The 441,891-nt window shown below is 43.5% G+C and overlaps 5 protein-coding genes, 1 long non-coding RNA gene and 1 pseudogene across 37 annotated transcripts; 4 read left to right on the top strand and 3 right to left on the bottom strand.

The window, feature by feature from the left end:
• Positions 1–720: 720 nt before the first annotated feature.
• MYL4 (myosin light chain 4) lies at positions 721–31,329 on the bottom strand. 6 transcript variants are annotated; one of them, XM_045045134.1, is made up of 10 exons: positions 30,347–30,676; positions 26,322–26,479; positions 14,803–14,953; positions 11,276–11,303; positions 6,080–6,148; positions 3,963–4,112; positions 2,548–2,721; positions 1,985–2,062; positions 1,384–1,428; positions 721–857 (listed from the first exon to the last, which is right to left on the bottom strand). In XM_045045134.1, the coding sequence occupies exons 3-9, from the start codon at positions 14,917–14,919 to the stop codon at positions 1,400–1,402; spliced, it is 645 nt and encodes a 214-aa protein (XP_044901069.1). In that variant the 5' UTR covers positions 14,920–14,953; positions 26,322–26,479; positions 30,347–30,676; the 3' UTR covers positions 721–857; positions 1,384–1,399. The 6 variants fall into 6 exon arrangements, with proteins under 6 accessions (XP_044901069.1, XP_044901070.1, XP_044901068.1 ...); XM_045045135.1 differs by lacking the exons at positions 26,322–26,479; positions 30,347–30,676 and adding an exon at positions 31,185–31,329; XM_045045133.1 differs by lacking the exon at positions 26,322–26,479.
• CDC27 (cell division cycle 27) lies at positions 30,824–100,091 on the top strand. 4 transcript variants are annotated; one of them, XM_006940466.5, is made up of 19 exons: positions 30,824–31,015; positions 46,045–46,120; positions 56,230–56,377; positions 57,995–58,120; positions 62,468–62,565; positions 63,304–63,458; positions 63,557–63,768; positions 64,748–64,862; positions 67,557–67,672; positions 74,635–74,734; positions 75,722–75,929; positions 76,139–76,308; positions 79,408–79,560; positions 81,046–81,254; positions 85,883–86,000; positions 89,900–90,028; positions 95,683–95,757; positions 96,570–96,726; positions 98,586–100,091. In XM_006940466.5, exons 1-19 carry the CDS (start codon positions 30,989–30,991, stop codon positions 98,666–98,668), a joined length of 2,475 nt encoding a protein of 824 aa, XP_006940528.1. In that variant the 5' UTR covers positions 30,824–30,988; the 3' UTR covers positions 98,669–100,091. The 4 variants fall into 4 exon arrangements, 3 of the variants coding, with proteins under 3 accessions (XP_006940528.1, XP_003997081.1, XP_006940529.1); XM_003997032.6 differs by having other exon boundaries at positions 76,136–76,308; XR_002149261.3 differs by having other exon boundaries at positions 76,136–76,308; positions 96,551–96,726.
• LOC101091668 lies at positions 81,265–84,785 on the top strand (annotated as a pseudogene).
• Positions 100,092–125,622: 25,531 nt separating the features above from the next.
• Positions 125,623–306,385, top strand: KANSL1 (KAT8 regulatory NSL complex subunit 1). 5 transcript variants are annotated; one of them, XM_019818040.3, is made up of 16 exons: positions 125,623–125,731; positions 127,380–127,517; positions 171,620–172,991; positions 252,553–252,694; positions 261,043–261,147; positions 271,139–271,248; positions 272,086–272,281; positions 290,383–290,554; positions 296,818–297,000; positions 297,513–297,701; positions 298,034–298,182; positions 301,670–301,791; positions 302,380–302,437; positions 302,683–302,795; positions 303,672–303,924; positions 304,540–306,385. In XM_019818040.3, exons 3-16 carry the CDS (start codon positions 171,703–171,705, stop codon positions 304,765–304,767), a joined length of 3,309 nt encoding a protein of 1,102 aa, XP_019673599.1. In that variant the 5' UTR covers positions 125,623–125,731; positions 127,380–127,517; positions 171,620–171,702; the 3' UTR covers positions 304,768–306,385. The 5 variants fall into 5 exon arrangements, with proteins under 5 accessions (XP_019673599.1, XP_044900221.1, XP_044900222.1 ...); XM_011289278.4 differs by lacking the exon at positions 125,623–125,731 and adding an exon at positions 126,423–126,539; XM_045044286.1 differs by lacking the exons at positions 125,623–125,731; positions 261,043–261,147 and adding an exon at positions 126,422–126,539.
• Positions 306,386–307,633: 1,248 nt separating this feature from the next.
• On the bottom strand, positions 307,634–407,565 carry MAPT (microtubule associated protein tau). Of its 20 annotated transcripts, none has more exons than XM_006940453.5 (15): positions 407,444–407,565; positions 356,994–357,152; positions 352,556–352,642; positions 349,950–350,036; positions 346,103–346,168; positions 340,576–340,881; positions 337,841–337,896; positions 335,073–335,270; positions 333,941–334,073; positions 332,388–332,441; positions 329,816–330,081; positions 319,729–319,821; positions 316,265–316,346; positions 314,789–314,901; positions 307,634–311,899 (listed from the first exon to the last, which is right to left on the bottom strand). In XM_006940453.5, the coding sequence occupies exons 2-15, from the start codon at positions 357,133–357,135 to the stop codon at positions 311,684–311,686; spliced, it is 1,899 nt and encodes a 632-aa protein (XP_006940515.1). In that variant the 5' UTR covers positions 357,136–357,152; positions 407,444–407,565; the 3' UTR covers positions 307,634–311,683. The 20 variants fall into 20 exon arrangements, with proteins under 20 accessions (XP_006940515.1, XP_044900223.1, XP_006940517.1 ...); XM_045044288.1 differs by lacking the exon at positions 407,444–407,565 and adding an exon at positions 357,347–357,495; XM_006940455.5 differs by lacking the exon at positions 319,729–319,821.
• Positions 381,570–385,234, top strand: LOC109494402. The gene is made up of 2 exons (XR_002149260.3): positions 381,570–381,850; positions 384,836–385,234. It is a non-coding gene; the product is annotated as an uncharacterized LOC109494402 (long non-coding RNA).
• Positions 407,566–434,588: 27,023 nt separating the features above from the next.
• Positions 434,589–436,825, bottom strand: SPPL2C (signal peptide peptidase like 2C). Its single transcript, XM_011289275.4, has one exon. It carries the CDS (start codon positions 436,734–436,736, stop codon positions 434,700–434,702), a length of 2,037 nt encoding a protein of 678 aa, XP_011287577.3. The 5' UTR covers positions 436,737–436,825; the 3' UTR covers positions 434,589–434,699.
• Positions 436,826–441,891: the final 5,066 nt, after the last annotated feature.

Here is a 441,891-nt window from a genome sequence, read left to right as displayed (position 1 = left end):
GCCCTGAGCTGGAGTCCTGGGTATGGAGCCCAAGGTTTGAGCAGCGAAGTCAGGGAGATGTCCAGGACACGCAGGGCTGGATCAGGTACCAGGGGCTTTGTACTCAGCGGAAGAGGCACCTACAGGGGCCCACGTCAAGAAACACGGACCATACACAAAATGTGGTACATACCTGCAAGGGAATACCATTCATCATTAAAAAAACAGGGGAATTCTGACATAGGCAACATCGCGGATGAACCTTGAGGACACTATGCTAAGTGAAACAAGCCAGATGCAAAAAGACAAATACTGTATGACTCCACTTATGTGAGATATCTAACGTGGTCAAATTCATGGAGACAGAAAGTAGGATGGTGATCACCAGGGGCTCAGGGGAGGGGGAAATGGGGAGCTAGTGTTTCATGAACATAGAATTTTCAGCTTTCTAAGATGAAAAGGTTCTGGAGATTGGTTACACCACAGTGTGAATATACTTAACACCATAGACCTATACACTAAAAATGGTTAAGATGGAAATTCTATATTGTATGTATATTGTCTCCCAGCTCCCAGATACTACTCATTTCTCTGAAGAATATGCATGAAACCTCATATCTCATACGCACGCACACACGTACACACACACACACACACACACACACACACACACACCCCTCAATTAATTACTTTAAAAAAAAAATTCAGAGACTGGTTGGAATCAGAGAATTTGGCCCAGGCTTGCTCAAACTGTTTATTTACAGGGAGTCCTTGGGGCTGTGGCACAGCGGTTAAGTCCAGGACCCCAGTTCCAGCTCAGTCACTCTGGGCCTCTTGCTTAACTCACCCCAGAAAGGCTAAGGCCAAGGGCCAGGCACCTGAAAGAAAGTGCTAGATGAACCCCAGCCCCTTATCACAAACCCCACACCCCAATCAAGATGGCCCTAAGCCCAGGGGAGCTCAGGGGATGGGGAGTGAACAGAAACAGAGTCCAGAGCACCGGCCAGAAGCACTCTCTCTTCTACCCAGGACCTGGATTTCACTGCAGGAGCCTGCACAGGAGACCCCAGGCCTAAGGAAATGATCTTGCCTTGAGAGCCTCTAAGAGAGGCCATAAGGTATGACTGATGGGGGTGGAGATAGGGTGCAAAGACCAGGGAGAGTGCATGGCCAGGCTGGAAGGGAGCAAGGGCAGGAGGCAGGAGCACAGAGAGCATAGGTAGACAGACGAAGCTGCTCTCCCATCATGACCCCCTCCGGTGACCCCCTCCAGTTACCCCCTCTGGTTTCCCGCTACACCTAATCTGGGGTAGGATTAGGACAGAAAAGCTCTAGGGCATGTGGTGGTGTTTGGGAGCCCCTGGAACACCCCAGAAGGGACCAGGAGGGAGAGGCCGCACTCACCCTAGATGGGTCTGCTTCACCCAGACATTATGTGTTTGACAAAGGCTGGGAAAGAAAACAGAAATCAGTCACACACTTGGCACCTCCCAGCCCCTAGGACCTCTTCCCCTCCCATATACTGCCAGACTTCCAACCTCCCCACCACCCTTTCTCCAGACTGTGACTCTTTCTCTTATTTGGGGTTGAAGGGGAGCAGCTGGAAGAAAAGAAGGAACCTCTGCCCTGTGTCTTTGCCGCTGACACTCAGACATGGACAAAATGAGCTACGTTTTCTCTGCTAATCCCTGCAACCTTGAGAAAGGTACCAGCACCACCCCATTGTTCAGATGAGAAAACTGAGGCTCAGGGAAGGTAAGTGACTTGATCCAAGTCACACGGCCAGTCTATCACAGATCTATCTCCAAACCCTGTGCTCTTTCCATTATACTATGCTGTTCACTGCAAGGAGGGAAAAGAACATCCACCGAGAGCTGACCATTGCCCATCTGGTACACACAGCCTCCAGGCCCTGGATCTGTTCCGTCCTATTCTGCAGATCTGCCCAGCCCAAACCGTGCCCACCATGCCTGGGTGTCCGAGGAGGTGAGGCATGACCCGATACCTTCGTAATTGATGCAGCCATTGGCATCCTCTTGCCCAGCCAACAGCTGTTCCACTTCAGCCTCGGTCATCTTCTCTCCTGGGGTCGGAGAAGTAGACTCTGAGTTACAGATGGCCAAGGAGGGACAGGCAAAACCCTAGCACTCCCTTGAGTCTCAAGGTCCAAGGCTCCCCAGGTCTGGGAGGTGGACATCCAAGCTTTGGAAGGGGAGCCAAGGGTCTTAGGTCCCTCCTACTCCCCGAGGCCTCTCCCTTTGCCCTACAGCCAGCACTGGGCAAGCAGACCAGGGCCTCAGTGACTGAAGCAAAGACAAGGACAGGGGCCCTGGGTCCCACGTCTCAGGCCTCATCCCTGTCTGCTCTCCCAACCTGCTCTCCTCTCCTCCCAAGCCAGCTGAGCAAACCCAGTTGGGGAAGGTTGGAACAACCTTGGGCCTGGGGAGACAGGGCCTGAATCAGGATGTGATCCTAAGGACGCAAGGGCCCTTGGACGCCCCCAACATATGCCCCCCGGGCACTTCCCACCCTCCATTCCTCCCACTCGGGCACCACCGGCCCGCATACCCAGGGTGGCAAGGACATGGCGAAGCTCGGCACCCATGACGGTGCCATTGCTCTCCTTGTCGAAAACGCGCAGCCCCTCCACAAAGTCCTCATAGGTGCCCTGCTCCTTGTTGCGGGAGATGTGCTGCAGGATGGGCAGGAACGTCTCAAAGTCCAGCATCTTGGCATTCATCTCTGTAGGCAGGAAGGAAACAATGTGATGAGAGCAGAGGGTCAGCAGGGGGCCTGGTCCCAGCTCTGCCAGGTCAGGACCGGTGTAGAAGGGGAAAGCCGCCATGACTCCCAGCCAGACCTCTCAGTTCCGGGTGGCCAGCTAGGCAGGGGAGCTGAGGGTGGCCGCAGCAGGATCTGAGGGGGCCCAACAGGTCACAGAACCAGGCCTCACATTCACAAGGTAGACTTGTGACATGTGATAGGCATGTCACAGAGGTAAACCAATAGGATTGCAAAAAAAGAGAATTTTGCAAAATTCTCCCTTTGGGTCTCATTACTAGACCACATTGCCTGGAACAACTCTGAATCAATAATTTTTATAAATTTGCAATCCTTTTGTAACTAACCCACTTCTCCCATGTTGACATGTGTTGAAAGCTTTAATTTTTAAATACCGCAAATGTTGGCAATTCTTTCTTTTATAACAACACAGGAACCTCCAAAAATGGAAATTCCAAGCATCTTTCAACCTCCTAAGCAGGACTGCTGGTCCTCTGACCCTTTCCTGCCCACATCCTTCACCCCACACTGTTGTCTTCACCAGCAAGAGGAGGAGGGGAAGGATCCAGATGGAGCCCAGGAAGCCTCTAGAGATGCATCCCAGCCCCCCGCCCAGCTGGGGGCTCTGCCCAGGTCTGCCTGCCCCACCTAGTACCTACACCTCTCAGAAGGACATGTGTGTTGGAGCAGCTGTTAACCGTACTACCCATACATGACAAGTGATATCCACAAATGGGACACATTCCCTTATATCACTTCTGAAACTCATCCCCCAAAACCTACTGAATGCAAAGGAGCGAAAGAGGCATCATTACAGAGCTCATCTCAAGTCTGCTCCAACTTCTATTAAACAAGTAATTTGCAATCTTTAGTGCTCTGACCCTCATTGGAAACAAGTGGTCACAGGACATTTCAGGGTGGTAACACCTCAACTAAGAGCAACTGGGTGCAGGGGTACGGGCAAGTGGTTCGTGGTCAGATCCCCACCTCACCTCCCTGCACCCTGGGGCATCAGAGGAAGACACTGAAGCAACAGAATGTCACTCCTGCTCTCCAGGAGCTCCGACCTCACAGGGAAAACAAGAACAGCTCCTAACCTGGGGAGGGGGGCTGGTCTTGAAGGGTTAAAGTGGGAGAGGAGAAAGAGCCCCAGGGGCCAGCGGGACAGACACCAGGAGGTGAGCTACAAGGCCCACACTGACCTTCAGGCTTAGGCTTGCCCAGGACACGCAGCACCTCGGCGTTGGTAGGGTTCTGGCCCAGGGCCCGCAGCACGTCCCCACACTGCCCGTAGGTAATCTTCATCTCCCCAGTTGGCGTCCGGTCAAACAACGAGAAAGCCTCTTTGAACTCTGCAGAGAGAAGAGCCGACTGCAGGCCCCTGGGCCAAGGCTGATCAGCCTCCACCCACCCAGGCTGAAGAGCAGGTCAATGTGATTGATAAAACATTTCAGTATTTCCCTTCGGCCATCGTTCCAACCCCTCCTTGGAAGCCACCCCACACCATCTTCTGACAATCAAAGGGGCATCCTGGAGACTACATGACCTGCTCCAGCACTGGGCCTGGGATCTCTTCCATCAGTCATGGTCATATAACCTCAATGTCTCCCCTGCTCCATGGCTCCCATCTATCCACCCTTCCCTGCTGTAGGGGAGGTGCCTGCCTGTGGAAAATGTCAGGGAAATGAAAACAGCACTAGCTCAGAAGTCAGGATTCCTGGGTTCTCATCTTGGCTCTGCTGAGTAGCTTAGAATAAGCCCAGCTAAGACTGTTTCCTTGTGCAAACACAGGGAGTAAGGCTCCACTGTGAGTGTCAAAGGAGGTGGCAGCGTGTGGAGGCACTTTGCAAAGTGATAAGACCTGTTCAAAAGCTGGCTACTATCAGTACTGCCTTTTCCAGGCCAGACAAGCTGACCTGGTAGAGACCGTCAGACCACCCCAGCTCTACCACTGACCTGCATGTGGCCTTGAGCAAACTACTAGCCTTAATCGGCCCTCTTTTTTTTTTTTTTTTTAGCTCTAAGCAGGAATACAATGTCCACCTGAGTGGGTTGCTGTGGGGATTACCAAGTGCACCAAGCATGCTGTCTAGTGCATTTTAAAGGAATTAACAAATGGTGGCTATTATTGTATTCCCTAGTTCTGGAGCCAGCTCAGAGCTAGGACTCGATTCCTGAAGGTACCAGGTCAGGTATCAAAGAGGCAGGGCTGAATTAAGGCACTCCTGGGCCTTTTGCAAAGAACCTTAATTCCTCATTAATTTGGATTCAACTAGTTCATTACTGGGGATAATCTGGACTGGGAATGGCAAAGAAATGATTTGCTAAGCAGATAGATTAACAACATAAACCAAAGAATGCGTGAACCACTTAGGAAGAAAGCTGCTTTAAATCCTCACCATATACGTTAGAAACACTTATTCCTTCGAGGCTGCTTATGGATTATTTACAAATCATTCTGCACATCAAAGCAAGTTCCCCAAGATGTTTACTTGCAAGTCTTTATTGGGCTTTGCAAGAATTTAAAAAGATAGAAAACCATATGTCTTGCAATTACTGAATAATTGAGTTCAAATTCCATTTCCATTGCTTACTAGCTGTGTGACCTTGGGCAAGTAAATATTTAATCTCCATAAACTTCTCCTCTTCCATAAATGGCACCTACCTCATAGGGTTCTTAAATTACATTCAAATTAAATACAATAACGTATGTTAAAAATCTTAACAAAATGGCCAGCGTATAGTAAATGCTCGAACAATGGTGGTAGTATTATCTTACTACCACTCAACTATGCAATCCTGGCCAGGTCACTTAACCTCACTGAAACTTGGTTTCCTCCTTTGCCAAAAGGAAATAACACCCACCTCACAGTTCTGTTAGAAGGATTTAAAAAAAAATTTTTTTTTTAACATTTAAGGCAACGAGCATGGCTTTTGGCACAAATTCAGTGCTCAATGAATGTATGTTAGCCGAATCTGAACTCAGACTTTTTGATCTTCTAGTTCATTCAGAAGAGTGAGGTCAGGTTTAATAAAAGGAGTCTCCTCATCAAAGAAGAACATAATGATACTTATTAGGAGGGTGGGACCTGACAGGGGAAGTAATAAGCACGATGACCTGTGATTTGATCACTTACAAAGGACCAAGATCTGCACTAATAATGTTGTATGGATTACGTCATTAATCTTTCAAAAACCTTAGGCTATAAGTATTGTTACCCTCATTTATAGGCCAGTGTGCCCATGACTTCTGACCAAGGATTCATGGCACCAAGAAAATAGTGAGGAGGGAGGAGGAGGAGGGAAGGACCTGTTTTACCTGCTAAACTCCAGCCTGCTGCAGAGTCCTGGTATGCACAGAAACCCCAAACACCGGAGTTTAGGGCTGCTACTAGGTAGAAGACAAAGCCAGCGTGATCACAGGGTGCACGAGAGGTGATGTTCACGGGCCCAGAAGAAACCTTTTCTCAATAGTCTGTAGTAGTCAGGTGCTTACTAGTGCAAAGAGCAAAGGCGGTAATTCCTTCCTACAAGAATATGAAAATCTGGAGAGGGACTGGTAAATCAAGAGTTAGAAGCTAACTCCTATGGGAAAAAAAAAAGCAGCATAAAAAATTGGGGCCAGGGTACCTCATTGGCTCAGTCGGTTGAGCATCGGACTTTGGCTCATGTCATGATGTCTAGGTTGGTGAGTTCTAGCCCCGCATCAGGCTCTCTGCTGTCAGCGTGGAGCTGGCTTCAGATCCTCTGTCTCCCTCTCTCTGTGCCCTTCCCTGCTCATGCACCCTCCTCTCTCAAAAATAAATAAACATTTTTTTTAATGGGGCCATATCACCTGGAGAATATAAAGCTAAGACATGCTGAAAAGAGTCACAGAATTTCTGAATTGGAAAGAACCAAATATTACTTTGCCAATAAGAAAATTAAGGTTCAAAAAAGTGACTTGCCAAAAGTCTCGTGGCCAAGAGTGGCAGAATTAGGGCTAATACCAAAATTTCATTCCAAATAACATTATTTCCAGCATAACACAAGAAAACCATCTTCAGCTTCATCAAAGATCAAATGAAGAGCTAGCAAGAGTAAAATTAAAACAGAAACAATTCCGATCCAAAATAAGAAACATCTTCTTCAAGGCCAGAGGAATGACAGACTGAAAGGAATTAGGCCACAGCCCTAAAAATATTCACAGAGGAAAGAGGCAACCAGCCATCCCCCTTGGCTTTGACCATGATTCCCACTTGGAAAATGAAAAATTGTGGTCATTAGTTGACTTTCTAGTCCTCATGAGTACCACTATGCTTGTGTCTACACAAAAGTATATACTTAATTAAAATCCACTAAAGCACAACGTAAGTATTGCAAGTCTTAGCCTCAGCAATCAGACAACACAAAGAAATAAAAGGCATTCAAATTGGCCAGGAGGGGTCAAACTTTCACTCTTCGCAGATGACATGATACTCTACATGGAAAACCCAAAAGATTCCCCCCCAAAACCGCTAGAACTGGTCCATAAGTTCAACAAAGTCGCAGGATGTAAAATCAACGCACAGAAATTGGTTGCATTCCTATACACCAATAATGAAGCAACAGAAAGAGAAATAGAGGAGTCGATCCCATTTAAAATTGCACCAAAACCCATAAAATACCTAGGAATAAATCTAACCAAAGAGGTGAAAAATCTATACACTGAAACTATAGAAGGCTTATGAAAGAAATTGAAGAAGACACCAAAAAATGGAAAAATATTCCATGCTCCCGGATAAGAAGAACAAATATTGTTAAAATGTCGATACTACCCAAAGCAATCTACATATTCAATGCAATACTTATCAAAATAACACCAGCATTCTTCACAGAGCTAGAACAAATAACCCTAAAATTTGTATGGAACCACAAAAGACCCCGAATAACCAAAGCAATCTTGAAAAAGAAAGCCAAAGCAGGAGGCATCATAATTCTGGACTTCAAGTTGTAATACAAAGCTGTAATCATCAAGACAGTATGGTATTGGCACAAGAACAGACGTTCAGATCAATGGAACAGAATAGAGAACCCCGAAATGGACCCACAAACGTATGGCCAACTAATCTTTGACAAAGCAGGAAAGAATATCCGATGGAATAAGGACAGTCTCTTCAACAAATGGTGCTGGGAAAACTGGCCAGTGACATGCAGAAGAATGAACCTGGACCACTTACACCATACACAAAAATAAACTCAAAATGGATGAAAGACCTAAGTGTAAGACAGGAAACCAACAAAATCCTCGAGGAGAAAGCAGGCAAAAACCTCTTTGATCTTGGCCGCAGCAACTTCTTACTCGACACGTCTCTGGAGGCAAGGGAAACAAAAGCAAAAATGAACTACTGGGACCTCATCAAGATAAAAAGCTTCTGCACAGCAAAGGAAACAATCAGCAAAACTAAAAGGCAACTGATGGAATAGGAGAAGATATTGCAAACAACAGATCAGATAGAGGGTTAGTATCCAAAATCTATAAAGAACTTACCAAACTCAACACCCAAAAAACAAATAATTCAGTGAAGAAATGGACAAAAGACATGAATAGACACTTCTCCAAAGAAGACACCCAGACGGCCAACTGACACATGAAAAAATGCTCAACATCACTCATCATCAGGGACATACAAATCAAAACCACAATGAGATACTCCTTCACACCTGTCAGAACGGCTAACATTAACAACTCAGGCAACAACAGATGTTGGCAAGGATGCGGAGAGAAAGGATCTCTTTTGCACTGCTGGTGGGAATGCAAACTGGTGCAGCCACTCTGGAAAACAGTATGGAGGTTCCTCAAAAAATTAAAAATAGAACTACCCTACAACCCAGCAATTGCACTACTAGGTATTTATCCCAGGGATACAGGTATGCTATTTCGAAGGGACACGTGCACCCCCATGTTTATAGCAGCACTATCAACAACAGCCAAAGTATGGAGAGAGCCCAAATGTCCATCGATGGATGAATGGATAAAGAAGATGTGGTATATATATACAATGGAGTATTACTCAGCAATCAAAAAGAATGAAATCTTGCCGTTTGCCACTACATGGATGGAACTAGAGGGTATTATGCTAAGCAAAATTAGTCAGAGAAAGACATATATCATATGACTTCACTCTTATAAGGACTTTAAGATACAAAACAGATGAACATAAGGGAAGGAAAGCAAAAATAATTTTAAAACGGCGGGGAGGAACATAAGAGACTCTTAAATATGGAGAACAAACAGATAGTTACTGGAGGGGCTGTGGGAGGGGGGATGGGCTAAATGGGTAAGGGGCATTAAGGAATCTACTCCTGAAATCATCATTGCACTATATGCTAACTAACTTGGATGTAAATTTAAAAAATAAATAAATAAATACAAAGTAAAAAGTAAATAAAATAAAATACACTGAAGTCAATTTTAAGTATTTCGCTGCACCCCAGACTATTGACTGAAAAGTGAGCATCCACAGGGTGTTGCAAAAGCAGAGTCAGATTCAATCCACTAGTTTCAAAATGCATCCACTAGTTCTCATGCCCTGTGTTTGGGTAAACTGGCATCACTTTTTGGAAAGGCAATTTGGCAATAACTATTACAGTTTAAAATGCATGTATCCTTTGACCCCCTGCTAGGAAGTTCCCCTGGGGAAACCATGCCGATGCCCCCCCAACTGGAAACAGCCTAAAGGTCTAGCACTGCTAGCCTGATTAAATTAAAAGGTGCATCCATTCTTTTTTAGAGAATGTAATTCTTAGGGCGCCTGGGTGGCTCAGTCAGGTAAGCATCCAACTCTTGATTTCGGCTCAGGTCATGAGCTCATGCTTTGTGAGATCGAGCCCTGAGCAGGACTTTGCACTGACAATGCAGAGGCTGCTTGGGATTCTTTCTCTCCCTCTCTCTCTGCCCCTACCCACCCAAAATAAATAAATAAACTTAAAAAAAAATAAAAGAATGTAATTCTTTTTAAAAATGAAAAATTGTATAAACTATAAAAAGATACCAAGATACAGTATTAAGTAATATATATTATATATTAGTAAATCCAAATATGCATTAAGTAAAGGGTATAGGACAGTATGTATCACATGACTCAATATGTATACATTTTATACATACTAGTATATCACTATATTTTTCTCAAAGGACACGTAGTCTTATCAACAGTGGATTTGGGAGAGGGATCAGCATCAGAGGAAAACAAAGGGAAAATATTTTTATTTTTCATTATTTATTTTTTAGTAGTATATATTTTTTTAACCATTTGCAGGTATTACTCTACTTTTTAAAAATATAGTTATGTGCTTAAAATCAAGGGGTTGGATCAGAGGACCTTTCAAGGTCCCTTCCAGCTCCCATGATTTTATGTCCTGGAGGCATCTGGTGGGGAAAACAGAGGGATAAGTTGCAATGGCAGTGAGCCCCAGCTATAAAGCAGGTATCACATGATGAAACATTCCATTCCCAAAACACCAGACTCCTACAGGAGACAGGCAATAATCAGGTCGGAGGGTAGGAGATCTTGACGCTTCTCTTGAAGCTGCACTTAATAAAACTTTATGTCTTCATCAAAGATGGAGAAGGATTGGTGGTGGGGATCACAGGTGGACTAAGCACCCCAAAGTCACCCTTGACCCTTCCCCCTTTAGTGAGTGAGCACCTCAGTGGACTACAGGGTGAGGGGAGAGGATGCCGGTGACCTAAGGAGGGCTTTCTAATACCAGGAACAGAAACGGGAGTTCTAAATATCTTGAATAGGTTTTGGGGGTGGAGGGGAAAAAAAGACATTTGTGCTGTGCATGTAATATGTTCCAGGCAGTCTGGCAGAATAGGTGGGAATTCAGGTCTGGAATCAGACTGCCTGAGTTTGAATCCTGGCTCCACTACCAACTGCCTGTGTGAGATTGGGCAAACTACCAAACCTCTCTGTGCCTCAGTGTTATCACTGTAAAATGGGGGGAGTAACAGTCTCTATCTCATCAGGTTGTTGTAAGAGTTAAGTGAGTTAATCCACGTAAAGCACTTAAGAAATAACACATTTAGGGGCATCTGGGTGGGTCAGTCGGTTGAGCATCTGACTCTTGGTTTCCATTCAGGTCATGATCCCGGGGCTCTGTGCTGGGCATGGAGCCTGCTTACATCTCTCTCTCTCTCTCTCTCTCTCTCTCTCTCTCTCTCTCTCTCTCTCCCCACCCCCTCAGACCCTCCCCACCCCCACTCCCTCTCTCTCAAAAAAAAAAAAAAAAAAAAGAAAGAGAAAGAGAGAGGAAGGAAGGAAGGAAGGAAGGAAGGAAGGAAGGAAGGAAGGACGGACATATCTGTTGTAGTTGAAAATGGGCACACAGAAAACCTTTGGCAAATACAGGTTATCGATGATGATGACAGTGATTACTATTACCTACAACTACTGCTCTCCTTCCTCCTCCTCCTCCTCCTCCTCCTCCTCCTCTTCCAGGAAAGTGCAACAGAGGGTGTGTGGGAGGAGGTGGGCTTGTCAGTACTCACCTTCGATCTGGTCAGCAGTGAAGTCTATCTGTGGGGAGGGAAACACAGGAATGAAGGCTGAGACTGCCGAAGGCTCCCGAAGCACAAGTGGCCTCCGCCATCGCAGTCGGAGTCACCTCCTGCAGGTCACCAATAAGCAGGGCAGGAGACTGAGCACAGAACCCAGCCTCCTGACTAGGAGCCACGGCTCACAGGCTATCACATAGGGCAGCCACCAGAGCTCCGTCAGGACCATTTGTGAAGCCATGGCTCACAGTGAGAGGGAAAGAAAGAAAGAGAAGTATGCTAGATAATGTTAGAACCTATGCTGACTCCCCATTGTAATTTCTTTGGGTCGAATGTAAATAATTCCTCATCCCAGCCGGCAAGAAACCACACTCACTTTCATCCCTACTCCACAATCCACCCGCAATCCCTCTCCCACCGCCCACCGCTCCTCACCCTCAGCCTCCCTTTCCCACTGGCGATCCACCTCCTCCAATCACACCTTCTCTTTCTGCACCCCATTCCACCCCCACCTCTCCCTCTTAGGCACTGGGACAGCAAGACTAGTTTGGGTGGACCCTTGATGTTTCATAACCTGCGGTCCTGCCTCTAGGTGTCCCCAGGCGGGGGGCCCCTTGAGGCCAGGGTTCCCCAGGGGCAGGCATTTCTGCTACTGTTCACAGAAATGCCTGGCACAGGGTAGAAGCTCAAAGACTATTTGTTGAGCAAACGAATAAATTTTGGGTTCGCCCCCACAACTCATGATAATCCGATGCTGAGTACAGAAGAGGCAGGTGGGAAGCTCTGAAAATGAATGGCAATGAACAAGCATGAGTCATCATTGTAATTTGGGATTTTGTGTGTCACTTCATCGTCCTTATCTACCACCACCCTCCCAGTGGCGGTGGTAACCACTCCTGGCATATCTTCAAGGACAGCCATTTCTAGTCCTAACTCTGCCACTTGTGATGTGTCCCCCCCCCATTTCTGCCCCCCACAGGCTGACCTCCATTAATAAGGACTTCCGGGGGTGACTGGAAGGAGCTAGGAGAGCGGAGGAGGGGTTACAGTGGGTTGGGAAGGAAACTGGCTGTGACCAGGAACGGGCTTTGGCGAAGGTGGGGTTGGTCAGGAAGGTAGAGGAACCCCTACAATAGGGTAAACGATGCTTTGCATGAAATTTCTGAGGAAATGGTGTGGTTGTCTTACATCGTAATAAGTTAAGCCCCAGGAGTAAATGTGTAAGAGAAATTAGTATGAAAACATAAAATCAGAATATATAACCACACATTTTGGGCTTAAGTTTACTTTCGTTCTATCTTTGAGCGAAGAGTCTTCTAAGCAAAGGAACTGGAGAAGTACAATAATAGGGGAAACAGTCCTCATGAAGGATACATAAATTCTTTTTTCACTTTAAAGCAATTTCAACAACCCTCAGGATGGGAAGCTCCAGACATGGGAAAGAGGACTTCAACCAGGGGTGAGAAACTGGGGGAGGTGGGTAGATGGAGAGAAGTGACAGGCCAAAGAGACTGGGAGGGTGGCTCTGATCTGAGATCACTAGGCACCTGCCATGCAGATGTCAGGGACCAGGCTGCCCCACAGGAGTAGTGCATTATCAGAACAAATCAGAAATAAAAGCATCCTGGGGGCCTGGGTGGCTCAGTCGGTTGAGCATCCGACTCTTGATTTGGGCTGGGGTCATGATCCCAGGTTCATGGGATGGAGCCCCTATCACACTCTAAGCTCAGTGTGGTTCTCTCTCTCTGTCTCTCTCTCTCTCTCTCTCTCTCTCTCTCTCTCTCCCTATGCCTCTCCCCTGCTCACACTTGTGGGCTCACGCGCTCTTTCTCTCAAAAACCAAAAATAAAGTCATCATCCCTGTTTGTCTCTTTATTTAAAAAAAATTGTTTTTTAAAGAAATAAAAGCATCCTGATGGGGGTGGGAGATAGTCAGCTTTTCTTGCTAGGCTCTGCCCATAGTGGGAGTAATGAATGACCCAGGGACTTTCTTTTTTTTTTTTTTAATTTTTTTTTCAACGTTTATTTATTTTTGGGACAGAGAGAGACAGAGCATGAATGGGGGAGGGGCAGAGAGAGAGGGAGACACAGAATCGGAAACAGGCTCTAGGCTCTGAGCCATCAGCCCAGAGCCTGACGCGGGGCTCGAACTCACGGACCACGAGATCGTGACCTGGCTGAAGTCGGACGCTTAACCGACTGCGCCACCCAGGCGCCCCTGACCCAGGGACTTTCAAGGTCTTACACTATTGCCTTCATGTGGACCCTAACCAAGCCCAGGGACGTGCAACGGCCTCCGTTTCTTGGCCAACCCAGTTCTGCTTGACTCCTGACCCTTGTAGTGATTACCATAGATCAACCTCAGGTCCTTGGCACAACTGCAAGGTCTCGGGGGGCTGTGGGTGCTGGGAGGAACACTGAGAGGGCCAGGGAGGGTCATCCAAATTAGAGCCCAGAGTTTCAGTTTCCCTGCCTCCTCGTCACAGAACCCAGTCCTGAGCTCTTATTTTGATCTAATCCCTCACCACCCCCAGACCTGCCCTAGTGGCTATCCCCAGAGGCCCACCACTCCCAACCTGTTATTAATAGCTCTTCATACCAGTAGCACTTGACCTCTTACATTCTGACGCCAAGGCTCAGAACTGCTTCACTCTCCAGAGGCCTCTGACTCCTCCCTCCTCTGCCCATCCCCTCCCAGTCCCATTCCTTCAGCAGCTGGGCCAGACAGCTGGGAGGCCTAAAGTGACTGAGTCAGCAGGCGGAGTCTACACCAGCTCCACGGAGAGGAACCTTCCAGTTCGAGGGGGAGCAGGGAGGGCAGAGAGGGCAGAGGGCCGGGGCAGCAGAGGGAACCAGGCCCCACTCCCTCACCAGGTTAGAGGGAGGCTCTCAGCCTGGGAGGGGCCAGTTCACTGCACACTCCAGCCAGGAGCCCAGGCTGAGGCCACCAAGGGAGGGAACCACCTGGGGAGGGGAGGGGAGGGGAGAGGGAAGCAGGCCTCCTCTCCCTTATCTGGAGCCTCTCTGCCCCCATCGCCCACCCACTGCAAGGGTCTTACAGACGAAGCCTCTCCCAGACCCCCTGCTTCCTCACTGCTTAAATCACTTACTCCAAGTTGCGCGGGCAGTTATCATTATGTGTCTCTTCTCCAGAAAGATATTGTACTACTACCTCTGAGAAAAGGGCCGGTCTCTTTTTCTTTGCTATGGTGGCTCCCCCAGTGCCTTAAAATTTAAGGCTGAATGGTCGGTTGGTTGTACCTCCCTGCCATTCCCAACTCTGCTGGGTAAATTTGGGGTGACAGAGCAGAAATCCATTGCTGAGGGGAAAGACCTACAACCCCAAATACCCCTCACCAGCTCCAACACTGGCTCCCTTGCCCCACGCACTGTGATGTGGGGCATGGACGCCACAGCCCTCATGCCAGTCCAGTCTCCAGGAAGTAGATCTCTAAGGTCCAGGACAGACAGGATCCTGAATTTCATCCCCACCTCCATCCCAGTGGCAGAGGCTCACTCACCTTTACACTCTTGGGGTCAAAGGCAGGTTCCTTGGGGGGTTCAGGAGCTGGGGCAGGGGCTGGGGCTGGGGCGGCCTTGGCTGCTTCCTTCTTAGGCTCAGGCTTCTTGGGAGGCATGTTGTCTTGCTGGGATCTTCAGTGGAGGTGGGAGCTAGGAAGGAATCAAGAGATGTGGCGCCTGGGAGATGAGACAGGAGGCCGGGCCGCCTCCCTCCCCTTTTATCCTGGGCAGGAGCCCCCACAGAGGGGCTGGGTGAGAGCAAGAGCAACTGTTCTGACTATAAAAGGAAGAAACACCGGCAGGGTACAGCTGACAACTGTGTATTGTCACCAGGTTTGGGGCGACAAGCCCCCCTCCCCCACCACCCCTTCCCTCCACACCTCACACTCCTCCTGGCCTCCACCTCTGGGACAGGCTGATCCCTTCCTGCCAATCAGTGGAAACCCAGAGGGGCCAGGAAAACAGACCCTCTCGAAAATGCCAGAGTCCAGCCAGAGAGATGAGCTGACTTGAGCAGTTGATAACCCTCACACAAAGCCCAGGGGAGGGTCAGGCTTTTTTTAGCCCCTCCTGAGCAGAGGCAGCCCACTGCACATTCCTTTTAGGCCAGGCTCCTTTAAGCTGAGAGCCACTCTGGGGCCTCAGCTCTGCCTCCGGGCTGGAGCCCTGAAGCAACAGCTGGTCCAGTCAACCCACACTGTCCCCACACCCTCCCTATCCACAGGGTAAAGCCCTCCATCCTCCAGAGCAGGCAACGCAGGAGCTGCACCGATGTCGAGTCCCTGGGTTTATCTGCCCTCACCCCACCAACCTCAATCATGCCTTCAACAAGTACTGAGCACTGAACTTGTGCTTGGCGGGGGGGGGGGGGGGGGGGGGGGGGGGGGGGGGTCTTGGCGGGGGGTCTTAGGTGAGAGGCAGAGGAGGTGTGGCTGAAAGTCAACGAGACTGGAGGTCAGAAAACTTGGGTCTTGTTGTCACTACACCTCTAACTCGCTCTGTGCCCCTGGACTCTGTGTGTGTGTGCATGTGTAGGTGTGTGTGTGGTGCTTACTGTGTACCAGGTACTGTTAGGTGCTGTCATATAAAATCTCATTAAACCTTTGCCACAATACTATAAAATAAATATTATTACTCCTCTTTTGCACCTGGGGAGATTGAAACCAAAAGTGGTCGGGTAACAGGGTCACTCAGCTAATTAGCTATGAGCTGGATTACAACCCAAGTGTGTCCGATTCTAAAGTTTATGCTTAAATCATTGATAGCATAATCCCATTTATGGGGACGGGCGTGCGCGCACACAGATACATTTGTGTTCATCGGAAAGCTCAGGATGGATACACAGTAAACTGGTAGGAAGAAACACCCCTGGGATCCTGGGGCGGGGAGGGGGTTGAGGAAGGGAACAGGACGGCAATTTGTAGCTTTGTACTTTTTTCACTTCCTATATTAATGGAAATTTTTATAACGAGCATGTGCTGTTTTTGTAAAAAACGTTGAAAGTCTATAAAGTGTTCAGAAAACTCATCCACCGCACAGAATTGCTTTCAGCTGAACTTTAAGACTCTACAGTTCAGAAGATAAGGAGACCAAGTTGAGAGCAGAAAAGTCCGGTTTACTTGCCTATAAAACTTGCTCGACTCCCACAACACCGGCTCCCTGCCAGCTCCTAAGCCTGCAAATCCAGGCGTCGGGAGCCCGCACCAGTCCATCCTCCAGGCTCCCCAAACCCAGGCTCCATTTGCCAGATCTTTCCTAGACGAAAGGGCCCTTAGAGTTGCTCTTATCCTACCTGGTTTTGTAGGTGAAGAACCTAATGCCCAGAGAGACTTTTAAGCAGCCTCAAGACGTTCAGCTATTTATAGGCACAGCTGAGCCAGCTAATTCTGGCCCCCGGTGTGTGGCGCTCTTACCCCACCCTACGGCTCCCGTAGCCTAGGTGTGCTTTCACCACTGGTAAGCAGAGAAGCCTTCAAAGGAAACTGAGGCAGGAAAAGGGGCCAGACTCGCCCAAGGGGGAACACAAACCCTAGGCCAGTGCTGGTCCCGTCTGGGACAGCAAGCAGCTGCTAGCTCTTTCACCTCACCCACCCCTTTTCTGCCTCACCTTCTCTCTTCCTTTGCGTTACCTGTTTCCCAGGGCCTCCCCTTGCACCCTTCCCTTTTCCCTGTCTGTCCCTTCCCTGACTTCCTCGTTCCCCACGGGTTTGGGGGCCCAGCTTGTTGATAAGGAGGAAGGAGGAGAGTGGAAGCCCAGCCTCTCCCCTCCTCTACTCCCACTGCAGCCCCTTCCTGGACCAGGTGTGCTGCAGGGTTTGTGAAGACACGGGGCCCGGGGTTTGGCGGAAGGCTGCAAGCCAGAAGCTGGAAGACCCAGACACTAGCCCTGACCTTGCCAGCCACTCCCCCTCTCTGGGCCTCAGCTTGCTTATCTCTAAAATGAGAGATAATCAGGAGCTTTCAAACAGTTTTCAACAGACACCCAAGGCTTCCTTAACTTGCTTCCGGCTGTAAAGGACGCAGAGAGGCCAGGTTCGGAGCTCCCCCTGCCATTTCAGCCAGCAGCACTCCTGTGTGTTTTATGTACCAGGGCCCCAGGATCATTTTCTAAGAAAGTATTCTATGGTTTAAGAGTCTAAAAATAACCACTGAATGGGATGATCTCATACGTCCCCTTCCAGTTAAGAAATAGGTTATTCTAACCATTCTAGTAAGAAGTTCGATCCTCAAAAGAAAGAGTTGGGGGGCGCCTGGGTGGCTCAGTCGGCTAAGCGTCGGACTCTTGATTTCAGCTCAGGTCATGATCTCACTGTTTGTGGGTTCGAGCCCCACATCGGGCTCTGTGCTGACAGTGCAGAGCCTGCTTGAGATTCTCTCTCTTCCTCTCTCTGCTATCTGTCTCTCTCTCTCAAAATAAATAAAATAAACTTTTTTAAAAAGTGAGAGAGTTGAGCATTTCCTTTAATTTCATTTATCTTTTTGTTTTTCTTTTCTTTAAAAAAATTTTTTTACATTTATTTATTTATTTTTTTTTAATTAAAAAAAATTTTTTTTTCAACGTTTATTTATTTTTGGGACAGAGAGAGACAGAGCATGAACGGGGGAGGAGCAGAGAGAGAGGGAGACACAGAATCGGAAACAGGCTCCAGGCTCTGAGCCATCAGCCCAGAGCCCGACGCGGGGCTCGAACTCACGGGCCGCGAGATCGTGACCTGGCTGAAGTCGGACGCTTAACCGACTGCGCCACCCAGGCGCCCCTACATTTATTTATTTTTGAGAGACAGAGTGAGACAGAACATGAGGGGAGAGGTGCAGAGAGAGAAGGAGACACAGAATCCAAAGCAGGCCCCAGGCTCTGAGCAAGCGTTCAGCACAGAGCCTGTCGCAGGGCTCAAACCCACAAACCATGAGATCATGACCTGAGCCGAAGTTGGACACTCAACTGACTGAGCCACCCAGGCGCCCTTTCTTTTTTCTTTTCCTTTTTTTTTTTTTTTTTTTTTAATTCTAAGGAGGAGTAAAATATCCAACCTGCTTGGGAACAGAACTATGAGGTTAGAAAACTGGGAAAACCGAATGGGGCTCACTGAACATCCAGACATGGAAAGGGTGTGGTGGCGGGGGAGGGCTTTAGAGGCAGACAAGCATAGGGCTGAATCCCGGTTTGCATTTCCTAATCTTGGGCCCAGCACCCTAAGGACCTTCAACAATAAACATTTCCTTCTCAAGCTGTTGTGAGATCTGTATGAAATATCGTAAGCAAGGCACCACAAACCATCCCTCGCACACTGGAAGCACTCCTGGCTGTGAATTTCATTTTGCTTTCCCAGGCAGATGAAGCTAGACGAGTGTTCAGGTTTCTCAGACTTTCCAGAAGGAATTCCAGAAGAGGGGACCACAGGGGGAGGCACAGGTAAGGCGGCAGAGGCTACTGGGATTATAAAGTGTAGGTTTAGGAAAGAGGAAGAAGTGGAAGGGAATGGGGGAGGGAGAAGGATGGCAGCTGGGTACCCACAGTGTGACATATTTTGTGGCTCAGAAAGCATGTAGCAAGTCCCTGGGGCCAGGAGGCCTGCCTGTCAGCCACACTCAGACGAGGTGCCAGCCTGCCTGAAACCTTAGGCCACAAGCACTCCAGCAGGAGAGGAGACACTCCTCAAACCAGTTTCTGATTCTCTCTGAGCAACACCAGCTAAAAAAGTATCTGGCACTTCAGCAGCAGCGAGAGGAGAGTGTGGTTTTCCAGCAAGAGCCATGCATCAAGAATCAAGACACCAGAGGCTGGCCTTGCTATTACCATAGCTCATGATGCCCACGGTTCACAAGGGCCCATTACTGGAGTCAGAGGGTTCACTTTTATGGTCCCCATTCTGCTTCACGGTCACTGACTTTTACCTTCCTGTCCATCCAGAGTATCCTGCACAGGGTCTATGACAGTGCCCACCACCACCACCCCCACCCTCCCCGCCCAATACATGCGGACCAATTAGAGCAAAGGAAAGAGAGAAGGAAAGAAGAGGCAGGGTGTGAAGAGGCGAGCGTGGCAGCGGGTCCTGGCAGCCTAACCGGTGCCTCTGGGAGGCTTCGAATGGTTCCTGAGCCAGGGCTGTGCCAGCACACTCAGATGCTCCCACTGGAAGGACTTCAAACTCAGTAGATGGAAAACGCAGGACAGGATTTCACACCAACCCATTTATGCCCCATGTCAAATTCAGAGACAGATGCACAGAGAACTGACATCAGGCCTCCTTTAGGCTGGGCTTACGCACGCTCACTCACCCTTCTCCCTTCCCCTCTAACCACGCAGGGCCTGTGTCCTGTCCTGAAAGAGATCCATCAGAGTCTCCTGCCTGGGATCAAATGCTGCTGACAGCAGGCCTGGCTCTTAATGCCTTGTCCTAGTCACCCCTCCCTCCTCTCTTCTGGCCAGTGTCTCATAAACTAGACATCATGGGGCAACGCCCTGGCCAACACTGATCTGTCCCCATACAGGGCACTGGGTAAATCGGCAGAGGGTAAGAGAGACCACTCAGGTGCCAGACTGCCTGGGTTAGAGTCCTGACTCAGTTAGTTAAGCCAGCTAATTAACTTCTTTATGTCTCAGTTTCCCATCTATAAAATGGGGCAGCCAATATAACCTCAGAGAGTTAAATGAGTTAATGTGGGTGACATCCTTAGAACAGTGTCTAACCCAGAGCAAGCGCTCAAAATCCTTGAGTTTGCCTCCTGACTGAAATAGTGTGGTTGCTGCTCCCTCTTCCAAGGTCAACAGCAGAAGAATTATACAGAGAAAAACACCAACAAGAAATGAAGAGAACTGTGAGAAGCCGCTTGGATGAAGCGGAGCCCTATTTGAACTGGTGTGTGTGTGTGTGTGTGTGTGTGTGTGTGTGTGTGTGTGTGTGTGGCAGAGAGATGTGGCCAGGCATGGCTGTGGAACAACAACAACAAAAAAAGAGCTCTGGGGTCCTGATCTGTCTTTCCCTCCACTATTGCCTTCGAACATGCAATGATGCCCCATCACCTGTGTGACTCAACTCTATGATCCAGGTGCTGGTTAGGGTACATCAGGGCACTGAAGATGTACTGTGCTTGTAAAGAACTGATAAAAAAAACAGCGAGGGGGCAACTGAACTTTGGACAGTTGTTTTCTCCCTCATCCCCTAAAATCTCAGGACAGATGAATTACAATTTAAAAAGTGTCTCTCCTAGGGCACCTGAGTGGCTCAGTCAGTTAAATGTCTGACTTTGGCTCAGGAAATGACCTCATGGTTCATAGGTTCTAGCCCTGTGTCGGGCTCTGTGCTGACAGCTCAGAGCCTGGAGCCTGCTTCCAGTTCTATGTCTCCCTTTCTCTCTGCTCCTTCCCCACTCATTCTCTCTCTCTCTTTCTCTCTCTCAAAAATAAACATTTTTAAAAAAGGCAAAGGAACAGAAAAGCTAGGAAATACAGGGGATAGAGGTAGAACGGCTTTGTGGTTTAGAAGGGCAATCAAGCTGAGTAGACATCTGACAGAAATCTCACCCGAGTTCAGGAGAGACATGAATAAAGAGGTTCCCTGAAGCATGATTTACGGTGGCAGGAGGTGGAAGCAATGTGGGTCTCCATCACTGAGACCATGCCACATGTCAGTTAGAAGCAAAAGATTAGAGGTATACCCAGAAGAAACACAGTGATGAGTAAGAAGCTGAACAAGATGTAAACCACAATAGCATTTCTATAAATTTAAAATACCTGCATATAATCTCACTGATGGCACACTGCATATGAATGTGCCACAACTCAAGCTCCAAGGAAAGAAAACACTTATTTGCAACTCAGCTAGCTAGACAGGTATAAGAATTTCTGCTACAATTGAAGCCGCTCACAATGCAAATTAATACACATTTCTCTAACATAAATATGCAGATTTTAATCAATAGCATTATGTAAACGGGCGGCAAAAATGGCAAGAAAAGTTTAAATGTTTGGTTGATATTAATAAATTTAGAGTTCCTTTTCAATTTATGCAATATCTCCTTGAATTTCATGTTGGTAATACTGAGTTGACACAGAGTTAGTGAATTTACTTAACTTGGACATACTTTTGATACTGATGTGCTTTTGCTTCAAAGTCAAATCAATTCTTTTAAAATAGATGAAGCAATTTTGTCCATTTAGAGGCAAATATTAGAGGAAAGTGATTTTTTTTGTACTTGATTCAGGTATTGGAAAATTTTAAAGTACACTCGAAACAACTTAGTATGTGAATCTACTTTTTCAACTGTGAGATTACAAAATCTAAATACAGATCGAGTATTTCTGACGAAAAGTTAACATCTACACTGAGATGTGCTATAAGAAAAAACACACACTGGGTTTTGAAGACTTAGTAGCAAAAAAATAATAATAATTTAATACAGTTTATCAATAATTTTTATATCATTTACATGTTGAAATAGCATTTGGCTCTACTGGGTGGAATAAGATATATTATTAAATTTTATTAAGTACATGGATACTAGAAGCATTACGTGTTATTCAAGAACACAGACAAACAAAAAAATACACGTTAAAAATCTCTGAGGGTTGGGGCGCCTGGGTGGCTCAGTCAGTTAAGCGTCCAACTCTTGATCTCGGCTCAGGTCGTGATCTCACGTTCATGAGATTCAGCCCCGTGTTGGGCTCCCCGCTGAGTATGGAGCCTGCTTTGGATTCTCTCCATCTCTCTGTGTCTCTCCCACACTCTCTCCCTCCCTTTCTCTCTCTCTGTCTCTCTCAAAATAAATAAACATTACAAAATTAAAATAAAAATATTTGACGGTTGCTTATGGTGAGTGTTGTTTGGATGGGATGGAACGGTGAGATAAAAGGGCGCAAATAAAAAATTAAACAAGAGAGGCCTTGCATGGACCACTGATGAAAGAAGGCTATAAATTAAGGAGAATGATTAACCCAATCCCCTGTATCTAAGATTCCTTGTGATCACGGAAGAAGGAAAAAAGCAATGAAAACCTGAATTCTCCGTGACCTTTAAAACCCAGAGCACCAAAGGTAAAGGCAGAGAAAGAATGAAAGGGTCTAAAAGCAATTTTTCAAAGACCATGATAGGACTAGTCCTCAGAGCGCTTTAAATCATCCCGTCCAACTTCATTTCCTTGGCTGTTTAGTGCAGGTGGAGAATGCTACACATTTGGCCTAATCACTCGAGAGTCCATCTAAATGGTTGAAGCTAGTTTCTGTGCTGTGATCAAGGCAGTGCTGCCTAGTGCTGTATCTGTGAGCTCAGCTGTTGGAGGAGGACATTGGGAGGGGCTCCAACAACAGGTGGGTTGGAGTCCGCCTGAGAATCTAAAGCAGAGGGCAGGACAGCTGGTGTCTGGCAAAGTGATTTATAGTTGAAAGCAACAGGGAGCAAGTCAGAACTCTCACCAGTCATCCAAACTACACACTCCCCCCCCCACCCCCCAGTGTCCCAGACATCCTGTCAGCTGCAAGGGACTTTAGAGGCGCAGATAGAAGGGGTGACTAGACCAAGGTCATGGCAGACCCGAGACTAGAACCCAGGACACTACTGTAAGGCAACAGTGGAAGCTGGTAGAGCTGATAAGGATTCCTCCATGGAGAGCCCTGGCCCCCAAGCGGGGAAGGGAGCAAGAAAGCATCAATGACAGCTGGCCCTGTCACCCACAGTGTGGATGGCTCCTAGCAAGGAAAAAGAGACTCTACCCCTTAGCAAGCAGTTTGTCTCAGCATTTGGGGAGATGTTCTTAGTGCTAAAAATGATTCTCTTTTCTTGGTGCTAAAAATGATTCTCTTTTCTTGGTTTTCCTTTCTACCAACTTCTTCTTTTACTTCTTAAATTCTGACTTCCTCCCTGACTTCTCTGTGGCTAGATCTAGTGGTCTTGTCTCTGGGCCTTCTCTGCTGTACTTATCACACCAAAGTTCTGTCATTGACCCTCCTCTCCTGTATCTCCTTTATCCAGTTTACTCTCATTCATTCATTCATTCATTCATTCAGCTAACACCTATCAAACACCTACAGTATGCACTTACTTTTACTAAAATGAGTAAGAGGCCATCCCTGCCCCCAAGGAGCTTCCTGTCTGGTGTGGAAGATGCAGATATATAAATAGTTTTAATGTAATGACAAATACTCACACAGAGGTTTTAGAAGGTGTTATATAACCAAAATAGAATGCATTTAGTTCAACCGGGAAAATCTCTTATCTCCAGCCTCAATTTCTTTCTTAAATTGTTCAAGCTTCACATATTCAATTAAAATTTGGGCATTTCTCACCTGAGCATTTCAAACTCAGTATATTTTAAACCGAGCTCATCACCTATGTCCCAAATCATTTCTTTGTGACACATAAAACAAGCAAACAACAACAGGTTCTATTTGTGACAACTATAGAAGAGACTCCAGACTGGAACAGAATCAAGTCTGCATTTAATTCATTGCTATGCAATTATTTAGAGAAAAATTAAATTTTGCCTAGAAGCTATAAAGGGGAGGGGGCAGGGGCACCTGGGTGGCTCAGTTGGTTAAGCGTCTGACTTAGCTCAGGTCATGATCTCACGGCTCATGAGTTCGAGCCCCACGTTGGGCTCTGTGCTGACGGCTCAGAGCCTGGATGGAGCCTGCTTCGGATTCTCCCTCTCTCTCTGCTCCTCCCCCACTCACGTTCTGTCTGTCAAAAATAAACATTAAAAAAAATCTTTTAAAGGTGAGGGGGCACCTAGGTGGCTCAGTCGGTTGGGCGTCCGACTTCAGCTCAGGTCATGATCTCACGGTTTGTGAGTTCACGCCCCGCAAATGGGTTCTGTGCTGACAGCTCAGGGTCTGGAGCCTGCTTCCGTTTGTGTCTCCCTCTCTCTCTACCCCTCCCCCACTTGTGCTCTGTCTCTCAAAAATAAATAAATGTAAAAATATATACATTTAAAAGGGGGAGAAACAAAGAATCTATTATTTGGTGAACATCCTCTCCAGATAATAGAAATATTTTTTATCTAGCAATCAGGCATATAAGTGCCTTCTGAGGAAAAGGAGATAATAGCTGGTAAGATCATTGAATTCATTCTTCTGATCTGTCTGTACTCAATAAGCAGCCTCTGGTTGGAATCTGAATGCCCTTAAAAAAAGGAATTGGATAAGAATATTTCCCGCTGTAAATGAGTAACTTGTAACTATTTTCATTTTCCATCTTTTTCAGATTCAATTATGAGAGAGAAAAAGGCAAGCTGAGGGCAAAACACAATCTGACATCCTGCAATCTCCCCTTTAGGGGCAACCTCCCCACTGCCTTAAGGTGGAATATATATATATTGGCACTAGTAACTACCTAAGAACAAAGACAGGGGAAAAACAAATGGTTAACTGATAAAGATCACAGTCATGTAGGACATGAAACTCCATTATAGTTTGTAACTGTCTTAATGATTTACAAGAAAAACACAATCTCAGTGATAGACCTTCAGGAACCTATAGACTCCACTTCCTGGAGACCTAGCATCACCTTCACCTCCATAGGATAGAAAACCCTATATAATCAGTCACTCTTCACAGTCACAATGCAGCCTTTTCTGCCCATGGGTCCTGTTCCCGTGCTACAATAAAAACACCTTTTTGCACCATAAAATGTCTCAAGAATTCTTTTTCAACCACTGGGCTCGCTGATCCCACGTCGCAACCATCCAAGAATAATGGAAATTTAGAATTGCCTTATCTCCCTAGCAGCCTCTTTGCTGCACTCCTGGCCCCTACTGTCTTTCTCCTCCAATTCACATAATCCTCAGCTGTTAGCATAATCTTTCTCAAATTCCATTCCCGTGAAGTCACTGCCCAGCTCAATCACCACCAGCAGCTCTGTAGGTCTATTTTATCAACCTAAAGTCATCAGTTTGGAACCCAGAGCTTATCAACTGTCCCACACACCACCACTTCAACCAAGCTTAAACTGCCTCCACTGCAGGCAAGCTAATTTGCTTACCATTTATCTTCTTCCCTGTGCTTTTGAAGTCTGTCTAGCCCTCCTTGCCATCAGCCATGTAGACCATCCCAGAGCTCACCTCAACCAGGATGCATCTGATTAGCCTCAACACTTCAGACTGCTTTGACCTGAAATCCCTTACGGACCTATGTGCAAAACTAGCCTGTTCTCTGGGTCCAGAAAGGGACACTCAAAAGAGCATCAAGTTATGACCAATAAGGGATAACACTGAGTAGTGATGTCATTTAATCATCAGATATACTTATAATATTTTAATAACTTTATATTTGTGCAGAGCACTATACTAGATAATGAGGACAGCAGGGTGAGGCAAAGTCCCTACCTTCAAGGAATTTATATTAAACAAATATAATTAAAATTGCCATATATACTATGAAGGAAAAGAATAAAGATATTGTGAGAGAGAATTGTAGGGTAGAGTTAATAATTTTGGTTAGGTAGGACAGGGAATATTCTAAGGATGTGATATCAAGGCCTGAGGCCTGAAGGATGAGTTGAATTTAGCTAAAGAGTAAGGGCAAGGGTGCCTGGGTGGCTTAGTCGGTTAAGCGTTTGACTTTTGATTTTGACTTAGATCAGGATTTCACAGTTCGCGAGATCAAGCTCTGCATCGGGCTCCTCGCTGGCACTGCAGAGCCTGCTTGGGATTCTCTCCCTCTCTCTCTGCCCCTCCCCTGCTCACATACTCTCTCTCTCCCTCTCTCTCTCTCTCAAAATAAATAAACTTAAAACAAATTATAACTAACTAAATAGCTTCTACTTGTTAAAAAAAAGAATAAGGGCAAAGTGATTTAGGAAGAAGAAGTAATATGTGTAAAGGGTTCCACTTTAATCAGTCAATATTTTTTAAGCATCTACTAAATATGTAATTCTTTTCCTAAAACAATAAAGAGACATGTAAGGCTTAGCCTTCCCTTCGGGAGATATGACATAAATAATCTTGATCATATTAGTCTGCTCAGGATGCTATAACCAAATACCACAGACTGGATGGAGTAAGCAACTGAAATGTATTTTCTCACAGTTCTGGAGGCTAGAAGTCCATGATCAAGGTGCTAGCAAATTTGGTTTCTGATGAGAGCTCTCTTCCGGGCTTGTAGATGGCTACTTTCTTGCTATGTGCTTCATGTGACCGTCCCTCTACCCTCTTAGGTTTGTATCATGGACCCTGTAAATTAAACTGACAAAAGACAGATTAACAGAATTTTAAAAATAAGAGTTTAAAAACAAGAGGTGGTTAGAACAGAACTTGAGGCTTACATAACATCTTAGCAAACAGCAATAAATTTGTGGAGAAGTGACAAAACAAAGGAGAAAAGTTTGGGCTTGCGGGGTGGTAAGCTGTGTAAAGCTAAATATATGGGGGAACTAATGGAAGATAAGGGTTATTTCAGTAAAGTTTGTTTGTGCAGAATCAGTGCCAGCTCCTTGTCTCTAGTGATAATGGTTGTTTTCCTCCTCCTGGTACAGGAGAGGGGGGAAGAGGAAACAACTTCACAAAGGGAAATTGATGTCCTGATTTTAGGCAAATGGGGGAAAGCAAAGAGTACTTTCTATGTTTGTTGCTTCCTAGTTTTTTTCAGGTCAAAATAATTCTTATGCCAAAGTGACATATTCTGGTCCCCTTTGGGGAATATAGAGTATAACAGGGAAGTGAGGCAAGGCTGAAAAAAGTGGCAGAGACTAGACCGCGGAGGACCTTAGAAGAGAAGTTAACAGGTTTGAGTGATCTCCTGAGAGCCATGGGAAATCCTGAGTTGGGAGGGGAGGATTAGGAGGGAGTCCTGACATGATCAGACTTGTTTTTGAGGGTAGGTAAGGCTGGAGACAGGAAGAGATGAGAAGGTATATTCAGGGTAAAATTAGTAGGGCTTTTGTGACTAGATGGTAGGGTCAAAGAGAGAGCATGGTTTCAGGTTTGGGTAATGGAGAGGATGGTGATACCTTAAACTGAGATGGGAAGTACTTCAAGTATGAGGAACAAGGAATTCTATTCTGAACAAGAACCTGTGAGATGTCCAGTTGACAGCTAGGCACTCAGGTCTGGAGTTCTAAGAAGCAGTCTGACTAGAGGTACGGATTTTGGAACAATTTTATGAGAGCGGAGGCCAAGAGAATGGATGGGTTTGGAAAGGAAGAAAGCATAGGGGTGAGAAGAAGGCCTAGAACAGGCCCCTGAACCATTCTAACATTAGAGGGGCTACAAAGGAAACTAATAAAAACAGAGCAGTAGGAGGAAAACCAGGAGACTGTGTGATCAGAGATGCCAAAGGAAAGGGATGATTTGACCAAGAGGGAGGAGCCAACACAGGAGTAAATGCCTCAAGGTCAGGTAATATAAGATGATACGACAGCAGCATGAACAGGGACAACAGGAGGTACAGACAAGGGTCACTGAAGGAATTCAGAAGAATAATCTTGTTGGGGGCTATGTATTTAGTGGGACCTGCATCTTGGCAAGAAAACCAAGTCTAGCTTCTTGAACGGTTCCCTAAAAGCCGGCCTCTGAATCTGAGTGAACATGAAACAGACAAAGAGGCAGGCTAAGGAGAAGAGATAATTTACCATGTTTGGAATAATGCTTATTGTAACCCAGCTCCGTTCACCAGCTAAACATTATGTGGATAATGGATGACAGCAGGATGCCTAAGTGGTTGCTGGATGGCAAGTTAAAGTAGGTCAATCAGGAACACAGAAGGAAGTAAAAATGCTTTAAAAGATCCCATCAAAGCACAACTTCAAACAATGTGGCCTTGCTGTGGATGAGCAGAAAACCACAACAGATGTATTAGCCCAGTGAAGAACAGTTAGAAAAGAGATGCCTTTTTTTAGGGAGGAAAAAAAAATCCCAGGGGATTTTAGAAGCAAATTGTAAGTTTAAGAGCCAGAACACTAAGCATCAGAGACTCTTCTGACTCTAGATACACATTTTCACACACCAAATATCATCATTATGTATCCTGTGTTGCAAGTTCCTACATTCAAGTTTACAAGAATCTATTGCACAAAAATCTACTGGCTGCATGTTGTATGTAGAAGAGCTGTGTGTGTGTGTGCTGGGGCGCCTGGGTGGCGCAGTCGGTTGGGCGTCCGACTTCAGCCAGGTCACGATCTCGCGGTCTGTGAGTTCGAGCCCCGTGAGTTCGAGCCTGCTTCCGATTCTGTGTCTCCCTCTCTCTGCCCCTCCCCCGTTCATGCTCTCTCTCTCTCTCTCTCTGTCCCAAAAATAAATAAAAGTTGAAAAAAAAATTTAAAAAAAAAAAAGAGCTGTGTGTGTAAAACGACCACAAGCTTAGCATGGGCAAATAATGTCATGTGCCAATTAAAAATGCAAATAACAACTTTAGTCTACTTTACTAGAAGTCATCCCGATAATAAAAGCAATAGTCTTAGTGCTCTCTGCATTAATCAGAATAAAGGTGGAGTGTTATGACCAGCTAAAAGCATCACATTTTAAGAGTGATATCTCTCGCCCATCTCCTTTCCATTACCATTACAGATTCTCTCATCTCACATCTGGTAGACTGTTTCCAAAGATGGTCCGGCAATCAATCCCTCTGGTGTCACAAGCCTTTTGTAGTGTCATGTTGCCAACTTCTCCCATCTAGAGTCTATTTCTCCTCCCCTTGAATCCAGGCGAGCCCTGTATCTTGCTTTAATCAATTCTCCTCCCCTTGAATCCAAGCGAGCCCTTTATCTTGCTTTAATCAATGAGAAGTGATGGGGTTTGATTTACAGACCTAGACCTTAAGGGGCCTCCTGGCTTCAGTTTTTACCTTCTTGGTTGCCAGCCACAAAGTCAAGAATGGGGCTAGCCTACCGACTGATGAGAGGCCAACGCTGAGACACAAGTCATGTGGAGATGTGGAGAACTGAGGGGCACAGGCAACGGCAAACACCAAGGCCCCAAACATGAGTGAGGCCATTTTGGATCTCCAGCCCCAGTCAACCCACTGACAGTAATATTCTATATCTGTGCTACCCAGTATGGGAGCCACTAGCCACGTACGTCTATTGAATTCTTGGAATGTGACTAGGGTGTCTGAAAACTTTCATTTTTAATTCACTTGATTTTAACTAAGCTTTAAATAGCTAGTGACTACGCAGTTGGACAGTGTAGACGACTCATAATCCTGCTAAAAACAAACAAACAAAAAAAACAAAAACAGGGCACAGGGCAGAAGATCTCCTTGGCACTTACCCTTTATGGTGCTACAAATAAGCAGTTACTAGAGATGGTTGGTGGTGACAGATATAGCTCTGTTAACTAGTATTGAAAAACAAAAAAACCCTCCCTTCAACATCACCCGAAGGAAGGAAGGAATCCATTCTAACCTGTTTCATCTGCATAAAATGTGAGAACCAGAAAGGGAAATTCCCACATCATAGACTATACCATGAGTTCCACATCTAGCATAGAGATGTCCTGATTAGACAATCAACTTTCAAAAACTGCTTTCATCATCTATCAAAAAACAAAATGTTAATAGCTCCCTGGTTCACACGTTTTGGGGGGAGAGGGAGCAGGGAGGAAACTTGAGAGAGCCTACTGTGTGCGTCAGACACAACCACATACATCAATCCATTTAATTCTTTTAATCATTATTTTCAGACTAAGGAAATACAAATTCAGAAATGTGACTTGCCTAAGGACCTAAAACTAGTGGGTGCCAGAGATGACATTCAAAATCCAGCCTCTAGATTTCCCAATACGCCTAATGCCTCTCCTATCAGGAATAACAATTTCCATGATCTGGTCATCTATGTAACTATTTCCAGTTAATGCCTTAACTCTTACCAGACTGACCTCATTTCTGCTTCCCTTCACTTGACACTCTTCTTCTAATTCCACCTATCCTTCAGAGTCCAGTTTAAGTCTCCCTTTTTCCTTCCCTGAAACTTTTCTCCTCTTAATCCCAATTTATTTCCCTCTCTTCTGAATTTTTACGTCGCTTACAATGGGCACCACATAACGTAGCAGTCTGTTACATTGTCTTTCCCTTAAAGAGACCGTAATCTCTTCAAGGTGGACAGCCCATGTCCTTACCAGTCTTTGAAGCCTGGCAATCCTTCCAAATTTCCTATTTTCCTTGAGCCCTGAATAGGTACTTCTGGAATGATGAATGAACTAAACTCAACAAATACTTCTTGATTAATTAAAGTCAGCCCCAAACTCTCGTGTTTTACCCTCTCCTCAAACTACCGCGCCTCAATTGATCCGGAGAGGTTCAGTGGCGAGTGGAGGCGGTAGTCCGGCCACGTAACGCTCCCCGCCCGCTCCGGTAAGCCACGCCCAACCCGCTGGTCGCCGATTGGGCGTGGCTCAGCCTAGGGTGGCCGATTGGGCGTGGCGTGCGTGAGTGAAGGCGTGGCCGAGAGGGGAAAACTCCGCTCTGGATCGGACTCGGTAGTCCCCGGGAATCCTCGACAATTTCCGGCAACGGTCTCCTCCTCAGCCGATCGGCCTCGGACATTTCCGGTCCCCTTCGGGCTTTTCCGTCTGGCTCCCGCGCGGATCTCACCACTTCGGGTATTTCCGTGTCCCACTCGGAGGTACTCGGCAATCGCTCGGCCTCCCCCATCCCCCGGTAACGGTCGCTGGTGAGTTTAAATGAGCCGGGGCTGGCCGGGCCGGAGCCGCTACGGGGGGGGCCTGAGGCACTGCAGAAAGTGGGCCTGAGCCTCAAGGATGACGGTGCTGCAGGAACCCGTCCAGGTAATGATAACCCCGCTCGCCGAGGCTTGGCTCGAAGCCTCGGCCGGGAAGCCGCGTACGGCCACTCCGCGGCCTGGTGCGGCCTAGGCCCGGCAGCTTCTCCCGCCTCCCCTGCTGCCGGGTCCTGCCTGTCTCCGCGTCGGCTCGGAGGCCTCGCCCGCAACCTTACCCGCGTTGCCTCTGGTCCTGCCTTGCTTCCACCCCGGGTGCGAGCGGGGTTCGGCGATAATGCCTCTGTCCACCGCCGGGCCACGGTCGGGCCAGCCCCTCCTGTCAGTCCAGGGGCCTGCCCCCCCCCCCCCCCCGGCCGGGGTGAGAGACCAGGGGGCCGAAAACTCGCCCCAGGTGCTCCCTTGCCCCGGGATGATTGGGAATCACGTTTGATCAGAGCTTGTGTGATCTTCGTAATGGTGGGGCAAGTTGGCGGGGTGGGGGTGGTGGGGGTGGTGGTGTTCGGTTTTGTTTTTGTTTTATGTGAGAGGGCGGAGGGCCGATAAGATCGGTATTTTTAATACTAATTTCTGTTTTGGTAACAGACGTCCTATAGCCCACGTTGCTTTCCTCGCTCAGTGAATTTCCCACTGGACAATGATCTGGGAAGAGAACTCCCGAGGCCCAGCGCTGAGGGGCAAGCACCTATACGAGGGGAAGGGGTGGAAACGGCAAATCTGGGTGTTTTGTTTTGTTTTTTTCCCCGTGACCGGTGTGATGGGGATCAGGAGTGTTTTGTGCATGTTGATAGTGCGTTCAGGAAATGAAAGACAAATAAGGGTTTTTACATCCATTTCGCTGTCCTTACGACACCAAGGTATGCTTTGACGCACAGTGCTCTGTTGGCACGGGAGAAACCCTATTGGATTTGAAGTGTGATGCAGTGCCAGTCATTTTCCCCCTGCCATCTCAAGAAACTGAATCTTTTGTCCCTTACTGATGGACCAGGTCTGGGAGACTTTCAGCTCACCATAGGATCTTTGACTTGAATAGAAGAGTTGACCTCTATCAAGTGCTGTCATTGAGTTATGGACTTTTTTTTTTTTTTTTTTTGAAGTTACAAAGCAAATCAATTTTAGAAATTACTTCACATTACCCTTAATAGGCCTGTGACCAAATAATAAATATTTTAATACATCACTGCTTCCATATTTCCTTTAATTTTTCTTCCCGGAATGAAATACAAGTATCTCCCAGTTTGCTTCTTTTACATATAGCAACTATTAGTATTTGAACCAATATAATGTGGGATTCTGTCTTAGGAAATTTACCTGTTTGTAATTGTATCCATGCTTCCGAAGCTATTTCTTTTCAAACAAATTCCTCTTACTGGTAGAGTCCCTTTTAAGTTTTTTGTTGTTGTTGTTGTTGTTTTGTTTTTAGGCCTAACATTAAACTAGAAGTTACCTGTGTCTTTTGTTGTTGTTATTAAGTAGCCTCCACGCCTATCATGGAGGATGACCCTGACAGCAAGAGGCACCCAGGTGCCCCAAAAGTTATCTGTACCTTAAATGAACAAGTATATCACTCAAGTTGTTTAATTTCTGTTTCATATTTTGTATGTAATTTTGTCTTCATTAATGATACATTTGCCTCCTCTGGCCCCCCAATTTTCTCAATTGATAAACTACTCTCAATGCTAGCCTATAGCCACTATTTAATAACAATTTCAACTTGTATAAAAATAACCCGTTCCTAGATGGTACCCATCAAGTTTCCTCTTTTTCCTTACAGTACTCTTAGTGGTAATGCTCTTAGGTCTTTTTGAGGCTTAAAAGTCAAATTTGTCCCATTTTTCTTCCCCCATATTACCTTTGTCCATTAGATTTGGGGACTGTGGTAAGAAGTTTTAGGATAGGGCTAGGTGAGAATTTTGGTTGTAATTTATAGTAGAAGAAGCCCCTCAGTAAGGGGTCTGGCAGTGGGAGAAACAAGCAACTTTAGCTACGATGATGATGATCATCATCTGATTAGGGATAGGGCTGAACATGGGAAAGAATCACTAAGGAGAAAATAGGACAGATAGATACTATTGTTTTTTTAAACTATGATAAGTAATTGCATGTACTTGTAAAGGAACGAGTAAGTTGGGGAGTTGTTTGGGGCATCATGATATTACCAGGCTTAGGAAAAAGTTGAGAGGAAAGATGAACAACTGCTGCTTTTTTTTTTTCTTTAAACTTTTGACACGGAATAGCCAGTCTGATAAATTGCGTCAGCCTAAATATTAGCTCCTCCTCCAAATTGTCTCTCATAGAAAAACTTTATATTTGAGTCTTTACAAAAGACTCTCCTGTTATAAGGCAGAAATTCTGTCAATTATTTTATTTTTAATTGTTTGGGGAAGACACACAGCCTAAATGATTTCAATCAGTGTCAATTTGGATATTTATAAAATTCACCTGATGAAATGGATTTTAAAAAAAGCAAAGACATTTTAATGGATTTATCAGTTTTTCCTGGGGGTAGAACTTCATGGAAGTGTGAGGTTGTAAACAAGCTTTGTAAAAATCGCCTTAATAAGCAGTGTACTAAGTGGATACTATACATATGATATTGTTTTAGAGATCATTCAGATAGTGAAGGAATACTTTGGGCTTGGAATGAGATATACTGGGATAGCATCTAGCATGGATTCAAAGGGTACCATATTTCAAATAACTTAGAATTAAATGTATATTCAGGAAGGTTGTGTTAGATGAAAAAAATGGCTTTGTTGATAGCAAAGATAGATGTGAACAGTTTCCATAAAATTGTTCTGTTCAATGAGAATAGAAAAAGATGACATTCCTAAATAAATTTTGTCATTTGAGAAATATGTATGTGTAACTAAATTGATAAAGCAATAGGCATTTGACTATTTGATCTTCATTCAAAAAACATATACTTAAGCCAGCTGAAACACATTTATGAAGTTTTCTTTTGGCAAATGGGAAAATACCTTATATTTATATACAGTATAGTATCTTGAAGGCAGTGCTACATCGTACCTGAACTGGGAGAATAAGCTTTGGGGAATGTGGGTGGAGGAGGAGGTCATTGCAAACATATATAATAATTTCATTTCTTTATGGACTAGTGTTCTGATATAGCCCTTTTTGTGTTTATGCTGTTTATATAGAGAAAGCATTAGGCAAATAATCACAAATTTGTAATTACAAACTGATAAGGGCACTATAAATAGGGTGTGAGGAGAGAGACCTAATGAGGGACTTGACCTACGCCCAGGTGTCAGGTTTGCAATTGAACCACCAAAAGAGGTACTAGAAAATAGCAAAAAGTTAAACCTCCTCAACGAAAAAATCAAATTGGAAAGAATGTTACGTACCTGCTATGTACCAAGCACAGAAGGGTATGAAAGACATCCTAAAATCTTCTCTAAAAATGGTGTCAGGAAGGTCCTTTTTGAGCAAATAACATTGAAGCTGGGATCTGAAGGTTGAGAAGGAAACAGTAATTTGAAGAGCATAACAGAAGGAGAAAACAGTATGTGCAAAGTCCCTAAGACATAGCAGCACTTGGCACTGAAATAACTGAAAGAAGGCCAATGTGACTGGAGTTGCATATTAATGGAAAACCATTATAAGGAGTTCAGTTTTCATTCTAAGTGTGTGGGGAGTCATTGAAGGATTTTCAGAAGAGGGTTGACTTGATGTAGATGTTAGATCTCTTGGCTACTATATGTGAAATGTAATGGAAGAAGGAGGCAAGAATAAAATATCTTAGGGGCGCCTGGGTGGCTCAGTCGGTTAAGCGTCTGACTCTTGATTTCACCTCATGTAGTGATGGCATGGTTTGTGAGATGGAGCCCTACGTGGGGCTTTGCACTGATAGCACAGAGCCTGCTTGGGATTCTCTCTCTCTCTCTCTCTCTCTCTCTCTCTCTCTCTCAAAATAAATAAAAACTTAAAAAGTAGGCTTAGGATGAAAGTAACCTAGACCAAAGTGGTAGTAGTGGAGTAGGAAAGAGATTGATAAATTCAAGAGATGTTTTGGAGGTAGAACCAATGAGACATGGAGACTGATTGAATGGGAGAGGGTGGGGATCAAGACTGCTGCCTGGATTTCATTTTGGTGGTGCCATTTAATAAATGAAGAATCCTGTGAGGGGGGACAAATCTGAAGGAGGATAATTAACCTGTTTTTGTTTTTTTTAAGAGCATTGATTTTGAGAGCGAGAGAGAGAGAGAGAGCAGGGGAGGGGCAGAGGGAGAGGGAGAGAGAATCCCAAGCAGGTTCCGTGCCATCAGTGAGGAACCTGACTCGGGGTTTGATCTCATGAACTGTGAGATCATGACCTGAGCGGAAGTCAAGAGTCCAACACTTAACAAATTGAGCCACCCAGGTGCCCTGACAATCTGTTTTGAACAAAATGAGTTGGAGATATTTGTGAAGCCAACCAGTAGAAATATGGAGAAAAAAACCTCTAATCTTTTGAGGGATCTAGTCTTGTTGGGAAGCTAAGAATGTTTAACAGGAACAATTGGATAATGTTACAAGTCAGTATGTATTTGATTGCACAGATAATAATAAAGAAATTCAGTAAACAGATCCTTGTAGACTGGAAAAATGGTGTTTCTTGATGGAGTAGAACTGAAAGCTTTAGAAGATGGGAAGTGTTTGGATTGGTAAAAAAGAAGGGAAAAAATGGTTTTAGCATGGAATAGCACGAGCAAAAGCCTAAAATTGAGAATGGTGTTTAGGAACAAAAGAACCATAAAATATTATAGTTTTGGTTGGAATGGGAATTGAGAGCAGGAAGAGATAAGGTTTTGCTAGCCAGATAGAATCAGATTATAGGGGACATAACATCCAGATTGAGGGGTTTAAGGCATTGGTAATAGCCATTATACGTTTTTGAACAGAAGACTTCTTTTTTAACGTTTATTTATTTTTGAGACAGAGAAAGACAGAGCATGAATGGGGGAGGGTCAGAGAGAGGGAGACACAGAATCTGAAACAGGCTCCAGGCTCTGAGCTGTCAGCACAGAGCCCGACACGGGGCTTGGACTCACTGACCGCGAGATCATGACCTAAGCCGAAGTCAGCCGCTTGACTGACTGAGCCACCCAGGCGCCCCTTGAACAGAAGACTTCTAATGAAAGCACTGCTTTGGGAAGATTAATCTGGTGCTGTTGGCAAGGAGGGACAAGGCGAGAGTTAGGGAGACATATGGGCTAGTAAAATAATCCAGTTACATGGTAACATACACCTGAGTTTCTCATTCTTGGTACTATTGATGTTTGGGACAAACTAATTCTTTGTTGTGGGGGACCCTGTCCTATGTATTGTAGAGTGTTCTGCAGCATCCCTGGCCTCCACCCCACTAGGTACCCCCTCCATTTGTGACAATCAAAAATGCCCCCCACTAAGAATTACTAAATATCCCTTGAGGGGCAAAAATCACCCAGATGGAAAACCACTGATATAGACCTAAACTAAATTAAAGTTCTAAAAATAAGATTTTAATGTATAACAGGAAAATTCCACAGTGATTTTTTCCCCCTTATACCTCCTTATATTGTCTGAATCTTTTATTATCCATTTCTTTTATGGTTCAAAAAAAAAAAAAAAAGGCAGCTATCTTCTTTTTTGACAAAAACAAGAATAAAACAAAATAATTTATGTGGTCACATTTAGGTCTGAATTAGTTGTACAGTTATAGAGGTTTGTTTATATTTTTAAAAATATTACATGTTTAAGAACAAGCAAGGAAAGAATTTTGCCATTTTGTGCTGTTGATTCCTCTTTTAAATTAATGCAACCTAGGACTAACCTAGGACTAACCTAGGTCCTAACCTAGGACTAACCTAGAATTCGGTAGGAATTCTCTTTTAAACGTTTTGTTTTTTTTGTTTTTTTTTTTGAGGATGGGTGTGGTGTTGCTGTTTGTCTCCCTGTTAGCAGCATTCATCCATCTGGCTTTAATTTGTAGAAGTCCTGAGATGATGCACTGAATGATATTCTTTTGGGGACAGGTCCACACCAGCAGTTGGGCCAAAGTAGATGACTAGCCAGGGGGCTGATCTTAGCCCTGCTCTTCATAAGCTCCTAATCTGTAGTGCCTTAGAAAATAGCCCATTTCCTCCCTATTTCCTACCAAAGAGACACCATCACTGAGGAACTTAGAGGTGCTTGAGCAGAGTGGTGATATGTGGGATTCTCCAAGTGGCTGTATGTGGGATTCTCCAAGTGGCAAATTTTATGGGGTATATGAGAGTTTGAGTTGGCTGCCTTTACTATCACTTTCTCACCCTCTCAATTGGTAACAGGGGCGCTTGGGTGGCTCAGTCGGTTAAGCGTCCAACTTCGGCTCAGGTCATGATCTCACTGTTCGTGAGTTCGAGCTCCGTGTTGGGCTCCGTGCTGACAGCTAGCTCAGAGCCGGGAGCCTGTCTTCGGATTCTGTGTCTCCCTCTCTTTTTGTCCCTCTCCAGCTTGCTCGCTCGCGCGCTCTCTCAAAATAAACATTAAAAAAATTTTTTAAAAAGAATTGGTAATAAAAAATTATATTCTTCTGAGCAAAGCTTGATTTTATATCAGAAATGGATAGAATCCTTGATTATGATACTTTTTCTCTTGTTCATTTAATATTGAAAAGACAGGAAAAAAAAGCAAAGTTCCAGGACTTTATGGCCATAGTATATGGCCATGTGTGTCAAATTTTCCTGGTGATCAGTACTACTGAGTTAGCTGGGGAATTATTTGAGTCTTTTGTGGCTTATATATTAACAAAATAAGCAATTGTGGCAGATATGTTGGGAGATGTTATAATAATGGAAACTGTGTCTTTATTGAGTTTGTTTATATTGGAAGACAGGAAAGGAGGAGGTTTTTAGTGTCTACTATGTGCTAGTCCATATACTAGGAGCACTGTATATGTATCATGTCATTTAATCCACACAATCTAAAAAATAGAGCTCTGTTTTCCAGATGAGGAGATTGAGGCTTCCAAGTCATACTCTTGGAAGTGCTGGCACACAAATTTGAACACATGCCTCCAAAATTAATCCTGAGTATATCGTTTCTACTCCCCATGTTCTTTCATTTACAACAAAATTAAACAAGTTGGTTCTTAGGAAATCTCCATATTTTGTAAAAGAGTAATTAGGTGGTAATTATTTGTATCACAAAATAATAATTGTGTGCCACAGAGTTTCTTTCAATAGAGATTTCCAGAGATTCTTACCTATTGGACTTACAGTTGACCCTTGAACGAGGCAGGAGTTAGGGGCACTGACCCCTATGTAGTGGAAAAATCCGAACATAACTTTTGACTCCTCAAAAACTTAGCTACTCTCAGCCTACTGTTGCCTAGAAGCCTTGCCAATAACATAAAGAGTTGATTAACACATAGTTTGTATACATATTATATATGTGTTCTTATAGTGCAGTGAGCTAGAGAAAAGAAAATGTTACCAAGAAAATCATAAGGAAGAGAAGATACATTTTTAGTAGTATATTGTATTTATTGAAAAAAATCCACATGTAAGTGGACCCGTGCAGTTCAAACCCATGCTGTTCAAGGGTCAACTGTAGATGAATACAGAGAAACTTAAAGCTAAGACTAACATAAGATACTACCAGTAGGAGGACTGGCAGAAATCAAAGATCAGTTGTTTATTCATTCAACATCCATTAGTTAAGCCCTTGCTTAAAAAGTACATAATAGATGCTGGGAATCTAATAATGAGCAAAACCAGAAGTAGTCTCTACCTTTCTGCAGTTTATAGTGAGGAAGACATTACTTATTTATGTAAAATCACAGCAGTGAGAAGTATTACAAAGGAAAGGTACATAGTGCTATAAGAGTGTGTAATAGGAATGCCTGACCTCATCAGAGCTCCCCCAAAAAAGTGTTCCCTGAGAAAGAAGTCCAAAGAATGACTCGAATATGCATAGTTTGGAGGAAGGTACCAGGTAAAGTGAACTATGTATATGTTTAAAGGGCCTGTGGCAGGAAGGTAACATGGTAGGTTTGAGGAGTTTAAAGAAAGCCATTGTCCTAACACAGCGTAAGAAAACATGATACAAGAGGAATTGGAGAGGTAAGCACGGACTATACCATCCTCCCTGGTTTGGTGGTTTGGATTTTTGTCATTAAGGACAATGAGAAGCCAGAGAAAGATCTTAAGTGAGAGGATAATATGATCAGATCTGATTTGTGAAAAGCTCACAGAGAGAAAATGGATCACAGAGTGGGAAAGAATTCAGGGAAGACAAATAAGACACTATTAAAAGTAATGGTGGGGGGCGCCTAGGTGGCTCAGTCGGTTAAGTGTCCAACTCTTGGTGTCGGCTCAGATCATGATCTCATGGTCATGGAATCAAGCCCCGCACATCAGCTCCATGCATGGTGGGTGTGGAGCCTGCTTGAGATTCTCTCTTTCCCTCTTTCTGCCCCTCCACTTGCACACACACTCTCTCAAAATAAACTTAAAAAAAGGGGGGGGGGGGACAGGTCTGCCTTAGAAAGTAAATGTTTCATTGAGTTTCTTCCTTTCATCACCATTGCAGTTGCCTAATTTAAATGAGTATCATTTTGACATATACCTATATGCACGGTTCCAGAACCCTAGGTCATGGGATGGTCTGGTAGAACACCAGAGGGACAGATAAGTTCTTATGGAAGTTTGGAATTCAGCCAAGTACTGTGCTAGATTTATCTCAAAGGTAGTGTTTTTTGTACTTATTTTACAGATGATTAAAACTGAAGGTCAGAGAAGTGACTTGGATATCTTGATTAGTAAGTGTCAGAGGGTTAGAGTTAGGTTTCATCGGCCATGGATTGAAGCTGGAGGTTATATTAAACAGTCAAGAAATAATTGAATCAAATCAGATTTGAACACCCTTTAGCCTGTTGTTTTCTGAATGACGTTTTTTTGAGTTCTTCCACCATGCAAATGTTGAAGTTTTCTGAGGAAAACACTCGTAGTTTGTCACATTACCTTTTACGTATGTCTTTTCTGTGTCATAGTACACAGGAGATGTAGGCCAGATAGCAGAGAGCCTGTAGCATGTTTAAAACCTGCTCTTATATTCACTCCTTGACAGTGCCACCTATTTTTGTTGGAAGGGTCACCTTCTCAATTGTTTGATTAAAAAAAAAATCAAAAGCACAGGGGTGCCTGGCTGGCTCAGTCGGTACAGCATGCGGCTCTTGATCTTGGGGTCATGGGTTTGAACTCCCAAGTTGGGTATACAGATTGCTTAAATAAAGAAACTTTTCAAAACACATTAGAAAGATTTGATTAGGGAGGAAGACACGATGATAATGTTGATGGCACGGCTAAAATTTGAGTAATTATTAGGTATGTGCTAGGAGCCATTATGTACTTTATGTAACATTATGTACATATTAACCATTATGGACTCTTATGTTTTAAAACAAGAGACTTGAGACATTGTTACTTGCCCAAGACACGGAACTAATAAGTCACGGAACATGGATTTGAACCCAGGTCTCTCGAGAGCTATCATCGTTTAGTAGTGATGATATTTATGTTTGAAGAATGTAACTCTGGGACAGAATGGATTACCTACAGCTTACAGGCAGAGAGACCACGTAGAATGCTAAGAGTTGAAAGAAGATTGTTAACAGAATGGGACTAGAAAAGAGGGGAAAGATTCTAGATACTGTTCTTTAGGTGCAGTTCTATAAATGATGGTTAGACACTAACCAGCCCATTCGAATTGCTTAAATTGATAATGTAGCCAGATTGATTTACCAATACATTCATTATTTCATCTACACTCAACCCAACATCCCCGACCTTGTGTGATAAAGTTGTTTTGCGTTTCAAACTACAAGGAGCACTTCTCCTACTCCTGGCTGCAGCGGTGCCCCTGGTGGGGGACCCTGGTGTGTGCGGAGGAAAGTACCTTTCTAGCTCAGTAACTTGTCTTCTCCTTCCTTTTAAGTATTTAATTCAATTCTACAACTATTTATTGAAACCTATGATGTATCAGGCTCTAATACTGTCTCTCATCAGCTGGACCAGTGATACTTAATGAACCAGGATTTCTGTGAACCCCTAACATTGTACACAGATTTTCTGTATATATATGTACATGTGCTTTTTTCTGGAAAAGAGGTCCATAGCTTTTATAAGTTTTTACATAAGAGGGTTCTGTAAAAGGAAGGAGAGCTACTTATCTAGAAAAGTAGAAGAATGATTCTGAGCCCTGAATGCTTACCAGTGAAAAGGTTTCAAAATAAAGACATCTAAACTCAGTCCCAGCTTCCAGGGATTGTGATGCAGTGGGTTTGAGGTAGAGCATTGTCAAGCAAGGATTGGTAGCCGCTGATCTAGACAGGAGTAGCTCTACAAGGTACTCCATGAGAACAGAAACTATCTGTTAATTACTGTAGATAGAGGCTTCAGTGCCTGGCACATAATTGGTACTCAATGAGTATTTATTGAATGAATGAGTACTAGAACTCTCCGGTTCAGAAAAGTTAAAAAAGACACCACTACCCTCCTCCCCCACCATTGGTTTTCAGTCATAGTAAGTCATGCTGGAATCAGTAAAAAAAAAAAAAAAAAAAAAATTTCCTCACACAATCATAGTCTACCTTTGTACTCTAAATAGCTGAGGCTGTTGTTGATACCCATCACAGGCAAATGTTACCAGAAATAAAGTCAAGGAGTAATAAGGAGTAGGAACCTCAGATCCTTGGTTAATGGTATATGGAAGAATTGTTAGCAGCAATATGCAACATTTTTATTGGGGGTTCTGGCTGTTTCAGCACAGCTTGTCTTTGGTATCTTCTTTATTTAGGTGGCTCTGACTGGGGAAGAATCATACAGTGATATAACAGCGCTCCTTTGCAAATCCCATTGGTATTCACGGCCTTCTCTTTTTTCTCTTCCCATCTATTTTGCTTCCCAAGTAATAGAGAGGACCCTCCAATTGCTAATGAGTTTTTTTAGTGTAGTATGATATTTCAGTTTTTAAGTATTCCTTTGTATGAGATTGAGGGGCACTGTGTGATTAATTCATATGGAAACAAGCATACGTGGCAGCCAGCAGAGAACTGAAGTGTGGCAAAATTACAATTGCATGAACCCCTTTGCCTTCTGGAAATTATGAGTAGGGGTGGTCAGTCAGGCTTTGGGACAGCAAATGATCTTCAGTACAGAGTCTATACGTATCTGAAAATTCTAGGATTTCTCTTATTTTTTATGTATACTGTTGGGATCCTTTGGTTATGCCGACTACTTCTGAAAATCTTTGAGGGAGAATGAGCTGGTACGTTTTAGACCAGAGGGAGATTTCTTTGTAGTGCAACTAATTTGGGTGGATTATGAAAGGAGATGATATTGTGATTCATTTCTATTAATATGTAGGCTGTTTTATTAGGTATAAGAAATGGATTAGGGTCAAGAAGGAACATAAAGACCTACAAACAAGAGGTTTTGGAACTTGAGTAACTCAAGCCTTTCTTTTAAAGCTAAGGGCCATGGCCTGAAGGATTAGAAAGTATTTTATTCATAACATCTTGAATTAACAGATGAGACAGCCTCTTTGACTTTGGGGAATCTGCTGAGCAGGGATATTTTTAATTAGAATAAATCTTTTTTAGATCAGTCCTTTTCAAACTTTAATACGCATATAAATCACCCGGGGATCTTGTTATAATGCTGATTCTGATTTAGTAGGTTTACGATTGGGTCTGAGATTCCACACTTCCAGAAAACTTCCAGAAGATATTGGTGTTGTTGCTCCAAGGACCACACTTTGAATAGCAGTTTTAGATAGTTCTCAAAGTGGTAGGAAATGACTGGATTAAGAACGGTAACGTTAGAGGGAAAAATGCTGCCTGTGATAGTATAGATTATTAATTTAAATTAAATTTAAATTTGAATTAAATTTAAATTCCCACCTTTTTCCTTTACCTTGTGCCTGGATGGAAATGGTCAGATTAGACAGTCCTGAGACTTTAAAAAATTTAGACTGTATAGAAAGTAAGCTTAAACAAGAGGCTCCAGAGACCCCATGAGAAAATAGAAAACTACACCCTTGGGCTAAGTAAGTCATCAACTACTACTAGGACTTTGAATATAAAAAATTATAGTTAATAATACTCATAGAAATGTTAGTAAACATTTGCTTTTTCATTCAAATATTTGAGATTGTACTATAGCCAAGGCATATTAATCACTTGTTACAATGTAATCTAGCTTACTGTTACAGTGTTAGCTAGTGGTTTCATTAGGTAATCCCACCATGCTGGTTTTATTGTAACTATTAAACTGTTCAACAAATTATGAGCTGTATACATGGCTAAAAATAAACACTGTTGTATCATGATCACTTGTAAGATATCTCAATTTGTGAGTTGATGATTTTTTTAATCAATTGGTGACTTTTATATCTTGTGATAGACCAGAAGTTAAAAAGAAACCCAGAAAGATTAAAAGAAACTCCTATGGTGGTGTGCTCCTAAAAATGCTAGGCAAAACATAAATATATGTAAACACATAATTTACAGATACATAATTTATATAACAGACTTAAAATTAGTGTTATATGATACACTAAAACTTCAACAACAACAAAAAAAACCTCTCTGGTTTAATGCTCTCAAAAATTCTGGATAAAATAGTAAGAAAAGGTAAATCATCTAACAGAAAAATGAATGACACATGAATTGGCATTTGCCAGAAGACCAGTAAACGTGAAATAAATTACTATTGAACACATTGAACTCATTTTAATATTCAGAGAAATGCAAATTAAAGGCACTAGATAAGCATTTTACATCTGTCAGACTGGTAAAAATAAGAAATTGGGGGGCACTTGGCTGACTATCATTAGAGCCTGCAACTCGATGTCAAGGTCATGAGTTCAAGCCCCACATAGAGAGAGGGATAGAGATTACAATCAATCAGTCAATAAACAAAAAAATTTTTTTTTCAATGTTTTATTTATTTTTGGGACAGAGAGAGACAGAGCATGAACGGGGGAGGGGCAGAGAGAGAGGGAGACACAGAATATGAAACAGGCTCCAGGCTCTGAGCCATCAGCCCAGAGCCCGACGAGGGGCTCGAACTCACGGACCGTGAGATCGTGACCTGGCTGAAGTCGGACGCTGAACCGACTGCGCCACCCAGGCGCCCCTAAACAAAAATTTTTTTGATAGTACATAGTGTAGACAAAGATGTGGAATAATGAGTAGTCCTATGTTTTTGGTAGGAGTGTAAATTAAACCCACACTTTGAAAATGATTTGTATTACCTAGTAAAGATGAACCTGTGTATGAACATGAACTCAACAACCCCATAATTTCATTCTTAAGTATATATCCCAATTTGGAGAGATTCTTAAATAGGTACCCTAAGAGATAAATATAAGAATGTTCCTTGCAGCATTATTATAACTGGAAAAAAACTAGAAATAACCCAAATGTTCATATACTGTAAATAGATAAAATGCATTTTGATGTATTTTTACAATGGAAATATTATTTATTCTGCAATCAAAATGAATGAATTCTAGCTACACAGATTGAGAATGAATTTTTTAAATATTGGATTTCAAAGCAAATTATAGCATAATATATACAACATGCTTGTATTTATTTAAAAATTCAGAAACCGGGAAAAGTGTTGCATTGCTTAAGGATGATACATACATACAAATGTATAAAAATTGTAAAGAAAACCTGAAGATTAACAAAATTCAGAGTGGTGGTTTCAGAGAGGTTATGTGACTGATGAGCACCTGTGGGAGAGGGCTTCAAATATATTGGTAATATCTATTTCTTGAGCTGGATAGTGAGTACATGGGTCTAAATGTTTTCATTTATTATTAATTAAAATGTCATTCTAGCTGTTACATACTTTATAGCTATGTTTTATAACTTTAGAAAAAGAAAAATATATTCACCTAGATTAAAGATTAGTGCTATTATAGTTTGTTCATTTGTCTCCCAATATGCTTCCTTGGGTGGGTGAGAATAGGGTTGCTTTAAAGGTCATAGGTGGAGAGGCATCTGGATGGCTCTGTCAGTTAAGTGGCTGACTCTTGATTTCACCTCAGGTCATGATCTCATGATCTGGGTCAGAGCATGGAGGCTGCTTGGGATTCTCTTTCTGTCTCCCTCCCTCTCCCCCCAACCCCATGTCCCTCTCCCCAACTCATTAGTACGCACACTCAAATAAAAATTTTTTTTTAATTTTTTTTTACATTTTTCTCATTTTTTTATTGTTGTAAGAAGTAACCACTTTTTAAAACGAAATTTGTATTCAAATATTTTGCTTTTCTATAGAAAACTGAAATATATGACAAACCTAGCACAGGGGGTGGAAGAGAAGAATTGATTATGTACTTTTGCAAGGATTTTATACTACATGTGGCTCTGTATAACGTTATTTGCATTTAAGTTCAGATAATTTAAAAATGTGTATTGTAAACCCTAGGACAATCACTAAAATAGACTATTTATTTATTTTAATTTTTAATAAAAATTTTAAAAAATAGGTGGGGAAGTTTTTGTGGAGGATGACATTTCATGCATATCGTGAAAAATTGTTTAAACCACCGTTGTTAGTTTAGAGCAGTGTAGTTTAGTGGGGTGGGCAGACCCATAAACATATAACTGTAACAAAATATGAGTGCGCCACTAGAAGAGATATGTTTACCAAAAAAAAAAAAAAAAAAAAAAAAGGTTAGGAATCAGCCAGGAAACCTTCATGAAGTAGATGTTAATTAAGCTGGGTCTGTAGGGATGAGCAATTTGTAAAAGGAGGTATGTGAGGGAGCCTCCATTCCTCTGTGAGGGAAGAGGAAGTACAAAAAGGCACAGAGGCCTAAATGTCCATGGAGAATTGAGTGAGTAAATTCAGGTATGTTAGGAGCCATACTGTGAAGAGCCTTGTGTAACATGCCATGGAGTTTGCACTATGGACATTGAGGTTTTGTTTTATTACTTAAATTAGGGTCATTGATTTGATTACAATATGTCAGGCTCGCTAGGCGTTACTTTGAAACTGTATATTTGTGTACTTATGTTCTTTTCCCTCTACTTTCAGGCTGCTATATGGCAAGCACTAAACCACTATGCTTACCGAGATGCAGTTTTTCTTGCAGAACGACTGTATGCAGAAGGTTTGTAATCTGTTCATTTCTATAAAACAATAAAGGAATAAAATAAATGGAATTCTCTCCTTTCCTATGACTTCAATATAACAAGATTCTGGGGATTGCTTTTGTTGTTTCTTTATGATTGTTACTAGTTCGTAAAAACTTTTCCTTGCATCTGTTATCTCCCTTATGTGCTACTTTTAATAACTGTAGAGTTGTTTCAGGTTTTACACTATGGTTTACTTAATCATTTTCCAATCTTTAGATATTTTCGTCTAGGTTTTCTGTTAAAAGAGTCTATATTCTATAGCTAAGAGCATGAATTTAGTCTATAGCTTTGGTATAAACCCTCACCCTGTCACTTATGCAGTTGTAGACCTTGGACAGTCACTCAGTGTCTGAGTATTTCTGAGTTCTCATCTATAAAATAAAGTTAACGATAATCGCTTGAGAACGTTGAAGAGTGAAATGAGATAATGTATTTAAAGCACTTGGCACAGCCTTCTGGCATGGTAATAAATGTTTGATAAACATGTGCTGGTAATGTATGCTTTGTTTCTGTCATTAATTCTTGTAATTCTCTTTCTAAGATGCTAATACAGATAATTAGGTGCAGCTTTTTTTTTTTCTTTTATATGTCATTTTGTGGGGCTATATATTCTAGAATGGAACTTACAAGTCAAACGGCGATCAGTTCTACAACAAATTACTTTTTCCCCAGTTGATAACCCAGCAGAGAGAAGGGTAAAATAATCTGGGGTGTGACCAACACCATAAGACTTCCTTCATAATCCTTTCAGTATTAGATTTGATCAATTTAATGTATTTTTGCTTGCTTGAGAATTATGAAATATTTTGTCTTACATTTTTATAACTACAAGGGATTCTGGGTATTTTCTCAAGTGTTTGTTTTAAATTTATTCCTAGTTCTATGAGGTATATCTTTATTGTCTATTTGACCCAGATTGTTGCTTTTTAATCTTAATTCTATTGGTATGTTTAAAATTTTTATGTAGTTGACCTCATCTGCTTTATCATTTATACTTTCTTCTATTGCTTCAGTAGGTGGAAAAGTCGTCTTTCTACAACTACAATTAATATGTGGTTATTGATGGTTAAAAAACTTTAAAGAATTTATCATGGTATTATTACTTAATTTATTCAATATTGTATATTCAACAATGCTTTTTTCCCTCCCGCATGGTGTTTTACTTGGTTTTATATTAAATTTTTAAAAAATGTTTTGTTCTGGGGTGCCTGGGTGGCTCAGTCAGTTAAGCATCAGTCTCTTGGTTTTGGCTCAGGTCTTGATCTCTCAGTTTGTGGGGTCATGCGCTGTGTCAGGCTCCACAACAGCATGGAGCCTGCTTGGGATTCTCTGTCTCCCTCTCTCTCTGCCCCTTCCTTGCTCATGCTTGCTCTGTCTCTCAACATAAATAAATAAACTTAAAAAAAAAAAAAAAACGCTTTGTTCTGTCTCCAGAATTTCTCCTCTCTTCCATTAGTTAATTTTCTGTTTTTAATCCAATATCATGCCTTTTTTTTTTTTTTAAGAGAGAGAGTGCAAATCGGGGAGGGGGGGAGGGAGGTAGAGAGAGAGAATCTCAAGTAGGCTCCACACTTAGCATGGAGCCCAACATGGGGCTTGATCCTACTATCCTGGGATCATGACCTGAGCCAAAATCAAGAGTCTGTCACTCAATCCACAGAGCCACCCAGGCACCCCCATACCATTTTTAACACTTTATATTTTAATATTTCATAAGGCCTGTCGCCCATCATTTTTTTCTTTCCAATTCATTCATAAGAAGTCTTTCCCCTTTTTTTATCCTTTATTTTTCTATGTCTATTTTATTATTGCTTTGAAATTTCACAAAGATTTTGATCAATGCTGACCTGCAAACATATAATTCTCTAAATTACTATAGATAGCCTTCCCAAGAAGAAATAGTGCTGCCTTCTTTTTACTCAGGTGTTTGTTTGCTTAATTCAGTTTTTGTACTTTCTGTGTATGTTCCCATTGGATTACTTGCCAAGAGTTTCCATTTTTTTTGTGGTTGTAGATGAGCTTTATTTTTGCGTATTTTGTATGTTTGTGTATGAATTGCTAGTGGAACCTTTCTGATCAGTTGTATGATTTTACTCTAGTAGCAAGTGCTTAGTAACCTAACTGCAAGCATAAGAAAGTAGATCTTAGGGATTTGCCAGGCATGTGTCACCAGAAAGGACAAGGGATAAGAACATTAAAAATACAGATAAGATATGGACCAGGAAATGTAAACTATAGGAAAGTTAACACAGAAGAATATTGGTGAATAAGATTCAGAGAAGTGCCAGAAATCTAGATGAGGTTGAATTGGGAGATGTGGGGGAATAACATGGGAGCGGAAGACCATGAATCAGGTGCAGAATTTTTCCATTAATGAAGCAGAATGTCCTGCATTTAGTAGCTGAGAGTTATGAGGAGAAGGTATGAACTCAGGAGCAGGGAGTTTCACAAACAGGCAAAGAGTCATGCTTGGAAATGGTTTTACGAAGCAAAGAGGAAACCTTACCTTGATTCTGATGTAAGTGGGATATGAGGGAAATAGCATCACTTTGAGAGTGCTGTCAGGTCCTTCAAGAGAGACTGGAAATTCAGTAAAGAAAGTGGGGAGGATCTGTGTGTGGAACAGGAGTCTGAGGTCCCAGTGAAAGGATTTAGAAGGTGAGAGAAGCTTAGAAAGAAAATAATGCAATAGATTGCCCTACTCTACTCGATATTTTAAAAGCAAGGTGTATCATGCAAAACCTACTGACATATATTTTCATTGATACCTATGCAACCCTCATGTTTTACTGTCTTATACTTTCTTTTTTGTATTTGCTTATTAAAGGATTGGCAGTTTCTAGTTTATTATAGTTAGGCTCTAAAAGATTGTGAGTTAGTGGTTTCAAATTCAAACAAGTAGGTTTTCCCATAGAATTGGGGCAGGGTTCCAGATGAATCTGGATAAAGCTGTTTAATCCACTTTCTGTGTTTGATACAGTGCTTGACACTTGGAAAGTTGTTCAGTAAGTGTTAGTTTCTCTCAACATACAGTTGACCCTTGAACAACACAGATTGGAACCATGTGAGTCTATTCGAATGCAGACTTAATACAATATAGTACCATAAATGTATTTTCTCTTCCTTATGATTTTCCCCTTTCTTAAAAATTATTTTAATGTTTATTTTTGAGAGAGAGAAAACGGGGGAGGGGCAGAGAGAGAGGAAGATCCGGAATTCGGGGCAAGCTCCAGGCTCCAGGCTGTCAGCACAGAGCCCAATGCAGGGCTCAAACTCACAAACTGTGAGATCATGACCTGAGCTGAAGTCGGACGCTTAACCAACTGAGCTACCCAGGTGCCCCTCTTATGATTTTCTTAATAGCATTTTGAGAGAGAGAAAGAGAACATGAGCAGGGGAGGGGCAAAAAGAGGGGTGGGGAGAGAGAGAGAGAATCCCAAGCAGGCTCCATGCTGACAGCTCAGGGCCCAACTTGGGACTTGAACTCAGGAACCACAGAGATCATGACCTGAGGCAAAATCAAGAGTGATGCTTAACCAGGTGAGCCACCCAGGCACCCCAACAGTAGGCTTTTAGTAGTTAAGTTTTGGGGAAGTCAAAAATTGCTGCAGATTTTTGACTCTGCAGGGTAGGTGTCTCTGACCCCCTCATTGTTCAAGGGTTAACTGTTGAACTTAACCACTCTGTTGAACTCTAATTTCTATGAGGGAAAATTTTATGGGAGCAGATACTATCCTAGTTCAATACCAATGACAACAGTAACTTCTAAAGAACATTTATTAATTTCTTATTATGTACTAGGTACTCTAATACTTAATTTCTTATTTAGTTTTCAATAATCCTATAAAATAGACATTACTATTGCCATTTTAGAAATGAAGAAACGGAGAACAGCGTTCACAGGCAGTAAGTGGTAGATCTTTCTGATTCCACTTTACCAAGGGTAGCAGCAAATACAGGCCAGTCTGACCCATAATAGACATTACTAATCCATCATACTACTTGTTCCTGTTGAACCAGCCTCATAATTCTTATTAACACAGTGTTGCTGGCTGACAGTAATAGTTGATGAGAACTGGTATGTCACATGTAACCTGGTGCCCTTTTGCTCAGTGGAGTCCTAATGCCACTAGCTATAGCTCCTGTGTTTTAGAGAAGGACACCCTATGGTGCATGAGGCTAACGAAGTAGATGGATTGAAAGCCAAATTCTTGAAGTAATTTCTCAATTTCACTAGTTCTTTGTCACCCATTTGTCTTTCTCCTAAGAATTCCATAGTTAGACCACCTAAGACTGTGCTATAAGCCAGGTGGTGTAGAATGTCAGCTCCGATGTTCATTAGCCATTTGATCTTCGGTAAGAAGTTACTCTGAGCCTAATTTTCCTCATCTTTAACTTGGGAAGAGAGATACCTACTTAACAGGATAGTTTTCAGCACTAACTATAATAATCTGTGGTTTTGGCACGTAGGAAGTCCTTTACAAGTTTCTCTCCCCTAGCATATTCTATTACGGTGGCTTTTCAGATTTCTTTTTTTTTTTTTTTTTTTACTCTTCTTACATATGATGTACTCTGATATTTTCTGAGTGTTATTATTGTTGTTTTAATGCAGGTTGAAATTCACCGAATTGATTTCACAATGCATAGTGAATCGAGCCTTGCTGTTTGGAAAAACTCCTAATCGTATCACCTCCCTCCATATCCCCTTCACCTGCTTTTCCTTCCCACTGCCATACCTATCTCCTTGATCAAAGGTTTTCTCCATTGCTAATTGACACACAATATAGATTCAGCTTTCCCCTTTGCCCTAATAGATAGCATGTAATACTGCAATATCTAAGGTTTTTAATTGCTATTAAATGTATTTAGCTGTTGAGAATGAATAGAAATGGGTGGTTAGGAATAGAAACAGTCTTAGATTATATCGACAAAGAATACATTAATACAATAAATATGGTAGGTCCTTAGAGAGAGGTGATTTATTTATGTTCAGAAAATTAACCGGTTGTAAGTTTTGTGTACATTATATTTTATAAGGAAGTACCCAGGACCTCTGGGGAAAGATGAAGAATTGCTATCTGTGAGACTGCATGGGAGTGGCAGTTGTAACTGGTGAAAAGCAAGGAAGAAGAAGTAGCTGAAGACATTGTGTCAACATGTATTCCCTAAGTTATTCTGAGGGTCCTAGGGCAAAGCTCCCAATTGCTTGAAATCTAGTGTTCTATCTTGATGTAGATTTTGCATCCCACGCTACAAAATGTTTATTTTTCAATATGAACATATTTAAGTTACTGTAAAATTATTCACCAGTTTTCTACCTGTCTTAACGATTAATGGGCCCAGATGTAGACATTGTACTGGGTATATCAGTTTCAGTAAATTGGGCTCAGTTGAAGAGAAGTGAACCAGAGTAAAAGGTTCAGCATCTGTTTCTCTTCTCTGTCTTAGCCAGGATACCGAGAGCCTAGACTCACAGAAATGGCAACATTTTTTTTAGAAAAAATTGTTTATCAGGTTATATTAAGGGCATCATTGAGGGGAAATGTCCAGAGTACTACTAATGATATGGCATAGTGTTTCACTTGTAGGCCATTATTGGAAAATTTAATAAATATATCTGGTTCCTAAAAATTTCAGTCAGTTTGTTATATGGGGGTGGAGCGAGGAGGGGAGGGTATCAAAAGGATGTCTGGTCCATCGGCCTAACCTTTTACTGTCAAAGTTAAATGCTTGCCAGTAAAAAGGATGATGCTTTTTTATTGTCATAGTTTTCATTTTTATAATGTGTTAGTGATTAAGACTCAGGTCTTCGAACAAACTTTTTTTTATTCGAGACTCAAATGTTTCATTGCATTAACTTAGCTGTTTCACACAAACCTCACAGACATCAAACTCAATGCGTGTAAGCCTGGACTCATAATGTTCCCACGCTAATCTAAGACATTGCTATCTCTTACTAAAAAAGCTTCCTAACTGCTTTTCCCATATCTGCTCTTCCCTGCCTCTTCCCTTTCCCCTTCCCAAATCAACCCATTCTCTTTACTTTCCTTCTTAAAATGCTGTAGAGATGTCTAGTTGCTATAAGGATTTATCCCTAAATCTTTAGATCGCTTCCAGAGCCCTGCATGATCTGCTTTCTCCTTATGTGTGACCGACCACTTTCCACCTTCAAACACTAAGGAACCTTTTTAAAATTTCCTCCAGCCCTCTTACCTGTGGTATATTTACTCTAAGCACAGTTTCAAAGTATTTTAAAACATTTTAATCCTATCATATACAATAAAGACAAAACCAGTTAATATTGCAATTTAGGATATAAACAAATGTAGAGAAAATAAAAAGTGGCAATAGTATTAAAATACTGAAGTTGTGTATGTAGATGAGGTATTCAACAAAAGAAATGATTCTGAAGGATGGAATGAATCATGCTGCATCTGAAAAGCATAGGATCCAGGCAGTTGAAATCCTTCGCAAAAGAAAAGTTAGTGATGAAATGGAATTATTTGAGCTTGTGGCTCATTGTCATATATGTGTAACTCACATTACTATCCAATGACTATTCAGGTATTGTAAATTTAGTAGTGTTGTACTCCTAAATGCATGTGCTGTACTGCCTTTCTTTGATTTAAGAACTTAGATGATTGGGGTGCCTGGCTGGCTCAGGGCATGCAACTCTTGATTTTGGGGTTTTGAATTCAAGCCCCACGTTGGGTGTAGAGCTTACTTTTAAAAAGTAAATTAAAATATTTTTTAAAAACAGAACTTAAGGGGTGCCTGGGTGGCTCAGTCAGTTGGGCGTCTGACCATTGATTTTGGCTCAGGTCATGATCTCATAGTTCATGGGATCAAGCCCCACATCAGGCTCCATGCTGACAGCAAAGAGCCTGCTTGGGATTCTCTCTCCCTCTCTCACTGCCCCTCCCCTTCTTGTGCATGCACTCTCTAAATAAATAAACAAACAAACAAACTTAAAAGATAATCAGGATGAAGTGTGTCACAAATCATAGATGATTTCATAGATTCTATGCCCTTCGAATACTTAACAATATCAGAATTCTTGACAAGGCAGCAGGCAGAGTACTTTAACCTGTAAGCAGTTCTCGACGATAATTGTAGAGTTTATCAAGACCAAGAACCCTCACCTCACCAAACTTTTAAGTCTTGCCAGAACTGGTCCATTTTGGAAGTCTGCTCATTTACATTGTAAGTCAACACGAAGAAGAGGTGTCTGTCTGACTTGAAAGCATTGAAAGACTAATTCACCTTCCTATTTGATGGAAATGTATCTGAAAGATGCAAGCTTAAACTTCTCCTGACTATTTTGGACTTCTATGAAATGACCTTTCGTTTTTGAAGCCTAGCCTGTTTGTAAGAAGAGGGACTTCAGCATCATTCTACAACTTCGTTTGGGGTTTTTTGTTGTTGTTGTTGTTTTCACTTAATAGTGTGTTCTGGAAATATGTGTCTTTTTTTTTTTTTTTTTGGGCGACCATGATGAGTGTTTCACCATATGGATGTACCATACTTTAATTAGTACATGATTGATTCCTCAATATTATGTTAAGAGTGACTGGAGTCAATTCTCACTTTATTCCTGATTATAAAATAAATTATGGGCCTTCTAATTCCCAATCACATATTTTAATTAAGGCTCTAAGTAAAGGATGGTAAATAAAAGGATGTCATGGAGACATCTATAACCATTTCTAGGTCCTGTTGCTTTGATCTCTGCACACTTACTACCTAAGCCATGATCAGCCTTAGAATCTTTCTGAATTTAGCACTCGAGGCAGCCACTATCAATCGGTTGGAGTTATTGTTCCAGACAAAATCTATTTGTTGAAAGTCTCTGCAGCTTAGCTTTATTATAACCCCTTACTACTGGCCCACTGGTTGTATTTAGGACTGTCAAGTTATTTCTGGAGAGCCTCAAAAACCACCCGTGTCTCTCCATGTCTTTTACAACCCTTCAAGTTGTTCCAGATTTACATCAATATCTTACACGTCCATTAATCTTAAGGCGTGCTCAGCCTTCCAATCCATATTCCCATTTGAACTTGTAGATTTTAAGGTATCACGCTTCAAAAAGGTAATTGCAGTTACACACTAAAATCGTGCGCACACACACACAGAGTATTTGGTACTTTTATGTTCTTAGGGAATTTTAAAGCAGTGAAAATGGACCTATGCATAAACAAGTATTTGTAAACAAAACATTTGATAAAGCATTGTTATGGCTAAAAGTTTAACTAGGTTTGGGGAACCATTGCTTTTTGGTATAATCAATGAGTTTTTAAAAAACTTAATTTATAAAGTGACCAGAATCAAGGCCTTTATCGCGAGATCAAAAAGAAATCACACTTTCTAATTTGTGTGAATTAGCACTTACAGTTCAGTGAAATTAAAAGTTTGCGGGGCGCCTGGGTGGCGCAGTTGGTTCAGCGTCCGACTTCAGCCAGGTCACGATCTCGCGGTCCGTGAGTTCGAGCCCCGCGTCAGGCTCTGGGCTGATGGCTCAGAGCCTGGAGCCTGTTTCCGATTCTGTGTCTCCCTCTCTCTCTGCCCCTCCCCCGTTCATGCTCTGTCTCTCTCTGTCCCAAAAAAAAAAAAAAAAAAAAAAGTTGAAAAAAAAGTTTGCTCCCCCTACAGTAGAGCTCCCTATTCATTCTTTTTGCTTCTGAAGCATTAATACTATGTACACCCCATTAACATGTGTGCCAAAGTTCCTGGTCATTTACTCCATATCATTCATTGCATATTGTTTTTTTATACTAGAGTTTCATGAAAAATCATAAGATGGACCAGAGAAGAAGGGTTCTGTTTTTGCTTGCATATACATATATATGACCCAAAAACCTGTGTAAGAGTAATCTTTCAAATTACCTACTTTTTTATACTAAACTTTGAATGAAGTTAACAATTTTTTATCCCAAGCTTTGGGTGAAGTTAACTTTTTAAGATGTGGCAAGTTTATCTTGTACTTCAGAACAGTGATTCTCAAACTTCAGCATGCACCAGAATTGCCTGAAGCGTTTGTTACAACGCAAGACCGCAGGTCCTCACTCCCAGAATTACTGATTCAGTGGGTCTCGGTTGAAGCTAAGAATTTCTAACAAGCTCCCAAGTCATGCCGTGCTGGTAGAGGGGCCAGCCACACTTTTAGAACCACTGGCTTAGAACACCCCTCAACCCACTGAGATTATTACCGAACCCATTTTTAGAAGCACAGATTTGTGATTTTCCTGCTTTCTTTCTATCTCCTTTGTTGTTGGCCTCTCTAGACTCTCACCTGGATTGGTTGGGAGATTGCAAGGATAGAAGTGAAGTGATGGTCAGTTTGGGAGAGAGTAAATAAAGGGGAAAATGCCACATTTCATTAACTAGGACAGAAGGGGCATTTCCTTCCTAGTATGGAGACCAGGGGACAGATTGAATAATTCAGCTCCTGCCACTGCAAGGCAGTATAATTGTTGTTGCTGTAGAAGTGTTAAGTGTGTCGATTGAGTGGTTTAAATGCTGTGGGTATTCACAATTTAGAATTTTTCTTCTGTCTTAAATTATCTTGAGTGTAATGTAGTATACATTTGGTGTTAGAAAGAAGTGTTTTTTGTTTTTTAAAATCTGGTCCTTTTTTAATGTAGAAAGTAATCTCAGATTGGTAATTAGCTTTGCAACCCTGAGTGCACCTTTCTCGTGAAATTGGACATCTGTTCTCTCAAAGAGTCTGTTAGAAAAATACTACAAAAAAACAAGACCGTTTACTGGTAGTCTATTTAAAGGTAGGTGTGAGTGTGCGGGTGTGCACACAAGTGCGCACTTTTGTTAAGGATTTACAGAAAATACCATGACTGTCTTCATTGTATTACTTCCTTGGTTCTTTGTAAGAAGAAGGTAATCAGGACTTGGGGAACTAAGATTTCTGTCAGTAAAGTATTTCTCAATTCAAATTTGGATTAATAAATGATTGTTTTATATTAAATAACATGACTAATTTTTTGTTGCTAAACTTGTTTATTGCCAGATAAACAGTGATTACCATTCAACATACTGAATAATAGCCATTTTTTTTCATATGTGCTCTTAGTACACTCAGAGGAAGCCTTGTTTTTATTGGCAACCTGTTATTACCGCTCAGGAAAGGCATATAAAGCATATAGACTCTTGAAAGGACACAGTTGTACTACACCGCAGTGTAAATACCTGCTTGCAAAATGTTGTGTTGATCTCAGCAAGTAAGTTTTTAAATCTTTTCTATCTAATATTGTTTACTTACACTGTAGAATTTTGGATAAAATCCTTTTGATAGATTAAACTCTTGACTCCCTTTCTCCCCTCTTTTTTGGTAGTAGCAATTTGTCTATTTCAGTAACTTAAAATGTTTATACTGTTGCCTGTGGCATTAGCACTTTTGTTATGGAGAGATTTCATTGTTATGGTAATAAATAATAGAATTTAACTCTGGGGAAACGTAAGTTATAACTAATTCCTGTCATTTCCCAAAATTATCCCAAGTGTTATTTCCTTTCCTTTGCTTTCAATTGGAATACGCCTGAAAACCTCCTTACCTGTTCACCTGAGATTCATGCTTCATTATGTCTAGGTAGTTGTGTAGTTATTTGGCTTTCCATACCACTTTGTCCTACCCCTTTGAAGCGAGGGGGCAGGTTCAGGAGAGCACTTCTTTTGAACATTACAATTAAACATGTCAGCTGTCCCTATTCTGAATCTGGAGGCAGGTAGAGATATAGGTAGTTATCTTCTGTTAAACTCTGTTCTGTCCTGTAAGAGATGGAATGATGCTAAAAGGGACTAGATAAATAGATAATCGCAGAAGTGTGTTTGTGAATGTAGTTGGTAGGTTTATAGCGAGAGGACACAAATGAGCCTCCTGAAGTCTCCACAGACTAATAATGATTATTGTATTTGTCCAGTGTCTAACTGATGACTTAAATTAAAAAAACTAGCTAAAATATCTATAAAATTTCTGAAACATTTGTTATTGAATTATTTTTACTCCGAAGGTTTAATGCTAACTTCCTAAAAATATATTTAATTTGCTAGTTTCTTAAGCCAATTCTTACCTTGGACATTCTTATCTCATTTACAAGTATTCATGGTTTTTTAAAAGTCCCACTGACCGTAGAAGAAATATAGATATCACTTTAATGTTTAGGATATGCTGTGTAAACTTACTAGAGTATTTTCCACATGATGATTTGGAAAAAACTTTAAAAGAGATACCATTATAAACTCTGATATGCTAAAAATATATAGTGAAGTCAAGTTTTTTTTTTTTTTTTTTTTTTTTCCTTTGGGAAACACTTGTGATTTTCTATATCAAGAAAACATAATTGGTAAATAAAAAGAGATGAAGTACTATTCGGGTTTCTTTTATAAACCTAAAAACGAGTGAGACCATTAAGTACGCAGTTTTTCACTAACGTCTAATTAGTGTTATTAAATTCTCTTGCAAATTCCTATTTCAAGGAATTACAGAACTAAATAAAAAGGACCACTACGTCTGTTAATGAACAACCGTACACATTTTCCCCCAGTATAAAGACCTTCCATTTCTTTTGACATGAGTAATGTGTATGTTGCTCACACTACATTTGTACATATAGGGACTGAATTTAACTGGTTCTGTTCTTAAATGCAAGACTGGAATTTTAAGACCATAAATTCCCAGTCTTCCAAATGATTCTAAATACATGGCTATTGCTGTTCTAAAGGTGCCTGGACTTTGTACTTTATCCCCATATTTGGAAGTACATTGGTAGTGAAGGATGTCTTTACACACAGTACTTTTTATGTTGACTTTTTTTAATCTGTAAATTTGTGTTTTAAAGGCTTGCAGAAGGGGAACAGATCTTATCTGGTGGAGTGTTTAATAAGCAGAAAAGCCATGATGATATTGTTACTGAGTTTGGTGATTCAGCTTGCTTTACTCTTTCATTGTTGGGACATGTATATTGGTAAGTAACAATGATTCACACTACCAGAAAATTGTTTCCAGTGGTAGAAGTCTTTGTGGTTAAAAAAAAAAAAAAAAAAAAACCTTACACTTTCTGTGTTTATCAAATAGCACTTGGCTGAAGAGTACAGTCTTTTAGTTCTGTGACCTTATTAAACTTATAAAGTCGTGGAGATGTTGATCCCATTTGTCACTATCTGCTTTGCTTTAATGATGATAGCCACAGCAGCACTACCTAATATTTGAGTGCACATAGGAGGTTTTTTCCACCTTGGGTGAGGAGAATATCTTCATGTGATCCACTGAGGAAAAAGAAGAAATGAGTGAAGTTTTTTCTCTAATATTAAATATCACCTCGGCTCCTTAGAACAAGGCTTGAAGATAAATTTCAGTAATAAAGCATAGCAGTTCCCATCTGGTTTGCCATACTAATTTGGAGGCATGTCCTAAGAAATTTCCACGATGGTTGTTGAAATAACAGTGATCTGCAAATCATTTGAAATGTATTTAAAATTTCTCTACACTTACTTAAATTTAGTCTTTTGAAAGCAAGGGAGAGTGAATTCAAAGTTATCACTATAATAATTGTTCGCACTCATTTTTAGTCTGAAATACTCCTTGGTTGGGGAGTAGAGGGTGGAGATATAATCAGGTAACGGGAATTGTTCATCCACGCATGGGAGTGCATCGCCTGTGTAAATGTCACATGTCTCCTACATGTTGTAGGAGAATTGGTTGAGGATTGCTTGTCTGAAGAATTAGGAAAGCACCTGTTTTAAGATAAATCGAGGCTAGTTTGAATAGTAGTTTTTTAAAAACCTCAAAAATGTCTTTTTGTACAGAATAAATTATTTGCCTGAATTTGGGGGCTCATTTTCATATGACATCACTCTTTTGAGAACAGGAGTAAATAAAGATACAATAGCAGTATCTTCATTTGTCTTAATAAAAAGACATGGAGTAATGAATTTAGTTCATGCAACTATGATTCTTTTTATCATTTATTTGAGAAACTTTGAGGTCCATCCTCCCTTTGTGGCTAAACATAGTACTTGGTCCTGGGGATGTAAAGATAAATCACTCACAGTCCCTGCCCTCAAAGGTTTATAATAGAATAGGAGAGAAGCAGTAAACAAAAGTTTGTAAGTTTTTATCATCACAATAAAAATGCTGTGATAAAATTTGAGCAGGGGACACCTGGGGGGCTCAGCCAGTTGAGCATCAGACTCTTGATTTTGGCTCAGGTCATGATCTCAGGGTCCTGAGATGGAGCCCTGTGGGTATGGAGCTTGCTTAAGATTCTCTATCTACCCCCTTCCCTCTCCCCCCACCCCAAGCCCACACTCCCATTCTCTCTTAAAAAAAGAAAAAAATTGAGCAGTATTTTATCCAATGGAGGGAATAATCAGTTCTACCTAGTTAAGAAAGAGTGTAAGATGCTAAGTAGGAAAAACTTGGTAGAAACAGTTTTGTTTCTTGAATTCTCAATAATAAAATTAAAACCTAAGGAATTAGACTGTGGGTGAAATATTTGACTGGCTACTTCACCAAAGAGGATATATGGATGGTAAGTAAGCACATGAAAAGTTGTACCAGATCCTTAGCTGTTAAGGAAAGGCTAATAAAAAACACCATTAGAAACCACTACGCACTTGTTAAAATGGCTAAAATAAGAACGGACAGGGGCGCCTGGGTGCCTCAGTCTGTTGAGCATCTGACTCTTGATTTCAGTTCAGGTCATGATCCCAGGGTCATGGAATGGAGGCCCACGTCAGGCTCTGCACTGAGCGTGGAGCCTGCTTGAGATTCTCTCTCTCTCCCTCTGCCCCTCTTCCCCTCTTGCTAATGCTCTCTCTCTCTCTCTGTCTCTGTGTCTCTCAAATAAAAAATTAAAAAAAAAAAAAACAAACATACAGTACCACGTGCTGGTGAGGATGCAGACCAATAGAATTTCTCATTAGACACAGATATGATAGGGGTCCCTGGGTGGCTCAGTCAGTTGAGTGTCTGACTTTGGCTCAGGTCATGATCTCACAGTTCGTGAGTTCGAGCCCCGTGTTGGGCTCTGTGCTGACAGCTCGGAGCCTGGACCCTGCTTCAGATTCTGTGTCTCTCCCTCTCTCTGCCCCTCCCCTGCTCATGGTCTGTCTCTCTCAAAAATAAACATTAAAAAATTTTAAAAAAACACATAGATATAAAATTACGATAGGGACAGATCAGTGGTTGTCAGAGGGGAGAGTTGAGGCAAGAATGTGGCTGTGCAGAGGCAGCTGTGGAGTTTCTCTGGGCTGTTGGAACAGTTCTGTCTATATCTTGATTGTGGTAATGGTTACACAAATCTATATGTGTGATGAAATTTCATAAAACCATATATAAATGAGTGCGTGTAAAAACTGCTGAAACCCAAATAAAGTCTGTGGTTTAGTGTACAGTATTATGCTATTGTCAATTTCCCAGTTTTGATAATTGTGCTATGGTTGTATCAGATGTTGTCATTGAGGGAAGTTGGATGTAGGGTACATGGGAACTCTTATTTTTTTTCAACTTGTATGTGAGTCTAAAATTATTATAAATAAAGTTTAATAAAACAAAATAAAGTATTAAAATCACAAAAATACTATTATGTATTACTAATTATTTTAGGGGTGCCTGGGTGCCTCTCTTGGTTGAGTGTCCAACTCTTGATTTCAGCTCAGGTTATAATCTCACAGTTCATGAGATCAAGCCCCATGATGAGCTGTGCATTGATACCGCAGAGCTTCCTTTGGATTCTCTCTCTCTCTCTCTCTCTCTCTCTCTGCCTCTCCCCCCTCATGCACTCTCTCTAAATAAACATTAAAAAAATTTTTTATACAAGATTAATAAAAGTTTTAGAGGAGCTGGGCGCCTGGGTGGCTCAGTCAGTTAAGCATCAGACTCCTGATTCGGCTTGGTCAGGATCTCACAGTTTGTGGGATCAAGCCCTGCTTCCAGCTCTGTGCTGACAGTGTGGAGCCCACTTGGGATTCTCTCTCCCTCTTTCTCCCTCCCCCACTCATACACACATGTGCATGCATGCACACTCTCTCTCAAAATAAATAAACATTTAAAAATATAAAAGTTTTGAAGGTAGAGTTGAATCAGTCCCTAACCATGAAGAAGGGTTTTCCCCTTCTTTAAAAGAATGAGGGATGTGCCTGGGTGGCTGTTAGTTGAACATCCAACTTTGGCTCAGGTCACCATCTCACAGTTCATGAGTTCAAGCCCCTGTTGGGCTCTGTGCTTTCAGTATGGAACCTGCTTAGGATTCTCTCTCTCTGTCTCTCTCTGCCTCTTCCCCACTCATGGTCTCCCTCTCTCATAAACTTAAAACAGTATATTTTTTTTAAAAAAGGATAAGGATGGGTTATTTTTATTCATTATAAATATTAAAGATTAAACATCCAGTGGGGGAAAACTCTACTCCAAAGACTGGCTTTTCATTTCAGCCATCATTTGCCTGTCTTGTGACCAAAATTGCACCCAGTAATCTGGATACATAGCTGTTGTGGTTTTGCAGCTGTAGCTTGTTAAGATATCTTTTTTAACTCCAGTATTTTGGTAGACAGCTTATTGACCTTTTTGTCTATAACAGCTCATGAGACTTCTGTTTAGGACACAACTGGTGGTAAGTCTGGTTCTTAGATTAACCTGTTTCTTCCCAGTACCATCTGATAATTTTTTCACCCCAATTCTTTAGAACATTTTTTTCCATTAAGAGCTACCACCTCGGGGTACCTGGCTGGCTCAGTTGGCAGAACGTGCAACTCTTGATCTCAGGGTTGTGAGTTCAAGCCCTCCTTTGGGTACAGAGATTACTTAAAAATAAAATCTTTAAAAAAAAATTTTTTTTTAAAGAGCTACCACCTCTACTTCATTAGAAAGCCTGATCATTTAAATATACTATATTTAAAGCATTTAAGTCACTTTCAAAATTACCATTGGGGTATTACATTAAAAATTAAGCATAAGACTGAAATATTTGGATATTGTCCATATCTCCTTAAGTAATTCTAGATTCTGACAGCAAATTAAAAGCAATTCTAGTACTCAAGAAGGCAATGATAATTGATTTTGCTAGCATTCCGTTCAGTTCATGTTCTGCTTGCTTTCACCAGACTTTTGACTCGAACTGCCCTAAATAATAGATTAGAGAGTGGTGAGAAGGGGAAATTAGTAATTTAGGGAATGTGTCAAGAAGAGTACTCTCAAAACTTGTATGTGTGTGTACAAATACACATATAGGAGTTACCTAATTTTTTGTACCAAAAAATTCTTTATGATGTTTTGGGTTGTGCAGCTTGTCTAATATATGTGTTTGTCTTTACAGCAAGACAGATCGGCTTGCCAAAGGATCAGAATGTTACCAAAAGAGCCTTAGTTTAAATCCTTTCCTCTGGTCCCCCTTTGAATCATTATGTGAAATAGGTAGGTTTGTAGAGGTGACTAGGGGAGGGTTCCCCGCTTCCTCTTCTTTTTTGTCTCAGCTCCTTAATTCTCGAAGAGTGATACAAATTATTCACAAGAAAAACATTTTTCAAAGCTAAAGGCTGTTAAGTTGAGAACAAGAAATAAGGTAATAGAATCATGTTTAAGGACTGATGTGGCCTTGTGTCCTCTAGAATGAGTTGTATTGTGAGTATAACACTAGGCAAAATAGCTTTCTGGATAAGGAAAGAAACTAGTAGAATTCCTGGAGCAGAAACTGTTATGTAAATAAGACCTGGACAATATGGGGGAAGAGTGTCTTAGTATGTGTGCTCTTAGAATGCATGAGGATCATTTTAAAACCTCGTGGACGTATCCATGGCCGTGCTTCTAACTTGACTGTGATGTCTGTTGGGTTTCAGTTCTGCACCATCACTCCTTACCTGGAGCAAAATGAGATCTAGTTGCTTTCTGCTTTAAAAAAGCACAGAAATCTGCATTTTCCTATGATTTGTTATATTTAAAATAGTGTTATTATAGTTTATTTCCTAAATTTACAGCTTTATGTGAAAATTTTTGTAATAAATTGATAGGTGGGCTTTGGGGAAGTAAATTTGATTAGCTGAAACAGGAGAACTTTAAAACTCTGGGTGAGGCCTTATTTCCACTGATATATGCATACTTAAAAAGATTAATTGTCATTTCCTCAGAGGCATACATTTTTTTTTCCCTTCATAGGTGAAAAGCCAGATCCTGACCAAACATTTAAATTAACATCTTTACAGAACTTTAGCAACTGTCTGCCCAGCTCTTGCACAACACTAGTATCTAATCATAGTTTATCTCATAGACAACCCGAGACCGTTCTTACAGAAACACCCCAGGACACAATTGTAAGTATAATCCTATCCTAGTGTTCAAATATTATGGAAAACAAAAAAGAATGAACTAAATGTATCATAAATGACATGGTGGAAATTTTCTGTTTCAGGAATTAAACAGACTGAATTTAGAATCTTCCAATTCAAAGTACTCCTTGAATACAGATTCCTCAGTGTCTTATATTGATTCAGCTGTAATTTCACCAGATACTGTCCCTCTTGGAACAGGAACTTCCATATTATCTAAACAGGTTCAAAATAAACCAAAAACTGGTCGAAGCTTATTAGGAGGACCAGCTGCTCTTAGTCCATTAACCCCAAGGTAAGACAAACAAAAAATACTTTAAAATGTACTATAATATTAAATGATTTGTAATAATTCATATTAGTAATATAAATTAATATGAACAGCAACTTCTAAATTTCTATGGAAATAGAAGCATTTAGTAAGTCAGTAATAGACCTATTCTGTTTTCAGAAAATGAAGTTAAAAATGTAATACCTGTGATAAAAATTTAATGTTAAATATTGGAAAATTTAAAACCCTTAAATATGCCTTCTTCAGCTAGTGTATGCGTTAAAAGATAACTGTCTTTTTGGCTGTGTGTCAGTGAATCGCAGTGAACCTTTTGGAATGTTGGAATGCTTATGATCTCATCAAAGCGGTAGCAGTGGTTACTGTTAAAGTACTGTTTTCCAAACCACAGAAGAATTGACATGTATCAATAGGAAGTATTTTGTCAAAATTATTAGACGTATATGTATATGTGTGTAAATATAGGAATCCAGCCCAGAGGATACATATCCAAAAGTATCAAAATTAAAAATGCTGTGCTAGAACTGATGCTAGGAATTGGGTCCCGGGGCCGGAGAGCTAACTAAAACAGCATGACCGTGACATTAACAGCTCACTGAATCCATGTGTGGATTCAGCATCTCTAGAGACACTCTCTCTGTAACAGTGTCGTTTAAATCCCATAAAGTCCAGGAATTTGAAATAATTTGGTCATTTGGATCTTCACTTTTACAAAGTTGTTCTTCTTTATTTCCAATAAATCTCCTGAGATCAGTAGTTGCTGCTCAATTTAGTTCCTTGTTTGATTTTTTTTCTTTTTTAATTTTAGTTATGGTGGGTGGAATAGTCTACATTCACAGCTTATTTTAAATCTGCCCCTCAGATCCTCACTGCCCCCAAGACTGATTTGCCATTCTCTTCCTTTTAGACCTTCTAATTTAAGTATACTGCTGCTTTATATATGCCTTGATGACTTTTTGACACCTTGATTTCAACCTCTTCTCAGTTTTGGGATTTTGCCATTAGAAACCCCAAGTCCTGGAGATGGATCCTATTTACAAAACTACACTAATACATCTTCTGTAATTGACGTGCCATCTACTGGAGCCCCTTCAAAAAAGGTATTTTCCGTGTAAAGTAGTTTTGATGCTGATGAAAGAAATTTGTTTAAAATTCTAGTCTGTTAAAGGCAATCTCAGAGAGAATCTAACTGTATAAGTTTACTGTTGCCTTAGAGTTGTTGACCTAAATGTGAAAGAAGGTCATCACTGTCATAGGCTGCTGGTTATAGCAGGAGATACAAAGCTGATTGGTCTTTGACTGTGTAAGATCATAACTCACAAGAACAGTGTATTTCGGCATGTAGGTAAATAGAGACTCAGATTTGTACTTTTCATTTCCCCATTTTTAAACAAAAATAAAAAGGTTTCTATCCTTTGAATATAAATAACAGAAACTATACTTGCCATTGTTTTACTTGTCCCCACCACTGTATTTGTCTTTTAATTGTACTATTATTAACATGAAAAAAATTGACTTGTATAAAGCCAGCTGTTTCTGAAAATAAAGTTTTTATGGTGGATTCTCTTGGATGTATAGTAAATTTATAGTAAATGTATAGTAAAATGAAAAATACTTGATAGTATCCTTAACCTCATAGTAAATACTACAAGTTTTGAGACTTTTTATTTTTTTTTAATTTTTTTTTTTCAACGTTTATTTATTTTTGGGACAGAGAGAGACAGAGCATGAACAGGGGAGGGGCAGAGAGAGAGGGAGACACAGAATCGGAAACAGGCTCCAGGCTCTGAGCCATCAGCCCAGAGCCTGACGCGGGGCTCGAACTCACGGACCGCGAGATTGTGACCTGGCTGAAGTCGGACGCTTAACCGACTGTGCCACCCAGGCGCCCCATTTTGAGACTTTTTAAATAATGTTCTCTTATATAGATCTATGGCAGTAGAGGTCAAAGTGCCATTTGTTACAAACATCTATGGTACAGGGTTACCTTCTGTGAGAATTAAATTAGGTTATGTATTTAAAATGCCTATTGCTATGCTCAATAGATGTTTAAGAAATGGAGCTAAATAAGTTATACTAGTGTGTGATTGATACAGCCCCTTTACCCTCCTAGGGACATGTTTATTCTTGTTCTTTTGCTCCAAATATTCCTTAGAGTCTGTAAAGTTTTGTTTCTATAATAGTTCCTTAATGAGTAATAATAGAAACTCCAAAAATAGTAAAAAAAAAAAAAAAGGGGGGCTGCAAAGTACTTAATGTGTTGGATTACTTTAAATCTCATTTTTAAGAGTTGACAACTACCCGCCATTGCATCGCTATAGGAGTGAAGTATAATTGTGGAAATTAGTTTATTATAATTACAAGGAGGCATAGTAGGATGGTAATTAGCATATTGGGTGAAGTAGGCCAAAACCATTAAGGACAGTTAGTGATGGGTAGGCGATTTCATTGCCCAAACGATAAAGCCACCTGCTGTCTTACCCTCTTCTGCCCTTGCTCTTACAAGACATTCCTAGGAAAGCTGTACCTGCAGGTCTGCACGTAGTATCAACTAAAAATATCAAACTGAATATTGTATGCAGTACATAGTACACCTTTGTTAAGTAAGGAAGGTCCAGAGTTGACTGTTTTGTCCCTTGGGTGAATGTAGAGTTCCCAACTTGGGGAAGGAAGAGGAGGAAGGATTGTAAAGTTTTATTTTGAGGCAGGGGTAGAGGAGATGAAAATATTTACTGGATAGTTAGTCATAGAGGAAAGAATATGGCCTGGTGATGGAAATAGTAGTTAAAGCTATTAAAATAGCCAGGCTCTCCTAGGAAAAGAGAGTAGAGAAGGAACACAGCATACTTAATTAAAAACAGTGGAAAGCAGAGGGCAGCAAATGAAGTGATAGGACAAATAATCAAGACACCATACTATTTTGGAAGTTATACAGTCTCAAAAAGGAGGGCATGATCAGTGATGTTGAATACAGGAAAGGCCAAAAATAAGGCTTTCCTATCTGGTGAGAAAGTTATTAGTTATTAGTTATAATGTACACTTTGAGAATTATGTCCAGTGCCTATCAAGGTAATAGTAAATTTGGAAGGAAATTATCTGGTAGTAAAAAAAAATTAAAAATATCCACTGATGCAACAGTCACAGAGCATTTTATAAAGAAGCCAAGTGTTGAAAATTAATAGAAGAAAGGTGATAAATTAGAGACAGAAGAGGCAAGCAAGTTTTTTTCCTCCTCCATGGGAATAGAGACCAATTAATGAAAAATTAAACACACCAGGAAGAAATGTTAATTCTAAGAGCAATATACTTAGAACGTGGGAAATAATGAGATGATTTTTTTTTTTAATTTATTCCTTTGGACTACTGTGGAATGTTTTTACTAAGTGTCAAAGAAGGATTATAAAACCTTCCCTGTATTGTTATTTTTTATGTTCATAAATCTTAAGAGTAGTAGCTGTCTTAAAATTCTTGTTAACACTTAGCTCCACCTAGAGAACATGTAATAATTGGCTTTTTAGGAATTTTTTCAGGAAGTTTGAGCCTTTCTTTAAAAACTAAAGTGAAAAATGAAAAGATAGAATAAAGAAAAATATTGATGTTAAGGTGAGGAAATAGTTTGATGTTAATCCTACTATATTAATTGACATTAATTTGTGACATCAATTTGTGTTTTCAGATGACAGTATGTATTATGAAATCTTGCACTGGGAAAATGTAGATGGGAGCATCGTGGTGTCTTTTATCATTCAGTGCAATTTATAATTCACAAACCTTAGACTTTTTGTGTTTTACAGTCTGTTGCCAGAATCGGCCAAACTGGAACAAAGTCTGTCTTCTCACAGAGCGGAAATAGTCGAGAGGTAACTCCAATTCTTGTTGCACAAACACAAAGTTCTGGCCCACAAACAAGGTATTTATTGTGGTGTCATTATTTGATATTATTTGGCTTTTCTTGCTATAAAACATGACTTTATTCCCTTTAGGCAGGTTTTGACCCTCCCTGAGATTCTAGAATGACTCTTACAAGTTTTGAATATGTCATACTAGAAATTTCTAGGGGCACCTGGCTGGCTCAGTCGGTAGAGCATTAGACTCTTGATCTTGGGGTTGTAAGTTCAAGCCCCACATTGGGTGTAAAGCTTACTTAAAAATAAGATCTTTAAAAAGAGGAAGGAAGGAAGGAAGAAAAAAGTTTCAAACTTACTGAAAAGACTAGTATAATTTTTAATTGAGTATTTTTTTTAAAGGCTTATTTTTTTATAGAGAGTGAAAGAGTGCACGGGAGAGGCAGAAAGAGAAGTGGGGACAGAGGATCTGAGGCAGGCTCTGCGCAGTCAGCAATGAGCCCATTGTGAGGCTCGAACTCATGAACCGCAAGATCAAGACCCCAGCAGAAGTCCAATGCTCAACCGACTGAGCCACCAAGGTGCCCCTAGTTGATATTCTGAACACTCCTCCAAAATAATTTTCTTCTTATTATATGACCTTCGTTGGTCAAGTACAATAGATTTCATTCTCCTCTTCCCCTATTATGCACTTCTGTATACAGATCATCTTTTGGTAAACTTTTAAATAATGAATCCATTTCCACACAGAAATGGTGTTAAATAGGATTTCTTTTCCTGTTCAAGCACTCAAAAATAAATCATAGCTAGTGTTTTAAATTTTTTTTTTCTTTTTCAACGTTTTTATTTATTTTTGGGACAGAGAGAGACAGAGCATGAACGGGGGAGGGGCAGAGAAAGAGGGAGACACAGAATTGGAAACAGGCTCCAGGCTCTGAGCCATCAGCCCAGAGCCTGACGCGGGGCTCGAACTCACAGACTGCGAGATCGTGACCTGGCTGAAGTCGGACACTTAACCGACTGCGCCACCCAGGCGCCCCAATCATAGCTAGTGTTTTAAAAGAATACGACTCTGTCTTCTAAAATAGTGAATGTATACTATAAGACTTAAAACAGACACTCACGTGCATATACCTTGACTATATAAAAGGCCTCAGTCTTTCTGAAATGCCAGGATGGTAATCTTATCATGAGAGCCAACTCACAGACAGATGACAGTGATTGCCTGGGCTCGATTATGAGAAGGAGCCTGAGGCCTCCTGCAGAACAACATGATAGAGACTGAGTAAATGCTAATCCTAAAGAATATGGAAACGTAATTTACTGAATAATACATTTCACTTCAAGCTAAACAAATACACTAACTTTAATAAGCAACTATTAATGATTTTGTATGAGTTTTGGGGTTTGTTTGTTTTTTTTTTTTGTATTATTGATTCCATTTTGTCTCATTTATTGCCTGTATTAGTTTCCTACAGCTGCCATAACAGAGTATTGCAAACTGGGTCACTTAAGACTACAGAAATGCATTCACTCACGGTCATGGAAGCTATAATCCAAAGTCACGGTGCTCACAGGGCCATACTTCCTCCGAAGCCTTCAAGGGAAGATCCTTTCTTATATTGTCCAGCTTCTGGTAGCCTCAGGCATTCCTTAGTTTGTGGGGGCATAACCCAGTATCTGCCTCTGTCTTTACATGGCCATCTTCCCTGTGTGTCTTTGTATCCAAATTTCCCTCTTCTTATAAGGGCATCAGTCATACTGAATTAGAGCTCACCCTAATGGCCTCATCTTAACTTGATTACATCTACAAGGACCCTACATCCAAATAAGTCACATTCACAGGTACTGGGGATTAGGGCTTCAACATATTCTTTGGGAAAACAGTTCAACCCATAACATTGTCTTATTAACAATTACTCTTTATTTTGTCTTTTTAGAGGCTGTTTTAGTGTTTAGAGTATACACTTTAACTTAAAGTCTATTTTCAAGTAATGTTGTACCACTTCATATACATCATATACCTTATAACAGTATGTCTTCATGCTCCTCTTCACATCTTTATACTATTGTTGGCATATATTTTGCTTCTACATGTGTATAAACTCCACAGTGCATTGTTGTGGTTTCTCCCTTAAACAGTTATCTTCTATAGAAATTTTTTTAAATAAGAAAAATCTATTTTATATTTACCCACATATTTACTATTTCTGGTCCTCTTTCTGTAGGTCCAAACTTCAATTTGGTATTCTTTTCCTTCATCTTGAAAGACTAAAATTTCTTATAGTCCAAGTCTGCCAGTAATGAATTTTTCAGCTTTTGTACGTCTAGAAAAAAATTTTTACTTTACCTTTGTTTTTATTTTTGAAATAAATTTTCACTGGATATAGAATTCTCGTTTGCAGTTTTTTCTTTAAAGATGTTCTGCTGACTTCTAGCTTGTGTTGTTTCTGACAAGTCTGCTCTCATTCTCATTTTTGTTCCTCTATATGTAATCTATCTCTTTTTTTCTGTTTTATGATTTTCTTTTTATCACTGATTTTTAAGTCATTTGGTTGTGATGTGCTCTAGCGTAGTTTTCTTCTTTCTTGGCCAGAGATCGAGAGCTCCTTGGATCTATGAGTTCATAGTTTTTATCAAATTTAGCTAATTTTTGGCCATTATTTCTTCTAATATTTTTTCTGGTCATGTCCCCCTCTCTCCTTCTAGGACACCAAATGTATGTGTATTAGACTGTTAAGTTGTCCCCACAGCTCAGTTTTGTGTTCATTTTCATTTCTAGTCTTTTTCCTCTGTTTCATTTTGGATAGTGGTTATTGCTGTGTCTTCAACTTACCGATGTTTTCTTCTGCAACATCTGGTCTGCTGTTAATCCCATCCAGTATGTATAGATATTTTTAATCTCAGATGTCCTGTTTTTCATCTCCAGAAGTTTGATTTGCTTCCCTCCTTTAGCATGCCTATGCTTTCTTCTACCTTTTTGAGCATATGGAATATGTCTATAATAGCTTTTTTAATGATTTTTGTCTACTATTTTACCTATGTTATTTCTGGGTCTGTTTTTTATTGATTTTTTTTTTCTCTGTTCAATATAAGTTATATTTTCCTGCGTCTTTGTATGCCTAGTTTTTTTTTTAACTGGAAATTTTACATTGTTGAGTGCTAGACTACTTTATTTTCTCTTAAGTACTTCTGTTTTGTTCTGCGATGTAGTTACTTGTTAACAGTTTGTTCCTTTAGGTCTTGATTTTTAAGTTTTGTTAGGTACGACAAGAGTGGCCTTGAGTCTGGACTAATTATGCTTCGCTATTGAGTCAGTATCCTTTGAGTATCTACTCAATGACCTGTTGAGTGTGAGGTTTCTTAATTCTAGCTATTGAAAATATGGGCTACTCCAAGCCCAGGGTGAGCTCCAAGAATGGTTCTGCCAGCTCCTTTCCAGTAGTTCTTTCTCTAGATTCAGGTAGTTTTCCTCACTGTAATACTGTAGTAAGTTCTGGTACTAATCACCCAGACTTACTTAGTATAGACTCTGCAGGCTAATAAGATCATAGTCCCAACAAGACTTACCAAACCTCATTGACTTGCCTGCTGCAAATTCAGGGGCTTCCTGGGTCACCTTCACTTCTGACCAACTAGCTACAAATTTGAGGGTTCTCGTTACTCTCTCAGGCTTAGTAATTTGCTAGAACAATTCACAGAATTTAGGAAAGTTCTCTACTTACAGCTTGATCATAAAGGGTACCAGTCAGGACCAGACAAATAAGACTGAGGTCTGGGAGGGTCCTGAACACAGTGCTTCTCTGTCCTTTCCCTTGTGGAATCAAGATATGTCCCCTCACCAGCACATCAGTGTGTTTGCCAACCTGGAAGTTACACTGAGTTTTGATAGTTTTTATTGGGGTTCATCACATAGGCATGATAGATTGTATCATTGGCCATGTGATTTAACTTAATCCCTAGCCACCCTCCCCTTCCTAGAGACCAGGCTGTTAACACTTAGCTCAAAGCTTTAACCCTGTAACCAGTGGTTGGTCTTTTCAGCATGGGCAGCTCAGTATCCCAAAACTGTCTAGGGCCCCATCACGAGTCATTTCATTAGCATAAATTCAGGGACCCACCATAAATAACAGACACTCCTATCACTTGGGAAATTTAAAGAATTTAGAAGCTTCTTCTCAAGAATCCAAGACAAACACCAAATGAATTCTTTATTATAACATACCTTATTATAACACACAGTTGCACTACTCAGTTTTCAGCTGAGGATTCTAGGAAAACTTCCTGCAGATCTTTGAAGCTCTCCCTCTTTGTAGCTCTCCTCTTTCTAGTACTCTGCCCTGCATATTCTAGTTGCCTTCACTACCCAGAAGTCTCAGCATTTTCTTCTCTGCACAGGGAGACCCTGAGTTCTATTTGTGTTCCCTTTCCCAGCACCATGTTCTCAGGACTCTTCCTCAGGCATATGTGCTTGCTGTCCAGTGTCTGAAAAACATTGTTTCATATCTTTTGTTTGGTGTTATAGTTGTTTAAGATGGGAGAGTAAATCTGCTCCATAGGGTTTCATTACCATTGGCGGTGGAAGTCTGTTTTTTTTAGGAAGTTGTTTTTTTAGAAATGATTAGAATAGCCTAGTTCTCTTAGCTAAATTGCCCCAAAATTTTACATATCATTTTCTCTATATTAACCTATAAAAATCATTTTTATAATCTTTCCAAGGCATCTTTTTATAACTAGTAGGATATTTCAGATTTTATTACAGAGCCATAAAAAGATACTATTTACAAAAGCTTTTTTAAAAATGTTTAATATAAGTGGTACATAATGACATAGGTAATAAGTGATAGAACTTGATCTCAAACCTCAACAGTCTTGATTCTAGAGCACATTCTTTTCCTTCTCAAACTCCTAGTTAAACAGATGCAAGTTATAAAGAAATATGTATATTTCACATGCTGTGACCAATGTTTCAAAACTCACACAGTATCCTGCTTCATTTTTCTGATGCCTGTCAGACTTTGAACATTGTTTTCTTTTGTCAGATTGCCCTTTGGAGCTAACAGAACCCTAATGAAAATTATAATAGAGGAAGAGTTTGTCTTCTTCAGACTCCTAGCCCCAGAATCCTCTTACTATTATTTTTACTTCTACCCCCACAAGAGTTATGTTATACAACTTTTTGTGGCATTTAAGAAGTCTCAGCATTTTTCTCAGCATTGTCCTCCCTATAAACTGCTCCATGGATCAAACTATGCCCTCCCACTTCTCAGACAAACTCTTCTATAGTTAGGTAATAGTATTGACAACATATAATTCACATTTGTAATGTAAATGACACATAGTTGTTCAAATAAAGAATATTGTACTTTTAAAAATGGATTGGTTTCTGGAAAAGACAGAACTATGGAGACAATAAAAAGATCAGTAGTTGCCAGGAGTTGGAGAGGGAGGGAAGAAGAGGCAGACCCCAGAGGTTAGGGCAATGAAAATATTCTGTATGATAGATACCATGATGGATACATGTCATTATACCTTTGTGCATACCTATAGAATGAACAAAACCAGGAGTGAACTCTGATAAACTATGGACTTTATAGAATGTCAGTGTAGGCTCATCACCTGTAACAAATGTAGCAGTCTGGTGGGGGGTATTGATAGTGGGGGAGACTATGCATGTGTGGGGACTTGGGAGTATATGGCAGCTCTCTCTGTACCTCCCCCTCACTTTTGCTGTGAACCTTTTTTGTTGTTGTTATTAGTTTATTTATTTATTTTGAGAGAGAGAGTGTGTGAGCAGGGAAGAGTCAGAAAGAGGGAGAGACAGAATTCCAAGCAGGCTCCACACTGACAGCACAAGCCTGATACAGGGCTCAAACTCACAAACCGTGAGATCGTGACCTGAGCCAAGTCAAGAGTCCAATGCTTAACCAGCTGAGCTACCCAGGAGCCCCTGCTATCACTTTAAACTGCTCTAAAAAAATAATCTTAATTAAAAGAAATTATCATAAAATAAAATTAATTCATCAACCTAAATGACATCCTTTGCTGAAATCCCTACATTGAGATTCTGTCTTTTGAAAGGGTTAAGGACCACGTGGGCTTTCTTTACTCACTGGTCAATATCTCTTTTATTCTCCAAAGCCTCTTTGACTCAAATCCAGGTAACTTAGTGGTATTTCCCATAAATTGTAAACCATTAAGCCCGTAGACTTACCCACTCTCAGATAACTCCAGGTTTTAAGTTTGCTCACGTTTTTTTTTGAGAGCGCGAATGCACATGTTGGGGAGGGACAGAGGGAGAGAGAGAGGAGGAGAGGATCTTAAGCAGGCTCCACGCCAGCGTGAGCCCAGCCAGTGTGGAACCCAGCTCAGGGCTTGATCCCACAACTGTGAGATCACAACCTGAGCCGAAATCGGGAGTTGGATGCTCAACAGCTGAACCACTCAGGCGCCCCTAAGGTTGCTTACTTTTGAAGAATAGAATCCTTGTATCTTAGGGTTTGCCTTTAAAGTAAAAAAAAAAAAAAAAAAGTGCCCAAGCAATTGTTAGATTCCTTTGTTCTAAACAAAATAAACCTTGATGTGGTTGTTTGAATTTATAGGGAAATAATTTCTCAGGTATCAGTTGTTACAATGGTATTTATTTATTGGCAGATATCCCACATGTAGACCGTCCCTGTCCAACTATCTTTTTTCTCTAGCTTGGTATAGTTGCAAATGAAGGCTAGAAAGAATTAGTTTATAGATGTGTTTATCATTTATTGACCCAGAATTTTTATGTGGATTGTTTTAAGTTCAAATTAGCAGTTTCAGATAGAGTGAAGACTGGTCCTATAATCGTCATCATTTTATGGTAACACAGTTTTTAAATCCTGAGTTTTCATAGAGGGATGACAGACTGACCAAACTCACCAAACTACAGCGCAAACATGAATGAATATTTTGTAATGCATCTGAATCGAATCCATAGTTAATGGTCATAGCTGGGTTTTTTTTTTAATGTCTACTTGTCATCATTTTTTTTTAGTACAACACCTCAGGTATTGAGCCCCACTATCACATCTCCCCCAAACGCACTGCCTCGAAGAAGTTCGCGACTCTTTACTAGTGACAGCTCTACAACCAAGGTAATTTAAAGATTTCTGTATGTCACATTTCCTTAACATGTCCCTCTCTTAAATTTCAGTTCATTGATGACTCCATCTCTAATGAATAAATTCAGAGACTATTTAAAATGTTTTAATATTTTTTTGATTGGGAAAGCTGTCTATAACATTTGTAAATTTTCTTGGTCCTTCAATAAATATTATAAAACATTGTTCTAAAGACAAAATTATTGTGATGGGAAGCAGATCAGTGGTTTTTAGGAGTTAGGACTTGTGGGACAATCAATGTGACTACGGGGTATAACCCAAAGGATTTCTTTGTGTAATGGTTGGACAGTCCTGTATCCTTACTGTCGTGGTTGATTACACAAATCATACATATGACAAAATTTCATAGACTTATCACACCAAAAAGAAAGAAAAAAGAAGTACATGATTTCATCATGTAAAAACTGATGAAATCCAAGTAAGAACATAGTTTAGTTGATAGTATTAAACCAATTCCAGTCTTCTGGATTTGATGGTGTGCTATGGTTATGTCAGATACTATAACACATGTCCTTTGTTTTTTCTGCACAATTGGAGGGCCTCATTATGCCCTTGGTAAGTTTTCTTGGTCCATCAACAAATATGGACAATTTTTAACTCTGACATGAACAAATCAACAATTTTATGACTTATTAGCTATAATACTCTGAGACAATTAGGTAGTATTGCATTCATTTATTTTCTTATTTTTAAGTAATAAATGAAACTGATACACTTTCAGAAAAGAGCAACACTTAATGCAGATTTACCTTACATACTAATATATTAATACAATTTATTTTCAGAATTGCTGCATTTAAAGTTAAATGACTTTGAAAATTTTTGATTTATAAATCTTTTCTGAGAAAAATATAGACCATTCAAGACTGAACATTTATTTTGTGTCTACTACTTGAGAAAGGATTGGGAAATCTAAAATACATGAGTTTAATAAGTGTGGAATTTTCCTCTTTTTTACAGGAGAATAGCAAAAAGTTAAAAATGAAGTTTCCACCTAAAATCCCAAACAGAAAAACTAAAAGTAAAACTAACAAAGGAGGAATAACTCAACCTAACTTAAATGATAGCCTGGAAATTACAAAATTGGACTCTTCCATCATTTCAGAAGGGAAAATCTCCACAATCACACCTCAGATCCAGGCATTTAATCTGCAGAAAGCAGCAGCAGGTCTGTGTCAGTGCTTAATGTTTGCTTTGTATTTTATTTTATTCACTTATTTTAAGTAATTTTTTTTTATGTTCATTAAAGTACCTTCCATTTTTTCCAGATAGAGGTTGGGATTTTTAATAAATTATTTTGTATTTAGCCTTTCTAGCAAACCAAACTATTTTACTGTGTTTTTCTCCTTTGTTTACTATATTGTTTTCTCCTAGAAGGTTTGATGAGCCTTCTTCGTGAAATGGGGAAAGGTTATTTAGCTCTGTGCTCGTACAACTGCAGAGAAGCTATATATATCTTGAGCCACCTACCTTCTCACCACTACAATACTGGTTGGGTACTGTGCCAAATTGGAAGGGCCTATTTTGAACTTTCAGAGTACATGCAGGTAAGAGATAATTTAAATTTCATTAAGATGCCTATGTTTGAGACAGCTAGACCTAAAAGGTCAATATTTATTATGTAATGTCTTTATTTTCTGAGCATTTGTAATGTATAAATAGTCAAACTTTTTCTTGTGTTTAAGGAGTAATTTAAATTTGGGGGCATTGCTTGAAATAGATTTGTAGAGGGGAGCCTGGGTGGCTCAGTTGGTTAAGTGTCTGACTTCAGCTCGGGTCATGATCTCACTGCTCTTGTGTTCAAGCCCTACAATGAGCTCTGTGCTCAGAGCCTGGAGCCTGGTTTGGGTTCTGTCTCCATCTCTCTGCCCCTCCCCTGCTCATTCATTCCCTCTCTCTCTCTCTCTCTCTCTCTCTCTCTCTCTCTCTCTGTCTCTCTCTCTGTCTCTCTCAAAAATAAAGTAAACAAAAAAAGAAGTAGAGAGTCCAAGTCATCCATATATTCTTATGTGGATATTTGTACATACTCAGTTGGATCTGAAAATCTATATTACCATGTAACAGATGTTTATAATCAAACTTTTTTCTACTATATGCAGAGTTCCTCCTGGGATGAATTTTTGGCATTTAATATATTTAATAAACTTGAAAAGTGCTATGAAGAAAATTTTGTATAATCAAGGACACAATGTCCTTCACAAGACTTTTACCCTTTTAATTATATTCATTGCTTAAGTTAATCTGTTTATACCAGAAAAGGAGAGTATTAATATCAAGCCAAAGAAAATTCTAATTTCCAATTTAAATTTTCCCCCTAGTTCATCTTCTGAGCATTTTCTCTCCTCACCCCTAAGCTTAAAAAAATAAAAAAACAACTTTAAGAAACCTATATATTAATTAAAATTTCTCTAATACAAATTATTTAAAGTTTATAATAAAGTTACTTTTGCTCTCTTTCAATTCTATTTATTCAGTGCGTGTTATGTCTTAGCCTCTTCTAGACTCTAATATAGCTAGACAAATAATTGTTTGCCTTTATAGAGCATGCATTCTAGTAAGAGAGACAGGTTGTAAGCCAATAAATCTGTAAGGATGGTAGCACTAGGTCAGAGGAAGTAAAAAATGAGGCATGGTAAGATCGCAGGGCAATAACGTATGGTGGTATTTTCTAAAAAGTATGCTTAGAGAGAGGTCACTCCTCCCGTCATGAACCATGCAAAGACCTGAGGGTGAAGTGTTTGTTCTTCCAGGTAGAGGATAAATGCAGAAGATACCACCTCGAGTATTTTTGCGTGGTAAAGAGAAAAGTGTTGTTGTAGACACATAGCCTTATTCATTGCTAGAAGTTCCATGTTCGGGTAATGGCCCTTTACTGGTTCTTAAGAACTGTGTTTGGCAAGCCCTTTTCAAAATTATTTCTGATTTATTGTTTCACAGGTACTTTAAAATACATAATTTTTATTGTTTCCCTCTAACTATAGAGCAGTGACACAGATACTTAACAGAAGCCTTTGTTTCAACTTAATTTCATGAGTTTGGTTTTTTGGTTGGTCAGTTGGTTTGTTTTTGGTCTACGCCACACTTTTCAGAGGAAGCAATAGATCCTGAAAAATTTTAAACCAAGAGATTTGCAGAACCCATATTTGACTTGTGGTTAAGTACATCTTCTTAGAACCAATGCCGATTTGAAAAACTTACCTGTATAACTTTTAAGGGATTTCAGGGAAGTTACAAATCATTAAGCTAATTATACATAATATGGCCATTTCTTGGAGTTCCTAGTTTCATAAATCCAATTTTCTTATTTTCTGCCATCTTCATTTCATTAAGAACAGTCCTAATCTTTTTTATTCTTTGTTTTAAATTTTTTAAAACATTTTTATTTATTTTTGAGAGAGAGAGAGAGAGACAGAGCGTGAGCGGGGGAGGGGCAGAGAGAGAGGGAGACGCAGAATCTGAAGCAGGATCCAGGCTCTGAGCTGTCAGAGCCTGATGCGGGGCTCAAACTCACAAACCATGAGATCATGACCTGAGCCAAAGTCTGTGCTCAGCCCACTGAGCCACCTAGGTGCCCCAATATTTTTTATTCTAAACCAAACTTGACTTTCAGAATTTTGAACTTTTGAATCAATAAACTAGGGAACCACTAATTCGTTTGGTATAACCCAAAGCTTCAAGGTGAGAGAAACAATTCTAAGGGCTGTGAGTGTAGGGAGGAAAAAATTAGCAGAGGAGGGACCCTAAAGTCAGGAGAGGTCTGCAAAAGAAAAGGGAATTACTAGGTTGGGACTACATTTCCCATCAGGTACAACTTTGGAGGTTGTGCTCAGTACTCAACATGCCTCAGTGCTGGTGGCCAACTGAACCTGGTTTTCCCCTAAAGTTTTTCTTTCTTTCTTTCTTTCTTTCTTTCTTTCTTTCTTTCTTTCTTTCTTTCTTTCTTTCTTTCTTTCTTTCTTTCTTTCTTTCTTTCATGACAGCTTGTTTTGTTGTTGTTGTTGTTATTATTTTAATTGTTTTAAATGTTTATTTTTGAGAGAGAGAGACAGGGCACGAGCAGAGGAGGGGCAGAGAAGGAGACACAGAATCCGAAGTGGGCTCCAGGCTCTGAGCTGTCAGCACAGAGCCCAACACGGGGCTCAAACTCACAAACTGCAAGATCATGACCTGAGCTATAGTCGGATGCTTAACCGACTGAGCCACCCAGGTGCCCCTTCCCCTAAAGTTTACAACTCAGCCTCTCAATAGAAGTCACTGCAAAAGTAGTTTTGTGTTACAGAAGTCATTATTGTTTCACCTTTCCTGAGAGAGTTATTCTGTGAAGCCATTATTAAGACTTAGAAATGTGTGTTTTGTGAACTAAATAATTGACTCATCCTTTGCAAATTGTAATTTTGTATAGATTTCTCCTCTGTTTGGTGGAAACATAGATTTGCTTTCACAATTTGTGTTCTTACTTTTTTACCATGATTTGTATATACCTAGTTTGACCTATTGTCAAAGCTGTTCAATTTGGCTAATTCACATCAGCGCTGTAAAACAAGGCAGCATTTAGGTCTTATGAGAACAGTGCCCAGTATTCTCCCCGTATATATGTAAATGGTATCAACTTGTTTTCCCCTTAACTAGTTTTTTTCTTATTTCAGGCTGAAAGAATATTCTCCGAGGTTAGAAGGATTGAGAATTACAGAGTCGAAGGCATGGAGATCTACTCTACAACACTTTGGCATCTTCAGAAAGATGTTGCTCTTTCAGTTCTTTCAAAAGACTTAACAGACATGGATAAAAATTCACCAGAGGTATGTTAACTGAAACACTTGGCTTATGTAGTTGCCTTTTGATCACCTTTGACATGTGGGGCTGAAGCAAATAATTCAGACCCCATTTAGCATCATCCATACTTACTTTTGCATCCTTCTCTATAGACCAAGAGGGATTCAGAGAAGAGAAAGTCCTAGAGTGTGTGGTGCAGATTCACGAGCATGTATTTCATCCAAGAATAATCAAGATTTGGCTACATGAACATTGCTGTTGTCAGCAAAATTGGTGTTCATTAAGCAGAAATTATGCAGATTGGAAAAAGTGCTAATTAAAATAGTGCTTTTTATTGTCATTTTAAGACACAGGCACAATTCCTTTACACGCTTCAGTCCTGTAAGAATACTATTTCATTGCATGTCAGGAATCGTTAGTGGTACTTTTCTAACATATTTAAGCTTAGAATTAAAATCATTCAGGGCGCCTGCGTGGCTCAGTGGGTTAAGCAACCGACTTCGGCTCAGGTCACAATCTCATAGTTTGTGAGTTCGAGCCCTGCGTTGGGCTCTGTACTGACAGCTCAGAGCCTGGAGCCTGCTTCAGATTCCGTGTCTCCCACTCTCTCTGCCCTTTCCCTGCTCATGCTCTGTCTCTCTCTCTCTCAAAAATAAATAAAACATTAAAAAAAAAAATTCAGTTCTCGTTATTCTTGATAGTTATGTTCAGTAGTTTCTGTGAACACTGAGTTAGCAAAGACTGAACCATTGCTTCTGGCACACACACCTCACACAGGTTATATATATAATTTTTTTTTAAGTTTATTTATTTTTGAGAGAAAGAGTACAAGTCAGGGAGGGGCAGAGAGAAAGGGAGAGAAAAAGAGAATCCCAAGCTGGCTGTCAGCACAGAGCTGGACTCGGGGCTTGATCTCACATGAGATCATAATCTGAGCTGAAACCAAGAGTCGACGCTTAACCACCTGAGCCACCCGGGCACCCCCAGATTATATTCTTAAATCGTAAAAACAACTCATCCTGGTAGATTTCTATTTTCTTTATTTTATAAAAGAGAAAACGAGGTTCAGAAGTGTTCACTAAGGTGATTTGTCTGAGGCCTCCCTGCAAAGGTGCTAGAGTTGGGAGTCTCTCACTGTCCACCTGGCCCCAGTGCCAGAGTTTCTTGCACTGAGCTGCCCCTCCACTTGCTGTCCTCTGGTCATCTCTCTATGAGAGATGAAACAGGGAGGCCTAGAGTGGCCTTTTTTGACCTCATCTGAGACTGTGCCTGTTGGACCACTCATATGTTGGGCCCACAGTGACCACTAACATACTCCATGTTGATTTGGGTTTAACAAATACTGTAAATTTTAGCAGGTAGACAAATTCACTAATATGAAATCCTTAAACAATGAAGATCCACCGTATCTATTAAAAAACATTGATTTTAGTCATAAATTTGGTTTTGTTAGGAAAATTGAAACAAAATTTTAACTATACGCTTGTGTTTTGTTTCCATTTTTTTTAAAGGCCTGGTGTGCTGCAGGGAACTGTTTCAGTTTGCAACGGGAACATGATATTGCAATTAAATTCTTCCAGAGAGCTATCCAGGTTGATCCAAATTATGCTTATGCCTATACTCTACTAGGGCACGAGTTTGTGTTAACTGAAGAATTAGACAAAGCATTAGCTTGTTTTCGAAATGCTATCAGAGTCAATCCGAGACATTACAATGCATGGTAAGTGCTGATCAAGTGCAAAGACAATGTCCTGCTGATAGGACTGATCCTCAGTAATTTGTCTTGTTAGAAATCTCTATTGTCATGAACTTAGTTACTAATACTTAAGAATAGTACATACTGGTTGCTAACTAGTAACCAAATTTTTTTATGTGAAATGTATACATTTAAGAAACTTTTAAATTAACTAATGATGACGGAATACCAGATCCTTATACTCTACAGTTTCAACCTTTTCTCCTACCAACCTTTTGAAAGTAATTGATATTGTTACTTGATTTGTTTCTTTTTCTTAGAACACTGACATCGTGATTAGGATAGACACTGATTGGGAGGGAGGGGACACGGTCTCTTTGCCATGTGCGCCGTGCACTCTGTCCCTCACTCGCCTCCCAACAGCCTGCCTCATCACCCGCATGTGCTGCCGCTGCCCTTCAGAAATGCTTGGATTACCCGCAGTCCTTTGCCAAATCAGGCCAGCGTCCAGGGCACTGGCTCCTCATCTGACTCAGGCCGATGCCAAAGATGTAAAATTTGGTGCAGATGCCCAAACCTTAATGCTTTAAGGTGTAGACCTTTTAGCCGATGGCTGTAGCTGTTACCATGAGGCCAAAGGGAAGAATAGTGATTATTGAACAGAGTTGGGGCAGTCCCACAGTAACAGCAGATGGTGTAACCACTGCAAGGTCACTTGACTTAAAAGATAAATATAAAAATACGGGACTAAACTTGTTCAGGACGTTGCCAATAACACAAACGAAGAGGCTGGAGGTGGCACCACTACTGCTGCTGTCCTGGCAAGCTCTATTGCCGAGGAAGACTTCGAGAAGGCTAGCAAAGGTGCTAATCCAGTGGAAATCAGGAGAGGTGTGATGTTAGTTGTTGATGCTGTAATTGCTGAACTTAAGCAGTCTAAACCTATGACAACCCCTGAAGAAATTGCTCAGGTTGGCACCATTTCTACAAATGGAGACAAACTGTCTACATCATGTCCGACGCAGTGCAAAAGGTTGGAAGAAAGGGTGTCATCACAGTAAAGGATGGAAAACCACTAAATGATGAATTGGAAATTATCGAAGGCATGAAGTTTGATCGAGGTTATATTTCTCCATACTTGATTAATACATCAAAAGGGCAGAAATGTGAATTCCAAGATACCTATGTTCTGTTGAGTGAAGAGAAAATTTCTAGTGTTCAGTCCATTGTACCTGCTCTTGAAATTGCCAATGCTCACCATAAGCCCTTGGTCATAATTGCTGATGATGCTGGTGGAGAAGCTCTGAGTACGTTTGTTTTGAATAGGCTAAAGTTGGTCTTCAGGTTGTAGCCGTCAAAGCTCCAGGTTTTGGTGACAAAAGAAAGAACCAGCTTAAAGATATGGCTATTGCTACTGGTGGTGCAGTGTTTGGAGAAGAAGGGTGACTCTAAATCTTGAAGATGTTCAGCCTCACGACTTAGGAAAAGCTGAAGAGGTCATTGTGACCAAAGATGATGCCATGCTCTTAAAAGGAAAAGGTGACAGGGCTCAAATTGAAAAAACGTACCCAAGAAATCAATGAGCAGTTAGATATCACAACTAGAGAATATGAAAAGGAAAAGCTGAGTGAACGTCTGGCAAAATTCTCAGATGGAGTAGCTGTGCTGAAGGTTGGTGGCACAAGTGATGTTGAAGTGAATGAAAAGAAAGAGTCACAGATGCCCTCAGTGCTTCACGAGCTGCTGTTGAAGAAGGCATTGTTCTGGGAGGGGGTTGTGCCCTGCTTTGGTGCATTCCAGCCTTGGATCCAATAACTCCAGCTAATGAAGATCAAAAAGTTGGTATAGAAATCATTAAGAGAACACTCCAAATTCCTGCAATGACCATTACTGAGAATGCAGGTGTTGAAGAATCATTGATAGTTGAGAAAATTATGCAGAGTTCCTCAGAAGCTGGTTACGATGCTATGCTTGGAGATGTTGTGAATATGGTAGAAAAGGGGATCATTGATCCAACTAAGAACTGCTTTATTGGATGCTGCTGGAGTGGCCTCTCTGTTAAGTACAACAGAGTCCCCAAAATTGCTAAGGAAGAGAAAGACCCTGGAATGGGTGGAATGGGATGTGGTATGGGAGGTGGCGTGTTCTAATTCCTAGAATAGCGCTTTACCATGATTGATGAACTGTGACAGGAAGCTGAAGGCAGTGCTTAAGAGCTTCAGAGAAGTCGGTTGAAGGAAATGACTGAAGAAAAGGCTGGCTGATGTTTAAGAAAACCACTATAATCATCAGTTACTGGTTTCAGTTGACAAACGTATAATGGTTTACTGCCATCATTGTCCATACCTACAGATAATTTATTTTGTATTTTTAAATAAGACGTTTGTACATTCCCGATAACAATGTAAGAGCCATGTGCCAATGTACTGCTTTCAACTTAAATCACTGCAGCATTTTTACTACTATTTGTTAAAATCAGGATTTTAGCGCTTGCTATCACCAGATGAAAAGTTAAGAAGCAGTCTTTCCGTGGAGAATAAGAATAATTGTATACAAAGTAAAGAAATATCCATTTATGTGACAACCTTTGTGTAATAAAAATTTGTTTAAAGTTAAAAAAAAAAAAAGGATAGAAACTGGGAAAGTGGAGAGGACTGGTGTAATCACCTGTTGGATCATAGAAAGTAAACATTGAACACTCTCCACTAGTTGTTGCTCTTTGGCTGTGTTCTAGTTTATTAGATACTAGTTGAGTTCATTAGGTTTATTTAGAATTTAGTGTTCCAGTTTATTAAGTGATGTCTCTATTTAGGAAGTTACTAGCTGGCTCACATAGTTAACAAACTAAGAAGGCATTGAAAAAGTTCTTATTTCTGCCTCAATGCTGTATCTACTGCTGACATTTTATTATATTTTTCTTGACTGACAATTTAAATAACAAGAAGTATAATTGTGATATCATAACTCTGCCACATTTTTTATGTCAGACGTTTTTTGTATCTTTTGAAGTAATCATTATAGCAGTTGAATTTTCATTCTGTCACTAAATATGAATCACTATATTACTAAAACATTTTTTATTTATGTATGTATGTTTTTTAATGGAGTACGTCTCATTTCTAAGCAGGCACATTACCTGAAAGATGGCCTGACAGGTGCTAGCTTCTGCTGACATATTAAGCAGTCAGGCTTGCTAACACTGCCTTGTCTTCACATAAAGCACTCTAATATTTTAGTAATTCAGTTCTGAATAGGATCGTGTTGTTTTTAAAATGTTTGGGTCTGCCCTATATTGCAATAATTGTGTTCTTTTTTAATGTTTTTATTTATTTTTGAGACAGACAGAGACAGAGCATGAGCAGGGAAGGGGGACAGAGAGAGAGGGAGACACAGAATCTGAAGCAGGCTCCAGGCTCTGAGCTGTCAGCACACAGCCCGACGCGGGGCTTGAACTCACAAGTTGTGAGATCATGACCTGAGCCAAAGTCGGACGCTTAACCGACTGAGCCACCCAGGCGCCCCGCAATAATTGTGTTCTTAAGAAACTATACCATACCAAAAATCGCTATAAAAATGATTGTTTCAGTTAGAAAAAAAGAAGTATTCAGATTGGTGAGCTTTCACAGGAAGAATTTAAATGTTGAGGTATTTAGGTAATTTTATGCATCTAATGAAACACTAAGGAAATGTATTATTCCAACTCCACAATAAATAGTCCTTTTGTTATTCTACCATCACCATTGTTAGTGCAGAGCTTTGTATACCTTTTCTTCACCCCTAACACAATTATAATGGTAAGCAAAGCCGCTCAAATGTAAGAAAACATTGTGCTTTTTTCTTATTTCATTAATTTGGTGCTTATTCCTCATTATCATTATCTAGTAGTGGCCAAGAAAGGTCTCCTTAATGTATATCAGTCACATTATGTTCATTTGAGGTTTTGAAAATTCAGAAGAAATACCTGTATATCAACTTAATATATTGTTACATAGCCTTCCAAATTTATAATTTGAAGTCTGTAGGAGTGTATTTTTGATACAGTGAGTGAGAGGGGAAGCAGAACATGACGCTATCTATGCATATGTAATTATAATGGTACACATGCGTTTGCACCAAGAATATGGAAGTAGCATTACTAGGAGTTTAGAGTTTAGAATCATAAAGGAAGGCTCTGATTAGAATCCTTATTAGCTGTATGAATGTGGGCAAGTTATTTAACTTCTCTAAACTTGGTTTCCTTATTTGAAAATATGAGTGATTACAGTACCTCTTTGTTTCCTTCTAGGATTAAATGAAAGGATTTAACAAAGTTAATTGGCACAGACATCATTAGCCACTTAGTGAAAATGAGGTGTTAAATCTAGATTGCAATGATGGGTTTAAGGATGTAGTTTCTTTTTTCCTCATTGCTAAAGTTCTATTTGATTGATTGATTGAATTTGATTTATTGTTTTTACTTATAAAAGGGACTTGTCTAAAATGTCGATGGTTTTTTTATCATGACTGATAGTTTTTGCCTTCTGTGACACCACCAGTATTTTTCTTTAGTTTATTAAAATGCCAGATTCCATATACACCCTTGTATTAAGTTGAATTAAATTAGCAGCCAAAAGTTCATATCCCTAAATTTGTATTTTATTTTATACTTTCAGGTATGGCTTAGGAATGATTTATTACAAGCAAGAAAAATTCAGCCTTGCAGAAATGCATTTCCAGAAAGCACTTGATATCAACCCTCAAAGTTCAGTTTTACTTTGCCACATTGGAGTAGTAAGTAGCTTTCTAAATATTTTTCAGTTAATCTCCCTTTTGAAATGTGTTGGTTATTGACTTAATCGCTGTGGCAAGAATTAGGACTTTGTTATTTTTTTTCATATTCCTGGAACAATATCATGGATTATTTTAGAGCCAAAAATATCACCTTTTTCCTTGGCATAAAGAGAAATCACTGGAGTACCCTCATTCCTTGGGCAAGTCCATTTCTCTGAGCTTTTATTTTATGGATGACAAGTAATACCACCTTGTCTACCTCTTAGGGTTGTTGTAAGACTCACATGAGATACTTCATATTTTGAAAGTACTTTTCCATATTAATACAGCTCCTAAATTCAGTAATTAATATTTCAAGACAAATGGTTCCCTGTGTTTTAACCTCTGAGTGACATAGGTATGTCAGAACTAATTAATATTGTTTTTTTTTTTTTTTAAGTTTATTCATTTATTTTGAGAGGGAGAAAGCGTGAGTAGGGAAGGGACAGAGAGAATCCCAAGCAGGCCTTGTGCAGTCAGTGCGCAGAGCCCAGTGAGGCAGTTGAACCCTCTAAACCATGAGATTATGACCTGAGCCGAAATGAGGAGTCGGATGCTTAACCAACTGAGCCACCCACGCACCCCAGAACTAATTAAAATTACTTTTTTAAATTTTTTTTAATATTTATATATTTTTTTGAAAGAGAGAGAAAGAACATGAACAGGGGAGGGGCAGAAAGAGGAAGACACAGAATCTGAATCAGGCTCCAGGCTCTGAGCTGTCAGCATAGATCCCAATGTGGGGCTCAAACCCATGAACTGTGAGATCATGACCTGAGCCGAAATTGGACGCTTAACCGACAGAGCCACCAGGCCCCCCACTAATTAAAATTCTTAAAAGGTGATGTGGATCACGATTTTTTTAAAGAAACTTTTGTTTACTTGTAAAATAAAGTTATCAATTAAATCTTGGTACATTTTATAAAAACAAGAGGTAAGGTTGTAATAAAACAGCAATAGCCTTGTCAGGCAACATACTATTTAACTCTGTGCAATAAAACACTTTGTTCGTGCCACACTTATTCAACATAACTCACAGTTACTACAGACATTTCAGGAAGTTCATGGGACTCCCATAGACTTACTATTGAAACTGAGACGTTTACAATCGTAATATGCCATGGAAACTTGAAAACGTTACTTTTAGCAGGAGATAATGCTCATATTATTTGAATTGCTTCTAGCTGCTAAACAGCTGGATTACGAGGACTGAAAGTGAAAAGCATTCTAAAAGCCCATGAACACTATTGTTCACACCTTTCTTCAGAACACACTTAACTTTAAACTTGTTTGACACATTTCATAGATAGCAAGCAACAGCACCCAGTACAAGCCTGAAGATGAAGTGCTGCTATGTAAACACTGCCACCTGTTCCCGTAAAAGAATTACAGGATATATACTCCAAAGCTGCCCCTTCCCGTAATTTCTATTGAATAGATCACATAATACATGTATACACATATGTGTATGTATATGCACATACAAAGAACATATTAAGATGGGGACACCTGGGTGGCTCAGTTAAGTGTCTCACTCTTGATCTCGGCTCAGGTCATGATCTCACAGTTAGTGGGTTCGAGCCCCACTTCGGGCTCTGTGCCAACAGCAGGGAGCCTGCTTGGGATTCTCTCTCTGCACCCGCCCCTGATCGCAAGTGCTCTCTCACTCAAAAAGAAAAAGAAAAAGGACTACATTAAGACGACAGTGAAGTGTAATCACAGAGCAATTTATAGGCTGAATGGTTTGGGTTTTTTTTTACACGTTGCTTGATGGAAGATTTTAGTATTTTACAGTCGTTTAGTAGTCATTCTATCCACTGCACTTTTTGAAATTTGAAAGATATTGAAATAAATTTTTTCCAACATTTTGGTAACAGGCAGCATTCCCCAAAATACTGTACCCTCTGTCTACATGACCTGTTTGATCTGGTAACAACTGATCACAAAAACTGACTCAGTGGACTAAATAGAAAAATGATGAAGGCAAAGATTACCAATTTGACGAACTCAGCACAGAGATTTCAAATAACTTAGCAGGTCGGGAGTTGATCAGTTGTCTAAAAAAAGCCATACCCAGTTAGTTTGGTGCTGCAGGTAGAAGAGCACATGGTGGAAAATAGCAAGTGTTGGCTCTCTGGGTGACACTTGTTGGAAAGGTGCAGTATCTGGTGGAATGGAGATGAGTGGCCTCATCCTGGCTATGGGACTGAAAGTTGTGTTCACTGCACTTGTCTTCTGTACGCACAGTTCGAAGCCCTAAGGGAGTCCGGCTTTTTTACTATCTTATTTAAAAAAAAAAAAAAAGTCAAAAAATTCATAATAGGCTATGATACTAGCCCTAACACATACCTGTCAATGTTACAGATATTGTCATAGAAAAATACCTTTTTTTTTTTAAACGTTTATTTATTTTTGAGAGCAGGAGAGAGAGACAGAGCACCAGCAGGGGACGAGCAGAAGAGAGAGACGGAGACACAGAATTTGAAGCAGGCTCCAGAATCTGAGCTGTCAGCACAGAGCCTGACACGGGGCTCGAACTAATAAACTGTGAGATCGTGACCTGACCCAAAGTCTGATGCCTAACCAACTGAGCCACCCAGGCGCCTCAAAAGATATCTTTCAAAAATCAGAACAGAGACTTAATTTTTTTAATCATAAGATTTGTACAATGTTTCTAGGATAGGATATTAAAAATGATTCAAATCCATGCATGATGGTAGATAGTATTTCCAATTATTCCACTGAGTCCGTTTTTGGATCACCATTTTTATGGGTGATAAGTTGTACGTTGATAGGAGAAAAAGTCTGTTTGCCTTCTGAAATCTCGTACTAGTTTCTCTGTAAGCATGGTACCAGAAGTTTTTGTTCTTGCCTCTTACCCAGCTCCTTCCTCTTTCCCTCCTCTGCCCTTCTCTTTCTCTCAGCAAGCTTGGCTTTTGTGGGAATGGATGTACAATGTGAGGAAATTATGTTAGTTTGAGATTTCACTGTTCATTTTGGGAGAAGAACTGATTGGCTCAGTACATTAAGCTTCTGACTTCAGCTCAGGTCATGAACTAACTGTTCGTGAGTTTGAGCCCCGCCTCAGGCTCTGTGCTGACAGCTCAGAGCCTGGAGCCTGCTTTGCATTCATTCATTCTCATTCTCTCTCTCTCTCTCTCTCTCTCTCTCTCTCTCTGTCTCTCTCTCTCCGCCCCTCCCCTGCTTATGCTCTGTCTCTCAAAAATAAATAAACAACAACAAAAAAAGCAAAGCCCAATATTTAGAGGACCATAATAAACCTATTGAAATGTGAGTATTATTTAGCTAAATAGTACAGATTTTCTTGTGAAGGGAAAACCAGGGTTTTCCTTGTCTTTTAGACTTAAAAGTAACTGAATATCTGCTCTACAGATAGAATTATCAGTATGGATTATCATTGTGGATAATGGTGGATTGGGTGTCAGAGGACCTAGGTTCTGATCCCAGAGCAAAGTATTTAACATTCTGGGGTTCAGTATTCTCATCTTGAAAGTGAAGCAGTTGAACTAGATAGAATTGGAAGAGACTTTAGAGATACTCTGTTAATAGTCACATATTCAATTATTGAGTCCACCTGACCCTGTGGAAAATCCAGTTAGACCATACATCTTTAGTAGTTTTATTATCTTTTTGTTGTTGTTGTTGCTGTTAAAGTAATCTCTATGTGAGGCTCAAATTCACAACTCCAAGATCAAGAGCCACGTGCTCTACCAACTTAGCCAGCCAGGTGCCCCAGTGATTTTACTATTTCTATGCTGGTTTTGAGTGACAGTATTTGGTTCTCACCTTTCTCCATAAATATCAAAAGGAAACATTAATGTGATCTTTACTTCTTACAGGTTCAGCATGCACTGAAAAAATCTGAGAAGGCTTTGGATACCCTAAACAAAGCCATTGTTATTGATCCCAAGAACCCTCTATGCAAATTTCACAGAGCCTCAGTTTTATTTGCAAATGAAAAATATAAGGTAAGATACATATTTTAATGGTTTTCAGCATTTTATTGCTTAAGTTTTGCCCCTTCTTTTAATAAACCAAAATTTATTTATAGTTTTCGTCTCTGATAGTTTATTTTTCCATTTTCAAAAGCTATTTATTTTCTTTTGTGATTTTTATTTTTTCATGAAATACTGATATGCAGGATGAGTGTGTGGCTATTTAGGAATATGTCATTATCCCTTGTAAAGATTCTGTATATAGAACGGCAGTTTTTCCATCAGGGAGTTATCTTAAAGGTAAGACCTAAACCATCCCCTAAGACCAATATATCTGAGCAGGTGACAGATGAATGTTTGTGCATAATCCAACAAATATGTACTGAGTACCTGCCTATTCCATGTCAGGGACTAGGGATAAAGGGGCAAAAGCAAAGCAATCACATTTCCTACCTTTGAAGAGCTCACCAGCTAGCACCCTTCCAGAGGGACAGTAGACATTAATCAAATAATCACAAAAAAAGTGCATGCTGAATACATAAAGGAAAAGTATAGTGAGTTATAAAAGCTTAGAACAAGGCTACTTGATCTAGTCTGATGTGTTTCTGTCTTTAGTTCTCACTCTGTTTTCCCAATTACGGAGCTGTAGCCTGAAAAAAATACATACATACATATACTGAGAAAAGAAGAGAAGGAAAATTGAGAAAGAGAAAAGAGGCATAAAGTGACATGGGTTTTTTTGTTATCATTTACTGAATCACAAACCATGACTCCAAAGTGTTGATTGAAAGTTCAGTTTACTTTTTTAATAAATTTAGGCTCTTCTTTCTAAAAAGAGTAAAAACTTACCAAAGAAACAAAAAACCCAAAGTTAAGTGCACAGAAAATGTTGGACCAAATAATCCATTTCAGTAGACTCTCCCAAGAAGTCAGTTCTTCCAGTACACATTGACACTTGCTGAAATTGAAAAATACAAGACCAATATTAAGCTCTTAACATTTGCAGACTAATAAAGATATATAAGGGATCAGTCATCTGATTTATTCATTGTCATTTATTCAGTGATTTCCACTAATCTTACTCTGTTTTTCTTTATCAAAGAAGTGGATGTCTAGTCCTTACTGTTTTTGTTCTTTTACAAAAGCTTCTTTTAAATCTAATAAACAACTTTTAGGGACGCCTGGGTGGCTCAGTTGGTTAAGCACCCAACTCTTCGGCTCAGGTCACGATCTCACTGTCATAAAATCAAACCGGTGTCAGGCTCTGCGCTGGGCATAGACCTTTTGCTTAAGATTCTCTCCCTTGGCCCTCCCCAGCTTGCGCCACGTGCATACACACTCTCCAAAAAAAAAAGGAAAAAGAAAAAAACAGATCTAATAAACAGTTTTCAACTTTTAACTTGTTCTTTGAGGTGCTGTAATTGTAATTCATCATTTGTTTGCATGTTTTTGCTTCATTGGACCTCTTTATTTATTTTTTTTTTTTAGGTTTATTTGTTTATTTTGAGAGAGTGAGCAGGGGAAGGATGGGGGGAGACTCCCAAGAAGTCTCCGTACTGTCAACACAGAGCCCCCCACACAGAGCCCAAACACGAACCATGAGAACCATGAGACCATGACCTGAGCCAAAACCAAGAGTCAGCCACTTAACCAACTGAGCCACCCAGGCACCCTATAACCTCTTTAGATATGGGGTCAGGTTCTTCAGTTGAAGGATTTTATTCAATTATTCTTAAAGGCATTTTAATGCCAACACACCTACCAGATATTATGCCATTTAAGTCAGCCCTGTACTTGCTTCAAGAAGCCCAAGTTCTATCTTTCCCATTGTTCAAGTTATAATGGTCATAGCCATTTTTGAGTATCAGCTAAATTATAAGACCTACTTTGAAGCACGGTGTATCCAGTGTACCTATATTAAAATAATATAAAAAGGGGCATAAGTAAAAGTTACTGATTGCTTCCAAAATGTCTTGGCTCCAAAATGAAAATCCAATGGTGTTAGAGGGCCACCTCAATCTCTCTGTGGCAAAAGCATTGCTAATATCACCCCATTTAATGTGCTGTAAATCTTAAGTCTTTTCAGGGCAAAAATGAGAACTCTGACACTATGTTAGACACTGTTTCTCAATGAGTCTTTGTAAGTAGATTATCAAGGTGGGGAGGTATGATAGATGCATGAAATTTTTTATAACAATTACAACACACAGTTAGAAAAGCTGTCAGTTCTGAACCGTGTGTGGTGTAGCAGCGAAGGATTGGAGTGCACTGTTCCGATTAAGATTGCTTTAAAGCAGTGATTCTCAAAGTGTGGTCTGAGAACATCTGGAGGTCCCCAGAAATCCTTTCAAGGAGTAAACAAGGTCAAAATTATCTTCATAATAATATTTAGATATTATTTGCCTTTTTCACTCTTATTCTCATGAATGTACAGTGGAATTTTCCAAAAGCTACATGACCTAATGGATTGAATGCAGAAGCAGATAAGAGACTGCTGCTATTTTCTATCAACCAGAGATTTGCAAAAATATTAACCAATGCCATTATTCTTACTGACTTATTATTCTGAAAAAGTTATTTTTCATTAAAAAGATATTATCTATGTTAACAAGTAATGGCTTTATTGTTGTTACTTTTACATTAATGGATAAATGTTTTTTAAGCTTTTCAAGTTTTAATTTCTGATATGGTAAGTATTGATAGCTATAGCCTACATTAACAAAAATTCTTCAGGTTCCTCAATAAACGTTAAGAGTATAAAGAGGTCTGGAGACCCAACAAGTGTGAGAACTGCTTCTCTGTGGTATTAAAAGTCAGCCCCAGGCTTCTTCTTTGTGATACAGGCTTCATCAGTCCCTGACAGTAATGTCGGACAGGTGTAACAGTGATCGTTAAGTAACTAATATCCATGACCACAGATCTTTTATCTTGAGACTTTATTCCGTGTATATTTTACATTATTTACTAGTATGGAAGGAAAAGAGAACAGTCTACCTCGTAGACTTACCACATGTAGTAAATCTTCCATTCCTAGACAGGCAGATGTGATTCTCAGACCCATTCAGCCCAGCGGTCCTTTGAGTTTATTTCTCGTGGGTTGCCAGCAGTTAGGAACATGTGAAATGTTCAGGCTGCACCAGAGCCCCCTACATACTTGTGTAAAAAACACAGCCTTGTACACAAACACACTGTCCCAAGAGAGTGTGCACGCGCGTTTGTGTGTGTGTGTGTGCCTTTACTCTTTTCTCAATCCTTTTTAATACAGAAAATGTCACACGTCACTCTAGTATGGTAATGAATCTGTGGAATCTACCACACAGCTACTTTCACACTGCTTGCCACAAAAATATTGTATACGAATCTTTCATTTTAGGTGATGCCAGTAAAAATTTTACAAAAGCCAAGAAATTACATTTGGCCTTAGGTGAAGGGAGGGTGGGATGGGACTGTATTAAACTTTTTTATAATTGGGAAGTAAGATTGGTTCCTTTCCACCCTTTTCAGAGAAATAAAACTAAAGTCTCATACCAATCAACGTATAAATCCCCTCATGTTACCTAAATTCTATAATCCTCTGATACGTTTGCTAGCCCACTATCTTTGATCACTGCTTTAGTCCTTGTATCTTTGTGAGGGCTTTTTATGAAAGTAATAGGCCTGTTACCAAACAACTCAAATAATATGAAAGTATAAAAAAAATACGAGGTTGAATGTGCCTTATAAGCTGACCCTCCACTCAGAACACACTTCTCTAGATCTTTTTCTCATCATGTACGTATTTTTAATTGTAACAAAGTAGGCTCACACTACTGTGGTAGGCAGAGTATTGACCCCTCGAGGATGTCCAGGCCCTAATCCTTGGTTCCTGTGACTGTGTTACCTTACACGGCAGAAGAAACTTTGCAGATGTGATTAAGGATGTGGACCTTGAGTTGGGGAGAGTATCCTGTGTTGTTCAGGTGGGCCCAGTCTAATCACATGGATCTTAAAGATCACATGGAGGGTCTTTGCCAGCTGTGGTCAGAACCAGCGTGAGAAGGCTACAAGCCAAAAAATGCGGGCAGCCTTTAAAAAGTCTGGGAAGAAAGGCAGGGAAACAGATAACCCTCAGAAAGGAAGACACCTTGATTTTAGCCCAGTGTGATTCAAATTGTATTTCTAATGCACAGACTATAAGATAAAAAAATTTGTTTTATTTGCCATCAAAATTGTGGTAATTTGTTATGACAAAATAAGAAGCTAATACAACTACACATATTCTGTAATTTGCTTTTTCTTCCATGTTAACATTTCTGTGGATAGATATTTGGTATTTATCTTTTTTTTTTTTTAACCTGACTTACTTTGGATTTTGTTTTACTACAAAGAGGTATGTATAGAGAAGAAAAGTGGATAATCTCTATGGACATTAAAGAGAAATAAAGTATAATATTTATTTTAGAAAATTCAAAAAATTGAGAAAGCTACCATGTTAAAAATAGAAAGTCTTCCCCTTTACCTCAGTCATCCCCTCTCCAAAGGTAAGCCACCTTTACCTTGATTAGGGGCATATAGGTATTGATTTCTGCCAGAAAAAAAAGGAAACATGTGTTCACATAAGTGTATTTATAAAGTGTTTATGAGAATACCCACATAACTATTTGTATATGTGTCATATATATGTTTTGTTGCAAAAGAAATAGTATTGCACATACTTTATTGTATCTTTTTTTTTTTTTTTAAGCATAGAGTTGAGTACCTACAGATCTAGTGTTCCATAGAGGATGGACCATAATTTATTTTAACTAGGCTATGATTAGACACACCTTCATTGCTTCTAATGATTTGCAGTAACATGTTGAATGGGATGTTCTTACAAAGATGGCTTAATGAACTTTTTTGAATATGTCCCTGGGATAAATTCCTAGCAGCAGGATTGCTGAATTAATGGTTACATGCAGTTTTTAACATAATAGGTAATGCTAAATAGAGTTCACAAACAGGCTTTGCAACAGGTCACATTTCCACCTTCAGTGATGAGAATGCCTCATTCCCCTCAGTCATAGTAACTTTATATATCAAAGTTTATTTTTATTTTTGTCCATTTGCTTAGGTGAAAAGCAGACAGTATCTCAGTTGGGGACCCAGTTTTATTTTTGATCATCGTGTCTTTCTTTGAAATACAAATCTTATTTCTCTATCTTTTCTCTCAATTTCCCCAACCCCTTTAGCAATGGCCAAAAGATTTATAGACAATTTTGACTTAATTCAGAGGGTTAAATTTTAGACTCTTCATCATTAGTTAAAATAGCAGGTTGGTATTCAAAGCTTGGTGCTTGCATCAGGGAGAAGGTCTATGAACAGAATTTCGGAATTATTTTGTTCTGCAACTTAGTTTCCAAAGCTCTTACACACACAGTGTAATGGAGCATTGTTATTTTATATAAAACGGTGACCAAAGCAAGTATTGTCACCACCTGCGTGTGTGTGTTCTCAGTGTACTCTGGTGAATTCCTGCCATTTCTTAGTCCCTGTTGTCATAAGTATTTTTCATGCATTTTATTTCATGACAAGAATTAATGCAATAAGGAAGTGCATTGATAAAGATCTAGTGAGCTTTAGTTAAGATGATTTGGGAAATCAAATAATACTTGCTTAGTTAGAACTTTGTAAAATTTTGCTACTCTGTTTTTCTTTGCTTTTTTCAGTCTGCTTTACAAGAACTTGAAGAATTGAAACAAATTGTTCCCAAAGAATCCCTCGTTTACTTCTTAATAGGAAAGGTAAAGATTGGGGCCAAGGTCCTAAACTGTGACTTTTATAACAAACATTAACTTCTGAAGGAGAAATATTATACATATTATGCAACATCTCTTGAGCAAATTCAACTAGATCTCTGAACTAAATGCTCTGGGAATGAAGAACAGAGTTAGTTGTAAGATCTAAGAAGATGATATCCTGATGAAGGAATAAGAACATACACCGTATATCCTAACCATACTATGGTTTTGGAAGTATATTAGCACTTGCAGCCAGTGGCCGTGAGTTCATAACTGAGACTATATCTTGGAAAGCTCTTAGCTTCCAATTATCCATAAAATATGTAGGGATCCCCCCAAAAAAGTAAATTAATGGCTGGTGTTGTCTTAATTAGAAGAAACGACTTCCGAGATTTCCAAAGCCAGACTGGTAAGGACTTTACAGACTGGGCCCCTAAATGCCAACTGGTTAAGGAGGCTGAGAACGGTGGACAGGTGTTCGGAGTTGATATAACAACATTTGAAATCAGTGTAAATGAATTGCTAATCAAGCAGCTTATAGTCCGTTTGTTTCAATTGTCATTGATCCAATCAGAATGTGATTTATTGGAAGCTCACTATTGGAGAGACAGAGACAAGGAATTCTGAAAATATCTGATTATATCAAAAGTAACTCAAAAGTTAGTCTGAGTTCTTCTGTAGGATGAAAATGACCTACTCATCAGAATGGGTTTACAGCATGTAAATTAGAAGCCTATTTAAATTGTTAATGTTTAGGATTTTATAATTGAAGTTCACAACTTAATGAAAAATGTAGTGCTGCTGTTTATTTTTAGGTTTACAAGAAGTTAGGTCAAACGCACCTCGCCCTGATGAATTTCTCTTGGGCTATGGATTTAGATCCTAAAGGAGCCAATAACCAGATTAAAGAGGCAATTGACAAGCGCTACCTTCCAGATGATGAGGAGCCAATAACCCAAGAAGAACAAATCAGTGAGTACCATCCATATGAATTAGATTTCTAAGTGTATCAAACCAGAGGGCTAGTAAAACATCAACTCAGAGTTAGGCAGAGCAGTACAGATATTTCTTTATGACACAGAGTAAACATTTTTTCTAGTGTTGAGTATTCAGAAAGCTACCTTTTGCATAAGAATTTGTGGGCTGCTTTTTAATTTTCTTTTTTTTTTTTAAGTTTATTTGAGAGAGAGAGAGAGAGAGAGAACGAGAGAACGAGTTGGGGAGGGACAGAGAGAGAGGGAGAATCCCAAGCAGATTCCACGCTCCATGCTGAGCCCAACATGGGGCTCAGTCTCATGACCCTGAGATCATGACCTAAGCCAAAATCAAGAGGCAGACGCTTAACCAACTGAGCCACCCAGGCACCCCTAATTTGTTTTTCTAACCATGGTATATTCTTTATACCAAATGGAATTTTAGGGAAATTAAATTATGGCAATATATTAACAAAGTGCATGTGGAGTCAGGTAACTAGTCTCGGTTTTGAACCTAATTTGCTGTGTGACTTTAACAAATCCTTGGCAAATTTTTACCTGGACCTCAGTTTAAGTTTAAATATGTAACTAATGCCTGCCTGCCTTATCTGCTTCATAGGAATTCAGAGTGGGATGGGCAGGATGATAGATGTGACAATATGTTGAAGACATTATAAGTGATAAGTAAATGAATAATAAATTTGTGCACATTTTAAAAAATATATTTAATTTTTTTTTAACATTTATTTAGTTTTGAAAGGCAGAGCACTAACGTGGAAGGGGGCACCGAGAGAGAATCTGAAACAGGCTTCATGCTCTGAGCTGAGCACAGAGCCCAACTCGGGGCTTGAACTCATGAACCTTGAGATCATGACCTGAGCCGACGTCAGATGCTTAACTGACTAAGCCACCCAGGGGCCCCAATTTTGCACATTTTAAAGTATTGACAGATCTGCAGTAACTATTCAAATTCTATGAAGCTCTGGCAAATTCACAATCCAAAAATATGGCTTATATGTATTAATTGAAGGGTCAAGAGGAAGGAACAGAGTTTAAGGCAGTAGTAAATACTCTATCCCTAAATTGAGTATATATCTTAAAATAAGTAGTGAGAACTAAGTCCTCATATAATAGTATTTTTTTAGGGCCACCTGGGTGGCTCAGTCGGTTAGGCGTCTGACCCTTAGTTTTGACTCAGGTCATGATCTCATGGTTCACGAGATCGAGCCCCGCGTCAGGCTCTGCACTAACGGCACAGAGCCTGGTTGGGATTCTCTCTCTCCCCCTCTCTCTTTCTGCCCCTCCCTCACTCATGCACATGTGCTCTCTCTCAAGTAAATAAATACTTTTTTTAAAAAAATAGTATTTTTTAGTAAGAGAATTGAGAAACTTCTGATGAGGCAAACTAAGATGGTTTTTTCCAGAAAATTTGGCAAAAGGCTGTAATTAAAATTATAATTCCTATAATCCCAATAACCCTTTTTGAACTGAGGGTTATATTCTATATTTCTGTGGACTAGCAGGGACTATTCCCAGAGTGGAGTCAACAGTTGGAGGGAATGTCAGTCTTTTTTTAATGTCATGGAGAACTAGTTCTAATTCCTAGTGTTGGAATAAGGAATTTATTAGGGAGAGGTAGCTTTGTTAAAACTCTTAAAGGTTAAATGCAGCAAACCAGTCTTGTCAGACATGCTGTAAAATAAGGAATCTGAATTGCATTTGATTGAAGGATGTCAGGATTTTAAGGGCCTTAATTTAAGATTTCATCTCTACGTAGAATAGTCTCCCTTGTTTTCATGAACCAACAAGAAATATTCATCAGACACCTTACTGTAGACTTTTGTTTTATTTTTAAAGTGGGAACAGATGAATCCCAGGAGAGCAGCATGACAGACGCAGACGACACACAACTTCATGCAGCTGAAAGCGATGAGTTTTAACTTCCGGAAACCAGACTTTTGCAACTGGATGTGTGATTAGTGCTGACATGTTTCTTGTCCCTCCATATACTGAGTCTTCACTCTTGAGCCGGCAGTGTCATCATCCATCACTTAGACAATGAGTGTGCCACTTTCATTGGACCCTGACTGTACACAGAATGAAAGGCAGTGCAATATTTAGCTGCTAACAAGACTGGCTCTTTCACCAGTACGAATGACAATTTAGGGGGGTAAGATGGGGAACTTTCTTTTCTTTTCTTTTCTTTTTTTTTTTTCTTTAATCTCCCTTTGTTGAAAGCTATCATGGAAGGAAGAGTTAACGTTTTATCTTGAAGGAACCGTTAGGTATGGAAAATAGTGATGAACCAGAATTTTTTGGTCGTTTTCCAAAAATTTGTTTTCATTTGGTTCTGTTCCTGATTAACAGAGTGACTGACCTTCATTTCTAGGTTCTTCAAGAATGGTGTTAGCAAGTGCCAGATGGAACAATAAAAGACATTGCCTATAACAGAGTAACTTGATTGCCAAGGAATGTAAATTACCTTAAACTTGCAGTGTCTCCCATAAACAAATGTAATGGGCATATTGGGACTCATGTGTAGGAATCAACTATCCCTCCATACAGCGTACACTTATTCTTGGCAAGAATGCTTTAATGTCTAACCAAGAATTTTAATTTATTCATCTTGCTTCAAAGTGTTGATCATTGTCTTGGTATTGCAAACTTTCAAGTTGTTCCCTTACCATTTTGCCTCTTCTCTTTGAGCTCTGTGGGATCACCTTAAACATTCAGAGATGATAGAGTGTTTGCCCACTGAAAAGCCAAAACAAGGCCCTTAATAACCATTTATGTTCACCATAAGAATCAAAATGAGAACACTAAAGTGGAGAGACTTAAAAGAGATCATGATAGCAAAGCCTTAATACAATCAAAATTGTACCATGACCTTGAATCTATATTTGTTCAAGAAAGTATCCCTTTGACTTTTCTAAGTGTTTAAGCAGGGTGCAAGGATGTGTAGTTACCTTTGGTTGAGGTCATTTCCATTCTTTTCAGCTCTCTGCTTCAAATTATTTTCAGTAGTGTGAGTCACCAAAATGTTTACCAAGAGTGATTGGGTTTAGGATATTAGAAATTTTTAGCTGGGGGAAAAAAAAACAACCATTCTTATGAAGGAGATGAGTTCTCTCCTGAGTGTGTCGTAATATAGGTTGGTGTCTTTGGGGAATGGCCACAATTTTAAAGATCTAATTATGCATAATAAAATGGGAATTATTGGAATTTCACAGTAACAGATTTAAAGTCTTAAATTGTGTATCTCCTTTATTGTAATGTATTGAAATTTTTAGAGAAACTTTAGTTGTTAACATTTTTTTAAGTGCCAATGTCAGAATATAACAAATTATAGTTTCTTACGAATGACAGGCCTACGGTTATTATTTTGGATTCTTTGATGAAGGACAAATTTATCTACTGGTTACCTGTACTTGTTAGTCAAGTTGTGAAAATAAGGTGGACTACAGAAGATGTGAAGAAAATTTTAGCCTGTAGACTCAGTTACTTCCTATCATTTACTATTAATCTCACTTGAATGTGGATTAGATACCATTATAAATTAATTCAAGTCCGAGTCTTAGATTAGATCATTGGTGCCAGAGAGTATTTAACAAAATTTCCTACCTAAATCTATGTAATATGTGCTGCTTAAAAAAATAATTTATAAGAAAAAAGAAAGTTTGGGAGTAAATGAAGATCATTAAAAATTCCCAAAGGCTAGCACTTGGATTCTAACAAATATTCCATTTTATTCATTAGTTCTGTAATATTTAATTTTATACTCTTTTATTTTTTTTAATTGGCAAATCATAAGCCAGCGCTATAACAGTATCAAATAGAGAATTTCATAGAAAGCTTCAACCTGAGCTCTGTTACAAAGCCTGGAGAACGCTAAGCTCAGAACATAATTTGCTGATGTATAGTTATCTTTTCTATAGTAGGAATTTATGTCCTGTGCCAGAGGTGAGAACCTTTCTGGTACTTATTTTGAGACCAAGCATAAAAAGATAGTTGTGGAGGGTACACTATGGCAGTGGCTGGCTGAGGGACACTCAGCCCAAGCTTAGCCTGATTTCATTTTCATCACACCTACTTTCAAAATATTTAGGTATTTGAAGCCTTATTCCTACCTTGTAACTGTTTTTGGCTTGCTTGCCTTTTTTTTTTTTTTTTTTTTTTTTTTTTTTTTTCTCGCTTTTTTTATCTTTTTTTGCCTGGAATGAAGATCAAACAATCAGAAAAAGACATACGTTTTGATCAAGCAAAATGTTTGAAATTTCAGAAGTTACTTTGAAGGAAATTTAAAATACAAGAACTTTAACATCCTTTTTTAACTCTTTAAGCTTTTCACACACATACATATATGTGTACACACACACACTCTTGTTCAGAAGTTATGTTGTGGCATTGGATATTTTTCCCCCTTGGAAATAGTTCTTAACTCTGGGATTTTAGAAGGTTGGAAATATTTTTTCAAGCGAACAATGGTACTCAAAATAATGAAAGGTGGTCCCTACTTTTTCTGTATTTCATTATTTTAAAATTCTTGTTTTTTCCAAGAACTGCAAGTTACATTTGAACCATGCTGCTGTTGTACCTTAAACAAAAACTCAGTGATAACCAGTATTTAGTCTATTAAAAATGCTCTTTTTGAAGAAAAAAGTTTGAAAGTCTCTGATTAGCCAGAGTATAGTATGGGTCTTCACTGAGAAATATGGTGACCTGTTTTCTTTGTGAAAACCTGGGAAAATGCAAGTGTGGGTGTGATGTGTGTGTTCTATTTGCATTGAAACAATGTAATTTTGTCTTTTTTTTTTTTCTTTTCCTGACTTATTTCAGAAGTTGTACAGTCCTGGGGGGGGGGGGGGGGAGGAGGAGGGGAAAGCCTTTTCTGTTAATATATTTGCAATTCATTAAAGGATACAGAAAATCCAAATAAATTACTTTTGAAAGCAATTTATAATCAAGTGGTTGAAGATATACAACAGCTGTGCCATCTGTATTTTTATAGTAAGGCTCAGCAAAATAGTAAAAAATTAAGTTTTACATTCCACAAAAGTCTAGGGCAGTGTTTCTCTAATTTTTTTTTTTTAACTTAGACCCTCTTCAAATACATACATACACTTTTTTTTTTTTAACTCACATCCTTTTTTAGTATTTGGAATTTCAAAATTAATATTGTGACCAAAATGTGGTAATTTTTAGAGTATATATTTTTTTCAAACAACAGAAGCCCTTTGCCAGCAGCTGCTACTTTGCAACTCACCTGCTTGTTCTTTAATCATATATATGACTTCCAGAATTTATTTAAAAGGGATACAAAGCTTTTTTGTTCCATTCAGGATCTGTTTTAAAAATCACGAAAAAAAATCCTAAGAGAAGTAGAACATAGAAACTAAATTTTACTCTGGTCTGATTATCTTGGATACAGTGTAGAGAGCTGAATGGTTTTGTTCAGACTGCAAGAAGGAATAGTAACAGAAAACACGTGAAGTGGAATTGGTCGGATCAGGGGGAGCAAGACCATAGTCTTCCCTAGGACCTGCTATTTACTGTCAGCTGGACAGGGATAATAGAAGTGTAGACAGGAAGGAGTCGTTGGCTTGTTTAGCTGCTAATTAATGGTTCGATATAGGTTTTATTTTTCTTTCTAAGCGCAAAGTTCGCTAAATAGCCACATTTAACGAGAGCTTGCCATATATACTGTGTTACTTGATCTGTACACAGTATTTTCAGTCTTCAATGCTATAAAGTGGGTATCCCTCCATTTTACAAAAGAGAAAACCAGGTCAGCTATTAGATGATGGGGCTGGACACTTTGGCATTAGTGTATGGGTTTCCTCTGGGAATTTCAAATCATGTCTAATTTTGACTGTTAGGTGTCCTCTCTAGCATTTTTAAATTGTCTACTAAAGAGTATCCTAACAGTTTGGGTTTTACAGAGGAAATTTTAGTATTTAGATGCTAAAAATATCATGTGTATAGTCCGTGGATGGTGCGTTGATCTGTATCCTGCCTCTCTGTTTTTCCTCTCACACTGAAATTAAAAGCGTGTTCTCTCTCCTTGAATGACTAGAATTTGCTTTAAACTAGAAAAAAAAATTTTTAATTTTTTATTACCAATTTCCCCTCCTTATCACAAGCATTCTTTTTATACTTGATATCCTCAAAATAGAATTTTCAATTTGGGGCTACAAGCTATAGTTGAGAAGAAAATTCAAGGTCTTAAAAATCCATAATGCTTCACTGAAGTTTGAATCAGAAAGGAAGTAACAGTGGAAGCTGAGGAGAACAATGAAGTAGACGTAAGGTTTCTGATCGTGTATTTTTAAAAAGCACTGAACCAGGATAACTAGGAAATATGGATTTTGCCTCTCAGTAGCTCTGTGACCTTGAATGATTCACACTTAAACCTTTTTCTGATCAATACAAAGAAGACCAGATTGACCCTTCTTAGCTCACAGAGGACTGGGGATCAAATGTGTTAAGTCACCATGTAAGTGCTTTGGCTGCACTGTATAAATATACAGTGATAATAATAGGGTAGAGATGATAGAATGGAAAATCGATTGGGTTGATCCCAAGACATGATCCTGTGAGACAAGTTCACTGTAGAACAGTAAACTTTGAGTCTAGGACAGGGATTGTCTATGGCCTACAGGCCGAGTTGGCCCGTTGCCCATTTCATTTTATTAGAACTATAGCTATAGCCATTTGTTTTCATGTCCATGGCTGCTTTCTACTTTCGTGGCAGAGTTGAATAGTTGCACAGAGTCTACATGGTCTACAAAGTATTAATATTTGCTATCTATATATTTGTGTGTGTGTGTATATACATATATATTAACATATATACACGTAGTATAGATTATACTGTATATATAATCTGCTATTCTATACTTTGCAACCCCTGATCTAGAGCTGTATTAGCATAACCGTCTATAAATCACTCAAATGGCATGTTTTCTGTGGTGCTAGATTCTTCACAATGTTTTGTGAGTTAAATCACTGGACCAGGTGCTACACAAGAAGAAAAATTCATCAGTTCTTAGTTTTGCTTTGTTTTAGTTTTTTTAAGTGTATTTATTTTGAGAGAGAGAGAAAGCAAGGGTGGGGCAGAGAGTGAGGGAGAGAGAAAATCCCAAGCAGGCTCCATGCCGTCAGCACAGAGCCCCATGCAGGGCTCGAACTCACAAACCATGAAATCATGAGCTGAGCCGAAATGAAGAGTCAGATGCTCAACTGACTGAGTCACCCAACTGCCCCAGTTCTTAGTTTTTTAATAATAAGACTTGGTTGGGTGAAGGGATTTCTTTGTATATAATGGCACTCTTTAAACTTATTACCAGTTTGTAGCATTTATACCAATGCTACATCTGTGCCCATAATCATTTTAATATCTTGAATAACACTAGCATTTACTTGCTTTTAATTTAGCATTTATGGATCACTTTGAAGTGAGAATAATCTCACTTCATCTTTACAATCCTAAAAGGTAAGGCACATATTATCTGCTTGATACAAGAGAAAACTAAAGCTTCAAGAAGCCAGAACATTTGCAAAAAGTGGAAACTCCCAGAAACAACATGGCAGATTTCTGTTTACATGTTATTGGGCCAGGACTGGGGTCACAGAATCATCCCTGGCTACAGAGGATGCTGGTAAATTTAGAATCTGGTAAAAAGGAATGGACTTGGCCTTGACTGGTTTAGATAAATCACGATTTATCTCCTGGGTTTGTACACAAACAGATTTTGTTAGCAAAGAAGGGGGAATGGTTGTTGGTTCAACAGCCAAGAGCCCCTGCCACACTGCTGCAAAGGAATTATTGCTTTTTGACCACTGATCTTGTATTCAACTTATGGAATTTTCTCATCTAAGAGTTTGTGGGGTTTCTATTTAAGATTATACTATTTTCAAATAATGATGTTAATTCCTCTTTAATCCTTTTACAACCTACCTCATTTCTTTTTTCTATTTAACTGCTATAGCCAGGATCACCAACATTCTTTTGAGCAGTAGCAGCCATAATAGCAAGCACTCACTGTCTTGTTCCCAATGTTCAAGAAAATGCTTCTTAATTTTTTCAGACTTCCAACTCCATGATAAAAATCTCAAAGCCACTATTATGCTAATATTAGCCCTTTGCTAGTCTCATTACCAATCCTAACACTCAACTCCCACTTCAACTACCATTTATGACCACTGGTACTCAATTAAGATAACTTTCTATCGCTAGTTTCAATGGTTTTCGTCATGACTAGGTCCTGAAATGTATCTGTCAAACATGTTGAGGCTTCTCGAATTGGAAAGCGCTTGGCAGTAGCCTGATTACAAATCTGCCCCTCGCTCTGCCAAAACAACCCAAATCAAGTAGAACAAATAAGAACTACACAGGGTTCATGCCTTCATTACCAGAAGACTATAACTTCAAGTTTCCTGTAAGTAGCAGGGGAAGTTCCAGTACGGGATCCTGCTGTTACCGTAGCGTGAGGAAGGAGGTTAAATCACCCCACAGAGCAGAGGGAGTAGTGGACTTAGAGGAAGCACACGGAATCTACAGGGGAAAAAGGAAACCGCAAAATACCACAGTTTGGCCCTTGGTAGATCACAGTCCTCGCTTTAGGGAAAGGTTTGAAAATGTGTGGGGTCAGGAGCAGCAGCATCATAGAGGCCGTGTTTCGGGGAGGGGGGGGGAATCAGTAGTGAACAGGCAGTGAAAGAAGGGGAAATGTAAGACTGACAGAGAAACAAGGCCTATCAACCTTTCTTGCAAAATTCTTAAAACTGCACGAAATGTGCAACTGACAGATAAGGGCTCTGAAACTAAGAATTCTGTCCATGAAATTGTTTGGAATCGGGTACAGCCATCCATGTCCTACAAGACTGTTGCAAAAAGTCTGAATATGTAAATTAGAACCTTTCTGGGGGCGCCTGGGTGGCTCAGTCGGTTGAGCATCTGGCTCTTAATTTCGACTCCGGTCGTGATTGCGCCATCATGGGATTGAGCCATGTATTGGGCTCTACGCTGAGCGTGGAACTTGCTTAGGATTCTTTCTGTTTCTCTCCCTCTCTCTCTCTCCCTCTGTCCCTCTCTCCACCTCCCGTGCACTTGCTCTCTCTCAAAAAATAAAAATAATCTGGGGCGCCTGGGTGGCTCAGTCGGTTGAGCGTCCCATTCCGGGCTCAGGTCATGATATCTCAGTTGGTGAGTTCCAGCCCCACGTCGGGCTCTGTGCTGACCGCTCAGGACCTGGAGCCTGTTTCGGATTCTGTGTCTCCCTCTCTCTCTGCTTCTCCCCTGCTCGTGCTCTGTCTCTCTCAAAAATAAATAAACATTAAAAAAAAAAAAATCTGTTAAAACCTTTCTGCTGGTGAAAAGTCTCCCCAGCAAACAACCACAAAGCTAAAGAAAAGACATATCCTTTTAAAAGCATCTGGGGGCGCCTGAGTGGCTCAGTTCATTGAGTGTCTGACTTTGGCTCAGGTCATGATCTCAGGGTTCATGAGTTCAAGCCCCACCTCAGGCTATGTGCTGACAGCTCAGAGCCTAGAACCTGCTTCAGATTCTGTCTCTCTCTCTGCCCCTCCCCTGCTCGCGCTCTGTTTCTGTCTCTCAAAGATAAATAAACATTTAAAAAACGTAAAAAGTTCAAAGCATCTGAGAGGGGTGCCTCGATGGCTCCGTCAGTTCAGCAACCAACTCTGGATTCAGCTCAGGTCATGATCTCGGTTCATGGGTTCAAGCCCCTGTCAGCATAGAATCTGCTTGGGATTCTCCCTCTTTCTCTGCCCCTCCCCCATGCATGCTAACACACACACACACACACACTCTCTCTCTCTCTCTCTCTCTCTCTCTCTCTCTCTCTCTCTCTCTCAAACTTTAAGAAATAAAAATTAGAAATAAAATAAAACCATTTGAGAAAGTGAAAAGCCATCCTAAATCAGAAAACAAATGACAAAAATGATGAATCTGACTATGCTAAAGACGTTTTGCATGACCAAAAAAAAGTACAAATGACAACTGGGAAGAAATATCTGCTCATATATCACCAATAAAGGGAAAATACTCCTACTAATGTATAAAAACATTTGAAAGAGGACATGAACAGACAATTCCCCAAAAGATTTAAAAATGGCTGTTAACCGTGTAAAGTTGTTTGCTTTCACTCATTAAGAGAAATGCAAATTAAAACTATGTTGAGAGGCTCCTGGCTGACTCAGTCCGTGGAGCGTGCGACTTGATCCTGGGGTCGTGAGTTCGAGCCCCACATTGGGTGCAGCATTTACTTTAAAAAAAAAAATGCCTACACTGAGCTGTCAAATCGCTACGTTGTACGCCTGAAACTACTGGAATCCTGTGTGTGTCTGCTATACTCAAAGAAATTTTTAAACTTCACAACCTACATTGAGGTACAATTTCTCATCCAATAGTTGGGCAAAAATTCAGAACTTGGCAATAAACTTCATTGGCCGAGCTGTGGGAAAACGTGCTCTCCTACATTGGTGACGAGAATGCAAAATGAAAACTCTCAAGAAGAGGCAATGGGCAGTTGACAACAAAAGTTCATCTACATCTCTTCAACCCGGCGACCGCACTTCTAGGAACTTACTGTGAAGCTACACCTCAAAAAAACAAAAACAAAAACCAAACATGTTCATGATTTTAGTCATCACAGGGTTGTTTGTGATTGCAAAATATTGGGAACTCTCTAAATGCCCAAGCACAGCAGACTGGTTGGATGAACCGGCACACACGGTGGAATACTACGCAGCTATACGAAAAGAATGATGGAGGAAACTGCCTTTCGGGCTCTCTCAGCTCCGGAAGCCACAGAAACAGCTCAGAGAGTTTCCACACTCACCGAATTTTCCAGGAATGCAACTACCGCGTAAATGGAGGGCAGACTGCTTTGGCGTGTTTGAAACTTTACCAAGGAAGCTGCTTGTTTGGGAGAATGAGGTCACCTGTAGCAATGCCACCTGCCCGCGGTATTCGGCCAGTACCCACACCTTCGTCGCTCTGCGTTTGAATTTTCATATGCAACTATGAAACGGAGCCATTTGGAGTCTCTTTTCAACTGCCTTACAACCCAAAACTTACTCAGTCATCAGAGAGACCTGACTACAAAGATCTAGTTGCATTGCATTAAACGGGTTCTAAAAAAAATGAGAAAGATCTCTATGAACTGTTATGGAATGACTTTTAGATGTTATTAAGTGAAAGCAAAGGGCAAAAGATCGAGTTACTTTTTATGTAAGAAAAAAAAGGGAAATAAACATACGCATCTATCTGCTTGTCTTCACAAAAGGAAACACTTGAAAGGACAAACCGGAAAATAGTGAAGTTGGTTACCAATGAGGGGTGAGGAGGAGTGTCGTGGAAGGGATTCAGGGAGAGTGCCACCTCTTTGAGTATACTTTTTGTAATATTTTCACCTTTGAGACACAATAATTTGTTACACATTCGAAAAACAAGAATGGAAGGGGAGAACTAAAATTGAAATAAACAAATGAGCCTAATTACATTTCAAATGAATACCGTGACTATCCTGAGACAGGGAGGGGAGAGGGGCACTAGGAAGAATTAAAGTAACTCGTGAACACAGTATTTGGCTGTATATGCTCAGGCCTTGGGTAGGGAGGGGTGTGAGGGTAGGGATAGAGGGAAAAGGTACAAACAAATTTTGAACTCTTTAGTGGATGTGCTTTCGTAGTATGGGTCAAGCGACTGGGAAACTTGTTTAAATACATTACAGGATTGAACAAATGAATAAACACATTGATATCATTAGGGATCAGAGTTCTCACTGGGGAAGAAGGTATGTGTAAATCTGGAGAGGAAGAAAGCAAGAACCCTGTGGGGGTTAATTGGAATCAAAAATATTGTTTTAAACTCACGGTTTCTAAAATATGTGTATGTATGTGTATATGCACATGTCTATGTGTATCATGTGTGGGGTTGTAGGTATGTGTATTTACATGCATATATATTCACCTCTGTCCACTGAAAGGGCCAAGAGGCAAAGATATCCTAGTAGCAATGAGCACACTTAGTGTCAAATCTTGGTCTCATACTGAAAGAACTCAGAGAAGTGGCCGATTCTAGAGTTAGGACAGGAAAAGTACACATCTTGCTAAGCCAGCAAGTAAGAAAGAGCTAAAAACAAACAAACAAACAAACAAACAAACAAACAAACAAAATGATGGAGTTTATCACAAGGATGCAGGAACCAACTTGAAGGGACTCCCACTGGCCAAGCCTGAGACATTTGATCCCCAAATAAATACAATTTAAATGAATAAATTAATTATAAGCCATTTGGAGAAAAATAAGAATTCATGAGCCCATGCCAATAATTAAGAAGAAAAGGAAAGAAGAAAAAGAAAGAAAGAAAGAAAGAAAGAAAGAAAGAAAGAAAGAAAGAAAGAAAGAAAGAAAAGAAAAGAAAAGAGAAAAAAAAGAGAAAGGAAAGAAAGGGAGGGAGGGAGAAAGAGAAAGAAAAGAAAGAAAAGAAAGGGGGTGCCTGGGTGGCTCAGTCGGTTAAGCATCCGACTTCAGCTCAGGCCATAATCTCACAGTTTGTGAGTTTGAGCCCTGCATCGGGCTCTCTGCTGTCAGTGGGGAGCTTACTTCAGATCTTCTGTCTCCCTCTCCCTCTGCACCTCCCCCGCTCATGCTCTCTCGCTCTCTCTCCCTCTCTCTCTCTCAAAACTAAATAAACATTAAAAAAAAAGAAGAAGAAGAAGAAGAAGGAAGAGAGGGAAAAAGGAAAAGAAGGAGAGAAGAAAAGGAGGGTGCTTAGGCTACTGTAACAAAAACACTGTAGACCAGATGGTTCAGACAACTTTCTCACAGTTCTGGAGGCTGTGAAGTTCAAGATCAAGGTGCCAAGAGATTCGGTGTCTGATGAGGGCTTGCTTCTTCATTCATATATGGTGGTTGTCTAACTATGTCCTCAAATGGCTAAAGGAGTGACAGAGCCCTCTGGGACTTCTTTTATAATGGCACTAATCCCATTCATGAGGTCTCCACCTTCCTGACCTAATTCCCTTCCAGGGCCCAGTCTCCTAAAACCATCACATTGGGGGGTTAGGATTTCAACCTATGAATTTGGGAAGGACACAAGCATTCCACCATTGCATTCTTCTTCCGGCCCCCAAAATTCATGCCCTTCTGACATGCAAAATACATGAAAAGGCATCCCAACAGCACAAAGTCTTAGCTTATTTCCGTATCAACTCAAAATTCTAAAATCCAAAGTCTCATCTAAATATTATCTAAATCAGATATGGAGACTACAGTTCATCCTGAGGTGAATTCCTCTCCAGTCATGAATCTGTTAAACCAAACAAGTTATGTGCTTCCAAAATGCAATGAAAATAAGAGAGGAATAAGAGAGGATAGATGTTCTCACTCCAAGAGGGAGAAATAGGAAGAAAAGAAAAGAATGAATGGCCCCAAGCAAGTCCAAAACCCAATGGGGCAAATTTCATTCGACGTTAAGGTTTGAGGATAATCCTTGTGGCTCGATGCCCTGCCTTCTGACCCACTGGTGGCGATGCCTGGTAAATATGAAGCACGTGCTAGTCTCGTCCTGTAATAATGATAGTAATGATTGAATGAGGCAAGAATCATGAGTGAAGGGGAGTGGGAGGTGCAGGCTTCCAGTTATGGACTGAATAAGTCACAGGGATGAAAGGCACAGCATAAGGAATATCGTCAATGATACTGTACTAGCAGTTGTATGGGGACAGATGGTGGCTACACGTGTGGTGAGCACAGCATAATGTATAAACTTGTTGAATCACTATGTTGTACACCTGAAACTGATGTAACATTATGTGTCAACTAAACGTAAATTGAACACAATATTTTTTAAAGAGTTGTAAAAAGAGCGGCACTGGCTGAGTATGACTCTTGATTTCAATTTCGGCTCACGTCATGATCTCACGGTTCATGGGTTCAAGCCCTGCATTGGGCTCTACGCTGACAGTGTGGAGCCTGCTTGGGATTCTCTCTCTCCCTCTTTCTCCACCCCTTCCCCTCCCTCTCTCCCCCTGCCCTTTTTCTCAAAAATAAATGAATAAACATTTGAAAAAAAAAAAAGAATTGACAAAAGAAAACAATACATATCACTATTTGGCAACCACCATACTAATAATTGTTTGGGCCAGAATGATTGCTGAATGCTAAAACTAATAAGCAGAAATTTGAATGAGAAACCAGATACATACATAGTCTCAAAGTACCTCACCACCAGATGCTTATTATTTTTCCCTTCAAAATTAATAACCTTTAGGGACACATGGATGGCTCAATCAGTTAAGTGACCAACTCGTGGTTTTGGCTCAAGTCATCATCTCTCGGTTCATGGGTTCGAGCCCCATGTTAGGCTCTGCACTGACAGCTCAGAACCTGCTTGGGATTATCTCCCTCTCTCTCTGCTCCTCCCCCTCTTGCTTACATGCACATTCTCTCTCTCATAAGATAAGAAGAAATTTAATAACTTTATGTTGGAGAATCTTGGCAGATACTGCCTTTAACCACGTGATCAAAATTCATCTCTGTAATGGGAGAAGGAGCTGTTACGTGCTTCCTGATAGGACGCATGGAGAAGTACGTGGCATCACTTCTGGATACAATATTCCCACCCAAAATGCATAACGTGAATCTAAGTATGAGGAAATACAAGACAGACTCATTTAAAAAAAAAAAAAAAGATTTTGTTTTTAAGTAATCTCTACACCCAACGTAAGGCTCAAACTCCCCACCCCTGAGATCAAGAGTTGCATGCTCTTCCGACTGAGCCAGCCAGGCACCCAAGACACTCATAATGGGAACATTATGCATAAGGAACCTGTAATCTTCGCAAGTTTCAAAGTTATGAAAGACCAACACAGACTAAAGAAGTGTTCCAGATAAAAGGAGACTAATGGACGAGTAAATGCAGTGGATGATACTGGATCAGATCCCGGTCCAGAATTTTTTTAGCGTTCTTTTCCTACACAGCACATAAGTGAGCAATTAGCAAAATTCGAAAAAGGTTCATAGATTAAATAATAGTGTCAATGTTAATTTTTTTATTTTGATAACTAAAAAATAATAGAAGGCAATAGACTTATTGTTAGAAACCACAAGTATTTAGGGGTAAAGGGACATTATGTCTGCAATTGATTCTCAAACAATTCTGAAAAAAAATCTTTGCGTGCATGTGTATGCACAGAGAGAGAAAGAAAAATATACAGTAAATGTTGTAAAATGTTAACATTTGAAGAATCTCAATAGAGAACAGATGGGGATTCTTTGTATGAGTTTTCAACTTTCTGATAAATATTTCAAGATAAACTGTCAAAATGATACACATATTATAAGTCTATTTATATAGCTATTTTAAAAGAGAAAAAAACTAAACTATGTTTAGGGATGCATATACGTTGATACAAGTCTTTTTTTTTTAATTTTTTTTTAACGTTTATTCATTTTTGAGAGCTAGAGACAGAGTGCGAGTGCGGGAGGGGCAGAGAGAGAGGGAGACACAGAATCCAAAGCAGGCTCCAGGCTCTGAGCTGTCAGCACAGGGCCCGACGGGGGCTCGAACCCACAAACTGGGGGATCATGACCTGAGCCAAAGTCGGACGCTTAACCAACTGAGTCACCCAGGCGCCCCATATACAAGTCTTTTTAAAAAGCAAGAAAAATACTATACAAGTCAGGAGAATAGTCATCTCAGGAGTAGGGAGAGTGTTGTGACCCAGAAGACAATCCAACAGCCTTTCTGGTGTTAGTATTGATGTTGGTTAGGCAGTTGTTTGCTCTATCAATATTTGTTCAACTGTACATCTAATATTTTTCTGTATATGTGTTATATTTTAAATGAATGTTTTTTTAAAAAAGACAATACCCTGGAGGGAAATAAAAATCATAATATACTAAAAACTTTCCTGTTTCTCAGACTGGCCTATGCTCCCCTAGCTACTGAATAGTGATAGAAATTTTAGAATGAGGGAGATACAAAAGACTGACCTTTGGGAACTCCGGAGTTCCTTTCTTTTTTTTTTTTTTTTAATTAAAAAAAATTTTTTTAATGTTTGTTTATTTTTGAGAGAGAGAGAGAGACAGAATGTGAGTAGTGGGGGAGGGGCAGAGGCAGAGAGGGAGACACAAAATCTGAAACAGGCTCCAGGCTCTGAGCTGTCATCACAGAGCCGGACACGGGGCTCAAGCTCAGGAACAGTGAGATCACGACCCGAGCTGAAGTCAGATACTTACCCAACTGAGCCACCTAGGAACCCCTGGAACTCCGGAGTTTCTTATCCAAATTTCAAAAATATAGTATCCACCCTAGTGGATCACTTAGGAGATATTATAAAATAATAACCATACATGCAAACCAAATCTTTACATAATACATGCTTTTATTTTTTTTTTAATTTTTTTTAACGTTTATTTATTTTTGAGACAGAGAGAGACAGAGCATGAACGGGGGAGGGTCAGAGAGAGAGGGAGACACAGAATCGGAAACAGGCTCCAGGCTCTGAGCTGTTGGCACAGAGCCCGACGCGGGGCTCGAACTCGCAGACCGCGAGATCGTGACCTGAGCCGAAGTCGGACGCTTAACCGACTGAGCCACCCAGACGCCCCAATACATGCTTTTAAATAAAGCACTGGATACCTAAAACATAGACCATTAAAAAATATGGGGTATTTGAGGGCACCTGGCTGGTTCAGTTGGTAGAGCGCACGACTCTTGACCTCGGGGTCATGAGTTTGAGTCCCACGTTGGGTGTGGAGATTGCTTAAAAATAAAATCTTTTTTATTTTTATTTTATTATTTTTTTAAATTTTTTTTTTCAACGTTTATTTATTTTTGGGACAGAGAGAGACAGAGCATGAACGGGGGAGGGGCAGAGAGAGAGGGAGACACAGAATCGGAAACAGGCTCCAGGCTCTGAGCCATCAGCCCAGAGCCTGACGCGGGGCTCGAACTCACGGACCGCGAGATCGTGACCTGGCTGAAGTCAGACGCTTAACCGACTGCGCCACCCAGGCGCCCCTAAAATCTTTTTTAAAATATATGGGGTATTTGATTGTCACAATGGTAAGAAGCCACATTTTATTCCCTGCCTCATATCCTTCCTCCCTTCCCTTCCCTTCCCTTCCCTTCCCTTCCCTTCCCTTCCCTTCCCTTCCCTTCTCTTCCCTTCCCTTCCATGCAAGTTAAAGAACAATCAAAGGAATGAGAAAACATACAGTTAGATCAAGACCTTGTGATTAGCAAATATGTATAAACACACAAAAAAGAACAAAACAGAAGTTCTACTTGGTTACAGGACACTGTCTCCAGAGAAGAGGCTTATTGGATTATGAGGTTTGTGCGCACGGCAAGAATCCTGTGGAAAGGAGGGTATGTCTTCCTTTTGAGGTTCATATCATCCAGCTATGAGATCCTGTTGCCTGCCTTGACTCCTTCAGCTGCCAACCTTCCAGGCCCCCCTTCATTATGAGTTATGTTTGGGCATCTTTTTATCTTCCTTTCCATCATCCTGGGGGGGGGGGTTCACGTCCATGCCTCACCTTTCCTCAGCCTCTTCAGTTCTTAATGATCTTCAAATCCATAGACTTCCACCCATGATCATGCAAGGGGGCTTCCCTGGCTGAGGACCTACTCCATCTCTCACACTCTGGTTCCCAGGATTCAACTCTCTGACCCATAAACTTAACTCCCCCCCGCCCCGCCCCCAGCTTGCTTGCTTCCTTACTCCTATTTCCTCCGTCAGCTAGTTCTTCCTGGAGGCAAGACCCTATTCATTTTTTTTTTAACCCATTTTGAGGGGGGTGCCTGGGTGGTTCAGTCGGTTGAGCGACCGACTTGATTTCGGCTCCTCATCTCATGGTTGGTGAGATCGAGCCCCGCATTGGGGTCTGTGCTGACAACGCAGGGCCTGCTTGGAATTCTCTTTCTCCTCTCTCTCTCTCTCTCTCTCTCTCTCTCTCTCTCTCAAAAGAAATAAACATTTAGAAAATAAAAACAAAGGGGCACCTGAGTGGCTCAGTCAGTTGAGCATCCAATTTCAGCTCAGGCCACGGTCTCAGAGTTCATGGGTTCGAGCCCTGCATCGGACTTTGTGCTGACAGCATGGAACCTGTTTTGTATTTTCTGTCTCCCTCTCTCTCTGCCTTTCCCCCACTCGTGGTCTCTCTCCCCCTCTCTCAAAAATAAACAAACATTAAAAAAAATTAAGAACTAAACAAAACACACACACACACACACACACACAAACCCATTTTGATTTTCTTTTTTCCAAACTAGTCTTGGCTTCACAATCATTTAAACCAGGGGCTGAGAGAGAAACTAGAATGTTGCCAGAAATTGAGTGATGCAGACCCAGGGCTTAGCTGGCTCCACCACCATAACAAAATACCATAGGCTGGAGGGCTTAAACACCAGAAATTAATTTTCTTGCAGTTCTGGAGACTGGAAAATCCAAAATCAAGATATGGGCAGGGCTTGGTTTCTGGTGAGGACTCTCTTTCTGGCTTGCACATGGCCACCTTCCTGTGGTATCCTCGCATGGCAGGAGAGAGAGGGATCCCACTTGCCTCTTCTCATAGAAACACCAATCCTATCAGATCGGGAACGTACCTATCTGATCTCATTGAACTGTACTATTTCCAAAAAGATCCTGTTTCCCAAAACAGTCACATTGAGGGGGAGGGCTCCAACAGGCGAATTTTGAAGGGACACAATTCAGGCCATAGCGCCTGGGTATTAAAGCTATTATAGGAGATGGTAGAGCCTGTGACTGTTCGCAGTTGCCACTCACCCCCAGAACATACTGCTGTAGAGCAGAGGCTGTTAAGAGTTTTTCTCCTAAGGGGCGCCTGGGTGGCTCAGTCGGTTAAGCATCTGACTTCGGCTCAGGTCATGATCTCATGGTTTGTGGATTCAAGCCCCATGTCGAGCTCCGTGCTGACAGCTCAGAGCCTGGAGCCTGCTTTGGATTCTGTGTCTCCCTCTCTCTCTCTGCCCCTCCCTCGCTTGCACTCTGTCTCTGTCTCTCAAAAATGAATAACCATTAAAAAAAAAAAAGTTTTTCTCCTAAGACCAGGAACAACACAAAGTTGCCCACTCTTGCCACTTCTATCCAGCATTGCACTGCAGCTTCTGGTCAGAGCAATCATCGTGAGAGAGAAAGAAAAGGTATCCGAAATGGAAGGAAAAGGAGTAAAATCATTTTTACTTGCAGAGAACATGATCTCATTTGCCAAAACATCCCCCAAACTGTTGGAATCAACCAGTGAGTTTGGAGAGGCTGTAGGATAACAGATCAACACACGAAAATCAATTGTATTCCTACACACTAGCAACGAACAATGAAAAACATCTGAAAATGGAATTAAGAAAGCAATTCCATTACAATAGCAGCAGGAAACAACAACAGACAATCATAGGAATGACTTTAGCCAAAGGAGTGCGAGACTTGTACACTGGAAACTACGAAACTTCATGGAGGACTCTGGTGAAAATGGCACAGCAGCAAACCCCAAAAGTCCATCCCTCCACCAAAGCAGTGAATAAACGGGCAAAAGTGGTCAACTTGACCGGAATTGAAGACGGGTCAGCAGTTTCCAGCAACCAGGCCCAACGGGTCAGTTGAGGGAAAAAAAAAAAAATCTGGATCTTGGTAAGAGAATTTCATGGTGTTTTAGCTTTGGCCCCATCTTCCGCTGCCTGGCTCAGCAGTGCTTGCCTGAAAGACACGGCTTGCATTCCCTGTACAGGTTCCTAGTGCCGAAGGGAGCGGAATGGCTCGCCTTTACTCCTCCCAACTCGGAACTCTCCCAAAGTGGAGGCAGCTACCCCGGGGACACGAGTCAAAAACATTTAAGGGCAAGTGTATTAGCCGCGGCGACCCAGGGCAAGGGATAACTGACAATGTCTTATTTCAGTTCCTTGCGATTTCTCCAGGGTTTTTCGCAGCAGCCCCCAACTGCACTCCCTGACTCCAGTCTTGCTTTCTCTCGAGTTTTTCATATTGCGTGCAGAGTGAGAGTGATTTTCCTAAAAGGTAACTGTGACCCTGTGTCTCTTGCAGGCTTACACTCCTCAGAGGCGCTCCTCCCTCCCCCGCTTAGGGTGAAGCACACACCTCTGTGCACAATATTGCAGTTCTCTGCAATTGACCCTACCCCTCTTTAGATCAGTGCTCCTCAGAGGACGACCCTCAGACCAGCAGCCCTTGCTGGTAGCCTCCCTCCAACCAACTAAGTCAGAATCTCCAGGGATGAAGCCCAGGAGTCTGTTTTCACACGGGTGGTTTCATGCACATTCAAGTTTGAGAACCACGACCCCAAATTGATGCCTTCCGGTTTCCTTTTTCGAACGCCATGCTTCCGCCATGCTGAACTACCGATTTCTGGAAAGCGGGTGCTGTCTCTCATTGCCCCCCGTAATTTCCCCTCTCCCACCTCGTCCCCAAGTGCCCTTTATCTCAGCCCTTAGCCCATTCCAGGGGCTTTGCCTATTCTTGCCTGTTTTCCCCACCCCTGTGCAAACTTTGAAGGCAAGGGCCCCGTCCTATCACTGCATTGGGCCCTGGCAGTGCCTGTCACATAGCTGGTCCTCAATAATGATGTCTGTAATGGCTACTGAGGTTGAGATGGACAGAAAACCTAATTGCTGAAAGCAGGCAGCAGTCAGCTACTGGGACTCAGGAGGCAGAACCCAGTGACCTGTGCTATCGCTTAGGAATAAATAGAATCAATGTATATTCTATCTACTTGCATTGTACTCCAGCCCTGCTGAATAGCATTGCCAAGTGATCACTTAACTAAGTTGACAGGGGGAATAAGAGGAAATGACAAATAAAAGGCAATGACAAAATGATATTGTCAAGGAAAATCAGTACAAATGAATGGACACGGGGGCAGTATGTTCAACTCAGGATCTCATGTCTTATATTTTAATCCAGACGGCCGGAGTCCTAATGTCTGAGTGCCAGCAGCATCAGTCAGCCTGCGTTGAGCACCTAGTAGGTACGAGACTTTATCTGTGTTAATCTTTACAACAACCCTAGGAGGTGGGTATTAGTATTGGAAAACTGAGACATAGTTATTAAATATTTGCTTCAGGGGCACCTGGCTGGCTCACTCAGTAGAGCATGCAAGTCTTGATGTTGGGGTTGTAGGTTTGAGCCCCATGTTGGGTGTAGAGATTATTTAAAAAAAATATTTGCCTCAGATCCTACATAGTAAAAGCACTGCTTTAAAACCTAACTGTTAGTGAGTTACATGGCCCCGAGTTACATGGCCCCGAATTACATCCTGGCTCCTGACGTTGACAGACTGACTGATCACAGTGAGGCCCCCAGATGCAGGGGAATGGATCCACCAAACTTGAGGAACAGGTGTTATTTATTTTATGTATATACATTCTTTTAAGTTTATTTATTTTGAGAGAGAGAGAGACAGCGCACACAGGAGGTGGGGGCGGGGGCAGAGAGAGGGAAAGACAGAGTCCCAAGCAGACTCCATGCCATCAGCACAGAGCTGGACATGGGACTCAAACTGATGAACCATGACATCATGACCTGAACTGAAACCAAGAGTCAGACACTGAGCCCACTGAGTCACCCAGGTGCCCCAAGGAACAGGTCTTTTGATAATGGTTCAGATGTGTCATCTTTGACCAGAAAACACGAGCCATTATTATTATGTCATAAGATCGAAGGGCAATTGTCGGAGTAATAAGACTTGGGGACAGAATTTGCTTGCTCCCCTAAGATATGCGCTCATGGTCACCAGACCCTCTGTTACCTTAATTCTCAACACAGAGTAGTGCAATTACTTGGTAAGGATGGAATTCGGTTTTCCCACTCACTGTAGCTCCTCCAGCACAGTACCTCGCAGGGGAGGTTATCCCAATCTAGTGCCAAACAAGCCAATCTGGGACTAGCACAGGCTCCTTAACCTCGCCTGCTCTGCCTAGTCACAAAGATTTTCTCTATATGTATAAAATCAAAACCACACTCAGATACCACCTCATGCCAGTCAGAGTGGCTAAAATGAGCAAATCAGGAGACTATAGATGCTGGAGCAGATGTGAGAAACGGGAACCCCCTTGCACCGCTGGTGGGAATGCAAACTGGTGCAGCCGCTCTGGAAAACAGTGTGGAGGTTCCTCAGAAAATTAAAACTAGATCTACCCTATGACCCAGCAATAGCACTGCTAGGAATTTACCCAAGGGATACAGGAGTGCTGATGCATAGGGTCACTTGTACCCCAATGTTTATAGCGGCACTTTCAACAATAGCCAAATTATGGAAAGAGCCTAAATGTCCATCAACTGATGAATGGATAAAGAAATTGTGGTTTATATACACAATGGAATACTACGTGGCAACGAGAAAGAATGAAATATGGCCTTTTGTAGCAACATGGATGGAACTGGAGAGTGTTATGCTAAGGGATATAAGTTATACAGAGAAAGACAGGTACCATATGTTTTCACTTTTATGTGAATCCTGAGAAACGTAACAGAAGACCATGGGGGAGAGGAAGGAAAAAAAATTTAGAGAGGGAGGAAGACAAACCATAAGAGACTCTCAAAAACTGAGAACAATCTGAGGGTTGATGAGGGGTGGGAGGGAGGGGAGGGTGGGTGATGGGAATTGAGGAGGGCACCTGTTGGGATGAGCACTGGGTGTTGTATGGAAACCAATTTGACAATAAATTTCATATTAAAAAAAAAGGGATGGAAAGTCCAAGTTTACTTTAGATACTGTGGATTAGAATTTAAACTCCTGTTCTTGGGGGCGCCTGAGTGACTCAGTTGGCTAAGCGTCTTACTCTTGATCTTGGCTTAGGTCATGATTTCATGGTTTGTGAGTTCGAGCCCCACATCGGGCTCTGTGCTGACAGCTCAGAGCTTGGAGCCTGCTTCTGATTATGTCTCCATCTCTCTCTGCCCCTTCCTGCTTGTGCTGTGTCTCTCTTTCTCCCAAAAATAAATAAACACTAAAAAAAAAGTCTAAGGAGAGAAAAATTCTCCTATTTCCTCATCTCCCAGCTACTTGTTCTTCTCTCCTTGGAAGCAACCACTGTTATTTAATTGTATATCCTTCCAGGAACATGTTTTATTTTTTTATTTTTTTAAATATGCTTTCTTTTTTTTTATTATCATTAATGTTTATTTATTTTTGAGAGAGAGACAGAGACAGAGCGCAAGGAGACACAGAATCTGAAGCAGGCTCCAGGCTCCGAGCTGTCAGCACAGAACCAGATGTGGGGCTCGAACTCACCAACTGTGAGATCACGACCTGAGCCGAAGTCAGACGCTTAACCAACTGAGCCACCCAGGTGCCTCTCCAGGAACATGTTTTAAGTGTATACAAGTACATATGTAAAAACATTTTTTCCTCTCCTTCCTTCCACAAATGGAATCACATCATAAACATTGTTTATATACCTTTTTTGTTTTCTCACCTAATATATTTCAGAGATAATGCTCTATCAGGGCATGTAGGTAGACTTCCTTTTTTTAATGGCTGAATGCTATTCCATTGCATATTTGATAATAGAAAGACAGCAATAACAATAACATTTAATATTTATGTAGAAGCTAAACACTATTCTAATTGTCTTCAATTAGCATATTTAATCCTCTCAACAATGCTATAAGATAGGTATGATTATTATGCAGAAATGGTACCTGAGGTACTGACCATTTAAGTAACTTGCCCAATGTCACAAAATTAGTAAGCAATGGACAGGACCAGCTACCTAATTTGAGGAACCCAATGTAAAATGAAAATGTGGATCCCTTTATTCAAAAAGCAGGAAAGAGTTACCATTAAAGGTACTAAAATATAAAGCCTTTTCTTTTCTTTCATGGTCTCTGTCTTGATTTGTCGTGGTGTTTTTCATTTGCTATGTCATCTAAGTAAAGAAAAATTAAAAATTTAAATCATTAGTATGAATTACACCATCCGTCTTTATGTTGTGTGATGCCAGTCTTCCAGTTTTAAAGTCATTTAACTCCTATGTTGAGACACCGAAATTATACAATTTATATTTTGTAGCTTTTACTTAGATGTGCATTTTGTTCTTACCAGGACAGTGGGGACTCTGAATAAAGTAACTCAAATGTTTTGATTTCACTTTTTGATACACACACATTCTACCAACATGTTGCTTTTCACTTACTGATGAGGAACGAAGGACGGAAAGGGTAAGGAACACTGACTTGGCTGCCTTCTCCTTCTGCATCCTTTTAGCAAGAGTGATGGGCTTATACGGAGAAGTAACACCAGTAAGAAAAGATAGGATGTGTGTCCTTGGTTTTTCGTGTTTCCTAGAATACCACTGTCTTCTTTCTGCGTTTGAAGCAAGTTCTAGTTTGAATGGAAAGCATGGCTTCTCAGGGCCCATCTCTTCAGTCATCCATGTAACACACTTACCTTGCACTCACTTTGAGTTTTGCTGAGCTCCTGTGTATCACGGACCCACCAGAATTCTGTGTTCATGGGCCATCACCAATGCTATTTGTGAATGGGATGGCAAAGAATGGTGACACCTAATTGTGCCTGTCACCTCCGCTCATACGTTTGCTTCATTGCCCCATCATACTTCCCGTACAAAACCCAGGTTCAAAAGTAAAATTGTTGAGTTTCAAAGTGGTATCAGCAGAAGGTGTGTGTGTGCTTGCACAGGGTCACAGGCCAATGAAGCCTTCAAATCATAATTTATTGAACCAGTCCTGTAATGATGTGCACTTAGCTTTTATTTTCCTCATCTGTTGTTATTACAAACAATTCAAAACAAACAGATAACTGCGTTTATACAGATTATCTGAAAATTTGGAGGTAGGGAAAATACTTGTTATGCTTTGTTTCTTTTTATTTAATGTGATCTGATATAATTGTAATTATATATATTCTAGGTTGAGATTCAAACCTTCCTCCTCATAAACCACTCCATGGTAAGAATGAAATAAATAGCCTCATATTTCCAAACTTTTCAAAGAATATATCAGCAAGTTAAATTCTAGAGCATAAAACAGTGCCTGTTACATAGTAGGTGCTCAATAACTATTGGGGTAATAAATAAATACATTTCTAGAGAGAGGATTTCTGAATTAAAGAGTTGTTTGCATTTATCATTTTGATGTCTATTGCCTAATTGCCCTCTGTAGATATTGGAACAACTTATATTTTCTCCAATGATATATGAAATAGCTATTTCCTTCTCCACTGTCAACACAATGCATTAGCAAATGTTGTTTATCTTCATGACCTGTTAGATGAAAATAGTGGAGTTTTAAATGCAGGTCTTTTAGAGAAGGTGAGCATCTTTAGTTTCAGAGTCATTACTATTTTCCTTTTTGTGAAATTTCTGTCATATCTTTTGTTTGTTTTTCTTTCTCTTTTTTAAAAAGTTTATTTATTTTGAGAGAGAAAGCGTGCATGCACGAGCAAGGAAGGGACAGAGAGAGAGGCAGAGAGAGAATCCCAAGCAGGCTCCACACCACCAGCACGGAGCCTCTCACGGGGCTCAGTCGGACAACCGGTGAGATCATGACCTGAGCTGAAACTAAGAGTTGGTCGCTTAACGGACTGAGCCACCCAGGCGCCCCGTTTTGTCCATTTTTCTAAAGAGATGTTATTTTTAAAAATATTTTCACTGTGAAACGTAGCATACATACAGAAAAAATATATAAAACTTTTTTAGTACCTTTTAACAAATAGTTATAGAGCAAGTACTTGTTCACCCTATTACCTGATCAAAAAGTAGAACATTGCCAGCCCCTGAGAACAACCCCCACTCCCAGACAAAATTCCCTCTGCCCCCTACTGGCCCTCCGGGCTTTTATTGTATTCACTTCCTTTTCCTTAGAATTTTATCACCTGCATATGCATCCTTCAACAATATAGTTTGGTCTTGCCTGCTTTTGAACTTTATATAAATGGACTCACACTATATATACTGTTTGTATCTTGCTATTTTGTGTTCAATATTACCTTTGTAAGAATTTATTCGTGTTGTTGACTACGACATAATCATAATTTCTTAATTTTCATTGCTCATATATACCACGACTTAACCATTTTATGGTTATCTGTTTGTAGACATTTGGAATGTTTCTAGTCTGGGGCACTGAGGAACAGTGCTGCTATGGATGTTCTTGTACAGTAATTCCAACACATAAAATTCTGTATTTCCTTATAATATGTATCCAGTGGTGGGACTGCTGGGTTCGAGTATTCATATCTCCAATTGTCTTCGAGTATATCAGTCTTCCCAAGTGGCTGTACTAGTTTACATTCTCACTAGCAGGGTATGAGGATTGCTGGCCTTTATTGATTTGTAGAAAGTCTTTAGATACAGGATTATGGACATTAGCTCTTTGTAATATGAGTAGCCAGAATATTTTTCTGAGTTTACAATCCTTTTAAAGAGGCACTGAGGTTTTTCCCCCACTAGAGGAATGAAAATGTAACTGGAGTAGTAGAGCATTCTAATTTTGAAGAATTTAAATGAAAAACAAGTGTTCAGGGTTAACCCCTTATCGCTACTCATTTGCATTAATACAAATAATCATACCAGAAATTTTCATGGAATGACCTGGTTTGCAAGAGGCTAAATATAAAACAACAACAACAACAATAATCATTAAAATTGAGTGTTTAGCCTGTGTCAGGTACTATTTTACATCCATTATGTGTATTAACTATTTAATACTCATAAAACCGTAGGAGGTAGGTACTATTTTCCCTCCACCACTTTACAGACAGATGAAATAAAGGAGCTGGATTGAAGATGTTTTCTAGGACTGATTTAAGCAAAATTCATCAACTCAGGGAAACAGTTTTTTCTAAGCTGATACAGATGTTTTCTGTTTATAATGTGTTTTCCCTCTTGGGCATTAATGATACCCCATCCTGGGCTCCTTTTCATCATCTTATCACATCCGCAACATACCCCATAACTTTCTCTTTGTTCTCTGAGGAAAGACAAGATGTGTGTACCTCTCTTCCAAATGTCATTCAGAACCTCTTGTTCTTTGTGTCACAGGGACATTAGACATCTGTGAACAGTCAGAGAGAGTGCTGGGAGCAAGTGGGGGAAGGGAAGAGAGAGACGGAGACAAGGGGTGACAGAGTCACATTCCTATGTGGAAGTGTGGAGGGTGGGAAGAATGATTTCTTTAGGGTATCGGTTTTTGTTTTTTGTTTTTTGTTTTTCTTGACCGTCTGTTTTGTAGGGTATCGTTTTTTTAATCTGTCCACAGATTAGGAAACTCATGAACTTTGATCAGGAAAAGTAATATGCCTTTATTTGCCAAGGTCTAATGAAAATTAGCATTACCTTCAATTCCGGGTGGAGACAACAAGCCAAGCAGTATTAGTGGTACCTGTGACCTTGTCGTTAACAGAAATCATAGCTGTTTTCCTATTTTATGACAGTTGTTGCAAATATCTTGAAATATTATTTATGCTCATCTACTGCCTCAAAATTATGGTGGTGATTAGGCCTGCCATTAGATCTTGTTATTTAATACATTAATATAAAGCATATATATTACTATATCACACTTCTAAAAATATTTTGTTTTAATATAATTGGCTTCCTTTGAATTTGTAGGTATGTTTCTTATGCATTCAAAATATTTTGCGAAGGGTCCATATGTTTCACCAGACTGCCAAAAGCTTCCGCTGTTTGAAAAAGTTAAGAACTCTGCTTTACAGGTGTTTTCTTGGCTTTCCTTCTTCTTGAATGACCCTGAAGAGGGTCCCTGAAGTGACCCTCAAGCCTGGTGAGGCTCTCACGGTTTCTATTATTCTATTTTTCCAGAGATCCTCCTTCCCTTAATTTTCAACATGCATTGTTTTTCTTACCTCGCTGATCACCTGTTTCTTCTCATCTTCCTGACTTTAACTGCGGGTGTCTTTTTAAGCTTCTGTGGGAAGTTTATCCTTTAGCATGTCATTGATCACCATATTTTGGTGGAGAACTGGAAATCTCCCCTAGTCCAGATTGCCCACCCTCTCCCAGTTCCATAACCCCACCTGCCTCTGGGACATCGCCACTTGCTTTTATCACGGATATCTGGAAGGAACATATTAAAAACTACGATTCCTCTCCACACCTGCATGTTGTCCCACTTTGCCTGGACGACCATCTTGTCTGTCCTCCTGGCTTTGTGGCCTTCGAATTATTTACAGGTATAAATCAATAGATTAAACAACAACAACAACAACAACAACCCTGGAACCTTTGTGAATGGCACAAAAATCCCAAGATACAAAAGGATATGTAGTGAAACGTTAAGTCTTCCTCCCACCTGGTCTCCTAGGCACTCAGTTCCCCTCCCAGGAGGAAACCACTGTTCCTAGCTCCTAGAGTGATTTTTGATCCCTTCTTATTTTTGGCTTTATCTCAAGTCCTTCCCTGTTTGCAAGATGAGTGCCCTTTCCTCTCCAGGCCCTCGTGACCATATACGTGGTTGACTTTATATATAAGTACTGGTACGTGTATGTTTTATGTATATGTATAAAATCTCCCCCTGTGGCCTTCCGGCCTCGAGTTTTCATCGCGTCGCTTCCTGGATGAAGAACCTACAGGGGTGAGGGGCCGGGGTTGGGGGTGATGGAGAAGAGGATCTACAGGGCACTTAGGTAGGGGTTTGGAGTGGCAGACTGGTGGGAAGCTCTGCCAGGGCTCCTATTTCTATTCCTCCCGCCTCGGGCCCCCTTCCAGTCCTCTTGTCCAAATGTCTCTCGTTTCCAAGAGCCCAGACAGAGACAGAGACAGCGAGATACACAGAGACGGAGACGCCGAGGCACCAGCATCCCTCTCCCCACTCTGTCCCGCCCCAGCGCTCTGACGGACATCCCCCATCAGCCAATGGCGCTCGCGATGTGCCCCGGAAGGGCCAATGGGAGACAGAGGAGGGCGGAAGGTTTCCCCGCCCCCACTTCTAGGCTTGGTTGAGCCGTGCAGGTAGGTCCGGGGCCGGGGGAGTCGCCGTTGGCACTGGTGCCCGGGGGGGTGGGGGCACGAGTCGGTAGGGGTGATGGTGGGGAAGGGGAGGCGGCCCCGACTGCGGGAGTTTGAGGGGGAGGCCCGGCCGGGAGGCAGGGGGCCGAAGGGCCCGGGGAACGGGCGCCGCCGAGGGCCCTGGAAGCGGCTGGGCTGGGGGAGCGGGGACGCGTGTGTGGGGCACCGGGACCCCCGCCCCGCGCCCACCCGCAGGCCTGGGCCGCCGGCTGCGGGCCGAGGGGCCGGGGGGCCCTGGCTGCCCGGAGGCGGGCCGGGGCTGGGCCCGGGGCCGGGGGCGCCGAGCAGAGCCCGGGGCGCCAGGCCGAGCCGAGGTGGGACGGACCGACGCGGAGAGGAAGGGAAGCTGCATCCCGCGGGCCGCCCCTCCTGAAGCAAGCCGGGGCAACGGCCGCCGGCGCCCCTGCCCTGAGCCCACTCCCCCACTCGCCCCCACCCTAACAATGGGGATGGGGCCGAAGGAGTCGCCCCTCAGCGGGAAGGTGGGGGGGCTAGGTTTGGGACTAGGGTCCAAGGTGGGGGGAGGGGTGGGAACTCGGGCTCTCCCCTTTCTCTTCTCCCCTTGGCTTTTGCGGTGAGGATCTTGGAGGGGCTATTAAACCCTCCTGAGACTTGGGTCAAGAGTCAAACTCCCCCCCCCCCCCGCCCCGACTCCGCCCTCCCCCCAAATCCGATGAGCGGTGAGGAAAGTGATGCCAAGTCTTCGAAGCAGAAGTGACAAGCGCATAGCAAGAACAAATCTACTCCAGAGGTTTTTATTTTTAATTTTTCTTAAGAAATCAGGGTACTGTAGCCTTTGATTTTTCAAAATTTATTTTTGCGGGGTGGGGGTGCTGGGTTTTTTTTTTTTGTTTTTGTGTGTGTGTGTGTGTGTGTGTGTGTGTGTTTTGTTTTTTTTTTTTTTTTTTGTCCCTGCTCGGGCAAGCCTCCATTTTAAGCGAAACAGTAACTGGTTAAGCTGGAATTTTCATCCAGGCCTAGGACTTGAACAAGGATCCGACAAGAGGTCATTTAATCCATCTTCCTTCCTCCACATAAACTTGCCTGCTCCCCATCCTCAAAATTAAGTTGTTTGGTCTGCTTTTAAAGATCCCTAGGAAAGAAGGGCCTTTTATTTGCTTGCAGCACTTAAGTCAAGAATAGATTTTTCATGTAGAATGGGCTCTGAAACTTAAATTTCATAAAATTTAGGACCATCAGGATGATCAGAGAGGTTTTAATTTATTGGATAAAATTAAATGTGGCAAGGGTCTTTTTAGATGGTCCGTTAACAAATCACTTTTCAATAGTGTTTTTGAAGTACCCTGGATAATCATTTTTTCATCTGGGTTTTTGGTTTTCCAATTATTTATTTGATAAGCAATTTTATGTTATCTAAAGTGTTACACATTTAATCCACATTTTATGTAAAATACATTTCTGCATATAGATGGAGATATACATACACACATTTGCCCTTTTCTAAGCGGACTGTGTTTTGTACATCTTTTTAGGATGGTAAGGCAAATAGTACTTTGAATTTCTGTCCAGATAGCTTAAACTGTTGGCTTCTTGATTAGTTTTCAGTCTCACTGAAAGTCCTCTCTTTCAGATACCTTCTTGAAACAAAAAATTTTCCTACCTGCTCATACTTGGTGGCTGAGGGACTACAGAGATTCCCTTCTTGCTCATTTCTGAGTATTGTCTGAACTCTTCTGACACTATGACTGCTCTTTGGATGCCTCTCAAGGTAAGATGTGTTGTTTTTAAAATTAAAGTTCTCATTTTATTTTTTTTTTCTTTAGAATTGAGAATATTCTAAAATCCTTGAATTTGCAGCTCTTCAGCCCTCTTGTCTGACACTCCTTTCCCTTCCAGAACTCCTATTGTGTGTGCTTCCAGGACTGATTAGTTACTCCTTACTTTGGCTACTTACTGTTCTTGATTATTGGTGTTAAAGTATTAGGGAAGTTCTCAGATTAACTTCCATTATAATGATGTGTTTACTTTTTAACTTTAAATCATGACAACCCACACACAGTTGTAAAAATTCTGTTCCAATCTCATAGGATGGATTGACAGTCAAACATCCAGGTCTACTTTCAAACAGGTACTTTAGAGTCATAGGTACTAGGGTGTGTCCCACTGTTGCAAATCTGTAGCTGATTCATGTGTTACAAAAGATGTGTCATTAACCATTTGTTTACTCTGAAACTTCATATAGTAAGTAGATGAGAACGTTCTAAGACCTGTTGGTTTACCCGTACTCTGTTGGAGGGTTCTCCTACTGCCCCCTGGTCCTGTGCATTTGAATTTACACTATTTTTCTCAAACGGGTAGCACTTTGTGTCGAGTTTCATCTCACAAGATAAATTTCTTGGGCGGTGTGGCTTCGATGATCTTGAGATGAAAAAGCCCTCATTGATAATCATGGTCCTCCAGTCTCTTGGTTCCTTCTGTCTCTTGTACATAGGTGGTCAAAGGACTTTGCGTTAGGACTAAACAGAGGGTAAAGCTTAAGACATATGTAGGGAGGAAAATGGGAGGAATGATGGAGAGAGAAAGGTAAGGAATGATGGATACCCTCTGCCAGCTTTACCAGGTGGCACAGGTTGCCTTCCTTTTGAGCTAGATCCTAGTGTAGTTGAGACTATTGTGTGGTGGTCTGCCCTGTGGAATTCCAAGTTAGTGCAGTGGAAAAATCAGAGAATAATGCAGTCTGTGTAACTAAATATTTAGACTGAGGGAAATCTTTAGGTCAATGTAGACTGAATTCTCATCTTCATTTATGTTCCAGCTGCTATTGTTGGATAATGAGTGCTTATATTAGTATAAAGGAAGCCAAAGTGACACTGTTGCCAGCCATCCTCTTTGTAGAGTTGGAGGGGTTGCATGGGGAATCCAGCCAGCAGTCCTGAACCCATGAGAATTAGAGGACCTTGTACAAGAGTATTTTTCTTTGGCACCGAGTGTTTAGTGCCAGGACCTGGTGGCCCCTATTATCTTCAGGAAGTAGGCAAGGGGCTATGAATGGGTACCAGTTCTCTAGAAATCTAAGGAAATTGAGACCCAATATATCAGATTTTATTTTACAGTCACCTTAGTTTTAACTAAGCTATTAGGTACTTAGAAGCCTGGTTTTGAAGATGTATATGATGTTTAAAATGTTAACTCTAAATCGCTGAACCTGGTGTGTTACAATATAGTCCCACAGCAACCTCTGAAGTTGTACGAAAGGCCTCTGGCTTGGCAGGCAAACAGAATGGAAGTGAGCGTTCCATACTGTGTGAGTTACCACCTGTTACCTACTGTGTGGCTGCCTTAATCTTACGTCCCTCACCAGTTCTTTGATCACTGGAAGACCTCTTTTGAGTCTAAACAAATTTGTTTGCTATCATTCTCCTATTCCTTTTATTACTTAAAACAAAACAGAAACAAACCATCTTGAAAGCTATAGTGTTTGATCTGGGCAGGAAAAAAAGGGCAGCTTTTGGGAAGAAGAGGATGATATTGAATTTGAAGGATAGAAAATAAAAAAGGGAGAGAGAACTCTCTCTTTTGTTGTGAATGTCCTTAAAATGTTTCTGAGATATATTTTCAGATTACAGCTGCTTATTTTTAAGTAAAAAAAAAAAAAAAATGGTCGGCTAATTAAAATGTATACTTTGGAAACAAAATGTTTGTTTCTTATAGCTCATATATTTTGTTTCTGATTGTCATATTTCAGAATGAACTCCAGTTATATCAGGCATTACTTACATGTTAGACCTGAGTATGTGCTTGTTTCCATGCATTTAGAAAATAGCGCCAATACGCACCCTTTTCACCAACCAAAGTACCAAAGGAAAGATAACAAAAGGAAAAGAATGCCAAACAAAAACTCCTCAAGGCGGTTAAGGCACTGTTGTTAATTAGAAATTACTATGGAGTGGTGCCTGCGTGGCTCAGTTGATTGGGTGGCCAGCTCTTTTTTTCGGCTCAGGTCATGATCTCACTGTTTGTGGGATCAAGTCCCGACTCAGGCTCTGTGCTGATAGCTGGGAGCCTGCTTGGGATTCTCTCTCTCTTTCTCTCTCCCTCTCTCTCTCTTTCTCCCTCTCTGCCCCTCTCCAGCTCGTGCACATGCTCTCTCTCTTTCTGAAAATAAATAAACTTAAAAAAAAAAATGGGGCGCCTGGGTGGCTCAGTCACTTGGGCATCTGACTTCGGTTCACATCATGATCTCATGGCTTGAGGGTTTGAGCCCCATGTCGGGCTCTGTGCTGACACCTCAGAGCCTGGAGCCTGCTTCGGATTCTGTGTGTGTGTGTCTCTCTCCCTGCCCCTCCCCCACTTGCGCTCTGTCTCTCTCTCTCTCTCTCTTTCTCTAAGATAAATAAATGTTAAAAAAAAAATTCCCATGGAGATTATGTACCCCTTTATATATATCAGGGATCTACAGCTTTTTCACTGCTAGCCATGAGTAAGCACTATGGATGATGTTTGATGTTCCTAGGTCCAGTGGTCAGGGTTGGGACATGGGTGAGATGGGATAGGAATGGAGAGGAGGGGGAGGAGAAATGGGCAAGTTGGAGAAAGGAGCAAAGAAAAGATGAGGGGCTGGGAGAAGAGCTGTATGGGCCCTGGCATGTGCTATGACACCACCATCACTTGCCTCAGGTTGCTTTACGGACTGCTGGTTGCCTTGTGTTTGAATTGTGATTGAACTATGATGGAAGCAAGTAAAAAGTATTCTTGACCAGGAGCGCCTGGGTGGCTCAGTCCGTTAAGCATCTGACTTCAGCTCAGGTCATGATCTCACACTCCGTGAGTTCCAGCCCCACATCGGGCTCTGTGCTGACTGCTCAGAGCCTGGAGCCTGCTTCAGATTCTGTGTCTCCTTCTCTCCCTGCCCCTCCCCTGCTCATGCTCTGTCTCTCTGTGTCTCAAAAATAAATAAAAACATTAAAAAAAATTTTTTTTTAAGTATTTTTGACCAGGGGCGCCTGGGTGGCTCAGTCGGTTAAGCGTCCAACTTCGACTCAGGTCATGATCTCACAGTTCGTGAGTTCGAGCCCCGCGTCGGGCTCTGTGCTGACAGCTCAGAGCCTGGAGCCTGCTTCACATTCTGTGTCTCCCTCTCTCTCTCTGCCCCTTCCCTGCTCATGCTCTGTCTCTCTCTGTCTCAAAAATAAATAAACATTAAAGTATTCTTGACCAAAGGGCAGAACTAAAATATAATTCAATATGATATGGAATGGTCTCCAAGATACATAGTTAAGTGATCAAAGCAAGATGCAGAATAGCATGTGTGCTATATTACCCTTTATGTGTTTTGGAGGAGAAAAAAGGAGAAAAGAAAATTTGTATTGTCTCGGTGTATAAGCCCTTAAAAAAACTTTAGAAGAATAAACAAAATGGTGACTTTGGTTACCTGTTAAGTCTAGGAACTGGGCAGGTAGAGCACAGGATGAGAAGGAGACTTCTTACTGTACTATATTTTTTATACTTTCTGATGTTTGTATCAAAATAAAAAAACTTAATACAAAATTTACAAAATCCTTCAAAAACAGTATCTCAGTTTTACATCTCTTCTCGTCCTGTGTCTGGAAGTCAGAGAAACAGCCAGGGCCACAGCTGAGAGAGCAGATGGCCTTTGAACAGTGGCTGAAGGGATATATATACACAAAGGGTACTGTCATCTAGGACACATATTCTCCTGAGATCTTGACGAATTTTCAGCTTATAGATGTATATTTCTAGTATTGAATTGGAAGGTCAGGCCTTTACACGTTTTACTTGCTCTTAAAGTTTTAGTAAAAAGATTTTCTTTGTTTACTCCTTCATGTTGGTAGTTAGATACACTATCATGTTCTTGGCTGTGTGATCTTAGGCAATTTCTTAACCTCTCTGAGATTCAGAGTCTTTCTTTGTATTGGAAATAATATTAACATTGCTGTGTATATCATAGCTATAAAGGCCATGGTATCTGACTTAGTGAACTACTACTGTTATTACAATAATTATTATTAATAATAGTTCCTTATAGCCTGGTGGTAAGAGTGGGGGCTCTTGCTGATGTTGGGCAAGTTCCTTTACCTCTTAGAGCCTTGGTGTCCTCATCTGTATAGAGGGTATAATTACAGTATCTAGATCCCACGGTAGACTTCAGAAGAACTAAGAGTTTGCTGTTGCAAAATTCTTAGAAAAACACTTGGTGTGTGTTCACTAAACTTGAGCTGCTAATTTTCTTTATGATATCTGTTTGCTAGGGCTGCCATAACAAAGTGCCACAAATTAAATTGCTTAAGCAACAGAAATGTATTGTGTCTCAGTTCTGGAGGCTAGAAGTCTGAGGGCAGGGACGTGCTCCCTCTGAAGGTACTAGGGCAGGATCTGTTCAGGCCTCTTCTAGCTTCTGGTAGTTCCTTGGCTTGTGGCCACATGACTTCAGTCTTTGTACAGAGTTCTCCCTGTGTGCATGTCTTTGTGTTTAAAATTTCTCCTTTTAAAAAGGATAACAATCATACTGGATTAAGGCCCACCCCAATGGCCTCATTTTAACTTGATCACTTCTGTAAAGACCCTATTTCCAGTTTTGCTGTAGTGGGCATCAGGAGTCCAAAATCTCTTTTGGGGGCATACAGTTCAACCCATAACAACATCCAGTAGCCTTGTCAGCCCCACAGACTTTCGTCCCTCATCATGGGTGACAGACCCTCAGACCCTCAACAACTATCTATACATAGGAAATGAAAATTTTGGTGCAAATTGGGAACATGATTTAAAGAAGTAGGGGCGCCTGGGTGGCACAGTCGGTTAAGCGTCCGACTTCAGCCAGGTCACGATCTCGCAGTCCGTGAGTTCGAGCCCCGCGTCAGGCTCTGGGCTGATGGCTTGGAGCCTGTTTCCGATTCTGTGTCTCCCTCTCTCTCTGCCCCTCCCCCGTTCATGCTCTGTCTCTCTCTGTCCCAAAAATAAATAAAAAACGTTGAAAAAAAAAATTAAAAAAAAAAAAATAAAAAATAAAGAAGTAGATTATTTCCTTAGGCTTCTCATGGATTTATCTTTATTATGTATAGATTTTTGTTACCATTGAAACTTTAGGTTTATATAAAATCAAAATTTTACAAGGTTAGATTATTTTTTTTTAAACTGAGTAAAATTCTGATTTGAAAAATTAAGGTCAAGACTACAGTCTTGCTCTCCATGTCTCATCCTTTGTGGAAATTGGTATTTGGGATTTCCTTAGGCCCATGTGTCTGTCTCTAGGTGTTTGGGAGCTAAGGATACCCAGTAATGTGGAATTAACAGCCTCCTCACTGTGTGTTTTCTATGCAATCAGATGCCATATTTGAAGAAGCTGGCGTGGTTATCCTCTAACATTTGGCTTCAAACTGTCATTTTTGGGTAGACAGAATGGGTCCCCCCAGGAATAGCAAGACCTTGAGCAAGTTCCTCCTGTGGCTTGACTGATTTGGTTAGTCCTCTGCTTCCATTCCTCTCCTATTTGCCGTTAGGGTAAAGTTCAAACTTTTTAACGTAGGATGTAGACCTCTGATGATCTAGCTGCTGCCAACCTGTTTTGTTTTTAAACCTTACTTTTCGCCACTGGCCTGTATGCACCTTTGTTTAATGATTTCCTTCTCCTGAAATGTCTAGTGCTAAGACTTAAAAAGTTAACATTGAGGTGAAAATTTTTCTAAAGGTGTTACATGCTTCTCTGCCTCCTTAAAGGAAGCACCTTGAACAAAATTATGTCTTTTAATAATAATCCAGAATTATGAAACATCCTCACTATGCCTAGCAGTTACTGTACTGGGCTAAAATATAATGTGCCTTTAGAGACCAAAAAAATATACTGTATAAGTGAGTGGACTAATGTGTATGTATTACATACTCTGGGGTTATTCTTTTTCTTTTTTTGGGGGGGGGGGTTATTCTTTTTCAAATTTTATTTTATTTTTTATTTTAAGTAATCTCTATACCCAACTTGGGGTTTGAACTCACGACCCTGAGATCAGGAGTTGCATGCTCTTCTGGCTGAGCCAGTGGGGCATCCCACTCTTGGGTTATTTTCTATATTCTTTTGTCTATTGTCATCTACTTTCATGACTTCCTACCTTAGTGTCAGGCAGTTATTGTCCTTGTTCTTGTTTCAGCCTCCAGCAGCTCTCCCCGCTATTTTAATGCTTTCTTTCTGTAGTAGGTTGGGATACTGGCAAACTAAGCTTATATAAATTATTTGCCAAGGAAAAGTAAATAGATCTTTAGTGATAGCTGGAAGGACTTTGCTATAGATAAAATATATGAAGAGTGACAAGTTTTTGGCAGCCTGGTTTTGCTTTTGTGCATTTTATGGAGAGGAAGCATCCATTGCTTTTATCAGATTTTTACGGTGCTCTGGGACTGTTCTGGATAAATACGTATTATGAAATTGCTTTGTGAGTTGTCATCAGAGGCTGGTTCCTAAATTCCTTCTCCTATCTCCCTACCCTGAAGAGAAGGAGTTCATAGTGTTGGGTAATTGTTTGGACTATGGGAGGAAGAGCCATTCATCTAGGCCAGAGAGTGCTGATGAGGCCTAGGCAGACCACCAGAGGTAGGGGCTGGAGTTGGGGAGAAAAGTCAGGTAGAGAGTAGGAGAGCAGTGCTGGGCCTTGTTGACTGGTTTGCTCTGGAGGACAAAGAGTAGCCATCGTAATTCTGGAAGCTCAAAAAATTATGCAGGTACTTGACTTGAAGAGATTGAAAAATACTATCTTTTAAAAAAATTATCTTTTTATTCTGGACAGCCTAGTGATTTAAGTTTTTGCTGGATTTTTTTCTTCCTTAGAAATCATCTTGTGAAATGTTTCCGCCTAGATTGTAATTTGATAAGTGAGGCAGCCAGATGAGAGTGGAAACAGGGCTAAAAGAATCAAATAAAACATTTTAATTAACATTATCATTCCGGAAGTATCTTACTGTGGGGGCTTCTTTGGAAGTCAGACAGCTAGCTGCCTTGCTTATAAAGGAAATCGCCCTTCCCCCAGTGACTTTGTCTCTTGGGTCAGAGAGCACACAAAGCCTATCAGGGAAGAAGCCCTCTCGGGTACACTGTCCCTGTGTCTGTCTTTGCCTCTTCCCATGCTAGGCCCACCCCTCTGGCCACTTGAGCTATTTTCTTCCTCCTTGTAGGGACCTCTGGCTGTCAGTCGTCTCTTTTCCCAACCAATTTTCAGCCTCCCGTGCCCTGTCGGCTCCTGTTCTTCAGCTTATAAATACATTCAAGTCTCTTACTTTTTAAGAATACAAAACCCTACACTATAACCATTGGTTCTTGGCTAGATTCTACCTATGAGTTCCCTTACATGTTCATCTCTGTTGCCAAATTCAGAGGATCCCTTTTGGCCATCTTCTGAGACCTCCTTGTAGTCTCTGACACTGTGGATCGTCCCCCCCTGGTTGTGGTGGTGGTGGTCCCTCCTGGCCTCTTGTCTTCATTTCTGAGAAGCAGTGTAGAAGAGTGACACAGGACATGGACTCTGGATCCAGAATCCTAGATTCAGATCTCAGCTCTTCCACTTATTGTATTACCTTGAAAAAATTATTTAATGTCTCTGTGCCTCAGTTACCTCATCTGAAAAATGGGAAAAATAATAAAAATAATAGCACCTCCCTCAGAGGACTGTTGTGAGGAAGAAATGAGTTAATACATGGAAAGCACATGGAGGGGTGCTTGACACAGAGTAAAGTACAGATGATGTGACTTCAGCCTCTTTCTGGATCATTGTCATCTCTGGCTGCTCTGTTTTCTTTGTGGACTCTTTTCTTCTTTCGCATCACTGTTTGCCTTAGCTTGGCCCTCTCTCCTCTTACCCTTTGCATTTTCTCGGGGACATTTCAAGAGCAGTTTTTGTCTCATTCACCATCCATATAGTGATGATTTGCAAATGTGTTTTTTCTAGATCTAAATGGTCTTCTTATCTCTGACCCCCTACACGCAGCTGCCTCCTGGACATCTCTACTTGGCTGTCCCATGTTCACTTCCAAATGACCTAATCAGGGGCACCTGAGTGGCTCACTTGGTTAAGTGTCTGACTCTTGATCTCAACTCAGGTCTTGATCTCAGGGTTGTGAGTTCAAGCCCTGCATTGGGCTCTGGCTGGGCGTGGAGCCTACTTTAAAAAAAAAAAAAAAAAAAAAAAAAAGACCTAATCAACTACTCCCCCCTGGTCCAACTTCTTCCCATTTTCGTGTCCCTGTGAGTGGTACCATCACTCACCCAGTCACCCAAGTCAGGATTCCTCCTTGTGGCATAATGGTCACCATGTTCTTGAGATCCTAGCTCACAATGTTTTCTTAGTTTCCTCTACTTCTCTCTCCTGAGTTCAGACCATTGTCACCCTTTGCCTGCATGACCTCTGTCACCTTATGATCATTCTACTTGACTGCCTTCTGTCTTCCAAGTTGCCGCCAGTGTGATCCTTATAAAATATCAATCTCATCATCTCATCATATGCCTGATCTAGGTAGAATTCAAATGCTTTTGCCAAGCATCCAGGCCCTGGTGATCTGGCCCCTGCCAGATCATCTGTCTCCTTTCTGAGCACCCTGAACTCAATGGTGCTGAATTGCTTGCAGTTCTTTCTGTGCATCTTACTGCTCCTTTGCCCCTGGGCCTTTACATAAGCAGTTGCTTCTGTTTAAAGTGACTTCTGCCCTGTTGTAGAAACTTAGTTCTCCCAGTTCTTTAATAACAGTGATGATAATAACAGTAACAGCATAGTAGCTGAACACGGACAGCTTCCTGTGTCCCCAGGCATTGCCTTTGGGTGTGTGTGTGCACATAGCTGGCACTTCTGTTGTACGGTGATTGCAGGTTTACTTCTCACACCCATCTAGCTTCCAAGTCCTTTGAGAGTAGGGCTTGAGTCTTGTCTTTTACTATCACAGCTTGCTGTTTATGGCACTTGGTGAGTGAGTGTATGTTGAACGGATGGTCTAAGGACTACATTGCCCCGTTGAAGTACTTCTTTAGGAGGGTATCAGTCAAAAAGCTGAGTTAGTCACATACGTTCGCCAGTCCTGGCCTTACCCTTTGGAAATGTAGGACCCAGCTTGTTGAGTGTAAGCAGCTGAGTAACTTGGAATAAGAATTGCAAGGAAGTTTTTGTTTTAAATTTCCATTGAATGGGACATAGGTGTTTTTGTTTTCTTAGTTTTGCTTTTGAAAAAGAGATCAATTTGCCGACAAGCCAGTGTCACCTGGTAACTAGAATGTTTTCACATTATTAGAATAAAGTATAGGAAAATGAATATTATTTAGGCTTGTGATATTCCAACCACGTAGTGTATTTGGTAGTGAACTGATTAGAATTCTTTATTAGTGATCAGGTGTCCCCTCCCTCCTTTTTCACCAGTGCTCTGTTGAGTTCAGACACAGAACTGTTTTATCACTGTATAAAAACTGTGTTTTTAGCAACAATCCAGAATATGGATAAGCTTATATGTTTGACTCTTGAACAATGCAGGAGTTAGGGGCGCCAACCCTGTACAAAGATCCACATATAACTTTTGACTCCCCCACAATTTATTAATAGCCTACTGTTGACTGGAGCCTTACCAATAACATGAACAGTTCATTAACATGTATTTTCTATGTTACATGTATTCTGTACTGCATTCTTAGAGTAAGGTAAGCCAGGGAAAATAAAATGTTATTAAGAAGATCATAAAAGAAAATACATTTACATTTACAGTACTTTATCAATATTATCAGTTTACATTGTCTCTTTATAAGATGAATCATGTATCTGTCAGTATCTATGTCAATATTGTCTTATATGACAAAATACTGCAGGTGTTACATATATTACTAATAGTAGACATCAAAAATGAAAAGATAATGTACAGTCTGTGTGTATGTAAGTTTGATAAATTTTAAGTTTTATAGTTCATATATATTTTGTGGTAGTGATAAAATAGACTAGTATCTATATACATTTTATGCATTCATGATATACCCTAACATTTTATTTATTTTTTTAATGTTTCTAGACTATGTGGCTCCTCTGCCAGTTTTTTTAAATTGTCACAAATTTCCAAAAATTTTTCCAATATATTTATTGAAGGCAGTCTATGTATAAATGGATTCACGAACTTCAAACTCTTGGTCAAGGGTCAACTGTGGTTGTAGCCTGTATCTAGGTTTTGATCATGTAGTAATTTTTTGGCCAGCAGGGGGAGCCGAAGTCACTGATATGTGACTGCATCACCAGTTTTCAAAGTTTGTTACGCCAAAGGAAAGTAAGAAAAGCCTTACTGACAAAGAATTAGTCAGAGTTCACAAGGAAGAAATACAACTGCCAAGAGGCATATAAGAAACATATTTATTCTGAAGTAATCAAAGGAATGCAGATTACAATGATATACTTTTTTTTTTTTTTTTTTTGAGTAAACTCTACCCCCACTGTGGGGCTCAAACTCATGACCCCCAAGACTAGAGGCACAACTCTACTCACTGAGCCAGCCAGGTGCCCCATAGAGTTTTTTTTTTTTTTTTAACCTATCAAATTGGCAATTGAACTATGTTGTCAGTGGTAGTAAAGGGGCAGTCTCCAAAACTGCTAGTGAAGTGTGCATTGGGCCCAATTTTCCTGGAAGGTATTTTGGCAACATGTATCGAAAAACCTAAAGGTGTCCTTTAACTTAGTTATTCTACTAGGAATTTACCTTAAGAGGGAGAAAAATAGAGATATACAGAAAGATTTGTGAAGAAAGGTATTCATTGTAGCAGTATTTATACTGGGGAGGACTGAGAATAAACTTGAATGAGCAGTGAGATTAATCGGTACATTATGGCATATTTAAGGATGGATGATTATACAACCATAAAATAGTGTTTTTGAAAACTTAATGTCTTAGAATGTTGAGTGTGTGATAAATGAAAAATTCAGTGTATAGAGCTATGTAAGGATTCTAAATGTATAAAAGATAAAGAAAAATATAAAAACACATATAAATAAAAGAATGAAAAGAACTATAGCAACAGACCTCACTGAGTCTGTTAGACAGAGGTCATTAGCCAGTTATTCTGTCACCAAGACATGTTTTGAGGTGAGGCATTGTTACCTTATAAGCCATTAACCCCAGAGATTTAGGGCCTCACTTAAGGTATCACTTGTATCCTGTAGGACCCCAGAATGGACTTAATATACATAAGTTTATGCACTTCTTGAGTATTCTTAACCCTAAATCCCTCTTGGTGATAACACATTCCACACATTTCTTTTTATTTATTGTGGACAAAAAGACTACCTTTTGAAGTTTAAAAGCTTAGTTTATTGTACTGAGATCTGGTGAAAAAATTAGTATATTTGCCATATTGATACATTTTCAGATTTTGGTCATAGTGCCCTTGGCTTTCATGTTTCTCCGTTGAAGATGATTGATTTTAAGGTGTAATCTCTGGGGAAACCTCCTTCAGCCTCTTAGTCGTTCTGTTTACACTTTGGATCCTTGTTAGCATTGCTTTGCCTTTCCGGATTTATGGTAACCAGTCAGAACTACATTTTGAGATATAGCCAAATTATTATTTGCTAGAAAGATAGGAAAATATGTTCTGTTTTTAGTCTTTTCCTTAACAACCCCTCCCCATCCCTTCCTCCGCCTTTGCACAGAACATCACAGTATCTTTAGGGGAACATTCTATAATTATTCAAAAATTCATTTTTTTGACTGGAAGCCATGAATTCTTTGGGGACAACTTAGGTTTTTTTCCCTGTAGGTGCCTTACTTTCCATTTGTCCATGCTGTAATAATACCTGCCATTCTCTTGCCTGTGGTATCTTAGCTTCCTCTATCTCACTGGGCTCTTAGAGGTAATTCAGGGTAAGAATCACCTTTTTAGTTAGGTCTGATGGTCAGAAAGCTTGACCTTATGTCGAGTTGAAATGTGCTCCTTCTGCAATTTCCACTTTGGGCCCAATTTTGTCCACACAGGAACTGCAGCTCTAGTTTCTCTTCTGCTGGACAGATCTTTTAGATATTTGGACAACTTTCAGGCTTGCCAACGTATTCTCTAAGCTGAAAATAAATCCCAGGTTTTGCAAATGTTTCTCATTTGATACACTTAAAACTCCTTTCCGCCTCTCCGTTCCCTTATTTTTACAGCTCTGTATTATTTCACTATCAGGGAGCTCGTCATTCCATCTGCAAAATGGGGAATTTCCTCATGTCTTGAATATAATTCATTCAAATATCACATATAGCATTTCCAAAAATGCTACCTACGATCAGTCTTGTGCTTATACTTCTTCTCCCCAAGAGGTGCCTCAGCATCTCCCATAATATTCTGTCTAAATCACAACCTACCTATGGTAAATATTCACAATTTTGGAGTCACTCAGGCTTACAAAAAATGACCTTTTACTTAGAATCTTGTCAAGACTTTTATAAAAGCCCACATGAATTATATTCACATGCTTACTTTCTTCTCAGAGAATTTGGGTAGACTGGTATGGTGTGATTTCCTCTTTTAGAAGCTGTGATGTCTTTTCCTCAGAAGGTTATTCATGCTGATGTGTCTTCTGGTCCCATCCCCTGTTAGCAGTTTGCTAGCTCGGTCAATTTGAAGCTCGCAGCCAGCGCCCTTCTCTTGAGTACATGGGAGTTATATTGATGGCATGTTTCTGTTCATTTTTGTTCTGCAAATATATTTTGAGTGCCTAAATATGCCAGGAGTTGAGCAAGGGGCTGGATAAATGTTGATAAAGGAAACAGGTCTGGATTCCATCTTTCTGGTGCTTATAGGAGGTCACTCCTCTCATGACTATTGGCCAGTTAAGTTCTTTCCTGCAGTTTTATAATTTTATACTTACATTGTTTTAAAATGCAGAGGATACTTTGGGATTCCATGACTACCTAACATCTGATATATTAGTTTGGAAGCATCTGGTTTTTTTAATGATGAATTTGATAGGCTATCAGTTATTTATATGTCTTAAAGAGTAATTTAGAAATAGGGTTTTTTCCCTCAAAACTTCCTTAGTAAATAAATAGTGAAGCAAATTAAAGTTATCAGCTGTTTTGCTTTTATCACTGTCTATGCCCTATTTATCAAGTGACCCATCCAGTCTTTATTTGGCATATTGTTTTTCATATATTTAAACCCCCTCTTTGTGGCTTTGCATTTTCTTGCAAGATTTTAATTGTTTTGCCTCCGTATGTCTTAGTGCTCCTGCTCAGCTACAATTTATCATCTTTTGTTGCTTTTCCTCACTTTTTGTCCTTCTATTCTGAGTAAGTTGTTTTTTCCTTCTTCCACTAGCCCCTTTCCTCCCCTTCCCCACCCCCAGACTAGTTAGCGATTCAAAATATAAACATTTCTACAAAATTTGGGTTGAGCTCCTAATTTTTTAATCCCTTGCGTTCAGGACACTATTGTAAAGTCCATCTCTTTGTTTTGTATTACGCATTTGCTTCTTAATGTTAATTTTATCTAAAGTCTACACATTTTTTTTTTGCCAAAAATAGGGAACCATATAATACATTTTTTTTTTTGATAAGCACATTTTTTTTATGAATGTGTTTAGGACAAGAAGGGGCTGGGCAGAAAGGAGAGGAGGCAGGGAGGTAAATGTATTCAATATAAACATTTAAAATTTTCCCTCACTCTACAGAATGTTGGTTAAGTGTGCTTTGTATCTCTGTTCCTAGTGGGTCATAATATGTCTGTTCCTGATTATAATTTAGAACCAAGTTTGGTTATTTGTGTATGTTGTAGGTTCTAATTATTTTTGGGAAAGCATTATTGTGTTACTTAAAATTTTCTATCAGTTCCCTCCCAAAGAAGTTTTGTGTTGTTAAACACATAGATTGTTGAACCCCACATTATTGTTATTTTTGTAGTTTTCGGGTTTCTGAATCATTGAGTGTTAGAGTTAAAAAGAAATCCTGGGGCGCCTGGGTGGCTCAGTTGGTTGAGCGTCCAACTTTGGCTAAGGTCATGATCTCGCAATTTGTGAGTTCACGCCCAGCGTCAGGCTCTGTGCTGACAGCTTGCTCAGAGCCTGGAGGCTGCTGGGAATTCTGTCTCCCTTTCCGCCTGCCCCTCCCCCGCTCACACTCTGTCTCTATCCCTCTCAAAAAATAAATAAACATAAAAAAAATTTTTTTAAAAAGAAACCTTGATTTAACTAGTCTAGCTCCGTTGTTTTCTACATCAAGACAGAGAGTGGTGCTGCCATTTCCCCAAAGTCACATAGGTACCTAGTGGCAGAGCTAGAACTTGAATGCCAGTTCAGCATTCATTTAATCAGTCTGACGATTGCTGGGGATAGACTTATATGCTAAACACATTTATATTGGAGCATATACAAACAAAAAAGAATTGTTGATTTATGGGGGGCGGGAGGGGGACAGATGATTAACCTGGCTTGGAAATGAGTTGACTGATCAGCATACTTTCCTGCTCAACATATACTCTTCCTCTCAGATCCTGGATCTGTGGATCAGGGTATCTTATTTATATTCCAAATAGTGCTGGGGATGGCAATGCCAAATTTTTTCTTCTTGAACTACCCATGTATAGAAGCCTTGCCAACCATCTGTTATAAAATTCTTAGGGCAGAGTATAATATTGTTGCTTTTGTTTTGAGCTTTTAAAATAGCAATACGTTCCAATCCTATCTCATTGAAGATGACTTTTCCAGGGGCGCCTGGGTGGCTCGGTCGGTTAAACGTCCGGCTTCGGCTCAGGTCATGATCTCACAGTCCGTGGGTTCAAGCCCCGCGTCGGGCTCTGTGCTGACAGCTCAGAACCTGGAGCCTGTTTCAGATTCTGTGTCTCCCTCTCTCTGTGACCCTCCCCCGTTCATGCTCTGTCTCTCTCTGTCTCAAAAATAAATAAACGTTAAAAAAAAAAAAAAAAAAAAAGATGACTTTTCCAGTAATAGGATTTTGTGCTCCTTAAACTCTTCACTCATTGAGGTTCTGGTTTGTATTTTCCTATAGATGACTGATTGTATTGCTGACATGTTGGGTCTTCCTCATTTCACTCTCATATTATTTAGAGTAAGTCAGGTTTGATGGGAACCACATTTTTTTCTTATGTATATTGCTGGTAATGAGTTTGCAACTGTAACATGAAGGCAAATAGGTGCTCTGAGGTAATCTCTTAAGGGGGAAAAATAAGTATGGCTTGCCTTCTCTTGACATTTTTGCAAGCGGTTCAGCATTTTTTTTTTTGAAAGTGAAATTGTTTAGAAATTAAGTATTATTTGGCTCCATCCATTTTTGTTTTTACAGCTTTATTGAAAGACGCTTCACATATAAAATTTACCCATTTAAAATGTACAGTTGTTTTCTTTTAGTGTATTCACATGCTTGTGCATCTGTCACAGATGCGCCGTTCTAATTTTAGAACATTTTCAACTCCCCAGAAAGAAACCCTATATCTATTAGCAGTCACTCCCTATTCTCTTTTGTCCCTCAGCCCCTGACAATCACTAAGCTACTTTCTGTGTCTGTAATTTGCCTATATTGGACATTCATATAAATAAAATCCTACAGTATGTGTTCTTTTGTGGCTGGCTTCTTTCATTTAGCATGTTTTCAAGGTTCATCTATGTGGTAGCATAGATCAATACTTTACTCATTTATTTTTATGGCTAAATAACATTCCATTGTATGGATATGCCTCATTTTGCTTATTGTTAATCGATTGGTGGGCTTTTGGGTTGTTTCTGTCTTTTGGCTATTATGAATAATGCCGCTATAAACATTCTTGTGTAAGTTTTTGTTTGGACACCTTTTTTGAGTCTATACCTAGGAGTAGAATTGCTAGGTTATATGGTAACTCTGTTTAACTTTTGAGGAACCACCAAACTTTTCCAAGGTAGATACACCCTTCTACATTCACACCTACAAATTTCTTCACATCCTTGTCAACGTTTTTTTTTTTTTTTTAGGTTTATTTATTTTTGAGAGAGAGAGAGAGAGAGAGAGAGAGAGAGAGAGAGAGAGAGAGAGAGAATGTGAGCGGAAGTAGGGGAGGGGCAGAGAGAGAGACAAAGGGAGACACAGAGTCTGAAGCAGGCTCTAGGCTCTGAGTTGTCAGCACCGAGCCCGACATGGGCCTCGAACTCATGGACTGTGAGATCATGACCTGAGCTAAAGTCAGATGCTTAACTGACTGAGCCACCCAGGCACTCCCCTTGTCAACATTAACTGTCTGTCATTTTGATTATAGCCATACTAGTAGATGTAAAGTAGTAGCTCATGGCTTTGAACTTATTTTCCTGATGACTAATGATGATGAGATGTTTTTATGTGTTTATTGGCTATTTGTAGGTCTCTGGAGAAATGTCTATTTCTGTCAAAACTCCCCCCCCCCCTTTTTTTTAAATTTATTTATTTATTTGGAGGGGGGAGAGGATTAGCAGAGAGAGAAGGAGAGAGAGAATGCTAGGCAGGCTCTGCGCTATTAGAGCAAAGTCTGACATGGGGCTCAGACTCATGAACGGTGAGACTACAACCTGAGCCGAAACCAGGAGTCAGTCAGATGCTTAACTGACTGAGCCACCTAGGCATCCCTGCCCTTTTTAAAAACTGGATTGTCTTTTTTATTGTTGAGTTATAAGATTTCTTCATATATTCTGGAAAGAAGTCCTTTGCCACATATGATTTTCAGATATTGTTTCCTATTCTGTGGGTTATGTTTTCACTTTTTTGATGGGGTCCTTTAATGCACAAAATGTATAATTCTCATGAAGTCCAAACTACATGTTTTTTCTTGTTACTGTACTTTAGTGCTGAATCTGAAAATGAAGATTTTACCCTTGTTTTCTCCTAGGAATTTTATGATTTTAGCTTTTAAATTTAGGTCTATGATCCATTTTGAGTTAATTTTTGTGTAAGGTGTGAGCTAGGGGTCCAGCTTCATTCCACTGCATGTGAATATCCAGTTATCCCTGCACTGTTTGCTGAAAAGACTACCCCCCATTCCCTTTTGAATTATTGTGGCGCTCTTGTCAAAAACCAATTGACTATGAATGTGAGGTCTTTTTTCTGGACTGTCAACAATATTTCATTGATCTATATGTCTGTCCTTATGCTGGTACCACACTGTCTTGATTTCTATGGCATTGAGTTAGATTTTGGAATCAGGAAGTGTGAGTCCTCCAACTTCATTCTTCCTTTTCAAGATTATTTTGGATATTCTGGGATTGATTTGAATCTATAGATCAATTTAGGGGGTAACTGCCAGCTTAATAATGTTATATCTTCCAATCCATGAACATGGGATGTCTTTCCACTTAATTAGGACTTCTTTCACTTCTTTTGACAATTTTTGTCATTTTCAGAACTGCAAATTTTATAAATTTATTTCTAAGTATTTTATTCTTTTTGATGCTATTGTAGATAATTGTTTTTTATTTCATTTTCAAATTGTTCATTATTAGTGTATTGAAATACAACTGATATTTGTATAGTGGTCTTACATCTTATACTATTGATGGAGTTGTTTTCTAGCTCTAATAGTTTACTTGTGGGTTCCTTAAGGATTTTTTATATACAATATTATGTTATGTACAAATAGATTAATTTTACTTTTTCCTTTGTAACTTGAATGCTTTTTATTTATTTTTCTTGCCTAATTGCCCTGGCTAAAATCTGCAGTACAGTGTTGAATAAAAGTGGTGAGAGCTGACATCCTTGTTTTGTTCTTGATCTTAGAAAGTATTCAGTCTTTCTCCATTAACTGTGATGTTAGATGTGGTTTTTTCATAGATACCTTTTGTCAGGTTGAGGAAGTTTTCTTCAGTTCTTGGTTTCTTGTGTGTTTTTATCATGCAAGGGTATTGGATTTTGTCAAATGCTTTTTCTGCATCAACTGAGTGATCGTGTGGTTTTAATCCTTTATTAGTATAATGTATTACATTAATTGACTTTCAGGTTATAGACCAACCTTGAATTCCTAGGATTAGTCACACTTAGCAAAGGTGTACTGTCCTGTTTAGATGTTGCTGGATTCATTTGCTAGTGTTTTTGTTGAGGATTTTTACATCTATATCCATAAGGGATATCGGTCTGAAGTGTGGTTTTTGTTTTTTTGATTTTGTTCGTTTTTCTTTTTATGTCTTTCTCTGCTTTAGGCATCAGGGTAATAACAGCCTTATCATGTGAGTTGAGATGTGTTCTTGACTTCATCTTGAAATAATTGTGGCTTAACTTTGGACATTCATTTAGCGGTAGCAAATTCTAATTGCCTAATTAGTAGAATGGAGATAATAGTTAACATAACTAATGTTTAAGAAATGATGTGTTTTTGAATCCATGGCAGTCAGAACTAAAAGCATCCCCCCAGGGCAACCACAAATATTTGAGAATGAAAAGGGGGATGCAGAATTAAGTACAATTGGATTAGGTCACAAATTTTCCTCTTCTAGACCTTTGCCTGTCTTGAGACATGCAGGGTAGAGGTTCTGAGTCCACTACTTTAGATCCTTGCCTCCTACTTGGTTCCCTTAACTTCTCTTGGTTTTATTTTGGGGTACTCTGTTACCTCTTCCTGGTTATGCCTTAAACAATACCTAATTTTAGCATCCTTGGGGTGGTTTAGGCAAGCTTCACAAAAGGGATCAGAAGAGAATGGAGTTGGAAGCATAAAGCACTAAAATTTTGCTAATTGTTCTCTTATGACTTCTTAGCTTTGAATTTGTAACCATTTAAAATGTCAATGAATAGAAGGAGTTTTTCTTGGCTACCACATAACTTATGATGGTGACTTAGTATTTTTTTTTTCCAGAGGTATGACAGTGATTGGCATTTGGTAGACAGTCAATAAATGTTTATGAATGAATGGAAATGAATGTTAGGGCTTTAAGGGGATATCCAGTTTTACTGAAAAAGAAAGTCCTCCAAGGCAGGAACGCTAGTATTACTGTTGTCATGTTATAAAAATTTAATGACTTAGGCTAAATATTACCAGCAAGACCACATTTTGATGTTGCCAGTATTGTTATAATAGGAAATGTGAGTTTAATCCCTTCCCCTACACAGAACATTTTTTTCTTCTTGATACCACAGAAGATACACTTTTTACACTTGATCTTAGCCAAAAGGCCGAGAAGCAACGAAGATACACTTTTTACAGAAATGCTTATTTTAGGGGCACCCAGGTGGCTCAGTTGGTTAAGCATCCGACTTAGGCTCAGGTCATGATCTTGTGATTTGTGGGTTTGAGCCCTGTGTCGGGCTCTGTGCTGACAGCTCATGAGCCTGGAGCCTGCTTCGGATTCTGTGTCTCTCTCCCCTTCCTCTGCTTATGCTCTTCTCTGTCTCTCTCTCAAAAATAAACAAACATTGGGGCGCCTGGGTGGCGCAGTCGGTTAAGCGTCCGACTTCAGCCAGGTCACGATCTCGCGGTCCGTGAGTTCGAGCCCCGCGTCGGGCTCTGGGCTGACGGCTCAGAGCCTGGAGCCTGTTTCCGATTCTGTGTCTCCCTCTCTCTCTGCCCCTCCCCCGTTCATGCTCTGTCTCTCTCTGTCCCAAAAATAAAATAAACGTTGGAAAAAAACAAAATAAAAAAAAAATAAACAAACATTAAAAAAAAAAAAACCCTTTTTTTTTTAATGTTTATTTTAGGAGTACCTGGGTGGCTCAGTTGGTTGAGCATCCAACTCTTGATTTTGGCTCAGGCCATGATCTTGTGATTTGTGAGTTTGAGCCCTGCATCAAGCTCTGCACTGACAGCATGTGGAGGAGAGAGTTCTCTCTCTCCCCTCTCTCTCTCTCTCTCTCTCTCTCTCTCTGCTCATCCTCCTGCTTACGCTAGCACATGCACTTTCTCTCTCTTTCAAAATAAATAAAAATAAATACCTTTATTTTGTGCTGGCAGCACAAAAAAAAAAAAAAAAAAGCCTGATGTGGGGCTTGAACTCATGAACCAATCATGACCTGAGCTGAAGTTGGATGCTTAACTGACTGAGCCACCCAAGGTCTCCCAGAAGTTATACTTCCATTTAGCTGTTTTATTTTTTAAATTAAATTTGTTTGTTCTGCTAGTTGAAGTTAGTTCATTTGGGACAAGTTTTGTTAGATAAATTTGTGTCTAAATTTGATTGTGGGAATTAATTTGGAATATGGCTGAAAATACCAAATATTGTATGTTATTATTTTTGTCTAATTCAGAAATGAGAAAAGATTATTGTTAAGGAGATTATATTTGATTTCTTAGTAAATGAGTGACAGAGATAAGACAAGGACTTTAGCATTTCCTGAATTCTAGTCATGTTCTCAGTAGCTTATGGACTCATTTGTAATATTGTATCCATGACAATTTTTATATAAGATCTCTCCAAGTTATATATCTTTATGGAGGGATTATGTTCAGGATTTTTTGGGATACATCTTTATCCATAAATGATCTAAAGCATTGTTTCTCCTACTTTCCTTTAAAGTACCCTCAGTCTAGGGTTGTCCAGAGCAACTTCTCACGAAAGGACATTTCTCTGAAGACTCCTTTATCTTGAAAAAAATGAGAATTTTGTATTTTGCTACATAATATATTTGTGTTTATTTTAATAAAAGTATATGCAATTTTACTACAATCTTTGATGAAATTGACACTCCAGCAAGGTGTCTCTCTTGATTATTCATTGGCTTCAGTTACCCCCTATTTTATATCACTGTGCTCATAGTGTACATGAAAACCTGGTTCAAGAATCCAGAAATTAGTGGTTTAAAAAGGTATGTTCCTTTTCAAGAATGGTGTGCCTTTCCAATGGAGGGAACACGTGTGCTGTCTCCAAAATCCCTAGGTTTGTTCTGCCATCAGAGCGAGATTTTGGAAGTTGCATCTTAACTTTGGACTTAGCAACTGATTTAAAGTTTTGTTTTTGTTTTTGTTTTTGAGAGAGATTGAGAGAGCCTACCCACGAGTGGGGGAGGGGCAAAGAGAGGGAGAGGGGAGGGGAGAGAGAGAGAGAGAGAGAGAGAGAGAGAGAGAATGAATCGCAAGCAGGCTCTGTGTCCAGTGCAGAGCCTGACCTGGGGCTTAATCCCACAACCATGAGATCATGACCTGAACCGAAATCAAGAGTCTGTCATTCAACTGATGGAGCCACTCAAGCACCCTGGACTTAAAAATTTTTTAAGTGACATTTGCCTTGTGCACCTGTTGTCTCCTTTTCTCTTTGAACATTTTCCCCCCTCTGACTCTCTTTATCAGGCCTTCCACGAGTTGGCTGTTCATGGCTGCCTTGAAGTTCTTCTGCATGTTTACTTCTATGTTTCATTTAGAATAGAAGCCAGGCAGTTTCTTGGAAAATTTTGGACAAATTCTGACATTTAAGTTTATCATCTGAAACAGTGTTTAGGTCCTAGACAGATTGCTTCATTTGACATTGCCTCGTCAGCTAAGTCAGAATATTGGAGTACTCCTTTTGTTATGTTTGGTCAATGAACTTTTTTTGGTTAATTCTAATTATTTGAGAATTTTTTAATGTTCTATATTAAAATTTGAAGCAGCAGAATTAATTAAAATCCACCTAAATAATCAGTGTAGTTTTTGACAACTTGAGAAACTTTATTAAAATATTTCATATAAAGTCTTCATTAAACTGCATGCATTAGAAAGAAGTAAGTGCCTGTGTTGCTACTTTCAAATCTGGTACCATGGAGGAGAAAACCTAGATCTTAATGTAGCGGGTGTGAAAGAACCTGACTTGTTTAAGTGTTACAGTTATATTCAGTTGCTATCTTCTGAGTTATCCCTAAATAAAGTATTTATAGATTTAGAAGTGTTTTCAGAGTTAACCTGTGACTTTAGTTATTATTATTAGTCACAATTATTATTACTTACTGCCTAAGATTAGTTTTTCTTCTCAGTGAGTTATTGGATCACTTCTGTGGTGAAATGGTAAGGTAATTTCTTTATGTAAATTTGACAGTCTGTATTTCTAGTATGGAGAAGAAATTTATCTTGTTTTTAGGTGGGATTGAAACTAAGGAATGCCATGCATTCTTATACTACTTTGCCATTTACAAAAGTTTTTTCACATGCCTTAAGCTGTTTAATCTTACTGAAAGTTTGTTGCCAGTGGACTGAATACATAAGAATATATATTTTGAATGAGTTGAGACCTCCATTTAATGAAAAAAAAATCTTGATTTCTGAGCCTTACAATTCTTGTAATCAGTGTGAGGATTTTCTTTTACTGACATCTGGCTAAATCTTGATACTTGTGAAACTATGAAATAGGTACTATTGTTTGAGCGTAATATCTTTGTCACATTTGTAGTTCTTATTAGTCAAGTAAGTAGCATGTTTCTGTTGGGAGAATGTAACTCTGGAAGGCAGGTGATATAGTGGGAAAGTGAGAATTGGAGACTGACCTCTGATCCCATTGTGTCCTTCTGCTGTGGGGCTTAGGGTAGAATCTTAACTGTTCTCTCTTGGCCTTACCTTGTTTTCCCACTAATAAAAGTTGGAGGTTTAGCTAGATGACCTTCCATATTCCTTCTACATCCAAAATTTCTTTGATTTAAATTTCTTACTATTGGCTCAGTTCATTCAATTCTAGCTTTCTACTGAATATTTAGCTGATAACATATTAACATGAGAGCATGCACCAATTTCAGTTTAAAGTTGTTTCTTTCATGATATAATTTTAATGTTGTCTTAAATAGATTGACGTGTTCATTTCTGTGACATCTGGAACAGGGTCTTGAGCTTAATAGATACTCACTAAATTTTTGTTGAATAAATGAATTTTACCTTTTTATGTGGTTTTGGATTTATGAATGTAAATCTTTTTCAGAATTAGAATACGCTCTCGGGGAGCTCAAAGTATTTTTATGGATAGTGTTATCTGAGTTTATGAATGAAAACATTGTTTGCTGGAGTGTGTAGATAGGGATTTGAAGTTTGAATCAGGGAAGAGGTGCTGACCTTATCTCATATTTTAACCTCTTCAATTATTGAACTTGGGAAAATAGCTTCATTAGTTAACTAATAACGATAATAGTTAAATTTATGCGGTAGGCATCACTATCTCCTTTTTGCAGAGCAGAAACTGGGGCTTATAAGTTTAGTACTTTGCCCAAAGTAACACAGCTGATAAGTCAAGGAGGCAGGTAAAATCTAGGGCTACCCCTGGATCCTATATTCTTAGTTACCACACTATAGCTTTCTTCATTTATTCAGCAAATTCTTACAAAGTGCCCCCTTTTGCAAGGCTCTGGACTAGGTCCCCAGGATGTAATGATGCAACAATAAATAACAGAAACTGGGTCCCTGTTCTTTTGAAACTAAATGGTTTAGGCTTTAGGACTTTCTCCTTAGTTTTAATACATATTTTTAAAGTGCAAAACAAAACAATCCCTTGTCTTTTTGAGATTAGTTTGGACATATGAAGTACTGAATTTGTGATAGAATGTTCTGTTTAGGACTATCTGGCTTGTTTATATATATATATATATATATATATATATATATATATATATATATATATATATGGTGAAGTTATTAGAGAGTGCCTTCTTGGGATATGTTTATTGTACAGGTGAGAGTTATAAATCTGAAGTTGGAATAGCCATAGTTCCTGCCTTTTAGGGCTTTCAGACCAGCTTCAGAGGTAAGACTGATAGATGAAAACAACCTCAAAGGAATTATAGAGAGCCTTTAACTATTATAGGGCCAATTATCTACCTTGTTAAATAAGGTATGTAAATGAAACGGTGGAACATGTCTTGAAGGAAAAATAAGTCGCAGTGGGTTGGGGGAGAAGAATGAACAAGGAATGGTTGTGAGGAGGGATGGTCCTCTTTTTCTAGGCAGAAAGAACATATAAAGACATGGATGGGTACAGAGTTGTATATAGAAGGAAAGGACTTTTCTGAGGAATAAATAAGGTTTTATATAATATGACAATATGAATAATCCAAGTAATATAATATAGGTGCTCTAAAATATGAGAAATTAATTAGAATTTTTTTGACTTCAGGTATAGAAAACCTAACTTAAATTGGCTGAAACAATAAAGAAATGTTGTTACATTGTTCTTGTGTAGCTGGAAGTCCAGTAGTCTAGCAGAGGTCAGGATTATTTGATATAATGGCTTAATGCTGAAAAGTTCTTGCCAGCTCTCCATTCTGCCCCCTTTGATGAGGATTGTGGCATCTTCAGGCTTCTTGTAGGGTGACTGTAGCAGTTTGAGGTGTCATTTTTCACACAGTCTAAAGAAGAGGTAACTGTTTCTCATTTCATTTTTAGGAATGAAGAAGCTTTTCTCACACTTCTCTCTAGCAGGCCTTCCAGTGGGCTTCTACTCATGTCTCAGTGGCCAGGATTGGGTTTCATGCCCATTCCCAACCAATCGTTGGCAGAGGGGATGGGTTAAACTAATACAAATATCAACTTTGAGAGTCAACCATAATGACTACTCCAAGAGTGATATGAATAGTAGGGTGTATGTGTGTGTTTAATCAGCCTTGACATCCACTGTGTTTCTGGGGTCAATTTTAAGAAAATGTATCTCTCTTCTTAAGATTTTTGCATTTTAGTGGCTTACCTTTGAATCTTTTTATTTGTAAAAATTGGTGCCTTAGGAAAAAGACATCTGGTTTGAGATAAGAATGTAAAACATGTTTGACTGATTTAAATGCCATAAACACTGTGAACTCCTGGCTCTTGGGCTAAACATTGAGAGAATGGGAAAGTTGGAATTTATTTTTCCCCAAAAAGCATATTTTAAAATGAGCATTCCCACCTTTTTCCTAATCCACTGAATAAAAAAGTATTTCACAATCTTCGTTATTTGGGGGCCTAATTAAATCTCACAGTTGAGTTTTAGGACTAGGCCCAGTCCACTTACTAATCAGTAGTAAGATTAATTATTTTGTGTTGGGTGTCTTTTAACATAATATTTTTAAGTATATGCTGGAAGGGGCTTTGCCTTATTCGGTGTTTTTCATTTGGCTCATTTAGATTTCAGAATCCTTAGATTAGGACTTGAGTTTGCCATCTGTTGGTCTGTGTTTAACACCTTTCTGCTATATTTTATGGAATTCCTATTTATATGGAGATATGTGTATACTTTTTTAATCAACTAAATTTTCTTTCGCAGGATTATAAAAAGCCAAGACCAGCATCTCTTTTGGATGGTACACTTATATTAGTTTATTCTTTGTGTAATTTGACCGTGACTTCATTGTAGTGTGATTTTAAGAGTACAAATGGGAGCTCACTGACATACAGGTGTAGATGCTATAGTTGCTGGTAACTTTGTGGGAGGACTACAACCGAGAGGGTGTTTGTTTGGCTAGCAGAAGTGAGCATACCACCGGATATTGGTTCTGGTAAGCCACAAAACAGTATTGAGCATTTCTTATCTTCCTTTTCATAGTAGAGCATACCCTTCCTGTCTTGCTGAATTTGATGATTTAATTGTTGTAATCATTTTTTCCTTCAGTCATTTAAAGCACATTCTGACGAATCCTAGAGTTCTGTTTTAAAATCTCAAACCACTGAAATAATCTTTTGGCAACTTTTTTTTTTTTTTTTTTGGTTTTAAAGGATGGTGGAATTATACTTTGTGTAAATGTGACACTTTGCGTTATATTGCTTAACTTTTTTAATCTAGAAAAGGTTCCATTATTGTAAGGCCCTGTTTTGGGAAACAAATAAAATACTGTACCGACAAACTGGTCATGAGAAAGATAAAGTGCCACCACTTTAAACCAACTCTGGTAGGAAAAGTGGGAAGTTTGCTTTTTGTTGTGAGATTTGGTTTCTCTGTGGAGTTCTTTGTTAAACTTTTAGCATAGCAGTGAACTTCCTTTTGGTGGCGACAGGAAGCATAAATACTCATTGTGTAATGCCATTTGCCTGCTTTGGCGGATCTGCCAAACCATGACACCCAAAACAAGACGCGTGCTTCTCAACGAAAACTACAGTTCCCAGCGGGCCCGGCGCGGGTGGGCCATCACTTCCCCTCTAGCTCCCGGTCGTCCCTTCCCGGGCTGGCCCGGCGCGGGCCCTGGCCTGCGCCTGCGCAATGACGACGTGCGCCTTTTTTTTTTTTTTTTTTTTTTTTTTTTTTTTTTTTTTCCCACCCTGGCGGCTGCGGAGCGCTGCGCTGGGGCTAGTGCCCAGGCGTGCTGCAGTGTGTCGAGGCAGTCGCCTAGGACAAAGGGCGGCAGAAAGCGCTTCGCTGGTCAGGGAGCTTCCTACCCGATTCAGCGCGCGTTTAACCCTGGAACAGTGTGGCACCGACTGCATTAGCCTGTTTACTACACAGTGCAAACAGTTCCTCGCTCACGTCCTCTTGCTCCGCCGCGCCTGCCCGCCTTGCCCCCTCATAGCCTGCGCGCGGCCCCGCCAGCCCCGGCGCGGAGGGAGTGTGACGGCGTCAGCGCCTCAGGTTAGCCTCACCTCGGCCGGAGCGAGGGCCCTCTCCCGCCTGCCGCAGTGCCCCGTGCCGTGGCCGCACGTCTGGGAGCAGCTGGGTCCCGGCGCCGCGGCCTCCGCAGATGGAGGTGCAGAAACAGCGGCCGCGGCAAGGAGCCATGACTGAGGCGGCGGCGGCCGCGCCTCCTGGCGGCCCGCGGGGGTGGCGCGGCGGGCGCCCCCTGGCGGCGCGCCGGGGCGGAGCGGCCCTTCGCCGCCGCAGCCGCAGCCGGCGGAGGCGCTGCTGTCCCTCCTCCCCGTGTCCCCGGCGCTCGCCCGCTCGCTCGCTCGCTCCATTCTCCCTCCGCTTCAGATTAAAGGGGGGGAGGGAAAAGGAGCTCGGCCGCCATTTTCCCAGTGCCGCCGCCACCGCCGCCACCGCTCGCCGAGCCGGCGGGAGAACCGAGCACCGTAGCGAAGCCGACTCGTCTCACCGCGGCGGCGCGGGGGGCGGCCGGAGCGCGCTCCCCGGCCGGGAAGAGGCGTGCGGGGGTGGCGGCCGGGGTGCGGGCTCGGGCTGCAGACGGCGGTGCTTGTTTGTGCGGGGCGGGGGGGCGGCTTCACCTTCTGCCCCCGCCCGCCAGTCCTCCCCGCCGGGCTGCGGTCCCCGCCGGTGCCCAGGCCCCGCCGGAGCCGAGGAAGGCCGGAGAAGGGGCCCGAAAGAGAAGAAAAAGCGGCCGCTCCCCGCCGCCGCCGCCTTCCCCTCCCCCTCCGCCTCGCCCCCCCCCGCCCGGAAAGTCAGGGCGGCTCCGGGCGCCGGGGGGGAGGAGAGCGGCGGGCCCGGGCCGGAGCCGCCGCCGCGCGCCCCCGCCTGCCGCCGCCGGCCCTCGGCGCCCAGGCCGGGGGCTGTTTGCAAACTGCGCCCATTTTGTGGGGCTGAATCCGCCCGGGCAACGCTCCTCCATCACGTGGTAGGTGCTGCTGCTGCTGCTCCTCTCCTCCTCCTCCTCCCGCTGCCCTTTCTCCTTCTCCTCGCTCTCCCTGTGGCTCCCATTTCTCTCTCTCTTTGTTAGTTGTAACTAGAAAGGCAGGGCAGGGCAGGAAAAATCCCCGGAACTTTAAATGGCCTCACCGGGCTTCCCCGCTGCGGGTCCGGGGCTGGGAGTCGCCCCAAGGGCGGGGGTGTGCGGGGGCCCTTCTCTACCAGCTGCCGCCTCGTTCGCCAGCTTTTCCTTTGGCGTTCTATTTAAAAATGCGGCCTTAAGAACACGATTTATTCCCGTAAAAAAACCCCCAAACAAACTCTGGCTCTTGGCTTGAACTTCTCTTGACTGCAGAAGGCCTTTTTCTGCTCGTAACACACATCTTGCGCGGTGCACGGTGTGTATCACAACTCTGATTGTTGTGAGATGGTTATTTGTTTCATTTATTTATTATTTTTGTTGTCTATATATTGAGGTCACTTATGTTTTCAGATCTAGTCTCCCTTAGGCGGACGTGTTTGTTTGTTTAAAAAAAAAAAAACCCAAAGAGGAAGAGGCATTTATTTGCTTTTAAGTGAGTTTGGGGGGCCTGTTTTCCGGCTGTCTTTTGATTCTTCAGCAAATAGTTTGATTGTTTTCCATACGATAAACAACCTTAAGCGCATGTCTTACTTAAAAACCCTTTTGTTTTCCATTGTCGGGCCCCCAGTGTGGTGGTTTGTTTTTTTTTTGTTTTTCTGTTGTTTTTTTTTCTTTGGAGAAACACGTTACTTAACTATTGCTTATTGATTGCCTTAGGGGAAAGGGGGTGACATGATGGCGCCACTTTAAATTGCTCTCTTTCCTCCTCTGATTTACGCCTCTTTATCCTGGAGGTCACTAGAGCATTTTTCGTGATCTGTTAATAAGACTGTATTTGAGAATGTTAACGTACAACTTGTAGAGCTAGAGTTTGGTACCTTAAAGGTCGAGAGACCCGAATCTAGAGGTCCCCAAAGTTCCGAGAAATCTCCCTAGTCGTCCTGCCTCTCCTCCCTCCCCTCCATTCACAATCCTGGTGTTGCCATCTCCTTTGTCACGTGGCTAGCAGTCATTGTGTTTTTTTGTTTGTTTTGGGGTGTGTGTTTATATTTTTACACTGTAGCCCCGAAGAAACTATCCCCTCCCCATCGGAGAGATCAAAACGTTTTAGTTGTTTTAGTTTGAGAGGAGAACATTTATAATAAATGATAAAATTACATAATCTTCGCCTTGCATAATCATGATATAGTTATAGATTGTTACTGAACTTTGTCTCTAAAGCACTTTCAAGTATGGACAGTAGTACACTGGAATATCTTTTACACTTTTTAGAATAGTCTGTAGTTTTGATTTTTCCCAGCTTCTTGGGTCTTTTAAGTACCACTGTTTACAAAGGCTTAAGTGGGTGTGTTTTTCCCCTCCCCCCCTCCTATACCATATACTTGGTTCCTTTTCTAATAAACTGTCTCACCAATTTAGAAATTTTCAGTTGTCTGCAGGCATTGTCAGTTAAAACTATTTTTATTTTCTCCTAACAACAGGGAATACTTTTGAGTAATAATTGTTCTCCACCTGGAGTATTACATTATGTTTCTGTTGCATTTTTGATCCAGACAATTTTTGCTTTTAATTCTTGAGGTTTGGAAGAATGTTCTGTTATCTGTTTCTTCATATCAGTTTTCCCAGTAATTGGGTAAATTCCTATTTTGTAAAATATCAAGTACATTTTTCTGTTGTTCCTACATAGGTTACTAGCTACTTTTCCAGTTAATAAAAATGTCTACTGTAATAGAGTTAGGAAACATCTTCAAAAATAAAAAAGGTAAATGTGAAATGTAGTGATTCTTAAGTATGCATTGATTCATTTCCTCTTAATGTATATTTTCAATGGTTTGGGCCATTTTCTTTGCTAACAGTTACATCATGTCATGTGATATGTACAGTGTGATGTGTAGTTCTAAAAATAAGGCAAGGTAAAAATGCTCATCCCTTGGGAATTTAAAAAATGTATTATATGTGGGGTAACTGTCCTCAGTCATGGAATTTCAATTTCCGCTATGTTTATCCAACAAAGTATGCAGTTTCTTTGACCTTTCTTGTGTTTGATGTATTTGTTAGTGATCTTGTGATTTGAGGTGGTTAACTTTTTATTTCTCAAGTATGCACTACTCAGAGGGAAACCTTAGATATGACAAAGATTGTTAACCTCTGTATTTTGTTGAAGATGGTTGGTTTCTGATGACTACTACATTTAACTGTATATAAGTATTTTTTGTGTCTGTAGATAGTTGAGTGATCAACTAAGTATTGATAGAGCTTTGTGGTACGATCGGGTTTTTGGTCCTTTCACTTATATGAATCTGTTGAATGAAGTTTTTAGAAGTGTCCCTGCATCTTTACTGAAAGCCTTATTCAGAACATTAGTATTTGACTGTGCTTTACCAAAGTGAGATGTTAAATCTTTGTCTGATTTTCTTTATTCCTGCCTACACACGTTATTTCTATGGTTAAACCTGCAGAGCGTTCTTTGATTGTTAGACTTATCATTATCGTGTTGAGGAAAATTCTGGAAGCTGGAAAATGAGTAAGCCTTACAAGTTCACTTTTGAGCTTTTATCAAGGTGAGAAGAAAGGAAAATATTCCCATTTTTTTCCCTTCTTCAAACACTGCCAAAATACTCTTCCTTTTCTAGTAATGCTACACTATAACCAGAGGCTGTACATCCTCTCCATTTTATTGGGTTGACCACAGATTTTAATTGTATTTTAAAGTGAAAAACAAGTTTTTAGATTTGTTCTGTTTAATATAACCTGAATTATGTAATCTGTAAACATAGGGCCATTATGGGTGGTGATGCTGGTTTGAGAAGGCATTTAGCTTTGAGTGCAGTAAAGCTTAGTTGCCTTGTTTTACTGGAAAAGCAATTTTAAAGTGTAAAAAGATGCTAGTCCGTATTGGATTTTCTAAAGAGTTTGAAAGAGTAATGCTTACTCCTCTTATATTTAGCTTCCTTGGGGGGTTTTGTAAAGGTTATTTTTTCTTCTTGGTGAGGCCATTAAGACACAGAAACTAAGTGATTTCCTTCCTGGAGAGAGAGAGAGAAAGAGAGAGAGAGGGATTTTAAAAAATTAGTTTTTTTTTTTTCCAAAGGATCTCTCCCTTGAGTTTGGAAAGGAGGGAGTAGTGCAGAACAAGTATGTGGTCTGTGGCAGATTGCCCCAGAACAAAACCAAATCTCATCATTAAGTGGTTTATTTAGAGTTTTAAGGCACCTTTTCTCTACCCTCTTTCTCTATTTTAAGTAAGTTTCTTCTTTGATTGGTTAGACTGTTCTGGGTCTCAGGAAGCATATTTTACTTGAGTGCCCTATTTGATCACTTTATGAAGGAGTACAGTGCAGGTGTCTCAAATAAAATGGCCTTATACACCTGGCCTGCGTACTGTGTCGGTGCAAAGAGTACTTGGACCATGTCCTTTTCCTAAATATAGGACTTTACTCTTTGGGAATCTAACTTCGGATTGGTTTTTGAGTCTTCATGTTGCTTGTGAAGATACATGTTTGAATTATAGTTTCTATCTTAAGTGCTTATTAGTCTTTCTTTGGGCATACTAAAAGTTGTGTAAAAAATACTCCTGCCTGAGTGTAATAATTCGTAACACAAAATAAGACTCTTTCATCAGTACTTCCTATTCCTTGGAATGTGACATCAACTCAGTGAACCACAATAATAGTTAGAAAAGACAAATATTCCACTGTACTAGAGGTCCCCAACTTTTGAAGGCCACAAGAAGGTCCTTGGGTGTTGCTTGCAGATTGTGTGTCATAGGAAAAAAAGACATGTTGTGGAAGGGTCACTGTTAGTTACTCAGTTATCATTTATTCCTAAGATACGCCATGTAGCCTGTTTATTATAATGTAGGGTGAAATGTATAGAGGAAAATTAGCCAGTTGGTGTGATTTTCCAAAAAGAACTGAAGTAGATACTTTTTATGTGTTAAGCTTTTTCACCTCTTTGATAAAGGTAGAGCTAAAATGCAGAGTATGAGGAAACCAACTTTAGTGTAGAGAACACAACTCATGTTCGTGAATGAAAAACAAACAAGCTTGGGTAGTTTGAAAGAAAAAGTTAAATATTGTGTATGAAGGTTTTAAGTTTTTATGCAAAGAGGCCTTTCAAGGTTGGAGTTGTTTTAAATTCTTGATTTATTGTTGGGTAGCAGTGTCTGGCAAATGATAGTTGTTTAATAAATGTTACCTTCTGCAAGCCTTGCTTTTCCAAGATTATAAGATAGCTCCATAAAATTTAACATTTGAATGCCTAATGCTTCTAGAGAGTTAATTTAGCTGGGAATTATTTAGCTTTATATTTTATGTTGTTGATTGTAAACTTGCCCATTTTTCTCTAGTCCTAATTTTTTTAAGAATTACGGTTGCCCCTCAAGCTTTTGAGAGTCAGGAAATGTAAGGTGGAGGTGAATTCAGTGCAGTTTTATCTAAATGTTATCAAAAACTCTGGTTCTTGTTACTTGAATAGGAATCCCAAATGAGATCTCATTCTGAATTTTAAGTACAGCATATTCTGCCCTTGTTTGGAAAAAGTTGTTTCTGAGTGGCATCAAACTTAATGGAGTCTCTTACTTTTTAATTTCTTTTTAAAAAGGGAGCAGCTTAAGGTCAGACCTGGTTAAATTCAGTTGGAGAAGTGTTGAGGAATAAAACAGATGAATAATGATTTTGTTAGGATGTTACACCAAAAATTGCTAAAAACTGATATCCCAGGCTTTCTTTTGCTACTCCTATTTGGCCTTTGTGACTGCATATTAGCACTTCCATGGGAGGTTGTGAAGGGATAGAGGTAAAGCTAATTAGTTTCTGATGTTTGCTAGTAGAGAGGCTTTGTAAAAATGCTAGTTGATTAAGTTGAACTGTTAGGGAAGTTACATTAAACTGTTCATATATTACTGTGGAGAACTGAGGATGTTTGAAGACCTCAGGCATATATAAAAGAAATTGGACTGCTGTTTTTTGCAGTTACTGATTTACTGCTTACCTCTTAGTTTTTCCTTTGACCTCCCAAGGGAATGAAAGAAGGATGGTAGTATTTCTTTCTTGCTTTTTTTTTTTTAATGTTTATTTACTTTTGAGAGACAGAGACAGAGCGTGAGCAGGGGAGGGGCAGAGAGAGAGGGAGATACAGAATCCGAAGCAGGCTCCAGGGCTCCGAGCTGTCAGCACAGAGCCCGATGCGGGGCTCGAACTCACAGACCATGAGATGATGACCTGAGCTGAAGTCAGATGCTTAACCGACTGAGCCACCTCAGGCACCCCTAAACTCCATTATTTTGATATAGTCATTTTTCAAAAACAATTTCTGTTTCTGTAGTTAAAAAAAAATTTTTTTTTAATGTTTGTTTATTTTTGAGAGGGGGCAGCGAGAGAGGGAGACACAGAATCTGAAGCAGGCTCCAGGCTCTGAACTGTCAGCACAGAGCCTGATGCGGGGCTCTAACTTAAGAACCACGAGGTCATGACCTGAGCCAAAGTTGGACCCCTAACCAACTGAGCCACCCAGGTGCCCTATCTGTTTGTATAGTTTTTAACATAAATGGAATTATACCTAAGTGGCTTTTTTTTTTTCATGTTGCTGTATATCATAGAGATTTTTTTCAAATCAACACATACAGTTCTCTTTTTTTATTTAAAAAAAAATTTTTTAATGTTTATTTTTGAGAGAGAGAGACAGTTTGAGCAGGGGAGGGGCAGAGAAAGACATGGAATCTGAAGAGGCTCCAGGCTCTGAGCCATCAGCACAGAGCCCGACATGGGGCTTGAACTCACAAGCCGTGAGATCATGACCTGAACCGAAGTCGGAGGCTCGACCGACTGAGCCACCCAGGCGCCCCCAGTTCTCTTTTTTTAAATAGCTGCATAGTATTCTAGTGTTCCTTTTTAAGTGTTGTGGGTTGTTTTTTTTTTTTTTTTGTATTACAATTCTTCATTGAAAGAATTATGATATTTCTATATCTATGAGAATATTTCTGTTGGATAGGTTCCTAGACTGCAGTTACTAGGTAAATGTTTGGGTAATGGCATGAAAAATTTTGATAGATAGTGCTTTCAAAAGGCTTATGTAACCAAATTTAATAGTTTTAAAAGTACAGTTAAAAAGTTTGCTAGTCTGAGTGCAGGTGCTTGGCATTGTAAATGACTGGAACTTGAGGTAGATGAAGTCTGTCCTAGATTCAGTTGATGCCTGCTCCTTGTTAGGTTGTTATCACCTTATGATCAGACATATCCATTAACTTCATGGTGGATCTCCATCTGATGCATTCAACGTACAGTGTTCGGGTTAACTAACATGTATTGGTCTACTTTCTGCCAGGCATGGGACCACCTGTAGAGAATAAAGATAAAACAAGCCATAACCCTCCCTCTACACCCCCCCCCCATTTTTTTTTTAAGAAGTATATAATCTAGGGAAGGAGGGGACAGACAGGATGACAAGATGGGAAGTTTATATCATGAACTGTTGCCCAGGGTATCATGGGAGTGCAGATAAGACCCTAGAGAGGGAAGGACCCCTAACTCAACCTGAAATAAATGGTGAATACTTGAGAGGACATGTGATCTCTTGGAGCTGAACCTTGAAAAGAAAGTGTGAGCAAAGGTGCAAGAGCATGGAAAGAGCCTGAAACTCTAAATAAGATTCAGGTGTTTGGAGTGGGGACAGGTTGGAGATGAGGCTGAGTATAAAAAGGGGCCCAGATATATCCTGTGTGGAGAGTTTGGATTCATCCTTACTCTAGAGTCAGTGAAGGATTTTTAAGAGGAGCACAGCATAGTCAGATTTATGTTCTGTTTCTCCTTCCTTTCTAATAATCATTTTGGTAGTGGATGCTAGATTGAAGGCTTGCTGAGACAGGAAGAAAGAACAGTTGGGAGATTATTACTGCTTGAATTACTGTAGTACATAACGAGGCTTTGAACAAGGCAGTGGCGTTAAGGATGAAATGAATGTGCCTGTCATTCTGTCTATTGAACCCTCCCTATTTAACCTTCAAAGTTCAGTCAGAATGTCCTCCTTTTCTGGAAGCCTTCCTTGATCTTTGTAGGCAAAACAGTGCTTTATCATCTGGGCTTACCTGTGCACGTACTTTCTATCCTCTTATCTTTGGCGTTAATGAAACTACTCCAGTAGTCTTTCTGTTGTTTGTATCTGGCATTAGTATATATTTAAATGAGGTATTTATGATAGATGGTAAATCAGTAGTTGAGATCAGGATTCACTCACATGGGGCATGTTGAGGGGCAGGAATTGTTTTGGATTTGGTATTGGGGAGGGAGTGGATTTGCATGTGGGACGCTTGCAGTAACTGTATGAGTGATGCTGGACCCTAGTTATTCTTTAGGTATCAATGTAGATGTTGTCTCCTGTGGGAAGCCTTTTATGACCTTACTGACTCCGTTTGTGTGAGGGTCCCTTAAGGTCCCCTGGGATTCTCTGATCACATAGTAGTGTCTGTCTTAAGTGGCCCTTATCAACCTTGTAGGCGCTTAGTGCAATAATTTGAATGTTGTAGGCATTTTTGTAAAATGTTTATTAGAGAGATTCAGTTAGTATTCCCTCTCTGGCTTTCTTCTAAAGACTAAACAAAATTCGAAGTCTAGTGTCCAGCAATTAAGGTCCTTCCAGTATATATATGTAAAATAATTACATATATATATTTTTTAATGTTTATTTCTGACAGAGAGAGTGTGAGCAGGCAAGGGGCAGAGAGAGAGGGAGACACAGAATCCGAAGCAGGCTCCAGGCCCCGAGCTGTCAGCACAGAGCCTGATGCAGGGCTTGAACCCATGAGCTGCCTGACCTGAGCTAAAGTCAGCTACTTAACCGACTGAGCCACCCAGGTGCCCCAAGCCCCTTCCAGTTTAAACCTAGCCTTAAACTACTTAGTATAGTAGTTAAAAGCATGGGGTTTAGAACTGGAGATTTGAATTGGAATCCTGCCTCTGCCGCTTAGTAGTTGTGTGATCTTGGACACATTACTTAACTTTTGGAGCTTCAAGCTTCATCTATAAAATGCGAGTAAGAGTACTTTATAACGTTGTGAGGATTAAATGAGAACATATGTATAAGACAGTACAATGACATGGTAAAAGGTCAGTTAAGGTTTGTGAACAGCAGTCATAGTAATAATCTGTCCTCCAGTCAGAGAACTGTTTCCCTTAGTTACAAACAGTATTCAGTTATGAGAAGCCCTGTTGGCATGGGCACATGTTAGGGACTGGGGTGGTGTACTGTCCACAATAGTGGGTTTTATCATAAAAATTTTGCCTCCTATTCTCTATTGTATTCTATAACAAAACATTTGTTTCCATGTAAAAGAAGTACTTTGCAGTGTGTCCTGTTCTGTAGCTTTCAATACCTCATTACAGATCACTACTTGCTGCATTCTTCCTCTTCTTGAGAAGGTGAACATGTACCTCTTGGTTCATCCAGCAAGTTCTGTAGATCATCTCTCAGATCCTTTCCCATTATTTTGATTGTGTTGGTTTCTTGATTAGAATTTCCTCATCTTTCTCTGCATAGCAAAATCTTATTTATACTTGAAGGCCTACCTAGCCAAGTCTTTTGAATGCTCTAGCCCAGTCAGTAAGTGCTTACAAGTGCTTACTATGTTCCAATTTTTAGATCAAGTTAGTGAGCATGCAGAAGGGTGTTAAGGAACTTTGTCACCGTGGAAATAGAATTTGTAAATTGACAATTGGGGAATATTCAGATAATTTGAATTGCGTGATGGTGACTTTAAATGAGTTTTACAATTTAAGCAGGAAGAAAGTGATGGCAATCTAAACAGCCTGCAGAAGTTTTTGTGGAAATGCCATGTATTGAAGGATTAACTAAATTTTGAGCCTAAAGGTTAGAAGGGTCTCCCAGGTAGAAGCACCAGCATAGGCAAAGATTATGGCTTTGGGAATCTGGGGGAGTTCTAGGTCTACCCAACCTGATGCATTTGCTGTGATATTGTGTTAAGTTTCATCTTGGAGAATTTGGACTCCTGAGAAAGGTACAAGGAGCTATTCCAGAGTAGAAAAGTGATGTGATAAAACGGTATGGACCAGATTGAAGGACCAAGGCTGTCAGGAAGCTGTCAGGCTAATTTAGGTGTGAGTTAATAAGGCCCCAGGCTGGGTTGGGGTTGATAATGTTAGGAATGGAGAATATATGAAACCTGAATAGCGTCATTAGAAATAAATGGAAAGATTTTATCATGAAGGAGATAAGATCCTTTACGTTTTTCTTTTTCTGTTATTTATTTGGCCCTTCTGCAGACTTTAGCCCCTTCCAGTTTCTGGATTTAAGCTTGAAGGAAATTTTGCTGTTCCTACTGTGGTGAACACCTTAGTTGAGGTCCGTGTTGCACCCTGTCTGGATTATTGCAGTAGCTTCATCGATGGTTTTTGCCTTTTTACTTTCTTTTAATCCATCCTATCCAGCTGGTCTCTAAAGCACAGTTCTGATGTTACTCCCTATTTGAAAAATCTTTAATGACCTTCTGCTGCCTTTAAGTCTGAGTAAGGGCTGGTTATTCAAGGTTGTCCATTAATGATCTGGCTTCAGACTGCCTTTCCACTTTTTTCTATACTGTTTTCTCTGTTAAAATATACTTTATATTTCAAGCAAACTGATCATTTCTTTTAACCTCCAGGATGTCCTATGTTTTCCCACAGCCTTGCCTTTTCCCATGCCGTTTCCTTTCACTAGAATGCCACATTTACCATTCTCTTGCCTTCGCCTTTTACATGATGACATTTTAGCTAATTTTCAAGTTTCAGTTGAAATTTTGACAACTTCACAGACACTTCCCTAACCATTTTTCCTCCTCCTATTTCTCACCTTTGTGCAGAGTAATGAGGTAATGGTGGGGAAGAGGTTAGTAGAAGCCACATTATGGGCATACTTTTCTTCCCCATCTGATTTGTGCTTCTGTTTCCAGTGAAAGTGTGGTTTGCTGGCCAGTCAAATGACCAAAGCCCTCCTCTTGGGTTTCTGCATTTTTGCAGGGTGGATGCTGCTGGGTTGTTCTTGTATACCTGGAGTCTTGTCTTGGGAACTTACAAGGAATAAAGGCAAGGTTTTCATTTGTAGGTGTAGAGGTCTGACTTGAAATAGTTGAAGTACCGGGATATGTTTTGCTTTCTGGGAAGAATACATCTACATGTAGATAGTCTATATCTAGGCAATGGTTTTCTAATGAAAGGTGTGATTTTTTACCCCCTAGGGGACATTTGACAGCTCTGGAGGCATTTTTAGGTGTCATAATTGGTAGAAGGGTGCTACTGGCATCTAGTAGGTGGAGCCAGGGATGCTACTAAATGTCCTACAACACACAGGAGAGTCCCCTTTCCCCACTCATAAGATTTGGCACAAGATATTCATAGTGCTGGGCTTGGGAAACTGCCTGAGGGGTATACTTTTTGCTTTCCCAGTGTACTTGTGTTACATGGAAGTTTTCCCTTGAACCTATGTTGCAATTTAGACTTAAGAGTCATAAGCATAGGAAGAGACCCTGAAAGTCACATGTTTGAATTTTATCCCAACTTGTATCCCTCAGAACAATGTTCTGCAAGATACTAATAGGTATAATAGGGGGGAAAGTGGTTTGGTAAAGGCAGGCATTTGAGCATTCAGTCTGATGAAGTGCATTGTGAATTTCCATCAGGAACGTTTTTCCTAAATGTGTTTGTCTGCTGAACCTATCTGACATCTTCCAGTCCCTAGAATGCTTCCTTGGAACTAGGAGAGAAACCATTAATATCTAGCTCAATCTTTTATAGCTCTTTGTTGTTTTTTGTTTTGTTTTGTTTTGTTGTTTTTTTTTTTTTTTTTGGTCTCTTTAGGTTTACCGCAGAATCTTAATGTCAGTGACAGCAGGTACATTAACTCCCATCTGTATTTGTCAAATTGTGATTTATAGATGAACTAAAAATTGGGATACTTTAGGTTTCTTTATTAAGAATGTGCAGTACAACTTTATTATCTATTCCCACTAGTAAATTGGAAGTTGTAATCCCAGCCCAAAACCTACTGCCCAGGTTATTATGAGAATTGATAAGTTAATTGTAGCTTTTAATACTTTGTATTCTTTGGAGAAAGGTTATTTATCATAAGCTGTTCTGTTCTTGTAAAATTGCTTAAGTTTGACAATCTTTCTCTGCTATAAATTATTGAAGAGTGAAGCTTTTGGGATTCAAGTGGGATGGGAATCATTGCTTTTAATCAGCATTTTGCTCAGCATGTTAAATTTAAGAACGCTGCCATGACATTTTGCCTTACTCAGATTCTTTGGCTCTTTAAGAAGTTGCATTATTTTCTTTTTGCTTCTTTTCCTTTTATTATACAAGTAATACATGTTTATGCTGGAGACATTATATACACTAGAAAACAAAAGACAAAAGAATCTTACCACCTACTCTTTTAAAACAAAAATGAGGCCATAGTATATGTTTTGGTTTTTTGTAACGCCTTTTTATTTTTTCATTTAACAGTGAAGCAAGCACTTTTTCAAGTCAGGAAATACTGTTTTACATTGGTTATTATTCATGGTTGCATAATATTCCGTTGTATGGCTATTCCAGAATTTAAGTGAATTATTGGGCATTTGATTTGTTTTTATTGTAAGCATCATCATGAAGTACTAAAAGCAAATCTGAATTAAAAAAAGGAAATCTAAACTTATAGCAAAAATTAAAATTCTAAGCTTTGGTAGTTTGAGGCAGGTACAGCTAATACTGAGTGCTAACTAGATTTGCCAAGTCCATTTTTACATGCACGGGTCTTCAGGTACAGCAATGTTTTAGGAAATTACTTACTTTCTATTTTTCCTGTGCATTAAGAAGTCTTGCTGAAATTCCTTTTATGTTTGCTTTTTGTCTATAGGTTATAATAATAGTGCAAATAATGGGTGTTGTTGTCAGGCACTGGGCTAAGTAAGTAATGGAGAGTATTTTATTTAATCATCAAGCAGTCTTGTGAGGTAGGCTCTGTCATTTCAGATGGGGAAATTGAGGAACAGCATAGTTAAATAATTTAAATGAGGGTAGAGCCAGAATGTGAACCCAGACCTGTTCCCCTTACTTAACAAAGTGAGTGCCTTTGGGGGTAATATTGAATCTCAGCATACTTACAAAGTGAGTGCCTTTGGGGTAAGATTGAATCACAGTATAGTATTTCAAAGTTTATAAAAAGGGGGAGGGATGAAGACTTCAATCTTTTTTTTTTTTTTTTTTTAAACAGTATTGTTTGGCTATAGAAAGATAATGATTTAGGAGTTAGGAATGGAATTCCTTCTGAAGAGGTCGCTTTTTCCCCTTCTGTCCTTTTCCTCCTCCCTACTTATTTAGATGATTGTTTTAGTAACTACTCTTTGCAGTGCATCCTGTGGGGATATTGAGACCAAGGAGAGCGGGTGTAAACAAAATAAACTCTTGCCTTTGAGATGTACGTGATTAATGTCAAGTTCACAGATGTACTTCGAGGGTCAGAGAAATCTTGAAAGAGATGGGATTCGAGCCAGCAGATTTTTAAGTTGTGAACTTTAAGGAATTGTATAACTCTAAAATAACTTGGAATGTTTGCCGCTTAAGTACCTTCTGTGGTGTGATGTTAATTATGACCTTTTTTTATGTGTGCTGGGTGAACCTGGGTTTTCCTAAGTTTTGTGTAAGCTATGTAACATCTGTGTCCTTGCCTGGATCCCCACGGGGAAGCTGTTTCCTGCCATGGTTGAGACTTAACTGCAGAGCTCTGGGTTAGTAGGCTACAACTCCTCACAACTACTCTTCTCACACGTTGTACCGATCATCTTATACTGATAATGTGCTTTCCTTCATTGCTAGTATCAACTGTGTATTGGTATGAATTCAAAAGAGGAGGAGATGGAATTGATGGGAAAGACCTGAGAGTGATTTTTGTTTGTGGGAGAAAATTCTTTGCATGTTATAAAACTAACTCAGTGTATTTTGAACGAATAACTTAAACATTGGTTTGTTTACCAGTTGGTCTATAGCACAACTATTTATGCCATATTAGGAATTACTGCTAAATTTAAAATTTGAAATAGGAAAAGTAGACCTAGAACAGTTTGTGTCACATAGAATGCCATATGCCCGAAAGGTCCATAAGGCTCTGTAAGCCCTAGAAGATCTAGTTATCCATAGGATGTTCATTAAAATACAATCTTAGAATAAGAAACTTTTGGCAAGTATAAGGAGCAGTAGATATATTTGGTCTTTAAGTGTATTGATATTTCTCAGTCATTTACTTAAATATTTCAATATTTGTAATTTGAATTGTCATCCTGTAAAGAATCTTAGTGTATTCCTATAGGGCCTAATTTCCTATGTTGGTATTGATCTAGAGATAAAAATGTTTGACCAAATTGGAAGTTGCCCTTCTTTATTTTTTACTGGGGAGAAGGTTGCTTTAGTTCAGTGATCTACAAATTTTTTGGTCTCAAGACCCCTTTTCACTCTTAGAAAATGTTGAGAACCACAAAGAGCTTTCTTGCGTTATCAATAGTTGCTGTATTAGAAAGTTTGAGAAGTTTGAAAAATAATTATTTACCAATTCATTTAAAAATGAGAAACCCATTACATATTATGAAAAATAGCTTTTTACCAGAACAGAAGAATTTAGTGAATGGGATTGTTTGTTTTTACAATTCTTCTAATATCCAGTTTAAGAGAAGACCGTTCTTGTATCTGCTTCTGCATACATTCTATTGTGATAGGCCGTTTTGGTTGAAGCAAATGAAGAAAATCCAGCCTCCCACAGATAGGTAGTTAGAAAATAGAGAAGTATTTTAATAGCCTTTTCAGGTAAGTGTGGGTATTCTTTGACGTTACACCCATACTTGACAAGTAGTTTCATAAAGGTTAGTTGCAGTGTAGAAGCTAAAACCACATCTGTGAATTTTACATGTTCTGTTATGTTAAAGTCCATTTGTCTGTCTTGCATTTGCTTTTACGTGCATGGGTTTCTAACATACATTGGTCATTTGGTCATTCACTGAGTTACACAGATCTTCCTGATGTTGATACATTTCATTATGTGGTATTGAAAACTGAACATTCATTGATATCAGCAGTAATCTGTTTAATCAGAAACAAGCTTTTTAAGTATAGGGGAAGTGTTCAAGCTCATGGTGGTGGATATAAGTTTTCAAAATACTCATTTTTGCTTGAAAACTCAGATTTTATCATTGGCAGCAAACATAAGTAGTTTTTCTTGAAGTGACGGGTTCGCTTTGTTCATTTTTGAGAAAATATCTACTAACTGCTCAAGTCTTAATAAACCATAGTTTGTCAGTTCTGCCAAGTAAAAATAGTGTTCTGTGAAAAAAGCTTCTGGTTCAGCTTGCAACTTCGTTGTATTAGGTGCTTTTTCTCATACTTCTTAAAGCAGCAGCAGTTGTTTTCTGCATATTTTTCCTTTTATCACACAGTATTTAAAAAAATACACTCAAGATTGGAGATTTAATCAGATTCATAATTTCATCAAAGATACTAAGTGGAATGGACTTTTTAAACTGTAAATGAATTGAGAACATAATGACCAATAATTCCTCTGCATTGATTTATGTGAAGGTACCAGCAGTTTTGCTCAGCCTTGTTTTTGTACCCTCTTTGCAAACTTCAATGCAGTGAAAAAAGGCAAATAATGTTTTAGTATTCATATGAAAATAGCTTTGATCTTGTGGCCCCTTGAAATGGTCTTGGAGCTCCTAAGAAGTCTGTAGACCATGTTTTAAGAATAGCTGGCTTAGCCCCTATGTTTATGGTAGCATTATTTGCAATAGACAAGATATGGAAGCAGCCTGAATGTCCATCAAGCGATGAGTGGATAAAGAAGATGTGGTATGTATATGCACAATGGAATATTATTCAGCCACAAAAAAGAATGGAATCTTGTCATTTGCAACAACATGGATGGAGCTAGAGAGTATAAATGTTAAGTGAAGGAAGTCCATCAGAGAAAGACAAATAGCATGCGATTTCACTTATCTGTGGAATTGAAGAAACAAGACAAACAGGCAAAGGGAAAAAGAAAAAGAGACAAATCAAGAAACACTCTTAACTGTAAAGAACAAACCGAGGTTACCAGAGGGGAGGTGGGTAAATAGTAAATGGGTGATGGGGATTAAGGAGTTAACCATCATAGTGAGCAGAGTGATGTATGGAATTGTTGAATCACTATATTGTACACCAGAAACTAACACTGTATGGAATTAAAACAAACCCCCCCCCCCCAAAAAAAAACTTAAAAAAATAGTTGGCTTAGTTCTTTACATAAATATCCTTTTGCTCTTAAACCAGTTAAGTCAAAGGGGATATAGAAGAAGCAGATGACTGAGGTTTTTAGTTTGGACTACTAAATGAAAGCAACACCATTACCGGAGATAATAAAACAAGGTGAGGAGTGTGTTGGAGGAAGAGAGTGAATTTTGAGTTTCTGGGAGCTTGAGGATCCTAGAGGTAGGAATGTTGATCAGTGAAGCTCAGCAAGCGGAGCATTAGGAGGCCGCACTATACTAGTGGTTGTTGCTAAGGAAGCGAGTTGAGAGAGAAGGGCAGAAGGGACCTTGGTGTCAAGGACATCAGGAAAAGAGCATTTCGAGAAGAATGGGGTGGTTAGCACTGCCTAATGCTTCAGAGAAGTTATATAGATTGGGGACAGAGATTTGACCATTGGATTTGATAATGAGATCACTAGTGCCCTTTGCCAGAGCAGTAGGATTAGAAGCCAGATTATGAGAGAGAGAGTGCAGAGGCAGCTATTTATACTATTCTTTTAAGAAATTTGGGGGTAAAGAAAAAGAAACGAATTGGGCAATTAATTTGAGAGGTGGGCTGTACTGAGGACAGTGAAAGAAAAACTTGATGAAACAAACTGGTAATACAGATGCGATACAGTTAAGCCTTTAGCATGAACTATCTTTCAGAGAAGAGAAGCTGATAAGCACTGGATTCTCTGGCTAGAGAGATGTGCAGATCTATGACATTTTGCATAGCAACTTTTTGGGGAGTTCCTTACTAATTCTTCTCTGTTTAATTGCTAAGCATTTGATACATTTGCTTTAAATCCACCAATTTCAAGAAGTTGTAAAGTATTATTTTTTTTTTAACGCAGATGATTTAACTTTAACAATCTGATTCTTTGAGAATGGAACTTCTATTTTGGCTGCTTTCAATCTGCGGTAACAAGGAACAAAAAAAAGAAGGGTGGAATTCTTTCTCTGTGCAGGAATTGTCCTGTCCCTGTCCTTCTTCTGCCCCTATCCCCATATTCGAGTATCCAGAATAGTCTGAGTGTTTTTCTTTCTGGAGGCAGAGTGAATTATAGCCTCAAGTGGTGTTTGTATTAAAAACGTGTGTTGTTTTCTAGTGTGCGTATATTTCTAACTTCCTTTTTTTCTTTCTCTTTTAGTCTGTTCTCTGGGGAGGCGGTAAGGGGCCGTGGAACTGGCCTCGGCACCGGGAGAGGCTGGACTTCCTGTCTCTCTGTGCTGAATGGCTGCGATGGCGCCCGCTCTCACTGACGCAGCAGCTGAAGCACACCATATCCGGTTCAAACTGGCTCCCCCATCCTCCACTTTGTCCCCTGGCAGTGCCGAAAATAACGGCAACGCCAACATCCTTATTGCTGCCAACGGAACCAAAAGAAAAGCCATTGCTGCAGAGGATCCCAGTTTAGACTTCCGAAATAATCCTACCAAGGAAGACTTGGGAAAGCTGCAACCATTGGTGGCATCTTATCTCTGCTCCGATGTAACATCTGTACCCTCAAAGGAGTCGTTGAAATTGCAAGGTGTCTTCAGCAAGCAGACAGTCCTTAAATCTCATCCTCTCTTATCTCAGTCCTATGAACTCCGAGCTGAGCTGTTGGGGAGACAGCCAGTTTTGGAGTTTTCCTTAGAAAATCTCAGAACCATGAATACGAGTGGTCAGACAGCTCTGCCACAAGCACCTGTAAATGGGTTGGCTAAGAAATTGACTAAAAGTTCAACACATTCTGATCATGACAATTCCAGTCCCCTCAATGGGGGAAAACGAGCTCTCACTTCATCTTCTTTTCAGGGGGGTGAAGTGGTGGCATCTGAATCTGGGGACTTGAAGGGGGGTATGACCAATTGCACTCTTCCACATAGAAGCCTTGATGTAGAACACACAACTATATTTAGCAATAATAGCACTGCAAACAAATCTTCTGTAAATTCCATGGAACAGCCGGCACTTCAAGGAAGCAGTAGGTTATCACCTGGCACAGACTCCGGTTCTAACTTGGGGGGTGTCAAGTTAGAGGATAAAAAGTCTCCCCTGTCTTCCATTCTTTTCAGTGCTTTAGATTCTGACACAAGGATAACAGCTTTACTGCGGAGGCAGGCCGATATTGAGAGCCGTGCCCGCAGGTTACAGAAGCGCTTACAGGTTGTGCAAGCCAAGCAGGTGGAGAGGCATATACAGCATCAGCTGGGTGGATTTTTAGAGAAGACTTGGAGCAAACTGCCAAACTTGGAATCCTTGAGGCCCCGGAGCCAGTTGATGCTGACTCGAAAGGCTGAAGCTGCATTGAGAAAAGCTGCCAGTGAGACCACCACTTCAGAAGGACTTAGCAATTTCCTGAAAAGCGATTCAATTTCAGAAGAATTGGAGAGATTTACAGCTAGTGGTATAGCTAACTTGAGGTGCAGTGAGCGAGCGTTTGATTCAGACGTCACCGACAGTAGTTCAGGAGGAGAGTCTGATATTGAAGAGGAAGAACTGACCAGAGCTGATCCTGAGCAACGCCATGTACCCCTGTGAGTAAAACCTGTGCATAATGTCATCTTTGAGAAGTGTTGGGACAAGGGAGAAAGAATTAGTGAATTCCCACCATGGGGAGAATAGGATTCTTTGTAGGTAGGTGCCTATGTTCCATTTGTCTTTTTTCTGATTTTAGGTAGGTGGTTGCATATACCTGCTAGTGGAGAAACGAAAGATATTTCTGGCAGAGTGTTATGTTGCTGTAGATCTTGTTCATTAAGAAAAAAACCAGAAGACCTCCTATTTGTGAAACTACATACCTCTTTCAGAGTGACTGGTTAGATTTCTTTTGAAATTGTATGTAGGGTATTTTTGTAGGTTTCTATAACTTGACTTCAGATCCTCTTGTTTCTGGTTAAGTGGGGACAGAAGTTCAGCTGATGTAGTTAACTAAGCTGGAATTTGGTTTTATTTTTTATTGTTTTTTAACATAAACTCCACCCCCCCCAGCATAGGGCTTGAACTCAGGACCCAGAGATCTGGAGTCACATGCTGTACTGACTGAACCAGCCAGGCACCCCGTAGTTGCTTTTAATTGAACTTTCAGCAGAGAATGTACCCAGTCTTCACTTTTAATACTTGAGATTTCCTTACCTGTTAAAGACTAATAATCAGAAAATGCTTCAGAGTATTTTATTTATGGGTTGCTTCCAAATACAATCTGCTTTCACAACTTGATTTACTTCCTAAAAGAGCCCATCTTGATCACATTTGGATTTTATTTTTCTCTCAGCTAAGTTTAAATACATTGACATATTTGGGATAGGTTCTTACTGGTTTTTTTTAAATCTCTTGTTTTGAGAAAAATTCTACACAGGCTTTGGGTGGCGCTCCAAATTGGCACGGTGAATCCAGAGGTACCTTACTCATGTCCTTCCGTCCTGCATTTGGCTCCTTCCAGATAAGCAAGGGGGTATAGCATATCTCCTTAAAGATAAGTCAGCCTGCCTTATATCTACTTAAAATAAGTGTTAGACTTACGAGAGAGGGAAGCACGAGATGTTGGAAAAGAGGGGCAGGAGAGTTGACTCCTTCCATTTTCTCTTTGGGCCAGGGATGTTACTAAGGTTGGATTACTAAAGTAGGCTGAAATAGATGGATATGTTGGAATAATTGGGTTTTCCTTGCCTGTGGTATAAAGGTGACCAAGATTTTCGCTGGAGACTGTTGAGATAGCCATGCTTTAAGCATAAGTAAATTTCCTTTTTTCTCGATTTTGTTTATATTATTCACATGGATAACTGTGCTGTATCTGAATATGCAATTTTGGTTTCTGTTTCAGGGGGAAAAGTCTGGATTATTTTGCTGGAATTTCTTCTTTGTAGACCTAGTTCATTACCTTTTGTTAGCTTATTGTACTCAAGTGTCCACTTCTGTATTCAGATCTAAAGTAGATCTATTTCAGTGGCTTGCTACTGCTGTAGCAGTTATCTTTCCTTAAATGGATTAGTAATTTAAATCAGCTTGCAGATATTTGTGGCATTATCCCACTGACTTTGTTGCATAAGCCACTGCTTTAAAAAATCTTGGTTAACGTTGAATATTTATGTTTTAAAAGTAATTTCATGAAATAAATACTTTAGTTGAAGCATTTTAAGCTTCATGTACTTTGTGTATTTGAGGGGGAAAAAAATCTAGAATCTGTAAGCTTATTGTTTTCAGGATACTTTGTATTGAAAACATTTTTAAGTTTTGGTAATGTTGTGGGAAACCGTTCAATTCAGTGAGATCAGAATACCTAAGAGAGAACTTTTCTTCCAGGGAATAATCTACTGATTTGAAAAGACTGTTTAGGCTGAGTCCATTCACCTACTAAATTCTGAGCATTCTTATCACGTAATGCTTTGTTGATTGGAAGGTTGTGAAGTGTAAGGATAGCTAAGGGATCATTTTAGGAAACTTTGGAATCATTTGAATCCTTTTCAAATTAAGTCAACTAAACAATGCTTTAAAAAGTTGAATTTCCATGTACCAGATCATATTAAAGTAAGGAAAATTGGAGCACTAAAAGTACTATGGAGTAAATAAACTTTTTGCTCTTTATGATATAATTGAATTTAAATTAAAACGACCAATAAAGCATAAGTACTTTAAAGTTCTTGTTGAGCCAGGTCACCAGATTGACTCCTAAGGCTGCTATTTAGCCAGGTGTTGACCTTCTGAGCACTTTACAGCTTTTCAGCAATTGGCCACTGAGAATGGAGGCATTACTTTGATTAAAAAAGAAAAACGGGGATGGGGAAATAGTTGTTTGGACACGGAGAATCCTTTTGTACGAGTGTGTGATTTAATAGTTCTTCCCAGATCTCTTCACCACATTTATAATTTGTAATTCTTGAGTCCTACAGTAAGAAGTTCGTTAACTCTGCAGGAGATTGACCCATCTGGTGAATTTCAACTGTTTTTCCCCTTCTAGTAGCTTAATATTTCACTCCTTTGCTGAAATACTCCTGCCAGAGACAGCTAGATTTAGTCTAGGCAGCCATGATGAAAATATTTAGCACATGAGGTTGTTGAAATGAATTGTTTTTAAATGATGGTGCTTAAGTTGCAAGTGGTGGATGGTTCTGTGAAAATGACCAGCCTTCACCAAGAATTTGTGTTTTTTCTTCTTTCCTACCTCCAAAAGGAAAAACAGTGATCCATTGTAAGTCATAGGCACATGCTAGCAGTAGTAGAATGATTGATTTTTATGTTGAGTTTTTGGCAAATCGTATGTTTATCATTGTATTATACTTTATAGTTAGTCAACTATATTGCCAGATGAGGTATTTTAGAGAAGTTTTTTCCTCTTTATTGATTAACCTTTTGGTTAACTGATTTTATTTAGTTTAAAACTGGTATTATACCTTTTTAAGTTCTTTTTGGAAAATCATCCTGAAATGTTTCCTCTGTCTTCCTGTCTTGGTATATGTAACTACTTTGAAATTCTGCACTACACTGGGTTTGACCTTTATCATTGTTTAGTAACATCACTGTGGAAGGAGGAGGAATTTAAATATTATCTTCTTGATGGAGGAACTAGCAAGGAAGGCACATGTTTCAGTAAACACCTTAATTTTTAATTCTTAACTTTAGAAGTAGAAATAAAAGCATCTAGTTATCTCCTGTGGATGTAATACAGTTACTGAGTGGGCATGTGTGTTTGTGTGCACATCTTTTCCACTTTAGTTTTTCTTTATGTTCCACCTTCTCTTTAAGAGTTTTGTTCTGGGGCGCCTGGGTGGCGCAGTCGGTTAAGCGTCCGACTTCAGCCAGGTCACGATCTCGCGGTCCGTGAGTTCGAGCCCCGCGTCGGGCTCTGGGCTGATGGCTCAGAGCCTGGAGCCTGTTTCCGATTCTGTGTCTCCCTCTCTCGCTGCCCCTCCCCCGTTCATGCTCTGTCTCTCTGTCCCAAAAAAAATAAATAAACGTTGAAAAAAAAAAATTTAAAAAAATAAAAAAATAAATAAAAATAAAAAAAAAAGAGTTTTGTTCTGCTGTTTTGTTATGAACTCCTGGACCAGTGAATTTTGCTAAATTTGGTTTTTATTTGCTTGGCCCTTGTACTTAGAAACTTCTATAGTAAATGCTTGCTGTTAGGAAAACACCTTTTTTTCCCCCCAGATATTCTCTTAAATGCTTTCTTAGGTCAGTAGTGTTCTGGGTACCTGGACATTAATTATGTAAACCTTTTTTTCCTAAAAAAAATATTTTTTTTTCTTTCTGAACTGTTACTATAGGCTTATCTTGAGGATCATTATAAAAATCCCATAAAACATTTAATTAGGACTACTGAAATATTTGTTGTTTTACATATATCGCATATATCTTTATATTACACAGTGCCTTCTTTATAAGAACCTCAGGGAGAAAGATAACACAACCAAGACTTAAGTGTATTTTTTCCTAAGCTTTTACGTCTGTTTCTGTTACTTGGATGCTATAATTTGTGTTGTTCGCTTGGTTTCTGTTTTCCTATTGGCTTTTCGAAGTTTAGAGCCAGGCTCGTAGGTCTTGTACCTTTTTTCAAGCCTCATTCTTGGCTTCATTTTGTTCTTCTTGTTCTTGTTTTATTTTCATGCTTTTATTTCTGGTTTAATTTACGCTAACCTGTTTTTTTTTTTTTTTTCAACGTTTATTTATTTTTGGGACAGAGAGAGACAGAGCATGAACGGGGGAGGGGCAGCGAGAGAGGGAGACACAGAATCGGAAACAGGCTCCAGGCTCCGAGCCATCAGCCCAGAGCCCGACGCGGGGCTCGAACTCCTGGACCGCGAGATCGTGACCTGGCTGAAGTCGGACGCTTAACCGACTGCGCCACCTAGGCGCCCCATTGCTAACCTATGTTTTATTTGATAGCCTCCTGAGGTCTGTTTCCCATCAAGCTTGGGTAAAAAATAAACTAGATGCTCAGTTTAGTGATATTAAAGAAGTTGTTTGAATTTTAGGTTATCTTGATTGCAGTGACTTTTCTTTATTTCTGGGGAATTTCATTCTCTTGGAATCATTAACAAACCGTGAGATAATGGCCTGAGCTGAAGTTGGAGGCTCAACTACTGAGCCACCAGGTGTCCCTAGCTTCGATTCTTTTAATGCCTGTGTGTGTGTGTGTGTGTGTGTGTGTGTGTGTGTGTGTGTGTTAAATAGTCTATTAAAGTGATTACTGAATTTGTTACTGTGTGGGATGCATATGTGGGAATAATTCCATTGTGTATAATGAATTACTAGTGTGTTTGTAGGTTTTGCTTTTTAGATACTCTAGCCAGGATGCTTTGTGTTGTAGTTTCCTATTTGAATTTATTAAGCACACACGAGTGATGTTGCCAACAGTGGTAGTCAACATAAATTGTCCTTATTTTCCTGTTCTTTATGCTTTCACAGAATGATGGAGCGAGAGTAGTATTAGCCAGAACTAAGTCTTAATCTAACCCTTCTCTGCTACAAACTAGCCATAGTGCTAATCGTCTAGCTACTTTTATAATAAAAATGAAGGAATTGACTAGATAATTTCTGAGACTCAAACACTTTTGAATTCTGACCACTCCATCTTTAAATAACATGGGTGGATGGAGCTGTTCTCAGCACTGTTTGTTTCTGTTTTTGCATTTGGGGAAACTGAAGCAAAAGTCCCTCCCTGTAAGTCACTGGTGTAACGTGAAACAAAACAACCTTCTTGATTCGTGACTTAGAGCTTTGATTCTTTGTTTTTAAATGTTTGAGAGAGAGTACAAGTGGGAGAAGGGCAGAGAGGAAGAGGGGAACAGAGGATCCTAAGTGGGCTCTGTGCTGACAGCAATGAGCCTGATGCGGGGCTCAAACTCATGAACCGTGAAATAATGACCTGAGCTTCAACCTACTGAGCCACCCAGGTGCTCCTAGCTTTGATTCTTTTAATGCCTTAGTGTGTGTGTGTGTGTGTGTGTGTGTGTGTGTGTGTGTGTGTGTGTGTGTGTTTAAATAGGCTTATTAAAGTGATTACTGAAATCGTTATTCTGTGGTATACATGTGTGGGAATAATTCCATTTTGTTTTTATAGAAGTTACTTCAGAGAGGAGTAAACTTTAATTTGTGGAACATCTTTGATGGTTGATTTAATGCCCCTTGTTTTTCTGCTGGGCTTCATATGACATCCAGTGACAGAAATAGCTTCTGTGTTTTCCCTCTACCCCCCCCCCCCCCTTAAGTATGTACATAGAATTTATTCTTGGTGTTTCTTGTGTGATTCTGAAGGAGAGAAGTTCGGCAACGAGGAATTTAGGGATTACCCATTTGCTGCAGGTCTGGTTGCTGCAAATGTTTTCTGTTGCTTTGTGACTGGTGTTTTCATTCTCTAAAATTGAGTGAAAGTACTCTTCACCATCATGCTAAAGTGGTCATGTAATAAGTACTAACTGAGTAAATGTTTAAGATGCAAGAGATGAGGTAGGTGAATAAACTTCCTCAAGAAGTTTACAGTTTAGATTTGGAGACATGGTGTAAAGCAAAGGTGAGTACTTAGCACAATGCCTGGCACCCAGTAATATAAGGCAAATGTTTGATGACATAGTGAAATAGGAAGAGGTCACAGCTGGTTGATGGAACTGGAAAGAAAGGATATTAGAATGAGCCTTGAAAGGTGGCTAGGATTTTGGTAGGAAGTTTTGTTTTGGTTGTGGTCTACCGAAGTAGGTCAGTACAGGTAGAAGGCATAACATATAGAGGACAAAGGCTAAAAGGCATTGGGCTTTGTTGGCTAGACTGAGAATATTTTAGAGACCTAGCAATATAGGTAAGAGTGATAAATGTATAAAAAGGAAGGAGAAAATTGCGGAGATGATGCAGAAGTAGAGGTAGTGGGACTTAACAGTGAATGTTTGGGGGCAATGAAAGAGGGATCATCATAGATGGAGTTTCAAGCTGTGGGTGACTGGAAGAATACATTTTGCAAAGTAACCCTAATAGCTCATGAAGGTCCAGGTTCTTCACTAGTGTCTTAAAAATGAACATTTCTGTATTCCTTTGCATGTTCCAGCAAGTGTTAAAAATCAGGAAATGAGCTTCCAAGTAATCCTGGGTATACAGAGAGTGAAGAGTTGACTTGTACCTCAGAGCCTTACATTGGAGACTTTGGAATTGATGAACTCATTTATCAGATGTATTGAATGCCTACTATGTGCTGAGGGTGCTAGGTGGTAGGGATATATAGTAGTGAGTAAGACACAGTCCCTGCTCTGCCCTGCCCTCATGGACAGTATAGGTTAGAAAGAGAAAATAATTGTTTAAGTAAATCACATAGTTAATGATACATTTGCAGTGGTTATGTGTGCTACAGAAACCAAGTTCAGAGTGCTTTGGGGGTGCATATCAGGAACATCTAATGAAGATGGGTGGGGATATTATAGCAAGTATACTGATGAAGTAATAAGTAAGCTGAGACCTGAATGATGAAAATTAATTGGTGGTAAAGAAGGGGAGTGCTACAGACTGAAGAGTCAGCATATGCTAAGGCCTGGGAATGGGAGATGCTTGATACTTTCAAAAACAGAGCACTGTGTAAGAAGAGTGATGAGAAATGAGGCCAGAGAGGTAAGCTAGAGGCCAGGTCATACAGGTGGTTTTGTTGGTTATCTCACTTTTATTTATTTATTTAAAAAAAATTTTTTTTTTTTTACATTTATTTATTTTTGAGAGACAGAGACAGAGCACAAGTTGAGGAGGGGCAGAGAGAGAATGAGACACAGAATCCGAATCAGGCTTCAGGCTCTGAGCTGTCAGCACCGAGCTCAACGTGGGGCTCAAACTCACAAACTGTGAGACCATGACCTGAGCTGAAGTCAGACACTTAACTGACTGAGCCACCCAGGCACCCCGGTTATCTCACTTTTAAAATCATTTTTTTAAGTTTATTTTTTTATTTTGAGAGAGAGAGAGAGAGAGAGAGCATGCACACGCAAGCAGGGGAGGGGCAGTCAGAGAGGGAGAGAATCCCAAGCAGGCTTTGCTCTGTCAGCACAGAGCCCAGCGCATGGCTTGAACTCATAAACCATGAGATCATGACCTGAACTGAAACCAAGAGTCAAAACGCTTAACTGAAAATGTTATTGTGATGTCTAAACATCATTGGATTTTTTTTAAAGACCCCTCTTAATTGTGTGAAGAGTGAAGTGCGTGTAGACTTTGGGGGACCAGTTAGGTGTTTGTGGTAAACCAGGTAAAAGAATGGTAGACTCAGCCTTTGTCAGGAAGGAGTGAATTGGATACTGGAGGTAGGGTGACTAGGATTTGTGATTGGATGTGATGAGTGGATGTTGAGAAAGAAGGAAGAGGTATTATGAATGATTACTAGATTTTTGGCAGGAGTAACTGGATTGGATGACTATGTTGAGATGGAGAAGGAACCGTTGGAGGGCCTTATTCAGTGCGGTGGGCACTAGCTAATTTTCATTTCAACACTTTTTGGCTGTTGGGTATGTCCAGAGGTTTCATGGTCATTTGCAGAGCACCCTGTTAGGTTCCATGTTCATGTTAAATTATTTTACTAGAAAAGGGAAAGCTTGGGGCCACATTTTATATCAAATGAATAGTAACCCAATTAGTTTCTCTACTGTCTGTCTAAGCAAAGACCAAAATGGACCAGATTATTTTGCAAGTTAGAAATTTATACCTCAGGTCATGTCCTTTTATGTCTGTCAGTTCATTCTCCTTTTCCTGTTTCCCGTATGTATCTGGGAAAATTATGGTCATATATTCAATGTAAAGAGAACATTGAGTTTCTCAAAATTTTAACTAAAGGGTGCAGTATATAACATATATCAAGTGACTGTGCTTCTGATTCCCATTAATGCTTTGTGGTCACTTTAGCCTGTTTGATTTTATATTTGTTTAATTATAAAGAAGGGTTTTCATCACAATAGTAAACAAAGTCGCTTGGAAAACAATTTCAGTCTGATAAAAGTGTCTGGAGAGTCTCTTCCTCAAACAGAATATACTGAAAAGTTGTTGATAAAATATGAATGTTGTGGGTTGCTCTGGTAGCCTATTTAGTAGTATTGTAACAACTGTATAGATTATATTCAGAACTCTCAGGTAAGAGGATTTGTGGAGAAAAGGTTGGGGGGGGGTGAGGATTTGAGGAGTGACAACTAGGAAGGAGGAGTTTATTCAATTTTAAATCATTTTCTTTTAAGTTGTTTTACCGTTGTCTAATAGAATAGAGGACATGAGCCAGGGGATTGAATGATAGTGTATACGTGTAGTGACTATTTTTTTGGTCACCCTTTAATCCTTTTCTTCCTGTTTGTTCTTCTGGCACTTGAGAGACGCATCCTGCGAATATAGAAACTGGGGGAGACAGAGCTTAAGACTATTGGGACTAAATTAATCTGAAACCTGGGAGATCACAGAGCCCCAGGAGAAAGTGATTTGGTTGAATTAGAGAACAGCATTTTTAACCTACCTTGCTAATCGTACAACAGAGTTGAAACATGTTAGGAAAAAAAATAATAGCCTACCTTGGTTGAATATTTTGAGGTGTAGACAGTGTTAAAAGTGCTTTATACTCATTAACTTATTTAGTCCTCACGGTACAATGAGGTATAGGTATTGTCTTAGTTTTACAGACTCAGTGAGGAATGAAAAGTTTAAGTAACTTGCTTAATATCTTAAAGCTAAGAAGAAATCAAGGTATTAATCTAGGCTGTTTACCCACAGCATGGGTGAACAGTTTATGGGACATAAACACTAAGCTGTATTAGTGGAAACAATCAAATTGCCCTTTAGTCTTGGTCAATGAAAAGAAATTTACCAAATGTAAAATATGGCATTTAACTTTACATTCAAGAGACTTTCTAGTAATATTAAGTAATTTGGTAATAAATTTTGAGGAAAGGTAAATGGTCTGTCTGTATCTTAACCAGATACACCCTTTAGCCTGCAATAACCTGTTCTTTATTTCTTTTATTGGAATAGAAGTTGTATGGGTTGGGGAGGGGCATTGTTCTAGGGCAGAGATAACATCTGGGAATTGGCTGGAGTGACTTTTTAATTTAACATTTGTTTTTGAGAGACAGAGACATAGCATGAGTGGGGGAGGGGCAGAGAGAGAGGGAGAGACAATCCGAAGCAGGCTCCAGGCCCTGAGCTGTCAGCACAGAGCCCGATGTGGGGCTCGAACTCACTGACCGACTGTGAGATCATGACCTAAGCTGAAGTCAGACGCTTAACCAACTGAGCCACCGAGGCGGCCTTGGAGTGACTTTAAAAAAAAGAAATGGAAATGAGAATTGGTGCGTATTGATCACACTTTCTATATGTTAGGTGGTTTACATTTGGTATCCTGTTTAGTATTTAAGACCTCCAGATGATGAAGGTGATCTTCCCATTTTACGGTTGAGGCCTAAGATAATAGACATGATAAATAATTTACTTGAGTGAAGATAAAAGCTAGTTCCTTGTACCTGCTCTTTCTACTAGTATTTTTCTTCTAAACTGATTGGGAAGGAGCAGAAAGAAGATTTTGTTTTGAGAAATGGAGCAAGCTGAAGTCATATAGCTCTTTAGATGCCTCTCCTGACTGTCCAGTACAGTGATGGGCATGGCACTGACCATGAGGGATGATGGGAAGGGTAAGTTGTTTTCCCCTACTGTAATAAATAATCCAGAGAAGTGACCTAGTTCATAATTTTCCCCATCAAATGGATAACATAAATATCTTTGACATTCTAAGGGGATGATTTGTATTTCAACTGAATTTATATTTCAACTTATATGGAAAAACCTTATTTCCCCAGTTGCTGGAAAAAGAAATCTTTTAAAATATGAAAAGTATTTTATGTTCTTTTTCCTTTAGTCTTGCATTGTGCTTAAGGCTGTTAAATGAATTTTAAGCATGTACTTAGTGTTTATTGAAGTATTTTCCTCAAAAGTTCTTTTTCTGGTAAGTCTGGTTATTATAGGAAGTTGAAAGGCATAAAATAGCAGTTAAATAGCCTGATTGGTTTTCCACGCGCTTCTATGAGTTTTTGTTGTTTCCATGTCTGAGTATGGAGTTCATGATTAACATTCAATATCTTAGGTTTATTGATTTGATAATCACCAGAAAACCTGAAGGGTGAACTGGAGGTTATTATTTTTCTTGGCATTTGTGAGATTAATACCAGAGAGGGAGCAATATAATAAAAAAGAATTCTAGACTACCGTTGAGAATTGTTAATTTTAATTTTGTCTTTTAATCTTCCTAGGTGCCTCACTTATAAAGTCTAAAATATACTTTTTTGAAAAATGTCACTTGTGGTTTTGTAATGATGAGACCCAGACTGGGATGGGAAAGACTTTTGTCACTGTTAGGCACACCGTACGACTTGTTGAGGTATGCCGAATGGCCAGGTGATCTCCACGGAGCTCATACTGCCTGTATTTCCGTAGGGAGTCTGCGCACTGGGTCCCCTCAGGGAGTTGGTGGCAGGGCTGCAGCAGTCCCCTCACTTGTTTCTCTCATGAGGCAACCTGGTGCCAGTGTGTTTGCCTGTAGTAACTGTCATGTTTTTGTTTTTTTTTTTTCCTTTTTTCTTAAGTGTTCCACTTAAGGCATTGAAGAAACCTGAAAATAAAGTATGGACCCTGAGGATGGGGTATAGTGAGAGAGTGAAGACAGAGGTCTTTAACGGAAGGGTATCCTTTTCGCTGAATAAAGCTATTAGAGTGTTATGCTTTGGAAATAAATATCCTTAATGAAAAACAATCCTCTGTCTCTCCCCTCCCCCAAAGTAAGCAAAACAATATAACTTTTTCATTTTTGGTTCTTTTTTGAGCAAAACAACAAAAGTTTTCTTTTATTCCCGTTTCTTTCCCAGAAATAATTGATTGGAAACCATTACAGATTGTAGAGTTCATCTATATAGAATAAGAGACCAGTTGCCCTTTGACGCTGTCAAATAACAAAGGCAGAATTTTAGTTATTGCTTTTTAGGTGCATAAAGTTAACATTAATTCACTTTTCCATTGATTCATTTAGTTGCTTTTCATAGAATTTCACTCTGAGGATGAAAAGATCTGGGTTTTTTCTAAAAAAATTTTTCTTCACATCTTAAGAGTTTTCAGCTGAGTGGCTGTAACCACTGTTTCTAGATTTCCAACCGGGTGAAAATGTTTTTCTTTTTAAATTGGCACTTCCCCAGCAGATTTTTTCAACCAAGTATTCTTTGGGCGCACCCTTTGCATAGTGAATTTTGTAAGATCTTTATTCACAAGGCTGGAAGACAGGCCAGTCTTCTCTTTGTAAGATGAAAACAGAGTGAGAGTTGCTTAAGACTCATTTTGCTTCTACCCAGCTGTATTTGAAATTGATCTCTTATGTGAATACATTCAAGCATTCACAGAAGAACGTTGACTTGGAAGTTTAAGTGGAAAGGCTAATTTTATATTTGCAGGAAGTTTTCTTGGTGCGATAATTTTCCTCCCAGTTGAGAATTCTCTTAATTTGTTCTTAATGATAACTTGATAGTAACTGGGTCTCAGACTTGAAAAGTATGAGGTGACTTTGATATTTGCAAGTGTACATTCAAGACATTGATGTGATCTATATCTACATTTATGTATATGTACGTGCGTGCGCACACACACACACACACACACACACACACACACACACACACACAGTTGATCCTTGAACAGCATGGGGGTTAGGGATGCCAACCACCTATGTAGTCAAAAACTCACATATAGCTTTTGACTCCCCCAAGGCTTAACTACTAATAGCCTACTGTTGACTGGAAACCTTACCAGTAGTATAGTCAGTTAACACATATTTTGCATGTAATATGTATTAGATAAATAAGCTGATATAGTAATAGTAATAATTAGTAGTTTAATAAGCTAATAAAGTAAGCTAGAGAAAAGAAAATGTTATGGGAAATAAGAGAAAGTATGTTTATACTAATGTACTGTATTTATTGAAAAAAAATCTGTGTATAAGTGGATCTGCAGACTTCAAACCCATGTTGTTTAAGGCTCAACTGTTCTTGGTTTTACATTTTATTGGGTGCAAGAGGTTATTATTTCCATTAATGTTCAAAGCAGTGTTAGATTATTTACATTTCCATGGTTTATTCTAAATAGTGTAATGGTATTACTAGATGAGACAAATTAATTTCATCCATAAACATTAAGATTGGCTGACAAACTTATGGAAGGGTAAGATATACAGTATTGCTCTTGGGTGTTTCCCAGCAGGCTAGCCTTCAAAGAGCTACATCTTCTATTCCTTTAACACACAATCCTTCATCAGTTATAGGAGTAGCTATAGTTGATAATATCAATAGAAACCAAGATGTGTCATCATTGAGGATAGTCAAAAGTGTCCCTGTGACAATTCCAGAAAAGGAGATCTGGAATTCTCTGAGCAAAGAATAATAAATATAAAAATTTTCAAGGTAACTCAGTTATTTGGAGACTAGCCTTTCCGGATCATCTATCATCAAGATTAACCTGGCCCCTAAAGGGCAAGAGAAACACTTCTCTGATAGTAAAATAAGGAATGATGAGAACACTTAAGAATTGAGAACTTGGTTCCTGCCTTCAAGGAATAATTTATGTGACTTGATTTTTTTTTTTTCTCCCACATTCAAGTAGAAAAGGAAGCATTAGAATTAGGCAGTGAGGGGCGCCTGGGTGGCGCAGTCGGTTAAGCGTCCGACTTCAGCCAGGTCACGATCTCACGGTCCGTGGGTTCAAGCCCCGTGTCGGGCTCTGGGCTGATGGCTCAGAGCCTGGAGCCTGTTTCGATTCTGTGTCTCCCTCTCTCTCTGCCCCTCCCCCGTTCATGCTCTGTCTCGCTCTGTCCCAAAAATAAATAAAAAACGTTGAAAAAAAAATTAAAAAAAAAAAAAGAATTAGGCAGTGAATGCCTTAATTGTAATTAGATAACATGGTACAGCACCAAATGCTGAGATGAGACTTGGAGGAAGGAGTGATTACTGTGGGCTAAGGGGATCAGAAAACCTGAGAAGAGTGGAACTTTAGTTTGAATAGGGATGACACTTAGGTTTCCAAGAGAAAATGGGATGTTCCAGGTCCAAGGATGAGGGACCTCAGATGAAGAGGTTGTGTTGGATAACAGGGAAGAGAGCTGTCCGCTAGACATAAAAGTTTCAAGACAGTAGAAGATGAAATTGGAGTATTAAGCTTTGGTCAAAGGCTGGTGCATTTGATTTTTATCCTAAGAATAGTGCAGAATTATTAACATGGAATGGCATGGTTGGAGTGCACATAAAAGAATCTTTGCTAGTGATGTGGGGTGGATGGATTGGATATGTAGGATAGTTTGGAGCCAGGGTAAGAAAGGCAAGTAGCCCAGCTGTGAATAAAAAGTCTTTTGGGGGGGAAAAAAAAAGTCTTTTGAACCAGAGCGATGGACACAGAATGGAAAGATAGGTACAGATGCAAGACTGATAAAATATAGAGCTTACTGTGGGAATAGGCACAAATTTGTCATTTACAGATGAGAAACCTAAGGACAGAGAGATCAAATGATGGTGCTAAAGATTATTAGGTTAAGAGTCAATGTTGTACTATAGTTCTTGACTCCAAATCTAACATATTTCATTAATTGCACACTTGAGTAAACTTGGTGACATGACTGGATTTTCATGCTAGAAAATTGGCAAAATACTGATGGAACTGGGAGAGGCAAGAAAAGATGTATGTCAGTGTTTGGGAAGGGAAAGAAATGTAATGAAATTATCTGGAGTGTAAGGCCTTTTGTTGGACAAAAGGAGCGACTATATGTAACTTTTATGTTTAGCTTTTAAAATTGGTTTTCTTTTTAACTGAGATGGAAGTGACATATAATGATTCACTATGTGTGTGTGTATATATATGTATATATATATTTTTTTTTTTTAAAGGCTGCCCTTTCAAATTTTCTTTGCTTATTTTTAAAGTTTATTTATTTTGAGAAACAGACTCAGAGAGCATGAGAGGAGAGAGGGAATCCCAAGCAGGCTCCATACTGTCAGTGCAGAGCCCCATGTGTGGCTCGAACTCCCAAAATCAAGAGTTTGATGCTTAACCAGCTGAGCCACTCAGGCACCCCACTTTTTGCATATTTTGCAAAATGATCACCATAGTAAGTCTAGTTAACATCAATCACCATAAATTGTTGCAGAATTTTTTTTTTTTACTTGTGATGAGAACTTTAAGATTTAGTCTCTTAGCAACTTTTAAATGTGCAATACAGTGTTATTATCTATACTTGCCATGCTGTACATTGCATCCCCATGATTTATTTTTATAACTGGAGGTTTTTTACCTTTGACTCTCTTCACCCATTTTGCCCACCCCCAACCCTCTGCCCCTGGCAACCACCAGTCTGTTCTCTGTAACTATGTTTTGTGTATGGTTTGAAGTAACATTTTAATCCCCCTACCCCCTCCATGGATGACCAGTTGTCCCTAAATATACTATTTGCCATAGCTTTAAATACTGATAGAGTAACTGCACTCTTCTATTTAAAATTATATATATATTTTTTTGTGAGGGTGCTATTGCTCATTATCTTCTTCCACATTATAATCAATTTATCGGCTTCCTTAAATCCATTTGGATTAGGACTGTTTTGTGACTGTACATTAATTTGAATGGAGATAGGACATCTTGACAACATTAGGTCTTCCCAGAGTTGTGATATTTTCCTCTACTGAGGTCCTTTATATCTAGAGTAAAATTTATACTTTTTTATAGGCCCTGCACATTTCCCGTTAAATTTATTTGTAGATATTTTGCAGATTTTAATGCTACTAAGAATGAGATAATTTCTTGTTGATAATATGGGAAAACTATTGATTTTTATATGCTGATTTGTTCTTTGACTGCCTTACTGAATTTTCCTACTCTTAGCAATTCTTTGACTTACTTCTGTTTGATATTACTAGATGGATATTCACCTGCATGATAGATGGTCATGTTTTGTTTTCTCCTTTTCAGTTGTTAGATTTTGTGTTTATTGAATGCATTATTATTTGCCAGGAACTCTTCAAGACACTGGAGAAAGAGCAATGAGCAAAAATGGAAAAAAAAAAAAAAAAAAAATCTCTGCTCTCTCTGGAGTTTGCATTCCGGGGGGAATTCTTAGGCTAAACATGATCAGATACTGACTATCTGGATGATTTGGATTATTATTTTAATATATGTCAAATGGGATTTAGGTGATTTTGTGGGGATGGAGTACTGATTTTCCTCCCCCATCTTCATAACTTGACTGACCTATAGGGTATTTTTAGGCTGGCTGTGGTTATGGCAAGCTCGTGAACTGATTTGGTAAATTTTCCCATCTTTTTCTTCACTTGGAAGTAGTTGACAAGGATTAATCTGTTTGCTAACATTTTGCTAGAAATGTCTGAACAGCATAGAGGCCATTTTATAATTATGAATGGGTCTTTGCTGACATTTAAATTAGTTCTATGGTTATTGGTTTAAGGTTTTTAAATCTCTGCCTTCATGACCCAATTTTGACAACATTTTAATTAAAAAAAATTTTTTTTTAGGTTTTACTTATTTGTTTTGAGAGAGAGCACGAGCAGGAGAGGGCAGAGATAGAATCCCAAGCAGACTCCACACTGTCATCGTAGAGCCAAATTCAGGGATCAAACTCCTGTTCTGTGAGATCATGACCTGAGCTGATCAAGGTCAAGAGTTGGACGCTTAGCTGACTGAACCATCCAGGAGCCCCAGCAACATTTTTTTCCCCCCAGCAACATTTTTAAAGAAATCACTCATTTTGCCTAGATTTTAAAATTTATTGCCACAAAATTCTACCTGGAAATCTCTTAGGATCTTCTCGTAGATCTATTGTGTGTATTACTTTACTCTGTTGTTATATCTGCTCTTTCACTTCTGTTTTCTTTTCTTGGGTACAGAGTCTTCTGCTTTATAAATGAGGTTCTTACAGAAACTTTTGATTATATTGATTGAATTTATCTTTTGTTAATATTTATTTCATTGGTTTTGTATTTATCTTTATTCATTTCTCTGCTTTCTTTGGATTTTTTTTTTTTAAGCTGCTTTAAGTTACACATTTAAGTCATTTATTTTCAATCTGTCTTATTTTCTTCCATAAGCATGTAAGTTTATAGCATTTCCTCTGAGTTAGCTCTTTGGCCACATTCTAAGAGTTTGGTCTGTCATATTCATTGTTCATTTCTAAATGGAACAATTTTGGTTTTTCTTTATCAGAATTACTTAGAAAGATGGGTTGCTATATTTTTCCATCTATTTTTTTCTTTTTTGCTACCCTTTTAAAAATTGTTGGTTTCTAGGGTTTTTTTGCATTGTGTTCAAAGAATGTGGCCTGAATGCTTTCTGATTTTTGGAATTTGAACTATGTCTTTGTGACCCGTTACATGGTCAGTTGTTAAACTTTTTATGAGTGTTTGAAAAGTCTTTGTTTTCTTTTTAGGTGTAAAATTCCATATGTATCTAAGAAGTGGTCATGATTATTTTTGCTAAATTCATAATACTCCCACCAAATTTTTACTTCAGTTACTTATTGCATTCAGTGTAGCACATTGTGCGAAACTTTAGACCTGCTCCACTTGGCTTTGAATCTAGGCTCTCTGATTTGCTAGTTTTGTGATCTTTGCACCTTAGTTTCTTCTGTAAAATGGGATTTATAACACTTAGCATATGGGTTTTTTGTTAGGATAGAGGAAATAATATATGTAAAATGCCTGTGTCCATTCCTGGGTCTGGCACATTAAAAATAGTAATGATATCTAGATTTTAAGTGTGTAGATTTTAAGCATTATAATATGCATTGCATTGAGTACTTTTGCAAAGAACTTGTGTTCTTTCTTTTAAATTGGGTTCTGATGGCAAAGGATGGCATCATTTTTGTGGCTGTTTTTACCCCGGATTGCTTTCTGAAAGAGTTGTCTCACTTTATTCTGCTGTCACAGATAGATGAGTGTGCCAGTTTAACTTCAGGCTTGAGTGTTATTACTATTATTTATAAAAATGAATTTAATAGGTTCTCATTGACACTTTACCTGCATTTTAAAATAATGCTTGGGAGGACAATCTATTTTTCTGACATTTACAACTTTTTTTCCTGACATTTGTGACATTTTAATTTGTCATTTGAGTAACAGCTGCCATAAGATAGTATTGTTGTTTTTAGACTACCTTCGAAAATAGGTTTCTTATAGACTGTAGGGACTATATATACTCCATTACCCTTCTTTTCCATGTTTGTGTGGTTTTCCAGAAATGAATTTGTTTGGGTAGGGTTTCCCAACATAGGTGCTCCTGACATTTTTGGTCAGATACTCTTTTTTGTGGGGGAGGGGGCTGTCTTGTGCATTGTAGGATGTTTAACACTAATCTCTGGTTTCTCCCCACTGAATATCAGCACCCTCCCTCCCTCCCTTTAGTTGTAACTATAAAACGTGTCTCCAGACATTGCCACATGTCTCCTGACAAAAATAATGTGTCCTGGGGGGTGGAAATCACCCTCAGTTGAGATCCACTGGATTAGTCTTTATCTCTCCTTGGAAGGGAAAGGCACTTATTATCCTGGATGCCTGGAATGCTCTTCTATATAGCTATTCCATTTTTGATAATATTCTCTAGTTATGTTAAGTTTTGTATCTGTTTCATAGATGAAGAAACCAAAGCTGAGATCAAATCTTGAGAAGGCATCTTGTAAACCGTATAATAGTATTTTTGCTCTGCTTGTTTACTCCCCCCCACCTCTTCCCAACCACACATTTGTCACTAGCCTTAAGAAAATATACCAGAACTGTGTTCTGGTAGTGTTTAGGGGTTTGCAGTGAATGAAGATGGACAGTGATGCGTCAGACTGCAATTTAATTTTATTTTTTTATTAAAACATTTTTTATCTTTTTTGAAAAATTTTTTTTAATCTTTATTTTTGAGAGAGAGAGAGAGAGAGCGTGAGCAGGGGAGGGGCAGAGAGAGAGGGAGACACAGAATCCGAAGCAGGCTCCAGGCTCTGAGCTGTCAGCACAGAGCCTGACACGGGGCTCAAACTCAGAACAGTGAGATCATGACCTAAGCCGAAGTCAGACGCTTAGCCAACTGAGCCACCCAGGTGCCCAGGAGTTGTCTCTTTAAAGCCCTTGCATACTGAGGCATATGAAGTTGTTCATGAAATAGGCTGTTCAACTCTTTTTGCTCTTACCTGTCCTGATTTAGGCAACAAACTCCTGGGGCTGAATTTTTCCCCCACCTTGCAGTTCCTTTTGGATCAGATTTTCTTAGCTACTCTCTCATCTTCTTACTGATATTTTCTTTTTTTGTTTATTCTTGTCTCAACAAATGAAAAGGAGTGAGTGGGTTGCAGGCTTTCAGAGTTTGTAACTTGCTCCTGAATAAGTGACCCTCATCACTTGATGGTCACAATGGTCTTCGATGCCTGTATCTCCAGATGGCCCTTCCACGTTTTCATCTCCTCTTTCTCTATGCTGGCAGTTCTGTTCCTATTATATGAGACTCCTGTACGTGGAAACATTTTGTAAACAGCCAGTGGAGTTCATAACCTGTGCTGCTTTGTGTTTGTTTCCAGCCCACATTTTGGGAATGTGTATCTATGGCTTCATTTATTCACTAGTTAATCCCAGAACATTGTTTTCCATAGGCTCTTGATAAAAAGAGAAAGTTACTAATAAGAGGACAGTACTTTTTGTAGCGTAAAATGACATAGCAAGCTAAAGCTTCCCCTGTGCCCATTGTTATAGAAGGGAAATTAACATTTTTTCCAAGTCTGATCATTTTGCATGTACTCATGTTTTCTTTGCATTTCAAGCCCAGTCTCTTCAACTAAAATGGGCTGTGGAATTATGTACTTGCAATTGTCTCTGCATTTTCTCACTAAATTTACTTGGCTTACTGGATAGGGGAACTGAATAAGACAATATGACCAAGAAGTCAAACCCTGGAGACTTCATAGGTAGGTGTAGTCCGTCTTTCTTCCCCCAATGCCTTTTAGATTTAAAAACTGTTGTTCAAGTTTGTGATGTTCTGTATCAGGTGGGCTCATGATCTGGTGCTTCTGTCTCAGCAAATCTCTCTATATGATCAAGAGTCCAGACAAGAAGGGTAGGTGAAACAAGTTCCTTGGTGATTCTAACTATCCCAACATTTAAAATTATTTGCCATTATGGACTTTAGCATTGCTGGATTTATTTTTCTACAACTATGTAGCATTTTGGTGTTTTGCTCTCTTACCCTGTTAAACACTTTTTTTAAAGGGGGCTACTCGGGTGAGGATATAAAAACCAATAACCTGTAATAATCTGGATTGGTAAAAATGATGAATTGGCTCATTACTTGATGTTTGCTTATTGGACTTAAAAAAAAAGTACCACCTGTGGTCTTGTCTGACACTTACTCTTTTCAAGTCCTTGTTGGCATGATCTAAACAAATCTCTGAAATTCCCCATCTCCTTCCTTCTTTTTGTGTGTGTTGTCAATATTAATTTCACCTAAATCCACTGTGTGTCATACTGTATAGCAGTGGAGGCTAAATGGTACAAGTACATTGCTTCAAAGAAGTTTTTAGCAATAAAACTACAAAGGACTTCTTCATAGTTGTAATATGCTCCTTGATTAGTCATCAGAAAGTATTTTGTCATTCTTTTGATGTATTTAGGTTTTAGCTAGTATATTATTAACAAATGAGCTTTTGTATGAAATCAGTGTGTTGTTTTTTTTTAATTTATTTTTTTTTTCAACGTTTATTTATTTTTGGGACAGAGAGAGACAGAGCATGAACAGGGGAGGGGCAGAGAGAGAGGGAGACACAGAATCCGAAACAGGCTCCAGGCTCTGAGCCATCAGCCCATAGCCCGACGCAGGGCTCGAACTCACGGACCGCGAGATCGTGACCTGGCTGAAGTCGGACGCTTAACCGACTGCGCCACCCAGGCACCCCGAAATCAGTGTGTTTTAAATGAAAAACCCGATTTATGTTCTGGGGGTAAAAGTCTGAAATCTCAGTGTCAGATTAATATTTAAGTTAGAGAGTTAGATTACTCTTAATGTAAAATGATTCTATGACATAGAACTAGTCATGCACTTGTATATTAATATGTTTGCCAGAGGTGCTAATTCTTTCAGAAATCTTATTTTTTAAATTTTATTTTCTTCCATATATAAGTGGCTTTGAGAAATCAGATCCATTTAATATCTGTTGCTTCCAAGTTGCAGCTTTCAGTTTTTGCTGTTTACTGGAATCACCTGGGTAACTTAAAAAAAAAAAAAAAAAAAAGGCAACAAAACCTGATGTTAATGCTGTACCCAGACCAGATAACACACGTCATGTCTGGGGTGGGACCCAGGCATCTGTATTTTTAAAATTCTCCAAGGAGATTCCATGGTGTAGCCAAAGTTGTGAATCATTGCTCCTACGATGTTTTTGTGATTAGGGACTCTTTAAAGAAATGCTGGAGACTTCTCCCTCCCAGAAAAATGAGTATAATGACTCCCTGAAGCTACAAATTAAGAACCTCTGTCCTAGGGGTAGCCTTGACATTGCTAGATTTAATTGGAAGCAGTTGATTATAAGAAGCTATGTAATTTGTGATGATGAAGGACTATGCCTCATCTCTCATACACGTGTAATTCATTTAACCAATAACAATTGTGTATCCGAGTATGCTGTATGTTCGAGACATTATTTTATTTGCTAGGGATACAGCTGCTAATAAGAAATTGCTTTTTTCATGAAGTTTTACCCTAATGTGAGAGACAGATGATGAATAAATGACCAAAGGCTAGTTAACAATAGCTATAATGAGAAATAAAACCAAGTAAGGAAATTGAAAGTGATGGTTGCTTCGTGGGGGTGATTGTTTTAAATAGGGTGGTCAGGGAAAGCCTCTGAGGAGGTGAGGTGTGTGCTGAGATCTAAATGAAGGAAGAGGGGAAGTCTGTAAAGACTTTGAGGAAGAGCATTGCTGGTGAAAAGAATAAGTGCAGCAGCCCTCAGGTGGGACTGAGCTTGGCTTGTTGAATTTTCAGCAAGAAAGCCCGGGTGGCACGAGCACATAAGACAATCAGGTGTAGAATGAGCAGTCGAAAAGGAAATCAGAAAACCTTGTAGGCCATTGTAAGAAGCTTGACATTTTAATTTGATAGGAACTTGATTTGATTATAACTCATTGTTAAATGTTTAGAGTTATGCCTAAAATAATTTCAAAATAATCTTCATTCATTCTTTTCAGAATTAGCTGGAAGGTTAACACTCAATATGTTGTGTTACTTATCTGTGAAAGGATCACCACCAGACTGAATTTCTCTATAACAAGGGACCATCTATGTCTTTATTCTTCATAGTGCTGAGTAGAGAGGATGTTCACCATTGTTTGCTGGACAGAATAGGAACCTTGCAATCAACATAGGTGTCTTTCAATTTATATGAAAATCATAATGCATAATAATTTACTCCATGCCTGTTGTGTGCTAATAGTTGTTCCTAGTCCGGTCTCCTCTTTCCCCCAGGTGTAGGTAGCGTTAATATCTATTTAACCAGGGAGGAAGTAGAGACTCAACAATGGCAGAACTAGGATTTGAATCCAGTCCTTTTATGCTCTTCCCACTTTACTATTTTGCTTTCTGAGTAATGAGATTGAGACTGATTTTTGAAGGCATAATTTGTAAAGCTAGTGTCATTAGTTTTTATGCAATATACTTTATTAATACAGAACAAGAAGGCCTCAGGCTTCTTCCCTTAAAAGTGCTGTGTGTTATGTCAAGAATTTTAATTGTAGGAATATTTTCTTTGAAAACAGTAATAATTTGTTATCTAAAATACTTGTTGAGGGGCGCCTGGGTGGCGCAGTCGGTTAAGCGTCCGACTTCAGCCAGGTCACGATCTCGCGGTCCGTGGGTTCGAGCCCCGCATCAGGCTGTGGGCTGATGGCTCAGAGCCTGGAGCCTGTTTCCGATTCTGTGTCTCCCTCTCTCTCTGCCCCTCCCCCGTTCATGCTCTCTCTCTGTCCCAAAAATAAATAAACGTTGAAAAAAAAATAAAAAAAAAATACTTGTTGAGTATAAAGTACTATGGGAAACACACAGATGAGTCATAAATCCTGTCCACAATCTTAAGAGAGCTAAGATATTTACATAATTTACCATGGTATAAGAGATAAAACAGTCATTGTCACAGAGGACAAATAAGGTGCCATGGAAGTTCTGCTAAGAAAGAGTTTCTTGATAAAGAGGAGGGGACTTTTTTGGAGGATGGGTAAGATATAATAGATTTGGATTGGTGTGAGGAGAGCAAGGAAGGTGTAGATGTTCCAGAGGGAGGGAAAGAAAGGTCATCAGTTCTGTATACAGATTGAGTAAAAGCATGGAATTGGGGAACTGTAAGGAACCACACCAGGGAAATCAATTTGTCTGTAATGTAGGTGGAGGGAAGGGAAAAAGCCATTGATAATGAAAATAAGACCCATATGGAGGAAGTCTTTGTGTATTAGGCTAAGAAGTGTTCTTTGAAGAAAGGGGACTTCTGACCAGAAATAACATGATCTACGGTAGAGTTTGAGAAAGCTGTCAGTTGGGTTGGTAGGGATCAGCAATTTGGCCTGTAAGCAAAATTTGGCCTGAAGTTAGTTTTTGTAAATAAAGTTTTATTGGAACACAGCCATGCTAATTTACTTGCATATTGTCTATGGCTGTTTTAGTTATACAGTGGCAGAGTTGAGTACTTGAGACAGAGACTTTATGACCTTCAAAGCTGAAAATATTTACCATCTGGCCCTATACAGAAAAAGTTTGCCACCCCTTGGATTACAGGGGTGGAGACAGAAATCCTGTTGAGCACTGTTGTTCTGGCCAGGGTCTAAACCTGTGCCTTCATGTCAGATGAAATGAGAGCCAGAATTGCAATAGCCCTAGTAGTAGAAAAAGAAAGGAGAAAATGGATCAGAGAAGGATTATTGAGTTTGGCAGTTGATTAGATTATCAAGATTCTAGGGAGAGGAAGGTATGTTTTGTCTTTGTTTTATTTGTTTTTTTTTTTTTGAAAGTGTGATTGAAGATGATGGTTTTTTTGTTTTTTCAATGTTTATATATTTTTGAGAGACAGAGAGAGCGTGAGTAGGGAAGGGGCAGAGAGGGAGGGAGACACAGAATTCAAAGCAGGCTCTAGGCTCCGAGCTGTCAGCACAGAGCTCGACGGGGGCTTGAACCTATGAACTGTAAGATCATGACCCGGGCCAAAGTCGGACGCCCAACCAACTGAGCCACCCAAGAGCCCCTGAAGATGGTGTTTTGGGATAGAGTAGGCTTTAAATTGTAAGCCATTCTGTGTGCTGTTCTCTTAAAAAACAAAACAAAACAAAAAACACCTTTTCTGAAATATTGGTTCAGAGCTCTGATCTTTGGGAGTATGAATTTTCCCTTCTTTTGATAATCAGTATATAATTCCTTCCTGTTATGATTAGGAGTGGGTTTTTCTCACTCCCATAGGTGATGATTATATATGTAAACATAACAAATTGTATATAATGCTTAACTTCTAGTCCTTGAAATGTGACCAAACTCTCCAGTTTGGCCTGTTCTTGAAGGAATACACCTATTCTTGAAGGAAAGGATGCTGACTTGTGCCCTCCTTCCCATCCCCTTCAAATCCCGTGACTCTCATTTTTTTTTTTTAATTTTTTTTCCACGTTTTTATTTATTTTTGGGACAGAGAGAGACAGAGCATGAATGGGGGAGGGGCAGAGAGAGAGGGAGACACAGAATTGGAAACAGGCTCCAGGCTCCGAGCCATCAGCCCAGAGCCCGACGCGGGGCTCGAACCCACGGACCGCGAGATCGTGACCTGGCTGAAGTCGGACGCTTAACCGACTGCGCCACCCAGGCGCCCCGAGGCGATAGTATTTTCAGAAGCTTGTGGATGAATGATGCATTTAAAGTGCTTTTCACAGTGTCCTAATAATGAGTGCTTCCTGGGGGTTGCTTATATGAAGGTACACTGATTTGTCTCTTTAGGAGATGTTTTTAGCTATCCAGAATGGAGAACAAAAGGCTTTTGAAAAGCTAATGTGGATGGAGCACCTCCATGCTCATCATTGCATTTAGAGCTTAAAGTTATTTTAGACACACTTTAGGTAAGTTTCATAGTTTGGTTTCCTACTTCATAACAGATGGGGATTCTATAAGCTATACCAGCTTGACAATTCATGGTTTTTTGATTAAAAAAAAATCTTACAAGCTATTTATTTCATGAAAATTCAGACCTAAGCATTGGTTAGCCCTGAAAATAAGGCTGTGTTTTGGCAGAGCACAGCTCTGTTCCTCAGGAAGATAATTTTCTGGATAGCTATTATCTTTTCACAATTCCTGATGATGGAGTTCTGGGGAATTTAGAACTGTTTCCAGAAACTACATTATCAAATTGGTTAAGTAGGAATAGAAAATTTGTTGCATAAATCAGTGGAGTTGTCTTCGGAAGAATCTTAAAAAATAGGAAAGGCCAGATGGTGGTGTCTATATTTAAAATAGAGATGGGGCCCATTGAGGGTGAGTTGGCACATGACAGTACGTGAACGTGGACTCTTAACTGAGTTTACCAGTGCTCTTAAGTCATATTAGAAAACACCTTTACTTTGATACATGATCACTCCCCATGGCTTTTCTTTGTGTAGAGTGGGTTTAAAGCAGACTCTAAGCAGATTTTTGGATGGGAAGGTGGAATTTGTATAGTACCTGTCAGTCCTAAAAGATCTATTTTTAGCCAGATTCTCTCTTTTCACCATCTAATAGAGTTTGACCGTGTTTCCACTGTTAAGAATTGGAAACTGAATTTAGAATATCTAACTCCTAGTGAACTTTAAAACAGATTAGTATTTATCTTGATACTTTATTCTTTATCTGCTGTGTGCCTTCCAAATAACTTTAAATAAGGGAGTTAGAAGCACGATTTGTCCTGTGTAGAAAAAAGCATATGTTAGCAATAAATTTGGCCTAGAAGGTTTAATATTCTCTCTTCTCACATAGAAAGTTCAATGCAGTGTCATTATCATTCCTTTCTGAAGGAGGGGACTGCAAAAGTAAAATTATAACCAGCTGTTCTAAAGGGTCTTAATTTCATTTTGGGGATTATTTTGTGCTGTGTAGTGTCCCTAGCTACATTTTTTGAGGGGGGGGGGCAGCCTCTTTGTAACTGGTGCTCTTCATAAACTGTCATATACAGGCAACCTACACCTGTAATTTCTGGCTGTTTATAAAGTTTCAACAGAACCTTCTCTTAAGTACTTTCGTTTTCATAATTGGTTAGAAAACACCTTTACTTTGATACGTGATCACTCCCCATGGTTCCCCATGGTATTTTTGTATTGAGTTCATTTAGAGAGCCATAGACATTGGCAGAGTTGGTTCAATTTTGGTTTAAGTTTGAATATGGAATTAGTAGTCTACTGGTATTTCAGAAGTTTGCTTTTGTAGGTCTTTGTACTTATGGGGGAGACCTGGGATTTCTTGTTCTCTTTTAAATTAGTATTTGTTCATTCATTCATTCATTCATTCAACAAACATTTCTTGATTATCCCTTAGAGTTTTGGCACACCATGGGAAATCTAGAATTGTATATAATCTGCATCTGCTGTTGGGAATAATAGAGATCTTGAAAGGACTGGGAAAGCAAACCTTTGAAAATGTTAGTTCTATATTTTATCCTTCCTTGGGTTAATTAAAAAAAGTTATTGTCTTTTCCTGATGACAAAGTAATAAATACCTTGTGTAAAAAAACAACCTCTGTTGTGAAACAAGTGATGAAACCTATGATACATGAAACAAGTGTTTTACCTCTAAAGTTACGTGTTACGTGATGCCACTGTAGAAAACATTCCCTTCATTTAGAGTACTGTGGAGAGCATGTGATATGGAATCAGACTTCAGTTCCAGCTGTCATTTGACTAGTTCTGTGGTCCTCGGCACGTCACTCAACCGCTCTGGACCTCAAGTATTCCCATCTCTCCTTCTGGGAAAGACCATAAGTCACAGAATTGTGGTAATTTTAATGTATGGGCATATAATATGGTATTTGACTCTTAACAGGTATTCTTAACCTACTTTTTTTTGCTTTTCTTCCCATTTTATCTGAAGGTCCCATAATTTTAGTTTGTCTCGTGGCCTTTGAGGACTTTTTAGTTTGAGTGACTGTTGCTATAGGAATGTGTTTGTCTTTGCAGTGTCCTTGTGGTGTTGGATTTTTAAAAATTTGCAATATTTTGGTATCCATTTGATTGGACATAGTATGAAAAAGGAAGGCATAAAAGGTTTTCTTTACTGAATACTTATGCTTTACTATTACTCTGTTGATGAACTTTTCTAATATTTGTTGTTTGTGCTTAAAGTTCTTGTTTTTTGTACTAGGTTGTCAGAATCTACAGAAGAGGGTTTGAACGGTTAAAAAGACTAGTTAATTCATTCATTGTCAGTTGTATTCATTTATACCAGCAGTGTATGGGATTGTTTGTTTAACCAGACTTCAGTTAACATGGAGAATGATCCTTTAATGTGTGCTAATAAACCAATGGGTGAAAAATAACATCTTTACTTAAATTTGCATTTAAAATTATTAGTGAGGTTGAACATTCTGATCTGTTTTAAAAGGAGTCTTGTCCATTTTTATAATACTTTGATACAGTGGAGATATTGAAAATAGTGGAAACAAGCTTGGATAAAATACAAATTATAAATATTTAAAATTTTTGTCTTGGGGCACCTGGGTAGTTCAGTTGGTTAAGCATCTGACTTTGACTCAGGTCATGGTCTCACTGTTTGTGGGTTCGAGCCCTGTGTTGGGCTCTGTGCTGACAGCTCAGAGCCTGGAGACTGCTTCAGTTTCTGTTATCTCTCTCTCTGCCCCTCCCCCACTTGTGCAGGCGCACGCGCGTGTTCTCTCTCTCTCAAAAATAAATAAACATTTAAAAAATGTTTAAAGCCTCTTTTAAAAAAGTAAAATAAGAATTTTGTCTTTTGATCTTTTCTCTTGAGTTTTCTTGCTCAACCTAAAATAATGGCAATCCTTCATCTCTTCCAGACATTAACAGGAGAACTTCTTCCTGTTTTCTTCTAGATGGTTTTAGTGGTTTTATTTTTAGAAATTAGCCCCTTAATTCATCAAAACATTTATTGTTGCACGCTATGATCTAAATAAGTCCTCTCCACCTCATTTCCCAAATAGCCAGCTAATGTCTGAGAACCATTTATATTTATATTACTTCCCTTTTGGGACTTTTGAAGTTGCATTAAACCTACACGTTAATTTGAAAAGAGTATATATTACCATCCAGAATTTGGATTGTCCAGTTTCCTTTATACTCATATAGTCTATTTTATAAGGGCATTTTTGAACATTCTGTATTTTTTTTAATGCTTTTATGAATAGCATTACTTTCATTAGAAGTTTTTATTGCTGGCAAATAACAAAAATACTAAATACTAAAAAAATAATTTTTTGTTTTTTATTTGGTATTTTATCTACTGAAAAAATCTAGACTAAGCAGCAAGTAATAGGAAGTAATTCATTTGATAAGCAATTTATAATTGTATACATGCATGTCTCCTGTTCCTCTCTCTAATAGGTTGAAAGGGTAAATGACAGGATAAATATTTTAAAGGAAAAATATCTTGGTGATTTAAATTCTCATGCGATGTGTGAAAGGCCGGATAGTAATATTGCACATCTTTAAAATGTTAAACAAGATAATGTAAATGAAAATCACTGCCTGTCATCTAGTAGGCACTAATGGTGGTCTGTTTACATTTCCCCTTTTCTAAGACTTGTGTGAACTATTGCTTTTGGTAAAATTTATCCATAACTATGGGAATGCAAACTGGTGCAGCTGCCTGGAAAGCAGTGTGGAGGTTCCTCAAAAAATTAAAAATAGATCTACCCTATGACCCAGCAGTAGCACTGCTAGGAATTTACCCAAGGGATATAAGAGTGCTGATGCATAGGGGCACATGTACCCCAGTGTTTCTAGCAGTGCTTTCAACAATAGCCAAGTTATGGAAAGAGCCTAAATGTCCATCAGCTGATGAATGGGTAAAGAAGATGTGGTTTATATATACAATGGAATACTACTTGGCAATGAGACAGAATAAAATCATGCCATTTGCAGCACATGGAGGGAACTGGAGGGTATTATGCTAAGTGAAATAAGTCAGAGAAAGGTATGTTTTCACTCATATGTGGATCTTGAGAAACTTAACAGAAGACCATGGGCGAAGGGAAGAAAGAAATAGTTACAGAGGGAAGGAGGCAAACCATAAGAGACTCTTAAATACAGAGAACAAACTGAGGGTTGATGGGGGTGAGGGAGAGGGGAAAGTGGGTGATGGGCATTGAGGAGGGCATTTGTTGGGATGAGCACTGGGTGTTGTATGTAAGCCAATTTGACAATAAATTGTATCATAAAAATTTGTGCATCCTTATTTAAAATACTGCCAGTGTTTTCTTTTGAAGTGATAGTTCTGTGGCATGAAAACTAAATCTGGCCAGTCCATGTGCTCTGATGAAAATGGTTTCATTTTTCCTCTTTTACATAAGTAATGATCTTAGAATCATGGGATTTGGTAGGAATTTTAAGGAACCTTGGGTGGTACCTGCACTACTCTCTTCCTCTTATAGATGGAGGAACTGAATTCTAGTTAAATTGTCAGTGGCAAACTAGCAACTGAAATCATATATGTAGCACGGACTCACTCATAACCCTTTATAGTAACTCTCCTGAAAGGATTGCGCATACTTAGTTTGAATAGAGACCACTGCTTCCTTGGACAACAAGGAAAGCCTTTACATACCTATGGGAAAATTTTTTCCCCCTGTAACTTCAGTGATGGTGCTAACTTTGTTTCTTCTCCTCCCTCACTGTATGTCTTCTCATGATACCTGCTCAAATATATAAAAGGCATTATTTACCTATGGACTGACACTTGACTAGCTTGTGATACTAAACACTTCTAATCTGGATTATTTCATTTAATGAATCCATGTGCTTTTGTTTTCTGTCTAAATATAGCTGGTTTCTTTTAAGCATTCTTAGGCCTGATAGACCATAGTTGTTACTTCCTTTTGTGTTTCTCCCTGGATCTATCTGTGAGAACAGTCTTGTGGCGTAAGTGGTATTACAGAGTCCAATGTAATCACCAGCCCATATTCTGATAACAGTACTTTTATTATTGCATTTTCAGCTGCTTTGGCAGTCTTATCCCGCCTGGTGTCAACTTAAACCTTTGTCTTTCTCATATATAGTCTTCCTCATTTTGTCTTTGCAGCTGGCTTTTTGATGCAGCTGTGGAAATACGGATTGTCCATAAAGTCTAAAGTAGAGACTGCTTTAATATGATGTATCTGTAGTTGATTAGTTTAATTTTTCTTCAACTGGTTATTATCTTTCCAGAAGAGATAGGACTGTGAGAACCTTCTGCTTGATGATCTAAAGAGCTTACTTCTCTTCAAATTTTAATTTAGTTGGGAGAAATGGTCAATTCATAAAGGTCTGGGAAGGATTGGAAGGTGATGTTTGATTATTAAAGCTTGCTCTTTGTGCCACTCATGTACAGTAATTTAAAACAACAAGAAAGAGTAACAGTGTAATTATATTCCACTGTTTGGAATCTAAGGTGAACATTGCCTTCTTTTTCTTATTTTTCACCCAGTGTTTTTAGTAGCCCAGTGGAATATTTTGAGCTTAGTATGAGAGACCTTTTGTGAACTCAGGATACTGTTTGGAAGTATTTATTTACCTTATACATCCCCTCTTTCCTCCCTTCAGTGAACTTGACTTAGATGTGCAGACAGCTTTGAAGGAAGAGAAGAATACTTTGGCTGTTTTCTTGTCTACATCTAAATCTAGAGTTCTGTGACATGTTTCCTAGTGGCAGAACTTGTGTATGGATCCTGTTCCATGAGATTGCCTCTGAGTTTAAATGTGTATGTTCCTTGTGTAGTAAGACCTATTCATCTTTGAAAAGTAGCTTTATAATTTGAAAATTGAGCTGGCTTAGGTTCCCACTGTTGAGGGGGAGGGGTGGATAGATTTTAGTCAAGTTTGGGTGTCTAAACCATATGTTGGGAAGTGGAATGTGACCAGAAACTGCAAGACTTCACTCTTTCACATCTAGTAACCCACCTACTTGACCTAGCTGACTTTTAGCCAGTAAATAAAAAATTCTTACAGCATACAACTATATCTTCCTTTTTCCTAGCTCAAATATGTGTTGTTAGTGATCAGTGGCATTGATCCTTGGAACGGCACACTAATGTCAATGGCTGGATTGGATCACAGAACTGCAGTGGCCGTTACTGAATTGTGCTAGGGCAGTAGGGAGGTGACTTGAAACCCCTGGGTAGGAGTGATGGTGGAGGGTCTGAAAAGGCCTGAGAGGAGGTTTGCTTTCATTTTAGCAATAGAAAAATTTTTGTTCAGGGTTCTGACATAATGGAATAGATGTTTTAAGATGAAGAATCTCACAAATGTATGCACTTAGTAGGACAGAGGAAGGGGCAGAAGACGTGAAGCTAAAAAACATTTTTTCAAGTATTTAGTTCACTGTGGTAGCCCTCAAAATAATAGGTAATTTTACCTCATTACTGTGTAAAATTCCAGTGTCCCTTGATACGTAGGCCTCTGCATTCCTCCTGATTTTCTCTGAAATATTTTTCTCCTGAGAACTGTTTATATCAGTTGTTACTGTGTATAAGACCTTTTTTTTTTTTAAGGACAAATACCAATGAACGCAATTTATTTTGTATCCATTATAAATTTTGAGAGGCCCAGCTTCTTTCAGTTATATTGGCCTACATGGTTTAACTCTACTCTGTAAACAACTTTTTAAAAAATACCAAAGAAGGGACACCTGGGTGGCTCAGTCGGTTAAGCGTCTAATTCTTACTTTGGCTCAGGTCATGATCTCACAGTTCTTGAGATCAAGCCCCACCTCGGGCTCTGCACTGACAACGTGGAGCCTGCTTGGAATTCTCTCTCTCCCTCTCTATCTGCCCTTTCTCCCATTTGCATGCACTCGCTCGCTCTCAAAATAAATAACTAACTTTAAAAAACAAAAACAAAAAAGAACACACGAGCAAAACCCTTCTACCTTCAGCCTTTTACTTTCCATCCCAAATATACACTAAAGTGTCATAAAACCATACTAATATTATCAATTATATCTAGACCTTTAAATTTGCCTCTAGACTTAACTTTAACAGTGGTTCTCAAGGTGTGGTCCCCATACCAGCAGAACGCACATGACCCAGGAACTTCAGTTCTGGTTAGGAATTTCTGTCTTAGGTTACCAATACAAATTCTCAGACAGTACCCCAGGTCTACTTAACTAGAAACACTGGGGATGAGGTTTAACATGTTTTAACAAGAAAGCCCCACCAGGTGATTCTGGTGCAAGGCCAGGTTTTGAGAACCATTGATTTGAGAAGCAAAGAAAGGGTATTACTTGTTTCATCTTGAATTATTTCAGAATCTGAAATTCAGAAGGAAAGGGATGGGATAGAATATATAATTCATGACTTTTGTGGGTTAGTTTCACTGCTACAGTGGAGGCTGTGATTGCTCTTCATTTCTCCTAAACTACAAAAGTAATTTGTCAAAACAATTTACTATTAGTATTAATGGAGAAAGGTGAAGTTTTGGGTGATTTTTGTTCACCTGAGTGGCCCTTCTGTAATGAAATCTCTTGCTAGATCACTTTGTTTAAAGATTTTTATTCCTAATCCAGTTCAGAATACTGGCTAGAAGAAGCATTATAAAATGATAGCAGGTATTTCCAGGGTCAGCAGTGGAAATATTTCACACTGATTATTTGGGCACTAGGCTGTGTTTCATCTTCATTTAATATGAATGAATAAGAGTGTGTATGTGTATGTGTGTGTATATATGTATATATATATATATATATATATATATACACACACATACACACACACATATATGTATATGTATATGTATTTTAATAGTCTTATCAAGATATAATTCATATACCATATAATTCGCTTGTTTAAAGTATACTTCATTGGCTTTTAGTGTATTCACAGAGTTGTGCAAATATCCGCATAATCTGGTTTTTTTCCTAATAAATTCATTTACTCCAGATATTTACTGATCACGTAAAAATTAAAGTCAGTGGAAGCAACTGAAATGTCCTTCAACAGATGGATAAACAAAATATGGCATAAACATAAAATGGAATGTTATCCTTAAAAAGGAAGCAAGTTCTGACACCTGCTACAACATGGATGAACCTTGAGGACGTTATGTCCTTATTATGCTAAGTGAAATAAGCCTGTCACAAAAAGACAGATAGGTATGATTCCACTTACATGAGGTACCTAAAGCAGTCAAACTCACAGAAAGAAGATACAGAAAGTTTGCCAGGGTCTGGAGAGAGAGGAGAATCAAAAGTTGCTATTTAATGGATGTAGAGTCTGAGTTTTGCAAGACGAATAAAGTTCTGGAGATGGATGGTGCTGATGGTTGCACAGCAGATTGAAAAAAGAAAAAACTAAATCAACAAGACATGATACATTTCTAGTTATATGAAATATCTTTGTAGAATCTTCTTTTATATAAGCTGGCAGATTTTAGTGTTACAGCATTTTCATGAGTTGCCAGGTACCAATTCACATTTAGTGTGATGTGATACAGAGATTTGAAAGAATTTTATTATTTTTAAATTGAGGTATAATTCATATTATCGTAACATCCATTTTTTAAAAGTGTACAGTTCAGTGTGTTTCAGTGTAGTTTACAGGATTGTGCAGCTGTCATCACTAATTCTGAATCATTTTCATCATCTCTAAAAGAAACCCTCTACCCATTAGCAATCATTCCCCCCATCTTTTCCTTTCCACAGCCCCTGGCAACCACTAACTAACCTTTCTGTCTTTGGATTTGCCTATACTAGTAGACATTTAACGTAAATGGAATCACACATTATGTGGCCTTTAGTTTTGTGCTTTTTTTTCATTTGGCATAATGAAAACATTTTTCAAGGTTTATACATGATACAGCATGTATCAGTACTTCCTATTTATGGCCAAATGATATCCCAGTGTATGATTATACCACATTTTGTTTGTTCATCCATTGCTGGACTTTCTACCTTTTGGCTATTATGAAAAATGTTGCTAGGAACATTCATGTACTAGTTTTTTGTAGACCTGTTTTCAGTTCTCAGGTGTGTACTTTGGAAGTAGAATTGCTAGGTCATATGGTAATTAATTCCATGTTTAATTTTTGAGGAAATGACAAACTTTCCCATGCTGTATGATTTTACATTCCCACCAGCAATGGGTAAGGGCTCTAGTTGTTCTACATCTTTGCCAACACTTTTTATTGTTTGCCTTTTTGGCCATGTTGGTGGATGTGAGATGGCCTTTCATTGTGGTTTCATTGACATTTCTCTAGTGATTAATGATGTTGATCCATTTGTATATTATTGGAGAAATACCTATTTATATCTTTTGCCCATTTTTTAAAGTGGCTTGTTACTTGTTTTTAATTGTTGAATTGTGCTTTTTATATATTCCAAATACAAATCTCTTGTCAGATTTGCAGATATTTTCTTCTATTCTGTGGACTGTTTTCACTTTCCTGATATGTCCATTATACAGAAGTTTTAAATTTTCAGAGTCCATTTTGCCTTTTTTTTCTTTTATTCCTTTTGCTTTTTGTGCCATAGCATGAGACACTATTGCCTAACCCAAGGACCTGCAGAATTTACTCTTATGCTTCCTTCCACTTTTATAGTTTTTGCTCTTAATCCTGTGATCCACTTTGTGTTTAATTTTGTATATGGTGTGAGGTAGGGGTCCACATTCCCCCTTTTTTTTTTTTTTTAATTTTTTTTTTTTTACATTTATTTATTTTTGAGAGAGTGAGACAAAGTGAGAGTAGGGGTGGGGAAGAGAGAGAGGGAGACACAGAATCCGAAGCAGGCTCCAGGCCCTGAGCAGTCAGCACAGAGCCCGATGTGGGGCTCAAACCCACAAACCGTGAGATCATGACCTGAGCCAAAGTCAGGCACTTAACCGAGTGAGCCACCCAGGCGCCCCCCCCCCTTTTTTTGGCCTGTTGTCTCACCATCATTAATTGTAAAAACTATTCTTTGCCCATCATGTGTTTTGAGATGAAAATGTGTATAATTTTAAAATGGAAACATATTCTTTAAATTTTGGTGGTTGTACAGGTGATATTTTCTTTGCTATTTTTTATCTTTCAGTATCTGTAACAGAACTTTGGTAACAAAAATACACATACACCAGAGTATTAACAGTGACTATTTCTGAAAGTAGGGATGGGTATAGAAGAAGAGGAGATGCTGACTTTTGTTTATTTAATACTTTAAAATTTTATTATGAGGTTTTTTAAATGTAAAAAAGTAGAAAATCCTTCTTATCACTCTTCATTATACTGATTTACTTAAATAATTATGGCAGCTCTTAGACCAGGACCAAAAGTGCTCTGTGTGTGTGTGTGTGTGTGTGTGTGTGTTTGTGTGTGTGTGTTTTAAGGACAGTGTCTTCTAAGAATGCTTTCTGTTGTTAGAGTGAGTTTCCAAAGTCATTGGGTGCTATTATAGGATAGGGAAGTAGGAAGGAAACTTAACACTCACTTAGTGCCTGTTACTGACACTATGCCAGATAGGAAAAATGAGTACTAGACATCATGAGTAACTTACCACTGTCCCGTAGCTTAGTAGTTGTGGGTTAAAAGCAATAGCTAGAATAAGGGTTGTATCACTCTGGTTGTATCACTCCAGAGCTTAGGTTTTCTCTGTACTGACTAATACATAGTAAGGAATTCATTGAATGCTTTGAAACCCATGTGGACATATAGATGGAAGAATAATGGGTAGAAGAATCCTGGTGGAGAAATAAATGTTAAAGATAAAAAAAAAAGAATGGAAATTGTAAAGTGTCTTGAGGAATCTATGACTTGATGAGAGCAAGCATTTAATTGTATTTGTCATAATATCTAAAGCATGTTAGGGACTATACATTTCTTTGGCTATGAAAGAGTTTTTTCTTTAAGTTTATTTATGGACTTTGAGAGAGAAAGAGAGTGAGCACGAGCAGGGGAGGAACAGAGAGAGAGAGAGAGAGAGAGAGAATCTCAAGGAGGCTCCACACTGTCAGTGTGGAGCCTGATGCAGGGCTCGAACCCACAGACCGTGAGATCATGACCTGAGCTGAAAAGAGTCGGACACTTAACTGACTAAGCCACTCAGGTACCCCAGCTGTGAAAGATTTTTAAACTTGGTTCCAAAGATTTGGTAAGTGCCATAAGGGGACAGAAAATAATGAGAATACTGTGAGTTAATTTTAAATTTTTTTTTTTCAACGTTTATTTATTTTTGGGACAGAGAGAGACAGAGCATGAACGGGAGAGGGGCAGAGAGAGAGGGAGACACAGAATCGGAAACAGGCTCCAGGCTCTGAGCCATCAGCCCAGAGCCTGACGCGGGGCTTGAACCCACGGACCGCAAGATGGTGACCTGGCTGAAGTCGGACGCTTAACCGACTGCGCCACCCAGGCGCCCCAACTGTGAGTTAATTTTAATGAAGATGAAGAAAATTTTCCTTCACTTAGTAAATAGACATTATGTTCCAGTGATGTCCCATGTATCACTCTAGGTTTGGGGGTGAGTAGCAAATAAAGACTGAGTTTTTCTTTTACTTGCTTTCCCTTTTACTGAATTGACACTAGTTTCTTCTCAAAAACTTCAGATTTCCTAGCAAATTACAGAGTTAACGGTAATACTTGGGTGCCTTTAAGATTGATTCTTAAGCAGCTGGAGGCGGTGGAGTGTGAATAGGTTTAATGAATTCTGTGACAGGATTCCTGGTTAGAGGTAAAATTTGTGTGAGTCCTGTATTTCTGTTACTCATGAGTTCTCCTCACCTTGTGAGTACGTTGGTGGGTTACTATGATGATCCCTGGACTCCAGTTCTTGCTGTCTGGTGAGGGAGGCCTCTGATCAGGTGAAAAGTACTACCTCATCTTTCTATTGGGTTTAGTGTTTTTAAAGGTCTTGGAACCTCTGGATGACTATATATCCAGATAACCAGGTTTGCTCTTGATTTAGGGAACTGAAGGCTGGTATTTACTTTAAGTGAGAGGGAGCAGTGTTCTCCTGAAGTTAAGTCAGGAGTCAGGAAATGTGAATTCTGGTCCTGGATAGCTTGTGGTACCTGGGGCAGATCACTTAACGAGTCTTAGCTGCAGTGAGCCACTGTTTACTTCTGAGGGCAGCTAGAAAGGCTGGGAAATGATTATAACACTCTTCAACCACCATTTCATCTGGATTTTTCCACTGAAGGATGAATCATTCTTGTGAAATCAGTTTTCAAAACAGGAAGATGAAAGGCACATTGTCAAATTGTTTAAGTGCACATTGAAAACTTTTATGACAATTGTTTATATCTAGAGGGGCGAATTCACCTTTTCCTCCAATAAATATTGTGTCTGCTAAAAAATTACAAAGATTTTTTGCTGGGCTCTGAGGATATATATGCTATAGTCCAATTTTGAGGATGCAAAATTGGATATATGTATATAACACTGTGATGAACGAAGGGCAGAGATAGCTATGCACTCTAAACAATGTAATAAGCTTCTAAGGTTTAGAGAAATGGGCAGATGATATCTGGTTAGAATATCTGGAAGTAGTTCAGAGAATGCTTTGCATGAAATACTATTTCAACTATTAGGGATTAGAGAGAATAGGACTGGGTAGAGAATAAATCAGAGTAAAAAAAGGAAGAAGGAAGGCCGGGGGACAGAAGTAAGCTAAGGGAATAAATGTGAACAGAAGCCCAGAAGAAGAGATAAGCATGTTTTGGAAGAAGGGTTTGACACACTTCCTGTGGGGCGTCTGCTTTCTATTTCTGTGTCATTGTACTCTACCTCTGTCATAACCCCACCCCAAATAACAAGTGTTCAGGAGAGGTATTTTAATCTGGAAATAATTGAAGAATGTGATTTTTTGGTATTTTAAGTTTGGTTTGTGGGACTCAACTCCCAGCCCAGAAAATAAAAGTAACCATGAAAAGTGCTTTTTTTTTTTTTTAAATTTACAGATTCTAGGAAATACTGTGTGTTGGCTGACATAATTTGATCCATATTGGCAGTTAAATTGCACTTGTGTTTTGCCTTCAAAGTCATTAGTGTTTTGACCTTCTAGTTTTCTTCCCTTGGTTTTATTTAATTTTGAGCCTAAGGAGGAATGATACAGTGTAAATTTAATGAAAGAGTCCCCTTCCCTTTTTGGTTCCTTCTGAATCTTCACAAAACTTTTTGGGAACAGAGGGCCTGAGTGGGGTGGGCAAAGAGAATGGCCTACAAGTTTCCTGATATGACATCAGGAAGAAATGTGGGGCGATTGGGCTTTGGGCAACCAGTCTACTTAGTGCATTTATGTCATGCATTTTATTTACCATTGAGGATTTCGATTTAAATGGGAGTCCTGATATTTCCAAATTTCTTCTACCTGTGGATTATTTTAGGTCATTTCTGGGGGAAATTTTTTATTTTTGTGAAAGAGAGTATGGATTTGTTTCATCTCTGTTTACTAAGAGGGATGACTGTGGGTATGTGAGCAAATGTGTGTGTATGTAAAATAAAATTTAAACTTTGTAGTGAATTCAAAATAACCCAGGTTGCAGAAAAAGGTTTTGATCAAGATAAGGGTCTCTAGCTTATATAGCGTTCAAAGCATTCAGAAGAAAGTAATACTGTATTTAAAGAATGTATAGATTAGGAATTTTTATCTTGAAATTTGGGTCTTTTATGTGAAGATTACTATGGATTATTTTTTTAAATACAATATTCTAATTGGTTAGTGTATAGGGTTGTGACTCAGAACATGCAGTGCCCAGTTCCTTACCGCTTAACTACTGGGCCTAGTGCATCTCACAGAATGTGTGATGACTGATTTTTTTTTTTTTTTTAACTAGTATAGGAACATTTGATGCCTGCTCTGTTATGTGTGAATGTTTCATAGCTCCACAAGGTAAAAGAGTCTCAAAATGAAGAAATTTTATTAAATCCAAGTAGATGTCTTAGGAAATGAAAGTGTTGTGTAGAGCCTAGTTTGCTATAGCCCTTTGGAGAATTGTTGAGTCACTCTTTTGGTAGATATGTGCCTGATTTAAGCACCTATGACACATTTTAAGACAATAATACATGGTTTAGGAAGAAATCTTTCACCTTTAAAGTTCATTGGTGTCATGCCTTTTATCTTTTAGAATGTCTGGGTCAACCGTGTGCATCCTTGATCGTATCTTTACCTGGATAACATCAAGAGGTTTCCTTTAGGCTGGTGTTTGCCGCTCCTTAGCCCCCTTATGTTTTATTATTGAAAATGTCATCTTATACAAGTGGAGAGGAACCCCATTGTGTGTATCACCCAGCTTCAACAAGCATCAATTCATAGCTATTCTAGTTTTACCTAGACTGTTCCACCATACCCACAAATACATACTTTGATTATTCTGAAGCCAATTCTCTACAACATTATTTCGTCTAAATATTTCAGAATCTGTCTCTAAAAGATAATAGTTCTTTTACTGTCCCCTCTGGTCTTATTCTTTTTTTTTTTTTTTAATTTTATATTTTTTTAAAATGTACATCCAAATTAGCATATAGTGCAACAATGATTTCAGGAGTAGATTCCTTAGTGCCCCTTACCCATTTAGCCCATCCCCCCTCTCATAACCCTTCCAGTAACCCTGTTTGTTCTCCATATTTACGAGTCTCTTCTGTTTTTTCCCCCTCCTTGTTTCTATATTCTTTTTGTTTCCCTTCCCTTATGTTCATCTGTTTTATCTCTTAAAGTCCTCATATGAGTGAAGTCATAAGATTTTTGTCTTTCTCTGACTAATTTCACTTAGCATAATACCCTCCAGTTCCATCCACATAGTTGCAAATGGCAAGATTTCATTCTTTTTGATTGCTGAGTAATACTCCATTGTGTGTGTGTGTATCTTCTTTATCCACATACTACATCTTCTTTATCCATTCATCCATCGATGGACATTTGGGCTCTTTCCATACTTTGGCTATTGTTGACAGTGCTGCTATAAACATGGGGGGTGCATGTGTCCCTGCGAAACAGCACACCTGTATCCTTTGGATACATGCTGAGTAGTGCAATTGCTGGGTTGTAAGGTAGTTCTATTTTTAGTTTTTTGAGGAACTTCCATACTGTTTTCCAGAGTGGCTACACCAGCTTGCATTCCCACCAACAATGCAAAAGAGATCCTCTTTCTGCACATCCTTGCCAACATCTGTTGTTGCCTGAGTTGTTAATGTTAGCAATTCTGACAGGTGTAAGGTGGTATCTCATGGTGATTTTGACTTGTTTTTCCTGGTGATGAGTGAATTGGAGCATTTTTTCATGTGTCAGTTGGCCATCTGAATGTCTTCTTTGGAGAAGTGTCTATTCATGTCTTTTGCCCATTTCTTCACTGGATTATTTGTTTTTTGGGCATTGAGTTTGATAAGTTCTTTATAGATTTTGGATACTAACTGGTTTTGTTCTTTTTATTTTTTTAATGTTTGTTTATTTTTAATTTTTTAAGTGTTTATTTATTTTTGAAGGAGAGAGAGAGAGTGTGAGAGTGAGGAGGGGAGGGACAGACGAAAGGAAGACACAGAATCTGAAGCAGGCTCCAGGCTTTGAGCTATCAGCACAGAGCCCAGTGCAGGGCTCGAACTCACAAGCTGTGAGATCATGACCTGAGCTGAAGTTGGACACTTAACTGACTGAGCCACCCAGGCACCCCTAATGTTTGTTTATTTTTGAGAGAGAGAGACAGAGAGAGACCGCGCGCGCGGGTGAAGGGCAGAGGGAGAGGGAGACACAGAATCCGAAGCAGGCTTCAGGCTCCAAGCTGTCAGCACAGAGCCTGTCACGGGGCTCAAACTCAGGAATGGCGAGATCATGACCTGAGCCGAAGTCGGATGCCTAACCGACTGAGCCACCCAGGTGCCCCAGTCTTTTTTTTTTTTTTTTTTTTTTTTTTTTTTTTTTAAGTATTCCTGTGTTTGTTGAAAAAGATATGAAGGAAGGACAAATAGTATGGATGGGACAAAGAGTAGAAATTAGGTCCAACTGTTACTTGACTTTGAGATAAGGATTGGGTAGACCCAAAACCATAAAGGGGATATCAACTTGAATCCATTTAATTATCACAATATGGTACATTCCTCTCCTCTCCCTTCCCCTCTGCCTTATAGGCCTCTCTATACAGATTTGTGGCCCCTCTTCTTTCCCTACTGTTTGAATGTTAAAGTGCCTAAGGGTTTAGTTTTCAGGCCCAGCTATATATCATTTCTGAATTTAGATTCATATCCAATGTCTGTCTTATTCTGTTGTGCTTACTCTATTGTGAATAAGCTCACCCACCCCAACTCCACCTACACCTCCCTATCCCACCCTCATTACAGTACCTAACAAAGTCTAGGAGTCACCTTTGCCTTAGTTGAGGCTGCTATGACAAAGACCCATAGACTGGGTGGCTTATAAAGAGTAGAAATTTATTTCTCAGTTTTGGAGGCTATACATGGAGATATTAGGATCAGCACTGTTGGATTCAGGGTTGCAGACTTCCTACTTTCTGTTTATAGGGAAGAGGGCTAGAGAGCTCTCTGGCATCTGTCTTTACAAGGGCACTAATCCCATTCATTAGGGCTCCACCCTCATGATCTAATTACCTCACAAAGTCCCAACCTCCTAAATTCATCATATTAGGGTTGGGATCTTAGTCTGTAACAACCTTGGTTCTTGTTTGATCATTCCTATGCTCATTCTTCTACAAGACTTTCTGATTCTGTCTCCAAAATCTCTCGAATCTGTTAACTTCATCTCCTCAGCCATCATTATCTCTCCTTGAGCCACTGTAATAATCTCACAACTGGTTTCCTTGTATTTACTATTTCTTCCTAAATCTGTTCTTCATATTGCAGTTGGAATGGACATGTTAAAACATATTGTTACTTCCTTGCTTAAAAATACTTCCACAAGTTTCCCATTGTTCTTAGGAAAAAAAACCCAAAGTTCTTGCCATAGCCTTTAAGGCCTTACAAGATGCCATTGTTCCCGATTGTTTTTTCAGTCTCATCTCCTACTTTTTGGTACTCTAGCCTCTTTTCCTTGAACCAATCAAATTCTTTCCTAACTCAAGAGTTCTTGCACCTGCTTTCCCTGTAAACACCCTTTTCTCAGCTCTTAACGTGCTTTCTTACTCTCTTTCACAGGAAACGGCTTAAAATTTGCCAGTGATGCCTTTCTTGACCACCTTTTCCAAGATGGTTTTCTCCATTAATTTTGTCCCTTATCCAATTTGCATCATAGAACTAACCATAAGTTCAAATTAATAAGTTAATGTATTTGATTGTTTTGTCTCCTAGCTCTGTTAATGGTACTTACTCTGTAGCTCAGTGCTTAACACAAGGTTGGCAAACCGTACATATTGTATGAATAAAGATAATAGAGAAAGTAGAAATTAATGATGGATTTTGTTTTTCTGTTTTCTTCTGGTACCTTTTAAACAATGACACTGGAGATTGCAGAAGAATTGATAATGTTTAACTTGGTTAAATTAATGTGGGATTTAAGTCATCAGATATGTTTACTTAAAATTTTTATAATTAAAAATTCTTACAGTTAATTTAGAGTAAAAACACCTTGTTATTTTCATTGAGTTTTTAAAAATCTGTAGCCACCCCAGTGAGCTGATAATTCACTATATAAAACTTCTCCCTATTCCCAAGAGCCTAGATCAGGAAGATTGAATAGCAAATTTTTTTTATACTTGGGTATCTGCAAAATTACCTTTTCCATATCTGTGTCTCCACACTCTGACATATGCTTTCTGTCTCTTACCTGTTTTTGTAGTATGTTGTGTTCTTCTCTTCCTGGTTAGAGTGCAGAACAGTTTACCACCTCTCTTCTGAGAGTTGCTTTTTAAAGTAGTAGTAGTTTCTGGTTATGTTTCATAGTAACATTACTGCAGTTGAAGTGGTGTAAAAAGACTTAATGTCCTTGATTGAAGGAGTCTTAAGGCTCTTTCAGTACTGCTCTCTTGTACAGGTTGGTAGTAATAGTTCTAGTAAAGATTTGGGGATCACATACTTAGGTTTAAATGAGATGTTAGTTTTACCAATATTTTAATAATTAAATGATGAATAATAATCGAGCAACCTTTAACAAATTACTCCCCTGAACCTCAGTTTTTCTTCTATAAAATGGAAGCCTTGCCCTGTTTGGGTGATAACAAGTATAAAGTGTCCAGCATAGTATCTGGCATGTAATGGACCCTAAATAAATACTCTCCATTATTGTTATTTTGGGCAAGTCACTTAGTCTCTAGGTTTCTACTTCTTTATTTGTAAAGTTAGGAGATTTGACTAGAGCATTGGTCCCCCAAATTTAGTGCCCATTGCCATCACCTGGAGACTATTAAGACACAGATTGCTGGGCCCAAAATTCAGAGTTTGTGATTTGATGGGTCTTAGGTGGAGCCCTAGAATGTGGGTTTTAAAAAGTTCCCAGGTGATGCTGCTGCTGCTCATCTGGGATCCAAGCCATGAAAACCACTCAACTTGATAATCAGATAATCCTGCCAGCCCTCAAATTCCACTGTTGTCTGACAGTAGTGATGGTAATAGCCAGAGTTTGAGACTATGTCCCAGGCATGGCACAGAGCACTTTACATGTTCACATTGTTTGGTTTTCATGGTGATCGGTAGTTTTAACCTCTTTTAAAGGGTTAGGTAGATTGTTGAAGTTCCCACAGCTAGCTAGTAAATGGCAAAGTTGAGACTGCCCTGTTCTGCTTGCATAGACACAAACCACCTTTCTCTGGACCCAAATGAATGGCTTTTAACTTGGGCTTCCCACATAGAGTTTTTCTTCTTAATTATTTGGCTTACCAACAGTTTGTTGTTGTTTCTGAGACTCCAAGGCTGGAACTGCTATTCAGAACTTGATTTGTACTTCCTGATGTAAGCCTTTAATATGTGTTTTATTGCTATTTTGCTTATCTCCTCAAATTTGTAAGCTTCTTGAAGATATGGACCCAGTGTTTTGGTCACTGTACAGTGCTCAGCAGAATGCTGTTTACACTGTAATGGTCCAGATGGTGAAGGTGATGGATATTGTAACCATTTTGGCAGGTACCAGTTAGGCATTCAGGTTTAATGTATAGGGTGTACTCATGACATTCATCTATTCATGGCATTCAAGTTCCTTACCACCTTGCTGCGTTTAAACAATTAAAATAAGACAATGCTAATTAAATAATTTTATTGAGAAAATTAAAAACATTTTTTTTAACTTTTTTTTTTTTTTTGAAAGAGACAGAGCGTGAGCCGGGGAGGGGCAGAGAGAGATGGAGACACAGAATCCGAAGCAGTCTCCACGTTCTGAGCTGAGCTGTCAGCACAGAGCCCAACATGGGGCTCAAACCCACGAACCACAGTATCACAACCTGAGCCAAAGTCAGATGCTTGGCTGAGCCGCCCCAGCACCCCGAGAAAATTCTTAATTGGTTAGATGAACTTTAAATATAAACATTAAATGAAAGGTCCTGTGTTCTGATTTCAATTTTCTTGAAACTGGTTGAATAAGAACAATGGTGTAGACCCCTTCAACCTAATACTATGCCCTAAAATCTTTCCATTACTTTATTTGAATTCCTCTTCAGCTGTCATTTTGACTATTGAATTAATTTACTGTAGAAGGATCTAAATCGTTGTAAAAACCATTGTTTCCCACCTTTTATCCCCCTCTCTCTTATCATTGATGGTAGATAGGGATCAGTCAGTTCTCTGATATTTAAAAATCAGGGGCACCTGTGTGGCCCAGTTGGTTAAGTGTCTGACTCTTGATTTCAGCTCCAGTAATGATCTCACAGTTCACCAGTTCTAGAAAGTTTTCTTTTTCTCTCTCAAAATGAGTAAATTTTTAAAAATCAGTTTGAACATCTATAATGAGGTATATATAGATCAGCTTGTCCTTTAAAACTAGGACTGAGGGTTTTAGGGCGTATTAAAAAGAAACTATGGCGGCCTTCAGGTTTTCAGGAGGACGGAAAGGTGTATCAGTTAATTAACCAAGGTTTTGCTTTGCTCTCTTGTGCTCTATAGAATCTTTCTTTCTTCCTTCCTTTTCTTTCCTTCCTTCCTTCCTTCCTTCCTTCCTTCCTTCCTTCCTTCCTTCCTTCCTTCCTTCCTTCCTTCCTTCCTTCCTTTCTTTCTTTCTTTCTTTCTTTCTTTCTTTCTTTCTTTCCTTTCTTCATTTGGAAAGAGTCAGAGCTGGGGAGGAGCAGAGAGGGAGATAGAATCTGAAACAGGCTCCAGGCTTTGAGCCCTCAGCACAGAGCCCAACGTGGGGCTCGCGCGCGAACTGTGAGATCATGATCTGAGCCGAAGTCAGATGCTTAACCGACTGAGCCACCCAGGTGCCCCATGCTCTGTAGAATTTCTTAAAGAAATTTGTTTTGGTGCACCTGGGTGGCTCAGTTGGTTGAACACCAACTCTTGATTTAGGCCCAAGTCATGATCCCAGGGTTGTGGGATCTAGCCCCAAGTAGAGCTCTGCACTGAGCATGGAGCCTGCTTGAGATTCTCCCTCTCAAATTAAAGTAAATTAAAAAAAAAGAAACTTGTTTGTTTTGATGGCTGGAAATGTTTTTAGTTTTACAGCAGTAATTGCTGTTCTAGAGATTTAAGGCAGCTTTTCAGGAAGACCTTGAATCCCTCTCTAGTGTATTGGTCTAGTGTTGTTGCTGGGAAATGTGGATGGGGTTAACCAGGGTTTTATTTATTTATTTTTAAAAATTCTGGGGGGTGCCTGGGTGGCTCAGTTGGTTTAGTGGCTGACTTCGGCTCAGGTCCTGATCTTGTGGTTCGTGGGTTCGAGCCCCGCATCGGGCTCTGTGCTGACAGCCCAGAGCCTTCAGCCTGCTTCGGATTCTCTCTCTGTCCCTCCCCTGCTCACAGTGTGTCTCTCTCTCAAAGAATGAGTAAAAACATTAAAAAAAAAATTAAAAAATCTGTTCTGTCCTTACTTGAACTGTTTGAGTATTTATGAAACCAAACTATTTACCATTCCAAGTCAAGTATTTTTATCTGCTTTGCAAAATGCCCACTGTGAGCTACATGTTAATATGAGGGCTCAACTTTGTTGACTCAGATGTTGAGTTTTGGGGCAACTGGATGGCTCAATTAGTCAAGCGCCTCACTTCAGCTCAGGTCATGATCTCATGGTTTGTGAGTTTGAGCCCCACATCGGGCTGTCTGCTGTCTGTGCAGAGCCCACTTCAGATCCTCTGTCTCCCTCTCACTCTCTCTGCTCTCCCCTCACTTCTGCTCTCTCTCAAACATTAAAGAAAAAAAAGATGTTGAGCTTCTGTAATAGTTTTTTATTTAAAACACTACTTTGATCTTTATTGTTGTAGGTTGGTGGTTCACAACTTGAGCTGCTAAATAGAATTATCTGGGAAGCATTTAAAGAAAAAGTCCAAGCCCTGCACCCAGTTAAATTTAGTTTTATCTGGAGTGGGTCTCCAGCATCCATTTTTTAATACCTCCCCAGATAATTCTAATGTATGGCCAGCATTGAGAAATACTGCCTTAAGTTCTGTTTTTAAATTTCTTGAAGGAAAATAGTTCCCCACAACCCCCATCCCAAGTAGCTCCTACAGAGGAGGTGAAGGTGGTCAAATCTGAATCTTACTTAAAATCATAGAAACTTAGTCCTGTAATTTGCAAACTACATGAGTAGGCTTTGAGTCATTTAAAAAACAATTTTCATTTTCCTCGTTAACAGAGTTTGCTTGCTAAGCTTATTTTGTCTCTTAAAAAATTCAACATGCTTTGATTTATGACTGATGTATCAGATTCCTGATATCACGGGACTCCAAGGACCTCTAGCTCTCTATTTGATGAAGCAAGTTTGTCAGTTTAAATAATCATGTCAGATGGTGTAGCCAATCTTGTAACTCACAAAAAAGCAATGTTGTTCAGACACTGATTCATTTCCCTAAAATGAACCGTTTTCATATATATTCCATTTTCGGACAGGTGGTCCTTTGAGGTGAATTTGCAAATTCAGTGACACACAGGTCTCCAGTTTCTTTTATTTGGGAATCTTTTAACTTCCCCTTCTTCTCCTAAGGTACTTAATTTCTATGCCTGACATTGCCCCTGTATTTGCTGGCAAAAAAAGTAAATGCTTGTACTTTTATTCTTTTGAGAAATAGTCTGTTATTCGTTAGTTCATTCAGCTAGAACATACAACACTGCTGCTGGACCTGAATAAGCTGAACATGTTCCTGGCTTTTATAGTGGTTAGATACTTTCTTATAGGGGTGACAGCAGGCATCAGATTTTTCTCTTTCATCTCCACATTCTGATCCGTTGGTAAATCTGTTGGCTCTGCCTTCAGATTACATTATGAATGTAATTTCCCATTTCCATTGCTGTCAAACCAGTCCATGCTATTGTTATCTTTTGACCAGACAACCTCAGCAGCCTCCTAATTTGTCTTCCTGCTTCTGTCATTGATCGCCTACAGTATATTCACACCACAGCCAGAGTGAGCTCAAAAATGTAAATGATAGCACATTGTTTCCCTGCTCAAATTTCTCCAAACCCTTCATATCATACTTTAAGCTAAAAGTCAAACTAATCATGGGCTACAAAAGCTCTACAGAATCTAACTTCTGTCTGCTTTGGTTTACCTCTTTTATCATCTTACTACTTTTCCCTTAGCTCACTGTGCTCCAACAACACCGGCCTTATTACCCTTACTCTAGTGCACTCCTGTCTGTACATTTACTACTCCCTCTGTCTGGAAATCTTTTTTTTTTTTTTTTTAATGTTTATTTTGGAGAGGGAGGGGCAAAGAGAAAGGGAGACAAAGAATCCAAAGCAGGCTCCACACTGTCAGCACAGAGCCCAACGGAGGGCTTGGACTCCCAGTGTGAGATCATGGCTTGAGCCAAAATGATGAGTCGCATGCTTAACCAACTGAGCCATCTAGCTGCCCCTGTCTGGAAATCTTTTGTGCAGGTCTCCTGTCACCTTTGTTTGGTTCTTCATACTGTTCAGAACCCTGCCACTTTTTAAAGAGCTGTTCCTGACTACCAGTTACAAACAGCTTCACATCACAGTGCTATTTTTTTTTTAATTTTTTTGTTTTTTTGTTTTTTTCCAACGTTTATTTATTTTTGGGACAGAGAGAGACAGAGCATGAACGGGGGAGGGGCAGAGAGAGAGGGAGACACAGAATCGGAAACAGGCTCCAGGCTCCGAGCCATCAGCCCAGAGCCCGACGCGGGGCTCGAACTCACGGACCGCGAGATCGTGACCTGGCTGAAGTCGGACGCTTAACCGACTGCGCCACACAGGCGCCCCCACAGTGCTATTTTTATACATACATGCACACACACACATTTTTGCTTACTTACACACACATTTTGTATTGTCTTTCTCTACCTCTGGAATGTAAATTTCTTCCTATTAGGGACTTTGTCCTGTTCACCACAATAACAAAAGTATCTTGAAACATAATAGACATTTTAAAAAATGCTTGAATTAGATGATTAAAATTATAACTATGAAGAGTATAGCAAAAGACAGAGTTCCATGAAAAGAGGCTGCCACAGAATGCTCCTTTGGACTCTGCCAGTTTGGCCAGGGCATAAACTAGCAAGGAGAGGTTTTGAGAGTGGTTCCTAAAGATGCTGAGGATATGCACAGGACCTTTGGTCCTAGTTAAAGAACTGGGGAAGGAATTGCCTTTCTTTTTTTTTTTTTTTAAAGTCCTTCATGTAGATATTGTATTGCAGTGCTGTGTGTGTGTGTGTGTGTGTGTGTGTGTGTGTGTGTGTGTGTGTGTATGATGTTTGTTTATCTGGGGGGAGAGAATCCCAACCAGGCTCCGTGATGTCAGTGTAGAACCTGACTCAGACTTCCATCTCACTAATGGTGAGATCATGACCTGAGCGAAATCAAGAGTCAGACACATAACTGACTGAGCCACCCAGGCACCCCACACTGAGTTCATAGTTAGATAAGGGTGAAGTATGAAGTTTTCTCTCTTTTCAGGTACTTTAACTAGTAATTGGCTTGGGAAGATGTCTTATTATGGATAATAGAGAGGTGCTATATGTTCATTCATCAGATTTTACTTTTTCTTACTATTATTTGATGCTGTTTTGAAGATGATGAGCATAGATTTACAGCTCATTTTGTATTTTCTTTTTTTCTCTCCATTTGAGTCATACGTGATTTTTTTTCTCCATTATTGGGAAAGGAAAATTCTCCAAAGAACACAATTAAATTCCTTCTCAGAATATCTGATTACTTAGAGCTGTGATTGGCCTTCTTATCCTTGGAGTGAAAATAATTTTTGAACTCTCTTACAAGAAAGTGATGGTGTTGTGTAAAGACAATTAAATATGGTTGTTGCTGGCTTCAAAAATCCCATCATGTCACTTGACCTCTGACTGGACCCAATCTTATGAATCTAATGCGAGCCAGTTATAAATTACTTGTTGAATTTCCTGTGGCTTCCCTCTCTTCTTCTTTATTAACATGATGACCCAATTGGATGTATTACTTAGAGGTTGGGGAATGACCATGACCAATTTTTGAAGGAAAGATGCCATATTGTGGTGGGCATTGTTGATTAGTACCAGCAGAAACATTTTCACATTACTTTTTTTCACTTACCAAAGGAAATAAATAACTGGGTTATTTATGTATTTGCTTTTAGGGTACTCCTATACCTTGGAGGAAAGGACTGTGGAAAATTGAGGCCTAAATTAATTTAATATAAAGTTGGGGGAAAGTATTGCAATTCTTAGTAGGTAAATATTTTCAGATTTTAAGCCCCTTTCCTTAATTTTGCTAAAATATTCTGACAGATAACGCCTTGATATTTTCCAGAACCATATAAAGATATGCTTTTTATTTCTGTTGTAAGGATTTCAGTTTTGACTAAGAAAAGCAGTGTGATCTAGTGGAAAGAATGCAGACTTTTTTTTTTTTTTTAACAGCTTTACTGAGGTATGTTTTAGAAACAGACTTTTGAGTTATACTTGTTTGAATTCTGCTGTAATTGATTAACTGGATGACTTTGTTCAAATTGGTCTGTGGAATACAATAATAGCCTTGGAATACAATATTTATTTGCTAGTTCTTAAGATTAAAAAGTAATACGTGTCAAGTATGAGGCCCTTGAAGTTTCAATAAGTGGCAGCTATTTTTAATTTAACTAATGCTAGCATCATGTTGTATACTCATCACTTTCTGTCCTTTGAGATTTTAAAGCCTGGGAACTGAAATGAAATGGATATTGGTGAACAATCATACAAATTGATCTGAAGGGCTGGAAGTGTTGGTTCTACTACATCGTTCCTTAATTCCTCTTTTCCTAGTCAGGGTTAGGGCATTCATTTTTTTATTATTATTATTTTTTTTTACTGTTTATTTTTGACAGAGAGAGAAACCAAGCATGAGCGGGGGAGGGGCAGAGAGAGAGGGAGACACAGAATCCAAAACAGGCTCCAGGCTCTGAGCTGTCAGCATAGAGCCTGATGCGGGACTCAAACTCACAGACCACAAGATCATGATCTGAGCCGAAGTTACATGCCCAACCGACTGAGCCACCCAGGCGCCCCCCCCCCCTTTTTTTTTTCAACGAGAGAGCACGCACATGTGAGCCAGCGAGTAGGGCAGAGGGAGAGAGAGGATCCCAAGCAGGTTCCATGCCCAGTGCAGAGCCTGACCTGGGGCTCAATCCCACAACCCTTGGATCATGACCTGAGCCGAAATCAAGAGTCTGTGCCCCCTAGTCAGGGCATTCTTCTATAAGAGTTGGTTTTATTGTATTAAAAGACAGGGTTTTCTTATTCTGCCCATTTTATGAGAGATTCCCACTGAATGAGCTGTCTTGCAGGGAATAAAGAATAATGAGATGTGTTACTGTATGTACAGTATTTTATGGTTCTGCTTTCTCCACTCTTGCCACCTGATTCTTCAGACTTTGAGTGGTACCCCTATATAAGCAGATGTATTTGAAGTCTAAAACTCCAGATTTAGGAGAGGTACTTACTTTTATTTACATTGAAGCTTGATAATGAATATAAGTTGTTTGATTTTGATTAGGCTTAGTTTACTGTTTCTAGCCGTGCTTGTAGTTGATAGAAGATCCCTCTCCCATATTTCTCAGCCAGGTAATCTTGTAACATTTTTGTTATGAATATGATTAGAAATGTTTCATATTTCACACTGTGAATGTTTGTTTATCTTTAAGCACTTAAGGCTAAATACATCTTTGTCTTTATTATAGCAGCCTAAATGTTTGTGTCCCTTACCCATAATCTCTTCCTGTCTGGTTTACTTAGTGACTGTGTAAGGGGCTAGTAAGTAGATGGGGGAAGTTCTGTGAAGACAAAAGCCCAACATGTTAGACTGTGGACATTTTTTTCTAATAGAAGAACCTCTGAAGCGTTTAAGAAAGTGAAGGAACTTTTGTATTTCCAGAATCAGTCACTAAATTGTCGATAATTGGGACTTTGTCTGTTTAGGCTGTAGGTGCTGGCAGTTATATTCTGGTTTTAATTTCCTACCAGTACTCAATGATATCACTTTCGGGACCCATCACTTATTGTTGAAGACCAGGTACTTGTAGTTGCTGCAGAGAGCAAAACAGATAAAAGAGAAGTCCCTGCCCTTATTTTCTAGTTGGGGATCAAGATCATAAATAAGTAAAATATATGTTATGTTAAATGGTGATACATTCTGTGGAGAAAAAATAAAGCAGACAGGAGGGATAAGAAGCGCAGGGAAGGAGGGGAAGGAATGCAGCATTAATTACAGGGAATGCAGCATTAATTACATGTGAGATATGGGGAAGGCATTTTGGGCAGGGGCATCAGCAGGTGCAAAAGCCCCATAGGCAAAGCCTACCTCAGTTTTTACTGCATTTTTATTCCAAGGTGGATAAGCCAGTGTCACCTTTGAGTAGAACAGTGACATGATCTGACCTAGTTTGAAAGAAACACTGCTGTGGACAGGAGTAGGGAAACAAGTTAAACTGAGGACGACCGTTAATATTGTAGTGAGAGAGAGGGATGGTGGCTTAGGTGAGGGTGTTCAGGGTGGTAGAGTTTGTGAGATGTTCGATTCTGGTTATATTTTGAAAGCAAAACATGTAGAATTTGCTGATGGGCTTAGATGTGTGGGTGGTGAAAAAAATTTTTAGTCTCAACCAGCAGTAGAAAAGTGTTCTTTACAGAGATTAAGAGTGGGAAAAGTAGGTGAGGGCAGCGGGATGATTAGGAGTTTCATTTATAATACTGTGATAAGGATATTGAGATGCTAGAACATTTCTCTGTTTGAATTTAGTATCCTACATTAAAAATGTAGTGCTGGATACGTGTCATACAGTTATAAAAACCCAAAACAAAGAGTGAACCATAGTGTAAAGTATGGGCTTTAATTAATAATAATGTATCAGTTGGTTCATCAGTAACAACAAATGTCTTACACTAATACAATATGTTAATCATAAAGGAAACTGCAGTGGAGGATGAGAACTCCATACTTTTTGCTCAATTTTTCTGTGAACCTAAAACTATACTAAAAAGTAAATTCTCTTGGGGCACCTGGGTGGCTCAGTCGGTTAAGCGTCTGACTTTGGCTCAGGTCATGCTCTCACGGTCTGTGAGCCCGGCATCAGGCTCTTCTGCTCTCAGTGAGGAACCTGCTTTGAATCTTCTGTCTCCCTCTCACTCTCTGCCCCTCCCCTGCTCATGCTTGCTTGCTCTCAAAAATAAACAGACATTAAAAAAAATAAATTCTCTTAATTTAAATAAAGAAGTCATGATGATATATGCCTTCATGCTTTTTCCAGTCTTAGTCTTTGGTTTGTCGCCAAGGCCTGTCTTTTTTCTTTTGCAGTAGCACATCAAATTGCCTTTTCCCCCTTCCCCCAGTTCAGATCTGTTTCTAACATAATTTCATACCAATTAGATGCCCAGAGTAGACCTCTCTTCTATTTAGTAGCTCAGTTACTTCTGAATTCTTTCCTCGACCAAAGTAAGGATTACCCCTCTTTATAGCATTCTTGCCATAATTTTTTGTCCTGGACATGACCAATATCTTATAGCTCAGTAAGTTGTCGTGAATAGTAAGTGACATATATGAGAAATAAGAGAATCATATGTGGCAACAGGCTTAAAAACATGATTTCACTGATTTTTTTGTTGTTTTTGTGGTTTTGTTCAGTCTATTATCTGCACCGTCTCTTGCTTTGCAGAGTCATTTACACATTCCTCGGACCTCTGCCAGGTTTTATAGACCAGTCTTGATGGTCCCTTCAAAGGATTACAGCTAGCACAGTCTTGACTTTCCATCTTTATGCCTGTCTGTGGAGGCTGAGTTTAGGATGAATTGGATATCACTTTGTTTTAAATGTTGTCTCTTAAAAGGCAGGGACTAACGTGTTTTTATTTTGTTTATCTCCCACAAAGACATACAGTGTTATTAATGTTGTTATAGTGGAATGTCTCCTTCCTTCTGTAATTGAGAAATAGCATTACAAGAATTTCAAGGTTTTTTATATAAAATATGTTGCTTTTTAGGTGATTTTCAGTTTTCGGGACATCGTGTTGTGGGTAGAAACCAGGGTAATATTGAGAATATATAGCTTGTCTCTACTGAAAGTTGCTTTTTGTGATGAGAGATTTAATTTATGTTGAGGGTTTATTATGCATGTTGTGTGTTGTGGAGCCAGGGGAAAAATGTTAAGAAATACAAAATCATTTGGGTGTGTATTTTCTTTTTTTCTGATGCAAATTTTTAAAAAGAAAATTTTATTTATAAAATACTTCATTATAAAAATAATTTATTAAAACATTTAAAAACATAGGAAACAAAACAATAAATTACTGATAATCCTAATAACCCCTGTTTAACACATTAGATTGTAGGATAAAGAAGAGAGGAAAATGTTAATGTTCTTACAGTGCCTGTACTTTTACGCTAGGGGCATTAAAGACATAAATCTCTATAATCACCACAACTCTGAAGTTAGGTAGTTTCTCAGAAAAGAAACGGAGGGTCAGAGTGGGGGGGGGCACTTGCCCAGAGTCACACATAAGCAGCGGAATCAAGATTGGATTCTAGTTGTCTAGTTGCACCTTTGGTCTTTCTTCTTTAAAGTGCTGCCTTTTTTGGGGCACCTGGGTGGCTCAGTCGGTTAAGCACCTCCCCTCAGCTCAGGTCCTCATCTCACAGTCCATGGGTTCGAGCCCGGCATCGGGCTCTGTGCTGATAGCTCAGAGCCTGGTGCCTGCTTCAGATTCTGTCTGTCTCTCTCTCTCTCTCTCTCTCTCTCCTCCTCCTCCTCCTCCTCCTCCTCCTCCTCCTCCTCCTCCCCTGCTCAGGCTCTGTCTCTCTCTGTCTCAAAAAAAAATTTTTTTTAAGTGATGCCTTTCTCTCATTTTATCTGCTTAAGATATATACCTATTGTACTACCTTTAAAAGTAGTTGCTAGTATCTAACTCGCCAGATATGACTCTTAAGAAATCATGGTGGTAGACTGTTCTATTGTGTGAAACTACGTGGCTTGTATAAATATACTTGAGGAAATTGTGTTGCTTTCATTTAAGCTAAAACCATGATTCTCCTGTGACAAACAACTTGGAGTTTGTTCATTTCAAACAGGAGGTTTGTTCCGGTCTCTAAAACTTTGGCCACCCTGACCCTAGAGTTAGAGTGAAGCTTACCGTGGTTGGTATTTATTATATTGGGATGGCTCAACAGTAAAGGTAGTTCCCGGCCCCCCAGCTTTATAGAAATGTAATTGATATATAATAACGTTGTATAAAATTTAAGGTATACTTAAGGATTCTTTTTAATCTGTTAATGGGTAGATGAAAAAGGGGTTTGATGTTTGAATGTTTTAGTTTCAAAGCTTGTGGTTTTATACTTAGAAATGATACTTTTTTTTAGGTTTCTCCTTGAAGTTTTTCTGTCTCAATACCTGTCTCTTCTCCTTCCAAAATAAGGAAAGTTCTTTGTCTGTATTGGTGTGTTTTAAGTAGAAGGCTTGTCTGTGTGTGGAAATTGAAAAATGAGTCCAAGAGATAAGTAAAGACCTTGAGTTGAATTCCCTGCAGTTGGCCTTTGACCCAGAGGCTGAGGAGTACTGCAACCTTGGTTGGGGGAGGACTAGAAGCAGAAAGAGTTATTTTAAGGACTGGTTATTTTAGAGACCAAGGGAAGAAATGACTAAAGGACTTTTAGGTTAATTGAATTAAAAAGGAAAAGGACAGGTGTGAAATGTAATGGGACTTAAATTATTTCAAGAACTTCATGATTTCAGGGGCACCTGGGTGGCTCAGTCGGTTGAGCGTCTGGCTTTGGCTCAGGTCATGATCTCACGGTTTGTGAGTTGAAACCCCGCATTGGGCTCTGTGCTGACAGCTCAGAGCCTGGAGCCTGTTTCGGATTCTCTGTCTCCCTCTCTCTTTGCTCCTCCCCTGCTTGTGCTCTGTCTCGTTCACTCTCAAAAATAAATAAACATTAAAAAAAATTAAAAAAAAAACTTTATGATTTCATACCTGAACATCTGAGTAGGAAATTGAGAATATTGACCAATTTAAAGGAAGAGCTTGTTTGGGATGACAGTTGGAAGTTGTTGATGCTGCATTTCAGATGGTGAAGGCAGTTGAGTGCAGTGGTTGGTTATAACTGAGGGCTCTGGGGTCAGAATGTCAGGGTTCAGATGTACGTCTGTCTTGTTCTTTGGGCAAGTGAAGTGCCTCATATTCTCCATCTGCAATATGGGGATAGCAGGCACTGTTGAATAGGGTTGTTATAATGATTAAATGATGAAATTTATATTGAGTGCGTAGCAATGCCCAGAACAAAGGAAGCATTCAACAAATTGGTAGCTACTGTATGTAGTGACCAGCTGGAGAAAAATCAAATTCAGTAGAAAACATTAGGGCTGGTAATACACATTTTTGTTGGTCATAAAATATTGGAGCTGTAAAGTATTTTATTTTTACAAATTTTTTTTGTTAAGTTTTTTATTTATTGAGAAAGAGAGAGAGAATAAATGAATCCGAAGCAGGCTCTGCACCAACAGTCCAGAGCCCTATCAGGGGCTCAAACCCACGAAACATGAGGTCATGACCTGAGCTGAAACCAAGAGTCGGATGCCCAGCCCACTGAACCACCCAGGCACCCCAACCCGTATTGTTTTATACATGATGTGTAGAAGAGGTAATTAAAACTTGGAAAATAGATAAAACCCATGAGGAAGAATGTAGGATTAAAAAATAGGACTAAGAATTTAATCTAGGATTATTACTAAATTTGATGTGGGGCAACGGGTTTTCCACCTCTGGTAATTAAGGAAGGAGGTGGTGCTGTGGTATCTGCAGTGATGGTAAAACGGCTATAGGCAGTGGTTGTTAAATTATCCATCAGGTTTTCTATGCCGCTGCCTCTCCCCCTCTCCTCACCAACCCCCACCCCTCACCGAATTCACAGAGGCTGGGCCCCTCTCTATCTTGGGTGAGGAGGAAGCTTCATTAATCTAAGGTTCTCAAAGTGCTTTCTCTGGACCAGCAGTATTATCACTACCTAGGAATTTGTTGGAGATGTAAATTCTGGAACCCCACATCAGAAACTGGGGGTGGGGCCCAACAGTATGTGTTTAGAGAGTCCTGCAGGCTCAAAGTTTGACTTATTAGGGTTTCCAACTCTGGTAAGATAATATAAAGGAATCAAATTTTTAGAATGGGGATGATTTTGAACTGAGTCATATGCCACATCTGAAGGGACCATCTACTGTTTAGCTAATAGTCATTGAGACACTTACAGACCCAGCATTGGCACATCATCTTGTCTTCGGGTGTAATAGATTTTAAAGTGTTGGCAACAAACTGAAAAATTTTGATCCCCTTATGGGCTAATAAAACCAACTCCAACGATGTGACCTAAGTTGTGATCTTTTATGTAGGAGTTTAAAAAACATTGTTGTAAGTAAAGCTTGCTTCATAGCACAGATTATTATCTTAGGTTGAATTTCTAGATGAGGAAATTTATTTTGGTCTTGGGATAGGGACAATTTTAGTTTTTGGTAAGAGTTATATTATCCAGAATTGAACAGCTGTTTTGTCACTAATGTTTTCCTGAAACCTAGCAGATATTAGATTAAATTTTTAAAGACTTTGCATTTTGATAGGGAAAAAAAGGCATCCTTTAACTTTTTAATTTTTTTTTTTTTTTTTTTAAGTTTATTTAGAGAGAGAGGGAATCCCAGGCAGGTTCCACACTGTCAGTGCAGAGCCTGCCATGGGACTCAAACGTATAAACCATGAGATCAGAGCCAGAGCCAAAATCAAGAGTTGGATGACTGAGCCATTCAGGTGCTCCCTCCCCCTTTAAATTTTTAATTGCTTTGATTTAGTAATGTAGCTTAACCCTTGCTTTGTATTTTTTGGCCGTTTATATTTTTCATATAAACAAATCTGAAATCATTTGCTTATATCTTTTTGAATTGACTTGTAAGTGCAAATTGTTTTTCCTAGCTTTTTATTTGTCTTTTAATTTGTATGGTTTTTGAATTGCAGAAGTTTTAAATTTGTCTACTAAAATCCATCCATCTTTGTCAAATTCCCTCAAAAAAAATTTTGCTGGGATTTTAATTGGAATTAGATCAAATCTGTCATAACCCCCCCCCCCCCGAAGATTTTTGGCTGTCTTCAAGCATGTACATGGTTATATGCACAGGAACCACTATGTATTTAGGATACACCTTTTCTCAGCTCCACCCACCAGTATTCATTCACTTAAAACATTTATTGAATGCTCACGTATGAGGAGACTATTAAACTTGTGGAGCTACATTAGTAAATAAAACATACAAGAATTCCTGCCCTCTTGGAACTTTTGCTAGGGGAGCAGAGGCAGTAAACACATATGTCAGGTGGTGAGTACTGTGGAAAACAAAACAGGGTTGGGGGAGGGTAGTGGTAACAGCAGCAGCTCTACTAATTTGTGTCAGTCAAAAAAGGCTTCTTTGATAAGGTGACCTCAAGTAAATAAGGGAGTGTCTAGGATATCTGGGCTAGCTGCAGAAAAGGTGTTCCAAATCAAATCAGTTTAAATCAGAAAATGAGAGGAGATGTGAACTAGCCAGGAACTTTATAGGAACTGTGGCTTGTTTTACTCTGGGTTCCATGGGAAGGACCTGAGCCAAAGGAGTGACAGGTAGGTCTGAGAAAGAAGGACTCCTCAGGAGGTTGATGCCATTTCCAGGTGGGAGATGATCACTTGGTTGAAGTGATCAGGAATGGTCTGAGATTAGATGTACAGTTGACCCTGGGACAACATGGATTTGAACTGTATAGGTCTACTTATATCCAGATTTTTAAAAAATAAATATAGTATAATACTATACATGTATTTTATTTTTCTTAACATTTTTTTCTGGCTTTATTGTAAGAATACAGTATACAGTACATATTAGATACAAAATATGTGTTAATTGACTATGTTAATGGCAAGGTTTCAGGTCCACTGTAGGCTATTAGTAATTAAGTTTTGGGGTAGTCACAAGGTATACATGGATGTGTTCTGCTCAGGGTTAGCTCACCTTATGCCCATGTTCAAAGGCTAACTGTATTTTGAAGGTAGAACCAAAAGAGTTTCTGGTAGACTAAATTGTGAGAGAAAGAGAGGAATAAGTTTTTAAGCTTGAGGACCTGGAGGAAGACTATTTTATTTTGATTTTAGGGTGTGTGTGTGTGTGTGTGTGTATGCACATGTGCTCATGCTTACAAAGGAAGGGAAGACCATTAAAAACAGTTTTGGAAGGGTGTAAGAATTTTAGTTGGGTGCATTTATTTTGTACCTCTTGTAACCTCTTTTTTTTTTTTTTTTTTTTTTTTTTCCTCTTGAGATTTTAAGATAGCCCATGACATTGCCTAGGAGGAAAGGCCTTTGCAAAGGTCCTGGTGTTTTCAAGTAAACAACTTAATGGATTCCTCTCAGTGTTGACCTGGTTGCTTTAAATTGCTATTTCCAGCTTCATAAATGTTACTGAGTAGAGTCTCCAGCCAACTTGCTGATATTGACGGTGTTCAGATGTGCTAGCCTGAGAAAGGATCTTCTGTCTGATTTTATCACACTGCCTTTCCATTATGAGTAGTGTTGCTTCCTGGATAACCCAATGCAGTCTGTGGTCCTTTCCTTGCTAGAAACAGTGAGTACCACTTCCCCATCATTTTATCAGCTTCAGCCATCTTCTCATTGTCAGCTGAACATCTTTGGATATCAAATACAGTTTTCTGCCTGCTTTTGTCTAACTTTCATTTCATTATTTGAAATTTAATGAAGGACAGAAATGAGGGGTGTTTTGTTTTGTTTTGTTTTGTTTTGTTTTGAAGTTTGCTGAAGGGATTGGCCAGTAGATCCCCGTACTGTCTTTGGTTACTGAAGATTTTGTATATGATTCAGTGGTTGAAAATGGAAATCTGTCTTTCCTTATGTGTCCCTACTTTTTTTTTTTTTTTTTTTTCGCCTTAATGCTGCTTCTCAGAAGTTTTGATTATTGGGTATTTCTCTGGGTACTCAAAGATTAATCAGCATTCTTAGTTTCTTGCTCTGTGAAACTGTAACATTCTTATTTTCATGAGTATCTAAAGGGAAATTGGTGGAGGGTATATTGGATTTCAATATCTGCTGGCTTAAACTAGAAAAGGCATTTTTCTTAATGGTAATGTGGATACTCCTGCCCCTAACCCCCAGTCTATCATAGCATGTCCTCCTATTTTATGTACTCCTGTGTATATGTGTATGTTTCTTTTTTTCTTATTTTATCATTTATTTTTTGAGAGACAAAGAGCGAGAGAGCATGAGTGAGGAGGGGCAAAGAGAGAGGGAGACACAGAATCCGAAACAGGCTCCAGGCTCTGAGCTGTCAGCACAGAGCCGGACGCAGGGATCGAGCTCACAGACTGTGAGATCATGACCTGAGCTGAAGTCAAGACGCTTAACCAACAGAGCCACCCAGGTGCCCGTGTATTTATTTCTTTCTAATTTAGACCTCTGGGCTCATGACACTGTTACTGGTCCATGTATGGCTTTATTTCAAAAGCAACATACACCTGTGACGCCACTGCCCAGCTCAGTGACTGCTGATACCAAGAACTTATCTGTAAGATCCACCCCCATTTTCAATCCTAAGTTATCATTTTCCTTTTTTTCTTTTTTTAGTTGCATCATATATCTGTGTTTGCCTAAAACAATTACAAGGAAGAAAACAAATAGCATTTCTGTCCCTCCAACAAGAATCTAAGGCAGTGGTAAAACATGTACACACGGCTTTTAAAGTTTCTCCAGGGATCTCTAGGTTACTCTTGCTTAGCCTTAAACTTTACAAAAGAGAGTATACTGTAAGTTGTCTTATGGGACTTGGATTTTCAACATTATGTCACTAAAATTCATCTGTGCTATTTCATTAACTTGTAGTTCGTTTTCATTGCTCCGCTGAGCAAACATACCCTAATTTATCCATTCTCCTCTTGGTGTGTGTTTGGGTTTTCCCTTGAGTTATTTTATTTTATAAATAATGTTCAGTGCCTTATTTTGAAAAAGCTTCCTGGTATATGTGTGCTAAAGGTTTTTGGGTTTTGTTTTTGGTAGGTATATAGAATTACTGGGATTACTGGGTGGTAAAGTGTGCCCATGTTCAACTTTATTGGATAATGGCTATTTCTGTTATTTTTGCTGCTTAATAAGCCACTTCAAACTAAATGGCAAGGTTTATCATATTGTCTTAGATTCGGTGGGTCAGAATTCAGGAAATCGTTGGAATCGCTTGTTTCTGTTTCAGGATGTCACGGGCTTAGCTGGAGAAGATTCAAAGACTGGTGGTCAGCTAGAGGGTCACTTCCAAGATGGCATCTTCACTCATGTGTGACGCCTTGTTAGGGAAGCCTAGAGTGCTTTGCTCAGCTGGGACCCACTGGCCAAATGCATCTGCATAACAGCCTCAGGGTTATCCGACTTCTTACATGGCATCTCTATGTTTTAGCAAACAAGGGCAGAATCAGTCTGTTCATTTATAACCTGGCCTGGGAAGTCCCCTAGCATCACTTTCACCATTTTTTATTGGTAAGCAGTTATAGGCCCTCTCACATTCAAGGGGGAGAGAGAGAACCCTACCTCTCAATGGAAGAAGTGTCAAAGAATTTGCAGCTATCTCTTAAAGCTGTTACGGTACTTTTTTTTTTCAAAGTTGGATGTTTTAAAACCTGTTTACAGTTTTAAAAATGTAATTTAAATATTCTAGCATTACTCGAGATTGTTTGCCATTAAAAAAATATTTTAGAGGCTTATAGACCTGTTTTTGTTCTCTGTATAAAGTAATTCCTGAGGGTGGGTGCTTGGGTGGCTCGGTTGGTTAAGCATTTGACTCTCGATTTCAGCTCAGGTCAGGATCTCATGGTTTGCAAGTTCAAGTCCCTCATCTGGCTCCACGCTGACATAGCGGAGCCTGCCTGGGATCCTCTCTCTCTCTCCCTCTTCTCTACGACCCCCTTGCTTGCGCACTCTAATAAAGAAACTTCAAAAAATTTGTGGATACCAAGTCTTGAAAGAAAATGATGGAACTTGTACTCACCATTAGAAAAGTTTTTGAACTCTCTTGGAGAATAGAAGTTGGAGGACTGTTAATGAAGACTTTAATGGGAAAGTTGATACTACACTGTGAAAGGGAGTCACTGATAGAGGCTGAACAGAGGAGTCACACAGTGAAAGTGAATTGAGTTCTGTATCTTCCTGAACTACTTTGAATGTTTAGTGCCTTAATAGGAAAAATTCTAATAGTTTAATGGATTATTCGACTTTATCAGCATTTCCTTTGAGGAATACCATAGCCCCCCGCTTACCCACAGTTTCACTTCCCGAGGTCTGGAAGCAGATTGATACTCCTGACATATCACCAGAAGGTCAATAATAGGCTAATGCTGCATCATTTACTTTATTTCATCTAATCATATAGGCATTTTATCGTCTCACATCGCAAAAAGGGTGAGTACAGTACAGTATTTTGAGAGAAAGAAGGTGACCACATTCACATAACTTATTACAGTGTATGGTTGTAATTGTTCTATTTTATTATTGGTTATTGTTGTTAATCTCTTATTGTACCAGATTTATAAATTAAACCTTGTTATAGATACATACTTACAGGGAAAACATAGTGCATATAGGGCTCAGTACTATCTGAAGTTTCAGGCATCCTCTGGAGGTCTTGGAACATATCCGCCATAAATAATGGAGGACTACTTACTAGATGTGTAACCGGGCTATTCCTCACAGAATCTAAATTACTAAATGTTTAATTTTTGTGTGGTACAAAGTCCTTCCTCTCAGTTGAAAGTTGGGTCTAGTTTTCTACCATAAGTCTTGGCAGATCAGTTGTCTTATCTGTGAAAGACTTGGTTCCTGGGGTTCTTTTCTTTTCTTTTTTGGTTCTGTAATTAGTAATATGAATTCTAAAACTAATCAGAAAATGTGAAGTGAACCAGACTGTTTCTGTTCTACTTTTCAACCCTGGAGGCTCTTTCCCTGCTGCATCACACTGGAGATAGCCTGATGAATAACCCACTTTCCAGCACTTTTATAGCGTTTGCCTGGTGTCTATGAACAGCTTAAGCATTTTATGGCCATCCTGTATGATAACCCTAGTTGATCCCTGGGGAAACATTAAAAGTTGTATGTGCATGTTTGGCAATTGCCATAGCATTTCTGCTTACCCTATCTGTTGGTTCCCTTAAAGATATTTGGATTGCTTGAAGATACTTTTTGGTGGGAGTGGGAATGTCCTACAAATAAACTTTCTCATTTGTAATGTCCTGGTGAAGTTTTTGTCTTTATTTTGAAATCACATATAGTTGTCTGAAAAGCTATATATGCCTGTGCCATCATGTAATACACCTCTAAAATCACCTTCATCTCTAAAATGTATATTTTCCCTAGGATTTCTGTTTAGCTTTCATGAGCTATATAATTGGTGGCTGGGGTGGAAGGGTTGATCTAGAACTGTTGACTATTCTCTACAGCTTTATACTTTTTCTTCTTTTGCAATAGGGAAGAAAGAGCAACTGCAAACTTCTGTTCTTTAAAATAATTCTGTTTGCCTTATTAAAAAAACCAGCTAAGTATTGTAAAAAGAAATGTTGGAGCAAACTTAATTGTGATGTTTAGTAAAAAATTCTAATGAGATCAACCTCTTTCTATCTGGACAGATCTTTAGAGCGTGTCTAATTTTAAAAGGAAAGACCATAAAAGAAAAATTGTTCTGGGGCGCCTGGGTGGCTCAGTCGGTTGAGCGTCCGACTTCGCTCAGGTCACGATCTCAAGGTCCATGAGTTCGAGCCCCGCGTTGGGCTCTGTGCTGACAGCTCAGAGCCTGGAGCCTGCTTCAGATTCTGTGTCTCCCTCTCTCTCTGGCCCTCCCCCCATTCATGCTCTGTCTCTCTGTCTCAAAAATAAATAAATGTTAAAAAAAAAATTAAAAAAAAAAAAAAGAAAAATTGTTCTAAAGCTTTATCCAGACTGAATCTTCAAAGTGATGTAATTTTTTTTTTTTTCTTCCCTGTAGCTAGTTATCTACTCACGAAGTTGTCAGCTGTCAGCTGTCAGTCAAGAGTCTAATAACTTAACCGGGCATTGTTTTCATTTTGTTATCTAGTTTAAAATGGTTCGCCATTCTTTTTTCCTTTTAAGCATTCATATCAAGAATTATTGAATTGGTATATTAGAGACATTTTGTCTTGATTACAAGATTGTAATAAATGTTAACACGTGGTCATCACTAAACTGGGGAAGCATTATTATAAACTATCAAAAATGTAATATTCCTATGGAAAACTTGAGAGTGGCATGCTTAGTGTTAGTTCTGCAAGTTAGGAAATTAGTATCTTTATTCCTTCTTTAGAATTCATATGTAAGAATAAGATTTTTTTTTTTTTTTTTTTGATAACTAATGAGTCTGGTTTAGATAGATGTTCTAGTTTTAGATGATGGGTTACTTAGGTCTGTTTAAGCTAATAATGGATTCAGGGTTCTTAACAGTAAAATTTGATAAATACATAGTTCCTAGTGCAGGAACTCTTTAGGATAAAGATAAGTAGCTTCATAAAAGCTAACTAAAGAGACAAAGGTTACTTTGACACACCAGTTATTTTGGTTTGTTATTAATTAGTAGGCACCTTGTTTGCAGGACGTGCAAACATGCCTTAAACTGGGAACAAACTGTTGAGTCTTCTGTTTGTAATGTGACACTTAGGAGCAAAGATGAAGTAGAATTTTAGAGCTAGAAGGACCCGAAAGATCAATTTTGCGATTGAGGAGACTTGAGGGCCATGCAAGTATGGAATAGATTGGGGGCTTGACTTCCTTCAGTGGTGGAATTCTTTATTAGTTCAGTATAGATGTTGCCGTTTGGATGGTCAGTGTGTGTTTTCCTATTATTCATGTGGCTCCTGCTTGTTTCTAAGAATAGATCATTCGTCTTAATTTTATGTATTTTTATACATAATGTATATGTATAGAAATGTCAGAGAAGGTGGTACTGATCAAGTAGTCTTATTTTTGAGTCAGTAAAATAATTATTAAATTTTTATCTTATTTTTTTTATTTTTTAATATTTATTTTTTTAATTTACATCCAAGTTAGCATATAGTGCAGCAATGATTTCAGGAGTAGATTCCTTAATGCTCCTTACCCATATAGCCCTTCCCCCCTCCCACAACCCCTCCATTAACCCTCTGTTTGTTCTCCATATTTAAGAGTCTGTTTTGTTTTTGTCCCCCTCCCTGTTTTTGTATTATTTTTGCTTCCCTTCCCTTGTGGTTGTTAAATTTTTAAGAGATGACATTTGAGTCCTAGTTACCAGTGCCAATTAGTTAAAGAAGCCAAAATAATTTTTAAAATCAGAATGTAAGTTTTTTAAATGTTAACAAACATGTTAATAAACATATTTTTGAGACAGAGACAGAGCGTGAGTGGGGGAGAAGTAGAGAGAGAGGGAGACACAGAATCCGAAGCAGGCTCCAGGCTCCGAGCTGTCAGCACAGACGCCGACATGGGGCTCACACTCATAAACCGTGAGATCATGACCTGAGCCAGAGTTGGATGCTTAATTGACTGAGCCATCCAGGCACCCCAAATCAGAATGTAATTAAAAAAAAATTTGTTTTAATGTTTATTTTTGAAAAAGAGAGTGTGAGCGGGTAGGGGGGAGAGAGGGGGTGGTGCAGGGAGACACAGAATCCAAAGCAGGCTCCAGGCTCTGAGCTGTCAGCACAGAGCCTAATGTGGGGCTCAAACTCACAAATTGTGAGATCATGATCTGAGCCGAAGTCAGATGCTTAACTGACTGAGCCACGTAGGTGCCCCCAGAATGTAATTTTAAGCTCATGTTGGCATGCCAAACTCTTCTGAGCATCTTTTTCTGATAACTTGCTTTAAGAGCTTGACTGACAGGAAATTGATTTTTGACTCACTCTGTTGGGACCCATTTTGGTTTCATTTTGACCATTTAAAAAATTGAGATGCTTAGAGATAATCTCTGAGGTTTCTTTTGGTTTTAAATTTTTTGGCACTTTGAGAGAGTGATTTAGATTTAGACTTGGCATCATAATTTCATCAAAATCTTAAGACTTACAGAGTCTGTATGAGTCTTATAACTAAGGGAAAGAATTTTGTTAAAGAGCCTTTTCTTAGTGAATTAAGCACACTCCCCCTTTTTGACTTCATTTCTGAAAAAGTTAATTTGGCAATGATACTCTCTTGAGTTTATACTATCCCAGCTGTTAAGAATAGGAACTCTGGGCCTGGGTGCCTAAGTCGTGTCCTGGCTCTTCAGAGTCTTTTTGTTTGTTTGTTTTTTAAGTTTATTTGTTTTTGAGAGTGAGAGAGAAGGAAAGTGTGAGGGAGGGGCAGAGAGGTGGTGGGGACAGAGGATCCAAAGAGGGCTCTGTGCAGACAGCAGACAACCCAATGTGGGGCTCAAACTCACGAACCCAGGAGATCATGACCTGAGCTAAAGTTGGACACTTAACCAAGTGAGAAGCTCTTCAGATTCTTAGCAGTATGAGCTTGGACAAATTACTTCCACCTTTTTGCATTAATTTCCTTAAATTCCTCATTGTATAGTGGGGTGATGATAATACCCATTTGAGAGAGTCTTTAAATTACATGAATTAATATATGTGATATGCAGTGTTTTGTACATAGTAAGTACCATATTTGTGATTTTTATAATTTCTGTTATTTAAGAAGAAATAGTAAAATGAAGTAAACCGTAAGAGCTCCTTATTATGTGATCACTGCTTTTTCTCAGACCAGTTGAAAATCAGAGACTCTAACATAACTATATTGCCATTATTCTAGGAGCACAAAGAAGATTTTTCCTGTGTGCTTAGGTTTATTTTGTTTTTGTTTTTGTGAGTATTGCAAGAACAGGTTCTTAATGAGTTAAGATGAACAGTTATTGTGGTTACTTGTCAGTGATCCTGAATTGGTGGTGAGTGTATCATCACTTTTTTTTTTTTCAGCGAGGGACCACTACAGGATAATCTGTCTGTGAATCTCTTTCCCTCATCATCTTCCAGTCCTCCATATGCAGAAGATACTTGGTGTCACGTTCCTGTTTCTCAAGTGTGTTTAAGGACTACACATTTGCAAAAACAAATGCTTGTCATTAGATAGAAGGGCATAGAGCATCTTGTGGTAGCTTAGTCAGTCAGCCAGGCCTGGTAGTCAGAACTTAGGAAGGGCAGCAGCATCTACCATTTCTTGAGCACTTACTGTATGCTCGTGCATTGCGCTCATTAATACTGCTTACTGATATCTCTCAATTATTAAGACAGTGAAAGTGTCTTTCTCTGTGCCTTCAGTCATTCTTTTTTTTTCTTAAATGTTTTTATTTATTTTTGAGGGGGCAGGGAGGGGCAGAGAGAGAGGGAGACACAGAATCTGAAGCAGGCTTCCTGTTCTGAGCTGTCAGCACAGAGCCTTGACGCCGGGCTCGAACCCATGAACCGCAAGATCATGACCTAAGCTGAAGTTGGATGCTTAATCGACTGAGCGACCCAGGCACCCCATGTGCCTTTAATCATTCTTTACTGCAAGTTGGTTTGATCTCTGAGGGCTGACTAGGTCATTAAAGATTAATTCTTCAGGGTTTGAAGGTGGGGTGGGGTGGGCAGGGAGTAGATTTATATACTATGTGGTAAAGAAGAACCTGACAAAATAATTTTCAAGTCATATGGAAGAATGTTCAAAATGAAGGAAACTTAGAATATTTTATGTATGTCCTACAGTTCATGATGCTAACTCGTTAGGAAACAGTTTGAAAGAGTGTGGGAACTGAAATGTGAGAAGTTGGTCTTCCTTGTAAAAGCATCTAGAAGATTTATAATCCCCTCAGTAAGCATCCATTCAAGTGGTGTACTGTTGGTGTTAATATGGGTCAGATACCTCGCTGGCAGTTTTCATTTTGTGATACTTTGTCACCCATTTCGGTCAGGAGAGGACAGAGTTATGTCCCAGGCTGTGGAGGTCAGTTGGCACCAAATGAGAAAGTAGGTTAGCTTCACTCAAGGATTACTTTGGTTTTTATGTATCATAAGGAAAAGTTAGGACCACAGTTCTAACCTGTCTCCTCCCGTCTTTACCTTCCTGTTTTCCTCCTTCCTTTCTACACGTATTGGACTACCAGCTCCGTGCCAGGCATTGTTCAGGACACCAGGGATGTGCTAGTAAACAAAAGTCCCTACTCTTCCAGAAGGGGTTCTAGTGGGGGGAAACAAATAAGTAAGATAGATAATGAAAATATTTTACGGGAGGAGGGATGAAAAGGAGAGAGAATTACGTGTTTGGGGAAGGGTGAACACTTGCAGTTTTAAGATAGGGCAATAAAGGAAAGTCTTCATGGAAGTGACTTGTGAGGAAAAGACCTGAAGAAAGTGAGGATGTTTGCTGGGGGGTAGCAATTAAAAGGGGGGGGATGGCAATTAAAAGGCCCTGTGGTTGATAGCTAACCTGGCAAGTTCAGTGAACAGTAGTAAAAGCAGTGACTACGTGGAATGAGCCAGGAGAGTAGGAGATGACGCCAGTGAGCTAGCAGGGAGGGGTGGTAGTAGGTGGTGCATGACCATTTGGGGCCATACAGGTCATTGTAAGGACTTGGGAGTTTTTAGTGGTTTTGGTTTTTGGTCTTTGGTCATTTTGACAGATGGGAAGCAACAAGAATTGATTTTGGGGAGAGGAGTGGCGTCTTCTAACTTACCTTTTGTACAACAATGCTCTGGCTGCTATATTAACACTGAATAGATGAATTTGGTCAAGGATGAGAGCCAGACCAATTGGCAATAATCTAGGCTGTTTGGACCAAAGTAGTGATGGTGAGGTGACAAAAAAGTATTGGCGAATACTGGATATATTTTGAAGATAGTTGCAGTAAAATTTGCTGATGGACTGGATGTGTGTGTGTTGGGGGAAGGAGGAGGTGTCTGTGAGAGAGATAAGACGGGGTAAGGGGTTTGAAGTCAAGGATAACACCAAGGTTTTTCACCTAGACACATCAATCCAATTGAAGCATGTTTGGAAAGGTATAAAGGATGGGGAAGAAGGAGTATCAGTTTTGAATAGTAAGATTGAGATGCTTCTTAGACATTCAGGTGCTGATGTTGAGTTGGCAGGTGTATACAGGAATCTGGAATTCAGGGGAGCAGTCCTGGCTAGCGGTAAGAATTTGAGAGTTAGAAATGTAGACAATACTTAAAGCTATGATATTTGATAAGATCCCCTAGGAAGTGAGTGTAGAAAGGTTTAGAGTTGTGGGCAGTTGGAGTCTTAAAAAGAATTGAAAAAGGCAGGAGAAAAATCAGGTTAATATGATGTCTTGAAAGACAAATGAAGAAAATATTTTGATGAGTGATCACCTGTGTTAGATGCTGCTGATAGTTTGGGTGATAAGGACCGAGAATTGGATTTAGGACAGTGGAGGTCATTGGTGACCTTGAATAGCAGTTTCAGTGCAGTTAGTGGGGGTGAAAACTTGGATTTAAGAGAGAATGGGAGGAGAGAGATTAGACATAATGAGTCTTTGTTGTAAAAAGTAAAGAGAGAAGTGTAATAATGTTTTCCCCTGGCCTCGTATTGTTTGCTGACCTCCTGATCCTTCCCCTTTTCTGTTGCTGCAGAGCTTGCCTGATACGGTTGGGGGTGGGGATGGTATTCCTATTCCATCCAGAGTGATGAGCCTTTCTGGGCCACTTTTGTTGCTAGGCCAGAAGTTAGGAAATTCTAGGCCAGGGTTACCTTTGATTAAATGGGAGTTTTTAGATGCGATGTCACACTCTTGTTCTAGTCTTGAAGTCCCTAACCAGTTCCTCTTCCTTTTTCCACTTTTCAGAGCTTTTCGAAAATTTGGTTGCCTCTTGGGTTATTTCCAGGGCTTCTAGCTGTGTTTTTTGCAGGGATGTGCTGGAAGAAGAGTCCACACCATCTCTCCTGGACCAGAAGTTCTTCTATTTTAAGAACTGTTAAGTTAACTAACAAATTGATTTTTGATTCAACTTCATGTTCTTTAAGACGAATCCTTTCATTTCTGAACCTCAGTAGCTCTGAGTTATGTTTCTGAAAGTATGGTCTTGCACATTTCTTGCCTGAGAACTATCCAAGAGGCTTCTTTTCATGCAAGTCCCTGGGACTCATTTTAACTCTCCGATAGTTCTTATACACACTGAAGTTGGAACATCATTCCTGGACATTGAGCATTGATAGGAATGTTGGCTCTTTCATATTTCCATACCTGGCTCAGTGATTATAGCTAGCTAGCTAAATGGTAGGGCCAGGATTTGGAATTTAGCATTTACTAACTCCATACACTATATTCTTTCTAACAAGCTCTATTTTGTTATTAAAGTGAGGATTAAAAACATTTCCCTATAGGAGTTCTGTTATTATATAGTTACTCTGTGAGGCTGAATCCATAGATTTTCATTGTTTTAGAGATAATCAGAAGCAAACTGTCCCCCATGGAATAAGAAGTGCCTGTCATCCTCCACTTTAACTCCCAGGGCTGGGGTGTTGGGAAATGCTGAAGATAGGATTGTTTCCCTTTCAGTCTTTATTGTGATGTTTATGAGAAGTTTCTAAGTCCCCTGCTGCTTACAATAAGTACTTTTAAGTTGTAAGATATGCTCCTTGTCAGTCTCCTGCTTAGGTGAGTGAGCTAGATCAAAAAAATAGCTACTCTTAATACTTTAATTTATGGGCTCTTGAACAAGTGGGTTTATTTAACTGTTTAGGAATATTCTAACCTCAGTTTGATTTTTGAAAGGTTCTAAAATGGAATCCACTCTAAAACAGTAGACTCCATAGGCAGAAAAGTAGACAGAAAATTGATTGGTTCACTCTGGAGTAGCCACTCTGGGGTAGCAGTTTTTGAATAACTGAGAGTCTTTCAGTATTAACTTTGTCATTTTGCTTTATTCTTGAAACATAACAGAGTCCCATTCTCTGAAAAAGACACCGTAACTAGGCCAGTGTTTTGTTCTTGAATCTTCACGCTCAGATTCTGTCTAGTCCTACAGCCAGCCAAGAGGAACTATAAGCCACTTCCATCCTTCTTTGTCATGCTCTTTCTCCATTGGAATACTTCAGTGTGTCAAAGGCATTCTGGGTCTTTCAAGCTTCAGTTAGGTGAGGTTTTTTGTGGGTTTTGTTTTGTTTTGTTTTGTTTTGTTTTTTACAGTTTGAAAATGAAGCAGGACAAGCCATTGCCTGAATAAGTCTCATATGTTTTAGATTTCCTGGAAGTTCTTATTTGTAAACTACATGTATGCAGACAGATAATCATTGAAAATTGATCTACAGTTAAAACCACATGGTAGGTAGTGCCGATAAAGAGGCACGGATAATCTAGTTGAAGGCCGATCAAGGTCTTCATGACATGACTTGGAAATATAGAACACATAAATAACAAAAGAAGAGGGTCACACTAAGCTTGAAGAATACAAAGTAATCAATTCCAAGCTAAAGTTTGCCAGGAAAGACGTCCCCAGAGGAAGGTGAGTTTTAGGCATAAAAGATGCACCTGGATATTATCAGGTTGGAGACTTAATTGAATGTGACAAACAGATTGATCTGAGTGCTGCTAGGGGCTCTGCTGAAGAATTGTTACATTTTTTGTTTTTACTGTGCATGGCAGAATTATATATTATGTGTATGTTACCATGATTAATAAAAAGCCTGAGAAATGGGCATTGAGAAGAGTTTGGAGTACTTAAATCTCTAAAGGTTGGGTGTGTTTTAGCACACCTCAGTCTTAAACATGTAAAAATGAAATGTTCGAAAGCACCAATAATTTGATCTGTACTAAATAAACACTAAATAACAAACTTAAAGTAGTTTAAAGATTGAGTTTATAAAGTTCAAAAGTGTGGGCTTTGTGACAAGGATAACAATCAGTAAAATCCACTTTTTGTCCCTTAAAAGGACAGATAGTTCTGTTTTTTCTACAAATAAATTGCAAGGAGAAAAAGAAGAAATCTGTTCCAAATTTGAGATGCATTAACCAAATGCAGTGTGGATCTTACTTGTCTTTGATTTGGACAAACCAATTGAGACAGTACAGGATATTTGACATTAAGGAGTTCCTGTTTTTCAAATTATGAAAGTTTATAGCATATTATACTACAAATATATGATACATGGTACGGTATTATGTGTGTATGTATATATAGTGTAGTATATAGTATACTATATTTTAAGTGAATTTACCTTTTAGAGCTACATGTGGAGATATACACAGGTGTAATGATCTGATAGTGGGGATTACTTGAGAATTAATGGAGATGAGGGATAAATGTTATAGATGAGATAGGATTGGCGAAAAGTTAATAATTCTTGAAGTTAGTTGATGGTTATGTGGGAATTCATTATCCATTAGCTTGTGTTTGAAATTTTTCATTTAAAAAGAGTCCAAGATAAATGTAAGAACATAGGACAAGACCAAGACTGCTTAATACTGTTTCATAAAATTGACATAGATTACAGAGTTTTGTGGATCTGGCCCCATCTACCCATAACCAGTGTCAACAACTCCAGTGCATTCTTCCCCTTGTTCACTGTCTAAGCTCCAGCTGCACAATCTTGTATACATGTTGTTTCTTGTTAAGACACACCACAGCCCCCAGTATCTTCTACACCTCCCCACATTCCCCTCACCACCCCTGAGACCTTTCGTCCACAGTAAGTTTGCCTGTCCAAGTCCTGATTTATTCTTTGGAGCTTAGGTTAAATGTTTATAACACAGAGACGTCTTCTAGATCTGATGTCATAGTTATAATCTCTTAACATTTTGCATGATTATCTGTTTATTAATATTGTCTTGCCCATTAAACTCTAAGCTTAATGAGCCGCAGTTCTTGTTTGTTATTACTGTATCCCCAGCACCTAGTACAATCCCTGGCAGTAAAGAATAGGTGCTTAAATATTTATCGAATGGCATTGGGAGGAGGAGGAAGAGTTTGTGATCGTTGATAGTTTGGCTGAAATAATTCGCCAAAATACACAAATCTCCTTTCGGTTTCAGAGGTAATCTGGTTTAGGCCGTAGGACAAAAGGGTCAAGTGTAAGTGTTCAACCCCCAGAGTCTTCATCAGGATGAATTGGCAGTTTAGAATTGGTCTGGTACATTTATTTCCTATTACTACCACAAACCTCTCTAGAAAACTGTAATAACCAGTTAGAATGACAGATACAAACCGTTTCTTAGCCCATTCTCCTCTAAGTTTTTTTATTTTACAGCTAAAACATGAAAGATATTTGATGGTAGACTGCCCCCCTCCCTCTGTACTTTATTTCCTCCATCTCTGTATATTTGGGCAGAGGCTAATGTCATTGAAGTTGTCGCTGAATACAGTGGTCTGTTCTAATGAACTACAGTTGAATCTTGAAACAACATGTGTTTGAACTGGGAGGGTCCACTGTACGTGGATTTTTTTTCTATGAATACAGTACTATAAATGTATTTTCTCTTCCTTATGGTTTTCTTAATATTGTCTCTAGCTTCATTGGAAGAATACAGTATATAATACACATAACATGCAAAATATCTATTAATTGACTGTTGTTATCGGTGAGGCTTCCGGTCATTAGAAGGCAGTTAGTTAGTTAGTTAGTTAGTTAAGTTTTGGCATCCCTAACTCCGTGTTGTTATTCAAGGGAAACTGCACTTTAGTTTTGCTGTGTAGAGTGGAGCTTCCTTTGGATGACTCTGAAGCCAAACACTCAAATTCAGAATTCTGCCAACTGAAAACCTCTATTTCCTATATTTGTCTGCCTCTTTGAGATTTCCTTATTTCTCTTTTCCCTTCTTTTGTATCTTTTACGAGACAGAGTTGAAATTCAAAGTTATGTTTATTTAATCTTTTCTAATACACACATTGTACTTTGCAGTTAGGATTTTATCATTTTATGAATGCCACATTCCTGTGAGGCAGATGTTGCAGTTATTTCCAGAGGCCAGTTTTCATGTTTAGGTTCACATAAAGTAAATAAAAGTGAGAACTTGCTTTTAACCTGTGTTTCTGCTCTTTCCCCTGTTGGTTTCATACTGCTTTTGAACTAGGTAGTGAATCATTGTATATACATTTTTAAAATATGGCTCTCAATAATGTCAAGATTTTCTATTCTTGTGATCCTGACTCTTGCCCTGGATACTGTGAATCTAGCAACTGTATATTCTGTGTGTTCAGTGATAATCTGAATTTTACTTTATTCGTTTTATAAGTCATTTAAAGAACCTGGAGATTCAGAATCTAGGTGTCTTAGATTTTCTTGCATTCTTGGAAATAGCACATAACTCTATGAAATAATTTAGGTGCCAGTTTTTGAACATAGTACTATGTGGCTTGCTGTGGGCAGTCATTTTTACTTATAATTTGGTACTAGAACTTTTTTTTATATAGGTGAGAGAACTGGAAATAGAAATGAAATAGAATCAAAGATGGGATTACAGGTCTTTCTAGCATGTTCATGATTATTTAATGAAAAAAAAATTTTTAATTCTGGATCAGGGAAAAGTATCACCCACCAGCATTGTTCTACTGGATTTACACATTTTCCGTCTTTGTCTAGAAAGAAGTGATTTCATTTAAGACTGTACTAAGTCAAGTATGATATGATTCAGTGCCTAGCTTTAGTGTTACTTTTAGATAAGCCAGCTTTTGCTTTAGTTTATTTTTGAGAAAAAGGAGGTATCTACCACTGCTGTTGCTCTGCTGTCTGTGGCAGTGCTGTAGGCATTGAAGATAGGGTTTATCAAATAGAAAGAGTTGTTATATTAGTAACCTCTTTTGTCGAACTCATTGACAGTAAGTTAGCAGCGGGTATGGTAAGGGGCATAGTATTGCAAATTCTTAACTTGTCTCTGTTAGCTGAAATTGCATTCCTTAATTTTTTTTTTTTTTTTTTTTTTTTTTTAAAGCAAAGTTAGTAACCACCTCTGAGTTGATTCAGATCATTACCTCTTCTGGTGCAATGGGAGAGGTTTTTTTCAGTGATAACTTATGAGGATTCAATGTATAATTCCTAATTTGTAGTAAAAATAGGAGGAGCTTGGTTGTCACATTTAAGAGAGGTTAAGCCTCCTTACATAAAAGTCCCTGTGTTGATCTGTTTCTCCTCTTCTAATGAAACATTTCCATTAAAATCACCATTCAAGATGATTTTTTAAAAATTAAAAACAAAACTCACTTTTTCGTTTTCCATATTGGCCAACATGTAAGCTGAACCCTAAATTTTCAAGTGCTTTCTCATTGTGTAGTTTCAAAGTGTTTATAAATAAAAGAGCTTTTTTAGAGGAAATGACTTTTTGTTCAAGTAAGTACCATAAATATTCTATACTCTTGGATCCTATTAAACATCCTAAATTCTGGATATGTGGTAATATTCTTCTAACCCACTAAAAAGAACCATTAAAGTATAAATTCACATAGCTAAAAAAGAAATCTATACAGCATGTATAGTTTTATACAAATAAATACTGGTACATAGCTGGCAACATTAAATATATTATTCATGTGGTATTACCAAAGGAAATATTGGCACTGTATCTTCCTGCATTTATGTAACCAAAAATCAATCCAGAGTGTAAAATTTTAATAGATTTTTTTATACAGCACATGGTGACAAAGTAAATTTACCATAAAATGCTTATAAAAGCAAGTGGCAAAATATGAGTTAAAATGAATTCCCACTCAGATAGTAGCCTGGTATTTACAGACAGATATTTTTATATAAACTGGAGTAAAGCACACAGCAGAATAATAGATTGGGAGGCATTTTAGGGGGCACCTGGGTGGCTCAGTTGGTTGAGCGTCCAACTCTTGATATAGGCTCAGGTTGTGATCTCACAGTTTTTGGATCAAGCCCCATATCAGGCTCTGCTGAGCATGGAGCCTGCTTGGAATATTCATTCTCTCTCTCTCTCTCTCTCTCTCCCTCTCTCTCCCTCTCTCTCCCCCTCTCCCCCCCCCCCCCACTCGCTCTCCCTGCTTAAATAAATAAACATTAAATTAAAAAAATTCCAGTGTCCTGCACAGATAACACAGTTAAAACAATTATTTCACTAATTGTTAGCACAGAATAAGCAACAAGAAAGAATTGAAAGACTCCTCTGTTTTGGAATCCATATCTTTCTATTCATCATTTGTAAGGACTGCAGTAAAAACCAGTTCATTGAATAATTATCACTCTGCAACCTTAGTTATGTGCTCTTCTTTGAAGTTTGTATGACTGATACTAAATTGATGCCTCTTGTTTTTAATCTGTAAGTTATCAGAGTAATAAATTTACATTTCGAATATTGGGAAATCCACCTCTACCCCTGGTAAACTGAGATTCTGTGGCATGTTGTGTCTGAAACGGGGGGAAAAAAAAGATGTGAAGATCTTACTCTTGCAATAATGTTTTATGTTCTCCTCTATCACTGGAGTGTGGTAGCGTCTTCATAGCTACCTCTGACTCGTTAACTGTGTACCTCTCTCACCTTTGCTAACAGTTTAGCTTTTGCCCATATCGCTGGTATTTTATTTTATTTTATTTTATTTTATTTTATTTTATTTTATTTTATTTTATTTTATTTTATTTTATTTTATTTTATTTTATTTTATTTTATTTTATTTTATTTTATTTATTTTCTCTTCTCTTCTCTTCTCTTCTCTTCTCTTCTCTTCTCTTCTCTTCTCTTCTCTTCTCTTCTCTTCTCTTCTTTTTAAAGTTTATTTATTTTTGAGAGAGAGACAGAGCATGAGTGGGGAAGGGGCAGATAGAGGGAGACACAGAATCAGAAGCAGGCTCCAGGCTCTGAGCTGTCAGCAAAGAGCCCGACGCGGGGCTTGAACTCACAGACCGCGAGATCATGACCTGAGCCGAAGTCGGAAGCTTAACCAATTGAGCCACCCAGGCTCCCCTATTGCTGGTATTTTAAACACAAGATACTTTTTGGACATTTGGGATAAGGTTTTCCATTTTTCATTAATTATGTTATAATACTGTGACAACTTCCTATTGAAAATCCCTTCCAGTTCTAAACTGTCATATGACAAGTGTATTTGTAGAATGAAACCTGTTCATAATTTGGGAATTTCAGTATTCCCTTAATGCTGCCTATCTTTAATTTATTAGCCAATTTCCAAAAAATCTTACTAGGAGACTCAGTTTATTATTGATATTTAGGAAAATACCTATATAGCAGGCTTGTTAGTTTTGACCTTAGGAAAATTTAGAAGGGCTATTCCTTAATATCAAAGAAAAATAGTACTTACTCATCAAAGTTCTTATGAACTGAAATGTTTTAAGTAATTTTCTTTTCCTTTTATATTCTCAGGCTTTCAAATAGATTTAAAAGTGTTTGGGTTTATTATCTCTCCTCCCCGCCCCACCTTGACATCAGACAAGAAAGAAAAAAAAAAAAAAGAAATCTTTTGGTTAAGATGTATCTAAATTCAGAGATAACAAATAGGTTTCATCTTTTCTGCCAATTTAGAGTGCTTGGTGTCCTGGAACACTGTCATGAGAAGCGTTATGAGCTAAGTTCAGGATCATTGGGAGAGACTGCCAGGATTCTTTGTCCACCAAGAGTGACTAAGGAGGAAGTGCTGTAAATTTGCCAAGAAGTCATTCTTTCTTTTGCTTTAACTTTCAACATTAGGGTTTTGTTTTGGCTAGCCACTGTCAGTTAAAATAAATTTGTGAATAAACTGGCATTAAATGGGTGTTGTGTTAGTTTTATTAATCACTTTTTGTCTTTGAATTGCTGTCTTTTACAATATTTGACTCCCCTTATACTTTGTTTTCTTGAAAGCTTAAGATTTGAAAAGAAGCCACAAGAACTGTACGGTTCCTTACACATAAGAGTGATGGAAGAAATGAGGTTTGAGGGGAGTTTATTTAGGAAAAGTAGTGTATGACTTACATTAGGAGTAGTAGCTGAGGAGGTTTTTGGAGTAGCCCAGTGGTGATATGGTACATGGGCATTTGGTGCTGTGGTAGCTTCAGGAATGAATGATTTGTAAAACCAAGAGATTTTGCCAGATAGGAAGGGGGTGAACCTTGTAGAGGAGAGTTCGAAAGTGGCTCTGCAGGTTAACTAGCCTTGCCTCTTAGAAAAGGGAGGACATTTTTATAGTTCAGGAATGATCCTCAAGTGGTTATACTTTACCTCTTGAGGTTCTTTCCTGAACTTGAGCTAGAACTAGACCTGCAGCCAACATTAATCCAGATAATTATACTTTTTAAAAAAGTATCTTTACATCATATACTGATTCTGTCAATATTAGGACTATAAAATACCTTCTTTCTGAAAGAGAAATAATTGGATAATACTTTATGACAGTGATTGGCCTGAGTGGCTTATTTTGGACCATATAAAATAGAAGTTAGTAAAATACCATTGCTGTCCTTGGTCTTAATTATAATGGTGTAATTAAGAACTCGTTTCTGGGACACCTAGGTGGCTCAGTTGGTTAAGCATCTGACTTCGGCTCAGGTCATGATCTCGTGGTTTGTGAGTTCGAGCCCCGCATCAGACTGCTGTCAACACAGAGCCTGCTTCAGATCCTCTGTCCCTTTCTTCCTCTGTCCCTCCCCTGTGTGCTCGCTCTCTCTCTCAGAAAGAAATAGACATTAAAAAATAATAATAATAATAAATAAAAGAACTCATTTCTAACCCTACCACGGTTAGATGTATTCTCTTTTATTATTGACATTATGCTGGTTTTTTACCCCATTAGTAGACTTTGTGAAAGTTCACTTAATAGCCACTTAAAATTTTTAGTAATGAGGATGTATATCCTGACTGGAGGTGGGGCTATGGTCAGTGACTGCTGCTTTGTTGAAAAAGAATTTTGTGGAGGATTATTACATATTTTGATTACAGAATATACCAGGTGCCATATACCTGCTTTAATATTTAAGGAATGTTAAAATGTTGTCATTTCTATCAGACTTTTTGTTTTTATTTTTATTGTGTTTTTTAAGTTTTTTATTTCTTAAAGTAATCTCTACATCCAATATGGGGCTTGAACTCATGACACCAAGATCAAGAATGGCATGCTCTTCCAAGTGAGCCAGTCAGGTGTCCCAGACTTTTGTTTTTATTTTATTATTATTTTAAATGTTTATTTATTTGGGGGCTGGAAGACGAGAGAGAGAGAGAGAGAGAGAGAGAGAGAGAGAGAGAGAGAAAGAAAGAGAGAGAATCCCAAGCAGGTTCCATGCCCAGCACAGAGGCCATTGTGGGGCTCAATCTCACCACCGTGAGATAATGACCTGAGCAGAAATCAAGAGTTGGACACTTAACCAACTGAGCCACCCAGGTACGGGTACCCCTTGACTTTTTTATTTTTTAATTTTTTTTAATGTTTGGGGGGGGGGCGGTGCAGAGAGAGAGACACAGAATCCAAAGCAGGCTCCAGGCTCTATGCTACCAGCACAAAGCCCAATGTGGGGCTCGAACCCACAAACCGTGAGATCATGACCTGAACCAAAGTCAGACACTTAACTGACTGAGGCACCCCTGTTTTTAAAGAAGAATCAATTATTACATTATAGGTCAAACTAAAATCTGACTTCTCCACTCCCCTTCTCAGGACCTTAATCCTCAATTGTTGAGTGTCAGTTCTATGCATGTTTTTATACTTACTGTTTATGTATTGGCAACAGTTCTTATTTTATGTTTATTCTTTTTTAGTTTTCTTACAGTTTTTCCATTCCATATTGTTGAGATTTAGTCATGTTGATAGATACAATAATAATAAAAATAAACAGTATTCCATTAAATTCTTTTACTATTCTAAAGATCTTTTGTGTATGGCATTAGCATTTGTTGGTGTTGTGAATAGTGGTTTTTAAAAAAAATGAGTATTTTCTACATGTCGGCACATAGCAGCACTTCAAGTTTTTGTATCATGATCTGAACAGTTTTAATTGTTACATTCTAAGAATTCTTAGCTTTAATAATATGCGGTGTCTTTTGGATTTGCTGTGTAGATAATCTTTATTGTTTATATGTCTTATGTTAAAGTAGAAAATACTTCGCTGTCTCCTGAGAAATCTCCTGAGAATATTTCTCTCTCTTCTCTGAAATTTATGCAGGATCAGGATACTAGAAGACAGTTGCAACTAGTTAATTTGGGAAATATCTATATGTGAAGTGCCCTCTATGTGTGTCCTCTGACACACACACACACACACACACACACACACACACACACACACACACACACACAGAGTCTTGGTTTTTCTTGGTACTAGAGTCAGTTGGTATATGGGCCTTTAGATGTTAAAACCCTCCCTGTCCCATTTGCTGTAAATCTTACTGCTACTTTTGGATTTCACTCAGTTTCTTTCCTTTTAGGAGGCGCAGGTCAGAGTGGAGATGGGCTGCAGACCGAGCAGCTATTGTCAGCCGCTGGAACTGGCTTCAGGCTCATGTTTCTGACTTGGAATATCGAATTCGGCAGCAAACAGATATTTATAAGCAGATACGTGCTAATAAGGTAAGAGATAAATGTCTGGTCTTTTTCAGACCAGTTAAAAACTACCATTATCCCTTTTTTCCCATCCCTCAATAACTCTTAGCTGTGTCAAAGAGCATGGTTTAATGTGATCTGCTGTAGTGGTTTAATTTGTTTAAGGGCCTGATGTTGTTTAGTATAGCGCAGACAACACTGTTAGTTAATGTTAAATTGAACATGTGTTTAGAACAAAACAGTTCCTATATTTGGGCTAATAGGAAACATAAGAAAAAGACACTATATAATGTAAGCCATTGATGTAACTCATATTTGTTATATTTATGGAAAAGCGATGATAACCTAGGATTTCATCTTGGTTTTTTACTTTGATGCACTTCTGTTTTACCACTAAGCTTCCCTTGTTTTCTTGAGGAAAAATAGGGTTTTTTGTGAAAGATTGTTCCAGGGAAATTAGACATTGGTGTTTGGGATTTTGGTTTTTTGTGTCCTCCTATCTGCAGAGTCCTGATTCTTACCATAGAACTTTTCTCTTTGATAGTGACAGTGTGGTAGTTTTTCTTCTTAAAAATCAACTTAGAAAAAAGTCCCTTACTCAGTTTGGGTTTGACTGAGGGATAAATGTGCATGGAAAAGCCATCCGTTTAGCACACAGGTGAGTGCCTACTGTGTACAAGGCACTGATCTCATTACAGGGGGTCACAGGGATAAATAAAAATCCTCCTTTCATGGATTTTACATTCTTACAAGATTTTGGTTTTTCTGTGTCCTCCTATCTGCAGAGCCCTGATTCTTCTCATAGAACTTTTATCTTGGATAGTGACACTGGTAGTTTTGTGGTAGTTGAGCCAGTGTCCATGACTGGACTCTGGTCTAAATGTAGAGTTGACTGTTCCTAAAATAAGTGTCGCAACACTTTTTTGTCCCACCTTGGTGCTGGTCAAAGCCTCCAGAGAACTGCTGTACTGTGCACTGTATGCATTAAATTAACTAGTAGGCCAAAAGTTAAAGAGTAACCGGCTGACAAGATACAGTGATGAGTTTGAAGTAAAAGTCTGCGGCCTCCCACACACGTCATCTAAGTTTGTATTCCAGAAATCCCCCTGGAGTGCTCTTCTTGTTGCTTTTTGGGGGGAAACATTTTAAGGACTACATTCTGTTACCTTATTTTGGTGGCGGTTTTAATTACGCCTGTTATTAAAATTATATTATAGGAGCACCTGGGTGGCTCAGTCGGTTGAGCGTCTGACTTCAGCTCAGGTCATGATCTCGCGGTCTGTGGGTTCGAGCCCCACGTTGGGCTCTGTGCTGACAACTCGGAGCCTGGAGCCTGCTTCAGATTCTGTCTCCCTCTCTCTCTACCCCTCCCCCGCTCACGCGAGAGCGCGCGCGTGCACGCGCTCTCTCTCTGTCAAAAATAAACATTAAAAAAAATTTTTTTTAGTTATATTATAAAGCATACCATAATAAATATTTTTAGCTAAATCACATCATGGGTACTTTTATGTTCAGTTTTAGGAAACTTTCAAAAGTGTTAGGTATTTCTGAATATCTGGAAAGTATTCTGGGGTTTTGTACATATATTGACTATCCAAAAGTTTCATTATTCAGAATATAATGTATTAAAGAAATGCCAGGCTTGGACTTGATAATCTTTGGTTCTCGTGCTCTCTGCTACCATATAGCTATATAAGGTTGGGAAGAAAAGCCACTGAACCTTTCTGATCCTCAGTTTTCATGGTCTGTAAAATAAGGCATTCATGATTATATTTTCTTGCTCTGCAGTCTGAATACACAATGCTACAAAATTGTGACAGGAAGAGTAAAAGTTGAATGATGATCCTAATAAATAATATGTCCTAATAAGTAATATTTCAAGAAAATTGACAACTTTATTAAATATCTTTATTTATACAATGTCTGTTTAAAACAAATGTATTAGTTTCTTGGGACTGCTGTAGCAAAACACAAATCGAGCAGTAAACTTAAAACAACACAAATGTATTTTCTCACAGTTTTGCAGGCTAGAATTCTGAGATCAAGGCGTCAGGAAGGCCATGCTCCCTCTGAAGAGTCTAAGGAAGGAGCCTTCCTTGCCTCTTCCTAAGCTTCTGGTGATTGCTGGCGTTTCTTGGTGTTCCTGCATTCATAGCTGCGTCATTCCACTTTCCTCCTCTGTCCTCACGTGGCTGTCTTCTCTCTGTGTGTCTGTGTCCACACTTCCCTTTTAAAAGAACACCAGTCATACTGGGATTTAGGGCCCACACTAAAGGGTTCATTTTAACCCAATTATATCTACAAAGACCCTATTTCCAAATAAGGACACATTTTTAGGTTCTGGGTTATATAAATTTTGGGGGGCTACTGTTCAAGCCTATATGACATATAAGCAATGAAATTTACCCCAAAGATAAAGTAACAGGCATTTAGTCTTCATATCACTATAATAATAGAAGTTGTTGGGTATTTACTATGTGCCAGGCACTGTGCTACGCATTTTACTGTTACTTACAAATTTACAGGTATACCAGTGGAGGGTCAGAGAGGTTAGCAGTTTGTTCATAGTCAAGTGAACATGTAATCACAGAGCTGAGATGTGAGCATCTGTTGCTCAAGTTGGCAGTTGCTTCAAGTGCTCGGCTACTTTTTGAGTTATTAAAATGGGAGGTTTTTAACTGCCTGTGTTTTAGTAAAGTGGATTGATGTTTCCATTTCCCATCCTGCTCCAAGATTTGCCAGGATTGCCTGGGTAGTACAGACCTTTTCATGAGATGAATCCAGGTTTGGTAGTCAATTGTAGGTTGTCTTAGGTTGGGGAATTAGGGGGTGAGGCTTTTTCTTTCTAAAGATTTTCTTTCTAGCATGTTAACGTTAATTTTCTTAAAGTAACATATTCCAAAAAAGAAAGCATTTGAAAACTACCACTAGTTGACTACCAATTTCTCTTCTGTTAGAAGTTAAGTGTTAACTTCCAGATTGAGAGAGTCTTGAGAGTTTCTTTGGTAGTCATGATTTCCTTTTGCTTTTTGGAGAAAAGATAGTGTTTAGGAGTTCCTCTGTACTCTGCTACTTACTCCCACCGTCCCCACCCTTAATTTGAGAGGTGGCCGGGGAGGGACAGAGGGAGAGACCAAGCGAATCTGAAGCAGGCTCCAGGCTCAGGTCAGGGCCTGGTGCAGGACTCTATCCCATGACTCTGGGATCCTGACCTGAGCCAAATTCAAGAGTCGGATGCCCAGCCAGCTGAGCCACCCAGGCTCCCCAACTATTGTATTTTAATTTTCATATTCAGTGAGCTTGTTTTGTTTTGTTTTGTTTTGTTATTTTAAAACTCCCATGCCTTAAAGTGAGGAAAACAATGTATGTACCTGGAGTGTGTACTGTATACGGGTATCTTCATGTATGTTAAATGCACAGAGCAAAACTTACAGCTTACAAGCTTGTAAGAGGCAGAGCTAAATTTGAACCTGGAGCAGTTTTTCTGAGTCCAGAGCATTTTCTGTCTAATTTCATTGAAATTTCATACCTGCTACATAAAACTGAGGGGGAAAAGCACAGGGACCAGATGGATTCTGTTGCTGAAGGAGACTTTCTTTCTCATAGCACAGTCTTCAACATCTGTGTCTAATACAAAACATATCATTTTTCTTTTATCTCTTCCTTGACTGATCTGTGAAATTACATAGCAGCTGCTAACTAAAAATGGACATATTATTGGGAATGAGAGGTGGAAGAGCATTGAAGCTTCTGGATAGAAAAGGAGCTGAATGGAATAGCAGAAGCCTAGAAAGAAATACACCATTGTCTTCAAAAGTGATGTTAAGCAGTTTATCTTCCCATCTCAGTGGGGTTATAAGGCATTGTGGACAGCTGGGTCTTGCCTGGGTGGTAGCCCAGGATGGTTCTTGTGGAGCTGATGTATTAGTGAGGTCACTGCTTTATCTTAAGATGGGTAAGGGACATTGACCTACTCAGAATGAAAAAGGGAGCAAGTAGGTGAAATTACATCTTAATTCTGTATTATAAGTTAAGAGGTGATGTTTTTTAATCTTGTACTTTGACTCCTTCTGTTATACAAAATTGGTGAAAGAGAAGCAATTAACCCAAGTCTACAACTTTAAGTTTTTTCTATTCTTCCCTTTTTGCTTGCTTTCTTTTGCCCTGTTTTGTCATCAGGCTTAGCATAATTCCTTCTACCATTCCTTCCTTTTTAAATTCTGGTACATATTAATTTTTTTCTTCCTTTTTTTGACATATATGACAGCTTTGCATTTCCACAGAGAAATAACTTATAAGGCTACGTTAAGACTGCGTGCAACTCTCGGGGCGCCTGGGTGGCGCAGTCGGTTAAGCGTCCGACTTCAGCCAGGTCACGATCTTGCGGTCCGTGAGTTCGAGCCCCGCATCAGGCTCTGGGCTGATGGCTCGGAGCCTGGAGCCTGTTTCCGATTCTGTGTCTCCCTCTCTCTCTGCGCCTCCCACATTCATGCTCTGTCTCTCTCTGTCCCAAAAATAAATAAAAAAATAAAAAACGTTGGAAAAAAAAAAAAAAAAGACTGCGTGCAACTCTAACCCATCCCAATTCCTTTCATCCTTATATAGGAGTTTGCTAGGCCTGGGCAGCTTGGGCATGACCCTGGTTCTGACTCGGGGAGCAGTGAAGGATGGGGAGACTCTCCTGGTCTTTTTACCTTGGCCTGTGCCAGTTTGCTCTGTCTATTGTAGAGTGCAGTAATAGCACTGAGGTGCCCACTCCCATTTAATCCTTACACTGTCCCTTTATTTTTAGCATTTAACATCTTCTAATGTACTGCATAAAATTTACTTACTTGTTTGTTCATTGTCTGTCTTCCCCAGTATTAGAATGTAAGCATTTTATGGGATGGGTTCAGGTGGTGTGGGGGTGGAAGGATAGGTCTCTCCTCCTTTCCTGTGTCCCCAGCAACTAACAAATGTAGATAAATGGGTAATTGATGGCTTGATTTGAATGAATAAAAAAACAACAGTAGTTTAACCCAGCCATTAGCCTTAGTTCTGCCATGGATTGGCCTGTTGACATGACCTTCAACCTGCATCCTCTCTGGGTCTGTAAAATGATGGGGAATAAATGAGCCCTACGAGGTCTCATAAAGGCTCAGGAGAGTATCCTTGTTGTCTCTCAGAGAGGTAGGTGTTTATTTTAAGAAATTAGGGTTTAAGGAAAAAGTTTTCTCTTTGGAAAATATTGGCTGTTATTCCTGACTTACCTTCTCACCTAAAAAAATTGAGGGAGTAACTTTATACCTGGTAATTGGATTATTTAGGCTTCTGGCTATAATTAATATAAACTTAATATTTTCCTATTCAAAGAAAAAAACCTTTTAACCTAAAACTCAAAAAATAATTGTTACATATTTCCATTCTTGGTGTATGACTCTGCTAGGGAATATGGGATTCAGATATATATGTATTTTGTCTAAGTCTTTAAGAGCTTAACATTAGTTAATAAGCAACAAATTGGGGCGCCTGGGTGGCTCAGTCACTTGAGCGTCTGACTCTTGATTTCCACTTAGGTCGTGATCTCACTATACGTGAGATCAAGCCCCACATAGGGTTTCTGCGCTGACATAGCGAAGCCTGCTTGGGATTATCCCTCTTCTCTTCCGCCACTCACACTCTCTCTCACTCTCTCAAAATAAAAAACAATAACAACAACAAATTGAGGCAACAATAAATAAAATGAATATTTTGACCTAAGGTTCTGCTCTGGAAATGAGATTCAGATACACAGAACGTAAGACAATCACAATACTTTAGGACCTCTGGTAATGTGGATAGAGCAAGTAGGGCTCAGTTAACCAGGGACATTTTCTTGGAGATGGGATTTGGATCTGACAAGGTCTTTGAAAGGATGAATGACAGGGGTACTTGGGTGGCTCAGTTGGTTAAGCATCCAACATCAGCTCAGTCATGATCTCATGGCTTGTGAGCTTGAGCCCCTTGTAGGGCTCTCTGCTGACAGCTCAGAGCCTGGAGCCTGCTTCGGATTCTGTTCTCCCCCTCTCTCTGCTCCTCCCCCATTCGCTCTCTGTCTCTCTCAAAAGTAAACAAACAAAAAAAAGGATGAATGACATTTTGGATAGATAAATATTTTTTAAAGGCAAGAACCAGTATGAACAAAGGACATAAGAACAGGTAGTATTGTAATCTTTAATTGCATTTGTTTACTTGTAACTATATTGTAATAACCCCCACCTCTCAGTGATAACAACTTCATATACATTCAGACATTTTCTGGGGGATAGAGATTGGCATAATTGTAACCAGGGCTCTTAAGCAGGGAAGATATTGAATGCAGTATTTTGAGAGTGGAATAGTGTGCAAGATAGCTTTCTCTTGCAAATAGTTTATGAAATCTGTTCTATGCTTGTGATTGAGACAAAGTACTTTGCGGCAGAAATTCTTATAGCTAGAATAACTTCATTTTGAAGTCTAGGGCACATGTTTCTTGCTTATTATTAGTTAATGACCTTTCTCCCCTTTTCTGTGGAGTTTCCACTTCACTTTCTACATGGGTGGGTCATAGTCTTATTCCAGGATAGGTAAATGCTGTTTCTCTTCCCTTTGGGCGGGGCCAGGAGGGTGTTGTAACACTTATTTTTCATATTTATTTTTTAAGTTGTGGGGTGTGTTTTTTGGGGTGTGTGTGTGTGTGTGTGTGTGTGTGTGTGTGTGTGTGTGTTTGGACTGAGGTAGAATTCCATTGTCCTTTCTTATTTATTTTTGAGAGAGCAAGAGACAGAGCATGAGCTGGGGAGGGGCAGAGAGAGAGAGAGAGAGAGAGAGAGAGAGAGAGAGAGAGAGACACACACACACACACACACACACACACACACACACACACACACACACACACAGAATCCAAAGCAGGCTCCGGGCTCTGAGCTGTCGGCACAGAACCCGACTCAGGGCTCGAACCCACAGACTGTGAGATCATGACCTGAACCAAAGTTGGACGCTTAACCGACTGAGCCACTCAGGTGCCCCCATTGTCCTTTCTTAATGTCAGCCCTCCCCCTACCCCATTTCATCTCTTTGCATCCCGTATTTCATAGAGATTTTTGAGTTAGACAGGAAAGGGATCCATCCCTTGGATGGATCATGTGGTTCATTGGCCTATAAGAGCTTGTGTCATAATGGCTAGGGAGCTCAAATCGATAGTCAAAATCTCTAGGCCCTAAAATCTATATTTTAGGATGTTTACTGGGGGACCCTGATGCTGAGTCAAGACTGATCAACTCTAGTGTGTTTCAACTTAGAACTTCCTTTAGGATTTACCAGTGGAGTTTTTTAAAGCTGTAGAATACCCATCCCTAACCCCAGGGACTCTGAGTAGATTTGATGATGAAACTGGGCAAGTATTAGCTTGATGAGTTTCCCCAGGTGATTCTAATACAAAATTACCTTTAAGAGATACTTATCAGTCGGCTCTCCTTATTTTCTGGATCAGAGAAGGAGAACCAAAGACTTAAAGCCCTCGTTACTTTCATCTCAGTCTTTCTATTACACAGTATCAGAACTTGATTTTGGTTACCTCTATTTGAGTTCATGGGGAGATTCATGTGTGTGGCTTTTTGTTTGTTTTTCACAGCAAGCTCATTTCTGCCTTTACCAAGCTGGGCCCTTGCTGACTATGGATAGGCTTTGTGGAGTCGTTTTAAATTTCTTTTTACATTTTTTATTTCCTGGGATGAACATAAGATCTGATTTTGAAATTGTGGAGCAGGAACCCAATCTGGGGTGATTTTTATGCATATGAGAAACAGGTGCCTTTGGAACAGTTTTTTGTTTTTTAAGTTCTTGGTTTGTAATATAGGGACTGGACTGTTTACCTTTGTAGTAGTTTTGGCTGCTCAAATAGTTGGCTTACTTATCACTTATATTTGTAGCACTTACGGTAATGCTTAAGCCACATCTGTGATCAGGTTAACTAGAAAATTACATTGCTGCTGTTCTTATAGTCTAGTCTAGTTAATAATATAGTGTAAAAGTACCATATTTTGATAAAGATTCCAGATCTGAAAGATGTGAATAAAAAGATGCCAGAGGTAACAAGCTGTGTAGGTCATAGCATTCAGGTGGAGAAAAGGGGAAGTTTGGGTCTGACTTAGGCCTTACTCATTGCTACTTACTGCTAGGCTTTTTGTTGAAATAACTCTTGGGAAAGTAAAGCTGCTGGTGTAGTGTATTTTGTTTCAGAACCCTAGGAGAAGAAGGGAAGAGGCCTCTGCTAAACCAGTCCCCTGTCCCTAACCCTTGTCATAGTAACTCCTTCATTAAATCTGTGACTTATAATACCACTCACTTATGCTGCTTTTCTCTCTGTCCTGCAGGGGTTGATAGTTCTTGGGGAGGCACCTCCCCCGGAGCATACACCAACAGACTTATTTCTTCCACTTAGTTCTGAGGTGAAGACGGATCATGGGAATGATAAATTGGTAAGTGTAAAAGATAGAAAAGGGGAGATGAGTGAGAATTCAGGGGGTAGCATCAGTACACAGTTCATTCTCTATAGCAGGTATCCTGGCATTGGCTGAAGGAAGAGGACTGTGTCCCCTTTTATCACTTTTGACATTTCAGGGTCTGAATTCCTGAGTAGAGCAGCACAGGTCCCCTCCTGCAGCTCTGTAGTTGACCTTGAATTTAAAAGCAGTTCCTAATTCAAGACATTACAGCTAGAGCAAGTAAGGCATCATGGAGTATTACTGAGAATCGGGAGAGCACATGGCTCTGATACCTTTGAAGAGTAAAGACAACCTTTCTGAGAAGGCCACCATAAGATGAAAAGGTGGGACTAGAGGTTTAACTCACAAGGAGTTGAAAGTGCTCTGAGTTACCCTCTTTAGTTCTGTAATGAGGATAAAGCTGTCGTTTTCTGTAATCTTCTGTATCCTTAGAGCCTAGCTCAGGTCTCCCTCTTCCATGATTTCTTCCTTTATTTCTATTTCTCTCAACATCCAAATTAATTTCTTTAATTTCTGAATCCCCAAGAGCACTTTTTTATTTGTTTCTTTCACTTTTCCCTCCCCTCTTGCCCCAGAAGCTCTTTGGCTTTTATGAATATTAGTATTTCTTGATTTAAGTCATTTGTTAGAAATTCCGAAGTCCCGTGACAGCAGTGTGTTTGGTAGGCTAGAGTGTTGGCTTTTGAAATCGTGTGTTAAACCAGCTAGTCTCTTTGCATCTGCACATCAACAATTTTTTTTCCAAAATGGAAGTATTTGTTGCCTTTTTTTTTTTTTTAATTCCTCCTTCCCTTCAAGAAAACATTTGAAGACTTGTGGTGTAAAAATAGTTACATCAGAGGCATTTGTTTTGTTGTGTTGTTCATTTTTGCATTTTCATTTCTGAAATTCACGAAAAAGCCAAAGCAAATTTTTCAACGGTCAAAATATAGTTTTAAGAAGTTAGACAAAATTCTAAAGAAAAATACAGTGTAACTTACTGATGACAGTGAGAATGATGAGTGCTAGAATAAGATTACTCAGAAGCCTACAAAACTTCTAATACCCTGTAAGAATAATAAAGCCATTACCTTTGGAGTCATGTTCTCAACTAAACACAGATCAATTTTAACTCCTCAGTGTTCTGAAAATAGACATCCAACTTAAGGCATCTAAGCGCTAATCCAGTGTAAATAAATAGTAAGTAATACAAATTTAAGTAATTCATCGAGAGTCCTGTGACCCTTTAGTGGACTTGTTAGATGATGTTCAAGTGTTAATACTGAAAGGACTTTCATCTTTTTGCCTATTTCCAACCTGAACGAGTGTTTTTTGATGGACGCAATATATAATCTGCTTTGGTTGTGGGCGTTGTACAGATATTGCAGAAACTAAGTGATTTGGGAGACTGGATGCACGAGTGAGCCTTTTTTGAGCCATGGAGACAAGCAGGAAATGTTCCCTGAAATGGAGTGAGTTTTGTTTTTCTGCCACAGAGTAGAGTACTGAGGTAGAAGAAGGGAGGAACTCCTAGAAAAATGCCCCTTAACGCAAACAGACTTCAATCTGACTCCTTACTAAAGGCAGTTTGAAAGGTAAGAGTAGGCAGAAGAGAGAAACCAAAGGGCCTCTGGCTTTGCATCTGCAGGTGCTGATAAAGTCAACTGCTGCACTAATAAATTCTGATATGAAATAAAAAGCCTTCTGAACAAAAAAGGGTGTGTTCCTGGAAAGGGGGATTGTCTAAAGCTATTGAGAGTTCTCCCATGTTCTAAAACATGCCCTTTCCTTCTTTCTCCTCCCACTCACTCTCTTGAATAATTAGTAGTCCCCTTTCCCCCAATTAAGAATTAAACAGTGAATAGAGCTAACTTGGAACCTATGCCTGTTACTAGGTAGGAAGAACACAGTTAAAAATTACCAAAGAAAGTCAACAAAATTTCTGACAAAATATTCTCACAGGGCCTCCTCTGTCCCGTTGGTACAGGGTTTTTTGGACTCAACTAGATAGCCACCATCTCCTTAGCTTTCATATTGTCAGAGGATGGAGGTCATAGCTGCCAAGTAACTAGAAACTGAGGGAGGAAATAGTGGCAGAGAGGGACTCATGGGGGCAGAGGGCTTAGTCCCACATTCTGTGTAAGTAACTCTCACGTCCTTCAGCTGACTTAACCCCTGGTCCACAGAGTTCCGTAGAGTTTAGATAGAGCCAAGTAGAAAGCAGCAGTTGGTAGGCGGAAAGAGCAGAGTAGAGAATGTAGTCAGTGCCCGCTGCAGCGAAGAACAGAATTTGGAGTTTGAATTCCAGCAAGACTTGATAAATACCTTCGACTAGGGCCTTATACTGAAACCAAAGAAGACTCATGATTTAGGAGTTAAAGACTTTCCCAGGACTAAGGAACTCACCCACCATAGGATTAAGAAATCCCAAATAAACCCTGATAGGTTTCTGTGAAAGCCTGAAACTAGTTACACAAAATCAAGGTTCATTTGATTTGTAACCAATTAGAAATTTGCCTACTAGAGCAGAAATCAACATGCTTCTGGGAAATTTAACTGAATTCAGAGTAACATATCATATACAATAAACAGGAAACTGTGTTCGTTATCATGCAAGAAGATGATAGAAACTGATCCTGAAATGGCTCATAGTAGAATTAAATAGAAATATGTTTGAAGGAGTGCCTGGGTGGCTCAGTCAGTTAAGCCTCTGACTTCGGCGCAGGTCATGATCTCACGTTTCGTGGGTTCAAGCCTCACATGGGGCTCTGCGCTCACACAGCACAGAGCCTGCTTCAGATCCTGTCTCCTTCTCTCTCTCTGTCCCTCCCCAACTCACTCTCTCTCTCTCTCTCTCTCTCTCTCAAATAAAAACATTTGATAAAACTTATAGAAATATATTTGAAGATTTAAAGTAAAAGGTAGCAAAAACATGGGGAAATATCAGCAAAGAGGTGAAAACTAAAAAAAAAAAAAAAAAAAAAAATCACGTGGAACTTGTAGAACATAAAATTGTGGAATTGAAAAGTACAGTATCCGAGTAAAAAATTTACTGGTATACTAAACAGCAGATTGAAAACTTACACAAGAAGGGATCCGTACACATAACAGATCAGTGGGAATTATCCAACCAGAAGACAGAAAAATTGAACATAGAGCTGCTCAGAGATGAACATAGTGCTGGGGGAACAGTAAGTATGTATAATTCGAGTTCCAGAGGAGGTAGGGGGGCTGGAGCTGAGGAAATAATGACTGGATATTCAAATGAAAAAAATTTACAGATTGAAGAAACTCCAAAACTAGTAAGCAGGAGAAATACAACATGGTGAAAATGAATGCTGAAGAAAATCTTGCATGTAGCCAGAGGGACAAAAGATGCATTCCATATAAGTGAACATTGGTAATGTTTGGTGACTTCTTTTCTGAAACAGTGGAGGACAGAAAATAGTGGAATGGGATCATTAAAATAGGGAGTGGTGCCAAAAAAAGTCTTTAAAAATAAAGGTGAAATAAAGTCATTTTTAGATGAAATTGAGAAAAATCTGTTGGCAGAGTATGTACACTGAAAGAAATGTTAGAGAACTTTCTTTAGGATGAAAGTGAATAATACCAGTTGGAAGCTCAGATCAATGGGGAAGAAAAGCAGGGGAAGATCTACTTTATGAACAGTAAGCATAAGAAAGCTACTGTGTGTGTATTAATATTAGCAAATCGTTTTTAAGACAGGAATACCAGGGGCGCCTGGGTGGCGCAGTCGGTTAAGCGTCCGACTTCAGCCAGGTCACGATCTTGCGGTCCGTGAGTTCGAGCCCCGCGTCGGGCTCTGGGCTGATGGCTCAGAGCCTGGAGCCTGTTTCCGATTCTGTGTCTCCCTCTCTCTCTGCCCCTCCCCCGTTCATGCTCTGTCTCTCTCTGTCCCAAAAATAAATAAACGTTGGAAAAAAAATTTTTTTTTTTTTTTTTTTAAAAAAAAGACAGGAATACCAGAGATACAATTCTCAGACAGTTACCAGAGATAAAGAAGGACATTTTAGATAATGGGGTCATTTCACCAAGGAGACAGAAGAGTCATAAAGGTGTATGCCTCAAATACATGAAGCATAAAATATATGCAAATTAAAGGGATAGACAAATCCATAATTATATTTCAAAATTTTCACACTTATAACTCAGTAATTGACAGAATTACTAAACAACAAATGTGAGTGTAAAAGATCCAGACAACACTGCCAACTTGACCTGACTGATGTTCGTAGAACTCTACCTCCCCCCCCCCCCCCCGCCACCCTCCCCAACACCCACACTTCCCTTCTTGTGCAGAGTAGGAATAATACTGCAGGTCCAGATCCCCTTATCTGCATCTCCAAACTCCAAAGATCTGTGAGAAGCAGAAGTGGTTCTCCCTAAGGTCTCCATCAGGTCATTTGTTGACAAAATTTGACCTGAAGTGATACTTGATGAGACTTTACATTCTTAATTATGCATACCTTTTGAAGCAGAAATATTAATGTATTTGATTCTTTAAAATTAAAGGACTATTTTTGGGGGGCAGCATTTTAAGGTTGTTAGCAAAATTGAGCAGAAGATAGAGATTTTTTAATATACCCCCTGCCCCAGCATGGCACGCCTGCTTCGGGTAGTCTCCGTTGTCAATATCCCCCACCAGAGTGGTGCGTTTGTTACAGTTGAAGAGCCTGCAGTGACATATCACAGTCACCCAAGGTCCATAGTTTACATTACAATTCACTCTTTGGGTTCACACACTCTTTGGCTTTGGATTTATATTTAATTTTGAAGCACTTACCCAGAACATACAATGTGTGACTTTTTAAAAGTCTGTATAAATTTCCATAACACATGTGCCCTCAAGGGCCTTAGGTAGGAGTGGCTCTGTTTCTGTACCTCTTTGGAGTTGTTGATAATTAAGTATTGAGGAAGTACAATGTGCTTCTAACAGTGTTTGGTCCATAATAAACGGTTGGTAAAAAGCTTGCTGTTCCAGGCTGTGTTGTGTGTCTAGGAAACACCTATTAGCATAACCAGGTATCTTCCCTTGAGGGCTGCATGGTGGTACAACAGACCTATAACCGAGGAGTCTGGGGGGCAAGAATTCTCACTTCTAAGGGAGGTCGGGAAAGGTAATAGAGAAGGATGTACTGTATTTGCACTGAGTCCTTGTACATTTGCTGAAGGATGGTATTGAGAGTGAGTTTTGACAGGGAGGGTACTGCATGTAGGATATGAAAGAGGTTTGAGAGAGCCTGGTGTGATAGAGGAACTACAGATACTTTTCTTTGATGGACTGTTGGATGATGGGGCCAATTCATGATGGATTTATCTTAGTGAACTGTATACTTTACCCTGTAGGTGACAGGAAGCTGTAGATTGATGCCACATTTGGGTATGAATGAAATTTGCTTTATTAATGCTGGATAAACTTTTCTTCATTCTTTTTTTTAAACTTTAAAAAAAAGATTTTAAACTTACAGAAAAGTTACAAAAGTCGCACACAGTCTCCACATATCCTTTACCCAGCTTCCCATAGTGTTGTTAACTTGAACTACCGTTGTACAAAGACCAAAACCTGGAATTAAAATTGATAGAGTACTATTCAGATTTTATTCAAATTTCACTTGTTTTCTCACTAATGTTTTTGGCAGGGGGAGCAGGAGGAGAGGGTCCACAATCATAACTGCATTTAGTTGCCCTGTCTCTTTAAATCTCCTCTTAGTCTATGATTGTTCCTCAGTCTTTGTCGTCTTTCATGGCCTTAATACAGAAATACTGGTCTGTTATTTTGTGTAGTATTCCCTCAGTTAGAGTCATCTGACGTTTTCTCATTATTAGAGCTTGTGCACTCGTAAGGAACACCGCAGAAGTGCTACTGTGCCCTTCTCAGTGCACCATATTGGGGGTACATGATGTTGGTTGGTGATACCTTTTTTCACTTGGTTGAGGTGGTGCCTACCAGCCTTCCCCACTGTTAAGTCAGTATGTTTCCCTTTGTAATGAATGTATCTCCTAGGGAGTTACTATGCAATATTCTGTTGCTCATTATACTTTATTCCACAATTTTATCATCCACCAGTGGGTTTTGCCCACAACAGTTATTACTGTGGTGTTTACTAAATGGTGATTTTTCTGTTTTCTACATTTGTTAATTGGAATTCTGTTAGGAAGAGCTGTCTTTTCTCCCTCATTTATTTAGGTATTTATTCCGTCATTCAGTAATGTTTATATCAGAATAGGTTCATTTCATTTTATGGATTATAATCTGTTCCTATTTATGATTCATTCATGCTCCACTTGTCTCAATTTTTGGTACCAGGCCTCTTTCATATTGTTTCCTGTGTCTTTTCAGCATGCTCCCCTCGGTTATTGAGTATTCACTTTCAGGCACCAGAAGACATTCTGAACTCATCCTGTATTTTACCTGCTCCAGCCCTGGTTCTTTTTATTGGACAACAGTGTTTAGAAACCAAGATCTGAGTACTAGTTGTGCTCATTGCTACTTGGTGTCATTGCTTCTGGGACTTCCCAACAGTCAAAGCTGGGAAACACACATGTGCTAAAGCATGCATGCATACACATGTATCAGTGTTTATTTACCCATTTGTATATACGTTAAAAACTGTAAGTGCATATTAATACCAGTCCAACACCACAGCCTTCCTCATTGATACTCATTTTTATCACAGAAAGTAGTTTCATAGTTGCCATCTCATATCCTTGTGAGAAATGTATTTATTAAACAGAGTACAATATTGTGTACAATGTCTTTGCCCTATAATACGCAGTCAAAATACTATTTCCTGAAGTTATACTTAAATTAGTTTTTTTTCCTTATCCTTTTAAGAGTGATATGTAATTGTTTTGTAATGCAGTTAGGTTTTTGTTACCTCTTTAGAGTTATTCTAATACTGGTATTCCATGTTTTCTCTCCCAACACAATAATTGATCTTTATTATTATTTTTGAGTATGTGAAGCATTACTATAGTTCTAAGAATCCAAGCTGTACAAAAGACCATCATTCCTACTGCCTTGTTCCCATTTTCCCATTCGTTCCATTCTGTTCCCACTTTCTTTAGGTGGCCATTTTCATTAGTTTTTGGATTACCTTTCTTTTGTGCAAATGAGCAGGTAACAAGTATATTTTCTTATATACCTGTTTTTCTTCCAGGAAAGGTAATTACTGGGTGAATATTTGAAATTGAAGTTCTCTTGTTTGTTTTAGCAAAATATTGCTTCTGTGGCTTTTGACAGATGACTTCATTATTTGTTTGTTTCAATTTGTAAAATAAGCCTTGCTCCTTTACCCTTTCCTTCCTTCGTGGAGTGATAGTGATAAGTCAGAGGATAAATGCTTTCTCAGAAGAAAGGCATGCTAAACATGTAAACTATTGCTATTTCTTTTTAAACAGTTCAAGGTATTATCTTCCTACCATTGGTTAAGCAAGAACAACTTCTTTTTTTGTTGTTGTTTGTTTGAAGTTTTGCAGTCACCAGGTTTAATGAATAGTGCATTGGCCCAACAAGGGTTTTGAGATAGAGAATAGAGGGGTAGATACTGGCTGGGGAATATTTGCTCTACCATATATATTTTTTTAATGACTAATTAGGACTATTAAGATAAATTGGACTGTGGATAAATAAGTTGAATAATAAGAATTTATGACTGCTTTTGCAATTACTTTATTTCTTTAGATTCCAGCTGCCTGTTTTCAGTGGTGTAGGTAAATATAAATCTTAGGCATTATGCTGGTTGAAATTTTTCAAAGTAAGTAAGTCTTGGGCGCCATGCTGGCTCTGTCGGAAGAGCGTGTGACTCTTAATTTCAGGGTCGTGAGTTCGAGCCCCACATTGAGTGTAGAGGTAACATACTTATATCCGTACATATATAAAATACAAACATATTTATATATGTACATATATAAAATGCAAACTTAAAAAATAATTCAAAATTATTTTCATACAATTGTATATATTTTAACCTCAGTATAGAGGCATAGGAAAGTGAGGCACAAAATAGTCCCATTTTATATATGCAAAAATGGAAGCCTAGCTAACTAACTTGATGGAAGTGGAATTTTCAGAAGGTTCCGCTCCCTATTTAGCACAATTTCCTGGCCATGTTGCTAGTTCGTGGAAATGACTGGTACACTGTTTACGGGCCAGCAATATTTTGGTGATTTTAAGCAAGACTATGTTGAGTATCATTGAGATGAGCTTGAAACATGAAGTAATTCATATAAAGTCAAAAAGTAATTTATTTTGATCCAGGAATAAAAGTTGAATTCTTTTCCATATACCTAGCCCTTTCAGTCAGGGAAGAAATCACTTCTAACCTTCCTTGCTACTTTTAACTCCCAAAAATTCACCCCCTGAACCTCTGCTTTTGGGAGAAGGGAAATTAACAGAAATTCTCTACTACTGCAGCTTTTCTGCTCTCTTCTTTCTGGCTCTGGGATGTATGTACCACATAAAATTCAAGAAAGCTCAGTAATAACTCCTGCTTTCTGGATAGGAAAGCCTTTAAATTCTTTGATCCTTTTTACAGTTTCTCGTTGGAAAACAGATATGAGTCATGTGTTAGTTTCCTGAAAATACTAATGGTGTAAACCACTGCAGTAGTAGTGATCAAGCTTAAATTAGTATGTGGGTTTAATATTTGTAAAGTGTTTATTAATGTATCTCCACTCTCTGTCTTTGCAGCCTTTTGGACTGCAGGATAGAGAATGTTTACTTTTACTTAAGGCAGTGTGAAGATATTTAAGAAGCTTTAAGTAAATTTACGTGTGTTGTGAGCTGTGGTTTTCTTTTTCCAGATGGAATGCTGTTGGAGGATGGGGTTAATATTTTAAGTGCTTTACGTTTGGGAATGAATGATGAACCTAGTTGCCCCAGTGCCCTGCTTTTGGATTTCAGTGTGATTATAGAATATCCCACGGTCCTCTGATTATTCAGTGCCTGCTTGTGTGATTGGGACTGGAACCTAGGCACATTTCCCTCTGTGAGGTTCATGCTCTTGACTGCTTGCTGTGTGCTGCCTTATCTGTGACAAACATTTCTGTGCTAAATCATGTTTTCTCTGTTGCCTTCAGTTTTAATTTGGGGACTGAATTGCCCCCAAATCGGTAAAATTCACACTGAAGATTTATGGCATTTAAGTATATATATGTATATGTATATGTAGGCATGAAAAAATAGGCTGTTTGCAGCAGTTATCTGTAGGTCATGTGATTATTGATGACTTGCGCTTTTTCTTCAGATTTTTTTTTTTATTTAAAAAAAAAATTTTTTTAACGTTTATTCATTTTTGAGACAGAGAGAGAGCATGAACAGGGGAGGGGCAGAGAGAGAGGGAGACACAGAATCTGAAACAGGCTCCAGGCTCTGAGCTGTCAGCACAGAGCCCGACGCGGGGCTTGAACTCACGGACCGTGAGATCATGACCTGGGCTGAAGTCGAACGCATAACCGACCAAGCCACCCAGGCGCCCCCAGATTTTTATAAGAAAGATAAATTTGTTTTGGGACCCCTGGGTGGCTCAGTTGGTTAGGCATCTGACTCTTGATTTTGGTTCAGCTCACGATCCCATGGTTGTGGAACCTGCTTGGGATTCTCTCCTCCCTCCTGACCCTTAGTTGAAGACTCTTGTTACTATGTAATTATTTTGCTAAGCTTCTGTTCCATGGAATCATGGAACTTACTATTAGTCTGTAATCATGGAACTTACTATTAGTCTGTAAGTAGGCACTTACTATTAGTCTGTTAAAATATTTTGGTTCCTTACCCTTCTTCACCCCAAAGCAAAAGCCAGTTCTCCTAGTTAATTTTCCTTTTTCCTCATTCATACGAGTTTTTTTAGGTTGATATCAGAAATTTTAGATGTTTCATTTAAGTGATGAAATGGTGCTGCTTTTCATTCTGGATACTGTTGGTTAAATGTTATAATGTATTTTTAACTTTCTTCTCCTTATTTAGATCGAGTCTGTTTCTCAGCCCCTGGAAAACCATGGTGCCTCTGGTCATTCAGAGTCATTGTCTACTAAATCATGTGGAGCATTGAGACCTGTCAATGGCGTTATTAACACGTAAGTTTTGTGTCTACTTCCTGTGCTCAGTAGGCTCGTAAATGATGAATTTGGGACTCTTAGTTATCCCTAGCCAGGACTAACCCTGGTTTAAAGTCAGAAACCTTATTGCTTAATAATATTGTGCATGCATCTTACAGTAGCAAGTATATTTTAATTAGCATATTAATGTGTTTCCCTTTTACTTACTGTAGCCTAAAATTAACTCACCATGGAGAAAAAAGAAAAGGTCCTACAGTTATTGTGAGTCGTTATGGTTGGTCCTAGTCTTGGTAGAATTCTTCAGAAGCGTGTACATAAAATCTTTTACTCTAGGACAGATTAGATCCCTAAAGGCTGTGTTTGTAAATCTGTATTTATGAAAGTTGAAGGAATCCCTCTACAAGTGAACAATTTGTATACATCCCTGAAAGTCGAATTTTATAGAAGAACTATTTCTTAGGTAGCCCATTAACATTTGCAGGATTAATCATTTTCTTACCACTTGCAGTTTTCTACAGCTAATTCTTCATTCATGCTTCTGTTGTAGAAGAGAACTTTATCACTTGGAACCTGAATTTGTCACTTACTGACTTACACTATTCAGACATGATGTTGTTGTCCACCAAGAGTCTTAAAGATCAGCACAGACACTGCATGCACGTGCACATGCACACATACACACTCACTCACTCACTCACTTAGATTAGTAGATACCAGCATCAAGAAGTGATGTGCATCTGTCCTAGAACTTGTTTGTGTCTGTGAACATGTGTAAGCAGAGGAGGTTGAAACGGTATCAAAGGCTTTGTTTCCTTGTCTTCTGAGACGTGAATATTCTTCCTTCCCCTTGTATAGTCTTCAGCCTATCTTGGCAGACCACATTCCAGGTGACATCTCTGATGCTGAGGAACAATTACAAAAAAAGCAAAGACTGAATCTAGTTTCTTCATCAACTGATGGCACCTGTGTGGCAGCCCGAACACGTCCTGTACTGAGCTGTAAGAAACGAAGGCTTGTTCGACCCAACAGCATCGTTCCTCTTTCCAGAAAGGTCAGTACTGGTGAGACTTGGTCACTGTTAAACAGTGAGCCAGATGCTCAGATAGAATTATTAGTCTTTTGCCAACTTTGGTTCATTTAACTAGTGTTTTCCAAACTTCACTAACCACCCAAGTTTCCTGGGGAGCTTGACAAAATACTGGGTTCTGAAGTTGGGCCTGGGACCCTTGTTCTCAGAAAAACAACTCCTAGATGGTTCTTCAGCCAGATTTGGAAACCACTGACTTGAACTTGTTAATAGAAATGGGGAAGAAGAGGTTTAAGTGCTGCCATCAACACTTTGAAGGAGGGTAACGTGCTTCCTACTTGTCCTGTTATCACTGAAAATGGCATGCTTTCCTTTCAAATAAGAGTCTCTCAGAATTTTTACATTAATGTGACTAAATGAATGGAGGTCAGTTAACAAGTGTAGGAAACTTTTGATTGCTGCCTCTTCAAATAGCACAGTTGGACTTCATTCCAAAACTGATGAAATAATACTTCAGTAAAATTCATACCATGCAGTGGTTAAGAGCATTACCTTTAAAGAGGATAAACTTGGGTTTGAATCATGACACTGCTACTTAATAGCTTTGTGATTTGGAGCACGTTTACCACCCCCACACTCCTCTCCCCGTATCCTTCCCTTCGCCCCAGGCCTCAGTGACCTCTTCGGGTGTTTTGACGGTTAAATGAAACGTATGTAACTTGCTCATTGGGATGTCTGGCTGATACGTTCCTGGTACAGAGTGGCTGTTACTGTTAGCACTTGTGTTGTTCACTCATTCAACAAATATTATTGAGCTCCTACAGTGAGCGGGGTCTGTTCTATGCTCTGGGAATACAACACTAAACAAAAACAGATAAAAATGTTTGCCCTCCTGAAATACTCGAGTGGGTAGAGACAGAAAATAATAAATTAGGTATAATGGTATGTCCTATAGCGTTAAGTGCTGGGGAGAAAAATGCAACAGATGAAGGGAAACAGGGACTGCCCGGGAGCTCCGATGGAATGGGGCCTGGAGGCCTTGCAAGGGGAAGGAAGAGACGGGGAAGGAGTGACTGGTGAAGTGGAAGGAAACTGAAGGGAGTAAGGCACATGGAAGACGAATGAAGAACGTGGGTCAGCGAGGAACAAGCGGTGGTGTGTGAGGTGCCGCAGGCAGGCCCAGCACAGGAAAGGTGCGAAGTGACCATCGTGTATGGCAGGGTTAGGGTTGTTCGAGGTCCGTGTGAGCTGTCTTGCTAACGGGAGGAGAGCGAAATTCTGCTTGGAGTGGAGTGGGTTCAGGAGAGAAAGGGGGCAAGGAGTTGAGATGTATTCAAAGCATTAAAGAGAACTGAATGCTTCAGTTGAGAAACGTTCTAGATAACTCAATATTGCTGTATAGGAGAGCGGAGAAATCACTTATTTGAAGGGAAATGTTAAGATAGAGCTAACTATTACAATACACTTGCTGATGAGAAAAGTGATAACGCAAGAAGAGGGGAGAGAATTGTCAGAACCATTACTGGTTAGACAGTGGATTATCGGTGCTTGGCTTGTTTTGTTATAGTGTGCAGTTGGACCGGATAACCTTGCCTTTATCTTTTTTGTTTTTAAGGAAAGCACAGTAAAAATTAACTATCAGATTGTACCATTTTTCTCATGTCTGTTCCTTAGAATGCCTGCATTACCAAAATAACAGAAAAGAGAAGGGTATTTGGCAAGTTTCTCACATTGACATTTGTGGTCTCAATTTTTTATGAATAGACCTATAAGTCAGAATTTTTTTCTCAGAGGTTAAAGAGTTGATATTGAGAAAGCAAGAAAACTGTATATTACTGTCAGATGTAAGAAAGTCGTTTTTGATCATGTCTCTATGCTTTTGACAACAAAAAAACCTCAACCAAACAAAAACAAAAAAATCTCAAGGGGTAGTAGTGTCCTTTCTCGGGGCAGTTTGCTAGTCTCACTGTGTCATGACATCTAGGGATTTTGTAAAAATTTTCTGTGGTGTAGGGTGGCCTCCTCTGTATGGTAGCAAACCTTCCCTGCTCTTGACAATAGCTTCTTCTGGTCCATGCCTAAAATCAAATGTACTTGTGAAGAGACATACAAAGCATACTAAAAGACCCTTTGATTCCAGCACTAGTTTCTTTTTCCTCCTCCTCCTCCTCCTCCTCCTCCTCCTCCTCCTCTTCTTCTTCTTCTTCTTCTTCCTCTTCCTCCTCCTCCTCCTCCTCCTCCTCCTCCCTCCTCCTCCTCCTCCTCTCCTCCTCCTCCTCCTCTCCTCCTCCTTCTTTAGTGTTTATTTTTGAGACAGAGCATGAGTGGGGGAGGGGCAGAGAGAGAGGGAGACCCAGAATCCAAAGCAGGCTCTAGCTGTCAGCACAGAGCCTGATGCGGGACTTGAACTGTGAGATCATGACCTGAGCAGAAGTCAGATGTTTAACCGACTGAGCCACCCAGATGCCCCCAAGCATCAGTTTCTAAAACACAGTCATCCTGACCTGCAAAAGTAAGCTACATGGTAAATAAGACAAACCAATTGAGTTCAGGAAATAAACCATTTGCTGGTTATAACAGAAATACTGGAGTTCTGCCAGTGTTGGAGGCAAAGGCCATTCTGTCTTGATTGCTCACTATGGCTCCTTGCTTGGTGATATTTGCTGTTGAGCAGGCATCTTGTCTTTTATCATTTTGAGGTGCTGGATTTGCCAAGCAAATTTATGCAGCACTGTGTTGAATCCCCAGTGTGCTCCAGGTATTCTTGTGGTTTCACTGGTGAACAAAGTGCTTGCCTTCATGGAGCTTACTTTCTAATGACAGAGCCTAGATAGCAAAGAAGGTAACAGATAAGCCATTCTCTGATATTAGTAAACACCATTGAGTTCATACTTTAATAAGATTTGCTTCCAAGTTTTTTTAAAAAGAATTTTAATAAAACAGGAACTACATCTCTCTGGATTAACTCAAATTACCCTTGTTATTGCCCTTCCCACCACATTTCTACCTACGCAGGATAGATGGTTACTAGTATATCTACAAGTAGAGAATGTAAAAAACACATGTTTAATGTCAATGTTACTGGCTTATCTACATATTTTAAATTATCTCTAGTGCATGCTAGAACCAAATATAAAACTCACTTTAGGGAACTCATTCAGTTTTACAGAGCAGTCATCTTAGTTGAATCACAGCTGGAATTTTATTCTATCAAGTTTTACCAGCATTTCTGAAATTACAATATATCTTATAGCTGAGATGTACTTTTAGTGTAGTAGCACATTTCTTTTTGCCTCTAAAAGTCTGTTTTTATGTCATTAGTATCTTAAATTCAGTGACTACAACAAAGGATTTAATAAGATGAACTTGTTGGAAATAAACAGGATTGAAATCTGTCAGTAAATAATGAAAGGCTTTAAATGACGAAACTGTTGACTTTAGGTTAGAGTTTTGAGCAGTGAAGTATCATAAGCTGTTTTTTTTTGTAAAAGATAAATGTACAGATAGTTTATGTTTGGAGTAGATTGGCGATAAGAGAGACTGGAGTCTGAAAGAAAGAAAGACTAGTGACAATAGTAATCCTAGTGGAAGTAATAGTCTGAAGGCTCCAAAGCTCTCAGGATGCAATAGTTTTGAAAACTAGTCCTAAGGAAGAATCACTAGGGTGTTGTGAGTATCAGAGTTGGGAGGGCAGAGAGCTTTGGGATTGGGAGAGTGGGGTTATCTTCCATGGAAATCTGTAAAGCCTGGGGAGAATGTGGAGGTTATTTCCTATTATTGTGATTTTATTGTAATATTAGTACATATGATAACAAGTTGCCCTTAATTGCTATTTATTATGTATTTCATCACTTTTGGGGGTCTGGTATGGTAGATGTTAGCAATTAGGCCAGTGAAGAAACACTCAAGTGACAAATTTTTATAACGTGTTATCACTATGTTTATTTCCTATCCTGCTGCTTCTATGAGGTATAGTTATAGCTCAATCTAAAACATTAGTTTCTAATATACTGAAATTTCAAATCAGTAAAAGTTTTAAAGGAAATGTGGGGCCAATATAGGTTTGCTTTTTATTTTGTTAGGTAAAGTTATTTTGTATATTAAGTATATCACAGTACAGATAGTATTTTTTTAATGCTTATTTACTTATTTTGAGAGAGCTTGTGCACATGAGCTGGGGAGAGGGAGAGGGGGAGACAGAGAGAGAGAGAGAGAGAGAGAGAGAGAGAGAATGAATCAATCCCAAGCAGGCTCTACACTCAGCGTGGAGCTCAATGCAGGGCTCAATCTCATAACAGTGAGATCATGACCTAAGCCGACGTCAAGAGTTGGACACTTAACTGACGGAGCCACCCAGGGGTCCCAGTACGAATAGTATTATAAAAGAAAAAATAACATGCCTTGAGATTTTTGGATTGGCCTTAATAGCATTTCTTTTTAATCTCTTTTTTGAGATCAATACAACTTTTTTTAATTCCAGTATAGCTAACATACAATGTTATCTTAGTTTCAGGTAAACGATATAGTGATGTAACAATTCCATACATCACCCAGTGGTCATCATGACAAGTACCCTCCTTGATCCCTGTCACCCATTTCACCCATTCCACCACCCACCTCCCCTTTGGTAACCATCAGTTCTGTATAGTTAAGACTCTGTTTCTTGGTGTGTCTCTGGTTTGTTTCTTAAATTCGACATATGAGTGAAATCATATGGTATTTGTCTTTCTCTGACTCATTTCACTTATTAGGATTATACTCTCTAGCTCCATCCATGTTGTTGCAAATGGCAAGATTCCTTTTTTTTATAGTTGAGTAATATTCCATATGCATGTGTGCGTGCGTGTGTGTGTGTACTTACCACTTCTTTATCCGTTCATCTGTCAGTGGACATTTGGGCTGCTTCCATAATTTGGCTATTGTAAATAATGCTGCTATAAACATAGGGGTAGCATTTCTTATCAGACGATTTGACAGTGTTCTGGTGTGATTTTGGAATTTTATAGTCTGTTGGAGGATAATTATGTAGGAATGTTTGCTCTGGGTTTTATTTTAAAGTTGGATTCTTTAAAGTGGTCCTCTACCACTTCCTCGTGTATCACACTTGAGGACATAACAGGACATTACGTATCAGTAGGACATTCTCTTGAGGCCTAGTGTCGTGACATTTGTGGATGAGAACTAAAGAACTAAAGTGATTTTGAGTTTGTATTAAAAGTGAGTAATTTGGTATCAAATAAAATATGTTCTTTATTGACAAGGGCTTCTTGTGATAAATTTTGGAAGCCTAACTTTTCAATACTAGTTGAACTTTTGGGCAGGAGCAAGAGTGCCATATGGAAAATTGTAGTTTATTATAAAACACACACAAAATAAATTTTGAAAGGCTGAGATAAAATACATAGAAGTTGAAGCTCTGATATTTTATTTGTAAACTGTCCTCAAGCTAAAAGAATTTTTTTCAGTGCTTGAACTAATACTCTGATTAACAGAGAATGACGAGTAGAGAGCTTTGGTACTAGAATTTTTCATGTCTACTGCATTGAGTTTCTAATGGAAATTCCTTCAGAGAGAATTAGTGTAATTTATAGTATTAAAGGAACAGAATTTCTCCATGTATGTATCTTATCTCTTCATTTGATTCTTACATATTTCCTACATTCATGTTATTTTGTGATGCAAATGAGATCTTTTCTGTTAGTGTTATTTCATGAGTGCTGTTGAGTTTTGTAATTGAACACTTCTATGAACTCTGTGTTCTGGTTGATTATTTTTAATTTTCTACATTGTCTGTCACCAGCAAGCAATGTGATACCTCTTTATACGCTTCTTACTCCTTTTCCTTGACTAGATACACTTCAGAACAGTGTTAAGAAATAGTTGGTTGTAGTGAGGCATGTCATTCCTTTTAGAAGTTCACTATTAACTTTGATGTAGGGTAGCTTCTTAAAATGAATTTGGATACTTTGCCATTTGCTATGCTCTGGAAAGCTTTAACGCATTTTTCTGGGAAGTATCAGTTTCTTTAAAATTTGTTGGAACTTAAGTCAAAAACCATCTGAGACTAACACCTATTATTGTACAGAAAATTGTGCATCTATCAGATTTTTCAAATTAAGTCATACAGAATTTTATGAAAGCATTCTTAATTTTTAAATCCTTGTTACCTGTGGTTATGTCCATTTCTCAGTCTTAATTATATTTGTCTTCTCTTTCTTCATTAATCCTGTCAGCAGTTTTCCTATTTTATTGGTCATTTCAAAGATCAGTTATTTGCTGGTAATTTCTGCTTCCTGTGGTCTTGATTTTTTCCCCCCTCCTCTCTGCCTTTATTCAAATGCTTGGTTAATTTATTTTCTGTTCTTCTGTAATAATAAAAGCACTTAACTTTTTGAATTTTCTTCTGAGTGTAGTTTTTGGATGGCATTCCACAGCCTTTGATGTGTGAAGTGTTCTTTTTGCTATTTGTAAGTTGCCATTGAGTTTTTGCGTTTTTTTCCCAAGAGTTACAAATTGAGTTTCCAAATTCTAAATGGTTTTTCTTTTTCAACCTTTTGTTATTTAATTACTAATTTTTATAGCATTTGGTTACAGTACGGTTTGTGTAGTTTCTGCTTGTATTTGTAGTCTGTTATGTTGATTTTTGTTTTAATGTCATTGGTGTCTAGTGTGGGGTTCTCTAGAGTCATATCTTAGTGACTTATGGCTTCTATCTCCAGTAGTTTTTGCCTTACATTCTACTTTCCTTGATACTAATGTTACGTAGTATGGGATTTTTCTCCCCCGTTTACTTTTAAGCATTTGTTTTCTGTGTGTTTTTTGAAACATCATAAAAGCAGATTTAGGTGGTGGCATTTTTTTTTTTTTTTTAATCTCAAAAAAGTCTTTGGTTTTCATGGAGATTTTATTAAATAGAAAAGTTTTCCATTTTATATTCATTTTTAAAACTGGATTTAAAGGCTTATTTAGGCTTATTTTGATTGTAACATTTCATTATTTATTGATAGTCCTCTTTATACCTTAATATACCCATTTATTGAGTTCTTAATTTGAATTTGTAGTTCTTCAGGATTAGAACAAGTTTGACCATGTTTCAGGTTCTTAGCTCATAACCTTTGTCCCTTAAAACTGTTCCGCTGTCTTTTGGCAGTGGGGGTGATTATTTGTTGTTTTGGCATAGAGTTCAGATGATCTTATTGTCATTCTTTTATATTGGTAACGAGTTCTGCTCTGTACTGTCCAGTTTGGTAGCTACCGTAGCCATATGTAACTATTTAAAATGAAGATAAAAAATGCAGCACAGCCACATTTCAAGTGTTCAGTAGTCACATGTGACTAGCCGCTACCATCTTTAAGTCACATAAATATTGAACATTTCCATCATTGCAAAACTGCAATGGATATTGCTGCGTTTTTTTTTTTATCTCACTCTATCAAGTTTTCTTCTATTATAGCTTTGGTTTGTGGTCTGCCTGAGTTTACAGGTACAAACTAAAGTATTCCAGTTATCTCTGTATTATTTTCTATCCTGTTTGTTTAGCTCTTACTACCTGCTCCTCAGTGTAATCATTAAATTAAACGCGGGAAGTGATTGGATTAGTTTGAATGCACATAATAAGTATTCAGATGTTAGCTGTTAACATTTCTTTCATTGTTTTCATCTCTTTGGTTCTCCCATAGTGTAAAGAAAGAAAGAAAAGTTTATTGCTCACGTCCTGTTTTAATTCTCCAGATCGTCAGTCTGACCTATAGTACCTCTTAGGTAGGTTCTAGTTCTGTTACCAAGGGTGGTTAAGATTTTTTTTTCTTTTCAGATTTTGTATTTCCTTTTTATGTCATCTTATTGCCTTTCATCTTCCCTGTTTCCGTGCCATAGAGCCTGTGTTGTCTTTGACTCTGTTGGAGATGTGGGAAGTTTGATTGTTTCACCAAACTTGTTTAACAGTTTTCCAGGGGTGTGTTTTTTCTGAATTTCTCAGATTTGTTTCCTTTTCCCTTGTTCTGCAGTATTCTACTCATAGTCCCCATGCTGAGGATTTTTTTCTTTCATTATTCTTAAAAAAATGAGTCAATTTATCCAGACTTTGTGTTTATGACTAGAAAAATTTAGTAGCTGGGTGTGTTTCCCATCCTAGTTCTGGAAGCTAGAAGTTTGAAATCAAGGTGGCAGCCCTTGCTACCTCTGAAGGCTTTCTAAAGAAGAATCCTTTCTTGCCACTTCCTGCTTCTAGTGGTTGCTAGCAGTCCTTAGCATTCCTTGGCTTGTGGCAGCATATCTCTTATCTCTGCATTTGTCTTTACACAATCATCTTCCTGGTGTGCCTGTGTCTTTGTGTTTTCACATGGTCTTTTTTTTTATGTTTATTTATTTATTTTGAGAGAGTGAGTGAGAGGGTGTGAGTAGGGGAGAGGCAGAGAGGGAGAGAAAAAATCTCAAGCAGGCTCCTCACTGTCAGTGCAGAACCTGATGTGGGGCTCGACCCCATAAACCATGAGATAATGACCTGAGCTGAAATTAAGAGTCGGATGCCACCCAGGCATTCCCACGTAGTCTTATTAAAGACACCAGTTGTTGGATTTAAGACTAATTCAGTATTACTTCATGTTAAACTAATGACATTTGCAAAATCCTGTTTACAAATAAGGTCACATTCTGTGGTTCTGGTTGGGCATGAATATTGATTGGGATGGGGTCTGGGGGTGGGGGGCACTATTCTACTCAGTACACTGGCCATTGGGCCTTGTCTCTGCTACTCATGTGATGGTTGAATCTTTTTCTCAATTCTAAATCTGGAAAGGTGTTATTACTAATTCAATTCCTGGGTTTCAGCAACTTTTCATACTTAGCATACCTGTGCTGTAGTTAGAAGTAGTTGGACTTCATTTTACTCCCACTGCCAATTTTCTGGAACTCTTTTGCACCACTGAATTTATTGTGTGAAGAATTTCAATTCCCTGAGTATGGAAAAATTTACCAGATTTAATGTCCTCCTTCCCTATTTTTTTTTTTTTTCAATTCTGTAAAGTACAAAGAATGATGTAACAAACATCTGTGTACATAACCACCTTAAATGTTACTAAGCTTGACTTTTTTCTTTTTTTTAATATTTAAAAGAAAAATACAATAAACATTAATGTTTCTTTTATTTTCTGTCGTCTCCTCTACCTGCTTCCTTCCCCAGAGGTAACCATTATCATGAATTTGGTATGTATACTCCCAGTTCAGGCACTTAGGTTTTTACTACACATCTGTGTATCCATGAGCAAAATGCAGTATGTATTGTTTAGTTTAATGTTCATAAAAAAAATTTATATAAATACCATCATGGTGTACATATTCTGCAACTTGGTGGGTTTTTTAAAATTCACTGTTGTCTTCTCAAGATCTCCGTGTTGGTAGGCATAATTTCAGTTCATCTTTTATAGAGTCCACATTTCCTTAAAAAAGACAGTGTTTGGGTGTGAGTATATCCATAACCTGTTTGTTCACTTCACGGCTCTAAATTTAACTTCTAGTTTGGGCTTAATCATTGTGTTCGTATCTTCTGTGTCCTTTGGTCTGCTTTCTATTTGTCTTTGCAATGTATTTGGTATGTAATATTGTATAAGTTTAAGATACACAACATGTTGATTTGATCATTGCTATTGCAGTGTGCCTGCCAGTTGTAGCCTTAGCTAACATCTCCATCATGTCACACAATGATCATTTCTTCCTTGTGGTGGGAATAATTAAGATCTAGTCTCTTAGCACATTTGATGTTTATAATACAGTAGTGTTGTCTCCATAATCACTGTACTGTGTATTAGATCTCCAGGGCTTCTTTATCTAGTAAAATACAAATTTATACTTTTAAACAACTTCTCTTATTTCCCTACCTCCCATTTCTTCTTCTTCCTCCTCCTCTTTTTTAATGCCTATATATTGATATAGTTCCAGGATGACTGGTTAGGTACATACAAGTTCATGGTTGTTACTTCTTCTTTGCCATCTTTCCTTTCATCATTATATTGTTCCCCTTTTGGTCTCTTAACAATGCTTTTACTTTAAATAGGGATCTTGGGGGGGGTGCCTGGGTGGCTCAGTCGGTTGGGCGTCCAACTTCGACTCAGGTCACAGTCTCGCGGTCCATGAGTTTGAGCCCCGTGTCAGGCTCTGGGCTGATGGCTCAGAGCCTGGAACCTGCTTCCGATTCTGTGTCTCCCTCTCTCTCTCTCTGCTCCTCCCCCATTCATGCATTGTGTCTCTCTGTCTCAAAAATAAATAAACGTTAAAAAATAAATAAATAAATAAATTAATTAATTAATTAAATAGGGATCTTGGTAAGTACTTGCTAGATACACCTTTTTCCATCTCTTTGTTTTCACTTTTTCTGTGTCCATTTGTTTTTGGTGTGTTTTTAAGAGGTGAATTAAACATTTACATTTACTCTGATTACTATTACATTTGGAATCTTTCTTCCATAATTTTTTTTTAAGTCTTCTCTTTGCCTTGTTTTTATGCCTCTTCTGCTGTTGGGTTACTTGAGTCTTCATTTCTTGCTACTTTGGAACAAGAGGACTTTAGAACTCCTCTATTTATGTCTGTATTTTCAAGTTTTTATTTAAATTCTAGTTTGCTAAAGTATAGTGTAATATTGGTTTCAGGAGTAGAATTTAGTAGTTCATCACTTACATATAACACCCAGGGCTCATCACAAATGCCCTCCTAATACCCATCCTCCACCCATAGAATGCCTCTTTTTAAAACATCTTTTTTTCTCATCTATTAATGATCTTTAATATTTTACCTTGAATTTCAACCCCACCCAAATCAGTCATCTGTAAATTCATACTTAACATTTACCAGCACGTTTGCCATTCTTATTTGTTCTGGAGCTTCTTACGTCCCACTCTATCCTTCTTGCTGAGCGCCTCCTTTAGTAGCTTTCCAGCAGCGATCTAGGAGTTGTAAAGCCAGTCTTTATTTTGTGTCTGAATGTATACATGTGTGTGTTTGTTTGTTGCTGTTTTAAAAAAAAAAAAAAAATTAATGTTTATTTTTGAGAGAGAGCAAGCTAGTGCAAGTGGGGGAGGGGCGAAGAGAGAGGAAGACACAGAATACAAAGCGCCCTCCAGGCTCTAGGCTGTCAGCACAGAGCCTGATGTGAGGCTCAAACCCACGGAACCTCAAGATCTTGACTGGAGTTGAAGTTGGACACTTAACTAAGCCACTCATGTGCCCCTACATATGTGTATTTGTAAATATGTACAGTTATAAATTGCCTTTATTCTTGAGTGATGGTTTAACTGCATGTAAAATTTTTATATTCAGCAGTTTGAAGATACTTCATTTCCTTCCAGTATTTATTATTGTTGATGAAAATTCTGATGTCAGTTTGTCCTTTTATAGTTTATCTGTACCTTCTCTCTAGTAATTTAAATTCCCCAACTCCCTACTTTCAGTTTTGTTTTTATGTTTTGCAGTATTAAGGGTATATTTAGATGTATGAATTAGTTTTTAGCCACTTAAGGTCTTGGCTTACACCCTCATTCTCAGTTCTTGTCTGTCTTGGGTTTTGAAAATTTGAAAATTGTTAATTTCTTTAAACTTTTCCTCTCTTTTTTAATACGGTATTGTATTATTAGATTGTCATAGATCTTGCCATTCTCTCTTTCTTTGTACACTTCCCATTTCCATCTCTCTGGCTTGTTGTGTTTTATTTCTGTTGTCTTCTTGGACTCTTCCACCTAGTCATCAGGGTTCTCTCCAGCTGTATTTACTTTACTATCGAACCTGTCAGTTTGGATTTTTTTGTATTTTGGTCTTTTACTTGAGTGTGTGCTTTTCATTCAGAATTTGTGGTTACTTTCAGAAACATCCTTTTTCTTTTTTTTTTCATCATTTCCTGTTCTTTTATGATGTTTATTCCTTCCTTTATCTCTTTGAACAACTTTAATATACTTATTTTAAAATTGCTTTCAGGGGCGCTTGGGTGGCACAGTCGGTTAAGCGTCCGACTTCAGCCAGGTCATGATCTCGCGGTCCGTGAGTTTGAGCCCCGCGTCGGGCTCTGGGCTGATGGCTCAGAGCCTGGAGCCTGTTTCCGATTCTGTGTCTCCCTCTCTCTCTGCCCCTCCCCCGTTCATGCTCTGTCTCTCTCTGTCCCAAAAATAAATAAAACGTTGAAAAAAAAAAAAAGAAAAAAAAATTTAAAATTGCTTTCAAATTATTCCATTTCCAGGGGCACCTGGCTGGCTCAGTCAGTAGAGCATTCAGCTCTTGATCTCAGGGTTGTGAGTTGGAACTCCATGTTGGATGCAGAAATTACTTTTAAGAAATTAATCCATTTTTAGCTTCTTGAGGACAGATTCTCCCCATTTTTGCATCTGCTGACTGCATCACATCAGTCTGTTTTGTATGATTTGTAATCTTTCACAGTGAGCTCATCTGGGGCAAGGGTTAAGGAAGGCATGTTTTCTGTAGGAGTCTTGTGTGATCCCTGGACTGTGGAAGTGTCCTTAATGCACAGTTTTCCATTGGTCATCTTTTCCTTTTTTTTTTTTTTTCTTTTTTTAATTCATTTGGAAATAATCCGCTTTGCTACACAGTAAGCTGTCATATATTCTTTGGTCTAGTTCTCTTGTTTAAGTTTTCTATATCTTAATTATTGTAACTTTAAAATAGTTTTAATATGTGGTAAGGCAAATTACTCCCCTCTATCTTTGCTTATCAGAAATTCTATGGGGACTTTTCCCTTTAAGCATATATTCTTTCAGTTGCAGTTTTTAAGGTTATTTAACTCTTGTTTGCCTTTCTCCTTCCCCACCAAAACCTTACTGAGTTTAAAATTATAGGTTAATTTATAGATTATTAATAGCTGTAAAAATTAAGCTTTGTGTTTACGGGGCGCCTCGGTGGTTCAGTCGATTGAGCATCTGACTTCAGCTCAGGTCATGATCTAGCAGTTCGTGCGTTCAGGCCCCACATCGGGCTCACAGATGTCAGCCTGTCAGCGTGGAGCCTCCTTCAGATCCGCTATCCCCCTCTCTCTGCCCCTCCCCCGCTTGTGATCTCTCAAAATAAATAAATAATAATTTAAAACTTTGTGTTTACAGGTTTTAAGCTTAGCTAGAGTATTTTTTATTGTTACAATCAAGAATAGAATCTTTTTTTTTCACTTACATGTTTCTAAATAACAGCCATTTTTAAGAAGACCTGAGGTGAGAGGAATGACAGTGGAACTAATAGAAGAGCCAAGCGCAAAGGCCTGTGATTTAGAATTTTGCCTGCCATATTGAGAAAATAGCAAAGCAGTCAGAGGAACTGAGCAAGGAGAGAAGTGGGAAATAAAAGGAAATGCAGTCAGAGAGGCAATAGAGGTGACAGATGGTATAAAGCTTTTGTGTGCACCATTGCAAGAACTTTGGCTCTTATTCCTCATGAAATGACAAGCCTTTGGAGCATTTTGAGCTGAGGACTGGTAAGCCAAGGTTACACCTACTACTGTATTTTGATTAGTTGGAAGGAGGGGCAAGCAGGAAGACCAGTTAGAAGTTATTTAAGAAATTCATATAACAGGGGTGCCTGGGTGGCTCATTCGGTTAAGCACCAGACTTTGACTCAGGTCATGATCTCATGGTTCATGAGTTTGAGCCCCACGTCAGGCTCTGTGCTGACAACTCAGAGCCTGGAGCCTGCTTTCGGATTCTATATCTCCACCCCTTTCTGCTCTCCCTCGGCCCCCCACCCCACTCTCAAAAATAAACAAACATTTTTAAAAAGTTTACAATTCATATGAGAACAGATACTGACTTAGATCAGGGTGATTGCAATTGAGATGGTATATAAAGCAGTTGGATTCTGGATACATTTAGAAGATGGAGACCATAGGATTACATCATGATTGGATAATGGGGCTTAGTAAAAGAAGGGAGTTTAGGATGAGTCCAGAGATTTAGGACTGAGCAGCAAAAAATTGGGAAGAGTAGGAGCTCAGTTTTGAACTGAGGTGCCTATATAATAGCTGTGAAGGTATTGAGTGAGCAGTTAAATACACAAATAAAATTGTGTTAATTGGTTTACTAATATTGAATAATCTTGATATTCAGAAATCTCCACCTGGTCATTTATATTTGTTGTTTTCTTTAATTTCTCTCTTTTTTTTAAGTATTAAAATACTCTTTTTTATGTTTATTTTATTTTTGAGAGAGAGACAGGGACACAGAGAATCTGAAGCAGGCTCTGTACTGAGAGCAGAGAAGCCAGTGTGGGGCTTGAACTCATGAACCATGAGAATGACCTGAGCAGAAGTCAGACGCTTAGCTGACTGAGCCACTCAGACGCCCCTTAAAATTTGTTTTCTTATTGTAAAATATACATTGTGATTAAAAAAAGAAAAACATAAATAGGTTCATGCATATAATTTAGCATCTTATTTCTTTATGAATGTGGGTCTTTGTGTAGTTAATAAGCATATCTGTAGGATAAATTCTAGCTGTGCATTTATGCAAAGCATGTGTGAATGAAGTAATTTTATTTTTTATTTTTTTTAATTTACATCCAAATTAGCATATAGTGCAACAATCATTTCAGGAGTAGATTCCTTAGTACCCCTTAACCCATTTAGCCCATTCCCTCTCCCACCCCCTCTCCAGTAACCTTCTGTTTGTTCTCCATATTTATGAGTCTCTTCTGTTTTGTTCCCCTCCCTGTTTTTATATTATATTTGTTTCCCTTCCCTTATGTTCATCTGTTTTGTCTTTTAAAGTCCTCATATGAGTGAAGTCATATGATTTTTGTCTTTCTAATTTCACTTAGCATAATACCCTCCAGTTCCATCCACGTAGTTGCAAATGGCAAGATTTCATTCTTTTCGATTGCTGAGTAATACTCCATTGTATATATATACCACATCTTCTTTATCCATTCATCCATCAATGGACATTTGGGCTCTTTCCATACTTTGGCAATTGTTGATAGTGCTGCTATAAACATGGGGATGCATGTGCCGCTTCAAAACAGCAAACCTATATCCCTTGGATAAATACCTACTAGTGCAATTGCTGGGTCCTAGGGTAGTTCTATTTTTAGTTTTTTGAGGAACCTCCATACTGTTTTCAGAGTCCAGAGTACTCACCCTTACACAATGGTCCATACTGTTTTCCAGAGTGGCTGCACCAGCTTGCATTCCCATGAATGAAGTAATTTTAAAGTTGTCCAAACCATCCTTCAAAAGAGTTCAAAATTTATCTTTCAATAAATTGTATTAAAGATATTTTTTGGGGAGCCTGGGTGGCGCAGTCGGTTAAGCGTCCGACTTCAGCCAGGTCACCATCTCGCGGTCCATGAGTTTGAGCCCCGCGTCGGGCTCTGGGCTGATGGCTCGGAGCCTGGAGCCTGTTTCCGATTCTGTGTCTCCCTCTCTCTCTGCCCCTCCCCCGTTCATGCTCTGTCTCTCTCTGTCCCAAAAAATAAATAAACATTGAAAAAAAAATTTTTTTTTAAAAAAGATATTTTTTATACTTCTAGCTTGTGTTTATTAATATTTTACTTTGCAGGTTTTCGTTGAAAAGTGAGATTGATGTTTAAATTACATATGTGCACAAAACTTTAGTCAAATTTTTGTTAGAATTTTATTTTTCTCAAAGGACAATAGAATTCTGATTTCTTTATGTCAGTATCAGGCATTTTAATTGAATAGAAGATTGTCTCTTTAATGTTCTTAAAGACTTCACCAAGGAAATACACTTGTCTGAGCCTCTACCTTTTTATAGGCGTGAGTATGGTATTCCCTTGTTAGATGGAATACAAAAATATGTAACATTTAAACATTATAGAAATGCATAAGTGTGCACACATATTACATATACACACATGGTTTCCAGATTTTCACTTAACTAGTGCTTTTTTGAGTTCTTATACATATGCATTTATTCCTTTTTCTCTTCATTAATCCAGTCTTATAGTTAATCCGTCTGTTCCTGTCCACCCCACCCTTCAGGTGGATTTAGGAAGGAAGAAAAAAGGAAAGCTCCCAAAGAACAGCTCTTAAATTTGCTGTTTCTAGCATGTATTTCCTCTTTTGGCAATTTCAGCTTTGATTTAATCTTTTAGTGTTACTTTGTTATCCTTGCTATATTCTTTTTACTCTACACCTCATCTATTAGCTGTTGGTTGACTCAAGGGTGAACTGTAGCCATAAAATGTTCATTTTTCATATAGAGAGCTAATTGGTGTTGTGTGTTAGTTTATGAGGGAAAAAACATACCTCCATTTTAAGATTTGTTATTTTGATTTTGGTATCTTTTTCTCATCTCTTTTTAATGTTTTAAGTTTTGGTACAATTTTTAGATCCTAACTAATTACCTAAATCCTCCCATTCATCCACAGTGTGGTGTGTGGTTTTTGTCTCTGCCAACATATACTCTCTCTCTTTACCTCTTTATCTCTTCCAAAAGCCAACCCTGATTAAACAGAGTGCAAGGGATATTTTTTCCCAAAACAGTACCAGTTAATGTTGTCTACACAGTAGTATCGTGCTTGGTTGGTATGATTCCCTTTCAGTGGCATCTACAACTGCAGCTTATTAGAATTCTTTTACTTTAGTGCAAGTTACCCAGTCTGACCTTCACAGCCCCTTTTGTTGTTGTTTTTAAAAAAGTTTTTTTAATGCTTATTTCTGAGACAGAGACAGACACGAGTGGGGGAGGGGCAGAAAGAAAGAGAGAGAGAGACAGAATTTGAAGCAGGCTCCAGACTCTGAGCTGCTAGCACACAGCCCGATGCGGGACACAGACTCCTCAACCGTGAGATAATGACCTGAGCTGAAGTCGGACCCTCAACCGACTGAGCCACCCAAGTGCCCCCACAGCCCCTTCTTTGCATGCCACCCATCTACATGGTTGCAAGAAGGAGAGGCGGTTGGGGAATGTTGATGAAGACCGCATTGTTCTCATATTTATCTTTCTCCTATACATGTCTGTAAAGGCAAATAGCTTTCAAGAGATGTGTATGTAGTGACGCCTGAGTGACTGCGTAGGTTGAGCATCGACTTCGGCTCAGGTCATGAGCTCATGGTTCACGGGTTTAAGCCCCGTGTTGGGCTTTGCGCCGACAGCGAGGAGCCTGCTTCACAGTCTCTGTCTCCCGCTCTGTCTGTGCCCCTCCCCTGCTTGTTCTCATTCTCAAAAATAAACATTAAAAAAAAAAAAAAGATGTTTGTCCTGAACCTAAATGCAGCTCTTACAGTTGTTACAGCCTTTTTGCTAACAGAATTTTGATGCTACCCTTGCTCAGAGCATCTCTTCTCATGGTGCTGTTCCACAGGCAAGTCCTTTTCTTCTAGGACTCTATGCTGCCCAGATGACTTTTCATAGATCACGATTTGGCATATGCCGGAGTTGTTCACCCTGACACGAGAGCCTAGGGATCCTGCATTCAGCATGACCTAAATTTTTCTCAGAGCATAAAATTGTTTAACCCCCGCCTTTTTAAAACAGAATTAAGTCTTTTGAAGATTTAGATTTCATTTCGCTGTGGACTTAGCAGGAGAGGTTATTTCTTATCCTACCCACGTGTGTACAAAGGAAGTTTAATGGAAATAATTTTTGTCCCCGTGGATTTAATAATCTGACACAAAGACTCCGGGTGTCAACACTCACCATACCAAATTTATTTTCATTATTTAGGCACGAACTTTAAAACAGTAGGTCTTAGGTTGGGTTAAATAAAGTAGCTAATGAGTTCTGTGTAGTCCTGGAAAACTTGTCGTTTGGTTTGAGACTACCTAAAGTCTTCAGAAGGAGTTGTGAAAAGCACAGGAGACCGTGTGATTGGTTATTCAGGCCCTTAGGTGGATGAAATTGCTGAAGAAAGCAAGTCATGTCCAGTAGCTTTAAGCTCACAAGTTTGGCACCTAGATGAGCACTTAGGACTGCAAATAATTGGATTTCATCATTGAAGAAGAAACAAGTTCATTACTTTGAAGGTTAGGGTGCAAAAAAAGGGAATCTTCTAACAAACGAATCAAACTTCTGTTAGTAGTGTCATACAGGGATCTAGAAAGCGTCTTTTGAATCTTTGGGATAATGAGTGAGAGCTGGGTTTGTATCAGACAACGAGTTGTGTTTTGTTTGGCTTTTCGCAGGTTCACCGGAACAGCACAATGCGCTCTGGCTGTGATGTGAACCCCTCCTGTGCGCTGTGTGGCTCAGGCAGCACCGTCACCATGCCCCCGGAAATTCACTACGAAGCCCCTCTGTTGGAACGCCTTTCCCAATTGGACTCTTGTGTTCACCCAGTTCTAGCATTTCCAGATGGTAAGAAAGGCCACAGAATACAAAGTTTTTTTGAGACTTACAGGATTCAAGTGAAAGAAAGTCAGCTAATATCCTGGTACAACCCGCGTGCCATCCAGAAAATCCATTTTACTCACCAGAGTCCCTTAGAATTTTTGCAAATAGGGTGCAGCAGATGTGCCAGACCAGAATGTGCTACTAAAAGATTGCACTTTGCCAGGAGAGAGATTTCCCCCCAGCCTTTCAAGTGGCTGTGGGTGGGCCTAAGGACAGTTGCTTCCAGCCACAAGCAACCTGGTCCATCGTCTGTGTGTGCCATGGTGTAAGTAGGAAGGGCAGCACTCTTTTGAGAGAATGTCTTCCTACTGGGGCTGTATGTATCACTGTGCTTACATGACTGGCTTTCCAGGGTGTGTGTACATAAAGAGAAGGAACCGTATTTTATCCCTACTCTGTCCTTCATAACACCCAAAGGTAGTCTGTACAAGTTTTTGAAAGGAGGGTAATTGAAATAGGAGTCTGAGGAATAAGAATTAGTGTGGGATTTTAAGATTTACTTGGTGGTATGAAAAAAAAAAAGAAGCATTTAGCATGAATGGTTTATAAGCATTTACTTAAAAGGACAGATGCTAAATAATTTAGACTTTGCAGGACACACTTCCTCTGTATAGCCTGGGTTGCAACTATATGACTGCCACTATAGCACAAAAACAACGTTGACAATATGTAAACAAATGGGCATGACTGTGTTTCAATAAAACTTTATTTATAAAAAATAAGCATGACTGATAGCTATCCTAGAGAATGCCCTCTTCTATTTAATAGTTGGTCAAACATTGGTTTACTATAATCCCCTTTTCTTTATGTGTTCTTCAAATGACTGAATTATTTTTTGGCTACCTAAATCCTGTAACTACTCCAGGCCATGTTATCAGAACTCCCTTGACTGTAAGGGCATGATCTAATATTCCTGTTACGATAGGACTTCTAATAAGAGTAGAAATGTTTAGAAAACTTGAATCATATGGCTTGCAAGCTAGGCAGGGTTTTATTTAGGTCAGGAGTGGTAGAGCAGTAAATAAACTTTAGCACACAGTGAGTAGAAAACACTAACACGTCTTCCTGTGTACTTCAGATTCCAGGGTCATTGGTTTTTACCTTCTCTTGCATTTGGATTATAGCTAGTGTAACTGAGGATTTTATTTGTATAGCATTTTATGGTTTACAAAGCACCTTTCTCATACTAGTTTTATCTGCTTCTCACACTAATCCTGTAAGGTGTTAACTTCAGTTTGAGAGCTCAGGAAACAGGCTTAGAAAGGTTGTACTTTTTCAGACTAAATGGCTAATGAGTTTTGGTTTTTTTTTTTTTTATTTTTTTTTTTCAACATTTATTTATTTTTGGGACAGAGAGAGACAGAGCATGAACGGGGGAGGGGCAGAGAGAGAGGGAGACACAGAATCGGAAACAGGCTCCAGGCTCCGAGCCATCAGCCCAGAGCCTGACGCGGGGCTCGAACTCACGGACCGCGAGATCGTGACCTGGCTGAAGTCGGACGCTTAACCGACTGCGCCACCCAGGCGCCCCAATGGCTAATGAGTTTAGATGGTTCTAGAATTCAAACTTGGGTCATCTGTTGCCTGTCCTTTGTTTCACTATGTAACATGCTTCTTCCTAGCTGGGTTATTAAGAGAAATCAGGTTTCTACCCATTTCTAGATTGGAACTGCAGACAGAGCCACCAGGAAGACCTAGGAATGTTTCTTGGGTTACTGTCTCAGGATTCACAGTACTGAATTGTATTGTCTCATATTTGAATAAGGAAGCCTGAAGTCAATAATTATATTATGGTTCCGATTAGGCCTCTTCCATACTCCCTGCATACCAGCTTATAAACATGGTGATCTTTCTTTGTCAACAGTATTACCATATACAGTTGTGAATTTCCTTCCCATCCCCCAATCACATGTACTCAATTGTGTGATGTCTCCTGTTCAGTCAACATCTCTACTTGGAGGAACCCATTCCCTTTCGACACTTTCTTTTCCTTCTGACTGGTTCATATCTATAGATCTGAGTGGTGCCCTTACACTTCCTACTCCATCCCATTTCAAGCAACTGGAGGTAGCATTGAGGGAGAAAGACCTTTCTCTGGTCTTTAGCATCTTCGCTTTCCTGCCTGCCTTTAAATGCTTTTTCAATCTCTTTTTCTCCCTGTCTCACACAACTCCTAACCATGACATTGGAGTTTAGACAAGAGAGATAGTCATTAAATCTCCTTAGGAGCCTGTAAAGAGGATGTGTGAACATATTTGCCTATGGATGATTTAGACTTTCTGTGGGTTGACCTGGGGAACTCTGTTAGCATTTCTAATATTGTTCCTGTTGGGATATTTTTGTTTTGATCCAAACAAATAGCATGGTAAGGTTTTCAGGGCCACAGATATGCCCAACTCTAAAGGGCACCATTATTCTATGTGAAGCACCTCCAAGATTCCCCATATATCATTGTGTAGAATAATAAGTAACTGTGAAGACTTAGCAGCCGGCCTAATACTGTGAGGGTCAAACATGCATGCACCAGACCTGACCTCTGGGCCACCCTTTTACAGCCTGTTGTCTAGAAGCTACTTAGAGATGGCAGGCTTTTCAAGCAGTCTTACTAATGTTTCCGCACCAGTTTCTTTGTAGTTAGGTTGGGACCCACCTGCACCTCTTCATTTTAGACTTGTGTCCCTTGTTGACCACACCTCCAACGTTCCCATTAAGTGTGGTTAGGGATGATAGAATTCTTGTCACCCCACTTAATCAAGCCAGTTAATCCTTAGTTTGAAATGTAGAGGATGTACAAACCCTTGGAGGAAAGAATGTTAACTTGAGTTTGGGCTTCATAAGAGCACCACCTGCTGGCCAGATGATCTATGCTGTTGTGAGAGAGCTTACTAAGACTCTATGTACAAGGCTACCGCAGTTTTACCAGCAGGAGGAGGAAGGGAGTATTACAAAACAACCCTAGAAAATGTGCTTGAGAAAATGGTGGATAGTAATGAGCAAAACAGTTAAGTGAATCTTGGAATGTCAGACCCTGGTGAGCGTAAAGTCAAAGTCTTTTTATTTTGTCTGAGGAAATAGTAGCTTAAAATGGTATTCGTTTCCTTCTATTTCTTATTTCCTGTCTTAACACTTCTGTTTTCCTGTTGTTGTTGACCTAATCAAGTATCTGCACCCTCTTCTCTTCATCACAGAAGAATTACCTGTACAGGTACAAAATGTGTGAAGTCCTCTGGCCAAATGAGTCCCTGTTGTATTCTCTTCTGTTTCATACCCTTTCCTTGCTCACTTTCAGGTCCTGCATATCTAATCCATTTCAGGGCTTCAGCTTTACGTGGATCCCAGGTGTTGTTACGTAACCACTTAGAGCATGAACTAAGACCATCAATCCCTAAGAGATCATTTTTGTTCGTTGACTGGGGGATTTAACTGACTTCCTGTTCACTCTTATATGAAAGCAGTTAACACACAGTAAACTTCTAGCAAAGTATAGCAGCCTGAGTCCTTCCAGCAGTTTGTTGTTATCCCTAACTGCCTATGCAGTGGGGTTGGTTATAGGGGAAATTGCTCTGGATTCTGCTTAATACTTCAACTCTGGGGCTCAGGTTGGTATTCTCCCATTGCAGCAGCTTCTACTTCAGAGCATTTAAGTGAGGGAAGGGGATTAGGTGTGAACTGAAGTGTCTGACATAACATGTTAAGAGCTGAGAGACTCTGGGGGCGCCTGGGTGGCTCAGTTGGTTAAGTATCTGACTTCGGCTCAGGTCATGATCTCACGGTTCCTGAGATGGAGCCCTGCAGTGGGCTCTGTGCTGACAGCCTGGAGCCTGCATCAGATTCTGTGTCTCCCTCTCTCTTTGCCCCTCCCTGGCTCACGTGCTCGCTCGCTTGCTCGCTCGCTCTGTCGCGTTCTCTCAAAAATGAATAAAAAAAAAAAAAACCGTCATTCTGGTCTAGCAGTAACAAATTCCTCTCCTGTGCTTACTCAAATGGATTCATAGCAGTTTTCTGGGTTTAACTAAGTCATTTTTTGAGATGGATCTGAGATCTTGGGATACAGTAGGAAAGAGTATTCTGATTGTTTAGCTTTTGTCTGCAGCAGAGGAGGGGAGAGCTAGAGCATGTGTGCTGGGATGTCACCTGCCTGGCTCTAGTCCTGCTGCCTCTTCTCACAGATGAAGCTAAATACAGCCAAGTGGTAGGTTCTTGTTTTTGCCTTCTAACTCGGTGTTGGAATTAGGACCTGACTCCAGGCCTGCTTATTTCCAGTCTGTTGCTGTTTGCATTATAAATCAGGTTGCTCGTTTCCCTACCTCCTTTTATCCTGGCTTAATTTTCAGGTTTGGGAGAGCAATGACTGGGGAAAGTAAAAGGAAAAAATGAAATCACAAGGCTTTTGTTGTCCCATCATATAGACTTTGCCAATTCTTCTGTTGACAAGGGGGTGTCCTGGGATATAGAGGAAGTGTTTTCCCCCTTCTGGGGCCTTTATGCATTCCAGTTCAGCTCAGCTTTCAGAATGCCTCTAGACAGTGCTTTGTTTCCTACACACCCTTTTCCCTAACCATTCTGAATTCGAGTAAAAAATATTTGCCACTATTACCTTAACTCAGTTCTTGATCGTTTATTAATAGGAAATTCTTTTGTTTAAACATTTGACCTTTTTGGGGAAGGCAGGGGGAATCAAACCATTTTATTGAGGGGCTTGAGGGAGGAGTGGAAGGGCTGGGAACACCATGAGAGCCAGTGTCCTTGGCCTGGTTGGGATCTCCCCAACTTTGAAATTGCTGAAAGCTGATCTGTGTCTTTTAACAGTTGGAGTAGGTGAATTTTTAAGTGTGGGAAAGAATGATTATGCAAAAAAGTTTCAGAAGACAGCACTGTCCTCACAGACTGTATCTCATTACTTGGACGTATAGCAAATATTTATTATCTTTAAAAACTTCAGTAGTTTTCCTAATCTGTTTGGCTGCTATTAACACATTCCACCTCAGAATTAAATCTCTCCATTCCCTGGGCCAAAGAATAGTCTCATGGTGTAGTGGCTAAGAGTGTGGGCTTTAGGGTTATACAAACCTAAGTTTGAATGTTGGTTAACTAATATTAAAGTGTGTAACCTTGAACAGTTAATTCACCTTTCTGAACCTGTTTTGTCTTTTAAAAAGGAGCTTAACGGTGCTTACATCAAAATGAAATACATATTTTAAATTAACTCTTAGGTATAAGACCTCTAAAATGAAAACTGCCAAACCCTGCTGAGAGAGAATTAAAGAAAACTAAATAGATAGATACACCACATTGATGGCTTGAAAGGCTTGGAATTGATGGCAGACAGAAGGCATTTCTCCCCAAATCGACCTATAGAGTCAGTGTAATACCACAATGAGGTTTTTGTTTTTGGGGTTTTTTTTTGCAAAGCTTAAAAGAAAAAGCGACTGCCTACTATTCAGGAAGAATAAGATTCCATCTTGTCTGCAACACTGGGTGTTAGAATATAGTGAAGTAATAGCTTTAAAGGTCTGAGAGAAAAATGGTTTTAGTTCTGGAAATATTTTTTCTAAAGAAATTACTCAAAGCCCCATTGTTAGGAAAATAAATGAAACTAAGAAAACGGAAAGGTATGAGAAATGGTGAATCAGAAAATGGTAAAAAATCACAGTTAAGCTTAAGAGATTTATGATACTGAATATTAACTAATCAGGTAAAAAAAATAGATCATCCCTAGGTGAGGGGTGAGGAGCTAGGGAGGAAAGAGGGTATAGTACTCAGTAGACAATAAATATTTCTTGAATGAATATGTCCTGAATAACTGTGTTGGTAGGATCAGGCTTTAATGTTTTAGTCTCCAGGAGGATAGAAAAGGGATGCCTATCAGTCTTTCACACCAGTAGTTTAACAAACTTAGCAGAGTACGTGAACAAGGAAAACTCCATCCATGTAACAGAAGGTGTTTTAGATGGGGTGTTCGTTTAACATGAAAATAAAAGGCAAAAGTGACTTGCTTGTGAGGAAAAGAAACAACCTTCAGTAAAGTTCCGATCAACAGACCTTCCATATGACAGTGCTTTTGCCCCACTGGGTCATCGTGCCACTCGGCACATAAAAGAAGGGTGTGCTGTAGATCCCCGCCCACTGGAGAGCCAGGGGTACTGATGAACACACCTCTCTTCTTGAGAGAGGAGCCCAGAGGCCAGGTGTCTGGACTAACCCGCAGTGTTTCGTGTTCCTTACAGATGTTCCCACAAGCCTGCACTTCCAGAGCATGCTGAAATCTCAGTGGCAGAACAAGCCTTTTGACAAAATCAAACCTCCCAAAAAGTTTTCACTTAAGCACAGAGCACCCATGCCAGGCAGCCTGCCAGATCCAACTCGTAAAGACAGGCACAAGTTGGTCAACTCCTTCCTAACAACAGCCAGTAAGTTTCAGAGAGTCTTCCTCCAGTTACTTCTCTATTCCTTTTATATTCTTTTATAAAGAATTACTTTATAATTCTTTATAAACATTACTGTTTTGCTATGGCAGTGTGTCGGGGTTGGGAGAGGCAATTGACCGATACAAATTCAGCTCACAGTCTACTTCTGCATGTCTCGGATGTTCTCAGATGGACTCTGAAAGCTATTCCAGACACCATACATCTCGGGACAGGACCCAGAGTGCTCGAGGAACAGCTAGCAGTGGCATGGCATTGGGTCCATGTGTGGGCAGGCCGTCTTCTGTAGCTGGTGTCAGATTTCTCTGGTTGAGGGCCCTGTGGGCTGCCTGGTCTATCCTGGCCATTGTGCTGTTTGCTAGAAGCTTCGGTCCCAGAGGACTCTCCTGCTGCCCTGAATGTCCATCATTGGCCTAGAGAGAACTCAAGAGCTTGGAACTCAAATAAGAAAAGATTGAGAGAAGATTTCACAGCTCTTTTTCTGTTCCCCTCTTCAGAGCTGTCCCATCACCAAACCCGGCCTGACAGGACCCACAGGCAGCACTTAGACGATGTGGGGGCCGTGCCTATGGTGGAGCGAGTGACAGCGCCCAAAGCAGAGCGCTTGCTCAACCCACCGCCACCTGTGCACGACCCAAACCACAGCAAAATGAGATTGCGAGACCATTCATCTGAGAGAAGTGAAGGTAGGGCCAGGCCCGGCACCTCTACCTGCGTTTGCATCTGCTCAGGGCTTTCTGGGGCAGCCTGGGCATCTCTCAATTGCCCCCAGCTTTGTCCTTCACTTTCTAGGAAGGCAGAGTAGAGGGACCCTACTGCTTCTAAGTGCAGGTCACTTCTTACTGCTACAGCAACCTCTGCCCGGTCCCCTACCTCCCGTCAACCAGTTTGCTTCACCTTTTTATCCTCTAGGCTTAGAATGCATTTTTGCTTTTATGAATTGCTGGCATTTGTAACTTGTGCTAGAAGTAGAGCCGTTTGAGGTAGCCACGTATTCCTTTTTTGTTGACTTCTGCAGTGTTGAAGCATCACACGGACATGAGCAGTTCCAACTACTTGGCGGCCACCCAACATCCGCCGCACAGTCCCCTGGTGCGACAGCTCTCCACCTCATCGGACACCTCGGCACCCACCAGCTCTAGCCCACAGGTTACGGCCAGCACGTCTGTAAGTACCTTGGGCTCGGCTGCACAGTCCCTCCGCAGCCACGGTTCACCGAGTGGCTGGCTCTGGAGGACAAGGTAGAAGGTGGGATTTGGGGGGAACTCAGCTCGCCGTGCTGTGCCATTTTTTGTCAAAATAGTGGTATTTGACCTGTTTTCCTTGAGGTGTTTCTCATAGTAGGAAGCTTGATGCTGAGACAGACTCTGAAGGTGGTCTGGGCCTGTTCCAGGTCTGTGGGGCTGGGTTTCAGATGGGACTCCGCCGGGCCGCGGCTCTAATCCTGTGGGTCCGAGAAGTTCCCACGAGAGGAGGAATGGAGGACAGACACTTAGGAACGTTGGAGGCACTTCATTTCCTTGTTTTTGTTATGCTGGGGGCGGGGGGAGCTGGAGCGCTGAGAACCAGCCCTGACGTTAGGGTTCCTGGAAGGGAGGGAGAAGGCAGAGCCTCGCTTCTCAGGCCCCAGAGCAGAACTACAGGTGCAGTGGGCCCTGCCTGCAGTACTTCCTATGGTGCGCGCAGGGCGGCGGGCAGCTCTTCTGGCGCCACGCTCCGTCCTGAGTGCTGCTCGCACGGCCGTTGCAGACACGGTCCCGCTGATTGCTTTCTGATACTTGACTTCCTCGGTGTGGGCCTCCTGGAACACATGCACCTGTAGTTGCTCTGTGCCTGCTGAAGGGCCCTTTAGGTGGTAGTTACAATAGCAGTGGTGATAGTAATAATAAAATGCTGCAACTACGACGTTTATTGTGTCAGCTCTGCCTGCTTTACCTGTGTTACCTCATTCAGTTCTGATCGTGCCCTTTGAGATGTAAGTGGTTTTGAGGATGCTCATTTTGTAGGCAGGGAAACTGAGGCTCTCTAAGGTTAATAAGTAAATTGCATAAAGTGAGGCAACTTGTGAGGCTTACAAATGCAGTTCAAACCGAGGCAGTCTGACCGCTCAGCCAGCTCTTAAGTGCAAGCCTGAGGCCAGGCGTCGCAGAGGTCCCCTGTGTGGGTGCTTTGGATCCCCTTTAGAGTGGACATCAAGAAACTCCCAAGCCCACAAAACGGGCTCCTGTTGTTCTGTCTTTGCTCTTAAAAGTCAATCTTCCGAATGACCTCTTCGTTCCTCCCTTCTTCACCTCCTACACCCACAAGTTTTGTCTAAATAGGTATGTGGTATCTTAACCACGAACTCCATTATCCTTCGGAGGGTCTCAGACAACCAGAGGATTTCAAAGACAGAGAGTCTGTCTCTGATTCTCAAGTTTGAACTCTTGACCAGTTCTTGGGGGGACTTCAGTGTTCACTCACCCGGCCAGCCCTCCTGTGTCTGGAGGATGTTAACTTAGGCCTGGATCACGTGACAGTTTTTCTTCTTATTGAGTACACATTTTGTATCTGTGCTCACCCTTAAGGCTGTCACTGCCAAATGGTTTCAAAGAATATGGATTTATTTGTAGTAAGAAGAATAGTAGGCCAGATCCTGAAAATGAGGTAGAGAAGCTAGACGACACTGGAGAAAGTTGGGGCGGGGAGGGCTGGGGTAGGTACGGCGGGCTTTCCAAAAGCCAGTGTATACCTCAGTATCACCTCAGTGGTCAAAAAAGAGGAAATCTCTGAAGATTCTGATCTGATAGAGGAGGGGCCCCAGACCCGCATCCCCCTTTTTGCCTGGTAACGCACTCCTCCCTCTTGCTTCTGAGGAACCACTTTCCATCCCCATCACCCCTTCTGCACCACTGGCTCTAAACGGGAGACAGTAGTTAAGTCAGACCAAGTGAGTGCCTGGCGGAGGAGGGCACTCAAGCCTATTGAACCATTTTTGTTTTTTCATAGTAGAAAGCTTGATAACAAGACAGACTCCGAGGGTGCTGTCTTGGGCCCACTCCCATATCTTTCCCTTGAAGCTGCTAATAACAGGCCCACAAGATTCAGGGAGTAAACACACCTGTTTCCACCAGCTTCACGTTCATTCTTGACCAAGATTTAGGGAAAACAATCTCTTGAGGCTTCCTTAAGGTACACTTCTTGTAGTGGGAAGTGTAATTTTAAAAGAGATGGGACAGTGGCAGAGGGTTTTGGGCATGAAGTCACTAATCCTCAGCCAGGATTAGTGACTCAGCCAGGCAAGATTTACAAAAGTCTTCGAACATCCTGGTTAACCAGTTACCCTAAATTTGTGAGGCAAATGACAGTTTGTTCTCATTTGATAGAGAAGGATGTTGAGGTGAAAAGACATCGTGGTAACCTGAGATCATAGGTGACCGCAGCCAAAATCCTGGCGCGGAAAACACTGCCTTTCACCACATTCTCCGAATGTCCCGAGATGATGGGATGAATCCATCCTGTATCGCCCTCCAGGAACAGAGTAGTAGACGGATTAGTTGTAGGGAACAGCTTCTTCCTCATCTTGCTGTTCGCTAACCCCTTCCCTCTGAGCTGACCACACTTGGGGCTTGGGTTTGAGTGCAGCCTCTCGGGTGTTTCCAGCTGTATTGTCACCACGGCAGTGTGTGTGGCATCCTGCCGTTTGCCTCCGGCCCCTCTCGGCTGCCAGTGTCTGTTTCAGGGTGGGGTGTTTGTTATATGGGCCCAAGCAGCTGGTGGACTTTTTCCTCCATGGAAGAAACCAGGTTTTCCGGCTCCCTGCTTTACTCCTGCTCTGGCCTCCGGGCTGCTGTGGGTGCCCCCCTCCTCCTCTGATAGTGGATCCTTGTTAGTCTTCTTTCTTCCTGAGAGTTTGATCTTCTCAGCCTCCTGGAGAAGCAAGTCTCCATTCTCCAAGAAACTGTGGAGCCAGGTCCTCTTCCTGCATTTTCCTCCATTCAGCTCCACTGGTAGAGCTAGAAAGCTCTCCACCCTTCCCCAAGAATAACAGCCAGAAAGAGGGGGAAACCACATAGGCTGAGCAGATGGTGGGTACAGACTTAGCTGAAGAGTTCAGATCTATAAGGAGGAAGGGCTGTCGTGATATCCAAGGTTAGAGGATCTGTTGAGCTGGACCTGTCCTCTGAGGTCTCTTCCCGATAAGGGAACTCGCATTTCTAACCTGAAGAGTTAAGCATTAATGCCCAGTTAAGCATTAGGAGCCACTGTGGGTCTGAGTGACAGATAAACGGGGGAAACAGAAAGGATGACTTTAAAGGAAGGGGATAAAGGTGTATACAGAGGAGTCAGAACCTCAGCACTCGGTTCGAGGCCCCAGGATGCCCACCCTGTAAAATTCAGCTGAAGTCTTTTTCCACGTGAGCCCATAAAGGAAGAGGGTGACCGGTGAGACTTGTGAGCTGGAGGTGCTCCTCAGGGCCACCTCGCGTTTCTCCTGAGGACCTTGTAGTGGCAGACCACCTCCTTGATGTAGACGGTGGCTGCTGCAGGGCCGGCCCCCACCCAAGGACCAGGTGCCTGGGGGCTGGTGATCCAGTAATGTTTGAAGTCTTAGGTGTATGATTTGCTGTTTGCAAAATTGCGCCTCCCTTTTAAACTTACCTTTGTCTTACAGCAGCCAGTGAGGAGGAGAAGGGGAGAGAGTTCATTCGACATTAACAACATTGTCATCCCGATGTCTGTTGCTGCAACAACTCGTGTAGAGAAACTACAATACAAGGAAATCCTTACCCCCAGGTAGGGGCCCTAGATAATTGGCTCCTCTCCCTGTTCTTCCTGTTCTTGGCCTTTTCCCCTTTTTGTCACAGACCTTGGGGTTCTAGCCTTACGTTTTGCCTTCTCCTTCAGAGAAAGTCTTAACCTGATAGGAGTGAAATTGTTTCTATATACAGTTCTCTATTATATGAGCACCAGCCAGACCACAGGCCACAAACTGGCTGCAGCTATGTTTGTTTGACAGCACTGAGTTCGTTGTCGGCATCAAAGCAGGATTTCACGTATGAATCTTTGTTTCTAGCCTTTGTTGACAACTCAGAAATTGGGCAGCCCCGTACAGGCACTCTCACAGAGTGGCAGTCAGCTGGGACTGAATAGCGGTGGTCCCCTCTAAACAGTCCCTTTGCTTGAGTTTGTCACAGTCTCCCAGCCTGTGTCCTGTTGGGGCATTGGAGTGTGGAGCCTCTTTCAGAGACCTTGGGGGCTACCAAGGCCGAGCCGTGAGAGGGCAGGGTCGTTCACAGGCGCCCAGCTCTCGTTCTTTGCACAGACACACTAATTCTGCCCCGGTTGCCTAGCCCTCACAATTGTCCCTTCTTGATTTTGCAGCTGGCGGGAGGTCGATCTTCGGTCTCTGAAGGGGAGTCCTGACGAGGAGAATGAGGAGGTAACAGCATGGTCATTCTCTGTTAGGAGATGCGCGTGCGCGCACACACACACACACACACACACACGCGCGCACACATCCCAAGTGCCTCAAGATCCATGGGTGTCAGGTGCAAGCTCATTGCATTCCTGTCCGGATGGGGAAGAGCCTAGTAAGGGCTGGGGCTTGTTCTAGAATTGATCCACCCATACTTAAACTCGGCTTGCTGGAGGGGAGAGGGGATCAGTGAAGCTTCTCTCTCGCAGGTCGAGGATCTATCTGATGCAGCCTTCGCCGCCCTACATGCCAAGTGTGAGGAGATGGAGAGGGCTCGGTGGTTGTGGACCACGAGTGTGCCACCCCAGCGGCGGGGCAGCAGGTGATGGGGCAGGCTCAGGTGGCCAGGCCTGTGAAGGGAGGGTGGGCAGGGAGTTGGCCGCTGTGTCTGTGGAACTGCCACTGCCCCACAGGCGCTCTGCATACTCCTCCACTGGCAGTGGCCCTGAGCGCAGAAGTTCCTGGTGTTTGGTGGAACTGATGAGGGCACGTGGTCCCGTGGCTGGGTCCTTGCTGAGTGCCGGACGACTGTCCAGTTGTGGCAAACTTTCATGCTCTCCTGGGCTCCGGGCGCCCAGCTGTCTGTGGCATTAGGATCGCTTCTCGGCCTTTTGGCTAAGATCAAGTGTAGTGTCTGTGGCATGAGGAGGCCATTTGCAGGTCGTGGTGATTTAACCAGAGGAGCTTTGGAGGCCTCACCCAGGGTAGCCTTCTTAGGACAGTGGAACGGGGGGTGGTGGTCGTGCCTGAAAGAACTGACCCAGCCTGTCTCCATTTATTGTAACAGTGGCAGAAGCCCTCAGGATTCTCAAGTAGAAAGATTTAGGGCTCTTGTTTTTGCCTTTTTTCCCTTGACGACAGTTTTCAAAGTCTAGACTGATTTCCCTTTCCTGGGAATTCACTGGGCACTGTGCCAGAGAGTAGCCCCTGGCATTGTTCAGCCGTGGCCTTCTCTTGGGATGATGGGCACACAGGGCTCTTACGACTGTCCTGTGTGCCCCCTCCGCCCACCCCGCCCCCTACATGGTGGTGGGAGGAAACGAGAGGACGTGTGGTTTCTGGGAAAGAACCGTTGGGTGTCCATCTCCCTCGGCTCCTCTGGTTGGGATGCCCTTTTCATGCCTCCTCCCCATCCGCCCAAGACAGAGCGTCGTCCCCCATTACCCAGGCACTCAGATTTGCACTCGTTGGTGTACAGGTCTTACAGGTCATCAGATGGCCGGACGACCCCTCAGCTGGGCAGTGCCAACCCCTCCACCCCCCAGCCCGCCTCCCCTGATGTCAGTAGTAGCCACTCTTTGTCGGAGTTCTCCCACGGTCAGTCCCCAAGGAGCCCCATTAGCCCGGAACTGCACTCGGCGCCCCTCACCCCTGTGGCTCGGGATGCTCTACGACACCTGGCCAGTGAAGACACCCGCTGTTCCACACCGGAGCTGGGGCTGGATGAACAGGTGAGGGACACACGGCCTTTGCATGGGGGTTGGCAGGGTGGGGGGATAGAGCAGGGGAGGGGGACAGCCCCTGCTGAAGATGGGTCTGCGTCATAGGACTCCTCTCCCCATTTTATTTTACTTTTATTTTATTTATTTATTTTTTTTTTTAAATTTTTTTTTTCAACGTTTATTTATTTTTGGGACAGAGAGAGACAGAGCATGAACAGGGGAGGCGCAGAGAGAGAGGGAGACACAGAATCGGAAACAGGCTCCAGGCTCTGAGCCATCAGCCCAGAGCCCGACGCGGGGCTCGAACTCACGGATCGCGAGATCATGACCTGGCTGAAGTCGGACGCTTAACCGACTGAGCCACCCAGGCGCCCCTATTTTACTTTTATTTTATTTATTTATTTTTTACTCCCCTCCCCATTTTAAAGGGGACAAGGGGCTGCACTTGAAATTGATCTTCTGAAGGTGCCATGGAACTGCTGGCTCTGTAAGGGCTCTTCCTGGACCGCTCCAGGAAGTCTGGAGATGGGTCATGGACTTGAATCCATGCGTCTCGGGCCAGGGCCTTGGGGTGGAACGTAGTCTGGAACCGGCTTCTCACCATGGCGGTTTGTCTCCCCACAGTCCGTCCAGCCGTGGGAACGGCGAACCTTCCCCTTGGCATACAGTCCCCAGACGGAGTGTGAGGACCAACTGGATGCACAGGAACGGGCAGCCCGCTGTACTCGGCGCACCTCAGGCAGCAAGACTGGCCGAGAGGCAGAGGTGGCCCCCACCTCGCCCCCCGTTGTCCCCCTCAAGAGTCGGCATTTGGCGACAACAGTCACAGCTCAGCGTCCAACTCACAGATGAGCGGGATACGAGAATCTAAACAGACTCACTAACTATTGGCATTAAAGCTTCAGAAATCTCTGCGTTTGATATTCAAACATCATATGCCGGAAATTTTCACAGTTTTTAGTGAATTTAAGGAATTTAGATTCTACTTTGGTATTTTTGTTTTGTTTTGATTTTTGTTTTGTTTGGTTTTGGTTTCCATGTTTTGTTGTCACACACCTGAGCACTTCCTCCAGTTGGCAAACAGAAGTTCAGGATAAGACCCTGCTGGCCTGGTCCTGGCACATCCTCCGCACTGTTGAATCACTGGACTTAGCGATGTTAGGTGACCACCCCCCCCCCCCCCCCCGCCCCCGCACCACACCTGTGGACAGGGTGGGACAGCCACGTGGGCAGAGGGAATGGCAAGCTCCCCGCTCAGCGTTGCCGCCTGAGGTCAGGATAGGGGGAGAACAGCACGCTCTGGACTCTCACCCTTTCTCCTCTCCTCTCCTCCCATCGGCGGCCCGGCCCAGCTCTGGCCCTCCTGGCCGGGTCCCCCTTGGCCATCTGTGCTAGGGCACCCCCACGCCCACCAGAGCCTCTTGGCCATAACCGCCACCTGTTCCGAACTCTCAGTCGACAGAACGGCTTCCCTTTGTCATCCAGATCTTGGAGACCTAGTCTGGGTTTCCGCTGCGTTTGGTCCTCTCTGTTTTGACTCCTCCACTGCAGTAACGTGACTGCGGCTGCTCAGGTCCCTGCCCCGCCCCTTGCGCGCCCTCTCTGCTCCCCGATGCCACCCGCGCACCCACACACACCAGGCCTTCCACCCGGATGTTTTTACCAACTGTGTCCCCTGTCTGTGCAGGTGGGGTTAGGGCTACTTCCATTCCCACTCCTCTGCAAACTGGGGGGGTCAGGGACACGAGCAGTCATCTCCCCTCTAGGATTCTGTCGTCGTGGGTTCATTTGGTCCCATTTCCCCCACACGCACTTCCCTGTTGGTGTCCAGCCTTTCCTCTCCCACGCTCCCCTTGCCTGTGGAACGTTGTCTGGTCCTAGCTGTGGTTCCCATCACTCCCTCATCACCCCCCTTGGTCAACCTCGTGCCTGTCTCATGTATGATCACATCACCAAAAGGGGGGGGGGCAATAAGAACTTCTTTATTTTTATTTTTATTTTTTTTTGTTGTTGCCATTTTGTAATCGTATAAAAATAGTAGACAAACTGCTTAATGGTTGGGGTTTTTTCACAATTTTCAACATTAGTGATTTTTTTTGATTCTGTTTGCAAGTTAAAGGGTTTGTCATTGTTTCTTTAAAAACAATAATGCACCATATCCCTATGCATAAAGTGCTTCTTCTATTTATAAGGTTGAAAATTCTGAATAACCCTTTTAGCATTGTTAAAAAAAAAAAAAACAAAAACAAAAATGGAAAAAAAAAACCTTGTATTTTGTAAATATTTTCTTTTCCTGCTTTGAGCTGTGTATTGGCAGCGAAACATGTAGCTGTCTTTGTTCTATAGAAATGCTTTTCTTCAGAGAAGCTGATCTTTGTTAATGTCTTGATTCTGTTCGCAAAGCACAGACTAGTGCTTAAAAAAAAAAAGGAAGGAAAAATTGAAAAAAATAAAAAAAAAAGTTACAGAACGTTGTGTTGCCAGGCCTTTGTTGACATTGACTGGGTCCACGTCGGGGGTGGCAGCTTAGGACCCTGTCCCACTGGAGCAGTTAGTTCTCTGGGTCCCTGGACTTGCTCTGAACCTTGGGAAGTCTCCGTTCCGTCCTTGGGCACCTGGCAGGGCCACCTGATGGTCACCAGGGAGAGGATGGAGTCGGGGTGGGGGGGCAGTAAGGGGTGCCCAGGGTATAGGGGGCTCTGTGTAGATAAACTTTTTGTTGGGAGTAAGCAATTGGTCACTGCCTCTTGATGTTCCTTCTCTAGTGAGGCCAGCAGTACGACATCTTAGAACTGTTCTGAATTGCTCTCAGGGAGATCCCACCTCTCACCGCTTTTTCTGGGGTTGGGGTCAGTGAGAATGTACATACTTCGTAGCATCGTTCTTCTGAGGAGCCTACGGGCTGGGTTTTGTATGTACGAGAGAAAGACGCCGGCAGGCCTCATTCCCTTTTTCCACGGTAGTCATCTGGCGATGAGCGCCGAGTCGTGAGGGAGCCTTTCTCTCTGGCCGCCCTGTTCCTGCGTCTGTGGCTGCACTTAAGACCTTCTCTGCTTAAGCTTCTGCCCGCAGTGGCTAGAGTGAGCACAAGGGGGAAAGCGGAGAAAACCGGTATTTTGAAACTTTGTATGAAAATTGAAGGGCTCCTTCTTAGGACCTTGACCTCATTACTAAAGAACAGGAATTAATATGGCTACTGTTTGGTATTTGTTTTCTTTGTGGCATTGCTAGGGGCTATCTGCTATCTCCGTGTAGCGGACTCCTTCCCCAATCTAATGAGGACCCGAAGGGGAGAGGAATGCGGCTCCGGAAGCCTGGAAGGAATCTAAGCCTTGGCGGGCCTAGTGTTCTGCTCCAGCCCCGGGCCTCTGGGAGCAAACGAGATCTCCTACACCCGCTGCAGCCGTGGCCCCTCTGAATATGCCGGTGTGGGTCTTAACAGACTCTGGAGTTGGAGTGCAGCCTTGTGAGCCCACCTACAAGGGTACTGGCCTTTCTTTGAGTTGGATCGGGACGGACTCCCAGCACCAGAATCAGAATCGAGTGAAAATGAACGAGTCTTGAGAACTCTTCCTGCACCTGCAGGCCCCAGAGAGAGATTTTAGCAACCTTGACATTTCCTGCTGGGAGCGAAGTTCTCTAAGGTTAGGAAAGGACTTGCACTTCGTACATCCTGAATCACTTTCTTGTCCTTTGAATCCATGCACGGAGACCTTACTTAATCAGTAATAACTTTATTTCCAAATTCACTTTTACAGCAACAATCAGTGTAAATCGTTTGTTAAAACACACAATACACCATATGGACGTTCACAGACAGGAAGCTAAGCTAAGATGGTTTCATGTCCCTCCCCCCACCCTCAAAATTACCAAAGAAATCATGGGACTTGCGAGTGCCAGAGATTGTCCTGCCCAACACTGCAAATTCACGGGGCTAAGTCCATTAGGAGGGGGGACTCTGGGCCGGTGCCCAGGGTAACCCTTTTCAGAGCTGAAGAGAAAGCAGAAGTCTCGAAGCCACAGGTCTGCAGGTGCGAGGAGCTGACCACCTCCACCTCCACCTCCACCCTCATCCCCACCCGACGGCCTGACTTGGGGACAAAGACAAAAGAGGGGGGAAGGAAGAAGGAAGAGCGCTCAGCAGCCGCTAGCACAGGCTGCACGTCCGCAGCAGCAGGTGGGAAAGGTGGCGCGGAGGCTCCGGCGGCTTAGATAGATGGAAGGATGCCAGGGTCTGCGGTGGGCGGGGCTGTGGGCCCGGGGACCCCCGTGAGGGGGCAGCTCTGTCTCCAGACTCCTCCCCAAGCCTCCCTGCCTGCCCCTGGCGGGGAAGGAGACGGGGCCGGCTGGCGGGACCCCAGGGACCTCTAGCAAACGTGGGTGGTCCGAAGAAAAGGGTTACTCGGTGGTTGCTGCCCTCCAAGACTTCCCTCTGCCCATGGTAACTATCTTACAGGTTCCTCCCCCCTCCCCCCAGAAGCACGACAAGCAATCGCAAGCAGGATACAGTCTCCGCGTTGAAGTCCGTTTAAATAGAACTACGGATAAGTGAGTGGAGAGCTTGAAGGAACCAGGTGCACAGCACAGCCCACCCAGGGGACGCGGACCGGACGTGGGGGGAACGGGGGTGGTCGAGAGTGCCCAGCCTGGTGGTGGCGGGGGGAGGGGGGGATTGTCCTCATTGAAGGTCACAAGCCAGCATCCCTTTGCAATCTCCCTGCCTCACTGACCTGGTCACCCTAGACCATGATCTCTAGGCCGACCCCAGCAGTCCCCACCCCGCCCCCCTCCCCGACGAGGGAGATCCCGGAGCCCTCTGAGCAAGGCCCTCAGGATAAGATAGAGCAAGAGCAGACAGAGGCGCAGCCGGAGTCCGTGGCAACGCTGCGGGGCCGCGTCTCTAAGAGCTACCAACTCCGAACCACACTTCCCTTCCCTTCCTCAGAACCCTTCTAAGAGCAGCTGGGACTCCAAGCGGCAGAGAGCCTCACGGCGGGTTAGTTCTGGGCCCAGATGACTCCTTGCACGGAAAGCTCCAGCTGCAAATGAAGCCGCCAGCCCTAGAGAGGCGGCCCTGGACGCCCACCAGTCCGCAGGGGTGCCTTAAACGGTGCCCAAACCGGAAGTGGCAGAACTGGGCCCGAGGTCGCTGAATTTCTTTAAAATGGCGATTTTCCACAAAGGCTGTCTCCTCTCCCCGTGGCAGCAGACGGGGCTTGTGCAAGGTCAGCGGGGGCCCCCACCAAGGCTCTGGGGACGGCGTCTCCTGACTTGTCACCCTGCTGCAGTCAGGCAGCGCGGGCCCCCGGGGCTCATCCGGGGCGGCCAGTCCATCCAAGCCCTGCTGTGGCTGGAGGGCGCTTGGTGGGGAGGCTGGGGCTGCCCTTCCAGGGGGACAGCTTGCAGTGGGACCCCAGGCCTCTCCCCGGCTGGTCCCGGGTTCCTTTCTCTTGTGACACAGGGTGTCGTAAGACCCTCGTGGCTGCTGGGGGCTTCTGGCTGTGACCGGAGAGGGCCATCTCCTCGCTGCAGACCAGGCCGGCCACAAGATCCACCTCTCTCTGCCCCAACGAAGGGAAGTCCCAGCGGGGCGGCAAGGGGGCGCCGTAGCTTCTGCCCCAGGATCCTGTCCCAGTCCTGTGCTCTGGGCCTTCCTCCAAGCTGAAGGTTCTCCAATGTCAGAACCTGGTCCCAGATGCCCCGGAAGCCTTTCAGATCAGGAGGTTGTGACCGGGTAGAGCCACACCGGCCACCCGGAGCCAAGCCCCCCGTGTGGGAGGGAGAGACATCTAGGACCCCCGTGGGGTGGGTTAGAAACCTCTTCACAAGCATTTCAAGATACATGCGTCCTTTTTTTTTTTTTTTTTTAACCTTTTCATTATCAAAGTCACTCTGGTGAATCCAAGCATAAACAGACAAATCAGACTACAACGCGACAGGGTGCAGACGGGGAGGGAAAGGTGACGTCTATGTATATGTTCAGCTGCTCCAGCAGGACAGACAGCACTGCTTCCAGCTGGGACGGGGGGTGGGGGTGGGGGGGGTGGGGGGGTGGGGGGAAGAACCATTTCCGAGGGGGCGTGCTCCCCTCCCAGGGTATGCAGGGCTGAGCGCTGGCGGGGCCCTCGGAGAGGCTGGCAGGCACAAGCTCGGGTGGAAACGGGACACAGAGTGTGGCCCTGCCCCAGGGGCCTTGCCTGCCTGACCTGCTGCCGCCTCTGGACCCAGGACGGCCAACCTGCTGCCAGTTCAACTCAGGAAGGGGACCAGGCCTTCTGGGAGGAAAAGGCTCTCCAAGTAGAAACAAGGCCAAAACATCCCGGGTCATTGCTGAGCCCACCCTGGCTCACGTCTGCGAGGAGAGGTGGGGGGTAAGGGACGGAGTACGGTCAGCAGGTTCATTGTGAGGGGACACACCGGTTGGGTGAGTTATAACTTAAACCAAGGGACCGAGATCTCACCTTGTGCCTGGGTTTTGCCTTCGCTCAGACACCCCTTTATTTGAGAGCAGGTGCCTCCTGCGTCTGAACAACGTCCGGTGCTGAGAAAGGGGCGTGGTGAGGCTGGGAACTCGGGACAGTGTGACATCATGAGGGGGACAGGCAGTGACTGGGCTCCGCACAGCAGACACATGGGCATGGTGGGGGGGGAGGGAGGACAGGTGGCTGCAGTGGCCACGGGAGGGACAGGAGGCTCAGGACCCACCTCCCAGACCCCAGCAGGCTCCAGGGATGCCAGAGGCCCAGGCTTGGGAACAGGCGGATGCCCCCAAGAGGCACGAGTCCTTACAAAGAGAACTGGTTTAGCCCTAAAGTCCCAGAACTGTGAGGTGGCCAAAATCGTGGCTGCAGTTCCAACCTTCAGAACTCAATAAAACAGGGTTTCCGTGGGGCCCCCACCCTGCGGGGAGGGAGAAAGAGGCCAGCGCTCGGGATGTCAAGGTCAGTCTTCTCCGAGGAAGCGATCCACAGGGTGCCCCCCTCCCGCCAACCGACCACCTCCTCCCGCCAACCGGAGCCTTTCTCCCACGGGCCGCCCGCGGGGACGGTGGCACACGGGCCCCGCGGCGGACCCCGGGCCACCGAGCACAGGGAGGCCGCCTGGCGCCAGCGAGCTGTGGGCGGCCGAGGCGGTCTGCCCTTCCCACTGTCCTTCCAGGCAGAGAGCAGTGGCTCCCCGCCCCCCCCATCACCCACTCCCACACTGTCCCTTCTGCCCTCTCCCTCCCCCCCTTCCCCTGCCTCAGCCTCTCCCGGGCTCCTCCCCCAACCCCCACCACAAAGTTGACATCCGCCCCCGCGGCTCCCACACGGCACCCGGTTTCAAATCCGTTGCTGCTGCCGCTGCCTCTGTGACACCCCCAGGACAGGGCAGAGTAGGGGCGCCCGCAGTCCCTTGAGATTCCCCAGAAGCAGCTCGCAGAGCCTCTCCTCCCTCTTCTAGGCGGAGGGGGAAAAAAAAAGAATCAAAAGTAATTGCCCAAGGAAATGGTGGGTGTGGTCGTCTTTTTAAATGTTTTTAAAAATATTTTATTATCGCCAGCCCACCCATCAATTTGGAAAGCTGGAATTTGCTCTTTTTCCCGTCACTGATTTTGAAGTCCCGAGCCGGGGCCGAGCGACAAAAGCAGGTTAAAGTGATTAACCGATTAACCGATCTGTGAGGAGCAGCTGGGGGAGGGCAGAGGGCGAAGGGCCAGATCATTATTCTTTTTTTTTCCACACTCTCTCTCTTCTCTCCACGATTATTGACCGCCCCGGGGGCCTGATCACAAACCCTGCTTGGCCAGGGAGGCGGACACTTCGTCGGCTAGCGTGGCGAGCTGGGGCGAGTCTACCATGTCGATGCTGCCCGTGGAGGACACGTTGCTGAGGTGCCGCGGAGACGTGTCCCCGGACACCACGGGCGACTTGTACACGATCTCCGCCCCGTGGTCTGTCTTGGCTTTGGCGTTCTCGCGGAAGGTCAGCTTGTGGGTTTCGATCTGCGAGAGAGGAGGTAGTTGGGGGGGGGGAGGAGAGGAGGGGTGAATTAAGCCATAGGAAGGGGAGCAAGTCCTGCCTGCCCCCCCCCGGGGGGGCTGCGGGGACCGTGGTCTGGTCTGGTCACCGTCCCGGAGTGAACACCTGCGCGCGGGTCCTCCAGCGCCTGCCTGCCAGCCACCCGCGTCCCTTGGCGCCGTGTATGAATATAGCCCTGTGTGCACGTCATTTCACACACGTGTAACCGTATCCTAGGAGCGGAATGGCTGGTAGGTCAAAAGGCATGTGCATTTTATCTTAATAGATATCATCAAACTGCATGGGGCGCCTGGGTGGCTCAGTCATTAAGCATCTGACTTCGGCTCAGGTCATGAGCTCACAGTTCATGAGTTCGAGTCACCCATGGGGTGAGCTCGAGCCCCGCTCCGGGTAACACATGAGCCCGGGGGAGGCCCCGCTTCTCTCTCTCTCTGCCCCTCGCTTACTGGTGCCCTCTCTCTAAAAAAAAAAATATTACCCAATTGCAAAGTAAAGCATGAAGGAGAAGCTGGAGATGATTAAGGGACATCCCCAGAGTCACTGCCGTCCAGCCGTGAGCCACACACACTCCTCCCCTTCGCCTTTGACTGAGGGCTTTGGAGGTGGCAGCAAGCGTGAACCGCCCTGGAAGGTGTGCTAGAAACGATGGTGCCATAAAGTCCTTTTTCAAGGAGAGAAACAATGACAGGGCCAGGAGGCCAGAGGTACTTAGCTCCAGAGGATGCCCACGACCCTCAGAGAGCCTGTGTCGCAGATGTGAGCAGTTATAAGAGCTCCTGCTGAGCCCGGAAGTGACGGACAGGAATTCTCTCCTTTTTTGGGGTCCTAAGACCTTTGTGCATCTGGCGAAGCCAGAAAGATGGACACAAGCAGGCAGGCGCTCAGAGACCCACAAGTGTTCTGCACAAACTCGGGAGTCCGTGGACCCCGGCTGAGAAGCCCCCGTTGTGGTGGTGGTGGGGGGGGGCTTGGACGTGGGTGTAAGTCCCCAGATCTCCCAAACTGAAGGGCGCTCTGGAGACGGGGGTCCTGCACTCCACCGCTTGTTAGAGCTTCCTGCCCATCACAGGAGGAAGTGGGGGACTAGACAGGCAGGGACACTCTGGGGTCAGGACAGTGACTTCTGAGTGGTGGGCAGGGCCAGGCCCACCCTTTCTCAGCCAGCACAGAGGTGAGTTAAAATGGAAGTTCACACTCTGGCTTGACTCTAAGTCACGTTCTTAGCTGGTTACAAAGTACCAGGAACCTTCCAGAACACCATCTCCTTTGGGTTTCAGCACCACCCGGGGATGTGGATATTTCGGTCCCATTTTGCTGAGGGAGAAACGAGCTGAGAGCACTTGCCCAGCCTGCCCAGGTCCCACCTCCAAGCAGAGTCAAGCCCGGAGCTTTGCTCAGGACGTAGAAGCTTCCAGAGATGGGCAGAGACCTTCCTTCGCCCAGGGAATCGCCAATGCCCAGGCCTTAAGCCGGGGAGGCGGTCAGGTGACAGAAGCTAGAAGAGCCACCTGGCTTTTGCAGAGAACCTTCTCCACAACCTCAGAGAACTGGGCCCTGCCTCACTTCCCTTGAAGCGCGCGGCCTCCCCGCCCCTCTTTTACCAGGGACCAGGCACTGAGATGATATTTCTGCACCTTGGAAGCCCAGTCTGGGGAACCGGGTCCACCCTGCTGTCCGGGGTGGGGGTGGGGGTGGGGGGGTGACAGGGGGTGCTGCGGGGAGCCAGAGAGCGCAAGGCCATCCAAGGGCGTGAGTACCCCGCCCTCCGCGCCCCGGCCTTCGGGGAGCTCGTCTGTGGCCAGGTTTGTCCTGAGGTCTCGGTCTGCGGCCTCCGCTTTAAGTAAGACCACACCAGCCAGTGCTTCTCCAGAACCGCCCCCTTGGGCTTTGGCCTCACACGCGGCATGGGGCATGTCCATTCAGAATGAATGGTGTGACGGCTGCCACTTCCAACCAGCTGGGCCACTTTGGCCAGTGCCCTTTCTCACACTGGGTCGGGTCTCAGAGTCTGTGCCCATTCTGGGACACCCCTTCTCCTTCCACCACCCCTCTGTCAGCTGCTGGGGGGCACTGCAAACTGGAAAATGAGCCCCTTCCAGAAGTTCACGGCCGCTGGAGGGGGTGGGAACCCCCCAGAGAGCACTTTGGCTGCGTTTCTGCAGCAAAGAAGTACAGCCATAAGACCACATCCTGTGATGCGCCCGGAGGGAGCCTGCTCAGGGCCACAAGCCCTGGCTTCCCCTTCCCCCAGCTCCCACAGCGAGACCCGAGGACTCCAGAAACTGCCTGGATCGCCGAGGCCCTGGGTCCAGCAGCCTTCCCCGTGGACGATTCTGTGACCGACAGGCAGGGGCTCTGCGGGAATCTGGATTTCAGCATCACCGTTTTGCTCTGACTGCCTAGTGACCCACTTACAAAATCAGGTTACGCTCCCTTTACTCGTTCTGGTGCGCTGGGGTTGGCTTTGGGGATGGATGGCCACTTCCTTCCGTGGACGCTTGCCAACCACAGGGCCGACCGCCGTCACAGAGGACGGCGGCGCTCACCTTCCCGGGCATGAAAGCATCACCTGGGGGCTTTACAAACTCCAGGTGCCCAGGCTGCACCTGAGACCAATCAGAATCTCCAGGTGGGGTCTGGGCATCAAATCTGGCAAGGCTCCCAGGTGACAGCAATGGCCGGCGAAGGTGGCTCACCCGATGAGTCCTGGTGGTCGCTGAGAATCCACAGGAAGCCCATTAGTTCAGGCCCCTCAGCTTTCCTTCTCTGGAAAACCGGACCAGATTTGTGCACCGCACTCCATTAACAGCCATGTCTAAATGCAGCCTCCTCCCCACCCCGCCCCCTTTTACCTTTTTATTCCCTCCACCAGGGACGTGGGTGATGTTATCCAGGGACCCGATCTTCGACTGGACTCTGTCCTTGAAGTCCAGCTTCTCAGATTTTACCTCCACCTGGCCGCCTCCTGGAACACAACACACACGGGGGCACCAGGCCTTGAAGGAGGGCTAAGCAAGCCATTCCAAGTAGACCCCAATCCTTCGGAGTAGACAAGACGGTCCTTCATTTAGAAGGTAGTCTGGGCACAGGTAAGAGCCCTTCCCCAGGGCTGGACGACAGTTTGCTCTCTAACCAAGGTGTGCATCAATATTTGCTCAACAAATTCTTCCTCCTTAGTTCATGCAAAGGTCAGTGACAACTCAGGGTAGGAGAAAAGATTCTAAATTCTAAAGTGGTCGGCTTCCAAAGAGTGAAGTCTCTCTTGGTCAACATCCTGTAAAGCCACAGCCCTGCAAGGCCTCGGAGTGAAACTAAATGGCAAAACGCACCCTAACGAAGGAAGGGCCCTGACCCCTCCCCCTCCTCGGACACTAGGTGTGCGGCACCCGAGTGTGGGAGACGCGGCCAGAGAGGGAGACAGACACACATCCTTCCTTTCTGGGGAAGGATAAGGCCACCCAAGAAAGCTGCTCATGGCGTGAATGGTGGCACAGCTGAGGGATGGTTTTCGCTGGGAGAGACCAAACTCCCACAACAAGTCTAAGGGAAGCCGGACCGTGATGAGAGACAATCCGGACTACATCTCTGCCAGCCTTGTCTCCCCACAGGAATGCTTCAGCAAGTACGGATTCAGCTCTGAACCGGGCCCACGGCAGAAGTCCCCACTCTGGACCCCCGGGCAGGAGTTAGAATCTAGATCTACGCTGGGCAATACGGTAGCCACCAGCCCCATGTGGCTACTTAAATTTTAATTAAATACAATTAGCTCATTTTGTCCACTGCGCTGGCCACATTTTCAGTGCTCAGTAGCCACGTGTGGTTGGGGGCCACCGCACTGGACGCAGCAGGTCTAAAACATTTCCATCAGCGCAGAGAGATCTCCAGATAGCTCTGATTTTCTTGTGGTGTGGGAAGGGGAGCGGGGAGGGAAGCATGGCAGAGCTCCAACGGCATTTACTGTCGAAACAAAGTCACGGCCGGAGCTTGGCAATGGCTGGCGCAGGCGGTGACGTGTCCCCTGTGTGGGCTGGGAACCAAACTGGAACATCCACAGTCCAGCCTTCGGGAGCCAGATCAGGCCTGTCCCCGGCTCGGGCTTAGGACCCGCCCCCCTTCGTCACGTTGCCTTGGCCAGCATGGCGCCCTGCTCAGGAGTGAGATGGGAGAGCCACCCCTCCCAGGGCCCAGCAAGTTCCACCTTCGATGCTCCCCTCGTCAGCCCAGCCCATCAATCCTTCCCAGCCACTTTAGGAGAAGGCACCACCCAGTCCCGTCCCGCACCTCCCCCCCCACCCTCCCTGACCTTCCCCGCCTTCTGCAAGCGCTACCTGGCTTATGATGGATGTTGCCTAGCGAGCCACACTTGGAGGTCACCTTGCTCAGGTCCACTGGTTTGTACACTATTTGCACCTGGAGGCGGGAGAGGACGAGGGAGAGACAGAGAATAAAACAGGATGACTTAATTATGGGTGTAACCCCACGACAAGCAGCCGTGTAAGTCCAGGCCCTGCTTGGACGGCGTTTCCTGTCCGCCGCGAGGGAGGCACCGGGTCATGGTGGGAAAATGTGTTGTTGGACTTCCGCCAGCCCTGCCCCAGGGGAGGTGGGTCTTCAGAGAATGACTGTGGGATTGAAGTGCCCTCGGTCCCACAGGGGGAAAACAGGGATATTTGTCACTGCGCAGGGCCCACACCGTTCGTTTAAAAGAGTCACCGTTTCCCGAGCTGAAAGTGACACTGCATCCGGTGGGGACAAAGAAAGGAGGGATCCATAGGATCCATTTGTACCGCACTTGGACAATCTTGTTGGACAAGTCAGAAAGCCACGTCTGCTGGTCCTCAAAGAGGAGCGGGCAGAGTGGGGTCGGTGGGGGCGCTTCCTCCCAGGAGAGGCTCCCACAAAGCCCAGCACCGCAGCAAGTGTGGGGACCTTTGGCAAGCAGCACCCAGAGCGGTCTGGCAGCTCGGAGGTAAGAGCCAGGTGGCACCTGGACGACACAGCGTCCTGGACATTTCGGTTCTCGAGCTCAAGGAGCAAAGCGACAGCAGGAGACGGGCAGACGGCACAGAGGACCCAGCAGGTCAGTCCCCGAGAGATGGAGCACAGCTCGGACACACACAGGGCTCAGAACCAGCCCCGGGCCCAGCACGCAGCCTGGCCGCACTGCCCACTGCCCACCCTCCCGAGGGGAACGACAGCCGCCGAGCGCCCCACCGATCTCAGCCCAAGAACCGAGTCCCTGGAGGGGATCCCCCACAGGGACCCCCGCATCGGCAGACGGGTTTTCTGGAGGAAGCCTCTAGAAAGCCGTGTCTGTGAGGGGGTCCCTGGATGGTCACTGAGGGACACTTCCCAGGGCCTCCAGCAACCACCCGTGTGAGGCCACAAGAGGCCAGTCACCACGGAGTGGGAGCCCAGAGTTACCCAGGAGAGAGATGGCCTCCAGCCAGAGAGCCAGACAAAAAGGAGGGAGATCTACTTCTGTCTAAATCACCTGGAACAATTCCAAATGATTTTAGTTAATTAAAATCATGCTGGCGTCTGCCACTTCTTGACGGAGAGTTGACCGAGGCCAACAGGCGCCCTTGGCCCGTGTCTGTGGAGTGAGGCAAGGGGAGCGCCCAGGTGTGGCAGCCGGCGCCCGTGCAGGTGGACGGGCAGGGGGTGAACAGTCCTGAGGGAACAGGGTCTGGGAGACAGCGCGCTGAGAGGCAGGGAAGGGGCCACGGGAGCTCCTCCCGGCACGAGAGAGAGGGAAGTGAATTCTGTGACCCAGACTTCCCTCTTTCCCCTCAGCCCGGATGAGGTAACCTGGGGAGAGGAGGGTGTGCAGAAGGAGGCAGAGGGGACAGGACTGCCTGAGGGTAGGAGCCAGGGCGGGGGTGGCAGGAGGAGTGGAGGCCCGGGGAGGGAGGAGGCCAGGCCTGGAGTGGAGCCCAGGGCCCGCGGGGGGCAGGGAGGATCCCAAGGTGGACAAGGGAGCTGGGCCCGCCAGCTGGGACATCCCCTCCAGGCTAGGGAAGGGAGGGCCACAAGCGAGGCCGGAGGGCCCAGGCCAGAGGTCTAGCGCCCCCAAGACACCTGGCTAGGTGCCCAGAACCCCCAGCCGCCTTCCACCAGGAGCAGAGGTTTCTGTGAAGGTTCCTACTGCAAACCAGCAGTGGCCACGCTCCAAGGACAACGCTCAGGGCCAGCCTGAGATATCCCGTGGCTCTTTGCCAGGTCACATAGGTTAGCCGGAGGCGGGCAGAGAGGGCGGGAGCACAGGAGGTGCCCTCGAGGAAGTCCCCTCATGTCCTGGGCACTGCCATCAGCAGTGGGAATGTACCGTCTGCCCCGAGCTCACGCCTGAAGCTACCTCTGGACCCCACAGCCCAGGCCCCACCAGCACAGCCTCCTGCCGGCCGACCAGACAGGAGTCAAACCAGAGAACAGGCCTCGCTCCTCCGGCCAGAGCCGAGGTCTGCAATAGTGATACCAGAGATCCAGGCGGAGCTAACACAGCAACCAGCACTCTGCGCGGAGCCCACGGTTGTGGGCCAGGGTGGGGGGTGGTCCTCACACCTTCCCCTTCCTTCTGGTAGCAGCGGGACAGGAGAGCAGGGTTGGGGACACAGAGGAAAACGCTGAGCAGACACTGGTGAGGAAGCGTTACGGAAGCGCCATGCAGCTCAGGGCGGGAGACAGACTCACATTGCAAGAATAAACCTCGGGGCTGGGCGCAGAGGTGCGGGCCCAGGCTGGGCACGTTCTGGAGAGACAGCCCGCCTGGGGCTACCACTGTCCCCCGCCCCCTGCCACCCTCCTGGCTGCCAGCCAGGAGCAAGGCACCTGCTCTCAGAAACCGTCCCCCCAGCCGGGGGTGGACCTCAAAGGGGCTCGACCCTCCCACTTTGATGTGTTTAAATGTGGTTTCCAGTCAACCCAGAGGCTGGGGTAGGGGCCGCAGAGAAGGGGGGCCTGGCCGCAGGAGGCCCAGTCCGCACCCACGGTGAGTGGCCACGGAGTGGCCGGGAGGGGAACGGCAGAGCTGATGGAGTGGGTAGGTGAGAGGTGAGGAGGCCAGCCCCAAACCGCAGGGACTCCCCCACTAGGGACACCAGGCGTCCCCACGACATTTGGAGGGAGCCTAATGTAAAAGGGTCCAAGGCAGCATTTCTCTGTCAACTCCCAAGCGCCGCAGGCAGGGTCCCCTGTGCACTTTTGGGGGCTATTTTTCCCCTGAAGTCTCTGCCAGGAGACGGGCCGGTTTTACACCTGAGCCGAGGCTTGGGGATCTGCTCGTCCCTCGCAGATGCCGGAGACAAACACGAGCAGGGACTGGACTTTTCCTGCTCTGAGTGAGGACAGCAAAACATCGCGTCTGCTCATCAGAACGGACGTACCAGCCGCCCACAGGGCTGTCCGTCCACGGGGGACGAGGGGACAGAGCCCAGTCTCAGATGCTGCCCCTTTCCTCCCAACCTCAAACGGGCGGCGGGGCTCCCAGGAGCCCGTGCCGGGCGGTGGGTGGGGTGGACCCGGGGTATTATGCCGTGAGGACCTGGCCTCCAGGTTTGGGCCGGAGAGAGGCTCAGCCATCCTCCTGTTCTGCAGAGGCCGGGGGCCCCACAGGTGCTGGGGTCCCACCCCTCCTAGAACCGTGGACACGGGTGCAGGGAGCCTGGGGGGCACAGACTCTGCCCCCGAGGGCGGTTTATTCTCTGCAATGTCTCGCAAGTGTATATTCTCATGCCGCTTGTTACAAACCAGAACCACGGAACGGGCCCAGGGAAAGTGTGACGATACTCACACTGCCGCCTCCTGGCACGTGTTTGATATTATCCTTTGAGCCACACTTGGACTGGACGTTGCTAAGATCCAGCTTCTTATTAATTATCTGCACCTTCGACAGCCAGAAAAAAGGATGAATGTCACATCACGCCCAGACGCACCTGCTCTGCCCTGACACACTCCGCTTCCTGCCTTGAGGGTGGGGACCAGGCTCCAGGCGGAGGGCAGGAGGTCTGAGTCACAGCTTCCAGGCAGCGCCCCCCCCCCCCCCCCCCCCCCGCCCCCAGGAAGGCGGTTCCGGAACCGTGAATGACTGCGGGGCGGGGCGGGCTCCACCTCACCGAGCTGGGTTTGCAAAGCACAGCCACCGGGAGGCAGCTCTTCCCTTCACCAAAGGGCTGCACCACGGAGGCCCCCCAGAGGGCACATCTGAGGCCTGGAAACCGCAGCTGAGCGGCCGCCAGGCTGGGCCGGAGCGAGGTGCGCTCGATGACGTGTTTAAATGAATGAATAAAAAGTGCCATCTGTGTCCTCATTCGCACACCCACCAGGCCCGCCAGAACGTTCGCGAGACCTTTCTGTGGCTGTGCTCAAGCCTGTGGGCACTGCGATTACAGACAGATAGATCTCCCTCTATTTTAATCCCAGGCCCCACCCAGACCTAGAATTAGAATCTCGGTCTCCCCTTGGTGCTTCGGCCGCACGGCGAGGTTTGGGGATCGCTGCCATCACGGGGAAGAGACACAGATGACTCTGGAGAAGACGGGTCCAGACACCCCTCCACATGAGGGCTTTGCCACCCGGAAGGCAGGGTCGGTGCCTGACCTTCTATCCATCGGCTCGCCCTTGTCCACAAGGCCGCCAGGGGCTTAAAGGGAAGCGGGCACATGTTCCTGAGGAGCTGTGGTCCAGAAAGTTGTGGTCCCCCTGTGTTTCTAAGAGGCTTCTCTCTCCAGGCACCAGGGAGGCGGTGCGGGGATATCACTGTTTTAGCGGTGAGTGATTTTTTACCCGATTTGTCTAACAACGGAAATGCACAGACGACCGCGGCACAGAGGAGACCTCCCCGTTACCTCTGCTGGGGCTGGGCGACCTCTTTATCACAGGTGTCTTGCCCCACAGGCGCTCCCTGCTTGCAAACTGTGCCTTAGTTTCCCATTCATCGCTGATAACAGCGGCCAACTGGATTTCCCGAGTAAGAGCCAGCGTGGCTCTCTGAAACTCTGGCAATGGCACCGAGATCTCAGCGTGGCCAGGCGGGGGCCGTTGCTCCAGAGACGCAGGATCCGTGAGGATGGGTCGGAGCCCTGGCCCGGCTCCTGCGGGTAGAAGGGTCCCAAACTCTGACCCAGGAGCCACAGTCAGCCATCAAGGGTGCCACAGGTCCTCGCAAAATGGGGAAATGAGGACGTGACAGCAAAATTCTGTCCATCCTACTTTTTGGTGTGAAAATGGCCTTTCCTTTATTAAATTATTAGTTATTACATTACATTGATAGTAGACCGTATTTAGCATTTTGAGATGTCGTTAGCCTGACGGAATAAAAACAGAGTAATCTTCTCTCGGACCCCATCCCTTTTTTTCCCCTTTGTTTTCCTGGTCTGGATCTAAAAACCTGGTAAGCACATATCTAACCCCCCATTTTTTCTTTCCTTCTTTTTAAATTTTTAATGTTTATTTTTTGAGAGAGAGAAAGAGACAGAGCACGAGCAGGGGAGGGGCAGAGAGAGAGGGAGACACAGAATCCGAAGCAGGCTCCAGGCTCTGAGCTGTCAGCACAGAGCCCAGCGTGGGGATCTCACAGACTGTGAGATCATGACTTGAGCTGAAGTCAGACACTCAACCCACTGAGCCACCCAGGTGCCCCCTAACCTCCCTTTTTCATTTTCTTTTATGTTTCTTTAAAATAAAAAGCTATGGGGGAGCCTAGGTGGCTCAGTGGGTTGAGTGTCCGGGTCTTGATTTCAGCTCTGCTCATGATCCCAGGGTCGTGGGATCGAGCCCTGCCTCAGTGTGGACCCTGCTTGGGATTCTTGGGATTCTCTCTCTCCTTCTCTCTCTGCCCTTCTCCCCTACTCTCATGCTCTCTCTCTCTCAAAATATAAAAATAAATAAAATAAAAAGCTATGTATTTTTCATTAGAAAAGTAACATAACATTATGATTTTGAAAAATCGTTTAAACAAAGCAAGAAACGGTTTTCCTGCCACCCTACCACAACCACAATTTCATTTTGTGATATTCCCTTGAAGTCACACATATATAAATCAAACTACCATCATGTACATATAAATGGTGGTAATTACATACAATAATGTATCTTGCTTTAACAAGTAACATCATCTCCTAAGCATCTGCCTTGTCTACAGTCATCAGAAGGATTATTCTGGGCACCTGGGTGGCTCAGCCGGTTAAGTGTCTCACTTCCACTCAGGTCATGATCTCACGGTTCATGGGTTCGAGCCCTGTGTCAGGATCCATGCTGACAGCTCAGAGCCTGGAGCTGCTTTGGATTGATTCTATGTCTCCCTCTCTCTCCGCCCCTTCCGCACCTGTGCTGTCTCTCTCTCTCTCTCTCTCTCTCTCTCTCAAAAAAAAAAAAAAAATTTAAAAAACTTTGTTACGAAATAATAGGTCCTATTCCATTTTGTGATATCTGTGTGATCAGACATTTGTATTGATTCCATTTTAAATAGCAGAAACAGCCTCACCACAAATATCCTTCTGCAAGGAGCTCTTTCCATATTATGGATTATTTCATAGCAGAGTCCCAGAAGTAGAATTTCTGGGTCAAAGTAATAAATACTCTAAAAATTCTCCGTTCACCTCTGCAAGCAGCTTCCTGAAGGGGCTGGGTCACTCTACCCTGTGAGCACCGCTGAGAAAGTCCGTTTCACTGCACAGCTCCCAGCATCAGGCGTGTAAAGAATCGGTCTGCTTTCTTTGACTTAAATAAATGGGGTTGCATCGTTGGCTTATTCTACGTTTGTTTTTATTACAGCGTTGCTCCTTTGCCCCCTTTTTGCTCACAGGTGACTTTTTTCCTACAAATGTTTACATCTTTATATATTCAAAGTCTTCCTTTGTCTTCTCTTCTCTGTTGTTTGTTTTAAAGTATACGTATTTTGAGGAGGAGACAGAGCACTGCGAGCAGGGGAGGGGCAGAGAGAAGGAGACAGAATCCCAAGCAGCCTCCGCCCTGTCAGTGCAGAGCCCGACGCGGGGCTCGAACTCCGGAACCGTGAGATCATGGCCTGAGATCACAAGTGGGACGTGCAACTGACTGAGCCACCCAGGTGCCCCTCTTTTCTGTTTTAAAAAAAATTTTTTTTAACGTTTTTATTTTTTATTTTTGAGACAGAGAGAGACAGAGCATGAACGGGGGAGGGGCAGAGAGAGAGGGAGACACAGAACTGGAAGCAGGCTCCAGGCTCTGAGCCATCAGGCCAGAGCCCGACGCGGGGCTCGAACTCACGGACCGTGAGATCGTGACCTGAGCTGAAGTCGGAGGCTTAACTGACTGAGCCACCCAGGCGCCCCGTGTTTTTAAACGTAAACACCACCCTCATCTGGGGTGAATGGGTTGGAAGAATATCTAACTCCACCTCATCCTTCGCACTGCCGTGCCCCTAACTTAGTGACGAGGAGGCCACTTGAGGCCCCGGGAGGTTAAGTAACCTTCTCAAGTCAGTGGTACAACCACCGGCTACCTACCTACCTGCGTGACAACAAAGTTTCGCCCCAGCGGTCCTTAAGCCGGGGTTCTCATACACCAAGTACAAACAACACTCTCTTGTGAGCCTCAAAATTCTCTCCTGCCAGCAAGGGGCTGCAGGGACAGTGCCTCGGCCCCGGCCTGTGCTGGGGCAGCAAATGGAACAGGCTTTCTCACACGGCTTCTTAAGGAGCTACCGCCGCCCTCTGCATAGTATCTTTGAATCCCGTCGGGCCACCCTCAGGTTTTAAGGAGTGGGACATGAACTCCTTCTGTGGGGATCATTTTTTACTCATCACTTTCCACTGGATAAGTCCCAGAAGCAGACTTTGCCTTTCACAAAGGAATTGGAGCTGTTTAGTATTAGAAAACACACGCAAACACACGGAATAGCAAAACAACAAAATTAAAAGGATAATGGTAAAAGAAGCAGAGGTCATCAGGACTGACAATTAGACATCATTACATTGAACTCCGAGCTTCCTGGAAGCCAAAGCAAAAAGGGAAACTCGATGGGCTACCTAACTCTCCTTATCTGACAATAAAAACCAGTTTTTCAAGGAAGGTAACGTTATTTTCTGAACTAATCCATTTAAAGAGATTCATCAAATGAACAAGTGACATTAAGCAATAATAAGATCTGCAATATACGTACAATTTTTTTTTAATGTGGCTTTTTCTTATTCCAGTCCCACACCAAAAGAAAAAAAGGGCAGCAAGTTTTTTTGTGGGATTTGGCAATAGACGAAGCAGACCTGAATTACTGTTAGTCGTCAAATTAAGTCAACACCCTTTACAGAATGTTAGATTTACAGAAGGGGGATAAAAGAGTTGGCATTACGAAACTGAAATCCTGAAACTTAATTTCTCAGCTAGAACAATATGTGTGATATTGACCCTCAGCCCTGGCCAGACACTGAAAATCCTCATCAAAGGACAGAACCATGTTTTCGAGGCTCCAAATTTTGATCTCAGGGACTCACAGTCAAGGGAGAATTTCCTGTGGTCAGGGTTTGATCCTAGAGGAGAGGCTGGGGTGGAGGGTGACTAAAGGACACGAAGCTGTCCCAAACCCTCACTGGGCCTTGATCTGATCCCGTTTGAGCTCAGAGCTCTCAAGATGCTCCAGATGGCCCAGTCCTCCCCCAAGAGCTCCCAGGCTGGCCCAGTGTCCACTGGCTGTCCCCGGAAAGGCCTGTCTCCAGCATGGCCTGGTGCTTGGTGGGCCCATCTTGGCTCCACTAGGGTCAACATACCCAGTGCGTCTTCAAAACAATGGGATTTATACAAGATTGTTCAGAAAGATGCCATGTGCAGGGGGAGATGCCCAGAAGGTCAGGAAATTGCAGGGCTGTCCCAGGGGAGGGTCCCAGCCCTGTTCTGCAGGACGTGGCACCCTAGCTCAGGTTTAGCTTAGTTATAGCTGGCCCTGACCCAGGAGAGGCAGACTACCCCAGGTGCAAATTGACTTAATTTACTCCGTGTAAAGGTCTCACGTGTCTGCTTTTTAAAAAAAAAAAAAAAAATTTAACATTTGTTCATTTTTTGAGAGACACAGTGAGACACAGAGTATGAGCTGGGGAGGGGCAGAGAGAGAGGGAGACAGAATCTGAAGCAGGCTCCAGCCTCTGAGCTGTCAGCACAGAGCCCGAGGTGGGGCCCGAACCCACGAACTGTGAGATGATGGCCTGAGCCGAAGTCGGACGCTTAATGGACTGAGCCACCCAGGCGCCCCTAGACGTGTCTGCTTTTTAAAATGAGAACTGGGACTTTGTCACTGACTATAATGAATGTTAAAGATACAGACTTCAGTTCTCCAGGATGGAGACAGACACAGCATTCTGTCGTCATCTTGTGGTTGCCTGGAATATTGCAGCCCAAGGCTTTCAAGGCCCTTCAGCTCCTGCAGGTTTCGGTCCTGCCTGGCCGATCCCAGCCACTGGCCTGAACATCCTCAGAGAACGTGACTTTAGCTCCATCTGCTCAGAACCAACCAGACCACCCCATGTTTGGGCCCCCGTGCCCTTTTCCTGCCATGACTTTGTAATCCTTTCCCACCCTTGGCAGCCACGGGCACTGCCTTGGTTCTCTGGAGCAGGCAGCCTTGGCCCTGAGTGAGCTCCACCTCTCCCACCCTGGGCGGTCCCTGGGGCCCCTGTGCTTCCCACTGACACAGAAGGGCTGCTGAGGGCTCTCCGCGGCGTTGCCTTAACCTTGCTGGGCCCTCACCCGCCCGGTTATTCAACTCTGATTCTCCCAACCTCAGTCCCCAGGACCCACTGACCATGGAGCCTGAGGCTGGCTCCCTGCGGGCAGTGCCCTCCTCCTCCTCTGTCCTCTCCTGTCCTGTCAGGGCAAACTCCCAGCTGGTTCACCGCAGACCCAGCAGGGACCTCCCTCTACCGGCTGGCAACCCCCCTTAGCTCTTGTGTAAAGGAACAAAACTCCAGCCTAAGCCCATGTGCCCCTGGCCACCCCAGCCCTGTGACTTCTAGTTTTATTCTGCTTTTGGTCTGAACATCTCCAGGGTGTAGTTTCTCACTGTCTTCCTTCGGCCCATGTGCCTGGCACTCAAAGACCAACGATGGTTCCAAAACGGGCCTGTCCTGTCTTTTCTGACTTGCTGGTGACATATCACATTGCGGGGGACAGTCCATAACACAAGTGACCCTCAGTGATGCTGGTCAAGTGACCCTCAGTGTGGTGACCCTCAACCCTCACTGTGGGGGACCCTCAGTGGTGTGGGGGACCCTCAGTGTGGGGGACCCTCAGTGGTGTGGGTTTAATTTAATTCCTAATATTTAAAAATTTCCCCTTTCAGTTACATGGACTTTCTATGTCCTTCTGTTTTTCTTTTAATGTGGGCTGGGACAAACAGGGCTGGGACAAACCCAGGGCGGGGCTGCAGGACACAGGGGCTGGCCTGGGTGGGGAACGAGCCTACTGAGGCAGGTGGAGGGAATCTGAAAACAGGGTCAGGACTGAAAGAGGAAAAACCGGCCATCAGATCCAGGGTACGCAGGAGACCCTAGTAGTGGGGGTTGAGGCCAGAGGCCAGCAGGTTAAGAATTTGGGGACACTGGGCCTCAGCTTGCACATTGGGAACATCTGGGGAGACTCCCCGGGAGATCCTAATGGGCGGGGGGGAAGGCTCTGGCACCAAGATTTTTCAAACAACCCACCCCCCCCCCCTGCCCTCAGGTGATCCTCTAGCAGTCAGGCGGAAGGGCTGCTCCCCCAGGGAGCTGTATGCGTGTCTGCGTGGCTGGCCTGCCTTCCCGTCTCCCCCAGCCCCTGGTGGATTCAGCTAGTTCGTTAAAGTGGCCAAGTGCTTATCTGCGATTTCAAAAATAATTTCGTTCTGGGACGACTGGGTGGCTCAGTCCATGGAGTGTCCGACTTCAGCTCAGGTCATGATCTCACGGTCCGTGAGTTTGAGCCCCGTGTCAGGCTCTGTGCTGACAGCTCAGAGCCTGGAACCTGCTTCAGATTCTGTGTCTCCCTCTCTCTCTGCCTCTCCCGGGCCTGTGCTCTCACGCACACGCTCTCTCTCAATAAATAAACGTTAAAAAAAAATAATTTCATTCCGGACTCTTCAAGCAATACCTGCTCACAACAGCAAATTGTGAAAACAGAGCGAAGTACAGAGCAGTAAACAGGTGTTTTGCATTTTTTTTCCAACCACTGATTTACATCAATTCTCTGCGGTTTTCAGTCTCTGCAGGTTTGCAAACTGAACCCTTTACCTCCTCCTTCGGTGTGAGCATCTATGCAGGGAGCTGCGTTGTTCTTCAGACTCACAGCGCTGACCCTTTTGCAGCGGAAACACCCACAGAACTTGCTGCATGCAGGACACTGTGGGACGCCACAGGGCCCTCAAAGGTCTCAAGGAGACCTCGGGAGACCTGCAGTCGGGCCTTTCAAAGGCCTTCTCCGTGGATCCCATGTGCCTTCTTCTTTCCTGTTTCTTTTCCCTTCATTCCCCCCCCCCCCCCGCCCTGCCCCCCGCCCCCGGGAGATTAGTGTTGCTCTTTGTCATGGCTGAAGGTTTCTTTGTTTCAGAAAATTTTCCGGTTTTCCATGGGATTTAAGAGAAGCCGTTACTCCTCCCTTTGCCACTTTCCTGCCTCCTCCCCCAAAGAGTCCTGGATAGTTGCCCTGTCCCCTTTAACCCTTCGGTAGACGTGGACAGCTTTGTGCCTGCGCCCCAAATTGGGAGCATTTCCACGCTGAGCATTGGTTGCTGGCTCCCTTCCACTGGACTCCTCTTCCCCCACAGACGGGGCAGTCCTGGGTGCAAGGGGCAGATTCCGGCCCTGGAAGGGTCTCCGGTGGGACATGCTCAGCCCCGGCCCCGAGTTCTCTGCAGAACCGCTGGAGACAGGCCAGGAGCACCCACGCCTTCCAAGCCGATGTCGGAGGAACTCAGGGCTGGTGGGGGTGCAGCCTGAGCTGGTGGGGGTACAGCCTGGGCTGATGCAGGTGCAGCCTGGGGCCAGCAGGAAGAGGTGAGTGTTTGCTGCTGTGTGACAGCCCTCGGGCTGGAGATGCTGATGGTGACAGTTTCTCTCTTGCAGTGACGAGTCATTGTGAGATGCTGGTCACAGCCACCATCTTCTTGTAGGTGCAGGACTGGCAGTGTGGGTGTTTTGTTTTTCCTTTTTCAAAGCGAGGAGCAAACGGTCACTTTATGCCGTGAGAACAGGGCACACACACCAGACGCTGTCGGTGCTGAGGGGCCTGTGCGACCACCAGTGGCCAACACCCCACCACCTTGGAAACACTGTTCCTGCAGATCCCTCTGCCGAGAACCTCCCGGAGGGGCCAGCTTCAAGTCAACACCCCGGCTGCCCCAGCTTCCAGACCCTTCTGGAAGGAGATGGGCATCTTTACAAGGAGCAGCCAAGGCAAACACTGCAGAAAAGTAAACACGGGAAGTAAACAAGGCCAACTCTGTAGACCAAAGACCGGTGGCCATGAGACCCAGGGCTTTACCCCGGGAGGCACCCAGGCCTCCCGACTGGGCAGGACTCTACAGCCCCGGGATGGGAAAGGCCAGGGAGAGGTCCTGAGGCTCCATGGGGACCAAGGCACAGGGTTTCAATTAAGGCACCAACATGGACAGAAAGCCCTGAGACGCCCTCCCCTCACGGTGACCCAGACGCCAGCCAAGAGTGATAAATAACGTCAATACTGCAAAGGCCCCCGCTGTGGGAGGCACATGGTTCTAACTAAAAGGGAAACATTGGTTCCGGATGCCGTAATGCTCCCCCAGCACAGCCAGAGGCTCGTCGCCCCCAAGATGGCCCAAGCCCAGGAGGCCAAACACATCTGTGCTCCTAAGAGTGGAGTCGTGGTCCTCTGTCCCCCATACATGCCACCTCTTCTCCCTTCTCCACTCCCCTTCCTGGTGCTGGAGGGGGAGACAGGCTGTTACGGGCCGACCCGTGTCCCCCCAAATTCATATGCTGATGTCTTAACTCACAGTGCCTCAGAATGCGACTGTATTTGGAGATGACGTCTTTAAAGAGGTGGGCCCCTATCCAGTATGACTGGTGTCCTTCCAGGAAGGAGAGACTGGGACACAGAGGCACCAGAGAAAAGACCACATGAGGACACGAGAAGGCGGCCATCCACAAGCCAAGCAGAGACCTCATAAAACACCGGTCCTGCTGATAACCTTGATCTTGGTATTCTGGCCTCCAGAACTGTGAGGAAATAAACCTCTGTTATATAAGCTGCCCAGTCTGTGGTATTTTCTATGTCAGCCTTAGGACACTCATACAACGGGGGGGCAGGGACATGAAGAGGAGGAAGGGGGTCCAGGTCAGTCCCTATCTCCCACCACCTCACGCCCTTGGACGCTCACGTCTCTCCACCTTTAGGAAACCCAAAGATTTCACGAGCGCCCAACCGGCTCTGAAGAATTGCTTGTTCCAAACGGCACCCCAAATTTCCTCAGAACTGAGGATTTGAGAGAAACCTCACCTAATGTCTAACGAATGCCAGAGGCACTCACCTATAGACTGCTTGCATCATGTTCTAAATATAAGGTTGGGGAACCTCTGAGGGTGCCTCCACTTTGAGAACGCCCAGCCTTTACCCCACGGAGAGACAACCAACCCTGTCGTCTCAGATACTGTCCCCTCAGCAGAGGCCCAAACAGGAAAGGAAAGAACCAGTACTTTCTCTCCCCTGAGCAGGGAAAGCACTCACGGCTTGGTGGGGACGCCCAAACAGAATGGAACCATGACGTGCCGCCTTTCCTTGAAGAGATCCGGGAGGGACTGGGGTGCCATGTGAGGTGAGAGTCCCTGTGGGGGGCACCCACGCGCCTTCTCCTGGTTGTCCTGGGACGGGCACACGCCCAGCCGGCCTCTGAGCGCCCTTACCTTCCCGCCTCCTGGCTGGTGCTTCAGGTTTTCGGTGGAGCCGATCTTGGATCTGACATTCTTCAGGTCTGGCATGGGGACGGGGGCCGTCTGCAGGCGGCTCTTGGCTGAAGATGGCGACTTGGGTGGAGTGCGGACCACCGCCACCTTCTTGGGCTCCCGGGTCGGCGGGGTCGGCAGGGACGGGGTGCGGGAGCGGCTGCCGGGGGTGCCCGGGGAGCCGGGGCTGCTGTAGCCGCTGCGATCCCCAGATTTCCCAGAGTCACCTGGAGAGAGAGGAGGGGGTGAGCCCAGTGCTTGGGGTGGGTGGGAGCCAGCAAAGGCCCGGGGGGGGGGGGGCTGCCTGTCCTGAGGGCCCACTCCCAGACTCAGAGCCAGTTAGGCAGGTGGGAACAAGGCCAGAAGCTCAGCTAAACCAGCAGGAGGCTGTCCTTGCTCTCATTTCTAGAGAAATGTCTCTTCCTCTGGGCCTTGTTGCTTAGGGACCGAGATTCCCTGTTTCCCAGAGAAGCAAGAGAGTGGTCACCAAGGACCACCCAGTAGCCTTCCCCGAGGGGACCATCTCTGCCCCACGGCCCTGGAGTCAAGAGAGAGATTCCAACACGCTGTGTGGTCCCAGAGAAGTCATGTTCCCTCTCAGAGCACAGGGGCCTCGACTCAAACAGGGAGAGAATTATAATGACGCAGTGAGGGGCGCCAGGCACGGATGCCTGTAGATGTGCTTTGTAAAACCAGCACAATTCTACATGGCCCTTCCCCGAGTAAGGGTGACACAGTGACAGGACCAGGGGGGTGCCCTTGTCTGGGTCTGTTAGACCCTTTGCCCACTGGGTGGCTTCTAAGCTGTTCAGCAAGTTCAAGGCCTCTATCCCAGCAGGCCCCTGCGCGCACTCCCTGACTCCTCTGTGGTGAGTGGGGTCGGCGAACGTACGCCTGCTTCGTGGCCACCCGTCTCTAGCTCTCCAGACAAGCCACGCTGCCTCGTGCCGCTGTGCCCTCCCCAACAGCCCCTTCCCCCGCTGCGCCCATGCGCGGTGATCCCTGCGCCTTTGCAAACTTTTAGGAAGGCTGCTGGGACTGTTCTCTCCCCAACAGACTCAGTCCTGGGCTCCCTAGCAGCTTCCCCCCTGCACTTCCCATGCCCCTGTCCACTCCATAGTTACTATTCCCTCTGCCCCATGAAGCAGTGTTTCTCCAAGTGTGGCCCAGGGGCCCCTGCATCAGAACGTCCAGAGTCTCGAGTCAGAAATGAGACCCATAGGATGCAGATCCCTGGGCCCGTCCAGACCTGGCATGACGGAGCCTCCTGGGCTGAAGGCCTGTACTATGGGTTCTTCCCAAGCTCCCAGGAGAATTCCTTCTTCTTCTTCTTCTTCTTTTTTGTTAATGTTTAGTTATTTTTGAGAGACAGAGAGAGCCCCCACTCGCGGGGGAGGGGCAGAGAGAGGGAGACAGAATCCGAAGCAGGCTCCAGGCTCTGAGCTGTCAGCACAGGGCCGCACATGGGGCTTGAACTCGTGAACCATGAGATTGTGACCTGAACTGAAGTGGGACGCTCAACCCAGTGAGCCACCCACCCAGGTGCCCCCCAAGCTCCCTGGAGACTCCTGAGCACAATGGAGTCTGACAGCCACGGGGCTGAATGCTGTGCCGGTGTGAGGGCCCGGCTCCCCTCAGCTTTGGGGGTGTCTGGGCTCTACGGCCGCCTCCAAGCTTCCCAGATCCCTTGGCCCCTTGCGCCAGGAACCTTCTGTACCAAACAGGGACCTGTAGGCTCCAGCCTGGAGAAGGATGGCTCTTGGTTGAAAGCATCATGTGGCAGCAAAAAGGCGACTTCTCCCATCAAGAGGACAGCCACCCCCATTTTTTTGAGTTTGAATTTCCACATCTGTTGGATGTTCCTAATGTCATCAAGCTCTGGTAACAGGACAGATGAAGCTTTTTTTTCCCTCCTTTTCCACATGGGGAAACAACAGACAGGGCCTCTGCTCCAGGTTCAGCCCCCTGTCCCGCCCCCCGCCTCCCAACCCGGCCTCCAGGCACACAGGCTGATCACTGGGGCTTGGTGTTAGTTACAAACCCTTTCTGCGCCACGTAATTGCACATTGACCGTGGGCAAACCACTCAGCCTCCTAAGCCTGTATTCCCATCTGGAAAATGGGGAGTGCGGTCACAGCCCACAGTGCTGATTTGAAGGCTGGATGTAGTAACAGGGGGGAGTGTTTAATACATGTGTGTTTAATAAATGCCCACAGGAATTTCACACCTAAACCTTGGTCCAAGCTTACAGCACCCACCAGCAGCTGGAGACACATGCTCCCTGCCCCCACCAAAGCCTCAGCTGGAGTAAACGAGAACACGCAGGAATAAAAAGGCCCATCAGACAGACACATCTGCATATGCCACACACGAGGAGCAGGAGTTCTGACGGTTCTGCGTTCAGGTTCAACGTGTGAAACGCACGTTTCAGAAGCAGGTCCTCTCCCCTCCGCTCTAAAAACCTAAGCCAGCAAATGGCCACACACGAAAAGCAAAGTGCCCCAGGGGGCACTCAAAGCGGCCTCAGAATTACCTCGCTCAGATTTTGCCCCTGCAGGGGGTGGTTTTCTCTGCACTTGCTTGGTAGCTTAAAAAGAAAAATCCACAGGAAGCCTCATTATAATGAAGCTTAAACAGGGCCTCAGTGAGCTCATCATGCTGTCTGTAGGCACCAGCCATGCCCAGCCAGGCCAGACGGCAGAAGCGAGCCGGGCAGGGAATGTGCTCAGGGAGCAGGGGTCCCGACTGGCAGGAGACAGGGCGATGTGGCCCGCAGGGGAGATGTGCGCACCAGGAAGCTGCCACCCCAAAGCAGGTAAGACCAGAAGAGAAATGCATGTTCCCAGCTGTGTGAGTCAACTAGCTTAAGGCCAAGTAAAGAAAAGCAGGATCAAAATCACTTTCAAAATCCAATCACAATTCTGTGAATTACCCTTGTTATCAAATGAATTACATCCAAGGAGAAACAACCAATGCGTGTTAATGAGCAGCCGTCCTCTTAGGCACCACCCCAGGGCAAAGCAGGCAAACACCACAGCAAAAACACACACACACCGAGGGCTCCGAGCTCCCTGCCTGGGCCAGCGCAGGGCGGAGAGACCACTGACTAGTCCAGGCCTCTCGAGACCCGTAAAACATCCACAGGCCCCTGAGCACCTCCTTAAAGCCAACACAGGCCAGATGCCCCTTGAGTTGTGCAGAATCCAAACCCAGTTGCCTGAGACAGACCCCCGGGGGCTGTGGGAGAGCCTGGCTGTCTCCCATCCCCCAAAGAAGGCAACTCTACACTTTATAGCACCACTAGGAGCAGGAGCGGAATCGCTCCCTGCCTGGTTCCCCAAACTAATTGGGTTTACTCACACGGGCACAGGGGATCGGGCAGCGGGCAGGTGCTCTGCCAAAGGGCCCACTCCCAGCAAGTTCAAGTGTGCAAGGGCCACACCCAATGTGAGGTCACCCATAGTGACCTATCCAGAGACACGGAGCCACACGTCTCACTAGAGGGCTGAAAAACACCTCCTGGGGGCCCGGGACTTGGGGGTTAGAGAACCTCAGCCAATCTCCTTTCCTGCCACTGTTTTATTTTTTTAATTTTTTTTGACGTTTATTCATTTTTTGGTAGAGACAGAGCATGAGTGCAGGAGGGGCAGAGAGAGAGAGACACACAGAATCCAAAGCAGGCTCCAGGCTCTGAACTGACAGCACAGAGCCCGACGCGGGGCTCAAACTCACAGACCGTGAGATCATGACCTGAGCCGAAGTCGGACGCCCAACCGACTGAGCCACCCAGGTGTCCCATCCTGCCACTGTTAATCACGCGGCTGCATTCTCCTCATGCTTAAAGTGAGCTGCTTAGACTTATTCATACAAATTCTTAGGGTCTTGATTTCTTCACTGATTAAAAGTGGGGATTCAATGAGCTACCTCGGAAAATTGTCAAAAGGATTACAAGGAAAATGAGCATCTGGCGGTTAGTGAACTGTAGGTGCCCGTCAGCTACCAGAAGTGGCTGTCAGGGGCCTTCGGAGAGGAGGAGGGCACATGCTGACAGCTGCCCCTGACGTGGTTCCAGAATGTTCTTCTTACCGGTGCCCGGTGGGGTCTTTGGGGAGGGCGTGGTTTTCGCTGGAATCCTGGTGGCATTGGCCTGGCCTTTCTGGCCTGGAGGGGCCGCTCCCCGGGGTGTGGCGATCTTCGTTCCAGCTTTACCGTCCGCCCCCTGTGAACCGAAGCACGGCACAGTGGTTTTTACGATCGGGGAAGGTTACTATCACCTAGAGTCAGTGCCAGTCCCACTCAACCTCCTCGATTCAAAATGAGGCTAAGATCCAAAACGACCCTTCGCCTACTAGGATGCGACAAATGTCTTCTACAGTCTCATGGGTTTGCCGGTACACCAACCCACAGCCCCACCCAAACGCCACATGCCCTGACTACCATTTTCCACAACAGGCATCAGCATGAGTTGTGCTAACGTGTTCCATAAAAAACACAACAGGGCTTATAGTGAGGATCAACTCTTTATCCACCCAGGGCCCATCATGGGCAGGACACTCCTATATGGACAGCCACTTTCTGATTCTCTGTAGGGATTTATTTTTCTGACTGATGGTGGTTGGTTTCACCAGAGAGCCGCGGAGACACCGATGAACCTGACCTCGAGTGCTAACAGAGCTAGGTCATTGTTTTCTTCTCTCCCAAACAGCCCTCAGGTTTCAGTGACTCCTGAGTGTGCTGAGAGCCTTTGGCGGGGTGAACACCAGCACCAATCAGCCCACCGGCCAAAGGTCCAGAGCCCCCAGGCACAGCCTGCTGACTGCGGGCAGTTACTGGCTTTGACCTTGACACATAACGCAAACTCAAAAAAGAAACGGACATTCACCAAAGACCACAAGATGGTTCAGCAGAGGAGTGACCTTGTGGGACAGGCATTGCTGTGTCCAACCCAAATGAGGGCAATCTGGAAGCTCTCTCCGGTGCCAAAGGGCGGGGATTTTCAAATCCCATGGGGTGCTGTGGGGGCTGCTCTGAGGGACTAACGGAAGTGGAGAAAAATGGTGCCACGCCCCCCTTTCCCCTTTCAACCAGACTTGTCTTTGCTCTACACGGTGCTTCCAGGTAAGAGTTTATCCGAAGGAAGGTCTTTGTGGCTAAAAACAACACACATCTGAAAACCATATGAGAGCAGCCTGATTCTTTTCAAAGGCGGTTTCCTTACCTTGACTTTCATCTCCTTTGCTCCAGAACTGCCAGTTCGGGGTGTGACAGAAGAGACGTGTTTAGGAGAGGAAGATGACTCTGGGCACACGGCAGGGCTGGAGGGTTTGATCAAAGGGTCTGAGCTACCAGGAGTGGGGCGTTTGGGGCTAAGGCAAGGCCTATTTTTCAGGGTTTTAGCAGAGGAAGGTGTGGATGTCTTAAACATAAACATAAATAAAATCAAAATAAAAGTCAGCACATGGGGGAGGGGAACAAACTGAAAAAGGACAGTAACTAAAAATAAACATGGCAGGTCATGGTTTAAAGCAGTGATCTCCAAACTGTGTGGATCACGTACCCTTATCCACCCTTCTCGTCCCTAAGAACAGAAAGCAGCCACACACCCTAACGTCCTGATACTTATCAGTGAAATATGTATACTATGATGCCAACATAGGATGTATATTAAAAAACTTATGTATGACAGAACTTTTAAACGAGAAGAGGGAAAAAAAAAAACCCAATGGAAGTTCTAGAATGTTCTTTAGCCCATTGGATCTTCTTGGGCTGCCCCCCACCGCCCCCACTTTGGAGACCACTGGTTTAAAGGTGTTTCATGCCCAAAGAGTTAATGGAGATTGCCAAAGCATATGATTCTTAGGGTGTTTTTCAAGAAAACATCCCCAATGTGTCATAGGTCAGAAGGGCCCCACTTTCTGCTAAATTCCAGGTGAGGAACTCATGCCGGCCTGCTAATCCTTGGCCGCCTTCTGCCACACTGAGAGTATCATGCTTGCTAAAATCACGACTGTGCTCCAAGTCTTAAAGATTCTGTCTCATACCTCAGGTCACACACACACACACACACTTTCTGATTAACGTCTCAAACAAAACGTATCTTAACACTATCTGGTGAATCTTCATCTGGCCAGTGTTCACTCTTGAACACACTCTACCTAAGGATACAGCCTGGTCAGTGGAGCAGATGACCTTACGGACGGAGCTGCCCCTTGGAGGACAGGGAAACTGATTGATGATTGCTTGTCCTAACTGGCTCTGGGGTACTCTGACTGGGAAGCTTGGTCGCCTGGAGGAGGTGAGCTGGGAGGAGGAGGGGTCACACCTTCAGGCATAAAACCCAGAGGCCTAGTCCAGATGTGTTTCAGAGAGGAAGTCAGAACTACCAAGCAGGGTCCTGACCACAGACTTCATTAGGCTTCTTGGTTGTGTTTCCTCATTGGCCTTGGACCCCCATCCCCCCAAATGGCTGAGGCCCTCTGTGCCAGCCAGCCATGGTGAGGAGGAGGCCTGAGGGGTGGGGAAAGGTGTGGGGGGAGGGACACAGGCCGAGGTCCTGGAGCTGGTGACAAGGAAGGTTGCGGGTGGGTACTCCTCCTCCTCCAGCTGCACAAGCCCCCTTCTGCCAACAGCACTCCCCACCTGGCCAAGGTTCCTGAAAGAACTGACCCTTCGGTGTCCAGGGCGGGGATGTCTTACCCAAGTGTGCAAATGCATGAAGAAAGGAAGGCATGCACGCATGAGGCTGGGATTCCCCTAATGTGCATCACGACTGCCTAACAGCTATGGCCTAGGGCAGCTCCCAGCTGCCTCATCAGGGGGTCTGGTGATGGCAAACCCTGACTTCCTACAGGGCAGGCAAAACACATGCCACCCAACTCCTAGGGCTACACTCGGCATCTGAAGACCCCATCGAGGCTCTGGGACAAGTTAGGACCCAGACGCTTCAGGCAGAATTTATACTGGAAATTTTAGATGCCTTTAAGAAAACTAGGTCTTCACCTAGAGCCACAGGGGGATTTTCTTGGGGAAACCTTACTGTCCAGTGACAGAAGAATTTTCCAGGATGCAAAGTCATTAAGGGAGGAAACTACAACTGACAGAAAGCCCTGAGAAAGCCAGCATGGCCGTGGATGCATTTTTGGTGGGAGCAGGAGCTTCATTCACGGTTCCTCGGGTTGGTTTCTGAAGACCGACCAAAGCTTACATCAAACTGGCCCCATGGCAAGATTTCAAGATGGCGTCTACTGCACCCCGTGTCCACTTGGCATTTAGGGGCATGTATCGCGTTTCCCTCCTCGACTATCCTTCCCAGCGTCCGTCAGCCCCTCCTGGCACTCCACACCAAGCAACCAACCCATCTGCTTAGAGTTCTGAAAGCATGCATCATTTCCTCATGCTTCCGGGTTTTGCTGTGCTGTTCCCACCCCTCAGAATGCTGCTCCCACCTCTGCCTCGGCAACCCTCTTTTACCTTTCCTTCACGGCCTACCTCACTGGTCCTCTTTTCTTGGGCTTTTCCAGAACCCTCCACCTTAGGTGAGAGGTCACTTCCTTGATCAATACTCCCTCAGCCACCTGAGTAAATGATATTCTCTAAACACCTTAAATGTGTGTGTGTGTGTGTGTGTGTGTGTACATATGTTTGCTGATCCTAGATCTGCAGTGGGTAGTGTAAGATTCAAACTTCACTGCAGAAAATTCAAATGTATCTTCGTTTACTGTGAACATCGCGTTTCAATTCTGCTAATGGCATTGCGGTTAGGAGCTCTTACTCATGAACCTGCCGACCGCCCTTCCCTGGCAGAAGCATCAAAATGGATAAATGCTGGAACTTGAAAAGTTTGCATGAAACTACAAAGCACTTTTAATGACAGTCATCCTTCCGCGGCAGATGCTCTGCACGTGTTACATATAGAAATTAATTCAGACAAGCATGGCTTCTCGATAAACTGGATGTTGGCAGAGGCTCACGGTTTCATCAGCTTACCTTGGCTTTTTTGTCATCAGCTCCCGTCCCATCTCTGCCTTTACTGACCATGCGAGCTGATAAGATACAAAATGAGAATGTAAGTTACCCCCATTTGCACAGCTCCCAGAAAGAGCCGGACGTAGTCAACGCTGATTTCTCGGGATCAGTGCAACGTGTTTGGTTCAGCTGTGCTTGGTGGGCATTCAGTTGATTTTCTTTCCCCTTCAATCTGTCTCTCGTTGTTAGTATCAACACAGCACACTGGGATCATTGCTTGGAGCAGGCTGGCCGAGGGTGGGGACATGCAGAGGGGGCGCAGTGAAAACTTGTTCCAGGCACACGCGGACACGGGGGCAAATCAGGATCGGAGACAGCGCAGACCCATCTCACGGGCTCCTTTCCTGTCTTAGCCAGGGTCAACCTCCTCCAGCGGGGACCACCTCCATGCCAAGGAGGGGCATTTGGAGGCCCCAGGGCCACAGATGGGGAAGCTCAGCTATGCTCCGACCTTCTGTAGGACCCCCCCACCACGCTCATGCTGTCACCCAAGGGTCAGGGTAAGTGAGTTGTCTGCCCAGAGCCTGTCCGTCACTAATGGAGGCTACAGTCGCCAGCCCCAGCTGCCCCCTGACAAGCCCACTCCACACCAGCCCGGGAAGGTCTTGCTGCCACCTACAGGCCCTCCCAAGGGGAGGAAAATTTCCATTGTCCAATGGAAATCCTTGCCATTTTCCCAAATTAGCTACAAACTAGTTACTGTCGAACAGCTCAGCAGATCATCTCTGGAGTTTGGAAACAAAACACTGCCGGCTTCTGTGTGTAAAAGCCGCACCCCTTGGTGAAACCACACGTCCACCGGCACCATCTCTAACCCATCTTTTCCTTCGGTTGATGTTCTTTGTTGACAATTGAGGATAGATTTTCATCTTTGGTTTCAATATCATATTCCCCCTGCCAAAAGGCCAATGGGGTCTCTTGGAGGTTCACACTGGCTACTGGAGCCTGGATTTCTAGAGTGACCCGAACTGGTGATCTAGCCCAGAGATTTGCACAACATACTGCTCAGCAGCACCACTGGGACAGGTTGAAAAAACACAGATTCCTGGGCCCACCCAAGACTCGTAAGCGTAAGGTGGGGCTTAGGAATATGCGTTTTCATAAGAGACCCAGGTAGACTGGATTCACATCTTTTGCCCAAATCAACCACGGCCACCATGTCACAACAAAAGCAGCTAGCTGCTAGATATGCACTTCCCAAATCGGGTGCTACTGAACGGGTCCTCTTCCAGGAGATGTTAGCAGGTGGGATCACATAAATTTGGGAAATCCATACTCTGTATCTTTCTCAGAGGGTCATAATGTGCAACTGAATATTAAAGGTTCTGACAAGTCCTGCAGCAGCAAACCTCGCTTCACTTGGCTTAGCCTGTTTTTCCCAGACTAATTGGACCATGGAACTCTTTTTCCCCTGGATACATCTATCGATAGCCAGTGTTCATTAAAACACCATTTCAGGAAACGCTCTTATAATCTGCCGCATCACAGGTATTTGTCCCCTAGTATTTTGGAATTTAGGGTATTTTAAAATAAGATATATGATTTCTTTTTTTGGTCTTCAACTTTAAAACAGGTTCCTTTATCGACAACATTTCTAAGTTCTCTTGACAAGTAAAATCTAATAAAAATCGAATAGAGGTTTGCAATGGGTGGCTCAAGTAACACCCAGTTCTGGGCCCTCCAAACACGCGAGAGGTCCTAAAGGTATGAATGCGCCCAACTTGTAGCCTGGAGGCCTCCTCTGGCCTCCTCGTCTTCCTGACAGGACACAGAGACCCCAACATGGGGGAACCTCCCCTCCCACCTCTCCGGCTCCCCAAGGGCTGCTCTGGTAGAGTGGGCTGGGGCTGAGGCCCCTGCAATCCCAGCACAGGGTTCCCCGGGCTCTGCCGAGGGCGGGGGAGGAGGAGAAGATTCGGGACAGGAATGTTTGTTTCTGCTCATTGTCTCCCCTGCCACAAGGCAGGGCGGGTAAGGGTGGGGGCTGTTAAACCGAAGGCTCAGCACAGGCTCTCGGCTGCCCCCAAATCCTCATACGTGTGTCGTGTGCTGTATGTGATGTGTTGTCCGCTGACAAGAGCAGCACAGGCCAGGCTCACGGCCTCTGTGTCTCTGGGCTCGGAGAACCTTCCAGAAGGTGCTGTGCTGACCAGGGAAGAGTGTGACGTGCACAGCAGACCCGCCCGGATTGTGAATGTGGCTCTGTCACTTACTGCTTGGTGGCCCTCAGCAAGTTACGTTCCCTCTCTGAGCCTCACTTTCCTCATTTGCAGAGCGGGGCTCCTTGTGCCCCCTTGGAAGGGCTGGGAGGGTTCTAGACAATGAATTTAGGGCACATAAGTGAACCGGCTATTATCCGCCCTGGGGAGGGCGGCACGCCGACCAGCTGGGGGCTGGAGGACCGTTGTAATTCAAGTGGCCAGAGAAACGAACCGGGCGGAAAGCGCTGGGCGGGTGTTGGTGACATGCAACATGGCGGGCAAGCGTGAGACCAGCACGTGCTACCAGAGCCTGAGGGGCAGGAGGAGGCCACGGGAGGGTGCGCAGCAGTGCCCGGCTGGTCGGTTGAGTGGTTCTCTCTGGGAACCTCGGAAGCAGCAGGACTCAAGGAAGGGCCGGAAGCTTGGTGGCAGTGCCCGCAGCCTGGGTGGCACACGAGGTCACCGGGAAGGAGCGAAGGAGCCCAAGACACAGACCTTTGAGTTGAGGCACCCGGCTGATGGGCTTCCCTGGCAGAACAGCTGCAGGCTGCTTTTCGGACGGTTCTGGAAGGTCCGACTTTTTTGTGTCCTCTCCCTCAGAAGGGCCCTGGGGCTCTTGCTCCTCTCCAGGGGGGCCGGGAAGTGCAGCCCCTTCCAAATCCACCTCTGAACGTGCCTGTTCCTTCTGCACGTTGGCTTTGATTTCCACGTGGAAGGTGAACCCGGGGGGCGTGTCCTGCCCTTCCGCCGTGGGCCCTGCACCGGGCCTGGGGGGCTCTGAGGCCTCGATCTCTGTGGAAACTTGGGAGAGGAAATCGACAGGGAGACGGATGGCACCCTCAGCTGCGAAGCCGGACAAGCCAGTGGCTCCTCTGGAAACTGTCTGGGGGGGTGGCCCGCCTCGGACTGGGGAGCTCTGCAGACCTGGGGCGACGTGGGAGCGAGGGGAGTCCTGGGGCGAGGACTCGTCCACATCGCGGTCTTCATCGACATCCTTGCCCCCCCGCCTCTCTTTGCCATGGTCCCCCTTCAGAGGTGGCCCCTCCTGGCGCAGATCTCCCACAAGCTGGTACTCCAGTAGCTCCGCGTCACGACGACTTCCCTCTGTGTCCTCTGGTTCTGTCCCTGAAGGCTGGTGTGTGGCCTCCCTTGGGCCATGAGGCAGGATGGGGGCCCCGGGCGCGTGCTGGCGGGGCAGACCTGGGGTGCCCAGGTCGGCGGCCTCACCTCTCTGGTGCCCTGGCTCCCCAAGGAGGATCTCCTGCACAACCTTGACACTCCCAGGCTCAGTCTGGAGATATCCAGGGGAGGTGGGCTTCGGAAAGGCCAGACCCCCCTCGACCCCATCCCCTGGTTTTGGTCCCCACCCCTGGTGGGGCTCCTGAGGGCCACCTGTTGGCGAAGGCGGTTGGCAGATGGGAGGATGCTGGGAATGGTGGGAGACCACTAGGACAGGGGTCTCTGGCTGTTTCTCCCCCACAGGCAGCATGGAGGCCCCGGAAGCTTCTCTGCCGTGGTCAGGCTGATCCTGAGAGCTAAACACATTGGCCAAGGGCCTCGAAGGTACCTCCCTCTGCTGGCTAGAAACTCTCAACTCCTCTGGGTTTGAAGAGGCAGCAATGGCAAATGGTTGGCAAGGATGCATTAATTGTTTAAGAGAAGGAACGCGCTCTTGAAATAAGAAAAGGACGTTTAAACAGCATCACGAGGCCAACTAACAAAGAACGAGGAATGCGGGCTCTGGGCTCATCTTTGTTGTTTTCCTTTGCTCAGAATGAAAGCTCTATTGGCTTACCTAACACTGACTCATTGGGTGACACTGGGTGAGCACCTCCCCTCTCTGTGCCTCAGTTTTCTCATCTGCAATAGGGGTGCTGGACCTGGTGACCTCTACGGCCCCTGTGGCACCAGCATTATCCCTCTGTCACCGGCTCTGGGTGGCCTCGGAGCACGTCAGCATCCAGGGCTGCCTTGTGCTGAATCCGCTAGGCCACAGAACCTTCTCCTTCTCTCCAGGGACACTGAGCTTCCTGAAGATTCTGGCCTCTAGATAGGACCTGGCTTGAGTGCCCCAAGAATCTCTTTTTTCTCCCTCTCTCTGTGTTTCCCCTTTTTGCAAAAATGAAACCAGCGGGTGCCCCTAAACCAACCCAGCCTCAAGCTCCACGCTCTGATAGATTTGGAAAATCCAAAATTTATCGTCATCAGGAACCGTAAGGGTCCTATACACAGAAGCACAATTCAGATTTATCTGGCTCAGGGGTCAAGTACGGGCCTTTTGCATAAGGTGCAGCAGACCACTGTGGCCGTAAAGGGTCCTGCGTGACAAAGACCTCGCCAGCCCGTGAGACCACCGCATTCACATGGTCACACAGCTGGCGGTTGGTGGAGGTCACGTCACCCTCTCTGGCTCATCCCGGTGGCGTTCACGCGAACCCTCCTTAAAGAACCTGACCGTGTACTAAGGACAGGAGAGGCATGCCCTGTGGTACTCCTAATAAACATCCTTTTTTTTTTTTTAATTCCCACCCTTTAATCCTCCCATATGGTTCCAGCAGGAAAGCCCATACAATTCCTCTAAACGAAACCTAGAACCCCAAAGATTCGGGGGACTGGAAGAGCTGAGAGGAGGGTGGTGGAGAATGCATGTGCGGTTGTGGACGCACGGCTAACACATGCCCGCCTTCTCTCCCCACCTGGGCAGAGTCTGTAGCTGCCTGTTGGCTCGCCTCCACCCCCACCCTGACACCAGGGCCTCGTGATCACGATCTCATTCATTTCCTGTTCCTGCCATCAACCACGGTGCCTGCCACATAGCGACGACCAACAACGGAATGCTGCCTGGTGAACAGGAAAATAGGCTAATTTCTGCTTTCTGCAGGGTCTGCAGCACCTCACTGGGACCGTTGGCCAGCCGCTGGGAAGAAGAGCCCAAATGACAGAGACGCAGGGACCAGACAACCTGAGCAGGTGCCTCAGCACCATGGCTTCTCAGCAACCAACCAGCTCAACAGACCAGAGGCTGAGGCAGATGCTAGTCTTCACACCTCCCAGACGAGCCATGCATCCTTGCCTTCTGGAAAAGGCTTTCCTCCCAGAGCTTTCTAGAAGTTGCTCTAGGTCAGGACGTTACTGTTCTCTAACAGACTGTAAGACCTGGAATGACCTTCATTAAAAAAGATACCAAGGAGGGGGGTGCCTGGGTGGCTCAGTCGGTTGCGCGTCTGACTCTTGGTTTCCGCTCAGGTCACGATCTCATGGTTCATGGGATTGAGCCCCGAATCGGGCTCCGTGCTGACAGTGCTTGGAGCCTGCTTGGGAGTCTCTCTCTCTCTCTCTCTCTCTCCCCCTCTATCTCTGACCTTCCTCCATTCACGTGCTCTCTCTCTCAAAATAAATGAATAAACATTAAAAAAAAACATAAATAGTGAACACGTCTTGAAAAGTCATCAATATTTGATTGTACCGTGTGTGCGTATTGACCGAACCGATCATCGTGCAACTATATTTCTGGAGGAAGGACTGAGGCTGGGAGAATATTCTATTCAGTTCCTAGAATACTATGAAGTGCTCAGTAAGTAATAAACATAGCAAGCATCTTGCGGCGGGGGGGGGGAGGGGGGGGAGTGGTCCAAGGTAAACAATATTGGGCAAACAGTGTGCAGGCCTCAGGACTCTGGATAAACTTTCCCCCCACATCCCTGTCAGGAGGCCTGGTCTTCATGACACAGGAGAAAGGTCTACCCCTCCGTGTGACAGGACGTGGGTAAGGCCTTCCCTTATCTGACACTCTGCTTCCTGCAGTGCCATCCTAAAACGTCCTTGTCTGGCAGGTATTCATGAACATGGGCTACCAGAGGCCTTCTTTCTGCAGCAGAAACTGCAAGGGTAAGATGTAATAACTATGCTTTTGCTAGATGGCCCTTTCTAAATCTGAAAATTGACTACAGGCCTTTAGCAAATAAAGTGTGTTTATGGATCACGAGCATGTCCGATTTCGCTGGAGGGAACAGGGCTCATCAATTTGGACCAGCAGTCCTAATCAAGTCCTCCTTAGGATCAGAGGTAGAAACCTCCACGTTTTCCAGATCTGGTGCCAACTTCCCACTGCGAATGGCTACCTGGTGTTCATCTTTATAGCTACATGATTCTAGGCCACTGATGGGAAAAAAATGTAAAAATTGAGTGAGCACAGGGGCACCTGAGTGGCTCAGCTGGTTAAACATCTCACTTTGGCTCAGGTCATGACCTCGCGGTTCATGGGTTTGAGCCCTGTGTCGAGCTCTATGCTGACAGCTCGGAGCCTGGAGCCTGCTTCAGTTTCTGTGTCTCCCTCTCTCTGCCCCTCCCCCCCTTCTCACACTCTGTCTGTCTCTCAAAAATAAACAAACATTTAAAAATTTTTTTTAAAAATTTGAGTGAGCATGAAAACAAAGTTTCCACAAAAGATGTTGGCCTGATCTTTTCATCGCATGGAATATGTTGCAGGGACATGAAGACCTAGCCTGTAATAAATATTTGTAGAAAAAACTCAAATCCACTTCTATGGAAATAAATGGTCATTTCCAGTGGTTATAAAAGCCTCTCATTTCACCTAAGCCTGAAAATCATGACCTGAAAGAAACAGGTGGCAGGGTTCTAGTTATTTAACACACAGACTGGGGTTCTTCCTTACACTGATTATCCCTTCAAATATTTTCTGAAACTCTCTGTGAGTCTAAGAGTGAAAACACACCTCTCCACGCTATGCGAAATGAGGTTAGCCCACTATGGGGCAATGAACGGGCGCCTGGGTGGCTCAGGGGGGTAAGTGTCCGACTTTGGCTCAGATCATGATATCATGGCTCGTGGGTTCGAGCTCTGTGCTGACGGCTCGACCCTGGAGCCCGCCAGAGCCCGGAGCCTACTTCAGATTCTGTCTTTCTCTGCCCCTCCCCTGCTCATGCCCTGTCACTCTCTCAAAAATAAATACACATTAAAAAAAAAACCAACAACCCTCAATGAAACACTTCTTTGGGCCCCGAGTCTTCCTAAAGCCAGATGGCCCCAATGCCAGCACTAGATGTTGGACAAATCCCGTATCACTTTCTGGAGAGAAAAAAAGTGACTTTCTAGCTCTCTGGCAGTCTAGAAAGTTCCACATGATACAGTAGACTCTCCAGTTCATCGATGCAGCAGGTGATAGAAAATGAACCTAGTGCCATATTATATCAGAGGTCTCTATTTCCTGAGATAAGGAATTTTTTCTTTTTAAGTTTTTTTTAATGTTTATTTTCGAGAGAGAGAGAGAGAGAGAGAGAGTGAGTGGGGGCAGAGAGAGAGGGAGACACAGAATCTGACGTAGGCTCCAGGCTCTGAGCTGTCAGCACAGATCCCAATGTGGGCTCGAACTCACAGACCGCGAGATCATAACCTGAGCTGAAGTCGGATGCTTAACCCACTGAGCCACCCAGGCACCCTGATAAGGAATCTTTAATATAAAGTTAAGTTCTTAAAACATTTGGGCTAAATGATTACAGAAAGTTGGTTTCCTTGAACACAGTTTTGGTCCCTGAGAAGAAAATCATAATAAGGTCTGAATGTTGCACAGAAGAAAGTTAAAAAGAAATTGCTTGGTGGAGATATGGTTGAGGCCTTGCTCCTGGGACAGGGCCAGAGGGCAGCCTGAGGAGAAAATCACCTATCATACACATGTGAGTTTCTGTTGGACACTCTTTCTTGACTCCCCAGGCTGGACAGGGCCAGCCTCTCTCAGGACCCTAAATACCTTAGGAATAACTCAGAAACAGTGTTAGGAAAAAAAAAAAAAAAGAGGTGTGTGTGTGTGTGTGTGTGTGTGTGTGTGTGTGTCTGTGTCTAGAGTTCTTTCTGTGTCTGATTAGCCCATCTTTGATGAGAACCTCCTGGACCCATGAATTAGGGCCCAGGTGCGAGTTTTCTTCGCAGGGTAGAGCCCATCTGAATGCTGCCATCTCCCTTCTCCTGACCCCCAGGTTGTGGTAGGCGATTCTACCCCACTGACCTTGAGTCACATGTCCGGCGGCTTGGTCTTCCAGGTTGGGGGTGTCTCCAATGCCTGCTTCTTCAGCTGGTTTATGTGTCAACAAATGAAGAAGATATAAGCAAAAACAGTTATTGTTTGCCAGAAACCAAGTTCTTTGCATCTTCCAGTGTTTTTCTGAAAACATTCAGGAAAGGCACATCTTACGAGTAAGTACCAAGGGGCTGAGCCTCTGGCTTTTTGCAAATATTATTGCTGGGGATGTCTACAAAAGCAGGTTACTAAATGAACCCCACCGTACCCACACACTTTGCAGGTGACCATGATCCTGTAGGAAAGACCTTCTCCACAGTGGGCCCAGGGTCCCGAGTGCCCCACTCAACAAAGACACGCAGGGTGGGTGAGGTCAGAGAAGCAGTTTACTGCTCAACCATCACCACGGGAACCACCACCGAGTGGCAGGTGCACTCCCAGCCCCAGCCAGTGCTCTGGGGGCGCTCAGGGTGCAGGAAAGCACTAGGCGTGGGCTGTGGAGTCAAGCTGGGGTTCGCATCCAGCCACCACCATTTACTTAACCTCTCAGAGCCTCTGTTTCCTCACCTAGACCCCCAAGGTGATGAAAACGGCTTGTCTCGGAGGACGGCGGTGAGGGTGAAAACGAGAATTTGAACGACTGTGTTTAGTGAGATGCCGGGCATGTAGGAAGTGCCCCACAGCTGTGCAGGTTCTTTTCTCCAAACTACTGGGCAAACCCCTGTAACCACCTGCCAGGAGTAATTGCCACCTGGTTAGGAGGAGGCCGGGAGTGAGCAGCGTCTAGGGGTCTTGGGCTCACCCCAAATGAAGAAGACCACATCATCAACAGTGACAAAATCGGTAAGCTTTACCACAATGCCAATTTCTGCGCCGTGAAAAATCAGGACATTGCTCCAGGACAACAGATACAATTGTGTAGAAGAGAGTTCATAAAGCAAGTTGGTGCACACATTGACGTGCACTTGCCTCATGATGCCAGAAGAACCAACATGCATGCCCTGATGGATGGAGACAGGGAAACCACCACCCCTAAGGAATGCCTACAAGTTGCTGGCTGGGCCACGAGTCTTTTCTCCCAGACCTGAGATGGTTACGATTGCACGCCTAAAACAGAAATGCCAAGTCACCAGCTCAGGCCTGCCGTGGAGGGCATGGAGGAGGGAAAAGAAAGATCCTCTGGGTCACTGGACAGCTGCGTGGTGGCCTTATAAACACTGGCCCGCTGGCTGTCCCAGAACAGCAGCAGTGAGGGCCGTGAGGGGACTGGCAGTGGGCTCCCCAACCACCAGATCATAAACACGACCTTGCTCTGGGGCCCCCACAAGCTGACACTGTGCCACCCACGAGGTCAAACAGTGACAGCTTCAAGCACAGATTTTGTCTGAGTTTCTGACAAGGCTGTGGTAGAAAGGTTCAGAGTGACAGCTTAGGTCCAGCTAAGTGGCATAGAGTCCTGGAGACAGAGAACACAGGGAAGGGGGTGGGGGACACATGGGAATGACATCACTGCTGTGGCACTGGGAGGTCACTGCACTCACACGCGGGTGCAGAATTGCAATATCCTGGCCCCGGTGCGTGTCAGACACTGGAGGCTGCTGATAACCCTGACGCCCCCTCACTCCCCAGTTCCCAGCAAGGGAGGTGCTCAGAGAGGCCAAAGGGAGGAGGTAGGGTGTGTGGCCGTGGCTGGACCATCACATCACTACACGGGCTTTCCGCATCCCTGAAGCCCCAAGAGGCAGGGGTTCCCATCCCAGCAAGGCAGGGATTCCTGCTGTGGGGCGGCCACAGTGCATCCCCAGTAGGCCTCAAAGGAGAAGTTTCAAGAATGTAAGACACCTAGCCAAGGACGAAACTAGGTTACACATCATCCAGGTCAACAGCTGAAAAAAAGCCCCCCGAATCTAAATCCTCCCTATCTCGTTGAGGATGTAAAGGGTGGAGAGGGTGGCTTGGGCGCGTGGAGGACGGGCTGCATGGCCACCACCCACCTCAGCCCCAAAGGGAGGGTTTCAAGGCACCACTCGGAGACACTTGCTGCGTATCCCCTGTGGTTAGCGACACGGCGGACCGCTGTCAGAATCCCACCTGGGAAAACCAGAGGAGAGATGGGCTGGCCCCGCTTTGGGGGCGGAGCAAAGGGTGTGGCTGCAGCCCTGTGGTCAGTCTGCACACGCCAAGTTTGCTTGGGCAAAGCATGCCCTTGTGTTTCCCACAGACCCGATATGGACACAGGTGTGGAAGCGCCTTGGACCATGGCCGGTGGGCTGCCAATAGAAGCAAGCCAACTTCAGCAGAAGGCTGGGGGGGATCTTCAGATTCCAAGGGGCTGAAGAGAGCGAAGTGCCTGCTGGAATCAAGGGCAGAGGGAGGGACCTTTGGGGGATGACTGGGATGGAGGAGTCTGGAAGGATTCCAAACAGGTGCCCACAAAAGAAAGAGTCGACGTTAAACGCTGCAGAGAGCGTGAAGCCGCGCACAGTAGTGCTGATCCAGGATGAACTTTCCTGCCTGCCGTCCCCTCCACCTCCCCAGCCCCAAAGTGGGGGGCTGCAACCCTGAATGAGCTTGGGCTACTGGATGGGACCAGACATTCTAACCAGCACTCGCAAACGGTGTTTTGCGACGAGACTAAAGTACTTTTGATCGCTTAGCAGTGATGAAAAAGTCAGAAGCGGGCTACAGTTTTCACCCTGGAGGGGAAGGGCTCTCCCACTGAGTAAACTATACAGGCACAGGGGTGGGGGTGGGGTACAAAAATCAGGTTATCCAAGAGCTCATCGTTGTTCAGCCTTCAAACGACCTTCACTGTCAAGGACGAGGGCCATCCAGCTTCAAGAATACGCCTCCATCCATCTCAAAAGACCAACTCACAAAGCAGAAACAGTTCTGACGAGTGGAGGGAGGGGGCGGTTGCCGCTGGACCTCTGCATGGGGGTTCTCAACAAATGGAGCCCCGAGAAAAAGCTGCAGTTTCCCAAAAAGCTGCCCTGAGCACCGTCTTCAGGAAGGAAACAAGACTCCTGTCTGGGGACGTTTTCCCCATTCTCCAGTGCTGGTGACATCCTGTCTGGAACTCTTCTGCACATCTTCTTCAGTGCCCTCCCAATCCAGAAGCCAACAGCTGAGCATTTACATAAGCACAAAGAACATTACCAGAAGGGGACGGCGGCCAGAGCTCTGGGCTGAGCGAGCCGTTTCCTAAGGGTCCCAGGGGGCTGGAGGCCACCACCATTTCTGGTAGGTGCCCTGTCTGCGAGACCCCCATCATCTGTGCTGACAGGACAGTCTCGTCACGCCTCTTCGATGCAGATACGTTGAAAAAGCTAGTTCTAGAAATGGATGCTAGGTCACACTGCTGAGCTCCCTAGGGGCTGTCCCATTAAGATCCTCCAAAGGCGTGGGTCAGTCATGAGACCTTGCCACACGCTTGGGTGCCCCAGGCGGTAAACTGTCCGTTAGGAGGTGACCCTGTCACTGGGCAGAGCCCCAGCAGGAAGGTGAACTGAGCCCAGGGGTGATCTGCCACCAGCCTGCCTCGGAGGACCCTGCAGAGAGCTTGGAGCTGTTGTGCCGGCTGAGATGGAGGGAGAAGCTGGACGGAATCCAGAATATCCTCCCTCCTCTGGGAAGCTGGCGGGCAGCCACGGAAGCCATCGGCCACCAAGGCGCCAAGATTGGAATGACCCAAGATTCCCAGAAACCGGGAGTCCTCCCACGTTGCTGCCTCGCTGGGAGACAGCATAACCCCTATTCGCACCCACGCCTCCTTGCAGGGCGGCCGGGCACCCGGCCAGGGCCGCCTCCACCCAGCCACGAGAGTCACCCTCACCTGTGGTTCCTTCTGGGATCTCCGTGTGGGGCTGAGCGGCCGCCTGCTCGCCGGGGGCTCCCTCATCCACTAAGGGTGCTGTCGCGTCTGGAAACCGAGAGTCGCCTTAAGGAGGCTAGGAAAGCCAGGCCAAGCCCCTCACCTTACTTCTCGAGTGGGAGCAGGCAGGGGCGGGGAGGCAGGAGGGGACTCGGCGGCATGCAAAAAGCAACACCACAAAGCAACACCCAGAGCTGCGCCCCTGCCTGATGTTTCCCCAGGAAGCACATGAATATCTTGCTTGGTGGCACCGCCTCATGAGATGCCCAGGCCATCTGCCGGGGACAGCCCCCGTGTGGACGCTGCAGCAGAAGAGACTGCCGGGGACGGGCCCAGGTGTTTTAAAGAGGAAATGTCTAAAATCAGATGGCCATGAGGCCTTAAGCAAGACCTTTGCCCTTTGGGCCTCAGTTTCCTCATCTGCAAAATGGGAATATCACGGCCAGGTGACCTTCAAGTTCTCGTCCAGCTCTAAGCCCCCTGTCCTGTGAGTCCATGACTCACGGTTAAAAGCACAGACTCCCCCAGGTGGCAATGAACAGGCTGGTCCCGTCCAGAGCTGGGTGCTTAACAACAAGCTTAACAGATGGTCCACCTGCAGAGCAGAGGCCACAGTTAAAAACCCACCACCAGGAGCTGCTGTCAGCCTCTCATCAAGGCGAGCACCTTCCAATTCAGCAGTCCTCCCCAAGCAGTGCCCTGGCATACTCCCAGGCTGTTCCAGGCAGACATAAGGAGTTGTCAGCTTTGAAAGCTTTCCAAGAGTCCGAGTCAATTTAGTCAAATGGAATCCATTTTAATCACGGTCGTCTCGGGAGCAGGCGGAGCCGCCTGGCCAAGCCCAGCCCCAGCAGAGTCCCCTTCCTCGTGGGGAGGGGGTGGAAACTCTCGGGGCCCACACATGTACAGGATCCAGAGTGCAGCAAGACTTGGTTGGAAGATCCTTCCAGAATAATGTTGATGGGGCCACTGACAACCATGATTTGGGAGGCTGCTATGAAGTCTGGCATTAGTGTTTGACGACCTCAGGGAGGTAGCAACTTGCAAAACTGTCCTAACCAGATCAGCGGGAAATGTCTTGCATCAGCAGCTCTAAGAAGGAGCACAAAGAGCCCTTGGCCTGGGTATTCTCTTCACTAGGCTGAGAACCTGGGGGGAGGGGGGGGGCGCCAGGGGGGGGGCAGGGCCACACCTACTTTCTCCCCCACAGATGGTCCCTTACACCAAGCAATTGGCAGGCACTTCCTCAATTCATTCAAAGGTGGACACTTGGGGAGATGCCGGGACACGTTCTCGTCTTGTGACAGCCTCCAAAGTCATGGGCAGAGCCAGGAGGAGGAGAGTACTGAAAAGAGAACCATGAACCTCCCTGGGGATGAATGGGGGGGGGGGGGATGGAAGGGCAGATACCTCAGACTGGTTACTTAAGAGCCATTCTCAATGCCCTTATCCCTTGATTTCTCCTACTTATGAGTCTGGAAAGCAAAACGCTCCATGTTCCGTCCTCCCCCTTACAGCCAGGCGTGGCCATGAGACTCAGCTCTGGCCAATGAGACATAAGCGGAAGTCGGCTAGGCGGGGCTTGCAGGAAAACTGCTTTCCTAATAAAAAGGAAACACATTTGATTTCAGGGCCCTTTTAGCCAGGCTTTGCTACTTTCCTCTTGCTTGGAAGGCAGATGTGATGCTTGGAAGTGCAGCAGCCATCTTGTAACCACAAGGCAATAATCCAACCATTACAGATGGCAGAAGATAAAGACAGAAGAGCACTGATCACGCTGGAGACCTGCTGCCATCCAGACATGTTATTAAGTGAGACCAACAAACCTCTTCATATCTAGGCCCCAGCTAGTTTGGTTTTCCATTACCTAAAACCAAATGCAGTGTCGACTGACTCAGAAGGGAAGCAAGAAAAGGTGGTCAAAATCAGGACCAAGGAGCTCTTCAGGAAATACATGAGGAATTTTATAATAACCTAGACACCAAACGTCTAGAGAGGACAGGTCAGAAGGCGTGCTGGAATGCACACCTCGGCCAAGGTCCGGAGCCCTGGACCATGCCGAGAGCCCAAGAAATGAAGGATACTAGACCAGATCAGTCCCAAAGTATGAGCTTGGAGATGTGCACCGACCCGCCCCCTTTCTCACCTAAATGGCTGCACTGGGACCTGGTGGCTCGTGAGAGAAGAGAAAGGGGGGCGGGGGCTTCTGAAGGAGTGTGGGGTGGGGGGACAGCTGCCACGGAGCAGGGGCTTTGTGGAGCTCTGCTCGGGCCCCGCTCGGCCACAGACCCAGCCTCTCCAAACGCGGCTGCCTCAAAGCACACACACGATGAAGGGGCCCAAACACGGCACCGGAGAGCGAGGCGCCAAAGCAGGGCTTGGCTCCCGTGACATTCCCGGGCCTGAGCCCATCCTGCAAAGCACCGAACAAGCATGGCCGTCAGCCAGCGGGAGAGGCAGCAGCGGACGCAGCCGGGAAGGGTGGCACGCGGGGCTCAAAGCACGGCTAAGCGCAGGCTGGAGGCACGGAGGAGCTGTCTCAGTGAGGCAAGGGGAGGAGGGCCCACCTTCTGCCGTCGGCGTGCTCTTAGCATCCGAGGTTTCAGAGCCCGGTTCCTCAGATCCATCATCAGCGGGGGTCTGCAGGGGAGACTCTGGAACATACACAATGAGCCCCTCAGAACGGCTGCCGCTCCCCACCCCTCCTTCCGACTGCAGGAGGAAATGGGGAGCAGTGTCTTTCGGAGCCGAAAACCACCCAGCGCGGGACCCAGATGGATGGGGCGTGGCCACGTGATAAAGTCACAAGGGGGACCAATCCCACCCCCATCCCGACACGACGGTGTCCCCACAGCAGGGTCATCAGGCCAAGATGCAGGTGCTCGTTCCCGGACAAGAGGAGAAACTGCCTTTTAATCAGCCCGCGGTTTCAGCAGAGACTCGGCCTCATGCCGACAAAAGGGCAGCCGACACTACGAAGCCCGCTGCTGCGTCTTTCCTGACCGAGAGAGGCTCATGGGAGAGCGCAACCCTTCATCGGCGACAAGCAGAACGCCTGGAAACCCACTCCGATCCAACTCCTTCCTCTGAAAAGGGCAGACGCAGTGCCTTCTAACTGGACGTCGGATCGTGTGTCTGGACTTCACCCAGCTTGTTTCCTAGAAAGATCTCCAAGTACTGACCAGCAGGACTGGAGTCGCACCTGAAACGTCAGCCACAGTTACCTACGGAGACAGCTGCCCTTTCAGAATCCGAAGCCAAGGAGGCTCTGGTGGAGCCCGGGAAAGCCACTCCACCTGGGGGTGAGGGCAGGGTCTGCGGGGCTGGCCTGTGTACAAAGCAGAACCCCGAGACGACAAAGGGCAAGCGGTGTTCCACTGCACTGAGAGATCCGACACCCACTGCTAAAATGCCGCCAGTGCATACCCAGCCCTGGGGGCGACCATCCGGCCAAAGAAGGACCAATTCTAACCAGATTTCCAGCACACCCACAGCTCCCTGGTCCTGGGGCTTACACAAACCTGCAAACTGCCTCGAGAAGGCTTTGGACAAATGGCGAGAAAGCATCTGCAGACTGTGTGCTGGGTCTTGTTATTACTAACCAGGCTTGACTGTCAGAGCACAAGAGCATATGGAGAGCGCCCCAAGCATGCTTGTCCCCCAAGCAGCCCCTCCCCCACTCTGTCCTGGAGCCTGCCATCCTTATCATTAGAATTAGCCTTACTAAATTTCTTGGAGGGACAGAAAGGAGGAGGAAGAAGCCTTTTCCGAACGTCTTAGCTGGAAGATCTAACAAGTTAACCCTTAAACACCTTTTAATTCCTTAGGGTGCGTTCCTCTATCAGTTAACCACCTGTCACCTCACCCACCTGGAGGCTCTTGGCTGTATCCAGTCCTTGTCCAACTTTGAGCCTCCACACAGATACTCTTTGTTCTAGTATTTTATACGTGGTTTCTTGTCATGATTCCAAATAGTCTGTCACTTATCTAAAATGTTACTAGTAAAGTGACACAGCTTCTGCCAAGTTATACTGCTCACGCCCCATATAGAAATCACTCCTAAATCCTTAGAAGCAAGAACAAATTTGATGGGAGTGATGGAAATCTCTTAAGTATCACTTGCTTTCTTGGGAAGTATACTCTTTAGGTAAGCAAACTATCTACAAATGTTTCCCTTTCACAGCAGTGACAAAAAGGCTAGCAACTTAAAATCTGCACACACACACACACACACACACACATATATATCATATATCATATATTTGTTTTAGCACAGAACTTCTGATCATGTTTTATGTTAAAGAATTGAGCAGTTTTAGCAAACATACCTTAGACAACTCTGAGACACAAAATAACTTGTAAACTTGTTCTAACTTTACAAATTGAATTTCATTTCTCCCCCCAAAAATATGAATGGTAAAAAACACTTTTTTTTCCTTTTTTTTAACGAACTTTTTACTTAAGAACAGTTTTAGATTTATAGGAAAAAAAATTACAAAGCTACTACAGAGAATATACCCCACACCAAGTTTCCCCAGTTATTAACATCCTATACTATTAGGTATATTTGTTGCAACGCTGTATGTATTTTAAATTTAATTTTTAATACCAGCCTACCCTAAACAGAATGTCACTGGCATAATTCACACCAGGCAGAATTCTAAGTTGGATTCCACCCATGAGGGTTTAATAACGGAAGTCCAAGGGGACCTGGCTGAGTGACAAGGGGCAAAACAGATGACAAGGAGCTGAAGATGTCCCTCTGATGGGGTAGCACCGCATATCAGCCCTTGACCTCAGAGAGGAAACTCCGCTTGTCATCTGTCAACCGAGGAAAGTGACATCTGCCCTCAGCAGTTGTTGTGAGCATCGCCTGAGACGCTGGTGGTGAAGGCCTTTGCAATCCTAGAGTTCTAGAAAAATGCCCCAATTACCATTTTAAGGAAGTTCCCTTATAAGCAGGGTGGCCATAAACTTTATCACCCAAATTGGGACACTTGACTGTGGAAGTGGCAATGGTCATCATGACACAGAACAGAGACTTGCACGTGGATGTGTGGGCTCAGGTCCTCAGAAGAAGGAGTTCTCAGGGCCCCAATGAGGGGGTCAAGGGGTCAGGGGATCAGGGGATCAGGGAACAAGGCAAATTCTGGCTCCCACCCCAAGCTGCCTCAGCCAGGTAGGGCTGCAGGGAGAAAGCGACGTGCCACTAACCTTTGGGATCGAGGTCCTGGGGGCCAGCACCCTTCATTCCACATGGCTGGGGTCGGGGTGGGGAGAGAAAATGGAAAGGGGCTGTAGAGCCACGGGGGTGGAGGGGGACAGCAGGGGAAAGAAAATCAAGGCAAGAAGGGAAAGAGGGAAGGAGGAAAAGGAGACCGTGGGAGAGGAGGAGACGGGGTGCGGGGGTGGGGGGAACGGAGTGGGGGACAAAGGGAGGAAGGGCACCCAGCAGGACTCAAAGGAGAAAGCATATTTCCTCACTGCCCTCCATGGGAGCTGCACCTTAGCAGCTCTGGCTGGAGCCAGGCTATGGCCTGGGAGAGGTAAGGACGTACATTTCTCACCACCATTTGGAGCCTGACACCCAGAGGGCAGATCTGGCCCCCTGGGACACTTGGCTGGTGTGGGTATTTCCCCCCACTCCCCTCCCCCAGCACCTGGGGCTGGGAGGCCCCAAGAAGGCCAGAGGGCAGCCCCGGAGCTCCCCGGGACAGTATATCCACTCTTCCTTTACCAGCCAGGAGCCCACCTGTCTGATTCCCAGGTTCCTCTGACGCCTACGCTCTCTGCTTCAACAGAGAGACAGAAGTCGCCTTTGAAACCAGGCCCCACAATGAGTCCTGCGAGCAGGGACTATCATTCCTCGTGCTTCCCCAACCCAGGGGTCCTCCTGGTGACCCTACCTCCTGCAGGGAACCTTCCCAGACAGATGCACCCAGAAGAGCACCCTTCTCACTTTGGAGCCCCACCGCCTCCAGCCACTGCTCCACACCTCAGGGTGCAAAGTATTTTTATTATTTTTAGCACTGAAAGAGAATAGCAGGCTGTTTGCTATTTTGTCTCCTCAGGAATGGGTCTGGAGGGCAGGAATGGAGGTCTTCTTACACTGGGTATCACTTGGCAATGACAGAGAGGACAGCATGAGAAGCAGGAGAGAGGGCTTGGTGCCCTCCATGGGACTCCCCAAACTCCGTGGACATGAAACACAGGTGTTTGGTGGGGGAGAGGAGGAGGTCGAGAAAACTTGGCCCAAAGACTGTATTATAGAATATCTAGGGGTTTAGGGGCGCCCGGGTGGCTCAGTCGGTTAAGGGCCCGGCTCAGGTCACGATCTCACAGTTCATCAGTTCAAGCCCTGTGTCGGGCTCTGTGCTGACAGCAAGGAGCCTGTGTGGCATTCTCTCCCTCTCCCTCTCTCTTTATGCCCCTCCCCCACTTGTGCACTCTTGCGTTCTCTCTCTCTGAAAATAAATAACTAAACTTAAAAATAAAAAAAGAATATTTAGAGGTTTAGAGGATCCAGTTTGTTAGTATAGGTACAGCAGGAATCCCAGCGCTGACCTTGCTGAAAGAGGGCCCAGACAGGCCCTTAAGGAGGAGATAAAAATAATACACAAGCCCAGTATTTTTCATGTTCATGAATGCTGCTGATCTAAAGGTGAATAGATTGGGCTAAAGACTCAAGACAGCACGGGGTATTAATCAGACTGACAGGCCCCTTGCAATCTTTGTCATGCCACTGTCCACACACGTGTCAGACTCTTCTTTGGAAGGGTACATTTTCAAACGGCCTCACATTTTGAGTTATCTTGGCCCTTTCAAATTATGAGGCTTCCTTCACTCTACTGACAACCCAACACAATCAAGTATTTAAAATTCCTTTCAAGAGCTTGTTGTTTCGGGCCAGCCCCTTCCTGAGCAAGCAGGTTGGTGGCCACCCACCCACGCCAACCCCGCCCCGCCCCCCAGGCACCTGTTGCGCATGCGTGATTGCGCACTCACCTTTCAAGCCCTGGTCCACGTCACCCTCGTGGTCTTGCATTAGGGTGTAGCTCCCCTGAGAGGGGAGGTCTTTCCTCTCCCCCGTCCCGTACGTCCCAGCATGATCATCCATCACGGTGAAGTCCTGGCGGGGTTCAGCCATCCTGGCTCAAGGCCCACCTGGGGAAGGGAGATGGGAGGATGAGGACGGGCAAGCTGGGCTGAGGGGCCGAAGCGCTAGGGGGATGGGGGTGGGGGCGGGGAGAGAGGGCCCACCTCCCGGGGGCAGACAGATCTCCACCCCCATCCCCTCCCCGAGGGATGCCCAACCTCATCCGCCTTGCCCGTTACGCGTATGTGCACTTTTAATTCACCTGCATCACATCAGTTCATACTCAGAACCACCAGGTGGGCAGGTTCCCGGGCCTGGCTCGTGATGCCCAGCACTCTTTCCACTTCATTAAAATACAAATGCTGCCCAGTAGTAGCTTGCTTACTTATTTTTCTTCCCATTAAAATGTAAGGCCCATCAGGAGAGGGGCGCCATCAGCAAGTGAGGAAAATGACGCACAGAGACGCAATGGGATTATTCCATCACGAGGCAACAGCGAGGCAAACCGACTCTTGACCCTTGTCCAGCCTGCCCCCCCGGAGGTCAGGGCTGGGCCTCCACTCACCTCAGGGTCCCCCACCAGACCTCTCGGGTGTGCGTTCTTGGGGGTCGGGCTCAGAAGTCCCTAACAGCACCATGCACACACATGCACACATCGCCCCCTAGAGCCCCAGCAGGAGACAGTACTTCACGTCCACAGAACGCACTAGAAAGTCATTTGCTCATACTCTGTTCTCATCTTTATTGAGAATATTTAGTGCTTTATTTTAAAAAGTAATTCATAATTGTGAATTCTAGATTTTTGAGTATGCCATTTTGTTCTGGTTCATCCATCCTACTTTGGCTTATTCCAGTTTTTTTTTTTCATCTTTATCTCTGTAATTTGAGTCTCCTCTTTTTGTTATCTTCCTTTTAAACATTTTATTTTTAGGTGATCTCTATGCTTAACATGGGGCTTGAATTCATGACTCCGAGATCAAGAGTCACATGCTCTAGTGACTGAGCCAGCCAGGTGCCCCGATATTGTTCTTTTAAATTGCTTATGCTATTATTATTTTTTTAAATGTTATTTATTTTGAGAGAGAGAGAGAGTGAGTGCACAGCCCAAACTCACCAACCATGAGATCATGACCTGAGCCGAAGTCAGACTCTTAACCACTGAGCCACCCAGGTGCCCCCAAAATGAATTCTTTTTTTTTTTTTTAAAAAGAATGAGCTTAGCAGGACCTCTATCCTAATGGTCTGTTTCCCTTAGAAAGCCCCCAAACATCAGAACCCCTCTTCTAAGAGGGACTAGTTCCATTATCTGAGGAAACTACTGCTCCCCACTCAGCTCTAGGAAATAGCATCTTCCTCCCTGGTGGAGCCTCTCAGAGCGTCCCCGGTCACCGCCCAATGGCTCATCCCCAAGACTGGTCCATGAGTCACTCCATCTGGCTGAGTCACCAGATGCCTCACCCTGGAGCGGTGGGATCGCCCCAGAAGCTCAAGGCCTCCCAGACTGGCTAGAGACACTGGCCCAGGTGAGCCAGGCCAGCCAGCTCAGGGCACCTTGTTCAACCTGCAGCTAAAGATTTAGGGAAGGCTGAGAAGTTGAGTTTCATGGTTTTGCTCTTTAGGTTTGATCAATTCCTTTCAATGACCAAGCTTCCCCTCCCGAAACATGGTGGATGGAGGTATACAAGTAAAACTCTGATGTATGGGTTTCCTCTTTTTTCTTTTTTTTAATATTTATTTATTATTGAGAGACAGAGAGACACAGAGCGTGAGCAGGGGAGGGGCAGAGAGAGGGGGAGACACAGAATCCGAAGCAGGCTCCAGGCTCCGAGCTGTCAGCACAGAGCCCGACGCGGGGCTCGAACTCACAAGCCGTGAGATCGTGACCTGAGCCGAAGTCGGATACAACCAACTGAGCCTCCCAAGTGCCCCTGTCTGACCTTCTTGCATGTTTTCTCTTCCAGGTGTCCTTTAGAACATTTTTTCTCAAATTCTCAGAATTCCATTGGGATTTCGGGCTTATGTTTTGTGCCCAAATGATAACAATTGCTCTCTCCGGAATATTTAGCGTTCCTACCCAAAAGCATAGTGTGTGTCTTCCCAATTATTCCGGTTCCCAAATCTCTCTGGGGGGAGGTAGGGGGGTGTCATTTGCGTTTTTCTGGTGCTGAGCTCACTCTCGACGTCCTGCTGTCCTTCGTACTGCCTTTGTGAACAGGACCCTTGCCCTCATCGTGCTGACGACTCATGAAGGGCTCTGGGTTTCCTCAGTGGAGGTGACCAGGCCACCGTTCCAGTGCTGGAACCGGCCCCGAAGTGATGGGTTCCCCTCGACGTCTCCAGGGGAATAAACGGGAGAAGCATTTTCTGGGCCTCGATCAGACAGATGCGATCTCTTAGCAGAAAATCTCTCATCAATGAGCTTGTGAAAAGAAGCTGGAAGAATTCAGCAGGGTTTGCAGGAGAAGAATGCAAGGGTGAGGGAGGGCATTCTACTCTTTTCCCTACTCTTGAGGTCAGTTTGCCCCCAATTCAGTGGCTGCTCGTATTTTAATGTTTATTGTTTATTTATTTTTGAGAGAGAGCGTGGGGGAGGGGCAGAGAGAGAGGGAGACAGAGGATCTGAAGCAGGCTTTGCACGGACAGCAGAGAGCCCCAGGCGGGGCTCAAACCCACGAACCGTCAGAGAGTGAGCCATCATCGAGCTGAAGCCGGACACTCAACCGACTGAACCACCCAGGTGCTCCTGTTGCTGACGTTTTAAAATCACAGGTTTTAGAGAAGGCGATTCTTTCAAAGGAGCCTGGGAGGCGTGAGACACCAGGGACCCACACGCACTACAGCTCGCCACATTCAGCTCCTGGCTAAGTCGAGAAGTCCCGAAGCCCACCTTCCACTTACGCCCTGCACAGACGGGCTCGCTGACTAAAGTTCTCTTCTTCCAATAAATGGTACCGCCACACATCCCAGCCCTAAGACCTGCAGCCAAGGACAGCAGACTGAAAACACAAAAACAAGCACAACCCCCGAGGTGGGTACACAGCCCAGACGAGACGTGGTCACCACCCCACGGATCCCTGTAATCTAAGAGGGACACACAGACAGGAAAATAAACACACTGGGAGCTGTTTTCTTAAGGCTGCACTCTGCTTTCTTATTCTTCTAAATCAACCAATTCCCACCCCCCCACCCCCCCCCCCTCATTTCCTACCTCCTGTTTTCCCCCCCCCGGCAGTGACTTAAGGGCAGTGGGGTGGGAGGTAGGGAAGAAATTGTAGGAAAGACACAAAAGTTGAGTTAAACCTGGAAACTAAAAAGGGCCACTTTTTTTTTTTTTTAAGTTGATTTATTTTGAGAGAGAGAGGGAGGCGCAGCAAGAGAAGGAGAAAGAGAATCCCAGAATCCCTGAATCCAATCAGGGCTGCGGTTACTCAGTCTTTTTTTTTCTTTTTTCTTTTGATTGAGGAGAAAGTCACACAACTGAAAATTAACCATTATATATATATATTTTTTTTTTTAATTTTTTTAATGTTTATTTTTAACAGAGAGAGAAACAGAATGCAAGCGGGGGAGGGACAGAGAGAGAGACACACACACACACACACAGAATCCAAAGCAGGCTCCAGGCTCTGAGCTGTCAGCACAGAGCCCGACGCAGGGCTTGAGCTCACGAACCACAAGATCATGACCTGAGCCGAAGTCAGACGCTGAACCGACTGAGCCACCCAGGCGCCCCCCAAATTAACCATTTTAAAGTGAACAATCCAGTGGCATTTAGTACATTCACAGTGTTGTGCAACCATCATCTCTTACTAGCTTGGAAACATTTTCATCACCCCCAAAAGAAACCCTGTGCCCATGAAGCGGTTTCTCTTGAACCCCCTACCCCCACCCCCTGCCAGGCACCAATCTGCTTTCTGTCTCCATGGATTACCCTTGTTGGATATTTCAGATAACTGAAATCATTTAATATGTGGCCTTTTTGTGACAGGTTTCTTCCACTTAGCCTGATGTTTTCAGGACTCCTTCATGTTGTGGCTCGTGCTGGGGCTTCATTCCTTAATAAGATTCCGTTGTACGGACATAACACGTTGTGTTTACCCATTTATCCTTTGATGGATACTTGCAGTCTTTTAATAAATTACAAGTTCGGAAACAAGCTAACATGGAATTTTTGTTGTGACTTTTATCGGATAATGGTGAAATTGGGGTGGAGGGAGGAGAAAGGTGTGGACAGGAAGGGGGGATGGTAGAAGAAAGAGAAGGTCAGGGCCCCCCAGGCAATCTTCAACTTCTTCCTCATTTCACCAAGGCTGGGCCCCCATGGGGCACAGAGATGTGTAGGTGAGACCCCGGGTCCTTTTTGCTCCCAAAGAATAGGGCCTCCGCAGGCCGCAAGACGGAGCAAATTTTCTGCCCGGCAGAATTCACGTCTTCTATGCAGCTTACCTGAAGAGGTACCTTTGTTTTCTGAGCCTCCTAGGCTGCCCTTTGAGGTGTCCGGTGGTGGATGAGGGAACCCCAGGCACCTAGTCCAGATGAAAGGTGACCTCTGAAACACCGCCAGGGGGCCCTGCTCACTATTTGGAGCTCATCTGCTGTTTTCCTGGACATTTCTCCATGACGACATCGAGGCTCGCTACAAACCTGAGAGGTGGGCAGGACCCAAATCCGAGACAGGTAAAGGGCCCCAGAGACTAAATGACTTGCCCAAGACCACTGAGGCAGACTGGGACCTTACTTAGATTCGAATACCGCTCCCTCAGCCCTGCTGCCCTCTGGGACGTGGACTCCTGGCAGTTCTGATGCCTCCTTCCGCTCCCCACCCAGGTCTTTCCTCCTGTACGGTTCCCCCGGGGGTCTGTAGGTTTCTTCTGACCTAGGGTAGTCTTCACCTGATGTAGAGGAAGACGAAATGGCCTTCCTGCGCCTACTGCCATCCTTCCTATTCTTCCTCATTTTCTTACCCACAGCAATGCAGTTTGGCAATCAGCAACTCAGGTTCTAGAAAGCTCCTTGGATAAGCCAGGGCCACACTGGACACCCTTGTGGCAGCTTTGGAGTATTAATAGCATCTATTTATGTGAGCCCTGTCTATAAGCCAGTCACAGGGGCTTCAGAGAGAGGGAGAGTTTCTCTGTAATACAACCACCTCATGAGAGGAATCATTGTCTCCACTCCCTGGACGAGAAAGCAGGCTCAGAGGTTCTGTAACCTGTTGAGGGTCACACAGAAGCAAGGGGCAGAGCAGGGTCTGAACTTTGATCTTTTGATGATAAAACCCATCTCGAGGCTACTATATCTTACTGGTTCCTACTGGTGCCTTCCCAACAGTGTAAAGAGCACAACCCTTTTCTCCTCCCCTCCAGGACTGGGCGAAATGACGCTGTCCGGGCTGGAGTAAGAGCGGAGGGCAACCCTGGCTCTCCGTGCTCAGGGCTGGCAGACTCACTACCCGATCCCAACCGAGCTTTGAGAGTCTGAATCTCACCTCCGCGAGCGCACCTCAAGGGCAGGGGTGTTTCAGGCCAAGCAGCAGCCTCGCTAGGGGGCAGCAGACGCCTGGCGGGCGGCGGGCTTCTCCCGGAGCAATGACCGCAGGCCCCGCCGGGGTGCCTGCTGTGACTCAGCGGAAAGCGGAATCGCCCGTCCTGTTCCCTGGCTCCGTTCAGACAAAGGGTGATAGCCCCTGGACCCCCTCGGCTTAAAAATCCCACACTGCCATTAGAGAGTGGTGACAATGCACAATTTTGCAAATATGCTGAAAACACTGAATTGTACGTTTTAAAGGGGGAATTTCACGGCACCGTAGGTATTTCAATAAAGCTGCCATTAAAAAGACAAATACCCTAAATGGACCTCTTGTCTCAGATAGCTGAAAGATCAAGTAGAGATAATCTAGAATCTAAAAATAACCTTCCAGTGAACTTTGTTCCTCAAGGTTATTTTTGGCTCCTGCATCCCATTTTTCCTTTGCTCTGGTCCCTTTTTTGTACCATCAGGAACAGCCAGTGCACTAGGGTGGAAAACAGAATTCTTCATAATGACAGGAGCCGTGTTTCAAGTGTCTCCAGGTATTGACTTATTTAATTCATACACCCGTCTCTATTATTACGCCTACTTCTGCAGATGGGGAAATTAAGGCACAGGGAGGTTGAGTAAGTTGCCTAAGGTCTCAGAGCAGGCATGTAATGGAGTCAGGGTTCAAAGCCCAGGTGGCCTGGCACGGAGTCTCACCTCCTTAAGCGGTCTGTTAACGGAGACTAAATACAGTAGTGATTGAAATACCAGATTAGGAATACCAGGACACTTGCTCAACTAAATTAAACCTTTCACTTCCCGTGAAAATTGCCTCTTTAGGGGGGTGCCTGGGTGGCTCAGTCTGTTAAGTGTCTGCCTCTTGATCTCGGCTCAGGTCATGATCTCACCGTTTGTGAGTTCAAGCCCTGCATCAGGCTGATAGCACATTGCCTGCTTGGAATTCTCTCTCCTTCTCTCCTTCTCTCTCTGTCCCTCCCCGTCTTGTGCTGTCTCTCAAAATAAATAAATAAACTCTTAAAAATTAAAATAATTTTTAAAAACAAAATTTACTCTTTGTATTTACACTCTATTCTTTAGTGCTTATGGTCCAACTGTTTTACTTTAAGACAGAGATTAGTGAAAGGGCAATGCATCCCCATCTCCCGGGTTGAGTGAGGTGAAGTCTGGGTCCCAGGTCATTAGGAAATCCCTCTACTTAGGAAGCAAGGAGCCAACTGTACCCAAAGGAAGAGAAAGAGTCTCAAGGGCTTAAATCAACGCGCCCTTCAGGCTGACTCTTGGCAACCATGATGCTTCAGAGGCCCTTCACTAACAGCCAGTCCCAACTGTGAGGGTCTGAGGGATCGCGTCTCCTTTTGTGTCGCCTTCACCTCCCCTGCCCCCCATGGGTGGTGCCCAGCACAGAGACAGGCACAGGGAAGTCCTCACTTGCAGGAGGGTAAGACGACATGGCTCCTCCCTCAGAGAAGCGCTAAAATGTGAGCTCATGGTCACATCATAGCACAGTGTGCCACAGAATGTTCTAGAACCAAATTTGAACAATAGTAAAAAATACCCAGATTTTAAGCATAACTGCCAAATTAAGAGGAGAGAGGATAAAGGAGCTCACAGTGAGGGAAGACTTAGGTTGGTAAGAAGAAAATGGAATAATCCTGGGCGTCCATCCAAAGAGAACAATCAACAGTTGTATGAAAGCATGAATGAAGGCTGCTTTTTGGGGGGTGGTGGTGCTGCTGTGCACACACAATGTGTCATGGCTGATGTCAGCTGGCTAATGTCCACCATCGTAAGAAAATTCACAGATTGTGTCTGAGAGGACAGTTCTAGTGTTAAGCTTAAGGCTTCTGTTTTATTTCATTTTATTTTGCTCACTAAAGCCTTCTCTCCTCCTTTGTAACGGCTGGTATAGTGAAATGGGGCTGTAACATCTGGCTGGGTGATGTGTCAGGCTTGGGTGGCCTTTGTTTACAGAAACGCAGTCTCTTTCCCTCCAACCCCCTTTCTGGTACGTTTTTGATCAGCCTTCAATGAGGACAGTGCTGTCGTGTGACATCCTGATGGGTGGTAGAGACAGGCTGCTGAGCCTCTGTCCTGTTCAGGAACTGCCAATGTCCCTGGCCACCACTTTAATTCTACCTGAGATGAATCCCCTGAACTCAGAGCACCAAATGGAAAAGGAAGAGTTTTTTTCTGATGTCAGCCAAGAAAATCAGGGCAAAAAAAACCTGTTTTTCTTGGGAAAACCACTCAATCTTTAGAAAGAGAGAGAGAGAGAGAGAGAGAGAGAGAGAGAATGCACTGTTTTATAAAAGTGATTCATAGTCATCATTAAAAAGTTAAACACAAGAATGTGAAAGAGTAAAGCAAAATAACCACTTTTAACATTGTTAGGGAACTTCCTCGCGGACACCTCTTCTGTGCACACATAGAATTTTCCCTAAATGAGACTATGCTCTATAGCCTATTTTATTCACTTAATATGCTGTATTAATAAGCTTTATTTCTGGTTGATCTTTAGTGGATATAATCTGTAGCATCACAGCTGTGTCTGCCTCCCAGCTCCAACAGGCAGCAAACAGTCTACAAACCAACACAAGATTATACTTAAAAAGTGCTGAGGTGGGGGAAACTTTGCCCCCCCCCCCACTTTTTTTAGCCATCCATAATCATCCCTTAGGAAGAATGGGTATTTCTAGAGTCAGGCACTGTTTACACATTTTTATCTCATTTAATCCTCCCCACAACCTATGTGAAGTAGGGAACGTTATTATCTTATCTCCCTTTTATGTATTGAGGCTCAGTTGCTCAGGCTGGGGAGTAGGGGAGGCCGCATGTGGCTCTGAATGTGTAGTCCTAGGGTGCGTGTGACATTGGGTGCGTGTGACATTGGGTGGGTCTCTGGAGACCTCCACCAGGAACCATGAAGCTCCACTGCACAGTCCTAATGTAGGAGGAACCGCCCCAACTACACCTTTGCGAGGTGCACGCGTCCAATCTTAGCTCCATTTTGCAGCTGGGGAAACTGAGACACAGAGAGGCTGAGGCTGAGGGACCTCCAATGGACCTAGAAATCGTGGCAGAGCTGGGGACAGAGTCTGGTGTGTGGCCATTTGCTGGAAAGCTCAGCTCAGGAATGGGAAGTCGGCTGGTATTGAGCACCAGAACTGACCCCAGGCAGGGTAGAGTGGCGTCTCAGACAGGAAGACGTGGCCACATCTGATGAATGGGACTCCTCAGTCAGGCTCTTGCCTCAGCAGCGCCTCAGGTGCCAGGAAGCCTCTCAGAGGCACCCTGGGGCCATGTGCCAAAGAGCATCATGGGTTCTGAAATGCACCTGCTGCACCATTAGCCATTACTGGCACTGATGGATGGCACTCTGGCTGCCCCTTTCTCAAGGCACTTTGAGAACACTGCCCGGCCTCACCCTCACAGCAGCGTTTGGGGAGGCAGCCTCCACCCTGCCCCCTCTACTCTAAGCCCAAATGTGAGCCTGGAGGATGCTTTGCTTCGCCGCCCTCCCTGGGGCTCTCCATGAAGCAAGGCCTCCTGATCTTAAGATGCTATCTTTGTGTCTCTCCGACAGGTGCACCTAGAGGCCACTCAACCCCAACTCCTTTTGTGACACACACCGAGTCCAACCTGATCAGTTGAATGAATGGCTGGACTCCCTGAGCCCATGGCTTCTGAGATGCAGGCATCAGCTCTAATCTTCTTGAGGGACCCTTGTTCTCAGCTGAGAGCTCTCCATGGATTTGGGTGGAAAGGACACCTGGTGTGGAGTCAAAAGCCCTGGGTTCGAGGCTGAGTAGGGACAACTAGCTGGTTGACACTGGGCCAGTCATTTGCCCTCTCGGTACCACGGCTTCTTCATTTGGAACATGGGCATAATGATACTTGTCTCACAGGGTGGCTGTGAAGGTCAATGGAAACATGCCTGAGAGAGAGCACTTTCGTGAACTGTTCTGGACTCATGTAAGATGCTGTTGTCATGACAGGTGAGTTATGAACAGGAGAAGGTACTGAAGACGAGAAAGAGGAGGCTTAGCCTGAAGGGATAAGATAAGGGGCCAATGTGAGGGCCTTGGGCCGTGCCTCTGCCCTGAAGGAGGGGGAATAACGGCCCAAAGAGGGGAGAGGCAGCATCGGGGCAGCCCGGGGAGAAGAGGAAGAACGAGGGAGGCCTTCCGGAAAGATCTCAGAAGTAGTGGAGAGAAGGTAAATGTCAAAAGTAGAACGAGGGGGTCTCCCCTCCTCCCCATGCAGGTGCCCCGACAATGACGGACAGGCTCAGAGAGTGCGTGCGAACCCCTGCGGCACCAAGTCTCAGCTTGCTGGGAGCAGGGCCCAGGGGTGGGGTGGGAGGCCGGAGTTTGCCGGGACATTTCATTAGGTGGGAGCCACAGAGGAGAAAGGGAGGCAAGAGAAGAATGAAGGAGGGAAGGCAGTCGTTTTTACGATGTTTTCATCTCTACTTCTTGAGTCTGAGGACATCTCTGAAAGACGCGGGGGAGAGGAAGGTGGTGGGAGGCTGTTGCTAATCAGCAGTTGTCCCTCAGTAATGAGCAGCCTGAGCTCAGCGCCGTCCCGGAAGGGTGCAAGAACCACACGCTAGAAATGCCACACCTGGGCAGGCACGCCATCCCTGACTTCCTCCCTTGACAAAGGTGCCCTGACACGGCATCAGGGCCAGAGTCAACGACAGTGTGGTACAGGGGCGTCAAGCACAAGCACACACACTAAGGCCAGGCTGCCACTTACCAGCTGGGTGGCCTTGGATGAGTCACTCAACCTCTCAGAGCCTCCACTGCCTTGTCCATGAAATGTGGGGTTTAAGTGAGTTAATGTGTCAGGTGCTTAGGACCATCACTGGCTCCTGGACAACACTACGTAAGCTCCACCTGTGGTTATTATCATGACAACCTTATCACCCATTAATTTAGCCAAACCTTTCTGTATCCTGTTTGTATTTTCAGACTAAACAGTCTTCACAGGGCACAGAGCCCCACCCCACTTTAGATCTAACGACACGTGGTGCCCCCTTGGCCCTCCCGATGCAGCCTCTGGCCAGCCAGGGCAGATGGCGTACCCAGTGAGATCATCCCCTGGTCCCGTGACGCCTGGAGACAGGGCCAAAATCGTGTCCTGGAGCACCCTGCATGAAGCTGACTCCTTTGTAAGAGGGATGGGGGAGAGGAACACAGAGGCATGGAGAGAATCCCACCTTGTAATACCACGTAAAAAAAAGTAGCTTTAGAAATGTGCTTGTGCAGAATTTTTACAAACACCAACAACAAAAATAACACACACACACACACACACACATATGCATACAAGAAGTCCTAAAGGCTATGTGCTGAACAGAGGTTTTCTCTGGAAAGGGAAGTGGAATTAGGGAGACTTTCTCTCATTGGTCTACATTTGTGTTTTATTTTTTATTTTTTATTTTTTTTAACATTTATTTATTTTTGAGAGACAGAGCGTGAGTAGGGGAAGGGCAAAGAGAGAAGGAAACACAGAATCTGAAGCAGGCTCCCAGCTCTGCACTGACAGCAGCAAGCCTGGTGCGCGGCTCAAACCCACGAACTGTGCGATGGTGACCTGAGCTGAAGTCGGACGCTTAACCGACTGGGCCACCCAGGCACCCCTACATTTGTGTTTTATTATACTGTTTTATAGACATATATTAGGTTTATAATCTGATAAGAAGCAATAAATACCATCCCATTTTGGCAATGCAAACAATCCATGTAACAGCCAAGGATTTTCCCACAGTGCACTTCTCCTTGGATTCAAATATCACTAATTGCCTGCAGCCACAGGCAAGGCTGGAAGACACTTAACATTGATTCTAGGCATCGGGGCCACTTTGTGATCGATCACAGAGACAGAGGCTGTTGAGGGTGACATGTGCATGTGGGGCTCTGACTTGAGGCCGTAGAAGCACCACCAAAGGCACCTGACAGGGGTGAAGGCCTATGGGGCCAGTGGGGACCCCTGGATGGGAAAGGCTAATCAATGCTGGGAGGAAGGTAATGAGATCAAGGGGTTGGTTTGCTAACAGCTGATGTGTAGTCTTTCAGGGACACTTTTTAAAAAATGTTTACTTTTTTTTGAGAGAGAGAGAGAGAGAGAGAGAGAGAGAGAGAGAGAATCCCAAGCAGGCTCTGAGCTGTCAGCACAGAGCCTGACACGGGGCTCAAACTCACGAACTGTGAGATCATGACCTGAGCCAAAGTCAGACACGTAACCGACTAAGCCACCCGGGCGCCCCTGAGGTATGCACTTAACGCGTATGACTCCATGTTATCAGCGTGAAGCAAGAAAGAAGTACAAAAAACTTAGACACATAATGGGAAATAAATTCTACATGGAAAATGAGGAAACACCATACCTTGGGGGTGTAAGCCAAGGGGAGACCCTGAACGCCTGTTGGTCATAAGCGGGAGGCATTCATGTGACTCAGTGCTGTCTCCCCTGCCTGTATCTGAGCTGCTGTTGGGTCTTCCCAGGGTCTCAGGAATTACCATCAGCATCAACATCTTAAAAGAATACCGTAAACCACTGAATTGTAACTTTCAATAGGCAAATTTTATGGTCTGTGAGTTATTATCTTAATAAGATGTTTTTAAAACATTGCAAAAGAGGCTCGAAGTTAAGCTTATTTTCTTTTCCTAAATCGAAAAATACAGATGCCCTTCTGCTGTGGGCGGGGAGTTGGAGCCCTGGGCCTGAAGGGCTCGAAAGTGGTTCACTCCGAGGACTGTCTGAGATTAAGACGCTTGCACACAAACTTCTTCTCTTCTGGGCAATCTGGCTTTGGCTCAGATCCAACCCCGGGGCAAGTTTTTCTGTGATAAAACAAACCACAGAGGTGGCTTTGCAATGTTTGTACCATCTCAGAAGCTTTCACTTCTTCTGTGGGAAGAGCAGAGGTCCTGGCCTTGGTCGGAGTGGGGGTTGTGGCTCCCCACAGTGCAGAGGGGGGGCCCAGGAAAAAACGCTGGGCCACAGGGCACCGCCCCAGGTGGGTGGGACAGCAGGGAGTGGCAGGTGAAGACACCTTTGCGGGGGAGGCGCAAGGTCACATCCATTAAAACACAGAACTGGCTACGCGCAGGGAAAGGAGGGAAAATGGATAGGAAGAAACAGGCTGCTCACCCGGAAGGCTGTTTTGCCACAGAGATGGAGGGTGGGCCTCTGACGGGCCCTCCGAGCCAGCAGGCCCGGGCTGTATTAACCATCTTGTCCTCCCAAAGCTCAGGGTGTGCAGATGCCGACAGAGGCAGGGATCGCTGGGGAGGGGCTCGTGCACGCACATGCACACACACACACACACACACACACACACACACACGTCCAGTGTCTTGGGGAAGGGGAAACACCACGACACCCTCACTTCTGAAGCCTTCACCACACATGTCCCTGACCCCACATCTGTGGGATTAAGCTGGAAACCTCCACGTTCCTGAGACACAGGTAGGGATCCTATGACCTCCCTGCCCTCCCTCCACTCCACATTTGGTCCAGTGTTCACCGTCACACTTGTCCCCTCATACTCTAATTGTACCCCGTTAGACTCCCCATTAGAGGTTCTCTGAGGGTGGAGACTCCTGCACTTGCCTTTTTAAACCACGGTAAACAGCTCAGTTCTTAGTGCGGTGCTCGGTATACGGGCTAGGTGCTCCATGTACCTTCACAGACCGACGTAGGAAAGAATGCACACTGAAAGCCACACGGCACACTTTGTCAAAGGGCATGTGCCGCCCTCACCACGCCACTCTCATATCCGGGCCTTTGTGCGTGCTCCTCTCCCAGACAGGAAAGCCCTCTTCTACTTGCCCTCCCCTGCGTCTGGCTAACTCCCACTCAAGCTCTAGAAGCCCTTCCTGGCTCTGCCAGACGCCCTCAAGTGTGCCCCAGTAAACGCCTGTTGCACGGTGTTGTGATTCTCTGGTTGCTTGGCACTGGTCCAGGAGGGTTAATGCCCTGAGGGTGGGAGGGCCGTGCCACCTTCTTCACCACCATGGCTTCAGCGCCTGGCCCACACCCAGCCCAGAGAAGGTCCTCACTAAACTGGCGAACCAATGAGGGTGGGGGGCAGGGAGATGGGTGTTGGTGGGATGGAGGGGGGAGATGGGGCAACATGAACTGCTAGCACTTCCCAAGCTCACAGCTCATGCTGTCTTGCAAATCTGACAGCCAGCCTGTTCCCTCATACGGGCCACCCAGCCCCCTAACAGCCGTACCTCTGACAGCCCCCAGGAGAGAATGTTCCCCTGTGATCGTGATCGGGGAAGGAACTCAAAATCTCCCCCACCCCTTTGTAAACCTCAAGTGACCAAAATGAATGGGATATAACTGCTATGTCGGCTGGGTGTCGGGCTTAACCAGGAATGACTTTAAGTTTGTCATCTTTGTCATCAAGGTCTCTCCTATTTTTGTTCCTTCTCCCCCTCCCCCCAAAGCAGACCTTGTTCTCCAGGCATTTGTCTGGGAGCCCCTGCTTGGCTAGGACAGATTCATATAATTCTGGGTTCTCAAGCTTGGAATGGACCTTAAAAAAGAGGCCCTCGGGATGCCTGGGTGGCTCAGTCGGTTAAGCGGCCGACTTCGGCTCAGGTCATGATCTCACAGTTCGTGAGTTCGAGCCCCGCGCTGGGCTCTGTGCTGACAGCTCGGAGCCTGGAGCCTGCTTCGGATTCTGTGTCTCCCCCTCTCTGCCCCTCCCCAGCTGGCACTCTGTCTCTGTCTCTCTAAAAAATAAATAAATGTTAAAGAAAAATTTAAAAAAGAAAGGAAGGAAGAAGGAAAGAAAGAAAGAGCCCCTCTATGGCACAGAGAGGTGAAGTGACTTGCCCAAGGTCACACAGCTAGTCAGCACTGAAGCCAGGATACAAACCTAAGTCAGGGGGACATTTCAATGAGGATACCCCAAGTAAGGCAGAAAACCACTGTTTTCCATAACATCAAATCCATGTGTTTGATACTACAGGTCAGATGCTATTCTGTTTACTTAAAAAATACCACGTCTTTGCTATACAGGCTATCTTTGCCCAAGTCATAGATTGTACTTTTCACTGTTCTCTTTGAATCCCCGTCACAATTCTAGGACATCAATCTGTGTTTCCCGTCAGGGAGGAGAGAAATGATCTGGTTCCTTCAGGCTACACCAACAACGAACGAAAATACGACAAAGTAAGTTCACTGCGTACAGATCACCGAATTTGCTTCTTTTTACTGAAGAGAGATAAGGACATCAGAATCCGAAATATGCTCAGAGGGAACATGTCATGTCAAGAGAAGCTGTCACCAATGCAGGCCATGCATGAAGTTCACAGCTCTTCTCACATGTGGCCCTGGGGACATTTTGGGAGTAGATGCTCTGTCACTGGGTGCCTGGGGGCTCAGGATGAAGCCACATCATATGATTATCTAAGAACTTGTCACCCTGTCACCCACAGTTCTCAGTTCAAGAGAAAGAGCAGAGTAATTAGAAACCATGTAGAAGACTGTTTATGATTGAACAGCTCTGTGATTTCCTTTTCATTCTTGTGGCTTATTGTGTGGACAGCATTTTCCAGGGAGCCATGAAATGTGCACTTGTAAGTAATATCCAAGGGATCAAGAGTGTCTAAACACCTGAAGCCAGTGATTAAAGGCTTGTTTTAGGTGAAAAAAATATAAAATTAGTGAAGATGCTGTAACAGGATACAAACGGAACTGATTTTACTTAGAAAAACCTCGTTAAAAAAAAAAGTACAATGTGACCAAAGGTATTATCAAGTAAAATTTGGATTATTTGTATCCTAATTTAGATACTTATCCCTAGGGGCACCTGGGTGGCTCAGTCAGTTAAGCCACCAACTCCAACTCTGACCAACTTCGGCTCAGGTCATGATCTCGAGGTTCATGGGTTCGAGCCCTGCATCGGCTCTGTGCCGACAGCTCAGAGCCTGGAGCCTGCTTCGGATTCTGTGTCTCCTTCTTTCTCTCTGCCCCTCCTCTGCTCTCTCTCTCTCTCTCAAAAATAAACAAACATTTAAAAAACTAAAAAAAAGAAAGATATTTATCCCATGTCTTCCAGATCTGGTTTGAAAAGACTAATTCTTAAATCTTTTTCTCTTAAGTAAAACTATGCATTTGCCTTTAGTTAATGTGGTAGGCAAGAATGGCCTCTCAAAGATGTTCAATGTCCTAATCCCCGGAACCTACGAATCTGTTAACTTTACGTGGCAAAAGGGAAGTAAGAAGGTAGATGGATTAAGATTGTCACCCAGCTGAGCTTAAAATAGAGCGCTGATCCTAGATTATCCGGGTGGGCCCAATGTAATCACAAGGGTCCTTCTACGTGGGAGATGGAGGGAGGAGAGTCGGCGTCAGAGCGATGTGACATGAGAAAGACTCAGCTGGTCGTCACCAGCTTTGAAGATGGATGGGGCCATGAGCCAAGAAATGTAAACAGCTCCAGGAGCTGGGAAAGGCAAGAAAGCAAACCTCCCCTAGATTCTCCAGAAAGGTGTGCAGTGCCGTCGACACCTTGATTTTAGCCCAGTGAGAGCTGCGTCAGGCTTCTGACCTCCAGAACCGTCAGATAAACGTCTGTGTTGGTTTAAGGCACTACGTTGGTAGCAGTCAGTTACCGAAGCAAACAGACAAGTAAGTCTGCTCACTCATATGGACTGGTACTTTAACGACAACTGGATTTGGGGGAAAGGAAGGAAAGAAATGGACTGGGACAGCACATCTGCCATGTGCCGGCATCATGGCAGACCCTGAAGTACGTGCCACACTCGGTCTCCCCCACCCTCCAGTGAGGTAGGTATTAACAGCGCCATTGTTGACGGCTCTGAATCTCCAAGAGGTTAAGGCGCTTGTCTGAGGCTCCCCCTGCTACAGTGGCAAAGCCTGGGTGTGAACAAGTCTGCTTGGCTCCAAATCAGTTTCTATTCGACAGCATGGCCTTCCTCCACTCAAGCTTAATGATGCAAAAAGCCCACAGGGCTTGCTCTGTCCCACTGAGCACCAGGAGAGCCCCAGAATGGTGGCTCTCCACCTGCCCTGCCGGGCCCCCTCCTCCCTTCTCTCACATATGCCAGCAGGGTTGGGGAGCAGGCCAGAAGTGCAAGAGAGCTCCTCCCCACAGCTCTGGCCCTTCTATGGCCCCAGCCTCTGCACCGTCCATTGGAGGGGCCACAAACAAAGTAGTACATTGCCCTCTTGGTCTGTGGTGGAGGAAGGAAATAAATCAGGTGGGGAGTCTGACCCAGGAACTGCACTGATGACAGCTAACCAATGTGCTCTCATACCCCGTATGTATCTGCAGACTAGGAGTGGGCCCTTGCAGGAGGAGGGATCTTTTCCCACTGTGAATGGTGAGGTGTATGGAAGAGACCTCTTCTCCCAGGTGGGAGGAAATGGGGTGGGAGTCACCCCTCCGGGCTTCTCACACTGATTGCCACACAGCCCCAGGCTTGCATATTCTGTGTGCTGAAATGGCACTCGTGGCTCTCACAGCTTTCTGGGTGTTCCGCGAACACACTTGGGCTTAGTTCAAAACAGGAGTCTGCTTTGGGAGCTGTCCAGATGTGGGTAGCTAATGATGTGATGGGGGGGGGAGGGCCTTTTCCTAATCAAAGGATAGAATCCTGTTAATTAAGAGTAATGCTTTGTGCTTAAAAGGCGCAAGTTCAGACCCACCCGTTAGTCTCTTCGGTTAAGATCACTTTTAAATCAAAGCGGCCACACTGAGGTTGTAGGAAGCATCTATTATTAACAGGCAGAGAGAAATGGGCTCCTAAGTGAGAGGCTCGCCAATCACCACACCGTGGAGGGAGGCTTGGGGGCTGATTGAGGCATGTCAGCTGTGTACTGAAGTTTATAGCAGCTTTCTGTGCACACATGCATTACCGATGCTGTGCTTAGAGGCTGTGTGTATGTGTGTGTGGTGGGGTACCATGCCCATGCCTGTGCACACATGCCCTCCATTACTGAAGGCGGCCCCAGGATACCTTATGGGCAGCAGGCCAGGCAGGGAGAGGATGATATAAACAGGACAAAGCAACCCCGGTGGCCTGGCCTTGGCTGAGCAGCTGGGGGGACTGCAGGGACTAGGTCAGCGAGCAGATTATGGGGAAGGCACGTACCAGCCCCCACCAGAGACCCAGAAAAAGGAGCAGATGTGGTTCCTGCCCTTTGGTGTATTCAGTCTGGCCAAGGAGAAACATATACAAATACTGAACGACACAGGGATAGTTTCAGAGCAAAGCGACCCCCATGGGCAACTCCATTCTCGGAATGCTGCCTACCACGTGCAGAGGCTCCAGGCTGGACAAAGGGATGGACGGCGTGCTCCCTGCTCTCTCAGATGCGGTTTGGGAGGGAAGACAAAAAGATAACCACAGTCTCAGACCAGAAGACAGAAGGCAGATTGGCTTGTCCCCCAAGAGTCTGATTCTGTGAGCTAAGTATGGCGAACTTGGGCTAAGACTTGAAAGGAGAGCAGGCCCAGAGCAACAAACCCCTTCTTCTTGGCTGGAGAGGGTGGTGACAGGGTCATTATCAGGCAAAGGGATCATCTCCAGGCAAAGGGGCACCTCTGGTCAAGAGGGTGATGGTTGAGAGGCAAGACGTTTTGGAGAAGCCCAGATCAGAGAGACTTCAGGCCAGGCGCCAGCTCAAGGCCCCAAGCCAACGTCCAGGAGAACAGTTCCCTGTGCAGCCAGAGCAGCCAACAAGCTCTCTCTGTGATGGTCCTGTTTGCTGGAAATTAACAAGGAATGAAGAGCGTTCTTCCTGCAGGTTTGGTTCCGGGGCTGGTAGTGGAGCTGCTAATTCTTGCAGAGTGCAAATTCCTGCACTGCCTGAGTTCCGGGGGGTAAGTAAACTGGCCCTGGCCGTGTGCCCACCTCTGACCGCCTTTCAAGGGTGATCCTTGAACCAGAAGCAGTGGCAGGTTACATAATTAAGCTTGAAGAGGTCCTGGCCAGAGCTTCCTCATTAGAAAAGGTTGCAGCAGCATAAAGCCTTGCGAGGGGAAGGAGGGCTTGGGGAGGGAAGAAGAGGGGAACAGATGGGGTGGGGACTGAGGGAGGAGGCAGCATCACAGCACCCAGGAGGGGATGCCTGGCGTCTCCTGAGGCAATGGAAAGGCCTCTTTGGAGGGATAATTCTCAGTACACCATTAGCTGTCAGAGTCAGCAGACCGACCACAGTCAATTTTCAAATGCCAGTGACAGGCTCCTGGATACAGCAGCCCTCTCCAGAGACGTCTGCCCTAGAAGGCTGTAACTGCAGGCAGTTCCTTCCGCAGTCACTGTCCAGCCAGAGGACAAAAATGTGCATGCTTATCTGAACAGAAGTGTTCCCTTTGCTTTTCCCAATTATTAACCCGTGGTTGTTAAACAGCTTGAAGGATCAGAGGTCCTTCTAGGAGGAGAGAAACTCAAAAAGGCGTTCCGCTCAGAGTCCACCTTCTGTCTGGTAAGAAGGTTATTCGACTCTGCAGATGAGGCAACAGAGAAGCTACGCAAGTTGCCCAAAGACACCCAGCTAGTCGACAGCAAAGGAAGACAAGAAATCAGCCTCCTGGAGCAGATGGAGGCACATGGTGCCAGAAAGCAGGTTTCCATTCTCCAGAGAACTGATGACTTTACAACAGCGTGGTTACATGCTCAAGTCCCTGCCTGCTCATAGGCTGACCAGTCTCTAGCCAATGGCGGTCAGCCAGCAAAAGTCTAGTGACCAAAGCACCAGCAGGGGGCACACTCTCAACCGTATGGCTGATGGTATCGTTTGGGCAACTGTCCAAGAAAAGTGTTCTTTTAAATTAATTTAAAACCCACAGTATAAACTACTTTCGGAAAAGAAGAATAAATTCATGCGTTATTTAGATCCAACACACTCCTTTTAAATATTCTAATGACCACTAATGATTGTATTTTAAGGAAACAAACCAATAATGCAAAGTGTAAACAACAAATGGAAGCCTTTTTCTGAATTCAGTCAATTGACTGTGAATGGCTGGAGAGATCATTCCTCCTAAGAAAAACCTGCAGGAATGTAGTTCAAACCCATTGCTCACTTCAATCTTCTCAAACCTAACCTGTTCTGGTTTATCTATTTGTTTTTTTTTTTTTTTAAGGCAGTAAATATAACAGAGCAAAAGTTCCACGAGAAGACATTTTAAGGTGCAGATACACTTGAGAGCACTGGGAGAGGGAACCCTCAAGCCAGAGTGGCTTCTTCCTGTCCAGGAAGAAGGTCAAGGGACCTGGGATCTGGCAAGTGGCCTTATCTTCCCCGAACAAACAAGGCTTTGCCTCAGTTTCCTCAGTCCTAGGAGGACTGTCCACAAAGTTCTATAATCTCCCATTGGCTCCACCAGGACAAGGGGCTGGAGTACAATGTGGGGACCAAGGGTGAGGTGGAGAAAGTGGCTGCCACACGGCAAGGTAATAAAGGGGTGGACTGTCTGTAGAGAATCCAAAATCAATAATAAAACCGACTAACAGCCAGCCTGGTTTTATGAGCGTCATGTGCCTACAATCCTAAACGGTATTTGTGCTAAAATACTCCTCCTCAAAAATGTGTTCTTGGTCTCTAAGTTATAAACAATCGGTGTCATTGCCGGTGAGTGTTAATAACACGTATGTAAGGTTTACATTAGCACTTTAAAAAAACGTACCCTTTAGGAAACCTGGTTTTCTCCATAGAAGTCACTTGGAGAACTCCCAGGTACATAATTGGCCCCAACATATGTGGAGTTGGCTCCACACGGTTGTTGCAAGAGAAAGTTCTTAACAGTTCAGAATTGTGAGCTTGCTTCGGGCACCATTTGTGGCTTCAGTCTCAGGGAGACAGCACGTTCCTGCATTTAGGAAGTAGGTTGTAAGCGTGAACCAAGGTAGTTTGGCCACCTAGGAGCTGACTTACTTTAATGCTGTCCTTTCGTGGGGCCACATGGAGATTTTTATTTGTGTTTAAAATTTAAAAGAACGACAACTGAGTGTGAACTGCCAAGTGTAATATTTGTGCTTGGTAAGTACAACTTTTACTCACACGTGATATATTTTACTGAGTCTGAATAATATATTTCAAATGGAAACGTCTTCTTTTTTAATTGTTGAGTTATCATGTTTAAAACTAAAAAATTAAGCAGTAAAGCAGTACCTCCGTGGTATGATTTAGTGGTTGCTAAATTACAGGCAACTTCTGTAGATGTCTCACTTTCATGAAAATTCACTTATTAGTAACTGAACAGTGATTTACATAAATTATCATTATATCAGGCTGCAACCAGCAATCAAACTTCCGTAGATATAGTAACAGTTTAATAAGTACTTGTGCTTTTTGTCCTATTTGGTACCATAATATTTACTTTTCTTTTTTGTAATTGTGGCATAATTATATGTATGGAGTTCCGTCAGAGAAACATTTTCTTACTTCTGTTTCTTTTCTGGCCATTATTACTATCATTTCATTTCATGGTTATTTCTGAAGATCATTCTGTGATGTAAAGGAGGGGAAAGTGAAGTGACAAGGTGCCAGCAGCTCATACCACCGTTCTGCAAAGTGGCTTGTGATGGGTGAGCAAACCCCTTCCACAATCGGCCAGGCTCAACCATCCACAGATCTGCAAGCGAATGAAGGTTAATTTTTCCCTGAACCACCAATTTCCCTGCTAATGTGCAACACTCCATGTAAAACTCAACGATGTGAAGGTTCATGAAGACTTCTCAGGGCCAGGGATGAGAAACCTGAGCAGGGCCCACAGAGGGTGGTGCTGCATTGGGGTCTGGCCCTTGCCCAGCCCCGAAACCAGAGGCCACCCTCACAGCAGCCAGAGCATGTGCTCCCTGTAGCCATGACCTACTTCCCGGTCTCCCAGCGGGGGGAACCGGGCAGGCATGACAAAGCAAAATTAAGCGAATTTGGAGTGGGCTCATGCCAGAAAAGCTTCTAACAGTATTTACCTTTTTCTAGGGACAGGAGGCAGGTGTCCCGAAAAGAGGAAGAGTCTGATCTTGGAAATTAAAAAAATTGACCAGAGGGAAATGGAAAGAACACAGGCTTTGAAGATGAAAGACCTGGGTTCAGATTCTGATTCTGCAATTTACTGGCTGTGTGATCTTGGGCAAGTGACTTAACCATTCTGAGCCTCAGTTTCCTCATTTGTAATGTGAGACTATAACCCCACCTTTAAAGGCTGTGCTGAGATGAAGCAAAATTGTGTCTGTCTTCTGATACCTGAGACCATCTCAGCTCTCCTACGTAGTTTTCAACAATGACATAAAATACTCTCCAGGGACAGAGCCAAAGCCTCATGGGGCTTAGGTGCCCCTCTGCCTGCCTTGCCTCAGGGCTGCCTTGGTGGTCAGGCACAGGGATTTCTCTATGCAGAGTACGCCACACTTTTTCCAGAAAGGAACTTAGCTTGCCAGAGGGTGGACTGCTTGCCAGCAGGGGCTGGGCACCCACTACCAGTTCCCCTGGGAGTGTGTGCTTCAGAGATCTGTAGCAGCCGACAATGGCCAGGTATTCCTGACATTTAAATAAACACGTGCAGGGTGCCTGGGTGGCTCAGTCAGTTGGGCGTCCAACTCTTGATTTCGGCTTGGGTCACAATCTCACGGTCATGGGATCTAGCCCCACATCAGGCTCCGTGCTGACAGTATGGAACCTGCTTAGGATTCTCTCCCTCTCCCTCTCCCCCACTCATGTTCTCTCTCTCTCTCTGAAAATAAAATAAATAAACATAAAAACTTTTTAATAAACACATGCAAACTGTGGGTAATGAAGAATACGTCATCCTAACCCTCTGTACTTAGAAGTAAGGGGACCGGATGGCAGGTAGGAGAGAGTAATAAGGAAAGAAGAAAGGCCTAAGCAGTGATTTAAAAAGTAATGGAGGTTTTGTTTTTGACTGATGGTGGAGCTAATATTTATTGCAATCCTTTACTGCTTATTTGTGCCCCACCCACCTACAGTAACTTTCCTGGTCTGTACAATGGGTATAATCATACCCTTCCCAGGCACTGAGCCTGCCCCATGTAAGGTGCATAATAAAGCTTGGCTGAAGCGAAATATGAAATTAACATATTGTTACCTAGGAAAATATCTTTCCCGTCCTGGTTTTTTTGTTTGTTTTATTTTAAAGAGTGGGGGAAGAGGGGCAAAGGGAGAGAGAATCTTAAGTAGGCTCCTCATGGAGCATGGAGCCTGACACGGGGCTCAATCCCATGACTCTGGGATCATAACCTGAGCTGAAATCGAGTCAGATGCTCAACCAACTGAGCAGAGGATTCCCTACAGTGCTTCAAAAATATACCTGCTAATGTCTGGACCCACCCTAGTGATTAGGATTCAACTGGCCTGGGGTAGGGCCTGGGCATCATGTTTTAAAAGCTCCTCAGATGAATCTCATGTGTAGTTAGGTTGGCACCCAGGGTGCAGGTGCTGGGGCCACAGCCCTGAGTGACACGGACACATCCTTGCCCTTGTGAAGGCACCATTGAAGGAGACAGTAGACAATCAAGTGAGACAAGTGTCACAAGAAAGGCCAGAAGATCACAGGAGCATAGAAGGGGCACCTGTGTGGCCTGGGGGGTGGGAGAAAACTTCCCTGAGGAAGCGATGCTTATGCAGAGGCCTGAGGGATACGGGTAAGTTAGCAAGGTGAAGTGAGTGGCAGGGAAGAACAGTCCACACAGAGGGGAGACGAGATGCAAAGGCCCCAAGGCAGGAGGCTGCAGAAAATTTTCAATCACCTAAAAGATGACCCATAAGGCTGGAAGATGACAGAAGCAGTATCGCCTGATGTGTGAAGCTACTGGAATTTGGGACTTGTTTGTCACTGCAGCATCATCCTGGCCTTGCTGACTGATACAGAGATTATAGTAGAAAGACTGAGGGCCGAGTCCAGCCTGGATTCAGCTAGGAGGGTGGGCACGTTGGGAGAATGTGGAGGTGCCAACGGTGTTGAGGATGCTTTAAGAACAATCTGGCTGGAAGAGGAGGAGCCAGCTAGGATGGCCAGCCAGGCACCCCTGGATAGCAGTATTTTTAAGCCTCTCTATACATCCTGCCAAACTGCCTCCTGCCACTAGCATCGTATGGGGGCAGACCTGAGTAAATGCTATCTCTGAACGGGGGCAGGGACCGAGGGCCGCAGGCAGAGGGAGGTGCGGCCCTGGAGGGGAGGATCCCCACCTCTCAGAGCTTCTCGTTCTGCCTGGCCCACGGCAGGCACTGAAATGGTCACTGCATGAATAAACAAATCTACAAACATGTATGTCTGCACTCCTATCACATGTCCAACACAAGGGACAAGGAGAGAGAAGGAAAAGAAAAAGCAAGGCATCATGGGATGAAAGGCACTAATGAGGTGTGCAGGAGTCAAAATTAAATTCACCCACATACAACGCAGCAAGTTTTCCTAGGAAAATCTGACCCCCTCTTGCACTGAGGTCTGGAGATCGGCCTCCTCTGCAGGCCAGTCTCGATCTGATTCAATTCCAAAATCCAGGCAGCTAGGAAGATGCAGGGGGGACACTGGGCGTGTTATAAAGTGCCGGTCCCCAAGTGTTGCCCAGGGAAGGGCAGCAACATTACCTAAGGAAACAGGGAGGGCTCTCGCAGCTGCTTCTCTGCCCAGGAGCCGGTGGACAAAGAGCGGACCTCTGCCACAGAGATGAAGGCAGTTCCCGGGCCCAGCAGTGGGACGTGCTGTCACTCCATTGGGATGATTTTCCATAAGCGACTCCTGGTTGTTACTTGGATTCTAAACCGGCAGGAGCAGCCCCTACGGGCAGAGATGGGCTGAGCGGGGGCTGCAAGGGGGCTATGGGTGCACAAAGGTCTACGGGCGGGATGGAACTGATGCATCCGTCCTGCGGGCCCCAGGGGCTGCGTGGCCAGGGAGGGAGGGAGGGCATGACATCACAGTCACCCTGGCAGAAAAGCCAGGTCTGTGAGGTCATGGAGCTCTGGGGCCCTTCTCCCCTGCCTTGGGCACTGTGTTTTGTTTTGTTTTGTTTTTGTTTTTGCTTTTTGGTGTTTTTTGCCTTCAAAGAGGAAGGAATGGATGAACAGGCAAGAGAAGAACAGAGGGGAGGAGGCTGGGAAGCCAGCCCACCACTCTCCCGTATTTGGGAGTCCATACGCCCGCCTCCACTACCCGTGACCCTTGCTAGTGAGGATGGACTGAGCAAAGGAGCCTTCAGAGTCACAGGTGACTGAAGCTCATGTGGCCCTGCACCGGCATCTGAATGGGCTTTGGAGATTCCAGACTTTGCACACTTGATGGGGCCACGGCTATGTCCTGAGGTCACTGTCAAGGACTGGGGCGGGCCGGGGGGTGTTCTCTCTCCTCTTCCTACAGATTTGCATAGGCCTGTCTCACACTGGATTTCAAGGCAGACAGGGCTTAGTTGTGAAATGCAAAAAAGGGGACTTGTGAATTCCAGAGAATGTACTGAAGGATCTTTTAAACCCAAACACTCAGCTACCACTTGCTATGTGCAAGTCTCTTTTCTAAGCACATTATAAACCCAAATTCACTTAATTCTTTTCACAGCCCTATGAGGTGGGTATTGTTATTTTTACACCAATTTTATAAATAAGGAAACTCAGGCACAGAGAGGTCGAGCAACCTGCCCAAGCTCATACGTACAGCTAGGACATAGCAGGGCTGGGATTTGAACCCAGGCATTTGGCTTGAGTGTGTGCGTAAAAGCTCACTGCCATGTGAGAAGAACTGTAGGACAAGTTGTTTCCCAGAAGTGAGAGTGGAGTTCCACTTCCTCACCGGTTTGTATCATTCAAGAAGGGGACTATTCCTAAAGACTAAAGTGGGTAGGTCAAGGTTCCACGCAGTGGTGACAGTGGCTGAGTCAATGAACAACTGCGGTTTCCTTAGGTGCTGCAGAGGTGAGAGAAGATTTTAATGAGAAAAACTCAGATTCCCTTTTATGAGAGGAAAACAGAACCACACAGAGCCCTGGAGGTAGGCTGGCCCCCAGCATTCCCTCAGTGCCCATAAGCAAAGCTGCGACAGTCAGACCACATCCAGCTGCCTGTCCCCTGGAGCTGTCTCAAGAGTAAACACTATGGGACTTCTGGGCTAAATCGGCCACAGAGGGGCAATTCTCTCCTGATGGCTCTGGGGACCAGTCCTAGCCTGGTCTGACATCCTGGTGGGGATCCAGTCCCAACATCATTCTCATCTCTGAGCCACATTCCCATCCCATGCTCAGTGAAAATCCCTGAGTCATGATAGAGGACAACCAATGCTGGAGAGAAGCCTTCAGGTAACACCTGCTCCAGGCGTCCTCTCTTGTAAGAGAACAGTATGTCAAAATGCCTCAACATAATAACACCTTTACCATACATATAAAACTAACTTATAAAATCCGTGTGTGTGTGTGTGTGTGTGTGTGTGTGTGTGTGTGTGTGTGTTTCTTCCCTAGCCAGACTCAGTTTCTCATGGGCCAGGACTGAGTGATTCCAAGTAGCCTAGTGCCTGGCACATAGTAGGCCTTCAACTGGACGTGCTGGACGTTTTTAGAACTTTTAGACACCTTGGCTGGGAGTTTTGATAAAACGTCCCTTCGTTAAAAGACAGCAACCAACAAGTATCAGATCAATGGAACCCTCGAAGAGCCAAACATAAGGCCTTCGGATCGGGAGGCTGAGTCGTCCAGGGTCAGTCATGATATTGACCAGAGACAGGACTCGGAGTATCTGTCAGCAAAAACCATTTGCTGAGGGTCATAGGCTCAGGTGCTTTGGACCTCCTTAAGAGGAATCTTCAGTCCCTGCTCCTCCCTTCCAATAGGATGGCACCAGAATATCCCAAAGTAGACAAAGGGCTGGCCTCTGCCACAGAGATGAAGGCAGTTCCCAGCCCCAGCACTCTGCAGTGGGATCTGCTGTCACTCCTTTGGAATGACTTTCCATAAGCGACTCCTGGTTGTCACCCCAATTCCAAACTGGCAGGAGCAGGACCATATGGTATGCTTCTCCCAAGCTCTCAAAATCCCCATCTCAGGAAGTTCTTCCTGCTGTCTATCTTGAATCCTTCCAGATACAGTTTAAACCAGACAAACATCCCATGAGTATATTAGTTTTAAATCTTCTAAATTAGTAATTCACACTTGAAAATGGTGACATTCAATTGAAATACAATTTCCTTTTTGACATGTATTCATTTTTGAGAGATAGACAGAGAGAGCGTGAGTGGGAGAGGGGCAGAGAGAGAGAGAGAGAGAGAGTATCTGAAGCAGGCTCCAGGCTTTGAGTTGTCAGCACAGAGCCTGAAGAGGGGCTTGAACCCATGAACTGTAAGATCATGACCTGAGCTGAAGTCAGATGCTTAATTGACTGAGCCACCCAGGTGCCCTTCTTCTTCTTCTTCTTCTTCTTCTTCTTCTTCTTCTTCTTCTTCTTTTTGTTAAAGTTGCTAAGAGTGGATATTTTTTTCTTTTTAAGATTTTATTTCTAGGTAATCTCCACCCCCAATGTGGGTCTTGAACTCACAATCCCAAGATCAAGAGTCACATGCTCTACTGACTGAGCCAGCCACGTGCCCTGATTATCTTCCTCCAAAGTACAATTTCTGATTTATCTTGAGAAGTTGGAATGATCTGGCCATACTGGAGCCACACTCCCACACGACACTATCATTGGCTGAGGCCTCCCGAGTGCCACTCCTGTGTGGGCATTTGGTGACCTGCTTCTTGTCTGGGCTCTTCACACTTTGTTCCTTGGGGCACCAAGCAATTCACTGTCACCCACTTACCTAGGCAATCATGAACCCCCTCTGATTTCCCTTCAAGCCCAGTGACCCCAGGTCAGGCACAGTGCTTCTTCCAAGGTCTTCCGTCCAGAGGGGGTTGCTTTTTTTCGTTTTAATGTTTTTATTTATTTTTGAGAGACAGACAAGAGACAGAGTGCGAGCAGAGCAGGGGCAGAGAAAGAGGGAGACAGAGAATCCGAAGCAGGCTCCAGGCTCTGAGCTGTCAGCACAGAGCCCGACACGGTCATGACCTGAGCTAAAGTTCGGTGCTTCCCCGACTAAGCCACCCAGGCGCTGCCCAGAGGGGGTTGTTACGGGAAGGAGGGCTGAGTGTCCTGAACTCTCAGAGCTGGCTGGTGTGCACTGAGAAGAGTAAGCGGCCTCCATGCTCTGACCCAGCTGACCCAGTTTGTCTTACAGGACACACTCCCAAAACGGATGCCAGGGCATCAGCTCTGGGTCTGGAGAAGAGGACTTTCCTGCAAGGGACACTGGTTGTCCATTCCGGAAGAGAAGACTCCCCACGGCCTGTTCTGCGCTGGTTCTCACCGACTGAGAAACACTCCAAATTTGTGCCCAAGTCTATACGGAGAAGCACGTAAAAGTTCTTGTCCCTGTTCTTTTCATCATAAATCCTACTACAAGGACAACCGAAGGGAAATTATCCTACATTTTCATTTAAAAATCTGGGGAGGGGAGGAAAGAGGAAACTCCCTTGCAATCAGATTTTCCCACATTCACATTTATCCCTTATTAACCATTAATGGCTCATTCATCACGCTGTAGAACTATTGTGCAAAGATGCATACATTTACCCCATGCCGGCCTTTTTGACGTTCATTATGAATTTAATTAGTATTAAGTACCCACAGTGTGCCAGGTGCTAAACAGCAGATGAGGGGCAGACGCGATGAAGGCTCCGCGTCGCCAGTCAGCTGTCTCTCTAACTGCTGAGGTCTGCAGCTCGCATTCCCTGCGGAGCCGCCCCACTGTCTCAGGACTTCAGATATGTCCTCTGCGGGTTGGTGGGGAGCTGAGGAGTGTGTCTGTGGACTTCCAGGCACTGGGAGGCATTTGCAGGTGATGGGCCCTGTGCAGCCACCCCATACTTTGCCAGAGCACTCCAGTCTGGTGTCCTTGAAGGACAGAGAAGGGTCAGGGGGGCAGAGCTGAGCCCCTGAAATCAGGCCCAGTGCTGGAGAGCCAGGCAGGAGGTATACAGCCTGGGGAGAGGAGGCCCCTTGAGGCAGCAATGCTCAGGCTGGAGTGTCCTCCAGGCGGAGGAGGAGGAAGGGGCCACTGTACTGCTGAGCGTCGCCCCTAAGGGCTGAGGGACCACGGGAAGGTTACCTAGCCACCCTGAGCCTCAGTTTCCCCCGATGAAAAAATGGATAGAATCTGCAAATTCAGTGGGGCGATATAGTGATGACTGTTTCGTCATTACTGTTTTTGTTTTGTTGCTACTGTGAACTCCAGCCAGGCAGCTGGTCAACAGCGTCAGGGCACAGGAGAGCAGAGGGCTTGGGGGAAAGCCCAATCCATCACCGAAACAAACAAAAACAAAAACAAAAACAGGAGGTCTAGGATCTGTACAAAGCATGTGCATTGCAGGTGCATATAGAGCCCAGGAAAAACACTTCCAGCACCTGCATTTTCTACCTACAGCCCATCTGGAAGGTTCTCTGGTCTAAGGCAGCCAGGTGCCCAGGCTAGCCCACAGAGGCCTAGTAACAGAGTCTATGTCTGCGATAGACCTCAGCAGCTTTGAGCTGCCAGGCCCATCTTGGGACCTTTGAATCTTTCTGAGCTGTGAGCCCACTGACCTCCGCTAGAGCCCAGAAGTGGAGGACGGGGGTAAAGGGAAGGGAAGGGAAGAAACGCGAACAAGGCAGAGTAATTAAGAGTCAGCTCTGGGTAGAACCCACAGGTTCCCACAAGCTCGTCTGTGAGTGTGGCCACAGGAACCAACCCGAGTGGAGCTCTCTGCACCGGGTCTGAGGAAACCTCCAGGGTCCTCCGCAGAGTAGGGGCAGGTGAGGGGCCAGGATGAGGGGCTCTGGCCTCAGCAGGGGTGAGGGTGCATTGGGAGGAGGGCAGCAGGGACAGCCCTTTCCTCCAGTTCCACCTTGCCCGGGTGGCGGGGAGCGTGGCTGGGGTGAGGGTGGAGAGGTGATGACAGGCAGGGCTGGAGAGGTCAGCACCGCTGGAAGGTAGACAGAGCAGCAAAGACTCAAAAACACCAGAAGAGTGGAAAATGGAGTCACTGAGGTGAATTTTTTCAAAAATTTTCAAAATTTTTTTCAAAATATTTCTTTTTGATTATAAAAGTAATTCATGCTGCTGTTGGAAGTTTTGATAATGAGAATCATTACTAATATGATAAATTTTTAGCCACACCACACACACACACACACACACACAAAAGAAATACAGACCTATTGGATTTGGGAAAATATGCAGTGCAGAAGTTAGAAAGTGACAGTCCCTCTGTAACCCATCTTCAGTTCCACAACCTGGCCTCCGAGAGCTTAATAACACAGGGGCATGTTTGCAGATTATCACGGTAGGTGTTCAGGAGTGTAACTAAGGGCTGGTCGCTCACTGTGCCCTGTCATTTATATGAATCATTGCCACTCCTTACCACAGCCCGGAGAGAGAGGTGCTAGTATTCCCATTTTTCAGATGTGGAACCAGGCTCAGAGAGGTCCAGCTACTTACCCAACGTCACACAGCTAGGAGGGGACAGCCAAGCGTCAAGCCTGGTCTGCCCTCCTCCCAGGCGTGCACCCTTGCCACCACACCTCATCTGCAATTCAGGAGGGCGGGAAGAAGTAGGTAAATAAATAGCATCTCATGTCCGTTTCTTGAGTAAGACATGGTAACGATAAACGATTGAAACAATACTTGGGGAAAACTGAGCTGCTAAGAATAGGCCAGGCAGGTGCAGGGAGGGCTGACCTTCCAGGAGCCCCCAGAGCAGCTTTGGTGCTAACAGGGGATGCACAGACTTTGGAAATGACAGGAAGGTGCTCCAGGAGACAGCAAGGAAGCAAACGGCCAAAGTGGACAGAAAAATGAATGAGCCCACGCCACTCGCAGGGCTTACCACGTGGGTGGGCGGAATGGAATGGCGGTTCTGAAGTTCTTGTTCACACCGCGACGTGTCCGACCGCAGCATGCCCACTGCTGGGAAGTGCTTCATCTCCGTGGGCAGAAAAATCTCATTAACCTAATGGATATTTTCCAGCAACCAATGTTGCTTCTGTTATTTAAGCACACCAGAGGGGAAAGCCATTCCACCTGGGACACCCAGGCATCCTCCAGGAATTGTGGACTTTCTCTAGGAAAATTAGCAGGCGTTTTTAAGCAGGGTGTATGCTTCTCCTTTCAAAAGGAGTAAAGCCAGTTCAGCCTGGCTGCTGTAGTGAAAGGTGACGCCCACGACTGGCCAGGTGGGTCTGAGAGTCCCCCTCTGGCACTCCAGCCATTGCCAGGGAAGCCACATGGAGCCTGGGAGGGGATGTGCAAGGAAGGGGAGGAAGGAGACCTGTGCTAGCTGAGATTTGCCATGGACGTGCTGTGTGGCTCTGGGGAGGTCACTTTCCCTCTTTGGGCTGTTACCTCATTTCTCAAGTGGCTCTGGCTTCTGTTAAAATGCCAAACTCGTGGGCCTTAACACCTTGCACCGGCACCTCTGTGGGTTTTTCTCAGTATAACCTCAGAGAGCAGGAGAGGTGTGGGGGGAAAGGTCCCTTGAGAAGGAAAAAAGGCACTGAAGGGAAAGTGGTGATCCATTCTAAGGATGTCACACATCTGGGGCACCTCCCAACACTTCCACCTGCTGGCCCCTTCTTCGTCCTCCCTCCATGCCCCCCCCCCCGCCCATCTCATCGTCGACAGAGGCCACAAGCCATCGTCAACAGAGGCCATCATGAGAGCGCTGGGTGACTCTGTCAGGAAGGCAGCAGGGGAGGTCTGGGCAGTGGCTAGTTGCTGGGACCAGGTGGCCCCTGGGGGGTCCTTCCACCTCCACGGTTCTGAGAGTTCAGGGTCCTACAGGCCAAGCAGAGTGACCCTTAATTAGCAAACAGTGGGAGATGCTCAGGGCCGGGGGCACGAACTTCTAGCCGTGGCCGTGCCTGTCAGCCTCTCTGGAGAGAGCCAACGGACAACACGGTAATTAAAACTGAAATGAGGCCCTCTGAGGATTGGAAGGCTCTGAGAATCGCTCTGTTGTACCCGAAAGAGGAGACTAGAAGTGTCTTTCTGCTTCTCTGGGTGCAGGAGACCCCAAAGAGCAGGGTCTCGGGGCTGCATTCTATGTCCTTCGAGGAACATGGGGGATTCTGGAGGGACTCTGGCAAGGCCTTGGAGCAGAGTGTGGAGCTGCTCACGAAAGTTACTCCACGGGAGACAGGCCGCGGTGCCAGGTCCCCTGAGGCAGGGCTGCGGCCAGAAAGCCCCTCACCTTTGTCCCCACTGCTGAGGTTCTAGAATGGCAGCTTCCGTTTTTTCCCCCCTTCCAAACAGGAAGTGCCACCCGGCTAGCAGTGGGAGGATGAGGTCATTTGTGTGAAAGCAAGAAGACAGAAAACAGCACTGAAGTTGTTTTTGATATAAAAGGATTGGGCACGAAAATTGTAAAGTGGTTCATCATCCAGCCTCGCCCCAGAGAACTCATCCATGGGCGGCTCACCTGGAACGCAGGCTACCAGGCACTCTGGGGACCAGGGTGGCTCGTGGGGCTAGTTTGGGTTGTCCCAAAGCACAACAAGGCTTGGGCACTTAAATAACACAGTAGCTCACCTCCCCTGTCCTCCTGCCCCATCCACCTCTATCACAAGGGAGTGCTCCAGCAGGTGCTCTGTGTGTTCAATTACACACTTCAGATATGCTGCACACACACACACACACACACACACACACACCCCACAGTGTGTGTGCTCCTGGTAAGTCGGATTCCTGTAACTCATCCGGAAGGCCCTTCGTCGAAGACAGTCATGCGCCCAGGCTAGCCCACAAATGTCACAGAGGTTCCATCTCTCTGAAATTAGAGGATGAAGAGTTTTTCCACCAGGGATGTCATGCCTGTCAGCTTCCCCTGGGGGGGCCTTTGAAAAAACCCTCCTTCCAGATATTTTCATCCGTCTGAAGTGAGCATATATATGAGCCTGAGCATATCTATGAATTTAGCTTAAAAAAAATACACATGATGTAAAACATCACCAGTTGAAAAGAGTTCAGAGTGAGTGACAATGACGTTCCCTGCCAGCACCCACAATCTCTCTCCCCAGAGGCTACATCGAAACCTGATTTTCATTTCCTCCCAGCCAGGCTCCACATACACGGCCTCATTGACAGGCATTCTCCCTCTTTTTTATTCAAGCGGGAACACAGGACAGCTCCTCCTTGTCGACCACAGCAGTGCATTTTGGGCGGATGGGGGGGGACCACACTTTAATGAACCAGTTCCATATCCATTATTTCCAGACTTTTGCATAACAGACGGCTCCCCAGTGCATCCTCCCACAGATGCCTTTGCTCACATACCGAGGATAAATTCTTAGAAGTGGCAATGCTCTGTCAAAAGGCATCTGATGGATCAGCCACATTTCTCTCCAGAGGAGGTGACAGCATGCGCCAGCCGGCTGCAGGGTTACCTCCCCTCCGGATCTCTGCTACCTGATCCACGGCACAGTGGCATCTCTCTGTGGCTTTATCAGCAGTCCTTTATAACCGGTGAAGTCGAGCATCTTTTCAGTCCCCACCTTTTTTTTTTTTTTCTTGCTTTTTTCCTGTAAACTATCTGTTTTTCTCTTTTCCCAGGCTTGGTATTTTGGTAAGATGTCTGGGGCAATTCTGAGGTGTCCCAGGACCCCCTGCCTGTTCTGGATGACCCAAGGTCCCTTAAAGCTCTAACAACGTGGATTCTGCGAGCAGGATTCACAACCTGAGGGCCCGGGGACCGCCCGGGTTCTGCGTGGGCCCCGCCACCCCGCAGGAAGGGTGTTGGACTCCCAGGGGCAGCTCAGGTATCAGAAACGTGCCGTGGAATCACCCGAGCTCGGGTGTTATCAATATTTCACGGGATTTATCTGGCAGGATTCAGCAGGTATTGGATCAATTCATGTCCTACCCCTCCGCCCTCACACAGAGCTGCTGCTTTATAGGAAGTTGCTCAAGTGACTGTTGAAAGAATAAATCATTAACACCTGTCTAATTGCCCCCCCCTTTTTTTGTCCAGAGTAAAGTTCAAATGGGTTCAGTGGAACTGTGTTCACAAATGCTCACAAAGACTCCTAGTGTAAGGATGTCCACTTCCTGAGAGCCTCAACCAGCTTCCCTGCAAATTACTAAAGCCCCTTTCTTTGGCCCTGGCAATCAGGGTTGCCAGATAAAATAGAGGGCAACCAGTTAAATCTGAACTTTGGATAAACAACAACTGTTTAAATGTAAGTATGTCCCAAAGACTGCGTGGGACATACTTTGTGTGTGAGTTTTCTGGGGCCACTGCAATAAATTGCAGACTGAGTGGCTTAAAGCAATAGGTATTCTGTCACTGTTGTGACATTTATTCTGTCACTGTTGTGGAGGCCAGAGTTCCAAAATCAGATCACTGGGACAAAATCATGGTGTTGGCAAGGTCTCCCTCCTACCGGAAGTTCTAGGAGAACATCCTTTGTTTCCCCCTTCCGTCTCCTGATGGCTGCTGCGATCGACATCACTCCATGTCGCTCCAACCTGTGCCTCCATCATCAATCACAGGGTCTTCTCGTCTCCCTGCCTCCTTCTTGTAAGGACACAAGTGACTGCATTTACCACCCGCCCAGACAATGCAGTAGAATCTCTCCTCAAGATCCCTCACTGAATGACATCTGCAAAGATCCTTTTTGCCAAATAAGGTCATAGTCACAGGTTCTGGGAATTGGGATCCGATATCCTTGGGGAGCATTTATGGAGCCCATCACACTTATACTAAAAAAAAACACACAAAAACTGTTGTTTATCTGAAGTCCAAATTTAACCAGGCATCCAGGGTTTTAATTCGCTAATTCTGACAGCCCTCCCTGGGCCTGAGCCTCTCCCCAGGAGGCAGGGACTTAAGCGGCTCACCTTCACCTGCTCACCACCCCTCCCAGTATGAGCTTAGGGACCAGGCCTCACACCCAGTCCTGCCCATCAACATCTTTGGTCTTTGAAGCAGGGCTCATTCTGGTTTTCGGGAGAATCTCAAGGCTTAGACCAATACAAAGTCTTAGCTTTTTAAAAGATTCTGGCAAGTAGTGTACATATTTCCCCTTTTAACACTCAAAATGCTGACCTGTACCCCTCCCCACTCCAGGTCATTTGTGTGAAAGCATTAAGAGAAAAAATCGTGCTGGAATTGTTTTGTTGTTGTTAAAGATTTAATTTTTAAGTAATCTCTACACCCAACGGGGGGCTCGAACTCACAACCCCAAGATCAAGAAGTGCACACTCCTGGATTAAATGAGTGATGGGTATTGGAGGGCACTTGTGATGAGCACTGGGTGTTGTATGTAAGTGATGAATCACTAAATTCTATTCCTGAAACTAATATTACACTATATATTAATTAACTGCAATTTAAATAAAAACGTGAAAACTACCACAAAAAAAAAAAAAAAAGAGTTGCATGCTCCACCAACTGAGTCAGCCAGGTGCCCCAGAATTGTTTTGATATAAAATGATTGGGTATTAAAATCATAAAGTGGCACATCACTCACAAATATATGAGTTACATACCTGCAAGTCTCTTTAAGAAAGGCCTTAAGTTTTGGGGTGCCTGGGTGACTCAGTCGGTTAAGCATCAGACTCTTGGTTTCAGCTCAGGTCATGATCTCACGGTTTGTGAGTTCAAGCCCCGCATCGGGCTCTGTGCTGACAGTACGGAGCCTGCTTGGGATTCTCTCCTTCCCTCTGTCTCTGCCCCTCCCTCGCTTGCTCTTTCTCTCTCTCAAAATAAATAAATAAACTTAAAAAATACTCAAAAAATAAAAGAAAGGCCTTAGGTTTTCATCAGCACTGAATTCACTCCCTCATCCATTCATTCATTCACCAAACAATTACCGAGCCTTTATTCTGTGCCACGTGCACAGAATTCATGTGCTAGGCACTGAGGATACAAAGATGAACAAAACATTGGCCAACAGATGGATGTGTTAGGGAGCCTCATTCCCTGGGGGAAGCCCAAAAAAAGTGGAATGAGATAACGTTGTGGAAATTAAACACCAAATAATGGACACTAGTAATGTGAAGGAGGAGGGTTTTAATCAATTTGCTTTGAAACTAGTCGTATAGAGAGAAGCCCCATTAATTTACTAATTACCTTTAAATTCTAGCAACCACTTTTAGCCTTTAGTTATGAAAAAAAACTTGTATTACAGGATGTGTTACTTAGGCAGGTCTGTGTTAACACCGTGGAGGTTTTCCCCTCTTTCCGGGTCTTCCGAATCCCTGGAAATGTGGGTGATGACCACGAAGCAAACCATCAGGGCATCCCTATCGGTTTGGCCCAGAGCGGGGTTACTTGGACCTTCATCTTCTCCCTTCACCTGCACTGCTCCTTGCTCCCCACTGCTGGGGTGCAGGGAGCGCTTTTGGGGGGACACAAATTATGACCACACACCAAACATATCTTATGCCGAATAGACTTTTTTTTTTTAAGAAGGAAAAGCAATCTTTTCATTTATTTATCATAATGTACAAATCCTCAGGCTAAAATTCCAGGTCACTGCCATATATATATATATATATATGTATATATATGTATGTATGTATATATGTATGTATATATATACGTATATGTATGTATTTATGTATGTATATTATGTGTGTGTATATACACACACACACACACACACACACACACACACACACATATATACATACATATATAAAACTTTTTTTTTGTCCTGGGGAGGGGTGTGGGAAGCAGTGAGGTCTCCTCTCCCCTACCCTCTACTCAGGAACTGGCAGTTGGTAGGATCCCTCAGGCTAAAACAATGAGTGGAGAGCCACGGACGGAAAAGCCAGGGGTGAGGCCTGCTCTTGAGAAGCAGAAGTCCTGGGTTCAAATCCCCTGTTGGTCTAAAACTAGCCATGTGATCTAAAGTACCACTTAGCTTTCCTGAACCCCACTTAACCTCCCTGAACCTCAGTTTCATGATTTGTGAAAGGGAAAAGAATTTTTACAGGCTCACATCAAGAACTAAATAAGATCTGGGGCACCTGGGTGGCTCAGTGGTTAAGTGTCCCACTTCAGCTCAGGTCATGATCTCATGGTTCGTGAGTTCGAGCCCCGTGTCGGGTTCTATGCTGACAGCTTGGAGCCTTGAGCCTGCTTCATATTTTATCTTCCTCTCTCTCTAACCCTCCCCTGCTCACTCCCTGTCTCTCAAAAATAATAAATAAACATTAAAAAAAAAAGAGAACTAAATGAGATCATATCAACTGTAAAGTACTATCTGCTTATTAGCAATTTGGGGAATGGGGAGTCCTGACATCACATCACGTAGGCCACCCAGATGTGAGCTCTTCCTCATGCCTATGTGTTAAAAATGTTCCTACGCTACTTCCTTCTCCCAAATTCCTAGATAAGAGTGTTAAAGTAACTCAGGTTTTTAAATGAGACTGACCATTCCCTAATTAGTCCAAACTAGAAAGATATTAGGGCATCCAGAAAGCCTCATCATCCTAAGTGTTCTTTGCAAACTTGGGCCCACGGGGGACAGGGTCTGTTCTACTGGAAGTTCTGGTGTCTATTATGTGGCCATAGCCTTTGATGATGAGGTCCCTGCACCCAGAGGCACAGATGCAGCCAGCACACTCTGGCCTGTCCAAAGGGCGACCAGGAGAGCTGCCCTCCGCCCAGTGTTCCCATGCTCCTGACTTTGCTTCCAGGGCTGTGTGCAAACCTGCAGCTCCCACCCGGGTCCACGAGAGCTAAGTAGGCCTGTGCTCAGTGCCAAGACTGACAGTGTTCTTCCAGGTGGCCCCATTTTGGGGTGCTTTTAAGAATTTTCTTGAAAAGCAACTCGTATTACTCACCCTGAATAAAATTTGTAGACTGAAATGATTACTGCTCGGTCTTTCCCCCAGAAAAATCCAACAAAACAGAAACTAGAGTGGGATCTCACATACGGTATAGGGTTGCCTTTATAGCCAGTGGATTTAAAAAAAAAAAAACAAGAAAACTTGGGGAGGGCGCCTGGGTGGCTCAGTTGGTTGAACATCTGACTCCTGATTTCGACTCAGGTCATGATCTCATGGTGTGTGAGTTTGAGCCCCTCCATTGGGCTCTGAGCTGACAGTGTGGAGCCTGCTTGGGATTCTCTCTCTCTTCCTCTCTCTCTGCCCCTCCCCCAACTCTCTGCCCCTCCCCCCAAATAAAAAAATAAACTTAAAACAAATTTGCGGAGTAGGTGGGAGGCAAGAACAGAACTGAGAAATAGCTTATTGCAGATACAAGAGTGGCTGTGGGAAATGTATTTCAATACCATTAAAAGTACCTGGTGAGGTTGCAAATTCTAAATATGTAATATGTGTGACCCAACCCCATCTGTGTGAGCCCCCCTTTTCTGTTCCCCATCACTCCCCCTTTTCCTGGTCCTAGAGCATGAACCACAGTGGTGTAGACATGGGGGAAATCAAGTGGATGGTTGTATGAAGGGGATCAGACGGTACACCAGGAGGCTGGGTATTGCAACCCATCCTCCCTCCCTCCCACCTTGACCCTTTTTCCTAACAACAGCCGTCTGCCTGGTCCAGGGAAAACGCCCACTTTCAATGAAATTTCTCCCTGTAGACACTGCCCGGGAACCTGAATGTCATCTCCCCTGAGTTTACACATCGGACCCCTCCTGGCCACCTGTGCCAGCCTTGGGTCACACATACCCCTCCACGGAAGTGTGGCAGGGGTGGAGATTTTTCATGCTTTATGTGAACTGGAAGAAAAACGAGCTGTTCTGTTTGATAACTGTCGACCTGCCCACGACACTAAATTTGGTTCTGCCGTCACCGGCAACATGGAACAACAGCCCAGTTTAGAGGCTAGCTTTCGGTTTAAGAAAGCTTCTCCAGTCTCAGGTTACATACGACCCATTCAGGGAGGCTGGAGGGCACAGTTTCTCTGGTCATTAGCACTAAAGACATGCCTGTTGGCCTGGAGAGCGGACCCAGAGGGGAGGCACTGAAGGCAGGAGGCACAGGAGCTGCAGAGAAGTGTGATCTGGCTGTGTCCCCGGCCGAGATCTCTCTGGGCCTCAGTCTGCTGCCCTGCAAAATGGGGATGATAATCCCTGCCTCAGAGGGCGGGGGTTGTGTAGTGAGGGTTAAATAAGGCAACGTTTTTAGTAAAATAAATCCAACTGGCTAGTACCGTTATTATCAGCATCTTCATACAATAAAACCAATCTGGACCAGTAGGCAGTGCATTAAGTTGGTCTGAAGTAGGGAAGTCGGGCTGGGGTTACACACCTGCCCTGAAATACTACCCACCATGCACACGCCTGAGAAACCAGGTTTCTCCGTTCCCTGGGCAAAGACAGCTAGACGGCAGCCCAGCTCCAGCCAATTCAAATCCCAAGCGCAAGCGCTCCCATGAATGAGACTTCACCGAGCTTCTTGCCCCAAAGAGCCAACGGAATATTACACCCCCTTGTCAACTCCAACCTTTAATTCAATCACTCTTGCCTTAATCGGTTCCCGACCCGGGCTAACCACCCGGTAGCCGGAAGAGGCTGCTCCCGGGCCTCATTAGAAATAGAAGGTTGTGTACCAAGTCCCTGTCTGATTAGGAGGAAACTGAAAACGCCCAGGGAAAATGGAAGGGCTCCTAGGACGTTCCATCTGGGGGGTGTCAGGAAAGCTCCAGCCCCTCTCCAGAGAAGTCGGCACTGGCAGGGGCAGGATATCACCTTAGGTTATGCTACGGGCACTTCCACCCACTGTCCTGTCCTGCACCCTGGCTTTAGGCCTCCTCTGGGAAGAGGGGGACAGATACGACCCGTACACGCTGGACTGCAGCCGCCTGTCCATCCATCCTGGGTGCGGGCCCTGCTGACGGGCGCTCACCCCTGGGAATGAGCCTGCACCGTCTGGCCCGCAAGAGGGGGGCAAGGGGGCAGCAGGTGTCCTATTTCAGGCATCAGGCTCCACTCAACCCACGAGAGGCTTCAGGTCTGGCGCCTGACTCTGGCTCCCGGGAGGGATCCCCACTCCCTGCGGTACCTGTCTTCTGAGAAGCTCAAATGAATTCTCATAGATGGTTTTATTTCAGTTCTGCAACTACCCAGTGAGAAGGGAGCCCGCATTATCATCCACTTGGGGCTGGGGGACTGCACAATCCCCATTTGACAGATACAAAAATGGAGGTACAGGAAATCTTTAACTTCCCCACAGGTCTCTCAGTTGGTAAGTAGGAAAGGCTGCAATTAAATTCAGGGTTTGGCAAGCCCGCGCAGCGGGTGATAGCGGGTCCACAAAATGAGGTGATGGTTAACTTCTGGAATTCATTTCTGCCAGCAATAAATGATAAGGAGATCTTTTTTTTTTTTAAGTTCTTTTTCACTTGGCCCAGATTGTCAACTTATAACATGAATCCTGCCAGTTAAAAAAAATTTTTTTCCCGCGCATTTCCCATCAGGCATCAAGCATTGGTTCATAATTATTTATAGCACTTTAGTGACACTGAAAGGGATTTATTTCAATTTATTCAGTCTTTATTAACACTCTGCAGGGAACAGAGTGCAGCCACCACTCCCTGCAGTGTTAAAAAGGGAGGGACTTCAGAACGACAGGAGGCAGAACTGAACCCAGTGGAGATGCCCAGGAGGCACATCCCACAGGATTAACCCTGGGGAAAGATTAAATAGGGTTAAAGCAGGTTCAGGTGAGTCTGTCACCGATAGCTTCTTTATTCAAGCGGATTTAGGGATGTTCTGCGAAATCCTTCATTTCTAAACTGGGCTTGTGGTGACAGCACCAGCTGAAACTCAGCTGCTGCATGTGGGTTGGGGCCAGTGTGGAATTTCCCTGTTCTTAAGGAAAAGACAAGACGAAAGTGGATGGCAGAAGGGCTGGTGACTTCCAAACTGATATTCTTGGCAACGGGCAACTTTGAAAGGGACAGGTTCACATGAATCTACACCACAATTATTACCGAACCCCAATACAGCAAATTATATACAACTATCTTACTTGTATATACATCCTTTGCTTGGCTTATTAACATACCTCGACTTAAAAAAATTTTTTTTAATGTTTATTTATTTTTGAGAGAGAGAGAGAGAGAGAGAGCAAGTGCACATGAGTGAGGGAGGGGCAGAGAGAGCATGAGACACAGAATCTGAAGCAGGCTCCAGGCTCTGAGTTGTCAGCACAGAGCCCAATGCGGGGTAAGAACCCACGAACAGAGAGATCATAAGCTGAGCTGAAGTCAAACACTTAACTGACTGAGCCACCCAGGTGCCCCAATATACCCTGACTTAAATTCAGATGCGTTACTAATACTAAAGTTGAAAGCTGTTCAGGTGTTCGGCAAACCCAATATATAAAGTCTAGACATACAACAAATAAGGGAGTGAATATTCACAGTTAAATATACAATTATAATATGTATATGTCTATATACTTTAAACCAAAGAGATTTTTTACATTGTCAACTTCCCTTGGGCATGAAAGCACTTGGTTTTAGATTATTAATTATCCAATAAGCCTCTTTTTTGAGGGGTAGGCTGTGAGAGGGAGCGTGAGTTAAGATAATGGTTTGGAAAAAAGCACCTCTGAAATGACCTTCAAATATATGGCTGCACTGGACTTGGTCCAGGACAATTCGGCTGACACACGATTTAGAACACTGGTCCTAACTCAGGTCCTTTGCCATGGAGGAGGGAAACGGTTCCACGTTTCGATGAATTAGTCTTTCCCAGCACTTCCTTCTCGGCATTATGTGTCGGCTAGAGATCACATGACAGCAATTATGGAGCCAGGGGTCTTCTCATCCCCTTGGTGTCCTGGGGAGGAGGGCATATAGATGAAAGTGGCCAGATGATCCTGGCCTTCCTGTGCTACAACTGCAGACTAATCCTAAAACCACATCATCCAGCCTTGCTCGAAATATAGAAAACCAGGCCACAGGTGGGTAAGAAAACCAGAAGCTGGGACCAGAGACAATTGTGTCCCTCTTCTATTGGATGCCTCATTGAGCAGGACAGCGGACAAGGGCAAAGGAAGGACCATGAATGGAACACTGTTTTCACCAGCTTCAGATTTAATTCTAACGTGCTGATTTACGACGGTTTTTAATTGTTGGACCTTGATCTAAAACTCCTTCACTGTGGAGAATTAATCTAGTAAGAGGGATGTACGTTTATTTTGAGTCTGATGGGGAGAGTTTTGCAACACTCCCTTAAACCAGGATTCTATGTGAATGGACTCAAAGTGCTGAGCTAGTCCTGGTGGGCAGGGAAAAGATGGGGAGAGAGGGTGGGGGACTGCCCACCATTCACTTAATACCAAAGTCTCCACAGTAGGTCCTGTCCTAGCTGTCACCATGCAAGAAGCAGGAAGGAAGGACTGCAAATATTCACGGCTGGGTCCACAGGGCCTGATGTCCACAGCCAAGGCCTCCTCCTACCACAGCCAATCTTTCACACTTGTTACAATAACTCCGTCATTTAAATAAGATGCAAGCTAATGAGATTCAAGTGCAAAATGAAAGACAAACTCTTAAAACCATTAACTTGTTTTAGGAAAATCCAGTTGAAAGCTTTGGAAAAATTTCATAAAGATGAGTAATTCTGGGGGCACCTGGGTGGCTCAGTTGGTTAAGAGTCCAACTTCGGCTCAGGTCGTGATCTCGCAGTTCATGAATTTGAGCCCCAAGTTTGAGCCTCGCATCCCGTGTGGGACTCTGTGCTGACAGCTCAGAGTCTGGAGTCTGCTTCCGATTCTGTGTCTCCCTCTCTCTCTGCCCCCCCACAGCTCACGGTGTCTCTCTCTCTCAAAACTAAATAAACATTAAAAAAAAATTTTTTTTAAGAAATTAAAAAAAAAGATGAGTAATTCTGGAGGCGCCTGTGTGGCTCAGTCTGTTAAGTGTCTGACTCTTGATTTCGGCTCAGGTCATGGTCCCACAGTTCATGAGTTCAAGCCCCGAATCTGGCTCCCTGCTGATACTGCAGAGCCTGCTTGGGATTCTCTCCCTCTGCCCCTCCCCCACCCCTCGAGTGCAGTCTCTCTCTCTCTCTCAAAATAAATAAATAAAGATTAAAAAAAAAAAAGATGAGTAATTTTTTACTGTCAAACAAAATGTTACAGACTGTGAACAAAATAGTAAAATGCTAGAGAGATTCTGCATTCAGATTCCTCTGTAGTGTAAGCCCTTTTTCCAAGGAGCTAAAATATGAAGTCCTAACCAACGTATTATGAGTGTGGCTTAGGTAAAAAAAGACAAGAAATTCCAACCAGCTGATCCAAACACCAAGAGCATCATTTTGTAATGGTTTTTCGGATGTAATGGCTTTGAAAAACTAACGTATTATGACCCTCAGTTTTCATTTCATAGATAAGAAGGCTTGTTAAACCAGATTTAGTAATTCAGATACGAACATGCTTATCAGAGGCTTGGGAGTTCCCTGGATTCAGAACATGTCCATTTTGTTTTGTTTAACATTTCCTGCTTGACCATGAAGCCTGCTTATACCAAGTTCAACGCATCTGTAAATCGTCTCCTCCACTGCCTTCCATTACCTTCCCAAGCCCATCCTCGCTCGCTTTTTATTCAGTGAGTTACAAGTAAGAGCTCTGAACCGGTGCGTTAGCTAAGCCAGGTCACCGTTCCCGGGATGGTGGCAGGGCGTGGTCCGGCTCAGGCTGGCATGTTGATTACACAGTCTATTCCTGGCGTGGAGTGGATTTCAGGAAGGAAGAGGACAGAAGCACGGACAACAGATGACAAGTCATTCTGCTTGCCTGTGGCAAGAGTTCTGTCTGCACATTTAAACACGGGTGTGTGTGAAGTCGGAGAACCCACTTCCAGCCTGGCTCCAGGGGTAGTTGGGCAGGTGCCTACTTGTAGCTCAAGCCTTACTCAGTGTAACAATTTATCTGTTACAAGTGATTCCATCACTAGGGTCGGTAGATGCCTTTGAACATTCATCCAGTCACCAGCGTTGATCCAGAGGCTGCTGCCCTTGAGACCATTCACTGAGCAATTTACTAGGTGCCAAGCCCTGGGCTAAGCACTGCATCACCCCCCACCCCCTTTTAAACCTCACAGCAACCAGTGAGATAGGTACTGGCATACCCCAGTTTGGGGACAACACCAAATCCTTGGGGGACAACACAGCTTGGGTCCCACAGTGAGTGGGGGAGCCGGGATTTGCACCCAAGAGGTCTGATCAGAGTCCACACCCTTAAACAACTGACCAAATGTAATACCTCTCTCTGCCGCCGGCCAGTGCCCTGCACTGAGGCCCTGTTGAGGAAGAAACGGTGTCTGCCTACAAGGTATTCACAAACCTTCCTTCAACAGCTGAGGCACAAAATACATTTTGGGGGGATTCTTTCAATAGCGTCCCTGATTGGAGCAAGTACAGAACCCGCCAAAATGTCAACAAAGCAAAAACAAATTCAGATAATCCACCTGGAAGTCATTCAAATTTGTATTTTGTGGAAGCCGATTCTAGCCCACATAGGTGCACACCTGCAGAATGCTTCCGAATCAGAGAACTCAAAAAGCTCAAAACCCATCCGAGCTGGCCTCACACTGCTTCCCCACACTCAGGCAGAGGCCATCTGTGCAGAAAAGGAACCTGGAGGTGGCAGGAACATGGCGCCTGGAGAAGGAAACGCATTCTTGGACAGTAACCCTTTTGGCAAGGTAATTGGGGTGAGACCGACGGGTATGGTATATGTCTGACTGCCCACACAGGGTACAGGGGAGGCTGTGGGATTACAGTGGCCTCCAAACTTCTCCCAGGGTGGAGGGGCAGTGAATCCTGGGGATGAAGGATTCTAGGCAGTCCCTCTAAGTCACAGTATAAAGGAATACTTCCTGCAGAGCTTGGGTCCCAGGAAGCAAGAAGCAGAAAGCACCTTTGCCAAGGGAGCCCTGATATTCTTGCATGAGGCCCTTTCCACGCCCACCCAACTCAACTCACAGCCACAGGCTCAGAGCTGGTCCCACTGGTTGGTGCCAAAGCTTCAATCTGTCACAGGGGCAGGACCTAAGATGAGAATCTGCCGTCCCTAAAACTTCAGTGATTTGACCCTGACCATAGTGGAATCTATGTCATGGGCCCCCGGTCTTGATTTCTAGCCTCCCCAGCTGCTCTTTTGTATGATAGAGCGGCCTTGAACACCTGGGTTTGGGGGTTCCTGGGTTTAAGGTCCCTGGGATATTTTCTCTTTGTTTTATAAACAGAGGCACAGAGGCTGAGTGAAATCCCTTGCTCCACGTGTCAAGGCTAGATCAGAAATTGTGAGCTTTAGATTGTGTTCCAATTACAGACTCTCTCAAAAGCTCATTTTGTGAATCAGTGGCTCTGGAACGTGAATACTCTCACTGGGTCAATGTTACAGAGCACGCTTGGGTTTCCAGGCTAGCCCACGAAGCCCTGTTAAAGCCACGTGTAGCTGAGAAGGGGAGGTGGCTAGTGTCAGACATCCCAGCTCTACCATTCCCTGGCTGTGTGACCTTTAGTGAGTTCCCAAACCTCTCTGTATGTCAGTTTCTCCATATGTAACAGAGACAGTAACAGCACCTACTATCAAAGGGGGCTGCCGTGAGGACTAAATGAGATCATCTCTGGGGAGCACTTAGAACAGTGCCTCCTTAAAGGCACTTGAGGAACATAAGCTGCCACGTTAAGCGGACCAGAGTAACAACGTTTCAAGTACTAGTGACATTTGGTGTCGGATACTTTTTGATGTGGCAGACTGTCCTGTGGCTTGCAGGACCTTTGGCAACATTCCTGGCCTCTACCCACTAGATGCCACAACTCTTCCCGAGCTGTGAAAATAAAAAATGTCTCTAGAAATGTCAATGGCCCCAGGAGCTGAGACCCACTGTTTTACAGGAAAACAGCGGAGAGTCCGGGCTGGAAGATCAGGTTTCTCTCTCTGCTGCAGCCCGGTTGGTGAGGCAGGAGTCTTCTCCTCCCACCACTTGCTCAGGTGCCCCTCCACGCGAGTGTTCCTGCAAGGCACTGGCAGAAGCACCTAGGGTGGTGAGTTAGGGGTGACTAGTCAGGTGGATATTTCTGGGGGTGTAGAGGTGTCGGAGAGCAGTTTTTGAAGCGGGATCATGAAAAGGGTTGGGTGGGAGGACGGGGAGCGGCAGAGGCCGATGGGGTTTCCCACCTCCGTCCTTCTGACCTCAGGTACTGGGAGCGCCTACAGTCGCAGAGATGGCAGGGAGGGTGTGGAGGTGCACCAAAGGGCAGAAGCAGGTTGATGGGTGCCATTTGGACACTGAGCAAGGGACAAACTGGACTGGATTTGTTCCCAAACCTTCCTGATGCCATGACCTTGAGTAGGCACCCCCCTCCCATTCTACTTTCTCTTTGCCACCTTTTTGACCTGCATTTTCCCATTTTACCCATTGATTTGTTACATGGGTATGGACCAAATACCTATTGGATGTCCAGCACTGTATTAAGCCCCTGGGCATGTTTTTATTTGTTTTTGAGTGATTCTTTTTTCAAGGTGGGAGTAAGGACAAAACCATCTAGTTGGAAAACTATTACACGTTTCACTAGGAAACTAACATCCTTTCACACACACAAGCTGTGAAGCCACTCAAACCATATACATAAATGCTGAAGGAAGGGGGAATAAAACACAATTTCTTAAAGTGGTCAACAAATGGGCTTCATGAACTGATGTTAAAAGGGCAGAAAAGGGGCGCCTGGGTGGCGCAGTCGGTTGAGCGTCCGACTTCAGCCAGGTCACGATCTCGCGGTCTGTGAGTTCGAGCCCCGCGTCGGGCTCTGGGCTGATGGCTCAGAGCCTGGAGCCTGTTTCCGATTCTGTGTCTCCCTCTCTCTCTGCCCCTCCCCCGTTCATGCTCTGTCTCTCTCTGTCCCAAAAAAAATAAATATAAAGTGTTGAAAAAAAAAAAAAGGGCAGAAAGGAAATCCAACCTAAACAAAGGGCACCACAATCCTGTCATACCTCCAGGCTGGCACTGCCCTCAAAGGGCATTGGGGTCAAAGGTCATGTTTAGTAGAAGGAGCTCCTCTCCAAATGGAATAGATCTGACCCTTCTCAGTTTAACTGATTCTAAGTTTCCTTCTTGCAATTTATGGGAATAATCCATTTCTTTTGTTCCTGTCAAGGATGCTGAGCCTAATACCAGAAACCAGTTAAAAGCCACGCTCTTCCATCAAGGAAGGGCAGGTGCAGACGAGGTCTGTGTAGGGCAGGCACACACAGTCATGGACTGTCACTCATCCCAAAAACAGCAAAGCCAACAAAACTCTCCTGCAAACTATCCAAAGGCAACCCCAAGAGTCAAGCCAGGTTACTGCAGTAAACACAACCCGTTACAGAAGCAACTACTGATCAAGGAATTGATCAGCTCCAGGAGTCACTCCAGACCAGGCACTGGGATGGGGGTGGGGTGGGGTGGTAATTTGTTTATTGTTTAGAGAGACAGTTTGGGGATGGAGGAATGGATAAGCAATTCTTCCCTAGCAAACCTAAGCAGCATCATAAAATGCAAAATAATACCTTAATTAATTATGGACATGTCATTTGAAGAGATGGGGATAAAAAAAAAAAAAAAAAGCCACCCGCCTGAGCACAGGCAAGGTGGCTTGGAGAGCCAGGCCGCTGTCGCAGGTTCCATCATCCATCCCAACTCAGCCCAGCTGGAGCCGGGGCCTGAAGGTTCCTGGGTGCCAGAGGCTAAGTGAGGTCTCCCGGGACGTAAAGGAGCTCCCGCCGGATGGGGATTGGGGACAGGAGTCGATGGCCCTCGGATCGGTGCATGGACATTTCCTGTCACAGCGTGGGCACACATGCTGCATCCCTTGAGATCCCGGGGTGGGGAAGCCGTTTAGTTCAAGCACGCTCAGAGCCGCGCTCAGAGCTGGGATGGTGTTTCCCGATCTGCGCATGAACACCCAGCCCCTGGCCCCGGTATTTCCTCCGTTAGCAGCCCCCCAGGCCTTGCCTACCGACAGCCCCACCAAAGCGCCAACCCACATTTCAAAATGGAGCAAAATCACGGACGTCTGGACTGCGCTTTGTTCCTAAGCATTGAGCTAAATGTGCTCACTCCCCGCAAAGCTCCCTTTCCCCCAACCGACAGGAGGCGACCTCTCCGCCCAGGGTCCGCCCTGGGCAACCTTGGCCATGGACTACCAGTTCTCAGGGCGGCTACGAGACCCTCGCTCTGCAAACAACCAGAATTCCGAGCCCAGCTCTAAGGTAGGGGGGGTGGAGGAGGTGGAGGGGGGCGAGCCGAGAAGAGCCTGGAAGCGATCCTTGAGCCTCTACTGCAACCCGCCCGGGGCGGACCCAACTCTGCCGGGAGGCCGGGCACTACCCGGGCTCCGATCTCCGACGCCACAGCGGGAAGGTTCGGCCTGGCCCCAGGTGGACTCTCGACCCTGAGCCGGGCCATTTCCCGGACATTCAGATCAATCTGTGCAGCTCGTGTGGATGATTCGGTTTCAGAGATGCTCATCCCTCTCGGAACGGCGCCCCCGCATCAGTTTTCAGCGATAGAATTAACCAGAAAACCGGGCGGACGAGGCTCTTCGCAGGAGGGCGAGGCTCGGACTCCTTTGCGGGAGGCCCGTGCTCCCCTTTCCCGCTCCCCACTCCCCCGCTTCGTTTCAACGGTCGCGGTGAACTCGGGCTTTTAAGTTAATATCTTTCACGTTTCCAAAATAATATTCGGCCACAATAATAAAAAATACATGAGGACTCTGATTTGGGTGGCTGCGGCCGCCGGAGGCCAATGAGGAAGAGCCACCGGCTCAGTCAGGGTTGTGTGTGTGTGTCGGGGCGGGGGCGGGGGGGGGGGGTCTCCCTCCTGCCGCCTCCGGAAGATGGAGGGGCCGCGGCCTCGCCAGTCCCTAGGGTTCTCAATCTCTGCTGGGAAGGGGCGGGGCCACGCCCCAGGGTCCTTTCTCGGGACGCGTGTGGTTTCCATAGCAACCTCCCCTCCGTGCCCCCTTCCCCCAGTCATCTCTGGAAAAAATGGGTGTGGCCCGAAGCACCCGACGAACCCTTTTGCCCCCTCCTCACATTCTCCCGCGTGAGAAGCAACAGGGCATGAAGCGGAGAGGGTCTCCGACTGCGCGCTGTCCCCGCCACCTCCTGAGTGTCGCCGGTGCCCCTTGGTGGGCAGCCTGGTGGAGTGTGGCCCCCCCAGGCCTCTTGGGGTGTAGGGACCCCGCAGAGGGTCCCCCCGCGGCCACCCGCAGAGATCTCGGAGACCTCCAATCCCAGCCCCTCGGCTCGGTGGACGCTTCCTGGCGCGCGGCCCGGCTCCAGGAGGGGGCCGCGCGGGGTCACGCCCGTTCCAGGCATACCCTCGGGGCTGTGACTCGAGTTCCTTGACCCCAGCAAGCCCGAGATCTAACAAAGGGCTCGAAAATGAGGGGCGGAAAATAGGGGGAGGGGCGGGAGCCTTGGTTAAACACCCTCATCGATAAGAGCCAAAAAACTAGGGCTGGCAACGCAGATCACGTAAGCCCTACAAACAAAGCAGCTAGTCCCCGAGAAAGATTCCGGGTGAACGCCCCCAGAGCTCAAGCCCACTGCAAAACACCAAGATTCCAGCTCTGATTACCCCTCTCCCCCTTTAATTACAGTCCTCGCCCTGTCCTCCAAAGCCCAGCCACCCGGCTTGGCACGGAACCGTAAAGACGTGACACGCCGCAAAAAGATGGCACCTCGCGTTTGGAGGGGAAAAAAAGCAGGGGTGGGAGTGGGAGGAGGCACAGCCTACTCCTCCCCCCTCCTTGCCCACCCGGGTCCACACCCACTGCCGCAGTGAGGGGCGAGCCCTGCGCGCCAGCCCCGCGCCTCCGACAGGGAGCGCACACGCTGGACGCCAGGCGCAGAGCGCAGAGAAAGGGGCCCGCCCCGAAATGCACCTGCAGCCCCCGCGCGCGTCTGTGCGGGGCTGCGGCTGCTAGCGCGAGCGAGCCGGGATCCGCCGATGCCGAGTCTTTCCACATTGCAAGGCCAGGTGACTCCAGCCTTTCGCCTTTCCGAGCCTCCACATCGGGATCCGCGCACTACCTTCTCTCGGGCACGGCGCTGCTCGCGTCTCGGTGCCAGGCGCGCGCAGGGGGAAGGGCGACTAAAGTGACAGCGCCTGGACCCCTCCCCATCTCCCTGATTCCACTCCCAGCCCCCAAATGTCCCCTGCGGGTTTTTGAAGGAGGAAAACGGGGAGGGGGTGGGCCACCGCCTTAAATCAGGGGCAGCGAAAGCCCCAATGGAATTGCTGCCGGGGAGGTGTAGGGAGGGGCAGGCAGGGAGTCATCTTTTCTAGAACCGGATCCATACCTTCCTGAAGGGCTTATAGCAAACCGAAGCAGAGGAATTGGATTACAGGTTCGGTTTCGGGGGTCGTCATTGGACACCCCCAACACACACACATAGACACACGCCCATTGCGGCAAAAGGTGACGATCCAGAGTGCACAGCAGCCCCCTCCCCCAGGTCACCACCATCCGCGCCCCACCCTTCGCGCTCAACCTCTGCCGGCTGTCGCATGGACACCCCCCTCAGCACACATACACACACATACACACACACACACACACACATACACACGCGTAGGTGCATCCCTTGCATGGGTCCTCTTTCCAAGACGCCCCGGTCCCAGCTCCAGGGCGCACAGGGCGCGAAGGGCCCCCGCTGTTGCCTCGGACCTATGCTTACCTCATGAAACCCATCTCTGCGCAGGGGGCGAGGAGCTGGCAGCATGGGGGTGCAAGGGGGCGGACGGGGAGGCAGATTTAGGAGCTACGCGCTTACCTGATAGTCGACAGAGGGCGAGGACAGTAGAGGAAAGAGAGGAGAAAGTGGCTGTGGTGGCGGCGGCAGAAGGTGGGCGGCGGCGGCGGCGGCGCTGCTGCTGCTGGTGCCGGAGCTGGTGGGTGGCGGAGGTTGCGAGCGCGCGCACCAGGGAGAGGGCGCGCTCCCGAGGCCGACGGGCGGCGCAGGCGCGAGCAGCGGGAGCGCGAGCCTCCCCAAGGGAGGGGTGGGCATCGAGCGCTCCGTGGGCGTTCTCTCCTCCGGCCACCAGTGGGCGCGCGCGAGCGCCCCACCACTCGGCCCTCCCCCGCCGCCTGGCTCACTCCTCTTGACACCTCCCTTCCCTTGTCTCCCTTCTCCCCCCCGCACGTCGGGCCGCGGCGCTGGCCGCCAAGCGCACGCGCGTTCTGTGGCGCACGCGCACCTTGGGTCTCCTCCCGCGGCTGGAGCCTTTGTCTTGTCTGAGGGGTCTCCGCCCTTGGGAGAGTCACTCGGTTGCCCCCTGGGTTCGCCAAGGGGCTGGTGCTCCGTCCCCCAGATCCGCTGCCCCTTATCCTTCCTGTCCCGGGGGGTGATGTCCTATTTCAGAAATGTCCTGGGCGTGTTTCCACGTAGCTCCCCAGTCCGTCCAGCCTGGACCTCAAGGCCTCCCCCTGGGCTCGCCCTGCTTTTCTCTGGCCGGGCATCCCGACCCCCCGAGTTTCCCCGAAATGGTCTCCCTCGTTGGAGATTTGTTTCCCTGAGTCCGCTTCCTTTCTACCTGCCTTCTTTCCGCCTTTTTTGTTACTGACCAACGTGAATTCCTAGTAAATCCATTTTAAACAGGCTAATTCAGCCTGGAGCCTGCTTCGGATTCTGTGTGTCTGTCTCTCTGCCCCTCCCCCGCTCATGCTCTGTCTCTGTGCCTCTCAAAAATAAATTATAAAACATTAAAAAAAAATTTAAACAGGCTAATGTAGTTGTAATACAGTAGTGTTGGGTTTTTTTTTTTAAATAAGGAGTACTCAAGTCTATTATTTACATAACCTGGATCCTAGAATAAAATTTTAAATTAGATGAAGTTTCCAATGGCGCTTACCACGTTGCAAAGCATTTTCACATACACAGTTATTTTTATCTTGTTTGTTGGAACACCATTATACTGTAAGTAGAGCTTAGGGTCTGAATTTCCCAAATGCCTGCTGGAGACTCTCACCTGGATAGCACACCTCAAACTGAAACTGACCAGTGGCTTTTATTCATCCGGTCCCCCAGTCCCCCGACTTTGTTTGGCCTTATTTGGTCTATCCAACATTTAATTTAACGACCCCCCTTCCCCGGCAGAGGGGGGCTTTGTATGTTTGGGGCTTGGGTGGCAACTATCTTGTACTAGGGGTATGGGAACTTATCTTGAAGCTTTAATTCACATAGCACTTATATTTTCTTCTTAAAAGCCCAATAGTGTATATTACACATTAATACAAAAAGTAGGCTGTTAAAAATGCTTTATTCACACAAGATTAATATGTTGTTATTAGGAGCACTGGTAGATGATGGGGGGAGGGGGGGCTAATTTCTTAAACCACTGGTTCTGAGTCTCCAGAACTGACCTTTTTGTTGTTGCAACTGCTACCATCCTAGTTAAACGCTGCTACTTTGTTTCTGGAAATGTAGTCACCTTAGTAGTCACCTTACTGGTCTCCCTGTTCTGTTTCTCCCTGTATAGCCCACCCTGCACCCCCTAATCAGATCAGTCTTTAAAAGCAATCATTTCAATCATGGTGCTCTCTTGCTCAAAAATATCTAAAGTTTTCTAACTGCCCCCTAAATGAAATTAAACTCCTTAGCCTTCAATTCCCATTATTCAAGGAGCCCATGTCTCTCCAGTTTTCTTTACTCTGTGGCAAACAGATCTTGTTTGGCATTTCCCCACCTCTACTCTGGGGTTTTCCTTTGCCTAACAAAGTCCTTGCTCTTTCTCCCCTCCCCTTTCTCCCCACCCCGCCCCCAATGTCCTACGTAACCTTCAAACCTTAGCTCAAATTTTACCAAAGCCTCCCTTAGTCACCCTAACTGTAAGGGATATTTCCAACCCCTAGAAGGAGCTTAGAAGAGTTACTCATCTTTCCCAAAGTGAAGAGGGGAGTGGAATTAATAGCTCTCTTGTAGCACTGAAGTTGTGTTATTGTCGCCAATTGTTTTCTTTCCCTTTTTCCTGTATGGGGTTTATTATATGTCCTTGCCTGTTACTGTGTGATCTGCACTGCCTCTGCCTTCTACTTCCCCATTGATGTTTGACTCGGCCATTTGATGGTTTTTGGCTACTAGAATTAATGGACATTATGTAAATTTGTCCCAGAAGAAGCTTTAAGAGGCATTGCAACTTTCTACTATTTTTGCTCTTTCTTTCACCACCAGAATGGCATGTCCTGTAGAGCTGCACCTTCAGCCTAGGTCCCAGAATGGAAAAAACACACAAGGAAGTACATATAACATGAGTAAGAAATGCACATTTATCGTGTGAATCACTGAGATTTTGAGAGCTGTCATCACAGCAAAGCTGATGATACAGAAATTCAATGAGAATCTCTATATATAGGGGCTCCTGGGTGGCTCTGTCGGTTAAGCGACTGACTTCGGCTCAGGTCATGATCTCACAGTTTGTGAGTTCGAGGCCCACATTGGGCTCCATACTGACAGCTCAGACTGTGGACCCTACTTTGAATTCTGTGTCTCCCTCTCCCTCTGCCCCTCCCCTGCTCATGTTCTGTCTCTCTCTTTCAAAAATAAAAAAATAAACATTAAAAAAATTTTTAATGAGAATATATACTCTTATATATACATTTCTTTATAAAAATCTATATAATTTATATATATATATATATATATATATATATATTCTTACACAGTGTGTTTGTGTGTGTGTGTGCATATGGGTAAAGTTCCACATGCAGTGCCAACAAATAGTGGCCATTTTATCATCATGTTCGTTATCAATGCTTTTGCTACACATGATTTTATTTCTATACGTAAAATAAAATGTAACAGTCAAATTAACAGTCATCCTCACTCAAATTTCCTGTTTCCTTTAAGATTTAGGTAATTGTGAACTGACAGGGGCCTGATGACACTGTGGTGCCAAGATACTGAATGATCACATTTGTCTACGTTGAACTGAAGTAATGAGTGCTCAAAACAACCCTAAACAGATCTGTCATTCTGTCATTTAACTGTATATGATGTGGAGTTGGTATTCTTTCCAGATAATTTAATCACCATAGGTAGCTAATGGCTGACTAATTCAGGCCAAGCAATACATCCCGTCCCTTTCTCCCTGCCCTTCCCTCTTGCTGAAATAGAAACCTCATGGCCACAGGGGACCTGGGTGGCTCAGTCCATCGAGTGTCTGACTCTTGATTTCAGCTTGGGTGCTGAGCTCATGGTTCGTGGGGTTGAGCCCCACATTGGGCTCCCCGCTGACAGTGCAGAGCCTGCTTGGGATTGTCTCTGCCCCTCCCCTGCTCATGCACTCTCTCTCTCTCTCTCTCTCTCTCTCTCTCTCTCTCAAAAATAAATAATTAAAAAATATATATCTATTAATGACAAAGTCGCAGGTACTGTTAATACTACATTCAGTACTGATATGTTAAAATTCCAGTAAAGGTTGTAAAAATAAAGACGAGCTTTTCCCCTTTTAAGCTAAGAACGCCTATCTTCTTTTTCTATGAAGAGAGGGGCTTAATAAGTCCACTTAATTGAATTAAATAAAGTCTACAATGAGATGAAATGAGTATTTCCTTTATGACTGGGTCAGTCTGAGATTTAGCTCTGACAAAAAAATGCAGCACAACAGTGGGTTAAATAAGAGAAAATTTTATTTCTCTCTTACATGGAAGTCCACAAAGAGGAGTCAAAGGCTGATTTAGAAGTTCCAAGACCTTGGGTCCCTGGGTGGCTCAGCCAGTTAAGCGTCCAGCTCTTGATGACTCTTGATTTAGTCTCAGGTCATGGTCTCACTGTTGGTGAGATTGAGCCCCTCGCTGGGCTCTGTGCTGACCGTGCGGATCCTGCTTAGGATTCTCTCTCTCCCTCTCTTTCTGCCCTTCCCACTCGTGCTCACATTCTCTCTCAAAATAAATAAATACATAAACTTAAAAAAAAAAATTCTAAAACCTTCCTGGAGCCCATGTCCATCGGTTTGGTTTCTCTATCATCCTTAGCACGCTCCTTTTGGGCAGCAAAATTCCTGTCCCCTCAAAGGTCCTTTTATTCGGACTAAGAATCAACTTGACATGAGACAGATTAACAGCAGAATATCAATTTATATGCATGTGGGGAATCCAGGTAGACATGGAAGTTCCCAAGACAGGTCAGGTAAAATGAGGTATGTATGTCATTCTGAACTAAACAGAAAGGGGTAGGGGGTCTGGGGTTTCAGAGGAAAGGAAAGCATTTCATAGGACAATAAGAGCAGATATTTGGTAATTAGATGTTTGCCCTGCCATTACAGATGGGTCACTCAGATACAATTTATCTCTGCTAATAACCCCTATTCTGGGAAAGACCCCCAATTTAGATTCTTCTATGTAGGTAAGGGAGGATAAAAAGTTTCTCTTGAGCCTACAGGGTCTCAAGTGCCTTCAGCTCAAAATAATCCATACGCCAAAGTGGCACATTTGGGGATGGAGTGGGAGGGGGAGCTGTCCTGAAACCCTTCACTCCCCCAGAGTCCAAACTGGCTGCTTAAACTCCAAACATCACATCCCCAGAAAGGAGGAAGAAATAAAGATGAGAACATCTCTATCCTTTGAGGATATTTTCTGCAAGTCACATATGACATTCTCGTTAACATCCTGCAGGCCGGGATTTTCACATGGCCTCGCAAAGCTGCCGGTGAGCCTGGGAAATGTAGTCTTTATTAGAGAGGGCCTTGTGAGCCGATTAGTATCAGCTCCAGGGGGAGGAGGGGGTATCAATTAATAACCACAATAATGCAAGGAGGCCATCTCACTTGGTAATTCCTCTGAATGAGCAACCCATTCTTTCTTTTTGAAATAGTGTCCTGAAAACATTTTTATTTTTATTTTTATTTTTTAAATGTTTTTTAATGTTTTTACTTATTAAAAATATTTTTTTAATGTTCATTTTATTTTTGAGAGAGAGTGAGAGACAGAGTGCCAGCGGAGGAGGGGCAGAGAGAGGGAGACACAGAATCTGAAGCAGGCTCCAGGTTCCAAGCTGTCAGCACAGAGCCGGAAGCAGGGCTCAAACTCACAAACAACGAGATCATGACCTGAGCCAAAGTCAGACACTTAATCGCTTAGCTGACTGAGCCACTCAGGCACCCTGTGTTTTTATTTATTTTTGAGACAGAGAGAGAGAGAGAGAGAGAGAGAGAGAACATGCGTGGGGGAGGGACTGAGAGAGGGGGACAGAAGATATGAAGCAGGCTCTGTGCTGACAGCACAAACTCATGAACCCTGAGGTCATGACCTGAGCCGATGCTTAACCGACTGAGCCACCCAGGAACCCCCCGAAAACATTTTTCATAACAAGACATTTGCTTTTGAGACATGTGACAGCTTTCAAGACCAACGTGTCTTTATTTTCGATATAAAGCCAAAGGCCCAGATTCATGGGCTATATACCCAGCCTCAAATGTATTTGTCCTGCCTAATTGTCTGCTAGGCGAGGTGTTTTGTTGAGACACCTACAGTCCTCTCTCAAAGCCAACATAGGGAGCTATCAATATACTACAGCTAAATTAGAAAGTGGATATTGACAGACAAATACATCACAGTACAGAAGGCACCATCACCAGATTTGCCTAAATGTCAGTTCCCCCAGTTGCAGTTAGAATGCAGGTTGATTTACATGTAAATTTATAAACACCTTAGTTATGTAAAGTGAGGCAGATGCATGTTTTAATTGCTCTGGACGTACCTCTCACCACTTACTGTTTAGGCTCAAGTTTTCCTATCTGTCTTTATATTTCCCAAATGCCTCTAATCACCTCTCCTTCCCTCCATTTCCCTGCTGAGGCCATGGCTCCTTGCTATGCTCCCCGGGGTTCCGGCTGGAAGCAGGATGAACTTCAGACGAAGGTGTAGGTTACACATGACTCAGCAGTGCAGCTCTATTGTCAAAAAAGCAAAGATGATTCTGGGGCTAGAAATAGGGACAAGGCATAACGGATCCGTGAGCTCATCCTCTCCTTATATTTGGCTTTGCTCAGACACTCTGGATAACCCAGCCCTAGGGGAGTGTCAGGTAATTTGGGGAATGCTCAGAGAGGACGCCAAACACAAAACTTGAAAAAGCTGAGCAGAAATTCCTTTCACTTAAACCGTGCCATCATTTGGAAAGTTCCCACTCTATGGAGGATATAGTTAGGATTTTAAGATCTGAATCAAATCTCATTCTCCCCCTGTCTTTCTCCATCTATCATCTGTGGAGAAAGGGAGAGGGAGAGAGACACAGTTTGACATTTGTACCTTAGGTTTTACAAGCTGTTCTTTATTCAGAGAAAATATCATCATCATTTCTTTTCCCAAGTAATACTAAGTTGTAAGTGCTACTAGTGATTATTATTAGTGTTCTGATTTTTTTTTTTAATTGGAGAATCTGCTTGCCTTTTTTTTTTTTTAATTGGAGATGCATCCATTCATGCTTTCAACATCTAAGACACCTATGACCAAGACCTCAAGCTGCTCACAGCGTGGCAATTTGCAAGTGTCTTATTAACTTTGATCTTACACATTCAGGGTTAGCCAATTTGAAAAGGCTACATACTGATTCCAACTATATGACATTCTGGAAAAGGCCAAACAATGGAGACAGTCAAAGGTCAGTGGTTGTGTGGGTGGGTGGGTGGGTGGCAGGGTGGGGGGGCGGGGAAGAGTAGAGCACAGAGGATTTTTAAAACAATGAACTATTCTCTATGATCCTATGATGGTAGGTACGTATCATTGTGTGGTTGTCAAAGCTCACAGAATGGACAACATGTAGAGTGAATCCTAATGTAGACTGTGGACTTGGGTGATAATGATGTGTCAGCTAGGTTCGTGGGCTGTAACAAAGGTACCACTCTGATGCCGTATGTTGATAGTGAGCAAGGCCATGTGTTGGGGCAAATGGAGGGCAAATGGAAACTCTGTAATTTCTACTCAGTTTTGCTGTGAACCTAAACTTACTTGAAAAAATAAAATCTATTGTCTACAAAATTACATTTAAAAAATTGGGGAAATGCAGGGGCACCTGGCCTGGGTGGCTCAGTTTGTTGAATGTCCGACTCCTGATTTTGGCTCAGGTCATGATCCCAAGGTCATGGGATCGGGCCCCACGTCAGGCTCTGTGCTGAGTATGGAGCCTGCTTAAGATTGTCTCTCTCTGTCTCTGTCTCTCTCTCTCCCTTTGACCCTCTCTCCCACTTGCATGCACATGCTCATTCTCCCCTAAAATAAAAAAAATTTTTTTAATTGGGGAAATGCAAAAAAATTGGCATTAAATATCAGCTAGGCAGTTAGTAGCACACATCCTTTAAAGATCAAATCCTAAATAATGACATATACTCTTTAATGATAAAGAAAAGTCCCTGATGACATCAGTGGGTCAGCTAGGAGATTAAACTGAGGGTACTGTTTCTACAGCATTTTTTTTTTCCTATATAAGAGACTACCTGTATTTGAAAATAGTAAGTAAAACCTATTAGTCCTGTGTCTAGCATTTCAAATAAATAATCTCCCTGGCAGGGTTCCTGGGAATGTATTTATCACTTCGTTCCAGAAAATTCTGAAGCACCAGGCTGCCCAGACTGTTCTTAAAACATTGCTGGGCAAAGCCTGTCGCATTCCTGACAGCAACGGGCCCAACGATGCTGTGATTTCCTGGTGCTCCTCCATATATGAATACAGACAACGTGGTTGCTGACAGTTGACATAATAGGGAAGCCCTCTGGGGCTCTGAGACACTCTCCTTTGCTCCAGTCGGGAATGATTCTGCAGGTTAAGTAGTCTGGTTTCCCTGGCATCAGAGAATGTCACCCTCTGACAGGCTGCCCTTCTAGAATGACACACGATGGTCTGTTCTAAACACTGCTCTAGTGTAATGTGGCTTTATATGAGTTCCCAGATCTTTAGTCTTAAATTGATAGAGAGCCCTACACTCGCTCATGCCTTTCTCCTGTATTACTGGAAAAATCAAAATGAAGAGAATCAAAATATTCTGTTGAGTAAGTGGTCATTGGCAGTTCCAAGAATTTAGAGGTCTGTATTTACGTTTTGGAAATACAGACAATCCGTCTTATTCACGATTCGAGATTTGTCAATTTGCCTACTCTCTGGAATGTATTTGTAACCCCCAAATCAATAGTCGCGGCATTTTGCAGTCATTCACGGACATGGGCAGAGTAGCAAAAAAATGGGATTGGCCCAACTGGGCACGTTCCCAGCTGAGGTCAAACAAGGCAATGCTCTGCCTTCTCCTTCCAGCTCGCACACTGTAAACAAGTGTCCTTTTCATAGTCTGGTGCCACACTTTTTGCATTTTTGTGTTTATTTGTTGGTGATTTCGCCATTTAAAATGGCCCTCAAACATAACGCTGAAGTGTTGTCTAGTGTTTGTAAGCACAGGAAGGTTGTGACGTGCCTCACCAAGAAACTATGTATGTTAGGCAAGCATCATTCAGGTATGAGCTGTTGGCCGTGAGCTCAACATTAATGAATCCATATGTATTAAATAAGGTGTTTTAAAACAGAGACACATGGGGGCACCTGGGCGGCTCAGCCGGGTAAGCATCTGACTTTGGCTCGGGTCACGCTCTCACGGTTCGTGGGTTCGAGCCCCGCATCGGGCTCTGTGCTGAGAGCTCAGAGCCTGGAGCCTGCTTCCGATTCTGTGTCTCCTTCTCTCTGCCCTTGCCCCACTTGTGCTCTGTGTCTCAACAATAAATTTTTAAAAAGTTAAAAAATAAAAAATAAATTAAAAAAAAAGCAGAGACACGTGTAAAACTGGGGTATGTGTTATCCATCTGATGAGAACGTTGTGACCAGAGGTCTGTAAGATTCTAAGCCTGTATTTCCCCTACAGGCAGTATGGCTCGATATTTGCTAGCCCAGTGTGCATGGCGACTTTTGAGAACATAGCTACTGTGAATAATGGGAAAGTGAGTAATGGAAACCATAGTTTGGTAACCAGGGACAGAGGCCCAGGGCAGAGCTCCTGGGTACCATAGACGTGGGGTGGCCTGACCATCTCCTGTCTGAACATTACCGTCCAATTACAATACACCCTCTATGGTTCAATGAATCACCACACTTTGTCTTGCTTTTATGCCTTTCATGAGCCTGGATCCATCTCTCATCTCTGTAAAAATAACTCTTACTTGTCCTTCAAGACTTAGCTCCCCTGAGCCCTCCCTTTCAGGGCCAGATGTTGCCCAGATGTCCCATTGACCACACTGGGGTGTGATTGCTTGTGCACATACCTGTGTCTATCTGAGTGCGGTGCTCTGGGAGGCCAGGGCTGAATTCTCTTCCCTTCTGTACCCTCAGCCCAAAACACAGTACTTGACACGTAGCAGGTGCTTCAGAAACAGCTGATGAGTGAGTGGCTGGCAGACTGAATGGATAAAGGAACAACTGGGTGAGATATTTCTAAGAAACAGGTGCTGACTGTGGGTATAGGACAGCCTAGGAGCTCAGTTTATTCGCAATCCAAAAAACTGTTCATGCATCTGGAAAAAAAAAAAAAAACCAAACCAAAAACAAACAAACAAAAACCCAAACAAGTACAAACCTAACACAAAGAAAAAAAAAAAAAAATATATATATATATATATGCCCTCTTTAGGGGATCTAGAGTGAAAAAGGCCATCTGGCTTGTCTCTTCCAGCTTTCTAAAAGCCCTGAATCATTGTTCAGACTGAACAGCCGTTTATTAAATACCTCTCACTCCCTTTCAAGTTTTGCTGGCTTTATTGGATTCTGAGATGGACCAGGAGGAAATGTGGCTGGCAAGGGACAGAGGGCACCCCTCTCCCTTTCCTTCTCTCAGGCCTGTCTTGATTGGAGCTGAACAAGAGTCAGGAGGCCAATAAGAGATTAGCAAATCTAATAATCCTGTGATCATGAATTTCTTTAAAGCTCACAGGCAGATTCAAGCTGAATTGAAACTGTCCAATTTCTCTTGCCATTAGTAAGGATACAGCAGAGACGGGCGTGCACGCACACGAACACACACACTTCCCTCCCACCCAGGTGCATTGCTCTTTTCTCTGTGTACAGAGCTCGCTATTTATCCTCTTAACTTCTTCTCCAAAAATCTTTTACCAGCCCCTTCTCGTCTTGTCTATTCCTTGGGTCCCAGGTGGCTTTTTAATGGGGTCAGCCCAGGATCAGCCCAGGGTCAGCCCAGGAAATGCCTTTGATGCCTCCTGTAGCTCCACTGCTGATGCGTTTCCCCATCTTTCTCTTTCTCCACTGGCTGCTGGCTTTCCACTCTCTGCGGTCCCCCATGGCCCCCGCCTCTTGTCATCTGGACAGTGCTGCTGTGCAGCTGAAATCATCCCCCCACTATTGTTTTGGGGGAGAGGGTGAGGCTATGCCTGGAACGATGCTGGAATGAAAAATTCCAGAACCCGAACCCTAGAGCCTTCTAGAAGTTCTGAATCCACTTTAGGAATTGTCTTGATCAATCCTCTCATTTTACAGAGAGGAAAGTTGGGGCCCCAAGAGGGAAGCCACTGAGTGATATAAAGGTAGAGCTGGATTTAGTTATTTATTTTTAATTTTTTTAAATTATTATTATTATTATTATTATTATTTTTTTTTTTTTTGAGAGAGAGAGAGAGAGACGGAGTATGAGCCAGGGGAGGGGCGGAGAGAGAGGGAGACACAGAACCCAAAGCAGGCTCCAGACTCTGAGCTGTCAGCACAGAGCCCGACACGGGGCTGGAACTCAGGAACCGTGAGATCATGACCTGAGCCGAAGTTGGATGCTTCACCGACTGAGCCACCCAGGCGCCCCAAGGCAGAGTTGGATTTAAAGGCAAGTCTTACAGTTCCCGGTCCAGGGTTCCTCTGCAGCACAGCTGAAATGGTGCTGTTAACAAAGGTTGGTGTTGTTTCTGATCAGGGTTCCCTACTGGGGGAGATTTTGCCCTTGGGGACTTATGACGCTGTCTGGAGACATTTTGTGTTGTCACTGCTGGAGAGGGAGGGCTACTCATATTGGGAGAGTTGAGGCCACTTGTAATTAGTTATCAAAAGTGGGATCTGGTCACCACCCTATGCCAGGCTCGGCCACAGCCTGTCTCATGGACACTCCTGTGTGCCTTCTACCTGGAGGTGTGACTTCTCAGCGAATCCACTTTTGGACCATGTGAGCATTTGCTGTGGGGCCTGTCCTGAGCCATGTGGGGTATATGGCAGCATCCCTGGCCTCTACCCACTAGATGTCATCGTACCCCTCTGACTTCCCCTCCACCACCACCAACCCCGTGGAGGAGCAGGTGAATTTTTTTTTTTTTATATTGAGGTACAACTTATATACCATAAAATTAGGTGAAGAATTTCTATGACTTTGGTTGTCTAAAAACCTACTAGAAATTCCTCATAATTAGTACTTAAACGTTTGACCAATTGATTTGGCACTGGGCTGTCCCCAGAAAGGCATTTACCTGGACCCAGTATAAAGATGGGATTCTTGTGAGGGATGTGTGTGTGTGTTGGGGGAGGGGGATGAGGTCTGTGTGGCGCTCTTGGTGGCACAGTGCCCAGTGGTTGCATGGGGCCATAGGGCTATTTCAGACCAATGAGTTGTAAAGGGAGGTGACAGGTGTCACTTCTGGGCTGGAACATTCGATTGCTGGTGAAAGTTCCTCCAGAGCTCTCGCCACCTGCTGAGGTGAGTGTGGAAGCTCATCACAAGATGGAACCTCCCTCCATCAGGATCTCTGCGTGATTACAACAAGATCCTCACGGGACATGTAACCTGAGCAGAAAACAAACTTTGGCAAGCCATGGATACTTGGGGGTTTTTTTGTTACTCCACCGCAGCCTAGCCCATCCTGACTGTTACAAGGCAGAAACACAGAAATCAGCCATATTCAAAGAAACCATCCAATTCAAACCAGCCTGTGGAGTTCATTCATGCAGACATAATCTGGGGTTAAAAAGAAAAGCTCGTGAAGTTAATTAACAAACAGTTTATTGAGTTAAAAACACCAGCAAGCTAAAAAAAAAAAAAACTTGTTTGTGTTATGTTTCAGTTGTTTACAAATTCGGGAGGGTTAAACAGAGCGTGAGCACAGTGAGTGCCCTTTTTCTCGTGCTGTGTGATGTGGGAGATTGACTCTCACAAAGTCATAGAGGGGCTTTTGTGTGTAACAATAGCATCTCAGGGCCCAGTGCTTTGCTTGTTCATCCACAATAACTGCTTTCTCTTGCAAGTTGGGCCAGTGACTTTTGGTTTGGGACATGGAATCAAAATTATGAACAGACTAAAGAAGAAAAATGACACTAAACGTGATAAATACAGGGGAGTGTGTCTCTTTAAGGAAGACACATGTGAAGACCAAACTAGATAAACCAGAAAGAGTGGACCAGTGACAGAAGCAACTCTTTTACAAAGAATTCTTCTGCCCCAATCCCCTTGGGGCCCTGAAGTGTTTGCTCCCATGTCCCTGAACTCCCAAGAAGAAGGCAAAGGGCAGGGAAATGTAAAGCTAAGATCCATTGCCCACTGAAGATCAAAGGCATGTAAAGATAAAGCATTTTGTAGATGAGAAAAATTAGATTCAGTATTCATGTCATTAAAAAAAAAAAATCTAAAGGGGCACCTGGGTGGCTCAGTCGGTTAAACGTCCGACTTCAGCTCAGGTCACTATCTCTCGGTCCGTGAGTTCGAGCCCCGCGTCGGGCTCTGGGCTGATGGCTCAGAGCCTGGAGCCTGCTTCCGATTCTGTGTCTCCCTCTCTCTCTGCCCCTCCCCCGTTCATGCTCTGTCTCTCTCTGTCTCAAAAATAAATAAACGTTAAAAAAAAAAAAAAAGAAAGTAGGAACTTCTTTAAAAAAAAAAAATCTATGGCTTAAACTTTAAGCCTAAAGAAAAAAAGTGAGGCAGGCCTGTCCGAGATCATTTTCATCGCCCTATTTGTGTGTGCAAACATCATCAGGTGGAGACCCTTAGTGTCGATTCGTTTTTAAGATTCCTAATCGCCAATGCCACTATCAAGCTGTTCGAACTGGGCAAAATGCTCAACTTCTCTGTGCTTGTTGCCTCTTTTGTAAAATAAAGGGGTTGGAATAGATGACCTCCGGGGGTCTCTTAGCTCTTTAAAAAAAAAAATCTGATTCTTTGAAAGGCAGCATCTTGGAGGGAAACATGGGCCCATCCTTTGTACACAAATGAGGCATTTTCTGACACAACGGACCTTCCAAATCTGACATTTTAACATCTAAAATAACTTTCTTCCAGTTAGACTGGCTGCTGAAAAAAAAATCAGGTTTGGCAGCATCCAGGATGCCTTGGAAATGAATGCCTTGAGCCGGGGGCTGATGGAATCGGGAGCCAGCGCACTCTGGGCGTGCTACAGAGGGCAGCAGCTGCTCAAGGAGGGACAGCAAGAACAACCAGTGGTCCCAGCCAGTCTCTCAAGGTCTGCCTGCTTGTTAAAGAATCAGTCTTCATATACAGGGAGGCCAGGCCGTGGGCTAGACATGAGAGAATGTGGACACCTCCTGTTTTGTCTGCCTAAGAGTCTCTCCCCTTTTCTTGGAGATATATGTCCTCTTCTTTAGAAGAAATATCCGCCTGGGGGTGCCTACGTGGCTCAGTCAGTTAAACGTCAGACTTAGGCCCAGGTCATGATCTCACGGTTTGTGAGTTCGAGCCCTGCGTTGAGCTCTGGGCTGACAGCTCGGAGCCTGGAGCCTGCTTCAGATTCTGCGTCTCCCTCTATCTCTCTGCCCCTCCCCGCCCGTGCTCTGTCTCCCTCTCTCTCAAGAATAAATACACATTTTTAAAAAAGAGAGAAATATCCCTTTTGTCCGTTTGAACCATGTGGTTCTGATGGGGTCCTCTATAATGGTGTCCACCTCTCTGTCTGTGCAAGTGGGTTTGTGATCCAAACTGGGCTGACCCCAGGACTCCGTCTAGCTGTAACTGGGAGAAGAGGCTCCCTTCCTCTCCACCCCTTCCAGGGCTCTAGTCTCATGGAGAAAGTGCTTCTGAGAGAAGCAGGAACAAGATGGGGAGAGGCCTGATAGGGTCTGAGTCCCTGCCCGGACCTTCCCTTGCCCTCCCTGCAGCTGAACCCACGGCTCCCCCTCTCTACCCAAGCGAGTTGCAGGTAACCATTTACAACTCATGAGGCTGGGCTTGTGGATGAGAAAGAAGGAGGAGGAAGTTCCGGAAGCTTTTCTGTGCGTTCAGCCTGCGGAAGCCAGCCTTGGAAATGTGCGTGGAGCCAAATCGATGGAAGGTGTGTCCAGCCCAATGACCACTCTGGAAGGGTGGGCAGGACCAGCAACAAAATGCCTCTGGGAAGAGAATTTATGGAAGGGCAAAGAATCTCAGTCTTGGTAAGTGGGGAAAGACGGAAGGGGAGGGGGGTGGAGAAATGGCCAAAATCTTAGGAAGTTTGGGGAAAAGAGGATGAGTGGAAAACAGTGGTCAGGGGAAGAAGTAGAGAGGCAAGAAGAGATGACGTGCCATTGTGTTGAAAGACATTTTTGAGAACAGGATCTGAGAAGAGGTCAAAACAGGATACTTTAAGTCTTAAGTGAATTGAGGAGGGCCATTAACGTCCAGGAGAGGGGAAAACACTGTGCTACAGAGGAGTATAAACCGACATTAACAGGAAACTCACTTGAAATAGATTCACTCTGACGCTCCCCTCCTCTTCCAGCTCGGTTTACCTTGAAATGACCTCCAATTGCTCAAGGACAGGTTCTACCTTATGTCCCACGTTCTGCCCGCAAAAATGAACGAGACAGACTCTCAGCTGTGATGAGCTGTGGAGGCAGCCTTGCGTCATCCCACCCTCTTCCCCTCACCTTGCCCCTCCAGTACCCAATCCCTCCCGACTTCCCACCCACCTGAGGCTGAGATCCTCACTCCTTCCCCTGGTCCGCCAGTCCCCTCTGATCTGGCCCTGCCTTTCCCTCCTTCCCCGCTGCTACCTTGAGGCCGCCCCAAGGAGGTGACCATTACGCTGAGCTCTAAATGACCAGAAGGAGCCAGCTGGGAAGATGAGGGCAGAGCGTGCCATCTGGGAGACACGGCAAGCTCGAAAGCCTTAAGTCAGGAATAAGCTGGCAAGTGTGGGGACTACAGAGAAGGGGGTGTGGGCAGGGTGGGGAGGGGACGGTGTGGACACAGCCCAGCTTCAAGTTAGAGACATTCGGAGCTGGAAGCAACCCAAGAGTTTGGGCCCTGACCCAACACCGTTATTAAATTAAATTAATTAATTAATCAATTGAATCTTTAAAATTTGAGATAAAATTGACATGTAACACTGTAATACCACCTCCTTTATTTTAAAGATAAGGAAACTGCAGGTCAGAGAAGGTTAGCACTGGTTTAAAAACATACCGTAAAAAACTGCACAAGTAATACGTGAAAGCCTTATTGTTAAAAATGCAAAGAATACAGAAAGAGTAAAAGTCCCCTTTGACACCACCCTACCCACCCTTCGTGCCCCAATCTCTTTCCCTCCGGCCTCTCCAGAAGAATCTCTTTCCCTCCGGCCTCTCCAGAGGAAACTTGGGCCAGTCGGGAGGGTATCTTTCCTAGCTTTTGGGGTGGTGGACACATTTATTATACACACATTTAGGCATGTATGGTTTTATTTGTGCTTTTCCTTTGCATCAGTGAGATTACACTTTAAAAAAATTTATTTTTTTACATTTATTTATTTTTGAGAAACAGAGTGAGACAACGTGTGAGCGGGAGAGGGGCAGAGAGAGAAGGAGACAAAGAATCTGAAGCAGGCTCCAGGCTCTGAGCAAGTGGTCAGCACAGAGCCTGATGCAGGGCTCGAACCCACAAGCTCTGAGATCATGACCTGAGCCGAAGTCGGACGCTCACTCAACCGACTGAGTCACCCAGGTGCCCTGAGATTGTACTTTAAAAAAAAAAAAATTAAAAATGTTTTATTTATTTTTGAGACAGAGAGAGAGAGAGAGAGAGAGAGAGAGAGAGAGAGAATGAGCAGGGGAGGGGCAGAGAGAGAGGGAGACACAGAATCTGAAGCAGGCTTTAGGTTCTGAGCTGCCAGCACAGAGCTGGATGCGGGATGTGAACCCATGAACTGTGAGATCATGACCTGAGCCGAAGCTGGATGCTTAACCAACTGAGTCACCCAGGTGCCCCAGTGAGATTATACTTTTCTTTTTTTTTCTTTCTTTCTTTCTTTCTTTCTTTCTTTCTTTCTTTCTTTTTTTTTTTTTTTTTTTTTTTTTTTTTTTGCTTTGTAAGCTTTTTCCTTTTTGTTCATGTGGATGCGTTGTGTTCTTTTTTACCTGCTATGTAATATTTCAGGGCTGGAGGCAGTGTATCATTTAACCTTTCCTGTGTTGTGCATTTCCTCTGGGCATTTAGGTTGCTCTTGGTTACAACAAATAGGGCTGTGGCAAATGCCTTTGGACATGTCTTTTTGAATACAAGTAGAAAGATTGTGGTTGGGTAAATGGTAAGCTCTGGAATTCCTGGGTCAAGGGGCACGCAAAATGACATTGTAACCGATACTGCCCAAGTGTCCTCCAAAACAATTGTATCAAATCACACTCCCACCCAAGGTGCACGATGCCGCCGACTCCTCCTCAGTACCACCTCCAGCGCTGGATCTTTCTAATCTTTGTAATTCTTGCCACTCTGTTGGGTAGACAGTGACCTCTCTCTCTTTTCTGTCATCGTTGTTCTGGTAGTTCTTATTTACCTTTCTATTTGGCAAAAAAGTTTAGGCTAACAGAAAAGTTGTGACAACAGAGTTCTCAGAGACCCTGCATCCAGCTTCTTCTAATGTTAGCATTTTATGTAGCCCTAACACAGTGATCAAAACTAGGACATGAATGCCGGTTCGGTTCTATTAACCAAACTTCAACTTTTATTCAGATGTCACCCACTTTACCACTCATGTTCTGGTGGTTTTCGGTTTTGCTTCCCTAATTACTAGAGAGATTGAACATGTTTTCATATGTATTTTGGCCATCTGTGTTTCTTCTGTAAAATGCTTGCTCAAATTCTTTGCCCATCTTATATCCTGTTGGATTGTTTGTCTTTTTCTAATGATGTGTAGAGGTTCTGTATTTAAGAACACTTCCAAGCTCACCCAACTCATTAGTAACCAAGCTGGGAAGAGAACCCGAGTCTGACCTGATTCCCTCTTCCCAACATGAACACCCTGTCCTCAGTTCTCCTGTCTCTCCTTTCCTTAGTCCCATGCTTGGTGGTCCCTACCTGGGAGATCATGTTCTTATCAGCATCCCTCAGAGAAGCACAGTGGGGCCAGGCTAGCTCATTCATTTCACTCAGCGTTACTGGACTAATGACATTAGCAGCCATCTGGGATGGGCCTTTTCTGGACCAGCTCACTTTCTGGAAAGTCTCATCTTCCTTGGCCCTGAGACAGACTACAAAGAACGTTGGCTGCCGAGGCCCAAGAATCACCATTTGGCTGATTATCCCTTCCTTAATTGTCGTTCTGGCGATCATAATACCTCCTGCACTGGCAGAACCGGGAGTGCTGGGGGTCCTGCCATTCCCAGAATGCTATCCAGGATGCTCTGACTTCCTCTCAGGGCATTCTCTCATCCTCCAGCCAGAGCTCCAGAAATTGACAGGAGATAGGGGCCAGGGTGGGCACTGCCATGGTCAGGGGTGCAACCGTGTCATCCCTCTTGGCTCTTCTGGTCCCACCCAACCACTGGTGCCTTGAGAAGAGGGGCTGTGCCTTGTTTCTTTGATATTCTTTTCCCTCTGGCTCTAATATGGGGCTAACGAGAAATCTTGTCATTTGCAGTTATTCTAGACAAAGATGGAGATCAGACAGGGGTACCATTTGTCCCTAGTCTGGTCCCAAACATTTGGAAGGGAGGATGGTGTAGCGTTTTGAATGGCGGCCTCCCCAAAATACATGTCTACCCAGAACCTGTGAATGTGACATAATTTGGAAAAGGGGTCTTTGTGGAGATAATTAGTTAAGAATCTCCAGTTAAAATCATCCTGGGTGATCCAGGTGGTCCCTAAACCTAATGACAGGTGCACTCATGAGAGAAAGTCAGAGGGATATGGGGAGAAGAGGAGAAGGCCATGTGAAGATGGAGACAGAGACTGGAGCTAGATGGGGCCACAGGCCAAGAAACGGCTGGAGTCACCGGAAGCTGGAAGAGGGAAGGAAAGTTTCTCCTAGAGCCTTCAGAATTCCAGACCTCTGGCCTCCAGGCTGTGGTTTTAAGCTGCTCAGTTTGTGGCATTTGTCACAGCAACCACATGATACTAACACAGGGGGGAACCAACCAGGACACTAAAACCCATGATCCTTGAAGGGACAATAGACATCATTGGCCCTTTTGCTGCCTGAATAGGAAAGTGAGGGTCACAGGGAGAGGTGACATGCCTCTGACCAGTATGAATAGAGCCAATGTGTTACATTTATATAGAGCAGCTGTGGGGTGGTTTCTCTTTGGCAGACCCACAGGTGACAGGTGGAGAGCAAGACACTGACTCTTCATCATGGAAAGAAGATGGGAATTTTCTCTGTAGCAAATGGAGGGCAGGGAATGGAACTTGCTTACAGCACCTGTGTGAAACATTCAGCTCCTTCCCAGACCTTCTCCAGGGCCTGGGGAAGGACCTCAGAATTCGTCTTTCTGGTGAGTTCCCAGGTGATGGATCAGAGATCATACAGGTAGCTGCTGCTCTATGGCAGTGCTCTTGAGACTTTCATAAACGCATGAACAACCTGGGGGCCTTGTTAAAATTCAGATTCTGATAACCCTTTTTACCATCTGACCCTGCTCCCCCTGCCCTTCATCTCTAGTCACAGCTAATTAAGCCAGGGGTATGCACCCGAGTGAAGGACCCATGGGCTCACCAACAGCCAAGGACAGGACCCTGCCCAAATAGAGTAAATCTAATACATACTTTTTTTTTCCCCCTTGAGATTCTGAATGGTGTCTTAATAGAAACCATTGCCCATTGGTGGTGATCCCTGGGCCAAGAGACCATGATTGAGGCCAGTACCCCAGAGTTGGGGCCAGTACCACAGTGGGCCAAGAGCAAAATGCATGTGCAGAGGCAGTTGGCTCAGGGAGGAGCGGGGAGGAAGTGGATACCCAGAAACCATGCAGCCCTGGGAGGCAGAGAGGGCAGCTTTGCTTTCTGACAGCTTTCTAACTTATAATTCCCCGGAGCCCCAATTGAGCTGGTGGCCCTTGTGTCCTGAGAAATCTCATATCCTTCCAATAAGTTCTTCTTTTTGTATATTTTGAGTAGACACTTACTTCTTAAAGCCAAAAGGCTCCTAATTAGTGAGAATGTATCTGTGCCCTCTTCCACCTGCTTTTTGGCGGTAAAACCCTCTGAGTCAGGAACTATACATCCTGTGACTGCTCATCTCCAGGACCTTGGACAGGGCCCTGCACAGGGGTGTTGGGGAGCGTGGACTGGATCTCAGTGGATACTGTGTACACAGGAGTCAGAGGAGGGTGGAAGAAACACATTCCAAGTGAGTGGAACAGTGGGGCAGAGGCATGGAGTGAGAATAAGCGTGTACAGGGAACCACACACACACAGAGGCTGGAGGCTGGTAGGAGGCAAAGTTGGCTGGCAGAGAAACCTGGTTGTGGCTGGCTTTCAACACCAGACTGAGAAGCTGGGGGTTGGTTTGACAGGCAGTAGAGAGGCATCTGAAGTCTTTCAGCTGGAGGGATGTGACTAAGAACAATTGTTCTCTTTTCTGTAACAAAGATCCCAATGGCCCAGGTGAGAGGTGACGTCTTCAAATAAGTTTGTAAAAATGGGAATGAGAAAATGGATTCTAGAGATTTTCCTAGTGCCGAATCAATAGGAAGTGGTAACTGGTCAGACTCCGCGGTAAGCCCCAGAATGGAGAGTATTCCATTAATAAACCAGAATAAGGAAATAGAGATCTAACCTCACTACTAATCAGAAATAGGCAAATTTAAAGAGATGCTGTTTCTCATTATATCAAATTAACAAAGATGCTGGTGAGGGTGTGGTAAAATGATCACTTCCCTACTTTACAGCATACACAGAGGATGAATTGTCACAAATATGATTTGGGAAGTAATTCAGCAAAATGAATGACAACCTTCAAAGATTTTCATATCCCTAGTTTCCCAGAAATAAAATGGCTAGATCTATCTTACAGACACCTTCTCAAATATATAAAGTAATTTGCAGCCAAAAATATTCTTCATAGGGCTGTAAGAAACAGATCAAACATCCATAAGAGAATATAAAGTCTATGTGGTTATATCTGCTATAGAATACTATATAACCTGCTCCAAATAAAGGTTCAAGGGTTACATAGAATATTTATAGCAAAATACCAATGTATATTGGTATGCATATTTGATTGTAACTATGTATATCCAATTTGACTGCATGTCGATGTGATTGCAACTATGTAAATGTAGCATATATCCAATGTGTATATCCGGTTTGATGGTAACTATGTAAGTGAAACACACTAAAACCTCTGAAAGGAGGTGGATAGAAATATACCAAAATTTTAACAGTGATTGTGTGTTTCCCCCCTACTCTCCTGTCCTTTCTACTTTTTCTCCAGAGTGCAATAATATAACAATAGAAAGAAGTCCCTGGAGCCTGCCCGGAGAATGGTAACTCATACCCCAAGCCCTGCCTCTCCCTCACTGACTTCCCCTGTGCTTGGCTCTCCTCTGCGAAAGAAACACACAGACTGGGAGTTTTGCTGTTTTGTTGCTTCTTTGTCTCCTCTGTTCTGTAAAATGTTTCATTTTCAAGCACAGTGCTGGGTACATAGGTGCCTGTGCGAGGGATGTTTGCGGACCAGTACATATGAATTTCCTGTGGCTGTTGTAACAAATTACCACAAGGCTGGTGGCTTAAAACAACAGATACTTATTCTTTCACAGTTCTGGAAGCCAGAAGTCTGAAGTCAGTATCCCCCAGCTGAGATCAAGGGGTCAGCAGGCTCGTGCCCCTTCTGGAGGCTCTGGAGGGGGACTGGTTCTTTCCTTTTTCCGGCTTCTGGTGGCTGCTGGTGTTCTTCGGCGTGTGGCTACATCATTCTCATCTTTGCCTCCAGCATCACAGTGCCCAAGCCACTTCTGCGTGCAATACTTCTCAGCTTCTTTCATATTAGGACTCCTGTGATTACACTCAGGGCCTGCTCAGATAATACAGGATAATCTTCTCATCTCAGATCCTTAGCTTAATCACATCAGCAAAGTCCTCCTCTCCCCGCCCCCCCCCCCCCCCACTTCATGGAGGGGAACATTCACAGGTTCCAGGGACTAGGATATTGATACCTACTGGGGGGACATTATTCAATTGACCACAGTCAGCTTTAAGGATTAAGCAAGGTTGGGTGGAGATCAGACCCACCCTTGGCTTACACTCTCTCGGCTGCAGCAGTTGATGGCCTGGAGGAGACCCTGGGCTGTGACGGGCCAGGATTCTCAGGAGACCTGCCCTTCCTGCCAAAGTTCACTTCACTGACTGGGTCAGAACTGCAGGCACGGTGAGGCTTTGCCCAGGCTGGGTTACGAGGGGCCTGAGATTTTTCCCAGAGTAATTCTTTTCTCTTTGGACTCAGGGGCTTCCTGCTTTAAGAAGACCGAGTATATGGGGGACATTGGGCTGCAGGAAGCAGTCCCTGAGAGGCAAGCATTTGCATTCCAGCAAGGGTCTCCTGTTTATGAAGGATTCTTGGGTGAGTTTCCAGGTTCCTGGTTGCCTTTGTCACTGGCTTGCTCTGTGACCTCAGGCAGGCTGCTTTCTCTCTTTGTCCTCAGTTCTGGAGAGCTCTGGAAGATGTCTGGAGGCTCTGCTAACACTCTCACTCAGACCTCACACACCTTTTTCCCTGCCAATCTTCTCTACTATTCAAGTCCCTAAAAGGCTGGGGGAAGCTACTGAAAGGCATTTCTCAGAATACCCCAGAATTCTAGCAGCCCAAGAGTCTCCCAGCAGCAACCTCAGTTTCCCTTTCCAGCTTCCCTTCCTGGGATCTTTCTGAGACCACGTCTCCCGATCCCAGGTGGGTGCAGACTTACATGCCCGGTGGAGCTCTTGTTGGCAGTCCTAGAGGCGAGAGGCTAAGTCCTGGGAAGAGTTACTCCTAAAGATAAAACTAAGCATTTGGAAAGTGAACCAGTGGTGAGCACGGATGTGTTCCCAAACAAAATGAATAATTGCTCAGGTGTGTGTGGGAAGGGCATCTGTGGGCCTCCAAGAAGAAGGACGAGGTTTGGCCTCAGGGTGGGAGGACCATACGGAGTCCAATCTCCCAACAATGGTCTACGTGCTGGTGGCCATGAACACGTCTTCATGGTGGCCTGATTCTTCTTCTTCTTCTTCTTTTAATTATTTCTTTTGGGGAGAGTGGAAGTGGGGGAGGGGCAAAGAGAGTTGAACAGAGGATGTGATGCGGGTTCTGCACTGACAGGCTGACAGCAGCAAGCCTGATGTGGGGCTCAAACTCACAAACCCCAAGATCATGACCGGAGTTGAACCCCAAGATCATGACGCTCAACCGACTGAGCCACCCAGGCGCCCCACGCTGGCCTGGTTCTATGAGAGGGGATGAGCCTCAGAGCGTGAACCATCTCCAAGCGTTAAGGACATTCAGCGGTGCTGTGCTGGAGCTTTCTCATTTCATAAAATATCGAAATACTCTCAGACCCTTCTCCAAGACACCTTCACCTTCTCACAACAAGCTTCTAAAACGTTACCCCTGGGCCCGAGGGGCTTCAGAACTCTGCTGATGGGTAGGTTAGTATATATTTTTGGAATATCATCCCTAATTGTAGTTATTCCAAAGTTCCCTAATGGAATGCCCCTCCCTGGCCCTTAGGGTGTGAGCCCGCCTGCTCTTATCTTACTGACCAGCAGGTGGCAGCACAAAAGCACTCAAAATTCAGCATTGCTGGAAAAAAGGCACAAAACCTTCCTTGCTTCCATCTAACTACAAAGGGACCCACCTGCCTGGCTTGCTGGACGTGTCCTTGTTCACCTGCCCACCCATCACATCCCACTGGGCCTGGATGGAGCGACCAAAAGAAGAGGATGGCTCCATTTCTGGGAGCTCAATCCTGAGGAACTATAAGCTGATTTGGGAATGATGGCATGTGGGGGCATTTAAGTGCTGTCCTGGAGATTTCTGCTCTAAAACCTGGTTTCGTGTAATGCGATCATGTGTATGCCTAGTCTGTTGTCAGTGCTTGGCAGATGTTAGCTGTTTATACCCTACCTCACCCCATTTAATCTTTATGACAAACCTGCAAGGTAAGTCTTAGCAAAAACCATTTTACAGACGAGGGTATTGAGGCGCAGAGGGGTGGCCTTGGTTGTTCCGTGTCACGGGGTGAGCGCATAGCCGTGCTGAGCTTTGAGGTCTTAGTGACCCAGAGTCCAGCTGCGTCCTCCTGCGCTGGCTGAGGAGACGCTTCACCCTGAATCACAAACCTTCCTTCTCAACACGCACAACTACTCCTCAGGGAGAATGGAGGGCTGTACCTCCTGAGAGGCACAGGGTAGAGGGCTGAGTAGATCCCGAGTTCTCCTGGAAGAGGAATGCTTTGCACACCAGGATGTGTGCGGGCAGGGGTGTGGAGGCATGAAGCTGGCCCCAGCTGTTGCGCTGGGAGGTAGAAGACCAGAGTTGTGTTCTATTTCTGCTATCCCATTGCTGTGTGACCTTGGGTAGGTCCTGACCCTCTCTGGGCTTTCCTTTCCTCATCTATGGATTAGAGCACCTCATGGGTCCTTGCTGGTTCTCACTCTCCAGGGAATCCAGAAGGGCACCAAATTCTTCATTAACTCAAAAAGGCCAAGGCTGCCACTATTCACCTCATGGGGTTCTTGCCGGGATTAAATGAGGCCACAAAGAGAAACGCTGGGTAGCCCGAGCAAAGCACGGCCCCGGCGCCAGGCCTCGGCCACCTGGAGCCCTGCATGTGGCCTCAGGAAGCTGGTTTCTGCCCTGGCCCCGTCTTAGGCTCCACCTGTCACAGGTGGAGCTCTCCCGGAAGCAGATGCTAAGACGGAGTCAGGAATGCCAAGGAATCGGAGGAAGCAGGCGGGGCGGGGCCGTCAGACAGGGAGGCAGGCCTGCCTCCATCTCTGCCGGGGCAGCGGGGCTTGGGGGCAGATGTCCAAGCCCTGGCACCGCTGTCTTGCTTGGTCATGAGCTGGCCCTCCGAGTCTCCCATCTTCCTGCAAAGCAATCTGGGCCGGAATGCGGAGACGGCCCCTAGAGGGCACTGTCGACCACATGCCCTCCTTGAAGGGGCGTCTGAGCATCGCATGGCAATGTCTGCTTCACCAGGAAAGGGCCGCCCTGCCTCTGGGGTGGGAAGTCCAGGCATCAGCACCCTCACTCCCTCAGGCCCCAGGCGGGCCTGGTGGGGAAGGGCTGCGTCAGAAGGGAACAGCAGCAACAGGTCAGAGCCCAGGTGCACGTGTGTGCACAGGTATGTGCGAGGGCCCAGTACCGGGCCCACACATGCATGTGGAAGTACGTGTGTGTATATGCATGTGTATCCGAGGGCCCTGTATGGACGTGTGCGCATATCTTCACGCGTGTTCAGGTGTGTGTGTGCACATGTGCAGCATCCTGTGGCCCTCTGGGGGAGGGGGGCTGCCAGCTCTGGGCACCTCTGACAGGTGGCGGCTTGGTCCGGCCACCTGGCTTCAACCCAGTCTCTGGGAAGCAGACCGGCAAAGTGAGGCAGAGCCCACAGCTAAAAGGAGACGTTGGCTCTGGGGTCAAGGCGGGAGCAGAGGCCTGTGGGCCACCAGAGGAGCAGCACTTACAAGATTTCTGGGGCCCAGGCTCAGCCCCTGACCCGTATGGTTTGTGCTCACCGCAGCCCCTAGGTAGATCGTATTATTCTTCCCATTGTCTAGACAGCGTGTCCTCTGAATGCTTGCCTCTGCCGGGTCGGGCCGTGAGGACAGAGTCCGACTTGCCCTTCCCTGAGTCCAGTTCAGACCTGGATGGAGGGTGGGGCCTCCCCCCCTCAGACCCTCCCCTTGAGAATCTTCCTCTTGGAGGTAGGCGTAGGCCCCGCCATGGGGACACCCACTGCGCAGGCCCCTCCCTGACCACAACTTCCTGGGAGACAGGTCCTTTGTCCCCCCCTCTGGTGGCGAGGGGGCCGAGAGCCCTCCCCACCAGGCCTGGTGCAGGGATGTAGCCCACCCCTGGGAGGCCCAGTGACGCAGGGCAGCAGTGGGGAGGCTGCTTGGGCTGGGGGTGAGCCAGGGCCTGCGGAGGCCCCTCTGTCCGGGCCAGATGGCTGCCGGCTCCAGTGGGAGGAGCTGCCAGCTCGGCCGGTCAGTGTCCTGGCCCAGACTCCACGCTCTGCCCTTGTCCGGCTCGGGCCTTCAGGTGCCGTTTGCGGAGGGGTCAGTGAGGGGGCTTTCTTCGAGATGCCTGTTACCTGCACCCCTGCACACCCAGGGCCCAGCCAGCCCCTCAGAGTCCCATTGCCACACTGACCAAGGCCCTGCAGGAGCCCAGGGAGGTGGCCTGCACGGTGGGGCCTTCTCCACGGTGTTCCCTTTTCCTCCATAGTTCATGCTGGATCAGCCCCTCATTCATTCATTCGTTCATTTGTTCACTCATTCATTCATCCATTCCTCCATTCCTCCAACAAACAAATCAAGCGCCTAACGACATACCATCCCTGTTCTGGGCTCTGGAACCACCTGGATGAACAAGACAGAGTGGTCCCTGCCCTCATGAAGCTGATGCTGGACTGGGGGAGATGAGAAAACTAGTGAGCAGGTGTAGGGGAGAGTGACTGAGACTGGGCTTTCTTTAGAAAGGGTCTTCAAAGAAAGTCTCCCTGTCGGGGGGGGGGGCATTTGAAATGGGACTGGAAGAAGAAGGAGCCAGCCAGTCCCAATCCTGGGGGTGGGAGGAGCAGGAAGTTCCAGATGGGAGAACCCTACTGGGGGAGGATGGGTGTGGGGGGGTCTGGTGTGCACTCCCTGACCCGAGGAGGTAGGGGCAGGGGTACAGGGTGTGGAGGGCTTGGGGGGAAGTTGAGGTCAGAACTCAAAGGCTTGTGGGCATTGGATTTAGGAGAGTAATAGAAACAGAATGAACATTCATAAAGCATTATGTCAGTCACCTGACATAAGCCAACTATTCCAACCTCCCCCAAATCCTATGATAAGTAGCGTTGTTATTATTATCCCATTTTACGGATGAGGAGCCATGCCCCTAAGAGATTAAATCACTTGCTCAGTGACACGCTGTGGGTCAGTGGCAGAGTTGGAATTTCTGGGGGGACAGCTGGTTCAAGAACCCTAACCGTTGGACCACACTGCCTCTGTGGATATGATTCCCTCACCTCCAACATAGACTCCTCCAGGAGGCCTTCCTGACCCCCGGGTTTGTTTCCTCTGCTTAAGCAACATATAACCGCACCATCCAGCCTAAAAAACCACGGGGGTACTCAAGAGGTCATCTTGTTTATGCCTCTGCCTCCAGGTAGATATGGTTTTATAAGTCCCATCTTGAATAAGAGACTGCTGAAGCCAGAAGGGATTGGTCCGTGTCCAGAGTCGGTGAGGGAAGTATGGGAGCCAGGGGTGTGGTCGAGGAGCAGTAATGGTTCAGTTGGACCCGAGCATGAGGAAAAGATAGGTGATGAGGTATGGGACCTGTCCACCAAGCTGAGGAGCCGGGGCTCTGGCGTGGAGGGTGGGCAGTGGGGGAGAGGGGAAGTCACTGCCCAGTAAGCCCTGGGAGCAAATCCTGGCCTTGCCGAGTAACTTCGTGTGAGTCCTGTGCCCTCTCTGAGCCTGTTTCCCACTCTGCATGATTTGGGGTTGGCACCTCTCCCAAGAACCCTCCAGGCCTTACATGGACTTACTCTGTGGCCACTGCTTTCTTACAGTCCCAGCAAAAAATGGAGCTCTGTTGGGTAGACACGGAATATCTTTAATGCCCTGATTTCCTTTTGACCGTGTGTGGCTTTGCTCTGAGGTATTCTGCCGGACCTTCTAGAGGCACGTGTCTCCAGGTGCTGGTTCACAAGGGAGCCTGGGTCGACATGCTCTCCTTTACCTTCAAGCCCTTCCTCTCGTGGAGCCCCGTCCAGGGCAGGCCGGCGTCGTGGGCCCGGGCCTGCGCGTGGCCCGGCTCTGAGGGCGATGGCATCGGTGGCATCAGAGGTATCAGCTCCTCCGAGGCCCCAGGGGAGGCACGAGGAAATTCGTCAGTGTCCAGGCTGGCATCGCTCCAGCTCTTGGAGCTATCGCTGTGGCCATCCGGACCAGCGGCTTCATCCTCGGATATGGTGGCAATCTCGGCTGTGTCCTCCTCAAGGTTGGTGTCTGAGTTCCCTGCCAGGTGGCTGGCGGCCCCCTCAAACTTGCTGGCTGTGTGGACGTCTGCCGTATCCTCCCGCTTCTGCGCGGAGCCAAATGAAGGGGCGCCACGCAGCCCGGCCACAGCCCGGGCGGGTGTCTTAGCTCTGCCCTGGCCCATCCAGAAGAGGGCGAGCTCTTGGCGACAGGCGGCCACGGCCAGGCTGGTGAGCAGGGTGCTGGACACCAGGTACAGCAGGGCGGGCTGGCCCATCTGCATGAGGACCATGGCCACAAAAGTGACCAGCAGGCCCACGGCATAGGCCGCCATGCAGGCCACAAAGTAGACCTGGCGGGAACGGACTTGCACATCAAAGCGGTGACAGTAGGCCACCAGAAAGCCAGGGACCACAATGTCACCGAAGCCGAGGATGGAGAAGGGCTGGTCACACAAGGTCAAGGATGAGAAGCTCAGCCAGGGCACTTTGAGCACCATGGGCAGCCTCTCGCGGCTCACGGAATCTACCGGGCCCGCCGCCACCCCCACCATGATGCTCTCGCCGGTCCTGGTGAGGAGGGGCGTGACGAAGACAAAGAAGACATCGAAGGCCAGCAGGGCCAGCAGGAAAGAGGCACAGTTCCTGAGCGTGGGCAGCCGCACGCGCCGCAGGACCAAAAGGCAGTAGGCCACGCCCAGCGCGTCCTGCAGGAGCCACGCCCAGCTGTCCTCGTTCCGGTGGGCGATCCAGAGGACGGTCACCGCCGCGCACAGACCGCCCAGCAGCAGCAGGGGCAGCTGCAGGCAGGCGCGGTGGCCAGGCAGGGGCCAGCGGTATTGCTGGAGGGGCAGGTGGCGCACCAGGGGGGCCAGGCAGCTGTAGAGGCCAGTGCCAGCCCCCAGGCCGAAGACGGCGATCATGACGTAGACAAAGCAGTCGTAGAAGAAGTAGAGGAGCAGCATGATGGAGCAGGACATGGTGACCACCGCGCCCGTCATGGCCGGCGTGAAGTCCACCGGCGCGCCCTCATTTTCCTCCTCCTGTCCCCGCGGGGCGGCCACTGCTTCCTGCCGGTGGTGACCGCCGGGCCCCCCTCCCCCCCGGGCCCGGCGCCGCTGCAGCCGGTCAGCCTCGGTCAGGCCGGCCCAGTAGCCGCCAGCGGCCACGGTGCCCACGGCCAGGATGAAGGTGATCACCATGTTGTAGTCGAGGACGGGCTCCGGGGGCGCATACAGGGCCACGCGGACCTCGGCGCTGCCGTGGGTGTGGCGGAGGATGTCGAGCATGTCGTTGTAGCGGAGCACGGCCACGGGGATGGTGAGGCCGGGCAGGGGCTGGTGGGGGTCCTGGGGCACCGGGGTGGTGTCTGAACACTGCTGGCCGCTGACCCGGCTCACGATGAGCAGCCCGTGGGCGCCTTGGCCCTGAGCCAGCCAGCCCTTGGCGTAGAAGCTGCAGTTGCCCCTCATGACCATGGCGGTGGTGTGGCGGAGGGGCCGCCGGCGGGGGGCGCCGGGCCGGACCTGGCGGGAGGAGTCCTTGCCCGGGCACCAGGGTGCCATGGTACCATCGTGCAGGGGCAGGAGTGGGGCGTGGTGCAGGTCCCGGGGCAGGGTGACATAGTCGGAGCTGAACAGGATGCAGTAGTCCTTGCTCCAATTTTCTGACACCACGTGGACCACGCCATACTCCCCCCTGGCAGCGGTGTTGGTGAGGAGGAGGAGGAGGAGGAGGAGGAGGAAGAATCCCAGGAGCGCCATCCTCCTCAGCCACCTACTGCTGCATCCCAATGTGGCAGGGGCTCCCAGCGCGGTCCCCTCTCCCAGGGGGTGGGTGTGGCCCTCTGTCATAGAGCAGCCCTGCCTCCTGTCTGGGAAACCAACCCGGGCCCCACCTACCTAGTCACAAAGCCATGCAACCCAGGCTCAGGGCGGTGCTTTGGAGCACGGGGTCCCTCTCAGGATCCTGTTCCCTAACACTGCCTCCCGCAGAGAGGTCACCTGGGTGGGTCCCCATTCTGCTCAGTCCCTGGTGGGTCTGGGTCAGGTAATCTGAAATACGAGGTGGGAGGATGGGATGGAGGATCCCAGACACAAAGTCTGGACCAACTTGGCCCCTCACTGACTGGGTGACTGGGCAGATGCCTCTTCTCTCTGCACCTATTTCTTCAGCGGCCAAGAAATGAGGACATTGAGCAGAGAGTTTCTGAAGCTATTGCATACTTTTATTGAGCAGTTACTAAGTGCCAGATACTTTATCTGTACTCAGTGGGCCCTTGCAAAGAGGTATTACTATATCCGGCCGGCCTGAGGCTGCATGCTGTCCTTCAAAGTCTATGCCTCTTTGTATTGACACATGACCAGAATTTCATTTCTAGCCTCCCTTGGAGTTAGGAATGGCCATGTGGTCAAGTTCTTGCCAATGGAATTGAGAGCAGAAATGATGGGAGCCCTTCGGAGGCCTGAACAGAGACCATGAGGCTCCTTGTTTGCCCCTTCCCTTCTCACAAGCCAGCCATGGGCAGGCCATTGACTATGGAGAGGAGGAATTGTCCTAAGGGACAGAAAGAGAGGAAGGAAAGGAACTGGGACCCCGGATGTCTACATGGAACAGTGTGTGGAGGGGGGGGACGTTCACTGTGAGATACATTACTTCCTTGGGCCATTGGCTTCTTGTGGGTCTCTCTGTTACGGCAGCTTAAACTTACCTGAACATTCCCATTTCATGGATGAGGAAACCTGAGCTCAGAGAAGCCCACCCCACAGACCCCAGCCCGCCCCCCCGCCCTCAGATCCAGCCCCCCTGCTCACACCTCCCTTGTCCAGGGAGCTGCCCGGCTCTGCCCCCGGGCCGGAGGCCTCACCTGCTGCTTGTTCTCATCCTTCAGGCCTTGGCTCCAACGTTATCTCCACCACCATGGCCAGGAGCAAGCAGGCCCGCTTGTTGGCTTTCACTACCACAACTCAAGATTTTGTTTGTGCATTTCCTTGTTTACTTTCTGTCTTTCCCTGGTCGAGTTCCATGAGGACAGGGACCTTGTCTATCTTTCTGCTGCTCTCAGATTCTGGAATAGCAAATGATGCTCAGAAAATGTGTGGGATGTGTGAATGAATGACCCTGCCTTTCTTCTCTCTCTCTTTTTTTTTAAATGTTTATTTTTGAGAGAGAGAAAGAGAGAGCACATGCACGGTGCAGAGAGAGGGTGACAGAGGATCCGAAGCGGGCTCTGTGCTGACAGCAGAGAGCCTGACGTGGGGCTCGAACTCATGAACCGTGAGATCATGACCTGAGCCGAAGTTGGACTCTTAACTTACCGAGCCACCTAGGCACCCCTATAATTGACCCTGTTTTTCAGTAGAAGGGACCAAGGCGCGGGGCAGTGAAGAGACTTTTCCAAGGTGACACATGGGTGATAGAGACAAGATTGAAATCCAGGCTGTGGGGTGATGGAGCTTCTGGCTACCCCTGCTGTGCTCTGAGCAGTGTGCTCCGGGGACAGTGGTCAGCCCACTTGTCCCAGATGATTGGGACTGGGTAGCAGATGGATTTGCTGAAAAAAAGTCACTTGAAGAGGGGACTCCTTAAAAAGTCACCTCCAGGGGCGCCTGGGTGGCGCAGTCGGTTAAGCGTCCGACTTCAGCCAGGTCACGATCTCGCGGTCCGGGAGTTCGAGCCCTGCATCGGGCTCTGGGCTGATGGCTCAGAGCCTGGAGCCTGTTTCAGATTCTGTGCCTCCCTTTCTCTGTGACCCTCCCCCGTTCATGCTCTGTCTCTCTCTGTCTCAAAAATAAATAAAAACGTTTAAAAAAATTAAAAAAAAAAAGTCACCTCCATACTTTACATTTGGTATTCGGAGGTGACGCTTTTGGAAGGTAACGATGTCATCAGGGTGGAGCCCTCAGGAATGGGATTGGTTTCACAAGAGACACAAGAGAGGTGACGGGAGGATACGGTGTGACGGCGGCTGTCTGCAAACCAGGAACAGCGCTCTCAAGGGGAACCCGCTCAGCTGGCACCTTGACCTCACACTTCCCAACCTCCCTGAACCAGGTAAAATTGTGCTTGTTGTTTAAGCCACCCAGTCTATGGTATTTGTTATACGGCCCAAGCTGACTGAGACAAAGTCCAAAATCAAGGTGTCAGCAGGGCCATGCTCCCTCTCAGACTCTGGGTAGGACCCTTTCCTCACCCCTTCCTCATCTGGGTGGTGGCTGGCAATCCATGTTACTCCCATCTCTGCCTCTGGTCACACGGCATTCTCCCTCGTGCTATATTGGGGCCCATCCGATGACTTTATGTTAACGTAATCACATCTGCAAAGACCCTATTTCCCAATAAAGTCACGTTGGTAGACCCTGGGGTTTAGAACATTTTGGGGAACACAGTTTGACCCATGAAGCACATTTTATTTTAACTTTCACAAGGTGCACAGTCACTGATCTTCTGAAGGCGTCTGCTTTGATTATGGGTCCATCCCCTGGAGTTCCAAGTCACCTTCCTTGTGAAATCCATGCTGATGAGACACCGTCCCCAACATCCAGCTTTGGGTTCTTTGGGGGTGGAGGGCAGCCTGAGAGGACCTCGCAAAGTGGTCGGCAACTAGAATCACGTGGACTCTGTCAGGCTCCTCCCACCCAGGTATTTCTTTACATTTGTCTCACCGCCACCTGAGTCGACAGCTGATTGTGTGACTCAGATCGTGTCTTTCAACGGAATTTTCATGAGCGACAACATTTCTCCTTGTTTGTGCCATTCCGTTTCATCCATTGCGACAACATTTAATTCGATTATAAACAGTAATTTCCGTGACAAGGGAACTGTCAGAAATACATTAGGGAACAAAGCCAGTAGACTGGTGAGCGTACCCCAGCTGGTTCGGGGACACGCGGCAGGGCCCAGGGATGGGGGGCGGGGCAGGGAGGCTGCTAACTTCTCCTTCTTGGGCTCCCGTCGCTCAGGGGCAGTTAGGGAAGCAGGACCTCTCTGCACCCCAGCACCCAGGTCCGAGCACGGCAGGGCCAGCCAGCCTCTTTCTGAGGGCTGCAGGCCCCCAGCTCCTGATGTTCAGCTCAGACCCTCGCTCAGGGCTCTGCTCTCCCAATATAGGGAGTCTTGAGTCTCTTAAAAGTCAACGACCAGCACCCATGGTGACTCTGGTTAAAAACGCAGATGGTAACAAGTTCAGGCAAAGATGCGGAGAAATTGGAAATCTCTTAACTTTGCTGGTGGAGTGGGAGACGCAGCGGCCTTAGAAAGCAGTTTGGCGGGTCCTCAGTAAACGAAGCGCGTAGAGTTACCATACGACCCAGCAATTCCAGCCCTGGGGTGTATAACAACAAGACTGAAAACAGGTATTCAAAACAAACAAACTTGCATGTGAATGTTCACAGCAGGACCATTCACAGCAGCTTGGGATAGGTGGAAAGGACCCAAATGTCCTCCAATGGATAAATGGATAGAGCGAGGTCTCTCTATTATTCGGCCATAAAAAGGAATGAAGTTCTGATACGTGCCGTGATATGGATGTACCTTGAAAACATTATGCTGGGGTGCCTGGGTGGCTCAGTTGGTGAAGCGGCCGACTTTGGCTCAGGTCATGATCTCGCGGTTCGTGGGTTCGGGCCCCGCGTCGGGCTCTGTGCTGACAGCTCAGAGCCTGGAACCTGCTTTGGATTCTGTGTCTCCCTCTCTCTCTGCCCCTCCCCCACTCACGCTCTCTCTCTGGCTCTCAAAAAAATGAATAAATGTTAAAAAAAACTTGTGCTAAGTGAAAGCAACCAGACACAAAAAGAGAAATATTGTGTGATTCTACTTTTATGAAATCTCCAGAATACAGAAATCTACAGAGACAGAAAACAGGTTCGCGGTGGCAGAGGCTATGAAGGTGGTATGGGGGGGTGACAGCTGAATGGGAATGGGGTTCCCATTGGGGTGATGACAAAGTTCTGGAACTAGACCAGTCTGTGCCCTGATTTGGGGTTCAGAAATGTAGGCTCCTTCCCTTCCCTTGGGCTCCTGGTGCCCTGGGCTCAAAGGATTCTCTTTAGGCTCATTCCCTCTGAGGCTCTTCCTAGGACCTGGCTCACTGAAGTGTCTATCCAATCTCTGCACGCAAAGACCACCCCCACCCCGCCCCCACAGCCCTGGAGTTGTTCTTCTCTGCGGCTGCCTGGTGCCCAGACAGTGGCCTGCACCAATGCCCTGGTAGGTGCCATCACACAAGCTACAGCAGCACCCACCCCCTCCAGATTCCATCCCTTTCCTTGAGGGCATCCTCTGTGTCCGCAGCTTCTGCCCCCTCCCTGCTGCTCTTCTTACGGCCTGGGATCTCAAGGTCACAGTCCAGGGTAGGCCAGGGGCAATGTCTCTGCCTTCTGTTTAGAGGACCTAGGGGACACCTGGAGCGTTTATCTTCATCCACTTGGGGCAGCAAGGGCATAGCGGGCCTTAGCCCGGTGTGGCTGCTCAGGAAGGGTGGGGTAGGTGCCCAGCTCACCTGGCCCACTCACTGCCCTCGCTTCCTGGCCCAGTGCTGTCTTAGCTGCACGTTCTAGAGATAGTGCTCCCTCCTCGACTCCCCCAGTAACGAAGGCAAGAGATAGGAGCACCCACAGGTCTCCCTCCATGTCGTCCCCCACCCTAGCGGGGTGCCGGCTGCATTTTCCCAGTCTCCTCTTGAGGCCCTGAGCATATGGCCCTCACCCTTGCTTCTGTCCCCACCTGCCTTGGCCCAGTGGGCAAGGAGGTTGGGCGGCAGCCATCTTTCCAGGACCCCTTGGAAGGGCAGGGGGAGTGAGTGGGTGGCAATCTGGTGACTGAAGGTGGTCTCTGGAGTTCTCTCCAAAAGATGATCTCACTGATGCTTCCGACGCACTTAAAGCTTTGAAAAATACACATGGTGCAGGCCAGTCTTGG

The sequence above is a fragment of the Felis catus genome, chromosome E1, assembly GCF_018350175.1.
Source record: "Felis catus isolate Fca126 chromosome E1, F.catus_Fca126_mat1.0, whole genome shotgun sequence".
NCBI classification, from domain to species: Eukaryota; Metazoa; Chordata; class Mammalia; order Carnivora; family Felidae; genus Felis; species Felis catus.
This window is presented reverse-complemented; position numbering and strand designations above follow the sequence as displayed.

Coding starts and splice junctions, on each gene's coding strand:
- MYL4 (XM_045045135.1), bottom strand. CDS start 14,919: ATGCCTCCCAAGAAGCCTGAGCCTAAGAAGGAAGCAGCCAAGGCCGCC. Junction 11,304..14,802: donor TTGACCCCAAGAGTGTAAAG/GTGAGTGAGCCT, acceptor CCCTCCCCACAG/ATAGACTTCACTGCTGACCA. Junction 1,429..1,984: donor TGGCTGCATCAATTACGAAG/GTATCGGGTCAT, acceptor TTTCTTTCCCAG/CCTTTGTCAAACACATAATG.
- KANSL1 (XM_019818040.3), top strand. CDS start 171,703: ATGGCTGCGATGGCGCCCGCTCTCACTGACGCAGCAGCTGAAGCACAC. Junction 172,992..252,552: donor GAGCAACGCCATGTACCCCT/GTGAGTAAAACC, acceptor CTTTCCTTTTAG/GAGGCGCAGGTCAGAGTGGA. Junction 301,792..302,379: donor AAGGAAATCCTTACCCCCAG/GTAGGGGCCCTA, acceptor TTGATTTTGCAG/CTGGCGGGAGGTCGATCTTC.
- CDC27 (XM_003997032.6), top strand. CDS start 30,989: ATGACGGTGCTGCAGGAACCCGTCCAG. Junction 74,735..75,721: donor GTGACAGCTCTACAACCAAG/GTAATTTAAAGA, acceptor TCTTTTTTACAG/GAGAATAGCAAAAAGTTAAA. Junction 86,001..89,899: donor TACTTTGCCACATTGGAGTA/GTAAGTAGCTTT, acceptor TACTTCTTACAG/GTTCAGCATGCACTGAAAAA.
- SPPL2C (XM_011289275.4), bottom strand. CDS start 436,736: ATGGCGCTCCTGGGATTCTTCCTCCTCCTCCTCCTCCTCCTCCTCCTC.
- MAPT (XM_006940453.5), bottom strand. CDS start 357,135: ATGGCTGAACCCCGCCAGGACTTCACCGTGATGGATGATCATGCTGGG. Junction 332,442..333,940: donor AAAGACCCCACCGGGCACCG/GTAAGAAGAACA, acceptor TTTCTTTTTAAG/CTACCAAGCAAGTGCAGAGA. Junction 316,347..319,728: donor ACGTGCCAGGAGGCGGCAGT/GTGAGTATCGTC, acceptor TCCCGCCTCCAG/GTGCAAATAGTGTACAAACC.